Below are 435,084 nucleotides of genomic sequence, written 5' to 3'. Positions count from 1 at the left end.
GGCATATCTCACAATTCTTGCCCTGACGGCAAGAATTGCCGTCACAATTCATGCTCAGACATAATTTTTGGACCTTTCAACTACGCTGAAAAAATGGTTATCTAAAAATTTTGACTGGATATGTTTGGGGAAATGGTGGGTATGGGAGGGGGTTCAGTTGCCCTTCAATCACTTTCGATTATTGAAAGGGCACTAAAACCGTCAATTTCCAATCGAATGAGCACTTTTCAAAGTTTCTACGACAATTCTTTCTCTACAAAATGCCCCGGTCTAAAAAAAAAGACTAAATAAATATTACATTGTGCCCGCATCGAACTATACTTAGGTAGCGCTATTGCCCTGCCTATGAAATAGAGTAGGCTAAGTTGGACTGATTAGGTTAAATTTAAGTTATACTTGTTAAGTCATTTTTATATTTTATATTCAGCTAAGGTAGGTTAGTTTATATAGGTTTATCTTAGGTTTGCTCAAACTTTATTAGCTACAATTAAGTCATATTAGGCTAGATTTAAATCACCTTAATCTATGTTATGTTTGTCCGGTATCTTAGAAAGTAAGTTTTCCCTAAAAAATATTTGAAAGTTTAGAATGTGTCTTAACAGACACACAAAACGTTTGACTGAACAAAAAAAAAACAATTTGCTTTTAAACAAATAAATAAAGATCAATGGAATTTTGTAACAAAAATCTAAAAAAGAGTGAATTTCTTCTGCAATATTACAATGTGAAAACGAAAATTTTTTTGATTTAATAACTGAGCAAAAAAAATTAGAAAACTTTAAGTTTCTTCCGTCTAGGCGTAATAGTTTGTTAAGTATTTATTGTTCTCCTATGTCTCTGCTTATTTTTACAGAGTTTTTCATTGTTGAGCTGCCCGTATCGCCTCAAGAGGCTTGAATTTTGTCGTTTTTAGTTTTTAGTTGTGTATGCTGAGTTTCCTGGGGTGTGGGTTTTTCGTTTTGCATCGAGAGGGTTAAATTTCGAAATACTGTGATGAGACAAACTTAGTTTGCAATAATGAGCTTAATTCTTCGTGTCAGTTGTCATATGACAACTGATGTCTGTACTATAATGAGTCTGCATAATTTTTCAGTTAGAATTATGTCTGGAATGAGTGGTGATTATGGTCCTCGATTTTCAACAGTAACAAAATTTAAATTGTTTAAAAACCTCGAATCTGTTGATTATAAAGGCTTTTGATGCAGAATTTAAAAATTAAAAGTTCTAAAAAGTACAAATTTATTTAAGGTTGTGGTTTATGAAGTGAGAAAAACTTTACAATTAAAATTTAAAAACAATAACTCAAAATTTCTATGACATTGAAATATGTTTGAAATGTAAAGGCTTTAGGTGCAGAAAACTGAAATTAGAAGTATTTCAATCATAAAGTTCTTACATTGTATGAAAGAAGGTTTTACGGTCAAAAATTGAAAAGACTACGCTTACCGACAGGGTTGCCACCGTCAGTAGGATTTTCCTAGATCTAGTAAAAAAAAATCTAGTAAATTTAGAGGATCTAGTAAATTTTCCAAAATCTAGTAAAAGGTCGTGATTTGTAGTAGACCCAACTTTTGTTATTTTCCATTTTGTTACATTCAGGGGAGAAAATTAGGGTCCATTCATTACAAAATCTGATTTCGATTGCGTTGGATATAAGCCACTATTGCTCTCATTTTTGCGATTTCGCGTCAACCCTAGCGCTTAAAAATTTCTACTCTTCTCTCAGCTTCTTCTGGATACTCGCTTTGAAAGGCAAACTATTGAAAATCAGGACTGGTATGCCGGCTTAATTTGTTTTCAGAAAATTTGTTTTCAGGAAACGAACTTTTCCCTACTTGCTCAAGTTCTTTATGACTCTCTGCAGCTTGCCCTATTCAAGTGCTGGAGCAGGGAGACAGTTCTTAATTTTGTCGGTCATCAAAACTAAAAACCGGAATAGGCTAAATGTCTCGAGTGTTTCGTCCCTGATGAAATCGAAGCAACTTGCTCTCAGGTCGTAAAGTGGAGTACATGACTGGGTGATCCTAAGCGATTTGACTCGTGCTAACAAGAAATGGAAACAAGTAGATCCGTTCAGGCGGAATTCGACAATAGTGGATACATTAAATTCGGATGAGGCATAGGACGATTAAAGCGACTTTTTTTAATTGTGAATATACATTTTTCTTCTTACTTTTAAGTTTGTATGATTTGCCTGACCTGAAGTCTATTGACACAAAGTTTTTTTTTAATAATTATTGTATGTTATGTAAGTTTTCTTTTTCCTTTGCATCCCTAGTCCAATTTGAGGTGCTCTTTTTAATTTACATAATTTTACAACTAAACCGGTAGCCGACTACGTCATTTCCGTTTTTACATAGCTTGTATTGATTTTTGATTCCCTTGAATACGAACTAGAGAGAATACAAAAAAAATAGTTAAAAAAATCCTAAATTAATTGCTTTAAAATTTGCCAGAAATCTTTGTAAGCAGCTTATCCCTTATTTAAAGACCAGCCCACTTCGTCTTTTAAAACTGGCAAATTTTCTCTTAAAAATGAAAAATTGAAGGGTTTAGATTTCAAACCTAAAAACGGAAACTGGGGGACAAATTTCAAAAGCCGTCACTTTCAAACACACCTCAGATTCTAAGCACTCCATCGCCTGAATTGTTTCGTGAATATGAGTTGTAGCTGTTTTTCTTCCTTGATTGTTTCTTAATTTTTCAATATATCTGAATTTTATGACCTGAAGACACTTGATAAATTTAATAACGGGCTTCACCAGCAGGATTTCCAAAATCCAAGATTCTAGACTATTGTTTGATGTCTTGGATACACCCCATCTGGAATATGAAGCCTATCCAGTAGTACATCCAAATAATTCAAAAAAAGGATTTTTGAACTTATAAGCTCCGGAATTTTCAATGATACTATGAAAACGAAAGAAAAGAGGAAAAGAGAAAAAAAGAAAAAAGAAAAAAGATTATGAATATCCAATTGATTATCCTCCTATAGTAAAAATCGATGCTTGATGGTGCGCGTGCGGTGGTAGCCGCACGTGCAAAAAATTTTTTTTGAGCATTTAGTAAAAACAGATGCGATTTAGTAAATTTTTCCTCTCAGATTTAGTAAATTCTTTCAGGCCAAGGTGGCAACCCTGCTTACTGACTTCATTTTTATTCTTTTTTTTAAGTTTGCTCGATTAACGGCCTTAGCTAAAGAATTCTGAAATTAATAGCCCCAGAACTCCAAAATTTTCAAGATAATCTTAATTCTTGTAATTGGAAGGTTTTTATGATCAGTTTTGAAAAATAAGAAATCTAAATTGTTAAGACATTGAGATCCGTTCAAACTTAAAGGCCTTAGGTACAGATATTTAAAATTAGAAGTCGTTGTACCCCAAAATTTTATCAATGTTGACATTCTTAATGTAACAACGGTTTCATTGTTGAAATGAGAAACAAATTAAAACTCTAAATTTGCTTTTATGAAATCAATTTTTTTTATTGTAAAAAGTAATATTTTCTACTGTAAATCTTCATTGCAAAAATTTGAAATTAATGGGTAAGTCTTGGCATTACAATGATTATTACTACTTCTCATTACAATATGAAAGATAAAAGAGTCTTGAAAAAAAAATATGATCAGGACTTTTTAGATGGAAATTATTTTGTTAAGTATGTAAACTTTCTTTGTAGGATGAATTATAACGAATCAAAAATATTATAAAGAAGAAAATAATGAAAATAAGAAAAATTAAATAATTGGGGGGAGTTTTGAGCAGGAAGTGCGGAGGTAATATACCATGCCACCCTATGATGATAATATCAAAATAATAATTTTTTCTACCCAAAGCTCAAAAGTAAAACTTTCTTAGGTTTGCCAAGAGGCCTGGAAAGCCTGGGGTGAAAGCTATCATTAAAATACTCATATTTTATATTCAGCTAGGTTACGTTACTTCATATAGGTTTAAATTAGGTTTACTCAAACTTTATTAGTTAGAATTCAGTCACATTAGGCTAGATTTAAATTAGGCTAATTTAGATTATGTTTGTACGGCAGGTTAGAAAGTAAGATTTTTCCAGCAAAAATTGAAAGTGTAGAATTTTTCTTGATGGACATAAGAATATTTGAGTAAGCTTGACCAAAAAAAAACTAAGTTGCTCTAGAAAAATAAAGATCAGTGGAATTTTGTGACAAAATAAAAGCGAGAGGGAATTTCTTCAATAAAATTAAAATGTGAAATCGATATTTTTTCAATGTAAAAACTTAGCAAAACAATTAAAAAACTCTAAGTTACTTCCGTGTTGGTGTAATAGTTTGCTTAGTATTTAGTATTCTCCTCTGTCTCTGCTAAGTTTCACACAGTTTTGTAATTATGGAGTTGCCCGTGTTGACTCAAGAGGATTGAGTTTTGTAGTTGTGAGTTTTTAGATGTGTATATTCGGTAACTTGTAGGTAAGTTTTTGGCTTTGCCTAGAGAGGTTTAAATTTCACTTCACTGAGAAGAGACAAATCTACTTAACTATAATCAGCTTAATCTATTCGTCTTTACTATTGGTTGGTTAGAATGGTGTCTAGAATGAGTAGTGGCATTCATTTTACGATGATATATTAAATAATATCAAAATAACAGTTTTTTTCCCCAAGGCTCAAAAGTAAAACTTTTTTAAGTTTGCCTCGAGGCTTGGGGTGCAAGCTATCCTTAAAATTAAAAAAATAAAATAAATAAGTTATTTCTGGTATGGATTTGGATAGTAAAGGGTCCTGAAATGAGCTAAAAACTTTTGTCCCATGGAACTGGAATCATGAAGTCCTAAAACACCATAATTCTTGCAAAGCTCAGATTCTACAAATGAGAAGGTTTTTTTGTTGGGAATCGAACAATTAGCTGCAAATTTTTCTCCTATGGAATCTGAAATTGAAAGTCTTAGAACTCTGAAATTCTTGAAAGGCTGAGTTTCTAGAAGTGAGAAGGTTTTATTGTCGAAAATCGGATATGAGAAGAGAGTTTGAGAATAAATAATATTGTGTTTAAAAAATTAAAGAGTTGAATTACAAAGGTTTACCTAAAAAAATCTGAAATTACTCAGCCAGGCTTGTCAGTAGGATGGTAATTTGATGACTCAGTACTGCTAATTTCATTAATTCTTATTACCCTTTTAAACAAACTTAAAAAAAAAAGTAACCACTAACCAATGACTTATTCAGAGGGCGGAAATCTCGTTTTGTAAACCAGTCTTCTCTATAGGTTGAATTGTAATTGATTAAAATCTACAGAAAAAGATTTTATTTTGGGGAACTCTTTTAAGGGGGGAGGGTATTTACCATACGATTTCATCATGAAACATAAAGGAACATGAAAATAATAGTTTTTTTTTATCTCTATAAATTAAAAGCAGAGTTCTCTAAGGCTATACCCAAGGTCTGGAGGGAGGCAAACTTTCTTCAACATTTAGAAGACAAAAGTACTTTGAAAAATTAATAGGCATGCTAGTAGGTAATCGATAGTGGAGTGGAGGGGGCGTGATAATAATCAAAGAGTAGACCTTGAACCAAAAGATAATAATCATCACTCTTTGTGAGAGGGGGATCTCTTACAAAGTAGTAATATATGCATGCTTTCTAAATACAATATACCAAGTAGCTTGTCTCCAGAAAAGCTTAAAAAGGCATTTGTTTATCACGCATTAAAATAAACTGTCTGTCCAAATTCACAAAAATGAGAGGAAAAAAAATTTTTGAAATAGAAATTTCTAGCCAGCCTAACATATATTTAAAATTGCATGGGATATATCAATCCCAATGCTTGAATCTTAAATGAGGGTAAACTCGTTCAATAGTTTACGAGCTGTCAAGAAAATATTGGCTAATGTCCAAAAGTCAAAGAGAAATATGGTATTTCTTACAAAAGGAGCTAAGCGTCTGGTAATGGGGTCTTGGATCGGGGTACATGATTATTGCTCAAAACTGTATTATAAGAATAAAAAATTATCACTATTTTTGATGGAGAAGATTTTTTTATATACTTACCTTCTTAATAGAATTAAGTCTAAATATAAATTAAAATAGAACAGAGATTTTGTATAGTTTATGTAGAAATCGTATTTACATGATTTTACTTCTCTGAATTAAAATTGAAAAACCCCGTCATTTCTGTTTTCGATTGGATTCTGTATTTATAAGGTGAAGTTGCTAATACACGGTGAAGTTTTTGGCTGAGAAATTATTTTATAAATATGAATGCTTGTCCAGGGACACACAAAGGATGGAAGAATGTTTTTGTCTATATGTTTTGATGGTGTTTAAAATTAAATGAGAGATATCAATGATGTGACTCAAACAAAACCAAATATCATTCAAAAGAGACAATATCTCAATAAATAGGGGTTATTGTTAAAAAATGAAACGAGTATTTATTCCTTCATGATGAGATGTTTAAATTTACCTTTCCGAAATTCTAGCATGTCCTTGGCAAAAGGAATTAAGCCTTTATGTAAAAGGAAATAAAAAAAAGTAGATTCATGCCAGAAATTCAGACTTTTGTAAATGACAAATTGCCTGGAAAAGGCTTCCTTAATATAGAAAAACTTTGCCATGGATAAACGTCATAACTAACTCATATAGGGTAATAACATATAGAGGTAGTCTTACCTTTTGAACTAGGTTCAAGAAAGAATTTCGACAAGAATAAAATTAAAAGAATTAACTGTTGCTTTAGAATATAAAAAAAATCATAAAAAGTTACATAACTTAGAAACAAGGCTAAATTTCTTGTAAATTTGGGTAATCTAATCAATCATTACCTGCTGTCAAAATATCAATCTTAAGAATGATCAATAAATACGCATCTGTCTAAATTACATAATATCAAATTGACTAATATCAGACTAGAGCAAAGAAGTTTGGAGGTATAGAATATGTCACTAGAGGTACAGTTTAGCATCCCAGTATTATATTATGTACTTGTTGTTTTGAAGCCACCCTAATTTTTAGTCATTGATCTGCTTGAGGCATCCTTATCAGTAATTAAATAAAAAAACATGTTTTTTAAACTGAAAGTAAGGAGCGACATTAAAACTTAAAACGAACATAAATCATTCTGTATATGAAAGGGCCTGTCCCCTCCTCAACGCCTCGCTCTTTACGCTAAAGTTTTTTATTGTTTTAAAATGTGAGACAGAGTCAAACTTTTGCGTAAAGAGCGAGGCGTTGAGGAGGGGACCGCCCCTTTCATATACGGAATAATTTCTGTTCATTTTAATTTTTAATGTCGCTCCTTACTTTCAGTTTAAAAAACTGTTTTTTTTTATTTAGTTTCTGATCGTTTTTTAGTTAATACAGCTTTTATTTTTGCTCGCCGTCATTGAATAAGTAAAAAAAATTTGAATAAAAATTTTACTTTTCCTTTGCTAAATGGCTGTCTCTAAATTTGGTTCTGACGTAATTTACAAATTAACTTATGTAACCCTAGTCAATACCTTGCTCTTTAAGCTAAAGTTCGAATTTTGTTCCAATTCTTTAAAAATGACCCCTTAATCACAAAGGCCGTTAATTAGCATAAATAGCTCTTATGAAAGAACTAAAAAATCTTTGGCTTAAAGAGCGAGGGATTGACTAGAAGGTGAACCCAATCATATAGCTAATATTTTTTGTTCGTTTTAAGTTTTGATGTTGCTCTTTACTTTCAGTTGAAAAACTTGTTTTTTTGTATTTAATTTCTGATTTTTGTTTTAAATAATGATGGGAAATCCGGCACCCCCTTCATAGCCATGTCCCTCCCCCCATGAAAACTTCCTTCATGAAAAGATCCTCCCATATAACCCCCGACCCACCCCCACCCCCCACTACCAGAAAAAATTCCCCCAGAAAACGTCTGTATACTTACCAATAACCAATACTATATGGTAACATTGGGTAAAGTTCATAACTTTCAGCCCTCCCCCTGGGGGCTTCGAGGGATTAAGTCATCCTAAAAGACATATTTATAATATTTCGACCATGCTGGACAAAATGGCTATCTCAAAATTTTGATCGGGTGACTTTGGGAAAAAAATGAGCGGGGAGGGGGCCTAGTTGCCCTCCACTTTTTGGTCGCTTAAAAAGGGCACTAGAACTCTTAGTTTCCGTTCCAACAAGCCCTCCCACGATATTCTAGGGCCACTGGGTCGATACAATCACCCCTGGGGAAAAAAACACAAAAAAAAACAAAAAAACAAATAAATACGCATCCGTGATCTTTCTTCTGGCAAAAAATGGAGAATTCCCTATTTTTGTAGATAGGAGCTTGAAACTTCTACAGTAGGGTTCTCTAATACGCTGAATATGATGGTGTGATTTTCATTACGGTTCTATATCTTTTAGGGGGTCTTTCACCCTTTTTTCGAAAATCAGACAAATTTTCTCAGGTGCGTAACTTTTGATAGGTAAGATTAAACTTGATGAAACTTATATATTTGAAATCAAAATTAAAATCTGACTCTTTTGATATATCTATTGGTATCAAAATTCCGTTTTTTAGAGTTTCGGTTACTATTGAGCCGGGTCGATCTTTACTTACAGTTCGTTACCACGAACTGTTTGATATGCTAGAGACGTCCTTATGTCTCTCACGTGCTTTGAGAGAAAATTGGCTGTATCAGTTTTGGGCTGTAGACGCCCGAAAACCAAAGTAGGCCAATATAAATTTCTTTTAGTTCCTTTAAATTTTTAGGGTGTTAAGGAGTTGAAGAGAAAACAAACGATTTTTAAGGCAATAATGAAGACGTAGTATTAAGTAAGTAAATTAGTCTATGTGGAAAAAATCTAAAAATTCTTTCTTTAATTTTAACGATGTCGACTACACTTAAAGCGGAGCACAAACTCCGATCTCTTCAGCAGTCTTTTTTCTTTTCCTTTTCAGTTTTTCCGATGTTCATACCAATATATGATGAAGTTCGTTGCATCTAGGTCCAAATTATTCTTATCTTTTTGAATATAAAGGGAGAATATTTTGAAACAAACTGCCAAAAATTACGTGAAAAGAACAGTGCAGAGTCAGATTTTTTTTACTTTAGAAAAAGATAACAAATAACATATTTTATGCTAAAGAAAATGAATAACAAATTCATGTTAATACCATCCCCAACACTGCACCGTACGTGAGTGTTGGCTCTGTCATTGAAGCCAGCGACAAATTTTAATATGTTGACAGTTCATGAAGTCTTACCTTTGATTTCAACCAGGATGATATTATTGGAATTATTTTATATCACGGCTTCGACGAATTTCAGGAAGCTGAACAAACGCTCGGTTGGAGCCTAGATAAAAAATAAAGAGAAGATTAGTGATATGTATTTCTGCAGTTCTGAGCACTTGATATTACCACTGCAAGCGTACAGACTAAGTATATTCTTCTATTGTTGTTCAACTGATGGGTCTACAACTGATCAATCTCACAAATGAAGCTCAGTGATATCAATCAGCTCATGTTCCCTAAATTCTGTGTTCTGTGTATCTGAAGGGAATACTTTTCTGTAAAAATCTAACAATAATAGCCTTATAAATTTTTGGCTTCAAATATCTTTCAGGCCATGGTCCAACCACGATCAAAATGACATATATTTTGATTTCAATCTTAAACCTGTATTTGATGTTACTAAGTGGGACTTTATAGTATCAAACAGTTCGTGGTAACGAAACTCTCAATGGTAACCGAAACTCTAGAAAACGGGTTATTGATACCAATAGATATATCAAAAGAATCAGATTTCAATGCTGATTTCAAATATATAACTTTCATCAAGTTTAGTGCTACCCATCGAAAGTTACGCGCCTGAGAAAATTTGACTGATTTTCGAAAAAAGGGGGAAAGACCCCCTAAAAGTTAAAGAACCTTAATGAAAATCCCATCATCATATTCAGCGTATCAGAGAACCCTACTGTAGAGGTTTCAAGCTCCTATCTACAAAAATGTGGAATTTTACATTTTTTGCCAGAAGAAAGATCACGGATGCGTGTTTATTTGTTTGTTTGTTTGTTTTTTGTTTTTTTTTCCCCAGGGGTGATCGTATCGACCCAGTGGTCCTAGAATATCGTGGGAGGGCTTATTAGAACGGAAATTAAAAGTTCTAGTGCCCTTTTTAAGTGACCAAAAAAAATGGAGGGCAACTAGGCCCCCTCCCACGCTTATTTTTTTCCCAAAGTCACCCGATAAAAATTTTGAGATAGCTATTTTGTTCAGCATGGTCGAAAATATGATAAATATGCCTTTTAGGATGACTTAATCCCCCGACGTCCCCAGGGGGAGGGCTAAAAGTTATGAACTTTACCCAATTTTAAAATATTTTTGTGTTTTTTGGTCAGTATACATAATTTTTAAGGTGTTTCTTTTTGGGTTAGGGGGAGGTCCGGTGTGGTTAGGGGGGCTGGTGGAGGATCTTTTCAGGATGGACGTTTTCATGGGGGAATGGAAATTGCCATGAAGGGGGCGCCGGACTTGCCAGCATTATTTATTGGTTATTGGGAAGTATACAACCATTTTCAGGAAGGATTTTTTCTGGAGGGGGGGGCTAGAGGAGGGGATTATCCTGGAGAATATTGCCATGGAGGATGTTTCTTTGGGGTAAGAGACATTTCTATGAAGGGGGCGCCGGATTTCCACGCATTATTTAAAAAACGATCAGAAATTAAATAAAAAAAAACAAGTTTTTTCAACAGAAATGTAAGAAGGAATATTAGAACTTAAAACGAACAGAAATTATAAAGTATGTGAGGGGGTTCTCCCCCAAGTCAGTACCTCGCTCTTTACGCTACAGTTTTTTTTTAGTGCTTTCAAAAGAGCTATCTATTCTAATTAAACGGCCTTTGTGATTCAGGGGTTTCTGAATCAAAATTGTAACGTAAATTTTAACTTTTAACGTAAAGAGCGTGGTATTGACTAAGGGGAGAACCCCCTCATATAAGTAATAACATATACGTAATAAAAAAAACAATAAAAAAACAAGCGATACGGCTCAATAGTAATCGAAACTTTTAAAAACGAAATTTTGATGTCAATAAATGTATCAAAAGAATGTGTTTATAATGCTGATCCTAAATATATAAATTTTATTAAGTTTAGTATTACTCATCAAAGGCTACGAGCCTGAGAAAATTTACTCGATTTTTTAAAGAGGGGGAAACATCCCCTACAAGTGAAAGAATTTTAATGAAAATCACACCGTCAGATTCAGCGTATCAGAAAACCCTATTACATAGGTTTCAAGCTCATATCTGCAAAAATCTGCAACTTTGTATTTTTTGCCAGAAGAAAAATATACGAATATAGAAGTTAGTTACGTAAGTTAATTTGTAAAGACATCTATTTAGCAAAAGAAAAGTAAAATTTTTATGCAAATAAAAGCTGCATTAACTAAAAAACGATCAGAAATTAAATAAAAAAAATAAGTTTTTTAAACTGAAAGTAAGGAGCGACATTAAAACTTAAAACGAACAGAAATTATTCCGTATATGAAAGGGGCTGTCCCCTCCTCGACGCCTCGCTCTTTAAGCTAAAGTTTAACTCTGTCTCACAAATTTATTTTTTAAAACAATAAAAAAATTTAGCGTAAAGAGCGAGGCGTTGAGGAAGGGACAGCCCCTTTCATATACGGAATAATTTCTGTTCGTTTTAAGTTTTAATGTCGGTCCTTACTTTCAGTTTAAATAACTTGTTTTTTTTATTTAATCATGGACAAGACTGGTAGAAAAGATCGATGTTGTACCCTGTATCTTCGAGCTTTTGCTGTTAATTGGTTCACGGTTTGGCAACACTTGCTTTAAGGGGGATGAAGAAGTGAGAGCTCTTATGGAAAAGGTGAACTAAATTTGTTGGGAAGGCCAATAGAGAATTCCTTGAATTCAAGGAAGCAACGTAAAGATGGGGTTAGCTGTTGCAGTTGAATTGTCAAATTGGTTTCCTATGAAATATTTAATAAGAAAATCTACTGCTCAATAAGCCTCTTTACGAAGGCGCGACGGAATAACAAATAAGTTTGTCAGGGTGCATACCTGAGTTTGCTTGGTTACTTTTGCTAGAAGTTTGTTGGTGTTATAAACTAGATTATCAGCTTTCTTGTCTAAAAGAGCTTATGTAATACATTCATTTGTTAACCTACTCAGGTAAATGCAAGACCCAACTCAGGTCACCAGTGAATGGCTTGGGTGAGATCTTTTTTGTAAAGCCTCTAGTGCTGGGTGTGTCTAATGGAAAATAAGGTAAACAGCAGAATAAAAAAAATTCCTCAGTGCATGCGTCAGTTTATTTCTTATTGTTTTATTTAATTACCTTAAAAGCATACAAACTTAACCCCCCACAGGGATCCGAGTTTATCAATAATAATTCAAAAGGTGAAATTTGCCTTTTTGGTCAAAAGTCGGCTTTGTATGTGTCCTGGGTAAATTCAAAACCAGGCATTGAAGTATGAGGTCAGAATTGTACTGTCTAGTACCGTTACGAAATTGAAAGAGACATACGCTACTTTTAACAGAAGAGGATTATCACATGGACCTATAACATAGAAACATGGCATTTGTCCCCATTTTTGTCAAGGAAATAGGAGACGTACACAATAAAATAAAATAATTTTGAATTTACTTCTATTGCTTGAATTTAATTTAGGCTACTGAAAAGAGCATAAAACGTTGGCTTAGAATATGTTCCTTTTATCTCCATTTCCCTCATGTTCGTTTCTTGGCTCTCCTGAAAAGCTATAAAAATGTTGTATGTCGCCCTTCTAATTATCACAGCCAAGTTCGCAAAGTTGGGTATAGTATGATATAACAATAATAATACATCTCCTCACAATAGTTATAATAGTGAAAATTAGCTCGGTTAACAGAAAACACCAACAACAAAAAACGTATAAAACAAAGAAAGAAAGAGATACTGGAATGGTATGCATGCTCTTATTCTACGAATGTTGCATAGCATAATCAGAGCTCTTTTATGTCGGAGGTTTACGCCACTGATAGGTGTTGCGTAAACTAAACGATAGGCTACATAAATCAATAAAACACAGAATCCACGGCTTAGCTTTATTTTTTAATTTTGTACTAATCTTCGCAACAAAAGTCAGTGTTTCAACACAAGCTATTTCAAGATAAGTGAGCATTAGTGATGAATAAATATTTCCCACCCTCATTTGAAGAAATAAAAGTTTCTCTACTATTCCTGAAGATATGTTCTTTATTCCTGATTCCCTAAAGTACCTATATTTAAAATAAGTGTCTATAAGAGGAATGGTTTACCCGTGAAACAGAGTAATCTCAACATAAAATATAAATGCCTTCTAAAAGTGGGAACCCGATTTCAAGTTAAGCTAAAAAACTGACAAAAATAAAATTTATTTAGTGAAGCAAAAATGATATTTTAGCTTTAGAGGTCTTAGTGAGGTGGTAGTTCCACTCTCATGTGTGATAATTTTTAATTCGTTACACAGATTAATTGGTTATGTACGTTTTAGGTTTTATTTAATCATTCTTACTAATTTCAATTTTTAATAAGCTGGTCTTTTCTTAAGACTTTGTTTTCTCTTGTTTTAGTTTTGATGGTTCTTTTCTATTTTTTTTTATTTTTTAACCCGTTTTTAATTTAGTTAAAAAGAAATGACAATGTACTATAGAGTTGTGGCTGCAAAAACAGTAAACAGTACCTTTGACATTATAACTGTGCTAACAGTGCTAAGACATTATCACTGGATCAATCCAAATTTTGATCGAAAACAAACAGTAATAATATGACATATGTTCTCTAAACCTAACTACTGCTTTGAATACCTCTTTCTTCCTTTAAATTCGAGCATCCAAGAACTATGTGTCTATTCTTGGAGGCTTAGGGGTCAACAGCACAAACGAAGAGTCTTTAGATCTTTGCTTATAAGTATATTCGATCAAAATTACTAAAAAAAAAAAATTCACCCCATTAATATTTTTCTATACATGGAATGCTATACAGTTGTTTAAATAGAAAGGGGACCATGTATTAATCATATACATCATCTCATTGAAAACTAAGGTCTAAGAGCAAGACATTAAATGAAGAAACAATAAACAAATTTTTTTTTGTTTTATGCATGCATGAGGTTGCACAAAAAGATTCGTTGAATCCTTTAATTTCTTTTACAGACGGAAGAGTACTACCCAGTTATCTTAACGAGGAAAAGAGGTCATGCACTCATCATTAATATTAATTACTTTGAAAAATCTATACCAAGAACTGGTTCGGAAAACGATGTTTTGAATTTGAAGACGCTCTTTGAGAAGCTGAACTTTATCGTAACAGTGAAGAGGGACCTCAACGCCGATGTAAGAGATTCTTATTGGATTCTACTGGGCATTTCAGCCTATTTGACTCTTTGTTGCTCGTAATGTCTAATATGTTGAAAATTTACGGGAAACATTACTGTTCATACCATCAAACTTAAAAAAAAAACCTTTACAATTAAATATCTAAGCCTTGGCAAAAAACTAAAGAAAATACACATAAATCTCGGGCAGTTGTAAAAATTACAAAGACTAGATATCGAAAAAGAAATCGGGAGGTTTTTCTGTAATAAAAACGTTCCCAAAATAATGGGGAAAATGAATTTTTAAAATTATTGAGCCACTAATTTTTTCGATCGCTCATTCTTGTAATTGGTAGGGAGATATAAGCCAGTGATGAGAGTAGTATCTGTTTGGATGACTAGATGAGTGATTGTAGCTATGAAGCCATACAGCTCTGACAATGCTTCTCAGACAACTGGACGGTCTACCATAGTTTTTTTGTGCACTAAGTGCCAAGGGCAAAATTTAATTGGTCTTTAGTTACATTCTTCCAAATATACTTTTTCGTACGCATTGCACCAAAATTTGGAGGAAAATCTTCGATAAAAAAATACCTTCTGATCATATTAGTAGAGATGCCTCATGAGCTCGTGTCAGCACACCATATATGGGCATAGAGTCATTAGGGAGAATGATTGCGTAATCGGTCAATGACCTCTTTCTCCAGGTGTGTTTTTGGCACGCTCTTAGCGAATGTCAATGTTGTTATTGTTTCCGAGCCAAATGTCAAGGTCAATGTTGTTGTTGTTTCCGAGCCAGATGTTATGAGGTTCCCGGAAACAGTTAATTAATGTCTGACAGATGACGTCAAGTTAATTAATGTCCTTGCATTTCCAAAGAGAATGACTCGAGACGAGTTTCAAGAAAAACGCGATTGAAGTTTGAAACGCGATATCTTTTTTATTTAATGACGAAACCGGGATTTTTTTTATCTCGACTGTAGTCGCACTCAAGGGCTACAACCTGGTTGAAATTTCGTTCACCTGGAGCAACTGGATATTGAGATATTGCTTGTTGAAAAACAGATACGACAAAAAGCTCGCGGAAATTTCTTTTTACGGAAAACCACTACGACAATTTTGCTCTGAAAACTAGCAGCGTAAATGTCTTATCTCTTAGGAACTCAGTTTTGCAAGCTTTAAATTTTAATCAATTTCGAATATAAAAGCATAAGAAAAACTCAGCACTACTTCGGGTACAAAGAAACATCGTTCCAACGAAACTGGACCTACTTTTTTATGTTTTATCGAAAAATGCTTTGTAGTATGCTTGGTCCTCCAGCGGCATGAACTTTAGGAGGCTTTTCACGTCCTTGATCTTTTCCTCAGGCAAGGAAGAGAGCCTAGGGAGTGGGCCTGGCTCAAGTAACTCCTCAATCACAGTAACTTTGGAGACTCCCCTTCCTTTTTTAACTACTGCAGCCTCGGGTGCAATCTTCACCAGTTCATGTGAGGCAGAGCCAAAATTCTCCTTGTAATACACTCTTTTGTGCTCAGTTGAAACAAATCTCAGTTCCTTGACTTTTGTGAAGGGAACTTTCGAATATCCTTTGTATTCTTTGGAGCAGCTCTGAAAATCTAAGAAGTCAGATCTTTTCATTTGGATCACAATGTACGGTTCCTTTTTCCTAGCTTTAATCATAAGTCGAGTGAGGGTCAGAGGTGAATGAATTTCCAATTTAGCAAAGTAATGTTCGATGGCACTATGGACAGCGTCCACTTCTTGGATCGATGAGTGTCCTGGCTCGCAAAACTTCATTGTAATGGACTGAACATGGGGGAGCTTTTTCAAAGTATCCTGCATTTGGTAGCTCATGATACTGTTCCTATTTTGCGGGACACAGGAGTCAGACCACGTTATAAGCTCTTTGATATTTGGATGCCCTGAAAAGACTTTTGACAATATAGCCGCCACTGCACTTGCAATGTCATTTCCGGTCCGCCCTCCAATCAACTCAGACCAGAGAGCACAATAGATCTCCTTTTTCGTCTGTTTACTTGGATCTGGTTCAGCACTGTCCTTGTAATGCAGCACAGCAGTCAAGTTATAAGTATTGATCTTTCTTTTGTAAAAGAAACAAGATGCGTTCCCTCTTGGCAATGCAAATACATTTTCCAGATCAAAACAGAGGACTGGCTTGGTAAGCAATCTATCCATATCTCTTTCTACTTTGGTTTCTGCTTTTGACCTTTTATGATTTTCAAAAATAGCTCGTTTTTCGTCAGATACCGTAGTTCCATTCCTGCGTGCAACATCAAATTCTTCGCACAAATCACACCGGTCATTTTTTGGTGTGTGGAACGACAAGTTAAATTCCGTATTGAACACTTTCCTGTATACAGTTTCTGAGGCACTCTTGCGGCCCTCATCTTCGCACTTTTCACAATATAAGCTATACATCCGAGCCATGTTCAAGTTAGACTCCAAATATTGTTTGGAAGTCTCAGCCCTTCGATAGTGGGACTCGATCTTTGGAAAGGAGTTAATGTGGTTACGTATGAAGTTCATGTCTTCCTCTGATGTTTTGTTTTTGGCGATCTTCTTCCTTGGAGGCGTGGGCGTTCCGCAGGTATTCTTCTGCTCGTGAGCGTAGTGCACTCTCCTCTCGGTTATGTCGAACGTTGTCAGATAAAAAGATCTGCAAACCTGCCTTTCTTTTCCGTTGATGACAACAAAATACTGGTAGGTGTTTTTCCTCCTTGTCACTTGTTTTTTGTTTTTCTTCTTAGGCAGGCACTTTGTGGTTTTCAGATAAAACATTTTCTTCATTTCAGCAGACAATTTCCAGAAATTATCAAAAGCATTCTGTCTTTTTTCGGGTGGGATTTTGTGACATTCGTAGAAGCAATCTTCAGTACACTTTGAAGGCTGCACAGAACGGACTCTGCTATGCGTTTTCTTAGTCTTGGGGTTAACGTAGGCAGTCCCATCATTATTTGCTGTCTTGATCTTAGTTTTTATCCATTCGCTTTCATTCCTCAATCTTTTTCTCGTTGATTTTTTTCCAGGGTCAACGCCTTCTGTGCCATTCCTATTTCCAGCTACAGGCTCTGTAAAAGAATTTGAACCTCTCTCGACATCTTCAAAATAACTAGTTTCATTATTCCGATTAGCTTGTCCATAATCAGTCGAAACATAAACCAAGGGCAACGGGGACTCGGAAAGAACTCTTTCACCTGCATCAGCAAAGCTTGACTCGTCTTTGTAAGAAATGATGCTCGGTTCATTTGCTGATGAGCACTCAGCAATACTCGGTGCATATTCCGAATCTTCGTCAGAATTCTCAAGGTCTTCGTCAGAGCTGTAAAAAAAAAAAAAAATTATAGTGGTTACTCCAGCGATGGGCTCAGTGAAGAACTGCAGGTCAGGAAAATGAAATTTTCAGTAGACTAAAGATAGGCTTTGTAAGGATAGACTAGTCTAGGCCTAGTAATAGCAAAACATATTTTTAGCTCTAATATTTATTAAAGGGGAGAAATCAGATAAAGAAAAAAAGGAAATATACCATTAGATTTTCTATTTCCTTGTCTATTCCCCCACAAAGCCAGATACACCTTTAGGCTTAACAAAACAGTTTGATTTTTCTTTAAACTAGCTTTATTTGGTAATACACATCAGCTGCTGATGAAGAACTGGGTATATTATCCAAGCACCCCTGGTGTTTGGATAATCACTAACTTTGGACAAGCAACCGAGCATAATTTGATTCAAATAGAGCCTATATTTCCAAGCAAGCTCTTAGTCTTGCATATGTATAGATTTAGATTACCTTGTTGGGATTAGCTCAATTTGATCTCAGAAACTTTTTTATACTGAAAATTAAGCTTAAAGAAAAGTTAGCAAACCCTAGTAGCCTATTTTTTCTTTACAGCACATGTCTGGGATTGAATCTATTTATGTTTGAGTGGTTTTGTATCCTACAAGGCCTATAGGATCATGTGTTTAAGATTGGGCAGTATTTTCTAGAATTAGCCTAGAATTAGGCTATGCTTAAACTAAATTGTGTATTTGTCATTAGACTCTACTATTAACTATCAATGCATTCAAAACATTCAGCAATCCATATGGCTAAAATATTCAGCCTAATCAAATAGCCTAGGCTAGCCTACTTGTTCAAGAAAATTTGATACTTCCTTTGAGTTCTGCAAATTAGCAAATCGCATTATGAGATGGTGCAGTGGTACAATAATGTGCGTAAATAGACAAGACAATTCTGTTATCTAGGAATAGAACCATATTCCTAATTCAATGCTGTTTCCAAATCAAACTATATATGCACCAAAAATCATAACAAATCAGGTAGCCTATTTGATATACTCTTGGGTAAAGGTGCAGTGTAGCTCCCCCTGTACTACAGGGTGGAGAGACCCTACTCTATACTATACTATAGGGTGCAGAGGCCTAGAAGAAATCGACACTTTACCTGCCAAATTCATCAAAAATTGCTTCAAAATCCCTCGCCAAGTTTTTCCTTGGACGCGCCATTTTCTTATTCTCTGAAGTGCGTGACGGCAAAACAGCCAGATACGACAATTTTCCAATACGACAATTTCGCTAGCGGATTATCAGCGATAATGTCCGATACGACAAATGGTTTTTGGTCTTTTACTCAGGAACGGTAGCCAGTAGAGCAAAACAAAAAGCAGATTCAGATTCTACGCAAAATTTTACACTAGATGGCATTCATAACTCAATTTTGGCCGGAGATGCCTAATACGACAATCATCCTCCCAGCCGACGAGATGATGTCATGATTGATTGATTGACACGAAAGGGGAATTAATTTGTTGTTCTAAAGAGAATTGATTCACGAAAGGGAAATTAATTTGTTGTTTCTAACAAGAGAATCGTTTCCAAGCAGACGTTTTGATCTTAGCGCGCGAAAAGGTTTCCAAATAATTTGAAATGCATTGGCGCAGAGATGCCAAACAAAAGGAACATGCCGAAATTCCGTTTAAGGATAATTTTGGCGAAACCGTTTTAGCTATTTTATGGAACTATTACGGCGAAACAGCTAGAGACATTTTAAAAGTTGATTTTTGAAGAGATTTTGGAGGAGGTTTTGAGTGTGGTCGTTATAATACACAAGTTGTATTTTAACAGTGTTGTGAGGTCCTCTACCTCAACCCAAAGGGTCCCAATTGCTCTACCCCAACCCAAAGGGCCCCCATTGCTCTACCCCAACCCCAAAAGGTTCCGATCCCCCTACCCCAACCCCGAAGGAAGTCCCCGGGACTCAAAGGTTTTCTGGGCTTCCAAAGGACCCCCCGGACCCCCACAGGCCATCATCCTGTCCCCCACGTCACACACGGCTGCTATCGGGTCCCCCAGCACACACAGGGCCCTTCGCCGCCCGCCCAGACCCTTCTCCGAGCCTACCCGGCTCTGCGGACCCCCCCCGCCCCTCCCCGGGCTCCACGGTCTATACCAGCACACCTCGGTAATCAAGGGCCACCCAGAGCCCCCACCGCGGTTCACGAGCCTACAACGGTCCTATACGGGCATACCAGGTCCCCCCGGGCGCCCCAGCGATCCCAGATACCTCCACACCATCCCCTCGTCCCACCAGGAACTCTCCCCGTCCCCACAGGTCTCCCCGGCCCAACACGGCCCTCACCGGTCCTCAAAGTTCCCCCAGGGCTCCCAAGGTCCACCAGACCCGCAAAGGCCCTCAACCTGTCCCCAAAGGCACTCTCCCAGTCCTCAAAGGTCTCTCAGACCCCCAAAGGCCCTCACCGGGCTCCCAGGGCTCCCAAAGGTCCACCGGGCTCCCAAAGGGACCCCTGGAGCCCCCAAGAGCCCCCCGGACCCCAAAGGTCCTCCCCCGGTCCTCAAGGGTCCCCCCCGACCTTCAACGGACCCACCGGGCCCCACAGGGCCCAATCGGTGCTCAAGAGCCCCCCGGACCCCCAACGGCCCTCACCCTGTCCCCAAAGGTCCACCGAGCTTCCAAAGGACCAATCGATCCTCAAGAACCCGCTCAGACCCGCACAGACCCTCCACAGGCCCCCCAACGACTCATCCCGGTCGCCAAAGGTCCCCTCGGGCCCCCATATGACCACCCCACCCCGCAAGGGCCCCTGGATCCCCAAACGCCCTCCCCGGACCCCTCCAAAGAGCCACCTCTCCCGTTTTAACACGTTTTATGGCTTTATTATATCCTTTTAGAAAAAGTTCCTTTCATAATGTCATTCCTAAACCCATTTTCCAACTTGAAGTACCAATCCCTTCACTCACAACTATACTTTACAGCTTTTTGGATACCTCGACACCAAGAAATACTTTTCAAAGACCATTTCAGAGCAAGTTACTTTCTTAATGTCCCTCCTAAACCCATTTTCCAGCTTGAAGTACTTATCTTTTTCACTCACAACAATACTATACAGCTTTTTGGATACCTCAACATCAAGAAATTATTTTCAAAGAACATTTCAGAGCGAATTACTTTCTTAATGTCCCTCCTAAACCCATTTTCCAACTTGAAGTACTTATCTTTTTCACCCACAACTATACTTTACAGCTTTTTGGATACTCAACACCAAGAAATACTTTTCAAAGACCATTTCAGAGCAAGTTAATTTCTTAATATCCCTCCTAAACCCATTTTGCGACTTGAAGTTCTTATCTTGTTCACCCGCAACTACACTTTACAGCTTTTTGGATACCTCAACACCAAGAAATACTTTTCAAAAACCATTTCAGACCAAGTTCCTTTCTTAATGTCAGTCCTAAACCATTTTCCAACTTGAAGTACTTATCTTTTTCACCCACAACTGTACTTTACAGCTTTTTGGATACCTCAACATCAAGAAATACTTTTCAAAGACCATTTCAGAGCAAGTTACTTTTTTAATTTCCCTCCTAAACCCATTTTCCAACTTGAAGTACTTATTTTTTCATCCACAACAATACTTTACAGCTTTTTGGATACCTCAACAACAAGAAATTATTTTCAAAGAACATTTCAGAGCAAATTACTTTCTTAATGTCCCTCCTAAACCCATTTTCCAACTTGAAGTACTTATCTTTTTCACCCACAACTATACTTTACAGCTTTTTGTATACTCAACACCAAGAAATACTTTTCAAAGACCATTTCAGAGCAAGTTAATTTCTTAATATCCCTCCTAAACCCATTTTCCAACTTGAAGTACCAATCCCTTCACTCACAACTATACTTTACAGCTTTTTGGATACCTCAATATCCAGAAATACTTTTCAAAGTCATTTCAGAGCAAGTTACTTTCTTAATGTCCCTCCTAAACCCATTTTCTAACTTGAAGTACTTATTTTTTTCATCCACAACTATACTTTACAGCTTTTTGGATACCTCAACACCAAGAAATACTTTTTAAAGACAATTTCAGAGCAAGTTACTTTCTTAATGTCCCTCCTAAACCCATGTTCCGACTTAAAGTACTTATTTTTTCATCCACAACTGTACTTTACAGCATTTTGGTTACCTCAACACTAAGAAATACTTTTCAAAGACCATTTCAGAGCAATTTAATTTCTTAATGTACTTCTAAATTTTACCAAAGAACACGCTCCAATTCTAATTTCTCCAGAGAAAACAAAAATCTTCCACTTCAGTTCCTTATTTCACAAACACATAAAGAAATTTAAAGTTCAATTCTAATTTTTCGGTGGAAGATAGAAAAAGTAACACCATACTTGTGAATATTTTCATGGAAGATGAAAAGTTCTTGTTCAATTTTAAATTTTCACAACGAAGTGAAGAAAAGTTCAAGTTCTCTTCTGAACTTTACCAAAGAACACAATTCAATTCTAATTTCTCCAGAGAAAACAAAAATCTTCCACTTCAGTTCTTTATTTCACAAAGACATAAAGAAATTTAAAGTTCAATTCTAATTTTTCGTTCGATTCTGAATTTTCTCATTGAAAATGAAATAAGTTATTGATCAATTCTATTTTCCCAAAATAATATAAAATTTTCCACTTCAATTCAGATTTTTCTCAAAGAGATGAAAAATTTAAAATACTATTCCAAATTTTACATAAAAGATAGAAAAGTTCAAGTTCTCTTCTGAATTTTACCAACAAACACAATTCAATTCTAATTTCTCCAGAGAAAATAAAAAGCTTCCACTTCAGTTTTAATTTCACAAAGACATAAAGAAATTTAAAGTTCAATTCTAAATTTTTCGGCGGAAACAAGAAAAAGTAATACCATACTTGTGAATATTTTCCCGGAAGATAAAAAGTTCTAGTTCAATTTAAAATTTTCTCAATGAAGTGAAAAAAAATTCAAGTTCTCTTCTGAATTTTACCGGAGAACACAATTCAATTCTAATTTTCACCAGAGAAAATAAAAATCTTCCACTTCAGTTCTATATTTCACAATGACATAAAGAAATTTAAAGTTCAATTCTAAATTTTTCGGTGGAAACAAGAAAAAGTAATACCATACTTGTTAATATTTTCCCGGAAGATAAAAAGTTCTAGTTCAATTTAAAATTTTCTCAACGAAGTGAAGAAAAATTCAAGTTCTCTTCTGAATTTTACCGGAGAACACAATTCAATTCCAATTTCACCAGAGAAAATAAAAATCTTCCACTTCAGTTCTATATTTCACAAAGACATAAAGAAATTTAAAGTACAATTCTAAATTTTTCGGTGGAAGATAGAAAAAGTAATACCATACCTGTGAATATTTTTCCGGAAAATAAACAGTTCTAGTTCAATTTTAAATTTTCTCAACGATGTCAAGGAAAGTTCAAGTTCTCTGCGGAATTTACTCAATGAAAAAGAAATAAGTTATTGATCATTTCTATTCACACAAAATAATATAAAAATTTCCACTTCAGTTCAGATTTTTCTCAAAGAGATGAAAAAATTTAGTTCCGTTCCAAATATTTTCCCAGGAGAAGAAAAGTTCAACTTCTATTCTAAATTTTCTCAATGAAAAAGAAATAAGCTCCTGATCAATTCTATTTTCCCAAAATAATGTGAAAATTTTCAAATTAATTTCAGATTATTATCAAACATATGAAAAAATTTAAAATACTATTCAAAATTTTTAATATAAGTTAAAAAAGTTCATGAGCGCTTAAGAAATTTACCAAAGAACAAAATTCATAACTAATTTCCCACAAAACAATAAAGAGCTTATGCGTCAGTTTTAAGATCACCAAGACATAAAAATTTTAGGTTCACTTCTAAATTTTTCCGTAGAAGATATGAAAAGTTATCCTATGATTGTGATTATTTTCCATGAAGATAAAAAGTTTCACTTTAATTCTAAATTTTCTTAAATTCAATTCCGACCTTTCTCAAAGAGATCAAAAATTTAAAGTTCTGTTCTAAATATTTTCACGGGAGAAAAAAGTTCAACTTCAATTCTGAATTTTCTCAATGAAAATGAAATAAGTTTTTGATCATTTCTATTTCCCCAAATAAATATAAAAATCTTTCACTTCAGTTCAGATATTTCTCAAAGAGATGAAGAAATACAAAATACTCTTCCAAATTTTTCATAGAAGTTAAAAAAGTTCAAGTTCTATTCATAATTTTACCAAATCACACAATTCAATTCAAATTTCACCATATAACAAGACTCGCAAACGAAAGTTATAAATTTCCCAAAGACATATATAAATTTAAATTTAAATTACAAGTTTTTCTTTATAAAAAATCAGAAAAATCTTCGATGTTCATTTTTTACCTACGCAATTTTTCTAAAAATGAAGATATATATGCACAGTTTCAACTACCTATGGCTAAGTTTGATAAAGACAAGCTATTTCCTTGCGAAAACACACAAAATCAGAAAAAATTTTCAATCAGAAAAGTACCTACACAATTAGACTAAAAATTAAGATATTTATGAACAGTTACAACTAGCTATGGCTATGTTTGCTAAAGACAATCTATTTTCACTCGAAAACAAAAAAAATCAGAAAAAAAATTTTCAATGTTAATCTACTACCTATGCACTTAGAATAAAAATGAAGTTATCTATGTTGTTTTTCAACTAGCTATGTCTAAGTTTACCAAAGACGAGCTATTTTCATGTGAAAACACAAACAAAATCATAAAAAAAATTGCTAGGTGAGATTAAAATACGTTAGTTTAGGTTAGCCTACATACGCGTGCATATAGGTTAGGTAAGGTTGGATTAAGTTAGGTTAAGTTAAGTTAGGTTAGGTTAGATTAAGTTAGGTTAGGTTAAGTTAGGTTTTGTTTGTTTAAGTTTGGTTAGGTTAGTTAGGTTAGGCTAGGTTAGCCTACGCACGCGCGCGTACGAAGGCTAACCTAACCGATCCTAACCAAACTTAACCTAACTCAATCTAACCTATCCTAACTTAGCCTAAACTAACTAGATATAACATAACCTCTAATAAACTAACCTCAAATAATATAACCTAACCTATCCTCTCTGCGCATGTATGTCGGCTAACCTATCCTAATCTAATTTAACCTAACCCAACAACATTTTTTATGATTTTGTTTGTTTTTACAAGAAAATAGATTGTCTTTATAAAACTTAGACCTGGCTAGTTGAAACACTGCATAAATATCTTCATTTTAATACTAAATGCGTAGGTACTAGTGGAAAATTGAACATTTTATCTGATTGTGTGTGTTTTGGCAAGAAAATAGCTTGTCTTTAGCAAACTTAGCCATAGCTAGTTGAAACTCTACATAAATATCTTCATTTTTAGACTAATTGAGTATGTACTAAAGGTACATTGAACATTTTTTCTGATTTTTTGTGTTTTCGCAAGAAAATAGCTTGTCTTTAGCAAACTGAATCAGCGAGAGTTGACACACGGAATATAGACCTTCATTTTTAGCCTAATTATGTATTGTCTAAATTTGCATTTTTCATTTTTTCTGATTTTGTTTGCGATGTTGATAGAAAATTTCTTTTACCTAGAAAACGTTGCCATATATCATTGAAATTGTTAATAAATATATTAATTTTTAGCCTAAATGTGCGGGTACTAGAGGAGTATTGAACATTTTTTCTGTTTTTGTTTGTTTTTTCTCAAAAAAATAGCTTGTCTTTAGCAAACTTAGCCATAGTTAGTTGAAACTCTGCATAAATATCTTCATTTAAGCATAATTGCGTTGGTACTAAAGGAACATTGAACATTTTTTTATGATATTGTTTGTGTTTTCGCAAGAAAATAGCTTGTCTTTAGCAAACGTAGTCATAGATAGTTGAAACTCTGCATAAATATATTCATTTTTAGTCTAATTGAGTATGTACTTAAGGAAAATTGAACATTTTTTTTTCTTATTTTTTGTGTTTTCGCAAGAAAATAGCTTGTCTTTATCAAACTTAGCCATAGTTAGTTGAAACTGAGCATAAATATCTTCATTTTTATACTAATTGAGTAGGTACTAAAGTAACATTTAACATTTTTTTTCTGTTTTTTTGTGTTCTCGCATGAAAATAGCTTGTCTTTAGCAAACTTAGCCATAGCTAGTTGAAACTCTGCATAAATATCTTCATTTTTAGACTAATTGTGTAGGTACTTTTCTGATTGAACATTTTTTCTGATTTTGTGTGTTTTCGCAAGAAAATAGCTTGTCTTTAGCAAACTTAGCCATAGGTAGTTGAAACTGAGCATAAATATCTTCATTTTTAGCCTAATTGTGTAGGTACTAAAGAAACATTGAACATTTTTCGGATTTTGTGTACCGAAAAACTTAGAATTGAACTTTAAATTTCTTTATGTCATTGTGAAATAAAGAACTGAAGTGGAAGATTTTGTTTTCTCTGGTTAAATTATAATTGAATTGTGTTCTTTGGTAAAATTCTGAAGAGAACTTGAACTTTTTTACCTTCTATGAAAAATTTGGAAGAGTATTTTGTATTTCTTCATCTCTTTGAGAAAAATATGAACTGAAGTGGAAAATTTTTATATTTAGTTTGGGGAAATAGAAATGATCAAAAACTTATTTCATTTTCATTGAGAAAATTCAGAATTGAAGTTGAACTTTTTTTCTCCCGGGAAAATATTTAGAAAAGAACTTTAAATTTTTTGATGTCTTTGAAAAAGGTCGGAATTGAATTTAAGAAAATTTAGAATTAAAGTGAGACTTTTTATCTTCATGGAAAATAATCACAATCATAGGATAACTTTTCCTATCTTCTACGGAAAAATTTAGAAGTAAACTTTAAACTTTTATGCCTTGGTGAACTTAAAACTGACGCGGAAGCTTTTTATTTTCTCTGGTGAAATTAGAATTGAATTGTGTTCTTTGGTAAAATTCAGAAGAGAACTTGAACTTTTTTAAATTATATTAAAAATTTTGAAAAGTATTTTAAATTTTTTAATCTGTTTGATAAAAATCTGAACTGAAGTGTAAAATTTTTATATTATTTTGGGAAAATAGAATTGATCAATAACTTATTTCATTTTCATTGAGAAAATTTAGAATCGAAGTTGAACTTTTCTTCTCCTGGGAAAATAATTGGAACGGAACTTTAAATTTTTTCATCTCTTTGAGAAAAATCTGAACTGAAGTGGAAATTTTTATATTATTTTGTGTGAATAGAAATGATCAATAACTTATTTCTTTTTCATTGAGAAAATTCAGCAGAGAACTTGAACTTTCCTTGACATCGTTGAGAAAATTTAAAATTGAACTAGAAATGTTTATTTTCCGGAAAAATATTCACAGGTCTGGTATTACTTTTTCTATCTTCCACCGAAAAATTTAGAATTGTACTTTAAATTTCTTTATGTCATTGTGAAATATAGAACTGAAGTGGAAGATTTTTATTTTCTCTGGTGAAAATTAGAATTGAATTGTGTTCTCCGGTAAAATTCAGAAGAGAACTTGAATTTTTTTTTCACTTCGTTGAGAAAATTTTAAAATGAACTAAATCATTTGATCCTCCGGGAAAATATTCACAAGTATGGCATTACTTTTTCTTTTTTCCTCGGAAAAATTTTGAATTGAACATTAATTTTATGTATGTCTTTATGTAATAAATAGATTAAGAGTTGTATTATTGTATACTCGGGTGAAAATTAGAATTGAATTGTGTTCTCCGGTAAAATTCAGAAGAGAACTTGAATTTTTTTTTTCAATTCATTGAGAAAATTTAAAATTGAACTAGAACTTTTTATCTTCCGGGAAAATATTCACAAGTATGGTATTACTTTTTCTTGTTTCCACCGAAAAATTTAGAAATGAACTTTAAATTTCTTTATGTCTTGGTGAACTTAAAACTGAAGTGGAAGCTTTTTATTTTCTCTGCAGAAATTAGAATTCAATTGTGTTTGTTGGTAAAATTCAGAAGAGAACTTGAACTTTTCTATCTTTTATGTAAAATTTGGAATAGTATTTTAAACTTTTCATCTCTTTGAGAAAAATCTGAACTGAAGTGGAAAATTTTTATATTATTTTGGGAAAATAGAATTGATCAATAACTTATTTTATTTTCAATGAGAAAATTCAGAATCGAACGAAAAATTAGAATTGAACTTTAAATTTCATTATGTCCTTGTGAAATAAAGAACTGAAGTGGAAGATTTTTGTTTTCTCTGAAGAAATTAGAATTGAAGTGTGTTCTTTGGTAAAGTTCAGAAGAGAACTTGAACTTTTCTTCACTTCGTTGTGAAAATTTAAAATTGAACAAGAACTTTTCATCTTCCGTGAAAATATTCACAAGTATGGTATTACTTTTTCTATCTTCCACCGAAAAATTAGAATTGAACTTTAAATTTCTTTATGTTTTTGTGAAATAAAGAACTGAAGTGGAAGATTTTTGTTGTCTCTGGTGAAATTAGAATTGGAGCGTGTCCTTTGGTAAAATTTAGAAGGACATTAAGAAAGTAAATTGCTCTGAAATGGTCTTTGAAAAGTATTTCTTAGTGTTGAGGTAACCAAAATGCTGTAAAGTACAGTTGTGGATGAAAAAATAAGTACTTCAAGTCGGAAAATGGGTTTAGGAGGGACATTAAGAAAGTAACTTGCTCTGAAATTGTCTTTGAAAATTATTTCTTGGTGTTGAGATATCCAAAAAGCTGTAAAGTCTAGTTGTTGATGAAAAAAATAAGTACTTCAAATTGGAAAATGGGTTTAGGAGGGACATTAAGAAAGTAACTTGCTCTGAAATGCCTTTTGAAAAGTATTTCTTGGTGTTGAGGTATCCAAAAAGCTGTAAAGTATAGTTGTGGCTGAAAATGATAAGTACTTCAAGTTTGAAAATGGGTTAGGACTGACATTAAGAAAGTAACTTGCTCTGAAATGACTTTGAAAAGTATTTCTTGATGTTGAGGTATCAAAAAAGCTGTAAAGTATAGTTGTGAGTGAAGGGATTGGTACTTCAAGTTGGAAAATGGGTTTAGGAGGGATATTAAGAAAGGAACTTGGTCTGAAATGGTTTTTGAAAAGTATTTCTTGGTGTTGAGGTATTCAAAAAGCTGTAAAGTTTAGTTGCGGGTGAAAAAGATAAGTACTTCAAGTTGCAAAATGGGTTTAGGAGGGATATTAAGAAATTAACTTGCTCTGAAATGGTCTTTGAAAAGTATTTCTTGGTGTTGAGTATCCAAAAAGCTGTAAAGTATAGTTGTGGGTGAAAAAGATAAGTACTTCAAGTTGGAAAATGGGTTTAGGAGGGACATTAAGAAAGTAATTTGCTCTGAAATGGTCTTTGAAAAGAATTTCTTGGTGTTGAGGTATCCAAAAAGCTGTAAAGTATTGTTGTGGATGAAAAAATAAGTACTTCAAGTTGGAAAATGGGTTTAGGAGAGACATTAAGAAAGTAACTTGCTCTGAAATGGTCTTTGAAAAGTATTTCTTGGTGTTGAGGTATCCAAAAAGCTGTAGAGTATAGTTGAGGGTCGAAAAAGATAAGTACTTCAAGTTGGAAAATGGTTTAGGACTGACATTAAGAAAGGAACTTGGTCTGAAATGGTTTTTGAAAAGTATTTCTTGGTGTTGAGGTATCCAAAAAGCTGTAAAGTGTAGTTGCGGGTGAAAAAGATAAGAACTTCAAGTTGCAAAATGGGTTTAGGAGGGATATTAAGAAATTAACTTGCTCTGAAATGGTCTTTGAAAAGTATTTCTTGGTGTTGAGTATCCAAAAAGCTGTAAAGTACAGTTGTGGGTGAAAAGGATAAGTACTTCAAGTTGGAAAATGGGTTTAGGAGGGACATTAAGAAAGTAATTCGCTCTGAAATGTTCTTTGAAAAGAATTTCTTGATGTTGAGGTATCCAAAAAGCTGTAAAGTATTGTTGTGAGTGAAAAAGATAAGTACTTCAAGTTGGAAAATGGGTTTAGGAGGGATATTAAGAAAGTAACTTGCTCTGAAAAGGTCTTTGAAAAGTATTTCTTGGTGTTGAGGTATCCAAAAAGCTGTAAAGTATAGTTGTGAGTGAAGGGATTGGTACTTCAAGTTGGAAAATGGGTTTAGGAATGACATTATGAAAGGAACTTGTTCTAAAAGGATATAATAAAGCCATAAAATGTGTTAAAAAGGGAGAGGTGGCTGTTTGGTGGGGTCGGGGGTGGGGGTTTGGGGATCCAGGGGCCCCTTGAGGGGTGGGGTGGTCATATGGGAGCCCGAGGGGACCTTTGGCGACCGGGATGAGTCTTTGGGGGGCCTGTGGAGGGTCTTTGCGGGTCTGAGAGGGTTATTGAGGATCGATTGGTCCTTTGGAAGCTCGGTGGACCTTTGGGGACAGGGTGAGGGCCTTTGGGGGTCCGGGGGGCTCTTGAGCACCGATTGGGCCCTTTGGGGCCCGGTGGGTCCGTTGAGGGTCTGGGGGGACCCTTGAGGACCGGGGGAGGACCTTTGGGGTCCGGGGTGCTCTTTGGGGGTCCAGGGGTCCCTTTGGGAGCCCGGTGGACCTTTGGGAGCCCTGGGAGCCCGGTGAGGGCCTTTGGGGGTCTGGGAGACCTTTGTGGACTGGGAGAGTGCCTTTGGGGACTGGTGGAGGGCCTTTGGTGGTCTGGTGGACCTTGGGAGCCCGGGGGGACCTTTGAGGACCGGAGAGGGCCTTTGGGGGTCTGGGAGACCTTTGTGGACTGGGAGAGTGCATTTGGGGACTGGTGGTGGGCTTGTGGGGGTCTGGTTGACCTGGGGAGCCCGGGGGGACCTGTGCGGACCGGCGAGGGCGTTTGGGGGCTCGGGACGGGCCTTTGGGGGTCTGGGGGGGGCCCTTGAGTGCCGATTGGTCCTTTGGGAGCCCTGGGAGCCCGGTGAGGGCCTTTGGGGGTCCGGGGGACCTTTGAGGACCGGGGGAGGGCCTTTGGGGTCCGGGAGGGGCCCTTTGGGGTCCGGTGGGCCAGTTGGGAGCCGGGGGGGCATTTGGGGACAGGATGATGGCCTTTGGGGGGTCGGGGGGTCCTTTGGAGGCCCAGAGAACCTTTGAGTACCGGGGACGCCCGGCGGGGTTGAGGTCGGGGGATCGGAACCTTTTGGGATTCGGGTAGGGCAATTGGGGCCCTTTGGGTTGGGGTAGAGCAATTGGGACCCTTTGGGTTGAGGTAGAGGACCTCACAACACTGTTAAAATACAACTTGTGTATTATAACGACCTCACTCAAAACCTCTTCCAAAATCTCTTCAAAAATCACCTTTTAAAATGTCTCTAGCTGTTTCGCCGAAATAGTTCCATAAAATAGCTAAAACGGTTTCGCCAAAATTATCCCTAAACGGAATTTCGGCATGTTCCTTTTGTTTGGCATTACAAAAGTTGTTCTTCTAAAAAAAAAATCTGACTTACATGCATTTTCCATCTTCATTTCAAACTTCCAAAATAATTTCATAACTAATTTTTTTTACAAATATATACAATGTTGGTTTAAGCCCTAAAAATAAGTTCAAAATTTTCCAACTTAAAAAAAAATCAGAATCAAAAATAAAAGCAATTTGCCTCAACGGCTAGTCTTGGAAATCACCTGAGGTTATTGTTTATGCTCTCTTTAGTTTTGCTATTGCTCTTTACTTCCCAATGAAGGTCTGAGCTCCAAAATAATCTATGGATTTAATCCAAAATTCGGTCCCCGGTGCACAAGTTACTAATGAGCTATAGAACTGGTGGAATTCATTGTGTGCATTGATGCATACCCGTTTATGTACTTTTAGGAGATTGAATTTCTATGGTAACCAAACATTTACTGTCAGGATAACTGTGGAAAAACTTGCTTTAACGATTAATATTATGCAAGACAATATATGACTCCAAGTTGTTGACAGACGGTATACCATATTTCACCTATATGACTAATTTTAGAAAAAAAAATTAGACTCTTCTCTAGTCACGAGGATGGATTTGCACAAGTTTTTGCCTGAATTTGTGAGACCTTTGAAATTTATTAGTTAGAACATATCTATAATAACAGTGACAGCTATCTCGTTCAGCATATCGTCCAAATGTGTATGGGACTCGGATTCAAATCTTATATCCGTCAAATATTTCATAAGAGAAAGAAAATAAGCCCCGGAGAGAAGAGAAGAGTAATTGAAAGTACGGATAATGAGCACCGTCAGGTGCACTATAGCATGGGGGCTGAAAATACTACAGAGCTAGAGACTCTTGGTAGTAAACAAATGTTATACAAACTTAATAAGCTCAATGATCAACCGGAAACACTTAAATACGTTTGGGTAGGGGGGTCTCCACTTGTAAAAATATTCAGAAAATCCATTCCAGTTCAAAATAAACCAGTCAAGTATGTTAGGATTGGGGGAATGCCCACTTGTAAAAACATTCAGAAAACCTGCTCTAACTCAAAACAAACCCGTTAAACACATCTGGATGAGGGGAATCTCAATTTGTAAAAACATTTAGAAAAATCGTTCCAATTCCAAACAAACCAGTGAAGTATATGTGGTTTGGAGGGAATCGTCTCTTGTAATTACATTCAGAAAAAAACTGTTTCAGTTCAGCAACTAAGCAAATTTACTGGTTAATCAGAGTATTGCCTACCCCAGTGGACACTGTAGGATGGGTGGAGATAATTGGAGAAGATTATGTAGGACCTCTGGACAGCTCAAGGGGTGGGTACCGTCAGATCTGCCATAACAGTCACCTATACTATTACACGATAATATTACTCGCTTGGGTTATGAAACAACATTTAATTTCCTCTCCCTCATTGCTGAAACACAAGAGGAAAAGAGCTTTAAAACAAGAGGTTACCTGACATATTCAGAGCCCAGTCGAGGGAATAGAACTACTTTGAAGAAAACAAAGAATCTAATTTTTTAACTTTATAAATAATAAAGTAATTTTTTAGCTCAATATAGCCGATTTTAATGAATAATTATTTCAAATTTTAATATTCAACATTTTACCATGAAAAAAAAGGTTTGATAAGGCAAAAGTGTCTATAATTAACAACTTTCGAAATTTGCAAACGTGCCAGACCCAAAAAAAAGAATTGAAGTGTTAAATTTCTGCCATTCCTTCAGGCTATTCTTTTGATTATTTTAAACTATGAAAGACGACAAATTGTAAACATAGCTTGTTTGATTGTAAAACTTAATGTGGGGGATGAATTTTTGGGTTGTGGGATGTTTTGTCACTTCAGGCTGGTAAAGTGCACGGAAATTTATTATACAAAACAAAAGTTTTCTCTGTGAAGTAAAGAACGAATATCTCTCTAAACTTATAGAACTTTGATAATTTAACGTTTCTCTGAAAACCGATGTTACTTGGGGGTTTGAGAGAGTTAAAATTTTATCGTAAAATTCACTTATTTCATTGCCAATGAAAAACTAAAGAACCATATAAATTAGTCTTCCATTGCTAAAGAATACTTAAGGATTATTCTGCTCTTAGTTGTAATTGTTGCGTCAATTTTGTGTTTTCAGTAATTCGCCAGTTTTTAAAAATCAAACAAACCAGGAAAACAAAAGAGTCAGTTTACCTGAAAGCATTGCAGATGCATGTTGGATAAACTAGGAAGCAATAATTTGTATTCGTTAGAAGTTCTATCTTCACTATTTACTCCCATCAGAAGTTTTTTTTAATTTATGAAAAAGAAAGGACATGAGTAGGAAGAGGGGTACCAGCGCGGACCCTACATCATATATGGGCATGTTTTTATAGTTTTTCTCACTGAGGATGTTTTTTCATGGTTTTTCTCACTGTTGATGGATGTTTCTTGGAAGTCAACAACAATTGCTGGATGTGTCTTGGATTTTAACATAAGTTCACATCAACAATTGCTAGATTATCGATCAACTCTAACGGGACAAGATCACGTGTCTCTTTTTAGGTCAATTCGTTTGTTGTTTCTAAGTGTATTGATCGACTCTAACGGGACAGAGTCAATGATACCTCTTTCAAGGCCAAACAGGGGGGGGGGCTGTTTCTAAGTGTATTGACTCCAAGACGAGATTTAATGTCCTTGCTAAAAAAAATTCAGGAAGAAATTTAATGTCCTTGGTAAAAGTGTTCTTTCTAGACCAGTCAGGGAACTAGGAAATACTATGGGGAAAGTGTACATACGTACTGAATTCTAACAATGCAATGTTATTGAATACTGACGCTACACAATTTATGCATGGTGTTTTGATCCGCTACCGGTACATAGCCATATAGACAATGTTATCGATTCTAACGGGACAGAATCACTTGTCTCTTTCTTGGTCAATGGACTTACGAAAGTTTCTCTTACATCACAATTCAGCCTTGAGATTTTGCTTATAATGGACATGCGTTGAATTATCATACCGTCTCAAGACATTATGGAGATAACATTAGATATTGTTGACTTGGAAGTTTTAGCTACAAAGATTTATAATGTGAGTTCTGTTAAGTAAATTTTCTTAGGTTATTTCCAAATAAAATAATTTTTTTAGTCCCCCTCCAGTATATTCAAATTCAGGGTATAACCACCTCCCCCCACCAAAAAAATCTTCCTTAAGCGATGTTTATAGTCGATAGAAAGCTTAAAATCCGCTCTTTTTCCACTACGTAAACCCCTCATCCCTCCTCTGACCATTCATCACCATTTAATTCTTTCATTTAAAGTAGCTTCTCAAATTGTCTTTTCACACGCATTAAAAACCAACAGAATCGGTACACTCCTGATATAGACAAAAACTAAGTGATTATATCTTGAGAGGTGAGATTTAGTAAACAACCTTAGCACGCGTCGTATCTAAATTAAGAAAAACAAAGGGTGGTCGCACCACATTGGAAGGATTAAGATTGCGGGTGACAACAATGCTTTTTAACGATGATAGTATTAGGCTAGAAAGTATTGTCTTTAATTTAGGGGGGAGGGTTGCTAAAATTAGATCTTTTTCTCTTACACTCTAAGCGAAATACATCTTTTATTATTGAAAGCGGGAAAGGCTTGCTTTTGCAGACATTTATACCTTATGAGGCGTATAAACATGGAAAATTTTTCTTCCATTTTGGGTACTCAGTATTTATATGGGGGAAGGGGGAAGGGGTAGTGCATCGCTTCTAACAGCTGTAAGGTGAAAACAAACTGTTTCCCCCGTGAACTGCAAAGAGATGGATTCATTGTGCAAACATGTACCCCATTTTGACAAGAAAACTAATGTAGCATTTCCTATATATAAAAATATAACCCTGAAGTTTAGTGTCTGGTTAGCTTTTAATTATACCGTATTTATGGGTGGCTATTTTGAGATCTACATTTTAAATCATTGTATTGGGTTTGATGCAGCTGTTGACCATAAAGAATAATGATGGTTTTTTTAATTTTTTTTAAGTGGTAAAAATAGGATTTCTATGCTTTTCGGGTTGTGTATTTAATTTTTTCTCTAAATGGTAAAAATAGGATTTCTATGCTTTTCAGGTTTATTTCCTGCAAGTTGTGGATTTAATTTTTTCTCTAAATGGTAAAATAGGATTTCTATGCTTTTTGGGTTTATTTCTCCCAAGGAGTGTATTTAATTTTTGTCTAAATGATAAAAATAGGACTTCTATCCTATGGCTACAGAATACTGATTGTCAGAGTTTATTTCTCACAAGTTGTGTAACTTTGATTTCTAAGCCTAGATTCTTCCTCGCAAATTCTACTTTTTTGCTTTTCTTGGAAAAGGGTAAGGTATAAAACCTTTCAACTATGCCAGACAAAAAATAACCAGTTGAAACTGTGTATAAATTCTAATGTCTAAATCATTTTCGAATTACTTTTTTAAATGTTATAGAAAACATTAATAAAGTTATTGGAAATAATGGTTAATCTATATTTCAGGAGGATAACACTCCAGCATTTTGGCTAGAATTTGGTAAATCTTCATACACAGAGAGGAGTTTGTCTTTCCCTCTTTGCTACATGGAATTCTACGCGTATATAAAGGATAATATTGAGAAAGTATATAGTGTGAGTACGGATATACGTATACTACAAGAACTTTCAAAGGAAACAGTGAGATATAATAGCGATAATGACTTGAATCATTATGTAAAAATAATGAAAAAACCATGTTATTTATATTATAGTATTTTTGAAAATAAAAAATGTTGTGAAATAAATTTTTTTAATTTTATAGAAAACGTTAAATGGAAGTTAATGGAAATCATGAAGTTAATAGCTAAAGTTATTATCAGAAGGCTCCTGCAGCGTGACATTTCTATATTCAGTGAGCCATGGGAAGGTATGTTTTGTCTAGAATAACATCGCGGAGGAGGGGGGGTTAGTCACATTGGAGTTCTGTCTGGAAAAGCATCGTAGGGGATTTCAGACACCTGGGGGTGTGACTAGAAACTATAGACTTTCAAGTACCAATTTATAGTATGATTCGGGGGCTGAATCAGGAGTAAGATCCTCCCACACTGACTTATTGTTTACTGTTAAAGCATCGAGGACAGTGAAAATATAATCTGTTGTTCGAATGGGTTAATGCGATGTTTGAATTGAGTATGGTGATGGGTACGCTTTATCATGAAAATATCTGAAAATGTTGAATGTATAGTAAGAAAGGCTTGCCAAAACCTGATAATACTACTAGTACTAACAACTTACTGCGCTACTAACGCATCTAAGGACAACAGATGTACAATTTATCATATATATATTAGAAAATTCATTGATTAAGGTATGAATGACTTACAAAATATGAAATACTGCTACTGCTCGCAACTCGCTGGAACATAAGGACACCTGAGGTCAATACAGCTATGGTTTATCAAGAAAATATCTGAATGCAGTTAACGTATAATATGAACGGCTTGTAAAAAACATGAAAATAGGGTGGATAAGGAAATGTCAGACAAAGTTAGTAACTTAATTTAGTGATTTGATGAGCTTCGGCATATAAATTATTTTTTCCCTCCTGTAAATTTAGGGTAATGATAAATTACTCTCATTTTTAAGAGGAATGGTGGACAATGAAATGTCGGACGAATTTATTAACTGAATTTAGCGCTTCGACGATGATTTTAGTTTAATATAAACCTTCAAGTACCACTTCATAGTAACTAAGATTCGGGGATTGAGTTGGGTATGTTCACATTTCTGAAAACTAAAACCCAACTTTATTAAAAAATCGAATATTATTAAACACAGCCAAGTGTATTATACAGAACACAACCACGAAGTAAAGCTAAGTCAATTCAAATGTCTCACTCCGTTTCGCCAAAATTATCCTCTAAAATGTCTCAAACAGTATCACCTTTTCTGAAAACTAAAACCCAACTTTATTAAAAAATCAAATATTATTAAAAAAATCACATGAAATTTTAAACATGATCGTTCTTATTTCCGAAAACTAAGACCCAACTTTATTAAAAAAATCAAATATTATTATTAAAATCACATGTGTTTTAAATGTGGGCATCAAAGTAACAACATTCTTCTTTAATACCACAAAATGTTTACTTAACACACACAATTTTCTCTTAGAAATAATATTTTTGGTCAGTGATAACACGTTTTCAGTTAGAACTAGAAAGTTTTCTGACAAAGATACCAAATATTTTCTCAGAAGAAACAATTTTTTGAATGTGATAACAACTTTTCTGTCAGAAGTAGCAAGTTTTGCTTAACACTAACAAATTTTCTCATCAAAGTAACAACATTTTACCTTAAAACTAACATACTCTTACTTAACACACATAATTTTATCTTAGAAATAATCTTTTTCGTCAGTGATAACACGTTTTCTGTTCGAACTAGCAAGTTTTCTGTCAAATATACCAAATTTTTTCTTAGAAGTAACTTTTCTATAATTATGTTAACAACTTTTCTGTCAGAAGTAGCAAGTTTTGATTAACACTAAAAAATCTTCTCTTCAAAGTAACAACATTCTGCCTTAATACTACCAAATGTTTACTTAACACTAACAGATTTTCACTTTGAATCATGAGCTTTTCCTTAATACTAACATACTTTTACTTAATACACTCAAATTTGTCTTAGAAATAACACTTTTCGTCAGCGATAACACGTTTTCTGCTTGAAATAGTAAGTTTTCTGTCAAAGATACTTTTTTTCTTAGAAGCAAAACTTTTTTCTTTATGATAAAAAGTTTTCTGTTCGAACTAGCAAGTTTTCTGCCAAAGATATCAAATTTTTTCTTAGAAGTAACAATTTTTTGATTGTGATAACAACTTTTCTGTCAGAAGTAGCAAGTTTTGCTTAACACTAACAAATTTTCTTATCAAAGTAACAACATTTTACCTTAGAAATAACATAGTCTTACTTACCACACACAAATTTCTCTTAGAAATAATATTTTTTGTCAGTGATAACACGTTTTCTGTTCGAACTAGCAAGCTTTCTGTCAAAGATACCAAATTTTTTCTCATTTTTTCTTAGAAGTAACTTTTCTTTGATTGTGATAACAACTTTTCTGTCAGAAGTAGCGAGTTTTGATTAACACTAACAAATCTTCTCTTCAAAGTAACAACATTCTTCCTTAATACTACCAAACTTTTACTTAACACTAACAGATATTCTCTTCGAATCATCAGCTTTTCCTTAATACTAACATACTTTTACGTAAACACTCAAATTTCTCCTAGAAATAACACTTTTCGTTTGCGATACGTTTCCTGCTTGAAGTAGCAAGTTTTCTGTCAAAGATAATTTTTTTTCTTAGAAGTGACAAGGTTAGGTTACGTTGGGTTAGGTATAAATAAATATTAATAAATAAATAGAAACATTTCTCCATGTTTAAGTTAGGTTAGGCTACGTTAGATTATCATGAGCGCTCATGATAAGCTAACCTAACCCAACCTAACTTAAACATGGAGAAATGTTTCTATTTATTTATTAATATTTATTTATATCTAACCTAACTTATGGTTTTGGAGGTTAGATGAACCTAACTTAAGCGTAGAGAAACCTGACTTTGAAAGAAAACTTTTTAAAAACCTGTTGCTTCTAAAAGAAATTTGATAATGTTAAGTAAAAGTTTATTAGTATAAAGAAAAAGTTGTTACTTCGATGCGAAGATTTGTTAGTGTTAGGGATAGTTTGCTACTTCTAACAGAAAATTGTTATCATCAACGAAAAAATTGTTAATTCCAAGAAAAAATATGGTAAGTTTGAGTTAAAACTTGTTATTTCTAAAAGATAACTTGTCATTATAAGGAAAATTGCTACTTCTAAGAAAAAAAATTGGTATCTTTGAGAGAAAACTTGCCAGCTTAAGCAGAAAACGTGTTAACACTGATGAAAAAATGTGACTTCCAAGAGAAATTGGGGTGTGTTAGGTAAAGGTTTGTTAGTATTAAGGAAAAAGTTGTTACTTCGAAGAGAAGATTAGCTATCTTTGACGGAAAAACTTGGTGCTGTTAGAAGAATATTCGTTTCTTCTAAGAAAAATTTGTTATCTTTGCTGGACAACTTGCTAGTTCTAGCAGAAATTGTGTTATCAGTGACGAAAAATTGTAAATTTTCAGAAAATATTGGTATCTTTGACAGAAAACTTGCTAGTTCGAACAGAAAACTTGTTATCACAACGAAAAAGTTTTTACTTCTAAGAAAAAAAAATGTATATTTGACAGAAAAACTTGCTACTTCAAGCAGAAAACGTGTTATCGCTGACGAAAAGTGTTATTTCTAAGAGAAATTTGAGTGTTTTAAGTAACAGTATGTTAGTATTAAGGAAAAGTTGATGATTCGAAGTGAAAATCTGTTAGTGTTAAGTAAACGTTTGGTAGTATTAAGAAAGAATGTTGTTACTTTGAAGAGAAGATTTGTTAGTGTTAATCAAAACTTGCTAATTCTGACAGAAAAGTTGTTAACACAATCAAAGAAAAGTGACTTCTGAAAAAAAATTTGGTATCTTTGACAGAAAACTTGCTAGTTCGAACAGAAAACGAGTTATCACTGACGAAAAATATTATTTCTAAGAGAAATTACTATGTGTTAAGTTAGAGTATGTAAGTTTTAAGGTAAAATATTGTTACTTTGATGAGAAAATTTGTTAGTGTTAAGCAAAACTTGCTACTTCTGACAGAAAAAATGTTATCACAATCAAAAAATTGTTACTTCTAAGAAAAAAAATTTAGTGTCTTTGGCAGAAAACATGCTAGTTCGAACAGAAAACTTGTTATCATAACGAAAAAATTGTTACGTCTAAGAAAAAAAATGTATCTTTGACAGAGAACTTGCTACTTCAAGCAGAAAACGTGTTATCGCTGATGAAAAAATGTGACTTCCAAGAGAAATTGGGGTGTGTTAAGTAAAGGTTTGTTAGTATTAAAGAAAAATATATTACTTCGAAGAGAAGATTTGCTATCATTGACGGAAAAATTTGGCGCTGTTAGAAGAAATTCTTTACTTCCAAGAAAAATTTGCTATCTTTGCAGGACAACTTGCTAGTTCTAGCAGAAATTGTGTTATCAGTGACGAAAAATTGTTACTTCTAAGAAAAAATTGGTATATTTGACAGAAAACTTGCTAGTTTGAACAGAAAACTTGTTATCATAACAAAAAAATTTTTACTTCTAAGAAACAAAAGTATCTTTGACAAAAAACTTGCTACTTCAAGCAGAAAATATGTTATCACTGATGAAAATTACTATTTCTATGAGAAATTTGACTTTGTTCCGTAAAAGTATGCCAGTATGAAGGAAAAGGTGAAGCTTTGTACAGAAAATCTGTTAGTATTAAGCTAATATTTGATATTCTTGAAAAACAATATTTTTACTTTGAAGAGAAGAGTTTTTAATGTTAATCTAAACTTGCTTTTTCTGACAGAAAAGTTGTTAGCACAATCAAAGAATAGTTACTTCTGAGAAAAAATTTGGTATCTTTGACAGAAAACTTGCTAGTTCGAACAGAAAACGTATTATCACTGATGAAAAATATTATGTATAAGAGAAATTTGTGTGTGTTAAGTAAGAGTATGTTAGTTTTAAGGTAAAATATTGTCACTTTGATGAGAAAATTTGTTAGAGTTAAGAAAAACTTGCTACTTCTGACAGAAAAGTTGTTATTACAATCAAAAATTGTTACCTCTGAGAAAAAATTTGGTATCTTTGGCTGAAAACTTGCTAGTTCGAACTGAAAACTTGTTATCACAGACCAAAAATATTATTTCTAAGACAAAATTGTGTGTGTTAAGTAAACATTTGGTGGTATTAAAGAAGAATGTTGTTACTTTGATGCCCACATTTAAAATACATGTGATTTTATTAATATTATCTTATTTCTTTAAATAAAGTTGGGTTTTAGTTTTCAGAAATACGAACGCTCATGTGTAAAATACATGTGATTTTATTAACAATTTTGATTTTTTAATAAAGTTGGGTTTTAGTTTTCAGAAAGGGTGATACTGTTTGAGACATTTTAGAGGAAGATTTGGGCGAAACGGAGCGAGATATTTGAATTGACTTAGCTTTACTTCGTGGCTGTGTTCTGTATAATACACTTGGCTGTGTTTAATAATATTCGATTTTTTAATAAAGTTGGGTTTTAGTTTTCAGAAATGTGAACATATCAAACTCAATCCCCGAATCTTACTTACTATGAAGTGGTACTTGAAGGTTTATATTAAACTAAAATCATCGTCGAAGCGCTAAATTCAGTTAATAAATTACTCCGACATTTTGTTGTCCACCATTCCCCTTAAAAAGAGCCTAATCTCTCAATACCCTAAATTTATAGGAGAGGAAAAATAATTTATAAGCCCAAACTCATCAAATCACTAAATTCAGTTACTAAATTTGTCCGACATTTCCTTATCCACCCTATTTTCATGTTTTTTTACATGCCGTTCATATTATACCTTAACTGCATTCAGATTTTTTCTTGATAAACCACAGCTGTATTGGCCTCAGGTGTCCTTATGTTCCAGCGAGTTGCGAGTAGTATCAGTATTTCATGTTTTTATAAATCATTCATAATTTAATCAATAAATTTTCTCATATATATATATATTATAAAACGTCCATTTGTTGACTTCAGATGCCCTAGTAATGCAGTAGGTTGTTAGTACTAGTAGTATTATCATGTTTTGCCAAGCCTTTCTTACTGTACATTCAACATTTTCAGATATTTTCATGATCAAACGTACCCATTAGCATACTCAATTCAAACATTGCATTAACCCATTGGAACAACAGATTTTATTTTCCCTGTTCTCCTTGCTTTATTAGTAAACAATAAGTCAGTTTGGGAGGATCTTACTCCAACTCAGCCCCCGAATCATACTACAAATTGGTACTTGAAAGTTTATAGTTTCTAGTCACATCCCCCAGATATCTGAAATCTCCTACGATGTGTTTCCAGACAGAATTCCCAGGTGACTAACCCCCCCCCCCTCTCCGCGATGTTATTCTAGGCAAAAACATACCTCTCCATGGCTTACTGAATATAGTTATGTCATGCTGCAGGAGCCTTCTGATAATAACTTTAGCTATTAACTTCATGATTTCCATTAACTCTCTCTATTAATGTTTTCTATAAAATTTTAAAAATTATTTCAAAACATTTTTATTTCAAAAATACTATAATATTAATAACATTGTTTTCTCATTATTTTACATAATAATTCAAGCCATTATCGCTATTATATCTCACTGTTTCCTTTAAAAAATCTTGCAGTGTACGCATATCCGTACTCACACTATATACCTGTTCAATATTATCTCTTATATACGCGTAGAATTCCATGTAGCGAAGAGGGAAAGCTAAACTCCTCTCTGTGTAGGAAGGTTCACCAAATTCTAGCCAAAATGCTTGAGTGTTTTCCTTCTGAAATATAGATTAAACCATTATTTCTAATAACTTTTTTAATGTTTTCTATGCAATTTAGAAAGTAATCCGCAAATGATTTGGACATTAGAATTTATACACAGTTTCAACTGGTTATTTTTTATCTGGCTTAGTTTAAAGGCCTATACCTTACCCTTTTCCAAGAAAAGCAAAAAAAGTAGAATTTGCGAGGAAAAAGCAAGACTTTGAAATCAAAGTTTTTATTCCACAACTTGTGAGAAATAAACTCTGACAATCAGTAGTCTATAGCCTTAGGATAGAAATCCTATTTTTACCATTTAGACAAAAATTAAATACACTCCTTGTAAGAAATAAACCCGAAAAGCATAGAAATCCTATTTTTACCATTTAGAGAAAAAATTAAATACACAACTTGTGAGAAATAAACCAAAAAAGCATAGAAATCCTATTTTTATAACTATCATTATTCTTTATGGCCAACAGCTGCATCAAATCCAATGCAATGATTTAAAATCTATATCTCAAAATAGCCACCCATAAATATGGTATAATTAAAAGCTAACCAAACACTAAACTTCATGGTTATATATACAGGAAATGCTACATTAGTTTTCTTGTCAAAATGGGGTACATGTTTGCACAATGAATCCATCTCTTTGTAGTTTACGGGGGAAACAGTTTGTTTTCATCTTACAACAAAGCTGTTAGAAGTGATGCACTACCCCTTCCCCCCTCCCCCCATATAAACAGTGAGTACTCAAAATGAAAGACAAATTTTCCATATTTATACCACTCATAAGGTATAAATGTCTGCAAAAGCAAGCCTTTCCCGCTTTTAATAATAAAAGATGTATTTCGTTTAGAGTGTAAGAGACAAAGGTCTAATTTTAGCAACCCTCCCCCCTAAATTAAAGACATTGCTTTCTATTCTAATACTATCATAGGTAAAAAGCATTTCTTTCACCCGAAATCTTAATCCTTCCAATGTGGTGCGACCATCCTTTGTTTTTCTTAATTTAAATACGACGCGTGCTAAGGTTGTTTACTAAATCTCCCCTCTCAAGATATAATCACATAGTTTTTGTCTATATCACGAGTGTACCGATTCTGTTGGTTTTTAATGCATGTGAAAAGACAAATTGATAAGCTACTTTAAATGAAAGAATTAAATTGTGATGAATGGTGGGAGGAGGGATGAGGGGTTTACGTAGTGGAAAAAGAAAGTATTTTTTGCTTTCTAACGACTATAAACATCGCTTAATGAAGTTTTTTTTGGGGGGGAAGGGGGTTTACCCTGAATTTGAATATACTGGAGGGAGACTACAACAATGATTTTATTTGGAAATAACCTAAATAGAACTAAGTTCTATTTACTAAATAGAACTCACATTATAAATCTTTATAGCTAAAGCTTCCAAGTCAACAATATTCGATGTTATCTCCATAATGTCTTGAGACGGTATGATAATTCAACGCATGTCCATTATAAGCAAAATCTCAAGGCTGAATTGTGATGTAAGAGAAACTTACGTAAGTCCATTGACCTAGAAAGAGACACGTGATTCTGTCCCGTTAGAATCGATAACATTGTCTATGCGGTTATGTACCGTTAGCGGATCAAAAAACCATGTATAAACTGTGTACTGTCAGTATTCAGTAACATTGTACCGTTAGAATTCAGTACGCATGCGCATTTTCCCCATAGTATTTCCCAGTTCCCTGACTGGTCTAGAAAGAACACATTTACCAAGGACATTAAATCTCTTCCTGACTTTTTTTTTACCAAGGACATTAAACCTCGTCTCTCAGTCAATACACTTCGAAACAGCCCCCCCCCCCTGATTGGCCTTGAAAGAGGTGTCGTCGACCCTGTCCCGTTAGAGTTGATCAATACGCTTAGAAACAACAAACTAATTGACCTATAAAGAGACACGTGATCTTGTCCCGTTAACGTCGATCAATAATCCAGCAATTGTTGATGTGAACTTATGTTGAAATCCAAAAAACATCCAGCAATTGTTGTTGACTTCCAAGAAACATCCATGAACAGTGAGTAAAACCATGAAAAAACATCTTCAGTGAGAAAAACCATAAAAACATGCCCATATATGGTGTAGGGTCCGCGCTGGTACCCTATTCCCTACTGACATCTTTCTCTTTGTAGGATAATATATCTTGATTTGTGGGAGAGCTTCCATTGATCAAATTTGGCCATTAAAATAACAATAAGCCTGTTTTAAATTTTGTCTATGTATTTTTGCTTAGTAATTGGAAGCTAATTTCTCAAACAATATTAAATTTGCAGATTAACAGACGTTATTCTGGAGCTAGACATCTTTATAATTTGTGTGCAAATAAAGCTATAGTCTTCGATCTTTGGCATAAGCAATGTTATTGAACGTATAAAATAAGTCAAATGTCTAAGTCTCTATTCCTAAAATAGTCTTCGGTCTTGCACTCTTTTATTTTGTTCTATTGCGGTTTTTTCCAGTTATCATTTTCATTTTAGGAACTACGTGGAGAAGTTAAAAAATTTGCTCAGAAAGAAGATCATAGAGATTATAGTTGCTGCTTTGTATTTATTATGTCTCACGGTGGACCATTGGGTTCAAACGACAGTCAATGGGGCATTGTTTGCAGAGATGAAATCAAAGTTGATATAGAAAAAGATGTTATCAATATGCTTTCGAACAGAGAAGCAAAGCATCTTATGGGAAAACCAAGATTCATTATCATAAATGCGTGCAGGTTCGTTCATTTAATATATTTTTGTGTGTATTTGTGTACTACTATAAATGTATGCTTTTTATGTATTATGTTTGAATTATTTTGTGTCTATGTATTTTTTATATTAATGGTTTATATGCTCTTGTGTATTCTTCATTTTTTTTTCTTTTTTTGAGCTAGTAAGTTGACTGTTCCTGCTTTAAATATGCTTTATAAATACTTTACTACAAATACGTAAATACTTTTGGGACATTGTTAATGGGGTATTTATTTCAGAGAAGGGGGGACAGTCTTCGATAGTTTTAGTAGTAGTGGTAGTAGTTAGTAGTAATAGTGGTAGTAGTAGCAGCAGCAGTTGTAATAGTAGTAACAGTAGTAGTAGTAGTAGTAATAAAAATATTTTTAGTAGCAGCAGTTCAAGGTCGCAGCTGTAATGAAAAGTAGTCACAATCACAGTTACAACCAATCACAGTTCTGGTTGCAAGCTGTCATAGCTACAACTGGTCGTTGTCTCTATGTGAAGTAGTTACAAAGAATTTCAGTTGCAGTCATAAGTAAATGCAGGTGCAAATAGTCATTACACTGTTATCACGGTCACATTAGTGATCACAGTCACAGTAGTCACAACTGCGATTCCAAGTAGTATTAGTAGCAGACAGAAGCACTCAAATGCACAAGTAGTTGTCACAATAAATTGCAGTCATAAGAATTTTTTGTCACAAACCATCACAGTTGCAAGCAATCGCAAGCAGTCGCAGTTACAAGCCGTCATCATAGCAGTCACAAAGTTTCAATCCTAAATAGTAATATTTGCAGTAATTAGTAGCAGTAAAAGCATAATTATTAGTTGTAGCAGTAGTAGTAGAAGTAGTAGTAGCAGTAGTAGTACTAATCACATTAAAATAAGTATTAGAAGTAGAAGTAGTTGTTGTAGTAGCCCTAAAAGTTTCAATTTAATACTCTCAGCCTAGCCTGAGGCATTCTTGACGTGCCTGGATGCATTAGAAACCTACATGCATACTTTTGTGTTTTGATTTAGTTCAACATCAACCTCAACATTCTTTAATGGTTTCTCCTTAATTCATTTAACCAGTCCAAAACTATTGCATTTGTTACCTAGTAACAACCCTATCTAGTTTGTCATTGCCATCAACATGCCCAAAAAATTCGAACTTCACACTTTTAGCTCTTCCTAAGATATTGCAATCACATCCTTATGACGACTTCAGATGGAAATTTTGTCTTTTGATTTAGTTCAAAATTTTCGAAAACAGGCTCTGAAACCTCTAACTCTAATATAATACACATAGCTGTGGTTGCGATATTCTACTGGATTTGGCTGCACATACTACCTTTTGATTTAGTTATCGACCACTCAAAACTTCCTCTGAAATTTAAAGCTTAATATCCTATACTTTTTCGGATAGCAATAGTAAGGGTAATAATAATAGTAGTAGCTCAGTCAGTGGGTTGTAGCGTTATTGGCCCTGAAACTCTTAGCATAAAACCGAAAGTCATTACTAGGATGGCGTTGTTACACATTTTGACAATCTACATAAACATATTTTTTTTTTCAATTTACTTCAACATCCCTCTTAATATTCAAATAGGCACAATGTATATACAGAGTTCCATTCGGTTGGTTTGATATCCTTCGCCACAAGCCCTGTAAGTTTCAACTTCATATTCAAAGTTGTCTCCGAGATAAAGTCGACATGTCCTACTATCAAAATGCAGGAGCACATTGCGTTCCTCTCATTCCCTCTGAGTTCTCTCAAACTTTCACTATGATACCCTTAGCCTTATTGGACATTGGTATTATTAGCTGAAGCAGTAGAAATAACGGCAGTAAAAGTGGTAATAGTAGTATGCAGTTTGTGTTTTTAAGTCAATTTTGTTTTCAGTAAAGCAAAAAATATTGGCTGGTCCTGAAAAAGTATGGGGGTTGTCAGTCTCATCTTATTCATATTATTTTCGACTTCTTTTTGTCTTTGTATCTAATATTTATTCTATTTGCTGTTTGTTTAGGGTTTAATTTTTAATTGATGGTGATTTGTGATAGTTTTATACGCTTGGAAATTTGTTTGCTTTTATTTTTCCTCCTTTTTGGTTTAATTCAGCTCTTTATTTTTCACTGAAAAACTTCTTTTGCACATTTCATTTAGTTAAAATATATGTTTGTTTTATTGACATAGTTCAATGCTACTGGAAATAATATTTTATATCATTTGGCGTACTATTTTTATGTTGGGCAAAATTTTTCAATAATATTCAATATTATTTGTGCTCTGAAAAATCTGAACGCACAGGGCATTCCTTGATTTAGTTTAACATCTCAAGTTTCCCTGGAAACTAAAATGTTATACCCTTTCCAAGTCATTGTATCTATGCTATTTTTACGACCTGGATCTGCGTACACTCTTTTGATTTAGTTCAATTGTTAGAGGAGAAGTAGTAATAGTAGTAGTCCTGACACATAGTGTTTTTTATTTAATTTTAAAGCAACATAAACTTTCTGAGAAAGCTTCCACTACATATCCCATTTTATACTCTTCTCCTGCCTAGATATCTGGACAACCTGGATGCACTTTAGCTATTCTGATTTAGTTCAGTAGTAGCAGTAATGTCAGCAGCAGTAGCAGTAGAAGATGCGGCAAAAGTGGTAGTAATATTGGCAGCCCTAGGAGTTTAAGCTTAATGTCTTAAGCTGTTGCTAGGGTATAATTAAAAAAACTTTTTAGATAACCCAACCCATATGTGCACAGTATGTTTCGACTCAGTTCAGCACCGCTTTCAACGTCTTCTGAAAATTTAACTAATACCCTGCTAAGTAACAGTATTCAGTACAGTGGCAGAAGTAATAGCAGTAGCAATAGGAATAATACTAGTGATAGCAGTAGTAGTATTAGCAATTATAGTATTCACATTTTGTCTTGTCTTTTCACATTTCATCTATTTCAACATCCCCTCTTCATGTCCTGATAGTTTCAACTTAATACTTTAAGCAGTTTCTGAAACATTGCTGATATGTCTTGCTGTTTATTTTCATGTTTATAATGTGTTTTGATTTAGCCAGATATTCCCCTCAACAGTCCATGAAAGTTACAAATCGATACCATTAGAGTAGGGAGCCAGGTATAACTCCGAGATACACTGCGTGCTGCCATCTATAATCAAGTCTAACGCTGACAGGCTATAATTTATTCAAGGATTATTGATTGAGTCTAATGGGGTCAATGAAACCTCTTTCAAGGTCGATTTATTTGTTGTTCCTAGGCGTAATGACTCCAGGGCAAAGTTTGCACATGCGCATTGAATGTCAACATCCGGTTGGAATACTATAATAAGAAGGTGACATCATCAGATAAGGTTAATTATTTTCGTGAATGTCAACATCGGGTTGGAATACTATGATAAGAAGGTATGGTTGGAATACCTAACCAGATAAGGTTAATTATATTCTTGAATGTCAACATCCGGTTGAAATACTATGATAACAAGGTGACATCATCAGATAAGGTTAATTATTTTCTTGAATGTTAACATCCGGTTGGAATACTATGGTAACAAGGTGACATCATCAGATAAGGAAATTTCAATATTGGAATATTCTTATCCAAGAGTTGAAAATACAGACAGGAAGTTTGCACATGCGCCTTGAATTCTAACGGGAACAATGTATTGGTCGACTCGAGGGGAAGTGGATTCCTGAGAAATTGATTACATAATCGGCGGTGAATGTATTGATCGAGTCTAACGGAACAGGATCACGTGTTTCTTTCTAATCCAATCAGGGAGTCAGAAATATTAGCGGGAGAGGATTGTAGAGATTGTAAGGAAAGGATTTTTTCTATAGTTTTTATTAGTGTGTAAATAGAATTCATGCGAGTGAGAACAGTTTGACTTTACTCATTTGGATATATTTGTAATAATAATGAGTGGAATGTTTACCCTATTAGAAGTTGATAGCGGAGTTAGTAGCAATGATACAAGAGCACCAAACATTGCGGTGGAAATCACGAGACGATCACGGCTTTGTCTGGAATGGGATGAAGTATATGCAAGATATATGATATCCTGGAGTAAATTTAAAATGGAGGATCAATTATGCTTCGCTGCAAAAGTTGATATAGCGCATGTGAATAGACTTCAAAGTGCTTTAAGTGCATTAGAGAAGCATATTGAAGACAATAAGCTGTATCACTAATTGTATATGTGCAGCATTATTGTTATAATTATACAATAAAATTGTTTCGAAATCGAAAATGTTCCCTTTCTTTTTGTTAGAATGTTAGGCTAATGAATCATGGTCAGTCTAGAGTCAGCAGTCAGAATGATAGGATTGAAAAATGAATAAATTCGAGGAAGAGAGGATTAGATCGAATCTTGTGTTTATCAAAAAACATTTGATTTTGGATGATGATTTTCTTGAGTTATCTCTTCAACGAAAGATATTCTCTCGGGGAACACTTGACGATATAATGAGAACTGATTCTCCCCCATTGGACTATTGTATGAAACATTGTCGATCTGACTCAAATACTTATACTCAATTTATTGATATATTAATTGGAACAAAGAAGAATAATATCATGGATATACTTTTGAAAACATAGCCATAGATTCAATGTAGATGGCTCCCCCATTCGAAAGAGGTGACGTCACAGATTTACTCCTCTCCCATTCCTCCCTAAATTTATCGAACGAGGATCAGTTTTGTTTTAGCTGTGAGAGAGTTGACATCGGAAACCAAAAATGTCCTATATATGTCCACTATGCATGTACTCTTGGCAATTGGACATTCTGTGAGAATTGTACAATTATTGATGACTATAATGAAAAGTGCAAATTATGTAATCCTTGTAAATTACATAGAGGCTATGCAGTACAAATTAAAGGATGTAATTCATGTTTTGAAGAGATTTGTGACTCTCACCCTAGAGGACATCTGTGCTCCAATTGTCACTATGACAAATGTGATCAGTGGGAGAATACTTACCCCGGTATGATTGGAAAGAATCCCAAACGTGATTTTAGTTCATTTCTCCGAGATTGGTATCGTCGTGGATTTAAATTATTCTGGGAGGAAGAATGTGGTCTACGATTCAACTGTTGGAGTAACAAGACAATTTGGTTTCTACGTCATCGTTGTGAAGACACTGCCTATTATGACTATAAACCTAGTGATTTTTATTTGGCAGTTACTGAATGTGATCCACCATTTAAAAACACTGTATGTGATATTGCTTCAAATAGACCGATTGAAACTCGTGAATTTCTTATTATGAATGCAAAAGGTATCATTGACTACACAAAGAGATATGACAAGAGTGAAGTTACATTATACCCTGACTTTGAAGCCAATCAAGATCAATATACAGTGAATCCAAATGATTTACCAGCATTAGTGGTTCACGGCAGTTGCCTATACACCGAGGAAGAAGAAATCTAAAGTGAAGAATAAAGACATTGTTGTATATACATTTTATTAATAAACAAATTCACATACATTTTTTAAGCACTTTACTCTTAGGGCACTAAAATCAATATTATACAGGTCTGAGAGGATATTTTCCACCATAAAGTTGTTCAGACTTGGATTGTCTACATAAATGTTTAGAACCTGCCTGCAAGTATAGCCACGACATCGGAACACAAAATATAGTAGTGCATGGAAGCCACAGATTTTAGTTGTCAGCTCCTGCACTCTCTTCTGATTTTGAATAATAGTTTTCCCACTGCTCTCAATATAGTTGCTGATGTGTGGAGTATAGAATTTATAGGGTAGACCAAGAGGACAAAAAAATTCAATCGTCTTCATTGTTTGAAAGATGCACAGCTAATGACCTGTCTGCACAGTCGACGGACTGCTATTAATAATATGAAATTGGATGGAGCAAGCGTCAATTTTATATCCACTTTAATATTGGGTGGTACCCATTGGTGTATATTAAATATTTCATGACATATTTTTCCAACTAGATGTAATTCACTAGTTGTCGCATTTGTAAGTGCATCTGTACTATCAGCATTAGTAATATATTCATATCCATTGGAGGTGCCTCTCAATTCCTTGTAAGACTTGGGTGTCATCAGCATGAATTGCATATAGCTTGTATAATTTGAGAGATTGTTGCTTGTGCTCACCAGCGTGCCATTGATGTAGACACTGATTTGAAGAAACAAATTATGTAATATACAATTTTCATAGGATATCCCTTCGGCAAGAGTTGGCAATATATTATCGGATTTCCGGACTTTCATTTATAAATCTATAAAGGTTAAAGACAAGTCCATAGAGTAGTCTTCATTGGGATAAATTTTAAAGTAGATACTGTTATTGAGGGGTTGTTGTGAATAACATTTTTTAAATTCTCCGTGTTTCACACTCACATGCACATTTTCTGCATTGAATAGATTCAATGAGGAGATGATTGAAGGCTGAGAATCCTTATGTGGTAGATATGACATCTTAGGAAAATAAATCTAGTTTCGATCTAACAATTCTCTTCCTGGGGCTTCCTCTTCTACTGTTTACTATGCGTGTCAGTGTTTTCCTTTTTTTCTTTGACAGGGGCGATGTCTTTCGTTTCAGACCTGAGTAGAGACTGATGAGTGATAAATTGTTTATCGACCTTTTTAAACCTTTTCCATTTTGTTTTAATCCCTCGCCAAAGGTTCGCGCACTGGACCTATGATTTTCTGAAGCACTTTTTTTAAAATCCCTGCTAGAGCCCCAATCGTATAGTGTAGAGGATGCAAAATCTGTCGCAACCGGTACAATATATTTTCTAGCCAGAGGTAGTGCAGAGCGAAACAGCTTAGTAAACCAACTGCCAAGACCGTAGCCCGACATTAACGAGCGACCTTTGTAATAGTCTATTCCATTGCCCTGTTGTCTTGGGTCAAGAGTATTAACATAGCAGTCAATATTAGGACAAAATGAATACCACTTTTCTATTAGACATCTTGTTGTTGTTGAACGATGGGACGAAAATGGCATGTAATCACAGCCAAACCTTTTGATATTGCTAGAGGATCATCTAATTCAGTTCTTAGTGTTAACTGACAGAGTTCCAAATAGGAAGTGTTTACGGGAATATACTGAAGATGCTTTATATTGTAATGGCGAACATGTTCTTGATTGGCTTTTCGTTCAAGAACTCGTAGGAGGGGAACATTGCTATTGCCAACTCTGGATGTTTCAACAAATGAGGCGTAGAGAAATATACAAGTGTCCGTGGAGAAGGCAGGCGGGTAGTCTGCAAAAATGAAATTAGTGTTTCCGGCACTTTTACCGTTGTTTAGATTGAGCTTGAAGCCAAGAAAGACCCTTAGATTATCCTTGAGGATAACTTTTTAATTGGAAATAGGTGAACTAATGTAGATCTTATCCTCCTCCTTTGAATAGTTGAAATGAAAAGATCCTTTCTTACGAGCGGAAATTCTTTTATTAATAGAACGACATAAATCATTCATACAGGTGAGTTCTTCATAAGGTAATTCAATAGATGGATAATTCATCCAATTGATCTTTTTAATTTGTTCTTGATTACCTGGGGTTGGTGGCTAATCATAGAGTCTAATTTTATATACTATTTATTATCTTTTCTCAGAAAATCCATTTTTATTCTTGAGAATACAGTTGACAAGACGCGCTTCCCGTGCGTCTTAAAATTTGACGGTGGAAGAAAGTTTCATCCAAAAATCACTTGTTCTATTCAAATCATTATAGAGAAGATCGGAAACATTGGACATGAAATTCACATAAAAATCTTTGTGCATTGTTAATATCTTCAGCACCAACCCAAAAATCAGAATCAGAGTTGTATCCTTGCCAACGAACAAGCAACTATCTCTTGCCCCTACGAGTACGACTCTTTAATATCTTTTCAATTTGATAAATTTCAGTAGTGTTTCTAACTTTTTGCAGTTCATTTTCATAAAAACCGCCAAGAATCTCATCATCTTTGGTGTCTCGCAGTAGATATGTCGTGGGTGTAGTGTCTAGGATTTTGGACAATTTAAAAAGTTCAGTGTTCCATAAATAATTCCCCTTTACAAAAATATTGGTGGTTCTATTAATTCGAACAGTATCACCAACATTGAATTTCTTCTTTTTCTTATCATTACCATTGGAATATTGCTTTAGAAAAGTATCAAATGTGTTTTACTGCAATGAACTTCCCGAGGGCTTGAGTTGGACAACCATCGATGAGGTCGTTGGTTATATATTTGCATGATTTTATCTAAATCATGAATAAAAGCAGCAGTATTTTTCAGTGTACAATATCTTGAAATTAATAGACGAATCGTTCTTATCAATCGTTCAGCCAATGCAGCCTTTACCGGGCTGTGACTATAATAAAGTGTTGCATTATATTTCAATAGAACCTTTTGCACATGAGGATTAACAAATTCGCTACCGCGATCTGTTTGAATTTTTCTATAGCAATTCTGTTCAAGAATACTTTCTAAGGCATGAGAAACTTCAACACCTCTCTTTGATTGCAGTGGAATGGCATTGGCACAGCGACTAAAGACACTGATTCCCACTAGAATATATTTGTAGGGTCCATTTTGACGCCGTTGAATCGCGTCTAAAGTTAAAAGATCAGTTTGCATTATATGCAGAGGTAAAAAGGCTTTAGTTTTGTCGATATTGTTTGCCACAAAACCTGCGATTCCAATGCAGTGTGTAACTCAGTTCATTTTCAAGATACTTTTTTTTAATGTGCTGCGTTCTATGTTAGAGGCAACTTTAGAAAGTGTTTTTGGGGAACTTAGACTTCCCGCTTCACCAATATTTTCATAGACATGCTTCAGAACTTCAACCATTTTGAATGCAAACACGTAGTGTAATGTCCACTCCCCTTTTGCACACTGGAGGGTGAATCCATCCGTCTTCGCTTTTGACTAGCAGCCACAAATGTTATAAAATCATTGCTGCTGCTGCTAGTATTTTCCAATATTGAATCATCTTCTTTTTTAAATAGTGGTGTTGGCGTTGTTGAAGGACTATAGTCTCTTAGTTTCTTTAGAATTTCCTTATTGCCAATAAGACTTTCGGGGAAGTTTGATGCGTTTAGAAAGGTATATAGATTATTGTCAAATGATAAAAGTCCTTTACGATTCTTCACCCTATTACAAATTAAAATGAACTAGATTATAACTTTTCCTCTTAATTATAATTTGTTTCCCTGCGCTGTCAACTTGACCTTGATCACCACCAGTTTCCAACATGAGATATGATAATACTGTTTTACTCTGTTCTCAAGATAGGTCACTGGCAATAGGTTTCCAATTGTTGACACTATAGAATTCAATTCCTTCTCCTTTGATTGCACTGCTGCTGAATCTTGATGAGATGTTTCGTGTTTAGAGGGATCTGTGACGGTGACGGGTGCAGGTCTCTCACGATAAGGTTTAAGTTTTTCCATACGTCACAATGCATCTTGAAGTAAAACTAGCTTTTTGTCATCGGCAATATTTTCATCATTAAAGAATTTGCTTAGATTGTCTTCAAAATGTTCCACGGGCGAGAGGACAAGTTCAAATGGCGTCAATTTATAGGGTTTAGCCATTCTCTAGAGAAAACTGTTTACAAGTCCTGCAATTATTGGCAGTAAAAGTGTAAAAAAGCTACCACCCGCTTGAAGGAGACGTTTTCTTTTAAAAGTTTTTCCCTTGTGTTTACAAGCCAAGACGCGTACAGTGGAACGACGTTGCTTTATCTGTTGTCTAACACCTTCTGGCAAGTGTACATTGCCCTCAAGTAAATATAAACAAAGTTCAGGTATTAGATCAATGAAATCATTGTCAACACCATGTTTGAGTATAGCCTTCCTGAGTGGCGTTTTTGAAGTGCCTAAAACGGAAAATAAATGCCGTTGTTCGTGTAGTTTCTTCAGTGTCATAATGACAACTAATAGCTTTTTCTACTGTTAACCGGCAGATATACTGTAATTTCATCATCGAAAATTTCTGTGACTATACTTAGATCCTCGGGTGTGCTCTGATTAAGATCTAGCAAAATGTAGCCGTAGGGCTTATTTGTCACCTGAGTGTACGCTGAGAGCAGAAATTTGAGAGCGCCAGGGTATATTTGCTTATTGAGAGTTATTACCGAGCTAGAATCACGAACAACTAGGTAGATAATATAGAACGTGCAATTCAAAGCAAGGGTTCTCATACATTTGCTCTGATGAAAGAGGTTGTGTAGAACTAGGGTTATGGAAATGTGTTCATGATGAGAGCAAACTGTAAACAGCTGTAGAACTTCCTGTGAGAACTGTTCAATGGATTCAGCCAAATCATCGATAATCAACCACGAATTTGGTTCAATACTATTGAAAACCTCAAGTCCCCGTATGAATTGTATTGGTATAGATGTGGCAATAGCTTTATTTGATCGTAGGACTCCTGCAAATACTATAGCAATAATAAATTTTGTTAGGTTTTTCCAAAAACATTTTATTACAATTTTGAATTATTTTAGCTAAAAGTGTCGTTTTCCCAGACATTGATGGATCACACAGAAACGACCTGAATAGTGTTTTAAATTGAGACACACTGCTGCTGTTGACAACAGTTGGACTACAACTAACTGTACACCATACTTGTCCAATGAATAAGTAGTTTTTTTTCCTTGGATCTATCTATTCAACAAAAAAAAAAACAATATTTCATTCATTTATTTGACATAAAAACACTTCTGTTCAAACAAAAACAATATTTATTATCAAAACACTTTCTGTTCAAAAAGAACAACGACACTATGTGTACAACAATAACACTTAATGTCATAAAAACACTTTTTGTCCATCAATAACACTATTTGTGCACACACACATATTTTTGTACAATAGCACTATTTGTAAAACACAAAAAAAAACTTAAAATTGCACAGTTAAACACTATGAATTTATAACCCTCCCCCCTCCGGGGAGCCCCGAGCCGAAGGCCGGCCGCGGCGGGACCCCCCACCCCCCGGCAAACCCCGGTGCAAAAAACCGCCCCCGGGTGGGCCCCCCCACCACCCGAAATCGAAACAGTATTCAATAGTCACCGTTACTGCTGCAGGTTAGGTTAGGTTTGAGCATTTAATTCATGAAAGGTTAGGTTGGGTTAGAGCTTTTAAGTTTATTCATGAAAGGTTGGGTTGGGCTTGAGCATTTAGGTTAGGTTGAGTTAGCTTAGAGCATTCAGGTTAGGTTTAGGTTAATTTATCCAGACCATGTTGATTACGATACTCTACACATTCAACCCGGTCTGAAATACGGTAGTGACCGTGGAGGAGTACATTTACACCATTCTCAAGCCCAAAGACTTTGTCGGATATACATGACATTGCATTCTTTCCCACTCTAACAGTATAATGTTTATACTAGAGAGAGTGAATTGCAAGCACTTGTGCTCTCGGCACCAGGCTACTCTCTACACAGTCTCTGTAGACACTCATGTTGAAATTGTTCTTTACGAAATGTGTAGGCACCCCTTTACACACCTGTTTTACATCCCTGTTATGAGTTTCAACACAATCAACTTTAGGACCCGGGAACACCCCATTGGATATCAAATCACTCCCCGTCTCTGATTTTAACATGAGTAGTTGTTTGGGGGCCTGACGCTTCATCAACTCGGGGTAGAGGGACGGATTCCAGCTAGTGAAATCCGTCCGCGAGCTGATGTGTTCCCCATTTTCTAAATCTTCCAATAAATCCCCGGTTTTTACTTTTAACAGCAGAGAATCTGTATCTTCATAGTAAACTTGAACCTCCCCCTCCCTTGGCCATTGTACCTTGCACACATTATAAAAAAAACGACAACATGAGCTTTTTGGAAATTTCAAGTACTGAACTACCTCCTGCTATATTCTTGTTCAGTACCACATTTCTCTTTTTTCTGTGTAGAAGAACCATACTTGTCCTTATGCTCGTGAACGATGTAAAATTGGGGTCTGCAATAATTCATGCACACTCTTGAGGGTCAGTCACGACGTCACAACAAGATCTGTTCCGTACGCTTCCACACATTTTTCCAAAGGCTGAATTTAAAGTGAGCTTGTACATTTTCTTCTCTAATTTGCGGTTTTCCTAAGAGTGTTCATCAAAAAAAGTGTCAATAAACGTCTTTAAGTAGGACTTTCTACTAAATTGTAGGACCCTATTTATTTTAGTGATCTTGAAACCCTTGTTCACCATTCAGTGCAAAAGCACGTGATAAACAGTGATATTCTCTTTAGGGTCCACATCTGCAATCAGTTTCTGCTTGGAGGGGGTCCAGTGCATTCCGATATCCTCAACCAATGATCGATTGTATGGACTCAGTGAGTCCTTGGTCACTGGTCGATTGATACAGGGGAAAAAAATCTCTGACTGAATCATGAAGCGCCAATGGAATGTGTCCGTCAATTTCAAAGAACCATCCTTATGGCCCATTGTCCTCAACGGTGTTAATGTCGGGGAACTCACAAGGATTCTCAAGCCATTTATAGTTCCCACACGGCAAAGAGTAGTGAGACATTGCCAAGGGATAAAAGAGTTCATGTCCAAGAAAACTGCATTTGACTTTACACCAGTGTCTTGCCCACTCCAATCTCTTGTCAAAACGCGATCTCCATGAAAAACATACCCACCCCTCATTGACCTTTCTACAAAAAGGTGTTGATCTACATCAGTTATAAAGCCTATTTCTTCCCTACTAATTTTTAAAATCAAGTCCATCACCAAATGTGGTGTGGAAAAATAATAGCCTATATCTAGCCGAGTCCAAACTCTCATAGATTTGATCTGTGTTTTTACAGACAATATCTAACAGAGTTAAAACGTCACTGGTCAAGTACAGTCTACAATAATCGCACCCATTTTTACAATTGCCCTTAGCCCAGACCTTTTTGGCAAATTCATATTCCTCGGCTGTGCATTCACTGTTGGTAAGTGAATTGTAGAAAACTTCAATTGGAGGTAGTTTCACCTCGCTTAAGCGAGCGCCAGAACAGTAATAGTCGTGTGCATATACACCTTTACAGGTCAATATGTCATACATTTCACTGTCTGGAAAGTGCTGTTTAAGCAAAGGAAAACTATCAAAATTGTCACTTTTCTGCACATGAATCAATTGACTCAATGCCTTGGGGAAAAACTAAAAGAATCTAAAAATCTGATTTTATTCAGAAACGTATGCCCATTATTTACTACCTTCCATTTCAAATCAAGAAGTACTAACTTCTCTGCTGCTTCGGGCATGAGGTTATAGGTAAATGAATTATTTATCCAAGGACTATCTACTCCCCTGCCCTTCTGCTCATACTCGCCAATGCCGGCAACATAAATTTTTAATCATAATTTGCGTTGTGAATGAAAACCGGAATAAATAACTGTTGGCTTACATTCACATTGCATGATTGATGTACTACCCCTCTAAAATTACTACCCTCTGATATTTCCCGCCTCAAGTGATGGTGGTCTCTGACTTTTCCCTTCACCCCTCTTTTCCCCCTAGTCCCTTTCCCCTTATTCCCCTCTTCAAACTCTCCCTTACAAACCCAGTATATTTTTTTTTACTTTTAATTGCCAAACGATCCTCTGCAGATAATACCATTGGGTAATGTGTATTTCTCACACGAGAAATAGCGTCATTTGAAGTGCCAATTAATTTGGTCTGTGCCTTGACCATGCACTCAACCTCATCCAACGTTTCAACTATTTCTAACAACTGCATAGTGTTAGAACTGCCTCTTTGTGCGTGGGCATTGGAGAGTCCAATGGCTTGATTTTCTTTGATTCGATTCGGAAATTGAAGATCATTCACTTCCACTAGCTTCGCTTCACAATCCAAAGAGATTTTATTGCTCTGGAGGACGGTATTTTGAAACTTTTTAAAACATAAAATGGCCCTATCCCCCGAAACTGTTTCCACAGACTGGTAGCCATGCCGTCTACAATATTTCATATGATCCCGTAGTTTTAAATCACGACGAAATTGAGACAGGCATGTTGGACAGTAGAAACACACACCCCGCCCCTTTTTACCCTCCCCCAGAACTCTACTTATGTCTGTAATAGGATTAAAATGGCCAATTGCATTGGGGTCACTAGGTGGTGTGTACAAAAACCAAACCCAGTGCTTCGCCAATACAATCGACGGGCTCCTTACTGGGAACACCACCCCCTTCTTTTTAGAAATGCCCCATCCTTAAATTCAGTTTCATATTGAACCACAGTAACGCCGATATTTAAATGGGCATTGGCCCTTTCAAAAGTATCAATGGACCTGAGCGTTACTGGGTATTTTCCCTCTAAACAAGTGAATTCTACAGTGGGAAAATCGGACCCCTCCTTCCCATGTACAGCCCAATATTCTAAATTTTTCTTTGTAGCGTCATTTCGTAGTGGTTCGAAAGCTGAAATGTGGAAAGCGTACATGAAACATTTTTGGCCTGTTTCAAAACAGATTTTTTGAACGCCCATGCAACCCTCTAAATCTCGATTATATTTTAAAAATATTGCCCCCTCCCCATGCCCCCCTTTTAAAATAAAATCTTTTTTAAATTTACAAATATTAATGCTTAAATTTTCAACAAATAAAACCACAGACCCACTACCATTTTCACTATAATTTTCGTGATGCGTTATAATGTGGTCTATTCAATCAATAAAAACACCCTCAAAATTTTCTAAATGTGGATAGACCATTCGCATCTCGGTATGTACATAATGATGATAAACCTCGCTTTTACCCTCGTTTAAATAAAACAACTTTAAAACAATTGAAACCTTAATTGAATCCCTAGCCCCCCCCCCCACCTGAATCAGGTTTTCTAGCAGTGCACGAATTCTACCTACATATTCATGGACAATTTCTTAAGGGTCAAATACAAAATTACCCCCCATAAGCGAATTAAAAGGGTCCCCAAAAGTTGCAGTGTAAAAGACTATCGTATTTAAAATATAATTTGACAGTTGGAATTCAGGAAATGTTAAAAATTGGGTATTGTCACCCTCCCCCTCCCCCTCTTGTATATTATCACCATCCCCTCCCCCGTATTGTTCAATAATAGAGTTTTTTGAAGCCACTTCATTAGATCGAAGTGTGTTCATGTGATCTGAGGGGGGAGGGTTCCCTGTTAATTCCCAGGTAAAATCATCGAAAAGCTGTAAGGTGTTTGGACTTAGCAATGGTAAGTCCCCCTGCTCAACTGCACCATTATCAAAATAAAAAAAAATCAGTTAAAAAATTGTCAATATTATCTGGTATTTCAAGTGAATTACCATTCCATGGTGAATTGTTGGAGAGCTCCAGAGGCGCGTCTTCTTCTCCAACTGTTGAAGATGGTGACAGGGAGTATGGTACAAATACAACCTATAAAAGAGAATAGCTTATTTTTAAATTTTCTAAATCACCCTACTTTTAAAATTAAATTATTATTTAAAAAGCACTGAGTAGTAGTAGCAGTAGGCACATAGTAACATTTGGTTAATTCACTTTTCCCTACTTTATATATTCTTGAAGTTCAAACTTGATATTTACAATTTAAAAGATGACATAGTATCTTTTGATTTTGTTCGAACACCCCCTCAAAAAATTTCATATTAATACTCTTTATCTGCTTTGAAACTTTACTTGGTAGTCTAACTCTTTCAGGTCATATACAACTCTTTCCGATAGAAAATTGTTTTTATCATATTTGTAGAAGCAAGGTGAAGCATTCATTAATAAAGCAGTTTATAATGCAAAGATTTGCTATTTACTATGGGAAATTATGTCCGGAATATATTGTTCTTTTTGGCTTCGCTAAGAGAATTCAGCTGGCTGAATGTATGCAATAATTGACATGATTCAAAAGGGGGAACACTATATTTCCTTTGGGAGAAAAATGCCTTTTAGTATCTCTGACACGCTTTTACTGTGTTGAAAAATGATGGAATGGCATAAAAAAGTTAAAAAAGGCTTACTTCTAAGTCCCTTAAAACTCGGGAAAAGTATAATATTCTATTGAAAAATAGCACTATTAGTTTCAAATGGCGAGATAAAAGGCTCTCTAGCAGTAAACTAGAAATTGGCGAAAAATATTATTATGAGGTTGAAAAAAATAGCGAAGATGTCTGCAGTAGGCAGAGAAAATAAGGCGATAGGAGAGATTAGAAAAGAGCGGTTTCTTTGACAAGCAAAAAAAATTACATTATATTTAGGTATCTCTGAGGGGAGGGAGCAGTGAAATTTAAAACACGGGGTGTGGGGGGGATTGATATTAAAGCGAAAATAACATTTTAATGTCTTCGACAAGCTTGTATTAGGTTGAAAATAGTTTTGTTTAGATATTTCTATTACCTGGTCCTGAATAATAGAAAAAAGTGAAAAGACAAAAGTAAAGAGTAAAAGGATCTCTAACAGCTAAAAAAAATAGCTTATTTGATTGAAAAAAATTTACTCACGTCTTCAAATTGATCAAACACTTGACAGGAAGATGGAGGCTTGGATATTGCGCGATAGGGAGTCATTGGTTGTCTATGACTTGCCTGGAGGGGCCAACCCTTCTATCTTGCATGGAAGGTTCGGAACGTGACGGAGACAGCTGTCGAGAGTGCACCGACACCTGACGGGGAGCTGATAGCTCAGATATTACATGAGAAGGAGCCGATGTTTGGCCTACGGCTTGTCTTGAAGGCCCAAGCATTGCAGCTTGCACGGAAGGCCCCATAGCTAGACTGGGGCTTGAATGGGGCACATTTTGGCTTGTAATAGGACCACAGAAGGCCCTGCGGCATAACTGGGGTTCAAGGGAGCAGCATTTTGTCCGTGTAGGGCGGGGATAGTTACTTTCTCGCCTTGCTCATGGAGTGCAGATGGACCTGGTAAAGCATGAGGGGGGGGGGGGTAGATGGGACGGTGACCTCCGTTTTTGTATAGATGTGGTGGCGGTGGTGATGCCACTGGCTTGTACAGCGGGGTTCACCATATTATGAGAAACCACCCATTCTCTTTTCGGTTTTCTGCCAGGTTGCATAGAGGCTTGCGCTGGGGCTGCCTCACCCTCTCTTGCTCTATTTGATGGAGGAGGGCATTCTTCATAATGGTCCTTAAAAAGAAGAAAAAATTTAGTATGGAATAATAATCCCCTTTTTACAAAAGAAAAATTAGTACCCCCACTCCTAACCACAGTGTTGCGTGTCGGAATGACCACATTAGTTTCTTGTCAAAGGGTATACATGTCTGCACAAAGAATCCTCTCCCCTTACTTTTCACGCGAAGAAACAGTCTGTTTTCACCTTACAACGAAGCTGTTAGAATCGATACATTGCCCCCGCCTCGCCTCCCCCCATATAAACACTGAGAACTCAAAATGGATAATAAATACTATATGAAACTATTTATCATAACTAACACTCACCCCCTCTTTGCAATTCAAAGGATTTTCTCTCGCTAATTTGACCAAAGATATCTCTTTTTCAACGAAACCTTTGGTTAAGCCGCTATCATAATTCACGCGAATTAATCAACAGGATGTATTTGACGGGTGTCAGTAACTATCAGCTATTTAAAACTTTGCGGAAATGCTTAAGTCAAAGCCGTAGCGGCTTAATAGCTAAGGATTGACAGAAAGTTGGCTTTCACTTTTAAGTAAGATACAGAAAAGAACGAAAAAGAGAGTTATTTCCAATGAAATAATTAAAGTCGTAAAAGGGGGGGAAGGGAGGATGGGGTTTACATGGTAAAAAAGAGTGTATTTTACGCTTTCTATCGACTATAAACAACCCATAGTGGAGTTTGTATTAGGGGGGGGGTATACCCTGAATTTGAATTTAATGGAGTGGGACTATGTAAAATTATTTTATTTGGAAACAAACTGAGAAAATTTACTAAACAGAACTCACATTGTAAATCGATGTAGCCAAAGCTTCCAAATCAATAATATCAGATGCTCTATCCATGGTGGCTTGAGACTATATGATAATTTAACCACAATGCATGTCCGTTATATACAAAATCTCAAGGACGAATTGTGATGTAATGGGAAACCTTACGTAACTTCCTGATTGGCCTTGAAAGAGACACGTGATCTTATCCCGTTAGCGGATCAATAGCATATGGAAACAATAAACAAATTGACCTTGAAAGAGCTGTCATTGACCCTGTCCCGTTAGACTCGATAATCCAGCTATTGTTGACCTGGAAAGCGGTGTCATTGACCCTGTACCGTTAGACTGGATAATCCAGCAATTGTTGATATGCACTTATGTTGACATCCAAGAAAACAACAAACAAATTAACCTTGAAAGACGTGTCATTGACTCTGTCCCTTTAGACTCGATGAATACGCTTAGAATTATGTAATCAATTTCTCAGAAATCCAGTTCCCCTCGAATCGATAAATACATTGTTCCCGTTAAAATTCAATGCGCATGTGCAAACTTTGCCCCGGAGTCATTACACCTAGAAACAACAAATAAATCGACCTTGAAAAAGGGGGCATTGACCCCATTAGGCTTGATCAATAATCCTTGAATAAATTATAGCCTGTCAGCGTTAGACTTGATTATAGATGGCAACACGTTGTGTATCTCATATCTATTAGGGCTTGCCTACTCATTAGCCTCCTTAATTTTAATACCAACAGCAGTATTAGTACTAGCACTAGTATTAGTAGAAGTAGTATGCATTTAGCACATTTTACTTGGCTTAATACACTCTTCAACATGCCCTAAAGCTTTCCACTTAATTAACTAGTTCATTTCCGGGATATTCCTGATGCACCGTTTTAATAGCGTAACTGCAAAGAATGTGTTTTGATTTGGTTCACTTACCATTTTAAAATTCTCTGAAAGTGTCGCCTTTCTACCCTTACTATAAGTAGCAGCAGTCGTAGTAATAGTAATAATAGTAGCAGTATGCACAGTCTACGTTTTGGTTCGTTCAACGTTCTTTACATCAGGTCCTCAAAGTTTCCACTCAATACTCTAGACTGCTTCAGAGAAACGGCTCATAAATTCATTTGGCATCCTGAATGCACAAAGTGTGTTTTTATTTAGTTCAATATCTCCCTAAATAATCCCTGAAAGTTTCATATTTATAGCCTTAATCTCAGTTGAAGAAGTAGTCGTAGTAGTCGTAGCAACAGCAAAAAGTTAACAGATACATGGAGCTTTTTTGTTGGTTCGAAATATACCGTAGTCAAAACTAAACATCAACAACGCAACGTTATTTCTACAATGATAATCATAAAATAATCGCAGTTTTGATGGAAGGGATGTACTTGATGAATTAAGCTCATAAGTTAAGCTCTGACAGCAAATTACAACTTTTTGGCTTCAGTTTTGTTTGCACTAACGGCAAACCTACCTGTTCTGTGATACTTAATTTGCTTCTTTTTTTTAATGGTTTATAAAAAAATTTAAACTTTTTGACCAGATATGGACGAGGGAAACGCCATCAAAAGCCTTATTGTAAGTCCTTCATGCACTTTATAAGAAAATGCGCAAGTTTTGTAACCTACAGCCCTTTTCCTAGGAACTGTGGTGGTCATGTTATCCCCAAGGTATAATTATTGGTCATTTTAGCTAAGCTGAACAATATAAATGTCTAAAAATTTTGATCATCGGAAGAGGTTCCCCTCCAATCTTTTTGGCTACTTAAAAAGGGCCTAGAACACTTGATCTCTGATTTTTGAGGATGACAACCCCCCCCCCAAAAAAAACCCTGTGGTCAAGGGTTGTTAGCTATGCCTTGGAGGCATATATTATTTTTATAGAAAGTATTGTCGTAGAAACTTCAAAAAGGGCTCATTAGATTGAAAATTGAAAGGTTAGTGCCCTTTTTAATAGTCGAAAGGGATTGGATGACAGCTAACCCTCCTCTCAAACCAACAATTTCCCCGAGCACATTGAATCAAAATTTTGAGAGAGCTATTTTGATCAACGTAATTGAAAGTGCCAGAGATTATGTCTTTTAGGATGACAAATCCCCCACAGCCCCCAGGACAAAAGTTTTAAGTTATACCTTGGGGGTTTATAAGATTTTATAGAAAGTCTTGTCGTAGAACCTTCAAAAAGGGCTCATTCAATTGGGAATTGAGAGGGCTAGTACCCATATTCATGGTCAAAAGTGATCGGTGGGGAAATGCCCCTTCCCCCAAGCGTCCATGATTTTCTTAAAAACTTCCAATCACCATTTTTATATAGCCTTTTTTTGAACCTAGTTGAAGAATCTGGAAATTATGTCTTAGAGTATGACAGTCCCCCCCTCCACAGCCCTTAAGGCTAAGGTTGTAAGTTATGCCCTGGGGACATATAAGGTCGTAAAAGAAAGCCTTGACGTAAAAAATTCAAAAAGCGCTCATTCAATTCTATATTAAGAGGGCTATTGCCCTTTTTAATAGTCGAAAGTAATCGGAGGAAGAATCATCCCCTCCCCCCCCATGTATATCATTTCTCCCAACATTTCCAAGCAACATTTTCATATGTTTTTTTTTGTTCAACGTAGTCGAAAGGTCTGGAAATTGTGTCTTTTAGGAAGACAACGCTCCCCCTAAAGCCCTCAGGACAAGGGTTGCAAGTTATGCCCTTGGGGCATATCAGGTTTTATAGAAAGTTTTGTCCTGGAAGCTTCAAAAAACGCTTATTTGATTTACAATTAAGAGGACTAGTTCCTTTCTTATTAGTCGAAAGTGATCAGAGGGCAATTGTCCCCTCCACACCCATCATTTCCCCAAACACTTCCAATCGAAATTTCGAGATAGCCATTTTGTTTAAGTATTTGAAAGGTCTGTAAATTATGTCTTTGAGTATAAAATCCCCCCAGCTCTCAGGGCAAGGGTTGTTAGTTATGGTGGGGCATTTAGGGCTTTTAGAGAACGTATGGTCACATAAACTTTGGAGGGGGATCATTGTCTTGGTAATCAAAAGCTCTAGTGCTTTTCTTAAGAGTGAAAGTGATCAGAGGGCAGCTACCCCTCCTCCCACACACACACACACACACACACATGTCGTATTGTCTCGAAATTCATCTAACAGAAATTTTGAGAGTGCCATTCTGTTTAAAATAGTCTAAGCATCATTTAACAAGGCTTGTTGGGTTAAAACAAACCCCAGAGATTAAGGGCAAGGGCTGTAAGCTATACCCAGGGGGTATTTAAGATTTTCATGGAAGACATGGTTGCTTAACTTTAGAAGAGGCTCAGTCTTTTTTCCTGAAAAAGACTATGTCAATATTAAACGAACAGAAATTAATTAAAAAACTTATTACGCAAAATAAGTTTTTCAAAAAAAATAAAGAACTCCATTAAACGAAAAATGAAAAAAGAATAAAATGATCTACCAAGCATACAACTACCACAAATCAGCATCAATAAATAATTGAAACTCAAATAAACAGAAATTTAAATAAATAACAGAGTCAAACTCAAAACAAGTAGAAATTCATATGAATAGGGTTTTAAAACCCTAGGCTTTCTAAAAGCCTGAATATAATTTGCACTTTACTGAAAAAAGTTCTTTTACATGTTTTCATATTTATCACTTAAAGAAATCAAAAATTAATTAAGATTTTAAGGAATAAATATCAGCATATGTATATTAAACTGACAATGCACAATTTTTCAGTAAATTCGTTTGAATTTTTCCAGTAAAGCACAAATTATACTCTGGCTTTTAGAAAGCACAGGTTTCTTTAACCCTACTCATATTAATTTCTGCTTGTTTTGAGTTTGACTCTGTTATTTATTTTAATATCTGTTTGTTTTGGGTTTCATTTATCTATTGATACTGATTTGTGATAGTTGTATGCTTGGTAGATTATTTGATTCTATTTTTGTTCATTTTTGGTTTAATGGACTTTTTTTTGAAAAACTTATTTTGTGGAAAAGTATTTTTAATTAATCACCCCATAGAATCAACCTATAAATAACTTTTTCAGAAACATTATTTTGAGAAATATATTCTCTTCAGAGGTAAGATATTTTTCTATCCAAGATATTTTTTTTCTAATACAGGTTAGTATTTTAAATGCATAGATATAATGTGTGGTGTTTTGAGTTTTGTATGTTAACATTGTTGGTGTTTCCTCGTCTTTCCCAAAGGAAATGTTTGAAAAGTTAAGATTTGGCGTTTTTACATATAAAGATTCGTGGTTTAACTTTTTTATGGTCACTTTGTCTGTATTGTTTTGTTTATTTTGTAGGGTGATTAAAAGTAATGAGTTGGCAAGTTTACATACGAATTTTTGTTGTTTGACGTATTTTTGCTAGCTTTGTTGACTTAGGACAAGGCTTTTCCAATTTCCTCGCTCTCATCTAATCATTCTTCTACTCATGGAAGTTCTATTTTCTGCCCTAATAATTATTCTAGCCAATTCCAAGACGATTAGATCTTGTCTGACATTTTAGCAGTGATTGGGGTTATACTATAGGTGGAGCTATACCCCATTCACAAAAGGTAAGTAACCCCTTGCTAGCCATCTGTTATTACGCATTATTGCATTGCATGCATAAAAGGGGTGTCAAGATTCATTGCGTCGCATGGATTGAAGTTGTCCCAAGCTTCATTACACAGGAGAAATAAACTCTTGTGCAACTGATTTCTCTAGCCTTAACTTACTTGTGCGTCAATCCCTAAGGCACTTGGAGGAGCAATGAACTTTTGCATAATTGATTTCTCTAGCCTTCCCAAAGGCATTAGGGATGAATTCTTGCAAAACTGATTTCTCTGGGCTTGAGTGTTAGTCACACAATTATTTAGCCCTAAGGCACTTATAAGATCAATGGACACGGATCAAACCCGCTAATGATAATTTCCTAAGTTATTCTTGAGAAACAATGGATTCAATGAATTTAAAGGGAATGACTAAGCAGTTTCCGATGATTTCAGAAATATTTGACTTGTGTAAGATCTGAAGTTGGGACTCCTAAAGATGAAGGAATAACGTGCTAGTCAACTGAACTAACAAGTCAATGTTGATAAATTATTCTTAGGAATACATTGACAATAACCCTCAATTATCACCTTAGGAATTAATAACTGAACGAAATGAGTAGTATCTTATTAATATATCTAGCCACACCAACATGCACTATTCTTTTCCTTCTTACTGGTTTAAAATCACAAAGAAAGTGTAACTGGGATTCCCCCGGTGCAACCATTTACCTAAGTAATGCCATTGATGGTGGTATTTTTTGCTATAGTTATAGATGGCCACATGTTTTCTCTTTCAGCGATATTATCGACCCATTTTTTATTAGCCTCTAAGTAGCTTCCATTGATTTTATGAATTATTTGTCTAGTGTGGAAATTGAACGTGAGATCCGATACCATAGGCAGCACAATCGCAATGCCTAAGTAAAGAGCGAAGTTGGGACAATGTATTATTTTTCTTTCTTTAGACCAAGGCATTTCGTATCGAAGTAAAAACTTCTAAAAGTGCTCATTCGATTGGAAATTGAAGTGGCTTGTGCTCTTTTTAATAGTCGAAAGTGATTGGAATGCAACTAACCCCCCCCCCCCCCTCTACGCCCAACATTTCCTTAAACACATCCAATCAAAATTTTGAGATAGCCATTTTGTTCAGCGTAGTTGATTTTCAGATAGAAATTATGCATTTGAGGAGGCCACTCCCCCACAGCCCTCAGTACAAGTGTTGTAAGTTATGCTCCGGTGGCATATATTTTTTTTATAGAAAACGTTGTCGTAGAAGCTTCAAAAAAAGATCATTCAATTAGAAATTCAAAGGGCTAGTGCTCTTTCTAATAGTCAAAAGACATTAGAGGCCAAATAACTTCCCTCTCATGACCACTTTTCCCCCAAACCCATCTAATAAAAATTTTGAGGCAGTCATTTTGTTCAACGTAGTTCAAAGATCTGGAAATTGGGTCTTTGAGGATGAAACCCCCCTCCCCCCCATAACCCCCAGGGCAAGGATGTAAGTAGTGAACTGGGGGCATATAAGGTTTTTACAGAAAGCGTTGTTGTAGTAACTTCAAAAAGGGCTCATTTGATTGGAAATTAAAATGGCTGATGTCTTTTTTAAGTGTCGAATCTGATTGCAAGGCAACTAACACCACTTTCACGTCTACCATTTATCCAAACACAACCAATCAAAATTTTGAGATAACTATTTTTTTCAAAGTAGTTGAAAAGTCCAGAAATTAAATCTTTGAGGATGAAACTCCCCCCAGAGCCCTCAGGGTAAGGGTCGTAAGTTATTCCCTGGGGACATATTAGGTTTTTATTGAAAGCTCTGTCATAGAAACTTGACAAAGGGCTCATTTGATTGGAAATTCCAAGAGTTAGTGCCTTTTTAATAGTCAAGAGTTATTTTAGGGTAACTATTCCCCCTCTCATGCCCACCTTTTCTAGGGAGGGTGTATAGAATTGAGATGGGGGAATTTGAAGTTTTGGTTAATGCGTAATTTCTTTTCGACTGACTCTTGATTCTACTGTTAAAGAACCTTACCACAAGACATAGCCACAACGTTTAGAGTTGTCGTTCTACTAGGTTTCTTTTTAATGCCTGCACATTAGGTTATAAAGATCAGATTCCTTAGGGAGCGATTGGAGACACAAGAAGACTACTTTTCTGATAAATACTAGCATGAAAAGACGCAAACAAGAATGTAATGGTTTTATTTATACTCTAATGGGTAGTAGAGGAATATACACAGGCACGTCAATTGTATGGGCTATTCAATACACTGATACGAAAACTATAGCTTGTAGAGCATGGTTAAAATACATCAAAATTTCCAAAGGTTCATAGACTGACTCTAATGTAAAGTAAGAGTATAATGTCAAGCTTTGCTCATCACAACTCACTTGTTAATGTATCAAGACTGGAACTAGCCTCATAGTAGACACCCAATATACTGAGAATAAACTAATTGTTTGCCCTATCAAAACTGAAAATTGACTAGCTTCTTTGATGCTAATCCTAACTAGTATACCTTTCAAATTCCCCAAAGGTTACATTAAGGCGTCACTTGGGATTCGTTGCCTGAATGCCTATTTGACTCGGATACACATAAATAGACGACTACAAATTCTGCATAATTTATCACCATAAGATTGACATCTCAGAATTTTTTTCTGTCGAATAAAGTCTTGTATTCCAATTGTTTATGCCCTACTTTTCATAATTTAGATCTGCAAAAGTCTTGTAGTCAGTATTTTTAGTTAGCAATAAATTAAAGAGTGTTATATTTTCTTCAGAATTTCCCGTCGCTTAAAGACAGGTGCATCTTTTTTCACTAGTGAAACTCTGTTTTTCTATTGGCTACTTTGTTTGCGCCTGGGAAACAATGTTCAACATTGGCGCCATCAATCTTTTTTAAGCCAGAAATTAAAAGACGGTATCCTTTTTATCCGATTCTAAAATACCTTAGATAATTCTCCTAATGTTCTTTTATTATCTTAATTGGGTAGTGAAATTCATCTTTAGTCGAAGCAAAAAGAATCTTACGAGATTGTTTAGGGAGAGTTAATAATTAAATACAGCCTGCATACTTAATTGTAAATAATATCTATGCATACTAAATGTCAGCATCGAACTCGACGCGACCGCAATTTGTCTTAGAAATAAGAACAATTTGAAAATTTTAGTTTTGACTATACTAGTAGAGAAGGGGGTACCAGCCCGGAACGAACACATGTGCTGCAATCTACAATTTGGTCTAACGCTGACGTTACATAATTTATTCAAGGATTATTGATCCACGAAGGAGAGACAATTTCCGAGAACTTGATTTACGTAATCGATGGGGGAATGTATTGATTTACGAAAGGGGAATTAAGAAACAAATATGGCTTCTTTGATCTTAGGTCTGTGGGACAAACGGTCTTTAGGTCAGAGAGAAAAATTAATATTCTATTCTTAAATAAGGCTTCATTGATCTTTAGTGTCAGGAATTAGATATGACATCACTTGTTATCTTGGAATCCTGCGGGAGTCTAAAGAGATAGAAAAATCCTTTTTTAAATACGGCTTCACTGATCTTTAAGTCAGAGAGATAAATTGATATTCTATCGAAACCACAATAATGTAGCTAGGAACATCTTAGAGATGAATAGATTAAAGCGGGAAAGGGTTTCCTAAGAATTTCAAATGTTACAGCGCAGGGATGCCAAAACAAAAGGAACACGCAGAAATTACTTTTAGGGGATTATTTGGACCAAATCGTTTGAGACATTTTAGAAGATGATTTAGGCAAAACCGTTTGAGGCATTTTAGAAGATGATTTTGAAGATGATTTAGAAGATAATTTGGGGTGAAACTCTATGGTCGTTATAATACACAAGATCTATTTGAACAGTGTTGTGAGGTCCTCTACCCCAACCCCAAAGGGCCCTCCTACCCCAACCCTAAAGGACCCTCCTACCCCAACCCGAAAGGGCCTCCCAGCTCCAATCCCTCAGGGCCCCCTGAGCCCCCAAATGCCCCCAGACCCCCAAAGGCCCCCGGGCCCCAAAAGACCCCCCAACTTTTTTGCCTCCCCCCCCCACATTTTTAATAATTTTTTATTTGCGCATTTTGAGATACAAAAGGGCCCCATCCTCCCAACTTTTTGGCTCCCTTTCCACCATTAGTTTTTTGTTGTGGTTTACCTTGTCACAGTTACATTCTCTTGATTTTTCAAAGTTCATTTTTAATTTCTTTCGTGAAATGCAAGAGTTGGAACATTTCAGTAGTGTTTTGTCATGGTTTACCTTATCACAGTTGTTGAATTTCTTTTGAATTTCTTTCGTTGAAATGCAGGAGTTGGAATATTTCAGTAGTGTTTTGTCATGATTTATATTGTCACAGTTACATTTTCTTGATTTTTCAAAGTTCATTTTGGATTTCGTTCATTGAAATGCAAGAGTTGGAATATTTCAGTAGTATTTTGTCGTGGTTTACCTTGTCACAGTTACATTCTCTTGATTTTTCAAAGTTCATTTGAATTTCTTTCGTTGAAATACAAGAGTTGGAATATTTCAGTAGTGTTTTGTCGTGGTTTACATTGTCACAGTTACATTCTCTTGATTTTTCAAAGTTCATTTTGAATTTCTTTCGTTGAAATGCAAGAGATGGAATATTTCAGTAGTGTTTGTCGTGGTTTACCTTGTCACAGTTACATTCTCTTGATTTTTCAAAGTTTATTTTGAATTTCTTTCGTGCAAATGCAATAGTCGGAATATCTCAGTAGTGTTTTGTCGTGGTTTACCTTGTCACAGTTACATTCTCTTGATTTTTCAAAGTTCATTTTGAATTTCTTTCGTTGAAATGCAAGAGTTGGAATATTCCAATAGTGTTTTGTCGTGGTTTACCATGTCATAGTTACATTCTCTTGATTTTTCAAAGTTTATTTCGAATGTCATTCGTTGAAATGCAAGAGTTGGAATATTTCAGTAGTGTTTTGTTGTGCTTTACCTTGTAACAGTTACATTTTCTTGTTTTTTTAAAATTCGTTTTGGATTTATATCGTTTAAATGCAAGAGTTTGAATATTTCAGTAGTGTTATGTCGTGGTTTATCTTGTCTCAGTTACATTCTCTTGATTTTTCAAAGATCATTTTGGATTTCTTTCATTGAAATGCAAGAGTTGGAATATTTCAGTAATGTTTTGTTGTGGTTTACCTAGTCACAGTTACATTCTCTTGATTTTTGAAAGTTCCTTTTGAATTTCTTTCATTGAAATGCAAGAGTTGGAATATTTCAGTAGCGTTTTGTCGTGGTTTACCTTGTCACAGTTACATTCTCTCAATTTTTCAAAGTTCCATTTGAATTTCTTTCCATGAAATGCAGGAGTTGGATTATTTTAGTTGTGTTTTTTTGTGCTTTTACTTGTTAATGTTACATTCTTTTGATTTTTCAAAGTTCATTTTGGATTTCTTTCATTGAAATGCAAGAGTTGGAATATTTCAGGAGTGTTTTTTTGTGCTTTACCTTGTCAAAGTTATATTCTCTTAATTTTTCAAAGTTCATTTTAAATATCTTTCATTGAAATGCAAGAGTTGTAATGTTTCAGTAGTGTTTTTCTTAACTTTTTCATGTCTCATTGCGATTCTCAGGATTTTTCGATATATATTTTGAATTTTTTCATGAAGTGCCTAAGTTTGAAAATTTCGGTTGTGATTCGTCATGCATTTACAAGTCACTTAGATACGACATTAATTGTTCCATGTTCATTTTGAATTTCTTTCGTGACAGTAAAGTGTTGGAATATTGGAGTAGTGTTTTGTCATGGTTTACCTTATCACAGTTGCATTCTCTTGATTTTTCAAAGTTCATTTTGGATTCCTTTCGTTGAAATGCAAGAATTGGAATATTTCAGTGGTGTTTTGTCGTGGTTTACCTTGTCACAGTTACATTCTCTTGATTTTTCAAAGTTCATTTTGGATTTCTTTCATTGAAATGCAAGAGTTGGAATATTTCAGTAGTGTTTTGTTGTGGTTTACCTTGTCACAGTTTCATTCTCTTGATTTTTCAAAGATCATTTTGGATTTCTTTCATTGAAATGCAAGAGTTGGAATATTTCAGTAGTATTTTGTTATGGTTTACCTTGTCATAGTTAAATTTTCTTAATTTTTCAAAGTTCATTTTGAATTTCTTTCGTTGAAATGCAAGAGTTGGAATATTTCAATAGTGTTTTGTCATGGTTTATCTTGTCACAGTTACATTATCTTGAATTTTCAAAGTTCATTTTGATTTTCTTTCATTGAAATGCAAGAGTTGGATTATTTCAGTAGTGTTTTGTTGTAGTTTACCTTATCACAGTTATATTCTGTTAATTTTTCAAAGTTCATTTTGAATTTCTTTCATTGAAATGCAAGAGTTGGAATATTTCAGTAGTTATTTGTCATGGTTTACCTTGTCACAGTTACATTCTCTTGATTTCTCAAAGTTCATTTTGGATTTATTTCGTTGAAATGCAAGATTTGGAATATTTCAGTAGTGTTTTGTTGTGGTTGACCATGTCACAGTTACATTCTCTTGATTTTTCAAAGATCATTTTGGATTTCTTTCATTGAAATGCAAGAGTTTGAATATTTCAGTAGTGTTTTGTTGTGGTTTCCCATGTCCCAGTTACATTCTCTTGATTTTTAAAAGTTCATTTTGGATTTCTTAGATTGAAATGCAAGAGTTGGAATATTTCAGTTGTGTTTTGTCATGGTTTACAATATCACAGTTACATTCTTTTAATTTTTAAAAGTTCATTTTGAATTTCTTTCATTAAAATGCAAGAGTTGGAATATTTCAGTAGAATTTTGTCGTGGTTTATCTTGTCACTCTTACATTCTCTTGATTTTTCAATGATCAGGTTGGATTTTTTTTTTTGAAATGCAAGAGCTGGAATATTTCAGTAGTGTTTTGTTGTGCTTTACCAAGTCATACTTAAATTCTTTTGATTTTTCAAAGTTCATTTTGAATTTCTTTCGTTGAAATGCAAGAGTTGGAATATTTCAGTAGTGTTTTGTTGTGGTTTACCATGTCACAGTTACATTCATTTGATTTTTCAACGATCATTTAGAATTTCTTTCATGAAATGCATGAGTTGGAATATTTCAGTAGTATTTTGTCGTGGTTTACCATGTCACATTACATTATCTTGATTTTTCAAAGTTCATTTTGAATTTCTTTCATTGAAATGCAAGAGTTGGATTATTTCAGTAGTGTTTTGTCGTAGTTTACCTTGTCACAGTTACATTCTCTTAATTTTTCAAATTTCATTTTTGGATTTCGTTCGTTGAAATGCAAGAGTTGGAATATTTCAGTAGTGTTTTGTCGTGGTTTACCTTGTCACAGTTACATTCCCTCAATTTTTCAAAGATCGTTTTGAATTTCTTTCGTCGAAATGCAAGAGTTGGAATATTTCAGTAGTGTTTTGTTGTGCTGTACCATGTCATAGTTACATTCTCTTGATTTTTCAAAGTTCATTTTGAATTTCTTCATTGAAATGCATGAGTTGGAATATTTCTGTAGTGTTTTGTTGTGCTTTACCTTGTCACAGTTACATTCTCTTGATTTTTCAAAATTCATTTTGGACTACTTTCGTTGAAATGCAAGAGTTGGATTATTTCAGGAGTGTTTTGTGGTGGTTTACCTTGTCAAAGTTACATTCTCTTAATTTTTCAAAGATCATTTTGAATTTGTTTCGTTGAAATGCAAGAGTTGGAATATTTCAGTAGTGTCTTGTTGTGCTTTACCTTGTCACAGTTATAGTCTCTTAATGTTTCAAAGTTCATTTTGAATTTCTTTCGTGAAATTCAAGAGTTGGAATATTTCAGTAGTGTTTTGTCGTGGTTTACCCTGTCATAGTTACATTTTCTTGATTTTTCAAAATTCATTTTGAATTTATTTAGTTAAATTCAAGAGTTGGAATATTTCAGTAGTGTTTTGTCGTGGTTTACCTTATCACAGTTGCATTTTCTTGATTTTTCAAAGTTCATTTTGGATTCCTTTCGTTGAAATGCAAGAGTTGGAATGTTTCAGTGGTGTTTTGTCGTGGTTTACCTTGTTACAGTTACATTCTCTTGATTTTTCAAATTTCATTTTTGGATTTCTTTCGTTGAAATGCAAAATTAGGAATATTTCAGTAGTGATTTGTCATGGTTTACCTTGTCACAGTTACATTCTCTTGATTTTTCAAAGTTCATTTTGAATTTCTTTCGTTGAAATGCAAGAGTTGGAATACTTCAGTGGTATTTTGTTGTGGTTTACCTTGTCACAGTTACATTCTCTTGATTTTTCAAAGATCATTTTGAATTTCTTTCGTTGAAATGTAAGAGTTGGAATATTTCAATAGTGTTTTGTCATGGTTTACCTTGTCACAGTTAAATTCTCTTGATTTTTCAAAGTTCATTTTGAATTTTTTTCATTGAAATGCAAGAGTTGGAATATTTCAGTAGTGTTTTGTCGTGGTTTACCTTGTCATTGAAATGCACCTTTCACAGTTACATTCTCTTGATTTTTCAAAGTTCATTATAAATTTCTTTCGTTGAAATGCTAGAGTTGGAATATTTCAGTAGAGATTTGTCATGGTGTACCTTGTCATAGTTACATTCTCTTGATTTTTCAAAGTTCATTTTGGATTTCTTTCGTTGAAATGCAAGATTTGGAATATTTCAGTAGAGTTTTGTTGTAATTTACCATGTCACAGTTACATTCTCTTGATTTTTCAAAGATCATTTTGGATTTCTTTCATTGAAATGCAAGAGTTGGAATATTTCAGTAGTCTTATGTTGTGGTTTCCCATGTCCCAGTTACCTTCTCTTGATTTTTCAAAGTTCATTTTGGATTTCTTATATTGAAATGCAAGAGTTGGAATATTTCAATAGTGTTTTGTCGTGGTTTACCTTGTCATAGTTACATTCTCTTGATTTTTCAAAGTTCATTTTGGATTTCTTATGTTGAAATGCAAGAGTTGGAATATTTCAGTAGTGTTATCTTGTGGTTTATCTAGACACACTTAAATTCTCTTGATTTTTTAAAGTTCATTTTGAATTTCTTTAATTGAAATGCAAGAGTTGGAAAATTTCAGTAGTGTTTTGACGTGGTTTACCTTGTCACAGTTACATTGCCTCGATTTTTCAAAGTTCATTTTGAATTTCTTTCATTGAAATGCAAGAGTTGGATTATTTCAGTGGTGATTTGTCGTGGTTTACCTTGTCACAGTTACATTCTCTTAATTTTTCATATTTCATTTTTGGATTTCGTTCGTTAAAATGCAAGAGTTGGAATATTTCAGTAGTGTTTTGTTATGGTTTACCTTTTCACAGTTACATTCTCTTGATTTTTCAAACATCATTTTGGAATTTCTTTCGGTGAAATGCAAAAGTTGTAATATTTCAATAGTGTTTTGTTGTGCTTTACCTTTTCAAGCCTACATCCTCTTAAAATTTTAAAGTTCATTTTGATTTTCTTACATTCAAATGAAAGATTTGGAATATTTCAGTAGTGTTTTGACGTGGTTTACCTTATCACACTTGAATTCTCTTTATGTTTCAAAGTTCGTTTCGAATTTCTCTCATTGAAATGCAAGAGTTGGAATTTTTCAGTAGTGTCAATACATTATATTAATTTTTTAAAGTTCATTTTGGATTTAAATCGTTGAAAAGCGAGATTTGTAATATTTCAGTAATGATTTGTCGTTCCTTACCTTGCCACACTAGCAATCTCTTGATGGTTCGTAGCCATTTTTTGATATATTAAGTATAATTGCTAGCGTGTTCTTATCTCATTAGTGTTTTGTCGTGGTTTACCTTGTCAAAGTTACATTCTCTTGATTTTTGAAAGTTCATTTTGAATTTCTTTCGTTGAAATGCAAGAGTTGGAATATTTCAATAGTGTTTCGTCGTTGTTTACCTTGTCACAGTTAAATTCTCTTAATTTTTCAAAGTTCATTTTGGATTTCTTTCGTTGAAATGCTTGTTTTGGAATATTTCAGTAGTGTTTTGTTGTGGTTTACCATGTCATAGTTACATTCTCTTTTTTTCAAAGTTCATTTTGGATTTCTTATATTGAAATGCAAGAGTTGGAATATTTCAGTAGTGATTTGTTATGGTTTATCTTGTCGCAGTTACATTCTCTTGATTTTTCAAAGTTCATTTTTGAATTTATTTCGTTAAAATGCAAAAGTTGAAATTTTTCAGTAGTGTTTTGTCGTGGTTTACCTTGTCGCACTTACATTATCTTTATTTTCCAAAGTTCATTTTGGATATCTTTTGTTGAAATGCAAGAGTTGGAATATTTCAGTAGTGTTATCTTGTGGTTTACCTAGTCACACTTAAATTCTCTTGATTTTTTAAAGTTCATTTTGAATTTCTTTAATTGAAATGCAAGAGTTGGATAATTTCAGTAGTGTTTTGTCGTGGTTTACCTTGTCACAGTTACATTCTCATGATTTTTCAAAGTTCATTTTGAATTTCATTCATTGGAATGCAAGAGTTGGACTATTTCATTGGTGTTTTGTCGTGGTTTACCTTGTCACAGTTACATTCTCTTGATTTTTCAAATTTCATTTTTGGATTTCGTTCGTTGAAATACAGGAGTTGGAATATTTCAGTAGTGATTTGTCATGGTTTACCTTGTCACAAATACATTCTCTTGATTTTTCAAAGATCATTTTGGATTTCTTTCGTTGAAATACAAGAGTTGGAATATTTCAGTAGTGTTTTGTAATGGTTTACCTTGTCACGGTTACATTCTCTTGATTTTTCAAAGCTCATTTTGTATTTCTTTCGTTGAAATGCAAGAGTTAAAATATTTCAATAGTTTTTTGTTGTAGTTTACCTTGTCACGCTTACATTTTCTTGATTTTTCAAAGTTCATTTTGAATTTCTTTCATTGAAATGCAAGAGTTAGATTACTTCAGTGGTGTTTTGTCGTGGTTTACCTTGTCACAGTTACATTCTATTGATTTTTGAAAGTTCATCTTGAATTTCTTTCGTTGAAATGCTAGAGTTGGAATATTTCAGTATTGATTTGTCATGGTTTACCTTGTCACAGTTACATTCTCTTGATTTTTCAAAGTTCATTTTGGATTTCTTTCGTTGAAATGCTTGTTTTGGAATATTTCAGTAGTGTTTTGTTGTGGTTTACCACGTCATAGTTACATTCTCTTTTTTTCAAAGATCATTTTGGATTTGTTTCATTGAAATGCAAGAGTTGGAATATTCCAGTAGTGTTTTGTTGTGGTTTCCCATGTCACAGTTACATTCTATAGATTTTTAAAAGTTCAGTTTGGATTTCTTTTATTGAAATGCAAGAGTTGGGGTATTTCAATAGTGTTTTGTCGTGGTTTACCTTGTCACAGTTACATTCTCTTGATTTTTCAAAGTTCATTTTGGATTTCTTTTGTTGAAATGCAAGAGTTGAAATATTTCAGTAGTGTTATGTTGTGGTTTACCTTGTCACACTTACATTCTCTTAATTTTTCAAAGTTCATTTTGGATTTCTTTCATTGAAATGCAAGAGTTGGATTATTTTAGTAGTGTTTTGTAGTGCTTTACCTTGTCACAGTTACATTCTCATGATTTTTCAAAGTTCATTTTGAATTTCATTCACTGAAATGCAAGAATTGGATTATTTCAGTAGTGTTTTGTTGTGGTTTACCTTGTCACACTTACATTCTCTTGATTTTTCAATGTTCATTTTGGATTTCTTTTGTTGAAATGCAAAAGTTGGAATATTTCAGTAGTGTTATGTTGTGGTTTACCTAGTCACAGTTACATTCTCTTGATTTTTCAAAGATCATTTTGGATTTCTTTCATTGAAATGCAAGAGTTGGAATATTTCAGTAATGTTTTGTTGTGCTTTACCTAGTCACAGTTACATTCTCTTGATTTTTGAAAGTTCCTTTTGAATTTCTTTCATTGAAATGCAAGAGTTGGATTATTTCAGTAGTGTTTTGTCGTGGTTTACCTTGTCACAGTTACATTCTCTCAATTTTTCAAAGATCATTTTGAATTTCTTTCGTTGAAATGCAAGAGCTGGAATATTTCAGTAGTGTTTTTGTTGTGCTATACTTTGTCACAGTTACATTCTCATGATTTTTCAAAGTTCATTTTGGATTTCTTTCATTGAAATGCAAGAGATGGAATATTTCAATAGTATTTTGTCATGCTTTACCATGTTACAGTTACATTCTCTTGATGTTTGAAAGTTCATTTTGAATTTCTTTTGTTGAAATGCAAGAGTTGGAATATTTCAATAGTGTTTTGTCGTGGTTTACCTTGTCACTGTTACATTCTCTTGATTTTTCAAAGTTCATTTTGAATTTCTTTTATTGAAATGCAAGAGTTGGATTACTTCAGTAGTGTTTTGTCGTGGTTTACCTTGTCACTGTTACATTCTATTGATTTTTCAAAGTACATTTTGAATTTCTTTCGTTGAAATGCTAGAGTTGTAATATTTCAGTAGTGTTTTGTCGTGGTTTAACTTATCACAATTACATTCTATTGATTTTTCAAAGTTCCTATTGGATTTCTTTCATTGAAATACAAGATATGTAATATTTGATTAGTGTTTTGTTGTTGCTTACCTTATCACACTTTAATTCTCTTGATTTTTCAAAGTTCATTATAAATTTCTTTCGTTGAAATGCTAGAGTTGGAATATTTCAGTAGAGATTTGTCATGGTTTACCTTGTCATAGTTACATTCTCTTGATTTTTCAAAGTTCATTTTGGATTTCTTTCGTTGAAATGCAAGATTTGGAATATATCAGTAGTGTTTTGTTGTGTTTTACCATGTCACAGTTACATTCTCTTGATTTTTCAAAGTTCATTTTGGATTTATTTCATTGAAATGCAAGAGTTGGAATATTTTAGTAGTGTTTTTTGTGGTTTCCCATGTCCCAGCTACCTTCTCTTGATTTTTCAAAGTTCATTTTGGATTTCTTAGATTGAAATTCAAGACTTGAAATATTTTACTAGTGTTTTGTCGTGGTTTACATTGTCACAGTTACATTCTCTTGATTTTTTAAAGTTCATTTTGGATTTATATCAATGAAATTCAAGAGTTGGAATATTTCAGTAGTGTTTTTGTTGCGCTTTATCTTGTCAGAGTTACATTCTGTTAATTTTCCAAAGTTCATTTTGGACATCTTTTGTTTAAATGCAAGAGTTGGAATATTTCAGTAGTGTTATCTTGTGGTTTACCTAGTCACACTTAAATTCTCTTGATTTTTTAATGTTCATTTTGAATTTCTTTAATTGAAATGCAAGAGTTGGATAATTTCAGTAGGGTTTTTTCGTGGTTTACCTTGTCACAGTTACATTCTCTTGATTTTTCAAAGATCATTTTGGATTTCTTTCATTGAAATGCAAGATTTGGAATATATCAGTAGTATTTTGTTGTGATTTACCATGTCACAGTTACCTTCTCTTGATTTTTCAAAGATCATTTTGGATTTCTTTCATTGAAATGCAAGAGTTGGAATATTTCAGTAGTGTTTTTTGTGGTTTCCCATGTCCCAGCTACCTTCTCTTGATTTTTCAAAGTTCATTTTGGATTTCTTATATTGAAATGCAAGAGTTGGAATATTTCAGTAGTGTTTTGTCATGGTTTACCATATCACAGTTACATTCTCTTGATTTTTCAAAGTTCATTTTGAATTTCTTTCGTTAAAATACAAGAGTTGGAATATTTCAATAGTGTTTTGTCATGGTTTACCTTGTCACAGTTACATTCTCTTGATTTTTCAAAGTTCATTTTGAATTTCTTTCGTTAAAATGCAAGAGTTGGATTACTTCAGTAGTGTTTTGTCTTGGTTTACCTTGTCAAAATGAACTTTGAAAAATCATGAGAATGTAACTGTGACAAGTTAAACCACGAAAAACACTACTGAAATATTCAAACTCTTGCATTTCAATAAAAGAAATTCAAAATGAACTTTGAAAAATAAAGAGAATGTAACTGTGACTAGGTAAACCACAACATAATACTACTGAAATATTCCAACTCTTGCATTTCAACAAAAGAAATCCAAAATGAACATTGAAAAATAAAGAGAATGTAAGTGTGAAATGGTAAACCACAAAAAAACACTACTGAAATATTCCAACTCTTGCATTTCAACGAAAGAAATCCAAAATGAACTTTGAAAAATCATGAGAATGTAACTTTGACAAGTTAAACCATGACAAAACACTATAAAAAATCAAGAGAATGTAAGTGTGATAAGGTAAACCACGACGAAACACTACTAAAATAATCAAACTCTTGCATTACAACGAAAGAATATCAAGAGAATGTATCTGTGACAGGGTAAACCACGACAAAACACTATAGAAATATTCCAACTTTTACAATGCAACGAAAGAAATCCAAAAATGAACTTTGAAAAATCAAGAGAATGTAACTGTGACACGGTAAAGCACAACAAAACACTACTGAAATATTCCAACTCTTGCATTTTAACGAAAGAAATCCAAAATGAACTTTTAAAAATAAAGATAATTTAACTTTTAAATGGTAAAACAAGAAAAACCACTATTTAAATATTCCGACTCTTGCTTTTCAACTAAAGAAATTCGAAATAAACTTCGAAAAATCAAGAGAATATAACTCTGACAAGGTAAGCAACAACAAAACACTATTGAAATATTCCACCTCTTGCTTTTCAAAGAAAGAAATACAAAATGAACTTTAAAAAATCAAGAGAATGTAACTGTGATATGGTAAACCATGACAAAACACTACTGAAATATTCCAACTCTTGCATTTCAATGAAAGAAATCCAAAATGAACTTTGAAAAATCAAGAGAGTGTAACTGTGACATGATAAACCACAACAAAACACTACTGGAACATTCCAACTCTTGCATTTCAATGAAAGAAATTCAAAATGAACTTTGAAAAATCAAGAGAATGTAACTGTGAAATGGTAAACCACAACAAAACACTACTGAAATATTCCAACTCTTGCATTTCAACGAAAGAAATTCTAAATGAACTTCGAAAAATCATGAGAGTGTAACTTTGACAAGGTAAACCATGACAAAACACTACTGAAATATTCCAACTCTTGCATTTCAACGAAAGAAATTCCAAATGAACTTTGAAAAATCAAGAGAATGTAACTGCGACAAGGTAAACCATACCAAACACTACTGAAATATTCCAACTCTTGCATTTCAACGAAAAAATCCAAAAATTAACTTTGAAAAATCAAGAGAATGTAATTGTGAAATGGTAAACCACGACAAAACACTACTGAAATATTCCAACTCTTGCTTTTCAACGAAAGAAATCCAAAAAGAACTTTGAAAAATCTAAAGAATGTAAGTGTGACAAGGTAAACCACGACAAAACACTGCTGAAATATTCTAACTCTTGTATTTCACGAAAGAAATTCAAAATGAACTTTGAAAAATCAATAGAATGTATTGACACTACTGAAATATTCCAACTTTTGCATTTCAACGAAAAAAATTCAAAATTAACTTTGAAAAATTAAGAGAATGTAACTGTGACAAGGTAAACCACGACAAAACACTACTGAAATAATCCAACTCTTGCATTTCAATGAAGGACATTCTAAAGGAACTTTGAAAAATCAAGAAAATGTAACTCTGACTAGGGAAAGCACAACAAAACAATACTGAAATATTCCAACTCTTGCATTTCAATAAAAGAAATCCAAAATGAACTTTGGAAAATCAAGAAAATGTAACTGTGACAAGGTAAACCACGAAGAAACACTACTAAAATCTTCCAACTCTTGCATTTAAACGAAAGAAATCAAAAATGAACTTTGAAAAAACAAGAGAATGTAACTGTGATAAGGTAAAGCACAAAAAAAACTACTGAAATATTCCAACTCTTGCCGTTCAATGAAAGAAATCCAAAATGAACTTTGAAAAATCAAGATAATGTAATTGTGACAAGGTAAACCACGACAAAACCCTACTGAAATATTCCAACTCTTGCATTTATATGAAAGAAATCCAAAATGAACTTAAAAAATCAAGAGAATGTAACTGTGACAGGGTAAACCACGACAAAACACTATTGAAATATTCCAACTCTTGCATTTCAACGAAAAAAATTCAAAATGAACTTTGAAAAATCAAGAGAATGTATTGACACTACTGAAAAATTCCTACTCTTGCATTTCAATGAAAGAAATTCAAAATGAACTTTGAAAAATCAAGAGAATGTAACTGTGATAAGGTAAACCACGACAAAACACTACTGAAATATTCCAACTCTTGCATTTCAATAAAAGAAATTCAAATGAACTTTGAAAAATAAAGAGAATGTAACTGTGACAAGGTAAACCACAACAAAACTCTAATGGTGGGAGTGGGAGCCAAAAAGATGGGAGGATGGGGCCCTTTTGTATCTCAAAATGCGCAAATAAAAAAATATTAAAAAACAGAGGGGGGGGCAAACAAGGTGGGGCACCTTTGGGGGCCCGGGGGAATTTAGGAGGCTCGGAGGGGGGGGGGCCCTTTTAGGTTGGGGGCCCTTTTAGGTTGGGGTAGGAGGGCCCTTTGGGGTTGGGGTAGAGGACCTCACAACACTGTTCAAATAGAACATGTGTATTATAAAGACCACAGAGTTTCACCCCAAATCATCTTTTAAATCATCTTCTAAAATCATCTTCTAAAATGCCTCAAACAGTTTCGCCTAAATCATCTTCTAAAATGTCTCAAACGGTTTGGTCCAAATAATCCCCTAAAAGTAATTTCTTTGTGTTCCTTTTGTTTTGGCATCCCTGCACTGTCATATTTGAAACTCCTAGGAAACCCTTTCCCACGTTAATGTATTCATCTCTAAGATGTTCCTAGCTACATTATTGTGGTTTCGATAGAATATCAATTTATCTCTCTGACGTAAAGATCAGTGAAGCCGTATATAAAAAAGGATTTTTCTATCTCTTTAGACTCCCGCATAATTCCAAGATAACAAGTGATGTCATTTCTAATTCCTGACACTAAAGATCAATGAAGCCTTATTTAGAAATAGAATATTAATTTTTCTCTCTGACCTAAAGACCGTTTATCCCACAGACCTAAGATCAAAGAAGCCATATTTGTTTCTTAATTCCCCTTTCATAAATCAATACATTCCCCCATTGATTATGTAAATCAAGTTCAGACTAAATTGTAGATGGCAGCACATGTGTTCGTTCCGGGCTGGTACCCCCTTCTCTACTTATACTCAAAACCGTATACATTTATGCAGTATTTGGTAGCAAATGCCACAAAATATATCAAATAGGTATTCACAACTTATAGTGACCACATCGAAAAATTGAAGATAGATAAATCCTAACAAAATGTACCAAAATTATGATAAAAATATAATACTTTGTAATACAATTATGGGAAATACACCAGGGAAGTAAGGAATCCAGGCCATCCCAAACGCATTATATTAAAAACTTAACCATTTCTATCTATTAACGTTCAATTAGAATACACCCGCAGAACTAGGGCTCATATCGCTCAGGCTACGCTCATTATTTCCCTGCAAGGAGCAAATAGACAGAAATTGTAATATTAAACCGCCTTTGTTCTTTACGAGCCCACAAACAGTTTAAACCATATAATTAGGGGGCCTCAACCCATCACATCGCTAAGAGAAGTTTATTGTATCAGCTTATTTTGCCTTCGCAGCAGAAGAAGGTGCCACGTGGCAGAAAGGGGTTGGGGTTCATACATCTAAATACTATATTAACTACAATCTGTTTTGTTGGAATTTACCACAATGTTTGGTAAATCTTGATATTAGCGGAGTATTCAAATGCCAAAAAACAAACAAGCTATATTCCCCTGGATCAGATTCAGCTCTTAGGGTACCAGATATAGCCCTTGGGACGCTTATAAAGAAGGTTCCCATGATGAAGTTAAAGTTTTCGAGATAGGTGATTAGTTCTTGTATAATAAGTGTTATTTCTCTCCAATCTATGTGACTATATATAGCTTTTCATAGCTTTTCATAGTAAGTTCCATAGTTATCGTAATTTTTATAATGATATATAACAAAGACATTCTATTAAACACTTTTAAAAGAAACTTTTTGACCTTGCGCCGGAAGAACTTACTCAGCTTTATGATGCCAAATTCCTTGAAGAAATTAAAAATAGAACGGCAATTTGAATATAAAACAGACCATTTTAAGTTACCTCTACACTTGAATAAATATTGAGTGTCAAAAACTCCTCAGTCTTTCCCCTTTTTTTACTCCTAAATACTCTCTAAAGCCGTCAGCCTTTTCTGTATTAGAAGGCCGTTGGCACGCCGTATCTTTAGTTTGGTGGCAACTCTTCTTTGCACGTGGATGTATATATTTCGAGCTATGGAATCGGATATACCTATGTTTTTGCCTATGTTTTAAGTCGTTATTGGGCAACCAAAATGCTTGTTTTTCTTTTGATTGAAAAAATCATAATTTGATTGAAGAATTACATTAAAGCAACTATTTTTTTTGGAAACTTTTTAACCCAAGGTATATTTCTTTGTTTATCTGGATTTCAAAAAAGGATACTATTTGCTTATTCCTATGGTCGAAAGATATCAACCTACATATCTAACGCCAATTGTAGCTATAGCTTGCGAAAAGCTAAGGGTTGTTTTCATACTATGTGCTATTTAATTGCTCATAAATGTCAAATCTAGTTTCTGAGCTAATTTCGTTTTCATACACATATTCAGCGTATCTTTCTTAGTTTAAGTTTAAATTCATATGTGCTACAATGAATATACTCTGCTTTATTTGTGACTACCAGTCACAATATTGTGGGACTTTCATAATGGACCTCATGTATTTTTGGACTTGCGAAAAGGCTCTTTTCGTACAACTACCTACTTTGGATGAATAACACACGGCTGGTCATTATATTGCAAACACCATTTGATGAACTAGGCTTTAACCAAAGCACATGCCAGACTTGACTCCAAACCGTTTACATTTGCAAAACAAAAGTGATATGTTCTGTTTAATTTTCTTTGTTTATCTAGGTCTCGCAGAGTTAATTAATTTGTTTTTTAACTCGTTAGGAACTGAATGCCTCTTAGCTCTTACTCGACGCGGAGGTGCTATGCCTCTTCGCGCCTAGCCAATCAGGAGAAAGTGCCTTTTGGCTTTTGTTTTTCAAATTTTCGCATACCCTATTTTCGATTGTCGTTTCCTTACAACAAAATAATACTTTTGTAGAGAAAGTAAACAAGGTTTGAAAAATAGCTAATTTACTTGCCGGCGCAAGATTCCACTGTCCATTTGCGAATGTTTAAAAACTGTCGATTAAGGCCCCAGTTTAATTCTTCAGTCCTGAGTCAAAACGGGGTAGATTTGCCAAATCTCTGGTTTTGAAAATCTTCATTCGAAAGGGCAAACTCTCCCTCTTATCTTTGTTGAGATTGTTTATTTATTCTCGCAATTGGTCATCTTTGTCGATTTTTTGGCTTGTAACTTCGTTTAAATTGGCGTGCCTTTTATGTGGCTTTTAATATGCAATTTAGAATGAGAAATTTATTTCCTTATATTTCATTTGTTTGGGACACTTTTAGCTTGATAATTTCCGCATTGCAGGCTATCGAATAAGGCATTTAGTCTCTGCTTATAAAATATTAAGAAGGATTGGTGGATTGATACTTTCAAGGCGTTTTTCCCATCTAGATCAGGTAAGGGTTCGATATCGTCTTTTATTGGCTCGTCGGGCATGGCTAGTCTGGCACTCGTATATTTGCCGTCCAGCGCCCAACATTTTTTGTGCACATGTATAACTTCCTTCTTGTTATCAGAACTGTACCCTTGAACTAAGATAGTTTGTATGACAGTGTGTACTGTTGGGATCCTTGCTCTTGGTATTATAAAGACTTTGCCGAAAGAATAGGTTTCCGTTAGTGTTCCTCCTTTGGTCTATACCCATCTTGTAAATGAGGTTGGTTTCCGATAAGTTAAGGTAATTAATTTTCTTGGGGATTCTTCATTGAGTTCAATTAGGTCCGGGATTGTGTTTATTGTGTTTGTTGGGATTGTGTTTACATCGACGACTGTATTTCTTTGGTTAGTGTTTCGGATATAGATGTGGTTGCCGTGGTATCTTTTTCGCTTTCCTCTGTTGAGTTTGTATATTTATAATCTAGTTGAGGGGTTGCGTATCCTTTTGTTGATTTATCTAATATTTCTACAGTAGTATCTTGCATTTTTGGGGGTTCGTCAATAATTTCATTTCCAACTTCAGATGGTGTCTGTTTAGTAATGTTGTTTGCGGTAGGGTCTCGCCACAGTTTTCTAAGGCAAATCCAAATGCTTGGTAATTCATTTAACATGGCGTAATTTTCATCATAGAGTTTACCTTTCCTGGAAGTAGGTACGTGAGGGTTTTGACTGGATTTCACTGTATTAAGGTCACTTGGTGAATTCTCAATATCACTTATTGATCTTCTTCTTTGGTTATCTCTTCCGTTGGTTCCTAGAGCCATAAAAATTTCTGCCATCTTCTTGTCAAAATCATCTATTAGGAATTTTGACTTTAATTTAGGAAAGATAGGAAGAGATTCTTCTATTTTTTTCCTTATTATCTATGATTTTAGTAGATTGTAAGCTTTTATCTGATCTTAAGAATTGAAATAAAATGAAAGTTCAAAATAGGGATGAAATTCTTTTTAATAGACAGTGTATAGAAATTCACAAAAAAACAGGTATTTCGACCACATATACAGTGACCGTTATCAGTAGTAAAACTAAACTAAAACAATTTAAAACAAAAGTTTGTATACGAAATCAAATAAAACTACATATTGTTCAATTCTCTAATTCTTTTCAAAGCAAAGGTGGAAGCTAGCCTCTTTGACTTTCTTGGATTCGGTTCATTAGCGTTCAATGATATAACATTTGGACAAAGGTCAACTACATTGGGTCACTTGAACTTTACTCTGTCAGATTTTAATAAATTATCATAGATAGAGTTCAGCCCAAGTTCACCTGTATCCCGATTCAAAGCAGTAGAGAAGGGGGTCCGACTCCCACGATTCATCCCTGCTGCCATCTAAAATTTAGTTTAATGCCGACGGGGGTCCATATGTGTTTATAGAGTCCCTAGGGAGATGGTTTTTCTCACTGAGAATGAAAAAACAGGATTTTTCTCACTTGAAAAAACGGGATTTTTCTCACATTGATGGATGTTTCTTGGACGGTTATGAGTGTTGGTCAATTTATTTGTTGTTTTTCTTGGCTGTCAACAGCAATTTATGTCTGTTTTATGGTTTTTGTCACTGATGATGGAAAAACAGGATTTTTCTCACTTTGATGTATTTCCAAGGAGAATTGTCTCCCGGCGAAGTTTATTAATGTCTTTGGAGTTCGTCCAGGAGAATTGTTTCCGGGTGAAGTTTGCAAATGCACATTAACGGTAGGGAAGAAAAATTTCGATCTTAGAGATGAAGAGATTAACGCGGGAAAGGGTTTCCTAGAAATTTCAAATGTGACAGCGCAGGGATGTCAAAACAAATGGAACACGCAGAAATTACGTTTAGGGATTATTTGGGCGAAACCGTTTTAGACAATTTAGGGAATTATTTCGGTGAAACAGTTAGAGGCATTTTAAAAGATGATTCTAGAAGAGGTTTTAGAAGAGGATTTGAGGGTAAAGCTCTGTGGTCGTTATAATACACAAGTTATATTTGAACAGTGTTGTGAGGTCCTCTACCCCAGCCCCAAAGAGTCCCGACCCCCCATACACCAACCCAAAGGCCCCCCGACCCACTCAAATGCCCCAAAACCCCCAAATACCCCCGCCCCCCAAGCACCCCTGGGCCCCCACATTTTTTTGTTTGCATGTCTGGGTTGGTGTTTGCAAGTCCAAGTATTTGTCTTTGTTGGTTTGTATATCTAAAGTGAATATCTTTATCTGTTTGCATGTCTGATTCTATTTGTTTGCATGTCTGGGTTGGTGTTTGCAAGTCCAAGTATTTATCTTTGTTGGGTTGTATATCTAAAGTGCCTATCTTTCTCTGTTTGCAAATCTGATTCTAATTGTTTGCATGTCTGGGTTGGTGTTTACAAGTCCAAGTGTCTGTCTTTGTTGGTTTATATATTTAAAGTGCCTGTCTTTCTCTATTTAAATGTCAGATTCTATTTTTTTTCATGTCTGGGTTGATATTTTGCAAGTCAAATAATTTTTCTTTTTTGGTTTTTATATATAAATTGACTTTATTTCTCTGTTTGCAGGTCTGATTATATTTGTTTGCATGTCTGGGTTAGTGTTTGCAAGTTCAAGTATCTCTCTATGTTGGTTTGTACATCGAAATTGCCTGTCTTTCTCTGTTTTCAGGTCTGATTCTATTTGTTTGCATGTCTGGGTTAGTGTTTGCAAGTCCAAGTATTTGTCTTTGTTGGTTTTTATATCTCAAGTGCCTTTCTTTCTTTGTTTTCATGTCTGATTCTACTCGTTTGCACGTCTGGGTTGATGTTTGCAAGTCCAAGTATTAGTCGTTGCTCGTTTGAATATCCAAAGTGCATGTCTTTCTCTGTTTGCATGTCTGATTCTAGTTGTTTGCATGTCTGGGTTGATGTTTGCAAGTCCAAGTATTTGTCTTTGTTGGTTTGTATATCTAAAGTGCCTGTCTTTCTCTGTTTGCATGTCTGTTTCTATTTGTTTGCATGTCTGGGTTGGTGTTTTCAAGTTCAAGTATTTGTCTTTGTTGGTTTGTATATCTAAAGTGCCTGTCTTTCTCTGTTTGCATGTCTGTTTCAATTTGTTTGCATGTGTGGGTTGATGTTTGCAATTCCAAGTATCTGTCTTTGTTAGTTTGTATATTCAAAGTGCCTATCTTTCTCTGTTTTTGTGTCTGATTCTATTTGTTTGCATGTCTTGGCTGGTGTTTGCAAGTCCAAGTTTTTGTCTTTGTTGGTTTGTATATCTAAAGTGCCTATATTTATATGTTTGCGTGTATGGTTATATTTCTTTATATTTCTGGGATTGTTGTTTGCAAGTTCAAGTGTTTGTCTTTGTTGGTTTGTATGTTTAAAGTTCATATCTTTCTCTGTTTGCATGTCTGATTCTATTTGTTTGCATTTCTGGGTTGGTGTTTTCATGTCCAAGCATTTGTCTTTGTTGGTTTGTATATCTAAAGTGCCTATCTTTTTCTGTTTGAATGTCTGATTCTATTTGTTTGCGAGTTTGGGCTGATGTTTGCAAGTCCAAGAATATGTCTTTGTTGGTTTGTATATCTAAAGTGCCTGTCTTTCTCTGTTTGTGTGTCTGATTCTATTTGTTTGCAAGTCTGGGTTGGTTTTTGCGAGTCAAAGTTTTTGTCTTTGTTTGTTTGTATATCTAAAGTGCCAATCTTTTTCTACTTTCAGGTTTTATGTTATGGGTGGACAATTGTATGCTGGTGTTTGCATTTAACACTCGATACATTTGTTGGTGTGTAGATAGAATGCGACTGACTATTTTTGTGTATTGGCTTGTTACTAATTGATTAATTGGATTAGTTGGTGTATGCAAGACCACTAATCGGACGTTGTGGTTATTCATATCTAAATGGTCGCTCTTTCTAATTTTTAAGGTCTTATTCTATCTTTTTGCATGTGTGGGTTGGTGTTTGCAAGTCTAAGTATTTGTCTTTTTTGGTTTGTATATCGAAAGTACCTGTCTTTCTCTGTTTGCATGTCTGATTCTATTTGTTTACATGTCTGGGTTGGTGTTTGCAAGTCCAAGTATTTGTCTTTGCTGGGGTGTATATCTACAGTGCATATCGTTTGCTGTGTAAACGTTTCACTATATTAGCTGTCATTTCAGGTTTGGTTTTGATTAGTTTTAGTATACGTCTTTGTTGCTTTCTATATCTAAAGTGCCTGTCTTTCTCTTTTTGTTTTTCTGATCTTACTTATGCGCATGTAAGTGTTAATGTGTGCGTGCACAAGTATTTTTTGGTTTTAGTTTGTGTATATCAATTGACTATCTTTTTCTGTTTGCATGTCTGATTATATTTCTGTTAATGTCTGGATTTGTGTTTGCAAGTCCAAGAATTTATTTTTGTCGCTTTGTATATCTAAAATACCTGTCTTTCTCTGTTTGCATGCCTGCTTCTATTTATTTTCATGTCGAGGTTGATGTTTGCAAGTCCAAGTATTTGTCTTTGTTGGTTTGTATATCTAAAGTGCATGTCTTTCTCTGTCTGCATGTCTGATTCTATTTTTACGCATGTCTAAGCTGGTGTTTACAAGTCCAGGTATTTGTCTTTGTTGGTTTGTATATCTAAAGTGCCTATCTTTCTCTGTTTGCATGTCTGATTCTATTTTTTTGCATGTCTGGGTTGGTGTTTGCAAGTCCAAGTATTTGTCTCTGTTAGTTTGTATATCTAAAGTGCCTATCTTTCTCTGTTTGCATGTCTGATTCTATTTGTTTGCATGTCTGGGCTGGTGTTTGCAAGTCCAAGTATTTGTCTTTGTTGGTTTGTATATCTAAAGTGTATGTCTTTCTCTGTTTTCTCTGTTGCTTGCGCGCGTACGTAGGCTAACCTAACCTAACTTAACCTAATCTAACCTAGCCTAACCTAACTTAATCTAGCCTAACCTAACCATACTCGCCGGAAAATCCCTGCAGGTCGACTTTGTATTTCTCTCTCACTATGCATGCTTGCAGTTGTAGTAAAACGTATGCGCGCGTATGAAGGCAAACCTAACTTAACCTAACCTAATCTAGCCCAACTTAATCTAGCCTTGGACTTGCAAACACCAACTAAGACATGCAAACAAATAGAATCAGACATGCAAACAGAGAAAGACAGGCACTTTAGATATACAAACCAACAATGACAAATACTTGGACTTGCGAACCTCAACCCAGACATACAAACAAATAGAATTAGACATGCAAACAGAGAAATACAGGCACTTTAGATATACAAACCAACAAAGACAAATACTTGGTCTTGCAAACACCAGCCCAGACATTCAGGCAAATAGAATCAGACATGCAAATAGAGGAATACAGACCCTTTTGATACACAAAGCGACAAAGACAAATACTTGGATTTGCAAACATCAGCCCAGACATGCAAACATATAGAATCAGACATGCAAACAGAGAAAGAGAGGCACTTTAGATATACAAACGAGCAAAGACAAATACTTGGACTTGCAAATACTAACCTAGACATGCAAACAATAGAATCAGACCTGCAAACAGAGAAAGACAGGCACTTTAGATATACAAACTAACAAAGACAAATACTTGGACTTGCAAACATCACCCCAGACATGCAAACAAATAAAATCAGACAAGCAAACAGGGAAAGACAGGGACTTTAGATATATAAACCAACAAAAACAAATACTTTGGCTTGCAAACACTAACCCAGATATGCAAACAAATAGAATCAGACATGCAAACAGAGAAAGACAGGCACTTTTGATATATACTTGGACTAACACTTAAGACAAATACTTGGACTTGCAACCATCAACCCAGACATGTAAACAAATAGAATCAGACATGCAAACAGAGAAAGACGGGCACTTTAGATATACAAACCGACAAAGACAAATTCTTGGACTTGCATACACCAATCCAGACATGCAAACAAATAGAGTTAGACATGCAAAAAGGGAAAGACATGCACTCTAGATATACAAACCAACAAAGACAAATACTTGGGCTCGCAAACACTAACCCAGACATGCAAACAAACAGAATCAGACACACAAACAGAGAAAGACGGGCGTTATAGATATACAAAGCAACAAAGACAAATTCTTGGACTTGCAAACATCAACCCAGACATGCAAACAAATAGAGTCAGACATGCAAACAGAGAAAGACAGGCACTTTAGATATACAAACCAACAAACACAAATACTTGGACTTGCAAACACCAACCCAGACATGCAAACAAATAGAATCAGACATGCAAACAGAGAAAGACATGAGAAGACATAGAAAGACATGCACTTTAGATATACTAACCAACAAAGACAAATTCTTGGACTTGCAAACATCAACCCAGACATGCAAACAAATAGAATCAGACATACAAACAGAGAAAGACAGGCACTTAAAATATACAAAGCAACAAAGACAAATTCTTAGACTTGAAAAAATCAACCCAGACATGTAAACAAATAGAATCAGACATGCAAACAGGGAAACACGGGGACTTTAGATATACAAACCAACAAAGACAAATACTTGGACTTGCGAACACCAATCCAGACATGCAAACAAATAGAATCAGACATGCAAACAGAGAAAGACAGGCACTTTATATATACAAACCAGCAAAGACAAATACTTGGACTTGCAAATACTAACCTAGACATGAAAACAATAGAATCAGACATGCAAACAGAGAAAGACAGTCACTTTAGATATATAAACCAACAAAGACAAATACTTGGACTTGCAAACAACGATATATTCTTGGACCTGCAAACACCAACCCAGACATGCAAACAAGTAGAATCAGATATACAATCAGAGAAAGATAGGCTCTGTTTATGTAAAACCAGTCACCGACAGATTCGTGGATTTGAAGACGATAACCCAGAATTTCAAAAAAGTAGAATAACCCGAGCAAACTGAGCAAGACAGGCAATACTCATAGACAAGACGACAAAGACATAAACCTGGACTTGCAAACACCAACCTAGACATGCGTAAAAATAGAATCAGACATGCAGACAGAGAAAGACATGCACTTTAGATATACAAACCAACAAAGACAAATACTTGGACTTGCAAACATCAACCCAGACATGTAAACAAATAGAAGCAGGCATGAAAATAGAGAAAGACAGGCATTTTAGATACACAAACCGACAAAGACAAATTTTTGGACTTTCAAACATCAACCCAGACATGCAAACAAATAGAATCAAACATGCAAACAGAGAAAGACAGGCACTTTAGACATACAAACCAACAACGACAAATACTTGGACTTGCAAACACCAACCCAGACATGCAAACAAATAGAACCAGACGTGTAAACAGAGAAAGATAGGCAATTTAGATATACAAACCAACAAAGACAAATACTTGGACTTGCAAACACCATCCCAAACATGCAAACAAATCGAATCAGACAAGCAAAAAGAGAAAGACTGGTATCTTCGATATGCAAAGCAACAAAGACAAATATTTGGACTCTCAAACACCAACTCAGACATGCCAACAAATAGAATCAGACATGCAAACAGAGAAAGAAATGCACTTTAGATATACAAACCAACAAAGACAAATACTTGGACTTTTAAACACCAACTCAGACATGAAAACAAATATAATCAGACATGCAAACAGAGAAAGACAGGCACTTTAGATATACAAACCAACAAAGACAAATACTTGGACTTGGTAACACCAACCCAGACATGCAAACAAATAGAATCAGACACACAAACAGAGAAAGACAGGCACTTTGGATATACAAACCAACAAAGACAGATACTTGGACTTGCAAACATCAGCCCAGACATGCAAACAAATGGAATCAGACATGCAAACAGAGAAAGACAGGCACTTTAGATATACCAACCAACAAAGACAAATGCTTGGACATGTAAACACCAACCCAGACATGCAAACAAATAGAATCAGACATGCAAACAAATAGAATCAGACATGCAAACAGAAAAAAACATGTACTTTAGATATACAAACAAGCGAAGACAAATACTTGGACTTGCAAACACCAACCCAGACATGCAAACAAATAGAATCGGACATGCAAACATAGAAAGATATACATTTTAGATATACAAACCAACAGCGACAAATACTTGGACTTGGAAACACCAACCCAGACACGCAAACAAATAGAATCAGACACAAAAACAGAGAAAGATAGGCACTTTGGATATACAAACTAACAAAGACAGATACTTGGACTTGCAAACATCAACCCACACATGAAAAACAAATAAAAACAGACATGCAAACAGAGAAAGACAGGCACTTTAGATATATAAACCAACAAAGAGAAATAGTTGGACTTGAAAACACCAATGCAGACAGGGAAACAAATAGAATCAGACATGCAAACAGAGAAAGATAGGCACTTTAGATATACAAACCAACAAAGACAAATACTTGGACTTGCAAACATCAACCCAGACATGCAAACAAGTAGAATAAGACATGCAAACAGAGAAATACAAGCACTTTAGATATACAAACCAACAAAGACAAATACTTGGACTTGCAAAAATCAACCCCGACATGCAAACAAGTAGAATCAGACATGAAAACAGAAAAAGATAGGCACTTGAGATATACAAACCAACAAAGACAGATACTTGGACTTGCAAACACTAACCCAGACATGCAAACAAATAGAATCAGACATGAAAACAGGTAAAGAGAGTCAATTTAGATATACAAACTAACATCGACAAATACTTGGAATTGCAAACACCAACCCAGACATGCAAACAAATAGAATCAGACCTGCAAACAGATAAAGACAGTCACTTCAGATATACAAACCATCAAAGACAAATACTTGGACTTGCAAAACATCAACCCAAACATGCAAACAAATAGAATCAGACATGAAAACAGATAAAGATAGGCACTTTAGATATACAAACCACTAACGACACATACTTGTACTTGCAAACACCAACCCAGACATGCAAACAAATAGAAACAGATATGCAAACAGAGAAAGACAGGCACTTTAGATATACAACCCAACAAAGACAAATAGTTGGACTTGCAAACACAAACCCAGACATGTAAACAAATAGAATCAGACATGCAAACAGAGAAAGATAGGCACTTTAGATATACAAACCAACAAAGACAAATATTTGGACTTGCAAACACCAACCCAGACATGCAAACAAAAAAATATGGGGGCCCGGGGGCGCTTGGGGGGCGGGGGTATTTGGGGTTTTGGGGCGTTTGAGTGGGTTGGGGGGCCTTTGGGTTGGAGTATGGGGGTCGGGTCCCTTTGGGGCTGGGGTAGAGGACCTCACAACACTGTTCAAATACAACTTGTGTATTATAACGACCACAGAGTTTCACCCTCAAATCCTCTTCCAAAACATCTTCTAAAATCATCTTTTAAAATGTCTCTAACTGTTTCACCGAAATAATTCCGTAAAATGTCTAAATCGGTTTCGCCCAAATAACCCCTAAACGTAATTTCTGCGTGTTCCTTTTGTTTTGGCATCCCTGCGCTGTCACATTTGAAATTTCTAGGAAACCCTTTTCCGTGTTAATCTCTTCATCTCTAAGATCGAAATATCTCTTCCCTACCGTTAATGTGCATTTGCAAACTTCACCCGGAAACAATTCTCCTGGACGAACTCCAAAGACATTAATAAACTTCGCCGGGAGACAATTCTCCTTGGAAATACATCAAAGTGAGAAAAATCCTGTTTTTCCGTCATCACTGACAAAAACCATAAAACAGACATAAATTGCTGTTGAGATCCATGAAAAACAACAAATAAATTGACCAACACTCATAACCGTCCAAGAAACATCCATCAATGTGAGAAAAATCCCGTTTTTTCAAGTGAGAAAAATCCTGTTTTTTCATTCTCAGTGAGAAAAACCATCTCCCTAGGGACTCTATAAACATATATGGACCCCCGTCGGCATTAAACTAAATTGTAGATGGCAGCAGGGATGAGTCGTGGGAGTCGGACCCCCTTCTCAACTGCTTTGAATCGGGATACAGGTGAATTTGGGCTGAACTCTATCTATGATAATTTATTAAAATCTGACAGAGTAAAGTTGAAGTGACCCAATGTAGTTGACCTTTGTCCAAATGTTATATCATTGAACGCTAATGAACTTAATCCAAGAAGGTCAAAGAGGCTAGCTTCCACCTTTGCTTTGAAAAGAATTAGAGAATTGAACAATATGTAGTTTTATTTGATTTCGTATACAAACTTTTGTTTTAAATTGTTTTAGTTTAGTTTTACTACTGATAACGGTCACTGTATATGTGGTCGAAATACCTGTTTTTTTGTGAATTTCTATACACTGTCTATTAAAAAGAATTTCATCCCTATTTTGAACTTTCATTTTATTTCAATTCTTAAGATCAGATAAAAGCTTACAATCTACTAAAATCATAGATAATAAGGAAAAAATAGAAGAATCTCTTCCTATCTTTCCTAAATTAAAGTCAAAATTCCTAATAGATGATTTTGACAAGAAGATGGCAGAAATTTTTATGGCTCTAGGAACCAACGGAAGAGATAACCAAAGAAGAAGATCAATAAGTGATATTGAGAATTCACCAAGTGACCTTAATACAGTGAAATCCAGTCAAAACCCTCACGTACCTACTTCCAGGAAAGGTAAACTCTATGATGAAAATTACGCCATGTTAAATGAATTACCAAGCATTTGGATTTGCCTTAGAAAACTGTGGCGAGACCCTACCGCAAACAACATTACTAAACAGACACCATCTGAAGTTGGAAATGAAATTATTGACGAACCCCCAAAAATGCAAGATACTACTGTAGAAATATTAGATAAATCAACAAAAGGATACGCAACCCCTTAACTAGATTATAAATATACAAACTCAACAGAGGAAAGCGAAAAAGATACCACGGCAACCACACCTATATCCGAAACACTAACCAAAGAAATACAGTCCTCGATGTAAACACAATCCCAACAAACACAATAAACACAATCCCGGACCTAATTGAACTCAATGAAGAATCTCCAAGAAAATTAATTACCTTAACTTATCGGAAACCAACCTCATTTACAAGATGGGTATAGACCAAAGGAGGAACACTAACGGAAACCTATTCTTTCGGCAAAGTCTTTATAATACCAAGAGCAAGGATCCCAACAGTACACACTGTCATACAAACTATCTTAGTTCAAGGGTACAGTTCTGATAACAAGAAGGAAGTTATACATGTGCACAAAAAATGTTGGGCGCTGGACGGCAAATATACGAGTGCCAGACTAGCCATGCCCGACGAGCCAATAAAAGACGATATCGAACCCTTACCTGATCTAGATGGGAAAAACGCCTTGAAAGTATCAATCCACCAATCCTTCTTAATATTTTATAAGCAGAGACTAAATGCCTTATTCGATAGCCTGCAATGCGGAAATTATCAAGCTAAAAGTGTCCCAAACAAATGAAATATAAGGAAATAAATTTCTCATTCTAAAGTGCATATTAAAAGCCACATAAAAGGCACGCCAATTTAAACGAAGTTACAAGCCAAAAAATCGACAAAGATGACCAATTGCGAGAATAAATAAACAATCTCAACAAAGATAAGAGGGAGAGTTTGCCCTTTCGAATGAAGATTTTCAAAACCAGAGATTTGGCAAATCTACCCCGTTTTGACTCAGGACTGAAGAATTAAACTGGGGCCTTAATCGACAGTTTTTAAACATTCGCAAATGGACAGTGGAATCTTGCGCCGGCAAGTAAATTAGCTATTTTTCAAACCTTGTTTACTTTCTCTGCAAAAGTATTATTTTGTTGTAAGGAAACGACAATCGAAAATAGGGTATGCCAAAATTTGAAAAACAAAAGCCAAAAGGCACTTTCGCCAGATTGGCTAGGCGCGAAGAGGCATAGCACCTCCGCATCGAGTAAGAGCTAAGAGGCATTCACTTCCTAACGAGTTAAAAAACAAATTAATTAACTTTGCGAGACCTAGATAAACAAAGAAAAACAAACAGAACATATCACTTTTGTTTTGCAAATGTAAACGGTTTGGAGTCAAGTCTGGCATGTGCTTTGGTTAAAGCCTAGTTCATCAAATGGTGTTTGCAATATAATGACCAGCCGTGTGTTATTCATGCAAAGTAGGTAGTTGTACGAAAAGAGCCTTTTCGCAAGTCCAAAAATACATGAGGTCCATTATGAAAGTCCCACAATATTGTGACTGGTAGTCACAAATAAAGCAGAGTATATTCATTGTAGCACATATGAATTTAAACTTAAACTAAGAAAGATACGCTGAATATGTGTATGAAAACGAAATTAGCTCAGAAACTAGATTTGACATTTATGAGGCAATTAAATAGCACATAGTATGAAAACAACCCTTAGCTTTTCGCAAGCTATAGCTACAATTGGCGTTAGATATGTAGGTTGATATCTTTCGACCATAGGAATAAGCAAATAGTATCCTTTTTTGAAATCCAGATAAACAAAGAAATATACCTTGGGTTAAAAAGTTTCCAAAAAAAATAGTTGCTTTAATGTAATTCTTCAATCAAATTATGATTTTTTCAATCAAAAGAAAAACAAGCATTTCGGTTGCCCAATAACGACTTAAAACATAGGCAAAAACATAAGTATATCCGATTCCATAGCTCGAAATATATACATCCACGTGCAAAGAAGAGTTGCCACCAAACTAAAGATACAGCGTGCCAACGGCCTTCTAATACAGAAAAGGCTGACGGCTTTAGAGAGTATTTAGGAGTAAAAAAGGGGGAAGACTGAGGAGTTTTTGACACCCAATATTTATTCAAGTGTAGAGGTAACTTAAAATGGTCTGTTTTATATTCAAATTGCCGTTCTATTTTTAATTTCTTCAAGGACTTTGGCATCATAAAGCTGAGTAAGTTCTACCGGCGCAAGATCAAAAAGTTTCTTTCAAAAGTGTTTAATAGAATGTCTTTGTTATATATCATTATAAAAATTACGATAACTATGGAACTTACTATGAAAAGCTATATATAGTCACATAGATTGGAGAGAAATGAATCTGATCCAGGGGAATATAGCTAGTTTGTTTTTTGGCATTTGAATACTCCGCTAATATCAAGATTTACCAAACATTGTGGTAAATTCCAACAAAACAGATTGTAGTTAATATAGTATTTAGATGTATGAACCCCAACCCCTTTCTGCCACGTGGCACCTTCTTCTGCTGCGAAGGCAAAATAAGCTGATACAATAAACTTCTCTTAGCGATGTGATGGGTTGAGGCCCTGAACTATATGGTTTTAATTGTTTGTGGGCTCGTAAAGAACAAAGGTGGTTTAATATTACAATTTCTGTCTATTTGCTCCTTGCAGGGAAATAATGAGTGTAGCCCGAGCGATATGAGCCCTAGTTCTGCGGGTGTATTCTAATTGAACGTTAATAGATAGAAATGGTTAAGTTTTTAATATAATGCGTTTGGGATGGCCTGGATTCCTTACTTCCCTGGTGTATTTCCCATAATTGTATTACAAAGTATTATATTTTTATCATAATTTTAGTACATTTTGTTAGGATTTATCTATCTTCAATTTTTCGATGTGGTCACTATAAGTTGTGAATACCTATTTGATATATTTGGTGGCATTTGCCACAAAATACTGCATAAATGCATACGGTTTTGAGTATAAGTAGAGAAGGGGGTACCAGCCCGGAACGAACACATGTGCTGCCATCTACAATTTGGTCTGAACTTGATTTACATAATCAATGGGGGAATGTATTGATTTATGAAAGGGGAATTAAGAAACAAATATGGCTTCTTTGATCTTAGGTCTGTGGGATAAACGGTCTTTAGGTCAGAGAGAAAATTAATATTCTATTTCTAAATAAGGCTTCATTGATCTTTAGTGTCAGGAATTAGAAATGACATCACTTGTTATCTTGGAATTATGCGGGAGTCTAAAGAGATAGAAAAATTTTTTTTTTATATACGGCTTCACTGATCTTTAAGTCAGAGAGATAAATTGATATTCTATTGAAACCACAATAATGTAGCTAGGACCATCTTAGAGATGAATACATTAACGTGGGAAAGGGTTTCCTAGGAGTTTCAAATGTGACAGTGCAGGGATGCCAAAACAAAAGGAACACAAAGAAATTACTTTTAGGGGATTATTTGGACCAAACCGTTTGAGACATATTAGAAGATGATTTAGGCGAAACCGTTTGAGGCATTTTAGAAGATGATTTTAGAAGATGATTTAGAAGATGATTTGGGGTGAAACTCTGTGGTCTTTATAATACACATGTTCTATTTGAACAGTGTTGTGAGGTCTTCTACCCCAACCCCAAAGGGCCCTTTCACCCACAACTTTACTTTACAGCTTATCGAATACCCCAACATCAAACAATAGTTTTCAAAAGACATTTCAGAGCAACATCCTTTCTTAATGTCCCTTCTAAACCCATTATCCAACTTGAAGTACCCATCCTTTTCGCCTACAACTTTACTTTACAGCTTTTTGGATATCTCAACACCAAGCAATACTTTTCAAAAGGCATTTCAGAGCAACTTCTTTTCTTAATGTCCCTTCTAAACCCATTTTCCAACTTGAAGAACCAATTCTTTTCGCTCACAACTTTACTTTACAGCTTTTTGAATGCTCCAACACCAAGAAATACCTTTCAAAAGGCATTTCAGAGCAATTTCTTTTCTTAATGTCCTTCCTAAACCTGTTTTACAAGTTGAAGTACCCATCCTTTTCACCCACAACTTTACTTTACAACTTTTTGGATAGCTCAACACCAAGCAATACTTTTCAAAGACATTTCAGAGCAAGTTTCTTTCTTAAAGTCCCTCCTAGACCCATTTTACAAGTTGAAGTACCCATCCTTTACACCCACAACTTTACTTTACAGCTTTTTGGTTCTTTTGAATGCGCCAATACCATGCAATACTTTTCAAAGACATTTCAGAACAAGTTCTTTTCATAATGTCCCTCCTAAACCCATTTTACAAGTTGAAGTACCCATCCTTTTCACCCACAACTTTACTTTACAGCTTTTTGAATGCTCCAACATCAAGCAAAAGTTGAAGCATCCTTCCATTTCACCTACAACTTTACTTTACAGCTTTTTGGATACCTCAACACCAAGAAATACTTTTCAAAATACATTTCAGAGCAAGTTCCTTTCTTAATGTCCCTCCTAAACCCATTTACAAGTTGAAGCATCCATCCTTTTCACCCACAACTTTACTTTACAGCTTTTTGGATACCTCAACACCAAGAAATACTTTTCAAAACACATTTCAGAGCAAGTTCCTTTCTTAATGTCCCTCCTAAACCGATTTTACAAGTTGAAGCATCTATCCTTTTCACCCCCCAATTTTACTTTACAGCTTTTTGGATACCTCAACACCAAACAACACTTTTCAAAAGGCATTTCAGAGGAACTTCTTTTCTTAACGTCCCTTCTAAACCCATTTTACAAGTTGAAGCATCCTTCCTTTTCACCCACAACTTTACTTTACAGCTTTTTTGATACCTCAACACCAAGAAATACTTTTCAAAAGACATTTCAGAGCAAGTTCCTTTCTTAATGTCCCTCCTAAATCAAGTTTACAAGTTGAAGCATCCTTCCTTTTCACCCACAACTTTACTTTACAGCTTTTTGGATACATCAACACCAAGAAATACTTTTCAAAAGACATTTCAGAGCAAGTTCCTTTCTTAAAGTCCCTCCTAAACCCATTTTACAAGTTGAAGCATCCTTCCTTCTCACCCAAAGCTTTACTTTACAGCTTTTCGGTTCTTTTGAATGCGCCAATACCATGCAATACTTTTCAAAGGCATTACAGAACAAGTTATTTTCATTATATCCAGCCTAAACCCATTTTAAAAGTTAAACTACCCATTCTTTTCACGCACAACTTTACTATACAACTTTTTGAATGCTCCAACATCAAGCAATACTTTTTAAAGACATTTCAGAACAAGTTTTTTTCTTAGTGACCGTCCTAAGCCCATTTTATAAATTGAAGTACCCATCCTTTTCACCCAAAACTTTACTTTACAGCTTTTTGAATGCTCCAACACCAAGCAATACCTTTCAAAGGGCATTTCAGAACATATTCTTTTCTTAATGTCCTTCCTAAACCCATTTTACAAGTTTAAGTACCCATCCTTTACACCCAACACCCAGCAATACTTTTCAAAAGACATTTCATAACAAGTTCCTTTCTTAGTGCCCCTCCTAAATCCATTTTACAAGTTGAAGTACTCATACTTTTCACCATAACTTTACTATACTGCTTTTTTGAATGCTCCAACCCCAAGCAATACTTCTCAAATGGCATTACAGAACAAGTTATTTTCTTAATGTCCTTCCTAAACCTATTTTACAAGTTGAAGTTCCCAGCCTTTTCACCCGCAACTATGCTTTACAGCTTTTGAATGCCACAACACCAAGCAATACTTTCCAAAAGACATTTCAGAACAAGGGCTTTTCTTAATGTCCCTCCTAAAGCCATTTTACAAGTTGAAGTACCCATCCTTTTCACCCACAACTTTACTTTACAGCTTTTGAATGCCCCAGCACCTAGTAATACTTTTCAAAAGGCATTTCAGAACCAGTTCCTTTCTTAATGTCCCTCCTAAAACCATTTTACAAGTTGAAGTACCCATCCAACACCAAGCAATACTTCTCAAATGGCATTTCAGAACAAGTTATTTTCTTAATGTCCTTCCTAAGCCCATTTTACATGTTGAAGTTCCCATCCTTTTCACCCGCAACTATACTTTACAGCTCTTGAATACCACAACACCAAGCAATACTTTTCAAAAGGCATTTCAGAACCAGGTCTTTTCTTAATGTCCCTCCTTAACCTATTTTACAAGTTGAATTACCCATCCTTTTCACCCACAACTTTACTTTACAGCTTTTGAATGCCCCAACACCTAGCAATACTTTTGAAAAGGCATTTCAGAACCAGTTCCTTACTTAATGTCCCTCCTAAAACCATTTTACAAGTTGAAGCATCCATCCTTTTCACCCCCAACTATACTTTTCAGCTTTTTGGATACCTCAACACCAAGAAATACTTTTCCAAAGGCATTTCAGAGAAAGTTCCTTTCTTAATGTCCATCCCAAACCCATTTTCCAACTTGAAGTTCCCATTCTTTTCACCCACAACTTTACTTTACAGTTTTTTGGATACCTCAAGACAAAGAAATACCTTTCAAAAGGCATTTCAGAGCAAGTTCCTTTCTTAATGTCTCTCCTAAACCCTTTTTTCCAACTTGAAGTACCCATTCTTTTCATCCCCAACTTTACTTTACAGCTTTTTGGATACCTCAACACCAAGAAATACTTTTCAAAAGACATTTCAGAGCAAGTTTCTTTGTTAATGTCCTGGGATTGCTACTGGGATTCTTCCCATTAGAGGATGGGGATACGTTTGGGGAATTTTTCTCAAGTTGCGTGATTCGACCCATTTATAAAATCTTTAAGTTTAGTCAGGGCCGACGGAATGAAAAATTATTGTTTTAATTTGTGAAAAGTCTTGTTATTCCTAAGTGTCCGCCTGTATTCGAATGAAAGAATTTGAACCGCAGGTATTACTAAATTTTTGGGTAATACAGGAATTATTGAAGTTTGATTTCTATTGGTTTGGTCTGTTACGATCCTGTAAAGGATTGGTTTATGGGGGTCGAAGATTAGTAGATACCTATCATGAGCTCCTATCAGAACACCATATATGGGCATAGAGTCCCTAGGGAGATGGTTTTTGTCAGTGATAATGAAAAAAAAAGGATTTTTCTCACTTGAAAAAATACGATTTTTCTCACATTGATGGATGTTTCTTGGACGGTTATGTGTGTCGGTCAATTTATTTGATGTTTTTCACGGATGTCAACATCAATTTATGTCTGTTTTTATGGTTTTTGTCAGTGAGAATAGAAAAACAGGATTTTTCTCACTTTGATGGATGTTTTCTGGATTATTTAGTCTAACGGGGACAGAGTCAATGACACTTCTTTCAAGATCTTGTTTTGTCGTTGTTGTTGTTTGGCCAAGTGCACGCTGGGGGCGAATGTTATGATCCAGGAATAGGAAACAGTTAGATCACGTGTTTCCTTCTCAGCCAATCAGAGGCTCGCTCGCATATGGTTTTCCCCGTTACATAACAATTCACCCTTGAGATTTCGTATACAACGGACAAGCATTGTGATTAAATTATCAGAAAGTAAAGTAACCTGACAATGGATAGAACACTTGAAATTATTGATCAGTTTGAAGCATTGGCAACCTCAATTTACCATGTAAGTTCTGTTTTAGTACATTTTCATTTTCAAAATAAAATTATTTTCCTTGGTCACCCTTCAGTATATTTAAGTAAATCCCCCCCCCAAAACTCCACCATGCTATCTTTATGCTCGCTAGAAAACATAAAATATGTTCTTTTTACCACACAAACCTCCCTCAAACCCTCCCCCCCCCCTCACTGTTTTACAACGATAATTCTCGCAATAGAAATAATTCTCTTTCTCGAAAAAGGTTACTTTTTCACCCGTCTGCATTTTCAGTGTACCTTTCTCTATTTCTAGCTAAAAGTGACAGGCAACTTCCGTCAACTCTTAGGCATGCTAATTTCCTTTAAGCCGTCAACCTAATTTTATCAGTTCAGTAAAGATTTAAATAGGGATAATTATCACATACTGTCAACGCTCATCCGGCATGTAGGGAACAATGGAATTAAGCATTATAATGGTTTCACGAAAAAGACGCTTTTTTCAGTCCATTTAGTGACGTATCTTTCTACAGTAAATCATATAAATTGCTAGGGGGAGGGGGGGGGGGATGGGGCTGGTGATAATTATGATAAATATTTTAATATAAAAAATTTGTCTTCCATTTTGAGTACTCAGTTTTTATATGGGGGAGGGGGAAGGGGCATTGCATCATTTCTAGCAGCTTCGCTGCAAGGGGAAAACAAGCTGTTCCCCCTCGCGAACCGCAAGGGGATGGATTCATTGTGCAGACATGTACACCCTTTGACAAGAAAACTAATTTAGTCATTCCTATATATATATATATATATATATATATATATATATATATATATATATATATATATATATATATATATATATATATATATATATATATATATATATATATATATATATATATATATATATATATAACCCTGAAGTTTAGTGTTTGGTTAGCTTTTATTTATACCTTATTTATGGTTGGCTATTTTGAGATATAGATTTTAAATCATTTGCTTGGATTTGCTGTAGCTGCTGGCCCTAAGGAATAATAATAGTTTTTTAAAATTTATTTTCTAAATGGTAAAAATGGGATTTTTATGCTTTTCGCGTTTATTTCTCACAAGTTGTTTATCTAATTTTTTCTGTAAATATTAAAAATAGGAGCTACTGACTGTCACAAATTTTACCGTTTGCATTGCTTTTGGCTTAGGGGAGGGGATTTCTTTGAGACAAAAATGCCTGACAATAAATTCTGTTTTTCTTCTGTAAAAAGGGGAATCGTTTTTTTTTATTATAAATTTTTTCTTCTTTTTTAAGGATGATTCTAACAAATGCCCGCCGCCTCCCACTAAAAGAGCTAGGGTCCAAGATAAAACCCCTACGAAGACGTACATTGTCGAGGGTCTTAGGAGCTGCCCCGCCTATTCAAGATCATGAGGTTGCCCTCCAACACGCGCTACCCGGGCCATCTGGTACCCAAGTGCAGCCGAGATATAAAAATTTAAGCATTTTTACCTCTAGTTATAGAAATAACTATCTATTTCATCTAATGTTTTTTTAGTCTTTTCTTTTCACTTTTTTTCAACACTGTAAAAGTGTGTCTCAGAGATATTAAAAATATTATTTTCTCTATAATCCCACACCCCTTGTTTTAAATTTCTCTGCTCCCCCCTCCCTCGGAGATATCTAAATATAATGTAATTTTTTTGCATGTCAAAGAAACCACTCTTTTTTTTCTTTCCTATTTTCTTCCATCTTTTCGCTTTTCGGTTTTTTTTCTAAACTGTAAAATTAAATTTCATAGATTTTAAAAGATATTTTTCCCCCACTCAATTTGAAAGCCGTGAGATTATAGCATTGCATAGGCAGTGTTCTAATTTGCGTAATCGATTGTCTAGGTCAACTTTCACTTCCATACAACCTGTGCCAAGATTTTGCATGGAGAGACATTCCTGAATAAGAGTTAACGGTTCTAGAATTTAATTGTACTGTTTCCCAGAGAATACACTTGGAAATCGAACTCACACGAGTTGTACAATAATCTAGGCTCATTTGGAGTCCTAGAAAACCTGTACGGGAAGTAGGCGAAACGACTTATTTCCAAATTGTTATGCCGCCTAACATTACGGTTTTTTAGGACATTATGTAAAAAAAGGGGGGAAGGAGATATTCTATCACCGCTTCATTGTAAAGTGAAAAAAAAACAAAAAAACTGTTTCTTCACGTTGGTGAACGGGTATGGGACCGGGAATTCGCTAAGAAAAAGATAGCTTTTTGCGCCGTGGCGGCCTGGAAGCGCTGTGGGGCCCAGGAAGCGCCACGGGAAGTGCCGCGGGAAGCGCCGCGGGAAGCGCTGGCTTGGAGGGGGAGTATTAAATAGGGGAAATTGAGGGGGGAGATGTTTGAACAAAATCAAATTGCCTTCTATGTCATTTTTAAAATGTATTAAGCTGGAACTTTCAGAATATCGATAGAGTAGGGAATTAAATGCTACTAAGCGCGTTTTAAATAATAATCCAATTTAAAAAGAACTAGGGTTGATTTGAACACTTTGAAAATAAGCTATTTTTCATTTATAGGTTGCATTGGTACCATATTCCATGTCGCCGTCCTCATCAGTTGGAGAAGGAGAGGACGAATCGGTGGACTCCCACAGCAATTCACCATGGAGTGGTAATTCACTGGAAATTCCAGATAATATTGATGAGTTTATAGAAAAATTTTTAAATGTAGATTATAGCGCAGTTGAGCAGGGGGACTTACCTTTGCTGAGTCCAAACACATTACAGCTTTTGGATGATTTTACCCGGGATTTAACTGGGAACCCTCCCCCCAATAATAACCTACTCCCACTTCCAACACCGGAAGTGGATTCCCAGACCCAACCTATTGAATACTGTGGAGGAGGTGTTGAGAATATACAAGAGGGGGAGGGGGTAATGTCCAATTTACGACATTTCCAGAATTTCAATTATCTAATACAATTTTAAATGCAATAGTTGTCTACACTGCGACTTTTGGGGATCCGTTTAACTTACTTATGGGGGGAAATTTTGTGTTTGACCCCGTAGAAATTGTGCATGAATATGTAGATAGAAGTCGTGCACTGCTGAAGAACCAAATTTAATTATGGGGAGGGGGGAAGGATTCAATAAAGGTTTCAATTGTTTTAAAGGTGTTTTATTTAAATGAGGGAAAAAGTGAAGTTTACCATCATTATATACACTCCGAGATGCGCGTGATTTATCTGAATTTAGAAAATTTTGAGAGTGTTTTTTGCGAGTGGATAGGTCAAATTATTGCGCATCTTGAGAATTACAATGAAAATGGGAGCGGTTCTGTAGTTTTATTTGTAAAAAATTTAAGCGTTAATATCTGTAAATTTAACATAGATTCTATTGTAAGAGAGGGGTCTGAGAGGTCAATACTTTTAAATTATAATCCATATTTAGTAGGTTGTCAAAGTGTCCAGGAGATCTGTTTTGAAACAGATGATAAATGTTTCAAGCATGATATCCTCATATCAACATTCGAGCCTCTAGTACATGACGCTAACAATACGAATTTAGACGATTGGGCTGTACATGGGAAGGAGGGGTCCAATTTCCTACTTATAGATTTCACTTGTTTAGAAGGAAAATACCCAGTAACGCTAAGATCTATTGATATTTTTGAAAGGGCTAATGCCCATTGAAATATCGGTGTTACTGTGGTTCAGTATGAAACTCAATTTGAAGCTGGGGTTCGTTTAAAAAAGAAGGGGGTGGTTTTCCCAGTAAGGGGCCCGTCAGTTGATTTGATCAGACACTGGGTTTGGTTGTTATATACACCACCTTCTAGTGACTCTGTCAATCCAATTGGCCATTTTAATCCGATTACAGACATTATTAGAGTTCTGGAAGAGGGTAAGAATAGGGGGACACGTTTCAACTGTTCAACATGCCTCTCTAAATTTTGGACAGAATTAAAGCTGCAAAATCACATGAAGCATTGTAGACGGCATGGCTACCAGACAGTGGGAACGGTTTCAGGGGATAGGGCCATTGTACGCTTCAAAAATTTTCAAAACACCCTCCTCCAGTGCAACAAAATATCTTTGGATTGTGAAGCTAAGCTGGTGGAGGTGAACGATCCCCGATTTCCAAACCGAATCAAAGAGCATCAAGCTATTGCAGTGTCCTATGCTCATGCGCAAAGAGACAGTTCTAACACGATGCGGTTGTTAGAAATAGTAGAAACATTGGATGAGGGGGAGTGCATGATCAAGGCACTGACTAAATTAATTGGCACAGCTATTGGCGCTATTTCTCGTTTGAGAAATACCCATTATCCTACGGTGTTGTCTGCAGAGGATGGTCTCGCCATTAAAAATAAAAAAATATGCTGGGTTTGTAAGGGAGAGTTTGAAGAGGGGGATAAGGGGACTAAAGGGAAAATAGGGGGGAGGGGGAAAGTCAGAGCGCATAATCACTGTTGGCAGAAAACATCATCCGAGGGTAGTAATTTTAGAGGGGTAGCGCATCAATCGTGTAATTTAAATGTTAGCCAGCAGTTTTTTATCCCTGTTTTTATTCACAATGAAATTACGACTTAAAATTTATTTTACCGGCACTGGCACGTATGCACAGGGATGGAGGGGGAGTAGACAGTCCATGGGTAAACAGTTTATTTACCTATAACATTATTCCCAAATCGGCCAAGAAGTTTTTGCTTCTCGAGCTAAAATGGCAGGTAGTAAATAATGGGCATACATGTTGGAATAAAATCAGGTTTTTAGATTCTTTTAGTTTTTTCCAAGGCATTGAGTCAATTGATTCAAGTGCAGAAAAGCGACAATTTTGATAGCTTTCCCTTGCTTAAACAGCACTTTCCAGATAGTGAAATGTATGACCTATTGACCTGCAAAGGTGTATATGCATACGACTATTACTGTTCTGGCGCTCTCTTAAGCCAGGTGAAACTACCTCCAATTGAAGCTTTTTACAATTCACTGACCAGTAGTGAATGCACAGTCGAGGAGTATGAGTTTGCCAAGAAGGTGTGGGCTAAGGGGAATTGTAAAAATGGGTGGGATTATTGTACACTGTACTTGGCCAGTGGCGTTTTAACTCTGTTGGACATAGTCTGTAAGAACACAGACCAAATCTATTCAGACTTCGGGCTAGATATAGGATATTATTAGTCCACGCCCCATTTGGTGATGGATTTGATTCTAAAAATTAGTAGGGAGGACATAGTTCTAATCACCGATGTAGATCAGCATCTGTTTGTAGAGCGTTCAATGAAGGGAGGGTATTTTTTTCATGGGGATCGCGTCTTGACAACCGTTCCGAGCGGACAAAACAGCAGCACCGGTGCAAAGTCAAATGCAGTGTTCTTGGACAAGAACTCATTGTACCCCTCGGCAATGTCTCACTACTCTTTGCCGTGTGGGAACTATCAATGGCTTGAGAATCCTTGTGAGTTTCCCGACATTACCACCGTCCAGGAAACTGGGCCACAAGGATGGTTCTTTGAAATTGTCGGACACATTCCACTGGCGCTTCACGATTCAGTCAGATATTTTGTTTTCCCCTCTATCAATCGACCCATGAGCATAGACTCACTTAGCCCCTTCAATCGATCCTTAGTCGAGGATATGAGAATGCACTGGACCCCATCCAAGCAAAAACTGATTTCTGATTTGGATCCTATGGAGAATATCGTTGTTCACCATGTGCTTTTGCACTGGATGGTGAGCAATGGTTTCAAGATCACCAAAATACGTAGGGTCCTGCATTTCAATCAGCGACCATACTTAAAGACGTTTATCGACACTTTTGTCGATAAACGCTCTAGGGAAAACTCTAAGGTAGAGAGGGAATTGTACAAAGTCATTCTAAATTCAGCGTTTGGCAAAATGTGTGAAAGCGTAAGTAATAGATCTCGCTGCGATGTCTTGACTGACCCTCTAGAGTGTGCACGAATTATTGCCGATCACAATTTTACAACATTCACGAGCATAGAGGCTGGCATGGTTCTTCTACATAGGAAAAAGCGAAATGTGGTACTGAACAAGAATATAGCGGGCGGCAGTTCAGTACTAGAAATTTCTAAAAAGCTCATGTTGTCGTTTTCTTACAATATTTGCAAGGTGCAATGGCCACGGGAGGGGGAGGTTCAAGTTTACTATGGGGATACAGATTCCCTGCTGTTAAAGGTAAATGGAACCGAGGATTTATTGGGTGATCTAGAAAAGGGGGAACACATCAGCTCGCGGATGGATTTCACCAAATGGAATCCGTCCCTCTACCCCGAGTTGGTGAAACGTCAAGCCCCCAACCAACTATTAATGTTTAAATCAGAGACAGGGAGTGATTTGATATCCAGGGGGGTGTTCCCGGGTCCCAAAGTTTATTGCGTTGAAACTCATAGTGAGGATGAAAAGCAGGCGTGTAAAGGGGTGCTTACACATTTTTTAAAGAGCAATTTCAACATGAGCGTGTACAGAGACTGTCTAGAAAGTAGCCTAGTGCCGAGAGCACAATTGCTTGCAATTCGCTCTCTACAGTATAAAAATTATACTGTGAGAGTGGAAAAAAATGCAATGTCGTGTATATCCGACAAAGTCTATGTGCTCGAGAATGGTGTGAGTGTGCTGCCTCTTGGCCACTACCGTATTTCAGACCGAGTTGAATGCATAGACTATCGCAATCAACTTGGTCTGGATAATTTAACCTAACTTGAACTAACCAACTAGCCTAACCCAACTAACCACCCAACTCGTTCATAAATTAACTAACCACCCAACCTCACCTAACCCGTTCATAAATTAACTAACCCAATGTCACCACCTGAACCATCTTAACCATTGACCCAACCTAACCTGTAGCAGCAGTGACGACAACTATTGTATACAGTTTTTTCCATCGCGACCCCGGGGGGCCCGTCCCGCGGCCGGCTCCGAGGGGAGGGTGGGGGGTCCCACCCGTGGCCGGCCTTCGGCCCCGCGGCCCTGGGGGGAGGGGTCCCCATATAAAGTCATAATGTTCAACTGTGCTATCAATTTTAAAGTTCATGTGTTTTTTTTTCAAGTGTTGTTGTTGTTGTACAGAAAAGTGTGCTACTGTCTGTACTAATGTACATAAAGTGTTCATGTTGATGGATAAAAAGTGTTTAAAGTTAATAAGTGTTGCGCAGATAGTGTTATTGTTGATGGGCAAAAAGTGCTTTTATTTATGTTGTACATAAAGTGTCATTTTTATCATTGTTCATGTTGAACAAATAGAGTTTTCATGTTGCCGAAATAAATGACCATGAAATATTGTCAGGTTCTTGTTGTACAAGTGACATTCTTATCGTTGTTCATGTGGAACAAATGGTTGTCATGTTGCAAATAAATGACCTTGACATATTGTTTTTTTGTTGTTCTTGTTAACGTATTTAGATCATTGGGGAAATTATTACTAGTACTAATTATACACTGGAAACGTTTGATTTACAGTTAGTTGCAGTCCGACAGTTGTCAACAGTAGCAGCAGCATGTATCAATTTAAAACACCCTTCAGATCGTTTCTGTGTGGGCCGTCAATGTTGGGCAAAACAACACTTTTAGCTAAAATAATTCAAAATTGTCAGAAAATGTTTTTGGAAAACCCGAAAAAAATCTACTATTGCTATTAGTATTTGGCAGGAGTCCTACGATCAAATAAAATCTATTGCCACAACCATACCAATACAATTCATACGGGTACTTGATGTTATCAATAGTATTGAACCGAACTCGTGGCTGATTATCGATGATTTGGCTGAAACCATTGAACAGTTCTCACAGGAAATGTTATAACTGTTCACCGTTCGCTCCCACCATGAACACATTTCCATAACCCTAGTTCTACACAATCTGTTTCATCAGAGCAAATGTATGCGAACCCTTGCTTTGAATTGCACTATCTATATTATCTATCGAGTTGTTCGTGATTCTAGCTCACTAATAACTCAATAAACAGATATACCTCGGTGCCCCGAAATTTCTGTTGTCAGCGTACACTCAGTTGACTAACAAGCCCTACGGTTACATTTTGCTGGATCTTAATCAGAGCGCAACCGAGGATCTACGTGTAGTCACCGACATTTTCGACAAAGAAATTACAGTATATCTTCCGGTGAAGAGTAGAAAAGGTTATTAGTTGGCGTTATGACACTGAAGAAACTACACGAACAACGGGATTTATTTTCCGTTTAAAGCATTTCAAAACCCTTGCTTAGGAATGCCATATTCAAACATGGTATTGACAATGATTTCATTAATCTAATATCTGAACTTTGTTTAAATTTAACCGAGGGTAATGTTCAACTGCCAGAAGGTGTTAGACAACAGACAAAGCAACATCGTTCCACTGTACGTGCCTTGGCTTGTAAAAACAAGGGAAAATTTTTCAAAAGAAAACTTCTCCTTCAAGCGGGCGGTAGCTTTTTCATACTTTTACTGCCAATAAGTGCAGGACTTTTAAACAGTTTTCTCTAGAGAGAGAATTGCAAAACCCTATAAATTGACACCATTTGAACTTGTCCTCTTCCCTATCGAACATTTTGAAGACAATCTAAGCAAATTCATTAATGATGAGAATATTGCCGATGACAAAAACTGCTTGTACTTCAAAATGCATTGCGACATGTGGACAAACATAGACCATATCGTGAGAGACCTGCCACCGCCGTCACAGATCCTCACAAACAGGAAACTTCTCCTCAAGATTCTGCAGCAGCAGCAGTGCATTCAAAGGAGAAAGAATTGAATTCAAGTGTAATGAAAATTTGAAACCTATTGCCATTCACCTATCGAGAACAGAGTAAAAGAGTTTTATCATATCTCATGTTGGAAAATGGTGATGAACACTAAGTTCAAACCGACAACATAGAGAAAAGATTTGTAATTCAGGGAAAGAGCAAAAATCAAGCTGATTTTATTTTTGATATAGTGACTAATCGTAAAGGACTTTTAGTCTTAGACTAAAATCAAATCACCTTTCTAAGTGTATCAAACTTTCCCAAAAGTCTTATTGGCAATAAGCAAATTCTAAAGAAACTAAGAGAATATAGTCCTCCAACAACACCAACTTCGTCATTTAAAAAAGAAGAAGATTCAATATTTGAAAATACTATCAGTAGCAGCAGCGGCACCAATTATTTTATAACACCTGTGGCTGCTAGTCAAAAGTGAAGACGAATTGATACACCCTCCAGTGTGCAAATGGGGAGTGGACATTACACTACGTGTTTGCGTTCAAAATGGATGAAGTTCTGAAAGGTTTCTATGAAAATATTGGTGAAGCGGGAAGTTTAAGTTCTCCCAAAACGCTTTCTAAGGTTGTCTCTGGCAGCAAATTAAAAAAAGCAAAAGAGCATCTAGAGAATGAACCGAGTAACACACTGCATCGGAATCACAGGCTTCGTGGCGAACAATATCGACAAACTAAAGCCTTTTTCCCTCTGCATATAATGCAGACGGATCTTTTAACTTTAGATGCAATTCAACGACATCACAATGCACCATACAAATGTATTCTAGTGGCAATCAGTATCTTTAGTCGCTATGCCTATGCCATTCCATTACGGTCTAAGAGATGTGTTGAAGTTGCTCAGGCCATTGAAAGTATTCTTGAACGAGAGTGCTATGGAAGAAATCAAATGTATCGTGGTAGTAAATTTGTTAGCCCCACCACGCGTAGGGTTCATTTGAAATGTAATTAATAGTATTAATATGCGCAATGTACAACTATCTCTTCATTTGCTTAAAGATTAATAAAAACAGTTTGTTTACTAACCTCAAAATTTTTAGCCTTGACAAACACACCTTTTATTCATGATTTAGATAAAATCATACGGATATACAACCATCAACCTCATCGATCTCTGTCCAACTCAAGCGTTCGGGATGTTCACTACAGTGAAAATACATTTGATGCTTTTCTAAAGCAATACTCCAATGGTGAAAAAGAAAAAAAATGTGAAGAAGAAATTCATTGTTGGTGATACTGTTCGAATTAATAGAACCACCAATATTTTTGAAAAAGGGAATTATTTATGGAGCACTGAACTTTTTAAAGTGTCCAAAATCCTGGACACCGAACCCACGACATATTGACTGCGAGACACCAAAGATGATGAGATTCTCGGTGGTTTTTATGAATATGAACTGCAAAAAGTTGGAAACACTAGTGAAATTTATCAAGTCAAAAAGATATTAAAGAGTCGTACTCGTAGTGGCAAGAGACAGTTGCTTGTTCGCTGGCTAGGATACAACTCAGATTTTGATTCTTGGGTCAGTGCTGAAGATATTAACAATGCCCAATGATTTCTATGTGACTTTCATGTCCAATGTTTCTGATCCTCTCTACAATGACCTGAATAGAACAAGTGATTTTTGGACGAAACCCTCCCCCACCATCGAATTCGATGGAAAGTATGAAGTGGCTCTTGTCGACTGTATTCTCAAAAATACCTATGACATCCTGAGAAAGGATTGTAAATATGAAATAAAAATTAGACCCTATGATTGGCCGCCATCGTCCTCAAGTGATCAAGAACAAATCCAAAAAATCAATTGGATGGATTATCCATATATTGAATTACCCTACGAGGAGCTCACCTGTATGAATGATTTATGTCGTTCTATTAATAAACGAATTTCCGCTCGAAAAAAGGAGCTTTTCATTTCAACTATTCAAAGGAGGAGGGTAAGATCTACATTAGTTCACCTATTGCCAGCGAAAAGGTTATTCTCAATGATAACCTAAAGGATGTTCTTGGCTTTAAGCTCAATATAATCAATGGTAAAAGTGCTGGAAACACTTATGTCATTTTTGCTGACTACCCACCTGCCTTCTCCACAGACACTTGTATATTTCTCTACGCTTCATTTTTGGAAACATCTCGGGTTGGTAATTCAAATGTTCCCCTCCTACGAGTTCTTGAACAAAAAACCAATCAAGAAAATATTCACCACTACAATATAAAGCATCTTCAGTATATTCCCGTAAACACTTCCTATTTGGAACTCTGTCAGTTAACACTAAGAACTGAATTAGGTGATCCCATAGCAATTTCAAAAGGTTTGGCTGTGATTACATGCCCTTTTCGTCCCATCGTTCAACAACAAGATGTCTAATAAAAAAGTGGTATTCACTTGTCTTGATATTGACTACTATGTTAATACACTTGGCCCAAGACAACAGGGCAATGGAATGGACTATTACAAAGGTCGCTCGTCAATGTCTGGCTATGGTCTTGGCAGTTGGTTTGCTAAGTTGTTTCGCTCTTCACTACCACTGGCTAGAAAATATCTTGTACCGGCTGCGAAAGATTTTGCATCCTCTACACTATACGATTGGGGCTCTGGCAAGGATTTTAAAAAAAAAGTGCTACGGAAAATCTTAGGTCCATTGCGCGAACCCTTGGCGAGACATTAAAACAAAATGGTAAAGGCTTAAAAAGGTCGAGAAACAATGCATCACTCATCAGTTTCCACTCAGGTCGGAAACGAAAGACATCATCCCACTTGCCAAAGAAAAGAAGTAAAAAGCCGACACGTACTGTAAACAGAAGAAGAAACCCCAGGAAGAGAATTGTTAGATCGAAACTAGATTTCTTCTGCGGTAGATGTCCTATCTACCACATAAGGATTCTCAACCTTCAATCACCGCCTCATTGAATCTATTCAATGCTGAAAATGTTTATGTGAGTGTCAAGCATGGATACTATGAACAATTTTATCCTCAACAACCCCTCTCCGATTATATTCACTTTCAAATTTATCCCAATGAAGACTACTTTATGGACATGTTTTCGACATTTATATATTTGCAAATGAAAGTCCAGAAATCTGATAATACAATGCCAATTCGGGTTGATGGGATATCCTATGAAAATTGTATACTACACAATTTTTTTCGTCAAATCAGTGTCTACATCAATAGCATGCTGGTGAGCACAAGCAACAATCTCTCAAATTATACAAGCTATATGCAATTCATGTTGATGACACCCAAGTCATACAAGGAATTGAGAGGCACCTCCAATCGATATTAATATATTACTAATGCTGATAGTGCAGATGCACTTAAAAATGTTAAAACTAGCCAATTACATCTCGTCTGAAAAGTTTATCATGAAATATTTAAGATACCCGAATGGCTGCCGCCCAATGTTAAAGTTGATATAAAATTAACGCTTGCACCATCTAATTTCAAGCTGAGAGATGAACTTGCTGTCAATCCCGATGTAAGTCTCTCCTTCACCTCTGCAATACTTCATGTACGCAAACAACAAGTTATGAGTACTGTTGCTTTGGCAGTGGAAAAACTGAAAGCTAGTATTAATATCAAACTACTTGTTCCTCATACAATCACCAATGAGCGTCATATTGCCATGGGGTCAAGCACCTTCACCGATTCATCCTTTATCAATGGTGAAATTCCATCAAAACTCGCTTTGGCATTTGTAAAAAGCGTCAGTTCAATAGGATCGTGGACTGGATGCCCACATAAATTCGAGATGTTTGGACTTTCATCTCTTGTGTGCAAAGTAAACGGTATCCCACTCTAAAATCAATGATAAATCCTATAGACCATTGTATGAGGTGACCATGCAAACCCTAGATCAGGATTCGCAACTATTTGAAAATGGTATAACCGAAGATATGTTTGCTAAAACACATGGTATCATTGTATTGGATTTGTCTGGCACACAGGATATGAGTATAGTACGTACGGGGAGAATGCGTTTAGAGTGCACATTTGCCGATCCATTGGCTGAAAGTATTGCACTAATTTCACTAAATCAATATGAAACCTATTGGGAAATCACTCCCGAAGGCAGTGTTCTATTCGACTTGGCACCATGAACACCAGTCAAATAATCAATGTATTTAATATGGATCCCTACATGTCCCAATACAAATGCTATTGTCTGCCCTCGGACTTTCTTGGAAAAATTCAAAGTGTCAACAATACCTTGATTATTGTTAATAGCAGTCCATCGACTGTGCTGACGGGTCATTGGCTGTGCATCTTTCAAACAATGAAGACGATTGAATTTTTTGATCCTGTTCGTCTACCCTATACATTTTACACACCTCACATCAGCAACTATATTGAGAGCAGTGGGAAAACTATTATTCAAAATCGGAAGAGGGTGCAGGATCTAACAACTAAAAGCTCTGGCTTCCATGCACTACTATATTTTGTGGTCCGATGTCGCGGCTATACTTACAAGCAGTTTCTCCACATTTATAGTGACAATCCACGTCTGAACAACTTTCTAGTGGAAAATATCCTCTCAGACCTATATAGTATTGATTTCAGCGCCCTACGAGTAAAGTTCTTAAAAAATGTTTGTGAATTTGTTTATTAGTAAAAAGCATATATATACAACAATGTCTTTAAATCTTCACTTTAGATTTCTTCCTCTTCGATGTATAGGCAACTGTCGTGAACCACTAATACCGGTAAATCATTTGGATTCACTGTATATTGATCTTGATTGACTGGAAAGTCAGGGTCACATTTTCTACAGTACAATGTAACTTCACTCTTTTCATATCTCTTTGTATAGTCAATAATACTATTTGCATTCATATTATGAAATTCACGAGCTTCAATCTGTCTATTTGAAGCAATATCACATACAGTGTTTTCAAATGGTGAATCACATTCGGTAACTGCCAAATAAAAATCACTTGGTTTATAATCATAGTAGGCAGTGTCGTCACAACGATGACGTAGAGACCAAATTGTCTTCTTACCCCAACAGTTGAATCGTAGACCTGACTCCTCCTCCCAGAATAATTTAAATCCATAACGATACCAATCTCGTAGAAATAAACTAAAATCACGTTTGGGATTCTTTCCAATCATAGTGGGGTAAGTATTCTCCCACTGATCACATTTATCATAGTGACAATTGGAGCACAGGGGTACTCAAGGGTGAGAGTAAAACACTTCCTCAACAAATTAACTACACCCTTATGGTTGTACTACATAGTCTCTATATAATTTAATTTGCATACACTATTAAAGACTTTTACTAGAGTCGTCTAAGATCGTACGATTTTCCCTTAGGGCCCTACCGAAACTTAAGCATAATCGTAAGTAGCATATATAAACCTCTAGCTTCGGTTTCGATATTAAACTCTCTCAACGCTAACACGGAGCAGAGCAGTACCGCTCCATCAAGTCAAAGAAAGGAATGGGGAATGGAGTTGCTCTGCGACGTCGCCCCTTTTAAAGGAGGAGCCATCTGAACTGAATCCATTGGCAATGTTTTCAAAAGTATATCCACGATATGATTCTGCTTTGTTCCAATTAATATATCAATAAATTGAGTATGAGCATTTGAATCACATCTTAAAAGTTTCATACAATAGTACAATGGAGGAGAATCAGTTCTTATTATATTTTCAAGTATGCCCTGACGAGAGATTATCCTGCGTTGAAGAGATAACTCGAGAAAGTTATCATCCAAAATAAATTGTTTTTCCATAAACACTAGATTTAATCTAATTCTCTCTTTCTTAAATTTATTTATTTTTCAATCCTTTCACTCTGACTGCTGACTCTAGACTGACCCTGATTCGTTATCCCTGACATACCCTAACCTAACCAGAAAAGAAAGGGAACATTTTTGATTTTTAAACAATTTTATTGAATAATTACAACAACAACAATAATACTAAGCATGTACAATTAGCGATAGAGTTTATTGTCTTCGATATGTTTCACTAATGCACTTAATGCACTTAAAGCACATGTTCAAACTTTCGGGGCTACTTCTCCTCTTACTATTTAACCAAGTCAAAATAGCGTAAGTGTATCCAAGCTATCAAAGAAAGTAAGCAGATTTTTTTGAAAATGGTATCATGTTATGGTAGTTTCACGCTTGGTATAAGATCAAGAACTTGTCACATATACGTGCTGTTCTAATGAACAAAAAACAATTAAAACAAAGTCAATATTTTATAGAGTCAAATCAAAAATTAATTTTATTATTAGAACCGCCTTGTCAAATACCCCTGTATAGGAAACTAATTGTCCCTTGGTTTAAATAACGAGGAAAATGTATTGGCTTGAAAAACAAGAAAAGTGGGTCCAAGCACAATATTCTGCATCGACGGCATCTTTTGTTTTGTTTTTTTTCCTTCTCTGCAGCTTGTGGGGCACTGGGAAATGATAGAGAGATGTTTAATGGTTCATTTGAAATCAAACAATATATACATATTTTTTCTCGTTACATAAAGGATCGATATAGTTCATCATAAATGGTGTAAGTAAAACGAAACAATAGTAAAAAAAGAGAAAAACGAGGATTATACAAGCCAGTGAAACATATGAACTAAAATGCAAATATTTCGGTCAAGACCTCCGCTTGACCGTCCTCAGTGCAGGATAATAATAGAAGAGATGATCCTAAAGCTCCCATCCCTCACCCTTGCTGCCACCTACAACTTTTTTTTACATAATTTATGTCTGTTTGTTGTGAGTGAGAATGAAAAAACAGGAATTTTGTCAGATTTATGAATGTTTCATGGACGGTTATGTGTGTTGGTCAATTTATTTGATGTTTTTCATGGATGTCAACAGTAATTTATGTCTGTTTTATGGACTTTGTCAGTGAGAATTTGAAAAACAGGAATTTTGTCACATTTATGGATGGTTTTATGGATTTTGTCAGTGAGAATGGAAAAACAGGAACTTTGACACTTCCTTCTTGTTGTTGTTCAAGCCAGATGTTACGAGTTTCCGGGAAACAGTATTTGTTATTGTTGTTTCCAAGCCAAATGTTACGAGTTCCCGGGAAACAGTTAATTAATGTCTGACAGATGACGTCAAGTTAATTAATGTCTTTACATTTCCAAAGAGAATTGTCTAGGAGAAACAGTTAGATCACACATAATGTCATGATTGATTGATTGACACGAAAGGGGAATTAATTTGTTGTTCTAAAGAGAATTGATTCACGAAAGGGAAATTAATTTGTTGTTTCTAACATGAGAAACGTTTCCGAGCAGACGTTTTGATCTTAGCGCGCGAAAAGGTTTCCAAATAATTTGAAATAAGCCAGCGCAGGGATGCCAAACAAATGGAACATGCTGAAATTCCATTTAGGGATAATTTTGGCGAAACCGTTTTAGCTATTTTATTGAATTATTTCGGCAAAACAGCTAGAGACATTATAAAATATGATTTTAGAAGAGATTTTGGAAGAGAATTTGATTGTGGTCGTTATAATACACAAGTTTCAATTGGACAGTGTTGTGAGGTCCTCTACCCCAACCCCAAAGGTTCCAATCCCCCTACCCCAACCCCGCAGGAAGCCAGAGGGCCTCCAAGGGTCTCTGGGCGCCCAAAGGACCCCCCCAGGACCCCCCAACACCCTCCCCCAGCCCCCCCACGTCAACAGGCAACCAAACGGCCCCCCGCCCTAAAAAGACCCAACCCCAGCCCCCAAGGTCCACCCCGGGCCCCCACTGTCCACCCCACCCCCCAAAGCCCTCCCCCGGCCCCCAAGGGCCCCCCGAACCCCAAAAGCCCACCCCCGGTCCCCAAAGGCCCCCCCCCCGTCCCCAAAGGCCCTCCCCGGGCACCCAGGGCTCCCAAAGGCTTCTCATACCCCACCCCAACCCCGAAGGAAGCCCCCGGTCCTCAAAGGCCCCCCAAGCTCTCAAAGGGCCACCGGCGCCCCCAAAGGCCCACCCAGACCCCCAAAGACCCTCCCCCGGTCCCCAAAGGTTCCCCGGTCCCCAAAATGCCCTCCCCCATTCCTTAAAGGCCCCCCAGGCTCCCAAAGGACCCCCGAACCCCTAAAGGCCCTCCCCCGGTCCCCAAAGGTCCACCGGGCTCCCAAAGGACCATTCGGCCCTCAAGGGCCCCCCGATCCCCCAAAGGCCCTCCCCTGGTCCCCCAAAGGCCCCCACCCAGTCCCCAAAGGCCCCCGGACCCTAAAATGCCCTCCCCCGATCCTTAAAGGCCCCCCAAGCTCTCAAAGGGCCACCGGAGCCCCCAAAGGCACTCCCCGGTGCCCCAAGGTCCACCCGGCTCCCAAAGACGCCCGGAGCCCTCAAAGGCCCACCGAGCCCCCCAAGACCCGCCCCTGGCCCCCAAAGGCCCTCACCCGGTCCCCCAAGGTCCAACGTGTTCACTAAGGATAACCCGGTCCTCAAGGGCCTCCTGGATTCCCCAAACGCCCGCCCCGGGCCCCCCAAACAGCCCCCTCTCCATTTCTTAATACTTTTTATGGCTTTATTATATCATTTCTGAGCAAGTTCCTTTTTTAATGTCCCTCCCAAGCCCATTTTCCAACTTGAAGTACTTATCTTTTTCACCACGACTATACTTTATAGATTTTTGGTTACCTCAACACCAAGAAATACTTTTCAAAGACCATTTCAGAACAAGTTACTTTCTTATTGTCCCTCCTAAACCCATTTTCCAACTTGAAGTACTTATCTTTTTCACCAGGACTATACTTTACAGGTTTTTGGTTACCTCAACACCAAGAAATACTTTTCAAAGACCATTTCAGAGCAAGTTACTTTCTTAATGTCCCTCCTAAACCCATTTTCAAACTTGAAGTACTTATCTTTTTCACCCTCAACTATACTTTACAGCTTTTTGGATACCTCAACACCAAGAAATACTTTTCAAAGACCTTTTCAGAGCAAGTTACTTTCTTAATGTCACTCCTAAACAATTTTCCAACTTGAAGTACTTATATTTTTCACCCGCAACTACACTTTACAGCTTTTTAGATACCTCAACACCAAGAAATACTTTTCAAGGACCATTTCAGAAGCAAGTTACTTTCTTAATATACCTCCTCAGCCCATTTTCCGACTTAAATTGCTTATCTTTTTCACCCACAACTATACTTTACAGCTTTTTGGTAATCTCAACACCAAGAAATACTTTTCAAAGACCATTTCAGAGCAAGTTACTTTCTTAATGTCTCTCCTAAACCCATTTTCCAGCTTGAAGTACTTATCATTCTCACTCCAGACTCGAATTGAACACTTTTTGGTTTCATCAACATCAATAAATACATTTCAAATGACTTTTAAGAGAAAGTTAATTTATTATGTTAAATACTACGCAAAGTTCAAGAGTGAGGTGAGTACATATTTCACCCAAAACTAGACCTTACAGCTTTTTGGATACATCAACACCAAGAAATAACTTTCAAAAATCATTTCAGAGCAAGTTACTTTCTTAATGTCCCTCCTAAACCCATTTTCCAACTTAAAGTACTTATCTTTTTCACTCGCAACTACACTTTACAGCTTTTTGGATACCTCAACACCAAGAAATACTTTTCAAGTACCATTTCAGAACAATTTACTTTCTTAATGTCTCTCCTAAACCCATTTTATAACTTGAAGTACTTATCTTTTTCACCCGAAACTATACTTTACAGATTTTTGGTTACCTCAACACAAAGAAACATTTTTCAAAAATCATTTCAGAGCAAGTTACTTTCTAAATGTCCCTACTAAACCCACTTTGCATCTTTAAGTAATTATATTTTTAACTCACAAATATAATTATCAGCTTTTGGATTGCCTCAACAAAAAGAAATTCATTTCAAAGAACATGCCAGAATAAGTTCCTTTCTTAATGTCTCTCCTAAGCCCATTTTCCAGCTTGAAGAACTTGTATATTTCACCCACAAAGAAACTTTAAAGCTTTTTGTATACCTCAACACAAAGAAATACATTTCAAAGACCTTATCAGAGAAAGTTACTTTCTCAACGTCACTCCTAAGCTCATTTACAACTTTAAGTAATTATATTTTTCAAAGCAACTAGACAATACAACATTTTTGTTACATTAAAACCAAGAAATATATTTCAAAAATCAGGTCAGATCAAGTTAAATTCTAAATGTCACTCCTAAACCCATTTTGCACCTTGAAGTACTTATCTTTTTCACTCACCACAATATTGTACAGATTTTTGGTTACCTGTACACCAATAAATTCTTTTCAAAGACCATTTCAGAGTACGTTACTTTCTCAATGTATCTCCTAAGCCAAAATCCAAGCTTTTAGTACTTACCTTTTTAACTCACAACACTACATTAAAGCTTTTTGGTTTCCTCAATATCAAGAAATACATTTCTAATGCCTGTTAAGAGCACGTTACTTTATTATTGTCACTCCTAAACCCAGTTCCGGCTTGAAGTAATTATCTTTTACGCCACAACTATAACTCACAGCTTTTTGAATACCTCAAGAAAAAAAAATACTATTCAAATACCATCTCAGCGCAAGTTACTTTCTTAATATTCATTCTAAACCTAATTTCCGACTTTAATTACTTATTTTTTCATCCAAAACTAGACCAAACATATTTAGGGATACCTCAACACCAAGAAATACTTTTCAAAGACCATGTCAGAGCACGATACTTTCTTAATGTCTATCCTAAACCCATTTTCCTACTTGAAGAACTTATCTTCTTCACCACAAATAGACCATACAGCTTTTTGGATACCTCAACACCAAGAAATACTTTTCAAAGACCATTTCAGAGCAAGTTTCTTTCTTAATGTCCCTCCTAAACCCATTTTCCGACTTGAAGTACATATTTTTCATCCACAACTGTACTTTACAGCATTTTGGTTACCTCAACACTAAGAAATACTTTTCAAAGACCATTTCAGAGCAAGTTACTTTCTTAATGTCCCTCCTAACCCCATTTTGCAACTTGAAGTACTCATCTTTTTCACCCACTTTCGCAATGAAAAAGAAATTAGTTTGTAATTAATTCTATTTTTCAAAATAATTTAAAAATTTTCCACTTCGGTTCAGATTTTTCTTAAAGTGATGAAAAAATTTAAAATAATCCTCCAAATTTTCTCAACGAAGTGAAGAAAAGCTTATGATCTATTCTCAATTTTACAAAAGAACAAGCTCCAATTTTAATTTCACCAGAGAAAACAAAAATCTTCCACTTCAGTTCGTTATTTCAAAGAAACATAAAGAAATTTAAAGTTCAATTCTAATTTTTCGGTTGAAGATAGAAAAATTAACACCGTACTTGTGAATATTTTCACGGAAGATTAAAAGTTATTGTTCAATTTATAATTTTCCCAAAGAATTGAAGAAAAGTTAAAGTTCTCTTCTGAACTGCACCAAAGAACACACTGCAATGCTAATTTCTTCAGAGACAAAAAAAATATACTACTTAAGTTATTTATTTCACAAAGACATAAAGAAATTTAAAGTTCAATTCTAATTTTTCGATGGAAGATAGAAAAAGTAATACAATACTTGTGAATATTTTCACGGAAAATAAAAAGTTCTAGTTCAATTTTAAATTTTCTCAATGAAGTGAAGAAAAATTCAAGTTCTCTACTGAATTTTACCAAAGAACACAATACAATTCTAATTTTTACAGAGAAAATAAAAATCTTCCACTTAAGTTCTTTATTTCACAATGACATAAAGAAATTTAAAGTTCAATTCAAAATTTTTCGGAGGAAGATAGAAAAAGTAATACTATCCTTGTTAATATTTTCCCGGTAGATAAAAAGTTCAAGTTCAATTTAAAATTTCCTCAATGAAGTGAAGAAAAGTTAAAGTTCTCTTCTGAATTTTAGTAAAGAACACAATTCAATTCTAATTCCGCCAGAGAAAATAAACATCTCCAACCTATGTTCTTTATTTCACAAAGACATAAAGAAAGTTAAAGTTCATTTCTAAAGTTTTTGGTGGAAGATAGAAAAAGTAATACCATTCTTGTGAATATTTTAATGGAAGATGAAAAGTTCTAGTTCAATTTAAAATTTTCTTAAATTCAGTTCCGACTTTTCACATAGAGATGAAAAAAATTTAAAGTTCTGTTCCAAATTTTTCTTAGAAGATAGAAAAGATTAAGTTCTCTTCTAAATTTTACCAAAGAACACACTACAATTCTAATTTTTCCAGAGAAAATAAAAATCTTCCACTTAAGTTCTTTATTTCACAATGACATAAAGAAATTTAAAGTTCAATTTAACATTTTTCAGGTGGAAGATAGAAAAAGTAATACCATACTTTTGAATATTTTCACGGAAGATAAAAGTTTCTAGTTCAATTTACAGCTTCCGCAACGAAGTGAAGAAAATTTCAAGTTCACTTCTGAAGTTTACCAAAGAACACAATTCAATTCTAATTTCACCAGAGAAAATAAAAATCTTCCACTTAAGTTCTTTATTTCACAATGACATAAAGAAAGCTAAAGTTCATTTCTAAATTTTTCGGTGGAAGATAAGAAAAAGTAATACCATTCTTGTGAATATTTTAATGGAAGATAAAAAGTTCTAGTTCAATTTACAACTTCCTCAACGAAGTGAAGAAAAGTTCAAGTTCTCTTCTGAATTTTAGTAAAGAAAACAATTCAATTATAAATTCACCAGAGGAAATAAAAATATTCCACTTAAGTTCTTTATTTCACAAAGACATAAAGAAATTTAAAGTTCATTTCAAAATTTTTCGGTGGAAGATAGAAAAAGCAATACCATACCTGTGAATATTTTCATGGAAGATGAAAAGTTCTACTTCATTTTTAAATTTTCTTAAATTCAGTTCCGACTTTTCATATAGAGAGGAAAGAAATTTAAGTTTGTGTTCCAAATTTTTCATAGAAGACACAAAAGATCGAGTTCTCTTCAGAATTTTATCAAATAACACAATTCAATTCTAATTTTACCAGAGGAAATAAAAATCTTCCACTTCAGTTCTTTATTTCACAAAGACATAAAGAAATTTAAGGTTCAAGTCTAATTTTTCGGTTGAAGATAGAAAAAGTAATACCATAATTATGAATATTTTCCATGAAGATAAAACATTCCAGTTCAATTTCAAAATTTTTCAACGAAGTCAAGGACAGTTCAAGCTCTCTTCTGAATTTTCTCAATGAACACAATTCAATTCTAATTTCACCAGATAAAATAAAAATCTTTCAATTCAGTTCCTTATTTCACAAAGACATAAAGAAATTTAAAGTTCAAGTATAAATTTTTCGGTGGAATATAGAAAAAGTAATGACTTAATTGTGAATATTTTCACGGAAGATAAAAATTTATAGTTCAATTTTAGATTTTCTCAACTAAGTCAAGGAAAGTTCAAGTTTTCTTCTGAACTTTAACAAATAACACACTTTGATTCTAATTTCTCCAGAGAAAAAAAAAATCTTCCCCTTCAGTTCTTTATTTCAGAAACAAATAAAGAAATTCAAAGTTCAATTCTAATTTTTTTGTGGGAGATAGAAAAATTAATACCATACCTGTGATTATTTTCACGGAAGATAAAAAGTTCTAGTTCAATTTAAAATTTTCCCGGAAGATAAAAAGTTCTAGTTCAACTTGCTATTATCTTTGCAAAAACAAACAGACGCAGCAAAAAAGTTCAATGCTCCTTAAGTACCTACGCACTTAGACTAAAATGAAGACCTTTATGCAGAGTTTCTACACGATCTGGCTAAGTTCGCTAAAAACATGCTATTTTCTTGCGAAAAAACACAAACTCAGAAAAAATATTGTTAGGTTAGGTTAAGTTAGATTAGGTTAGGTTAGCCTACGTACGCGCGCAAATAGGTTAGGTAAGGTTGGATTAAGTTAGGTTAGGTTAAGTTAGTATATGTTAGATGAGGAGAGGATAGGTTAGGATTTGATCTATTAAGTGATTTGTGTCGAGGTTAGCCTAGGTACGCGCGCGTACCTAGGCTAACCTAACCTAACCTAACCTCACCTAACCTAACCTAACCTAGCCTAACCTAACCTAATCTAACCTAATCTAACTCAACCTAACCTAACTTAATCCAACCTTATCTAACCTCTTTGCGTGCGTATGTAGGCTAATCTAACCTAATCTAACTTAACCTAACCTAACAATATTTTTCTGAGTGTGTATGTTTTCGCAAGAAAATAGCTTGTTTTTAGTGAACTTATCCATAGCGTGTTGAAACTCTGCATAAATGTCTTCATTTAAGCCAAATAGCGAAGGTAATTAAGGAGCATTGAACTTATTTGCTAATTCTGTGTGTTTTTGCAAGAAAATAGCAAGATGAACTAGAACTTTTTATCATCTGGGAAAATTTTAAATTGAACTAGAAATTTTTATCTGCCGTGAAAATAATCACAGGTATGGTATTAATTTTTCTATCTCCTACCGAAAAATTAGAATTGAACTTTGAATTTCTTTATGTGTTTATGAAATAAAGAACTTAAGGGGAAGATTTTTTTTTTCTCTGGAGAAATTAGAATCAAAGTGTGTTCTATGGTAAATTTCAGAAGAAAACTTTAACTTTAATTTACTTAGTTGATAAAAACTTAAATTGAACTAGAAATTTTTATCTTCCGTGAAAATATTCACAAGTAAGTCATTATTGTTTCTATCTCCCACCAAAAAATTTAGAATTGAACTTTAAATTTATTTATGTCTTTGTGACATAAATAACTTAAGTTAAATATTTTTATTTTCTCTGGTGAAATTAGAATTGAAGTGTGTTCTTTGAGAAAATTCAGAAGAGAGCTTGATCTGTACTTAACTTCGTTGAAAAATTTTGAAATTGAACTAGAATTTTTTATCTTCAGGGAAAATATTAACAAGCATGGTATTACTTTTTCTATCTTCCACCTAAAAATTTAGAATTGAACCTTAAATTTCTTTATGTCATTGTGAAATAAAGAACTGAAGTGGAAGATGTTTATTTCTTCTGGAAAAATTAGAATTGAATTGTGTTCTTGGGTAAAATTCAGAAGAGAACTCGATCTTTTGTGTCTTCCATGAAAAATTTGTAACACAACTTTAAATTTTTTTCCTCTCTATATGGAAAGTCGGAACTGAATTTAAGAAAATTTTAAATTGAACTAGAACTTTTCATCTTCCATTAAAATATTCACAGGAATGGTATTACTTTTTCTTATTTTCCACCGAAAAATTTAGAAATGAACTTTACCTTTCTTTATGTCATTGTGAAATAAAGAACTTAAGTGGAAGATTTTTATTTTCTCTGGTGAATTTAGAATTGAATTGTTTTCCTTAGTAAACTTCAGAAGTGAACTTGAACTTTTCTTCACTTCGTTGCGGACGTTACAAATTGAACTAGAAATTTTTATTTTCCGTGAAAATATTCACAAGTATGGTATTACTTATTCTATCTTCCACTGAAAAATGTAAAATTGAACTTTAAATTTCTTTATGTCATTGTGAAATAAAGAACTTAAGTGGAAGATTTTTATTTTCTCTGGAAAAATTAGAATTGAAGTGTGTTCTTTGGTAAAATTCAGAAGAGAACTTGATCTTTTCTATCTTCTAAGAAAAATTTGGACAGAACTAAATTTTTTCATCTCTATGTGAAAAGTCGGAACTGAATTTAAGAAAATTTAAATTGAACTAGAACTTTTCATCTTCCATTAAAATATTCACAAGAATGGTATTACTTTTTCTTATCTTCCACCGAAAACTTTTGAAATGAACTTTAGCTTTCTTTATGTCTTTGTGAAATAATTAACATAGGTGGGAGATTTTTATTTTCTCGGGCTGAATTATAATTGTATTGTGTTCTGTACTAAAATTCATAAGAGAACTTGAACTGTTCGTCACTTCATTGAGGAAGTTGTAAATTGAACTTGAACTTTTTACTTACCGGGAAAATATTAACACGTATGGTTTTACTTTTTCTATCTTCCTCCGCAAAATTTGAATTGAACTTTAAATTTCTTTATGTCAATGTGAAATAAGGAGCTTAAGTGGTAGATTTTTTTTTTCTCTGGAAAAATTAGAATTGTGTTGTGTTCTTTGGTAAAATTCAGTAGAGAACTTGAATTTTTCTTCACTTCGTTGAGAAAATTTAAAATTGAACAGGAACTTTTTATTATCCGTGAAAATATTCACTAGTATGGTATTACTTTTTCCATCTTCCATCGAAAAATTAGATTTGAACTTTAAATTTCTTTCTGTCATTGTGAAATAAAGAACTTAAGTGGAAGATTTTTGTTTTCTCTGAAGAAATTAGCATTGAAGTGTGTTCTTTGGTAAAGTTCAGAAGAGAACTTGAACTTTTCTTCACTTCGTTGGGAAAATTTAAAATTGAACAAGAACTTTTTATTTTTCGTGAAAATATTCACAAGTATGGTATTGCTTTTTCTATCTTCAACCGAAAAATTAGAATTGTACTTTAAATTTCTTTATGTTTCTGTGAAATAACGAACTGAAGTGGAAGATTTTGTTGTCTCTGGTGAAATTAAAATTGGAGTTTGTTCTTTGGTAAAATTGAGAAGAGATCATAAGCTTTTCTTCACTTTGTTGAGAAAATTTGGATCATTATTTTAAATTTTTTCATCCCTTTGATAAAAATCTGAACAGAAGTGGAAAATTTTTAAATTATTTCGAAAAATATAATTGATTACAAAATAATTTCTTTTTCATTGCGAATGTGGGTGAAAAAGATAAGTACTTCAAGTTGCAAAATGGGGTTAGGAGGGACATTAAGAAAGTAACTTGCTCTGAAATGGTCTTTGAAAAGTATTTCTTAGTGTTGAGGTAACCAAAATGCTGTAAAGTACAGTTGTGGATGAAAAATATGTACTTCAAGTCGGAAAATGGGTTTAGGAGGGACATTAAGAAAGTAACTTGCTCTGAAATGGTCTTTGAATATTATTTCTTTGTGTTGAGGTATCCAAAAAGGTGGAAGTTCTAGTTGTGGTGAAAAAGATAATTACTTCAAGTTGGAAAATTGGTTTAGGAGGGACATTAAGAAAGTAACTTTCTCTGAAATGGTATTTGATAATTATTTATTTTTGGTGATGTATCCCTAAAGCTGTATGGTTGAGTTTTTGATGAAAAAAATAAGTACTTCAAGTTGGACAATATGTTTAGGATGGATAATAAGAAAGTAACGTGCTCTGAGATGGTATTTGAATAGTATTTCTTTGTGTTGATGTATTCAAAAAGCTGTAAGGTCTAGTTGTGGCGAAATATATAAGTAACTTAAGCCGGAACTGGGTTTAGGAGTGACAATAATAAAGTAACTTGCTCTGAAAAGGCCTTTGAAAAATATTTCTTGGTGTTGAGGTAACCAAAAACCGTTAGTGTATTGTTGTGGGTGAAAAATATAAGTACTTCAAGCTGGAAAATGGGCTTAGGAGAGACATTAAGAAAGTAACTTGATCTGAAATGGTCTTTGAAAAGTATTTCTTGGTGTTGAGGTATCCAAAAAGCTGTAAAGTATTGTTGTGAGTGAAAAAGATAAGTACTTCAAGTTGCAAAATGGGTTTAGGAGGGACATTAAGAAAGTAACTTGCTCTGAAATGATTTGTGAAAGATATTTCTTGGTGTTGAGGTAACCAAAAAGCTGTATGGTCTAGTTGTGGTGAAAAAGATAAGTACATCAAGTTGGAACTGAGCTTAGGAGTGACATTAAGAAAGTAACTTGCTCTGAAAATTTCTTTGAAAATTATATCTTGAGGTCGATGTATCCTAAAATATTTAATGTAAAGTTTTGAGTGAAAAATACAAGTACTTCAAGTTGGAAAATGGGTTTAGGAGAGACATTAAGAAAGGAACTTATTCTGAAATGGTCTTTGAAATGTATTTCTTGGTGTTGAGGTATCCAAAAAGCTGTAAAGTATTGTTGTGAGTGAAAAAGATAAGTACTTCAAGTTACAAAATGGGTTTAGGAGTGACATTAAGAAAGTAACTTGCTCTGAAATGACTTTTGAAAAATATTTCTTTGTGTTGAGGTAACCAAAAATCTGTAAAGTATAGTTTCGGGTGAAAAAGATAAGTACTTCAAGTTATAAAATGGGTTTATGAGAGACATTAAGAAAGTAACTTGCTCTGAAATGGTCTTTGAAAAGTATTTCTTGGTGTTGAGGTAACCAAAAAGCTGTAAAGTATTGTTGTGAGTGAAAAAGATAAGTACTTTAAGTTGGAAAATGGGATTAGGAGGGACATTAAAAAAGTAAAGTGCCCTGAAATGATTTTTGAAAATTATTTCTTGGTGTTGAGGTAACCAAAAATCTCTAAAGTATAGTCTTTGTTAAAAAGATAAGTACTTCAAGCTGGAACTGGGTTTAGGAGTGACATTAAGAAAGTAACTTGCTCTGAAATGGTCTTTGAAAAGAATTTCTTGATGTTGAGGTATCCAAAAAGCTGTAAAGTATTGTTGTGAGTGAAAAAGATAAGTACTTCAAGCTGGAAATGGGTTTAGGAGAGACATTAAGAAATGAACTTGGTCTGAAATGGTCTTTGAAAAGTATTTCTTGTTGTTGACGTAACCAAAAAGCTTTAAAGTATAGTTGTGGGTTAAAAAGATAAGCAATTTAATTTTTAAAATGGGATTCGGATTTATATTAAGAAAGTAACTTGCTTCTGAAATGGTCCTTTAAAATTATTTATCGGTGTTGAGTTAACTAAAAAGCTGTAAATTTTAGTTGATGGTGAAAATTCTAATTGCTTAAAGATGGAAAATTGTTTGGGAGTGAAATTAAGAAAGTTACTTGCTCTGAAATGGTCTTTGAAAAGAATTTCTTGATGTTAAGGTATCCAAAAAGCTGTAGAGCATTGTTGTGGGGTAAAAATATAAGCACTTAAAGATGAAAAATGGATTTATGAGGGACAATAAGAAAGTAACTTGATCTGACAATGTCTTTGAAAAGTATTTCTTGGTGTTGAGGTAACCAAAAACCTGTAAAGTATAGTCGTGGTTAAAAAAAAAATGACGTCAATCTTGAAATTTGGCTTATGAAGGACGTTATGACAGGAACTTTCTCTGAAATGGTCTTTGAAAAGTATTTTTTGGTGCTAAGATAACCAAAAAAGATATAAAGTATTGTCGTGGTGAAAAAGGTAAGTAATTCATGTTGGACAATAGGTGTGGGATGTATATTAAGAAATGAACTTGCACTGAAGATAAATACCGCCATAAAAAGTAGTAAAACCGGAAGCGGGAGCACTTTGGGGGGCCGGGGTCGGGCGGGGGAGGCCTCCCGGAGGCCAGGGCGGACCGGGTTGTCCTTTGTGACCCCGTTGGACGTGTGGGGCCCGGGGGCGGGCCTTGGGGGGCAAGGGGAGGGTCTTGGGGGTCTCGGAGGGCCTTTGAGGGCTCAGGGCGTCTTTGGGAGCCCGGTGGACCTTTGGGGACCGGGGGAGGGCCTTTGGGGGTTCGGGGGCCCTTTGGGAGCCGGGGGGACCTTTACGGATCGGGGGAGGGCATTTTCGGGTTCGGGGGGCCTTTGGGGACTGGGTGAGGGCTTTTGGGGGGCCCGGGGCGGGCCTGTGGGGGATCTGGGGGCCCTTGAGGGCCGAATGGTCTTGTGGGAGCCCGGTGGACCTTTGGGGACCGGGGGAGGGCCTTTTGGGGTTCGGGGGTCCTTTGGGAGCCTGGGGGGCCTTTAAGGAATGGGGGAGGGCATTTTGGGGTCCGGGGAACCTTTGGGGACCGGGGGGTGGCCTTTGGGGTTCTGGGTGGGCGTTTGGGGGCGCCGTTGGCCCTTTTTGCGCTTGGGGGGCCTTTTAGGACGGGGGGCTTCATTCGGGGTTGGGGTGGGGTATGAGAAGCCTTTGGGTGCCCTGGGAGCCGGGGGAGGGCCTTTGGGGACCGGGGGTGGGCCTTAGGGGCCCGGGGGCGGGCTTTTGGGGTTCTGGTGGACCTTTGGGGCCCGGGGAGGGCTTGTGGGGGTCTGGTGGGCCTTTGGGGACCGGGGTGGACCTTTGGGGCTCGGGTATGGCCTTTTTAGGGTCTGGGGCCCTTTGGGTGCCCGGTGGACCTTTGGGGACTGGTTGAGGGTCTTTGGTGGTCCGGGGGGGTCCTTTGGAAGCCCAGAGAACCTTTGAGGACCGCGGGCTTCCTGCGGGGTTGGGGTAGGGGGATTGGAACCTTAGGGGTTGGGGTAGAGGACCTCACAACACTGTCCAATTGAAACTTGTGTATTATAACGACCACAATCAAATTCTCTTCCAAAATCTCTTCTAAAATCATATTTTATAATGTCTCTAGCTGTTTCGCCGAAATAATTCCATAAAATAACTAAAACGGTTTCGCCAAAATTATCCCTAAACGGAATTTCAGCATGTTCCATTTGTTTGGCATCCCTGCGCTGGCTCATTTCAAATTATTTGGAAACCTTTTCGCACGCTAAGATCAAAACGTCTTCTCGGAAACGATTCTCTTGTTAGAAACAACAAATTAATTTCCCTTTCGTGAATCAATTCTCTTTAGAACAACAAATTAATTCCCCTTTCGTGTCAATCAATCAATCATGACATCATGTGTGATCTAACTGTTTCTCCTAGACAATTCTCTTTGGAAATGTATCAAAGACATTAATTAACTTGACGTCGTCTGTCAGACACAAATTAACTGTTTCTTGGGAACTCATAACATTTGGCTTGGAAACAACAATAGCAGATACTGTTTCCCGGAAACTCGTAACATCTGGCTTGAACAACAACAAGAAGGAAGTGTCAAAGTTCCTGTTTTTCCATTCTCACTGACAAAATCCATAAAACCATCCATAAATGTGACAAAATTCCTGTTTTTCAAACTCTCACTGACAAAGTCCATAAAACAGACATAAATTACTGTTGACATCCATGAAAAACATCAAATAAATTGACCAACACACATAACCGTCCGTGAAACATCCATAAATCTGACAAAATTCCTGTTTTTTCATTCTCACTGACAACAAACAGACATAAATTATGTAAAAAAAAAAGTTGTAGGTGGCAGCAGGGGTGAGGGATGGGACCTTTAGGGTCATCTCTACTAATAACATCAAAATTACTAATAAAACTCCATGGATACTATAAAAAAAAAATTTTAAACCTTGAAACTAAGCGCAACTAAAATTTGAAGACACTCTCCATGTAACAGTGGAAGGGTAACTGAATGAAAAAATACAGTACTGAATGGGAATTCAATTTTTTAATTTATACAGAGCATAATGTATAATTGCTCTGTATAAATTAAAAAATTGAATTCCCCTTCAGTACTGTATTTTTTCATTCAGTTACCCTTTCACCGTTACATGGAGAGGGTCTTCAAATTTTAGCTGCGTTTCGTTTCAAGGTTTGAACATTTTTTTTTATAGTATCCATGGAGTTTTATTAGTAATTTTGATGTTATTATCCTGCACTGAGGACGGTCAAGCGGAGGTCTTGACCGAAATATTTGCATTTTAGTTCATATGTTTCACTGGCTTGTATAATCCTCGTTTTTCTCTTTTTTTACTATTGTTTCGTTTTATCATGATTAGCCAGTGTGGTCTTAGAAATTATTTAATGGTGTAAGTCAAAAGGATCTTGTGTAGTAGTCAGTAATAGACGTTTTGTTTAGACTTTAAAATGACAACTGTGTAAATTTGCCCACGGTAGAAATTGAACCTACAACCATCAGAGTGATACTCCCAAACTATCAATTGAGCCATGCATTGTTCCTAAAGAGTGCCTTAAAAATCGCCATTACCGGGTTTGTTCCGAATTCATTAGTTTTCCAGTATACTCTTAGAATCGACTTGTCTGGGTTTGTTCAGATTTCATTGCTCCTCAAGAGCTCCTAGATATATCGTCATTAGTGGGTTTGTTCAGAGTTCATTGATCCTATAAGTACCTTAGGGATAAATAATCGCACAACCAACACTCAACGCCCAAAAAATCAGTTGCACAAGAGTTCATTCCAAGTGCCTTATAGAATGACCTACATATAATTCAAGGCTAGTGAAATCGATTTTGCAAGATTTCATTGCTTTTCCAAGTACCATAAAGAGAGACCTACAAGTAAATCAAGGGCAGAGAAATCAGTTGAGCAAGAGTTTATTACTCCTGTGCAAAGAAGCCTGGAACACCTCTAATCCATATGAAGCAATGAATTGTGACACAACTCTTATCCATACGACGCAATAAGGCGTAACACCAGATGGTTGGCTAGGGGCTACTTCCTCTCTGTGAGAAGAGAATAGCTCCACCCAAAGTATAACCCCAGTCACTATTCTTTTTAATTTCTTTCAGCCTTATTTAGCCACATTTGAGAATCCTTCAACATTTCCTATCTCTATACCCAAATGGCTTTTCCAACGGCTCCGGTGCATTTCACGCTTATTTAATCCTTTCTGATAATATCCCAGAATCTCCTAGACCATTCAGCATCAAAAGATCTTTTCCGACGTTTTAGTGTCTTCCATCCTCATTTAGTTATATAACCTTCCTCAACGCTTCTCTAGCGTTTTATAAGCATATTTATTTTGACGGGCCCTAATTATGCCCTCATAGAAAGTCCCAGTCTACTACTAGACCAATAAACCTGATCTGATGGTTTAAGTGTCTTTCTTCCATTTTCAGTTCTATTTAACATAACTCCAAGCCGCTATAGTTTTTTTTAATCATGTTTACCGCACCTGGTTTTAATGCTGGCCCCCTAGAAAGTTAGAAAGTTCTAACTTTCTAATAAAAGAACTTTCATATAAAGTTCTTGCCTATTCCAAGACCAATCGACCTTTTCCAAAGTTTTTATATATAGTCCTATGTGACATACCTACAAAAATAACACAGAAAAGATGAGGATAAACTCGTGAAGACAGTTAATAACAAAGTCATACAACCGATGTAAGTATTATAGCTAAATATTCAACATCCGTCACTAGGGAAATGTAATATAAAACAAATAATAACGAAACAAACTGACCAAAAAATTGCATCAATATAATAGATTGTTTTAACTGAAATACTTAAGTAAACCAAACAGTATGTGGTAACAAACGGTAAGTATGGAGCGACCCGGCTCAATAGTAACCAAAAATCTAAGAAACGAAATTTTGATACCAATAGATATATAAAAAAAATTGGATCATTATGCTGATTTCAAATATAGAAGTTTCATTTTACCCATTAAACAGCTAAGAGCCTGATATAATTTGCCTGATTTTCAAAAAAAGGCGGAATCGTACCCTAAAAGCCATAGAATTTTAATGAAAATCATACCATCAGATTCAACGTATCAGGAAACCCTACTGTAGAGGTTTCAAACCCCGATCTGCGAAAATATGGAATTTTGTATTTTTTGCCAGAAGAACGATTACGGATGCGTGTTTATTTGTTGTTTTTGTTGCTGTTTTTTTAGGGTGATCGTATCACCATGGTCCTAGAATATTGTGATAGGGCTCATTTGAACGGAGATTAAAAGTTCTAGTCCCCTTTTTAAGTGAACAAAAATATTGGAGGGCAACTAGACTTCCTCCTCCACCTTTTTTTTTTACCCAAAATCGTCCAATCAAAATTTTTGACATGGCCAATTTGTTCATCATAGTTGAAAGGCCCAATAGCTGTGCCTTTGGATATACCATGATCCCCCGCCCCCACAGCACCAGGGGAGAGGGCTTTAGGCTATAAAATTTGCCCATTGTTTAAGCATAGTATTTGTAATTGGGAAGCTTGCATACATTTTAGGGTGGTGGGAAGAATTTTCTGCTGGGGGGTTTTTCCACAGGGGAATTTTCCATGGAAAGGGAAGTTTCCCAGCGGTGAACTTGTCAGGGGAAATTATACCCTGGGGGAATTTGTAAGAATTCCTATACAAAATTAATTTTAAATGTTTTGCTTTCATTTTTCCGTCTCAATTGTGCGTGTGAAGTTGTTAAAGGTAATTGTCCTAGATAAATTTTCATCGAGATTGAATTGTCTAGAGGATATTTTTCTGGGGAGGGTACTCCTGCATGGAGGTGGTGAAAAATTTCCTGGGATTATTTAGAAATAAAATAATTAGAAATTAAATTAAAAAAAACAAGTTTTTTCAACTGAAAGTATGGAGCAACAATAGATTTTAAAACGCACAGAAAAATATTATGTATATGAAGGGGGTTGCCTCCTTCTCAAAACCTTACTCTTTACTCTAAAGTTTGAAATTTTTCCCAATTCTTTAAGAGCAACTCCTGAAACACAAGGGTTATTTAATTCAAACAATAAGAAGCTTTCTTAAAAGCACTAAAAAACTTCTGCGTAAAGAGTGGGGTGTTAAGGAAGAGGCAATCCCCTTAACAGACGTAATAATTTCTGTTTGTTTTAAGTTTCAATGTTCTTCCTAACTTTGAGTCGATAAAAGTTGTTTATTTTTGTATTGTGATTTCTTTTAAGAGTCGAGGCTTCCTCATTTTACATACGCTCAGTCTAAATCAAACAGTTCGTGGTTACGAACTGTAAGTAAGGAGCGACCCGGCTCAATCGTAACCGTAACTTTAGAAAATGTTTTGATACCAATAGGTACATCAAAAGAATCAGATTTCAATGCTAATTTTAAATACATAACTTTCATCAAGTTAAATAATACCCATCAAAAGTTACGTGCCTGAGAAAATTTGGCTGATTTTCAAAAAAAGGAGGAAAGACCCCCTAAAAGTTATAGAAACTTAATGAAAATCACACCATCATATTCAGCTTTTCAGAGAACTCTACTGTAGAGGTTTTAAGCTCCTATCTACAAAAATGTGGAATTTTGCATTTTTTTGCCAGAAGAAAGATCACGGATGCGTGTTTATTTGTTGTTTTTTTCCCCAGGGGTGATCGTATCGACCCGGTGGTCCTAGAATGTCGTGGGAGGGCTCAATAGAAGGGAAATTAAAAGTGCTAGTGCTCTTTTTAAGTGACCAAAAAGTGACCAAACGTCTGTTGCGGGGACTCAAAGAGTCCCTAGACACAGGTCTATTGATGCATGGAAAAACAAAATCCTTTACCGAATCATGAAGCTCAATTGGTATCTCCCCATTAATTTCAAAAAACCATCCAACCGGCCCATTCTCCTCAACACTGTCAATGTTGGGAAAATGGGGGGCTTGAGGGTCATTGAGCCATTTATAGTCATCGCAGGGTAGCGCATAATGGGACATGGCAGAGGGGTAGAGGGAATTCATATCAAGGAAAACTGCATCTGATTTTGTCCCGTCTTCTCTCCAGTTGGATCAGTTTCCAAGATACAATCCACGTTAAAAACGTATCCATCCCTAATTGACCTCTCGATGAACAGGTGCTGATCGATGTCGGTGATCAGCCCGATTTTTTTCCCGCTAATTTTTAGGATGAGATCCATTACCAGATGAGGAGATGAAAAATATCCTAAATCAAGATTAAATTCCCCATATACTTTGTCCGTATTTTTACACATAATTTCTAACAAAGTTAAAACATCACTCGACAAATACAGCTTGCAGTAGTCAAACCCATTTTTACACTCTCCCTCTGCCCACACTTTTTTAGCAAAACTGTATTCATCAGGGGTGCACCTACGATCGTGTAGACTGTCATAAAACGATTCAAACGAGGGAATAGTTTACTCGGCAAATCTCGACATGGAGCAGTAATAATCATAAAGATATATGCCCTTGATCGTCAACAAATCATATAAATCATTTGGAAATTGTTGATTGAGAAGGGGGAAAGCGTTGCAGCCGTCATCGTTTTTCTGCAGTTGAATTAATTCGCTCAAAGATTTGGCGAAAAACCGTAGGAATCTAAAAAGCGAATTTTATTCGTGTACTCAACGTCGTCTTCAACATATCTCCACATAAATTTCAAAACAAGCAACTTTTCCGACAAATTTAGAAATGATTTTGTAGAAAAAGCTGTCTATCACCCATGCATCATCCACTGTTCAATTTCTTTGAAGATGTGCCATTGCTGGTAGCACATACTTCAGATCGTAGTTAGAATTATGTATAAAAAAACGGAAGAAAGAGTTGCTGTTTAATTTTTAATTACATGAATTGTGAGCCAATCCCCGAAAGATACTTTTTCCTGTTGAATTGGGGTCAATAAGGTCATTATGATCCTGGACAGCGTCTTTTGGGGAAAGAGCACTCCTACAAACCCAACAAATTGTCCCCTTTTCAAGTGCCCGTTGCTCCTTATCTGATAATGACATTAGGCAGTTGGTGTGACGCAATTGTGAAATTGTACCGTTCGCTGTTTTTATTAAACACACCAATAACTTTTCCATGCCACCTTCCTCATCCATAGTTAAAAAAAAACTGGGGAGGGTACTCCTTCATGGAGGTGGTGAAGAATTTCCTGGGATTATTTAAAAATAAAATGATTAGAAATTAAATTAAAAAAAAAACAAGGTTTTTCAACTGAAAGTATGGAGTAACAATAGAGTTTAAAACGAACAGAAAAATATTATGTATATGAAGGGGGTTGCCTCCTTCTCAAAACCTTACACTTTACTCTAAAGTTTGAAATTTGTCCCAATTCTTTAAGAGCAACTCCTGAAACACAAGGGTTATTTAATTCAAACAATGAGAAGCTTTCTTAAAAGTACTAAAAAACTTCCGCGTAAAGAGTGGGGTGTTAAGGAAGAGGCAATCCCCTTAACAGACGTAATAATTTCTGTTTGTTTTAAGTTTCAATGTTCTTCCTAACTTTGACTCGATAAAAGTTGTTTATTTTTGTATTGTGATTTCTTTTAAGAGTCGAGGCTTCCTTATTTTACATACGCTCAGCCTAAATCAAACAGTTCGTGGTTACGAACTGTAAGTAAGGAGCGACCCGGCTCAATGGTAACCAAAACTCTAGAAAACTGAAATGTTAATTTCAAATATATAACTTTCATCAAGTTAAATAATACCCATCAAAAGTTACGTGCCTGAGAAAATTTGGCTGATTTTCAAAAAAAGGAGGAGAGACCCCTCAAAAGTTATAGAACCTTAATGAAAATCACACCATCATATTCAGCGTATCAGAGAACCCTACTGTAGAGGTTTCAAGCTCCTATCTACAAAAATGTGGAATTTTGCATTTTTGCCAGAAGAAAGATCACGGATGCGTGTTTATTTGTTGTTTTTTTCCCCAGGGGTGATCGTATCGACCCGGTGGTCCTAGAATGTCGTGGGAGGGCTCAATAGAAGGGAAATTAAAAGTGCTAGTGCCCTTTTTAAGTGACCAAAAAGTGACTAAACGTCTGTTGCGGGGACTCAAAGAGTCCCTAGACACAGGTCTATTGATGCATGGAAGTGCCCTTTTTAAGTGACCAAAAAAATGGAGCGCAACTAGGCCCGCTCCCACGCTCATTCTTTTCCCAAAGTCACCCAATCAAAATTTTAAGATAGCCATTTTGTTCAGCATGGTCAAAAATATGATAACTATGTCTTTTAGGATGACTTAATCCCCCGAAGTCGCCGGGAGAGGGCTGAGAGTTATGAACTTTACCCAATGTTAACATATAGTATTGGTTATTGGGAAATATACAGAAGTTTTCAGGAGGATTTTTTTCTGGTAGTAGGGGGGGGGTCGGGGGTTATGTTGGAGGATCTGTCCATGAAGGAAGTTTTCATGGGGGAAGGGAAATTGCCATGAAGGGGGCGCCGGACTTGCCAGCATTATTTATTGGATATTGGGAAGTATACAGACATTTTCAGGAATTATTTTTTTCTGGAGGGAGGGGGGGGGCTGGAGGAGGGGGTTAATCGAGAGAATCTTTCCGTGGAGGATGTTTCTTTGGGGTAAGGGACATTTCTATGAAGGGGGCGCCGGATTTCCAAGCATTATTTAAAAATCGATCAGAAATTAAATAAAAACAAAGTTTTTTCAACTGAAAGTAAGAAGCAACATTAAAAGTTAAAACGAACAGAAATTATAACATATATGAGGGGGTTCTCCCCCATGTCAATACCTCACTCTTTATGCTGCAGTTTTTTTTAGTGCTTTCAAAAGAGCTATCTATTTTAATTAAACGGCCTTTGTGATTCAGGGGTTTGTGAATTAAATTTTTTTTAACTTTTAACGTAAAGAGCGTGGTATTGATTAAGGGGAGAGCCCCCTCATATACGTAATAACATATACGTAATAAAAAAAACAATAAAAAAAACAAGCGATATGGCTCAATAGTAATCGAAACTTTTAAAAAAGGAATTTTGATGTCAATAAATGTATCAATAGAATGGTTTTACAATGTTGATTCTAAATATATAAATTTTATTAAGTTTCGTATTACTCATCAAAGACTACGAGCCTGAGAATATTTACCCGATTTTTTAAAGAGGGGGGAAACATCCCCTACAATTGAAAGAATTTTAATGAAAATCACACCGTCAGATTCAGCGTATCAGAAAACCCTATTACACATGTTTCAAGCTCATATCTGCAAAAATCTGCAACTTTGTATTTTTTGCCAGAAGAAAAATACACGAATATAGAAGTTAGTTACTTAAATTAATTTGTAAATTACGTCATAACCAAACTTAGAGACATCCATTTAGCAAAAGAAAAGTAAAATTCTTATGCAAATTTTTTTTACTTATTCAATGACGGTGAGCCAAAATAAAAGCTGCATTAACTAAAAACGATCAGAAATTAAATAAAAAAACAAGTTTTTTTAAATTGAAAGAAAGGAGCGACATTAAAACTTAAAACGAACAGAAATTATTCCGTATATGAAAGGGGCTGTCCCCACCTTAACGCCTCGCTCTTTACGCTAAAGTTTGACTCTGTCTCACAACTTTATTTTTTAAAACAATAAAAAAAACTTTAGCGTAAAGAGCGAAGCGTTGAGGAGGGGACAGCCCCTTTCATATACGTAATAATTTCTGTTAGTTTTAAGTTTTAATGTCGCTCCTTACTTTCAGTTTAAAAAACTTGTTTTTTTTGTTTAATTGACAAAAAAGGGTGATTCATTAAAACTACCTGGATCGAATAAAGATCAGGACAATTCGTTACTGCAATTTAATAAAAAAAACAAGTTTTTTCAATTGAAAGTAAGGAGTAACATTAAAACATAAAACTAACAGAAATTATTACGTGTATGAGGCCCTTTCATATACAGAATAATTTCTGTTCGTTTTATGTTTTATTATCGCTCCTTAGTTTCAGTTAAAAAAAATACTTTTTTCTATTTAATTTCTGAACGTTTTTGAATTAATGCAGGTTTTGAAGATTCCTCACCGTAAATAAATAATTAAAACGAAATATACACATTTATTTAGCTTTTTTTTAACTAATAGTAGCCTTATATAACCTAAATTGGATTTTTTTCTTCCAGTAATTTAAGAAAGACTCCTAAATCACAAAGACTGTTTAATTAGAATAATCATCTCTTTTAAAAGTTAAAAGAAAACTTTAGCGTAAGACCGAGCTATTAAGGAGAGGCAACCCACCTCATATTTGTAATATTTTCCGTTTGTTTTAAGTGTTAATGTTGCTCTTTACTTTCAGTTGAAAAAACTTGTTTTTTAATTTAATTTCTAATCGGTTTTTAAATAATACTTGGAAATACAGCACCTACCTCATGGATAATTCCATTCCCCATGAAACATTCCTCCATGGGAAGATCCTCCCGCGGAAACTTCTCCCGCCACCCCCCCCCTCCTCCAACAGAAAACAAAACCCCTGAAAAGTCTGTAAGCTTCTAAATAACCAATACTATATCAAACAGTTCGTTGTTACGAACTGTAAGTAAGAAGCGACCCGCCTCAATAGTAACCGAAACTTTAAAAAACGGAATTTTGATACCAGTAGATATATCAAAATAATCAGATTTTTATGCTAATTTCAAATATATAAGTTTCATCAAGTTTAGTTTAACTTATCGAGAAAGATCACGGATGCGTGTTTACTTACTAATTTATTTTTTCTTCCCAGGGTTGATCGAAACGACCCATTTGCCCTAGAATATCGTAAGAGAGCTCATTAAAATGGAAATTAAAAGCTCTAGTGAATTTCTAAGTGACCGAAAAATTAGAGGGCAACTAGGCCCCTTCCCATACTCATTTTTTACCCATAGTGACGTGATAAAATTTTGAGATAGCCATTTTGTTTAGCATATTCAAAAAGTCTAATAACTATGTCTTTGAGCATGACGTAAACCCCTACAGTCCTCTGGGGAAGGGCTGTAAGTTGTAATCTTTGCCCATTGTTTATATTAAATAAAAAATACAAGTTTTTGCAACTGATAGCAAGGAGAAACATTAAAACTTAAAACGAACAGAAATTATTACGCATATGAGGGGGTTTGTCCCCTAGTAATTACCTCGCTCTTGACGCTAAATTTTGTAATTTTTTTTTAATCACAAACCCTTGAATCACAAAGGCCGTTTAATTAGAATAGATAGCTCTTTTGAAAGTACTAAACAAAAATTTAGCGTAAAGAACGAGGTATTGAATAGAGGGAGAACCCCCCTAATATATGGAATAATATCTGTTCGTTTTAAGTTTTAATGTTTCTCCTTACTTTCAGTTGAAAAAACTTTTTTTCAAATTTTAGTTCTGATCGTTTTTTAAATTATGCTGGTAAATCCAGCATCCCCTTCATAGAAATGTCCCTCCCCCATGAAAACATCCTCCATAAAAAGATCCTCCCACGTAACCCTCTTTTCCGACCCCCTCCCCCTCCACCATTAAACATCCCTCCTGAATACGTCTGTATACTTCCTAATAACCAATATTATATGTAGACAATGATCAAAGTTCATAACTTGCAGCCCTTCCCCTGAGAACTCGGAGGAATGAAGTCATCTTCAAAAAAATGTTTATTAGAATTTCGACTATGCTGAATAAAATGGCTATCTCAAAATTTTTATCAGGTGACTTCGGGAAAAAAGGAGCGTGGGAGGGGGCCTAGTTGCCCTCCAATTATTTGGTCACTTAAAAAGGGCAGTAGAACTTTTAATTTTCATTCGAGTGACTTCTTTCACGATATTCTAGGACCACTGGATCGATACGATCACCCCTGGAAAAAAAAGCAACAAATAAACACGCATCCGTAATTTTTCTTCTGGTAAAAAATACAAAATTCCACATTTTTACAAACAGGAGATTGAAACATCTACAGTACGGTTTTCTGATACGCTGAAAATGATGGTGTGATTTTCATTAAGATACTATAGCTTTTAGGGGATTTCCCCCCTTTTTTCGAAAATAAAGCAAATATTTCAGGCTCGTTACCTTTGATGCGTGAGACGAGACTTGATGAAATTTATATATTTGAAATAAGCATAAAAATTTAATGCTTTTTATGCATCTATTGGTATAAAAATTCAGTTTTCTATTTAGCGCAAAGAGTGAAGTATTGACGAGTGGCGAACCCCCGCATAAGCGTAATAATTTCTGTCATTTTTTAATTTTAATGTTTCTTCTTACTTTCATTTGAAAAACTTGTTTTTTTATTTAATTTCTGATCGTTTTTAAATAATGATGGGAAATCCAACACCCCTTCAAGAAAAATTCCCTTTCCCTCATGAAAAATTCCTCCATGGAAAGATCCTCTGACATAGCCACCTCCCCCTTACCCTCCTCCTCCCACCCGAGCAATGGGCAAAAGTTTGTAGCTTGCAGCCCTTTCCACTGGAACTCTGGGGGTTAAGTCATCCTCAAAGGCATAGTTATTAGACCTTTCAACTATGCTGAACAAAATAGTTATCTCAAAATTTTGATCGGATGACTTTGGGAAAAAATGAGCGTAGGAGGGGGCCTAGTTGCCCTTCAATTTTTTGGTCACTTAAATAGGCCACTAGATCTTTTAATTTCCATTCGAACGAGCCCTCTTGCAATTTTCTAGGACCACCGGGTCGATGCAATCATCCCTGGTAAAACAAATTAGAAAATAAACCTGGGTCCGTGATCTTTCTTCCGGCAAAAAATACAAAATCCTACATTTTTGCAAAAAGGAGCTTGAAACCTCTACAATAGGGTTTTCTTATACGTTGAAACTGATAGTATGACTTTCATTAAGATTCTATTACTTTTAGGGGGTGTTCCCCCCTTTTTTCGAAAATAAGGCAAGTTTTTTTCAGGCTCTTAACTGTTGATGGGTAGGACTAAACTTGATGAGACTTATACATTTGAAATTAGCATAAAAATTTGATTCTTTTGAGGTATCTATTGGTATCAAAATTCTGAGTTTTGGAGCTTTTTTTACTATTGAGCCGGATCGCTCCTTGCTAGTTTGTTACCACGAACTGTTAAATATTTGCTCTTTGTGTGGCTAATCTTGCATTTCTTTTGGGAGCAGGTTTATTTCTATTGACTCCTGATTTATTTTTTTTTTGTGTCATAAATTGTTTCTTTAATTTATTTTGTGTACATTGGATTGAGTCTGTGCTCACCAGTCTCTCTATTGGGGAATATATTCTAATTAAGTTTTGTTTTATTTTAATTACTTCTCGGAAAATTTGTTTGATTCAAGGGCTCATTGGGTACATTCTTTTGCCCTTCTTTTTCAAAATTAGCTGGTAGGAAATATTAAACAATGTAGGTGACCTATGAAAACTTTAATATTTTTAGGGGGTAGGGGGTGATCCAAGGGCTCATTGGGTACAATTTTGTATCTCGTTCAAAATTGATTGCATTTTTAGCGATATCTAATAAAGATAAAAAGTAGTAACATATTCATATGGGTGAAACAAAGCTCAATATTATTAATATTTTTAATTGGATTGTATAAAATGGATAAAAGAGTTAAAAGTGCATACCAGTTACGGTAAGTCTGAGAGGATGATAAGTCTTAGGCAACTTGCCATAAATGTTAGAATGAAATCACTGGTATCAATCTATGGAAACGGTTAGCGATGTCAAGAAGATTTTGTGACTTAACTTGGCTTTACTTCTTAGATGACTGATGAAAACTTAATATTTTTAGGGGGGGGGGATGATTCCAGGGCTCATTGGGTACATTCAAATGCCCTTCTTTTTCAAAACTAGCTGATGAAAATATTAAACAATGTAGGCGACCTATGAAAACTTTAATATATTTAGGGGGTGGGGGGGTGATCCAAGGACTCAATGGGTATATTTTTGCATCTCGTCCCGAATCGATTGCATTATTAGCGGTATCTAATAATGATAAAAAGTTATATCATTTTCATAGGGGTGAAACAGAGGTCAATAATATTCATATTTTTAATTGGATTGTATGAAGGGGATAAAAGAATTAATAGTGCATACCAGTTAAGGTAAGTACGAGAGGATTATAGTCTTAGGCAACTTGCCGTACATGTTAGAATAACACCACTTCTATCAATCTATGGAAACGATTAGCGATGTCAAGAAAATTTTGTGACTTTACTTGGCTTTATTTCTTAGGTGACATATGAAAACTCTCATACTTTTCAGGGGGTGGGGGGTGATTCAAAAGCGCATAGTGTCCATTCTTATGTCCTATTTTTTCAAAATTAGCTGGTGGAAAAATTGACAATGCAGGCGACTTATGAAAACTAATATTTTTTTAGGGGGGGGGGATGATCCAAGGGGTCATTGGGTACATTTTTATGTCCTTCCTTTTCAAAAATAGCTGGTGGAAATATTAAACAATATAGGTGACTTATGAAAACTAATATTTTTTCAGGGGAGGGGGATGATCCAAGGGCTCATTGGGTACATTTTTGTGCCCTTCTTTCTCAGAATTAGCTGGTGGAAATATTAAACAATGTAGGTGACTTTTGAAAACTAATATTTTCTAGTGGGGAGGATGATCCAGGGGATCATTAGGTACATTTTTATGTCATTCTTTTTCAAAGTTAGCTGGTGGAAATATTAAACAATGTAGGCATTTTATGAAAACTATAATATTTTTTAAAGAGGTTGGTGATATTCCAAAGGCTCATTGGGTACATTCTTATGGCCTATTTTTTAAAAATTAGCTGGTGGAAAAATTGACAATGCAGGCGACTTATGAAAACTAATATTTTTTTAGGGGGGGGGATGATCCAAGGGTTCATTGGGTACATTTTTATGTCCTTCCTTTTCAAAACTAGCTGGTGGAAATATTAAACAATATAGGTGACTTATGAAAACTAATATTTTTTCAGGGGAGGGGGATGATCCAAGGGCTCATTGGGTACATTCTTATGCCCTTCCTTATCAAAATTAGCTGGTGGAAATATTAAACAATGTAGGTGACTTTTGAAAACTAATATTTTCTAGTGGGGAGGATGATCCAGGGGATCATTAGGTACATTTTTATGTCATTCTTTTTCAAAGTTAGCTGGTGGAAATATTAAACAATGTAGGCATTTTATGAAAACTATAATATTTTTTAAAGAGGTTGGTGATATTCCAAAGGCTCATTGGGTACATTCTTATGCCCTTCTTTTTCAAAATTAGCTGGTGGAAATTTTAAACAATGTAGGCGACTTATGAAAACTTTAGTATTTTTTTAGGGAGAAGGGGGATGATCCACAGGCTCATTGGGTAAATTCTTATGCCCTTCTTTTTCAAAATTAGCTGGTGGAAATATTAAACAATGAAGGCAGTTTATTAAAACTATAATATTTTTTAGGGAAGCTGGGGATAATCCAAGGGCTCATTGGGTACATTCTTATGCCCTTCTTTTTCAAAAATAGCTGGTGGAATTATTAAACAATGTAGGCGACTTATGAAAACTTTAATATTTTTTGGGGGGGGGGGATGATCCAAGGGCTCATTGGGTAAATTCTTATGCCCTTTTTTTTCAAAATAAGCTGGTGGAAATATTAAACAATGAAGGCACCTTATGAAAACTTTAATATTTTTTAGGGGGGGGATGATCCATGGGCTCATTGGGTACATTCTTATGCCCTTCTTTTTCAAAATTAGCTGGTGAAAATATCAAACAATGTAGGCGACTCAGGAAAACTATAATATTTTTTTTTTGGAAGGTGGGGCATGCTCCAAGGGGTCATTGGATACATTCCTATGCCGTTCTTTTTCAAATTAGCTGGTGAAAACATTAAACAATATAGCCTAGGCAACTTATGAAAATTTTAATATTTTTTAGAGAGGAGGTGGGATCCAAGGGCTCATTGGGTACATTCCTAAGCCCTTCTTTTTCAAATTAGCTGGTGGAAATATTAAATAATGTAGTCAACTCATGAAAACTTTAATATTTTCTTAGGGAGGTGGTGATGATCCATAGGCTGATTGGGTACATTCCTAATGTACCCAAGTACCCAAAAAAAACTAATATTTTCTAGGGGGGTGGGGGATGATCCAAGGGTTCATTGGGTACATTTCTATTCTTCTTTTTCAAGTTATCTGGTGGAAATATTAAACAATGTAGGCAACTTATGAAAATTTTAATATTTTTTAGGGAGGTGGTGATGATCCGAGGGCTCATTGGAAACATTTTTAAGCCCTTTTTTTTCAAATTACCCTCCTTCCTCCAACTTTTCCTCAAAATGACATAAAATATGCTTGCGGCTTGCCAATATAAAATATGCTTTAGCATTGGAATATACTAAAAAAGTTGAAACTAATAAAGTTGGAATGAGAATTTTAGAAAAAATTACTAGAAAAAGAATTTTAATATAGAAATTCAGGACAATCCTTAGAAATCCTTAGAAATCAACTACTGAGATGATTATGGATTTGAACCATCAATGACCGCAACTAATTTTTTCAATTTTTTATTTTTACATGTTCTAAAATGACATACAACATACTTAAAACATAAAAAATTTACATTCAATATTTTCCCAATTCAAAAAAAAGTTCCACTTTTATTCTAGGTTTTCTCTACGAAGTGGAGAAAAGTTCAAGCTCTCTTCTGATTTCTTTCAGTGATAAAAAATGAGTTACAGATCAATTATAATTTTCTCAAAAGAAAATAAAAAGGTTCTACTTCAGTTCTTATTTTTCTCGAAGAGAAGAAAAAATTTAAAGTTTTGTTTTAAATTTTTCGTTAAAAATAGAAAAAAAATTATACTTTGATTGTGGACATTCGTCATGAAGATAAAGGGCTCCACTTTAATTCTGAGTTTTCTCAAAGAAGTGTAAAAATGTTTAAGTTCTCTTCTGAAGATAAAAAGTTTCCCTTTAATTCTGAGTTTTTTCAATAAAGTGAAGAAAAGTTCAAATTCTCTTCTGAAATTTCTCAAATAAAAAAATAAGTTACGGATCAATTCTAATTTTTTCCAACAAAAATAAAAAGGTTCCACTTCAGTTCTGATTTTTCTCAAAGAGGCGAAAAAAATTAAAAGTTCTGTTCCAAATTTTTCGTAGAAGATACAAAATAGTTATACTTTGATTGTGAATATTCGCCATGAAGATAAAGAGTTCCGTTTAAAGTCTGAGTTTTCTCAACAGGGTGAAGAAAAGTTCAAGTTCTCTTCTGAAAATTTCACAATGAAAAGAAAAAAGTTACAGTTCAATTCTAATATTCTCCAGAGAAAATAAAAAAAATTAAAAAAAGTTCCACTTAAGTTTCTAGTTTTCTCAAAGACATAAAAAATTTAAAGTTCTATTCTAAATTTTTCATTTCAATATAGAAAAAGGCATACTTTCATTGTAAATATTTCCCATCCAGATAAAAAGATCTTCTTTAAATCTTAGTTTTCCAACTGAAGGAAAAAAAATTTTAAATTTTCTTCTGAGTTTTCTCAAAGAAAAAAAGTTACAGATAAATTCAAATTTATTGAAAAAAAATAAAAAGGTTCCACTTCATTTTTGAATTTTCTCAAAAAGGTGAAAAAATTAAAAGTTCTGTTCTATATTTTTCGTAGAATATGAAAAGACTTATACTTCGTTTCTGAATATTCTCCACGAACAGATCAAGGGCCCACTTTAATTCTGAGTTTTCTCGAAGAATTGAATGAAGTTCGAGTTCTCTTCTGAATCATTCCTCTCGAAGAGAAAAAGTTCCACTTTAATTCTGAGTTTTCTCAACGGAGTGAAAAAAGTTCACGTTCTCTTCGGAAATTTTCTCAAAGAAAAGAAAACAGATACATTTCAATTCTAATTTTTTCCAAAGAAAATAACAAATGTTCCATTTCAGTTCTTGATTTTCTCCAAGACATAAGAAAGTTTAAAGTTCTGTTCTAAATTTTTCCGTAGAAGATAGAAAAATGATATACTTTGATTGTGAATATTCTCAATGAAGATAAACAGTTCCACTTTAATTATAAATTTTCTCAACGAAGTGAACAATAGTTCAAGTTCTCTTCTAAGTATTCTCACTGAAAAGAAACAATTGACAGATCATTTCAAAGTTTTTCGTAAGAAATGCTAAAGGTTCCACTTCATGTCTGATTTTCTCAAAGAGATGACAAAATTTTAAGGTTCCATTCTAAATTTTTCATAGAAGATGGAAAAAAGTTATACTTTGATTTTGAATATTTGCCATGAAGATAAAAAGTTCCACTTTAATTCTGAGCTTTCTCAAAGAAGTGTAAAAATGTTCAAGTTCTGTTCTGAAGATAAAAATTTCCACTTTAATTCTGAGTTTTCTCAATAAAGTGAAGAAAAGTTCAAGTTCTCTTCTGAATTTTATCAAATAAAAAAATAAGTTACAGATCAAATCTAATTATTTACTGAGAAAATAAAAAGGTTCCACTTCAGTTATGAGTTTTCTCAATGAGGTGAAAAAACATTTAAAGTTCTGTTCTAAATTTCTCGTAAAAGATAGAAAAAGTTATACTTTGATTGTGAATATTCACCATGAAGATAAAGAGTTCCACTTTAATTCTGAGTTTTATCAAAGAAGTGCAAAAATGTTCAAGTTCTATTCTGAATTTTCTTGAAGAAGAGACAAAAAGTTAGCTCCATTCTGAATTTTTCAAAAGAAGAGAAAATGTTTTACTGCAGTTCTGAATTTTTGAGACATGAAAAAATTTTAAAGTTCTGTCCTTAATTTATCCGTAGAAGATAGAAAAAAAGTTACAGTTGAATTCTGAACATTCTCCATAAGATATAAAAAGTTCCACTTTAATTCTGAGTTTTCTCAGAGAAGTGAATAAATGTTCAAGTTCTCTTCTGAAGTTCCACTTTTAATTCTGAGTTTTCTCGAAGAATTAAGAAAAGTTAAAGTTCTCTTCTGAATTTTCTCAAATAAAAAAATCTACAGTTTAGTTCTAAATTTTTCCATAGAAGTTAGAAAAAAGTTATACTTTGATTCTGAACTTTTCCCCGATAAGAGAAAATGTTCTGCTTTAATTCTGTATTTTCTCAAAGAAGTGAGGAAAGTTCAAATTTTCTTCTGAATATTTTTCCAAAAAAGAGAAAAGGTTCCACTGTAATTCTGAGTTTTCAAAACAAAGTGGAGGAAAGTTTAAGTTCTCTTCTGAATTTCCTCAAAGAAAAGATAAAATTTATTGTCCAATTATAATTTTTTCCAAAGGAAATAAAAACTCTCAGACTGTTTAATAAATATTCTAAGCGTTTGACATGCTAGCGTATCCTAAGAATAATGGAAATATAACAAAGTAATGCATAAAATATTTTTATTGAAATAAAGACATGTAAAATATTAACATAAAAATATGTTAAATACATTATTACACATTATTAATATTACTGAGAAACTTTAAACATTTTGAATCTATTCCAAAAAATAAATCATCATGTTCTCTCTTGATCCTAGAGTTACCCTCTTCTCTTAGTTCATAACCAGTAGAATAACCATTATTCCATTTTGAGTCATACGCAATTTGTACTAGGGTGTCACCTACAGGTTAAATACACGTTTCATCTTTGATATTATTTGATTCATTGACTATATGATCATTGGTAGATTTAATATTCACTTGTGCTTTATTCTCCATTAAATTTAATTTTCTATCTTTATTCTCTATTAGATTTAATACATGCAATAAACTAGGTAGTCTTGATAACCTACCATAGAGTACCAGTGGGAAAGCTGCTTCGTGTGTGAGAGCAAGCACAGAGTACGACTGGTACAGCCCTAAGCATATTTCATGTCATTTTGAAATTCACAAAAGAAGTTGAATATTTTTCTAATTCCAAAAAAAATTCAGTCTAAATAAAAAAATTGGTTAGACTGGCTATAGATGGCAGCACATCCCCTCAGACACACAGTCACAGTGAGAGAAAGTCATCTTTGTCTTGAATGCTGACAAAGAGATATATTTGAACTATGAAGCAAGTAGTAGTGGAGATCTTATGGGAAATGTATGCTTACGTTGTCATTACAGTGAGGAGTTAAATTCCTTTGGATTTCGATCATGCAAAAGGTAGATATGTGAAAGTATCCTTTCCAGAGAATTTAGTACTCAAAGAGAATACCAACATAAAAATAATAGTTGATGAAGAGGGGCAGCTTCTAGCTAATGGTTCTGGTAACATGTTACCCGTTGATAGATCTTATCGTCTTCTTTTCGGTGTTAGCATTCGAATGAAAGCGAAGGGAAATAGAAGACCTGCATACTCCTGCACTAATATCATAAATCATATCTTGTCTACGTGCCAGAACTGTTACCTCTATAAAAATAATTTGATAATAGACAATGAAATCGCTGGAAACATAAAAAGAATATTGGCAGACAATATCAATAATGAATACGAAGGTAAATTAATGGATAATAAAGCACAAGTGTACATTATTACTACCAATGATCATATAGTCAATGAATCAATTAATACCAAAGATGAAACGTGTATTTAACCTGTAGGTGACACCCTAGTAAAAATTGCGTATGACTCAAAATGGAATAATGGTTATTCTACTGGTTATGAACTAAGAGAAGAGGGTAACTCTAGTATCAAGAGAGAACATGATGATTTATTTTTTGGACATATTCAAAATGTCCAAAGTTTCTCAATAATATTAATAATGTGTAAAAATGTATGTAACATATTTTTATGTTAATATTCTACATGTCGTTATTTCAATAAAAATAATTTATGCATTACTTTTTTGTATTTCCATTATTTTTAGGATACACTGCTATATCAAACGCTTAGAATGTTTATTAAAAAGTCTGAGGTTTTTTATTTTTTAAGGAAAAAAATAGAATTGGACTATAACTTTTTTCTTTTCTTTCGAGAAAATTCAGAAGAGAACTTGAACTTTTCTTCATTCGTTTTGAAAACTCAAAATTAAAGTGGAACATTTTCTCTTCTTTGAGAAAAAATTCAGAAGAGAAATTGATCTTTTCTTCACTTCTTTGAGAAAATACAGAATTAAAGCAGAACTTTTTCTCCTCTTGGGAAAAATTAAGAATCGAGGTATAACTTTATTCTAACTTCTCTAGAAAAATTTAGAATTGAACTGTAACTTTTTTTATTTGAGAAATTTCAGAAGAGAACTTGAACTTTTCTTCACAACTTTGAGAAAAGTCAGAATTAAAAGTGGAACTATTTATCTTCAGAAGAGAACTTGAACTTTTCTTCACTTCTCTGAGAAAACTCAGAACTAAAGTTGAACTTTTTATATCTCCATGGAGAATATTCAGAATTCGACTGTAACTTCTTTTCTATCTTCTACGGCGAAATTTAGAACAGAACGTTTAAATTTTTTTTCATGTCTCAAAAATTCAGAACTGAAGTAGAACTTTTTTCTCTTCTTTATAAAAATTCAGAATTGAGGTAACTTTTTTTCTCTTCTTTAAGAAAATTTAGAAGAGGACTTGAACAGTTTTGCACTTCTTTGAGAAAACTCAGAATTCAAGTGGAGCTCTTTATTTTCATGGCGAATATTCACAATCAAAGTATAACTTTTTTCTATGTTTTACGAGAAATTTAGAACAGAAGTTTAATTTTTCTCACCTCATTGAGAAATATCAGAACTAAAGTGGAATCTTTTTATTTCCTCTGGAAACAATTAGAATTAATCTGTAACTTATTTTTTTCATTGAGAAAACTCAGAAGAGAACTTGAACTTTTCCTCACTTTATTGGGAAAACTCAGAATTAAACTGAAACATTTTGTTTTCAGAAGAGAACTTGAACATTTTTGCAATTCTTTGAGAAACTAAGAATTAAAGTGGAACTCTTTATCTTCATAGCGAATATTAACAATCAAAGTATAACTTTCTTCTATCTTCTATGGAAAATTTGGAACAGAACTTTAAATTGTTTCATCTCTTTGAGAAAAATCAGAACTGAAGTGGAACCTTTTTATTTTCTTTGGGAAAAAATAGAATTGATCTACAACTTATTTCTTTTCATTGAAAAAATTCAGAAGAGAACTTGAACTTTTTTCTTCACTTCGTTGAGAAAATTTAGAAATAAACTGGAACTTTTTATCTTCATTGAGCATATTCACAATCAAAGTATAACTTTTTTCTATCTTCTACAGAAAAATTTAGAACATAACTTTAAATTCTTTTATGTCTTTGAGAAAATTATGAATTGAAGTGAAAGTTTTTTATTTTCTTTGGAAAATATTAGAATTGAACTGTAACTTTCTTCTTTTCTTTGAGAAAATTTGAGAAGAGAACATGAACTATTCTTTGCTTCGTTGAGAAAACTCAGAATTAAAGTGGAACTCTTTATCTTCATGGCGAATATTCACAATCAAAGTATAACTTTCTTCTATCTTCTATGAAAAATTTGGAACAGAACTTTAAATATTGCATCTCTATGAGAAAAATTATAACTGAAGTGAAACCTTTTTATTTTCTTTGGAAAAAAATAGAATTGATCTGTTACTTATTTCTCTTTATTGAGAAAATTCAGAAGAGAACTTGAACTTTTTTCTTCACTTCGTTGAGAAAATTTAGAATTAAACTGGAACTTTTTATCTTCATTAAGAATATTCACAATCAAAGTATAATTTTTTTCGCTCTTCTACGGAAAAATTTAGAACAGAACTTTAAATTCTTTTATGTCTTTGAGAAAACTAAGAACTGAAGTGAAAGTTTTTTATTTTCTTTGGAAAAAATTAGAATTGAACTGTAACTTTTTTCTTTTATTTGACAAAATTTCAGAAGAGAACTTAAACTTTTCTTCACTTCGTTGAGAAAACTCAGAATTAAAGTGGAACTTTTTCTCTTCGTGGGGAAAAATTCGGAAGAGAACTCGAACTTCAATCACTTCTTCGAGATTTTTTCTTTGAGAAAATTCAGAAGAGAACTTGAGCTTTTCTTTCCTTCATTGAGAAAACTCAATTTTTTTATTTCCTTCATACAGAACTTTTTATCTTGATGGAAAATATTCACAATCAAAGTATGACTTTTTTCTATCTTCAAAAGAAAAATTTTAAGTAGAACTTTAAATTTTTTATGTCTTTGAGAAAATTAGAAACTGAAGTGGAACCTTTTTTTATTTTTTTTTATTTTCTTTGGAAAAAATTAGAATTGAACTGTAATTTTTTACTATTCATTGTGAAATTTTCAGAAGAGAACTTGAATTTTTCTTCACCTCTTTTGGAAAACTCAAAATTAAAATGTTACTCTTTATCCTTATGGCGAATATTCACAATCAAAGTATAACTATTTTTTATCTTCTACGAAAAATTTGGAACAGAACTTTAAATTTCTTTTCACCTCTTTGAGAAAAATTAGAACTGAAGTGGAACCTTTTTATTTTCATCGGAAAAACTTAGAATTCATCCGTAAATTATTTTTTATTTGAGAAAATTCAGAAAAGAAGTTCAACTTTTCTTCACTTTATTCAGAAAACTCAGAATTAAAGTGGAACTATTTATCTTCTGAAGAGAACTTTAACATTTTTACACTTCTCTGAGAAAACTCAGAATTAAAGTGGAACTCTTTATCTTCACGGCAGATATTTACAATCAAAGCATAACTTTCTTCTATCTTCTATGAAAAATTTGGAACAGAAATTTAAATTTTTTCATCTCGTTGAGAAAAATCAGAACTGAAGTGGAACCTATTGATTTTCTTTAGAAAAAATTAGAATTGATCTGTAACTCATTTCTTATCACTGAGAAAATTTAGAAGAGAACTTGAACTTCTCTTCACTTCGTTGAGAAAACTCGGAATAAAAGTGGAACTTTTATTGAGTTCTGAAAATATTAAATGTAAAATTTTGTGTTTTAAGTGTTTTTTCTCATTCGAAGACATGTAAAAAAAAGTTGAAAAAATTAGTTGCGGTCATTGATGGTTCAAATCCATAATCATCTCACTAGTTGATTTCTAAGGATTTCTAAGGATTGTCCTGAATTTCTATATTAAAAATATTTTTCTAGGCATCTCCAACTTTATTAGTTCCAACTTTCTACTATGCTCAAATGCTAAAGCATATTTTATATTGGGAAGCCCCAAACATACTTGTAATTTTGAGAAACCGTTGGAGGAAGGAGGGTAATTTGAAAAAGAAGGGAATAAGAATGTATCCAATGAGTCTTCGGATCATCCACCACCTCCCTAAGAAATATTAAAGTTTTCATAAGTTGCCTATTTTGTTTAATATCTCCACCAGCTAATTTGAAAAAAGGGCATAGAAATGTACCCAATGAACCCTTGGATCATCCCCCCCCCCTAAAAAAATATTATAGTTTCCATAAGTTGCCTACATTGTTTAATATTTCCACCAGCTAATTTTGAAAAAGAAGGGCATAAGAATGTACCCAATGAGCCATTGGATCATCCCCCACCCTCCTAAAAAATTTTAAAGTTTTCATAAGTTGACTACATTGTTTAATATTTCCTCAAGCTAATTTGAAAATGAAGGGTATAGGAGTGTACCCAATGAGCCCTTGGATCATCTCACCACCTCCCTAAAAATATTAAAGTTTTCATAAGTCGCCTAAATTGTTTAATATTTCCACCAGCTAATTTGAAAACGAAGGGCATAGGTTGTACTCTATTAGCCCATGGATCATCCCTCACCTCCCTAAGAAAATATTAAAGTTTTCATAATTTGCCTACATTGTTTAATATTTCCATCAGCTAATTTTGAAAAAGAAGGGTATAAGAATGTACCCAATGAGTCCTTGTATCCTTCCCAACCCCCTAAAAAAATATTAAAGTTTTCATAAGTCGCCTACATAGTTTAACATTTCCACCAGCTAATTTTGAAATAGAAGGGCCTAAGAATGTACCCAACGAGCATTGGAATCATCCCCAACCTCTTTAAAAAATATTATAGTTTTCATAAATTGCCTACATTGTTTAATATTTCCACCAGCTAACTTTGAAAAAGAATGGCATAAGAATGTACCTAATGATCCCTTGGATCATCCTTCCCACTAGAAAATATTAGTTTTCAAAAGTCACCTACATTGTCGAATATTTCCACAAGCTAATTTTGATAAGGATGGGCATAAGAATGTATCCAATGAGCCCTTGGATCATCCGCCTCCCCTGAAAAAATATTAGTTTTCATAAGTCGCTTACATTGTTTAATATTTCCACCAGCTATTTTTGAAAAAGAAGGGAATAAGAATGTACCCAATGAGCCCTTGAATCATCCCCATCCCCCTAAAAATATTAACGTTTTCATAAGTCACCTTAGAAGTAAAGCCAAGTTAGGTCACAAAATCTTATTGACACCGCTAATCGTTTCCGTATATTTATACCAGGGATGTTATTCTAACATTTATGGCAAGTTGCCTAAGTCTTATCATCCACTCAGACTTACCGTAACTGTTATGCAATTTTAATTCTTCTATCCCATTCATACAATCCAATTAAAATATAAATACTATTGAGCTTTGTGTCACCCCTATGAAAATTATATAACTTTTTATCATTGTTAGATACCGCTAATAATGCAATCAATCCTGGACGAGATACAAAAATATACCCAATGAGCCCTTGGACCACCCCCCACCCCCTAAAAATAATAAAGTTTTCATAGGTTGCCTACATTGTTTAATATATGCACCAGCTTATTATGAAAAATAAGGGCGTAAGAATGTACGCAATGAGCCCTTGAATCATCCCCCACCCCCTAAAAATATTAAAGTTTTCATAAGTCACCTATGAAGTAAAGTCAAGTTAAGTCATAAAATCTTCCTGACATCGCTAACAGTTTCCATAGATTGATATCAGTGATGTTATTCTTACATTTATGTCAAGTTACCTAAGACTTATCATCCTCTCAGACTTACCTTAACTGGTATGCCCTTTAAACTCTCTTACCCCGTTCAAACAATCCAATTAAAAATATGAGAATTATTGTGCTATGTTTCACCCATATGAAAATGATATAATTTTTATCATTATTAAATACTGCTGTTAATGCAATCAATTCTGGGAGAGATGCAAAAATGTACCCAATGAGCCCTTGAATCATCCCCCCCCCCAATAACATTTAAGTCAAGTTACCTAAGACTCATCATCCTCTCAAACTTACCTTAACTGGTACACACTTTTAGGTGTTTTATCCCTTCATACAATCCAATTAAAAATATAAATATTATTGAGCTTTGTTTCACCCCTATGAAAATTATATAACTTTTTATCATTATTGTATACCGCTAATAATGCAATCAATTCTGGACTTGATGCAAAAACAACTTTACGCTTGGAATCATAACAAACACTTATCATTATTAGATACAGCTAATAATGCAATCAATTCTGGACGAACGAACATATTACTTAAACTCAACAGAAATCAAGTGATGTCACTTAGCCTAGTATTCTAGCTCTGTGATTGGCCTAGAATGGGCGTTTGATCTTGTTCCCCTCGTTGTTAACCTCGTATTCAAACCCCTCCCCCTACTTCAATTAAGATTTGTATGAAAAAGTTATTTATAGGTTAATACTCTGGGGTGTTGGAAAATGAAAATAAAAATATGGGAAAGGGTAACATCGCCAAAGAGGCAAAGGCCTGGGATGCATCTCATTCAGTGAACTATATTGTTTCTAACGTGTATTACAACACCTAAAAAATTGTCAACGGAGAAAAAGTCCCTGCCCCCGTATTGAAAAATAAAAGTTCAAGAAGGGATAAGATCCTTTTAATTGACAGTGATAAAATTTCACAAAGTTACTCAGTATTGATAAATAAAAGTTCAAGAAGGGATAAGATTCTTTTAATAGACAGAGCTAAAATTTCACAAAGTTACTGGATATGTCGGTCACATATGCAGTGACCGCCATCACTACTTATGCGTAAGTTTACGCTAGTTTAGTAAAACTACTTATGACTGTCACTGCATAGTGTCGCTCTCTCTCTCTCTCTCTCTCTCTCTCTCTCTCTCTCTCTCTCTCTCTCTCTCTCTCTCTCTCTCTCTCTCTCTCTCTCTCTCTCTCTCTCTCTCTCTCTCTCTCTCTCTCTCTCTCTCTCTCTCTCTCTCTCTCTCTCTCTCTCTCTCTCTCTCTCTCTCTCTCTCTCTCTCTCTCTCTCTCTCTCTCTCTCTCTCTCTCTATATCTCTTTCTTTCTCTCTTCCTCTCTCTCTTTCTCTGTCTTTCTCTGTGTACTTGTGTTCCTGACAGGTAAGTATTCATCTCAAGACATAGTAATTACATCGCTAAGTTGTTTCCCAGAAACATTTATCTTAAGGCGTAGAAATTACATCTCCTAAATAATTATATAACAAGCACCTGTGTGCAATAGATCCATAATCTAGGGTGCGCCGGCCGGAACTGGTTGTTAGGGCCTTGCATGAATAAACAATAATATCTCCTAAACTATTAGATAGCAACCATGTGTGTACAAAAGATCAATAATCAATAACACTTGTTAGTTGCTAGGGTTTTCCGGCTGGAACTGGTTACTGCGGCTTTCCATAAGTAAACAAAAACACCCTCTGATAACCACGTATACATAATAGATTAATAGCCAATATTACCTGCTAGTTGTTAGGGTCTGATCAGATCTGGTTGCTAGGGTGTATAGTGATTGCATTTGTGTGGGCTTCACAACCTATTTGAAATTTTCAATAAAATGTTTTACCACAAAGGGGTAGTCTATAGGTTTTGGTCCAGATTATCTATTAGGTTTTACAATAATCGGGGGTTCCCTCCCCCCCCAATAATTGAATGTTCCCTCTTTTATATCTTCTCATCTGAAATAATTTCTATTGTGACTCATTAAGTTAACCCTCACGACTATTTTATTATTATTCCAATATCGGGTTAGGTTTTAATTTGGTATAAAACTTTGAATGTTTCAGAATTGTATTAAGATTATTTAAAAAAATTTAATAATTCTAGTTACCAAGTTTCTTGTCAGTTGCTAGTCAAACATTTGTTCTGTCCAGGGTCTGTTTGAAGCAATAGAGAGGGGAAGGGGTATGGTCCCTCACTAGATCCACCATTGGCCTTACTTGCATTAATTAAGCTTTAATATAACATAGCAACAGACTTTTGTAGATTCCAAAATAAAAGATTTTAGTCATTTTAGTCAATGATTTTAGTTCATTTCTAGGATTTTCTGTTTTGGAGAAAGGGAGGGGATTGAATTTTTTATTCTTTACATTTAGTTCTCGTTTTAGGTTTCTTGTTGTAATTAGCTTCGCTTTCTAAGAAAATTGACCTCGCTTAGGCTTTGAGTGTTAGCTAACAGAACTTTATAATGCCTGTTTCTGCTTTTAAATATCTTTGTATTATCTGCCTGTAGAGCTAGTACCGTTATTTGACATTACTATCGACAACAAGAATCAAACCAATATCAATAAACATATATGAAAAAAGGAAGTGACTAAATTCAGTTCAGCTACGAGTTTGCATTCATGCCAAGCAAAAAATGTCCCTCTGAGAAAAAATAGATAAAACTAAGGAACTGAGTATTAAGGCAAAGCGCCAAACATTCAAATCAAATGTATTCATTGTTGAAATAAAATTTATTTTTACCTTGATTGTCCTTATAAATTCATTCTTTGTTTTTCTTTCCATTCGAAAACCAATTTTATCCTTATCTTTAGCATTTTTTTAACCAACCAATCATTTTCGTTTTTCTTTTACATCTCTTCAACGTATTACATTCTTCTTTATCTTCTATACGCTCGATTTGTCTTATTTCCTTTCCTGTTCTCCAGGTTGTGAACACCGTTGCAACAAACGTGTCTACCCATAAAAAAAAAAATCTAATTTCGCTTATGTTTTCCCTGGTTTATATGTTATCCGGAGGAGCAGTATCCTGGTCCAGATTTGTCTAATAATTGAGACAGGAGATGATAGCACTGTTTATATTTCTCTTCAGTGCTATCCATATTAGCTGGTAGCCTTATTAAAACCAAAATTTTATTGAAATCTTTATAGAGGAAATACAGAAGACACAGGAGCTTCTCCTCACACACCAAATATTAGATACACTAGTCCAGCTCAACTATATACAGATAGCATAAATGAAAGCGCAGACATACGCAACAGAACCTTTGATGACATGGCTATAGTTTTATCCACTGTACCAGGTAGGCTTTATTTTTTGCATTATTTTTTATCTAGTTTGTTGGGGGACGAGGAGGACTCAATGAATTTTTCTCTTTTTGGTACTTTTTAAATATTGCGACCATACCCATGAAGTGAAGTTAGGTCAATCATAATACAATATACCAAAATATGATGAAAATATAATCTTTTAGTAACAAAGTTATGGAAACTACAGCAGGGAATTATGGCAAAAAGGCCACCAAGAAAGTTTTATATTAAATAACTAACCTAAACAAAATACCAACTCTGTATATTAAATACTTAATTAAAATAAATACACATTGTAGTTTATATCACTGAGACAAAGCTAATTATCTCCGGTTGCAGCAGAAAAACCGGTTCTATCAGATCTAACAAATAAAACTTCTTCAGTCTGGCCGAGTTATTTAACAAGTACCCTTTTTTATTCACAATATTTTCATTTTCACTTTTTGCTAATAGTATTCCCACAGACACCTTAAACGCATCCCTAAGGAAATTATCGCAGGGAAATTAACATTGGATACTGGATGCTGGTTATATTTGTTGGTTACGTTTGTTGTTTGTTGGTTATGTTTGTTGTTTGTTGGTTATGAGTGTTGGTTTTGTTTTGTTGGATGTGATTCAAGGTTGCTGTTTGTTCACTAATTTTGTTGATGGTAATGTTTGTTGGTAATGATTGTTGGATGTTAGTTATGTGGGTTGCTGATTATGTTGGTTATGTATGTTTGATGTGATTGTTGGTTGTATTTGTTTGTTGTTGGTTTGATGGTTATGATTGTTGAGTGTAATGGTTGTTTGTTATGTTTGATGGTTTTCTGGTTTGATAGTTATGATTGCTGGTTATGTTTGTTGGCTATGTTTGTTAGTGATGTTTGTTGGATATTTGATGTTTGTTGGTTATGTTTGTTGGTTACGTATGATGTTTGTTGTTTGTTTGATGTTTGTTGGTTATTTTTTTTATGGTTAATGTTTGTTGGTTATGTTTATTGGATGTTTGATGTTTGTTCTTTGTTGGTTATGTGCTTTGATATTTGTTGGTTATGTTTGTTGATGGTTATGTTTGTTGGTTATATTTGTTGGTTGATGTTTGTTGTTTTGGATATATTTGAAAATGAATGGAGTTACTTGCCAATGCTACCCCCTGTTTCTAGGCAAAATTCTCGCCTTGTTTCTAGGCAAAATCGTGTCTAAACAGGCCTTCCCAGGTGGTAGAAGCCATTTTTGTTATTTGAGAGTCAGTTTCTTTTTAGTGGTGAGAGAGGACTGTCAGGATTAAAATGAATTAAGTGGACAGACAGAAAATTTTAGGTAATCTTGTTACTTTGGAGAAATGGTTAATTTTAGATGATAATTTTCAAAGATTATCAGTGCAGAAGGAAATCTTCACTAAAAGGATGATTGATAATATAATGAGAAAATGAGTTTCCATCGCTGGACTATTGCCCGAGACTAATGTGTCGTGGTCCCCAGGCTTTTACTCGATTTATAGATATATTGATTGAGACAAAAAAAATAATATTGCATATCTGTTTGAAGATTGCACAGAGTTTCAGTTACTCCTTCCATTCCTCTAGTGATTCGCTAAGTAAAAACCGAGAGCAAAGAACATTCATTGACCCCGAGTCAGTTTCTTATTGGAAGTGAGAAAGTCAACATCGAAAAATGTTTTACACATGCCCATTATGCTTGTATACTCTGGGCAGCTGGTCATCCTGTGAGAATTTTACTTTTGCTGATGTCTATGATAAAAAGTGTAAATCATGCAATCCGCGTAATTTGCATAGAAGATATGTGGTGCAAATTTAAGACTGTAGTTAATGTCTTGAAAAGATTTTTGACTCTTATAATACAGGATTCTTATGCTCCAATTGTCACTATGATTTATTCAATCAATGGGAAAATACTTACCCTGGCCTGATTGCGAAAAATCCCAAGCATTAGTTCAGGTTTTTTTGAGTGACTAGTATCGTCGCAACTTTAAATGGTTTTGAGAAGAAGAACCTGGTCTACGCTTCAATTGCTGGAATAATAAAAGAGTCTGGTTCTTAAGACATCGCTGTGAAGATACTGGCTGCTATGATTATAAACCTACATAATTTTATTTGGCTGTTAAAGAAAGTGATTCCTCATATGAGAATTTTGTAGGTGACGTTGCTTCAAATAAGCAAATTGAAACACATGAATTTTTTAATATGAATCAGAGTAGTATTATTGACTTTACAAAGAGATTTGATAAAAATGAAGTTACACTATATTGCGGAAAATTTGACCCTGACTTTGAACATCAAGATGAATACAAGCTGAATCCTGATAAGCTGTTACCACAAATCGTTTCTGATGATTACCGACAGGTAGAAGAAGAAATCTAAGAAGGACACAGTGTCTTATATATAAGTAAATTGTATTAATAAACATATTTGCAAACATTTTTAAAGCATTTCACTTTTAGGGCACCGAAATTTATATTATAGAGGTAGGAAAGAGTATTTTCGACAAGAAAATCGTTCAATCGAGGTTTGTTACCATAAATCCTTAGGAATTCCATGTATGTTCACGACTTCGAAAAATAAAATATAATAGGGCATGAAACCACAGCTTTTCGTTGATAGATCTTGTACTCCCTTCCAATTTTTAATAATAGATTTTCCGCTCTGCTCAAGAAAATTTTTAATTTAAGGTGTGTAGAATGTATAGGGTAGGCCAATCGGATCAAACATTCTATATTTCTTCTTGTTTGAAAGATGCTTAACCAATGCCCCGTCTTTACCGATGATGGACTGCTATTAACAAAAATAATGGTATCGTCAACATGTTGAATATGCTATAGGAAATCTTAAGATTTCCTATAGGATTTATATTTAGACATTTAGGGGCCCAGATTTAAAACGCTGATTATTTGATTTGTGTTCATGGCGCCAAGTGTTCTAAAACACTACCTTCAGGGGTGATTTTCCCATAGGTTTCAAATTGATTTAGCGAGAATAATGCAATACTTTCCTCCAAAGGTTTGGTAAAGGTGCACTATAGCCACACATTCCACGTCCGGACAATACTCATATCTTGAATACCGGACAAATGTAATACCATAATGCCATAAATTTTGCAAACCTTTCTTCACTTATACTATTTTTGAATAATTGAGAATCTTGATCTAGGGATTGCATTGTCAATTCACAGAGGATACTGTAGGATTTATCAGAGGATAAATTGCAGGCGAGATATCCATTTACTTTACACAAAAGCAATGAAAGTCCATAAAGTTAAAATTTATACAGGGAATCTGTCCATTATACAACAGCGTTAGTACTTTTTACAAAAGCCAATGCTAATTTTGAAGGAATTTCACCATAGCTAAATGAAGAATCGGTATAGGTACACGTACCTGTAACAATACGGCGTTGATTCGTGATTGTATGAGGCACGAGGAATTTGATACTAAATCCAGCAGCACTTAATTTTTCAATTGCCAAAGCAACAGAACTCATAACTTGCTGTTTTCGAACATGAAGTATTGCCGATATGAGAGAGACTATTACCTCGGATGTAGCTTCCAGTGCTTTTCACATAGCATAATTGGACGGTGCAAGTGGTAGTTTTATATCAATCTTTGCATTAGGAGGCTGTCATTGAGGTATATTGAATATTTCATGCTGTAGTTTCCCAACTAAATGTAAATCTTTAGTTGTCGCCTCTCTAAGAATATTTGTAGTGTCAGTATCTGTTTTATATTCATAACCCAGTGCTTGCCCCCTCAACTGCTTACAAGAAATTGGTGTAATCCAAATGAATTATATATAACTTGCATATTTTGAAAGATTATTGCTCATACTCACCAATGTTCCATTTATGTAGACACTTATTTGTCGAAATAAATTGTGTAGTAAAAAATTTTCGTACGATAACCCCTCGGCTGCACTTGGTTTTTCATTGTTAGATTTTATAACAATGACATTTAAATCTATAAATTTCGAATTCAAATCGAAAAAGTAGTCTTCATTGGAATAAATTGAAAAATGAACATTTTCATAGAGCGGTTGTTGCGGATAAAATTGTTCATAGTAACCGTGCTTTACACTGACATCTACATTTTCCGCATTGAAAAGATTTAGAGATGAGGGACTGAAGGATGAGAATCTTTTTGTGGTAGATATGCCATTTTTCTAGGGAAAGAAATCTTTTTTGGATCTTTTTCATTTTTGTTGATGTTTTACACTTCGGGGCTGACTTGAGACTGATAAGTGATTGGGTCTATCGCACCCTTTTTAAACCTTTTCCGCGTTGTTTCAAGCGATCGCCAAGGGATCGTGCCGTCGACCTGAGATTTTGCGAATCGCTTTCTTGAATATCCTTCCCAGAACCCCACTCAAGTAATGTAGAGGACGCAAAATCCAATGCAATTGGTGTAATTTATTTTCTAGCCAGGAGTAGGGCAGAGTGAAACAGCTTAATAAACCAACTGCCAAGACTGTAGCCGGAAATTGAAGAACGATCCCTAGAATAGTCCATTCAATGGCCCAGCTGCTGGGGTCAAAAAGTAGCAGCTTAGCGATAAATATCAGGACATACAAACTGAGCTCTATTAGCCATTTCACTGAATGGGTCAAAAATGACATCTAATTACAGCCAAACCTTTTGTTATTGCTAAAGGATCACCCAATTCACTTTTTAATGTTAACTGACAGAGCTCCAAATACGTAGTGTTGACTGGGACGTATTGAAGGTGCTTTATGTTGTAGTGATGAATATGATTATTAGATTTTTTTCATTCAAGAACACGTAGAAGGGGGAAACTGGCATTACCAACTCTTGATCTCTCGACAAAAGATGAGTAAGGAAATATGTAAGTGTCCGAGGAGAAGGCGGTTGGATACTCTGCGAAAATGACACGATTCATACCATTAGCGCTTCTTGCACTTTTACCGCTGATTACATTATGTTTAAAACCAAGAACTTCTCTTAGAATATCATTGAAAATAACTTTTTCATTGTCAATAGGTGAACTAATTTAGATTTTACCCTCTTCCTTTGAATAGTTGAATTGAAAGGCACCATTTTTACGATATGAATTTTTTTGTTGATAGCACGACAAAATTCGTTCATAGTCCCAAACTCCTTATATGATAATTTGACAAAGGTTTATTCAAATGAATTCAAATTTTCAATTACATATTGATTGTTAACGATTTGCCAATCAAGTGGTCTAATCTTTATGTCATATGAATGATCCCTTCTTAGGATATCATTTGTATTTTTAAGATTACAATCTACATGAGCAATTTCATGCTTTTTCTCAAATTTAATGGCAGGGGAGAGTTTTGCCCTGAAATCACTCGTTTTATTCGAATCGTCGCAAAGAGAATCGGAAACATTGGACATAAAAGTCACATAATAAACTTCAGATATTATGAACGTCTTAAATGGGTATCCATGAATCAAAATCAGAGTTATTTTCTAGCCAGTGAGCAGGCAACTGTCGCAAACCCTTGTAAATGCGAGTCTTAAATACCTTTTCAATTTGATAGATTTCACTATTTCCAACTTTAAGTAATTCATAATCATAAAAGCTGCCAAGATTCTCTTAATCTTTCATAATGCGAAGCCGATATTTTAATGGTTTAGTGTCCAAGATTTTTGACACTTTAAAAAGTTCAGTGGACCACAAGTAATTTCTCTTTTCAAAAATGTTTTTTGTACGATTGATTCGAACAGTATCATCAACTTTGAATTTTGCTTCCCCTCCTTTCATTAAAATATTGTTTAAGGAAATGTGTAGTGTCACTATGATGAACTTCCTGAGGACTAGCATTGAAAAAGGATCAATGAAGACGTTGGTTATAAAACTGCATAATTTTATCTAAATCTTGAATAAATACAGCCGTATCTTTCAATGTACAATATCATGAAATTAAAAGTCAAATTGTTCGTATCAAACGTTCATCCAATGTCACCTCTATAGAACTATGACTATGATACAGTATTGTATTATATTTCAATCAAACCTTTTATACCTATGGATTAACAAATTCACTTCCTCAGTCCGTTTTAATTTTTTATACGAATCTTGTTAGAGGATGGGTTCAAGGGCTCCAGCAACTTCACTGGCTCTCTTTGACTGCAACGGAACTACATATGCATAGCGACTGAAAACACTTATTGCAAGCAAAATATAATTATAGGATTTCTTATGACGTCTTTGAATCGTGTCTAGGGTTAAAAGATCTCCAAATAATATAATCAGAGGGTAAAAGGATTTACTTTTTCGATAGTGGTTACCATAGACCCTATGATTTTGATGAATATTATGACTGGGTTCTTTTTAAACTCTTTTGCTAACTTCTTTTTAATTCATGCAAACTGAGCAAGTGTAGCGGGAAAACTTAAACTTCCTGGTTCTCCAATATTTTCATAAGCACCTTTCAAAACTTGATCCCTTTTGAATGCAAGCGAGGTGTGAAGCGTCGCACCCCTTTTGCATACTACCGGGCGTTTCAATATGTCTTCACTTTGTTCAATTTATAGGGTTTAGCCATTTCTAGAGAATAGTGTTTACAAGTCCGGCGATCATCGGTAGAAACAATGAAAAAAATTAACAACCGCTTGAACAAGATTTTTTCTTTTTCAATTTGATTTTTTTGCAAGCAAGAGCACGTACAAGTGACTCATGTTGCTTCGTATGTTGCTTAACACCATCTGACAGTTAAACATTACCTTCCGTTAAATTTAAACAATGTTCCAACAAGAGATTAATAAATTCCTTGTCAACGCCATGTTTGAGTATAGCTTTCCGAAACCGCGGTTCTTAACTGGCTAGTACGGAAAATAATGTTGTTGTTCATGTATCTTCTTCAACGTCATGATAGCAACTAATGACCTTTTTTACTACTCATCTGTAGATATACAGTAATTTCATTATCGAAAATATCAGTGACTACAGGCAACTCTTCGGGCAATTTTTGATTCAGGTCCAATAAAATGTAACCAAAAGGTTTATTAGTAGCTTGATTGGAGCACAACAGTTACAGAGATTTTCTTGTGATGGGACCAGACCGTGAATAATTGTAACATTTTCTGTGACCATTCTTCAATAGATTTAGGTAAATCATCAATAATCAACCACGAGTTTGGCACGATACTAGTAAACACGTCAAGTCCTTATATGAATTTTGTGCTTTGATCAATCTTCTTTAATTTTTCATAAGATTCTTGTCCTACACTATAGCAATAATAGATATTTTTCGGATTCTCTAAAAACATTTGATCGTGATTTTGAACTATTTTCATTAAAACTGTTGTTTTTCCAGACATGGACTGTCCGCAAAGAAAATATCTGAATAGCGTTTTAAATTGATACATACTCCTCCAATGTGAAATTGCAACTAACCTAACCTAACCTCAACTTCTTGAATAAATACTCAATGGAAATAGAATACATGGCTTTGTTAATCCATAAATATATATAGAGCAACATAAAAATAGGCACTTTAACTTAAACACTTTATCCCCACCGGACCAGCACCCACAGCGGTCAGCTTACGGAAGGCCGACCCGGCACCCATAGTGCCCTGGAAGGTCCTTGAGGCCGATTAACAATACCTAAACACTTTAAAACTACCACTTTGCGCAACGAAAAAAAATATAAACATATATAAATATGAACAAAATAAATGTAAAACACACGAAAAATAAAAAAAGGCAGATAAAAAAGGCAGTGCTTAGCTGGTGACAGAAAAACAGCTCGCCTCCTCTCACAGACGGTCCCCTTCCCCTCCCACAACTATAGAGCTTTCTTCGGACCGAATTACTTTCTATAATTTACATATTCAACTCGATCTGAAATAAGGTAGTGGTCATGTGCTATTACTTTCACAACACGCTCGAGTACATAGACTTCGTCTCATATGGTGGACATGACATTTTTCTCAACCCGAACTCTATAGTTTTATATTTTTAAGAGCGAATGGCCATGACACTAGTTCTTGGAACCAAATTATTCTCGATACGGTTTCTATGAACAGTAATGTAGAATTTTCCTTTTACATAGTGCGAGGGCAACTCCTTGCAGATTTTTTTGGTAGTCTCACTGTGCGTCTCCACGCAGTACACATTCATACTGGTAAATAAACCGGGGCCTGGTGTTTCACCAGCTCCGGATAAAGGGACTCATCGGAGTGTGTATAATCCATCGGAGAGCTTATCTTCTCTCCATTTTCCAAATCGTGTAACAGATTATCTGTTTTAATTTTGAACAGGAGTGAATCAGTTTCTATATAATATACCTGAACTTGTCCCATTCCCAGTCATTGGCTCTTACGCACATTGTAATAAACTTCAATATGAGTTTCTTTGAAATTTCTTGAATGGTACTGCCAGTGGCAATTTTTTTATTTAAAACTACATTTCCTTTTTTTCTATGTAAAAGGACCATAATGGAGTCTATGATATTGAATGATGTGAAGTTTGGATCCAAAATGATTTGGGCCCATTCTTTTGGGTCAGTCATAACGCCAGAACAACTAATGTTATGCTGTTATCCTGTTATCCATATCAATATATGGATTCTGGCATACAAACTGACAAACCCAGGCACTGGGATAAGCAAACACCTGCCCAGACTCATACGCCCAGAGAGTGAGAGAGACAAAAACACATAGAAATATATAGATTCAGACATACAAACCAACAATGACAGGCATTGAGATTGGCAAACACCCACCCAGAAATATAAACAAAGAGAGTGAGAGAGTTAAAAACACATAAATATATAGTTTCTGACGTACAAGCCGACAAAGACAGGCACTGGGAGAAGCAAATATCCGCCCAGATAGATAGGCAAAGAGAGTGGGAGGGATAAAAAAAAACATGCAAATATATAGATTCTGACATACAACCCCACAATGACACACATTGAGATGGGCAAACACCCGCCCAGACACATAGGTAAAGAGAGTGAAAGAAACAAAAACGCGTACAAATATATAGATTCAGACACACAAACCGACAAAGACAGGCACTTGGGCAAGAAAACACCTGCCAAGAGACACATGCAAAGAAAGGGAGAGAGACGAAAAAACACATACAAATACTTAGATTCGGACTACAAACTAACAATGACAGACACTGGAACTAGCAAACGCCCGCCCAGACATGTACAAATATATAGATTCAGACATACAAACCGACAAAGACAGGCACTGGGATAAAAAAACACCCGCACAAGTTGCATTCATTTTGACTTTATGCATCGTTACGTTGAATTTAGGTTAGACCGGTTATAGATGGCAGCACACCCACTCAGACACACAGTCATAGTGAGAGGGATATGCAAAAAGTTGGGTTAATTTAGGTTCACTTAGAGTGGCGCGCCACTCTATCTCTGGTGCACCACTTGTCTCTGTTGGTTTGTATGTCTGAATCTATATATTTGTATGTGTTTTTGTCTCTCTCACTTCCTTTGCTTGTGTTTCTGGGCGGCTGTTTGCTTTATCTCAATGCCTGTCTTTGTTGGTTTGTGTGTCTGAATTTATGTATTTGTATGTGTCTCTCACTCTCTTTGTCTGTGTGGTCTGGGCAGGTGTTTGCTTATCTCAGTGCATCTCTTTGTCGGTTTGTGTGTCAGAATCTATATATTTGTATGTGTTTCTCACTCTCTTTGCCAGTGTACGCGGGCATGTGTTTGCTTATCCCAGTGCCTGTCTTTCTCGGTTTGTATTTCTGAATCTATATATTTGTATGTATCTCTCACTCTTTTTGCTTATGTGTCTAGGCGGGTGTTTGCATATCCCAGTGCCTGTCTTTGTCGGCTTGTATTTCAGAGTCTATGTTATTGTATGTATTTCTCACTCTTTTTGTCTGTGTGTCTGGGCGGGTGTTTGTTTATCTCAATGCAAGTCTTTGTTGGTTTGTATTTCTGAATCTATATGTTTGTATGTGTTTTTATCTCTCTCACTTCCTTTGCCCTTGTGTCTGGGCGGGTGTTTGCTTATCTCAGTGCATGTCTTTGTTCTGTTTCATACTTTCTTTGTCTGTTTGTCTGGGTTGGTGTTTGAAGGTCCCAGTGTTTGTCTTTGTTGGTTTGTATGTCTGAATCTATATGTTTGTATGTGTTTTTATCTCTCTGACTCTCTTTGCCTATGTGTCTGGGTGGATGTTTGCTTCTCCACGTGCAGGTCTTTGTCGGTTTGTATGTCTGAATCTATGTATTTTTATGCGTTTTTGACTCTCTCACTCTCTTTGCTTTTGAATCTGGGTGGGTGTTTGATTCTCTCAGTGTCTGTCTTATCTTACCGTATAAATAATGGGACTATAACAAAGTAATAGATAACATATTTTTCATGACATATAGAATATTAATATAAATATATGGTAGATACATTATTATACATTATTAATATCAATGAACTACTTTCAAAATTTTGAATTTGTTCCATAGGATAGTTCACCATGTTCTCTCTTGATACTGTAGCTATTGTCTTCTCTTAGCTCGTAATGAGTAGAATAATCATTATTCCATTTTGAGTCATACACAATTTTTACTGGCGTGTCATCGACATTCTCAATATGTGTTTCGTCTTTGGCATTATTTGGTTCATTCGCGGGTTGATCAATAATGTTAGTAACGTTGCTGGTACTTTGTTTTTCATCGATTCATCTTTATATTCCCTAGTGATATTTTCTGCCAATACCCTTTTGATTTTTCCGGCAGTTTCACTGTCTATTACAACATTATTTTTACACATGTAGCAGTTTCGGCATGTAGACAAGATATGGTTTATGATATTAGTAGAAGAGCAGGCCTTTCTTTTCGCCTTTGCTTTCATTCGAATGCTAACACCGGAAAGATGGCGATAAGATCTATCAACAGGTAACATGTTACCAGAACCATTAGCAAGGAGTTGTCCTCTATCATCGACAATTATTTTTGTGTTGGCATTCTCTTTGAGCACTAACCTCTCTGGAATGATACTTTCGCATATCCAGAATGTGTATAATGGAAATTTGTGGGTACTCCAATGAATTTTAATTACTTACTGTCATGGCAACGCACGCATACGTTTCCGATAGTGCTACCACTTGTACTTGTTTCATAGTTCAAATACTTCTCCTTGTCAGCATTCTATGCTACAGTAACACTATTATGCGAACACATTTTTAGGGGGGGGGTCATCTAGATGTTTAATATGCATTTTATCTTTGCTATTATTTGGTTCATTGACTGTTTGATTAATGGTAGTAACGTTTTCCAGCACTTTGTTTCTTATCGATTTATCTTTATATTCCTTAGTGATATTTTCTACAAATGCTCTTCTTATTCTTCTGGTAATTTCACTGTCTATTACAACATTATTTTTACACTGGTAACAGGTTCGTTACGTAGACAAGTTCTGGTTTATGATATTAGTAGAAGAGTAGGCCTTTCTTTTCCTCTTTGCTTTCATTTGAACGCTAATACCCGAAGGCTGATGATATGGTTTAACTTTGGGTAACATGTTACCTATAGTACTATCAAGAAGACGCCCCTCTTCATCGACTATTATTTTTATGTTGGCATTCTCTTTGAGTGCAATCATCTCCGGGGACCTCAATCTCGCATATCAACCATCATAAGAGTTGAATTTTTTTGGTACTCCAAAGAAATTTAATTCCTTACTGCCATGACAATGTACGCATACGTTTCCGATAGTGCTACCACTTGTACTTATTTAATAGTTTAAATACTTTTCCTGTGTCAGCATTCAATGCTACAAAAACACTCTCATGTGAACACACTTTCTTAAAATGTTTCATCCTCCCTTTTTAGAGATATTAGTTATATTTTTATCCTTCCACTGCGTACAAAATACTGATTTAATACATGCAATAAACTAGGTAGTGTTGATAACCAGCCATAGAGTACCATTGGAAAAGCCGCATCGTGTCTCTGAGCAAGCATAAATTAGAATTGTTAGAGCCATAAGCATATTTCATGTCATTATAAGAGATGTAAAAAAAGTTAAAAATATATCATGTTAAAAAACAATAATGAAAAAAAGTTAAAAACAATTCAAAAAATAATTGGGAGGGGGCCAAAAAAAATTGGGGGGTCATGGAGGTCGGGTAGTGGACCTTACAGCACTGTTCAAATGGAACTTGTGTATTATAACGACCACAGACTTTCACCCCAAATCATCCTCTAAAATGTCCCAACTGTTTAAGAAAGGCTACGTTAGTTTTCCTGTCAAAGGGTGTACATGTCAGCACAATGCATCCATCCCCTTACTTTACACGCTAAGAAAGAGTTTTTTTTCACCTTGCAACGAAGCTGTTAGAAGCGAACCCCATATTTCAGGCACAGTCCCCTCCCCCATATAAATACTGACTACTCAAAATGGAAGACAAATTTTCCATATTAAAATATTTATCATAAATAACACCCGCACCCCAAGCACTTTATAGGATTTACTGAAGAAAGATACGCCACTAAATTGACTGAAAAAAAGCGTCTTTTTGTGTAATCATTTGCACGATTAATCAGACAATAGACGCGACCTGTCTACATAATTGACTAGCACAGAATGCGCATTTTAAGAGTGCCAATAATTAACCCTATATACCTGTTTAAGCAATTGAGAAAAGTCAGGTTCACGGCTTCGTATCATATGGTGATTAATGCCTAGGAGTTGACGGAAGATGTCTGTCACTTTTGCTAGGATACAGAAAGTGTGAATTTATCGAAAAAGAGAATTATTTCCAATAAAATAATTAAAGTCGTAAACAGTGGGGGGTTTACACGGTTAAAAAGAGTGTATTTTACGCTTTCTAATGACTATAAAAATCGCATAATGGAGTTTGTATTTGGGGAGGGGGATGGGTGGTATACCCTGAATTTGAAGATACTTGAGGGGGACTACAAAAATGATTTTATTTGGAAATAACCTAACGTAACCTGATTGACCTAGAAAGAGACACGTGATCCTGTCCCGTTAGACTTCCCCGTTGATTATGCAAATCAATTTCCCATAAAGCTACTTCCCCTCTAGTGGATCAATACACTTAGAAACAACAAAGAAATTGACCTAGAAAGAGGTGTCATTGACTCGTTAGTGGATCAATAAACCGTGAATGAATTATTTACTGTCAGTATTCAATAACATTGTACCGTTAGAATTCAGTACGCATGCGCATTTTCCCCACAGTATTTCCAAGTTCCCTGACTGGTCTAGAAGGAACACTTTTACCAAGGACATTGAATGTCGCTCAGACTTCACCAAGGACATTAAATCTCGTTCAGACTTTTTACCAGGACACTAAATCTAGTCCATACTTTTACCGAGGACATTAAATATCGTTCAAGCTTTTTACCAAGGAAATTAAATCTCGTCTTTGAGTCAATATACTTAGAAACAACAAACAAATTGACCTTGAAAAAGAAGCGTGATCCTGTCCCGTTAGCGGATCAATAACATTGTCTATGTGGTTAGGTACCGTTAGCGGATCAATACACCATGCATAAATTGTTTACTGTCAGTATTCAATAACATTGTACCGTTAGAATTCAGTAAGCATGCACATTCCCCCCCCAGTATTTCCAAGTTCCCTGACTGGTCTAGAAAGAACACTTTTACAAAGGACATTAAATCTCGTTCAGAATTTTACCAAGGACATTAAATCTCGTTCAGACTTTTTACCAAGGACATTAAATCTCGTTCAGACGTTTTTACCATGGACATTAAATCTCCTTCAGACTTTTTACCAAGGACATTTAATCTCATCCCAACTTTTTTTTTACCATGGACGTTAAATCTCGTTCAGACTTTTTACCAAGGACATTAAATCTCATGTCGGAGTCAATACACTTAAAAACACCCCCTGATTGACCTAAAAAAAGATGTCATTGACCCGTTAGTGGAAAAAGCAAAACTATGTATACATTTGAATTTTACAAACATTTTCTACAAAATATATATTTTAACAGAAAATTAAAGAACTCGAATAATAAAACATTATCAGAAATAAAATCTAACAATCTACCAAGCGTAAAACAACCACAAATCACCATCAGTAAATAAATGAAACCCAAAACGAACAAAAATTGCAATAAATAACCGAGTCAAACTCAAAACAAGCAGATATCTACCTGAGTAGAGCTGAGAGCCCCCATGCCTTCTCAAGACAAGACATAAATTTCCCTTTACTTAAATAAGTACAAATGAATGTGTATTGTCTGTTTAATATGCACATGCTGATATTTATTCCTTAAAATCTTAATAGTTTTTTATTTATTAAAATTAAAAAAGCGAAAACATTTTAAACTATAGAAAATTTAAAACTTAGACAAGACTTTTCCATCAACAAAGGAAATGAAATCACTGTTATACAATCCTAAATAGGGCCTATGTCAGATTTACCATCTCACTCACTCGGACTATCTGTCTTGGCTTTTTCCACAAAATTATTTTGAAAGCAAATAGGATTGAAAAAAAAGTAAAGCGTTTGAATCGCCGTGGCTGAAAACCCAATTAAGGAAACTTAGAGCCCCCTGACTTGAACAAAAAGGAAAATCATTTTTTTGAATAATAAGCACTGAAGTTTCTTCTTCATTGTTAGCAGGATACTGGCAAATCATAGAGAGCTGTTTAAAGGCGCATTTGAAAGGAAATTTCTATATCTAGTTCATTTTGAAATTAAAAAAACACAATATTTAAAATCAAATCAATTTTTTAAAAAAAACTGCATCTTCACAGACAAGATGATGAATTGAGTTATAATCGTAAGTTACAACCATAAATGACGTTATGGCTAAATACTTTACAGGATGCTCAGGGTAGCAATAACAAGGTAGTTGGTTCTTTATGCCAATTACTTTTTGAACATATCATTGCTTGTATTATTTCAAGATTCTTCTCTGATCAACAAGTGAGCCTTGTTTACATTTCAATCCTTGTTTCTAATTGTCAGAATTTTTGAGTAGAATCCACCCTTGCTTCCCCCTCCCTCTCTTGTCCCTTTTTCATATCTATTTGTGATCTAGTGCCAAATTCTCTCTAGTTGTTGGGATTTGTGTTTAGAATTACCCCCTCCTCTCCTTTCTCTCACTTGCTTTCTCTCTCTTCTTGTCTGTTTGATCTAGAGTCATATTTAAGGTAAGATTCTTTTGCATATAATACACGTAAAACCATATCTTTTACATTCTCTAAAAAAAAATGCATAAAACAAAAAAGAGAGGTTTCGTGTAAAGAATTATATAATTTAAAGAGTATACGAAGAATTCAAAAACAAAGAACTACTTCCTTAATTGATACCACATTAGACATATCCTTGATTGAGATTTTAACCTTACCCAGCAGTATATAAGAATTTTTAGCCACTTCTAAAACCTAATCTCATCAAGAGGGTTACTGACAACTTACCAGTTATCATCAAACTACCCTCATCTCGTCTACAACCATGAAAGAACACTGAACCGTATGACCCCTAGACTTTTCTGGAGCATGACGTCATCACTGTCATCATCATTTTCATTGCTGCTGTCCTTATTTTGTCGTTGGGGATTAATATTGTCGTTCCTTTACTGAAATCCTTACGGTGTTACAAACAGGAAAAAGCCAATGGCTTTTTTCTTAATTGGAATAGTAAAAGACGACCTGTCTACAGCCTACGATTATGACATCATTGATCAATCTTTAACATGAAATTATAATCTTATTTTAGCTACTATGGGCTGGAAGTTTGTTCTTTACTGTAATTCGATTATGACGTCATTGATCAATCTTTAACATTAAATATGCAGTTTTTCGTAAAAATGTTTATTCTATTTTGAAAATAATTGTTAATTAAAAAAAGTTTTTAACCCCATAAATTTTCTTTAAAATAAGCCATTGAACAATTTTCTACGATGTTCCAGTGCCAAGCTATCTGTGGAAGAAAAAAACATGCCTTTTAAGCAGAATGCTGTAGTAGCTGCCACTTTTCTGGACTTTCAAGCCAATATATTTCCATTGCTGTTCTAGCCAATGGACAGAAAGTTTCCTATATAGGGTTTTCGGTCAAGGTGGTTCTAAAGCTTTACTTTTAGTTTTCATTTGACTCTTTTTTTTAGGAGTTTTGGGTTTTTATGTTTCGTAAAATTGGACGTGATCGTCTCTTACTAGGTTGCTACCTACCGCTACAACCTGGATTCTGAATAACGTTACTCATTACTTCATATATGCCTATTAGTACACAATCGGTGTTAGATATCGGTGTTAGATTTGGTTTTAGGCTCGTTGGTTTTAGAGTTTGACTCCCGGTATGGGAAATTTTTACTTATGATGATTTCTTAAGGAATATAATCAAAATGATCACGAATATAATGATCCCTTTTATTGCTTCAGACACTATGGGCTACAGCATGGTTCTTAATATGCTATCCTATTTCTTAGTTTTAAGAAATAATTAAACTTTAATATAAGTTTTAGTTTTAATTTGCTTCCACTTACTTTTTGAACATATCATCGCTAGTATTAGTTTAGGATTCTCCTCTGATCCACAAGAGAGCCTTGTTTATGTTTTAATTCTTGTTTTTTATTGTCAGAGTTTTTGTGTAGAATCAACCCCTGTTTCTCCTCCCCCCTCACTTTCATTGGCCCTTTTTCATATCTATTTGTGAGCTAGCGCCAAATTCTCTCTAGTCGTTAGGATTTTCGTTTAGAATTATCCCCTCCTCCCCTCTCTTCACTCGTTTTCTTTCTTTTCTTGTCTTTTTGTGAGCTAGCTTAATATGTAGTGTACCATTCTTTTGCATATAGTACATGCAAAATCCTATCTTTCATATTCTCTAAAAAAAAGTATGAAATAAAATGGAGAGTTTTCGTGTAGAGAAATATATAATTTGTAAGAGTACACGAAGGGTCCAAAAACCAAGAACCACTTCCTTTATTGATACCACAATAAATATGCACTTGATTGAGAGTTTAACCTTACCCAGTAGTATATAATAATTATTAGCCACTTCGAAAACCTACTCTCATCAAGAGTGTTACTCACAACTTACCAGCTCTCATCAAACTACCCTCATCTCGTCTACTATCATGAAAGAACACTGAGCTGTATGATCCCTAGACTTTTCCGGAGCGTAACGTCATCACCATCACCATCATTTTCATTGCTGCTGTCGTCATTTCTGTCATTGGGGATTATTATTGTCGTCCCTTTACTGAAATCCTTACTGTATTACAAACAGGAAAAAGCCTATGGCTTTTTCTTAATTGGAATAGTAAGAGACTACCTGACTACAACCTACGAATATGACATCATTGATCAATCTTTAACATGCAATTATAATTTTATTTTAGTTACTATGGGCTGGAAGTTTGTTCTTTACTATACGTATTACTATTATGACGCCATTGATCGATCTTTAACATGAAATATGCAGTTTTTCGTAAAAAAATTTATTCTATTTTAAGAATATTTTTTAATTACAAAAGGTTCTTATCCCCATTAATTTCCTTTAAAATTAGCCATTGAACAATTTTCTACGATGTTCTACTGCCAAGCTATCTATGGAAGATAAAAAAAAGATGCCGTTGAGGCAGAATGCTGTAGTAGCTGCCACCTTTCTTAATTTTCAAGGGAACAAGAACTTTTAATTTCCGTTCCAATGAACCTTCCCGCGATATTATTGGACCACAGGGTTGATACAGTCACCCCTGGGGAAAAGAATAAATAAACACGCCTCCGTAATCTTTCTTCTGGTAAAAAAATACAAAATTCCAAATGCTTGCATATAGGAGCATGAAACTTTTTAGTAGGGTTCTCTGATACGCTGAATCTGATGGTGTGATTTTCATTAAAATTCTATGACTTTTAAGGTAGGTCCCCCCTTTTTTGGAAAATGAGGCAAATATTCTCAGTAACTTTCGATGGGTAAAATTAAACTTAATTAAACTTATATATTTGAAATCACCATAAAAATGTGATTCTTTTGAAGTATCCATCGATATCAAAATTCTGTTTTTTAGAGTTTCGGTTACTATTGAGCCGGGTTGCTCTTTACTTACAGTTCATTACCACGAACTGTTTGATCAGAAAACTTTTGTTTTACTACTAGTTTGAAGCTCCAATTACACTAAGTACCTATTTAACTATAGATTAAAGCGCTATGGACTTATGGACTTATACACAATAGCCAAACTGTATCTAAACTATTTACTCTTCGTCTTAAGTTCCAATTGCGGTCTTTACTTTCATTGGAGAACATTTTTTTACTACTTGCTTGAAGTTCCATTCAAAGTAAGTACCTATTTAACTATCATTTTAACTATTTTGGTAGTGGAACAATTTTCTACGATGTTCCACTGCCAAGCTATCTGTGGAAGAGAAAATTCAAAAAAAAGATGCCGTTTCGGCAGAATGCTGTAGTAGCTGCCTCTTTTTTTAATTTTCAAGCCAGCATGTTACCTTTGCTGTTCAAGCCAAGGGACATAAATTTTTCTATATAGGGGTTTTAGACAAGGCAGCTCTAATGGTGTACTTTTTGTTTTGGTCTGACTCTTTTTTTTAGGAGTTATGGATTTTTATATTTCTTAACATTTGACGTGATCGGCTCTTACTAGGCTGCTAGCTACCGCTTTAACCCGGATCAGGGAACTTCTGTTTCTAGTTTGAAGCTGCAATGAAACTAAGTGCCTATTTAACTATCAATTAAAGTACTATAGACTTATAACACCATAGCTAAATTTTATCCTAAACTATTTACTCTTCGTCTTAAGTTTCAATTTCCGTCTCTACTTTCCTTAAAAACAATTTTTTCTACTGAAAGTAAGGAGCAACATCAAAACTTAAACAAACAAAAATTATTAGATATATGACTGGGTTCACCCCCTAGTCGTTATTTCGATCTTTACGCTAAAGTTTAAAATTTTGTTCCAATTCTTTAAGAATGACCCCTTAATCACAAAAGCCGTTAATTAGAATAAATAGCTCTGATTAAATTAAGAAAAAGAAACCATGAAACCATGAAGTTGCATAAGAGTATGAAACTTCTATAGTAGGGTTCTCTGATACGCTAAATCTGATGGTGTGATTTTAATTAAAGTTCTATGAATTTTAAGGGGGGGCGTTTTTGGAAAATAAGGCAAATATTCTAGTAACTTTTGATGGGTAAAATTAAACTTAATTAAACTTTATGTATTTGAAATCACCATAAAAATCTTATTAGTAGGGAGCTAGGTATTACTCCAGGAGGGTACCACTGCTGCCATCTATAATCGAGTCTAACGGTACCTAACCGTATAGAGCAAGTTATTGATCCACTAACGGGTCAATGACATCTCTTTCAAGGTCAATCAACGAGATGTTTCTAAGTGTATTGACTCCGAGATGAGATTTAATGTCCTTGGTAAAAAGTCTGAACGAGATTTAATGTCCATGGTAAAAAAAAGTCAGGATGATATGTAATGTCCTTGGTAAAAGTCTGAACGAGATTTAATGTCCTTGGTAAAAAAAAGTCAGGATGAGATTTAATGTCCTTGGTAAAAAGTCCGAACGAGATTTAATGTACTTGGTAAAAGTCTGAACGAGATTTAACGTCCTTGGTAAAAGTGTTATTTCTAGACCAGTCAGGGAGCTTGGAAATACTGGGGGGGGGGGGGGGGAATGTGCATGCGTACCGAATTATAACGGTACAATGTTATTGAATACTGACAGTACACAATTTTAGCATGGTGCATTGATCCGCTAACGGTACCTAACCACATAGACAATGTTATTGACCCAATAAAGGGACAGGATCACGCGTCTTTTTCAAGGTCAATTTGTTTGTTGTTTCTAAGTGTATTGACTCCGAGACGAGATTTAATTTCCTATGTAAAAAGCTTGAACGATATTTAATGTCCTTGGTTAAAGTATGGACTAGATTTAGTGTCCTTGGTAAAAAGTCTGAACGAGATTTAATGTCCTTGGTAAATTCTGATCGAGATTTAATGTCCTTCATAAAAGTGTTCTTTCTAGTTCAGTCAGGGAACTTGGAAATACTGTGGGGAAAATGCGCATGCGTACTGAATTCTAACGGTACAATGTTATTGAATACTGACAGTAAATAATTCATTCACGGTTTATTGATCCACTAACGAGTCAATGACACCTTTTTCTAGGTCAATTTGTTTGTTGTTTCTAAGTGTATTGATCCACTAGAGGGAAAGTAGTTTTATGGGAAATTGATTTGCATAATCAACGGGGAAGTCTAACGGGACAGGATCACGTGTCTCTTTCTAGGTCAATCAGGTTAGGTTAGGTTATTTCCAAATAAAATCATTTTTGTAGTCCCCCTCAAGTATCTTCAAATTCAGGGTATACCACCTTCCCCCCTCCCCCCATACAAACTCCACAATGCGATTTTTATAGTCATTAGAAAGCGTAAAATACGATTTTTTTACCGTATAAACCACCTACTGTTTATGACTTTAATTCTTTCATTGGAAACAATTCTATTTTTCGATAGATTCATGCTTTCTGTATCCTAGCAAAAGTTACAGCCATCTTCCGTCAACTCTTAGGCATTAATCACCATATGATGCTAAGCTGTGAACTTTACTTTTATCATTTCCGTAAACAGGTATATAGGGGTTATTATTGGTACCCTTCAAATGTGCATCCTGTTCTAGTCAATTATGTAGACAGCTCGCGTCTATTTTCTGATTAATCGTGCAAATGATTACACAAAAAGACGCTTTTTCTCAGTCAATTTAGTGGCATATCTTTCTTCAGTAAATCCTATAAATTGCTAGGGGTGCGGGTGTTAGTTATGGTAAATATTTTAATATGGAAAATTGTCTTCCATTTTGAGTACTCAGTATTTATATGGTGGAGGGGACTGTGTCTGAGTTATGGGGTTTGCTTCTGAAACCTTCATTGTAAGGTTAAAACAAACTGTTTCTTCGCGTGAAAAGTAATGGGGTGGATGCATTGTGCAGACATGTACACCCTTTGACAGGAAAACTAATGTAGCCTTTCCTAAACAGTTGGGACATTTTAGAGGATAATTTGGGGTGAAAGTCTGTGGTCGTTATAATACACAAGTTCCATTTGAACAGTGCTGTAAGGTCCACTACCCCGACCTCCATGACCCCCCAATTTTTTTTAACCCCCTCCCAATTTTTTTTTTTTTGAAATTTTTTTAACTTTTTTTTTATTATTTTTTTAACATGATATATTTTTAACTTTTTTTTAAATCTCTTATAATGACATGAAATACGCTTATGACTCTAACAATTCTAATTTATGCTTGCTCAAATACACGATGCGGCTTCCCCAATGGTACTCTATGGCTGGTTATCAACACTACCTAGTTTATTGCATATATTAAATCAGTATTTTTTACGCAGTGGATGGATAAATATAACTAATCGTGAAGATGAAGCATTTTAAGAAAGTGTGTTCACATGACAGTGTTATTGTAGCATTGAATGCTGACAAGGAGAAGTATTTAAACTATTAAATAAGTACAAGTGGTGGTACTATCGGAAACGTATGCGTGCATTGTCATGACAGTAAGGAATTAAATTTCTTTGGAGTACCAAAAAAATTCAAATCTTATGATGTGGATATGCGAGATTGAGATCCCCGGAGATGATTTCACTCAAAGAGAATCCCAACATAAAAATAATAGTCGATGAAGAGGGGCGTCTTCTTGCTAGAACTTGTGGTAACATGTTACCCAGTGTTAAACCATATCATCAGCCTTCGGGTATTAGCGTTCAAATGAAAGCAAAGAGGAAAAGAAAGGCCTACTATTCTACTAATATCATAAACCATATCTTGTCTACGTAACGAAACTGTTACCAGTGTAAGAATAATGTTGTAATAGACCGTGAAATTACTGGAAAAATAAAAAGGGCATTTGTAGAAAATATCACTAAGGAATATAAAGATAAATCGATAAGACACAAAGTGCTAGAAAACATTACTACCATTAATCAAACAGTCAATGAACCAAATAATAGCAAAGATAAAATGCATATTGAACATGTAGATGACCCTCCCCCAGTAAAAATGTGTTCACATAATAGTCTTAAGTGTCTGTCTTTCTCGGTTTGTATGTGTGAATCTATGTTTTTGTATGTGTCTCTCACTCTTTTTGCTTGTGTGTCTGGATGGGTGTTTTCTTATTCCAGTGCATGTCTTTCTTGGTTTGTGTGTCTGAATCTACGTATTTGTATGTGTTTCTCACTTTTTGCCAGTGTGTGTGGACATGTGTTTGCTTATCTCAGTGCCTGTCTCTCTCGGGTAATATTTCTGAATCTATATATTTTTATGTGTCTCTCACTCTTTTTACTTGTGTGTTTAGGCGGGTGCTTGTTTATTCCAGTGCATGTCTTTCTCGGTTTGTATGTCTGAATATATGTATTTGTATGTGTCTCTCACTCTTTCTGCTTGTCTTTCTCGATTTTTATGTCTGAATCTATGTATTTGTATGTGTTTCACACTCTCTTTGTCTGTTTGTGTGGGTTGGTGTTTGCATATCCCAGTGTTTGTCTCTGTTGGTTTGTATGTCTGAATCTGTATATTTGTGTGTGTTTTTGTCTCTCTCACTTCCTTTGCTTGTGTGTTTGGGCGGGTGTTTGCTTATCTCAATGCCTGTCTTTGTTGGTTTGTGTGTCTGAATTTATGTATTTGTATGTGTCTCTCACTCTCTTTGTCTGTGTGGTCTGGGCAGGTGTTTGCTTATCTCAGTGCATCTCTTTGTCGGTTTGTGTGTCAGAACCTATATATTTGTATGTGTTTTTCACTCTCTTTGCGAGTGTGTGTGGGCATTTGTTTGCTTATCCCAGTGCCTGTCCTTCCCGGTTTGTATTTCTTAATCTATATATTTGTATGTATCTCTCACTCTTTTTGCCTATGTGTCTGGGCGGGTGTTTTTTTTGTCTCAATGCATGTCTTTGTTGGTTTATATTTCTTAATCTATATGTTTGTATGTGTTTTTATCTCTCTCACTTCCTTTGCCTATGTGTCTGGGCGGGTGTTTGCTTATCTCAGTGCATGTCTTTGTTGTGTTTCATACTATCTTTGTCTGTTTGTCTGGGTTGGCGTTTGCAGGTCCCAGTGTTTGTCTTTGTTGGTTTGTATTTCTGAATCTATATGTTTGTATGTGTTTTTATCTGTCTCACTCTCTTTGCCTATGTGTCTAGGCGGATGTTTGCTTCTCCCCGTGCCTGTTTTTTCGGATTGTATGTCTGTATCTATGTATTTGTATGCGTTTTTGACTCTCTCACTCTCTTTGCTTGTGAATCTGGGTGTGTGTTTGCTTCTCTCAGTGTCTGTCTTAGCTTACCCTAGAAATAATGGGAATATAAGAAAGTAATAGATAACATATTTTTAATGAAATAATGACAAATAGAATATTAATATAAATATATAGTAGATACATTATCATACATTATTAATATCAATCAACAACTTTGAAAATTTTGAATTTGTTCCATAGAATAGTTCACCATTTTCTCTCTTGATACTGTAGCTATTGTCTTCTCTTAGCTCGTAATGAGTAGAATAATCATTATTCCATTTTGAGTCATACACAATTTTACTGGTGTGTCATCGACAGGCTCAATATGTGTTTCGTCCTTGGTATTATTTGGTTCATTGACGGGTTGATCAATGATGTTAGTAACGTTGCTAATACTTTTTTTTCATCGATTCATCTTTATATTCTCTAGTGATATTTTCTGCCAATACCATTTTTATTTGTCCTGCAATTTCACTGTCTATTACAACATTATTTTTACACATGTAGCAGTAGCGGCATGTAGACAAGATATGGTTTATGGTATTAGTAGAAGAGTATGCCTTTCTTTTCCTCTTTGCTTTCATTCGAATGCTAACACCGGAAAGATGGCGATAAGACTTATCAACGGGTAACTTGTTACCAGAACCATTAGCAAAGAGTTGTCCTCCATCATCGACGATTATTTTTATGTTGGCATTCTCTTTGAGTACTAGCCTCTCCAGCAATGATACTTTCGCATATACAGAATGTGTATAATGGAAATTCTTGGGTACTCCAAAGAAATTTAATTCCTTACTTTCATGATAACGCACGCATACGTTTCCGATAGTTCTACCACTTTTACATGTTTCATAATTCAAATACTTCTCCTTGTCAGCATTCAATACTACAATTACACTATTATGTGAAAACATTTTTACTGGGGAGGGGTCATCCACATGTTCAATATGCATTTCATCTTTGCTATTATTTGGTTCATTGACTGTTTGATCAATGTTAGTAACGTTTTCTAGCACTTTGTGTCTTATTGATTTATCTTTATATTCCTTAGTCATATTTTCTATCAATGCCCTTTTTATTTTTCCGGTAATTTCACTGTCTATTACAGCATTATTTTTACACAGGTAACAGTTCCGGCACGTAGACAAGATATGGCTTATGATATTAGTAGAAGAGTAAGCCTTTCTTTTCCCTTTGCTTTTATTTGAACGCTAATACCCGAAAGCTGACGATGTGGTTTAACACTGGGTAACATGTTCCACAAGTACTAGCAAGATGATGCCCCTCTTCATCGACTATTATTTTTATGTTGGCATTCTCTTTGAGTGCAATTATCTCCGGGGATCTCAATCTCGCATATCCACCATCATAAGAGTTGAATTTTTTTTATACTCCAAAGAAATTTAATTCCTTACTGTCATGACAATGCACGCATACGTTTCTGATAGTGCTACCACTTGTACTTATTTCATAGTTTAAATACTTCTCCTTGAAAGCATTCAATACTACAATAACACTATCATGTGAACACACTTTCTTAAAATGCTTCATCTTCACTTTTTAGAGATATTAGTTGTGGTTATGCATCCACTGCGTAAAAAATACTGATTTAATACATGCAATAGACTAGGTAGTGTTGATAACCGGCCATAAAGTACCATTGGGAAAGCTGCGTCATGTCTCTGAGCAAGCATAGAGTAAAATTGTTTGAGCCATAAACATATTTCATATCATTCTAAGAGATGAAAAAAAAGTTGAAAAAATATATCATGTTAAAAAAAATAATGAAAAAAAGTTGAAAAAATCAAAAAAAAATTAAAAAAAATTGGGGGGCATGGAAGTTGGGGTAGTGGACCTTACATCACTGTTCAAATGGAACTTGTGTATTACAACAACCACAGAATTTCACCCCAAGTCATCCTTTAAAATGTCTCAACTGTTTAGGAAAGTCTACATTAGTTTTCCTGTCAAAGGGTGCACATGTTTGCACAATGAATCCATCCCCTTACTCTTCACGCGAAGAAAAAGTTTGTTTTCGCCTTGCAACGAAGCTGTTAGAAACGAACCCCACAACTCAGGCATAGTCCCCTCCCCTATATAAACACTGAGTACTCCAAATGGAAGACAAATTTTCCATATTAAAATATTTATCATAACTAACACCCGCACCCCTTGCAATTTATAGGATTTACTGTAGAAAGATACGCCTCTAAATTGCCTGAAAAAAGCGTCTTTTTGTGTAATCATCTGCAAGATTAATCAGACAATAGATGCGAGCTGTCTACATAATTGACTAGCACAGAATGCGCATTTGACGAGTACCAATAATTACCCCTATATACCTGTTTACGGAATTGAGACAAGTCAGGTTCACGGCTTCGCATCATATGGTGATTAATGCCTAATAGTTGACGGAAGATGCCTGTCACTTTAGGTAGGATACAGAAAGCATGAATTTATCGAAAAAGAGAATAATTTCCAATGAAAGAATTAAAGTCGTAAGCAGTTGGGGGTTTGCACGGTAAAAAAGAGCGTATTTTACGCTTTCTAACGACTCTAAACATCGCATAGTGGAGTGTATTGTGGGAGGGGGGGTATACCCTGAATTTGAATATACTGGAGGGGGACTACAAAAATTATTTTATTTGGAAATAACCTAACCTGAATGACCTAGCAAGAGACACGTGAGACTTTTTACCATGGACATTAAATCTCATCCTGACTTTTTTACCAAGGACATTAAATCTCGTTCAGACTTTCTACCAAGGACAATAAATCTCGTCTTGGAGTCAATACACTTAGAAAAATCCCCCTGATTGACCTTGAAAGAGGTGTCACTGACCCGTTAGTGGAACAATAAAATTTTCTATGTGGTTAAGTACCGTTAGACTCGATTATAGATGGCAGCAGTCGTGCCCCCCATGGAGTAATACCTAGCTCCCTACTCTAACTAAGTACCTATTTAACTATCGATTAAAGCGCTATGGACTTATGACACAATAGCCAAACTGTATCCTAAACTATTTACTCTTCGTCTTAAGTTCCAATTTCGGTCTTTGCTTTCATTGGAGAACATTTTTTACTACTAGCTTGAAGGTCCATTGAAATTAAGTACCTATTTAACTATTTTGGACCCATGATCCTATGGCCCATAAACTGGCCAAACTGGACCACAAACTATCTATTCTTCGCCTTAAGTTCCAATTTTGGTCTTCACTTTCATCAGATAGTTTTTTTTACCACTAGCTTAAAGGTCCATTGAAACTTTTCTCTTACACTTTCCCACAGCTCTGTTCAACTGATTTCATTATAAAATTTGAAGCGTTCGATCCTGTTTCTTAACACAAGATCTTCTCCACGGACAAATCAGATTGATGAAACAATCTTGAAAATTATCAGTGGAACAAAGAAGTATGTGAAACTTCTTTATAAAAATTGATTTTGAACTGCAAAATGTAAAACAGCAAAACTTTAAGCCAACCCACAACCTGGGAATATCTATAACCCAAGTCCCAGTATTTTATTTCAGGTTAAGTTGTCGAATTCAGAATCTAGATTATAAACTCAAGATCCCAACTCTCAATGAAAAGTATTTTCATGATCTAGATTGTCTGTGGAAAGCATATTTATTTTTCGTATCATGAGTAGTAAATGCCTTACATAATCAGCCTATAAGACGCCGATATGTCCAGTCCCCTTTTGTAATTTTTAGATTTTAGCATTAACGCATGAGATTTTCAAATACAAGTGCAGGTCGTTTTTATCAACTTTTTCAATTAAAATATATGAAAAGGAATTTTTCTATGAAGATATCCCCCAAAAAGTTTTTGGGTGATATCTAGCCACAAAAACTTGCTTAATCAATTTTTCACTTTACCCAATTATAAGAGTATTCTCTAAAATGAGAATGTAAAAAAAAACTTTTTTACAACTGAATATTAAAATATATATTTAAAAAAAATCGTTTCAAATCAATTCTAAAATCAGTTTAAATATTTTTGATTTTTTTTTAATAACTATTTTTTTAAAGCTCAAAATTTTGCTCAGATGTATTTGGGGGAAAGAGTCCATGAGGGGGGCATATAGCTTTAAGATAAAGAATTGATCCTTGGCTTACTGGATCATGGCCTGGTCCACGGCTCTCACATATTCCCATGGTCCACGGTCCACCTTTTATTTTCTGTCCCTCTTTGCTAAGGCATAGGAGAAAAGAGCTTCAAAATGAGGGGTCCCCTGACATATTCAGTGCCCAATTGAGGGAACAGAACTAATTTGAAGAATATACATAATTTAATTTTTATTTTATTCTTAGAATAATAAAGTAAATAGTTAGTGTAATCGACCCCATTTTAATGAATTATTATTTCAATTTTTAATATTTGACATTTTTACTAGTGAGACAAGCTTTGATATGGCAACGGTTAGCATAATTATCAATTCTCAGAATTTGTGCATGTGCCACACCCTAAACAAAGAACTAAAGTGGAATAATTGATTTATTCCTTTGGTTTATTCTTTTGATTATTTTTAACTATGGAAGACAGCAAATGGCAACACTGAGCTTGTGTGATTGCAGCACATAACGTGTGGGATGTGTGAAATATTATTACATCAGGATTGTACGTTCAGGTTATTTGCCTCACCTGGATCCGCATAGTTTTTTCTATTCACCTTCTCCCCATAGGAGTCAGTATTTTATATCCATTTAGCCCTCCTACTTTCTTAAATCAATCGAAGTTTCACCTCGACCACTTTAACATTTGGAAGATATTGTAAAAACCACACAAATACACCGTCTTTTGATTTTATTTGAGTTTGGTGTTACTTCCCTCCAATCAACTTTGAAACTTGAAAAAGGCACTAAAAATTTCAATTTCCCATTTTGATGGCTCATTTGTGTTCCCAGGATCTTACAGGGGGGATTTCAATAACTAGAGGCAAATTATGTCTTTTCATTTAGTTCTACCGTCTCCTATGTCATAATTATATCGTCACTTGTCTTCTTTCTTCAACATTCCCTGGAAATTTGCACTTAATAGCCATTGCAATTCTCCATATATTGCAGTCACGCCGTTTTTACAATCTGGAAATATTTGGTGTCTTCTGATTTATCTTTCTGGATATTCATGTAAATCCCGCAGAAATTAAATATGCGAAAACGTCATATTTTCTGGATTAGTGACAAAATCACTAGGTTCAACCCCTCCCCCGATGTTTGATTTGGATTTCTTTTGTCCTATCGAAGATTGAGCTACTAAGTTTAGCATAAATTTTTTATAAAATTTGATAAAATTACGTCGAGATGTCGTCACTTTTAAGTACTTAATTTTAACAAAACGTCACTTTTAAGTACCTAATTACAAAATGTATTATATTTTTTGATTGTCTTGAATTAGGCCAGTGGGATATTTGACTGGGATAGATATTCTAATTCTGCATATGGAATTACTAGAAAACAGACAGAATATTCTTCTGTGCATAGATATCAAATAAATTGCCATGTCCGAAAGAAAGAGTGTGTCTAAAATAATTTTAAAGAAGGTAAGAATAAGATACGTTGTCCTTTTGTGGTCTCAGTCTTTATTTTGAGGATTTAAATGATAGAAATAAAAATACCTGTTCGTAATTGTTTAGCTAAATAGACAATATGACATAGACAGCTGGACATAATAGACAGAATAAATAGAGAGCTGGACATATAATAAATAAGTTATGTTAGGTAGTTTTTAAGCTGGATAGGTTGAAATATTTCTTCCCAACCACAGTCATATTTAACTATTTAAACTAGTGTGTGGCCTTTTGCTTTGGTACTGACCTTCTATTCTTCTTTTTAAATTAATATGTCCCCAAATATATTTAAAATTCTTTTTCAGGATATGCGTCTTTCCGTGATCCAATTCGTGGATCCTGGTTAATTACAAACCTTTGCATGATTTTCAGCTCGAGGGCCTTTGACAAAGATGTTTTTGCTCTCTTTAAGCTAACAGACGAAGAACTTAAGCGCAAAAGAGGACCTGGAAATGAACTACAAACTTTGGACATCCAAAGTAGGGGCATGAACAAACAACTTTTCCTTTACCCTGGTTTATAAGTGTATTAAGCGGTGGTAGTGTTGTGAGTCCAGCATCTTTTTTTTCTATTTTAAAGACAAGAGGGTTCACTGCCAAAACATTTTGCGAAATTATAAAACTTTCTACCTAATGTACGCCCTTGGATTCCTTAAAAGGCTAATAGCTAAGATAATTAGGTAGAGTGATATTTACTTGAAAATGTAGATTGAGGCAGTTTATCCCAAAACCATTCATTCTTCAATGCTTCTCTCACTGTCAAAATTGCCATTAAAGACTAAAAAAATTGTTCTGTTACTGGACAAATGACTTTTTTCTCTGTTATTTAATAAATAACTATGGCATACAAAAAACACACAAAAAACAGCACAGTTATACCTATCTGTAAATTGGCTAAAAATCTATTAATCTTCTTTGTTCTCTGTAAATGTTAGCTTTGCACATTTATAGGAGCAAAATTGGATTGACTGGAGCCTAGTTTGAAAGGGTTATTCCCCGCTCCACAAAATATTGATTGGATCATTAAACTTGTGAATAGAAACCAAACTAATGTAGATTTCCGTGCAATAATTAATCACGTCCATTATTTCGTAAGTTGTATAATCTTTAACCTTTAAGTTTGATTTATACGAACGACCAGTTGGAGTGACAATTTAGGTCATACTTTTATGTTATTTCAAAATAAAGAAATTCCGAACAACAATTTTCACACATACAAAATGAAGACAGTTCTCAGAAAGAGATTAGTGTTAAAATAGGTTTTCCAGCCGTGCCATTAAATATATTTTCCTATTTCCTTGTGGAACATTAAGATCAGTAAAGATAAGGGGTACTTTGTCATTAATCAGAATTACAGGTCATAAGGGGTACAGGACATTAATCACACTCAATAATTTTGATTTCTAAGATCTGAGAAAAACTGGTTTTTCAGTCTACAATCCGTTAAGATACAATCTTTAAAGATATTCTAGAACCATAAATAGTGCATAAGGCATTGACGACTGATGACGGTTTAGTTGTCGACTTGTTTTTACAGGTTGCATCTGGTTGTATGCCGGTAACCCAATCTTAGGGTAGCAGGTATCAAGTTCCCGGCCCTATTTTGTCAAGTAGTGATCAGTTCACTGTGCTACCAGTAGTCCCAGAAAGAGACCACTAAATTTAATAGAGAATAGAAAATTAAAAACTCTTGAAGTAGTCCCAATAGTTTTTTTTATAGATTCTAGAATAGTTTTTCACAAAAGTTCTCTGAAAAGCTCTGCAATATTTTCATTCAAAATAAAAATCAAAGTTATCATGACATAATTCAAATACTATTAATTTATATGGATCATAGTTCGACTATTATTCTTTTTTCGGCTATTAATAAATTTCGAATTCATGTTATCTATTTGGCTTCTAAATATCTATGATCGGAATTGTCAATTTAAGCCTTATTTTTCTAAACTTTAGGCTATGAGACTTTTTATTGTAGAAACAAAAGATTTATTTTGAATTTTTGACATGAAGCGAAGTTTTTTGAACTTAGGGATAAGACAAACCCATAGGGCTAAGTTTTGGCCATAATAGCAACTACTTTGGGTAGTAACACTCATGGTATTTAGATGCAATACATCTGCAACATCGAACGACAACGGTAATAACCCTTTATCTGGCTTACCATGATCTGGTGACCATGTTGGCTAATAGTCAAGATCTTTCGTGAAAACGCCGAGATTTTATTTCCCCGGAAAAAAAATTGTAGACTATCTCATAAAAATATCTTAAAAAAACAAATTATTGAGAATTTAAAAAACACTGGTAAAGCTTGATTAAGATTTCCAAAATTAAAAATCATACTTTCCAACTAGGTTACGGTCAATATTTGGTTCAACTTTATTCTGGATTTAATTTCTGTAGAAAATAATTTCAGTAAACAAAAATAAGATAAAAAAAAATGTTGGTCAGCCTTTTTTTTTATCAAATATCGTTTTAAGATGGCCTTTTATTTTCAGTTATTAGAATTTTGTAGTTTATTAGCATGTGATAGGTTTCATCAAGTTTTATGCCAAAATCATTTTAAGTGGCTTGATTCAAATATTTGAATACAGTCAACTAATTGTCACGAAGTAAACAACTGATTTCTGAAATGGAAAAAAAATTAGCGTAAAACGTCGAGAAATCTGTATTTTCAGAAAAATGTTGCTATCTGAATCCAAGGACATTTTTTTTTAAACCTTAAACTCAATCAGTTACATCCCTCATTATTTTACAAAGTTGAGGAAAAACAAGCCCTCTAATTTCGTATTTATAAGTCATCTCTATCACCAGAGTGGTGTCAAATTTAGAGTGGGAAGGATTTTCCTCCCCATTTCACTTGGGTTTATTTTTCTTCTGTGGTTTCATTGTATCATCAAAAATGTTGGTCCCAAATGCTTAGTTTTTGTTTAAGTTCCATAGTTTATCCACAGTATTGTGCGAAAGGAGCCTGTCGGTGCTTATTAAAATAAGCCTAACTACGGATAATACAGATAGTTATTCACAGTTTTGGAAGATGTATATCTTGAATCTACTATTGAATTTACCCAATAGTGCATAGACTAGATTTGTGGGATGCTTAATCGTCTTTCTTTTGTCAATAGGCTAATTTACTTAAATAAAAGCTACTTTCAGTTTAATTGAAGCAGCAAGTGGCAAACAATAGACTATCCAGGGTTAGGTATTTGTAAAAACTAGTAGGGCTGTCACGAAAAAAGGATCTTTTAATGGGAAAGACAGCAGCTGCCACTTGAAGCCTCTGAAGTAAGGTTTCTTGACTCTGCTACGAAGATTCGCATATAGTTTTTGTAGAATTTTGTTCTTCGTCTGAACTTTGGGCTTTATTTTATTTAGGTAGAATCGATTCATAGTTCGGCTCATAGGGCAAATAATTGAATACTTTTTTAATAGCTATTTTATTTGTTAGTTTTATGCGCTAAGTCGAGAAGAGAGAGGACAATAAGAACTTCTGAGTTCTAATGGAAAATAGCTTTAGTAGTTTATTAGCCAAACAACGAGACCAATATTTTTTTTAATGTCTACTTTGTTTTTGTTTTATATATCTTCCGTTGTCTTTGCTTTTTATGTATATGGGCTTGTAGATGTTAAAATAAATCTATACATAATATGAACATGTATTTTCTCCTTTTTTGTGAGATTCATGGTGTCATGAACAACACTAATGCGCCATTAGGTTAGACCAAATCTATCCACTTACAGCAGAACATATTTTCTCCTTTTTTGTAAGACTTGGATTGCCAGGAACAGCAACTGTACACAACCAGATCCTTTTATAAACTTAAACCATGCAAAATAGTAAAACAGAAATTACATGACAGTAACAAAATGGGACAACCAGTAATTGCCTCATTTTGAAACAAACGATGTCAGTTTGCTTTTACAAGCTCCCTAAATGCTTCAATGACTTTGAGTAGTGGCACAACTAAGGGGGACAAGGAGGACTGCTGTCTCCGGTTGCACTTTCTGAAAGGACACCAAACTGAGTTTTTTTTTTACTTACTTACATTGTGGTAGCTGTGAGGGGGAAACCGTTATTACCACCTAACACTAAAAACCCTAGCTATGTCTTTTTGTGAAGGAAGGGATGCCATAGGAGCAGGGCCAGATTTAAAGGTTTGACGCGTCTAGGCCCAGGCGTTTATGCCACTCCGTTTTTTTAGACTGTCGAGGAAATCCCTGATAATTCAGGGATAGTGGAAGCACTGAACAGAACCCAACTGATGGGCCAAAAGTAATGAAAGAGAAAGGTGATATTTAACTCTCAGCTGCCATTCTTGGGAGAAGTGGCCAAAGTATTCCTGTGTTGTTTTATTATTCACTTTTCTGTGAATAGTCAGCGCGGTGGCGTAGTGCATCTTGTATTTTGACGATAAATCACAGCAGTTCAGTTTTGTTAAGAAAAAAATTAGTCTGTGATAACTTATCGAACCCCCTGGCATTGTGCGGCCCTAGTTCTGTTAATATAATTTAATCTATTGGTATTTATAAGACCATAATTACGCACTTGTAAACCTCCTGTTATTGGTTTTGGACCATGGTTATTACAATGATACCGATTTATACTTCTAAGCTTTTCCACTTAACAAGTGGCGCCAAAAGTATTGTTTTGGTTTTAAATGGCACTTATGGATGTTATTAGCCATTAACATCATCTAAAAAGTTTTCGTAGCCCACTAGCCCCAGCTTTTCCACTTACGACATGGCACCAAAATTGAGAGCTTTAGCGCCATTTAGCACTTGCAAATGGTAGAAATTTTAGCACAAATGCGATATGAGCAATGGCTTTTATATGAGCTATTTAAAAATCTGTGTGCGATGTTCTGGTAGTACACTAGCCCCACTCCTTGAGAAATGGCACAAAAAGTACCATTTTAGGGCCATATGGTGCATGCAGCTGGTAGAATTTGAAAAAAAAAGAACAGGTAGATATGGGAAATAGCTTCTAAGGGAGCCATTAAACATCTCTCTATGATATTCTTGTGACCTGCTAGCCCTGGAAAAAAAAGAAACAGGAGACATATCAGTGATACCCATGCAAAAAAGTGATTTTCCTTGTTGTTAAAGGTAAGGGACTTTAATTCCCCTGTACATGGTTTTGTTATTATTATTATTATTATTATTACTTATTTCTAACCCAAACTGTACAGAGGTACAATACGTGGAGTATCACGAGGAAAAACACATAAAATGCAACACAAATCAATATATAAATCAAAGATTACTAGTTACAGAGTAACACATAATAATTTAAAAGAAACTAAAACAAAAAAGAAATAACTTGAAAGGAGGGGGAAAAGAGGAAGAGAGAAAAAACTCACAGCTTGCAGAATCTAATAAGCAATAATATTCAGAAATATGGACACAAGCTGTCATTATTATTATTATCATTTTTTGATTTTTACTCACTCTTTACAAGACTAAAAAATGTAGAATGACCAAACAGAGAAAAACAACTAAACAAATAAAAGAAAAATAACTTATGACTGAGAAAACCTGATAAGGTGCTGGTGCGGAGAAAAACGGATACAAGCAGTATTTGAAAGTTTTCCGTGTAGTGCTTCCAGTTTTTCAGTAATATTAGGAACAGGAAATTTATTAATAACTCCCCGATTTTTGGTCCAAGGTGGAAGAAACCAAAAAAATTTGCAAAATCTAAAATAATTAGTCTGGATTCTGTTAAAGTTACTTTTCTTAAGAAGGAGAAAAATTCCAGGAGCAAAAAGAATTGACTGGTCACAAAAAGTTGTGTTGGGCTTGGCCAACGCGAGCGTGTTATATTTAACTCTATTGGCAACAATCTTAGCATATCCTAATTTAATTTTCATATTAATATCTGAGACTGTGCGCTGGCGCAAGCTTGGAAGAATATTAGTAATTGAAATACCGAGCCATCGAAGAGAGGGATAGTAAAGCCACTACACCAAAGGGAAGTACTAGAAACGTTATTAAAAGAAAGAAATTTACATTTATCTACATTAAGAAAAGGCCTATGTCTGAAAAAGAAGTGGCAACACAAGAAACCATGTTAGATAAACCAGTTTTAGTACGGCTTATAAGAAGCAGATCATCAGCGTAGGCCAGGTATGAAACATCAGAAAAACCGGAGAGATAGGTAGCCGATATTTTTGCCAGAACTCCTGAAATACATAAATTAAATAGGGTCGGGGATAAAACTCCACCTTGCCTTAAACCTCTTTCCAATTTAATAATAGAAGCTGGCACAGATTTCAGCCGAAGAAAAGAATTAGGGTACCAGAACTGAAGAAGCAAAATAACCGATAGATTGACACCGCTACCACGAAGAGCAGAAAAAAGCTGACTATGACATGCACTATCAAAAGCTTTTGATAGATCTAAAGTACAAAGATATATACTCCTTCCCTTAGAAGAATTTTCAAGGAGCAAAGAAGATAATACACGATATGCGTGTTGACAACCTACTCCGGGCTTAAATCCAAACTGGTTATCTCTCTCAAGCATATTATTAGTCAAAAAAGGTAGTAATACATGCTCAAGATCTTTACTAAAAGTGCAAGAGACAGTAATAGGTTGGTAAGAACAGCAAATGAAAGGAGAATTTCCCTATTTAAAATTGAAGAAACAGTACCACACAAAAAACTCTCCGGTACACTAGAAGTTCAAATACACATCTGGAAAAGTAGGTGTATATGGTCAATGAGGAGAGAGAAATCTAATAAAAGGTGAAATCTAGATACACCATCATTATCAACATTATCTGATTTAAGTTTCTTGGATGTGCTTCAACTTGGAATTGCTTCAACTAAGGATGAAAGAGAAATGGGAACACAAAGACGATGAGATAGAAGGGTACTAAAAATAACAGAAAGAGAATGAGAATACAAAGGATGCACACGGTAATTAACATTAGAAAAAAATAGACGAGTAATGACCATGCCAAGCAGATGCAGGAAGACAATCACTACTTGGCATATCACTTCTAATCGACTCAGAATTAATAACTTTTCGCCATTCTCTCTTTGACACTGGAAAATCCATACCACGATAACGCATTGACTTTGAACAGGCTGACTCCAATGGTGTACTTTTCAATTTGATCTCACGCCATTTTTGAAAGGTTCCAGGGTTTTTTTTTATTTACCATAAATCTCTTTTTGCAATAAACTTTTACTTTTAAGATTAATCAATATAATAGTTAACATTCCTGAATCAGTGTCGGATTTTAATTTTTTCTCTCTAGGCATTTTCTTTCAAAACGTGTTTTTATCTTTTGATTACTATTGGCTGTTTGTTCTTTACAAGGTTGCAGCTGCTGCTGCAACCATGATGAAAAGCTGCTTATCCGTCCGGTAATAGTTGCCAAACTCTAAGAGTCACAGTTTCTCCTGAGTTTAGAGAAAGCTGAATAAAGTCCAATATGGCAGAGTTCAGTCAAATTTTTGGATTCTGCTACAATTTTTGCTTACCTATGTGTTTTTTCGCGAACCTCATTATCCTTATATTAAAAGAAAAGTTAAAAGGAGTGTTACAATAATAAAGCAGATATAGCTCTAATGAAACTAAAAATTTGTTCTTGGATTTCTTTTGGAACTGTTCAACGTAATAGTCTTCTTCCTTACTTATTTGCTGATTTTAATTTACTTTCCAGATTTTCATTAGAACCAAAAGGTGTTAGTAACCACTCCTTTTTATGATGTTTTTGTGAATATTTTATTCAGATATTTTTGTGGGATAATATGGATCTCTTTAACTTAAACAGCAGAAAAAGCATTGAGTTCATTCTTTATCGACTAGAGAAATGTTTAGTCATCATTGACAAAATCTTTACTCGGATTTTACAGTGAAAACTTGACTTTGAAAACTTATTTTTAATATCTTGTCTTTTGCTCCCCCATGTCCAAAAGTAATCATGATCAAAATTCGGAATGGACAAAAAAATTGAAATTTACCTCCAAAAAATTTTTGTTTTCCAGGTTCCTAGATAGTGTGGCTGGTACAAAAAGAGAACCCTCAGATACTAGTTTTAGTACCACTTTTCACAGCTTGAAAAGTGCCTGGAGAGGGGTTTGCAAGAAGGAAGAGTCGTGTAAATACCTTCATTTATGCAAGAATTATTATTTGAAGAATGAATGTAGCGTCCCTGGGTACAAATTCTTGCATTCCAGGGTGTATGACAGTTTTACAAGTGGGCTTTACTTCGTTGAACGCAGTCCAATCCACTTGAAATATGGATACAAATCATGGATACAACATCCCCATAATTTGTCCGCTGTCCTCCTTTTCTCTCAAGCCCGGTCTAGCCTCGCCTTTTAATCCTGCTTCTCTAACGAATTCCAGCCTCTCCTCTCCCAGATCCACGTTCCTCTCGCCCTCCACTGTCTCCCACAATTAACAAACAAAAAATTGCCCTCTTTAGTAACCGTTTTATTTTCCCAAAGCTCCTTGTTACGAACGCCGAAAGCCTGAATTTCGACAAATTGATCGAGCTAGAGACCCTCTGTCAAGTACACAAAGTTGATGTAATTGCCGTAACTGAGGTCCAAGCACAGAACCCAGATTTATTGAAAATTAATAACCACTCCCAATTCATAAAACTTCGTCCTCATGATCACCCCCTAGGTAAAAAGGGAGGTGGAATACTATTTTTTGTAAATAATTATCTCTTTCCTAAATTAATTCATGCTCCCAACCTTTCAGATTACGATGAAATCATTTGGTTAAGTGTAAGACTCAAATTTTTACCACGCCCCTTTAATTTGATTGTGTTTTGCTGCTTCTATTATTCCCCAAATCAAAACGCTGCACAAAGACAGAGATTCTACCAACAACTGCATAGTAGTGCCGACTTTGTCCTACGCAAATTCCCGAACGCAGGTATTTTCTTAGTAGGTGATGCTAATGATCTAAAGTTAAATTCCCTTTGTAGTTCCCTAAACTTAAAACAAATAATAAAAATGCCAACAACAAAAGGAAATTCTACCCTTGATTTCATTTGCACCAATATGCAGGTTTTCTATGTCCCTCCTGTCCAATTTTAAAGTCTCTGAATTCCATAATCTGATTAAAACAAAATATATAGATTCCTTCCCTGTGAAAAAAGTAAAAACATGTTCTAATGACAAACCATACATTACTAGCCAATTGAAAAAACTAATTAGAATCAAATTGAAGCTACTAAAGAGTGGTAAAACATCCGAAGCGAACTCACTGCGTAAACATATAAAAAATGAAATACGTAAATCTGCTTCTTCATATTACAAATGCAAAGTCCAGGATTTATTTTCTACAAAGCCAAAACAATGGTATAATAGAACAAAGAAAATTTGTGGGAAAACACATAATAATATATATTTCCATTTCCAAGAAGAGTCTTCAGTTACAGCCAATGATCTGAACAGGTTTCTTTCTTCCATAGTTCAGAACCTCCCTCCCCTTTCTTCTGACACTCCTTATGATTTGTGCTCACTCAATTTTCCCGTTATTTCGCCCTCGGATGTGGAGGCAAAAATTAAGAACATTAAAAAGTGTAGTACATGTCCACTAGACATCCCGAATGTGCTAATTAAAGCCTTTGCTGACAATCTCTCAGAGCCTTTGTCCTTACTTTTTGATGAAATTACCTCTACTGGTAAATTTCCAAATTGTTGGAAATTTGGTTTTATAACTCCCGTAAAAATGAAAGGTAACAATTAAGATTTTGATGGTGTCCGTCCCATTGCTCTTACTCCAGTTTTTTCGAAGTTATATAAAAGTTTTTTATCTGAGTGGTTGAAAGTAAAGATAATCCCAAATGTTGAACAAAGACAATTCGAAGACCTACGCTCTACATCTACCACCCACTATCTTATTCATCTTATGGACACAATATGTAACACACTCGAAAAACCCAATATCTGAATCAATGTTATCCTGTTGACTTGCAAAAAGCGTTTGATTCAATCAACCACAATATACTATTAGAAAAGCTATCTAATGACTTTCAAGTTGACCCTTATTTAATTAGAATAACTGCGTCTTTCCTCTCTAACAGAACGCATGTCGTGAAATACCTGAATGTATATTCTGATCCCCTCCCAATTTATAATGTTGTGCCCCAAGGAACCCTCTTAGGTCCAATTTTATTTCTTACAATGATAAACAACCTTGGTTTTTATTTTCCGGATAGATGGAAATTCGTTGATGATCTATCTGTCTTAGAGACGTGTTTCAAAAATTTAAAAAGCGACCCAATGGACATCTTGGAATCGATATCAGCCGAAGCTCTTACTGATGATATGAAAGTCAACCCTTTAAAGTCAACTGTTCTTACTATTAATTTCCTTAAAACTCCGACTTATTTCTCCTATCCAATCCCCCCTGAAATGTCTGTTACCACTATAAAAGTACTGGGCGTTACCATCTCAAGCGACTTAAAATGGGATTGTCATATTAATGACATCTTAAAACATGCAAATGCCGCGTTTTCCCTCTTTAAACTCCTTAAAAAATTTAAATGCCCTAAATCGCATTGTTTGAGGATTTTCCTATCATTTGTACGCCCAACCCTTGAAGACGCCTGTCCTGTTTGGCATCCTGGCATTTCCATTGAGTTGTCGGACAGAATAGAGGCAGTCCAAAAAAGGTGCCTAAGAATTATCTTCAATGAGGGTAAAGTACCTTATATGTCCCTTCTTAGAAGAGCTAATCTTGTCACCCTTAAGGAAAGGAGAGCAAAAATTACCTTGCATTTTGCTAACAATGCCCTTCATAACCCTCAAACAACTCCACTCTTCCTTGGTCGATATTCACTCCTTCCACCACGTCTCCCGCGTTCTGTGTCAACAAATTCCCTCTTCTTGCCCCAATAAGATTTTGCACTGAAAGATATAGAAGAACTTTGATCCCTTACATAGTTGACATTTTCAATTGGTGAATCTCCACAGCCTCCCCCCCCCCCACTCTCACTCACTATTTACCTCATAGTTATTAGTTTTAATGCCCATTTTGCAAATTTGGAGGTTTTTTATTTATGTTTTTTAGTCACTAACTAACCTATGTTTTTGTTTTAATTTTACTTTATCCCCTTGTTAATTTTACCAGTTTTCGTATTTTTTGGCAGTTTTGTTGACTTGGCATTGGCCTTCTAATTTCATGAGTTCAATTTGTTTTTGTTTTTAACATTTTTACGTATTTGACATTGACCCTTTTATAATTTTTTGTTATTGTTTGATTGTTTGTTTTTGTTGTTCTTTTTTCACTTTATTTGACGCTAAAGTGCGAATTCGGCCCTTTTGGGCTTATGATAGCCGTTTTTCAGCCATAAATCATATCTCATCTTATCTAAACCCCCCTCTCACGCGCACCATTCCCCTAAACACATCCAATGAACATTTTCAGATAGCCATTGTGTTCAACGTAGTAGAAAGTTCTGGAAATTAGGTCTTTGAGGGTGACACCCCCCCAGCCCTCAGGGCAAGGGTTGTAAGTTATGACCTGGGGGCATATAAGGTTTTTATTGAAAGCGTTGTCGTAGAAACTTCAAAAGGGCTCATTTGATTGGAAATTGAAAGGATTAGTGCCTTTTTTAATGGTTGAAAGTGATGGGAGAGCGACTAACCATTTTTTTAAAGACATCCAATCAAAATTATGAGATAGCCATTTTGTTTAACATAGTTGAAAGTTCTGGAAATTATGTCGTAGAGGATGAAAACCACCCTCACATCCCTTAAGGTAAGGGTTGTAATTTATGCCCGGGGGGCATATAAGGTGTTTATAGAAATCGTTGTTGTAGAAATTCAAAAAGGGCTCATTCGATTGCAAATCGAAAGGCCTAGTGCCCTTTTTAATAGTCGAAAGTAATTGGAAGGCTTGACATTTTTATAGTAAAGATCGATGTGGGTATAATGTATGAGGTTTGTTGTTGTTGTTGTTGTTTAGACCAGGGCACTTTGTATCGAAGGAGTTGTCGTAGGAATTTCGAAAAGGGCTAATTTGATTGAAAATCGAAAGGGCTGATGCCCTTTTTAATAGTCAAGAGTGATTCGAGGGCAACGAATCCCCCTCCCACGCCCACCCTCCCATTTTCCTTTATGTTTAAAAACTAAAGGTTGCCTTAAGTTTAAATCAAAATACACTGTGTTAATGCTAATTCCCAATAAAGCATCTTAGCAGTATCCCAAGAACAACTGAGGGTATTATGTTCAAACTTTCGGGGCTACTTCTGCTCTTAAAATTTAACCAAGTCAAAATAGCGTACGTTTATACTAACTATCAAAGAAAATAAGCAGATTTTTTTGCGAAAGATATCAAGTTTTCCATTTCAAGTCAACTAGAGGAGGTATGAAAGGAAATTAAACACTACTATTTGTGTCCGAATTTTTAAAAGGGTGTATGTTGTTAAAAATTGCTGAAAATTTTTCTCCAGTATACAAATAACAGATCAAACTATAAAGTCTTAAAAAACGAAAAGATTTAAAGTATTATTTTCTTCTTCCCTTAAAAGACTATGTCAATATAAAACGAACAGAAATTAATTAAAAAAACGTTTTCCACAAAATAAGTTTTTCAAAGAAACGTAAAGAATTCCATTAAAACAAAAAATGAGCAAAAATAAAATCAAATAATCTACGAAGCATGAAACTACCGCAAATCAGCAATGATAAATAAATTAAACCCAAAACAAACAGAAATTAGGCCAGAACATAATTTGCGCTTTACTAAAAAAAATATAAATGAATATCCATTGTCAGTTTATAATACAAATACTGATATTTAGTAATCAAAATGTTGATATTATTTGATTTGTTAAAGTTATAAAAGTAAGAAAATTTATATTTTTTCAGTAAAGTGCAAATTATGTTCTGGTCTTGGGAAGGCATAAGGGCTTTCAGCCCAACTTATGTTAGTTTCTGCTCGTTTTGAGTTTGACTCGGTTATTTATTTTAATTTCTGTTCATTTTGGGTTTCATTTATTTATCATTGCTGATTTGTGGTAGTTTCACGCTTCGTAGATTATTTGATTTTATTTTTGCTCATTTTTTGTTTAATGGAGTTTTTTACTTTTCTTTGAAAAACTTATTTTGTGGAAAAAGTTTTTTTTTAATTAATAACGTTCAAGATCGTCCAAAAATAACTATAACAGGAACTTTGGAGTTCATTAAAAGCCTAAAATACGGTGATTGATTTGACTACCGTCAAATTGACAATAATTCTACTATAGTTCAGCTAAAGGTCTGAACGGTGAAATTTAAGATATAAAAACTTATAACCAGTTATTTCCCTTAGTAGTAAAGATCTAAAAATGTTTATCAAGCTCATAATTCAGATTCATTAAATTGGGGAGTCCCCTAACTATTTATTTATAGCATATTAAAAAACAAATAAAGGCACCGTTCTCATTTTTGGAGGCTAAGTCATGGTAATTCTATAATGACTTCAGATGATTGCAACAGTAGGAGGAGCAGCTTGCATAGTGCCAGCCGTGCGTACGTAAATGTCAAGATTCACGAATTCGCTCTATTTGTCGGATAATCCCTCTTTTCTGGCCTCGATTTTCACTCGCTCAATTCGTCAGATGTTGGTACTTGGCAACGGTATTTTCGGCACTTTTTTATTTGCAGAAGTAATAGAACGACGAACTAAAATTCTTTGGGATGAAATGAATTAGAAGCCTGCTGTGAATTAGAAGAAGAAATGAAATGAAAACAGTAAAAAAAGAGAAGGCCAAGGTCATTAATTAAATTTTTTGAACTATCTATTACAGAACTGGGCCAGAATAGCCTATAGCAAAATCATCTTGGGTAAATTTATCGTAAATCATATTAGCCTATTGACTTACAAATAAAGTAAACATACCACTCCATGCCTTTTCTTATGCTCTTTCCAAATATAATAATCATTTCTATTGGAAATGAATTGTACCCCCACTCCTATATATACCAATTGAGGGTATATATTTGCACATTGGGGGGGGGGGGGGTAAAGTTTAAACTTACCCTGCATTTAGCTAACATCAGAAATAAAATATACCCCCCCCCCTAATGTACAAATATATACCCTGAATTGGTATATATAGGGTGGGTAAATATATACCAAATCATATTATTGAGTTAGGAATAAATTGAATACACCATTCAATGTCTTTTTATACTGATTACAAATAGGCCTATAATAATCATTTCTATTGGAAAGGAATTTTAGCCCCCCCCCGTCTATATGCCAATTCAGGGTATATAGGTATTTATTCAGCCTTGTGACACCTGATAAGGAGACATGTTAAGAAAACAATTCTTACTTTAAAATATGTATAATGATCCTAGTTCTTATATTATCGGTAAAATTCTACTTTAGCTACTTTTGGCTATCTTGGAATGGGGTTAGGTTAGAAAAATGAAACTTTCAGAGATGGGTCTACAGGCTAAAGTATGTCCCGGGAAGGTATTTTGAAGTACCTACCTCCACTCCTTCTCCCTCTAGAGGGTCCTGAAATTTTGCCTACATGACAGGTCTATACCCATTGAAATTTTGACAAACCAACATTTTACATTAATTTTCAGTTATCAGTTTCTTTTTCTCTGGCTTTAGCTCTGAAAATGCAATTTCAGTTATTTGAGCAGAATTTTAAGCCATATAAATAGTTTATTTCAAAAATTTAGGAAATGTATTTGCATATCTTCAAAACCATATAAATTGGGATTGAGCAAAGTTGTGAAGCTGAAAAAATTTTTGTTGTACTTCATTTAAGCAGAAGATCTATTTTGCAAGGTTTCACTTCTATAACTCACATATTTTTAAAGGTCATCAAAGGTCAGGACCCTCTAGAGGGAGAAGGAGTGGAGGTGGGTACTTCAAAATATCTTCCCGGGACATACTTTAGCCTGTAGAACCATCCCTGAAAGTTTCATTTTCTTAACCTAACCCCTTTCCAAGATAGTCAAAAGTAGCTAAAGTAGAATTTTACCATATTATCCAACAGGAGAACCTTTATCATCAAGTCTTTCCTCTAAAAATCCTCAAAAGAGATAAATTTTCCAAATCTAACCACGTTGAAAGTTCAATGCTTAAGTCTTTTGAAATTGCTGCTGTAAACTGCTGAAAAATAATTTGTTTTATAGATAGCGTTTATCACGTGTGTCAAAAAACATGTTTAATGAAATGGTAGTGGTAAATTGAAATTATAGAAATTCCGTGCATCTGTTGTCACCTAACCTAACCACTGCTATTAATATTTTGTATTTACGCCACTGCTCTTTTAAAAAAAAATATTAAAAAGACCAGCATGAACGCTATCTATAAAAGAACTTATTAGGCGGCAATTTAAAAATACTTAAGCATTGAATTAAAAACGTGGTGATATTTGGAAACTTTTTCTCTGTTGAGGATTTTTAGAGGAACGACTTGATGATAAAGGTTCTCCCGTTGGATAATGTAAGAACTAGGATCATTTTACATATTTTAAAGTAAGAATTGTTTTCTTAACATGTCTCCTTATCAGGTGTCACAAGGCTAAACAAATACTGGTATATATTTCTACATTGGGGGGGGGGTAAACTTTAAACTGACCTCACATTTACATCAGAAACAAAATTTACCCCCCTAATGTAGAAATATATACCCTGAATTGGCATGTATAGAGGGGGGGGCAGAAATTCATTTCCAAAAGAAATGATTATTGTATTTGTAATCAGCATAAAAAAAATGCATCAAATGGTATATTCACTTTATTCCTAACTCAATAGGCTAATATGATTTGGTATATATTTACCTAGGGGTGGGGGTAAAATTTATTTCCAATCAAAATGATTATTATATTTGGAAAGAGCATAAAAAAAGGCATTGAGTGGTAGCCTATGTTTACCTTACTCATAAGTCAATAATATGATTTGCAAAAAAATTACCACATATTTTAGGGGTAAAGATTTAGAAGTGTGACTTCTGATAAGGAGACATGTTAAGAATACAATTCTTACTTTAAAATATGTACAATAATCCTAGTTAACATATTATCCAGGGGGAGAACCTTTATCATCAAGTCTTTCCTCCTTCTTCCAACTTAAAAGAAAAAAAAATTCAATTTTCTCCACACTAAAACACAATACATAAATCTTTTGAAATTGCTGCTATAAATTGCCAAATTAATTGTTCTATAGATAGCCTTCATCCTGGTCATTGTTAATTCCGTTTTTTTTAATGAGCAGTGGGAAAATACAAAATATTGATACAACCTAACTTCAATTCAAAATCAACAGACTTGGCCAGGATGAAAATGCTATCTATAAGAACAATAGGGGTGTTTTTTCACTCATCATTGTGCTAAGATCTTACATCTTTGCCAAAAAACACTTAAAAGTGAAATCTTTGAACAAAGATCTTACATCTTTGGTTGTTTTTGTGCAAACCTCTTTCATCATTCTGCTCTGATCAGCAGTCTGAGAACAATGATGAGTAGATCATCAAAGTTCCCTCATCAATGTTCTATATGACAGATCAGTGGCAGTCTTCATACTTTTTGCTAACATCAGTGAGCTGTAAGATCCTAGAACAAAGATGAGTTAAAAAACAATAATCTTTGCAGAAAGATGTAAGATCTTAGTGCTAAAAAATGGGCCTAATTTATTTGGTTATTTATAGCGGCAATTTCAAAAGATTTACACCTTGCATTTTAGCATGGAGAAAATATAATTTTTTTCTTTTAAGTTAGAAAAAGAGGAAAGACTTGATGATAAAGGTTCTCCCCTTAAATAATATGTTAACTAGGATCATTACGCATATTTTAAAGTAAGAATTGTTTTCTTAACATGTCTCCTTATCAGAAGTCACAATTTTAAATTTTTACCATTTTAGATGGTATGGATTTAGCAGTTGGGCTCTCAAGAAAGAAATAGCCTGCAATAAAATTCTGAGAAATAGGCTACTTTAAGCATTATAAAATGCTTACTTATATCATTCCTAAAAGCACATCACTTTTGGAATGACAGATATTAATTACTTAGGGTAAGACCCCATACCTCAGCCAGTGCCTAATCTTGGCCAGATAATCTGATTAAAAAATAGGCTAGGCTAACTTTCCTATGCACAGACAGTAGGTTCTGAATCTTGGACATATGTGTTTTTCCTAATATAATAATCACTTTCTATAAAAGAATTTTACCCCCAACCCTATGTATATCAATTCGGGGTATATAATTGCACATTAGGGAGTGGGGGGGGGTACATTTTATACTTACCTCTTATGTGCATCAGAAATAAACTTTATCCCTACACCCCCCCTCTAATGTGCAAATATATAACCCAAATTGGTATATATAGGGATGGGGGTAAAATTTATTTGCAGCAAAAGTGATTATTATATTTGGAAAGAGCATAAAAAAATGCATCAAGTGGTTTGTTAACTTTATTTGTAAGTCAATAATATGAACAGCAAAATATTTACCATGACATTTTCATCCTAGCTAAATTATATAGCCCACTGACAAATTTCAATGAACTTTACCCCCACGCCTAATGTGCAAAAATATACACCAAATTGTTGACAGCAAAGTTTAAAATACAAAATTCATCACAATTTTTAGTCAACAGATTCAAAAACCACACTTAAATTGAAATGGTAGAAAAACTGTTATATTTGAGTTGCCTAATAAATGAGGTTTGAATGTACTTTTGCATTATCCAGGCCTCTCTAAAGAAGTCCAACAAGAGATGCTACAGTCAAACAGCAGAGACAGCTTTGAAAAACCCATTTTTACAAGATGATTTAATACACTGCTGAGAGAAATACTTTGTCTAGTGTGGTTTTAATTGCATATACAATATTCAACTGTTTTTTTTTTTTTTAGTTTAGGTTAGGCTAGGTTACATATTAAATATATGCTATGCTTTGCCCCCACTCCCACTAATGTGCAAATATATAGCCCAAATTTGTTTCAAAACTATTATATATTCATCCTATTTCATTTTATTTCATTAGCATTAACCAAATTTGACTTTTTCAAGAGGCCCAGATAATGCAAAAGTAATGGTTTGAATTGTTATAAATAAGTACAGTATTTTTGGAATATGTTACTGTTTAGAAACTTATTTATAAAGTAAAGATATGTTTTTAACCACTTTTCAATACCTTAACTAGCATTGGTAACTTCTCTGTGTGGTTACAAAAATGAAATACCTTTGTGGCCTTTTTAAGGGCTCAAGATAAAATTAGCCCAAAAGCAATTATTGTAAAGAGTATAATAAAGGCATCAAATGATGTTTTCACTTTCATCCTAGCTAAATTATACAGCCAACTGCAAATTTACCAAACAAAGTTACCTCTACACCCCAGCGTATTTAAATACAATTATTCTGTTCTGCAACACTTGGCTTAGATTGAATCTAGGTATCCAAGGTTGACTGTGTCTGTGATTGGGATGCATTGTTCTAACTTTAAGATCTTGTCTTGAAGTTTAGACAGCTTTTTCTAAGATTAGACTCAAGCTTTAAATGTGTTGCCAATATTAGGCTACACTGTTGTCTGTCAGTATATTTGAAATTGTGAGTGCTGTATATTGTTAAAATATTCAAGCTAATCATTTACTTGTTAAGAAGGTTTTGACACATCCAATGATGAAACAGCCCACTTTCTAGGTGGTATGATACAAATTTTATAATGATATAGCTGTTAAAGAGTAGATTAGCTGGCCAAACACTGGTGGATTTGCTGGCCAACTCCTGGGTATCCTACCCTAAGTAATAGATATATGTATATAAATACTATTTAAGGTAATTTTTAAAAGTAGCTAGGCTTGCTAATGGAAGGAAACATGATGATCTGAATAATAGAAACATGCTGCATATGATAAAATAAGAACTTTATTGGGTAAAATTATATTTTAGGACCTTTTTCTTATTTGGAAAAATTCTATTTTAGGAGCTTCTTCTTATTTGGTAAAATTCTATTTTAGAAGCTTCCTTGTATTATGGAAAGGAGTTGAGCTAGGTGAATAAAACTTTTAGGACTGAATCTAGAGCCAAATATGGACTGTGCCCAATCTTGGACAAATATCTTAGGCCTAATTAAAATCCATCTTTCCTAAATATGGACAACACACTCCTAATCTTGGACATGATGTAGGCTATATAGGTTCAGATAGTTTAGAATTACTGGTAGTTAGGACTAGGCTAGTTAAGGTTGGCTAACTACAATCTTGGAAAACTTTTGCTTTTCAACATCTAAATTCAGGCAGAATTTGGTTCCTTCAGTAAGTTAGCCAATTTGCAATGTAATTATTGTGCTTTTGAATACAAGCAGAACAGCTTACATTTATTCTACTTCACTAACATGCTAACTTTAAACATCCTTTGTCTAAGATTTAGACAGTATCACTTCACTAACATTGTAACTTTTAACCCCCCATGCTAAAAGGGGGGTAGCATAGTAGCAATGCTACTTGGCAGTTTTCAAATTTGTTGGCAGATTTTGTCTGAAAATACCATTTTCACATATAATTTTTTTTTTCTCAAAGAAAAGCTGTCAAAACATATATTCTGCTGCTAAAGTCTCAGCAGTATTTCGAGTTCTGTCAAATTCTGTTACTGGCAGCTTTGGAACTTTTTCCATATCTGCTTTTAACATCCTTTGTCCATAATTTAGACAGCATTTTCTAAGATTAAGCTCAATCTTTAATTATGTGTACAAAATTAAGCTCTACTTTTGACTACCATACATTTGAAATATTCAACATTTGTTATAGCTGAAACAATCAAGCAGATCACATTCTTATTAAGAAAATGTAGGCAAATCCAATGGTGAAACAATATAGTTTTTAGATGGTGTAAGAGATTTCACACTGATTTAACTGTTGAAATAGGGATTAGCTATCCATAGTGTTGTAAATGTTGAAATTGGGTATTTTACTGTAATTTTACAGACTCCCTTTAAAATTGTTATTTTACTGGTTATATATTTTATAGTGCCTTCTAATTAACATAGCACAAAACTACCCAAAAGCTTGGAGAAACAGGTTTGGATATGATATTGTTATAGTGATTTTTACTGGTTACACAGCTGGGCAAAAGAAGGTAGTATAATTGTTAATTGCACTTATTGGTTTTGTTGGTTCTTTTTTTTTTTTTTTTTTTTTAGAACCCATCATAAAATAAAACTGTATAGATTTAGGTATATTGTCAAAAAATTGACCATGGTATTAAGAAATCATAGGCAGCACTTGTGCTACCTAAGTAAATAACAATGTTGGTACAATGTATTATTTATTTATTTTTTGGTTTGTTTTAGACCAGAACACTTCATATCCAATTAGTTGTCATAGAAACTTCAAAAAGGACTCATTTGATTGGAAATTGAAAGGGCTTGTGGCCTTTTTAATAGCCAACAGTGATTGGAAGGCAATTACACATCCACCATTTCCCCAAAGACATCCAATCAAAATTTTTGAGATAGTCATTTTGTTCAACATAGGTTGTAAGTTATCCCCTGGGGGCATATAAGGTTTTTATAGAAAGCATTGTCATAAAAGCTTCAAAAGGGGATCATTTGATTGGAAATTGAGAAAAAAGGCTATTGCCCATTTTAATAGTTGAAAGTAATCAGAGGGAGAATACCCCCCATGCCCATCATTTCCCCAAACATTTCTTATCAAAATTTTGATATGGCCTTTTTGTTCAATGTAGTTGAAAGCTCTGAAAATCATATCTTTGAGGATGACAAACCCATCCCCCCCCCATAGCCCTCAGGACAAGGGTTGTAAGTTATACCCTTGGGGTGTATAATGTTTTTATCGAAAGTTTTGTTGTAGAAGCTTCAAAAAGGGCTCATCCAATTGGAATTTAAAAGGACTATTGCCTTTCTTATTAATCAAAAGTGATCAGAGGCCAAATGCCCCCCCCCCCCCCAACACCTATCATTTCCCCAAACACTTCCAATCAAAATCTTGAGATAGCCATTTTGTTCAATGGATTTGAAAGGTTTGGAAATTATGTCTTTGACGATAACTAATCCCCTCAGCTGTTAGGGCAAGGGTTGTAAGTTATGCCCTGGGGGCATGTAGGGTTTTTGTAGAAAGCAGGGTCATATAAACTTTGGAGGGGGCTCATTCGATTGGTAATCAGACGCTCTAGTGCCCTTTTTAACAGTCAAAGGGATCAGAGGGCAGCTACCCCTCCCCCCCACACACACACACACGTCATATTGTCATGAAATGTATCTAATAAAAATTTGAGATAGCCATTCTATTCAAAATAATCTTAAAATCATATAACTAGGCTTTTGGGGTTGAAACAAGATTTGGGGCAAGAGTTGTAAGTTATGCCCAGGGGGTATTTAAGGTTTTTATGGAAGGGATGATTGTTTAACTTTAGAAGAGGCTCATTCTTTTTCCCTGAAAAAGACTATGTCAATATTAAACAAACAGAAATTAATTAAAAAAACTTTTTCCATAAAATAAGTTTTTCAAAAAAAAAGTAAAGAACTTCATTAAACCAAAAATAAACAACAATAGAATCAAATAATCTACCAAGCATATAACTACCACAAATCAGTATAAAAACAAAGAGAAATCAAAATAAATAATAGAGTCAAACTCAAACAAGCAGAAATTAATATGAGTAGAATTCTATTACCCTATGCTTTCTAAAAGCCAGAATATAGTTTGTACTTTACTGAAAAAAATTCTTTTAGATCTTTTAATTTTTATAACTTTAAGAAATCAAAAATTAATTAAGATTTTAAGGAATAAATTTCAGCATATGTGTATTAAAATGACAATACACATTTTTTTTCTGTAAATTCATTTGAATTTTTTCAGTAAAGCACAAATTATATTCTGGCTTTTAGAGAGTATAGGGGTTTTGAACCCTAGTCATATTAATCTCTGCTTGTTTTGAGTTTCACTCTGTTATTTATTTTAATTTTTGTTTGTTTTGGGTTTTATTTATTCATTGATACTGATTTGTGGTAGTTGTATGCTTGGTAGATTATTTAATTCTATTTTTGTTCATTTTTGGTTTAATGGAGTTCTTTATTTTTTCTGAGAAACTTATTTTGTAGAAAAAGTTTTTTTAATTAATAGCATACAACCAGGATTCTAATTTACTATTTTTGTTTGTAGGCTACTGCTGAATTATAATATAAGTGTATAATTGACTACCTCTGATGTTAGTTTAGGACTAGATGTCTATTCCCTACTTCACTGTGAACAATATGTCAATTTGCAGCTGTTAAATTAAGAAATAAAAAACTTAAAAATCTGCTTTATTTCCTCAATTTCGTGTTCTACCAGATACCTTATTGAAAGTTTGAGAAGTTGTGATGTAATGTTTCTTGATACAATGTTATGAAACCAGAAAATCCCCTTTTAATTTTGGGATCACATGTTCTGGAAGCTTGTTAAATAATGTTTCACAATACAATGTTTTTTAATGCTAAGACATATCAATCTTTTTTGTTATTGTGTGTTTTATTTTTTATTAGATTATTTTGCTTTAAATTTTGAGTTTTTTTTCAAAATTTTAAATTTTCTTTCAAGTTCTACTAAATATGCTATGTCCCAAAGAACAATGATATCCTTGTCATTGTGTATATGATTTAGCAGGGTGGTAGGTATGGGGTTGGCATCCCTGGTCAAAACTTGGATAGACCTGAGTATGAGATGAAAAACAATCATAAATATATTAAAACACTCAAACACAAGGGTCATTTAAAGAACTATTTCAAAGACTTGGCAAAAAGTGTGCCAAACAGGAATAACAGAGACAGAGGTGTTAAATGCAGAAATTATATTTGCCTTAGCCTAAAATGCACATCAGGAATCACTATTAAGTATGTAGACTAGGAAAAGTTGCAATGCTGACTTTTAATAAGTTGTTACTGGGTGCTAATACTATGCATATGCAAAGTTTCTCATTTTATGCAATTGTTACCACCTAAAGTCCTAATATGATTGGACTAATATAGCCTAAAACTTTTTTGAATCTTGGTGTTTGTGCAAACCTTATAAGAAGCTTATGCTTTACTGAAACCATTAATCTGAAAGTACTCTTCAACATTGTCAACTACTAATTCAATTATTTATTTTCATTGTTTGGTATAGAAAAAAATAGCTTTGGTTAATCTAAAAATAATAAATTAATATTTGTCAAATAAAATATTTTATGAAATAAAGGGATTTTAATGTACTGTTATGGCTGAATCCAATCAGATAAAAGAAGAGGTCAATTTTGTGGGAAGACATAGACATAACAGGGGTGTTTTGTGCAAGTTATGTCACAGCACTTTTCACTTTCTAAGAAACAGTTCATTCTGAGTTTTTTTCTTGATTGAAACTGGAATATGTGAAACGTATATTTATCTTGTGCATAATGTAAAGAATACTAGGACTCAAGCAATTAGAATAGTTTTTCTTAAGTTCCTAAGCTCAGGATTAAACTTCAAAGACTATATATATATATATATATATATATATATATATATATATATATATATATATATATATATATATATATATATATATATATATATATATATATATATATACTTTAGAAAATATCCCAAAAATGGCTTCCACACTTAATATATATATATATATATATATATATATATATATATATATATATATATATATATATATATATATATATATATATATATATATATATATATATATATATATATATATATATATATATATATATATATATATATATATATATATATATATATATATATATATATATATATATATAATCATAATATAATAACCTCAAATTTATTTTGGAACTTATTAGCTGATTATATCCATAAAGTTATGATTGAATTATATTTAAATATATGCCATGACTAACTTATTTTTTCCAGCTATGGAAGCCAAAAAGTCAGCTTATGCTTGCTGAGGTTCCTAGTAGCTACTACAAAAGAGAAGACATTGGAAGTCTGGAAACGTATGATTGGTTAGATTATCTGAATACTCAGAATCTTTTGGTTGCTAATGCCTCATTATTCAAGCATGTAAGTCATTGTTGTTGTTTTTTTCTGTCTTTTTGTGGTGGTAAATAAGTGACAAGCATATTGATTTTAAAACGTTGTTAAAGCACGAATCTATGGATTATATATATATATATATATATATATATATATATATATATATATATATATATATATATATATATATATATTATATATATATATATATATATATATATATATATATATATATATATATATATATATATATATATATATATATATATATATATATATATATATATATATATATATATTCATTGAAATGCCAGATATCTTGAAATGCAATTAAGCCAAAGAAAAAAAAAATTGAAATTCACATATAGTACAGTTAGATTTTCTTTATTCTTTGCACAGTTTTGGCATAATTGTTATTTAAATCCTAATGCTTGAACAGCGATCAAATAGTATTACATCAGAATAATCTGCTTTTTATGGTGATTCCAAATACATGACATTCAAAAAGTTTAAAGTTACACAACAGAAGCTACAAGTCTTTGAAAAATTGGCTGATCTTCAAAACAAGAAAAAAAAATACCCCAAAGGGGTAGCCTAAATGGTCTTAATAAAAATTAAATTATAAAATTCAGTATATCTCAGACGCCTGTTGGAAATGTTACAAGCTCCTAGCTACAAAGATATTGAATTTTGCATTATTATTATTTTTTTTTTCATTAAGAAAGATCATGAAAGTTTTTATTTGTTTTTGTTTTTCAGGCATAATTCTATTAAACCAATGGTCTTAAAGAAATTTCGGAGATAGCTCATTCAAACTTAATTAAAAGTGATAGCATCCATTTTAACTAGCAAAACAGGATATGCTGCAGCAAAAGGCGTTTTTTTTTCCATTTCGTGACAGCAAGCTACAATTTTTACCCAAAGAGGACAAAGCTGCTATTCTTTACAAATTTTGAGATAACCAATCGACTAAAGCTATTGAAAAACTATGCACTGAACTTCCCATTTTTTAGAGCCAGGAGTAACATGGCAGTGCATTTTTTTCTAAAGAATCAGAGGTAGTCCATATAAAATAAAAGGTTGATATAGACACTTGACCAAGTTGATTCACTTGATGTTTGATACAAAATTATGTACAGGGGTGTATAATGTTGCATTAGCTATCATGGGGGATGTCCAGTGGGCTATTGCACGAGAGGAGGGGTGCCAGCTGCCTCAAAAATTGCATTTTTACACCAAATGTTTTTTTTTTTTTTTGGCTGGCTGGCTGGCTGTGAGGTTAATATAGAACAGAGTCTGTGGGGATGTTAAGGTAAAAATTGATCTCTAATTTCTATTCAGTTTGACTAAACATTATTAATATAAGTGTTGTGGGGTAATAACTCCCTTCTTATTGCAGAGAAATGCATTCTCTGCAAACATATAAAATTGCATTCATATCCTTTCTGCCACAAAGGGTGGAGAGGTAGAGGGCATCTTGACCGTCGCCAGGGAATTTCTCAGAAAGAGAGAGGCAAGTGATACCTGGTACTTTTTTTTCGACTTTAAATGGAAATATTGGGTTTTATGTTTATTTTTTATATATTAAACAATTTTGTGGCAAGGAACAGCTAGTAAAGAGTGACTGCTCGCAGCAACCAGAACTTTAAAAAAGAAAGTTTAACAGCAGCATATAAATTAAAAGAATTGACTTTTTATGGTAATTTCAGATATATGAAATTTTTTAAGTTAAAAGTTACCCAACAAAAGCTACAAGTCTGAAAAAATTTGCTCCATTTGTGAAAACAGAGGCTAACACTTTTGCAAACATGTTCTTTCATTTGCAAAAATGGAAATAATCATTTTCGACTTAGTTTCAAATCCATTCTAGCTAATCTTATGCTCTTTTTTTCTACATAAAAGGAACTAAGTGCCAGAGAAATTGCGTTAATCCTCTGTCAATGCTACCAATCAACTTACAAGTATTGATATGTACAATCCAACAGAAAGTAGTTTGGGGTCTCTGAGGTGACAGCCCACATCATATCTTGGATAGGCCTGGGTCTGATCTGAAATGCAATTGGAAATTAAATATTTTAAAAGAACTAAGTCTTAAATCTTCCCTCCAATCGTAAAAAACAACGCTTGAAACAATAACATTGATGAACTTACTAAAGTAACAGTGGGACACATTATAGGCCCTATGGGACACATTAAACAATTGGAAATTAAATGTTTATTTTGAATGAAAGTAAGGAACAACATTAAACCTTAAAACGAACTGAAATTATTTTGTATATGAAGGGGCTGCCCCCTCGATGAACCCTCTGCTCTATACACTAAAGTTTGACTTTTTGTCCCATTTTTTTTTAGATCAACTGCTCAAACACAAGGGAAGTAATCAGAATGGGAAGTGTTTTTAAACTGCTATAAGACTTAAGAGCGTAATATACGACTTAAGCCTAAAGAGTCGGAAGCCAAGAGGGAGCAGTCCCCTTCCTATGCGAAATAATTTCTTGTCTTTGTATTCTTAATTTGGCTCCTTGCTTTCAGTGGAAATAACTTAATGATTTTTTTATATTAGAAGCAAACAATACAGTTTCTAGCAAAGCACAAGTGACAATTTGGCCATTAGAAGTAAACGGGGTCCAGCTGGCTCATTCTCACTTGCAATAGTTTTTGTTTGTTGGAATTTTGACTTCATTATTGACCCTACTTCCTGTTTAATTCAGGACTCATTCAATCATTCATTAGAGCTTTGATTTTCGTGCAGAAAAATATTTTTTGGTAAACTTGCAACAAATTAAATTTGTAAACTTTGGCTTTTTGTTCCATTTTTTTTTAGATCAACTGCTCAAAGGCAAGGGCCATTTTAATCAGAATGAGAAGTATTTTTAAACTGCTATAATACTTAATATAACTATAAGTGCATAATATAATTGCTATAAGAGCTTAATATAAGACATAAGCCTAAAGAGTGGAGGGGCTGCCCCCTCCTATATGAAATAATTTCTTTTCTTTGTAAGCTTAATTTTGCTCCTTAATTTTAGTGGAAAAAAGACTTTGATTTTGTGTTTAATTTTCACCCAGAGGCTATACCATCCTTTCTTTGAACTTGTTTTTGTTGCATAAATATGGAAAGTATCTTGAATAAAGGTAAAAATCTGCTTGTAGTTCAGTTTCCCTCTTCATCTATATTTCTTGTTGGCTCTTCCACATGTGATTTTGGTAAAATGTAAAAATTTCTCTTTCCTGAAACAATTTTAATGATTTTTTATATTAGAAGCAACCAATACAGTTTCTAGCAAAGCACAAGTGACAATTTGGCCATTAGAAGTAAACGGGGTCCAGCTGGCTCATTCTCACTTGCAATAGTTTTTGTTTGTTGGAATTTTGACTTCATTATTGACCCTACTTCCTGTTTAATTCAGGACTCATTCAATCATTCATTAGAGCTTTGTTTTTCGTACAGAAAGATGTTTGTTGGTAAACTTGCATTAAATTTGTAAGCAAAAGCGTGGAGATGCAACTTCAAAAGTGGTGGCAGTTGGGTTATGCCCAGCACGCCAGATTAACAATAAAATAATGAAAAGATATCTTCCTCTCCTAAAGGTTTTTCAATGAGCTTCCCCACCAGTAAAATAGAATATAAGGACATTTATAGTGTTACTTTTTCGTTTTTGTTCACTAATAAAAAAAAAACAAGTTTTTTTAACTGAAAGTAAGGAGGGACATTAAAACTTAAAGCGAACAGAAATTATTCCGTATATGAAAGGGGCTGTCCCCTCCTCAGTGCCTCGTTCTTTACGCTAAATTTTTTTATTTTCTTAAAAAATAAAGTTGTGTGACAGAGTCAAACTTTAGCGTAAAGAGCGAGACATTGAGGAGGGGACAGCCCCTTTCATATACGGAATGTACATGAATAATTAAAACGAAATTTGCATGTTAAATTTACTTTTTTTTGGCTAAATGGCTTTCTCGAAGTTTTGTTATGACGTAACTTACTAATTAACTTACGTAACGAACTTCTATATTCGTATGTTTTTATTACGTATATTAGGGAGTTTGCCGTTTAGTCAACACCTTGCTCTTTACGCTAAAGTTCGAATATTGTTCGAATCACAAACCCCTGAATCACAAAGGCCAGTTAGTTGGAATAGATAGCTCTTTTGAAAGTACTAAAAAACTTTAGCGAAAAGGGCGAGGTATTGACTAGGGGGCGAACCCCCTCATATACGTAATAATTTCTATTTGTTTTAAGTTTTAATGTTGCTCCTTACTTTCAATTCAAAAAAACTTGTTTTTTTATTTAATTTCTGATCTTTTTTTTAAATAATGCTAAGAAATCCGGCACCCCCTTCATAGAAATGTTCCTTCCCCCAAGGAAGGTTCCTCTATTTAAGGATTCTCCCCCGTAACCCCTTCTCCGACCCCCCCCCCCCACCACCAGAAAAAAATCCCTCCTGAAACGTCTTTATACTTCCCATTAACCAATACTATATGTAAACAGTGGGCAACGTTCATAACTTGCAGCCCTTCTCCCGGGAACTCTGGGGGGATTAATTCATCCTCAAAGACATATTTATTAGATTTTCGACTATGCTGAACAAAATGGCTTCTAAAAATTTTGATTGGGTGACTTTGGGAAAAAAATGAGCATGGGAGGGGGCCAAGTTGCCCTCCAATTTTTTTGGTCACTTGAAAAGGGCACTAGAACTTTTAATTTCCGTTCAAATGAGCCCTCTTACGATATTCTAGGACTACTGGATCAATATGATCACCCCTGGGAAAATAAAAAAACAAAACAAAAAATAAACACGAATCTGTGATCTTTCTTCTGCCAAAAAATACAAAAATCCACCTTTTTGCAGATAGGAGCTTGAAACTTTAATTGTAGGGTTCTCTGATGCCCTGAATTTAATGGTGTGATGACTTTTAGGGGGTGTTTCCCCCTTTTTTTGAAAATAAGGCAAATTTTTTGAGGCACGTGACTTTTGATGGGCTAAGACTAAACTTAATGAAACTTATATATTCGAAACCAGCATAAAAATCTGATTCTATTGATGTATTTATGGGTATCAAAACTCCGGTTTTTAGAGTTTTGGTTACTATTGAGCCGGGTCGCTCCTTACTTATAGTTCGTTAACCATGAACTGTTTGATTTTTCTTCATTATCTTTTTGCTTTGGTTCATTGATTTAATGTATACAAATATATACCTTCTCCCCTAATTTGTAGTAGTTGGAGTTCCTACAAAAAAAAAGAAAACAAATACTGGAATATTACCAAAATCATAAGACAACCAGCTATGTCAACCTATTAATGAAAACTAATTTCTAGGAGATACATATGATGGAATCAGATCTTCTAAAAAATGAAAAAAAAAATATTGGACAGAAAATGCTTTACTTTTTCTAGTAGCTCAAGTCTTTTCCTCACAAAATCAAGTGGGTCTTTAAGTCCATATAAATTGGTACAGATATACTATGAGTGCTTAATCTGAGTAACTTTATGATACGTTTAAAATGTACAACTTTAAGTTCAATATTTTCAACTATTTCAGGCACCTTTACCTAAATTGTGGTTGGATTTGGAAAAGAGTGTATTTCACCAACGAACCTATGTTGCAGTGCTCCACAGTAGTAGTAAAAAATTGGATGCAAAAGTCAGACAAGCGTGTTGGATTGCCAAGATTATCAAACTAGCAGGTTAGTAAAATTGTCATCTAATTGACTCCTAAATAACAATGGGTTTGTGCTAATTCAAATTTCTCTCCCTTTGGATCTTGATATTGACTGGGATTGGGCTCTTGTGTATTGGTCCAGACAATAAATTACAGGGAAAAAAGGCAGTTTGTCTTTAAAAGATTTTTTCGAAAATCCCATGTATTAGACTTCGAAAATTTTTTCCCCTGCCTCCTTAAAAAAAATTTGGTAGAAAAAAAGTTAGTTATTGATTGCTCAAGACACATTTTCAGGTGACTAGAAAAGGTCCCTAGTGTGGCTTTAAAAAAAACAAAACATGTTTTCTTTGTCAAAAATTTACAATTTTTTCTCGTAACACAACGTAAATGCAGTATCCTTTTTTGTATGTTGAAATTCTTGGTTTGAAGTGTCACGTTTGGAGACGCTTCAATGATGCCAAGTGTCTAAAAGATTTAGTTTCTACAGTGGAACATTTAAATCTGTTTTGGCGCATCTATGCACTGCATTTAGAACGGCCTCTCAAAGGAAGTTATCTCTGAAGACCAGTATGTTTATTCCTTCAAAATGAGACCATATTTTTGAAAATTTAAGAGACAAATTCTGGAAAAACAACAGGTAAACGGTTAATTATTTGCATGTTGTTCCGTTAGTTTGGGAGAGTTTTCCAGAGGATTTGAGGAATGTTGGGGGTTCGCTGGAATTTCGTAAATTGTTAAAGAACCGTTGTTTTGATGTTTATATTTTGGATGGATTATTCTGGGCCAGTTAAGTTAAGTTGGGATTTTGAGGAGGGTTTGGTTACAGCTGATTATGAAAATTAATACAAATTTGATGCTGTTTGGAGGTTCGGTGGTTTTCGGGTCCGGTAAGTTGAGCTCTAATCATGATTTTTTTTTTTTGGTTTATTGATCTATTGATTTATTAGAAGGGTTTTCTCACGTAGAAGTTTGCTTCAGGGAATCGAAGATGTATACTTTATTTTTAAATAAACGCAGTGTTACAAGTTGCCCTTAAGTTTTTAGGAAGACTGACTTTATAGAAATTGTTATGGAGAAAAAAGTCTTTTCGTCTTTCTATCATATAATGATTATCAATCTCTTCATTAGACCTGTGTCCTCTTGAATTTAATACGATTTTATTTTGTCAGACAGCAGTCATCAGTAACAAGTTGTTTGTTTTTGTTTATAAGTGCCCTAGCGAATGATCACTGGTGAATGTTTGCTACATTGGTAATTGATAGACATTTTGCCAGAGAGATATAACCAACAAATTGTTGCAAGTCAATTTAAAGTTTGTGTCTTGCCAGCACCTGACTATAGAACTACTCTCAATGCAAGTAACCACATTAAATAAATCAGTATTTCAATATGAGAACTAAATGTGAAAAATGAACCTATTCAAATTTTCTTTTACATCATAGAAAAAAAGCTTTAGGCTGCAGTTTAGAGTTGAAACAGTTTATGCTTGGACTATTGCAGAAAACCATACAGTTTTCCCTACAAATTGAGCAATTTATTAAATTTTGGTAAAAGAATTTATATGTAACTTAATAAAGATATTTTTGGAAATCTGACTTAATTACTTATCAGTGAGAATTCTCAATGTTGTAGTAAACAGGAAATTCAAACATTAATAGCCTACATGCAATTTTTTCTTGACTGCTTGATTATTCTTATCTGGAATCTGTGGAAACTTCTTAAACCTATCAATTCCACCGAGTTTATTGTGTCCAATGAAAAAATAGCCGCGTTAATCCGCCGGTTGTTGATGACTGGTTACAGATAGCAGATTGGAGGATGCACCAACGAAACTTTAGTTCTCCCGTTAGGGCTTTTAGCCATTCCATTCCTGTAATTAGTGCAATTTCTGACCTTCTTCGGGGGACATTTGCCCCTTACCCCCCCCCCCCTGGATGAACGCTACCTGTGGCAGCTGCCAAGTGACCATGGGTTACTAAATAAAGGAGGTTGCTTGAAACAATCTCGGTCATCATGGGAATTGAACTTAAGATTCCCTGATGAATTGCCAGAGCTTCCAATCCAGGATCAAAAGACCCACCTGGCGATTTTTCAATAACATTTTTAGCGTAAATTTTTCTGTTCCATAGAAATCTAACCTCCATCGTCTTTCTTGCATTAAAAACCCAGGATATCTCTTTATTGCACAAAACACATCTGGTGTTTAATTTTGAGAAAGAAAGAAGAGAGTCTATCATAAGTACCCGCAAATGGTTACTGAAAGTGCAATTTATCTTTATGCCTAACATCATATGTACGTGTGTGACATTATGCAATTTTCTTTTCAGGTTACAAGTGTTTAGTCCGTCCACTTGGATCTGAAGACGCCTCATGTGATTTCTGGATTCACTTATGTAGTAGCGATGTACATTCTCTTGAAATGACAACTTCTCGAAAGCTGGCATTTCTTCCTCCCCAAAGTAAGAATTCCTAGTATTATTAGCTATCAAAACTGAAAAATCTATTGAAAATGAAAAAAGAACTTTTTTTTGTTGCTTCACCGGTCACTAGTTAATATGAAAATGGGCAGTACGGCTTATATGGGCTTAAGATTAAGTTTCTCCTCGGTTCTGGTCGTCTAATTCTAAAATTTGAATAGTGCATATGGTTGTGACTTACTGTTGTTATAGGTGTAAAAAAAGGTAGACGCAAATAGCGACAAAGACCACACTGCCTTTCCATCATAAATACAAACAATTCTAGTTTTAGTGGTTGTATTTTAATGTGAGTTTCTTTTATATTTTCTTTTGTTTTGCTGAGGATATAGGGTTGAAATACCATTTGGGGTTAAGGTTCCATTGTCTTACGAAAAAATTCCCTGCTGTTTCTACTTGTAGTTTGTATGTATGTAAAAAAAAACAAAAAAAAATATAGTTACTGATCAGATTTGAGCTTTTTAAATTATTTAATAGTTGATAAATTATTTTATATTGGTGTTGCTGTACTATTACTACTAACAACAACTCACTGGAGCACCAAGCTGCCTGTGGCCAACACAACTACGCACGCTCCTCCTCCATCCTAATCTATTTCATAACTATAGTTGAATAGCTTAGCTTTTACTGGGCTATATTGAAATGTTTCAATACACCGAAAGTACCTACCGTGTGTGATGGGTATAAATCAGTTCTATATCAAGCACTTGGGGCACATCAGAGTTTGCAGCTCTGAATAGCAAAATTAGACCAAGGGCTTGATTTCCTCTTTCATGGAAATTTGAAAGTAAGTTTTTTACTGTTTAATTGAATAGTGAGTTGATCACCGTTTTTGCTTTAGAAGTCGTTGTTGCCAACGTTCATTGTTTGACAAATAAAAACGAGGCATGAGTTGTCTTTGACTTGTTCAAAGCAACTTGTAATGTCCGGCTGGAGAATTTAGATAGCTGCAATGCTTGTAAAAAAGGATTCAAGGAATTCTACATTGTTAGTATATTTTATGTGATGCTACTGAACTTTATTCAGAAACTTCCCTGAGTTTTTGGTCTCTAAAAATAGTTGATCCATATTTTATGTTGATTATGTTGTCCCTTTATAGTTCAGAGACTAAAGATAAACATGGCATATTTATGACCCTAAAAGCAATGGAAGAACTGGGATAAATTGCCAACATTTTGGTTTAACGTATCTTTTTTCTTGAAGCTTGCCTTTTTTAAAGGGTCAGTAGCGAAACTAGCTCGTATATATCTGTGCATGAAGGAAGATTGATGTGCATGAGGGGATGACTAATCTCACTCTGAGATTAGTCAGTTGACTCCCCTCCTCTTTTTTCATGGCAGAACTTAAAATTTCTTATAGCCCCGCCCCCCACGGATGAACATGCATACAACTATGTGCTGTGAAAAGGGGAGGTGGTTGATTTCTTAAAATAGTATCTCTTGATCAGGACATATCCTTAATTGAAAAACTATGGAGAATTCAATTAAGTATATTTTAGTTTGTTAGCAATGAAAAAGAGCATGATGTATCGTTTGCAAGCTCATCAGAATATAAGCTACGTTAGAAATGCAAAATAACCAATCAAGAAAATTTACTAAACCAAATTAAACCGCTAAAGTACTGTGGAACATCCTAAATCCAGAATGTTCTATGCTTGCATTTACTATGCAATATGTCGTTAACTCATTTTTATAAGATGCCAAATAAGTTAATTATCGATGACCAAACTTCCTGAAGCCGCGGATAGTTTTGAGGTTTCATTTTGTCTCGACTTTTTCATCTGTCCTTTTCGTCACGTCCTGGAGCTAAACCGGAAGGATTTTTCTCAAGCTATAATGTTTGTTCGCTACCTGACTTTGAGTTTGTGATTCTGACGCTCCATGAGAGAGAGAGAGAAAGAGATTTCACTCTTCGTTTCCAATCTGAATGACCTTGCGCCAGTGTTGTGGCTTCTTTTAATTTACTATTTATTCTAATTAGTAAATCAAACAGGCATCGCGATCTCATTAATGTCTTCATCTCAAACATTAACTAACTTGTAGATGTAGTATAAGGAACCTAGGGAAGAACCAGTTTAATCTGTCATAGCAGTATGTTCGAAGAACGATTGAACAGTTTTTTTTCTTATAATTTATCTGAAATTTTCGCTTTATCATTTAAGGTTTAAAGGAACGAAATCCTATAACATTAGAGTTTTGGGAGAGTCAGTTGGAAGCCATTTTAAAAGAGAGTCATTCCATTCCTTCGAATCTTCAATCCATCATGGTTGCTGAATCCAAGTCGAAATTTACGTAAGTAATTTTAGTTATCATAGTTAAGAAATATTTTCCCTTCTCCCTGTTTGAAGAAAATAATTAAAGCAGTAACATAATAAGATTGTCAAGCTTATCTCTGTGATACATAAAAACAAAGTCTATCAATACATGTCTAAGCTTTTTATTTATCTTAGTAGAAATTTATGCTATTATATATTTATTATATAATTTTGAGCAATTCCATGAAAACCTGAAGGATCACTGTGAGATGCTGATGGGTGGAAAACCGTGTTGGTATCTAAAAAATGGAACCATCTGTCATTTCCTAGCAAAATTAAAATGAGTACAGGTTTTTAAACTCTGCTATGCTAATTTCGATTCTAGTTTTATTGACATTAATACTATCTAATTCGACTCATTTACCCTCCGTTCTCTGTGGTGCTAGCTGTTGTACCCAAGTTTTGCTGTCATTTATCTATGTCTTAAATTATAAAGAAATATACAGTATTTTTTTAGAGTGTACCAGCATTGTTACTGTTGTAATGATTATCCTTGTCCTTGATCCCTATGATATGTTGAAATCAGATAAATCAAATTCATGACATTGAAAGTTGAGAACACATATAAGTAATTTCAGAGTCTACTCACCCTTTCAATCAAACAAACAAAGAAGTGAAAGAGAAAAATGGTACTAGTTTATTTTATCCAAGACAGTGGAAATATTGAACCAAATTCAGATTTGTGTTCCCTGTGTAATTTTTGGTGTCTTATTTTTCAGCTCTCCCACTTCTACTACTACTACTCCTAATAACTCACCGCAGCACCAAGCCGCCTGACGCCACCACAGCTACGCACGCTCCTCCTGCATCCAAATCTATTCAAAGCCTTTCTCTTTTCACCCTACTATGAAATTCCCGTTTCCTTTAAATCTTCCTTCATGACATCCTTCTATTCGACCCGCGGGTAAACTCATTTCTGTAAAGCCCTACCTAGTTGATCAAAATGGAAAGCTTTTTGCTCCCTGTAGTTCTTCATCTATTAAACGTTCCCTATCGATCTCAGTCTTCCTCTCATTATAGCCCTAGAAAGTGGGATTGAACCACATTTTTCGTACAGCCTACTGTTTGAATACGGTCAGTCACCGGGTACCCAGAACAATCCGTAGGCAATTTCTCTGGAAAACATCAAGCAAGTCTTCAACCGCTTTTCCCATGCTTCAGAGCCATATTTGACCACTGTCGTCACTGTATCTTCCAATATTCTAGTCTTGGTTTGCAGACTTATTTTCCTTTTCTTCCAAACTTTTTTTTAACTGAGAAATAAACACCCTGAGCCTTGGCTATTCTACTTTTAACTTCTTCACTGCTCCCACTGTCTTTACTAATAATGCTGCCAAGGTAAGTGAAGCTGTCCACCTGATCAATCTTTTCGATACTCAATGTCACCTTTTCATCTTCGCTTATTCCTAACCTTAGTGATTTAATTTTCTTAATGTTCATTTTCAAACTTAATCGAGCACCATGAACTCGCAAAACCTCTAAAAGTTCTTTCATTTTGCTCACACTTTCATACAGGATGCTTAAATCATCAGCATAATCTAAGTCCAGGAGAGTTTTTCTCCTCCATTTGATTCCTTAATCTCTCATTGCCTTTTCTGTGCTCTCTAAGACAACATCCATCAAAATGATCCATATAAAGGGGGATAGAACACAACCTTGCTTAGCTCTTGATTGAATACGAAACCAGCTGCTAACCTTATTTCCTACCTTAACCGCAGCAGTGTTATTCTCGTACATAGCACTAACTACTTTAATGCATTTGTTTGGTATACTTGCTATCGTTCCATAGCTGAGATTGGGTTCTATCCATCTACCGAGTTTTTTTTTCTAAATTTGTTGTGCATAGTTTTTTAGATGGAAAATACGTTGAATGTTTTTTGAAAATTGCTAAAAAGGGAAATTTTTTCTATTTTTTAAGCAAATTTAGATCCTTTTACAATAAAAAGTTTATATAATATCATAATTCTGGCTCGGTGAAAAATCAATCCAATGATAAGAGTGTCTTGTCTTTTTGGTGTTAGCTGCTGCTGCAGACTTGCCGCAAAATCACTTTTTTCAGAGTGAACATATATACCTTAATTTTTAGAAATTGCAATGTTGCAAATGACAATGATTAATAATGTCAACAATGGATATGTTCTAGGAGTCTATAATTATTTAATATAATCAATTTTGTTATTATTTGAAAATATGTTGATTTCAGAAGAAATTTCTGAAGGAAAAACATATTTATTCTGGCAATTTGATAATGGGTGCGTTTTGTAATCCAAATATGTCTTTTGAAAATCAAATGATAAAAGTTTCATATAAAACAATAAAAAGTTTTGGATCCGCACTTGTCACTTTCAGTACAGGCTAGCCCTTTTTTACGTAAAGTTAAATATAAGGGAATCAGTTCGTTATTGTCACAATGTTGTTTAAAACAGTTCGTGACAATGAATCCAAAACTCTGAAAAACTGAATTTTGATAATAGCTAAAACATCCAAAGAGTTAATTTTTTGTGCCAATTCTGACTATATGAAATTCATTAAGTTTAACGTCACGCATCAATAGCTACGAGTCTGAGAATATCTGTCATTGTGGTTTTTAAAGAAGGGGGAACACCCATAGAAAGTTAATCAATCTTAATGAAAACCAAACTATTAAATTAAGCTTAGCAGAGAATTCTACTGTAGACATTTCAAGCTCCTATCTACATTTTTTTTTTTTTTTTTTTTTTTTTTTTTTTGCTAGAACGAGCACATCATTTTTTTTTTTTTTTTTTGCTAGAAGAAAGATTATGGATGCGTTTTTTTCTTTTTCTTTTTTTTGGGGGGGGGGGTCGTATCGAACCAATGGACTTAGGAAATCGATAGAGGGGTCTCTTAAGCGAAACTAAAAGCTATAATACCCGTTTTAAGTGACCAAAGAGGTTGTGCCACAGGAAAGTGGCGTTTTCTGCCATTTCGTGGCTTCAAACAACGATTTTGCCCCAAAGAGGAACAAGTTACTATCAATTGAAAGTTATGAGATAGCCAATCAATTTAAAAGTATCAAAAAGTATATTTTCAGTTTCCCAGTTGCAGAAGAAATAGTGGATGAAAGTAATAACAAATTAATAATTATAATTGTATCCTTAAACGTACACAATTGGTAGTATTCATGATAAGTGCCTGCATGATATGCAATGTACTGCAAAACAATGCATGATAAGTTAAATGTCGATTATATAGGAACATCTTTAGCTTATATTTTCTAATTGTATACGGCAAAATAGAAGGTGGAAGTCCAAGGTGTTTGTTGTTTTCTACATAATTTCTTAATCGTATAAATCGTGGAAATATAACATAATATCACAGCAAGTAATAGCTAGTAGAGCATCTTGTAACTTTTGTTGCAAATACTGAAGATTTTATGCAGACACGGAAGTAGGAATTCTTTCTTGAAGAGAAAGGGCAGAAGAAAATATCAATTATCGAAACAATCCAATAAGGAGTTGATAAGGACCTAACCGCAAATAAACCTCTTCTTTTGATTTTGTCCAGTTTAGACATTCAGATTGTACCTTCATGGTACATGTTTGGTCTGCATTGACAAAAGTTTTTTATCATTTAGTATCAGTCATGACAGGAAATATTATTGTCTTATCTAAAATTATTTTTTGCTAAACACAAAGTACACCCATGATTTGGTCCGAATGTAATCAAATTGGAGTGAAAAATAACATTAAAATTTCCTATTCGAATGAAACGAGTTTAACAAAGCTTTACCCTTTTACCGAATAATGTTTTTGAAATTTGCTTTGCGTTTCTTTCTTTCTTTTTTAATCAGAAAATACGTTGAAAATTGGAATTAAAAAAAAAAAAATACGTTAGAATTCGTTGAAGTATAAATATGAAATTTTAAGTAATATCGTAAGTTGGGCTTTATGAATAGATAGATCTGAAAATAACGGATCCTCTGACATAAGTAATTTGCCCTTTTGATGCAACTTCCATCAGTGACCTTCTTGCAGTACTCCATGTTTTAAAAGACAATAGAGTTTTAATGCTTTTTCATAGTAGTCTGTGAAAACACCAATTAAATGTAGCATCTGATAGATGTTTTACGACTTCGACATAGCTGCTAGTGCTGTCTTAAAGTGAAACAGTAAATTGTTTTGTTTGTTATTTTCATTCATTCAAAAATGGACATCATAGCGTTTTGATTAGACTTTATACGTTTTTAATCTAAGTGCTTCTGACGAAACTTTGACCAAAATTTTAAGCATACCGCCAAAACTTTCACTCATGTCAAATTTTACTAAACCAACACCAGGTTGACCAGAAACTTGGCGTTTCATAAAAACTCGTTTACTTGGGGTAAGTTATTCTATTTTGTAATACGTAAATAGAGACGAAGACCACACTGCCTTCTTATTATGATACACAGACAAGAAGCAGAACATTATGTAGTTTTTTCTCGCAAGCCAGTGGAACTTTAACTTTAAATGTATATCTCGGCCCTATATCGAAGGGCCGTCATCAGCAAAACAGCAGATGAAAATGTAAAAGAAACTTATATTTAAATACGACCATTAAAACTAAAAAATTTTAAACCGTCCTAGCATCCTTACTTCAGGGAAGTTCAACCAGGACTTTTTAATTAACGATTTTAATGGTTGTATTTTAATGCAAGTTTCTTTTGCATTTTCATTTGCTGTTTTGCTGCCCTTAGATATCGGGTCGAAATATACATTTAAGGTTAAAGTTCCATTGGCTTACGAGAAAAAATTCACTATTGTTCTACTTCTTGTTTGTGTTTATTTTCGAATACCAAAAGTTGTACCCTTTTTTTATAAATTAAATATAAAGCTATTAACTAACTTTTCCTCTTTTTGTTCCATAATATATGTGTCTTGTCGTTGGCATTTTAACGGATGTGAAAGATGTGGGCATTTCTTTTAAGCCGTTTTGCTTCAGAAATGAAAATGCAGCTGTTTAAGTACAAGGCCAGTGCGAATTGGCCAAATATTAAGCATTTCGTAGCAAAATTAGGCTGTGAGCTGAAAGAACAGCCTTTTTAAAGGTGATTCAGTTCCAGTCTATTTGAACTAAATTTTTCCCTTCTTAGTGTTGGTCTTCGAGTGGAAGTAGTTGATAAGAGGAGATTAAGCCATGTTAGACCAGCTATAGTCGAGACTGTTGTTGGTGGGCGACTTAAGCTACTTTATGAAGGGGATTCTTTAGAAGGTACGTATGATTTAGTCCAGTGTCAGAGTTTTCATCCTTTTATGTATCCCTTTTGTAGGTTGATGAGGAGGTAGGTATTACGCTGCTGTGTCTTAATCTTTTGAGAAAGTATTTATTTTTTATTTAGTAGTTCAGTTTTATCTTAGTTGATTAAACGAATGAACATTGAAACTTACCTGTATGTACAATGTGAGTTATTAAAGTAATATTAAGTTATAAAGTATTTCGAATCTACCGTTTTGAATATACCGTTAGAGTACCTAAAACTTATCTTCTGGGAAATATCCAGCATATCTTCTACTACCCTTTGAAGCTTCCACGTTTCAAAGCCATATTTGACCATTTTCATTACCCTGGCTTCCAGTATTCTAATATTAGTGCAAACAGTTTTTCCCTTTTATCCCAAATTTGTTTCTACTGTAAGCAAATGCTGAAATCCAATATTTTTCACTGTATTCATGAACTAAGCTAGGATTCATATATTAGCCGATTTCTAACACTAATTGTGGAAATTGATCCTCTGTATCAGCTATCGGTTCTAGTGTACTCTTAGACATTAAAGATAAACTTAAAGCAGGTTATGCTAAAATTTTCCCAAATCATGGCCAATATTAAAGGCCTTGGCCAGACTTTATTCAACTTATTGTGATCCCCCCATTCTTTTCCCGTCAGGTTTGCGCTCATTTTTTTTTTATATTAGTGACGTGCTGAACATTAGAGCTTTGTATTTCCGTTACTGTAAATTCCTTTTATATCTATCTCGTTGGTATAGGAACCGGAAGATTATTCGAGTGTTTGGTGCCGCTGATGTATTGACATCTTAGTTGGATACCAAGTTAAAAAAAGAGGCTTGCCTACGGTTAGGTCCTTTTCCTTATCTTGTGTGATTATTGTGATTTGCATTGTTTTTTTTGTTTTTTTTCATATTGTCTTGTATGTGTTTTTTTTTGTATATGTTTTGTTTTTATTTTTTTCTGTTACTCCACTTTATTTAAATGTTAGGGTTAAAAATAAATTAATTAATGTTATTAAAATGTCATACTCCTTTTCGTGATATTCGAAAATTTAACCTCTAATGATAGTAACCGACTGTGTATGTTAATTTCATCCCAAATTGGCAAAAGTAATTTCAGAAAAGGTAGACAGTTCACGGGTTTGATATTTATCTTATGCAGCATGATAGGAATTGTTTTAGATTTTTCAGTTGTCAGTTGTTGTTTGTCCTCTAAATGGAATCCCAGGTACCATTTATTGGATTATTGCGCTATTGACTTCGTATAAAAACCAACTGATTCATTGTAGTTCAAGAGCTCCTTTCTGGATTTAATTGTGTATCCTGCAAGTGTTTACCTGTGTGATTTACCTGATAACGAGTTTTGGACCGTCCCTGTCTATTATTTAAACTCGGAGTAAGGATTCAACTTTGATTGCAAATAATAGATTTTGCAAACGAGCAATGTCAGAGAAGTTAGTGCTTAACCTGTTGCTGAAGTTTCTTACGCCATCCTCTCAGCAACAACTTCAAAAACCTCCAGAGCTAAGACATTTGCCGTTGTTCTTAAAAATTGTACCAAAAACTTGGCCTCGCCAAGGGACCGTAAACCCTTTCTCGACAGTTTACGTCCCGAAGAATCGGGTGAAATTTCAGCTGAAGCGATCAACTTGTGAATGGTATATAGTGGTAAGATCAAAGACTACAGCTGATCGAATTGCTGAAAACGCGAATAAATTTAAACATTGATTGAAGCAAGAATGAAGCTACGCCTCTTTATCGGTGTCATGAAAAGAGTTCTTGAAAGTCTGAGTGAAGAAAGCTTAAAAGATCTCATTTCAAAGTGCTCCAAACCCAATGTTCGGCTCATCTCGCATTTTAAAGTATGTTTCGATTCTCGCAAAGACCTTGAAGGATTCCTAAGAAAATCACTGAAATGAGTGTCTTGTTTCTCAAGATTTCCTGCTCATTTCGAAACGTTGTTATTCTTGTCACAAAAGTGGCTACAAAGCTGCTGATTTACTCATTTATTCGAAGTGTGGATTCTCTGATCACTAGTCAAATAGAAGCTCATATTTTTGAAGGAGTTCAGTCGACTGAGATACTGTGTAGTAAATCAGTAAATCAGAATAATAAATTTGAATCCGCACTAAGCGAAAGTTCAGAGATACCATTTCTCAACTTAGGAAACACATAATCAATGAGTCATCTGAAAAAATTAAAGACAACCCAAAAACTATCGTGGAAAGTGGTTCCACAGTAGCTACTGCTACTATTTCTAAGGCCAAGGATATTAAGGTAAAACTTTCAGGGTGTTAAAACTGAGGGTGATATTGACCTAAATCCAAACACACTATGTGATTGCAAGTTGTCAAAAACGCGTATCAGCAATATCTCATTAATAGGTTAGAGTATTAATTTAAAATTTTCAGGGCATGTTTGTGGAGGGGGGGGGGCGGGTGAAAGAATCTAAAGGCATTATTTACATACTACTAAGGTTAATGCTACAAGAGTGAAATTTCCAGGGAATTCAGGGAGGGATGTTGAACTATGTAAAGAAGTCTACCTGCATGCAGGCTGTCAAAATGGCGTAAATTGAAACTTCTAGGACACGTTGGGGGGATTTTGAACTAAATCAAAGAAACTATGTGCATCCAGGCTGTCAAAAGGGCGTATCAACAATATCTTACGGAAGTCTAAGGATATTGAGTTGAAGCTGAATCAAAAGACACTATGTGCATTCAGATGGTCAAAAGAATGTATCTACAATATATTAGGCATGGCTAAGGGTATTAAGTTAAGACTTCCAGGGCATATTGAGAGGGGGGAGTTGAACTAAATCAAAAGACACCGTATGTATTCCAGGTTGTCAAAAGACATATTACGATATCTCAGAAAACCCTGAGGGAATGAAGTTGAAATTTTAGGGTATTTCAAGGGGGGACGGTTGATTAACAGTTTCTCTTCGTTTTAAGTTTTACTTGATCATTCATTGTAATTTCCATGTGTTTTGGGTTTCAATTATTGATTAATAGTAATTTGTGTTTGTTTTATTCTTGAGTTACTATTTGACTTTAAATCCCCTCGTCTTAGGTTTAATATTGCTCTTTACTTTTCTTTGAAAAACTTCTGTCGTGCAAAAACTTTTTTTTTCAAATTAATTAGACAGATAGGCCAATGGAGAAAGATTTGATTTAGTAAACAAAAATAAAATATGTAGAATATTTAATAAAGTCAACAAATTTGCAGAAATTTTTATCAGAATAAAAACTCTGTGAAATTAATTCTGCAGTTGATCTGCCAATATTAGTGAGCAAAGAAAAAAAAAATACTTTTTAGGACTACTTTCAGTGGAAAGTTTATTTAACTTTTAGTTCTGGCATAAGTTAAATATCTTTAATGTCAATAATTTTTTTCTATTTTCAGATTTTTGGTGCTCTGACGAGTCACAGTGGTTGCATCCAGTAGGATGGGCCAAATCAGTTAACCACGCCTTAATAGCGAAAGGAACTTATCATGAACGCTGTGATGAAAAAGTCAAACTTGAAGACGATGCTCCGTTTGATTTGTTTGAAACTCATCCTTTTCACCCCAAGCAAGATAGCTTTAAAGAAGGGATGAAATTAGAAGTCATCGATCCCCTAAATTTAAAAGAGATTTGTGCTGCTACTATCTGCCAGGTATAAAAGAAAATGATGTGAAAGGGTATGAGAGCATAAAAGGGTATGAAAAAACATGAATTTTTATCAAGATAGTTAAATACCTTACATTAAAAAAGCGTAAATAAATATAATAAACGCAAAATAAATGTAAGACAAAAATTGATAAACAGTTATAAGATAAACATATGTATACTTTAATGTTTCTTTTTTGCTTGTTTTCTTTTTCCATATTGTTGGTGCGTGTTTTTGTATTGACACGTTGTTCCTTAATTGCCGGTCATTTTTATTTCCTTGTGTCGGCTTTATCTCTTTTTTGTCTTCACAAGCTCGCCTTCTGGGTCTAATGTCTATGCATTATTGTACGTTCTTGTCGTCCAATTTAATAGTTATGTGTTTTTATATTAGGCAAGCAAATACGAAAAATTTTTAGTTTTTTGTTTGGGGGTAGGGGGAGGGTGAAGTGGAAAACACGGTTTTTATTTGATAATGAGTATTCAAAGCGCCCAGAAATTTGGGAAAATTTTGAGTTTATTGGGTCCGGACCCCCAAGCCCCTTGCTTATTTTATTTCTAGCTTCTTTCCCGCTACCACACACAGATATAAAAAAAATTGTCGAATTATGATAAAACACAGATGACGGCAGTGCCACGCAGTAACTTCCGAATTTTATTAAGTTTGTGGACCTTTTGTATTGTCTTCCTTTAGTGCAGAGATTTAGTGCCTAAAAAGAGAAAATGTGTAATCGTTTATCTCAAAATATGGCAAGAGAAAAAAAAAATTAAAATTATAGTAATCAACTAGTTTTTATGTAGGATCAAATGAAGTCTTTTCACAGCTTTTTGATGCAACATATCACACTATGAATGTCTAAATAGTTTCTTTAAGCCTTTCAAACTTATAAACACTCCTTAAGCGAGCTTAGCCAAATAAACACGCCTTAAGCGAGCTTAGCTTAATAAATATGCCTTAAGCTAGCTTGGCTTAAAAAACACGCCTTAAGCCAGCTGAGCTTGATGAACACGCCTTAAACGTAAGTAACATGTTTTATTTTTGTTTTGTTTTTTACCTCTTGATAAATTTTTTTTTTACCATTGCAGAAAGTGTCTTTTTTCGTTGTTTCGTGTTTCTAAAAGCTTTTTACGCTCGTTGCAAAAGTGCCACAGTTATTATCACAGTTATTGTGACACAAAAGTGTCACAGTTATTGTGACACAAAAGAGTCACAGTTAACCATTCTATAATAAGGTTATTGTCATTGTTTTCATCTCTCAATTAAAAGAGTTTCATTTTTTTTTGTCACTAGACGAAGTGTAATGATTATTTCTACTATTGAAAAGTGTGGCTACAATATAGTCGCTTGGTTATTGATTTTTGTGCAATTATAGGATAGTGTATATTACATCTTGGTATGTTACATATAAGCATTTTCTTCCTTTTCAGGTTTTGAAGGACGGCTATATAGTGTTACGTGTTGATTCTTATGAGGATGATAAACCTACCAATAGGTTCTGCTTTCATATAACCAACTTGAATCTCTTTTATGTTGGATTCTGTGAAGAGAATGGGATAACAATCAATCCACCTTATGGCTACAAGAAAGGAAATTTTAGATGGACGAATTATTTGAAGAATACTCATTCTAAACCGGTGACGAAAGACATGATTCAACGTGTACGTTCATAATTTTTTTTTCTTTTAATTTTGTGTATCAGATGCGTTTCCAGGGGAATGGAGGGCTCTGGGCCGTCTAAGCTTCCCCAGATTCCAAAATTCTTGTGATTTTCGTATGATTCTTATATTTTTCCTTATAATCTGCCTCCTCTTTTTGGTAACTAGGCCCCCTCCCACGCTCATTTTTCCCCAAAGTCACCCGTTCGAAATTTTGAGATATGCAGTTTGTTCAGCATAGTCCAAAAACGTAATAACTGTCTTCGAGGATGACGTAATCCCCGAAGTCCCCGAGGGAAGGGCTGCAAGTTTTGAACTTTGCCCACTGTTTACATATAGTATTGATTATTGGGAAATATAAAGACGTTTTCATGGTGGATTTTTTGGATGGGGAGGGGGTCGGGAGAGAAGGTTACGTGGGAGGATCTTTCCATGGAGGAATTTCTCATGGGGAAAGGAGATTTTCCATGAAGGTGGTGCCGGATTTACCATTATTATTTAAAAGACGATCAGAAATTAAATAAGAAAAAAAAAGTTTTTTTCAACTAAAAGTAAGGAGCAACATTAAAACTTAAAACGAACAGAAAATATTATCTATATGAGGGGGGTTGCCTTCCTCAATAGCTTGCTCTTACGCTAAGGCTTTTTTTTAACTTTTTAAAGATGTTATTATTCTAAATAAAACAGCCTTTGTTATTTAGGAGTCATTCTTAAATAACTTGAACAAAAATCAAACTTGGTTACGATAAGGTTATTATTACTTTAAAACAGGTAAAATTAATATGTAAATTTCATATACGGTGAGCAATCTTCAAAACCTGCATTAATCAAAAACGTTCAGAATTTAAATTAAAAAAATATGTTTTTTTTTAATAAAAATAAGGAGACACACTAAAACTTAAGACGAACAGAAATTATTCCGTATATGAAAGGGGCTGTTCCCTCCTGAACGCCAAACTCTATATGCTAAAGTTTGACTCTTTCTCGCATCTCTACTTTTTTAAACAATAAAAAACTTTAGCGTAAAGAGCGGGGCGTTGAGGAGGGAACGCCTCGCTATTCCGTATATGAAAGGGGCGGAGTCCCTTTCATATACGGAATAATTCCTTTTCGTTTTAAGTTTTAATGTCGCTCCTTACTTTCAGTTTAAAAAAAACTCGTTTGTTTTATTTAATATATATATATATATATATATATATATATATATATATATAGACATTTTTTAATTATCCACAGTTTTTAAGTGAATTAGTTTAGCCATTACATGAATCTTTCAAAGTTAAAAATAAAAAAAGGTGATAAAAGTCACATTAGGACACCAGACTTGAAATCCTTTGTCCTTGAGGGCACGGGTTCGAGTCCAGATGTCGTTGGTTATTTGGTTTGGAAGGAGGAACAGTGGCGTGACTGTAAGTTTAGCCAGAGTCGACCCAATGACAGTATTAGAATGCCAATTGAAATTACCAACATGTTAAGCTTTGGTATTTATATTTTTGACATTTTGCTACATTTGATAGATTAGGGGTGGGGCTCTAGGATATGAGTAAAGTATTGGAAAAGGGTTGCTTTGCTGTGTTTCCTAGCTCCTCATCAGAAATTGCGATACATGATGCTAAAGTAGCAATATATCGCTCCCTATGAGCTCATCCTAACATATTCTTTAAGGTTCTTCGTTTTTGTGGTTGGAAGGTGGGTCTATAATAATATGCCTCAGACCAAACTGAAGTCGAGACTATGGATAGGGAAAATCAATGTCTAAAGAGGGAGATTAAGTGATTAAATTATATTTTCCTGAAAACATTCACAAAAAGGAGTCTAAGCTCTTGGGCACACCAAGTACAAGGGAATAAGTTTGTGAATAAATTTTCAAAATTTTACGCGTTTATTAATTTACCTATAGTGAATAGTTTTCTGTCATTGTCTCTGTTTCTTTTCTGCTAGGCTGAATTTAATCACCCCACCCTTGTATCATTTATTAAAATCTCAAATATACGAGAAAGAAGAAGAAAAAGAAACTGGCTTTGTATATGTTCGTTCTCTTTGACCTGCATTTTAATTTGGTACTATTGAAAATCTTGATTGCTGTTATAGAATTAACATCAACCTTATCTTGTCGAGAAAATGTAATGTGTATTTTTTAGTCAAAATCTGCTTAAAATTTTCATTTTCTGCCTTGCCTTCGCATTATTATAATCATTAGTAAGCACAGCATGGGATTATATATTTTCTGCCTTGCCTTCGTATTATTATAATCATAAGTAAGCCCAGCATGGGATAATAAAGAGACCTCGGTCACTATTTATCTCAATTAATGGTCCGTGAACTCATACTCAAATCTAAAAATTCGAAAAAAAAACAGTTATGCTATCAATATTTTTTTTTTTTCAAGCCTAGCCTGGGAGGAGTGAGGCTTGGTTGATAGATAGCCGGCTAGTATCAGTCCGCAAAAGACTAAAGCTTAAAACTAGAACAAGCCGGTTCTCTAGATTTTTTTTTCTAAGTTGAGTTTAATTGTCAAATTCGAATATTTTGATGTGACAGCTTTGTTCGACTATGTCAATATCTTGTTTGCTTTACCCTTCTTTTAAAGAAACCATCGGTGGTTAATGTATATAAGTCGGGGCAACTTGATCAACTTATCTTAACCACACTCTAACGGATTGTCTCTATCAGGAAATTTGTCCCTTGGGCAAGAACGTTCATAGACGGCTTAACTTGGAAGGTTCTATGACGCTAAAATGAAATGAAAACTATCAAAACTGTCTATACATCATCGTTATTTAAGGCGCTATGATTCTTGTTAAGAAAAAGAAAGATCGCCTAAAGATGCAGGCCGAATAGCTTTTAGTTTATTTTGAAAACATATTTTTTTTTACTTTATTATTCTTAATTTTAGTACTTGAATACTTGTTTTTATTTTAGGACGAATATCCTCATGATTTTGTCATAGGAATGAAATTGGAAGCAGTGGACCTTATGAACCCGTATTTGATTTGCGTGGCTACTGTAGTGAATGTGATTGGTCGGTTATTAAGGATCCGCTTTGATGGTTGGGGAGAAGCTTATGACCATTGGACAGATTGTCAGTCACCGGATATTTACCCCTTGGGGTATTGTGAGATGATTGGATACCCACTAACAGGGCCGCCATTACAAGGTAGTTTTTTTTATGTATAAGTTCTTTCTACTTTTTACAAATGAAAAGAGATTGTGGGGTAAATTGCCCTTTTAGGAGGATAAACTTTTTATGATAGTTTTCAGATTGGGAATTCTGGAATTTCTGTTTTGGTTCGACAATTCTAGCTCTGTGGAAGAAGTCTTTAGGTATTATAATTCTATCGATTTGGCATGAACTGTAAAAATTTGCATTTTTGGGAAGTTGAAGCACAGTTTTGTGTCAGTCTCGTACATCATAGAATACATTTATTGTCAATACTGAAATTTAGTTGGATTTTTTTTTGTAATTACGCTATACAAAGTCTACATCATCTGTTATTTTATTGAAAGTAGTGAGATATATTTGGCTGGGAGTTGATATTAATTCAGATTCAGTTAAATTTTTATGCTTTAATTTGAGACTAGATTTGAAATAAGAAGTCAAGGCTAGATTTTAGTCATTTTTTGGCTAGATCGAGACTAGATTAGAATTATTTGTCATCTTAAAACATTATTCACTATACTAGCTAATTTAATTGATTTTAAGTTCAACGCTGTTTAGTTTGAAGTTTGTTATGACTTCAAGATAAAAAGGTATAATTATTATAAATATGATGAAATAGTAAAAGTATAATAATTCTGTTATTTGTTTGTTTTATGTTAATTTTCCTTTGTGCGAATAAAAACGAATTAAAAAATATAATTTTGGCACTTCACTTCAAAAAAAATGTGAATGCAAACAGCATGACTGTGAGGCGTTTTACCTTTTCCTTTTTTTGGAATTTGCAAAGAATATTATTTTTTTTTAGAGATAAATCTGTATTTGTTTCAAAATTTAGGCTCTTAACCGGTGGATCACTCTAAGGGAGAAACTTTCCTTTCAAAGAATAAACCTGGTTTGAGTGTGGATATACAAGTGGAAATCAACCACAATGTCGAAAAAGGCATAATAGTACAGGCAAACTAGCCAAAGATATGTGTCGACCCGAAAGAAATTGTGGCAAAACTTATATTTATGCCATACTGTAAAGAAAAAAAAAGCCCAACGACATTCCTAAAGTTGCACATTCTAGATCGACGTAAAACTAGTTTTTTTCTGCTTTTCTTTGCTTTTCTTGTCAATTTTTTTCAGTTTTTCTAAAGAAAATTGAAACATTGGTATAAGCTCGTTTTTGAAGTACCGTCCTGATGTTAAATTAAGAGCTGAGACCGAAAATGAAAGCAATTTTGATGTACAATGTACCAGAAAAAAGTTTCATAATCATCAATATGTGATTTTACCCTTCTCATCGTTGTGACCTCTTTTTCACCTTACTATCAGAAGGCAACTATTCTGACATAAAATGATGAGCTGAGCCTGAAAATCAAATTAACTCTATGTAATGTCTACTAGAAAACCCTTTTCATATTCATCAATATGCATATTTTTTATTTTCATTTGACATGTTTCTTTCAGCACTTATTGCAAACCAATGCGTCCATTGTTGGTAAAAAAAATAAAATAAAAAAATAAGTGGGCTAATGAATTATGGTTGGCTCGTTTAGAAAACCAGTTAACGCACAGAAGGCAACTACACCATTTTCATGACCTTCGTATGCAATAAATAATATCAGCGTTTCGCCTCACGGTTTGTCCAAGTGACTTCCTGGATAAAGCCGTAAGGTAAAATATCATAATTGGAAATTCGCCCGGGTAATCATTTATTAATTCACGTTTGATAACTTGTGATTGAAATCTTGCCATCTATAAATACTAAAAATTTATTCAATGTATCTCCCACCTAACAGGCCAAAAAGTTTTCACTGTTAGTGTTCTCTTTTACCATTGAATTAATTTTCAAAAGTAAGAGGTCAGTTTTGTTAATGTCATCATTTCAAACAAAGATCTACAGTCTGAACTGGTAAACTAATGTATCTAACCGTACGTAGTAAAATTCTTGGAAATTTATATTAAAGAACTGTTTTATCTTTTATCTTTTCACAGAAACATCTACTGAGAAGATAATCGCGCCTTGAAAAGCATCTTGTGCTAACAGATGACCTTTAACGTTAGGCTCGTCCAAACTTGTAATACTCCGATATGGTATCCGTACTGCGAAACTTCTTAAGAGCCGAACGATCTGGGTCATGGGATCTCCACTTAAAATCCACCTCTGACATGCTACCTTATCTGGTGGCATCTGGGCACAACAATTACACAAAATCCTGCCAGCGTTCTATCCAGCGAATGGTCAAGCTCCAAGAAACCCATCCTGCCGTTTATCGAGCCTTCCAGAATGGGATGCATGTGATCAGACGTTCTGGTAGATTCTGGGCTGGGATCTCCACGGATCTTGTCATTGAGCAGGAGCTCGTGCGTTGTCTCAAAACGGCTGGTGGCCTTACCGATGGAAGTGGTATGACAGAGGTTCAAAGGTATTTATGGGTTCTGTTTCGACCAGTTTTTTTTGCGCTAGGTTTTCTGTTGAAGGGCTTGTTGTTTTTGTGTTATGCTACTATTGTATAACATAAGGAAGCGTCTAAACTGAACCAGCTAACAGACTATAAGGAAACCCAGATCATCATCGGTATCTTGGATAAAGAATGCTTAGCCCATGGCGCCCTTCGATTACAAGGTGGTACCAATAATCTAGCAGTATATACGTTTGTCAAATAAGATTCTAATAGATAGGTAGGACTAAGGGCCCTCTTTATCGTATTGTGCAAGCTGGTCGCTCATATTGTATTTCACAAAAAGCAACAGGAAGTTGAAATTATGGAAAAGCGGATTCTGCGCGAGGGCTGCAAAAGATTGGACTTCACTCTCCTTTTTCGATAATTTGACGCATTAGCAAACATCACCAATTACGCGAATCCTAACTACTGTAAACATAGACCGAATTATTAACTGATATCGGATTGTGGCAGATTGTGTTTTTTTCTGCTTCCGACTAACCCACAGTTTTCCAAGGCTATAGCACAGGTTTGCAATCTTGAGGAGCGCTCTACTACCCTTCCCAAAGGCACTCGATATATCATCGACGGTGGAGCTCTTCTGCACAGAATTCCATGGGCCAAAAATGAACGATGCTCCGAAATACTTGACCATTATGCTACTCACGTGACCCAGAAGAATCCATCTGCCACTATTGTGTTTGACGGCTACGATGGCGGAGCTACCGTAAAGAATATGGCCAAGTCGAAGAGAAGTCGTATAATCGGCCATGAGATATTCTTCACCGCAGATATGCAGCTGAAGGTAAAAAAGGATGATTCCTTGCTCTGTAAGAAAAAAAAAGCCAGATTTATTTGCATGTTGGCTCTTTATATCTGATCAAAGGGCTTTGTCGTTGTCCAAGCACCAGGAGATGCAGATGCCTTAACTGTGCAAGCTGCTGTAGATTCTTCCCGGTATTGCTGTTGATATTGTCGTCAATGGAGATGATATGGACCTTCTAGCTCTATTGTGTTAACATGGTGACCTGTTAAGCAGGAAGCTATTCTTCGTATCTGATCCAAAGTCAAACAATACTCTCCAACTATGGGGTTTTAATAAATTGAAAATGGACTTGAACCAAAAGACTTCTAAGATGATTCTGTATCCACGCGCTATCTTAAACCATGGCTCCAATTCACAGAACCACAGTGAGGGAAAAGATCTTGCTCTGAAGAAGCTAATGACATATGCCGATTTTCGTACATCAGCTTGCAGTTTTCATGCTGAAGTCAGCTTCGAAGGAGGAAGTAAGGGTTGCTGGAGAAGACGCTCTGCTCATGATATATGGCTGATCAAAAGGGAGAAATCGGAATGAACTCCGCAGGGAAGTTTTTAAAAAGAAGGTGACTACTACTAGCACGTTCGTTCACCCAGAACAGTTACCACCAACTTCTTATGCGGCTAAATTCCACAGTTATAGTGTTTTCTACCAAGTTCAGGTATGAAGTTGAGATACTGATTCTGAACTTAAAGCCGAACAATGGGGTTGAAAAAATAAAGATGACTTCTTGTATCCATTGACTACTGACGTCCTACCAGCCCCTCGTCTGCTTCTGGAAATCGTGAAGTGCTCCTGTCAACTGGAATGTAGCTCAAAGAGATGTAGCTGCTTTAAAAACGGCTTAGCTTGCAATGCAGCGTGTAAAACCTGCAAAGGGACAGCATGTTCTAACTCTCCAAGAATCGAAAGCTGTTACGATGAGGAGAACGTCGAAGCTTAGATATCTGAATTAAAAGATTAAGTTGAGAATGCTAGTCGGAGTTTGATTCTGTATTCCAAATGTTTATGAAGTTGGTTCGAAAATTCTATCAGCTGTGGGAACTAGTCAGTGTGTTCATAATAGTTTATTATAAGAGAAGTTTTAAATGTCGACCTCTGAAAACTAGTTTTATAGATGATTTCTCTTTTCCAATATTTTTAATGTTTTCATAAGAATCTTGTGATCACTTAATTTAGGCTGACCCATCAGGTGATGGAGCCAGCTACGATCAGATTTAGGTTACCTAGTCAAAAGATACCAAAATCCGCACTTTAGCCAGTGAAAGATAGTTTGGTAAAAAAAGGGGATCGTAAGAACGATAAACAAAAAATTCCCATATTGATGATTATGAAACTTTTTTATTTACCGTACACCAAATTTGACTCCATTTTCGCACTCATCTCGTCTTTTTACATTGGAATTATAATTCAGTTCAAGAAAAACAACAATTACCATACCTTTTTTTTGTTAGGAAAGTGAGAAAACTGACATGACACGCCAAAAAAACTAGTTTTGCGTCGAACTAAAATGTGCAACTTTGGATATGTTGTTCAGCTTTTTTTCCTCTAACACGGTGTAAAAATCATTTCTGTTGCAATTTGTTTTTACCAATAATCGACGAATTGGTGGACAATAAATGCTGAAAGAAACATCTCAAATGAAAATAAAAAAGTGCATATTGATGAGTATGAAACGGGTTTTCTAGTAGACATTACATCAGATTAATTTGATTTTTGGCAAAGCCTATCATTTTATATCAGAATAGTTGCCTTGTGATAGTATGGTGAAAAAGAGGTCACAGCGATGAGAAGGCAAAATCACATATTGATGATTATGAAACTTTTTTCTGGTATATTGTACATAAAATTTGCTTTCATTTTCAGGCTCAGATCTTCATTTTACATCGGGATGATACTCATGGGCGTAGGCAGCATTAGGCAGCATATTGTCTAGGGGGGCAGTCGATAGTGTGATGGAGTTTTATCAACTGCTTTTTCCAAACCATCTGCTTTTTCAGCCATATCTAATGTAAATTTAAAGGTCTAGGGGGGGGAATTGCCCCCCCCCCCCTGCCCCCCTCCCTACGCCCATGATGATACTTCATATACAGAAAAATGGACACTTACCGACAGTTCATTTTTTTTTTTAGAAAAAACTGAAAAAATTTACACGGAAAGCAAAGAAAAAAAAAACTAGTTTTGCGTCGACCTAGAATGTGCAAGTCTGGATATGTTGTTCAGCTTTTTTTTTCTTTCTTTTTTCTACAACATGGTGTAAAAATCATTTCTGTTACAAATTGTTTTGGGTCAAACTCTAGTTTGCCTGTACTTTAACAATTTTTGTATGATCGGCCAGTTCATTGAGTCAAACGAAGCTTTAGTGCGCCTTCTGGTCACAAATGAGCTAGTTTTCCTCTATCCGCTTGAACCTTAATACAGTATTATTAGATGTCTGGTTTAAAGTTGCGCCGCCATAAAAGTGAAAGTGCACCGAAATCCTCATTTTTCTTGTGAAAATGCGCCAAGTGAACGATTTTCCAAAAAAAAAAATGTGTCGATTTGAAAAATTCAATGCGCAACTGTCTCAAAAAGCGCCGAAATGGCACAAATGCGCGCCACTTTTGTTTTATATGTTGTACAACTTTATGGAGAAGGTCCCAGCGTGAACCTGGTGGATGTCTTGAACATTAACTCTTGCTGTTTGAGAGGTCCATTAATTTTTACTTTAAACTTTCTTCCTTTTTTATAAGTGTGATAAAGAATTGATTTAGTGAACTTACTAAATACATTAAATATACGAAGCGTCCTTGCTACTTCAACATGAATTACAAAAGTGAATGAATACCTGCATCCATGGGTATTCTTAATTTAAAAGAGGATCAAGCGTTGAAGATCAGTATTTTTGCTGGATTACAGAATTGTCTCCCAATGTGGAGAGCTATAGGCTGTAATTATAGGCTTACACTTGAAACCTAAAATTCTTAGGAAAATATGAGAATTGGGCTTCTCCCCATAATTAATATCATGCCTTGGTATAACTTCAAACCACTTCTGACTTCTTCACCGGGCAGTCGGGTTGAAAAAGGGATACATGTGCAGGCATGACCAAGCAAAAATCCTACCTGGAGGCAAAACCCCTGAAAAACCAGATATGGTTGCTCCTTGGTCGGGAAGGGTCCGATTACGGGAAAACCATCTCAGATCAATAAACCCTAACGTAGCAAGCAAATGTTTTAAGACTATAGTATAGGGTAGGAATTTTATATGTATTTATTCATTATTAACAAGGTAAGCAAAGCGCTTTTTACAAAAACGCAATAAGTAAGTAAAACCAGATTGCTCAAACTGGTAATATAATGCCAAAAACTTGAAATAACAAACTAAATACTTATTTCCTTACTCGTATCCTCAACCCCAATTTTCAATGCCTATGATTGGCAAGTAAGCCGCTTTAGAGCTATTCACATAACACAATCAATTTTACTTAAAATATTTCTGTTAATAGCCTATCTAAGCACTAGCTTCTAACGTGCCAGACCAAGGGTGTCTTTCACAGTTCTCATTGTATTCACAGGGGACCTCAAATGAAAGAGTGAAATGTGATGAAAATTGTTGATGAAGTATTGAGCTCTTAGAACAAATATGATTGAATTATTTTTTTCCTTTTGAATATAAATCTCATTTTTTTAATCCGTATATGTTTATTTGAATTAGTTAGGAATTATTTAACTATTTAAAAAATATAAAACAACTCTGGATACCTTTTGTAACCCAAAGTATCGATCTTTCCTTTCTAATTTTTATACTGGTCCTTACTTTTCAGAACAATGCACCAGCTCTGGAAAACCAAGCCGAAAGCGTTCAATATCTCCTATGGTTTATAAAGAGGACCAAAAGTCTATTAAAAATGGAAAGTTACTGCCTGTCAGGAAAAAATTGCTCCGTAAAGGAATGCATTTGAATACAATAAAGACAACTAAAAAGGACTCTTCTGAGTTGCCAAAAAGTCTCCAAAAATTAGACTTGATAGAAGAAACAAATTCATCGACTGGAAAAAAATTACAAATAGATCTCAAGCCAATTATTCTTGTTGATGAAGAAAAGGAGGAAGCTTACAATCCGTTTAAGAAGGTTGAAAATAGGATTGAGAGTAAAGAAGACGATTTTGAGGGGAACGAAAGGGAAGTGGCCACTATTAAACAGAATTATCCTTCAGTGACTGAAAAGTACAATGGAACTGTGACTATTGAAGAGGTAAAAAAACATTTGCTATATTGCAGTCTTTTTTTCCATTTTTTCAACTGTAAGAAAAATAAGGGATTTTACTTTAATAGCCCGTTGAGATACATAGGGAAACTGATAGTTAAGAGAGGAAAAGTGTTCAAACGATAGGTGAAAGATTTTTCCGAAAAGCAGAGATAACATGTCATGATGCTCGTTTTCTGTGGCCAAAAGTTTGGCGATATGTTTAATAACATGTCATCGGATTCAGATCTGACCAAAAAAACTTGTGGTTTTGAACAAGAACCACCAGATACTCGAACTTTGGCGTGCTTAACAATTGCCATGCTTTCCACTTTCATAAATGTTTGCTGATTTTTGCTCGATGACACACGAAAGACCGATCAGTACCATAGAGAAGCGAAAAAAAAATCCTTGCCCCAAAACCAATCGGTACCATGGGGAAAACGATTGATTTTCCCATGGTACCGATCGTTTTTTTTTTTAGCGTTTCCCCATGCGTCTGAACGGGCTCTAATGCTTCTTTCATAACTTTAATACATTATCAACAATTATTAGCGCAGAGAGTTTGAAAGAGGGAAAAAGAGTCTAGCCTGTCTCAGTATTAGGTTAAAATATAGTTGAAATTAATGTTTGATTAATTAAAATACGAATTTTTTCATATTCAAATAATTTAGAACATAACGTCACATTTGCAACCGCAGTTGAGCGTAATCATTCAAATTCCGTTCTTTTTTGTCACTTGTGTAGTTTCATTATTGAAGGTTTTTAAACCTAACTAAATTACTATGCTACTGCTACTACTCACCTGAGACCAGTACAGCTGCGGACGGTTCATCTCCACCCTACTTCTATCAAATGATTACTCTTTACTCCCTCCAACGAAATTTCCAACCACTTTAAAGTTTTTCTTATGACCTCTTTCCACCGAATTTGAGAACGCCTCTTTTTTCTTTGGTTTCAGCTGAATTTTCAAAAGCACCGTTTGTTACTGCATATTACCCCTATCCAGAAAATTTGGCTGCACCATAATAAATTTTCTCCCATTATAGCCACAGACTCCTGGTTTTGACCCACATTTTTGTTTAGCTTATTATTTGATAAGCTGCACAAGTATTTAATACCGTCCTTAGGCAATTCATCTGGAAAGCATGTGGCATATTTGAAGCACCCACACATCATAACCATACTGGAGAACTTTCATATCCATGAGTTACACGATCTTAAGATATAATAACTCAAATGAAGCTATAAATCATCCCACAGCTGCGAAAAACTGATGATTCATGGATGGGGTGTGGGTGGGAGGAGCTGGGTGTATTTTTGGAAGGTTGTAATTAAGTGTGTTTATTAAAGTTTAAATTGAGTATAATTTGGTTTTAATGACTGAACTTTATTTTGAGTCCCTTTTTGAAATATTTGTCTCAAACTTTTTATCATAGCGTCATAACACGGACTCCATTAACAGGGACTCCAACTTCTGGAAGCTGGTTAAAAAAAAGCCCTGATATGCTATCTAATATGATGTTGAAATGACAAAGATTTTGCGAATCTGTCTCGCAGGAAACAACAAACTTTTTGGAAAAAATAACATTGATTATTTGTGTGGAGAGATAAATAGAAATGGAGAAGCTTGATAGCTTTGTTGAGAGAGCAGAATCTTGCCTTGCTATAAAATAATTTTCTAGTTGAAAGATTGAAGTTCTTTGAGTTCTGGAAGTTCTTTATTGTAATTTTGTAAAATCGCTTATATTTATAAATATCTAAGTAAGAACTCAGTGTTATTAACAAAAGAGGTGTTAAGGTCGAGTTATTACACTTACGGTTTTCGTAGCCTGTCTCAGATATTTGTTTGGTTTGTAATTTTTGTCATTTCTAAAAAACATATAGCTTTTCAATTTATGAATATTCCTGTTTCTGTTTTATATCCGTATCTGTAGTTGAATCTTTATGATTTATTCCCTAGTCTTTCTGTGGCAGAATGTCATGGAAAAACTGTATGTGAAACATACATCTTATTATGCTTAATTAGGACACTAGAACTAATAATGACTTTGTTCATTTTTTTGTAGTAACAATTTACATTATGTATGCATATTTATTATAGTATATATTTTATTGCCTATTTTATATTTAGTGCATTTGATTTTTGTTACATTTAGATTTACATTTTACTTAGTTGTAGTACTTTATATTTTAAGGTAAAAAAATCAAAATTTAATATAAATAATAATGACACAATCTATGTTTTAGTTGTAGCAGTTGACGTTGTACATTACATTACTTACTTACTCAAGTCCCATCCATCCTCATGGGACTTTTTGGGCTGCTCCTTTCGAAATTACATGGACCGGTGCTCGATACGCTGTTCGGTCAGGTGCGGTTTTGAATAGTTGGGTAATATGTTGCCGATCAAAGTTGTCAATCAACCTTTTACGAGGTCTTCCCCGTGGTCGATCCCCTTCAACAGTCCCTTCGAGCTAAATAGGGTCCATTCTCTTGAAGTGCCCAAACCAGGGTAGTTGTACTGTTCTAACTTTGTTTAGGATTATGTCTGGGGATTTTAGTCTTCTGCGAACTTCTTCATTTGTGACACGATCATTGTATTTGTTCTTTGCTACCCGGCGGAGGAATCTCATTTCGAATGAAGGAAGGGCCTCCTCGTTTTTGGCTTTTATTGTCCACCCGTAAAGAGCAATGGGTATGATCAGGCTATTAAAAAGATTGGTTTTCAAATGGTTCGAAAGGTGGCTGGACTTCCATAACTTTGAGAGTCTTCTGAAACTAGAGCTGGTAAGGATTAGACGGCGTTTAATGTCGGCAGTGTGGCAATTATCAGCCGCTAGTTGACTGCTAAGATGAAGAAATCGATCTACAGTTTCAACTTGCTCACCATCAGTTATTATAGGGGGGGGGGGGGGTCTTGGTCCAGGCATGATGTGACCATGACTTTAGTTTTATTTGCATTAATCTACATCCCATGCGACTTCGCTGCTTGAGAGATGCTGTCTGCCTGTCTTTGGAGCTCTTGGGGAGTCGTAGCTAGCTGGTCGATATTATCAGCCTACGCTAGTTTGTCAAGTGGGATTCCACCTATTTTCACTCCATACCCAGTGGGTGGCAGGTAGAGGATGGCATGCAGGAATAGGTTGAATAAATACAGGGATAGGATGCATCCCTGGAGGTTTCCGGAATTTGTCGAGAATTCATCAGAAAGCCCATCGGTAGCCAGAATTTGGCTTTTGAACTTGTTTTACATGTCCTTAAAGATTTTGACGATTTCGTCTGGGGCACCGTAGTGTTTTAGAATATGCCAAAGACCTTTCCTCCATATGGGGTCAAAAGCCTGTCGAAAACCAATGAATAGTTGATAGAAGTATCTTTTAAACTCAATATAACGTTTCATCAGTTAGTGCACAGTGAAGATTTGGTTAATAGTAGATCGTTCTGATCGAAACCCAGCTTGATACTCATCGATAACATAGGCGGTGATTGGTTTTATTCTACAGAGGAGGACCTTAGTCAGGATTCTGGTTTGTTGGCTTGTCAAGCTGATAGGCCGGTAGTTTTCACACTCTTTCTTCGAGCCTTTTTGTGGATTAGGACTATTGTGGCCTTAACAGCACTATCGTGGGACATATTCAATTGACCAAGTGGCTGTTATAATGCTATGGTGTAGGTCAACAACATCTTCGTAGTCGATGTTTATTAGTTCTGCAGTGACACTGTCTGGTCCTGGAGCTTTGCCTCGCTTCAGGGATTCTATGGCCACTTTGGTCTCAGATCTTATTGGAGGTGGTGGGGTGTCACGCTTGGTGATTGGGGAGTAGCTTATGACGTTTGGTTCCGTCACTAATTGTGGGTTGATTTTCTCCTCAAAATATTAATTCTATCTGGACAGAATTCACATTATTCTTCTATGGCTAATTTTAGTTTAAAATATATCTGAAATATACCAATATTTCGACCAAATAATACTTTATATATTTATTTTAATATTTCACTGTTACTTTTTAATCACACTATTTCAATTTTATTGCTTTAAATAAAAATCATGCTAATATCTATATTATTAAAATTAAATATATGGCTCGAAAGTAATAGAAAAAAAGTATTGTGTCATAGAATTAATTTTGAATTTTCTAGAAACTTTTGTATTCTTTTTCACTAAGAAAAATAACAAACTGAGGGGTTGTAATAAAGATTAATTGACATTTTTATGTGACAGTTCCTAGGCTTTCCTAGAATAATGTTTTGCCTAACAGCGCTTGTCTGAAACTGTACCTTTTTCAAATTCTGCTCCAGGACGTGCAAAACAGTCTACCCACCACAAGTTGCACACTATTTGATTGCTTTGATGAAAGTTTATACTAGAATATACATGTATGATAGTAACACTACTAACAGCATTTATACTATAGTAAGAATCAGAGTTCTGTTTAGAAGGAAACGGGACAGATTATTATAAAACAGCAAAAGAAAATCAACTTTACCCTGGTAACTAACTCGTGTCAATAGCTATTTATTTGGGGGGATTTGATCTGGAGGCCGCCTCTGGGCACTCACTTTCAAGGACGTATACAGGGGGGGGGTCTGGGAGCTACCAACACCCAATTCCCCCATGAAATTCTAAAGTTTTCTGAATCTCATTGAATTTCTTATTGAAGTTGTCAAAGAGAATTTTGTTTTTGTTACTAGCCCCCCCCCCCTCTCCAGAAAAAAATTTTGTGTTATGTGTCTGCTTGCTTTAGAAGCATAAAGATTTTGTGAACTGTTTTGAATTGAATTGTTTAAAATCTCCTCAATTTGTTATTCTTTCACTAGTAGCTACCAATTTCCTATAAAGTTCTCTTTTTTAGGCATGTTCCAAGGAATTCATCGTACCTCAAATACCTGGCAACATAACTTCCATTTCAGCTTATCGAAACGTAACCCCTTCCAAATGGGGCCTGAATGAAGTCTGTAAGTTTTTGGAAGTCAATGGTATTAATTACTGCAACACTGCTTTAAGAAGCCAGGTAGGCGTTTTATGTTTCTTCCGGCGAAATAAATCCAGTGCGTGCTGACAGCTTACAATATTTTTATGTTTAATTCGGGTTGCAGAGGGAGCTAGTAACCTAGTAAGAGACGATCATGTCCAATACTAAAAAATATATTAACCCATAAACTCCTAAACATAGAGTCTGATGAAAACAAGAAGTACAATTTTAAGAACTGCCTTGTCCGAAACCCCTATTTAGGACACTTGCCGTCCCTTGGCTTGAAGAATAAGGGAAATATATTGGCTTGAAAATTAGGAAAAGTGGCTGCAACCAGGATATTCTGCATCGAGGGCATGTTTTTTTTCTGGGGTTAAAAACCTTTTGTAATTAAAAAAAGTATTTTTGGTATAAAATAATTTTTTTTATGAAAAAATTGCATTTTCATGGTCAAGATTGATGAATGACGTCATAATCATAGGTATTTATCAAATAGTTCGCGGTAACGAACTGTATAGTAAGAGCAACCCGGCTAAATACTAACCAAAACCCTAAAATACGAATTTTTATACCAATAGACACATCAAAAGAATTGGATTTTTATGCTGATTTTAAATATATAAGTTTCAAGTTTAGTATTACCCATCAATAGTTACGAGCCTGAGAAAATTTGGTGAAATGAAAATCACACCATCAGATTCAGCGTATCAGACAACCTTACTGTTGAGGTTTCAAGTTCTTATCTGCAAAAATGTGGAATTTTATATCTTTTGCCAGAAGAAAGATCACGGATGCGTGTTTATTTGCCTTTTTCTTTTCTCCAGGGGTGATCGTATTGACCCAGTGGTCCTAGAATGTCGCGAGAGGGCTCATTTGAACGGAAATTAAAAGTTATAGTGCCTCTTTTGATTAAAAAACTAAAAGTTTTTAAAATAGAATCACTTTACAAAAAAAAAACTCAAATGTTTGTCTTTTCATACGGTCTCTCCAAATATATTTGATTATTAAAGCAAGTCTGATTTCTAGCACCGATTTTCTACTAAGCTTCACACTTTTTTTTTTATTATTATAATTAATCATGTACAAGATTGATCAATGACGTCGTAATCGAAGGTTGTAGCCAGGTCGTTTCTTACTATTCCAGTTCAGAAAAAGCCAAAGACATCGTGTTTGTTATATTGATCAAACAGTTCGTGGTAACGAACTGTATAGTAAGAGTGACGCGGCTCAATAGTAACCGAAACTCTAAAAATCGGATTCTGATTTTGCTGCTTGATTTCCTGTTGTTCATTCATAATTTCTTCATTATTTTAGCTAGGAGGTAGCTAAAATGAGTTTTTTTTAAACTTTATTACTATAGCAAAGAACGAACTTTAGCGAATTAATAGTAATTAATTCATTCTTGAACAGAAGGAATTACGGCAGACACTTACATGGTAGTATAAGTAAGCTACAAGCTTAGGTTCTACGAAAATTTGAAATTGGATCTTAGGATTCGAAGTCCTGAGTGCTAACCATTACACCATGGAACACCATGATAATAATGTTTTTCTAACAACGATTTCGAATAAACTTAACTTTTGGTGTTCTTTTTTGGGCTTTTATATTGTTTTAATCCCTTGTTAAAATATATATACATATTTTTGCAAATATCAGATTTTTGCTCTCTACGCATCCGGGTTGCAGCGGTAGCTATATAAATGGGTATCGTCGAAATCATGGCTTTATTGACAGCTGAATTACAAGCTAAAAGATATCGACCCCGGGTGGCTTTGAACCAACAACCTTTCAGCTAACGGCCGATTGTGCTAGCCACTTCCACTATGACATCATTAATTAAAATTGTAAAATTAACAATATGACACATCTTCATATGTGTTGGTAGTAAACATATATGAAGTAATAAGTGAATGTAATATTAATACGCGGTTATACTTCGACAAGATAATAGACGACATATTATAATAGAAGTGCAATCGCGCTGCCTAAGTAAAGAACGATGTTGGCACAATGTGTTATTTATTTACTTTTTTTGTTTTTTGTTTTTTCATACCAGGGCACTTCGTATCGAAGGAGTTGTCGTAGAAACTTCGAAAAGGGCTCATCCGATTGGAAGTTGGAGTGGCTAGTGCCCGTTTTAATAGTCGAAAGTGATTGGAGGGCAACTATCCCCCCTCCCACGCCCATCATTCCCCCAAACACATCCAATTAAAATTTTGAGATAGTCATTTTGTTCAGCGTAGTTGATTTCCACATAGAAAATATGTTTTTGAGGAGGACACTCCCCCACAACCCTCAGGGCAAGGGTTTTAAGTTATGCCCTGGGGGCATATAAGAACGATGTTGGCACAATGTATTACTTATTTTTTTTTTTTTTTGCTTTAGAGCAGGGCACTTCGTATCGAAGAAGTTGTCGTAGATACTTCGAAAAGGGCTTATTCAATTGGAAATTGGAGTGACTTGTGGCCTTTTTAATAGTCGAAAGTGATTGGAAGGCGACTAACACCCCTGCCACGCCCACCATTTCCCGAAATACATCCAATCGAAATTTTGAGATAGCCATTTTGTTCAGCATAATTGATTTCCAGATAGGAATTATGTTTTTCAGGAGGACACTCCCCCACAGCCGTCAGGACGGGTTGTAAGTTATGCCATGGGCAGGGTTCGGACTGGCCTATAAATTCCAATAAATTCCTATATTTTAATGCACTCCTATAAAATGCCTTTATTTTGGCTAAAATCCTATTATTCCTATATTTTTGGCTGAAGAGCACCAAGAACATTGCTCATGATTTACAATTTTCACTGCTTGTTAAGTAAGCCAAGATGTGCTTTTCTTTGCTTTTGACTCTGCTTGTAGACTGTGCTGTCTTTCTGTGTAGATTGATGATTAATTACAACTGTTGAGCTGTTTGAACTTAATTAATTCTTTGTGTTGAGATTAATAAGCTGCTTCTGCCTTGGCTATGCTATTTTTTTGACTTAATTGCCTATGTTTTGTTTTTTTGTCATTTTAGGCCTGTCTAAAGTGAGCAAAGATCAGTATATAGGCTAGTAGTCTCTTCTAAATGAAACTCTGAGTTCTTGCGACTTATGTATTTCCTGGCTGTACGTTATAAAAGGCTCATGCGAATACGGCCCAGTTTCGGACACATCCACATTTTTTCTTTTTATGGCCTTTTAATCGAGGGATGCTATTTTGCAGGTGATGCTTGGTAATTAAGTATGGGGCCTACCAAGTTCAATAGTTCATGGCTTGCTAAGACGGATTGCAGCGGTAGAAAGATTGGCAAAATGGTGTAAGACTGGGAACGACCAGTACTCGTTCTTTTGCAAACTCTGCTTGAAAAATCTTGGTTACACAGCTGGGGTTGCTCAGCTAAACCAACATGTGCGATCTGCAGAACACAAAGCCGCAGCTACTGCTCAACTACATCCATTACAGCTTCACCTGACCGGACAATCTCGAGTTGATGAAACAACCAAGAATAAACCTTTAGTTGGTACAAACATGTTTTCTGAGCGTGATGCCGCTTATAAAGCTGAGTTAATATGGGCACTTCAGACGGTACAGAGCTCCATGTCTGCTAACTCTTCAGACCATATTGTCGCAACCTTCCATGCGATGTTCCCCGGTAAGATCCCCGTCGGAATGTCCATATGTGCGAAGAAACTCACGTATCTGATCACCGATGCGCTGTATCCTTACTGTAAGCAAATGCTTGTGAAGGACATTCAGTCATATTTTGTGTTAGAATATGACGAGACAACCAACAACGCTGGTATGAAAGAGTTACAGATACGTGTTCGGTATTGGTCCTCATACGGAAACGAAATCCAGAGCAGACATTTATGCACACGTTTTATGGGCCATGCGACAAGTGATGACCAGTATAGGAAGATTATGTCAGCCATTGAGCAGAATCAGCTGCCACTTGAAAAACTGATCACGCTTGGAAGTGACGGATCAAACGTCAACAAAAGCGTTTGGAACAAGTTCAATGCCGAAAAAAAGAAAGTGACGGGAAAGAGGATGTTGAACATTGGTACGTGCAACATCCATATAATTCCTAACGCTTTCTTGGAAGGTCTTCAGGTGTTTGGAGAAGAAAATTCCGACTTTGTTATTCTTGTGCATTCATTTTTTGACGGCTGGCCTGCACGTTGTGAAGACTATCGAAAGCCAAAAGAAAGTGGGAGTGCCAGAGAATGCTTTCATGAAGCATGTCCCAAGCCACTGGCTGACGATCGGACGTACCCTCGCTAGAATCATGCAGCAGTGGCCGGCAATCTTAGAGTACTTCCTGAACTTCGTGCTGAGAGAAAAAAAAAACTGAAGAATCTTCTGTCCACTCCCAAATTTCTGAAGATCGTGGCTTATATAAAAAGTGTGACGATGAAGGCCCAACTCGAGTTTGTTCTAGCCTCAGCAGAACTGCTCATGAGTTTCACCCAACTGTTCCAGAAAGAAGAGCCTCTCATTCATGTTCTTCACTCAGAGATCAAAAGACTAGTTGTGACGCTTTGTGGACGGGTCCTTACTCCAGATTTCGTGACCGAGACTGAAAATTTCTCACCAGAAATGTTGAGCCTTGCTGAAAAATTTGCAGAAAAGCCCATAGTTAAAAAAAATGTGGAACGAGCTTTCGGTGAGAAAGCAACACTGAAAGACAAGGTCATTTTCTAAGTCAATGTGCGAAAACATTTTATTGCGGGTATTCGCCATATTTTGAACAAATGTTCTGTGGAAAAGGATGGTTTTCTAGAGGCTTTACGCTGTTTGACTCCGATCAACATGAAGGATTCAAGGAGTATTGCAGACATAGCGGTTGTGGCACGCGAGATTGAGATTGGAGTAAGCTCAGACGTCGCCCAGGCTGAGTGGCTGCTTTTGCGAACGGAAACTGGACCCCGTGAGGACATTACTCGGATCGATCATTTTTGGAGCCATTATTTTGGACTAGGGAATGAGCGCGGGGACAGCAAGTACCCGGAACTTACCAAGTTTATCAAAGCGGTGCTGACGTTGTCGCATGGCAGCGCAGATGTTGAGAGTGGGTTCTTGCGTTCTGGTTGGATTCTCAGTGAAGACCAGGCCTTGATGTCTGAACGCATCCTGAATGCCAGACTCATGGTATATGACACGTTGAAGCTCTATTAAGAAAAACAGAACGGTTTGTTATTACAAAATAGCTGTTGAATCTTGCACGTTCCGCACGGTCTCGGTATCAACAATATCTGGATGAAAAGAAAAAAGAAGAGCTATCCGAGAAAGAGAAAGCAGCATTCGAAGAGGACAGCAAGCGGAAGTTGCAGGAAGTCCGCGACAAAAAGCAAGAAATAGAAGACCTGGAAAGCAAAAGGAAAAAACTTAGAGCATCACAGCAAGAAGAGAGAACAGTAGCAGATACTCTACTTCAGGAAGCGACCGACAGAATGAAAAAGGCTGCAGAGTCCAAGAGTTCCATAGACATTGTCCAAGCTGTTTCTTTGCTCGAAGGAACTGTGAAGACCAGGACAAATGAAAGAGAGCAGATGGTGGAATCTGCGAGAATGGAGCAGTCTCTTGCAAAGAGAAAAACTGACCTCATATCGAAATTGATGCCCAAGAAACAGCAAGAGTGATTCCAAATATTTTACCTGTATCAGTCAATCGTTGGCACAGTACGTATATCTGATTTTTTATTGTTTTTTACTATTTGTACAGTTTGTATTTGAAATAAAAAATAAATAAATAAATGCAACAACTTGGGAAATGACGAATTTATGTGACCAGGCATCCCACGCCATCTACCACAGATCTGATTCCGAGGACTTCTGATTCCTATATTTGGCCTATATTTGGGCCAAGGAAATCCTATAAAAATAGGACAGAGCCTATAATTTGAAACGAACCGGCCTGTCCGAACCCTGCATGGGGCATATAAGGTTTTTTAGAAGCAGTTGTCGTATAAACTTCAAAAAAGACTCATTCGATTAGAAATTCAAACGGCTAGTGCCATTTTTAATAGTCGAAAGTGATTGGAGAGCAACTAACCCCCCTCTCATGCCCACCTTTTCTCCAAACACATCCAATCAAAATTTTGAGATAGCCATTTTATTCACACGTAGTTTTAAGTTCTGGAAATTAGGTCTTTAAGGATAACAACCCCCCACAGCCTTTCGGATAAGGGTTGTACGTTATGCCCTGGGGGCATATAAGGTTTTTATAGAATGCGTTGTCGTAGAAACTTCAAAAAGGGCTCATTCGAATGGAAATTTAAATGGCTAGAACCCTTTTTAATAGTCAAAAGTGATTGGAAGGCAACTAACACCCCTTCCACGCCCACCATTTCCCTAAACACATCCAATAAAAATTTTGAGATAGCCATTTTGTTCCACGCAGTTCAAAGGCCAGGAAATTATATCTCTAAGCAGGACACTCCCCCCACAATCTTCAGGGCAAGGGTTATAAGCTATTCCCTGGGGGTATATAAGGTTTTTTAGTGAAATATTTGTCGTGGAAACTTGAAAAAAGGCTCATTCGATTGGAAATTCAAAGGGCTAGTTCTCTTTTTAATAGTCGAAAGTGATTTGAGTGCAACTAACCCCCCTCTCACGCCCACCTTTTCCCCAAGCACATCCAATCCAAAATTTGTATATAGCCATTTTATTCAACGTAATTTAAAGTTTTGGGAACTAGGTCTTAAAGGATGACAACCCCCCCCCCCCAAAGCCCTCAGGGCAAGGGTTGTAAGTTATTCCAGGGGGGCATATAAGGTTTTTATTGAAAGCGTTGTCGTAGAAACTTCCAAAGGGTTCATTCAATTGGAAATTGAAAGAGCTAGTGCCTTTTTTAATAGTTGAAAGTGATTGGAGAGCGACTAACGCCCCTCTCACGCCCACCATTTTCCCAAACACATCCAATCAAAATTTTGAGACATTCATTTTGTTCAACGTAGTCGAAAATTCTGGAAATTAGGTCTTTTAGGATGATAACCCCCTCAGAGCCCTCAGTGCAAGGGTTGTAAGTTATGCCCTGTGAGCATATAAGGTTTATATAGAAAGTTGTTGTAGAAATTTTAAAAAGGGCTCATGTGATTGGAAATTGAAATTGTCCTTTTTAATAGTCAAAAGTGAGTGGAGAGTAATTAACCCCCCTCTGACGCGCAGCATTTCCCCAAAAACATTAAATCAAAGTTTAGAGATAGCCATTTTGTTTAACGTAGTTGACATTTCTGGACATGATGTATATAAGGATGACAAACCCCCCAGGGCCCGCAGGGCAAAGGTTGTAAGTTATGCCCTGGGGGCATATAAGGTTTTTATAGATAGAGTTGTCGCAAAGCTTCAAAAGGGGCTCAATCAACTAGAAATTGAGAGGGCTTGTGCCCTTGTTAGTAGAGGGCTAGTGCCCTCTCACGCCCACCATTCCTCCAAATACATCCGATCATAATTTTAAGATAGCCATTTTGTTCAACGTAGTAGAAATTTCTGGAAATTAGGTCTTTGAGAATGACACCCCCCCCCCTCCCGAGCTCTCAGGGCAAGGATTGTAAGTTTTGCCCTAGGGGTATATAAGGTTTGTATTGAAAGTGTTCTCCTAGAAACTTAAAAGGGCTCATTTGATTGGAAATTGAAAGGGCTATTGCCTTTATTAATAGCTGAAAGTGATTGGAGAGCGACTAACACCCCTCTCACGCCCACCATTCCCAACACACATCCAATCAAAATTTTGAGATAGCCATTTTGTACGTAGTTGAAAGTTCTGGAAATTAGATCTTAGAGGATGACAACCACCCTAACAGCCCTTAGGGCAAGAATGGTAATTTATGCCCTGGGGGCATTTAAGGTGTTTATAGAAAGCGTTGTCGTTTCAAAAAGGGCTCATTTGATTGGAAATCGAAAGACCTAGTGCCTTTTTAATAGTCTAAAATGATTGGAAGGTTTGACATTTTTATAGTAAAGATCGATGTGGGTATAATGTATTATTTTTGTTGTTGTTTAGACTAGGGCGCTTCGTATCGAAGGAGTTGTCGTGGGAACTTCGAAAAGGGTTCATTCGATTGAAAATAGAAAGAGCCGATGCCCTTTTTAATAGTCGAAAGTGATTGGAGGGCAACTAATCCCCCTCCCAAGCTCACCCTCCCATTTGCCCATTACGTTTAAAAACTAAATGTTGCCTTGAGATTAAATCAAAATGCACTGCGTTAATGCTAATTCCCAATAAGGCATCTCAGCAGTATCCCAAGAACGACTGAGGGTATTATGTTCAAACTTTCGGGGCTACTTCTGCTCTTAAAATTTAGCCAAATCAAAATAGCGTAAGTGTATCCAAGATATAAAAGAAATTAAACAGATTCTTTGCGAATGGTATCAAATTTGCCAATTCTGTTAAACTTGAGGAGGCGTGAAACAAAGTTAAACACTACTATTTGTGTCTAGATTTTTAAAAGCGTGTATGCTGTTATAAATTGCTAAAAAATTTTTTCCAGAATACAAATAGCAGGCCAAACTATAATGTCTTAAAAAAACGAAAAGATTTAAAGTATTATATTTCTTTTTCCCTGAAAAGACTATGTCAATATAAAACGAACAGAAATTAATTAAAAAAAAACTTTCCAAAAAATAAGTTTTTCAAAGAAAAGTAAAGAACTCCATTAAACAAAAATGAGTAAAAATAAAATGAAATAATCTGCAAAGCGTGAAGCTACCATAAATCAGCATCGATAAATAAATGAAACCTAAAACGAACAGAAATTACAATGAATTATCGAGTCAAACTAAAAATGAGCAGAAATTAACATAAGTTGGGCTCAAAACCCCTATGCCTTCCCAAGGCCAGAACGAAATTTGCACTTTACTGAAAAAAATACAAATGAAAGATCTTAAGCCGAACTGGCCAGCCATGACAAAAAACCAACAAAGAGAAAAGTCTCTAAAAAAAACAAACAAACGAGACTGTGGCCAGTGGAGAGAAAAGAAAACAACAGAAACAAAACAACGCGGATATTTCGCCTTTATACAAACAAGGCGTCTTCAGCACTAAATATACACAAGAAGAACAAGATAAAAAAAACGAGATAAAATTAAAAACAAATAAAACCACCACCAAAAAAAAACAAAAGAAAAAACAAAAATGTACAATCGGCGCAAACTGATCCACGTAGGGAAAAGATGCTAATATAGAGTTACTTCAGTGAGGAACACCAGAGTAACTGAGGAAAAATAAAAAAACTGTAAATTACTTTAATTATTCAGTTACGAAATAATCCTTTTGTTAGCTATTACTGAAGCAAATCGTTTTGGTCTAGCAGGTAAAATATTCCCCTGGTGATTATTTAAAATCTATACTCCCTTATTGACTGTTGATTCATTCTTTAGAAGGTTATCATAAATTGGGTCAATATTTAAACTACCCGTATCCCTATTAATGGAAAGGTTAGCAAACGTATGTTATTTAATTTCTATGGCTACCCTGGCCCATTGGGTGTAACCCTTATCATTAGAAATAGCCAAGGCTTCATCAAATTTTACAAAATGATCTGGTTGAAGCCAAATATGCTCTTCTAAAGCTGAAACGAAAGTTTCTGGAGGCTTGCTTAATTGTAGGGTTTTTTTCTATTGAGTTTCGGTGTTCAATAAACCTTTCAACAAATTTTTGGTGAGTCCAACCAATATAGAACTTCCCACAAGAACACGGAATTTTATATACCCCACTTACTAAAATTCCCCGATTTAAATCCTTACCAGAACTAAAAAAACTACTCATTGGCCTCAACGATTGGAAACAAGTATCAATACCAAATTTACGTAAAACCCGTGAAAGTTTCTCACCCAAACCAGGTAAATATGGTAAATGAAGCTTTTTGATACAACTAAATCTAAAGACTGAGAAACCTCAATAACCCTACTATTATGTTTAACCCGTCAATTTTCAATTACTTTATCAATGAACTTAATTGGATAACTATTACAAAACAAAATATCTCTCAAGTATAACAATTCCGAATCCAGAAATTCCTGGGAACCAATTCTAAAGGCTCTATCCACTAGTGAAATTACAACCCCCCTTTTCACCGATATAGGGTGGCAAAAATGAAAATTTAAATACCTGTCATTGTGCGTTGGTTTTCTGTAAATCGAGAAAAGTAAAAGGAGATCCCTTTTAATTAATAAAATATTCAGAAAAAGTAATTTATTATTATCCTGAAACTCAACTTTAAATTTAATTTTATTTTCAAAACTGGTTAAATGCTTAAATAAAAGGTCTAAGGAGTCCAATTCAGGTATCCAAACGCACATCACATCATCCTTGAACCTACCTCAGAAGCAAGGGGAGGTTGTAAAACTGTTTATAGCAGAGGTTTCAATGGCATCTATGAATAGATTTTCTAATAAAGGAGAAAGAGAAGCCCCCATAGGTAACCCAAAAATTTGTCTATAAAACTCCCCTCGAAAACCAAAATAGAAAGAAAATTCATTTACCAGAATAATTAGTCTCATAATGACATCAATATCCAAACTGGCTCACGTCACATCCTGTATTAAATCAAAGTGTTTTTCTAATTTACTTTTTAAAATATCCTCGCACCTTTTTAAATCACAATTTGAATACATGGACACAACATCAAAACTGCAAAGAATGGAACTCTCCTCCAGCGTGAAATTTTTCAACTTATTAGTAAGATCAATCAAATTTTTTAAATATGATTTTTGTGTTCCCAAAAGTTGACGCAAAACTACTGACAACCATTTTCCTAATTTTGAAATAGGTGACAGAAAAGTTGACACAATGGGACGGAGGGGGGATCCAGTCTTATGAATCTTAGGTAGACCATAGATCTTGGGTGCCGAACAACCCCTAGGATAATATTTGTTATAAAACTGTGAGGTGATGTGAAAATTATTTTTCATTGACTCTAATTCCTTTCTTGTTGATTTTATATATTTATCTGTAGGATCAAAAGCAAGTTTTTTGTATGTAATAGTGTCCGAAATAATGGAATTCATTCGATTAATATAGTCTTCAGTGTTCATAATTATGATCATATTTCCGTTATCGGCTCTGGTGATAGTAAGGAATTTATCCTTTTTCAAATCAGAAAGGATTTTAATGTCATTTTTTTGTGAAATTTCTTTACCAATGAAGTTCATATTAAAGGTGTTTAGTTTTCTTACGATCTCAGCTCTGAGTTCTTGAAGAATATCAACCTTATCTATAGAAACCATAAGTCCCGACTCCACCTTTGAATTTATTTTTGAATAGGAGACTGGTGATGGAAAACATAACTTAGAACCCTTCGACAAAATAGCTTCCTGTTGAATATTAAGAGGCTTCGAAGAAAAATTTTAAATTGCTGGACCAAGAAAATGACGAGGATAAAAAACATCAGAATCTTGAAAATTTTCAAACAAAAGTCTATTAAACTTGTCAACCAAACGAACCTTGTACAAATGAAAATCATGGCAATAAGATCTAATGGCAACATCCTTAATTTGTATAAAAATGTCAGATGGAAGTTTATTTCTTAAAAAAGTTTTCAACATAATCTAAGTCCTTATACAGTTTAAAACGTCACTGTTTTTGTTCATAAATTACGTGATTTAAAGCTATAAGGCTTAATTTATTTTTAAATTTTGTTTCATTTTTAGTTCCAAAATGGGTACATATTTTAAAAGATTTCGGAATCACTGATTCCTTCTTGCAATTTTTTAAGAAAATTTGTTGATTTAATAGATTTACATGTTTTTTAACTAAAGACAAATAATAATTGACAGAAGCGGCTAATTGTTGCCCGTACAATTGACGAATGAAAGATCTTAAGCCGAACTGGCCAGCCATGACAAAAAACCAACAAAGAGAAAAATCTCTCAAAAAAAAACAACAAACAAACGAGACTGTGGCCAGTGGAGAGAAAAGAAAACAACAGAAACAAAACGACGCGTATATTTCGACTGTATACAAAAAAGGCGTCTTCAGCAAGAAAGACAAACAAGAAGAACAAGATAAAAAAAAAAAAAAACGAGATAAAACTAAAAAGCAATAAAACCACCACAACAAAAAAACATAAAAAAAAAATTTACAATTTGTGCAAAAAGATACGCGTAGAGAAAAGATGCAAATTGGGTTAATTCATGGTTGACACCAGAGTAACTGAGGAAAAATAAAAAAATTGTAAATTACATTAATTATTCTGTTGCGAAATAATCCCTTTGTTAGCTATTGATGAAGCTAATCGTTTTGGTCTAGCAGGTAAAATAGTCCCCTGGTGATTATTTAAAATTTTTACTCCCTTATTGACTGTTGATTCACTCTTTAGAAGGTTATCATAAATTGGGTCAATATTTAAATTACCCGTGTCCCTATTTATGGAAAGGTTAGCAAACATATGTTTTTTAATTTCTATGGCTTCCCTGGCCCATTGGGTGTACCCCTTATCATTAGAAATAGCCAAGGCTTCATCAAATTTTACAAAATGATCTGGTTGAACCCAATTTATGATAACCTTCTAAAGAGTGAATCAACAGTCAATAAGGGAGTAAAGATTTTAAATAATCACCAGGGGACTATTTTACCTGCTAGACCAAAACGATTTGCTTCAGTAATAGCTAACAAAAGGATTATTTCGCAACAGAATAATTAAAGTAATTTACGGTTTTTTTATTTTTCCTCTGTTATTCTGGTGTCCTCACTGAAGTAACTCTATATTAGCATCTTTTCCCTACGTGGATTAGTTTGCGCCGATTGTACATTTTTGTTTTTTTGTTGTTTTTTTTTTGGTGGTGGTTTTATTGGTTTTTAGTTTTATCTTGTTTTTTTTTTTTATCTTGTTCTTCTTGTGTGTCTTTCGTGCTGAAGACGCCTTGTTTGTATACAGGCGAAATATCCGCGTTTTTTTGTTTCTGTTGTTTTCTTTTCTCTCCAGTGGCCACAGTCTCGTTTGTTTTTTTTTTTTTTTAGAGATTTTTCTCTTTGTTGGTTTTTTGAAAATACAAATGAATATGCATTGTCAGTTTAATTTACATATACTGATATTATGTAATCAAAATGTTAATATTATATGATTTATTAGAGTTATAAAAATAAAAACATTTATATTGTTTTCAGTAAAGTGTAAAGTTTGTACTGGCCTTGGGAAGGCATAGGGGTTTTGAGCCCAACTTATGTTAATTGAGATTTAACATTAAGATTCTAAGTTTCTAAGATTTGCATTAAGATTCTGTGGCTTTTGAGGGGTGTTTTCTCCTTTTTTCGAAAATAGGCAAATTTTCAAAGGTTCGTAACTTTTGACGAGTAAGACTAAACTTGATGAAACTTAAATATTTAAAATCAGCATAAAAATCCGATTCTTTTGATGCATTTATTGATATTAAAATTCCATTTTTTAGAGTTTCGGTTACTATTGAGAAGAGTCGCTATTACATACAGTTCTTTGTGAGGAACTGTTTGTTTCCTTATGTAATTTTTTTAAAAAACCAAATATCTTTGAAAAGACGTCAGCATGAAAAGACATCAGAAATGCAGTTTTTTTAAAGTGATTCTATTTTGAATTTTTTGGTTTTTTGATTACAGAAAGGCACTAGAACTTTTAATTTCCCTTCGAATGATCCCTCTGGCGACATTCTAGGATCACTGGGGCGATACGATCACCACTAGGGAAAAAAGGCAAACAATCAAATAAACACACACCCGTGATCTTTCTTCTGGCAAAAAATACCAAATTCCACATTCTTGCCGATAGGAGCTTGAAACCTCTACAGTAAGATTCTCTCATACGTTGAATCTGATGGTGTAATTTCCATTAAGATTCTGTGACTTTTAGGGGGTGTTTCCCCATTTTTCCGAAAATAAGGCAAATTTTCTCAGGCTTCTAACTTTTGAAAGGTAAGACTTAACTTGATGAAACTTATAAATTTAAAATCAGATAATTTTAACAAAACTGGATGAAACTTTATATATTTGAAATAAGCCTACAAATCTGATTCTTTCGATGTACATCTTGATATTAAAATTCCGTTTTTTAGAATCTCAGTTACTATTTAGATGAGTTGCTCTTACTATACAGTTCGTTACCACGAACTGTAGACTTGGAAAAGAAGATCTAATGACATTCATCAAAAATATCCAGAGTATTAGGAAATTGACATATGGAATTCCAGGAATTCTATATGATGTAGCATCAGGTAAAGAGAAGTGTGATATATGCACCATATCCGGGTTGCAGCGGTAGCTAGCAACCTAGTAAGAGACGATCACGTCCAATGTCAAGAAATATAAAAACCCATAGTTCCTAACAAAGGAGTCAGATCAAAACAAAAAGTACACCATTAGAACCGCCTTGTCCGAAACCCCTGTATAGGAAACTTTCTGTTCCTTGGCTTGAACAGCAAGTGAAATATATTGGCTTGAAAATCAAGAAAATTGACTTTAACCACGTTATTCTCCCCAAACGGGATATTTTTTCTTTTTTTCTTTTTTTTTCTTTACCACAGATAGCTTGGCACTGGAACATCGTAAAGGGTTGTTCAATAGCTCATTTTAAAGGAAATTAATTGGGTTAAAAATCTATAGTAACTAAAATAAATTATTTCTAAAAGAGAATAAATTTTTCCACCAAAAACTGCATTTTTGATGTCTTTTCACACTGCAGTCTTTCAAACATAATCGTATACCAGCGGTAAGATTTGAACCCACGCCTCCGAAGAGACTGGTGGCTAACATTTACATTAAAAGACGATCACTGAAATAACAAACCATTCCATACATTGGACTTTGTTAGCTACTTGATTGTTTGAGTTTCGTCTCTTACTATTTAAAAGAAGAAAAAGCCGTAGGCTTTTTCTGTTTGTATTTATAGTTAAAAAACAAACTCAAGTCCAAAAAACTGAACAATGTGGTTCATTCATATTATCTTCATTATTTTAGCTAGAATGTAAATAAACAAGTTTCTTTTTTAATTATAGATAAGGATGGTACTTTGTATATAGGGCTTGAAAAGAGACTCCATCTCCTCCTTTTCTTCTTATATCACCTCCTCTTTCTCCCTTAACTGATCTTATTTCAACCTCTTCTCCTGCAGATCTTTCAGATCCAGATCCCCTGCCACAGGTGGGATTGAACCCATAATCTCTCTGATTAAGAGTCACGCTTTCATCCACCATACTGTAGCAGGGTATTTAATATTCTGAATTTTCTGCAATATGATATGGCGCCACCCTCAAATTCTTCATTCTAAGTAGAACCTGTTTCACTGACGATCAATCCTAATGAAATTGTACTGGTACTCTTGTCTTTGTAATACGAAAAAAATCAACCCCTTTGTATCTTTTCAAAATATTGTAAACAGTAACCTTTTAAATGTGATTATATTCCCTTTATATACAAAACAGACAGAAAGAAAAAAAATATGATGAACTTAAGTTGGGTGTTCTCTAATATAGATGCTCTTTGTTTAATGTGAAATTACAAACAGGAAAAAGCATACGACTTTTTCTTATTTGGAATAGTAAGAAACGACCCGCCTAAAACCTATGATTGTGACATAATTGATCAATCTTTAAGAGATATAATCAATCTAACAAGAGCTCTGCTAGTTAAGCGACTTTTGGAGATAGAACTGCCTGTAAGTTTTGCTAGATTAATTGTAAGAATATATAGTTCAGTAGGAATAGTTGTTAGAATACTAGGTAAGGTATCCGTGAGAATTTTGACGCGAAAAGGTTTAAAACAGGGATGCCCACTGTCACCGATTTTGTTCAACGTGTATGTTAATGATATAGTTGATTTCTTCAAGGTTTATTATGAAGGAATGGTAGTGAGTCACTTTATAGGCAGGGGAGGGGGCACGTGCCTCAAAAAGTCCATTTTAATGCTCAAGCATCTTGACCATGGGTGCCCATAGGTTTTTTTAGGGGGGGGATTATCTGGTCTAATAGGCACTTGCAATGCTGTATAATAGAAATATCAAAACAAAATATCATAGGCAGCTCATTAAAGTGCCTAAGTAAAGAGCGATGCGGGCACAGTATATTATTTATTTTTATTTTTTTAGACCAGGGCACTTCTTATAGGAAGAAATCCTTTTAGGAGGGGGGTTACCTGATCTAATCGGCACTTCCAATGCTGTATAATAGAAATCTCAAAACAAAATATCATAGGCAGCATAATAGTAAAGTAAAGTGCCTAAGTAAAGAGCGATGCGCGCAAAATATATTATTTATTTTTATTTTTTTAGACCAGGGCACTTCTTATAGGAAGAAATGTCATAGAAACTTCAATAAGAGCTCATGGAGGGCAACCAGCCTCCCTCCCCACGTCAATCATTTCCTCAAACACATCCAATCAAAATTTTGAGATGGCCATCTTGTTCTGTGTTGTTTAAAGGTCTGGAAATTATGACTTTGGGGATGCCCCTCCATAACCCTCAGGGCAAGGTTTGTAAGTTGTGCCCTGGGGGGATATAAGTTTTTTATAGGGATGATCGTAAACCTCAGAGGGGGCTCATTTGATTGGTAATCAGAAGTTCTACTGGCCTTTTTAACAGTCAAAAGGGATTGGAGGTCAACCAGTCCCCCCCCCTACACCAATCATTTCTTCAAACACATCCAATCAGAAATTTTGATATAGCCATTTTGTTCAGCGTAGTTGAAAGGTTCAGAAATTATGTCTTTGAGGATGAACCCCCCCCCCACCCATAGCCCTCAGGGCAGGGGTTGTAAGTTACGCCCTGGGGGTATTTAAGGTTTTTATAGTAATGGTGTTATTCTCAAAGACCTAATTTCCAGAACTTTCTACTAATTTTGAACAAAATGGCTATCTAAAAATTATGATTGGATGTATTTGGAGGAATGGTTGGCGTGAGAGGGTACTAGCCCTCTACTCACCCCCTCTACTCTAGCTCTCTACTAACAAGGGCACTAGCCCTCTCAATTTCCAGTTGATTGAGCCCCTTTTGAAGTTTTGTGACAACTCTATCTATAAAGACCTTATATGCCCCCAGAGCATAACTTACAACCTTTGCCCTGCGGGCTCTGGGGGGTTTGTCATCCTTATATACATAATGTCCAGAAATGTCAACTACGTTAAACAAAATGGCTGTCTCTAAACTTTGATTTAATGTTTTTGGGGAAATGCTGGGCGTCAGAGGGGGTTAATTACTCTCCACTCACTTTCGACTATTAAAAAGGACGATTTCAATTTCCAATCAAATGAGCCCTTTTTGAAATTTCTACAACAACTTTCTATATAATAAACCTTATGTGCTCACAGGAATTACTTACAACCCTTGCACTGAGGGCTCTGAGCGGAGTTATAATCCTAAAAGACCTAATTTCCAGAACTTTCGACTACGTTGAACAAAATGGATATCTCAAAATTTTGATTGGATGTGTTTGGGAAAATGGTGGGTGTTAGAGGGGCGTTAGTCGCTCTCCAATCACTCAACTAATAAAAACGGCAATGGCCCTTTCAATTTCCAATTGAATGAACCCTTTTGAAGTTTCTACGACAACGCTTTCAATAAAAACCTTATATTCCCCCCTGGCATAACAACCCTTGCCCTGAGGGATCTGGGGGGGGGAGGGGTTGACATCCTTTAAGACCTAATTTCCAAAACTTTAAACTACTTTGAATAAAATGGCTACCTAAAAATTTTGATTGGATGTGTTTGGGGAAAGGTGGGTGGGAGAGGGGGGGGGGGTAGTTGCCCTACAATCACTTTCGACTATTGCAAAGGGCACTAGCCCTTTGAATTTCCAATCGAATGAGCGCTTTTTTGAAGTTTCTACGACAACTGCTTCTATAAAAACCTTATATGCCCCCTGGGATAACTTATAACCTGCCCTGAGGGCTGTGGGGGAGTTTCCTCCTCAAAAACATAATTTCTATCTGGTAATCCAATACACTGAACAAAAAGGCTATCTCAAAATTTTGATTGGATGTGTTACCAGAACGGTTGGGCATGGAAAGTATGTTAGTCGCCTTCCAATCACTTCCGACTATTAAAAAGGGCAAAAGTCACTCCAATTTCCAATTGAATAAGCCCTTTTCGAAGTATCTATGACAACTTCTACGAAGAGCCCTGCTCTAAAGGAAAAAAAATAAATAACACATTGTGCCAACATCGTTCTTATATGCCCCCAGGGCACAACTTGAAACACTTGCCCAGAGGGTTGTGGGGGAGTGTCCTCCTCAAAAACATTTTCTGTGTGGAAATCAACTACGCTGAACAAAATGGCTATCTTCAAATTTTGATAGGATGTGTTTGGGGTAATGATGGGCGTGGGGGCCACTTGCCCTCCAATCACTTTGAACTATTAAAAAGGGCACTAGCCACTCCAATTTCCAATGGAATGAGCCCTTTTCGAAGTTTCTACGACAACTCCTTCGACACGAAGTGCCCTGGTATTGGAAAAAAAACAACAAAAAAAAGTAAATAAATAATACATTGTGCCAACATCGTTCTTTACTTAGGCAGCGCGAATGCACTTCTATTATAATATGTCTACTATTATCTTGTCGAAATATAACCGCGTATTAATATTGCATTGACTTATTACTTCATGTATGTTTATTATCTACAAATATGAAGATGTATCATATTGTTAATTTTACAACTTTAATTATTGATGTCATATTGGAAGTGGCTATTTTTGATACTTCCTTGAAAAGGTAGTTTGATAATGCTTCGAAAAGGGCTTATTCAATTGGAAATTGGAGTGACTTCTTCCCTTTTTAATAGTCGAAAGTGATTGGAAGGCGACTAACGCCCCTTCCACGCCCACCATTTCCTGAAACACATCCAATCAAATTTTTGAGATAGCCATTTTGTTCAGAAAAGGCTCACTCGGTTGGAAATTTCATGCTGACGTCTTTTCAAAGATATTTGGTTTTTGAAAAAAAAATACATAAGGAAACAAACAGTTCGTGGTAAAGAACTGTATAGTAATAGCGACTCGTCTCAATAGTAACCGAAGCTCTAAAAAACGGAATTTTAATATCAATAGATACATACAAGTTTCATCAAGTTTAGTCTTACTTATCAAAAGTAAAGAGCCTTATAAAATTTGCCCTATTTTCGAAAAAATGAGAAAACAGCCCTCAAAAGCCACAGAATCTTAATTTCAAATCTTAGAAACTTAGAACCTTAATGTTAAATCTCAATTAACATAAGTTGGGCTTAAAACCCCTATGCCTTCCCAAGGCCAGTACAACTCTAGGGCGTGGAGGGAGGCCAGTTGCCCTCCAATCACTTTCGACTAGTAAAAAGGGCACTAGCCACTCCAATTTCCAATCGAATGAGCCCTTTTCGAAGTTTCTACGACAACTCTTTCGATGCGAAGTAGCCTGGTATGGAAAAAAAAAACAAAAAAACTAAATAAATAACACATTGTGCCAACATCGCTCTTTACTTAGGCAGCGCGAATGCGCTTCTATTATAATATGTCTACTATTATCTTGTCGAAATATAACCGCGTATTAATATTGCATTAACTTATTACTTCATGTATGTTTACTACCTACAAAAATGAAGATGTATCGTATTGTTAATTTTACAACTTTAATTAGTGATGTCATAGTGGAAGTGGCTATTTTTTATTCTTCTTCGAAAAGGTAGTTTGATAATACTTCGAAAAGGGTTTATTCAATTGGAAATTGGAGTGGCTTGTGCCCTTTTTAACAGTCGAAAGTGATTGGAAGGCGACTAACACCCCTTCCACCCCCAACATTTCCCGCCACATATCCAATCAAAATTTTGATATAGCTATTATGTTCAGCGTAGTTGATTTCCACATGGAAATAAAGTTTTTGAGGAGGACACTCTCCCAAAGCCCTCAGGGCGGGCTGTAAGTTATGCCATGGGGCATATAAAGTTTTTATAGAAGCAGTTGTCGTAGAAACTTCAAAAATGGGTCATTCGATTGGAAATTCAAAGGGCTAGTGCCCTTTCTAATATTCGAAAGTTATTGGAGGGCAACTAACCCCCCTCTCACGCCCATTTTTTCCTCAAACACATCCAATCAAAATGGAATTCCAGAAATTCTATATGATGTAGCCATCAGGTAAAGAGAAGTGTGATGATTATGAGGTTTACCTATTTACAGTATTTATGCACTATATTATAGATAAGGATGGTACTTTGTATATAGGGCTTGAAAAAAGACTCCATCTCCTCCTTTTCTTCTTATACCACCTCTTCTTTCTCCCTTAACTGATCTTATTTCAACCTCTTCTCCTGCAGATCTTTCAGATCCAGATCCCCTGCCACAGGTGGCATTGAACCCATAATCATCTGATTAAGAGTCACGCTTTCATCCACCGTACTGTAGCAGGGTATTTAATGTTCTGAATTTTCTACAATATGATATGCCGCCACCCTCAAATTCTTCATTCTAAGTAGAACCTGTTTCACTGACGATAAATCCTAATCAGTGGCGTATCTAGGATTTTGTTACGGGGGGGGTCAGTCTACCTTTTTATAGCAGTCATGTGAGCAAGAAAATTATCTATCTTAGTGCAAGATTTCAGGCGGGGGTATTGGGGGGGGGGGGTAGCTAGGTAAAGAAATGAAAAGTACACACTTGCATGAGTATTTCTAGTTGTAGACTTTTTTTTGTTTGAGAATGGATGACAAAATTTTGCCAACAAAGTCAGAATTTAAAAAAAAAAGTTAGAAGCAGTGAGATTTTCTATTTTGGGCGAGTAGATGTTTTGGAACTGCCACGAAGCGGCAGAATTTAGAAAATATAAAGAAAGAAGTGCATTATTCCTTATATTTGCCTATGGGACCCTTAGAGAACCAAATAAATAAAAAATAATATTATATCAAAGCCAATTGCCCAGAATTTGGTTTCGGAGGGGTGGGGGCCTCAGTCTACCTAATATAGCAGCCATGAAAGCAAGAAATGTAGGCCTATTGATACCTATTAACATTGTCTACAGAGGATGAAGAACAATTGAAGTTTAAGAAACAGAATCAACTGCACTTAGAGAAACGAGCAACGAAAGACGACCTAACCTCTCACAGTAGCAGCCACCGGTCTTTTTTGGCTGCAAATCGATCAAAAACTTGGTCAGCATCGACCTGGATAATGTGGTTCAGGGTCATGTGAGCTAGTCTGTTCAGACGCTCCTCGCCCGTCGAGCTCTGCAGATAGGTTTTTAATCGCTTAAGACAGCTAAAGCTCCTCTCAGCAGAAGCGGTAGTCACTGGTAATATCTGAAAAATCGTCAAAAGCCTTCGAATGCATGGGAAAATTTTTGCATCGCGTGACGCAAGAGTCGAAGCAACAGTTGATAGTTCCTCAGACCTTCTGAGCCACTTCTGTTTCCAGAGGACTAACTCACATTCGAGCGTAAGTCTACCCCCGTGAAATCCCTCGTAAACAGCAACAGCGTTCAAAAATTCATTAATTTTTAATGACTCGCTTTTAGCTGGCAAAAGCCTTCCGATTTTTTGAAAGATGCCTCCTGATGGCATCTGGATGACCATTGATGGATGGATGATGATGGCCATTTCCTGAAATAAACCCAATCAAATTTTTGAGATAGCCATTTTGTTCAGCGTAGTTGATTTCCAGATAGAAATTATGTTTTAGAGGAGGACACTCCCCCACAGCCCTCAGGGCGGGTTTTAAGTTATCCCAGGGGGCATATAAGGTTTTTATAGAAGCAGTTGTCGTAGAAACTTCAAAAAAGGCTCATTCGATTGGAAATTCAAAGGGCTAGTGCCCTTTGTAATATTCGAAAGTGATTGGAGGGCAACTACCCCCCCTCTCACGCCCATTTTGTCCCCAAACACATCCAATCAAAATGGAATTCCAGAAATTCTATATGATGTAGCATCAGGTAAAGAGAAGTGTGATGATTATGCGGTTTACCTATTTACAGTATTTATGCACCATATTATAGATAAGGATGGTACTTTGTATATAGGGCTTGAAAAAAGACTCCATCTCCTCCTTTTCTTCTTATACCACCTCCTCTTTCTCCTTTAACTGATCTTATTTCAACCTCTTCTCCTGCATATCTTCCAGATCCATATCCCCTGCCACAGGTGGCATTGAACCCATAATCATCTGATTAAGAGTCACGCTTTCATCCACCATACTGTAGCAGGGTATTTAATATTCTGAATTTTCTACAAAATGATATGGCACCACCCTCAAATTCTTCATTCTAAGTAGAACCTGTTTCACTGACGATAAATCCTAATCACTGGCGTATCCAGTATTTTGTTTTGGGGGGAGGGTGACCGTCAGTCTACCTTTTTATAGTCGTCATGTGAGCAAGAAAATTATCTATCATAGTGCAAGATTTCAGCCGGGGGGTATGGGGGGGGTAGCTAGGTAAAGAAATGAAAAGAATCAACTGCACTTAGAGAAACGAGCAACGAAAGACGACCTAACCTCTCACAGTAACAGCCGCCGGTCTTTTTTGGCTGCAAATCGATCAAAAACTTGGTCAGCATCAACCTGGATATCGTGGTTCAGGGTCATGTGAGCTAGTCCGTTCAGACGCTCCTCGCCCGTAGAGCTTCGCAGATAGGTTTTTAATCGCTTAAGATAGCTAAAGCTCCTCTCTGCAGAAGCGGTAGTCACTGGTAATGTCTGAAAAATCGTCAAAAGCCTTCGAATGCATGGGAAAAATTTTGCATCGCATGACACAAGAGTCGAAGCAACAGTTGATGGTTCCTCAGATATTCCGAGCCATTTCTGTTTCCAAAGGACTAACTCACTTTCGAGCGCACGTCTACCCCCGTGAAATCCCTCGTAAACAGCAACAGCGTTAACAAATTCATTAATTTTCAATGACTCGCTGTTAGCTAGCAAAAGCCTTCCAATTTTTTGAAAGATTCCTCCTGATGGCGCAAAAATCTTTGATCAAATTCTTCAATAAGTGAAGCAAAGTAAGGTTCGAACAATGAATCGCGATAAAAAACCTTGATGGACTCATTATCGTTGATAGACTTTCAGTGGATAGACCTTGGAACAGTCGGAGCCACTTTTAGCTCTTGTACAAGCTCATAGGCTTTCTGAAAAATTGTTTCAAAATTATTTCGTTTTGACTGCAGTAAAGTATCAGAACATAGCTTAACATGCTGACAGCACTCAACTAAGTCTAAATCTTTGGCTTACAGCGCCTTAGAGACAGAGAGCATTATGGCACTTACAAACTCTAGCATAGCCATCGTGAACATAAAACTAAATTCGCTTGCTGCTGAAACCAACGCATTCGCTTTTGAAATAACTTCCGTATCGCACCGTATGCTACCAACTATTTCCTCAAGTACGTAAATGATCGCACAACACAAAGACATAAAAAATAAAATGCAATCGTGACACTCCACCCATCTTGTTTCGCACAACTTCACAAGCTTCCTCACTGGACTATCGGGACAAACGACAGCGACCGCTTCTACAAACATATTCGTTCTTTTTGGTGAGGATGATAAAAATGATATAATCTGCTGTATAGTAGCAAAGGTTGACCTAACAAGTCCTACCCTACTAGTTTTACATAAAGCCAAATTTAAGCTGTGCGATGCACAGTGGGTGTAGATCACATGCGGATATTTTTTCCTAATTTCTGCCTGTGCACCAGAATAGCAGCCAGACATGTTGCTGGCCCCATCAAAACCAGCCCACATACAGTTCTCCATTTTTAAACTAAATGTAAGGCATTAGCTGATGATTTGTTTCGCAACTGCAGAACTGGTTAGATTTTTGCAGACAGAAAACTCGAGAAACCACCCTTCAAGCAAAGCAAGAGTTTCATATTTATATCTGACAACAAGAACTAACCAGAACTAATTAGGCTTCTCAGCATGTGTATCAATAACTGTACAACGAACCTGAAGAATCCTTTGACGCTATATGCTGATGACTGCAAGCTCCTAGGACTGGCCCAGAACGACCTAAATCTATCAACTATGCAAGAAGATCTGGACAGACTATCTAGATGGTCATCGGATTGGTGTCTACAGTTCAATGCCTTAAAATGTAAAGTTCTACATCGTGGACGCAATAATCCAAAACTTGCATATCACATAGGAGACGCCCAGCTTGAGGCAGTCAGTGAGGAGAAGGACCTGGGGGTTATTGTTGACAATGAGCTGAAGTTTCACTGCCACACACGAGCTCAAGTTGCAAAAGCAAACCAAGCCCTTGGCCTCATAAAGTGAACATTTACCACCAGGAAGCCGGGAGTGATTACGAAACTGTACAAAGCCATGGTCGGTCCTCACCTGGAATTTGGCATGACCCTAGCCTCTCCGTACTATAAGACGGACGTGAAAGTACTTGAGAGTGTCCAAATAAGAGCAACTAAGCTTATCTCTGCATTCCAGGACAAATCTTACGAGGAACGTCTCATCTTACTCAAAATCCCTACCTTAGTATACCGTAGGAAAAGAGGAGACGTAATAGCAACTCGTAAGTTGTTTGAAAATGACCTATTAAGTCATGTCTTTTCCCCGTCCTTCTCAACTACCAAGAGGATACACCAAGAAGCTGCAGGCCCCCCGTTGCATCAAGCGAGAGCGCCAACAGTTCTTCTCAGTTCGTTCCGCCCCACTCTGGAACAGCCTATCCGAAGCTACCGTCCAATCTAAAACTCTAGATGCCTTTAAGAAAGGAGTTGATCAAGACTCGGCCAACGCCGAAAGGAACTTACTATATTAAACTAAATTGTAGATGGCAGCAGGGGTGTCGTACGGGAGTACTAGGGTCCTTTCTACTTACGATCATCCCTATAAAAAAAACTTAAATCCCCCAGGGCACAACTTACAAATCTTGCCCCGAGGGCTATGAGGGCATCCCCAAAGTCATGATTTCCAGACCTTTAAACAACACAGAACAAGATGGCTATCACAAAATTTCGATTGGATGTGTTTGAGGAAATTATTGACGTGGGGGGGGGGCTGGTTGACCTCCATGAGCTCTTATTAAAGTTTCTATGACATTTCCTCCTATAAGAAGTGCCCTGGTCTAAAAAAAAATAATATATTGTGCGCGCATCACTCTTTACTTAGGCACTTTACTTTACTATCATGCTGCCTATGATATTTTGTTTTGAGATTTCTATTATACAGCATTGGAAGTGGCGATTAGACCAGGTAACCCACCTCCTAAAAGGATTTCTTCCTATAAGAAGTGCCTTGGTCTAAAAAAATAAAAATGAATAATATATTGTGCCCGCATCGCTCTTTACTTAGGCATTTTACTGTGCTGCCTATGATATTTTGCTTTGATATTTCTATTATACCGCACTGCAAGCGCCTATTAGACCAGATAACCCCCCCCCCCCTAAAAAACCTATGGCCACCCATGGTCAAGATGCTTGAGGATTAAAATGGACTTTTTGAGGCATGTACCCCCTCCCCTGCCTACAAAGTGACTCACCACCATTCCTTCATAATAAACCTTGAAGAAAGCAACTATATCATTAACATACACGTTGAACAAAATCGGTGACTGTGGGCATCCCTGTTTTAAACCTATTCGTGTCAAAATTCTCCCGGATACCTTACCTAGTATCCTAACAACTATTCCTACTGAACTATATTTTCCTACAATTAATCTAGCAAAACTTACAGGCAGTTCAATCTCCAAAAGTCGCTTAACTAGCAGAGCTCTTGTTAGATTGATTATATCTCTTAAAGATTGATCAATGACGTCATAATCATAGGTTGTAGCCGGGTCGTCTCTTACTATTCCAATTAAGAAAAAGCCATAGGCTTTTTCCTGTTTGTAATTTCAGATCAAACAAAGAACATCTATATTAGAGAACAACCAGCTTAAGTTCATCACAATTTTTGTCTTTCTGTCTGTTCTGTATATAAAGCGAATATAATCACATTTAAAAGGTTACTGTTTACAATATTTTGAAAAGATACAAAGGGATTGATTTTTTTCGTATTACAAAGACAAGAGTACCAGTACAATTTCATTAGGATCAGTAGCGTATCCAGGGAGGGGGGCCGGAGCGGCCCGCCCCCCTCCCCCAAATTTCTTTTCTTCTTTTTTTAAGTGCCAATATAGTAAGTTCCGATCCCCCTACCCCAACCCCGAAGGAAGCCACCGGTCCCCAAAGATCCCCCGGGCTCCCAAAGGACCACCCCCTCCCCCCATTTTTTAAAAATAATTTTTGAATTTTTTTAACATGGCAATTTTTTAAACTTTTTTACATATCAAAATGACATGAAATATGCTTACGGCTCTACCAATCGTACTCTGTGCTTGTTCATAGACACGACACGGCTTTACTGGTACTCTGTGTGTAAGTTTCTGTGTGTGTGTGTGTAATACAAAAACTTACACACACACAAAAACTAAAACAAACAAAAAAACTAAAAAAAAACAAAAACAAATTAAAAAACATAAAAAAATTAAACACATAAATAAAATTAACAAAAAAAAAAAAACTTACCATAAAACAAAAACTTAAAAAATCAAAAAATCATACACACAAAAAAAAAATAACACAAAAACAAAAAATTAAACACAAAAAAAAGCTTACAAAAACAAAAAAAAACTTACACACACAAAAAAACTTAAACACACAAAAAAACTTACTCACACACAATAAAAACTTAAACACACATAACAACTTACACACACACACACACAAAAACTTACACACACACAAAAAATGACACACAAAAAAAAAATAAAACAAAAAAAAAAAATAAAACAAACACAAAAACTTTAACCAACACACAAAAACTTACAAACAAACAAAAACTTAAACCCACAAAAAAAAAAATTACACACACATACAAAAAAACTAAAAGACACATAAAAACTTAAACACACACACACACACAAAAACTTACACACACACACACACAAAAACATAAACACACACACACACACCAAAAACTTACACACTCACAAAAACTTAAACACACAAACAAAAACTTACACAAAAACAAAAACTTACACACACATAAAAAATTACACACAAAAAAAAACTTACAAACACACAAAAAAACTTACAAACACAAAAAATTACACACACACAAAAACTTACACACACAAAAAAAAACTTACACACACACAAAAACTTACACACACACAAAAACTTACGTACACACAAAAAAACTTACACACACAAAAAAAAACTTACACACACACACACTAACTTACACACACACCAAAACTTACACACATACACAAAACCTTACACACACACAAAAAATTACACACACACACAAAAAAACTTACACACACACACACAAAAACTAACACACACACGCAAACACACACACAAACTTACACACACACAAAAACTTACACAAACATAAAAACATACACACACACAAAAACTTATACACACAAAAAAACTAACACAAACAAACAAAAACTTAAACACAAAAAAAAACACACACACACCAAAACACTTACACACAAAAACACTAACACACACACACACAAAAAAACTTACACACACACAAAAACTTACACACACAAAAAAACTAACACACATAAAAAAACTTACACACACACACACAAAAACTTACACACACACACACACACAGAAACTTACACACAGAGTACCAGTGGGAAAGCCGTGTCGTGTCTATGAACAAGCACAGAGTACGATTGGTAGAGCCGTAAGCATATTTCATGTCATTTTAAGATATGTAAAAAAGTTTAAAAAAAAATGCCATGTTAAAAAAATTCAAAAATTATTTTTAAAAAATGGGGGGGGGAGGGGGTGGTCCTTTGGGAGCCCGGGGGACCTTTGGGGGCCGGGGGCTTCCTTCGGGGTTGGGGTAAGGGGATCGGAGCCCTTTGGGGTTAGGGTAGGGGACCTCACGATACTGTTCAAATGGAACTTGTGTATTATAACGACCATAGAGTCACCCTCAAATCCTTTTCTAAAACATCTTCTAAAATCATCTTTTAAAATGTCTCTAACTGTTTCGCCGAAATAATTCCCTAAATTGTCTAAAACCGTTTCGCCCAAATAACCCCTAAACGTAATTTCAGCGTGTTCCTTTTGTTTTTGGCATCCCTGCGCTGTCACATTTCAAATTACTAGGAAACCCTTTTCCGCGTTAATCTCTTCATCTCTAAGATCAAAATATCTCTTCCCCATCGTTAATGCGTATTTGCAAACTTCACCCGGAAACAATTCTCCTGGAAGAACTCCAAAGACATTAATAAACATTCGCCCGGAAACAATTCTCCTTGGAAATACATCAAAGACATTAGTAAACTTTCGCCCGGAAACACGTGCACTTGGCCAAACAACAACAACAAATAAATCGACCTTGGAAATTTAGTTCCCCTAGATCAATACATTCCCGTAGCGATTATGTAAATCACCCCTCGTGACATTACACTTGACGAAACAACAACAACAAATAAATCGACCTTGACATTATCCATCCGATATTAATAAACCATGAATAAATGGAGTCCCGTTCGATGTTAGAGTCAATTGTAGATGATAGCATGGTGTCCGTTCAGTATTCAATGCCCATAAATGGAACCCCGTCATGAGTCCTAGATCAATAAAATTCCCTATCGATTATGCAATCAATTTCTCAGAAATCCATTTCCCCTAGGGAGGCTATGCCCATATATGGTGCCCCCCGTCACGAGCTCATGAGGTTAAACTAGGTTACGCAATCAATTGACCTCGGAAACGTGTTCTCCCTGGGGCTTCCATGCCCATATATGGTGTACTGATCGGGACTGACAGCACAGGTGTTCTCCCTAGGGACTCTATGCTCATATATGGTGTGCTGTTCGGGACTGACAGCACAGGTGTTCTCCCTAGGGGCTCTATGCCCATATATGGTGCCCTTCTCGGTATTAAACTAAATTGTAGATGGCAGCAGGGGTGTCGTACGGGAGTACTAGGGTCCTTTCTACTATCCTAAACCTCAGAGGGGGCTCATTTGATTGGTAATCAGAAGTTCTACTGACCTTTTTAACATTCAAAAGTTATTGGAGGTCAACCAGTCTCCCTACACCAATCATTTCTCCATGTCTTTGAGGATGAAACCCCCCCCATAGCCCTCAGGGCAGAGGTTGTAAGTTACGCCCTGGCGGCATTTAAGGTTTTTATAGAAATGGTGGTTGAATAAACTTCAGAGAGGCCTCATTGGATTGGTAATCTGAAGTTATAGTGCTCTTTTTAAGAGTCAAAGTGATCAGAGGGCAGATACCCCCCCCCCCCCGCATACACACAGACACACGTCATATTTTCCCGAAACGCATCCGATAGAAATTTTAAGATGGTCATTTGTTGTTGTAGAACTTCGACAACGGCTCATTTTGTTGGACATTGAAAGGTGCCCTCTTTATTAGTCAAAAGTGATTGGAGGGCAACCCCCCCCCCCCTTCACGCCCATCATTTCCCCAAACACTTCCACTCAAAATTTTGAGATAGTTATTCTGTTTGACGTAGTTTAAAAGTCCAGAAATTATGTATTTGAGGATGAACCCCCCCTCCCTCAAAGTCTTCAGGGCAAGGGTTGTAAGTTATGCCTCGGGGGTATGTAAGGTTTTTCTGAAGGGGTGGTTTTGTGAACTTTAGAGGGGGCTCATTTAATTGGAAATGTATAGTTCTAGTTCCATTTTAAGAGTCGAGGGTGATGGAGAGAAAATATACCCCCCCCCCCCCTGATATCCTCTTTTCCGTAAACATATTCCATCGAAATTGTGAGTTAGCCATTTTGTAACCAATAGTTCAAAGATAATATAACAATGTCTTCAGTAATCAAATATAAGAAATATTTAGGCGGATGTTAAACTAAATCAAAACAAACTATGAGCATATGGACTTTCAAATAGGTAACAAAGCGATATCTCAAGAACAACTTATATCATTAAGATAGACCTTTAATAGTAAGTCGTGGGGGATTTTGAACTAGCTTATCGGTACCGCACACCGCGTATCGGTATGAGCTTATTGTTATTGGGTGTATTGGTATAGCAGGTATCTAAACAGATTTTCAATAGCTCATATAAAAGATGTTTCTCATATCTACGTCCAGTGGCGTAATTTCGTCAAAATCCTGGGGGGAAGGGGCAAAGTTGGAGCCAATTTTCCCAAGTCAAGTGAAAATGATATTAAAAACTGAAAAAATGAGCCGTATATTACCATAGAGTCAAAGATATACCAAAGGGAACTGACCTATTTCTCTGGATACTTGAATTATGCAGGCTTATCTTAGTTTTGAAAGATTTTTTGTAGAAACTAAATTTCAGCTGGGGGGAATGAGGTCAGGGGGGACCTTGGGTCTAGAGGAGGTATCCCCCTCCAGGGGATACCATCTGAAAGATCTGCAGGAGAAGATGTTGAAATAAGATCAGTTTAGGGAGAAAGAGGAGGTGGTATAAGAAGAAAAGGAGGAGATGGAGTCAAACAGTTCGTTGTAACGAACTGTATAGTAAGAGCGACTCGTCTCAATAGTAACTAAAATTTTAAAAAATGGAATTTTAATATCAAGAGATACATAAAAAGAATCGGATTTGTAGGCTCATTTTAAATATATAAGTTTCATCAAGTTAAGTTTTACCCTTCAAAAGTTAGAAGCCTGAGAAAATTTGCCTTATTTTCGGAAAAATGGGGAAACACCCCCTGAAAGTCATAGAATCTTAATGGAAAACCCACCATCAGATTCAACGTATGAGAGAACCTTACTGTAGAGGTTTCAAGCTCCTAACGGCAAGAATGTGGAATTTGGTATTTTTTGCCAGAAGGAAGATCACGGGTGTGTTTATTTGTCTGTTTGCCTTTTTTCCCTAGTGGTGATCGTATCGCCCCAGTGATCCTAGAATGTCGCTAGAGGGATCATTCGAAGAGAAATTAAAAGTTATAGTTCCTTTCTTTAATCAAAAAACCAAAAAAATTCAAAATAGAATCACTTTAAAAAAAACTGCATTTCTGATGTCTTTTCATGCTGACGTCTTTTCAAAGATATTTGGTTTTTGAAAAAAATTACATAAGGAAACAAACCTTTCGTGTTAACTAAGTTTAATTTAAGAGCGACTCGTCTCAATAGTAACCGAAACTCTAAAAAACGTAATTTTAATATCAATAGATACATCAAAAGAATCGGAGTTTTATGCTGATTTTAAATATTTAAGTTTCATCGTATCGGTCTCTTACTCATCGTAGTCTTACTTATCAAAAGTTAAGAGCCTTAGAAAATTTGCCCTATTTTCGAAAAAAGGAGAAAACCCCTCAAAAGCCACAGAATCTTAATGCAAATTTTAGAAACTTAGAATCTTAATGTTAAATCTCAATTAACGTAAGTTGGGCTCAAAAACGCCTTCTTAAGGCCAGTACAAAATTTACACTTTACTGAAAAAAATATAAATGTTTTCATTTTTATAACTTTAATAAATCAAATAATTTTAACATTTTGATTACTCAATATCAGTATATTTATATTAAACTGACAATGCACATTCATTTGTATTTTTTTCAGTAAAGTGCAAATTATGTTCTGGCCTTGGGAAGGCATAGGGGTTTTGAGCCCAACTTATGTTAATTTCTGCTTTTTTTGAGTTTGACTCGGTTAATCATTTTAATTTCTGTTCGTTTTGGGTTTTATTTATTTATCGATGCTGATTTGTGGTAGTTTGACGCTTGGCAGATTATTTCATTTTTTTTCCTCATTTTTTGTTGAATGGAGTTCTTTACTTTTCTTTGAAAAACTTATTTTGTGGAAAAAGTTTTTTCAATTAATTTCTGTTCGTTTTACATTGACATAGTCTTTTCAGAGAAAAAGAATATAATACTTTAAATCTTTTTGTTTTTTTTTAAGACTATAGTTTGTCCTGCTATTTGTATGCTGGAGAAAAATTTTCAGCAATTTTTAACAACATACACCCTTTTAAAAATTTAGACACAAATAGTTGTGTTTAATTTAGTTTCATACCTCTTCTAGTTGACCTGAAATGGAAAACTTGATACCATTCGCAAAAAAATTGGATACACTTATGCTATTTTGATTTGTTTAAATTTTAAGAGCAGAAGTGGCCCTGAAAGTTTGAACACAATACCCTCAGTCGTTCTTGGGATACTACTGAGATGCCTTATTGGAAACTAGCAGTAACACAGTGCATTTTTATTTAATCTTAAAGGCAACATTTAGTTTTTAAACGTAATGGACAAATGGGAGGGTGAGCTTGGGAGGGGGATTAGTTGCCCTCCAATCATTTTCGACTATTAAAAAGGGAATCAGCCCTTTCTATTTTCAATCAAATGAGCCTTTTTCGAAGTTCGCATGACAACTGCTTCGATACGAAGTGCCCTGGTCTAAACAACAATAACAACAAAAATAATACATTATACCCACATCGATTTTTACTATAAAAATGTCAAGCCTTCAGATCACTTTCGACTATTGAAAAGGTACTAGGTCTTTCGATTTCCAATCAAATGAGCCTTTTGAAACGACAACACTTTCTATAAACACCTTAAATGCCCCCAGGGCATAAATTACAACCCTTGCCCTAAGGGTTGTTAGGGTGATTGTCATCCTCTAAGACCTAATTTCCAGAAGTTTCAACTACGTTAAACAAAATGGCTATCTCAAAAATCAGGGCAAGGGTTATAAGCTATGCCGTGGGGGCATATAAGGTTTTTTATTGAAATGTTTGTCGTGGAAACTTGAAAAAGGGCTCATTCGATTGGAAATTCAAAGGGCTAGTGCCCTTTTAATAGTCGAAAGTAGTTTGAGGGCAACTAACCCCCCTCTCACGCCCACCTTTTCCCCAAACACATCCAATCAAAATTTTTAGATAGCCATTTTATTCAACGTAGTTTAAAGTTTTGGAAATTAGGTCTTAAAGGATGACAACCCCTCCCCCCCCCCCAAAGCCCTCAGGGCAAGGGTTGTAAGCTATTACTGTTGGGCATATAAGGTTTTTATTGAAAGCGTTGTCGTAGAAACTTCAAAAGGGTTCATTCAATTGGAAATTGAAAGGGCTACACATGGGACACATGTATTTATAAATTAAAATTTATAACTACGGGGAAGCCGATTGCCAAGCTAAAAGGATATAGAAAAGCTCAAAATAACGCTATTCTTTAGAAATAACGAATAAAAGCAAGACATAAAATATGAAAGTCATTGATTATTTCACCTCAGTAAGACATTGGAAACCAATCATGCATGGAATGTCAACCACTTTTGTAGAAAATCCCCAAATTACATGAAAATCACCAAATTAAAAAAGAAAATCGCCAAAAATCACCAGATTCAAGGAGATCACCAGAAAAATCAACAGATCTGGTGATAAATCACCAGTGGTGGCAACCACAGGCCGGGAATTACCATGGAGTGTCATGAGGGGATGGCTTAAGGAAACACAATGGAGTGGAGCTAAAGAACAATTACTTATCAACAAAATATCTGAAAATACTTAGGGGGTAACATGATCGGCTTGTAAAAACACAATGCAATGGATTTAAAGCATGATTTATATCAAGACAATGGCTGAAAGTGCTTTAGGAATGATAATATGTGCCAAATGGTACCATGAGCTTCCCACATAGTACCACGGGCGGTGAAATGCCGTGGAGCATCACGATCTAACAAAGAATTGGTAAGTCCCGCTGTTAAAATCAAAAAATTGTCAGGATATTCAAACGTCTGAAAACTCTTAAGTGATGATGACAAGTGCCACAGGGTGCGATGGGCCAGCTGAAAAGTGCCACGAGCCAGTGCTTTGAAAACCACTTGAAGGAGATCAATGTCATAACAAGAGGAAAAGCTCGGTTTTGAGAAATAATGTGCTTTTATATATTTTAGGGCTTAAAAGTTGTATTTGCCTGTTTCTTTCTTCCTTTCTCTTCCAGGTAGAAGTTAATCGTGACGACTACCTTCCAGTCAATAAGGGGCTACGTTGGCGTACGTGGAACTGAAATGCCTATACTTGGGACTTGGAAGAGAAGTGGGGGAAAAAAAAACAACTTTTGGAAAGTTCAGTCTTCGAAACGACTGTGACTTGAGTGGTTTGAGAGACACTGTTGGATTGTTCGAGTAACCTCCACTTTTCTATCAGTTACGGTGAGGTGGTAGAGTTTACCAATAAGCTCCACTAGCCAACAATTGACGGTGCGCATGGAAAGTGCAGCAGTCACCTCCAAATCAACTGTGCTAGCCAGTGTAGGTTTATTATAACTCAGATTCTAAACAACTTCAAGAGGACATACTAACGAGGAAGAGAAAGACATTTCACGAGGAGAAAGACTATTCACGAGTGTGTATTAGTATCGTATATTGTTTATTTGTTAATTTAAGTAGTTTTGGTAACATCCTGAGTAGATACGAACTCTGCCTACCGCGGCGCGCAAGATATCGTCCTCGTGGAAGCTTGATAACCCCCATTGGGGACAGATAAGAGGGTATTCCCTGAGAGAAAAACCCCACACTTTACAGTACCATGGGCCAGCCACATAGTGCCACGAGCCGTGAAATGTCATGAGGGTATCGCAATTGGTCGGGAGTGTCCTGGACGGTAATTATCCCTGGGGTATGAAGTACCATAAAACCAGGAGTTGACCGGGGCACAGAGCGCCACATGTCAAGAACAGTCATGGTCCATGAATGGTAATTCATTTCTTGTAATATCATCCAATGGTTTCATCATTTGCTTCAATGGGGTATTGCCACAGAAAATTTCTATTAGGTTTTACTTTCGTAATAAAATAAAATTATGAATTCAATGGTCATTTTACGCAATCACTTTAAAAATAAACGTTGAAAGGTTTCACAAATAATCATAGTACATTTACAAAAAACCTGTTGAATAAGCCCTTTTCGAAGACTTGTTTTGATTCCGGGAAACTTTATAACCCGACATCAAAGGTTTTTGTCCGGTGTAGGAATCGAACGTGAGACAAGAGATTTAAAATGGAATGACGCCTTAGTCAACCGAGCCAACAAGTCATTGTTATTATCACGTTCTTGGAAATAGATTCTATGCAATAGGCTTCGTGCAGTTATGAATATCACCCTCATTGCTTTCTTCTGAAATTGATTTTCTTGTCACGGGAGACTATTATGAAAGGAGCAAAGAAAAAGCCACCAGTTTCCTTCCCACTGACAAAACAACTAAAGCATAGGAGTGACATGTGATTTCATTTTCGGGGTGTTAACAGGTGATACTTTTCATTGTTATTATTTGTTTGATGGGAGCTAGACAAGGAAACGGTTTTTTTGTAAATGTACTATGATTTTTTGTGAAACCTGTCAACGATTATTTTTTAAAGTCATTGCGTATAATGACCATTGAATTCGTAATTTTATTTTATTACGAACATAAAACCTAATAGGAATTTTCTGTGGCAATACCCCATTGAAGCAAATAATGAAACCATTGAATGATATTACAAGAGATGAATTACCATTCATGGACCATGACTGTTCTTGGCATGTGGCCCTCTGGCCCCGGGCAACTCCTGGTTTTATGGTACTTCATACCCCATGGATAATTACCGTCCAGGACACTCCCGACCAATTGTGATACCCTCATGACATTTCACGGTTCGTGGCACTATGTGGCTGGCCCATGGTACTGTAATGTGTGTGGTTTTTCTCTCAGGGAATACTCTCTTATCTGTCCCCAATGAAGGTTATCAAGCTTCCACGAGGACAATATCTTGCGCACCGTGGTAGGCAGAGTTCGTTTCTACTCAAGTTGTTACCAAAACTACTTAAATTAACAAATAAACATTATATAATACTAATACACACTCGTGAATAGTCTTTCTCCTCGTGAAATGTCTTTCTCTTCCTCGTTAGTATGTCCTCTTGAAGTCGTTTAGAATCTGATTTACAATCAACCTACACTGGCTAGCACAGTTGATTTGGAGGTGACTACTGCACTTTCCATGCACACCGTCAATTGTTGGCTAGTGGAGCTTACTGGACCTCTAAAAAAGGCAGTTGATGTGGAGCTTATTGGTAAACTCTACCACCTCATCGTAAATGATCGAAAAGGGGAGGTTACTCGAAATATCCAACGGGGTTTCTCTAACCACTCAAGTCACAGTCGCTTCGAAGACTGAACTTTCCACAAGTTGTGTTTTTTGCTTCCACTTCTCTTCCAAGTCCCAGGTATAGGCATTTCAGTTCCACGCACGCCAAAGTAGCCCCTTATTGGCTGGAAGGTACTCGTCACGATTAACTTCTACCTGGAAGAGAAAGGAAGGAAGAAACAGGCAAATACAACTTTTAAGCCCTAAAATATATAAAAGCACATAATTTCTCAAAACCGAGCTTTTCTTCTTGTTATGACATTGATCTCCTTCAAGTGGTTTTCAAAGCACTGGCTCGTGGCACTTTTCAGCTGGCCCATCGCACCCTGTGGCACTTGTCATCATCACTTAAGAGTTTTCAGACGTTTGAATATCCTGACAGATGTTTTTATTTGAACAGCGGGACTTACCATTTCATTGTTAGATCGTAGTGCTCCATGGCATTTCACCGCCCGTGGCACTCTGTGGCTAGCCCATGGTACCATTTGGCAAATATTATCATTCCCAAAGCACTTTCAGCCATTGTCTTGATATAAATCATGCTTTAAATCCATTGCATTGTGTTTTTACAAGCCAATCATTTTATCCCCTAGGTATTTTCAGATATTTTGTTGATAAGTAATTGCTCTTTAACTCCACTCCATTGTGTTTTCTTAAGCCATGCCATCAAGACACTCCATGGTAATTCCCGGCCTGTGGTACTCTGACTGGCCCATGGTCAGGGTTGCCACCACTGGTGATTTATCACCAGATCTGTTGATTTATCTGGTGATTTTCTTGAATCTGGTGATTTTTGGTGATTTTCATTTAATTTGGTGATTTTCTGCAAAAGTGGTTGACATTCCATGCATGATTGGTTTCCACTGTCTTACTGAGGTGAAATAATCAGTGACTCATATTTTATGTCTTACTTTTATTCTTTATTTCTAAAGAATAGCGTTATTTTGAGCTTTTCTATATCCTTTTAGCTTGGCAATCGGCTTCCCCGTAGTTATAAATTTTAATTTATAAATACATATGTGTCCCATGTGGGCCATGTGTGCTATAAACGGATTGAGGCTCAGAAACGAAAAAAAGTAATTTCTCAGGTAAACAAAGCAAAATCCCACGTGAACATAGATTCAGCAGCCAATGATAGGTTTTTTCAACGGAATTAGCAGTCTCAGGGAAAGGAAAGCAAAGATACTAGGTTATGAATGCAACATTTATTTTGTTTTTAGGGTAATGAATAAACCAAACAGAGAAATTGTCATACTGGATTTTGGTTCTTTAGGCTTTTGTCAAACCTACTTGTCTATGACACATACAGAAACGTGCATAATTCACCTTTACCATAACTGGGACTAAGTTTAGCCTAACTAGGTTTCTGATGGGAGTTTGCTCAGAAATTAATCTTTAGCATTAAAGTAAATGGACTCTTGAAGGAGAAGTTCAAAAACTAAATTTTTATCTAATTATCTTATGTGCAGAATGCTGACATGGGACAAGCCTCACTAGAAATTTTTCATAGTTGATACTACATTAAATTTAAGGCTGATATTCCTGCTATGGCCTATTATATTCGTACTAAGCATTAGATTCAAATCATCCACATTCCCTGTGCTTGCTGGAGTTTGGGCTGAACTAACTTCAGTATAGGTGTTCTATTTTATTATTCCTACAGTTGGCAAGTAATCTTGAGACAAAGAGAGGATATATGCTTTATTCCTTTTTTTCAAGCCCTTTTTCACTGTTGTTTCTAGCCAGTTATCTTATATTACCATTTTGTGCTTTGCCTTCAGCAGATGCAATCAGGAGTGTAAAGTCAAACAATTTACATGGCTGCCAAATAAATGTTTTTAGGTATCAATAAAGACAAATTGAAGTTATTAACGATAAGTTATTAGTAGTTCATTGGTCTTGATCTTTGACGCCTGACATCTAAATCTTGATCTTGAGTACATTAGTAATTTTGCAGTTTTTTTTGGACATTTCCTTGTCTAGGTCATAAGGCTAATGCTCAAATCTTCATCATCATTTTGTAGTTTCTTGTCATGAAGTCTTGTCAGCATCATTGATATGCTGTCGTAGATCAAGAAAGAATAGTACCCGAACCTCAGTATTGCTGATTTGAACAGAATTTTGATCTTTGAGGCACGCAGACGATTCAATCCGTTCCAAAACTGGTGACAATCCAGCAAAATTTTGGTCATTCCTGTCTGAATGTAATAATGGAGAAGGTGATTTTCTTTTTCCTACCTTGCCGAAATTCATGGGTATCCTGATGGCACTGCCACACTCAAGTGTTGCAGAAGAGAGGTAGTTTTCGCTGCCACAGATAATCAAAAGTCTCATCAAAAGTAAATTAGAGCCAGGGAAGACCAGTAGCACAAAATATGTTCTTTTGGGATAACCTTTAATATTTTTTATCTATTTCTGTTTCATATTTGAAGAGCACAGAATTGTTTTTTAATTTAAATCTTCTACACAAACTTTTGCAGCTTGATATGATGCTATACATTTGATATGATTTATTATGATATACTATATTCGACAAGATTTGATTTGAATTTCAGATTTTGATTTAATATTATTTGAATATTGACAGAATTGGTTTCCTTGTGTATAATTTGTAATGCCATTTAGGACTAGTATAGATAGATATAGATAGATAGATAGATCGTGTATTTCAAAAAGCCAAAGAGACATATACACACAAAAAATATGAAAATAGAAAAATTACAACAGAGCAAATTACAAACACACATTAACATGAATACATAGCGAAAAATACCTTCTGGTAAAAAGGACTAGGACTTTAGGACTAGTATATGATCAATACAAGATTTTCGCTAAATTGTAGTAGAAAGGACGGTTAATTAAAGAACATTTATTTCTACCTAATATAAAACTAATGAATAATAATAAACGTTGCTCTGTACTTCAAATAGTTTGTCTTCGGGTGAAGTCATCCTTCTCACTTCAAATTTGAGGACAGGACTCACGGATAGCTATTAAGATACTATTAGTATTCCATTTTTTTAAGTCCCATTTTTTATGTCTACACTGCTTATCTAACTTGTTAGCTTAAAGATAATCTGTAGCATTAGACCTAAGATTCTTAAAGATTCAAATTAGGTCTTTGGAATTCATTCTCGAGGTCAAGAACTTACGCATTAATTAACGGAGCTAGCGACAATAAACTTATTAAAGGGGGAGGAGGGCAACCCCGCCAGGTACATTTTGTGAAGTTGTTGGTTCGGAAAAGGAATGCTGTTATGATGAAAAGTGTTTCTGCTGGCTGGTAGAATAGCGTGCTCTCTGGCCCTTGCGTTTTTTGCAAAGATGCTTCTTTTTTATGATACCTTCAAACCACTGTATTTAGATGGTCGGCCAGAGCAGGGCTCTTGTCAGAGGAACCAGGGAAATAAGATTTATCACCGCTTGTCCGATATTTCAGCTTAGACTTGACCCATGGCAATTTACAGAACCAGAAGTAACAGAACTATATAAGAAATCGACACCATTTGAGTGGTATTTTTCAGAGCTAAAGTTTACCATTAAGGATACCAACTGTGGCAGTGGGATTAAAAACGCCCATAAGCAAATTAATTTCGATTTGCAGACGAATGAGGATTATTGTGGTTATTCCCTTCAATGGAGACCCAGAAAAAAGAAAAAGAAAAATTTTGCAAAGTAAAGACAAAGAAAAGTAAAGCAGTAGTTAAATGAATAAAAACAGGCTCTTTATGTCCAGAAACTGGATTTTAGGTCACAATTCCAGTTTTGGTTTGAATTCCAGTATTTGGTATAAATTCTCTTCCTTTTTGAGCAGTAGTCTTTGAAAAACATCATGTCTTAGCTCAGGGTGCCCAACGCGTCTTTTTGGTGTGAAGACTATCATTATTTAACACCGATTTTTGGTGATTTGTGTGAAATACTGGTGATTTCTGGTGATTTTTTTTGGTGAAAAAACCGGCGATTTTTTGTGATTTTCTTGGTGAAAAACTGGTGATTTTTATTTCGTTGTGATGGCAACCCTGCCCATCATACCCTTTGGCACCTATTATCATTCCTAAGGAATTTTCAGACATTTTCTTGATAGAACTGATGCTTTAATTCCAAATTTTTATTTTCGCAAGCCATCCCCTCGTGATACTCCAAGGCAGTTGATGCCTTATGTGGCTGGCCCGTGGCACCGTTTGGAACTTTTCACGGGGACAGGCCTTTTTTTAACAAGGGCTAGACCTCCCTGATTGTATGGCACATATTTCACACAGACACACAAACAGACGATCAGACACACAGGCACAGAGATAGAGAGAGGGGCAGAAACAAACACACATACAAAAAAAGACAGCCACAGAGACAGAAAAACAGACAGTCAGACACACTGGCACACAGAGAAAGAGAGAAAGAAACATACATAAAGATAGACTCGGAGACAGACGGTCAGACACACAGACAAACACATAGAGAGACAGAAACACACATAAACACACAGAGACAGAAATAGAGGGAGACAAACAGACGGTCAGATAAACAGGTACAGAGAGAGAGAGAGAGAGAGAGAGAGAGAGAGAGAGAGAGAGAGAGAGAGAGAGAGAGAGAGAGAGAGGCAAACAGACGGTCAGACACATAGGCACATGGAAGGAGAGAGACAGAAACACAAACAAACACAAAGAGAGAGACATACAAACGGTCAGAGAGAGAGAGAGAGAGAGAGAGAGAGAGAGAGAGAGAGAGAGAGAGAGCGACAGAAACACGCACACAAACACATAGAGACAGACAAACTTAGGGTCAGACATTCAGGAACACACAGGGAGAGAGACAGAAACACACAAAGAGACAGACTAGCAGACTGTCAGACACACAGGCACACAGATAGAGAGACAGAAACACGGAAAGAGAGAGAGAGAGAAACACAGACAGGTACAAAGACAGAAAAACGGACCGTCAGACACGCAGGCACAGAGAGAGAGGGAGGAAGAGAGATTATATTAAAGAATGAATTATAGCCTATAGTAAGTGAACTACTAAGCTTACCATTAGACTAATATAAAGGATGGGTCTAGTTTTATATTAAATAAAAAAAATCAAGTTTTTTAAACTGAAAGTAAGGAGCGACATTAAAACTTAAAACGAACAAAAATTATTCCGTATATGAAAGGGGTTGCCCCCTCCTCAACGCCTCGCTCTTTACGCTAAAGTTTTTTATTGTTTTAAGAAATAAAGTTGTGAGACAGGGTCAAACTTTAGCGTAAAGAGCGAGGCGTTGAGGAGGGGACAGCCGCTTTCATATACGGAATAATTTCTGTTCGTTTTAAGTTTTAATGTCGCTCCTTACTTTCAGTTTAAAAAACTAGTTTTTTTTATTTAATATCTGATCGTTTTTTAGTTAATGCAGCTTTTATTTGCATAAACATTTTACTTTTCTTTTGCTAAATGGATGTATTTACAAATTAACTTACGTAACTAACTTCTATAGTCGTATATTTTTCGTCTGGCAAAAAAAATACAAAGTTGCAGATTTTTGCATATATTATCTTGAAAACTATGTCATAGGGTTTTCTGATTCGTTGAATCTGGCGGTGTGATTTTCATTAAAATTCATTCAATTTTAGGGGGTTCTTTCCCCCTCTTTTAGAAAATGAGTAAAATTTTGCAGTCTCGTAACCTTTGATAAATAATACTAAACTTAATAAAGTTTATATATTTAGAATCAGCATTATAAACACATTCTTTTGATACATTTATTGACATCAAAATTCCGTTTTTAAAAGTTTCGATTACTATTGAGCCGTATCGCTTGTTTTTTTATTGTTTTTTTTATTACGTATATGTTATTACGTATATGAGGGGGTTCTCCCTTAGTCAATACCACGCTCTTTACGTTAAAAGTTAAAAAAAAATTTGATTCACAAACCCCTGAATCACAAAGGCCGTTTAATTAGAATAGATAGGTCTTTCGAAAGCACTAAAAAAAACTGTAGCGTAAAGAGCGAGGTATTGACTTGGGGGAAAACCCCATCACATACGTTATAATTTCTGTTCGTTTTAATTTCTAATATTCCTTCTTACATTTCAGTTGAAATGTAATTATTCTGTATATGAAAGGGGCTGTCCCCTTCTCAACGTCTCGATCATTACGCCAATGTTTTTTTTTTTTTTAAAAAATAATGTTTTGATACATAGTCAAACTTTAGCGTAAAGCACGAGGCGTTTTGGCGGGGATATCCCCAAACCCCGGAATCACACAGGCCGTTTAGTTAGAATTAGATAGCACATTTGAAAGATCTAAAAAAAACTGTAGCGTAAAGAGCGAGGTATTGACTTGGGGGAGAACCCCCTCACATACGTTATAATTTCTGTTCGTTTTAAGTTCTAATATTCCTTCTTACATTTCAGTTGAAATGTAATTATTCCGTATATGAAAGGGCTGTCCCCTCCTCAACGCTTCGCTCTTTACGCTAAAGTTTTTTATTGTTTTAAAAAATAAAGTTGTGAGACAGGGTCAAACTTTAGCGTAAAGAGCGAGGCGTTGAGGAGGGGACAGCCCTTTCATATACGGAATAATTTCTGTTCGTTTTAAGTTTTAATGTCGCTCCTTACTTTCAGTTTAAAAAACTTGTTTTTTTTATTTAATTTCTGATCGTTTTTTAGTTAATGCAGCTTTTATTTGCATAAAAATTTACTTTTCTTTTGCAAAATGGATGTCTTTACAAATTAACTTACGTAACTAACTTCTATATTCGTATATTTTTCTTCTAGCAAAAAATACAAAGTTGCAGATTTTTGCAGATATTAGCTTGAAACCTTTGTAATAGGGTTTTCTGATACGCTGAATCTGACGGTGTGATTTTCATTAAAATTCTTTCACTTGTAGGGGATGTTTCCCCCTCTTTAAAAAATCGAGTAAATTTTCTCAGGCTCGTAGCCTTTGATGAGTAATACTAAACTTAATAAAATGTATATATTTAGATTTAGCATAATGAGTCAATTTTTTATGTATATGTATTGAAGACAAAACTCCTTCATGAGCATTTCCGAGCAAAAGAGATCCATATCGCGTGTTTTTTTTATTGTTTTTTTTTTATTACGTCTTCGTTATTACGTATATGAGATTATTCTCCCCTAGTTACTAAAAACATACTTCACGTAACAAGTTAAAAAAAAATTTGATTAACACTACTCAAGAACGCCAAAGCAGTTTAATTATAATAGATAGGTCTTTCGAAAGCACTAAAAAAAACTGTAGCGTAAAGAGCGAGGTATTGACTTGGGGGAGAACCCCCTCACATACGTTATAATTTCTGTTCGTTTTAAGTTCTAATATTCCTTCTTACATTTCAGTTGAAAAAACTTGTTTTTTTTTATTTAATTTCTGATCGTTTCTTAAATAATGCTTGGAAATCTGGCGCCCCCTTCATAGAAATGTACCTTACCCCAAAGGACCATCCTCCACGGAAATATTCCCCGGAGTAACCCCCTCCTCTTGCCCCCCCCCCTCCAGACAAATTACTTACTGAAAAATGTTATTTAAGTCCCAAAAACCAATAAAAAAAGCTGGCAAGTACGCTGCCCCCTTCATGGCAATTTACCATACCCCATGAAAACATCCATCATGGACAGATCCTCCAACATAACCCCCGTGCCCCCCTTCCCCACCACAAAGCGAAAAAAAAAACACCAGTAAACAACTTTAAACTAAAACATAACAAAAACCATAATTTAAAATAGTGTAAAATTAATAAAATTTATCCCACCCACAGGGAACTTCGGGGGATTAATTCATCCTAAAAGACATATTTATCATATTTTCGACCATGCTGAACACAATGGCTATCTCAAAATTTTGATCGGGCGACTTTGGGAAAAAAATGAGCGTGGGAGGGGGCCTAGTTGCCCTCCATTTTTTGTCACTTAAAAAGAGAGTAGAACTTTTAATTTCCGATCCATTGAGTCCTCCCACGATATTCTAGGACCACTGGGTCAATACGATCACCCCTGGAAAAAAAACAAACAAATAAACACGCATCCGTGATCTTTGTTCTGGCAAAAAATGCAAAATTCCACATTTTTCTAGATAGGAGCTTTAAACCTCTACAGTAGGGTTCTCTGATGCGCTGAATATGATGGTGTTATTTTCATTAAGGTTCTATACTTTTTAGGGGGTCTGTCCCCCTTTTTTTGAAAATAAGCAAAATTTTCTTAGACGCATAACGTTTGATGGGTAGTAGTAAACTTGGTGACAGTTATATATTTGAAATCAGCATTAAAAACTGATTCTCTTGATATATCTATTGGTATCAAAAACCCGTTTTCTAGAGTTTCGGTTACCATTGAGCCGGGTCGCTCCTTACTTACAGTTCGTTACCACGAACTGTTTGATCAAGTATTATAATAAAGAACGATTACTTGCTCATAGTAACTGAAATATTGATTAATAGGAGTAGCCTTACCTTTAGTAAAAGTATTATCATCGGTAAGTTTTTTAGGCTACGGTGCAATATTAGACTTTGCAATATTTGCAATATTTGAGTCTGGGTTGCAGCAGTAGCTAGCAACATAGTAGGAGACGATCACGTCCAATACTAGAAAAATAATAACCCACACTCCCAAAAATAGAGTCGGATCAAAACAAGAAGTACACTATTAGAACCGTCTTTCCCAAAACCCCTATATAGGAAACTTACCGTCCCTTTTGAATGAATAACAAAGGATATATATTGGCTTGAAAATCAAGAAAAGTGGCTGAAATCACGATATTCTATATATACGGCATCTTTTTTATCTTCCACCTCAGATAGCTTGGCACTGGAACACCGTAGAGTTCTGTTTAATCGCTCATTATAAAGGAAATTGATGGGGTTAAACCCATTTGTAATTTAAAAAAAATCAACATAAACAATTTTTTGCGCAAGACTGCATGAAACGATCACGCCCCATAGTGAAAACTAAAATAACCCATAACTCCTAAAAACAGAGTCAGATTAAAACAAGAAGTTTACTATTAGAACCGCCTTGTTAGTATTCATGATGCCCTTTATATAGTCCAACGCTTACTATAAATACTCGGTAAATTTGATGTGTCGAAAATATCTACAGCATAAGAAATAAGCTAAAATCGGACGACGTGAAATTGACTTTTTTCGTCTTTTTAAAGTAAAGAACGAACTATAGCAAATAGTAATTGAAAAAATAGGGCCGTTTTTTCACTCATCAATGTGCTAAGATATTACATATTTTGTCAGAAAACGCTTTAAAGTGAAATCTTTGAAATAAGATCTTAAATCTTTGGTCGTTTTTGTGCAAACGTCTTTCACCATTCTGCTCTGATCAGTGGTCTGAGAACAATGATGAGTAGATCATCAAAGTTCTCTCATCATTGTTCTATATGGCATAAAGATGCTATCTTTCAGGCTTTTTGCTAACATCAGTGAGCTGTAAGATCTTAGAACAAAGATGAGTTGAAAAAAAACGAGAATCTTTGCAGAAAGATGTAAGATCTTAGTGTTAAAAAACGGGGCCTAATCTGGGTTGCAGCGGTAGTTTGTAACCTAGTGAGAGACGATCATGTCCAATACTAAGAAATACAATAACCCATTACACCTAAAATAGAGTCAAATAGGAACACAAACTACACTATTAGAACCGCCTTCTCCAAAACTCCTATACAGGAAACTTACAATGTCTTGGTTTGAACAACAAAGAAAATATTTCGGCTTGAAAATAAGAAAAGTGGATTGATCTACGATATTATGCATCAAAGGCAATTTTTTCGTTTTTTCTCAACTCGGATTTGTGGGAACTGGAAAATCATAGAGAACTGTTTAATGGTTCATTTTAAAGGAAATTTCCATGTCTAGTGCCTTTTGAAATCAAAAAACAAATGGTTTTCAAAATAGAATCACTTTTTACTAAAAAAACTGTATTTTCATGTACAAGCTTGATGAATGATGACTTCAGAATCATAGGTTGCAACCATGTATGACGTAATGAGTGAATGCAATTTTTATACACGTTTATCTTCTGACAAGACTATTTTATTTTATTTTAGTTCTCAGATCAGGATTGCTAAAGCTATTATGTAAACTGCAAAAATAATTATTGCGTCTGAGCAATAATTTCAGTTTTTTAATTAAAGCTAGAAAAATACTTGAAAATTTAATTAGTTTCACTTATTACCTCATATAAGACGTAATAAAAGAATGTAATATTTATACACGTTTATCTTTAGACATGACAATTTTATTTTATTTTAGTTCGCAGTTCAGGATCGCTAAAGTTATTATGTAAACTACAAAAATATTTATGGTGTGTGAGCATTAATTTAATTTTGTTATTAAAACTAGAAAAATGCCTGAAAAGTTTAAAATTAGTTTGGTTTTTTGCTAGGTTCTAACTTCTCAACACATGATTTTATGGGAACGATTTTTATCTATAGTAATAATTACCAACGCTAGCTTAAAATGCCTAAGACACGTAAGACATCAAACAGGTCGTGGTAAAGAACTGTATAGTCAGAGTGCCCCGGCTCAGTAGTAACCGAAACTCTAGAAAACGGAATTTTGATACCAACAGATACATCAAAAGAAGCGTATTTTTATGCTGAATTTAAATGTTTAAGTTTTGTAAGTTTAATCTCACCCATCAAAATTTACGAGCCTGAGAAAAGTTGCCTTATTTTCGAAAAAGGGGTAAATAACCCCTAAAGTAGTAGAATCTTTATGAAATTTTGAATTTAAGGAATTTTGTATTTAAGGAATTTTGTATTTTTTGCCAGAAGAAAAACCACGGATGCGTGTTTATTAGTTTTCTTTTTTTCAGGGGTGATCGTATCCACCCAGTGGTCCAAGAATTTCGCGAGAGGGCTCATTCGAACGGAAATTAAAAGTTCTGGTCCCTTTCTTAATTAAAAACAAAATTTAATTAAATTGGAAGTTTTTTAACTAAAAACTGTTTTTCTATTCCCAATCTTGATGAATGCCAGCTATTGTAAACACTAGTATGCTTACCATTGTACCATCGGAGACTTATGAAAAATAAATTAAATATAAGACATGATAATAAATTCGTAATAAAGTTTTTTATAATCACATTGAAAAGGTTACTGTTTAAAATATGTTGAAAAGATACAAAAGGGATTGTTTTTTTCTCGTATAACCATATATGACGTAATAAGTGAATGCAATATTTATACACGTTTATCTTTGAACAAAGAATTTTATTTTATTTTTGTTCTCAGTTCAGGATTGCTAAAGTTATTATGTAAACTGCAAAAATATTTATGGTATCTGAGTAAAAATTTCAATATTTTTCATTAAAACTAGAAAAATACCTCAAAATTTTTTTAAATTAGTTTAATTTTTTGTTAGGTTCTTGCTACTTGACGTGTGACATAAATAATTCCATAAGTATATTATTGTAATGGTTTTACATAAATTCAAGAATGAAGTTGGCAGTGATGTATGGCTCGATGATCTTAACATAAAACTTGGTGAAGGCTTAAATGGAAAAGTATCACTCATGGAGCTGAATGGCACAAAAGTAGCCGTTAAAACTGTCCGACCGAGCTTAATGGGAAGCAACAAAACAGATAGTTTAGAAATACTCAAGCATGAAGCATCGATTATGAAGATGTTAAAAGACAACCATGTCTTAAGGTTTTATGGACTTGTTCATAATGAATATGAATGGTGCCTTATTATGGAGTATGCTGAGAAAGGGACATTACAGTCTCGCATGGCATTCCCAATGACAGAGGAAGAGAGGCTGAAAATTTTAGTTGATATTGTTGAAAGCATGCAGTACTTACACGAAAATCAAGTACTTCACCGAGACTTAAAATCTGACAACGTCTTTTTTAAGAAAGATGGAACGGCTGTTATTGGTGACTATGGCCTTGCAGTTAGGTTAGGATCCCCACAAGAAATCTTTGATCATGGGTCAAGTGGTCATTTCTTAAGGTCGGCTCCTGAAGTTACCAAGAGTAAGCCTTATGGTATAAAAGCAGATGTATATTCATTTGGTATATTACTAGCAGAAATTATTTCTGAAGAATCTGCAGAAGATTTTGAATATACTGAAGATTTCTGTCTGGATTTCGAGCATTTTAGCAAAAATTTGGTCAAAAGGACTAGTGATTCCACTAAAACACTTCTACAATTGGTGAAAAGCTGTACATCGCTTGACCCATTCACAAGGCCAACTTTCTTAGATATTCGAAGAAGGCTAAAGGAAATCGAAGAAGGCTAATGGAAACTAAAAGTAAACTCTGTTCTGACATAAATTAAAGGTTCCTTGGTTAAAACCTGAAGAAATGACCAAAGATAGTACAAATAATCCACTATTTAATCTAATAATTAGACTGATTGAAGAACGAGGTGTTTCCCATGTATTTTGCCGGCCGGATCCGGGTTGCAATGGTAGCTAGCAACCTAGTAAGTGACGATCAGATCCAATGTTAAAGAAATATAATAACCCATCATAACTCCTAAAAATAAAGTCAGATCAAAACAAAAAGTACACCATTAGAACCGCCTTGTCCGAAACCTCTATGCAATTAACTTTCTGTCCCTTGGCACCAAGGGATTTATATTGGCCTGAAAATCAAGAAAAGTGGCAGCTACTGCAGCATTCTGCCTAGACGGCATCTTTTTTTTCTTTTCCACAGATAGCTTGGCACTCGAACATCGTAGAGAGTTTTTCAATGGCTCATTTTAAAGGAAATTACTGAAATCTAGTGCCATTTGTAATTAATTCTTTTTTATTTTAAATAGAATCAATTTTCCACTAAAAACTGCATTTTTATGGCCTATTTTGATGAATGCCAGCTATCATAACCACTAGTTACAAGCACATATGCTTACCATTGTACCATCGTAGTTGAGATTACACTATTTATATTATGGCAATGCAAAAGGTAGTTAATTTGCTTGAATAGTGAAGGAAATCAATTGACTTGAAAAACAAGAAAAGTTGCTTGAACTACGATATCCTGCATCGAGAACATCCTTTTTCCATTTTTGTTCGACTTAGATAGCTGGGCACTGGAAAATACGTGCTTTTTTATTTAAAAAAAAAACATTCAGAACAAAATCAACGTTTTACACAGAGCTGCATTTTTATTTACTAGATAATGAATATCGTCATAGATTTATTAAAACTATGACATAAATAGAAAAACGCATATTATGACGTTACCTCAGATGAAAATGCTTATAATTCTGATGTCATAATACAAAAAGTAATGACGTCAACGTTCAATATAAATAATAGTAGTTTTTAGAACATAGCTTAAGTATTAAGATGCCTTTTTAGTGAGTTTTATAATAAATAACGAATCATGAAGCATATATAAGGACCAAAGGTGTAGAATTTTATAGTAATTCGTTGACAAGTTACATAAGGAATGAGCTCAAGGCCATAGTAACTGAAGTAATAAAAGGCTTGAAAATCAAGGAGCTTAATAAAAGGCTCCTTGGCTACAACCTCTTAAAAATAACCAAAGATAGTACAAATAATCCTTTATTTAATCTAATAATTAGATTGATTGAAGAACGATGTGTTTCCCATGTATTTTGCCTGCCGGATCCGGGTTGCAGCGGTAGCTAGCAATCTAGTAAGAGACGATTACGTCCAATGTTAAGAAATATAATAGCCCGTAATAACTCTTAAAAATAGAGTCAAATCAAAACAAACATTACACTATTAGAACCGCCTTGTCCTAAACCCTTATATAAGAAACTTTCTGTCCCTTGGCTTGAACAGCAAGGGATTCATATTGGCTTGAAAATCAAAAAAGCGGCAGCTGCTGAAGCATTCTGCCTAAACGGCATCTTTTTTTTGCATTTTTTTCCACAGATAGCTTGGCACTGGAACATCGTAGAGAGTTGTTCAATGGCTCATTTTAAAGGAAATTACTAGATCTAGTGCCATTTGTAATTAAAAATTTCTTTATTTCAAATAGAATCAATTTTTCCACTAAAAACAACATTTTTTATGGCCAATCTTGATGAATGCCAGCCACCATAACCACAAGTTACAAGCACATATGCTTACCATTGTACCATTGTAGTTAAGATTGCAGCATTTCTATTATGACAAAGCAAAAGGTTTGCTTGAATAGTGAAGGAAATCAATTGGCTTGAAAAACAAAAAAGGTCGCTTGAACTACGATATTCTGCATCGAGAGCATCCGTTTTCCTTTTTTTCTTTTTCTTTTTTTTTTTATTTTTTACTAAGATAGCTGGGCACTGGAAAATACGTGCTTTTGTAATTAAAAAAAAAACATTTGAAACAAAATCAATGTTTTACACGAGACTGGGGCATAATTACATTAATTGGGCGGACTGGGGCAATATTTTTTAATTACAAAATCAATGTTTTACAGAGAACTGCATTTTCATATACTAGATAATGAATGTCGTCATAGATTCATTAGAACTATGACGCAAACAGAAAAACGCAATAGAACTTTTGTTACCAATCCAATGAGCCCCTTTCGAAGTTCATACGACCACCCTTTCTATAAAAAACCTTATATTCTCCTGGGGCATAACTTACAACCCTTACCTCCAGATTCTAGTGGATTCTGTAAACCCCAAAAGCCTTGTTACATGATTTTTGGACTGTTTTTAAACAAATGGTTCAAAATTTCTTCTGAAATTTTGAACAAATCTAAAAATTACTATCGGATACATTTGGGGAAAATATTTCGTGTTTGGGGGGGGGGGGCTGCCCCTCCCCCATCACTTTGACTCTTAAAAGGGCACTAGAACATCTGATTGCAGTCCAATGAGCCCACTCTACAGTGTATACGACCTCCCTTTCCATAAAAACCTTATATGCCCTCGGGGTATGACTTACAACCCTTGCGCTGAGGGCTGTGTGTGTGTGGATGGAGGGGGGGGTGTCATCCACAAAGACATAATTATCAGACCTTTTAACTGTGCTTAACAAAATGGCTATCTCAAAATTTTTATTAGATGTTTCTCCTTTTTGTTTCTACTTGTTTCGAGTTTCAATCGGTCATCTATTGTAATTACTGTTCATTTTGTATTTTATCTATTTATTGATGGTGATTTATGGTAGTTTTACGCTTGAAAAAGTATTTGAATTCTTTTCTGTTCATCTTTGTTTTTATGTAGCTCTTTACTTTTCTTTGAAAAATTCTTTTACGGAACAAGTTTTTTAAATTAATATCCAAATAAAGGGCAATATAACCACAAATGTCATTTCCTCTGTATTCATCAATTTGGCTCTTATTTAGCTATGTTGATTGTAAGATGTAATTTATGTCTATTAAACGTATACATAAAGGAAAGTTTATTTGTGGTGCTGATTGATTGTTGGCTCATAGTTGAAAAAGAATGATTAGTCATAGGGATCATCTTAATTATTAGCCTAGGAACCTACTATATTTATCTCACCCTAACTGTATACCTATATGCCTTAGTTCTTCTAGAATGGATGATAGACTACCATCAAGAAGGGAAAAGGATCATTTCTATCCAACTCTGAAAAAGTTAATAAATCTGAAACTCTGGAAAAGTTGAATGGAAGTTTTCAAGTATTTTGCAGTAGGTTGCATCAAGACATGGCTAAATGTAGAAAGAGAAAAGCCAAAACAGATAGTCCAAGTAATGCCAGCTTTGCCTCCCAAAGAGACTATATGTATTGGTTTTACTCTAATTAGCCATGGCTCCCAAATCTTTCATTAATCCCACCAAGCTCGTAATTCAAAAATCAACGGTGCGTTCTTGTGCTGCGTTGCAAAAGACAATTGTCATTGCTGATATTTAGTTATTTTTCATTTCTGTCTTCCTAAAATCACTCAGCTACAAATTTAATCATTCTTATGCTTTTAGTAGGCAGAATGCGAACTGCATTTACTGTATGTTCAAAAGCAGTAAAAGGAGTATATATTTGGTATCATCTCCACTTATTTCAATGAAATAGCTTTATTCATAAGTACTAAATTTAACAAAAAACTGAGAAACAAGACTGAGAAAACTTACAAACAGAAAAAGTATAGAGAAAAAATAAGGCTATCATGAAATCAAAAATCACGGCTGGATTTAAAAACGATATTAAAGCTTCCTACTCGAATTAAATTACTCCTTCTGCACAATAATACACAAAATTGACAAAATTCTTTAATTATCTGAAGTTTCAAAACGCAACTAATGATAAATAGTGGATTAATATTAATTATAATTCTCTTTTTGAGCGTACCTCTAATGCTTGTGTCCTATATCCTCCAAATACTCTTTCAACTGTTTCTAATCTAAATTTATTTCTCAGTTTTGTACTCCCTTCACTCTTAGATGTCTCTGCGTCTGCAAAATTAGTGTCTGTTTAAGTTTTATTTTTAATATATTTATTACTATAATTGTTTATTATTATATTTTTACTATATATTTTTATACTATATATACTTTTACTATATTTATTAAGTTTTACTTTTAGAATATCACTGGCGAGAAATTGCTCAAACTGTCTCAAAATGAAATCAAAACATTAACCGGTAATAAACTGGGACCAACATTGAAATTCTCAGGTATTCTCAAAGTACTCGTCAAAATTGGTGAATACGAAAAGGCGATACAGAAGAACAGCTGATCTCTTGCTATTGAAAGTGTCTACCTCATTGCTTTGTCACTAGTCCATATTTGTATTAGTGCCTTTTTTAAGTTCAATAACTTTTGTATTTGTATTGTCAGTGTTGAGATAGACTGTATTATTAATATCAAGAGCGGTATCTATGTTAAAGGGATATACCCGGCCGCAAAGCGTAAATCAAATATGTCAATAGACCCAGTTTTAGGGTTAAAAAAGAATTTCTGCCATAACTTGATCTGCCATAACTTAACTCAAAGTTTGCTGTTGGGGATATTCTTTACCTCGAGGCAAGGACAGGTGGGGAGAAGAGTTTTATAGGCGTCATTGCTTCTTGTATTTATGCCCATAAACGTATATATTTGAATTTAAATTCAAGTTACCTTTTTTCTCAGAGGATTAATAAATTTGGGGGGGGGGTAAGAGAAAGGGGGCAGGGATTTGAAATTTGACCTCTTTTTTTACTGAATCGTAGCCTTATCCTAGAATCGGAACCTTTCTTACCTGAATCGTAAGAAAGGGAAAATAAAAATATTGTTAAATAAAAGTTCAAATGGGGATAAAATCCTTTTAATAGACATTGTTTCACGAACAGTGATAGAAATTCACAAAAATACCAGATATTTCGGTCACATATGCAGTGACCGTCAGTGACTACTGATGATGGTCTCTGCACATGTGACCGAAATATCTGGTATTTTTGTGAATTTCTATCACTGTTTGTGAAATACTATCTATTAAAAGGATTTTATCCCTATTTTAACTTTTATTTATCGCCATGGAAAGGCAGTGTGGTCTCCGAAATTATCTAAAAAATATTGTTTAACATTTTCTACCAGGTATAAATGGATGTTGAATTTTCAAACTTTTTTTTGTCTGATAAAAGATAAATTCCCCTAGTTATATTGCCCGAGGAATATTTTGAAGTCATTTGTTGCACTTACTTAGGATACACTTATTATGAAATGTATGTATTTTCGCAGCACGTGTAAGTGATTTTCCCTTCTTCTGTGAAACATTCTATTGGATTGACTTGAGAACTGCCATTTTGAGCGTGAAGCCCTTTAAGGAATTTACAATTTTCGGCAATGATAATCTTAATCTTACCGTTTTCCATACCTACTTAGGGGCTCTGTCGCCAATTTGACCATGTTCTCAAAAAAAAAAAAAAAAAAACAGACACAATTGATGAAAAATTTCTTAGTGGTTTTTATCTTAATTGACAAATTATCTGATGAAAAATATGTTAAGAATATTTGAGTATTTAATATTTGTTTGAATTTTTGGGACTGTACTTGGTCCTAAAGCCCCCCCCCTACTATTGTACCTACTTGCCAAAAATCAGAAAACAAAATATTGGGGTTGGGTTTTTCAGCAAGTGATGGTATTCAAGATTCGATGGCAACAGGTCCGCTCTGCTTAAATAATTTTAGGATTAGACATTTCTGTGTGCAGTGTTGAAAATGAATCGTCCATGGACAGTAGAGTATTTCTTTAAAGAAATGTTGAACAGTGGGAAGTGGACTAAAATTCTTAAGAATGATGTTGCGTTGCCTGGTGGGGACTAGCTAAAGATTGTCACTGGTTAGCAAATTTGACCAAGTTCATAAAATACAGAATAATGGAAACTCTTAAAGGAAAGTTTATTGGTTGTTCAGGTTTTAAAATATAAATTATTTGATGGAAAATATGTGGTCTTGTTTATGTGTTTGAGTATGGAGAAATATTTTATATAAACTGGAATTGCCCTGTCCGGAATCGCCCAAAGCCCTTGGAATGGATCCTAAAAGTTCAGTTTTTGACAGGCACTAAAAATCATTTCTTTGGTCTATCCGTAATATTCTTTATTCCTAAGGAATATCCTCATGGCCATAAAATTAGGAGTAAATTAACTGCTATGATACCAAAATATCAAAAGTACGTTGAAGAGACATTTTCAGATTGACTTCCGAGAGCTCAAATATTTAATTTGTTTATAATTGTTGATGGTTTTTTTTCTAAATTTATAAAAGTAGGAAATCAGCGGAAATCATTAGGAAATTTAAGTCCAAAATATCTTCCGATCAGCTTTTTTGTACCTTCTTTCCTCTCAGTGGTTCTAACTTCTTCCCTTTCCGTAACTAACGACATGCATTATATGCCATATACACTAGGGTTGAGTCAACTTTTAAACCTGAAAATTAGGTTCCTATCATGGCAAATGAAAATAAAAGAGAAATTTTTAATAAGGTTATTTAGTAAAGCTTCAAGATGCATTATATCATTATGCCCAAAACTTATAGGGACATTTTTTGTCGAAAGTCAGTATTCCCACAATCCTAAGAATCCTCTTCTTGGCTCCTATCCACTGAGTGCATTTTTAATAGGCTATTAGCGTGACTAATAATATTTAAATACCTCTTATACAAGATAAGCTTTAGGAATAAGATCAATTGTTCCCTTTATAACCATAAAACGGGGAAAATTGAGACATGTCTTTCCTGCTTAATGCAGTATATCGCCCAAAGGCCTTGGAATACTATGGACACGAAGCAGCGCTACATTAAGCAGTTTTTATGCATATTTTTTAGATTTACATCGCTGTTATGCTGCTTTTGTTTTATCCCGGTGACAAAAGGGGACAAAGACACATGATTCTCAGCACACACAAAATAGTTGTTACGTGCTGAAAATCCGAGAACTCTTTGGAAAATCATTGTGCAAAACGCTTCAGTCTTTATAATATTCAAGATTTTTGTGCCCAAATATAAACTTAAATGTCAAAATACCCTCCTCTTACAAATGCCTCTAATCCCCCACCCTCTGAATTTTATAAGGATAATGAGGGGGGAATAAAAAGTAATAAAGTGAAAGTTTTCAAAAAAGAAAATTCAATTGCACACTATCTAAGAACACTTAGCCGACAAAAAAGAATATTATTGTATAGAGCGGCTTATTTTCATAATATTTGGGAGTTTGTGCCTAAATATACAGTTTTTTGCATCCTCTGATGCCTAGGCTGTGTACACCTATACTCACTTCTTTTATTTTTTCATTTATTATTTAGTTGTTTGACTTTTAAATTGTTTGCTGCTATTTTATTACATTGATTAAACAACAAATTGTTGAGTATGTACAAAAGTTGTCGTGATTATTGAATGTTTCATAATTAGTTTTTATATGAATCTTATTTAAAAGCTGTCGAATTCCGAATGTCTATATTATTTTTCATTTGTTCATACTGTTTTTTAAATCAAAAGAATGTGTTACATTTAATACTTTAAACAGAACAATTTGTTCTCTATATTTTTTTTCGCCCAAAATTTATTCTTACCAATTTTTTATAAATGTGAAACAATGTTCATTGTTTTATTTACGGTTTTGTTAATAGCTCTATGAAATTTTTGTTATTATAGTTAATCAATCTTTCTATCGCTTCTTATTTTTAAATAACAGAGCTCGGAGCGCTAACGAAAGCTGATATGCTGCCAATCATTATTATTCAAATTCAACCGCGTAAGAAACTAGAAACTTCCTCCGAAGGGAGTCTGAAGAACACATTCTTGTGACAACTTTCACAGGGAGTTGTACGTGGTAACTGATTACCTGAAAAAGCTTTCTAGTTGGTATTTCCTGCTCATTTTGTCCTGCCCAAAATCAAAAGTCGTATCTTCGTCTTTTTTTTGTAGTTATAAAGTGAAATAGGTCCCCGCCCCTATTTATCCATCGGCTGTATTTTAAGAGGCAGATTTATTTATTAGGGAAGACTGGTCATAGAAGGTTCTATGACCCTTTTTTTAATAACTATAATTAGACCCGTTTTTTAGCACTTGGATCTTACATCTTTCTGCAAAGATTGTCGTTTTTTAACTCGTCTTTGTTCTAAGATCTTACAGCTCACTGATGTTAGCAAAAAGTGTGGAGACCGCCACTGTTCTGTCATATAGAACAATGATAAGAGAACTTTGATGATCTACTCATCATTGTTCTCAGACCGCTGATCAGAGCAGAAGGATGAAAGACTTTTGCACAAAAACGACAAAAGATGTAAGATCTTTGTTCAAAGATTTCACTTTTAAGCGTTTTCTGACAAAAGATGTAAGATCTTAGCACTTTGATGAGTGAAAAAACGGCCCTATTGTTCTATATGGCATATAGACAAAAAAAAAATCAACATAATAAAACATAAAATCAACGTAATAAAAGAAGACATTGTATTAGATTAACAAGTTTTTGTGTTTTAACAACGAAAGACTTTGTTTTAGTCGGAAAATAAAATAGATTCCTGTAGGATACCTTTGTCCATTATCTGTTTTTACAGAGGAAGATTGTCTTCAGAGGAGTTAGGGAAGACTGGTTATAGACGTATTTTATGGCCGAAAATATTTAACGTTGCACATGGAAAATGAAAATAATAGCACTAGACGTTGTTTTATCTAAACAACCGTTTGTGTTTTAGTACCACAGGAAGCCAGTTCATTAGTTCGAAAATTATTTAGGCCCCTATTGGGGACCTTCGTGCTTCATTTGTGCTTAAAGAGGAAGATTTACTTGATAGGAACTAGGGAAGACCGGTCATAGATGTATTCTATGGCCCTTTTTCACTCGCCATAAATATTTAGTTTGGCACAACAACAAAAAATGAAGGAAATAGCGCAAGGCGTTGTTTTATATAAACAACTGTTTGTATTTTAGCACCACGGAAAACTATTTCATTAGTTAGAAAGTGAATTAGGCACATGTAGGGGACTTTTATCCTTCATTTATATTTATCGGGGCAGATTTGCTTCATAAGAATTAGGGAAGACTAATTGTAGAGGTCTTCTGTAGCCCTTTTTTAATCGCCATAATAATTTAGCATGACATAAAAAACGGAGGCACTAGCACGAGGCATTGTATTAAATAAGTAACTACTTGGGTTTTAATCACTCAGGACGCTGTTTTATTTATCAGAAACTGGAAGTGTTCCCTCTAAGGGGACTTTAACCCATTTGTTATGTACAGAAATGCAGATTACCTTAACGGGAGTTATGGAATAGGTCATAGAGGTAGCGGAATATTACTATCTCAACCATTCCCAATAAACAATGACAAAAATCTATCTGTATCCTCTTGCTCAAAGAATATATTGAATCAATGGTAATTTTTCGTTATTCATATTATTGACTTAAGAATAAAGTAAACATAAAACTCGATGCCTTTTTTATGCTCTTTCCAAATATAATAATCATTTTTGTCGGAAATGAATTTTTCCCCCACCCCTATATATACCAATTCAGGGTATATATTTGCACATTAGGGGAGGGGAGGTTAAACTTACCTCTCATTTACATCAGAAATAAAATTTGCCCTCTCCCCCTTAATGTGCAAATATATACCCTGAATTGGTATATATAGGGGTGGGGGTAAAATTCATTTCCGACAAAAATGATTATTATATTTGGAAAGAGCATAAAAAAGGTACCGAGTGGTATGTTGACTTTATTCATAAGTCAATAACATGAATAACGAAAAATTTACCGAATCAATTTGTTGTGAAATCATTGTTTTCCTTTTAATCATTGTTTCGTCATTTTCTTTAAGTGGGTAATAAATGATTATCAGATCTTGTATATTTAACTGGTTGATATTTTACTATTACTATATTATCATTTCTATTAGTAATCTAATTCGTGTGTTGAACGATTATTTTATGTTTTTATTTTAGTCGAAGAATACTGCATACTAAAATGAAACCACATTTTTGAGCTACGCAATGCAGTTATTATACACAACTATTTATTCGTCATCTTCATTAATTTTTTTTTCTATTAGGTTTAGTACAAGACTTTTTAAATGCATTAATTGTTACTATTGTCGCTTAATTATAAGGCAGGCGTTAGATTAGTATTTTAGTCAACTAGCCAGTAGTTTAGTTTTTGTATAAATATTGTTTGCTTGCAAAGATAACCATTCCTTTTTCAAGACTCTTCTTGATATTATTCGATGGATATGAAATCTTTTATTGGCCTAATGTTAGTTTTTTTTTCTGGGGATGAGGGGGAGGATAGATTCGAAAAAATGTATGAGAACTAATAAAGACATTTAAAAAAGAAATTGAAATAATCCTACAAGTCTTTGGGAATAGTTCGGGGGGGGGGTCCCGAAATTGCTGAATTCCTTCCCCCCCCCCTTGAAAGAATATAATCGAATTTTTATTCTATCTGAAACATGGTAAATTAGATAAAGTAGGTTTTCTATGGTAAAATACCTATTTTTTTTTATTATTTATTAAATAATTTTATTTAATTAAATTCGGTATTCTATTAAATTTGGAACATTTTCCTTTTTTGTCAGGTGTGATCGTAAATAATTTCTTTTTAGTAGTCAAGCCCGAAGAAGTCTAAACCCTGCTGATCTTAGATATACAAATACGAGAAAAAAGCGGAAAAAAACTGTGACTGTCAATCCAGACATTGCCAAATTCTGTACATTCTATGAAATCTCAAGTATTTTGCTCAATTTTTAGCTCTGTATTGTGTGCCGTTATATCATTTCAAGTTCCTGAAATGTATTTTTATATAGTCCTAACATTTTACAAAATACTTTTCCATTAAATCCGTTGAATCAATTCGTAAAATTCAGCGTTAATCCGTTGAAGTTAAACCTGTTGGAATTTGAGAAACTAAACTTATAAATAAATTGACCACTGTAAAACTTAAAAGAATTGTAGAAATATCAAAAGAATACTTTTAGAAATACTGTAGAAATATCAAAAGAATTGGCTTATTATGCTGATTTCAAATATATAAGCTTAATTAAGTTTAGTCTTACCCATTAAAGGCTACGAGCCTGAGAAAATTTGTCTGATTTTTCAAAAAAGGGGGACATGACCTTTAAAAGTCATAGAATCTTAATGAAAATAATACCCTCAAATTCTGCGTATCGAAAATCCCTATTTAATAGGTTTCAAGCTCCTATCTGCAAAAATGTGAAATTTTGTATTTTTGCCAGAAGAAAGACCACGGATGCGTGTTCCCCCCCCTCCTGGTGTGATCATAACGATCCAGTGGTCCAAGAATAACGCGAGAGGGCTCATTAGAATGGAAATTAAAACTTGTGTTGCCCTTTTTAAATTACCAAAAAGATTGGAGGGGAACTACGCCCCTTCCCCCGCCCCTTTCTTCACAAAATTGTCCGATCAAAATTTTGAGATAACCATTTTGTTCATCATAATTATAAGGCCCAATAACTATACCTTTGGATATAATATATAAACTAAACAAGTTTATTTAAATAAATAAACTTATTTTATAAACTTGAAATCGCTAACAAGTTAAATGATTCTTGTAAAAATCAAAGAATACATCGGTCTAACTTTCTCGTTATGTGTTTAATCAGCTTAATTGATCACAGAAACTTTTTTCTATTGTCAAAAAACACTTTGTATTATATGTATGTTTATTTTTCTTTTATTATCTTTAGTAAGATTTTCTGTTCTTAGCGTCTCGTTCTCTGTAGTGTCTTTCTCTGTAATTAAAGTTCCTTACCTCTGTTTTTGATAAAATTATCTTTCTTCTTGTTGTTTAATCCATTGAATTTTGTATGTTTTTAGAACAGATATTAGCGATTAAAACTCGTCCTGAATATGTATTGTCTTTTGAGAATGTTTTGTATAAAGCCTACTAGTTAGGTGGCGTGGGATCCTGCATTATTGTGTATGCAAAAAGTCAGTTACATAAAACGGGAACGTTTGTGTAAACAGTTATTCTAATAAATTTTGGGTGTTTATACCCAAACTCATATGGTCAAACAGTCATCATCTGCGAATTAAGGAAAAGACTAAAAGGAAACAATGAAACATCTAACTCGCCATCGAGAGCTTCTTGATAGACATACAATTAAAAATCGATAATGAAAGAGTATTTGCTTTGTCACCTCATGAAAGTTCTTCTAATTTTCTAAGAGTTCGTTAAGCGTCTTAGCTAAAGGGTCGAGACGGGATGGATTAATAACTTTTTCATTTTTGCGTCTGTTTTTATTGATGAGTTTTTGTTATTAGTTAGATTGTTATTGTTTTTTGTCTTTTTTGTACTTTGCTGACGACAGCTGTTGGTCCTATACCTGAAATGTTTGCTAGAGTTTTATTTTAATTACACTTTCAGGGAAAATTCTCGATTTTAGATAAATTTTTATTTTTGTATGTAGGAAAAGTTTAATCTTCTTCGTCGTTTGTATTGTTGTGTAGTGGCATATTGTTTGTTTGTTTTTTTAATAACTTCATTTGTTTTAACTAAATCACTATCATTAATGCAAAGTTCTGAAACAAAAAGTCCTTTCAAGTTCTTCTTTCTATTCTATGAATACTGAATATGAATTACAGAGCCATTTATTAAAAAAAAACACTAAATCCGGGAAACTGAATAGTAGTTATAAAAAAAATCTATGTTAATACTAACATTACACACCGATGAAGCTCTTTGTACTTATTTTCACCTATGAAATTCGACCCAATATGTAGTGTTAAGTTTAACATAGAACGTACTCTATCAAAATTAACTATATTCAAAAGTAATTAATAGCTCTATCGTAACTCATACAGCACTGCATTCTTAATAAAAGCTGAAGATTAACTGTATCAGAATCTTATAAAAGAAAATAGCCTCATTCTTGATTTTCACCTCATCTAGATAACATGTCTGTTCAGTCTATCGAATATCAACAGAGTGCAATAATCCCTTACATGTCCATTGGCAACGTTCTATGGGATAGATAAACCTGGACAAGAAAGAAAGTCTGAGGTCGAAAATTACACAAAAGTTATGAGTAACTTATAAGACCAGAAACTGGTGCTGGTGTTGAAGGTAGTTAACAGTCCCATCTAGCATTTGGCGCTTTTAGTTTCATAATAAGGCCAATTACCGCAATCGGCCAAATTTGAGCAGTAACAAGTGTCTCACCTTAGTTTCTGGAAAAGAACAATCTCGAAGTTTGAATAATATCCCACGAGGTGGCAAATATAGGGGTCGTCGGTAATTTTTATTTGACACTAGCACCAGTTCGCACTTTCAAAAGTTACCTATACTATTGTTACTGATGGATGAAAAAGTTAGTATGTAAAATTAGTGTCAAATAGTCAATAGCATGCTTCTTGAAGGAGTGAAATCTGGCAGTGATTACAGTAATAAAGAAGGAAATCAAATACCTTGAAAAAAGAAAACAAAGAACAAAACATAATTGGTCAAATACGGTGACAGCAGAGACCCCAATAACATTTTTGTTTTTGTTTTTTTATTGAGAACCAAGAACGTTCTTAGGGGCAGGGACTAAGAATGCCAAAACTTACGGAATTCCGTATAATACTAACCATCTGAAAGAAAAATTTATACAAATGTTTTCCTATAAAATGATAATCACAGTGAAAAATTTTACACAAGTATGAAGAATAAAAAATATACATAATTAAATTTAGTACAATCAGGGGACGTTATGAAATAGAATTACTTTATTAAGCTAAGAAACCGGCAAAAACCTTTGGCTGTTTTCCTAGTTTGAACCGTGTAAAGAAACGAACCACTCTTTTGAAACTGTCGCTCTTCACTAAAATAATATTATAGTCACGTCAGTACACACAATGGGGAAACGATACCAAAACACAGTTTTTGGGAAATCTTGTTTTTGCTTTAGCGCTATCTGGACGAAATTTATTTTTTTAAATGGACCCAGCGTTATTTTTCAATGAGCCCTTAAAGAGCTTTATAATGTTCCAGTACCCTACTATCACCAGAAAAAATAGAAGCATCATCAGGTACTCTGGAGTTTTCAATCGAGGGGTATCCAAACCTCTGTTTAGAGGGGTTTGAGTTTGATAACCCCAACGTTGCATTTTTCATTCCAATTCATCATCATTTTCTATAGACTAGGCCTCATTTTTATTTTTGTGCTTTTCTTTTTTTTTTACTCACAATTGATATTTTGTACAAGCAATTTTTCAATAGAATCACAAGAAATATTTGATTTAACACCTGAAGCAGACTAAGTTCATTGTCACGAAATCCATCTACTCAATCTAGAGCTTCTGCTGCATAATTAGAGTCCATATTGCTGCTGCTCAGAGAGAGATGGTTAGAGTCTATATTGCTGCTGCTCAGAAAAAGATGGTTAGTGTCCATATTGCTGCTGCTCAGAGAGATATGGTTAGAGTCCATATTGCTGCTGCTCAGAGAGAGATGGTTAGAGTCCATATTGCTGCTGCTCAGAAAGAGATGGTTAGAGTCCATATTGCTGCTGCTCAGAGAGAGATGGTTATCGATCCAGATTGGTGCGAGGACTTAATCCCATTGAACTGAATATTGCTTTGTCTCCCAGCATTAATGTATCCCTACTGCTCGGAGTTGAATAGCTTTTGCTGATAATTTAGTATGACTAAACTACTAGACGGCTAAACCGTATATCTCTTTGACTCAAATAAAGCCTAATACCCAGCAATATTTGATTCAATTTCTTAATTGGACTGAAAACACTTTCACTGAATCCATCAGATTTGTCAGGCAATTCTATAGCGTAAATTGGGAGTCTGGAAATCTTAATTAATGTAAGAATATTTCCTAAAATTCTTTCTCTGAATGGACTAAACACTTCTAGTTGTTGCCTTAGTACTTGATAGTTTTTATCGTATGTTTGATTTATTTGCGTTTCTCTGTCTTCTTTCTCAAAAATGACTTCGTTAATAATGGCGCCATTCTCATCAGTGTGGGTAATTCGTCGACTACCAAAAGTTTCATATATCCATGAAGAAGAAGAACACGATTTATTCTGACTAAAGTTGTCAGATGAACTTCCTGGATAAGAAAACTGATATTTGGCAATTTCAGGAATAAAAGGAAGTGCTGCTGTCTCAATAATGAAAACCAAACTTCGAACTAAATATGAAAACGTTTGATTTTCCTCTGTTAATAACAGGTTTGCCTCCTCTATTGTTGTTGTTTCCAGTTTTTTCTTCCACTCGTGCAGGAATTTCTTCAAATTAGTATCTATAAGCTCAATTCTAAGCTCAAATATGCCTTTTTTGTCTTCATTTAAAAGAAAAGTATATCTCGTATAAGAACGTAAATCATGGATAAGCTCGTCCAATAACATTACAATTTCACCAATGATGACTATTTTTTTAAATAAATTTTTCAACTCGGGGTTTTCTGAACTGTACTGAAGTTCCTTCATCAAATTGTTAATGCACTGAAGGTTGCAAACGCCTGGTAGAAATCGACTTGAAGTTACGGGACATCTTATTGAGTGGTAGGTGAAGTGGAAGTAATGAAATTCGGATGCAGCCTTCAAAATACAGAGCTGATTGATGCCGTATATGCTCAAGGGCTCATAATTTGTTAAGACTTCTGCAAGGTTAACTTTCTTTTTATAATTATTACTTTGCGAAATAGACGGGACTGTCATTTTTAAGTCACTTTGAATCTTGCAAAGTAAAGGATCGTCATCAATATAAAAAACAATGACACTAGAGATGGCTCTGCTTAATGCTTCTAGGAGGTCAAATTTTCTGTACCCGTCACTGTAAGAAGAGTCGAAATAAAAACTGCCAGCTTCTTGAAAAGAAGCAGTAGGTGGAACATTGGTATAAGTCATACATATGATGACGTGATTGACTTCAAGTCCTCTAAGCGGAAAATGACAGTTGAACACCGTCTCTGTGAGGGAAAATTTTTGGGTTTTGCTTTCGTAAGCAAAACTTATTGGAAACTTTTCACAATTTTCGAAATTCGCAGATTTTCTCCATTTCCTCGCAAAGCTGAAAAAAAAATAAAATGTACAATTTTGAATTTGAATAAATACATTTTAGTCTGAAAATATGTGCCTTTACATGAAACAAAAACATCGAATATAAATCTACTTTCATTCAAGAAAATTTGACTGTCTTTCTGTCCCAATATTTTGAAACGTTTTTAAGGAGTTATATTAGAGTATTTTGGCTACAGCTCTGAAGATTCCACTGGTGCAGTTTTTATTTCGATCTCACACAATTTTTTTGGTGTTTCAGGCTATTTTTCAAAATTCTCTTAAGTTTGTTTTCGTAATAAATAATACCATTAAGATTAATCTAAATAATAGTAAACATTCCATAATCATCTTCGAAGGAAGATATTTCCTTGCTCGACAGTTTTTTTCTCTCTTCAAAATGTATTATAAATATTCGGTTACTATGGACCGGTCGTTGTTCATCACTAAATTGCATCTAAGCAATGGTGTAATTAAGAATTGTGTAAAGAAGAACGGATAAAGCACTGAGGAGAGATGAGTCAAAACAGAGGTTTTAGCTCTTATTAACATTGAGTCTCAAATAAAATTTACAGAGACTAGATCTGATAGCAACTAGAAGAGTATCAGCTTTTTGTGACATGATGGCAAAGTTGTTTTACTGCTCCAACGCTCATAATCAAGTAAAACATGATTATAGGTGTTGAACGTTTCTTTTTGAATACTTCATAGTCCGGTTAATAAATTGTATCTTTATTATTTCTCCTTCAGCCGTTAATAGCCGTCTCCTCCTTCAATTCAAACAAAGAAGTGGAATACTATTACTTTGCTTGTTATTCCTCTCACAGGAAAGCGCTGGACGTCTACTAGATAAAAACAGAATTTTCTATTGTTTAGGAATAAAGAGTAATAAAAAGACCCAATATACACCCTTGAAAAGAAGAAAAAAATTATGCTAGATGGCAGTAAATCCCAAAAATTTAGTTTTCTTACGGAATATGATGGTCAAACAGTTCGTGGTACAAGTAAGGAGGGACTCGGGCAACAATAGCAATCGAAACTCTAAGATAAATCAGTTTCGATGGTAATAAGAATAACCATAGGCCCTGCACGTTAACTGCAGTTTTCACTTCCGTGCAGCTTTAAGGAAAGCCAACCTCACACAGTGTGGCTGGGTTAGGCACTCGGATGAATTTGTGAGGCTTGGCCCTCACAGAAAGATAAAAAATATTTCTCATCATCAGTACCATATTTTTGGATTAATTGGGAATTCTGTCAATTTACCTGAAACTCTACAAAAATTTAATCGAAAACAGAGCAGAACAGAAATAGTCTCGTCACAGTTTCAAAACCTCAAAAACGACCAATTGGCTATTTCAGATGTGTCACAATTGAAGAAGGCTTAGCTTAGTTTACAAGCTTAACTGTCGGCTACTAACGTAAAGTTGTAACGACTATAAAATGAGTCTAAACGGTGTATTTTTGTGTGTGTAAGTTCTTCGTTTCGAGAAGATGTCATGAAAACACTAATCTTGTTGTGCCACATTTAAGGCTGAAAATTATGGATATTAGAGACTATTTTCAAACAAACGGTTAACAAGGCACAGGACCATGTTGGTTAAGTTCACGAGCGGTTACATTCTCAATATTATATTGCGATCAAGTGCTCACCTGAAAAGGTTGAGTCTTGATGCTAGTACTGAATCTTCAGAGCTTAACAGCTTAAAGCCTATCCTCAAACCTACTGGAGGAGAAAATAGAGAAGCAAGTCTAAAAGGAACAAAGTTATATATTGTCTTTAGTGTTTCAGAATACCCTTAAGTCATCAGCGAGTACCAAAACGCATTTAAAGAAAAGCTTTGGACAAAATTTTCATTGATATTTGAGAAAAGCTTTAGAAAAAATTTAATTCGTTTAATCCGGAAGACCTTAGTAATCCAAGATTGCGTCCGGGAGGTACATTTTCAATCCAATCATTCGCTTATACAGTGGAGGAACATGTAAGTGATATTGTAATATTGAACGAAATGCGGCAAAATGTGAAACCCTGGCAGCGAAAAGGGGTTCTTCTTCAACTTTTTTCGTGTCGTTTGGGGTTCCAAAGCGTAACAGCCAGCAAATTATTAGCCCAGATGACCACCTAAGGGAAAAGAGCAAGTCAGTTAAAGCTGATGACCCTAAAATCAATGAGTTGTAAACCATGAGTTGTAGATAGTGATTAAATTAAGGAAAAAAGTTTTCAACTGAAATTATGGAGCAACATTAAAACTTAAAACGAACAGAAATTATTACGTATATGGGGGGGGGTCAGCCTCAACACCTCAACACTTCCTCAAAAGTCTTTAAGTGCTTTTAAAAAAGCTACTTATTATTCTAATCAAAAGCACCATGTGTTTCAGGAGTCGTTCTTAAAGGATTTGGACAAAACTTAAACTAGTGTAAGAGCGAGGTGTTGAGGAGGAGGCAAACCCCCTCACATACGTAATAACTTCTGTTCGTTTTTAGTTGTAATGTTGCTCCTTACTTTCAGTTGAAAAAACTTGTTTTTTTCTGATTTTTTTTTAAATAATTACAGGAATTCTGGCTACACCTCTACCGAAAAATCCCTCCTCCCCAAGGATTTATTCTCTAGACAATTCAATCCTGGTGAAAGTTGACTCCGGACCATTACCCTTAACATCTCCACCGTACAGTTGAAACGGAAAAGAGAATACAAGACATAAACGAAGAATTTCGTATAGGAATTCTGACAGATTCCCCCAGTGTAAAATTTGTTCTGAAAATACACCCCTGGAAACTTCCCTCTCCATGGAAAATTATCCCCGAGGAAAATCCCACCTGGAAAATTTTTTTTCTGATCTTTTTAAACAATGACAGGAAATCTGGCTCCTCCTCCACGAACTAATCTCTCCTCCTCATGGATATACCCTCTAGACAATTGAATCCTGGTTAAAATTTACCCCGGACAATTACCCTTAACTTTTCCACAAAAAAAAATGAGTCGGCAAAGAGAAAGCAAAACACAAGAAGAACTTCGTATAGGAATTCTGGCAAATTCTTCCAGTGCAAAATTTCTTCTGAAAATTTCCCCATGAAAAATCCCCCCAGTATAAAATTTGTCTCCCCCACCCGAAAAATATATGCATACTTCCCAATAACAAATACTTTACGTAAACAATGGAAAAATTTTATAACTTAAAGACCTTTTCCCAGGGGCTATGGGGGGGGGGGTCATTTTATCTCCAAAGGTACAGTTATTCGGCCTTTCAACAATGTTTAGCAAAATGGATATATCAAAATTTTGATCGGATAGTTTTGAGGGAAAAAGACATGGGAGGGGCCCTAGTTGCCCTCCAATCTTTTCGGTCATTGAAAAAGAGCACTAGAACTTTTAGTGTCCGTCCGAGTGAGCCCTCACCCAATACTTTGGGACCACTGGGTTGATATGATCCCCCCTCCCTCCTGGAAAAACAAAAATAAACAAACGATTAAACACTCATCCGTGATCTTTTTCCGTGATCCACATTTTTAAAGGCAGGAGCTTGAAACTTCTACAATAGAGTTCTCTGGTACGCTGAATCTGATAATGTGATTTTCATGTAGATTCAATGACTTTTACGGGCTGTTTCACCCTTTTTTCAAGAATCAAGCAAATTTTCTCAGGTTCGTAGCCTTTGATGGGTAAAATTACATTTAATGAAACTTATATATCTGGAATCAGCATAATAAGTCGATTCTTTTAATATATCTACTCGTATGAAAATTCCGTTTTTTAGAGTTTCGGTTACTATTGAGCCGGGTCACTCCTTACTTACAGTTGCCCTCCCACAAACTGTTTGAGTAGGACAAGCAGGGACATGGTGCTAATGGGGAGTGTAATTTACTCATTGGAATATTTAGGTTTTTTGTATTAAGGTAAAGTATCTTCTTAAATGAAGTGAGTTTTTGGTTATATCATTAGTAGAAACGGGGCTGGAAAGAGAGGAGAGAATAAAATCTTTTTCTAATTTTGGATGTCAAAGAAAGCGATTGTAGAATGGTATAATTTATTGAGGAGTTGTGTTATTGGTAACGAAAAGATGGAGAAATGTATCTTGTTTGAAAAGTTGCAGAATGAAAAAGAAAGCGATTGCAGAATGGTATAATTTATTGAGGAGTTGTGTTATTGGTAACGAAAATATGTAGATATTTAACTTTATTGTGCTGTTGAATTCTTAAAAATAAAGAGATTGCAGATTTGTATAATTATATGAGGAGTGTTTTTATTTGTAACGAAAAGATGTAGACTTTTAAATGGTTAGAAAAGATGCCGACTGAACAAGTCATAGAATCAAGAAAGGTATAATTTATTGAGGAGTTGTGTTATTGGTAATGAAAAGATGGAGAAATGTATCTTGTTTGAAAAGTTGCAGAATGAAAAAGAAAGCGATTGCAGAATGGTATAATTTATTGAGGAGTTGTATTATTGGTAATGAAAAGATGGAGAAATGTATCTTGTTTGAAAAGTTGCAGAATGAAAAAGAAAGCGATTGCAGAATGGTATAATTTATTGAGGAGTTGTGTTATTGGTAATGAAAAGATTGAGAACTGTATCTTGTTTGAAAAGTTGCAGAATGAAAAATAAAGAGATTGCAGTATGGTATAATCTATTGAGGAGTTGTGTTATTGGTAAAGAAAAGATGGAGAAATGTATCTTGTTTGAAAAGTTGAAGAATGAAAAAGAAAGCGATTGCAGAATAGTATAATTTATTGAGGAGTTGTTCTATTGGTAATGAAAAGATGGAGAAATGTATCTTGTTTGAAAAGTTGCAGAATGAAACAGAAAGCGATTGCAGAATAGTATAATCTCTTGAGGAGTTGTACTATTGGTAATGAAAAGATGGAGAAATGTATCTTGTTTGAAAAGTTGCAGAATGAAAAAGAAAGCGATTGCAGAATGGTATAATTTATTGAGGAGTTGTGTTATTGGTAACGAAAAGATGGAGAAATGTATCTTGTTTGAGAAGTTGCAGAATGAAAAAGAAAGCGATTGCAGAATGTTATAATCTATTGAGGAGTTGTTCTATTGGTAATGAAAAGATGGAGAAATGTATCTTGTTTGAAAAGTTGCAGAATGAAACAGAAAGAGATTGCAGAATGGTATAATCTATTGAGGAGTTGTGCTATTGGTAATGAAAAGATTGAGAAATGTATCTTGTTTTAAAAGTTGCATAATTAAAAAGAAAGCGATTGCAGAATGGTATAATCTATTTAGGAGTTGTGTTATTGGTAAAGAAAAGATGGAGAAATGTATCTTGTTTGAAAAGTTGCAGAATTAAAAAGAAAGCGATTGCAGAATGGTATAATTTATTGAGGAGTTGTTCTATTGGTAATGAAAAGATGGAGAAATGTATCTTGTTTGAAAAGTTGCAGAATTAAAAATAAAGCGATTGCAGAATTGTATAATCTATTGAGGAGTTGTGTTTTTTGTAAAGAAAAGATGGAGAAATGTATCTTGTTTGAAAAGTTGCATAATGAAAAATAAAGCGATGGCAGAATGGTATAATTTATTGAGGAGTTGTTTTATTGTTAAAGAAAAGATGGATAAATTTATATTGTTTTATAATTTGAAGAATGAAAAATAAAGAGATTTCAGAATGGTATAATTTATTTAGGAGTTGTGTTATTGTTAACGAAAAGATGGATACATGTATCTTGTTTGAAAAGTTGAAGAATTAAAAAGAAAGCGATTGCAGACTGGTATAATTTATTGAGGAGTTGTGTTATTGGTAACTAAAAGATGGAGAAATGTATCTTGTTTGAAAAGTTGCAGAATGAAAAAGAAAGCGATTGCAGAATGGTATAATTTATTGAGGAGTTGTGTTATTGGTAACGAAAAGATGGAGAAATGTATCTTGTTTGAAAAGTTGCAGAATGAAAAAGAAAGCGATTCCAGAACGGTATAATTTATTGAGGAGTTGTGTTATTGGTAACGAAAAGATGGAGAAATGTATCTTTTTTGATAAGTTGCAGAATGAAAAAGAAAGCGATTGCAGAATGGTATAATCTATTGAGGAGTTGTGTTATTTGTAAAGAAAAGATGTAGAAATGTATCTTTTTTGAAAAGTTGCAGAATGAAAAAGAAAGCGATTGCAGAATGGTATAATTTATTGAGGAGTTGTGTTATTGGTAACGAAAAGATGGAGAATTGTATATTTTTTGAAAATTTGAATAATTAAAAATACAGATATTGCATAATGGTATAATTTTTTTTTGATTAGTTTTTTTGTTAATGAATATATGTAGAAATTTATCTTGTTTGAATATTTGCATACTGAAAAAGAAAGAGATACCAGAATTGTAAAATCTATTGAGGTGATGTGTTATTTGTAACGAAAAGAGGGAGAAATGTATCTTGTTTGAAAAGTTTCAGAATCAAAAAGAAAGCGATTGCAGAATGGTATAATTTATTGAGGAGTTGTGTTATTGTTAACTAAAAGATGGAGAAATGTATCTTGTTTTAAAAGTTGAAGAATGAAAAATAAAGCGATTCCAGAACGGTATAATTTATTGAGGAGGTGTGTTATTTGTAACTAAAAGATGGATAAATGTATCTTGTTTGAAAAGTTGCAGAAGTAAAAATAAAGCGATTCCATAATGGTATTATTTATTGAGCTTTTGTTTTATGTGTAATTACAAGATGGATAAATTTATATTGTTTTAGATGTTGAAGAATTAAACATAAAGAGTTTGAAGACTAGTCTAATTTAGTTAGGAGTGGTGCTTGATTTAATGAAATTAAGTATAAAAGTATCTTGTTTGAAAAGATTCAGAATCAAAAATAAAGAGATGCAAGAATGTTATAATTTATTGATGTGTTGTACTATTTTTCACGAAAAGATGTAGAAATGTATCTTTTTTGTAAAGTTGCAGAATGAAAAAGAAAGCGATTGCAGAATGGTATAATTTATTGAGGAGTTGTGTTATTGGTAAAGAAAAGATGGAGAAATGTATCTTTTTTGAAAAGTTGCAGAATGAAAAATAAAGCGATTGAAGAATGGTATAATCTATTGAGGAGTTGTTTTATTTTTAACGAAAAGATGGAGAAATGTATCTTGTTTGAAAAGTTGCAGAATGAAAAAGAAAGCTATTGCAGAATGGTATAATTGATTGAGGTGTTGTGTTATGGTTAAAGAAAAGATGGAGAACTGTATATTGTTTGAAAATTTGCAGAATTAAAAATAAAGAGATTGCAGACTGGTATAATTTATTGAGGAGTTGTTTTATTGGTAACGAAAAGATGGAGAAATGTATCTTTTTTGAAAAGTTGCAGAATTAAAAAGAAAGAGATTGCAGAATTGTATAATCTATTTATGAGTTGTGTTATTGGTAAAGAAAAGATGGAGAAATGTATATTGTTTGAAAAGTTGCAGAATGAAAAAGAAAGCGATTGCAGAATGGTATAATTTATTGAGGAGTTGTGTTATTGGTAACGAAAAGATGGAGAAATGTATCTTGTTTGAAAAGTTGCAGAATGAAAAAGAAAGCGATTGCAGACTGGTATAATTTATTGAGGAGTTGTGTTATTGGTAAATAAAAGATGGAGACATGTATCTTGTTTTAGAAGTTGCAGAATGAAAAATAAAGCGATTGCAGAATGGTCTAATCTATTGAGGAGTTGTGTTATTGGTAACGAAAAGATGGAGAAATGTATCTTGTTTGAAAAGTTGCAGAATGAAAAAGAAAGCGATTGCAGACTTGTATATTCTAGTGAGGAGTTGTTTTATTTTTAACTAAAAGATGGATAAATGTATCTTTTTTTAAAATTTGAATAATGAAAAAGAAAGCGATTTCAGAACGGTATAATTTATTGAGGAGTTGTGTTATTGGTAACGAAAAGATGGATAAATTTATCTTGTTTGAAAAGTTGAAGAATTAAAAAGATAGCGATTGCAGAATGGTATAATTTATTGATGTGGTTGTTTTATTTTAATGAAAAGATTGTTAACTGTATCTTGTTTGAGAAGTTGCATAATCAAAAATTAAGAGATTCCAGAATGGTATAATTTATTGAGGAGTTGTGTTAATTGTAACGAAAATATGGAGAAATTTCTATTGTTTGAAAAGTTGTACATGCAATCTAGTATTGGTGTAGGTATCCTTACGTAGCAACTCTTCTATTTTTTGGTTGAGTGTATTTATCACCGGAAACTAGCACTTTCAGGCATTTCAGCTATAAAGATGCGTGGGAGATACTAGAAAATGATACGGATCGCGTTTCTGAACAGTTTTCGTCCGATTATTTTATTTTTCTAGAGAACTTTAAGAAGAGAAGGCGAATCCCGAACTCGAACGCATGAATGGAGTTGGCATAATAGAGTTGTCGGTGATGAAGAGTACGAGTAAGGATAGTCATCTGAAAAAGAATAACGTGGATAAACAAATATTGTATTTTTGCAATAAGCAGAATTTGGTCGTTTTGAATGGAAGAACAGGGAATGATAAAGGAGAGGGAGATTTTACGGATTTTTCGGGTAAATATTCAAGTTTTATAGATAGTAGGCTTGTTAGTCTGGGGCTGATAGTTTGTTTTGTGGATTTTGAGGTGATAGCGCTGGCTGGGTTAGATCACGTACCTATTTGAATTAGGAGGAAGAGGATGGATGAAGAACAGGAAAAGAGAGTTTAAGGTTTAATTGAAAAAAATAGAAGGTTTAAAGTTGGATAATGATAGTGAGGAGAAGTTGAAAAAGTTAGAGGGCTGGGCCCTCTATCTACAAGTTGAAGATAGAGGGCTGGATTCATTTGCTCAGAAGAGTGAGGCAATGGCAGGGCAAGGAAATACAGTAGGTTCTGTTGATTTTCTTAGGGGGGTTTTGCATGAGGCAGGAGTTATGGTGGCACGTAGGAGAAGAAACTGTAGGAAAGCTGGTTTGATGAGGTTTTTATACGGATTGTGAAGAAAAGTAGAAAGAGGTTTTTAGGAGATTTTAGACCTCTTGAGGCTAGTAGTTCAACTGAACCTGAAAAAAAAAGTTGCAGGTTCTCAGGGATAAGAAAAAGGGAATATAAAAGGCCATTGAAGTTGAAGGAGGGACGTTTGGAAGAGGAAGAAAGCCAAAAATACCGAACAAGTTAAACATGAATCATACAATGGAGTTCTGGATGTTAATTAGAAAATCAACAGAAAATTGAAAGTTGATTTATGCGTTCCTTACTTGGCCAGAATGCTTAGAACAAAGAAAAGGTGGGATATGCACCGAAAAGGACGAAAAGGAATCTGGTGAGGAGAAGGACGGTTTAGAAGATTTAGCTAACGTGAAATCCTCTGGAATCAGAGGACGCAAAAGACCGGAACGAATTGTACAGGAAAAAAATATTGTAAGCCTAGAAAAGCATGAGAGGGCAAAATATGTTCTGGTCTTCAGAAGGCTTGGATGTTGTTAGCCCTAGTGATATTAATTTTTGCTCGTTTTGATTTTGACTCGGTTATATATTGTAATTTCTATTCGTTACGGGTATCATTTATTTATTGATGGTGATTTGTGGTAGTTATGCGTTTAGAAGATTATTTGAATTTATTTCTGCTTATTCTTGGCTTAATGGAGCTCTTTAATTTTCTTTGAAAATCTTGTTTTGTTTAAAAAGTTTTTAAACTTAATTTCTGTTCGTTTTTTATTGACTTAGTCTTATTCACGAAAAAAAGATATATCTTTTCAATTTTTTGTATAAGGATTTAATTTTATACCTCCTCAAGTTAACCTAAAAAATAAAACTTATTTCATTCTCAAAACATTTTATATATGCTCTTTGACAAACTGGATACACTTAAACTCTTGATTTCTTTGAATTGTAAGAGCAGAAGTAGTAATAGTAGCAGCCCCGAAAGTTTCAACTTAATCCCCAAGTCGTTCTGTAGATATTCCTGAGTTGTCTTATTGGCAACCATACTCACAGCCTCTTTTGACTTATTTTAAAAGCAACATTTAGTTTTCAAGTATAATGTCTACTCTTTCTTCGAGTCATATGCATGGTATTCGTTTAGATTAGTGGTGCAGTGATTGGTATTATTATCTATTTCTTAGGGGTAGCGATTGATAAGATAATGGGATTATTCTGTGCCAGCATCCGCGGTCATACTGTTTCCTAAAGTAAACATTTTAGGGTAATAAGGGGACTTTGGAACAAGAGCGTTTCACTTCAACAGGGGTGAAATCTGTATTTATCATGAATTTTTTGGTTAAAAAACGTTTCTGGCGGTCAAACGACTAGGATTAGATACCCTATTAGTCCGCTCTTAATTAACCTGGGTAGTAGCATCAAAACCTAAATAATTTGGTGGTTTTTAAACCTACTAGAGGAACCTTCCCCATAAACGACAATCCACGAAAAAATTTACCCGGGCTAGATATGAAGCTTATATACCGTCGTGTTTTGGCCTAAAAAAAAATATTCTATTAAAATCCTATGAGAATAAATAAGATAAAGGTGTTTTGCTTGCCCGGGAGCGGGGGGGTTGAAATTTAAACTCATACGAACCTTCTAATTAATGATAGTAAAGAAAGGGGATTTAGAAGTAAGATTTAATATACTAAAAAAGGCTCTTAGAAATGTACACATTGCTCGTCAATCTCTTGTCCGAAGAGATAAGTCGTAACAAAGCAAGTGAACCGGAAGGTTCATCTTGAAAGAGGGGAAGGAGTTTGAATAAACATTTTATTTACATTAAGAAGATACTTTAGAGTATTTCTTAAACTTTGGATTACATCATTATTTAAAATAATACTATATAAGTAAAAGAATTCAATTCTATCCACAAAAAAGTACTGAGAAGGAAAATTTTTTTAATTTTGAAAAAGTTATTAATCATAACTTTTGTTTCAGGGTTCATCCGATTTTGATCAGTATTGTCAGATCCCGAAAGAAGGTGAGCTATGTTAGTCAAAGATGACTGTCTCATAATTCTCTTCAAGATTAATTTCTGTGTAAAAAATATTTCGTACCTTTATATATGGTTGTCAGAAGACTCCTTCAGTGTACTCCGCAATGAAGATTTTCTAGGGGACGAGCTCAAGAAAAAATTAATCAATCATCATTAGTGACATGAATAGGCTTAAAAGTTGCCAGGGGTTTAATAACCAAGTCCACTCAAATAATAATTTAAAATTGATCAATGGAAACTAGCCGGCGCTCATTATTAAAATCTAGCAATCATAATGATAAAATTAGTACATATAAAAATGTAATAGAACTCGCCCTAAGAAATTTGGAAGAACGTTTGTAAAATGTGCCTCCTCCTGTTTAACAAAAAAATCGCCTCCTAACGTGAGGAGGTCGGGCCTGCCCACTTATCACTTAAAGGGCCATGATATACTGACCATGTGAAGGTAGCATAATTACTAGCCTCTTGATGTAAGGCTAGACTCACTGGTCTGACGAGAGTTAACTTGTCTCCCGAATTATCTTGAATTTAATCTTTAAGTGACTAAGCTTAAATTTTCGTGGAGGACGATTATACCCTATTGATCTTTACAGCCGAGCCCTTCATCTAACGGTCGGTCATCGGGTAGATGAAGAGGAAGTTTGGTTGGGGCGACGTCGAGAGAAGAACAAACACTCGAGAACATGCATTCATTAATCAATGATCATCGATCCTCAAGTGAATAAAGAGCAAATTACTTTAGGAATAATAGCGTAATTCTTTTCGAGAACTCAAATCGACAAAAGAGTTTGCGACCTCGATGTTGGTTCAGGGATCCTATTCGGTGCAGCAGCTTAGTTAGGCAGTCTGTTCGAATATTACCCCACGCCTTTATCTGATGACAGAGATTAGTAAGAAATTGTTGTTAATATAAAACCGCCACACTTATAAAGTACCGGAGTACCTTACCTCCTTTTGTATTATATTAACTTTTAATTCCCCTTACTGCTCTGTATTTTATCTATCTAATTAGCCAGTATGTGATAGCATTATCAGATATTATTTATTTTATTTTTCTCCACAGTATTATTGTGTGTTATTCAGAATATTTTTTAGAAAAAATCTAGCTCCGTTCCCTTTGGTCCTCTAACTGAATTACTTTCAATAAAATTTTGGTGTTCACGGTATTATTTACTCCATTCAACTATTGACTCAAATATTTCTGTATTGACGGCTAACGCCCATTAGTTTCTAACTTCATACCTTACCTTGTGGCTCCCGTGTTTAGCCTATTCCTTTCTCTTTTCTTATGGACACTAATCCCATTCCTATCTTACGGCGCAAAATTTAGCCTATCAATTCTGTTGGTTATTTTTGCAGTACGAGTGGGGGTATTTAGCATTATAGTTTCTGGTTGATCTTCTAACTCCAAACCCTTAGCTGGTACGAATTCGGTCAGGAGTTCAAACCATATCTTATGAAGTAAGCTTGATAATAATTATTCTCTCTCCGATAATATAATTTAAAAATCTCGATCTAAGAGGGTACTTAGTTAAGTATTCCTACTGGGGGCGACCCCTATATCAGTGCTTCCCCCTGTGAGTTTGTTTACTAATTACAATCTTGGCAGAAACCACTCTGCTCCGTTCGGTTGGGTCAACGGAGAGTACGAGTGAGTGATGGTGTTCAATGTAGACGCGCGCGTAGGGTGTGTTGATATTAGGATGTTATCTTAATACGCCAGCCGTATCTTCCTATAGGTCTTGTTCACTGACGTGTTTGGAGGAATGACTTCTTAATGCTTTCTATTATTGTGTACTCCTATCTCTGGCGACGGGGATCTTACACTCGTTATCGGTACGACAATTTAATATATCTATGTTGAAAGAGTCTCCTACCGCTATCCTTAATATTTCTCTGTTTCTATTGGGGTCTTGGTCAAGGCGTTTAATACCAAAGATCCCTTGTTGTACGATCAACACCATTCTTCTTTCAAAACAGATGCTCTATTGAGCTAAGGGATTACATTCGAAGATCTTGCCGTTTATATTAATCACAAAATGAGTAAATAGGACATCAGAGAAATATATACATGTGAGGATCTGACCTGAAACAATATAAGGCGCTTCCACAAGTCGTACTCCAATTCAGGTAAGGAGTAAAAAAACCGACATCCACAATCAAAACCGGGATTGACCCAAATAATAAAACTCAAGTCCTCAAATTTAGGTCTTAAATGTCCAGTGAAGAGACCCAAGAACGAGACGAAACGAGACAAGCGCAGTTACACCGCCCAATTGATTCTGACTAGATCGGATAATCCCATACGCAAATAGGAAATACCATTCTTGTTGACTTTGGGCTAGAATAATTAATGTATTGGCAGGACTAAAATTGTCTGGGTCCACAAGCAGATATGGACTAGTCAGGGAAAGCACGGCTATGAGAAATACAAGAATTATAAAGTCCACGGTATCTTTAATGGTAAAGTAGGGATAGAAGGGTAGTTTATCAACATTAGTGTTAATCCCCAGATGATTATTAGATCCTCTTTGGTGAAGAAATAAGAGATTGATCATAGTTAAACCTGTATCTACACAGGGAATTAAAACATGAAAGATGACGCCGTCCGTGACAGTAGGGGGGTCTATGGCAAAACCCCCTCAAAGTCATAGAACCATATCATTTAAAATGTGAGGGATTACCTATACCAGATTTGTACCTACAGTAGCTCCTCGAAAGTATATTTCCCTCATGGAAAGGCATATCATAAAAAGGTGGTGGCTATTACCAGGAATAATAGGCCGATCCCTGTTATTCATGTATCACAGTAGTGGAAAAAGTCGAAGTACGGTCCTCAACCACTGTGAAAATAAATGAAGATCAAATAAAAAACAGGCACCAGGGTCTTGTATGGTTCGAAGAAGTCATCCATAATTAACATCTCGACAAATTTGGGCTACTCTAGAGGACGCCAAATCAATTCTCTCATTGTTATGTATAGCTAGAAAAAGTCCAGTGAGGATTTGAATGATTAGGCAAATTCCCCGCAGGGACCCAAAATTTCATCAAATAGAGATATTAGCCGGGACAGGCAGACCCACCAGAGCAGAATTAACAATCTTCAGGGTAAGTTGCGTATTACTTAAAGATAACATTTTAATAGCCAAGCCCTGACGGGTTTAAATCATGGATCGGATGGGTTTTTTATTTATATTTAAAAAATAAATAACCAGCAAGAGAGCTAAAAATCAATAAACCACTACGAAGGAAAAAGCTAGGAGAGTTAGATTCACGATACTAAAGTTGATCACTATGTAGTCGGTGGGGAGTTGGTAGCCCAATGAAGTGTTTGATAGCATCTCAGTTTCAGCTGAGATTACTATAAAAATAATAACTGAGGGCAAGGTTCAGAGAACAAATGTTAATTGAACACTAAACTTCTCATTCAAACACAGTGAATAGACAAAAATAAACATTACAAGGAGCCCTAACAATAAAAATTAAAAAAAAATTAAAGAAATTCATAGAGAAATATTTTTTAAAGAGATGCAAACTAGAAGAGTTTGGGCGAAGAGGGATATAATAAAGGCGAGCGGATGGTTGAGTAGGAGCATCAGTATAGAGATAATAACGATAAATCTTAGCACATCAAAGGTAGTTTAATAAAAATATTAACTTTGGAAGTTAAAGATGTTCATTACTCTTTAGAAGACTGAGAGACTTCCCTAAATTCGGTTTACAAGACCAATATTATTTTTTAAGTACACAGTTAATCTTTATATTTACCAATCCCTTTCCTTATTATTATTAATCTTTTTTTCAAGAAGTAAGCATTTCTTAGTGACTCTACTTAGATTAGAATTTCTCATCCTTTTATTATTCAGACTTCTCATATATTCAAATCACATAAGAATAATGAATGTATTCACTTTTCTTAGAATTACAGTCTGTGAAGGAGCTTTAGCGCTATCGGTTCTAGTGTCTTTAGTGCGAATCGTCTGGTTAAGATCAAGTGTAATGTATGAATGAGTAAGTTAATCTTTGTCTCAAGTTTATTATATTTAAAAATTACCTTCAGATTGACACTAGAATTTCATTGAGGTTGTGGGCCAATCCTTTTGACGTTGAGTTCAGGGGTGTTTTTTTTATAGTTATTAGACTCAATCCAAATTTGCCTCTAACTTATAGAGTTATTTTATTAAGTCTTTTCATTCTTTTATGGTTGCCTTTCACTACTCAATGATTTATCGGGTTTTACGTGTGTTTTGAATGCTCTTTAATTCCTACAGCTATTTTAATTCTCGGTTGAGGCTATCAACCGGAACGGCTTCCTGCTTCTTACTATTTTTTGTTTTATACACTTCTCTCCTCTCTACCCCTCCTCTTTGTAATTGTTACCCACACAAGTATTTACTCATCATCTATCTTGCAAGTCTTGGGTGATTTTAGATACAGCATAATTTTTTTGTTAGTAATCCTTCCGTTTTTGGTTAAGCCCCCTATTTATTTTACTCACATTTGACTTCCTAGGGCTCATGTGGAGGCACCTGTTAGTGGCTATATGGTTTTAGCTGCTATTCTTTTGAAATTAGGTGGCTATGATCTTTACTTAATTCAAGTGTTAAACATACATAGTGAAAGTATAGTAATAAAAATTTGCATGTTAGGAGGAATTTACAGCTGTTTAATCTGTCTCCGACAACCTGATGTTAAATCTTTAATTGCTTATTCCTCCGTAGCTCATTTGTCTTTTGTAATTTTAGCTATACTAACATCTGGTTATCATATTAATACCAGATAAATTTTAATGATAGTCTCTCACAGGATTTTTTCTTCTGGGTTATTTTATTTGAGCTATCTATTCTATACACGCATTTGAAGTCGCAGTTTCTTGTTGACTCGTAGAACAATTTCACTTCTCCCGTATTTATGTTTTTGATGACACGGCCTCAGATTTTTCAACATGGGACTCCCTCCGTCGGCTAATTTTTTTTTCCGAAATATATTTCTTTATTGGCATGTTTAGTTTAGATTTGTTGATAGTGGCGTTTTACCGTAATCTATGGTTTTTTTTATTATTTCTATTTCAATTAACTTTAATAGATTAATTGCCACGGAGAGAGTCTTTATATTTCTAGCTGGTTAGATTATAGTTTGTGAGAATATTTAATCAGAAGAGCTCACTTCATTCCCTTATTGGGAATGATTTTTCTTTACTGTTATCAAACAGTTCGTGGTAACGAACTGTAAGTAAGGAGCGACCTGGCTCAATGGTAACCGAAACTCTTGAAAACGGGTTTTTGATACCAATAGATATATCAAAAGAATCAGATTTCAATGCTGATTTCAAATATATAACTTTCATTAAGTATAGTGCTACCCATAAAAAGTTACGTTCCTGAGAAAATTTGGCTGATTTTCAAAAAAAGGGAGGAACACACCCTAAAAGTTATAGGACTTTAATGAAAATCGCACCATCTTGTTTAGCGTATCAGAAAACCCTACAGTAGAGGTTTCAAGCTCCTATCTACAAAAATGTGGAATTTTTCATTTTTTGCCAGAAGAAAGATCACGGATGCGTGTTTATTTGTTTGTTTGTTTGTTTTTTTGTTTTTTTTTCCAGGGGTGATCGTATCGACCCAGTGGTCCTAGAATATCGTGGGAGGGCTCATTGGAACGGAAATTAAAATTTCTAGTGCTCTTTTTAAGTGACCAAAAAAATGGAGGGCAACTAGGCCCCCTCCCACGCTTATTTTTTTCCCAAAGTCACCCGATCAAAATTTTGAGATAGCCATTTTGTTCAGCATGGTCGAAAATATGATAAATATGTCTTTTAGGATGACTTAGTCCCCGAAGTTCCCAGAGGGAGGGTTAAAAGTTATGAACTTTACCCAATGTTAACATATAGTATTGGTTATTGGGAAGTATACAGAAGTTTTCAGGAGGTTTTTTTCTGGTAGTGGGAGGGACGGGTGGGTCGGTGGCTATGTTGGAGGATCTGTTCATGAAGGAAGTTTTCATGAGGGAAGGGGAATTGCCATGAAGGGGGCGCCGGACTTGCCAGCATTATTTATTGGTTATTGGGAAGTATACAACCATTTTCAGGAAGAATTTTTTCTGGAGGGGGGGGGCTAGAGGAGGGGGTCACTCTGGAGAATATTTCCGTGGAGGATGTTTCTTTGGGGTAAGGGAAATTTCTATGAAGAAGGCGCCGGATTTCCAAGCATTATTTAAAAAACGATCAGAAATTAAATAAAAAAAAAACAAGTTTTTTCAACTGAAATGTAAGAAGGAATATTAGAACTTAAAACGAACAGAAATTATAACGTATGTGAGGGGGTTCTCCCCCAAGTCAATACCTCGCTCTTTACGCTACAGTTTTTTTTAGTGCTTTCAAAAGAGCTATCTATTCTAATTAAACGGCCTTTGTGATTCAGGGGTTTGTGAATCAAAATTTTTTTTTAACTTTTAACGTAAAGAGCGTGGTATTGACTAAGGGGAGAACCCCTTCATATACGTAATAACATATACTTAATGAAAAAAACAATAAAAAACAAGCGATACGGCTCAATAGTAATCGAAACTTTTAAAAACGGAATTTTGATGTCAATAAATGTATCAAAAGAATGTGTTTATAATGCGGATTCTAAACATATAAATTTTATTAAGTTTAGTATTACTCATCAAAGGCTACGAGCCTGAAATTTACTCGATTTTTTAAAGAGGGGGGAAACATCCCCTACTAGTGAAAGAATTTTAATGAAAATCACACCGTCAGATTCAGCGTATCAGAAAACCCTATTACATAGGTTTCAAGCTCATATCTGCAAAAATCTGCAACTCTGTATTTTTTGCCAGAAGAAAAATATACGAATATAGAAGTTAGTTACGTAAGTTAATTTGTAAAGACATCCATTTAGCAAAAGAAAAGTAAAATTTTTATGCAAATAAAAGCTGCATTAACTAAAAAACGATCAGAAATTAAATAAAAAAAACAAGTTTTTTAAACTGAAAGTAAGGAGCGACATTAAAACTTAAAACGAACAGAAATTATTCCGTATATGAAAGGGGCTGTCCCCTCCTCAACGCCTCGCTCTTTACGCTAAAGTTTGACTCTGTCTCACAACTTTATTTTTTAAAACAATAAAAAACTTTAGCGTAAAGAGCGAGGCGTTGAGGAGGGGACAGCCCCTTTCATATACGGAATAATTTCTGTTCGTTTTAAGTTTTAATGTCGCTCCTTACTTTCAGTTTAAAAAACTTGTTTTTTTTATTTAATAGTTTAAAAGAACATTAGTTTGTGGAGCTAAAGGAGAGTATTTCTGACAGTATTGTTATATTTTGTATTAGGTTACATGTTACTAAGCATTAGAGCGGTGGCTATGTGTTGTTCATTTGTATTATTTACATTAGATGAGGTCTATTTATTAAAGATAACTCTATTATATCTATATTACCAAATGTGTTCAGACTGGTTAGGCATATCATTTATTTTTTTAGTGCTTCTCATTTCTTCCCAAGTAGTAATCTACTCTTCCTATTATATGAGTGAGGAGGCTTTTATAGGTCGTTTCATATATATATTGTAAGGGTTTATTTTATACATGATCTTACTAATTGTTTCATCCGATGGACTGAGATTAATACTAGGTTGAGATGGGCTCGGCATTAATTCTTACCTTCTAATTATATTTTACAAAAATTATGCTTCCTCTTCTAGAGGAATAATCACAGTCCTAAGAAACCGGGTAGGAGATGTATTAATTTTATGATCACTGTGGTTAATATTTTATTCAAAAAGTTGGGATTATATATTTTTGAAATACTTTTCTTCATCAATCATAGTTTTCTTTATTGTGTCTTCTTTTACTAAGAGAGCTCAGCTTCCCTTTTCTGCATGATTACCTACAGCCATGGCAGCTCCTACACCCGTTTCTTCGTCGGTTCATTCCTCTACGTTAGTAGCTGCTGGAATTTATTTAACAATTTGTCTATCACCTTCGTTCGAAAGAGGGGGATGTCTTCTGCTTATCATTGCAGGAGCCGTGACTTCATTTTTTTCGGGATTGGCTGCATTTGGGGAGAATGATTTAAAACGAGCAATTGCTTTATCTACGCTGAGTCAATTAGGGGTGATGATATTCTCTCTAGGGTTGGGGCTAACACTATTCTGCTATTTCCATTTATTTGCTCACGCACTCTTCAAGGCTCTTCTTTTTATATGTTCGTGGGTAGTAATTCATTCATTAGGCGTACAGGATATGCGTCGGATAGGGGGGGGTTTCTAAGATATTTCCATATACAAGCCATACCATCCTGGTATGTTAATTAAGATTAAGAGTGGTCTAATTTTTCTGATGCATGGTATACACTTTTTTGCTATCTCAATAAAAATTTTAAAATTTGAAAATAAGCCCTAGTATCCTCAGGGTAATTTCATTAATCTTTTATAGATTGTATTAAAATCGAAGCTACATAAGCTGGCTTGGCTAGCAGACAAACACTATGATTTTGAAATCCATGTAGGAAGAGGGGAATTATCTAGGCCCTCTCGGTAGTCTCTCGTGGGGGTCTGTTGTAGGGGGTTATTTGTACTACTGGGGGTTTTTAGGGTACATAAGACCTATGTTAGGGGGATTTGAAAAAAATCATACTCTTATCTTTTGTAGGGGTGGGGGCCATATTACCTTACTTTATTAAATTATATAGTTTCAATTTAAGACATTGTCTAGGGAGTAAAAATTTTTTGCTATTCATTACAGGATATATGAGTTTAACCTCCTTGCGTGTGGGGGAACTTCTTTTCTATAAGGGTGATCAGAGGTGGGTAGAAGAAATAGGCCCATCCCTAGTTTATGAGAATAGACTGTGGGGGTCATCTCTATTTTATTCTTGTCATCCTCTCCATATAAGGGAATCATTTTTAGGTTCTTTGCTGTCTTTACTAGTTATCTATTTCCATAGCTTAGCAAGAGCACAACACTGAAGATGTTGGGGTGGATCATTCCTGGAAATATTTTAAATACATATTTCTGTCTATACATTAAATATGTGTTGTATTTTCTATACTACATAAATAGACAACGAGTAGAATTTAACTACCCGGTTGGAGAGTTAGCAGCTCCCTTCCCTCTTCCTGCCTCTTAGCAGGGGTTATCCCTCGCTCTCCAGTAACAATGAAGCGCTATTTATTAGCTTCTGCTAAAGAGTGAGGGCCAATCATGGGCGCCCATAAGCTGAATTCCAGGGGGGGGGGGCAAACTTCGTCTAATTGCTACTTTTAATGCTATATAATAGAAATCTCAGAACAAAAATATAAAAATAAGGCAGCATCATTCAGCCAGGGGGGCCAGAGGCCCCCCCCCCCCCCCCCATATGGGCGCCCATAGGGCTAATGAGCCTAAATTCAGGTCAAAACTGGATTCGATAAATCAATTCTTACTCTGAGAGAAGGAACATACTCTTAGGATACAAACCTAATGGTCTATCTAAACTATTCTCCTTAGTGGGAAGTGTCATAGGATCATTATTTACTTACTTCATCGCCGGGCCCCTTCTTTTCATTCACAAAGCAGTCCGATGGTGAGGATAAAAGAAAAGAAAATAACTAGGTAGGTTCCTATAATTGAGACATTTAGAAATGCTACAGGCAGAAGGAGAGTAATTTCAACATTAAAGAAAAGAAAAACTAAGGTAATTACGAAGAATCAAATGGAAAAGGGAGTACGAGAAGAATTTAACGGGCCAAATCTGCATTCAAAGGGAGAGTTCTTTTTACGATCAAGGGAGGTTTTTTTATTTACTAGGACCCCTAGGACTAACATGACAAAAACAATAATTAAAATTCTCAATCAAACTAAAATAATTATCTTTCCCTAGCAGGTTCTCTTGATTGGAAGTCAAGTATAATATCTATACTAGAAAGATCCTATTCTCCTCATCAGTAAATAACAGTAAATAGAGAGATAGAGAAAGAACAAACCCACCTAGACAATGTGTAATAATAACTCCGAATATTAAAAAAATAAGATCTGCATTTTTTAGAAATGAATATTCTAGTGAATCAGCTAGATCTAGCCTCGAAAAACAGTACAACTACGTTAAGGAAAGCCATTATCGAATGACGAAAGAAAAAACGTCTTCAATTACCGTAGCTATGTAATCGTGAAAGGAGCTTCTACGTACTACAATCCCTGCAGTAATGAGAAGTACACCCCTAGAAGAATAGTCAATAAAAGTCCTTGTAAACATTGATCAAAATTATTCTGGTTAAATCTTTCTATCCCAACTGGTGGTCATAAAGCCCCAACCTCACTACTTGGTGATCATCTTCTATGAAAAAACGCTCAAAAGAAGGATACAAAAAAGAAAACTTCAGTAATGATAAAGAGGATCATTCCCCATCGTAGGCCGAAGCCAACTTTACTTGAATGTATTCCTTGGAAAGTAGCTTCTCGGGAGATATCACGTTATCATTGATAAGAGACGATTATAACTGTAGTTAATCCCGTGAGAAATAATACTCTGTCAAAAGAGTGAAATCATTTGACAAGTCCTGAAGTCATCACAAAGGCTCCCATGCTTGTGGCCAAGGGTCATTGTCTAACATTAACTAAATGATAGGGGTTATTTAATTAATTCTTTATTCTCTTGCATAGAGAGTTATTAGAGTCATAAATACATAGGATTGGATGATAGCGACAGAAAATTCTAGGACTAAAAGAACAACTTGCGCAAATACCACTGCTATAGTGACAGAAATATTTTCTATAGTGCCCTGGCTTCCTAGAAGAGTTAGAAGGAGGTAGCCGGCAATTATGTTGGCTGCGAGTTGCACTGAGAGAGTAATAGGTCGAATAAGGTTTCTAATAATTTCAATTAACACCATAAAGGGCATTAGGGGTGTTGGCGTCCCTAGGGGGACAAGGTGGGCCAAGGCATTTAGACTCTGCCTAACCCAAGCGGAAATAAGAACAGAGGCCCATGGGGTTACCGCCAATCTTAAAGTAACTGCTAAATGTCTGGTAGCAGTAAAAACATACGGAAACAAGCCGACAAAATTATTTAATATAATAAACAAAAAAGAGCACTTACTAGAATATCTGCTCCGATTTGACTAGCTGTCCATATAAGCAGGGAAATTTATCGGTTTAACACGTTTAAGATTTTTCTAGACATAAATTGAGCTCGTGACGGGACTCATCAAAAAGCCATCACTATAAATAAAAGTGGGATAAGCATTATCAATCAATTAGATAAAAAAGAGAAAGTCGGATCAAATACTGAGAATAGATTGGTTATCATTTTAAATTCGGGTAAACAACTTGATTCAATAGCGTCCTAGTAGGAGATATCGGTCGCGGCTGACAGATGAAACAGACCAGAGCTATTAGAACCCCGATGATAAGTATTGATGAAAATAATACCGGACTTCTATTACTTGTTAGCCTCTGGTGAATAAATTACTAAAATTTTCCTATTACAGTTGACTCAATATTAAGTAACCTTAATAAAATAATATCTCTCACGCGTTTTTCCTTAAACTAATACCTATTAAGATTCTACTTATTCAATTTCAGCCACCCTATTACTTTTGTAATTCAATTCACTTCAGTACATCTCTTTCTCCAATAGCCCCAATTACGATAGGTATAAAACTATGTCCAGAGCCACAAATTTCAGAACACTGTCCGTAGAATACCCCAGGTATATTTACTAAGAGTCTGGACTGATTAAGTCGTCCCGGGACTGCATTCATTTTAATACCTACGGATGGTACGGCTCATGAGTGAAGGATATCATCTGAGGTAATCATCATATGAATAGCTTGATTATAGGTAACAGGGAGGCGATTATCCACATCAAGCAGACGATATATACCAAAAGAGAGCTCATTCGAGGGGATTATGTCGGAGTCAAATTGAACATCATCAAAATCAGAGTATTCATAACATCAATATCATTGGTGTCCCGTTACCTTAATTGTTAGGGTCGGGTTGTGAATCTCATCAATTAGATAAAGAAGGCGAATAGAGGGGAGGGCAATAGCCACTAGAATGACAGCAGGGATAACAGTTCACACTGTTTCAATTGCATGTCCGTCAAGGAGATAACGATGAAGAAACTTATTGGAAAATAGCGCGGCCAAGAAAAATCCAACAAGCGAAGTGATAAGAATCAGTACCAACAGGGCATGATCGTGAAAAAAACTAATTTGTTCTATGAGAGATGAAGGTCAGTGTTGCAAACCCAGTTGGATCCTTTGAGACATCTTTAAAGGATTTCCCCATCTGTGGAACTTAAATCCAATGCATCTACGTTTCTGCCACTTTAAAATGTAGAATTTTTAGTAATTTCTTCGTAAGAGTGGTCAGCAGACTAATGGGGGTGAATTCACTCTACACTCGATCTTAAGTTTAGTGAAAAAAGAGTAATTTGCTTGGCAACCATTGCTTCCCAGATGCAAAAAATAAATATAAGTGTGGCAACTATAGATATAATTCTTCCTAACGAAGAAATTACATTCCATGATGCATATGTGTCGGGACAATCTGCATAGCGGCGCGGTATTCCTGCGAGACCTAAAAAATGTTGTGGGAGAAAGGTTAAGTTTACCCCTGTAAATAATAAAAAATGCACCTTAACAAGGAATTGATTCATTTTTAGTCCAGGTATGAGAGGGACTCAGTGTACGAATCCCCCCCATAATAGCAAATACAGCTCCTATTGATAAGACGTAGTGGAAGTGAGCAACAACGTAGTAAGTATCATGGAGTACAATATCAATTCTAGAATTTGAAAGGACAACCCAAGTAAGATCCCCCACAGTGAATAAGAAGACAAACCCCAGGGCTCATAATATAGATGGGGTTATAGTAAGTCGTGTCCCGTGAAGAGTCCCGATCCATCTAAAAATCTTAATTCCAGTAGGGATTGCAATAATTAAAGTTGCAGCAGTGAAATAGGCTCGTGGATCTACGTCACCGACGGTAAATATATGGTGGGCTCATACCACAGAACCAAGACTTCCAGTAGTAAGCATAGCATAAATTATACCTAACGTACCAAATGCTTCCTTTTCCCCTCTTTCTTGACTAATAATATGGGAAACCATACCAAAACCGGGTAAGATTAGAATATATACTTCAGGGTGACCAAAGAACAAAAATAGATGTTGATAAAGAATGGGATCTCCACCACCCGCGGGATCAAATAAAGAAGTTTTTAAATTACGATCAGTCAACAATATGGCAATAGCTCCTGCCAGAACAGGCAGAGATAAAAGTAAGAGGATGGCTGTGATTCCTACGGCCCATACCAAGAGAGGCATACGGTCAATAGATATTAACTGAGGTCGTATATTGATAATAGTGGTAATGAAGTTTACAGCTCCTAAAATTGAGGAGGCCCCAGCTAAGTGTAGGGAGAAGATAGCTAAATCTACCGAAGCTCCGGCGTGGGCAACGGCGGAGGATAAGGGAGGGTAGACTATTCATCCAGTTCCTGCTCCTCTTTCAACCATAGATCTAGCTAAAAGGAGAGTTAGGGAAGGTGGGAGTATTCAAAATCTCAAGTTGTTGAGACGGGGGAAAGCTATATCAGGGGCCCCTGATATAATCAGTACTAGCCAGTTACCAAATCCTCCAATCAGAATAGGTATAACTATGAAAAAGATTATAATAAATGCATGAGCCGTTACAATGACATTATACACTTGTTCATCTCCAATTAGGGAGCCGGGTTGACCCAATTCTGCCCGAATAAGTATGCTTAAAGAACTTCCCACTATTTCTTCTGAATCTCCAAAAATAAAATATACAGTTCTAATATCTTTGTGATTTGTAGACTAAAATCAACGTTGCATAAGTACAGTGTCCGATAATATGTGCTAAATTGTAAATTTAGTTAAGGAAACTTCCCTTTACTAAAATTACTTCCAGGCTTAGTAGTTTAAAAAATGTAAGATTGCAAATCTTAAGATGGTCAATCCTTAGGCTTAATGGTTCTGATTTTTTCAATTCCTGTTAAACAGTAAGACATAAATACATATATAGGTGTTTTGTGCACGTAGGATTTTGATTCCTAAAGAGGAATTTACATTTCATATATCATACAGTTCGTGGTAACGAACTGTAAGTAAGGATCGACCCGGCTCAATGGTAACCGAAACTCTAAAAAATGGAATTTTGATACCAATAGATACATCAAAAGAATCAGATTTCAACTCTGATTTCAAATATGTAAGTTTGATCAAGTTTAATCATACCCATCAAAAGTTACGTGCCTGAGAAAATTTGGCTGATTTTCGAAAAAAGGGGGAAAGACCCCCTAAAAGTTATAGAGCCGTAATGTAAATCACACAATCATATTCAGCGTATCAGAGAACCCTACTGTAGAGGTTTCAAGCTCGTATCTACAAAAATGTGGAATTTTCCATTTTTTGCCAGAAGAAAGATCACGGATGCGTGTTTATTTGTTTGTTTTTTTGTTTTTTTTTGTTTTTTTTTTACCCAGGGGTGATCGTATCGATCCAGTTGTCCTAAAATATTGCGAGAGGGCTCATTTGAACGGAAATCAGAATTTCCAGTTCCCTTTTTAGGTGACCAAAAAATGGAGGGCAACTAGTCCCCCTCCTACTCTTTTTTTTCCCAAAGTCACCCGATCAAAATTTTGAGATAGCCATTTTGTTCAGCATGGTCGAAAATATGATAAAAATGTCTTTTAGGATGACTTGATCCCCCAAAGTCCCCAGGGGGAGGGCTGAAAGTTATGAACTTTACTCAATGTTAACATATAGTATTGGTTATTGGGAAGTATACAGACTTTTTCTGTGGAGATTTTTTCTGGTTGGTGGGGGCAGGAGAGGGTCGGGTGCTCTATGGAAGGATCTTTCCATGAAGAAAGTTTTCATGGGGGAAGGGACATTGCTATGAAGGGGGCGCCGGATTTCCCAGCATTATTAAAGAAAAAGATCAGGAATTAAATAAAAAATTACAAGTTTTTCAACTGATCAACTGATTGTGATTAAGAGGTCATTTTTAAAGAACTGGAAAAAAAATTCGAACTATAGTTTAAAGAGCAGGGTATTGACTAGGGGGCGAACCCCCTAATATACGTGTTAAAAATTTATGAATATAGAAGGTCGTTACGTAAGTTAATTCTAAGTTACGTATATTTATTACTAATAAAAACGTTCGTAAATAAAATTAAACAAGTTTCGAAAAAGCCATTTAACCAAATATAATATGCAAATTTTGTTTTAATTATTCATGTACGGTGAGCCAAAATCAAAACCTGCATTAATTCAAAAACGTTCAAAAATTAAATAAAAAAAACAAGTTTTTTTAACTGAAAGTAAGGAACGACGTTAAAACTTAAAACGAACAGAAATTAGTCCGTATATGAAGGGGGCTGGCCCCCTCCTCACCGCCTTGCTCTTTACGCTAAATTTTTTTTATTGTTTAAAAAAATAGAGTTGTGAGAAAGTCAAACTTTAGCGTAAAGAGAGAGGCGTTGAGGAGGGGACCGCCCCCTTCGTATACTGAATAATTTCTGTTCGTTTTAAGTTTTAACGTTGTTCCTTACTTTCAGTTAAAAAAACTTGTTTTTTTTATTTAATAATAAACAGGGACGAGGTGCCTGATAAAAAGGATTACGTTGATACTGTAATTATGTAGATAATACCCTCGTCTGGGCAAGACGCAAAAGAATTAAAGCTTAAGAATCTCTTATTTCCGGCTTTGAAGGCTGGTAGTTTAGTTAACTTAAAGCTTTACAAAAATAACAAGGGAAGTAAAACATTAAATCTTATTGATAAAACCGCCAGAACTTCTATTTTTTTAGACTTTATTTCTGATGAAAACAATAGAGAGCTCATAGTAATCTTAAAATAAAAATGAACGGAGAGACATGAAGATGAAACACGGGCCAAGATAATAAAGGGGGGCAAAATATTTATTTCTAGAGTTAGTCATGTGATGAAAAACCCCACAGGAAAGGGGGGAGCCGTGCTAAAGAGAGGAGTCCAAATGAACTTGAAGTATTATATGTTCATACAGTTTTATAACTTAGGTTAGTTATAGAAATTAATCCCTTATGTTGTAATATGTCTACTACCAGATAAAGAATAATTAAGTAAGTGACATAATAGGTTGATACTAAGAGAAATCTGGTTGTGTTAATTATAAGCCAAGATAAATGTCCAATAGAGGAAAAGGCTATAATTAGGCGGAGATTGGATTGGCTGACCCCCCCTAGCCCCCCAATAACTGGTCTGACAAGGATAAAAAAGGAGCTTGTAAATTGAGTTATAATTAGCCCTAGAAGAGGTCGAATTTTTTGAAAAGTTATTAAGAGGGCTAAGATCTTCCATGACATAGACTTAGAAATAATCATCAGTCATATATGAAACGGGGCTGCTCCAATTTTAATTAATAGGGCAAGGGGGATCAAAAATGAAAATGATTGATTTAGTGTACTCGCTAAAAAGATCACTGAGGCTACCGATTGAATTAAGAAATATTTTAGTCTATTTTCCTTTCTTTCTTCAATTATAATGGGGATAAATCTTAAAGAGTTTATTTCTATTCTAATCCACAAACCTAATCAGGAGTGGGCAGATACCATAAGGACGTAGGAAAAAAATAAGCATAATCATTTAATCATTTAGAGAGAGATTTCTCTATCATTGGGGTATGAGCCCAGTAGCTTAACTTAGCTTACTCTTTAATCCAGCAGGGGGAGAAAGACTCCCCCCCCCGAGAACGCTTCATAAATGAAGCGGGTTGAGGGAGGAGTTTTTCTCGGAGGCTAAGTTCAAGCTTAACATATAGCGTTATTCAAATAGTACACAAAACCTATATCATGAAAAACCAAACTTCAATGCTAATCATCATGAAAACCGTGGTACTTATCAAGATTAATTTACCAGTCACTTCAAGCGAACTCGTTGGCAGGAGGAGGGTTGGAACCATCATTCTAGAGGTTTTTGGGAGCTAAAATTGGGGTGAGCTAAATTTGCATATCTAATACTTTAAGGCAGCATGTTGAATAGGGTCATTTTTCGGAATAAACTCAATAGACCCCCCACTAAGATTGAAAAAGTGGCATACAAAATTCCCTAAACGTAATGTTTAAGCTGTTTTTTAGCAATTTTAAGGGTTTTTAGACCCAAAATTGTAAACTAATTTACGTATATAGAACGTCATTTCAATCATATTAAATAAAGAAAGTAATCTAATGAAATGTATGTATAAGAACATATATAAACATACTACTAGTATGCTTATACCTATATTAAATTTGAAACCCTCTTAAGAGGGTAGTATTAAATGAGATAATGATTTTATTTACCTAGGAACAACACATGTTCCAGGGTAAATATAAATCAATGTCTCTGTATTATTATAGAAACCCTACTAGGAGGGTTTAAATAAAATTTAATATATATATAAATGATATAAATAATTTACATTCACCACTATTTTATTATTCTAATAAAAGAGCGGTGAATGCAATATACAGGACGGTATATAATATAATATTAATATATATATATTTATGCAGGCTTAGCTCCTTAAGTAAGGCTCCTTAAGTGCTTATATACCCTTTTGAAAACCTGCATACATATTGTTTTTTCGTTTAATTGAAACTCCCTATTTAACGTTCCCTAAAAGCTTCGCCTTAATATCCTTAGCGTCATGAGTTAAAGTAAGTGTGGCGGTAGTATTAATAGTATATACATAGTACCTTCTGGTTATATCAAAATCCACCACAGCTTACTCTTGAAGGTTAACTTAATGATGTAAGCCGTTTTTGAAATACTGCTTTGTCACCTTTTTAAAAATCCATTTGCTCATAGTTTGTTTTGATTTAGTTCAACATGCGCCTAAATATTCCTTAAAAGCTTCACCGTAATAATCTTAGCTTGTGTATAAGCAATAGTTGTAGTCGCAATAGTAGCAGCATGCGCATCAGTAGTATCCCCTCTATAGATACAAGCGGCGCCCTATTCCGGTGTACATAGAGCAAAACGAGTTGCTAACCCTTCGGTTTGTCATTGAAATAAGACAATGAATCTGGCTGAGGGCTTGACCATCCAGAGAGATTGGCATATTCATTCATGCAAATGGTCCATATTGTTATCATTAATTGAACTGAGATTGAAGTTACAACACGTCTAACAAAAGAAGTTTTAATAATGGTTCTAACAAACCATTGAAAGAGGCTCGTAACCTAAATATTTTTTGTTCAATTTTTTCATTCAGTTTTGTTTTAGCAAAACACATTTACAATCTCTTTAGTTACCAAATTGTGTATGGTTATATATCATATACCATATTTCATTTAAAAAACTTGCCATTCCTCCTACTTCCTCCTCCCTACTAGCCATTCTTGAACTTTTTAATTAAATCTATGGATTATTTCTGAGCCTGGTCCTTCAGGGGAGGGTAAACAGCAATATCAAAACTAAAAAGAGCATAAACACTGCCTTCAGATGGATTACGTTGGTAGCCCTTGAAGCAAATCATGTTTATTGTTGATTCTGAACATTTTCTTTTTGAACATGAGAATTTTCTAAGTTTTTTAAAGTTTTTAAATGGCATAGTATATGTCCGGCATTATCAAAATCTTATCAAGAATTTCAAGAGTACATTGGTCCTCAGGACTGTCTTAAAAGCTACCAGGTAGTGAAACCGTTAGCGCAGTACATGCGTATTTGATGGACATTATTATGTAATTGATTTTGAATTGAAGTTATCAAGTATTTTGCAATAGGTTGCATAGGTTGCATCAAGACTGGGCTGGGTAATTGTAGACAGAGAAAAGCCAAGACAGATAGTCCAAGTAATTGAGAGGCAAATGTTTAAATGACTGGGGCACGGGTAAATGGTAGGAGTATGAATGACTCTCTTATTGGACATTTCTGAGCCTGGTCCTTCAGGGGAGGGTAAACAGCAATATCAAAACTAAAAAGAGCATAAACACTGCCTTCAGATGGATTACGTTAGTAGCCCTTGAAGCAAATCATGTTTATTGTTGATTCTGAACATTTTCTTTTTGAACATGAAAATTTTATAAGTGTTTTAAAGTTTTTAAATGGCATTGTATATGTCCGGCATTATCAAAATCTTATCAAGAATTTGAAGAGTACATTGGTCCTCAGGACTGTCTTAAAAGCTACCAGGTAGTGAAACCGTTAGCGCAGTACATGCGTATTTGATGGATATTATTATGTAATCTTTGATGAACATGGTTTTTTGGATTGTTTTTCTATGCGGCTGCCCCTTGGTTCTTTGTGGCTGATCATCGATACTAGTTAGTTTATTGTCTGTTTTTGATCAGTACTAATTGTGCAATGGAAGGGTAAACACTGGCATCTTATTTAAAAAAAGTGAAGATGAAATATTTCAAGAAAGTGTGTGTTCATTATAGAGTTATAATAGAATTGAATACTGACAAAGACAAGTATTTTAACTACGAAATAAGTACTGGTGGTGACAACATTGGAAATGTATACGTGTTTTCTCATAACAGTGACTAATTCATTTGGAGACTAAATTTTTTTAGAGTACCTAAAAAATTCAGCTCTTATGATGGTGGATATACGAGAGTAACATTTCCAGAGATGATAGCACTAAAGAGAATAAAGGCATAAAAACAATAGTTGATGACGAGGGGCAAATTCTTGCTCAAGGTTCTGGTAACACATTACCCTTTGATAAATCCTATCCCAATCTTTCTAGTATTAGCATTCAAATGAAAGCAAAGAAAAAAAAGAAAGGCCTACTGCTTTACCAATTTCATAAACCAAATCTTGTCTATATGTCGAAACTGTTACCTGTATAAAAATAGTTTGATAATAGACAGTGAAATAAAACGAAAAATAAAAGATCATTGGCAGATAATGTCACCAGGGAATATAAAGGCGAATCAATGAAAAACAAAGCGCCAGCCAACGTAACTAGTACAATCAACAGTTTACCAGCAAATACAATCAATGAACCCAATCATACCAACCACAAAACGCACATTGAACCAGTAACTGAAACTATTTTAAAAGTCGTGTATGACCCCGAAATAGAACAAGTGCCATGTCAAGAAAAAACTTGATGAATCAAACAGTTCGTGGTAACGAACTGTAAGTAAGGAGCGACCTGGCTCAATGGTAACCGAAACTCTGGAAAACGGGTTTTTGATACCAATAGATATATCAAAAGAATCAGATTTCAATGCTGATTTCAAATATATAAGTTTCATCAAGTTTAGTGCTACCCATCAAAAGTTACGCGCCTGAGAAAATTTGGCTAATTTTCAAAAAAAGGGGGAAAGACACCCTAAAAGTCAAAGAACCTTAATGAAAATCACACCATCATATTCAGCGTATCAGATAACCCTACTTAAGAGGTTTCAAGCTCCTATCTGCAAAAATGTGGAATTTTAGATTTTTTGGCCAGAAGAAATATCACGGATGTGTGTTTATTTGTTTGTTTGTTTGTTTGTTTGTTTTTTTCCCAGGGGTAATCGTCTCGACCCCGTTGTTCTAGAATATCGTAGGAGGGCTCATTGGAACGGAAATTAAAAGTTCTAATGCCCTTTTTGAGTGACCAAAAACAATGGAGGGCAACTAGGCCCCCTCCCACGCTTATTTTTTTCCCAAAGTCATCCGATCAAAATTTTTAGATAGCCATTTTGTTCAGCATGGTCGAAAATATGATAAATATGTCTTTTAGGATGACTTAATCCCCCGAAGTTCCCAGAGGGAGGCCTAAAAGTTATGAACTTTACCCAATGTTAACATATAGTATTGGTTATTGGGAAGTATACAGACGTTTTCTGGAGGTTTTTTTCTGGTAGTGGGTGGTAAGGGTGGGTCGGTGGTATGTTGGAGGATCTGTTCATGAAGGAAGTTTTCATGGGGGAAGGGAAATTGCCATGAAGGGGGCGCCGGACTTGCCAGCATTATTTATTGGTTATTGGGAAGTATACAACCATTTTCAGGAAGGATTTTTTCTTGAGGGGGGGCTATAGGAGGGGGTTACACTGGAGAATATTTCCGTGGAGGATGTTTCTTTGGGGTAAGGGACATTTCTATGAAGGCGGCGCCGGATTTCCAAGCATTATTTAAAAAACGATCAGAAATTAAATAAAAAAAACAAGTTTTTTCAACTGAAATGTAAGTAGAAAGATTAGAATTTAAAACAAACAGAAATTATAAAGTATGTGAGGGGGTTCTTCCCCAATTCAATACCTTGCTCTTTACGCTACAATTTTTTTTATTGCTTTAAAAAGAGCTATATATTCTAATTAAAGGACCTTTATGATTCAGGGGTTTGTGAATCAAAATTTTTTTTAACTTTTAACGTAAAGAGCGTGGTATTGACTAAGGGAGAACCCCTTCATATACGTAATAACATATACGTAATAAAAAAAACAATAAAAAACAAGCGATACGGCTCAATAGTAATCGAAACTTTTAAAAACGGAATTTTGATGTCAATAAATGTATCAAAAAAATGTGTTTATAATACTGATCCTAAATATATGAAATTAATTAAGTTTAGTATTACTCATCACAGGCTATGAGCCTGAGGAAATTTATCCGATTTTTCAAAGAGGGGGGAAACATCCCCTACAAGTGAAAGAATTTTAATAAAAATCACACCGTCGGATTCAGAATATCAGAAAAACTTGTTACATAGATTTCAAGATCATATCTGCAAAAATCTGCAAATCTGTATTTTTTGCCAGAAGAAAAATATACGAATATAGAAGTTATTTACGTAAGATAATTTGTAAAGACATCCATTTAGCAAAAGAAAAGTAAAATTTTTATGCAAATAAAAGCTGCATTAACTAAAAAGCGATCAGAAATTAAATAAAAAAACAAGTTTTTTAAACTGAAAGTAAGGAGCGACATTAAAACTTAGAACGAACAAAAATTATTCCGTATATGAAAGGGGCTGCCCCCTCCTCAACGCCTCTCTCTTTACGATAAAGTTTGACTCTTTCTCACATCTTTATTTTATAAAACAATAAAAAACTTTAGCTTAACGAGCGAGGCGTTGAGGAGGGGACAGCCCCTTTCATATACGGAATAATCTTTGTTCGTTTAAGTTTTAATGTCGCTCCTTACTTTCAGTTTAAAAAACTTGTTTTTTTTATTCATTTTATAGAACGAATTTGAGACATTCAATTTTATTATGATGATATTAATAACATGCAATATTGTGCATGCCAATATTTCAATAAAATATCTCATTGCATGACTTTATTACGTTATCATTATTTTTTAGGATAGGATAGCAACTCCAAAATTTAGAATGTTTAATCAAAAGTCAAGGATACAACAAGAGGAAGTTTCATACATAGGCACTACTACCAAGCTCATAGGCGGTGTGATAGAGGCTGAGATAGGTTAAAAGCGTTTTTACCAAAGTAAATATCTCAACTAACAAGCTTCAGACAAGACATACCAACAAAGAGTCAAAAGCCTAAGTCCGAAACTCCCAACAGGCAACTAACTATTCAAACTTATAAGTTCATACAAGACAAACTATGAGATATCAAAGTGAAACCCTCCAATAATAAGCTTCAGACACGACACAACCTCCAAAAATGGGTAAAAAAACTAAGTCTGAAAGTCCCAAGAAAAGAATTTGTTCTGAAATGATATAATGAAATATTTTTGAAAAAAGTATTCCTTGGTCCTGGGATCTGCATGAAGTCAAAAAGCAATGTTAGGGCGTGAAAAAGATTTGTACTTCAAGCATAAAGTCTAAAATCAATTTGGGGTGAAAAAGATGTTAATTTTTTCATTAAAATCACAAAATGACATTATGTATACTTGTAACAAACAATTTTATTGTGTTATATTCTATTTTTATTCTAGATGCTACATTGACCTTCAAACATGATTGGAGTAGAAGACACTGAATTTATTGGCTAGAAATCACCATCCTATGGAGTTATATTTGAATGTGTAATTTTGTTATTTATTGCGGAACATGAAGAGATTGATTGTTATCACTGTGAACTATATTATGTTTGACTATGATAAAAGGTTGTTGAGTACTATATTACAACATACAAACCCACTGGAATTTTATGACCGATTGATTCCACAATATAATAAAGTTGGTGAAGAACTTGATACTGTTCAGAAAGAAGCCAGAGAAATGTGCAATTTTTTCGGAGTTGAAGTACTGTATGTAAAGGGTAATGTGCGTGTAGATAAACTTTCAATGCAAAACTGTGACCTCAGAATTCCACTTTTTCAATTTAGAAGAGTTTAAAAATCTCAAATTTGAAGGAGCTAATCACTGTCCTGAAGAAGAGGTTAAGTTCTTCGTACAGTGGATACCATAGGACATACCTGATCGTGATATTTGCACCCGACACAGTAAAAGGTATGGTATATCATAAGAACCCCGTTTTGTGGATGTGTCGTAGTGGGCTTTGAGTAATAAACATCTTAAAGCTTAAGCAGTCTTTACTTTTAAACCGGTTACCAGAAGGAATCCCACTGCTAGTTTCAAACTAAGCTATAATGGATGAAAATATTGAAATACAAGTATCTTTTTACTGCGATTGTTTCATCTGTAAAGGCCGTTATCATGATTTCACTAATTATTATGAGCTTAATGCAACTAATTTAAAACGTCTGGAAATCTGGAAGAGATGAGGAGAAAAATAATGAATTAAACAAAATCGACTAGAATGGAGAGAGACTCAGTTTTAGATTGGTCAAGTAGGAAAGTAGCAGAAGAAACGAAGCCCTTACCTTCCCATAAAAGCTCAAAAGCACAACGATGGTCTTGGTAGAGTATACTAGAAAGAGATCACGAAGAGCAAAATAAAAGATCAAGAAAAGCGGAGTCCCCCCACAGAACTTCTTTACATTCCTTGAGAAATGACAGAGAAGATTCGTATAAAAGAAATATGGCACACAAGAATTCATCATCGACCTGGAAGAACTCCCATTTATTAATTTATGATGGGAGTTCACTATTATAGAACTCCCATTTATTAGTTTTTACTATATTAATTTGGTGTGAGATTTTCATTAGAGTTGAGTTAAGGAGTAACAAAAATTGATACAGACTTTTTTTGATGTATGAACAGGATTTTATCATCAACAATTTAATAAAAGCACTTTTGAGTACAACAAAATCAGTTAGTTCATAAATTCTGAACGTTTTAGTTCCTGACTGAATACCAAAAAATTTAATGAAAGCACTTTTGAGTGCAACAAACTGAACTAGTTGGTAAATTCCGAGTGGTTTAGTTACCAACTGCATATAAAAAAATTAACATAACACTTTTTGGTACAACAAACTCAGCCAGCTGGTATTTTCCAAGTCTTTTTGTTGCTGACTACGTATCAAAAATTTAATAAAAGAACTTTAGAGTACAAAAACTCAGCTAGTTGGTAAATTCCGAGTGTTTTAGTTGCCAACTGCGTATAAAAAAATTAAAAGCACTTTTGAATACTACAGACTCAGCTAGTTGTAATTACCGAGTCTTATTGTTGTTGATTGAGTATACAAAAATTTAATAAAAGCATTTTTGAGTAAAATAAACTCAGCTAGTTGGTAAATTCTGAGTCTTTTAATTGGTGAGTGAGAATAAGAAAGTTTAATAAAGGCACTTCTGCGTACATCAAACTCAGCTAGTTGGTAAATTCTGTGTGTTTTAGTTACTGAAAGAGCATCAGAAAGTTTAAAAAAGCACTTCTACGTACATCTAACTCAGCTAGTTGGTAAATTCTGAGTGTTTTAGTTAAAGGACTTTTGAGCGTAACAAATCATCTAGTTGGTAAAATCCAAGTCTTTTAATTGGTGAGTGAGTATCAGAAAGATTAATAAAAGCACTTCTGTGTAAATCCAACTCAGCTAGTTGGTAAATTCTGAGTGTTCTAGTTGCTGACTGAGTATCAGAAATTTAATAAAAGCCCCTTTGAGCACAACAAACTCAGCTAGTTGAAAAATTCCGAGTGTTTTAGTTGGTAGCTAGGTACCAAAAATTTAATAAAAGCTATTTTGAGTACAAAAACTCAGCTAGTTGGTAAATTCCAAGTTTTCTAGTTACTGACAGGGCATCAACATATTTTATACAACCGACTCAGCTAGTTGGTAAATTCCGAGTGATTTAGTTGCTGACTGAGAATAAAAAAAAATTAATAAAAGCACTTTTGAGTTCAAAAATTTCAGCTAGTTAGTAAATTCCAAGAGATTTAGTTACTGACTAAATATCAAAATTTAATAAAAGCCCTTTTGAGTGCAACAAACTGAGCAAGTTAGTAAATTCTGAGGGTTTTAGTTACCGACTGCGTATCAACAAATTTCATCAAAAAACACTTTTGAGTTCAAAAAATCAGCTAGTTGGTGAATTTCGAGTCGTTTAGTTGCTGACTCCGGATAAAAATAATAATAAAAACACTTGAGTACAGCAAACTCAGCTAGTTGGTAAAATTCCAGGAGTCTTACTTACCAACTATGCATAGAATAATTATATAAAAGCACCTTTAAGTACAACAAGCTCAGCTATTTGATGATTTCTGAGTCTTTAGTTGGTGAATGATTATCAAAAATTTAATAAAAGCACTTTTAAGTAAACAAACTCTGATAGTTGGTAAATTCCAAATGTTAAAGTATAAAATCTGTTTCAATATATTTATAGATGGTAGTACAACCGATTTTTCACCAAGGTAGCACTTGGAGTAGTAAAAAATATCGCCATCTATGACTGTAAATGAATAGATGGCAGCAGTAGAGACGTAACCGAACAACATATTTTTTTATGTTACCGGAATTCACTTGATATTATCAAATATTAGTAACTTGTTCTTTATCAAGAAAATGTGAAAGGGTTCTATTTTTCATATCAAAATACAAAGCTAATGCTTTTTTGGTATTTTCATTGTTCTTAGGATCTTCCCCAATCAATCAAAATAAGTATGCTTTTATTAAATTTTTTATACTCAGTCAGCAAGAATAACATTCGAAGTTTATATACTATGTGAGTTTGTTGTACTCAACAGTGCTTTTATTGAATTTTTTGATACTCAGTCACCAACTAAAAGCCTCAGAAATCATAAACTAGCTAAGCTTGTTGTGCTTAAAGGTTCTTTTATTAGATTTTTTGATACGCAGTCGGTAAATTTTTATTAAAGTTAATTCAATATATCAATATCAATATTAACTAAAAACTGTCGGAATTTACCAACTAACTCAGTTTGTTGTAATAAGTGTTTTTATTAAATTTTTTTATACGCAGTCAGCAACTAAAAGACTCAGTATTCATCAACTAGCTGAGTTTGTTGTATTCAAAAGTTTTTTTTATTAAATTTTTTGATACGCATTCGGTAACTAAAACACTGAGGATATACAAAATGACTCAGATTGTTGTACTCAAAATTACTTTTGTTAAATTTTTGATTTTCGGTCAGCAACTAAAACATACGGAATTTATCAACTAGATGGATTTCCTGTATCCGAAAGTGCTTTTATTAAATTTTTTATACTCAGTCACCAACAAAATCACTCGAAATTTACCAACTAGCTGAGTTTATTATACTGAAAAGTGCTTTCATTAAATTTTTCATGCCCAGTCGGTAACTAAAACATTCCGAATTTACCAATTAGCTCAGCTTCTTATGCTCAAAAGTGCTTTTATTAAGTTTTTTGGCACTCAACCAGCAACTGCAACACACGGAATTTATCAACTAGCTGTTTTTGTTGTACTCAAAGGTGCTTTTATTAAATTTTCGATACTCAGTAGGCAACTAAAACACTCGGAATTTACCAACTGACTGAATTTGTCGTATTTACCAACTAGCTGAAGTACGCATTTAAATATCACTCCACAAGGTGATGGTTTCAAGCCAATTAATTGAGTGTCATATACTCCAATCATCTTGGAAGCTATCGAAGTAGTATCTACAACAAAAATAGAATATAACATTATCGAATTGTTTGTTACAAGTATACCTATGCTCTTTTCTAGACTTTAAGGAAATAAATTAACATCTTTCTCACCCCCAAATTGGTTTTCGACCTTATGCTTGGAGTACACATCTTTTTCACGCCCCAAAATTGCTTTTTGACTTCATGCAGATCCCAACACCAAGTAATACTTTTTTCAAACAGTTTTCGTAATTTCATTTCAGAAAAAGTTCATTTCTTGGTACTGTCAGACTCGGTTTTTTCCCCTTTTTGAGGATTGTTACGTGTCTGAAGCTTATTATTTGAGGGTTTTTATTTTAAATTTCGTGGTTTGACTTGTCTGAACTTATACATTTGAATAGTAAGTTACCTGTTGGGACTTTCGGACTTAGGCTTTTAACTTTTTGTGGATGTTTCATGGCTGAAGCTTGTTAGTTGAGATGTTTACTTTGGCAAAAAAAAAACAACCTTTAAACCTATCTCAGACTCTAGTACACCGCCTATGAGTTTGGTAGTAGTGCCTATGCCTGAAAATTCCTGTTTATGCATCTCTGACTTTTGAATAAACATTTTAAATGTAGGAGTTGCTAGCGTACCCTAAAAAATAATGGAAACGTAACAAAGTAATTCAATGAGATATTTTTGTTGAAATATAGGCATGTACAATATTACATGTTATTAATATCACCATAAGAAATTAAATGTTTCAAATTCGTTCCATAAGATAATTCAACATGTTTTCTCTTGATATGGCACTTATTCCATTTCGGGGTCATTGACGATTTACATGTTCAATATGTGTTTTGTCGTTGGTATTATTGGGTTCATTGACTGTATCTGTTGGTAAACTGTCGATGTTACTAGTAACTTTTGCTGGTGCTTTGTTTTTCCTCGATTCGTCTTTATATTCTCTGGTGATATTATCTGTCAATGTCCTTTTTATTTTTCCTGCGATTTCTTTGTCTATTACCATATCATATTTACACAGTTAACAGTTTTGACATGTAAATAAGATATGGCTTATGATATTGGTAGAGCATTAGGCCTTACTTTTTGCCTTTGTTTTCACTTGAATGCTAATATCAGAAAGATGAAATCTATCAACGGGTAACGTGTTACCAGAACCTTGAGCAAGAAGTTGCCCCTCGTAATCAACAATTATTTCTATGCTTGAATTCTCTTTGAGTGTTATTATATCTTTGAAATGTTACAATAAACTAACTATCATCAATGATCAGCCACAGAAAACCACGGGGGCAGCCACATAGAAAAAAAATTCAAAAAACCATGTTCATAAGAGATTACGTAATAATATCAATTAAATGTTCATGTATTGCGCTAATGATTTCACTACTCGGTAATTTCGTAAGACACTCCTAAGGACAAATGTACTCTTGAAATGCTTGATAAGATTTTGATAATAACAGACTTGATTACACTATCATTTCATATTCCCAAAAATATCCACCGAGTTTTTTGTTATAAGTATATGCAATGCCATTTAAAAACTTGAAAAAAAGTTGAAAAATCATCACTAAAACAAGAGAATCAAAATAAACAAGATTCGCCTCAAGGGCTAACAATGTAAGCCACCCAAAGGCAATGTTTATGCTCTTTTTGTTTTGATATTGATCCCTGAAGGTCCAGGTTCAAAAATAATCCATGGATTGAATTCGAAAGTTCAAAAAAGGCTAGTAGGGAGGGGATTTTTTTAAACGAAAGATAGTATATGATATACAACCATATACAATTTGGTAACTAAAGGGATTGTAAATGTGTTTTGATAAAACAAAACTGTATGAAAAACAGTCCCATACGATAAAAAAAAATCCAGACTACGAACCTCTTCCAATGGTATATTAGAATTCTTATCAAAACTTCTTTTGTTAGACGTGCTGACACTTCAGACTCAGTTTAATGAATGATAACAATATGGATCATTTACATGAATGATTAGGCAATATTCTCCAGAGGGTCAAGGCTGCGTCTGGATTAATTATGTTATTTCAACGACAACAAGAATTATTACGCAATGCTCTTCATTTGGGCGCTGCTTGTATTCGTTGGGTTATTTCAACGACAATATACTTGGCAATCAAATCATTACGCAATGCTTGTTTCTGGAAACAATTATCTCAATGGCATACCGACAAGACCAGATGGTGACTTTTTCGGAAAAAGACTAAACAGAGATACAACATCAATTATTACGAAAGGCTCTCCAGATAGGCGTACTGCTTGTATTCATTGTGTTACGTCAATGACGATATACTTGGTAATCAAATCATTACGCAATACGTGTTCCTGGAAACAATTATCTTCAAGACATAGCAATAAGACCAGATGGTGACTTGACGGAGATGGATTTATTTGGGGAAATGATAGGCGTAAGAGGGGGGGTTGGTTGCCTTCCAATCACTTTTGACTGTTAAAAAGAGCACTAAACTTTGAAACTTCTAATCTAGGGAGCCCCTTTCGAAGTTTCTTTGACAAATCCTTCTACACGAAGTGCCCTGGTCTAAGACCAAAAAGAGGGGGGGGAGTAGCTGCCTTCTGATCACTTTGAATCTTAAAAAGGGCCCTATGCCTTCTGATTACCAATGCAATGAGCCCCTCCAAAGTTTAAACAGCCACCCTTTCTATAAAAACTTTATATGCGCGCAAGGCATAACTTATAAACCTTGCCCTGAGGGCTGTGGGGGAGGAGGGTTGTCATCATCATGTATACAATTTCTGGACGATTTAACTAGGCTGAACAAAATGGCTATCTCACAATTTTATTGAATGGGTTTGGGGAAATGACAGGCATGAGGGGGGGGGCTGATTGCCCTCCAATCACTTTCGACAATTAAAAAGGGCACTAGCTCTTTCAATTTTCAATCGAATGAAGCCCTTTCGTAGCTCCTACGACAACTCCTTCTATACGCAATGCCCTGGTCTAAAACCAAGAAGGGGGGGTAGCTGCCCTCCGATCACTTTGAATCTTAGAAAGGGCCCTTGAGCTTCTGATTTCCATTCTAATTAGCCCCCTTTCAAAATTTACAACCACCCTCTCTACAAAACCTCATATTCCCCCAGGACATAACTTACAACCCTTGCCCTGGGGGTTCTGGAAGGGGGGGTGCCATCCTCAAAGACATAATTTCTGAAAATTTCAACTACACTGAAAAAATAGTTATATCAAAGTTTTGATTAGATGAGTTTGGGGAAATGATTGGTGCAGGGTGGGGGCCGGTTGCCCTCCAATCACTTTCGACTATTAAAAGGGCAATAGCCCTTTCAATTTCCTATGGAATGAGCCCCTTCCGAAGTTTCTACAACAACTCCTTCTATACGAAGTGCCCTGAGCTAAAAAATAAAATAATAAATAATATAATTTGCCCACATTGCTCTTTACTTAGGTAGCGCTATTTCGTTGCCTATGATGCTGGGAAGGGAAGGTAATAATGCCCCTCCCTTTGCATGGGTGCCCATAAGTTGAATTCAAGGGGGGCTTGCCTGGTCTAATTGGCACTTTTAATGCTACATAATAGAAATATAAAAACAAAAATATAAAAATAAGGCAGCATCATTCAGTGAGGAGGGGGCTGGCGCCCCCCTCCTTATTGACGCCCATGTCCATTTGAGATAATTTTGTTATGCAGCATAAAATATTCCTTTCACATGTCTAGACAGAGAGGTGGAAAAGGCAAGGCGGGGGATCATGCCAGAACCTCGCCAGATTTTTTTTTGGGGGGGGGGGTAAGTGGTACCAGAACTTTTGTTTTCAGCGATTATAAATGGTATTATTTCTCTTTTCCTATTGATACTTAAAATGTTTCAATGCATTTAAACTGTAGAGGTCGCGGTGGCTTCAGTGGCGTAAAAGGTCAAAAGTTAAGCAGAATTTTCATTCCTTTGAATAATAATACCACTGGGGAATAGAATCAGGGGTTGGATTCTGCGGATGATATTTTAAACACGAGTCGTTGCCTTTCTAGAATTGAAGATAATTTTGAAGTAATTAGCACAGCGCATAAACAGATTGGTCTTACATTTAATACGAACAAAAGTAAAGTTGTTACGTTTGCAGATAAGGAGTGAATTCAAAGGATCGTGTTGTCAAGTTTGGTGATGATGATACTGTTTTATTCGATTCTATTGTTTATTTAGGAATGCTCATTCGAGTATGGTTTTTACGCGTGCCCTACAGATAAATCATTTTGGAGGAAAGGTCAGATATATCATTTTGGAGATAAGTCATTTTGGAAAAAAGGTACGGCGTTGTTTTACCAACAAAAAAATATAACCGTCAGATTCAAGCCCGGCTGTACAATGCTTTGGTCATACCTCATTTTTTAGCTACGTCTCCATTTTGGAAATTTTTTTCCGAAACTGATAAAAACACAGCTGCGTTCAGATCATTATAAATATGCAAAATTTCTGCTTAATTTAGGACCGTGGGCGAACGTGTCGGTGTTACGTCGACATTCTTTCTTGTTTTCTTTTTGTCTTTCGTGTTCTTTCATATTGTAAAGTAAGAATCTTTTTAATAAAATTTTTAAAAATTTTTTTTTAATATATTCCTAGGGCTATATCCCGGACCATCAAGGGGGTGGGTGTATTCTCAAAAAAGAGGCCACGATATTTGGAAATAGTATAAAATAAACATTTGATGGTACTGCTTGTGTGTTTAGAATGTTTTCTTCAGAAAAGGACAATCACTAGATATTTGGCTTTAGAAAACGACAACAAGAGTACTGCCAATTTTTATGAAGAAGATAACAGTCTTGTATCTGTATAGGGTAGGTTTACAGTTTGCTTAAAAACTGATTCATAGGGACCACGCAGGCTGGACTGGGGCCATGGGCGTAGGGAGGGGGGCAGGGGGGGGGGGCAGCTGCCCCCTAGACCTTCAAAATTGCATTATATATGGCTTGAAAAGCAGATGGTTTGGATAAAGCCGTTTATAAAACTCCATCACACTATCGACTGCCCCCCCCCTAGACAATATGCTGCCTACGCCCATGACTGGGGTCCCAACCACCTGAAAACGTAAATTTATCGGCATTTTTTTTATTAAATTATAGGTTTTTTATTATCCCCCTTAATTTTCTTAAATTAAATAATTTCCAGTTCACTTTTATTAACTCACTGAACTTTTTGTTCCATCTTCGTTTTATTTCATTGTCACACAATTTTTTTTTTATTTGTGAACTATTTTTCAACCACTTTCGAATGTTCAGTTACTTCCCACTTTTATCAGTATAGCACAACGGTAAGAGCACCTCCGGAGGCTGTTTTAACTTAGGTTGTAATCTTGGATGACACATTGTATTTTTTTTTAAATTGGAAAATTAAAAATTTGAAAATATTAAATATAAGTGAAAATTCGGGGCAAAAAATCGATTCGTTTTTGCATAACTTGATCTTTTTTATTGGTATTCTTTAACTCCTCGACTTTTTCCATTTATCTCTTTAAAACCTACATAAATTTGGTGTTTATCTTATGTAAAATTAAATAGTTTTTGTGTCTCTTACGTTCAATTATATTCATATATTCTTGAGAAAAAAAATTCTCTGCTTTTTAGTTCCTTTTGAAAATGAGTTTGTTTTCTTTTTTATTGTTTGAGCTCTTCCCATAAAAATTTTTTGTAGGTACCTGGACTTGTGAGACCCATCAAAACAGCTTTAGGCTAACATTCTTGTGGTTGAATTGTGTGAACTCTTCTTTTGTTTCTGACTTTCTTTTGGTTGGGAGTTACGAATCAAATTACAAACGGAAAAATACATATTATGCAAAATAACTGTTGTTTCGTATAGGAACTGAAGACAACGATTAAATTTTTTTTGTTCAATAAAATAAAAACAAAACAAAAACTCTGTCACTCGGGATTGCTTAAATCTTCATGTTCGAACGATGCAAATTTGAAGCTAGAGGAGGTGAGACTGCGACTGAGCCAATCTAAAATATTAGACGGGAAGGGAGCAATTAAAATGATTTTTTGGGTATCTTTAAGATGCTGAATTTATTATGATCGTTTTTATTGAAATTTGAAGATAAAAAAAATCTAGTTGGCTTTCTTTTTTTCTTCAAAATTATAGAGTTTCCTGTGTGTATTGATTTGCCTTTTATTTTGATCGTATTACTCATCAGACTTTTGGTTTAAAACCCCAATAATGGCAATTAAAAACAACAACAAGATAAGCAAAATAGTAGCCTGGGGTTTTATACATGCATCAGGGGGGGAGGGTCTTTCTGTTGTGCAGGTAAACTGGAAGCAGCACTTGCAGTTGAATAAATAGGAATTTCCTGAAGGTAAATAAGCCTGAATTGTTATTATTGTATATTTTTTAGGCACCTTTTAAAAGTTGGAGGGAAGATTTTTAATGAGATTACGTAAAAATATATTTTTCAAATTATACAGGCAAAAAATGTCCCCCCCCCTCCTTAAGTACCGCTCTTGATAGCGAAATTAAGGCACCCTGCCTTGAAAAGAGACTTTCCTATCAAAAGTTACGAAAAAGTTACGTTTTTAAGAGTTGGACGTTGCGAAATTTTTTGGTCTGGTGGCAACCCTGCTGGGTGTATTTATAAAGTACCTAAGTTTTGTTCATTCCTGTTCATTTTTTTTTTCCCATTTGTGATTTGTGACGAGTTCCGAATGGGCAATAAAATTGTCTATAAATCAATTTACAATTGCTAAAAGATACATTCTAACAGTGAGAAATTGACTTTTAAGGGGCCAATAGCTGACATTATATTGTGGTTAGACGTGGCTATGATTTGAATAACGAAAAAAAAGATCAAACTGAAGATAAGGATACATTTAAACCTAAAACGAACGGAAATTATTCCGTATAAGAAGCGGATCTGCTCCCTCTTTCTACCCCTCGCTGTTTACGCTAAAATTGTCTTTTACTTATAATTCAACTGCACTTGCGTTTCACCACCCATTCTGCTGAAGCACAGAGAGGTGGGACAAAAAGTCAAACTTTAGCGTAAATAGGGAGGGACTGAGGAAGGGAGAGGCCCTCTTATACGGAATTTTAAGTTTTTAAGTTGGTCCTTACTTTAAGTTGAAAAACTTATTTTTTTTAAATTAAATTTTCCTCTCATGTTGCAATTTGCTTAATATAATAATTTAGTAGAACGATAAAAGCAGATTAAAGGGATATTCCAAAGTAATCTAGAAACTGGATTATTTAAAAAGAGTAGGTGATAATGCTCCTCTCAGTCAAACTTAAAATTTGGAAAGAAATACGTTGATCAGAAACTGAACCATTAACTTTACTAGCAAGGAATGATGACGAATATCCAAGTAACAATTACAGAATAATAAAAAGATGCCTAACTTTAGTAAACTGAACACATAAACCTAGAGATCGGTGCTTGTATGGAATCGGGTAAACACACGAAATGTGAAGTTTGGTTAATGCTAATGAAATAGGTACTTGTCAATTAGCTGGTACACACGCGAAAAGTCAAGTTTGGTTAATGCTAATGAAATAAAATAATATATGATGAAAATACATGTATAATAGTTTAGAAACAAATTTGGGCTATATATTTGCACATTAGGGGGGTGGGGTGGGGGGGGAGCACAGTATATATTAAATACGTAACCTAACCTAACATAGGTACCTTTTTTCTGCCTAAACCCCAAAAAACAATAGTTCAAATATTGTAAACGCAGTGACAAAGTACGGTTTGCGATCCAATTGATCTATTGCAATCTATTGAAAGATGCACGTTTGACTAGATTCTCTTAGCATCTATCTTGCGAGTAATGCATCTATTGATACTAATCCTATGCCTGAGGCATGAATATGTGTGCAGTTTCAACGGTACATGGCATACCACGGGCAATCATCTTGTAAAACAGACGGTATATGCCATACCAGACTGGTTTATGAAGCAACACCCTTTTCCTGAATCATTCAAAGATGTTCAAGGAATTACACAAGAATATGTGTGCAGTTTCACCGGTACATGGCTTACCAGGGTCAGTCATCTATTACTACGAAGGGTACATGCCTTAGCAGACAGGTTTCTGAGCCAACACTTATTTTCTGGGCCAAAGCTATCAAGTACTTTCACACCTACAAACCTGGGGCATGATTATGTGTGCAGTTTCAACGGTACATGTGTTACCGAGAACAGGCATCAATTGATACAGAGGGTACAAAACATGAAAGACATGTTTTTCTAGGTTCAACTGCCAAAACTATGGATCGTCATATTGCGTATTCAAAGGTGGTCTCTTTGTAAAAATACTAGTTTTGGCCCGGAGGCCTTATAATCATGTGTTTTCAGTATAAATTAAGATGCAATTAGTTTTCTAGATCAGTTGAAAAAACAACTTGAAAAGATAACCTTTTATTGTTAAATTTATTCATTTTCAATGGAGTTCTGAATAAATATCACACGAAGGTAATAGTCAAAATTGTGTTTTTCTTTTTTTTATGTATTGTATTTAAAAATATTTTTCATGATAGCCATACAGATATAGGCTATTCGGCTTAAAATGCTTCTTAAGTACTTTACAGAAATATCTCATTTTTAAGACTAAAATTTAACAATACGCCTCCTTTAAATATAAACAATATCGTTAATGTATTAAGGGGTGAGGTTTGGTTTTGGGGAGGTCGGGACGCTACCCGCCATTAAAATTCTAAATAAATATCACACGAAGGTAATAGTAAAAATTGTGTTTTTTTTTCTTTATGTATCGTATTTAAAAATATGTTTTATGATAGCCATACAGATATAGGCTATTAGGCTTAAAATGCTTCTTAAGTACTTTACAGAAATATCTCATTTTTAAGACTAAAATTGAACAAGACGTCTCCTTTAAATATAAACAATATCGTTAATGTATGGGGGGGTGAGCTTTGGTTTTGGGGATGTGGGGACGCTACCCCCATTAAAATTCTGAATAAATATCACACGAAGGTAATAGTCAAAATTGTGTTTTGTTTTTTTCTTTATGTATCGTATTTAAAAATATATTTTATGATAGCCATACAGATATAGGCTATTCGGCTTAAAATGCTTCTTAATTACTTTACAGAAATATGTCATTTTTAAGACTAAAATTGAACAACACACCTTCTTTAAATATAAACAATAGCAAATGTCTTGGGGGATGAGCTTTGGTTTTAAGGGGGGGCTATCCCCCCATTAAAATTCTGAATAAATATCACACGAAGGTAATAGTCAAAATTGTGTGTTTTTTTTTTTCTTATGAGTTTAAGCCTATATCCGTATAAGTTGCCTAGCGAAAAAACTGAAAATTAATTTTTATTCCAGGAGATTGATGCTCAAAGTCTGCCTGACCAAAAGCGTTCAAAGTTAGATGCCGGCTCTGATAGCACTGACACGAACCTAATCAGATCTTTGAACTTGAGGAGGAAAAGTGTAATCTGCTTTGCGCATCCTCCAGATAGACAGATCACTTCTAATGAGTTATCTACAATTTCCAACGTAAGTGCATTTATCAGATAGTTTTGTCTAATTGCGGCTGGGTAGGAAAGAGGCATTGAAAAAAAAACACCTATTCCCATTCTACATAAATGAAAATTCAAAATAACCCCATATTTTTTATTCAAGTTTATAACGCACTTAAAATTTCGCTTTGCAAATTGCTTTTTTAAACAAGTTGCTTATCGTTTAACTTTCACGCCTTGATTAATCAGAGATGGCATCCATGTAGCAAAGTTAAAAAATAATATATTACATGGCAAAACTCGATCTAGTGCATTTTCTGTTTAACTTGCCGGGAAGCAATTAACTTACACCTCGGGGATCAGCGCGCCTCTTCGCGACTTGGCCAAATCAGATACATGATGCCTCTAGCAGTCACAAGCTTTGCATAAGAAAACCCACCTTTGATTGTGGTTTACTGTAGACAAGACGTATATTTTTCAAAAGAATTTAAAGAAAATATATACTTTTCATTCGCGCATTTAAAAAAAAAATATCATCAAAGCTATAGTTTTACAATTACGAGACGAGGAGGGGTAGATATCCTGAAACTATTATTATAATAATTTCGTAAATCATTTCTTTCAATGATTGTGGTCAATAGACTCTTTCGAGAGCGCGTGTGTATTTAATCACTGGGTAATTGTTGTAGGAGAGGGGGATGGGAAAAAACCTTAATCAGACGTCTGCCTTTTCGCGCATTGATCAATTAGTCACATAGCCCTGTAGCATCTACTGACGTAATGAAACCCGTTTATTTGTTAACATTACATTCCCAATATGCTACACAATTAATCCGAGTTAAAAAATTGCCATTATTGTCGGAGAATGCTTAAAAACTATTCTCAAGCTATAGTTATCCAATCATGAGACAAGAAGGGGTGTGTGTGTGTGTTTACTCATGGGGTAATTGATGAAAAAAAAGAGGGGGATGGGAAAAAAGATAGGAGGATGGAAAAAAAGAGGGGGGTGTTGAACAAAAGAGAGGGGGATGGGGCAAAAAAACTTAATCAGATGGTGCTTTAACTTTGATACATGACTTTTGGTACTTATTTAGTAGCCGGTAACCATGTGACTAGAAGCGCATTGAAACGCTTTAAGACAAATAAATAGGTTATCGCTTCTTAGTGAGTTATTGCTAACTCCGTGACAGATATTTTTATCATACTTTCTTTTATTTCATTGGCATTAGCCAAACTTCGCTTCTTGTATGCCTACCAACTTGTAAATATGTACCGGGCTTTTTTCTGCTCATTTATTTTCTGTGGAATTAATATCATAAAAATGGTGAAATACGAAATTGGTTAAGCTGTCTGCAGGTACCTTATATGATTGAAATGGACAACTATTTAGCCAATATAGTAGTAGGGGGGGGGGAATAAGTTTTGACGGGGTTGAGCAAAAAATTGGCACAGTTTTTTTTTAGTCTATAAAATAGTGGATATTTCACATGGAAACTAAATTCTGTTTTATAGATTAACATCGGTGAATTATCACCACCATCACCGTCAGGTCAAGAACCACTTATTTGCAATGAACCTTCGGCAATCCTTACACCACCAATGGACTTTAGAGATAGTGCTTCACTTGATAGTGACTTAGAGTGGCAAAGAGGGTTCTTAAACGATTGTTTTGGGGCATTAGCTAGCCTAGACGATTTAACCTGTGATATAGATATGACTGAGGACCCGGAATGAACAAATAGGTTTATAAATGAGTATTTGGGGGATAGCCCCACAAGTGCATCTAGATGCACTTGTTAATAGTCATACAGAAATTCCAACTTAAGAAAATGCAGGCTGGCTAGATCAGCTATCCTCAAATACCCTGGAAGGCATACTTAGTGAATTGGGTGATTTCACACCACGACCAACTAATGCAATTGAACAGACTGGTGGCAGTGCTATTGACGATTCTATACCACCCACCACTATTGAGGTTGACCCAAGTAGTGACAAGGAGTCACCGGCATTTATACTACCAGATTTTTTCTTGTCTAACTCTGCCTTGCATCATAAAAATGTCTATACGGCCGTTTTCAGTGACCCCCTTAATTCTTGAAAATCTGGGGGTATAGTAAAACAATCTCAGGCTATTACTCAGTCGTATTTTAAAATGGTTCGAGCCCTTTTTGAAAGACTGATGCGGGTTTGGGGAGGGACCGACAGTTTAAAAGACACAATAGCACTAAAAATATATTTTTCAAATGAGAATGCGAGCGAATTCTATTCAAAATACTTGCACACAGAGATGTTAGCAATTAGCCTGCATTCGACAAATTATGAGTTTTTTTTAGATTGGGTAAGCAGCATTGTGACTAAACTAGATAATTATAATAAGGGTGTAGTGGGTCGTTTGTTTTATTTATTGAGAATTTAAGCGTTAACATATGTAGATTTAAAAAAGTTTTTATTTTAAGAGGTGGGGGAGGGAATGTTGAATTAAAATATCATTCAGATTTAGACAGTTGTAAAGGAATACAACGAATGTGTTTCGATGCGAGGCTACAGTGTTTCAAATATGCATTTTTAATTGCCGCCTTTAGACCCCTATTAAAGGATGCATCTAAGAAAAAGTTGGACAAATTAGCAGCTAATGGGGATGGGTCAAAGTTTCCTAAAGTAAATTTTAATTGTTTAAATGATCAGTTTCCCGTAACATTAAAGGGGATGGATATTTTTGAGCGGCCTAATGAACATTTAAAGATTGGTGTTACGGTGTTGCAGTATGAGCCAGAATTTGAGGAGGGCCAGCGTTCTGATAAAAAGGGTGTATTATTTCCAGTCAGGGCTCCTTCCATTGAGTCAGTGAAGCATTGGGTCTAGCTTTTATACACACCTCCTTCAGAGGCTTATTTAATAGGACATTTTAATCCAATTACAGAAATTAAGTTTCTGGGGAAGGGTAAAAAAAAGAGTGCACGTCGCTTTTGTCCAACATGCATGTGCCGATTTTGGACTGATTTAAAGTTAAAGCATCATATGAAACGCTGTGAACGTCATGGATACCAAGCTGTGGAAACGATTAGCGGAGATACGGCGATCTTACGTTTTAAGAACTTTCAGAACACGCTCCTGCAGAGCAATAAGATCGGTTTAGACTGCGAAGCGAGAATCACAGACGTGTACGATTCGTCAAATCTAAACCGTGTTAAAATACATGAAGCCATAGGGGTTTCTTACGATCAGGCGCAAAGACACTCCAGTCATACCATGCAAGTGTTGGACGTAGTTGAGTCGTTGGGTGGTGAAAACTGCATGCACTTGGCATTGACCAGTCTAATTAAAACAGCGAATGGTGCAATTTCTCACCTTCGCTACACAAACTATCCTATGCTCCTATCACCAAATGACAAATTGGCCATTGAAAATCGTAAAATATGTTGGGTTTGCAAGGGAGATTTTTATGATGGTACTAGGAATGGGGAAAAGATGAATGTGGTAGAACATGATCATTTAGGGCAGTTAGTGACGATGGAATGGAGTAAATTTTGAGGGGTTCCTCACCAGTCATAGAATTTGAACGTTAGACAGAGATATTCCGCGCCAGTTTTATACACAAGTCCAAATACGACTGAAAGTTTATTTTACCAGTGTTGACCAGCACGGCAAAGGGTAAAGTTGTAGATAACGCATGGATAGATGGTTCTTTTTCTTATAATATCATACCCAAATCATCGGAGAAGATACTGCTGCTGGTATTCATGTGGAAACAGTTGACAAGGGTAAAACGTCCTTGAATAAAATCCGTTTTTTAGACTCTTTCAGTTTCTTCCCCAAGTCCTTAAGTCAATTGATTCAGGTACAGAAAAGCGACAATTTGATAGCTTCCCCCTCCTTAAACAGCGCTTCCCCGATGATGAAATGTATGATTTATTAACGTGTAAGGGCATATATGCATATGATTACTACACCTCTGCCTCGAGGGTAGATGAGATGTCATTACCGCCTATTGAAGCATTTTACAATTCTCTTGCGGACAGTCAGTGCACTACTGGTGACTAAGAATTCGCCAAGAGGGTTTGGGCAAAGGGTGGGTGTAAAAATGGGTGGGATTACTGTAAACTGTAATTGGCCAGTGATGTACTGAATCTTTTTGACAATGTGCCCAAGAATATCCAAACAATCTATGAAGAATTTGGCTTGGATTTAGGGCAATAATATGCTACTTATCATCTGCTGATGGACTTGATGCTCAAAATCAGCAATGAAGAAGTAGGTAATCACTGACGTGCATCCGCATCTGTTTGTAGAGAGATCAATGAGGGGTGGGTATGTTTTTCATGGGGACCATATCATAAAAACTGATCCGACCGGACAGCTCACCGATGACAAGTCAGATGCAGTTTTTTGGATATGAATTCCCTTTACCCTTCGGCAATGTCTCACTACTGTTTGCCGTGTGGGAATTACAAATGACTTAATGATCCATGTTCTTCGAATTTCCTCAACATTGCGACCGTTGAGGAGAATGGGGCACAGGGATTGTTTTTTGAAATCAACGGTGATATACCCATGGAAATCCATGACTCGGTAAAAGACTTTGTTTTCCCGTGCATAAATAGGCCGGTGGGTAGGGACTCTCTGAGTTCCTACAATTTATCTTTAGTAGAGGATGGGAGTGGGCACTGGGTGCCGTCAAAGCAAAAACTTATTGCTGACCTCAACCCGAAACAGAATATTGTTGTACATCAAGTGCTATTGAAATGGATGGTGTCCAATGGTTTCAAAGTCACAAAGATTCATAGAGACCTCCAATTTGATTAAAAGCCCTACATGAAAACGTTTATTGACACCTTTTTCAGTAAACGCTCACAAGCAAAACGAAGGTTGAAAAGGAAGGCTATAAACTCATTTTAAACTCAACATTCGGTAAAATGTGTGAAAGCGTACGAAAGAGGACTCGTTGTGGCATTGTAGCCAATCCCAAAGGCTTTGCTTGAATAATTGTGGATCAATACTTCACATCGTTCACAGTCATAGATTCTGATATGCTATCCCTACATCGTAAGGAAAGAAACATCATTTTAAATAAAAATATTGCAGACGGGAGTGCAATAACGGAAAAATAAAAAAACTCATGTTGTCATTTTATTATAATGTATGCAAGGTACAATGGCCGATTAAGGGAAAAGTTCAAGTGTATTACGGGGACACTGATTCACTCTTGTTAAAAGTTAAAACTGATAATTTATTAAATCATTTGGCAAATAGAGAGTAGCTTAGCTGACCAAGGGACCACACTAACTGGAATGATTCTCTTATTTCAAAGTAGTTGAAATACCAAACACCAGATCGATTTTCAATGTCAAAATGTGAAATGGGAAGTTATATGATGTCCATCGGTTTGTTTCCTGCGCCGAAGGTATACTGTGTGGAAAAGCACAACAAGGATATCAAACAAGTTTGCAAGGGGTTGCCTACAAAATTTATAAAAAATAATTTAAAAATGAGAAAACTGTGTGTCTATAGAAACTGTGTGGAACGTAGTTTAGTCCCAAGAGCGAAAGTCATGGCGATTCGCTCTTTACAATTTAAAAACTACACAGTTAGAGTTGATAAAACCGCCATGTCGGCCATATCAGACAAAGCTTGTTTACTTGAGGATGGTGTGAAGGTACTACCACACGGTCACTATTTAATTTCAGACCGAGTTGAATGTGTAGAGTATAGAAAGCAACTCGGTCTGGAGAAATTAACTTAAATTCTTTAATAGTACAAGGTGGGTGGCAAGTATTTACTTTTTTTTATCAGAATTAATAAATTTTCAGTGTGTGTGTGCAAGGCAGAGTTACTTCTTCATAATTTCCATATACATATGTAGACTTATTTCATACTTTAATGTTCCCAACCTTCCTTGGCCCGCCGCAGCGGCCACTTCGGCCTTCGGCCGCCACAGCGGCCTCCCCCGGGGGGATGGGGGGACCTCATTTCAAATTAAAAATGTTGTTGTAAATAGAAAATGTGATATTATTTTAAGTGTATTGTTTAATATAAATTTTGCTAGTGGCTATTTAAAATAAATATTGTAATTTTTTTATAAATAAATAAGAAAAGTGTATTTATTAAATATAAAGTACTTTTTTCCTAGTGCTTAATTCTAATTAATTTTAATGTTTTTCTTATAAATGAATAAAAGAAAAATCTTAAATGTATTTATTAAATATAGTGCTTTTTTCCTAGTGCATATTTCTAATAAATGTTGTTTATGTTTTTATTAAAAATAAATAAAAAAAAACAAATCTTATGTGTATTATTTTTAAAGTGCCTTTTTCTAATTGCATTATTTGTAAAGTGCTGCTACTTTTATATTAATAATAATAATAAAAGAAAATATGATTCCTTTTTGGTTTTATTCTTCTTATTATTCTTGAACGGAGTAGTAATAGGGAAATTATTTAGTCATTAGACTTCTATAGTTTACAGTTAGTTGTAGGTGAGCTGTTGAAGGGAACAGCAATTTGTATGAATTTAAAACACCATTCAAATTGTTTCTATGTTGTCCATTAATGTCAGACGAAACGGCCCTCTTAACTAAAATAATTAAAAATTGTGATAAAATGTTTATGGAAAAGCTGAAAAATATCTACTATTGCTACAGTATTTGGCGGGAGTCGTACGATAAAATAAAAGCAATTGCTATATCGGGCGTGCAGATACAATTCATACAGGGACTTGACGTTTTCGAGACTATTGAACCAAACTCTTGGCTGATTATTGACGATTTAGCTGAATCCATTGAACAATGGTCCCAGGAAATGCTACAATTGTATACCGTTCGCTCTCATCATGAACAGATTTCCGTTACACTAGTTCTACACAATCTCTTTCATCAGAGCAAATGTATGCAAATATTTGCTTTGAACTGTACCTATTATATCATATACAGTAGTTAGTGATTCTAGCTCGTTAATAACTCTCAAAAAACAATTATACTCTGGTGCCCCCGAGTTTCTATTATCAGCATACTATCAGTCAACTAGTATACCCTACGGCTACATCCTGTTGAGTCCCAATCAAAATACACCCAAGGATTTGCGTGTAGTCACAGATATTTTGGACAATGAAATTACAGTATATCTCCCAGTGAACAGTAAAAATGGCTATTAGTTGGCATCGTGACACTGAAGAAACTACATGAAAAAGGACATTTATTTTCCGTTCTAAGCACTACAAAACCCCTTCTTAGGAAAGCCATACTCAAACATGGTATTGACAATGATTTCAGTAATCTAATATCTGAACTTTGTTTAAATCTAACCGAGGGCAATGTTCAACTGCCAGAAGTAGTTACGCAACAGGCAAATCAACATCGTTCCATTGCAAGTGCCTTGGCTTGAAAAAAGAAAGGAAAAAATTTTAAAAGGAAACGTTTTCTCCAAGCGGGTGGTAGCTTTTTTACACTTTTACTAACAATAATTGCAGTACTTGTAAACAGTTTTCTCTAGATGGCTAAACCATAGAAATTAACTCCAATAGAACTCGCTCTTTCGCCTGTGGAGCACTTTGAGGACAATCTGAGTAAATTTATTGACAATGAGAATATTGACGATGATAAGAAACTAATTTTACTTCAAGATGCACTTCGCCGAGTGGACAAACATAAGCCTTATTTCGCAAGAGCTAGTCAATGCGACTGTCATTAATCACAAAAAAGAACCATCACTTCAGGAACCTACTTCTACTGTTGCTGCTGCAACACAATTAAAGAAGTAAGACTTGGATCCAGTAGTGTCGAGCATTGGAAATCTAATGCCGCACTCATATCGTGAACAAAGTAGACGACTGATAGCATATCTCATGGAAAGTGGTCAAGAGCATATTCAAGTTGATAGCAATGGGAAAGGAACTATAATTCAAGGCAAAAGTTATAATCTACTTGATTTAATCTATGATATGGTTACAAATCGTAAAGGACTTTTATCATTTGACAGTCATCTATACAACTTTCTAAATACAATAAGCTCTCCCAAAAACCTTATTAGCAATAGCCAAATTTTAAAAAAATTAAATGAACATACTTCCTCATCAACCAAATCATCAACAACAACATTAATACTTGAAGAAGAAGAAGAAGAAGATTTCAAATCAATCCTTAAAAATACCAACACAGCTAGGGGAAACATTGACTTGACGATGAAGAGGAGGAGCACACCACTGATAGCTAGAAAATAGCGAAGACGTATTGATATAAACTCAACATACCCAATACCACCATCCACTAGTATACAAAAGGGTAGTGGACGTTACCAGACATGTTTACGTTCAAAATGGTTGAAGTTCTGAAACGTGTTTATGAAAATAAACCATTTAAACATTTGCCTCTCAATTACTTGGACTATCTGTCTTGGCTTTTCTCTGTCTACAATTACCCAGCCCAGTCTTGATGCAACCGATTGCCCAAAATACTTGATAAATTCAATTCAAATTTTTTGGCGACCGCATGAGTCGCCAAAAAAACACCAAAATTACTGCCTAAATCATAGACTTCGTTCAAATCATTATCGAAAAACTAAAGCCTTTTCCCCTACATATAATGCAAGCAGATCTCTTAACCCTAGATGAGATTCAAAGGTGTCACAATAAACCCTACGAGTACATTCTACTTGCAATCAGAGTTTTTAGTCGTTATACATTCGCCATTCCATTGCGGACAAAGAGAGGTGTTGAAGTTGCTCAGGCTATAGAAAGTATTCTCAAACAAGATTCATAAAAAAAATTCAAACGGATTGCGGTAGTGAATTTGTTAATCCCCCCCATGTTGAAAAAGTACTAATGAAATATAATAAAATGCTCTATCATGGTCATCGTCCTATAAAGGCTGCATTGGCCCAACGATTGATAAGAACTATTCGACTTTTAATTTCAAGGTATTGTACATTGAAAATACACCTGCTTTTACTCACAATTTAGATAAAATCATATTGTTTTATAATCAACGACTCCATCGATCATTGTCCAACTCAACCCCAACGGAAGTTCCTCATTCTGATCAAAATAATTTGATTCTTTTCTAAAACAAAATTCCAATGAAACGATTGTGAAGCAAAAAATTCAAAGTTTATGGTACTGTTCGAATTCATGGAACAACGAATGTTTTTAAAAGGGTAATTATTTGAGGTCCACTGAACTATTTAGAGTGGAAAAAATCCTATACACAAACCCCATAACTTATCGTCTGCGAGACATCACATATGAAGAGATTCTTGGCGGTTTCTATGCCTATCAACAACGAAAAGTTAGAAACACTAGTTAAATCTATCAAATAGAAAATATATTAAAGACTCATACTCGCAGGGGCAAGCAACAGTTACTTGTTCGGTGGCTAGGATACAACTCTGATTTTGATTCTTGGATCAGTGTTGAAGATATTGACAATGCCCAATGATGTTTATGTAACATTTATGTCCAACGTATCCGATCCTTCTACAATGACTTGAATAAAACAAGTGATTTTTGGACGAAACTCTCCCCCGCCATCAAATTCGACGGTGCATATGAAGTGGCTCTTGTCGACTGTATTCTCAAAAATACATATGATATCCTGAGAAAGGATATTTCCTTTCTCAAAGGATATCTCGCAAATATGATATAAAAATTAGACCCCATAATTGGCCACCAACCGTTAGCGATCAACCTCAAATTCAAAAGATCAATTGGTTGTATTATCCATATGTTGAATTACCATACGAGGAACTCACCTGTATGAATGATTTATGTCGTTCTGTCAATAAAAGATATTCCTCTCATAAAAAAGGGGCCTTTCCTTTGAACTATTCAAAGGAAGAGGGTGGGCTATACATTAGTTCGCCCATTGCCAATGAAAAGTTTATTCTCAAAGATAATCTAAATAATTTTCTTGGCTTTAAACTCAATATAATCAATGGTAAAAGTGCAGGAAGCACTAATGTTATTTTTGCTGAATATCCACCAGCCTTCTCGTCGGACACTTGTATATTTCTCTATGCCTCATTTGTTAAAACACCCAGAGTTGGCATTATAAATGTCCCTCTCCTACGAGTTCTTGAACGAAAAACCAATCGAGATCATATTCATCATTACAATATAAATCACCTTCACTATATCCCCGTAAACACTTCATATTTGGAACTCTGTCATTTAACACTAAGAACTGAATTAGAAGATTTTCTAGCAATATCAAAAGGTTTAGCTATGATTAAATGTCATTTTCGACCCATCGTCACTGCCTAAGATAAACAATAGAAGAATTCCATTTGTCTGTCCTGATATCAACTGCTATGTTAGTGCTCTGAGTCCACGTCAAATAGGTTACGGATTGGACTATTACAAGGGGCGTACTACAATGTTCGGCTATGGTCTTGGTGGCTGGTTTGCTAGGCTATTTCTTTCTGCACTACCCCTTGCCAGAAAACATCTTGTACCTGCTGCATCAAATTTTGCTGCCTAGGAAAATGTTAGATCTTCTGCAAGAGCCGTTGGCGAGCAATTAAAATCTCAGCAAATTTGAAAGGGATTAAAAAGGGTGAGTGATCATCATTCACTCATCAGTTTCTACCCAGGCGTGAAGCGAATGATATCGACAACGACTTTGAGGACTAAAACGAAGAAGACCAATAAGAGGAAGAAGAAGAAGAAAAAGATGGCTAGATCAAAGAAGGATAGCTCAGCAGCAAATTTTTAAAGAAATTTAAAATAAATTTCTTGTATCTTATTGTCTCATTTAATCAGTATCTGTACCGAACAACTCATGTTCAAATCCTCCTGAGGGCCATACTGTGGTGTTTATTTTGATCCCGAAATATTTCCCCACAGTAGATTGCAGACGGGTTGTTATTATTTTAATATCCTATCTTGTTTTAGTTTAAAGCTTATTCCAATAGGCAATGCTTAGAAGTCCTCCAAAAAAAGTCCCCCCAGATCCCACCCCAAATACCAGTGATTCTGATACCCATCTTGGCTGGTCAAGCAGACTATCACAAAGTTCACATGATAGCTCCAATTCTGACAATAGGACAATGATCAGTGTAGGGGCTAATGTCACTATAAATGATGATAATGGGTTTCAAGAGGTCCTTTCTAGAAGCTCTAAAAAGGAAAAAAATCTCCCCGATCAAAAGCATTTCCCCTCTCCCTGCCCAAGATCTTCCCTCCCAAAACTTAGGAATTTACATTAAAATTTCTCCTATTACCCTCTTTGAAATAAAAAAGATTACTGCAATGAGACTTGCAATTTTAAAATTGCTAAAATCATTGTTCTCTCTTAATATCCGCCGTGATGGATCTCTGCTAATAACTCTCCAAGATCAGAAATCAGCAGACACAATAATTAATCTAAAATCCCTTCTGAATACCCCAATTAATGCATCTAAATGGAACCCAAAAGAATCCCCAACAAAAAAAGTAGTTTATAATGTTCCCCCAGAAATACCCATTCAGGAGTTAAAAGAAGGGCTCTCAGATAGGGCTAGCAACATAATCCCAGTTGAAGATGTTACCCAACTTGGCAAACCTAACTCTAATGGCCTAAAAACAAGTAGATCCTTCTTATTCACACTGAAGGAAAAAATTAATATCCCAGAAAAGTTATTCCTATTTGGGCAAATCAAACTGCACAAGGGATACAAACCAAAGCCTATCCAGTGTCAGAAGTGTCTCAAGCTGGGACAAACAACAAACAATGCAATGAAATTCTCCTAGAGTGTAGTAATTGTAAATCATTCCATCCTAAACAGTTGACAACTTGCAACAACACTCAGACTACATGTATCAATTGCAAAGGCCCACATGAATCTACCAATAAATCACTATGCCCTGCATATAAGAAAAGAGCACTAACACTCCAAATGGCAACAGAGAAGGCCATTCCATACCCCTTTGCAGTAATGGAAGCAAATGCTGCCCAACAATACCAAATAAAGCCCGTAATGAAACCAACCAAAACCCCCAAGTCAAACGCCCCCAATGCATCAAGTACCCCGTCTAAAACACCATCCTCTAAGCCCCCTAGCTCACATCCCTCTCAGAAGGAATCACCAAGTCAACAAGCCTCCTTGCCCGGTGAGATGAGGTCTGCCTGGCCCCCCTCTCAAGAAGAAACAAACCAGAAACACTACCAGGAATTAATCCCTTAACTGACAAACAGGATGCACAACCAAAAATGTAATCCCCAAATATATGCCTATTCATTCTAAACTGTACTGCAGTTCAGGCCATGAGCATACATCAACTAGAGAAAACAAAAATCATTGCAGAATTGGCAAAAATCTACATCCCTGATGATATGCTCATTCAAGCAAAAAAAGATCTTGCTTTACTATTAACAAAGCTGAACATTGATACACAGTCATATGAAAAATAAATCAACAACACAACACATATCAATACTCCAGTGGAACGTAAGATCACTCACAGAAAATAAGCTAAATGAACTAATATCTTTTATGAATAATAATTCCATTAATATTTCTTGCCTCCAGGAAACTCATTTAACCCAAAATCAACAAATGAAGTCTCTGGGATATACTATCCTGAGAAAGGATAGATCATCAGAGAGAAAAGGAGGTAGAGTAGCTTAAATACTTAAAAATAATATAAAATTCTGTGGCATCAACTTTCCAGATTTTGCAAATGATGTTGATGCAATTGGTATCAGTGTTTGGCTGAATAATACAAAAACCTACATAATAAGCTTTTATAAGCCTAACGGCCAAACTACAGATGCCATGGATTTCTTTAATTATATAAATAATTCTAATATGTTAAAAAATATCATTATTTGCGGAGACTTCAATGCCCACAGCCTTTTGGGGGGGAATAAACCAGCAAATAAAGCTGGTAAATTGATTGAGCATATGACTTCAAATAATATTGAATTAGCTGTTGCTACCCCTCCAAACCTGAATACATATTTCAACCCCAAAAGTGGCAGATTCTCTACAATTGACCTACAAATTGTGTCATTAAATATTTTGAATAAAATTTGTATAAATAAAATTGATAGTCTATGTACTGACCACTTTGCTATAGTTTGCTCCCTAAATGAACCTGCTGAAACCCGATCACATACCTCAAAATACATCAACACTAAAGCAAATTGGTCTATGTTCCAAAATAAGCTAAATGATGAAATTACAAGTTTCACCCAAAATTCATGCATTTCAAACACAACAGTTGACACGCATGCTGAAGTCTTGGCATCTTTACTAATAAATACAGCTAATCATGCTATCCCCAGGACAACACCCAAAAAAACCTTCCCTAAACACATTCCCAAAGCATGGTGGACAAATGAGTGCCAAAATAAACGGAGAACAAAAAAGGCAGCTAGGAGAGCATTCATAAAAAACCACCAACTACTACATATTTAAAAAAAATTACAAGCAGAATCTAATCCAAAAAGGACTATAATAGATGCTAAATATAAATACTGGAATAATTTTGCAAATAATCTCCCCCGAGAGACACATGAGCCAATTATACATTAAGTCATAAGCCACATCTGTGGGAAAACGACTTCCCCCAACCCACTTATGTATGAACTCATACATAAAAATACCCATTATCATAATGATAATGAAAAGGCTAAGGTATTTGCAACTCTATTTGTTAATAAGCTAACACGTATAATCGCATAAAAATATCTAAACTTCCTTTGAACCCATACTACCAACCACGCCCAGGATCCGAGTATATAACTAGTCCATTTTCAATCCAGGAAATGAGCAATGCAATACATCATATTAGGACCAAGACTAGCGGCAGCTATGACAATATACACCTTACATGGATAAAGAATCTCACCCCTTCATACAAACAGGAACTGCTAAACTGTTGTAATCACGCTTGGGCATCTTCTATGTTCCCCAATATATGGAAATGTTCGTCCCTCCTGCCAATCCTAAAGAAAAATAAACCCAAAGATAACCCTGAGTCCTATAGGCCCATAATGATTACTCCTGTGATGGGGAAAAAATTGGAGAAAATAATATATTACAGACTCCTGGTTTGTTGAAGAAAATTATCTGAGCCCTCACACTTAAACTGGATCGAGGAAACATCACTCCTCAACAGATGCTTTCATTTTGCTAACAAATGCAATAAATGAATCATTCTTAAAAAATAATGTTCTAGTTGCAGCTTTCCTAGATTTTGAAGGGGCATATGACAATGTAAACCACCAAATCCTTTTAAATAAACTTGCAAACCTTGGACTACCCCCCCCCCCCAAGCTAGTATCTTTTATAAAATCTTTCATAGAAGTGCAAAGTTTCATTGTTTGCGTTAGTTCAGCCTCTTCGCCCCAAAAGAAAGTAACCAAAGGCCTAGCTCAGGGAGCAGTCCTCAGTTGGCTCATTTTTTCCCTATATCTCTGGGACATGAACCTCCCCCTCCCAAATCTACAATATGCTGACGATCTGCTGCTAGGGTCATCTGGCAAAACCTTTGAGATAGCACAGTCAAATCTGCAAAAGTCATTTTTCCAATTTGAAAAATTCTCTCAACATTCAGATTTACCCATTACACCTACCAAGGCAAAAATAATCCAATTTCACCGAAAGCGGAACCCTGTTAATGCAAAAATAACTCTAAATGGAACAATTATTCCAGAAGATAATCATATTAATTACCTAGGTCTCATGCTTGACCAAAAACTTAATTTCCACCTCCACATCTCAAACACAATAAAAAAATACTATAGAAAAACAAATATACTAAAAAGACTTCTTTCCACACCCTGGGCTGTAAGGAGAAAACCTTACTCCAGTTTTACAAATCACATATAAGACCCCATATTGACTATGGGCTCATCGTCTATGGTGCATGTGCAAAGACCCAGATACAAAAAATTGAAACAATACAAAATGATATAATACATCTCATATTTGGTCTTAGGAAACTCACAAGCATCAATTTTCTGCTTGTGGAGAGTGGATTAACAACAGTAAGGGAGAGACGTAGCTTCTCTTGACAAAACATCTTACAAAAATTGAATCAAATAGCTCACACACCCTACATAATTGGTTAAGAAACCCAGCCATGTATAGAGGCATTGCGGATGAGTATGCTAATATTCAGAAGATGTTCCCTGTACCAGCAAAATGTATTGCACCTACTTTCCCCCAATCCCCTCCATGGAATTGGTCAATTCCCAGAATAAATACTGATTCCTCAAAGTGGAATAAAGATTTAACCCCCATTGCTTTTGTCCAGAAAAAATTTGCTGAACTTAATACAATTACTTATAAGAATCACTTCCAAATATTTGTTGATGGGTCATAAATGAATGAGAAGGTAGCAAGTGGTGCTTTCCTTCCTCACCTGAAAATTGCAATGGGCGAGAGATTATATAATAATGTGTCTATAATGTCTGCTGAGTTAAATGCCATAATCATGGCATTAGAACACCTTAAGGAAAACCAACCTTTGATTGCAAATTAAAATAATATTTAAGTATATTCCGACTCTTTATCAAGCCTTGAGTTGCTGGCCTCAGCTGCTCAGTATAAGTTGGACATTTGACACTTATCATTGTCTCAGTATTATAGATAAACTTGCTTCAAGTGGCATAAGAACTTATTTTCAGTATATTCCTAGCCACTCGGGCATAAGTGGTAATCATCAGGTTGATGAAATAGCAAAAAATGCTATAAATATTGACCAGCCAAGTGGGAGACCAATCCCGATTAGAGATATTTTTTATGGAGGCTATCAGATATTAATTTTAATAAGAATGATCCTATCCTTTCCCCCTTTCCCAATAAGTATTTTTCTAAAATTTACCATAGAATTCGTTCTGGAACAAATGGACTAAATTATCTTGCATTCTCGCATAAGTTTTCTAATTCAAGTGGTTCAATTCCCTGTCCCCTCTTTGCAGGCATTGTAATATGAATAATGAAACAAATGACCATTGCCTATTTGAATGTAATATCCTGACGTCTGCACAACATACCTTACTTTGTAAACTGTTAAAATGCTTCAAACACCACAAAATCTCACTATCAGCCAAGAGCCTAGCCAACTATACCTGCACACAGAGCATAGAAATCGACATCTACCATCTCATAATTGAACTCCTAGAGTCGAAAGATTTACTGAAAGATATCTGAAAATATCTAATAAATATGAGGCAATCAAGCCAGTAGCTATGTAGCCCACAGAGTGAAGCAAAAGGAAAAGGGCTAAATAGTATTACTGAAAAGCCCGCCTGCTGTTAAATAGAAGAAGAAGGATTTCTTCTCTTAAGATAACCTATCTCCCATACAAAGAATCGCCTCCATCAATCAGCTCCTCATTGAATCTATTCAATGCTGAAAATGTTGATGTCAGTGACAAGTATGGCTACTATGAGAAATTTAATCCTCAACAACCCCTCTCAGAAAATATACACTTTCGGATATTTTCCAATGAAGACTATTTCATTGATTTATCATTAACATTTATTGATTTAAATGTTGTGGTGAAGAAAAAGTCAGATAATACAACTCCCACTGCTGCCGATGGCCTGTCCTATGAAAACTGTATCCTAAACAACTTATTCAAACAGATTAATGTATTCATTATTGGAACATAGATGAGCATTAAAAATAATTTAATCAAATGTGCAAGCTGCATACCAATTATGCTGATGACACTAAAGCCATATAAGGAGTTCGAGCACTGAGCTATCAATATGGATCAAGCGTTGATTCTGAAGGTCAGTTAATAGTTGCAGTGACCCAGGAGTATCATCTAGTGGGAAAATGAAATCATGAGATCTTCGAAGTATCCCAATTGTCACCCCCCAGTGTCAAGATTAACATAAAGTTACAACTAGCTCCATCGAATTTTATTTTGAGAAAAACACATTGCATCACCTGATGCAAATGTCATTATCACCTCAGCAATTCCTCATGTTCGAAAACAATAGGTTATGAGCTCTGTTCTATTGGCTGTGGGAAAGCTAAGAGCCAGTGGTAACAATACTAACTTCGTGTCCCCCATACGATCATTATTCAACGTAACACTGCCACTGGCTCTCGCAGTTATACCGATTCATCATTTATCCACTGAGAAATCCCATTAAAACTCACTTTGGGCTTTGTGAAGAGTGCCAGTGTCGTTGGATCCTGGACTGCATCTCCCCATGATTTTACTTTTTTTGGTTTATCTAACCTTGTGTGCAAAGTGAATGGAATCCCACTGTACACTCTATTATTTGATAAAAAATCATATAGAGTTCTGTATGAATTGACCATGCAATTCCTAGATCATGACTCACAACTATTTGAAAATAGAATAACCGATTCAATGTTCTCAAAAAACCATGGTGTAATTGTTTTGGACCTGTCTGGCACCCATGATATGAGCATAGTACGAACGACTTTAGGGTCGACTCGTTTTAATTTTCAGTCCGTTTAAAGCGCGACTTCTTATTTGAGTTTTTAACCAGGTACAACTCCAAATACTCGGTTAATTTTTGATATTTTTGAATTTGTGACTGAATCTTGTTGATTTTTATTTTAAATATTTGTAGATTGTCCAAAATGGGGTCAAAAATACAATAGTATAAGTCTTCACAGACTGAATTTTAGAACAATTCTCCCTCGTTGCAGTTTTTCCTTTCGACGCAGACAGACAGTATTGCATTTTAAACCCCATTTTGGCAAACCCACAAATACAGTATTAGAGGAAAGGAAAGGAGAACCTCATCCTCTTACTAGAAATTAAAAATAAAATGGAGGTTAAATAGGAAGGACCATTAAGGGTACAAGAGGGAATTCCCATGACCCTTGGTTTAGAACTGTTTCTTTACGAGCTTAGCATCTAAGAAAGACAAATCACCAATTTACCTTTTTGATTCATATCGTACACACTCGATAACAGCTATATCATTTTCTTTAATTTGTTCTTCTTTAATCATATTTTGTAGTAATTCATATGCTTTTTTGTCCATATCATCGTTGTTTCTTGTCGGAATAAGCATAGGCTTTTTTTGTCCCAGAACTCTTGTACCGGAGCTAAAATCACTTTTACTAAATGTAGGAAGTCCTAAATGGCCCAGTTCAGTGCCTTCACTCAAATTTAGAACCACATCAATAAGAGCATGTATTCTGGCAGTGTATCTTAGACTATCCCTTAGATAGACATATTGACTACATTCATATATTTTGTTGTTTTGCACTTTTACGACAGCTAAAGGCCTATAGAAGTTTTTTAGGATTGATATAACTGAGTATGACGTGCACCAGCAAAAGACTGACCGATCGATGGCCACCAACATTTCATTCATCGTGTCTACATTTGCGAAGTTCAAAACATCTGAAGAAATATCGTCACAAAACACTTTAAATTTAGTACCCAAGTCAAAATCCTTAGTCTGAAATGTTTTGTTTGTGTCAATGTCAATAAAATTGCGGAAACTTCTTTTATCATCTATTCCAGCTTGGTCACGATAATAAAAGCTTTGGCTGATAAACTTTATAAGGTTTTTATTAGGAAATTCCTCTTCCTTCGTCAATTTTTTCTTTAAAAGCAGGGTCTCAACGGTTTTCCAGAAAATGTTCTTAATATAGCGTAGCGTTTCCTGATTTAAATGAAAAACAAGTATAAATTCATTAATTTGTTCATTATTTTGCTTGTATCCCTGAAAAATATCGAAGTATACATCGACCATTTTCATTAACAAACAATAAGTTTTTCCTGTGCCAGGTAGGCCAATAATATGTAGATAGGGCTGGGCACTTTCAACGATTACTCTTTGCAAAGGAGTCAAAAATATTCCTGCTATGTCTCTGTTCTCCAACTTTTGTCCTTTTTTCAATTCGTATTCTCTGTTTAACTCTTCTTGGACTGCAAGATTTTTCTCTAAGGTACTCCATTGTGTACAACTTTTATGATATGTGCCATAGAACCTGAAATAGAAATCAATTACCGAGGAATGGATAAACTCACTTAAGCCTGATTTATACCCCCATGTCACACTAAAATACAAAGAATTTGGTAGTATGAATGATTTGTGTCGTGCAATCAATAAAAGAATCTCTTCTTGTATAAATGGTGCATTTGAGTTTAATTATTCAATAAAACATGGCAAAATTTAAATTAGCTCTACCATTGACAATGAAAATATTCATCTCAACGATAATCTGAGAAATGTTCTTGATTTTAAATGTAATATAATCAACGGTAAAAGTGCTGGTCCCGCCAGTGGGATGAATCGTGTTATTTTTGTAGACTATACACCCGGTTTCTCCTGGGGCAGTTATATATTTCCCTAGAAGTATCCCCTCAATCTATTCTGGAAAACAGATGGGAAATTAACATGGGATTTCTGGAAGACAGATAAGTGGAGCTACTGCATAAGTGGAGCTACTGCACCTGTGCAATACGGTTACCTGTTTCCAGGTGTTCCAATTTTGTTTCAGTATTGGCAAGATTCCCACGACACACCCCTCTGGACTCCATGACACAACAGGACACACCTCTGTTTTAAATGGACGGGTGTGATACGGATGACGCAATCTTATGTAACCTTGCTCCAGGACCCACGGGGAATCCCCACTTGTAACTTAACGACGTAACTTAACTTAAGGACCGTGCACATCTTATGTAATGGCAGCGCATACTTTACGTAATGACGGTGCGCATTTTACGTAACGACAACGCACGTCTTACGTAACACCAGCGCACACATTACTGTCACATAATACTTTTTTGGGATTTTATTTTTCGCCAAAACGTTCAACGCATCTTTTTACTGTTTTTATTCTTTTTTTTTTCTTTCTTTCAAGACGTTTTTCTTTTCTTTAGTTATTTTTCCTACCTGCGACTCGAAAGGTCAATTTCCTTCCAATGGAACAATGCCTTAAAAGACAAGACTAGCCTGCTATTTCCAATATTCTGTATCGAGAAACTTTCTAGAAAAAACCTATTGCGTGTGAGAGCAATTCCCGTTTGAATGAAATGTTTCTTACATCTGAGATAATTGGCACGAAGATGGAGAATATTTATTTACAGACATTATTGCTCCTAGTGTAAGTTTAGTGATAAAAGACGGAAGGTATGCTTAAATTGTGTAAATACCTAGGCATTAGAGACTCTTCCTAAACAATAAATCCTAAAAACGCAGACTTTGTAAAAAAAATTGGATTTATTAAAACACAGAAAAAGCACATAAAAAACCCGACAAACAAAAAATAAAACGTGAAAAAGCTTATAAAGAATAAAGTACAACCAAAAAAAAACAATGCATTAAAGAATAATACATCCTAGCAATCATTTTCAGACGGGCAAGATTGATATTAGATGCAAATTTAGGGCTTATTGAGATATTTCTGAGAGCCATTAACGATATCGCCACGTTTTCATTGAGCTAAGCTTATGAATATTCACCCACCTTGACATTTCGCAAGTCAAACCTTTCATGATGCTCCACAAAACACCCCCACAACACCATGACATTACGCGGCTATCCTCCGTGGCATCTACGTGGCCGCCATTATCACCCCTTGGACATTTTCAACATTTTTCTCTTAAAAAAAATTTATAAACTAAAAAATGACCATTGTTTTTAATTGGACAGCGGAATCTTGCCATTTCATTGCTAGATTGTGATGTTCCATGCTAAATCCGAGCCTTTGACACTGAATGGTTGATACACAGCAGCCTCTAGCAGGCATTATCGCACATATGACATTTTTCGGGGGGGTTTTCCAGCAAAAATAGTCACTTACACTAGCATTGATCGTTTTAACTTAATGAAAAAACCGCCATTAGCGTTTCTTCCGATGAATCCTAAGAATTGAGGTCAACGTGACACAATATACCACCCGCAACAACACCCTCGGGAGGAAGAGGGGTAAACTATCACACATGAATTTTTTAACGTTTTTTCTCTCAAAAATAAATTTTGTAAACTAAAAAATGACTATTGTTTTTAATTGGACAGCGGAAACTTGTCATTTCATAGCTAGACTGCAATGTTCAATGCTAATTCCGAGCCTGTGACACTGAATGGTTGATACACGGCAGCCTCTAGAAGGTATTATTGTATATATTAAATTTTTCGGGGGGACATTTTTCCGATGAATCCTAAGAATTGAGGTCAGCTTGGCACAATATACCTCCCCCGACAACACCTTAGGGGGGAGGGTAAATTATCACACATATTGATTTTTCAACCTTTTTCAAAAATAAATTTTGTAAACTAAAAAAATACCCTTCTTTATAGCTGGACAGCGGAAACTTGCCATTTCATTACTAGATTGCGATGTTCCATGGTAATTGCAAACCTGTGACACTGAATGGTTGACACACGACAACCTCTAATAGGAATTACTGCACATTACATTTTTTGGGGCATTTTTCAAGTAAAAATATCAAAATGCGCAGAGGGAAAATTCTATTTCGAGAAATTATTGTTTCCATGGCAAATATGTAATTAGCAAAATTCTGAAAATACAGTGTTTTCGAGAAGAGAGTATGCAATGGAAATAAAAAATGCAGCAACAGAAGAAGGGTATGGGTCCTAGCAGGCAATTTGAGGGAGGGAGGGGTGATATTAGAGATAAATTTAAACTCTATTAAGAGGCATTTTTGTAGGGAATTAATGAAAACGCATCATTTCTTTGAGTGCATGTTAGATACCACTGTTGAAAAATTCCTTTTTTATATCCTCCTTAACTTTTAAGCTGTAGAACATGTTACTCAATGCAATTCCCGCCATAGTGCCACACTATTACTGCTCTGTGGCACCTTCTGACACCCTGTTCATCATTCCTAAGACATTGTCAGGTATTTCTTCTTAAAAATTCTACCTCAATCCACTGAATCAAGTTTTTGCAAGCCAAGCCTATCATAATAACCTCCAAGTTCCACCAATTCCAAGATTTTGTACATAATTGCCTGCGTGGTAATCTATGGCTACCAAATGATATACAACAGGGGGTATCATTTGGTAGCATATTATCACGCATAACATATTATCACGCAAAAAGGGTTTTCAGCTTTTTTTCTCCCACAAAGATAATGTATAAACTAAAAATGACCATTTTTTATTTGAAGAAAACATTCAACCTCGAGAGTGGAATGGCACAGCAATATTGTTTTCAAAAACAACTAGAAGGGTAGTTTTGACTAAGGTCATACTAGCTTTTGAGGGTTTTAAACAATTATTTACCGTATTTTAGCATTTGTTTCATATATTTAATATTTTCTATTGCTTACAGGACCAAGGTTTTAAGAGCTTTAAGATATTATTTTAATTTTTTTTTTTTTCCCAGGGGTGTAATAGATCAAATGCACGAAAACATTCAACCCCAAGACCAGAGTGGCACCACGACACCGTTTTCACGGTGTCGCGTGAAAAAAAAACACACACATATATCTAAGTGCCATTTTGACTATGGATATACTAGCATTTGAGGGCTTTAAACGATTATTTACCATATTTTAAAATTTGTTTCATATGTTTAATATTTCCTAGGGCTTATGGGACCAAGGTTTTGACAGCTTTATGATATTATTTTCCATATTTCAATATTTTCATTATTTTCCTCGGGTTTAATAGATCCAGGGTTTACAAAATTCAACGAAGAGAGCGGAATGGCATTGCAATACCGTTTTTCACACACACCTAGGGGCAATTTTGACTAAGAGCATGGTAGATATTGAGGATTTTAAGTAATTATTTACCATATTATAACATTTGTTTGATATTTTTAATATTTTTTAGGGCTTATGGGCCGAGGTTTGAGAGTTTTACTGCGATTTCTTAGGATGTATTTTTGTTTTTAATGAATTATTTTTGCTTTGCACGAAGTATTTTGTATGATGTAAGAAGAGTTTGCGATGGACCAAGATGTGTTTTCATTTTTTATGAATCATTTCTATTTGGTAAGAAAATTTTGTGATTTCTTTGGATGTATTTTTGGTTTGTAAGATTTATTTTTTGTTTTGTAAGAAGTATTTGTATTTTGAAAGAAGAATTTGTGATCTTTTGGGATGTATTGTTTGCTTTGTAAGAAGTATGCTTTGTTTTGTAACAAGTATTTTGTGTTCTGTAAGAACAATTTATGATTTTTTAGGATGTTTTTTTGTTTTGTAAGATTTTTTTTTGTTCCGCAAGAAAAATTTTGTAGAATGTAAGGACAAATTTGTGATTTCTTAGGGTGTAATTTGTCTTGTATGAATTATTTTTTGCTTTGTAAGAAGTATTTTGTATGATGTATAAAGAATTTGTGATTTCTTAGGATGTATTTTTCGTTTTGTAAGAATTATGTTTGCTTCGCAAGAAGATTTGTGATTTCTTAGGATGTATTTTTGTTTTTTAAAAATTTTGTTTTGTTTTGTATGAAGTATTTCTATTTTGTAAGAAGAATGTGTGATATTTCCGAATGTATTGTTTGGTTTGTAAGAAGAATTTTTTGTTTTGTAACAAGTATTTTATGTTTTTTAAAACTATTTCCAATTCTGTATGATGTATTTGTATTTTGCAAGAATTGCTTGTGATTGTTTAGGATGTATTTCGTTTTGTGAGAATTATTTTTGCTTCGTAAGTAGAATTTGTGATTTCTTAGAAGAGTATATAAATAATATCTTTATTAAAATAATTATAAAATAATCATCTTTATACAGTGTTTCTTAGGATGTATTTTTGATTTCTAAGCATTATTTTTGTTTTGTAAGAAGTATTGATGTATTTTTGTTTTGTAAGAATATTTTTTTGCTTTGTAAGAAGTATTTTTTGTTTTGTAACAAGTATTTTGTATTTTGTAACAAGAATTTGTGATTTCATGTTTTGTAAGAATTATTTTTTGTTTGTTTTGTAAGAAGTATTTTTTTTGTTTCGTAAGAAGTATTTTGTAGGATATAAGAAGAATCTGTGATTCCTTATAATTTATTTTTGTTTTCTAAGAATTTTTTGTTTCATATGAAGTATTTTGTATGACGTAAGAAGAAGTTTGTATTTGGTAAGAACAATAGTTTTAAACTATTTGTACTTTATAAGAATTATTTCTGTTTTGTAAGCGGTATCGTCTGTCGCTGCGCTACTCTGGTTGCGAGGTTGAATTTTTTCATTTATTGGATCTATTAAACCCCATGAAAATAATAAAAAATACTGAAAAAATATTAAAATACGGAAAATAATCTCTTAAAATTCTCAAACCTATGCCCATATGTCCAAGAAAACATAGAAAAGATGACAGAAATGTTAAAATATGGTAAATAATCGATTAAAGCCCTTAAAAGCCAGCATACCCTTAGTCGAAATGGTCTCAGAGGTTTGTGAAAAACGGTGTCACAGTGCCACTCTGGTCTCGAGGTTTGTCTTACATTTCACTGAGAAATTGTAAATGAACTGTGAAACATCAGCAGAGTGTAACAGTCAAAAGGAAAATTACGACTACAAAAAAAAAATATTCCAGGTCTTACACTTCAATGAAAAAATTCCAAAATGAACTTTGAAACATCATGAGAATGTAACAGTGATAAGGTGAATTATAAAATAACACTATAAAGATATTCCAACTCTTATACTTCAATGAACAAATTCCAAAATGAACTTTGAAACATCAAGAGAGTGTAACAGTGATAAGGTAAATCGTGACAAAAATATTCCACGTCTTACATTTCAGCGAAACAAAAATCCACACAACATCACAAAAATATTCTAAGTCTTACATTTTAACGAGAAAATTTTCAAATGAAATTTGAAACATCAACAGAATGTAAGAGTGATAAAATAAAACACGACACTAAACTACAAAAAATATTCCAAGTCTTGCCCTTCAGTGAAAAATTCCAATGTAGAATCCCAAATCAAAAGTTTCATACAGCACACACCTATGAAAGGCTACGAAACCTAGCTCAGAAAAGTCCAAAATAGTAAACCAAACATTCCAAATCGTAGGTTTCTGACAACAATCACTTGCGAAAGACTAAGAAACCTAGCTCAGAAAAGGCCGAAATAGTAAACTAAACATCCCAAATCATAAGTTTCATACAACACAAACCAACGAAAGTCTAAGAAACCTAGCTCAGAAAAGTCCAAAATAGTAAACCAAACATCCCAAATCATTGGTTTCAAGCAAGACACACGTACGAAAGGCTAAGAAACATAAATTAGAAAAGTCCAAAACAGTAAACCAAACATAGCAAATAATAGGTTTCAGATAACACACGACTACGAAAGACTAAGAAACCTAGCTCCGAAAAGCCCGAAGTAGCAAATTATACATCCCAAATCCTAAGTTCCATACAAAATACACCTACGAAACGCTAAGAAACCTAGCTCAAAAAAGTCCAAAATAGTAACCCGAACATCCCAAATAATAGGTTTCAGACAACACACACCTACGAAAGGCTAGGAAACCTAGCTAAAAAAAAAGCCGGATCTAGCAAACTACACATCCCATATCATAAGTTTCAAACAACACACAACTACGAAAGGCTAAGAAACCTAGCTCAGAAACCTCCAAAATAGTAAACCACACATCCCAAATCAAAGGTTTCGGACAACACATGCCTAAAAAAGACAAAGAAACCTAGCTCAGAAAAGCCCGAAACAGCAAACTATACATCCCAAATCATAAGTTTCGCACAACAACCTTCTATGAAAAGTTAAGAAACCTAACTCAGAAAAGTCCAAAGTAATAAGCCAAACATCCCAAATCATGGGTTTCAGACAACACACACCTACGAAAGGCTAAGAAACCTAGGTCAGAAAAGTCAAAAATAGTAAGCCAGACATCGCCAATCCTAGGTTTAGACAACACACACCTATGAAAGGTTAAGAAACCTAGCTAAATAAAAGTCCAAAATAGTAAACCACACATCCCAAATCATAGGTTTCAGACAACACACACCTACGAAAGACTAAGAAACCTAGCTCAGAAAAGCCCGAAATAGTAAACCAAACATCCCAAATCATAGGTGTCAGACAACACATACCCACGAAAGACTAAGAAATCTAGCTAAGAAAAGTCCAAAATAGTAAACCAGACATCACAAATCCTAGGTTTCAGACAACATATACCTACGAAAGACTATAAAACCCAGCTCAAAAAAGCCCGAAATAGCAAACTACATATCCCAACTCATAAGTTTCATGCAACACACACCTTCGAAAGGTTAAGAAACCTAGCTCAGAAAAGTTCAAAGTAGTAAACCAAACATCCCAAATCATAGGTTTCAGACAACACACACCTACGAAAGGCAAAGAAACCTAGATCAAAAAAGTCCAAAATAGTAGTGTAACAGTGACAGGGTAAATGACAACATAACACTTCAAAAATATTCATTTCTTAAATCTTTATGAAGAAAAAATTCCATATTGAACTTTGAAACTTCAGCAGAGTGTATCAGTGACAAGGTAAATGATGACATAACACTACAAAAATATTCCAAGTCTTGCACTTCGATGAAAAAATTTCAAAATGAACTTTGAAACATCAAGAGAGTGTAACAGTGATAGGGCAAACTACAAAATAACACTACAAAAAATATTCCGGGTCTTAAACTTCGATGAATAAATTCCAAAATGAACTTTGAAACTTCAACAGAATGTATACAACACACACCTACGAAGGGCTAATAAACCTAACTAAGAAAAGTCCAAAATAATAAACCAAACATCCCAAATCATAGGTTTCAGACAACACACACTTGCGAAAGACTAAGAAACCTAGCTTAGAAAAGACTGAAATAGAAAAATACACATCCCAAATCATAAGTTTCTTACAGCACACATACGAAAGTCTAAGAAACCTAGCTCGGAAAAGTCCAAAATAGTAAACCAAACATCCCAAATCATAAGTTTCAGGCAAGACATACGTACGAAAGGCTAAGAAACCTAGCTCAAAAAAGTCAAAATAGTAAACCAAACATAGCAAATCATAGGTTTCAGATAACAAACGACTACGAAACAGTAAGAAACCTAGCTCAGAAAAGCCCGAAATAGCAAACTATACATCCCTAATCATAAGTTCCATACAACATAAAACTACGAAAGGCTAAGAAACCTAGCTCAGAAAAGTCCAAAATAGTAAACCAAACATCCCAAATCATAGGTTTCAGACAACACACACCTACGAAAGGCTAGGAAACCTAGCTCAAAAAAGCCGGATCTAGCAAACTACATAAACCTAAATCATAAGATTCAAACAACACAAACCTACGAAAGGCTAAGAAACCTAGCTCAGAAAATTCCGAAATAGTAAACCACAGATCCCAAATCAAAGGTTTCGGACAACAAATACCTACGAAAGACAAAGCAACCTAGCTCAGAAAAGCCCGAAATGGCAAACTACACATCCCAAATCATAAGTTTTATACAACATACACCTACGAAAGGCTAAGAAACCTAGTTCAGAAAAGTACAAAATAGTAAACCAAATATCCCAAATCATAGGTTTCAGACAACACACACCTACGAAAGGCTAAGAAACCTAGCTCAGAAAAGCCCGATCTAGCAAACTAAAAATCCCAAATCATAAGTTTCGTACAACACACATCTACGAAAGGCTAACAAACCTAGCTCAGAAAAGTTCAAAATACTAAACCAGACATCTCAAATCCTAGGTTTCAACCAACACATATCTACGAAAGACTAAGAAACCTAGCTCAGAAAAGCCCGAAATAGCAGACTACACATCCCAAATCATAGGTTTCAGACAACACACACCTACGAAAGGCTAAGAAACCTAGCTCAGAAAAGTCCAAAATAGTAAACCAGACATCCCAAATCATAGGTTTCAGACCACACACACCTACGAAAGACTAAGAAACCTAGCTCAGAAAAGCCCGAAATAGCAGACTACATATCCCAAACATTAAGTTTCAGTCAACACACACCTACGAAAGGCTAAGAAACCTAGCTCAGAAAAGTCCAAAATAGTAAACCAAACATCTTAAATCATAGGTTGCAGACAACACATACCTACGAGAGACTTAGAAACTCAGCTCAAAAAAGCCCGAAATAGCAAACTACACATCCCAAATATTAAGTTTAAGGCAACACACACCTACGAAATGTTAAGAAACCCATCTCAGAAAAGTCCAAACTAGTAAACCACACATCCCAAATCATAGGTTTCAGACAACACACACCTACGAAAGACTAAGAAATCTAGCTCAGAAAAGCCCGAAATCGCAAATTACACATCCTAAATCATAAGTTCCATATAAAACACATGTACGAAAGGCTAAGAAACCTAGCTAAGAAAATTCCGAAATAGTAAACCAAACATCCCGAATCGTAGGTTTCAGAAAATACACATCTACGAAAGACTAAGAAACCTAGCTCAGAAAAGTCAAAAATAATAAACCAAACATCCCAAATCATAACTTCAGACAACAAATACCTGTGAAAAGCTAAGAAACCTAGCTCAGAAAACTCAAAAATAGTAAATCAATCATCCCAATTCATAAATTCAGACATCACATACCTAGGAAAGGTTAAGAAACCTAGCTAAGAAAAGTCCAAATAGTAGATCACATATCCCAAATCATAGGTTTCAGACAACACACACCTACGAAAGAATAAGAAACCTAGCTTAGAAAAGCCCGAAATAGCAAATTACACATCCCAAAGCATAGGTTTCAGACAACACACACCTACGAAAGACTAAGAAATCTAGCTCAGAAAAGCCCGAAATAGCAAACTACACATACCAAATCATAAGTTTCATACAACACAAACCAACGAAAGACTAATAAATCTAGCTCATAAAAGTCCAAAATAGTAAACCAAACATCCCAAATTATAATTTCAGACAACATAAACCTATGAAAGGTTAAGAAACCTAGCTAAGAAAAGTCCAAAATAGTAAACCACACATCCCAAATCATAGGTTTCATACAAAACACACCAAAGAAAGGCTAAGAAACCTAGCTAAGAAAAGTCCAAAATAGTAAACCACACATCCCACATCATAGGTTCCATACAACAAATATCTACGAAGGGCTAAGAAACCTAGCTAAGAAAAGTCCAAAATAGTAAACCAAACATCCCAAATCATAGGTTTAAGACAGCACACACCTACGAGAGACTAAGAAGTCTCTTAAGAAGTCCAAAATAGCAAACCAAACATCCCAAAGTATACGTTTCAGATAACACACACCTACAAAAGTCAAAGAAACCTAGATAAGAAAAGCCCGAAATAGCAAACTACACATCCCAAATCACAAGTTTCATGCAAAACACAATTATGAAGGGTTAAGAAACATAGCTCAGAAAAGTCCAAAATAGTAAACCAAACATCCAAATTATAAGTTTCAGACAACACATACCTACGAAAGACTAAGAAACCTAGCTCAGCTCAGAAAAGTACAAAATAGCAAACTACACATCCCAAATCATAAGTGTCATACAACACACCTACAAAAGGCTAAGAAACCTAGCTCAGAAAAGTCCAAAATAATAAGCCAAACATCCCAAATCATAATTTCAGACAACACACACCTACGAAAGACTAAGAAGCATAGCTCAAAAAAGCCCAAAATAGCAAACTAAACATCCCAAACCATAACTTCAGAGAACACACACCTACGAAAGGCTAAGAAACCTAGCTCAGAAAAGTCCAAAATAGCAAACCAAACATCCCAAATCATAGGTTTCAGACAATAAACACCTATGAAAGACTAAGAAACCTAGCTCAGAAAAGTCCAAAATAGCAAACTACATATCCCAAATCATAAGTCTTAGACAACACACACCTACGAAAGACTAAGAAACCTAGCTTAGCTGAGAAAAGTCCAAAATAGCAAACTACACATCCCAAATCATTAGTCTTATACAACACACACCTACGAAGGGCTAAGAAACCTAGCTCAGAAAACTCCAAAATAGTAAACCAAACATCCCAAATCATAATTTCAGACAACACACACTTACGAAAGACTAAGAAATTTAGCTCAGAAAAGTCCAAAATAGTAAACCAAACATTCCAAATCATAGGTTTCAGACAACACACACCTACGAAAGGCTAGGAAACCTAGCTCAGAAAAGTCCAAAATAGCACACTGCTCATTCCAAATCATAAGTATCATACAACACACTCCTACGAAAGGCTAAGAAACCTAGCTCAGAAAAGTTCAAATCATAATTTCAGACAACACACACCTACGAAAGACTAAGAAACCTAGCTCAGAAAAGTCAAAAATAGCAAAATAAACATCCCAAATCATAAGTTTCATGCAACACACAATTATGAAAGGTTAAGAAACATAGCTCAGAAAAGTCCAAAATAGTAAACCAAACATCCAAATTATAAGTTTGAGACAACACACACCTACGAAAGACTAAGAAACCTAGCTCAGCTCAGAGAAGTCCAAAATAGCAAACTAAACATCCCAAATCACAAGTGTCATACAACATCAGCAGAGTGCGACAGTCGAAAGGAAAATAACGACGCAACAATAAAAAAATATTCCATTTCATACGTTTAAACGAAAATAATTCCAAAATGCAATTTGAAGCATCATCAGAGTGTAACAGTGACAGGGTAAATGACAACATAACACGTCAAAAATATTCATGTCTTAAATCTTTATGAAGAAAAAATTCCATATTGAACTTTGAAACTTCAGCAGAGTGTATCAGTGACAAGGTAAATGATGACATAACACTACAAAAATATTCCAAGTCTTGCACTTCGATGAAAAAATTTCAAAATGAACTTTGAAACATCAAGAGAGTGTAACAGTGATAGGGCAAACTACAAAATAACACTACAAAAAATATTCCGGGTCTTAAACTTCGATGAATAAATTCCAAAATGAACTTTGAAACTTCAACAGAATGTATACAACACACACCTACGAAGGGCTAAGAAACCTAGCTCAGAAAAGTTCAAAATAGTAGACAAATCATCCCAAATCATAGGTTTCAGACAACACACACTTGCGAAAGACTTAGAAACCTAGCTCAGAAAAGACCGAAATAGCAAACTAGACATCCCAAATCATAAGTTTCTTACAACACACATACGAAAGTCTAAGAAACCTAGCTCGGAAAAGTCTAAAATAGTAAACCAAACATCCCAAATCATAAGTTTCAGGCAAGACAAACGTACGAAAGGCTAAGAAACCTAGCTCAGAAAAGTCCAAAATAGTAAACCAAACATAGCAAATCATAGGTTTCAGATAACAAACGACTACGAAACACTAAGAAACCTAGCTCAGAAAAGCCCCAAATAGTCCAAAATAGTAAACCACACATCCCAAATCAAAGGTTTCGGACAACAAATACCTACGAAAGACAAAGCAACCTAGCTCAGAAAAGCCCGAAATAGCAAACTACACATCCCAAATCATAAGTTTTATACAACACACACCTACGAAAGGCTAAGAAACCTAGTTCAGAAATGTACAAAATAGTAAACCAAATATCCCAAATCATAGGTTTCAGACAACACACACCTACGAAAGGTTAAGAAACCTAGCTCAGAAAAGTCCAAAATAATAAACCACACATCCCAAATCATAGGTTTCAGACAATACACACCTACGAAAGACTAAAAAATCTAGCTCAAAAAAGCCCGAAATAGCAAACTACACATCCCAAATCATAGGTTTCATACAACACATAACTACGAAATGCTAAGAATCCTAGCTCAGAAAAGTGCAAAATAGTAAACAAAACATCCCAAATCATAAGTTTCAGACAACAAACATCTATGAAAGACTAAAAAACCTAGCTCAGAAAAGCCCGAAATAGCATACTACACATCCCAAATCATAAGTTTCATGGAAGACACAACTATGAAAGGCTAAGAAACCTAGCTCAGAAAAGTCCAAAATAGTAAGCCAAACATCCCAAATCATAGGTTCCAGACAACTCACACCTAAGAAAGACTAAGAAACCTAGCTCAGAAAAGCCAGAAATAGCAAACTACACATCTCAAATCATAAGTTTCGTGCAACATACAATTATGAAAGGTTAAGAAACATAGCTCAGAAAAGTCCAAAATAGTAAACCAAACATCCCAATAATAGGTTTCAGACAACACATACCTACGAAAGACTAAGAAACCTAGTTCAGCTCATAACAGTCCGAAATAGCAAACTACACATCCCAAATCATAAGTTTCATGCAACAGACACCTACGAAAGGCTAAGAAACCTAGCTCAGAAAAGTCCAAAATAGTAAACGAAACATCCCAAATCATAGGTTTAAGACAGCACACACCTACGAAAGACTAAGAAGTCTAGCTCAAAAAAGTCCAAAATAGCAAACCACATATCCCAAATCGTAGGTTTTAGACAACTCACGCCTAAGAAAGACTAAAAAACCTAGCTCAGAAAAGCCCGAAATAGCAAACTACACATCCCAAATCATAAGTTTCATGCAACAGACAACTATGAAAGGCTAAGAAACCTAGCTCAGAAAAGTCCAAAATAGTAAACCAAACATCCCAAATCATAAGCTTCAAACAACACACCCCTACGAAAGGATAAGAAATCTAGCTCGGAAAAGTCTAAAATAGTAAACCAAACATCCCTTATCATAATTTCAAACAACACAAACCTATGAAAGGTTAAGATACATAGTTCAGAAAAGTCCAAAACAGTAGACCACATATCCCAAATCGTAGGTTTTAGACAACTCACGCCTAAGAAAGACTAAAAAACCTAGCTCAGAAAAGTCCGAAATAGCAAACTACACATCCCAAATCATAAGTTTCATGCAACACAAACACACACACACACCTACGACAGACTAAGAAACCTAGCTCAGAAAAGTCCAAAATAGTAAACCAAACATCCCAAATCATAGGTTTAAGACAGCACACACCTACGAAAGACTAAGAAGTCTAGGTCAAAAAAGTCCAAAATAGCAAACTACACATCCCAAATCATAAGTTTCATACAACACAAACATACGAAAGGCTAAGAAACCTAGCTCGGAAAAGTCCAATTAGGAAACCAAACATTCCTAATCATAATTTCAGACAACACACACCTACGAAAGGTTAAGAAACATAGCTCAGAAAAGTCCAAAATAGTAAACCACACATCCCAAATCGTAGGTTTCAGACAATACACACCTACGAAAGACTAAGAAACCTAGCTTATAAAAGACCGAAATAGCAAACTACACAACACACATCTACAAAAGGCTAAGAAACCTAGCTCAGAAAAGTCCAAAATAGTAAACCAAACATCCTAAATCATAGGTTTCAGACAGCAAATACCTACGAAAGACTAAGAAACTTAGCTCAGAAAAGCCCGAAATAGCAAACTACACATCCCAAATAATAAGTTTCATACAACACAAACTTACGAAAGGTTAAGAAAACTAGCTCAGAAAATTGCAAAACCGTACACCTAACATCCAAAACTTTAAGTTTCATACAGGTCAAACCAACGTAAGACTAGGAAACATAGCTCAGAAAAGCCCGAAATAGAAAACAACACATCCCAACTCATAAGTTTCATGGAACACACAATTCTGAAAGGTTAAGAAACATAGCTCAGAGAAGTCCAAAATAGTAAACCAAACATCCCAATAATAGGTTTCAGACAACACATACCTAAGAAAGACTAAGAAACCTAGCTCAGCTCAGAAAAGTTCAAAATAGCAAACTGCGCATCCAAAATCATAAGTGTCATACAACACACAACTAAGAAAGGCTAAGAAACCTAGCTCAGAAAAGTCCAAAATAGTAAACCAAACATCCCAAATCATAGGTTTAAGACAGCACATACCTACAAAGACTAAGAAGTCTAGCTCAGAAAAGTCCAAAATAGCAAACTACACATCCCAAATCATAAGTTTCATACAAAACTTACCTACGAAAGGCTAAGAAACCTAGCTCGGAAAAGTCCAAAATAGTAAACAAAACATCCCCAATCATAATTTCAAACAACACACACCTATGAAAGGTTAAAATACATAGCTCAGAAAAGTCCAAAATAGTAGACCACACATCCCAAATCGTAGGTTTCAGACAACACACACCTACGAAAGACTAAAAAACCTAGCTCAGAAAAGCCCATATATAGCAAACTACACATCCCAAATAATAAGTTTCATACAACACACACCTACGAAAAGTCTAAGAAACCTAGCTCAGAAAAGTCCAAAATAGTAAACCACACATCCCAAATCATAGGTTTCAGACAATACACACCTACGAAAGACTAAGAAATCTAGCTCAGAAAAGCCCGAAATAGCAAACTACACATCCCAAATCATAAGTTTCATGCAACATACAATTATGAAAGGCTAAGAAACCAAGCACAGAAAATTCCAAAATAGTAAACCAATCATCCCAATCATAAGTCTTAGACAACTTACACCTCAAAAAGACTAAGAAACCTAGCTCAGAAAAGCCCGAAATAGAAAACTACACATCCCAAATCATAAGTTTCATGCAACACACAATTATGAAAGGTTAAGAAACATAGCTCAGAGAAGTCCAACATAGTAAACCAAACATCCCAATCATAGGTTTCAGACAACATATACCTACGAAAGACTAAGAAACCTAGCTCAGCTCAGAAAAGTCCGAAATAGCAAACTACATATCCCAAATCATAAGTGTCTTACAACACACACCAGCAAAGGCTAAGAAACCTAGCTCATAAAAGTCCAAAATAATTAACCAGACATCCTAAATCATAATTTCAGACAACACACACCTACGAAAGACTAAGAAACATAGCTCAGAAAAGCCCAAAATAGCAAACTAAACATCCCAAATCATAATTTCAGAGAACACACCCCTACGAAAGGCTAAGAAACCTAGCTCAGAAAAGTCCAAAATAGCAAACCACACATCACAAATCATAGTTTTCAGACAACACACACCTAAGGAATATTAAGAAATCTTGCTCAGAAAAGTCCAAAATAGAAAATGAAACATAACAAATCATATGTTTTATACATCACGCACCTACGAAAGGCTAAGAACCCTAGCTCAGAAAAGTCCAAAATAGTAAACCAAACATCCCAAATAATAATTTCAGACAACATACACTTACAAAAGACTAGGACATCTAGCTCAGAAAAGCCCGAAATAGCAAACTACACATCCCAAATCATAAGTTTCATGCAAAACACAACTATGAAAGGCTAAAAATCCTAGCACAAAAATCCCAAAGCAGTAAGCCCATCTTTCCAAATCATAAGTCTTAGACAAGACACACTACGAAAGACTAAGAAACCTGGTTCAGTAAAACCCAAAATAGTAAATTACACATCCTAAATCATAAGTTTCATGGAACATACAATTCTGAAAGGTTAAGAAACATAGCTCAGAAAAGTCCAAAATAGTAAACCAAACATCCCAATAATAGGTTTCAGACAACACATACCTAAGAAAGACTAAGAAACCTAGCTCAGCTCAGAAAAGTTCAAAATAGCAAACTGCGCATCCAAAATCATAAGTTTCATGCAACAGACAACTACGAAAGGCTAAGAAACCTAGCTCAGAAAAGTCCAAAATAGTAAACCAAACATCCCAAATCATAGGTTTAAGACAGCACACACCTACGAAAGACTAAGAAGTCTAGGTCAAAAAAGTCCAAAATAGCAAACTACACATCCCAAATCATAAGTTTCATACAACACTTACCTACGAAAGGCTAAGAAACCTAGCTCGGAAAAGTCCAAAATAGTAAACAAAACATCCCCAATCATAATTTCAAACAACACACACCTATGAAAGGTTAAAATACATAGCTCAGAAAAATCCAAAATAGTAGACCACACATCCCAAATCGTAGGTTTCAGACAACACACACCTACGAAAGACTAAAAAACCTAGCTCAGAAAAGCCCATATATAGCAAACTACACATCCCAAATAATAAGTTTCATACAACACACACCGACAAAAGTTTAAGAAACCTAGCTCAGAAAATTCCAAAATAGTAAACCACACATCTCAAATCATAGGTTTCAGACAATACAAACCTACGAAAGACTAAGAAATCTAGCTCAGAAAAGCCCGAAATAGAAAATTACATATCCCAAATCATAAGTTTCATACAACATACAATTATGTAAGGCTAAAACACCTAGCTCAGAAAATTCCAAAATCATAAATCAACATCCCAAATCATACGTTTCAGACAACTCACACCTACGAAAGACTAAGAAACCTAGCTCAGAAAAGCCCGAAATAGAAAACTACACATCCCAAATCATAAGTTTCATGCAACACACAATTATGAAGGGTTAAGAAACATAGCTCTGAAAAGTCCAACATAGTAAACCAAACATACCAATCATAGGTTTCAGACAACATATACCTACGAAAGACTAAGAAACCTAGCTCAGCTCAGAAAAGTCCGAAATAGCAAACTACACATCCCAAATCATAAGTGTCATACAACACACACCAGCAAAGGCTAAGAAACCTAGCTCATAAAAGTCAGAAAATAATAAACCAGACATCCCAAATCATAATTTCAGACAACACACACCTACGAAAGACTAAGAAACATAGCTCAGAAAAGACCAAAATAGCAAACAAAACATCCCAAATCATAATTTCAGAGAACACACCCCTACGAAAGGCTAAGAAACCTAGCTCAGAAAAGTCCAATATAGCAAACCAAACATCCCAAATCATAGGTTTCAGACAACAAACACCTACGAAAGACTAAGAAACCTAGCTCGGAAAACCCGGAAATAGAAAATTACACATCACAAATCATAGTTTTCATACAACATGCACCTACAAAAGGCTAAGAATCCTAGCTCAGAAAAGTCCAAAATAGTAAACCAAACATTCCAAATCATAATTTCAGACAACATACACTTACAAAAGACTAGGAGATCTAGCTCAGAAAAGCCCGAAATAGCAAACTACACATCCCAAATCATAAGTTTCATACAACAAAAACCTACGAAAGGCTAAGAAACCAAGCTCAGAAAAGTCCAAAATAGTAAACCTAACACCTCAAATTATAGGTTTCAGACAACACAAACTACGAAAGACTAAGAAACGTAGCTCAGAAAAGCCCGAAATAGCAAACTACACATCCCAAATCATAAGTTTCATGCAACACACACCTATGTAAGGCTAAGAAACGTAGCTCGGAAAAGTTCAAAATAGTAAACCAACATCAAAGAAGCATCAAAGAAGCAACATCAAAACTTAAAACGAACAGAAATTATTACGTATATGATTGGGTTCGCTCCCTAGTCAATACCTCGCTCTTTAAGCCAAAGATATTTTTTTTAGTACTTTCATAAGAGTTATTTTTCTAATTAACGGCCTTTGTGATTAAGGGGTCATTTTTAAAGAATTTGAACAAAATTAGAACTTTAGCGTAAAGAGCGAGGTATTTACTAGGGGTGAACCCCCTAATATACGTATTAAAAATATATGAATATAGAAGTTCCTTACGTAAGTTACGTATATTTATTACTAATAAAAACGTTCGTAAATAAAAATAAACAACTTTCGAAAAAGCCATTTAACCAAATAAAAGTACAATTAATATGCAAATTTTGTTTTAATTATTCATGTACAGTGAGCCAAAATCAAAACCTGTATTAATTCTAAAACGTTTAAAAATTAAATTAAAAAAAAGCAAGTTTTTTTAACTGAAAGTAAGGAGCAACATTAAAACTAAAACGAACAGAAATTATTTCGTATAGGCTATGAAAGGGGCTGTTCCCTCCTCAACGCCTCGCTCTTTACGCTAAAGTTAGACTCTTTCTCACAACTCTATTTTTTGGAACAATAAAGAACTTTAGCGTAAAGAGTGAGGCGTTGAGGAGGGGACAGCATCTTTCATGTACGGAATAATGTTGCTCCTTTCTTTCAGTAAAAAAAAACTTTTTTTTTTTTTATCTAATCATATAGAAGGGACAAAACTGTGATTGAAAAAAAAACAGCAGGAATCGAGCGAAAAATACTCTAATTTGAAGTCCAACCCTGTACTAACAGAACCAAACCTCTAATAGTCTAATTTGATATATTGGTGTTTTTACCTTAATTACGTAGCTTATTAAGAGGGCTTGGAGTAGGAACATACGGGAGGTGTTCTTGCAAACCTCCAGTTAAAGGTTTTGAACCATAATTATGATAATGATGATATCGTTTTATATTTTGAAGCTTTTCTACTTAAAAAGTGACAACAAAAGTGATGTTTTTGTTGCTATATTACACTTACACATTGTATGAATAATAAAAATCACGAAGATATGATCAATAGCTTTCAAATGAGCCATTAAACGTCACTCTAGACAGAACGGGAGCCCACTAGCCCCAGATTTTCCACTTGAGACATAGCAACAAAAGTGCCGTTTTGCAATTCTGGTGGATTTAGATCAAATTTGCCACGTAGATCGAATTCAAATAAAAACTTATCAGCTTCTTCAAAATCATTTCGATCTACATGGAACTCCAATTGTATTCCCCGTCTTATTAAGCCGTTTGAAATCAAACTTATTATTCTTTGTCATCAGGCTCACCAGGACTTTTTTGTTTCTCATTAAGCATTTTTTTTATCATTATTATTGTATGCATCAAATGTTAGCAAAGATATTCGAGTATATAACAATAAAATATGCTACAGCATATGCTACAGTAATTCTATGCTACAGCATAGAATATTATCATGATAATAAATTTTTAAAAAGCAGGTTTAATCATTGGGAACCTCAAGCTAAATTCTGGTATTTTTTCCACAACATTTTTGAATTTTATGCTTTTTGATTTTTATTTTCAATCTTCGAACAAAAAAAGGGTACTGGTGCATTATGCGGGCCCACCGCTATAGACTGTATCAAGGAAACCAGTCATGAAACCCGTCAAACGGGCTATTTGCAAGAGACCGCTATAGATAAATGATTGCAAAGCGTTTTCTCAATTATTTACAATTTTTAATCGTTGGTTTGTGGAGTGGGGGGTGGGGCGAAGGTACCTAAGTGAGGTGACGTATCTAATATATGCTATGCTTTATAAACCCCACCACACCCCCTAATGTGCAAATATATAGCCCAAATTTGTTCCTAAACTATCATGTATTCATCCTATTTTATTTTATTAGCATTAACCATACTTGACTTCTTCGCGGTGCCCGCATAATGCACCAGTACCAAAAAAGGTAAGGAACAATATTAAACATTAAAATAACCAGAAATTATACCGTATGCGGCACCTTTCTGAACCCCACTTAATGCGCTAAATTTTGACATTCTATCTCAGTCACTTAAAAGCTATTGGTCAAATATAAAAACCATTGGCATGACATAAAAGCTATTTTTAAAGCCCTAGTAAAACTGTTTGTCGTTTGGTGGTTACCCTCTCGAGAAGCCCCCTCCGCTCAATACGCTAAAGTTTTATAGTATAATCTTTTTTTCTTCCTCTATGAACAGGGACACAATCTAAACCAGGGTTGCCACCCTGACCTGGAAGAATTTACTAAATCGGAGAGAAAAAAGTTACTAGATCGCATCTAATTTTACTAAATGCTCCAAAAAAAATTTTGCGCGTGCGGCTACGCCGCACGCTTACCATCAAGGATCGATTTTTACTACAGGAGGATAATCTATCTTTTTTCTTTTTTTTTTCTCTTTTCCTGTTTTCTTTCGTTTTCACAGTACGAATGAAAATTCAGGAAACCAACAAGTTCAAAAATCCTTTTTTTGGATATATATATATATATATATATATATATATATATATATATATATATATATATATATATATATATATATATATATATATATATATATATATATATATATATATATATATATATATATATATATATATATATATATATATATATATATATATATATATATATATATATATATATATATATATATATATACACATACATATATATATATATACATATACATATATATATATATATATATATATATATATATATATATATATATATATATATATATATATATATATATATATATATATATATATATATATATATATATATATATATATATATATATATATATATATATATATATATATATATATATATATAATTTTACATTTCTACTTACTTTTAATTTCTCTCAGCAGGCTCCTTTTTCCTCAATAAAATTTTCAAACTGAGGAGATTCACCTAATCATCTTGGGTGGTTGGCTTTTGTTTTGATTCCAATAGATTCCCAATCATCACAAATCCAAGTGTCATTATAGCTTCATTTTTAGTTGGTAAGATTTGATACACAGAAAGCTGATTTCGTCGACCTTTAGACACCGGAAGTGAAGTGTCTGTTTATGAAAATAGGTGACTGCTTGTCTGTCTCTAAGAGAGACAAGCTAACTTGTAAATTGTAAAACAGACCAGAAAAAATTGTACATTGTCATATGTTTACAACAATTTTTTTCCCTGAATTCAAGAAAAATAAAAAAAAGTTTTATTTAATGTAGGTCCAGACCTTTTACTAGTTTTAACCAGATTTCGGGAAATTTACTAGATCCTCTAAATTTACTCGATTTTTTTTTTTACTAGATCTAGTAAAATCCTACTGGCGGAGGCAACTCTGATCTAAACTGAATGTTGAATTGCGGTTAATAATATTTTCCTCACATAACTCCGGTATCCTGTAAAGAGGCAATCACTATTTTTAGCTATAATTTCACATGATGTCATAACGTCATAGAGATAATAAGTAATAGGTATATAAAAATGCAGATTTTCTGAAAATTAGATTCTTACTTCGATAAAATCACTTTTGACTTTTAAAAGGGCACCGGAACTTTTAATTTCCCTTCAGATGCGCCCTATTTCGGTTTTCTATGACAAATAGTTAGGTTCGATCGATGTAATTTGCTATAACTTACTAAAAAATAATTATATATCTGATTCAATACGATCACCCTTGAAAAAAAGCATCCGTGATCTTTCTTCTTGAAAATAATCAATATTTTTGTAAGTAGGAGCCTGAGTAGGTTTCTCTGATAAGTTAAATTTAATAAGGTGACTTTCATTTCAGACCCTAAATTTCACATCCCCTTGAAATAATTTTTTGTTAATCTCGCATTTGATTTTATGAAAAAAAGAAGAAAAAAAGAAAGAAGACTGCACCTGAAGGGCTATATGATGGTGTTATATATGATGATTTATGATGATATATGAGAACAAATAAAACGTTTGTTTTAGAGAAGGGAAGCTAGCTAAAGACAAGTTAAGCTTATAGAATTAAAAAACTGTGCTAAACGCTCAGTTGGATATTTATTTGCTCCGCAAATATGAGATGCTTGAAGAGCTCCGTCTGGGAATATCAAATAGAGAAACAGATTTATAACAGTGGTGAATTTCATCAAAATCCTTGGGGGGGGGGGAGGAAGTTGGAAGAATGAGCCACACAGTAATAAATAACGTAAAGCTATAGTAAAGAAAACTGACCCGTTTCGTCGAATGCTCGAATTATGCATGCTTAGCTTAGTTTTGACAAGATTTTTGGAGAAATTAAATTTCAGCTGGCAGGTGGGGGAGGGGCAAACTGGGGTCTGGGGAATAAAAATAAGGTCTAGGAGGGACAATTGCCCCCCTGCCCCATAGCAAATTACGTTGCTGATTTATAAATGTATTATTTCAGAGAAAAAAAAGAACTTACCATGCTACTAGAGTGCGAAGTGAATATTCGCAATCAGATGTTATGATTTCATTTCGATTCGTAGTCATGTCATAAAGTTTTTGCATATAATCATCTTGGAAAAGCGCATTGTCAAGGTTCAAGTCTATTTGCTTTTCCTTCAAGTTTGGACGCTTTATATTTGCGAACAAATTATAATAGTAAATTTTAACGGCATCAAACTTGCAGTCATGTTTCTTCAATAGAGATTCAAGAAGAAATAGAACACGCTCTTGTTGTTTCTTATACTTATTTGACAACAGCTTTTTCCGGAAATTTTCTAAATCCAGTTCTGATGGGTCTTCAGCCAGTTTGGAAGCTTTTGCATCTAAAATAGTTACTGCATATTTGGTTATAATCAAGAAGTCTCCAATCTCTTCATTTTTTTTGAACTTAGGGCTGTAAAATACACACATTTGAAAGTTGGAATTCTTTAGTTCATCGTGAATTCTGTATTCTGCTTCGAATCCACGTGGATCTTGCTCCCCAATTTCCTCGATCACTTCTGGAAATATCAGTAGTTTTTCTATATCGAGGGTCCTTTTTTTGCAAATGCGCCCTAACAAAACATTTTCTGCTTGTTGTAGGAATGGCTTAGATTCCAACTCTCCTGGAAGTCTAATTGCATCACAGCACATGCATTCTTTTAGGGGCGTGTTTGAGCTCATTGTCACTGCTTAAATATAATATAGACTATATTTTGAATATTTGAATTTCAATAAATCTCACATATAAAAATCTGATTTCTATCCTTTGACACATTAAGAAGTTTTACCATTTCTCACGAAACCATTTACACGTTATGATTGAAACTTGATAAAAATGGGAGGTCTCTCTATCTGATAAAAATAAGACATCAATTGCGTCATGAAAACTGGTTCAAATTTACAGCATCGCGGTGTTAAAAAGTGAGTTGTTCAGTCAGTGTTGCCAGATTGGCTTATTTTACGCCAAACTGGCTTATTTTGTTGGCGACTGGCGTGAAAATTTTTGGAACTGGCTTGTGGCTTAAAACTTGGCTATTTTTATTTTGAGCTGGCTCATTTCTTGGCGTGATTTACTTTTTCGGGAAGAATTTATATTTTTTGGCAATTCATCCGATTCTCGAACGAACGAACGAACGAATGCTCACGAAAGGTCAAAATCACGTTTTAACTCTATAGTCAAAATACGAATGTAACCGCGGCAGTGTGGTGAAGCTTTCAAATCCTAAGAGACACGTGGCTTCGTAACAACAGCATAAAAAGCATTAGCCATTAAGTCATGGGGTTCAACTACAGCTGAAAGTACAGTATATTAGCTGTTACTTGTTAGTATATTATAACGCCAGGAATCAACCTCATAACAGACATGTCTGTAACATCTACAGATCCTGTTTAGCTGTTTAGTTCATGTGATTCGTCCAGGAGTCGTCATGCTACCTTCATGTACGCTCTAGCTATTTTCTGTGGTTTGTATCTCTGTACAAACAGTTTAGGTACACAGCTTAGCCGACTGGGTACACACCTCAATGCATCGGGTACTGCCCCCAATATATTGGGTACCCCCATTCCCGTTTTCACTTTTCGTCTAGGCCTAGTCTGAGAAGATATATTTATTTATAGTTGAGGTTTTCTTTGCATCACTTCAGTTTAAATATGCTCAAAGGAAGAAGCAAATTGGTCATGGGTTTTCTCAGAATACATGCAAAAGTGAAAATCGGTATGGGGTAGTTAGGGATATTAATTGTTTTATGTACTACCATCAACATCATGTACTACTTCACCCCTGCAGTAGTACACGACAGGATCTGTAACTAAGAATGTGAGTACTACATCCCACTATCAGTACTACATTAAACATGGCATAGGTCCTACTACGCTATATATGGAGTAGGTCCTGCTACGCTATATATGGATTAGTACACTTGGTTAGATGTAGGTATCAAATTCTGAGGTACAGATCCTGTGGTATACTACTACAGTGGTGAAGGAGTACATTATATGTTGATGGTTGTACATAAAACAATTAATCCCTAACTGGTATGGGGGGGTACCCAATTCATTGAGGTGTGTACCTCAATGCATTTGCTACCAGCAAATTGGGTACATGCCACAGAAAAATAGCTGGTGTACATGACTAGTTTGCACCCCCATTTTTAGCGGTGATGAGCATCAGCTTGTGACATAAGCAAACCTGAAGCAATCAATCTTGTTTCAGACTCACTTTTATTCATTTTTCCCAATGTATTAGCCTATAGTTAAATACTAGAGAAATTAGTTATATATAATATAGGCTAATAGCTAATATGTAATAAAGTACCATATAATACTAATTAAAATATCAGAAAGAGATATATGAATACAGGAGCCTGAGCCTTTGTAATTGCCACTGCCCATATTTAATTTTCGCTTGAATTTCTCTGACTGATATCAGTACTTAAACCTTGTATAAACATAGTTTTTGGGAATGAAAAGAAAGTTGAGATTCTGCTCTGCCAAATGCTATTTGTTTGCATCCCTTTCTCTGTTGAGAGGCCCCTGTTTAATAGTTCTTGATATCTCAGTACTGAAAGATTTTTCTAGAACCGTCAATATAGCCATTTTACAACCTTTATTTTGTGGAAGTATATGAGAAAACTCAACATTGAGGCCGTTTTCCATTGCTCGATTTTTCTGAGCTCAGTTCAGCCTTTCTCACAATTTTTTTTCCATTTGTGTTTGTGCAACCTCTTGGCCGAGCTCAGCTCAGAAATTCCTCTTCTATTGGTTTTGTGAGAGCTGTTGGCTCAGATTTTGCTCGCACAAATTTGACCCCGGGCTGAGTTTTTTCTGAAATTAAACTTCTGAAATCAAAAATTAAACTTCTTGAAGTCAGTATTGCAATGTAAATCTATAACCCAGCTATGTTGCAAGATGTTTAAAAAATCATCTTTTAATAATTAGAAGTCATCAGAATAGGCAGGATATATTATTCAAATATTGTTACAAGTACAAGCTTAGCTTGGACCTTATTGTCAATTTTTACTCCAAGATGAACTTACAGATTCAGTTTATTTTTCCATACTCTTTTCAGATTGAATGTCATTTTTTCACTGTTACTAGGCCTTCCAACTCAACTGAACCGGACAGTGCTGGAACAGATGGTGTTGATGGTGGTGGATCCGAGCCAAAACGAGCTTTAATAGACATATCAGCACCTGAAATTAGTATAGGGATGAGAGATAGCAGTGCCATCACCAAATACAGACGAATTGTTCCATCAAAAGTTAAAATAGTGGAAAATTTGTGTAATGATTCATCAGCCCAAGATTGTGTGGAACCCGATGAGTCAGATGACAGTGACTCTGAGACTGACAGCATGGACAGTGATAGCAGTGCCACCAGCCACTACAGGCGAAAACAAGCTGTTCTACCAAAGTCTAAGACAGTGGCAGAGCTGTTAAAAGAATCAAAATTAGTCCAAGAACTGGTGGAACCAGACGTAGCGGGCTCTACCTCTGAAGTGGTGAACAGTCAATCAGTTACTGGCAGTCCGACACCAAAACTAGTCCCAGAAAGGGTGGTTAAAACCTCTCTTTTTAAACTTGGTGTACCTCAAGCATCTACTGCCAAGCAGATTGTTACCTCAGTCTCTACTAAAGTACTTAAGCCTGTCCTAGTCCCAGAAAGGGTGGTTCAAACCTCTCTTTCTAAACTTCGTATACCTCAAGCATCTACTGCCAAGCAGATTGTTACCTGAGCCAACCAGATTGCTACCTCAGGGTCTACTAACGTAGCTAAGCCTGCCCCGTCCAAAATTACTAGTAATATGCAGAATCCTAACAAAAAGACTGAAACAAACAATCAGAATTTTGTTGAAAGTGAAACAGGAGAAATGGTGTCCAGAAGCCAAAACGAAGGAAGCAGCAAGGAACCTGAAGAAGGAAGAAATGTTACGCCAAGAACCAGTATGACAAAAGTTGTGAAAAAGAGTTATGAAAGACTATATCAGTCTGTGTGGGAGAAAGATACAAAATTCCAAGGCTGGCTTCAGCCTGTTCAAGGTGATGACACAAAAGCATTGTGTAAAATCTGCAATAGTACAGAGCTTAGGGCTCACAAACATGATCTGGAGCAGCACATGAAATCGAAAAAGCATGAGAAGAAGGCAGCAAGTCTGAAAATACAGAAACCAGTCACTGAATGTGGTGAGTACTTTTCTTTTGAACATGGCTTAACAATAGGGGGGTCCCTACGTTCTTGTCATCAAGAGACCTACCAGAATGAGTGGTCTTTGTAGCACTCCTCCGAAACTTCGTAGCAATAAGGCCCAATGTCCAGTGTGTGTTTTGTTGGGAAGTCTTAACCCCATCTTGAGTTCTGTGTGTATTTTAGAGAGGCCCTCAAATACGTCACTCAACCAAAAATATGTTCCATTTAGATCTCAACAGAATTTGATAACGATTAATAGCCAGTGGCCCGTTATTTTGCGTATGAGGGACCCAATCGGAGTTCGGGGACCAGTCATTGAAATCAACCAAGGAAGCACACTTTTGCTTCTGTAAAGAGACATACCACAACAGTGTTAAGCGATCTTCGGTCCCAGAGAGGTGGGGAGGGCTGCGTTTTGTAGGCCATGTCCTAACCAAGAAACATGCAACATTTCATCCCCCTCTGACTTTACCTTCATGGGGAAAATCCGGACGGAAGTTTGGCTCCCCCCCCCCACCCACATCCCCTTTCAGAGTAAAGTTATGAAACATAGCCGAAATAAACGGTTATGAAACATAGCCGAAATAATCACGAATAATTAATGCTAATTTTTTAGGAGTGACGTCGACGAACTTGGCTTCGCGGAAAGCGGAGCTGGTCTTGGCTGCTCATGTAGCCTGTCACTCGTCGGTGAGAACAATCGACCATCTTTCTACTATCATCAAAGACTTATTTCCTGGGCCTAATGGTGAATCGGTGAGGCTAAAAAGAACTAAATGTTCCACTCTCATTAAGAATGTGCTTGGACCTGAAACCCTGAAGGAGATAGTGGCTGACATTGGAGATGGTAAGTACTCTCTAATACTGGATGAGTCAACTGATGTCTCTACAATGAAGTTCATATGTATTTGCATTCGATATTACAGCCCGAAGTTGAAAAAGATAGTGTGTACTGCGTTAGGAATTGTTGAAGTACCATCAACTACAGTTATTATACTCCAAGCAGAACTCACAAAATTTCTTGCAGAGTGCAAAGTACCTCTCAAAAACCTGATTGGTATTGGTACTGATGGGGCAAATAACATGTGTGGCGCAAATCACTGTCTATTTACATTGCTGAAAGCAGATGGTTTACCCCACTTCAGCTTTTCAAATGTGTCTGCCACTCCCTGCACTTGTGCGCTTCCGAGGCGGTGGAAGAGTTGCCGAGCAACCTAGAATTTATGCTCTCGGAAACGTACAAGTGGTTAAGCGTAAGCCCGTTGCGAAGGGAAGCGTACGGCCAGATGTATAGGCTGATAAATCATGGAAATTCGCCCCTTAAAATTGTGGCCCCTTCAAGTACACGCTGGTTGTCGCGATACACCGCAGTTTGTAGAGTTGATGAGCAATACCTCGAACTGACAACACATTTCCGCATCGCCAAGGAAAAAGAGCGGTGCTATACTGCAAGAACTTTACACGAAATGTACAGTGTTAAGCGCAACCGTCTATACATTGTCTTTCTGAAACCGCTATTGGCCGACTTTCAGAGGGTGAACATACTATTTCAACATTCGAATGCAGGCCAATTTCGTCTCTTTCAAGAGCTGAAAGATTTGGTCATGTGCATCCTGCGCAGGATCCTTCGACCGTCTGCAGTGTCCCTTAACCTCAACCTTGAGTTTCTAATTTACTACCTTCCTGTCGACCAGGTAGACTTTGGGCATTTGTTTCTTTCTGAACTCAGCGAAGCTGATCTTCCAAGCGAGATGAAAGAGGAAATAAAGCTTCGCTGTCACGGCTTTCTCAAGACGGCTGCAAGGTCGTTTCTGAAACGTTTACCTCTTGCCATTGATTCCCTTCTGAAATTGAGAATTCTCTCTCCGACAATATTTTTATCTCAGACTAGACCCAGATTCGCCGACCTACCTCTTAAAGTGATTCCAGTGACAGAATTTGGAGACATGGAAAACCAGTGGAGACGCCTGCTCGAGGTTGACTGGAATGAACATTGTGGCGGAGAACTTCCAAAAGACTCCTCTGAGTTCTGGGTCCACGTGCTTCAGTTTCGCGACCCTATTGGAGAGCCAGTCTTTCAGGATTTGGCAAAGTGGGCATTGTCGCTGCTGAGTTTGCCTATCAGCAACGCAGTCGTTGAGAGAGCGTTTTCTATGATGACCTGTGTTAAGTCAAAGCTTCGGAATAGAATACTTTAACCAATGCTAAACGCAATTTTGATTTTTCGACTGTGGATGTCTGTCAGTGGCCACTGTTGTTCGTCATTCGTACCATCGGCCAAAATGACTTCGTTCAACAGTTCCATATATTCGAAAAGTGGAGCTGAAAATGCGTCTGACAGTGGACGATGTGGCAGAGCTGATGCGCCTGACGCTGACGGCGAAGAAGCTGAACTCAGGGACATCTTAGGGGCATTTGGTCAATCTTAAAGGGCTATGAAAGACGGATATTCTTAATCACCGAAAATTCCACCCTGGAACATTTTTTTCCAAACTGCCACTTTTTTTAGTTTTCCCGTCATAAAGCGCCTTAAAAGGTACGCACTCACTTAACGACTGGCAGCCAGAGTTCGGACAGCCATCTTGCACTAAAGGTCAATATAATTATGATGAGTTGTAAACTTCAGAAATCGATGAGTGAGTTGGCTCTCGCAGCACAGCAACAAAATTCAATTCTTAGTTTGTCTTACGGAAAAGTATCGAAATTTATAATGCGTGTCATTCCCCATCTGGCCCACGATACTTCCCATCCATGTTTAAAGTGGTGGAATGTTCGGACTTCGTTAAAATGTGGCTCATCAAACAGGAAACTGGAGATCCGTCCCAGCAAGAACAAATAAAGACTGAGAACCTTCGTCTCCCTCTCTCGATACTACAACCATGCGGAGTCGAATAAAATACGGCTGATACCCGGCGAATTTGAGCGGAGGTGGAGCTGGCACAGAAGATTACAATTCGTTACCTCTACAACTAGCTCATCGCAGTACAGCCCCGGAGAAGAAAAATTGAGTGAGAACAAGTGAAAGTGTTTGATTACACTAATCATACACGCCTGGAGGCCTGCTACGGTCTTTTCCTCGCAAATGCACGGCGGCGATGAGGGAAAGCAGACGGCCGTCAGCTCAGTGCTCAGCCAGTTCTCAAATTGGCTCCACCTCCGCTCAGATTTTACGGGTTATCCAATAGTCGGTGCATGGACCAAAGACGGAGGTTCTACTCAGTCATATTTGTTCTTGGTCCCAGGGACGTATTGTGGTTCATGATAGCCAATTATGACCCTGGAATGGACTTGTGATAAAGACAAAAGTACAATTGTGTACCTTGTGTATCTTTCGTAGCCCTTTAAGGGCGTTTTAGCATCGCATTTAGCATTTGGAAAAGGATTTGATTCCAAAGCTTTGACTTTACACAAAGTGATTTCCATAATTTTATGAATCTATATGTGATAATATCCCAATAATCTGATTTTTGTTTGTGTATCTATGTGATAATAAACCAATGATCTAATGATCTTTTTTGTTTTTGTGTGCGGGTTACGATCGTTATCAAGTAATGCATCATTATGTCTAACCAATACATAAGGGCTGGGACACAATTTTAAGAATTTGTTCTGGCAATAATTCTATTGCGCCAAAAAGATCCTCTGACTGAATCGAAAGGTTGACATTAAAACGCCTTGGGTCATAGATTATCATTATAGTAATCGGAGTTCCGACTCAGTGAAATTATGGGATACAGAAATTGCGGCGCACACACGGAGAGTGCTCGAACTAACACAGGAGAAATCGAGCCGGTGGGCGTCCTTGTCAATAATTTTCCCCGAACTGTTGGACAGGAAAGTAAGCATGGTCGAGCATTTTCTGAAGATAGCACGCGGAAATTTCTGTAAAGTCTCTAGAGTTCCACATGGGGTAGCGGTTTATCGCAATTCTACTAAATGCAGCCTCAAAATAATCTCTACACTGGAACTGAACTTCCTCAAGCCAGGGAACGAATTGAAAGGTCGATAATGCCAGTAGGATCAAAGGACCTGAATAGTGGTGAGTATTTCTATAAAACGGCCGTCAAAACTTGGACACCTTTAAAAGTAAAGTTAGATTTTAGGGAACAAATTGTCTGGCTTATTTTTGGCTTGTTTTTCAAAGGCTGCGGCTTACTTTTTTGTTCACGATCTGGCAACATTGTGTTCAGTTGGCTTCGTATCAAATTAACTCGGTTATAGTGTTGCTTATTGCATTGCGTCGTTTATTAAAATTGGTTTACTTTGCTTTTGATAAAGTTATGTACGACGATGTACAGATTATGCATCCGCTATTCTGAAAGAAGGGTGGTGGGCTATTTTGACGGTGGAGAAGGGGGTCCTGATGCCTAAAACGTGCAATTTCAGTTTTTGTGTTTATTTCTCAATCCATTTTTTATGGTTTATCGCATAAATCGTAAAATATTGGAAAAGGGTCCCTTAGAATGTAAATTTTGATATTTAGTGCCTGTTTTATTTAACAGAATGGATCCTGCAAATGTAAAGTGGCATTTTCTGCAATTTTATGCCACAGAACACCAAAATTTGCCCGTGGTGAGTAAAAAAGTCCCAGTATAGTATAGTAATTCTAAAATATTCAATCAATTTTTCAGAGTTTAAAACCCTTTACCAGGTATTTAGAGTTCCTAATCTTGAGAACCGTCTCTAGAGCATACATAAATGCCCGCTGTAGAGACGTAAAGACATAAGACATAAAAGCGTAAAAACATAAATGCATTTATTTACATAAATGCCACAATGAGTTTCATATTTATAAATGAACTGTCCGCTGATAATAAAATGGGTGCCTCAGTGATTACCCAGGATTTTGATAAATGATCAGGTGATGATGAAGTTTTAAGTAACAAAACAGTTTATAAGACAGCCAATGTGTGCCTCGTACCATTTTTTGCCATAAAACATTAATTTGTTCAAAGAGGGGCAGATTCCAGAGAATTCAAAAACTAAGATAGTGAATTGATTTGCCTGGGTCGAAAAACCTCAACTGAATTTATGGTCGTCTGGATAAGAGGGTGCCTTAACCTCTTTTCACAAAGAGTGAGTAAAATATGGATTTAGGAGGTGAGAAGTGGAACCCATGGATAAAATTGCGGAAGACCTGCAAGATGCAGGCATAGTAGTGCATGTAGTAGTAGCAGTAGATAATGGCATAGTAGTGCAATCATGTACTGGCATTTTAATAAATGGACAGGGAATAGTCAATCTGGGCTTGTCCTAGCTAAACATAGGAAATGGGACCACAACTACTGATACCGAAAGAGTTAAAGAGAGATGGACAGACTATTTTAAAAATGTACTTAACTGTGATAGCGGTACAAAGAAAGATACTGAAAAGAATAAAAATCTGTTGACACATTAGATGTGAAGGAAGATGTATTTTTTGAGAAGGAACTAATGACACTACTAAAAGGACTTAAAAAATAATATTGGCCCCAGGTGCCAATATTGCAGTAGAACACCTTGCGATTTTAGAAAAATCTAATTAAACCCTTTTATATGAAAGTTAATAAAAGTGAGGATAGTAATTATCGAAGTATTAGTTTTGTTTCTGTCGAAGGCACATTACTAAGTACGATGATACCTTTTAGACTTAGAAATGCTGTAAATAAAGCTTAAAGGGGAAAATTATGGCTTTATGAAGGGGAGAGGACGCCTCGACAGAATTTTCACTCTTAGATTAATAATTGAGAAGCGCGACTGTCATCAAGCCCCATTAGCCCTCAGTTTTATAGATTATGAGCAATCATTTGATTCAGCTGAGAGAAGAGCTTGAGCGAAGGTCTTATCCTTGTATCGCATACCAGATAAACACAGAAAAGTGAAAAAGTGCGAGAAAAACATAGCTACAGCTAAGGAAAGAAACGAGGTTAGTAGCTGGCTGGGTGTTAAATCAGGACTTAAGCAGTGTTGTGTCTTATCCCTATTTATATGAATCATTTGAATGAAAATTGTCCTATGCAGCACAGCAAGGCCAATGGAACAACAAATAATCAGCTGGGGAAGTAAAATTTTCCTAGACTTAGACTAAACCCACAAGGTTAATCACCAAAAGCTGAATTTTAAGAAATCCCATTGGGTAGTTTTTTCTATATCGCCAAATTATTATCGTTGGTTAAAGGAATTTAATTTTGGATCTTACCAGTAGTATGTGCCCTTCCATAATGAGTGCCGCTATACACGTTTGCTAGGGAGTCCGAAGTCCCTGAGCCCTGAGGTCAAAGTCACAGATGAGAATCCAAAAATATTTTTGTCATAAGAGACCTTGGAAAAACCTCCAGTTGCATAACATCTTGTTGTGAACAATTTTGAGAAAACCTAATTTGTTTCTCAACAGGGGAAGACGTTGGGGGAAAATATACCTTCAATATGGGGTCACCACTGAAGTACTATGTAACAAGGGGAAAACCCAATTACTTAACTTGTTTGCTGGTTTTGGGAAAATCCAATTCACTTGGGCAATAGGTATTGTGATTGGATGAAATCGGGACTTTGGGGGAAACCCATGACCTTCTGAAATGTACATATAAGGTAAGAAATCATTGATAATATTATCATTAGTTTGACAATACTCGACTGGTGCAGAATAGTTAAGTGAATAAATTATGTCTGAGAAAAGAAATTTGGATTTTAGTGATTCTGTGGAGAGGGTAAGTTTTTTTTTTTTAGTATTCTTAGTGAATAAAAGTGGAAGAGAGATAGTCATTTTAAAATATATAATTTATAAATTTCATAGCTATTGAATTATCAAGTAAATATCTAGTGGGGCATTATAATTTATAAACTAATATATATATATATATATATATATATATATATATATATATATATATATATATATATATATATATATATATATATATATATATATATATATATATATATATATATATATATATATATATATATATATATATATATATATATATATATATATATATATATATATATATATATATATATATATATATATATATATATATATATGTACTTCTTACCATTTTCGTAATAAATTGTTCCAAGAATATACTAAAATGAACATCAAATCCCTTTTCATGTTTTCACTTTTTAAGCAATATTCCTTCCATAAAATTCAATTTTAACAAGCTAACGCTGTAATAATACTCTGCGCCGTATCTCGAGAAATTTAGCGGCTTGAAGCATCAAGACGTAAGTAATACGTTTTGAAGAGTATGGGTGTTCAAAGGGTTATTTTCACTTGAGACCAATATAAGATGGCGTATTTAACACTATTGAAAAGAAATGATATTTTTTTTAAGACAAGGAGAGGGAAGGATTGAATAGAAATAATCAAGTATTTATTTTAAGAAAAGTAGTTATTTTATTTTATTGAGTTTAATATTAGAAATAGAATTATAGTCATTTGAGTTAAAACTTAAGGCATATCAATGAGCTTTTTTGAAGTGGTATGAAAACACTAGTTCCTGTTATTTGAGATCAAATTTATACCACGTCAATGATTTTTCCTTCTGAAGAGCCCTGTTTGAAGACTTTTTTTTATAGACCAATGTAAATTCATTAAGAACCACCGAGGTCAATAAAACATAGAAAATTAATCGTATATTGTTAACAGAGAAGAAAAAGTGAGCGAATTTTCTACTAGGGGAGGGAAGATTCTCCGGTCTAAAATACCTTCAAGGTTTCTCTTTTTTTAATTTCATTTAAATAACATGGAACCAAACTCTAAATTAGAAACAGGCGCCCCCATAAATGTAAAATAAATTAGGAAAAGTAGTTGAGACTCACTAAATTCCACAAGACCCATAGAGGGGGGGGGCAAACTATTGGAACTACTAGTCCCTAAAGACTATTATACGTACCTGAGTCTTGTGCAACACTATAGTAGGGGCGAGGGGGGGGGGCTTTTTTTAACTTCATTTAAATAACATGGAGTCAAACTCTAAATTATAATCATGTAGATTTAAAATGGACTTCCTTATTTCGAAGAGACAAAAAAATATTTTTTTTTAGCTTTGTGTCCTACTCTGCTATAATAGCTCAGTCTCAATCCCACAAAAATTTAAAATAAATAAGGAAAAGTAGTGAGGGTCCACGAAGTTCATAGGGGGGGCTGTTTCTTTACTTATGCAAATATTTTCTTTAAGATTTCTTTATCCTCTCTCTCTCTCTTTCTTGTGTATGTTTGAACTCAAGCCTCTAGAAATTAAAACTCAGACTGTTTTTTTTCTCAGGATTGAAAAGACTATATATATTTGATTTTGCTATATTTTTTTCTAGACAGATGCCAAAAAGAAAAGAATTATTGAATTGAAAGAGGTTCCACGAGCAGTCAATCGGAGGGAAAATGAAGAAGAGAATCAGTCACCAGGACATGTCGATCCTTCTGTTATGGATAGTTTATTGAGACTGATTGACTCTATCCCTAGTCCTAGAATACCAGAAGAACTCCCGATAACAATAACTCTTCACAAGCTATGATCAGCTCTTCTATCAAAAACGTAAGAGAAATTTAATTTATCCTCTCTTTCATGTGCGTGTTTGAACACAAGCCTCTTATTATACGTTTTTTTTAATAGGACTAGTAAAAAATATAATAATAATAATAATAATAGGGGAATTTAATAAATATATGTTTGTGTATGATAAGACCTCCCTCCATTCTTGTACAAAAAAAAGCTACAAGAAACAATTGTTTGTTAGCATTCCATGACCTAGAAATTAAAAACTGAGACTGTTTTTTTTCTCAGGATTAAAAAGACATTATATATTTGTAGCAAATAATTTGATTTTGCGATTATTTTCTAGACCGATGCCAAGAAGAGGCGACCAAAAAAACCAAAAAAGATAAGAATTGTTGAGTTGAAAGAGATTCCACGTGCAGTCAATTGGAGGGAAAATGAAGAGAATCAATCACCAGGACATGTTGATCCTTCTGTTATAGACAATTTATTGAGGCTGATTGAGACCATCCCTAGTCCTAGGACATCTATGTCACACGAAATACATTCAGTGGAAGACAAAGATGAAAGTCATGTTGATTGTACAGTTATGGACACACTTTTGAATATAGTGGAAACCATCCCTAGTTCTCAGATGACAACAAACATGGAATCTCCACAAGCTACGATTAGCTCTTCTAACGAAAACGTAAGAAAATTAAATTTATCTTCTCTCTCTCTCTTTCATGTGTATGTTTGAACATAAGCCTCTTATCACACTTTTGTTACTTAAATAGGATTAGTACAAATTGTATCTAAAACAATTGGGGAGGGAAGAATGTGCCTGTGTGTATGATAAGCCCAACACCCCCCCCCCCCAACATCTATATAAAAAAATCGATTCAGAGAAAGAATTAATTTTATCCTCTCTCTCTCTCTCTCAAATACTATTTTTTAGTGTGTATGTCTGTGGGAGTGGTTGGGGTTGGGTTGGTTTTTTTTTGTTGTGTTGTTTTGGTGGTTGGGTGTTTGTGGCTTTGTCGTTGATTGTGTTTTTTTTGTGGTGATGGAGTGGGTTTGTTTTTGTTGGTGTGTGTGGGTGTGTGTGTGTGAGTGTGAGTGAGTGTGTGTGTGTGTGCGTGAGTGTGTGTGTGTGTGTGTTTGTGTGTGTGTGTGTGTGTGTGTGTGTGTGTGTGTGTGTGTGTGTGTGTGTGTGTGTGTGTGTGTGTGTGTGTGTGTGTGTGTGTGTGTGTGTGTGTGTGTTTGTGTCTGTATGGTTGTGTCTATCTTTGTGTGTGTGTTTGTTTCTATGGTTGTGTGTGAATTAGAGAGATGTTTTGTTAGTTATTGAGAGAGAGAGAGTGAGAGTGAGTTAGATATTGAGTGTGGGATTTTGAGAGATTGTGTGTGGGATGGTGTTTGTGCTTGTGTGTGTGTGATTGTGTGTGTGTATATGTGCATTTTAAGACATATAGTCAAAGTGAAAAACTATAATTATTTTTATTAGTTTTAGTGGAATGTGGCAACATGGACTACCTTCCATGGTTTAGAAGCAGAAAGGATTCAAGAGAAATATCCCATTTCACAGGATATTAGTGAAGGTATGTCGCAAAATATTCCCCCTGATTTTCAGTTTACTATGGAAGAGATTAATAAGCTTGTGAAAATCGTTGTTAGTGATGTTTCTGGGGGCAATGTTAATGCTATTAGTGATATGATCTCTGAGAAAAATGGTGCAGGGTTTGAAAACACTGTCACGCCCCCAGAAAGTGTATTACGTGAATTTTGTCCTTTATAATCTGCTCTTGGTCACATTGAAACACACTGGGTATTTTTTAACCCCCCCGAGGAGATTTTAACTGACAGAGGTATTATTTTAATCGACCCTGTTGAAACTCTCCATACATACATCGACAAAATTCGAGCACTTATTGAGAGTCAGATCCAGAAATGGGGTGGAAGAGATGGTATTAAAGCTTCAATTAGTCAAAAAGTCTATTTACAAAAAGGACAGTCAGGTGATATTTTTCATTTTTATTTTTCAACCGGGAATCAGACATTTTACCCTGGCTTAAATAATTTTGATGATAATTTATTCAATTGGGTCAATAAATTAATATCAAATTTGGATACATTTAATGAGAAGGGTAGTGGGATTTTATTCATAGAGCATCTGGGTCTGAAACTCAGTAAATTAAAAAAACAATTTACCTTAAGAGGGGCGGGTGGACACCGACGAATAAAATGTCATCCAGATTTGTCGGCTACAAGGGGAGTTCTAGGTTTAAGATTTGACGCAGGTTTGAAATGTTTTAAATATGCATTTTTAGCGGCTGCACATATATCTCTTGCAGCGGAAGCTACCATGAAAAAACTAGATGAATTTGCGCGAAATGGTGGAGAAAATTTGCCAAAAGTAAATTTTTGGTAAGTTAGTAAAGTAAGATTGTTTGGAGGGCAAGTATCCGGTGTCCTTAAAAGAAATAACTATGTTTGAAAAAGAAAATGAAAATATGTTGGGGGTAGAGATTCTTCAATACGATACAGAATTTGTGGATGGGGGGAAGAAACCAAATAAAAAAGGAGTCTTATATTCAGTTAGGACACTGGCAGTAGATAATATAAAAAATTTGGTTTGGATTATATATGAGCCTGCCAAAGATATAAATTCATATGGTCATTTTTTCCCCATTACAGCAGTTAGTAGATTGTTATCTCAGGGTGTTCAGAAAGGGGAACGTGATTACTTCCCCATGTGTCTTTCCCCATTTACAACTGAGAGAACATTCAACGATCATATAAAATATTGTAAAATTCACGGTAATCAAAGAGTAGAAATACCGACAGGAGACAAAGCCATTTTACAATTTAAAAACTTTCAAAATTTCCTATTATAGAGTGAACAGATGGCTTTAGATTGTGAAGCAAGACTGCTGGATGTATCTGACTCATCAAAGCCAAATATAGTCAAAGAACATAAACTTGTAGCCGTGTCGTATGCACATGCTCAGCGAGACCCCAACAACAACAAAATGAAACTGGTAGAGTTTTTTGAGACTATGGGAGAGGAGGGTAACATGGAAAAAACACTTGTAGCACTAATCAAAACAGCGAATAAGTCGCTATCAAGATTGCGTCATACCAATTATCCCATGTCACAAACAGATGAGGAATAATGTGCTCTAGAAATAGGATCAATTTGTTGGGTTTGTAGGGGTACTCTTACCGAGAACGATAAAGTACGAGATCAGAATCATCTTATTGATACCAATTCCACATGGAGAAGTAACTTTGGGGGGTGGGCTCATAATAATTGTAATTTAAAAATTAAACAACAACTCTTTCTTCCGGTTTTTATTCACAATTCCAACTACGATCTGAAGTTTGTGCTAGCAGCAATGGCACAACTTCAAAGAAATGGAGTTATAGATGATGCATGGGTGGAAGACAGCATTTCCTACAAAATCATACCTAATTCATCGGAAAAATTGCTTGTTTTGGAATTTATGTGGAAATTTTTTGAAGACGGCGTTGAGAACACGAATAAAATTCGCTTTTTAGATTCCTTCTGCTTTTTCCCGAAATCTTTGAGTGAATTGATTCAAGTACAGAAAAACGATGACGGTTGCAGCGCTTTCCCCCTTCTCAAACAAAAATTTCCAAATGCTTTATATGATTTGTTAACGGTCAAAGGAGTTTACGCTTATGATGATTTTAATTCCATGTCGAGATTTGCTGAGGAGAAAATTCCCTCAATTAAATCGTTTTACGACAGTCTGCACGATCGCAGGTGCACCCCTGATGAATACAACTTTGCCAAAAAGGTGTGGGCAGGGTTTTTTTTGTAAAAATGGATTTGACTACTGCAAATTGTATTTGTCAAGTGATGTGCTAACTCTGTTGGATATTGTCTGTAAAAATACGGACCAAATTAATAAGAAATTCAATCTTGATCTAGGGTATTATTTTTCCAGTCCACATATGGTAATAGACCTGTTCCTTAAAATTAGTCGGGAAAAAATTGGACTCATCACCGACATTGATCAATACTTGTTTATTGAGAGATCAATGAGAGGTGGCTACGTTTTCCATGGGAATCGTATCTTGGAAACTGATCCGACTGGAGAGAAGACAAGAGAAAAGTCGGATGCAGTTTTCCTTGATATGAATTCCCTATACCCCTCGGCTATAACTCATTATGCTTTACCTTGCGGTAATTAAAAGAGGCTCAATGACCCTTTTACCTCTAATTTCCCCAACATTACCAGTGTTGAGGAGAATGGGCCGGTGGGATGGTTTTCTGAAATTGATGGGAAGATATCAGTTAAACCTCATGATATAGTAAAATGTTTATTTTTTCAATGCATAAATAAACCTTTTCCTAAGGACTATTAGAGTTCTTGCAATAGATTTGTGGTGAAAGAGAAGGAACTACATTTATTACCTTCAAAATTAAAGTTCTTTGCCAATCCCTGAAGAAAAAAATATTGTAGTAAATCACGTATCATTTAAATGGATGTGTAACAATGGTTTCAAAGTCACAAAGATCAATAGAGCCCTCCAATTCAGTCAAAAATCTTATTTGAAAATGTTTGTTGACACATTTGTCAAGAAACGTTCTGAACCAAAAACAAAGGTCGAAAAAGAAATCTCTAAACTCATATTAAATTCGGCCTTTGGTAAAATGTGCGAAAGTGTTTGCAATAGGGCTCGTTGTGACGTTGTAACCGATCCCGACCAATGTGCTCGAATTATTGCCAATCCCAATTACACTTCCTATACAATCATTGCTCCAGACATGGTACTATTGAATAGAAAAAAAAAGAAACATAGTATTAAAAAAAAATATTTCAGGAGGTAGTGTCATCTTAGACCTTTCAAAAAAAATCCTGTTGGAATTCTACTACAAAGTATCCAGCGTATAATGGCCGGGGAAGGGATAAAAACATCTCTGCAACGGGGATAAATATTCTCCATTGTGAAAAATCAAAATAGAAAACCTACGTGAAGATTTGGCTAACGGTGAAATCATCAGTTCTCGGATGGACTTTACAAACTGGGAGGGGGAAGTCTATCTGGAATTAGTCAAACGTCAAGCTCCAAACCGACTTTTATTTTTAAAATCAAAAACGGGAAGTGACATGATTTCTCGGGGTATGTTTCTAAGTCCGAAGGTGTACTTTATACTGACGCACACCGAGGAAATCAAAAAACGTTGCAAGGGAGTGCCCACGTACTATGTGGAAAAGAATTTTGACATGGACGTCTATAGGAATTGTATTGTTGAAAATACAATTCAACGAGCGAAACTGTTGGAAATTCGCTCGTTAAAATATAAAAATTTTACTGTAATTGTTGAAATGATTGCCTTGAGTAACATTTCTGGCAAAGTTTATGTTTGTAGAGATCGTATAAGTATCCTTCCCCTTGGACACTATTTAACATCCAACCGAGACGAGTGTGTTTATCATAGGGAAAGTCTCGGTGTGAGTAAACTTATTTAAAAAATTCCTAAAACCTTGGGGGGGGGGGGGAGGGGCCTCGAGGCCCACTTCCGGGGGGGCCTTAGGCCGCCCGGCCGGCCGCCAGCGGGAGGGCCTTAGGCCGGGGGGGGGCGCTACCGTTAGCATCTTCTAATGATTTAGAGCAGATTTATTTTTGTTTCCAGTGCTGTATTATTAAAAGTTTTTATTTCTTTATATATATATATGTACATACATTTACTAGTTTTCATTGAACAATGTAAAAAAAAAATTGTATTTCTAATGTTTTTTTTTTGTATCGACTATTTAATATGGTAAACACTTTGATTTTACTTCAGTTGTTGTTGTTCATTGAGTTAGATACAAATAGCAGAAAAACATAGATTATGTATTAGTTTATAACACCTTTCAGAGCTTTTCTCTGTGGGCCATCAATGAGTGGGAAAACAACACTTTTGATGAAAATAATTCAGAATTGAGGTGAAATGTTGGCAGCAAGAGATCATCAAACTACCATAAAAAAATATATACTATTGCTATAGTGTTTGGCAACAATCATATGATAGAATAAAGACTATTGAACCTCAAATTAAATTTATCAAGGGATTGCATGTTGTGTTCAATTCAATTGAACCAAATTCTTGGCTTATTATTGATGATTTATCCGAATCAATAGAGCAATGGTCTGAGGAAATGATTCAATTGTTCACAGTGCGTTCTCATCATGAAAAAATTTCCGTCACCGTTGTTCTACACAATCTCTTTCATCAGAGTAAATGTATGCGAACTCTTGCATTGAACTGTACTCATTACATTGTGTACAAAGTTGTTCGTGACTCGAGCTCCCTCATAACATTAAACAAAAAAATTTATCCGGGTCAACCAAAATTCTTGTTGTCAGCTTACAATCAGGCTACAAGTAAACCATATGGGTACATTGTAATTGACCTTAATCAAAACACACCTGAAGAACTACGTGTTATTAGTAATATATTTGATCGTGAGATAACAGGATATCCGCCGGTGAGTAATAGGAAAAGATATTAGTTGAAACTATGACACTGAAGAGGTTACATCCCCATAGACACTTTTTCTCTGTTTTGAGTAATTCAAAACCACGGCTTAGGAAAGTCATATTGTATAGTGTATATCGAGGTATTATTAAACTCATTTCTGAGCAGCATTTATATTTAATTGTAGGCAATTTTAAACAATCATATGCAATTAAGAAGAAAAGTACAAAACATCAATTCATTTTTCGTGCACGCTGAAAGGGAAAGACCAGTCAAAAACAGAAAATAATACATTTAGTTCAGGCAGGGGAAGGTTTTTCACAGTTTTATTGCCAATTATTGCCGGTCTTGTTAGCAATCTTCTTCTTCTTTCTCCGTCTCAATCGCAACTGTATTGCAAAAAAAAAATATGGCGAAACCCTATAAATTGACTGCAATTGATGAAGCTCCATCTCCACTGCAAACTTTTGAGGGTAATCTCACAGATTTTCTTAATGATAATAGCATACCTGATGATCAGAAACTTTTAATTTTTCAAACGGCACTTCGGCGTGTTGACAAGCAGAAACCCTATCAAATTAAACCCATTAGTGTATTGAATGTTGCAGATAAGATACAAGAAGCAAATATCACACAATCATCTGCATTAACACCATTACTACCACTCAAAAGCCACTTATCTATAATATTAGATCTATTACCAGTTTCCTATCGGGAACAGGGTAAAAGACTGTTAAACTATTTGAATTGAAGCAGTGATATTAAAATTGATACAAAGAATTATCAAATAAACCTAGGTAGCAAAACTTATAGTCTCATTGATCTAATAACTTATTTTGTCTCAAATCGCGAGAAAACTTTAACCATTGCCACGAATATTTTGAAATATTAACACACATCAAACTTTCCCAAAGCACTTGTAATCAATAGAAAAATTTTAAAAGCTTTGACACCATTCAATAATGAAAAGGATGAGGAGGATGATGATTCTGAAAAAGATGATTTCAAGACTCTAATGCTAACAAGTACACCTACATCCAATTACAAAAGCAGCAGCAGCAGCAGCAGCAATGATTAAAATTTAGCCAGTAGAAAAAAGCATCTTTCCCCGACAACTGCCAACACCTCTATTAGTATACAAAAGGGTAACGGTGGTAATACACATTTATATGCAAAATGGATGAAACTCTAAAACTTATTTATGCAAATTTTGGTGAGATGGGGAGTCTTAGTGCTCCCAGTACACTTGCTCAAGTCCCCAACGTTCAACAGAGTGTAGCAAAAGAATATCTTCAAAATTAACCTAGCTACACACTTCATTGAAATCGCAGACTTCGCCCAAATCAATATAGGAAAACTAAGGCATTCTACCCTCATCAAATCATGCAAGCTGATCTTATGAATTTGGACGAATGGTAATGACGAAACAATAAAGCATACAAGCACATTCTATTTGCAATTAGTATTTTTAGTCGCTACTCCTATGCCATTCCACTGAAATCTAAGCGTGGAGAGGAGATTGCAATTGCTCTAGAAACAATATTTGATCGAGATTCCTATAAAAAAATACAAAAGGATCGAGCAAGTGAATTTGTCAATTCAAATGTGAAGAAAATTCTACTAAAATATGATACACAGTTGTATCATAGTCACAGTCCAATCAAGGCTGCATTGGCTGAACGATTGATTAGAGCCATTCGTATTCTAATTTCTAGATATTGTACACTCAAAAACACTACTGTCTTCATTCATTATTTGTATTAAATTATGCAAAGTTACAATCAAGGATTTCATCGTTCCTTTTCCAATCTTAGTCCTTTTGAAACTCATCCGAATAATAGCAGTACACTTGATATTTTTGTCAAACAATATCCTTCTAACAGTGAAAATGGAATAAAAGCCAAATTGATTGTGGGTGATAGGGTTCGAATCAATCGGTCAAGTAATATTTTTGAAAAAGGGAATTACCTATGGTCTACTGAACTTTTAAAGTGTCAAAAGTTCTAGAGACTAGTCCCGTGACCTATCGACTTAGTGATAGCAAAGATGATGAGATTTTGGGGGGATTTTATGACTATGAATTGCAAAAAGTTAAAGATAGTGGTATTTGTCTAATTAAAAAGGTATTAAACACTCGGAAGCGGGGTGGTGAGAAAAAGTTGTTGGTTCACTGGCTTGCGTACAACTCTGAATTTGATTCTCGGATAGGTTTCGAAGACTTACACAATGTCCCATGATTTCTATGTGACATTCATGTCCAATGTTTCCAATCCTCTCAATGATGATTTGAATAGAACAAGTGATTTTTGGACCAAGTGATTTTTTGCCTACCATTAAATTTCAAGGTAGATATGAAGTTGCTCTCGTCGATTGTGTTATCAAGAATACAAATGACGTCCTAAGAAAAGAGATCTCATATGATATTAAAATACGACCGTTTGAATTCGGTGCTGAGGGTGCAATGGCAACTTTTGACTCTAATGAGTACCCTATTGCTAACATCCCCTACAGGGAATACAATAACATGCATGAGCTGTGTCGAGTTATCAACAAAAAAATTGCAAGTCGAAAAAAAGGTGGTTTCACTTAATTATTCGACGGAACAAAGGAAAATTTATATTACCAATCCATTTGAGAATAAAAAACTTTTCCTCAATGAGAATTTACGTGAGGCTCTCTGTCTTAACGATCGTACTATTAAGACAGAAAATTTCAGTAGCTATGACCATGTTATCTATGCAGACTAAGCACTTAGCTTCTCTTCGGACAATTGTATAGTTTTCTACAATTCGTTTGTGGAATCCTCCAGAGTTGGTAATTCCAATGTCCCATTTTTACGTGTTCTAGAAAGAAAAAGTACAGAAAATAATGTCCATCACTATAATATAAGAAACCTCCAGTATGTTCCTGTAAAAACTTCATATTTGGAACTCTGTCAGTTAACACTAAGAACTGAACTCGGTGATCTTTTAGCTGTAACAAAGGGTTTATGTGTTATTACATGTCATTTTCGACCTGTCGTTCAAGAGGAATAGTAGAAGAATCCCATTTGTTTGTCTTGACATTAATTGTTATGCTGCTGCTCTGAGTCCTCATCAAATAGGCCATGGATTGGACTACTACAAGGGGTGTACTACAATATCTGGCTATGGTCTTGGTAGTTGGTTTGCTATGCTATTTTGTTCTGAACTACCCCTTGCCAAGAAATATATTGTACCAGCGGCAACAAATTTTGCAGTCTCAACACTACAGGATTAGGGCTCGGGTAAAAACTTCAACGAGTCTTAAGGAAAATCTTAGATCTTCGGCAAGAGCTGTTGGCGAACAATTAAAATCTCAACAAAGTGGTAAAGGTTTAAAAAGGATGCGTGGTAGTCATTCACTCATCAGTCTCCCTCCAGGTGTGAAGCATAAGCCATCAACATCAGCAATTTTGAAAAGAACAAGCATCAAGAAAACGAAGAAGAAAAGGATTGTTAGATCAAAACAAGATTTTTTCTCATAAGATGACTTATCTCCCTCATATGGAATCACAATCATCTATTACTTCATCATTAAATCTATTCAATGCTGAAAATGTTGTTGTCAGTGTCAAACATGATTACTATGAACAATTACATTCCCAGCAACCCTTGTCCGAAAATACACACTTTCAAATATTTTCCAATGAAGATTATTTCATTGATTTGTCATCCACATTTATTGATTTAAATGTTGTGGTGAAGAAAAAGTCTGACAATCAAACTCCTAGTGCTGTTGATGGTCTATCCTATAAAAACTGTATGTTACACAACTTGTTCAGACAAATTAATGCATATATTAATGGAACATTGGTTAGCACTAGCAATAATTTCTCAAACTACGTAAGCTATATACAATTTATTTTGATGACACCATAATAATAAAAAAAATAGAGGGTTCATGCAGTAGATGGTTAACATAGATTAAATGTCGACACTGATTTTAAGCTGACTAAAGGTGTGACCAAGGAGTTTCATTGGTTTGGTAAATTAAATAATGAAAAATTGGATATTTCCAAATGGTTACCACCCAACGTTAAGATTGACATAAAGTTACAACTTGCTCCAGATAATTTCATTTTGAGAAAAACAATTGCTGGAGCACCTGATGCAACGGGCAATCCCACTTCATCAGTACTTCATGTACAAAAACAACAGGTCATGAGCTCTGTTGCATTGGCAGTGGAAACACCGAGAGCCAATGGTAACAACACCAAACTGTTCGTTCCTCATAGAGCTACCAATCAACGTCACATGGGTACAGGTTCTCGTAGTAATACTGATTCATCATTTATCAGTGGGGAAATCCCCTTAAAACTCGAATTGGCCTTTTTAAAGAGTGCTAGCACCGTTGGGTCCTGGACCCAACGGTGCTATCCCCTCATGATTTAGATTTTTTTGGTTTGTCCAGTCTTGTGTGTAAAGTGAATAGAGTTCCTCTTTACGATTCATCATTTGATAGCATATCCTATAGAACTCTCTATGAATCGACCGTACAATCACTAGATCATGATTAAAAGTTATTTGAAAATGGAACCATTGATTCAATGTTTTCAAAAACTCAGGATATAATTGCTGTATACTTGTCTGGCACTCAGAATTTTACTGTTTTTAGAACAGGGAATGGCCGTTTTGAGTGCAAATTTACTATTGCCTTGATTGAAAATATTACGTTCTAATTGCTATATCAAATTCAAGCCTATTGGGATGTCACCCCCAAAGGTAAAGTTCCTCTGGACTTGGCACCAAGAAAACGAATCAAATAATTGATATATTTAACTTGGATACATTCATGTTCAATTACATATCCTATTGTCTACCCTCGGATTTCCTTGACAAAATTCAAGGTGGTACTCATACCATTATCATTGTTAATAGCAGTCCGTCAAATATAAGAAATATTGGTTATTGGTTGTTCATCTTTCAAACGATAAAAAATATTGAGTTGTTTCATCCTCTCGGATTACCATGTACATTCTATCTTTACAATACTGAAACCTATATTGAAAGCAGGGGGAAAATTATTATTCAAAACCGGAAGAGTGTAGGATCTATCGACTAAAAGCTGTGGTTTTCCTGCGCTACTATATTTCGTTTTCAGATGTCGTGGCTATACTTACAAGCAGTTTCTCAACACTTACGTAGACAATCCACGTCTGAACGACTTTGTGGTGGAAAATATGCTCTCAGAATTGTATAATATTGGTTTTAGTCCCCTACGAGTAAAGTGTTTTAAAAATGTACGCAAATTTGTTTTTGATACAACATATGTAAGCATAACAAAAAATGTTTTTTTGTTTAGATTTCTTCCTTTTCTAAATATTGATGGTCATCATTGTCAATGACAACTTGAGGTTGTAGATCATTTACATTCACTTTGTATTGATCAAGTAGGGACAAGTCAGGATCACATTTAGTACAATACAATGTAGTTTCACTCTTATCATAGCTCTTTGTGTAGTCAATGATACTTTTTTCATTTATATTGCAAAATTCACGTGTTTCAATTTGTGTATTTGATGCAATGTCACAAACAGAATTCTCAAATGAAAAATCACTCTCCGTAACTGCTAAATAAAAATCCGTAGGTTTATAATCATAACATCCAGTATCTTCACAACGATGTCGTAGAAACCACATTCTTTTGATATTTTGACACTTGAAGCGTTGTCCAAATTCATCTTCCCAATATAATCTAAACCCACGACGATATCTGTCTTTCAAGAATAGATTAAATGATCGTTCCAAATTTTTTTATATCATACCAGCACAGGTAGTTTCCCATTGATTACATTTATCAGAGTTATAGTTTGAAAATAGGAATCCTCTGACATGAGAATCACAAACTTCTTCAAGGTATGAATTACAATCTTTAACTTTAATGGCATATTCTCGGTGAAGTTTACATGGATTGCAAAACCTACACTTTTCAACATATTCAATGACAGTAGTTCAATTCTCACAGGACGACCAACTGCCCAATGTATAAGACATAGAGGACATATGTAGCACATTTTATCCACTATTGACACACAGACTGTAGGTCACAAACTAATTACTCTCCTAGAAAGAGTGTTCTTCTTTCTTTTACTTCGAGTACTCGCTTCAGATTTCCTAAAGACAAAATAGGAGGAGGAGTAAACAGGTGACGTCACTCTTTAAACATGTTTGAGCAGGATTTATTTCCCGTTCTATTCGCTTCATTGGAATGTGAGGTTTTAGATTTTCCATACAAACTGTTCCTATTGTTTTTTGTTTTTTTTTTGGAAATCTATGTAATGTTCAAAAGCAAATCTACAATACTATTTTGTTTTGTTTCAATCAGTATGTCAATAAATTGAGTGAATGCATTGGGACCACGTTGTAAAAGCATCATACAATAATCCTAGATTGGAGAGTCCCGTTTCATGATTTCGTCAACCATGCTTTGGCGAAAGATTCTCCTCTGTATCCACTATTTCTTGAACTGATCATTTAGATTTAATTATTTTTCAAAGTGGCAAGGTTCTGTATGATAGTTTTTTTCTCAAATATATTCATTTTTTTACTGTTTATGTTTACACTGCTGAATACATACTAACTAGCAAATATTGAATAAATAAAATACTCTGTTTCAAATACTCTTTCATCGCCTATTGTTTCTTCTGGAAAATATTAAACCAATCTCAAAAATTCTACTACAAAAAAAAAGAAAATGATCATAAAAATATTTATTCAACAAATTTATATATAAAACAATATTATGTCTTTTTCAGTAAATAACTCAGTTTATTTTCCTCTATAGGATCAAGAATTGCATTTAATTCTGCTTGTGAGGTACCTATATTCATTATATTCACTTTGGCCGCAAAACGTAGCTTTTCATCTATTTTGAATTAACTGAGAGATATTACATATCTACTGAAAATTTCATCCCACTCGACAGTTATTCTGCTCCCTGTTGCTATTTCTACTGCAACATTTGCCGCTCTTATCATCACTTCATCGCTATTCTCTTCCGCCTGTCTCTTAATGTTCAATACAGCGAAATTACTCATTTTTGTAATATTCCAAAGAAAACAAAATAATATTCACAATAAAACTATCGAACAAAATCTAACTCAGAACTGTGGCACTAACTAACTCTTTCCCACTTTATAAGGAGTTTTTTTCAAGGCTATGGAGTATTTCCCCAAATCCTGTTGACAAATCAGTTAAGTAACTAGGTTTTCCCTTGTTGAGAAACTAATTAGGTTTTCCCAAAATTGATCACAAAAACATGTTATGCAACTAGGGTTTTTCCCAAGGTCACTGATCACAAAAACATTTCTGGATTTTCACCTGTGACTTTGACCTTAGAGATCAGGGACTTCAGACTCCCTAGCAATCGTGTATACCAACACGCATTATGGAAAGACACATACTACTCTTACCGTATTGAGAGTGTATCGTCTATGAAATATCTTAGTATGGATGAGACTCTAGATTACGTACTCTTCAAAATTCGGCGAATCGGGTTCTTATTAATTGTGATGATGTCAGTAAGAGATAGTTATCAAAACATAATTTTTTACCTATTTCAAGTCTTTTTAATTTTTATAAGGCTGTTTGATGTTTGATATATTGCATAAAAATACACCTGAATATTTGATACACTGGTGTTTAAACCTGGTGTTTGAGAGAGATCAGGAGGTCTACAAAATCTACATTATTGATTCGTCATGTTCTTTTTTCTATATGGAGGTCCCTTCCTTATTTGTAAGTCGCTTAGGGACTATTTTTTTGGCGTTTAAGTTTTTTTTTTGTTTTTTTTTAGAGTAGGGAAACAGTTTAAAATAGTATTGTTGATTATAATATTATAGTACAGGGTCTCATGTGGTGATTTTTTTTACTTATTTTTCTTTCTTTTTTCCGTTTTTTTGGGGGAATCCATTGACGAGTGATTTGTTTTGTAGTTTGGAGAAAAGCTGCACAAGCCATAAGGCTTATTGGCAAATATTTCGTTTTTCTTGTATTGTTTTTACTTGTTAAATGAATTCCCTCTATCTCTCATATAGGATGGTTTAATTAAAGTTTTCCTAAAATTGCAAGGTACTCTCTTTTTTTCGAAAATTATATGCATAATCTTCAGTAGATTATCTCTAACTTCATTACCACCGTATTTAAAAAAAAAAACTCATTTACCACAATATCAGCACCTAGAGCCTTATTATTTTTTAAATCTTTTTAGTGGTGTCACTAATTCCACTTCGGAAAATAAATCATCCTGTACATCCAATGTAAGGAAGTAAGTAAGTAAGTAAGTTTATTTATAACCCGCAATAACACAAAAAATGAATGCCGAGTACAGAACAAAAAAAAACTTATATACACGCAAGGAAGAAAAAATACGAGTAACTGCCAGAAAATACAAACAAAAGCATAACATAACTGTGTCCAGTGATTACAAGTCGGGGAAAAATAACTCAGAGGGTCACTGGGGCTCATCCTTTTTGGAGTATTAGCCCTACTCTATTTGGCGAGATTTTACCCTACGATATACAAATACACTTTAAAGCACTAGCAGCCAGAGACGAGCATGTAGCCGAAAGTGTAACAGAAAAACTGATACCAAGCCATTTTATCTTTGAAAAACACTTGAGTAGCATTTTACCCACATTTAAAAGAGGAGCAGGGTTAGAAATATTAAAGAAACTCGCATTTAGAAGCATTTACAGAAAGTCCAACTTTGCCCAGAGCATCTGTCAGAACATGGAGATTCTTAGCAAGGCTTGACCATGGCTAACTAATAGTACGTCTGTAGTGTCACCATCCTTATTATTCTTTTTTATATCTTTGCGTGTATCTCTATCTCAGTGTAGCACTTTCTCATAATGTTCGGCCAATCTCTCCTTAAGTCTTTCTGTATCACTAATTGTGGCCACGTTACTATGTTTAACTGAAACAATTCGCGGTTGACTGTTCCCTCTCAATTTATTAAAATATCAGTACAATATTGGATAACTATGCAATATGACTGCATTTTCCAGATCCTCAGAAATTTTATCCATGGCATCTACTTCCCATCTCCATTATCTATATTTAAATTTATTCCTCCATTTCTTTACCCTCCTCTTATTTTCATGTTGCCAATCACTAATATAATTCTTGTACTGGCCTCCTTTCTATGTACCTCCTTTCTATTAAACATAACGCATTTTCGGTAATATTCCTAGCTGTGTTTCTAACTTTTTTACAAAAGACACCATCAGCTACTTCACAATCTGTTTTCCCAAAACTATTCTATCCATCTCCTACATCGTCAAATTTTTAACTCTGCAGTTTAGTATTCAACTGTTCCTAAAAGTTTCTTTCAAATTATCATCCAGGAGTGTACCAGCGTCATACCTCCCGGGAGGTAGTTACCCTTCCTATAAATTACAGTTTTAGATTAACCCTTGACCCGTGATTCCTGTCGTGAGTCGCAAACCCCACGGGTGGGGCATTGCAATATTTTAACGGGTCTTCAGCAGGACATCCACCCTTTGGCTGACTACAGTTCAGAGCTCAATTTTGAAAAGCAATTCATTTTATCGAGTTCACATTCAAAAGAATTTAAACAGCAAAAAGGATAAACGATAGTGTGTTCGTCTAACTGAACCCCAAGCAACTGAACCCTCGTGCATCTGACCCAAGGGGCAACTAAATCCTCGTTTAACTGAGCCCCTATGAAAATGAACCTCCGTTTAAATGAACCCTCGTGTAACTGACCCCCGTTTTTATGAAACCTCGTGCAACGGAGCTCCCGCGTAAGTCAACACCAGTTAACTGAACCCTCCTCTATCTGACCCCATGTGCAAATGACTCCCCGTTTAACTAAGTCCCCTTAAAAATGAACCCTTGTTTAACTGAAGCCCCGTGTAGTGTGACCCCCATTTGTCTGAAACTTCGTGCTAGGAGTTCCTCCCGTGCAACTGAACTCTCGTACAACCGCGCCTTCGTTTAAGTGGACCTGGGTGCAACAAAACTCCATTTAACTGAACCCTCGTTCAACTGAAACCCCATCCAAATCAACCGTTATTTATCTCAACTCTCATATAAATTTAGCCCTGAATCACTGAGCAAAATTTCACTCCTCGCCTCATCTGTAGTTTCTTACTTATAATATCTGTTTGGACAAGCTAAACTAATTTCAACAAAAGACAAAGAACCCGCAGAGCTGCGATCATAACTAATTTTTGTCACTGGCAGCCAATGAAAACATTTTTCTTTCAGGACGCTACTTGTGCGTATCTTTTTGTGTCAGGCAAAGTTAATAATTGCTCCATTCAAGTTGGAATTTTATTCAGTCTCCATCTAAATAACTAGATTTTGATTTCTTTCCCCGTCCTTAATCAAATTTTATAAATAATTCATTTCAAAATGTGTGAATGGGGAGGAGGGAGGTCGTTGAATTGGGGCCTTAGCTCTAGGATTAGAGATAGCTTTTTCTCTGGCTAGGACTGAATTTTAATAGGATGTAGTCTCTAGTTTAAAAAAACACAAAAGTCAAAAAGTATTTGAAAAATAATCTGAAAGGTAATGGGAAGAAACTAAAATTTTAGAGGCTCAAAAGTTTCTGTTAAAAAATGGCCACTAAGGGCCTAGTTTTTTTATACTAAGGTGCAGCTATTGCTGCAACAATGACATCAAATATGTTCGGATCCTGGGCATGAAAAGTTCCACTAATTTTCAAATACATAGGATAGAATAATAAAACTTTGGTTTTTATAGAGAAGCATAGTTTTACATCGAATCAGCATAAAGTAAAATAAAAACAGAAAGGAACTAACAAATAAATAAAGATCATTTATATTCCGAAAAACGTTCTGAATTTTATTTTCTAGTTATATTGTTCGTTTGAGGAGGGGAGCTGAATGCAGTTGATTTGAAT

The 435,084-nt window shown here is 35.1% G+C and overlaps 4 protein-coding genes and 1 pseudogene across 5 annotated transcripts; 4 read left to right on the top strand and 1 right to left on the bottom strand.

Moving 5' to 3' along the window:
• Positions 1-11,689: 11,689 nt before the first annotated feature.
• Positions 11,690-194,953, top strand: LOC148955605 (caspase-2-like). Its single transcript, XM_089107756.1, has 5 exons — positions 11,690-11,761; positions 14,126-14,305; positions 44,946-45,184; positions 162,348-162,499; positions 191,616-194,953. The coding sequence occupies exons 1-5, from the start codon at positions 11,690-11,692 to the stop codon at positions 191,831-191,833; spliced, it is 861 nt and encodes a 286-aa protein (XP_088963882.1). The 3' UTR covers positions 191,834-194,953.
• A 10,002-nt stretch (positions 194,954-204,955) lies between these two features.
• Positions 204,956-305,044, top strand: Sfmbt (Scm-related gene containing four mbt domains). Of its 2 annotated transcripts, none has more exons than XM_089108267.1 (12): positions 204,956-205,033; positions 215,152-215,301; positions 220,816-220,960; positions 223,263-223,394; positions 225,571-225,700; positions 230,816-230,934; positions 234,353-234,606; positions 236,028-236,258; positions 239,178-239,412; positions 246,471-246,901; positions 251,749-251,907; positions 304,316-305,044. In XM_089108267.1, exons 1-12 carry the CDS (start codon positions 205,004-205,006, stop codon positions 304,466-304,468), a joined length of 2,169 nt encoding a protein of 722 aa, XP_088964393.1. In that variant the 5' UTR covers positions 204,956-205,003; the 3' UTR covers positions 304,469-305,044. The 2 variants fall into 2 exon arrangements, with proteins under 2 accessions (XP_088964393.1, XP_088964394.1); XM_089108268.1 differs by having other exon boundaries at positions 251,749-251,851; positions 304,316-304,445.
• LOC148955604 (dual specificity testis-specific protein kinase 2-like) lies at positions 298,315-300,133 on the top strand. Its single transcript, XM_089105024.1, is given in 2 exon segments — positions 298,315-298,334; positions 299,287-300,133. Coding segments are annotated over 2 exon segments (867 nt in total).
• A 7,780-nt stretch (positions 305,045-312,824) lies between the features above and the next one.
• On the bottom strand, positions 312,825-405,819 carry LOC148955602 (uncharacterized). The gene is made up of 3 exons (XM_089108266.1): positions 405,032-405,819; positions 381,319-382,380; positions 312,825-316,226 (listed from the first exon to the last, which is right to left on the bottom strand). Exons 1-3 carry the CDS (start codon positions 405,715-405,717, stop codon positions 314,849-314,851), a joined length of 3,126 nt encoding a protein of 1,041 aa, XP_088964392.1. The 5' UTR covers positions 405,718-405,819; the 3' UTR covers positions 312,825-314,848.
• Positions 405,820-410,684: 4,865 nt separating this feature from the next.
• On the top strand, positions 410,685-411,650 carry LOC148955601 (uncharacterized; annotated as a pseudogene).
• The last annotated feature ends 23,434 nt before the right edge of the window (positions 411,651-435,084 follow it).

This window comes from Artemia sp. Qi Xiang Cuo, chromosome 2, assembly GCF_049724085.1.
Source record: "Artemia sp. Qi Xiang Cuo chromosome 2, ASM4972408v1, whole genome shotgun sequence".
Taxonomy (NCBI): Eukaryota; Metazoa; Arthropoda; class Branchiopoda; order Anostraca; family Artemiidae; genus Artemia; species Artemia sp. Qi Xiang Cuo.
The sequence above is the reverse complement of the archived record's forward strand: the minus strand, read 5'-3'. Positions and strand labels throughout refer to the sequence as shown.

Bases quoted from the DNA above. Each gene is read 5' to 3' on its own strand.
- LOC148955605 (XM_089107756.1), top strand. From the start codon at position 11,690: ATGGACAAGACTGGTAGAAAAGATCGATGTTGTACCCTGTATCTTCGA. The intron at 14,306-44,945 runs GTAAGAGATTCT...TTTTCATTTTAG, and splicing joins AGAGGGACCTCAACGCCGAT to GAACTACGTGGAGAAGTTAA. The intron at 162,500-191,615 runs GTAGGCTTTATT...ATTCTTTTTCAG, and splicing joins AGTTTTATCCACTGTACCAG to GATATGCGTCTTTCCGTGAT.
- Sfmbt (XM_089108267.1), top strand. From the start codon at position 205,004: ATGAAAACAGTAAAAAAAGAGAAGGCCAAG. The intron at 223,395-225,570 runs GTAAGAATTCCT...TTATCATTTAAG, and splicing joins GGCATTTCTTCCTCCCCAAA to GTTTAAAGGAACGAAATCCT. The intron at 236,259-239,177 runs GTACGTTCATAA...TTTTTATTTTAG, and splicing joins CGAAAGACATGATTCAACGT to GACGAATATCCTCATGATTT.
- LOC148955602 (XM_089108266.1), bottom strand. From the start codon at position 405,717: ATGAGCTCAAACACGCCCCTAAAAGAATGCATGTGCTGTGATGCAATT. The intron at 382,381-405,031 runs GTAAGTTCTTTT...TTTCTATTTCAG, and splicing joins CTTCGCACTCTAGTAGCATG to GTTCTATGGCACATATCATA. The intron at 316,227-381,318 runs GTAAATTGGTGA...TTTTTTTTTCAG, and splicing joins GTACGATATGAATCAAAAAG to CTTTGCGAGGAAATGGAGAA.